This window comes from Triturus cristatus, chromosome 2_2 (assembly GCF_964204655.1).
Source record: "Triturus cristatus chromosome 2_2, aTriCri1.1, whole genome shotgun sequence".
NCBI classification, from domain to species: Eukaryota; Metazoa; Chordata; class Amphibia; order Caudata; family Salamandridae; genus Triturus; species Triturus cristatus.
In genome coordinates this window covers 293437553-294014268 of record NC_140582.1, presented here as the reverse complement: position 1 = coordinate 294014268, position 576716 = coordinate 293437553, and the positions used below count along the sequence as shown (strand labels likewise).

Here is a 576716-nt window from a genome sequence, read left to right as displayed (position 1 = left end):
TGTTCTGATCATGTACATCAAGTCATGTGACATCACACCCAATACAAAATCCCCTATTATCAAGGAGTAGATAAAACCAGTGCATCCAATTAGTAGGGTGTACTCCAAAGTGCAGGGAAAGTATTATTAACGGGCCCTCTGCCCTCACATACCTATATCTCTGTACTTTGCTACGAATAGTTCTGTAAGTCAAAAAATGAACACATTGTTCACACTGAACATGTGCATCAGTAAAATCCTCTTGACAACTATTACAATAAAGCAAACACATACCTTCCTTTCTGTTCAAGTAATCCTGCCTAAATCTGGTCAGGAAGTAAGGTATGCAATAAACATTCTCCTTCCTAAAACGCGTATTGATTAGTTTACATCTGTAAATTAGAAATGATAACCATTAGGAGTTTAGTCATGGTAAATTCATGCACATCCTATCTTAGTCTTTGAAAGAGCCATATAGTAGTCCAATAAATAATCCATACATTGAGACCACGTGGGAATAAATTACTCATCACATATTACCGGACAAATATAGTGAAGACAACCTAAATTGGCTAAAACAAAAGGGATATGTATTGTTTGCGTTTATTTGCACCTAAAGGTCCCAATCTGATAAAGTGCCAAACACCCTACAGTGCTAAGGAATAAGTAGATAGGTACTGCTTACCTGACATACACGATGCTATAGTGTCATGTCAGTATATTAAAAAGTCATCATGCGCTGTGTATGGTAGTGCGTAAGCAAGGCTGTAAAGCGAGAGAACAAAATAAGCGATCAGCTAATACGCAAGTCGAAGTCTGTATCCACAACCTCTAATGATTATCAAGCAGACTCCTTCGTACCTGTGCAACGCCCTGTACGGACCTGGTCTCCCCATTCAAATCCAGTCGTATATTGAAAAGACCGGAGGCATAGGGTGGTTATTAAAAATTGGAACCTACGTGATCAACGTCACCGCGTCCTTTCAATAAAAATAGAGGACGGTACTAACTTTCCTCCACATGCGTAAAGCAACACTAACCATGGCAATGTAGTCGCCATGTTGGGTGTGTGTTAATCATAAGTCCTAATATCGACATATTAAGCAGGCATATATTAACCTATCACTAATATGTTGAATCCGGTAAGGAAAAGTATTCCTGGTGGTCCTCATAGTAAATCAAAAAAGGGGGAGCGGAAGGAGGAGGGAAAACAGGAGAGAGAGATTTTAATTTTTAGCCATGAATAGTGCTAGAAATTGTATGACACCGATTATACAATCGGTGTCGATGAGTACTGTTTTTGTATTAGGATGTGATGTCACCGAGCAACCACAAATCGGGCAATTATCAGTCTGACCCTATATATGCAGACTCCAGTGAGTATTCCAATTATTAGCAATTATAGCAGAGACGTCCCAGAGTATACAAAGACATATATGAATTCTCTCAATAATCAGACTCATTGTATTATTACATTGCAATATATACCATGCAGCAAATGCTTATTCATCTTCATTACATAAATATTACGATATCTCACCACGGTCACATAACAAAATTCAATTGGGACCATGAGATCAATATGAGTATCCTACAGGTTGTCATATAGCATACAAGATTATCTACTTCATTACGATCCTAGGTCTTGGTCACTTGAATACCTCAGATTCGTAGTTCTTAGGTTCATACAATAGAAGCACTGTATCATTATCCAAGGAAATAATGTAACTCATGGTCAACATTAAGACCCCCTTCCACTGTTTGAAGTTTCATGATCCAGAGTGCCTCCCTGCGTCTGAGACGTAATTCGATATTGCCTCCTCTGGGATCAACATCTATCTTCTCAATACCACAGAAAGATAGGGTCTTGTGTGGGCCTTGTGATGTACATTCATTGATGTGTGTAGCAGTGGCATATCTAACATCATGATATCTAATAGCCCTCAGATGTTCATTAATTCTCTCTTTTAGGGGTCTGATCATGCTGCCAATATACAACTGGCTGCATTTGCATTTCAGCATGTACACAACAAATTTACTATTGCAGTTAATCATTTGTCTGATTTCCAAATGTCTCCCCTGATTATTTGCAAAATGTTTGGTGTTGTCCATAGCTAGTGGACATATTTTGCAATTGCCACATTTGTGGAAACCGATGCATCTTTGTGATAGCCAGTCCAGCTTAGATTTCTGTTTCGGATAACTGGGGCTAAGAATAGATAAAATATTTTTGCCTCGTCTATATGTGACAAGGGGACAATTAGAGATGAATTTATTTAGGGATTTATCTGATAAAAGCACCTCCCAGTGTTTCTTCATGCTCATTTTTAAGGCCCATGTCATTTCATTATAGTTTGTTATCAACCTCTCTATGGAGGTGTTTGTCTTTTTAGGTTTTCTATCTCTGAGAGTATCTGCTCGATTAATTTGGGTCACCCACTTTTCTGCTGTTGTAATTGTTTGTGCATCATAGCCCCTGTTTCTAAATCTCTGTTTCATCCCATTCAGACATGTCACAAAATCTCTGCCGTTGCTGCAGTTTCTTCTAGCTCTTACCAGTTCTCCATATGATATTGCCTCTAATTGATGTCTTGGATGTGCACTTTTAGCGTGTAATACTGCATTACATGCAGTGGGCTTGCGATATAGCCTACTTTGTATCTGATTGTTCTCAATAAAAAGTGTTACATGTAAAAATTCAATTTGTGTATGGCTGAGATTGTAGGTAAAGTGTATCCCTGTATCATTAGTATTCAAAAATTCACAAAATGACGATAGATTATCCAAGGAGCCTGCCCAAATCACGATACAATCGTCAATATATCTGCCCCAATAGATAATTAACTCAATCCATTCAGTTCCTTTAGGGCCCCAGATCCACTCCTCCGCAAACGAACCCATGAAAAGGTTGGCATACGAAGGAGAGAACCTGGAGCCCATAGCAACACCCTGTATTTGTTTGTACCATTGTTTTTCAAAAAGAAAGACATTATGTTTCAGGATTATCTCAATCATAGATATTAACATCTCTACGTGTTCCCATTGATTAGCCGGTCTCCTATTGAGAAATCTCCGTACTGCTTGTATTCCCAGGTTAGTTCTGATGTTGGTATATAGGCCAGTCATATCTAATGTTGCCAATATCATCCCATCTTCCCAATTCACATCTGCCAAGATACTGAGAATATGTTTAGTATCTCTAATGTAAGAGGGTAGATTTTTTACTATGGGCTGAAGAAATGTATCCACGTACTGGGAGAGTTTCTCTGTTGGTCCCCCAATACTAGAGATGATTGGTCGACCTAGTGGGAATGTTTGCCTTTTGGGCACTTTGGGCAATGTGTAAATACAGGTATACCTGGGTTTGCCCACTTTTAGGTAGAAAAATTCATCTTGATCAATCAAGCCCTTATTCAGCCATTCCCTCAAATGTGTATTGATCAACTGCGTGAGGGATTGGATAGGGATATCTCTCAGTTTCTCATAATATGTTCGATCTTCTAGTTGTGAAAGGATCTCTTTATTGTAATCAGAGGTGTTCATAATCACAATATTGCCACCTTTATCTGCTTCCTTCGTGGTGATGTCCTGTAATTGAGTCAGTTCTACAAGTGCCTTAAGTTCATTAGTAGTAAGATTATCTTTCATTCTATGTTTATGTCTCTTATTGCTGTTGAGAAGCTTATACATGTCACCCACCACTAATTTATGGAAAACATCAATATTATTACCACTGGGTAGTGTGGGGGTCCATCTGGATTTGTTTTTTAGTCCACTACTAATATTCAGATCTGCCTCTATGTCGTGGTCAAATAGCAGATCTTCTATGGACATGTGATCACGGTCATCATCTGTGATGGACAATAATATTTCAGCATCTCTAATATCCTGTATGCTTATTGATTCAGGGAGCACATCATTGAGATAGATTTTAGTTGCTTTATTAGATTTAGGAATATGTTCAAAAAACTTTTTCAATTTAAGGTTCCTGGTGAATTTAAACAAATCCACAATCAGATTACAGACATCACCTTGATCTTTGGGGCAAAAGCCCATTCCTTTCTCTAACACATTAACCATATCACTGGTTATTATTTTGTCTGTGACTGTGGTGAGATATCGTAATATTTATGTAATGAAGATAAATAAGCATTTGCCGCATGGTATATATTGCAATGTATTAATACAATGAGTCTGATTATTGAGATAATTCATATATGTCTTTGTATACTCTGGGACGTCTCTGCTATAATTGCTAATAATTGGAATACTCACTGGAGTCTGCATATATAGGGTCAGACTGATAATTGCCCGATTTGTGGTTGCTCAGTGACATCACATTCTAATACAAAAACAGTACTCATCGACACTGATTGTATAATCAGAGTCATACACTTTCTAGCACTATTCATAGCTAAAAATTAAAATCTCTCTCTCCTGTTTTCCCTCCCCCTCCCGCTTTTTTGATTTACTATAAGGACCACCAGGAATACTGCTCCTTACCAGATTCAACATATTAGTGATAGGTTAATATATGCCTGCTTAATATGTTGATATTAGGACTTATGATCAACACACACCCAACATGGCGACTACATTGCCATGGTTAGTGTTGCTTTACGCATGTGGAGGATAGTTAGTACCGTCCTCCATTTTTATTGAAAGGACGCGGTGACGTTGATCACGTGGGTCGCAATTTTTAAAAAACCATCCTATGCCTCCGGTCGTTTCAATATACGACCGGATTTGAATGGGGAGAGACCAGGTCCGTACAGGGCATTACACAGGTACGAAGGAGTCTGCTTGATAATCATTAGAGCTTGTGGATACAGACTTCGACTTGCGTATTAGCTGATCGCTTATTTGGTTCTCTTGCTTTACAGCCTTGCCTACGCGCTACCATACACAGCGCATGATGACTTTTTAATATACTGACATGACACTATAGCCTCGTGTATGTCAGGTAAGCAGTATCTATCTACTTATTCCTTAGCACTGTAGGGTGTTTGGCACTTTATCAGATTGGGACCTTTAGATGCAAATAAACGCACACTATACATATCCCTTTTGTTTTAGCCAATTTAGGGTGTCTTCACTATATTTGTCCGGTAATATGTGATGAGTAATTTATTCCCACGTGGTCTCAGTGTATGGATTATTTATTGGACTACCATATAGCTCTTGCAAAGACTAAGATAGGGTGTGCATGAATTTACCATAACTAAACTCCTAATGGTTATCATTTCTAATTTACAGATGTAAACTAATCAATACGCGTTTTAGGAAGGAGAATTTTTATCGCATACCTTACATCCTGACCAGATTTAGGCAGTATTACTTGTATGTATATTTACATAACCTTGATACTGGGGTTAAGTGGACTTCACACCAAGCTATTAATTATGTAACTAATTATCAATAAGTGGTTTGTGACAGCAATGTATGTATGTCTTTCCAGCCCTGAGGAAGTCGCGGGTGTGATACCTAGAGCGACGAAACACGTGTTGGCGGGAACTACTGGAATGAACAATAAAAGAACAACATCCACTGATATTGTGTTTTGTGAAAAATTGTTGCACTATTGTATGTGTATTAGGATTTTGTGCGTTTGTGTGCTAGGGCATAGCAGAATCAAGTAAAAGATCCCTTGTGGATCTATATAGTGGGGCGGTGGATGATTACCCCTTCCCTAAGCACCATTAAAAAAAAAATTGAATTTTGGTGAAAATCTTGACCGCAACAAGAGAAGCGCCATTACCACTTAGAATAGTATCATCCTCCCGGGAATTAATCATTTTAACAATGAGGTCTTGAAATATTATGTGCAGCACTACAAGTTGAGCAAAAGCTCTATTGCAGTTAATGTCTAGAGACTTCTGGACTAATGAGCAGATAAACAGCATGTTGAAATCCAGATTGGCGAAGGTGTTTGCTTCAGCATTGTTGAAGTAGCCCGATGGATTGCATCTTGTGTTGATGAGATTGTGAAGTACTACAGACAGGAGAACAGGATTATCCCCTCATGAGATCATCATGGGGAGAGTGATGAGACAGCCATTTGTGCCTGCAAACAAATGCTTTTGTAAACATCACAGATGATTTGATTTTGGACTACTGCAAAGGTTTGGCTGATGTGGTGCGTTCTGTGTCTCACTAAGTCGGAGAGGTTATGTTATGTTATGTCGGGTATTTATAAAGCGCGCGGCTACTCTGAAGAGTGTCCCGGCGCTAAAAGAAGAACACGCACCCGAACAACAGAAAGATGAACCAGAGTACCAGGCGATAAGATGCTAGTTGGGCCGATCTAAAGTTGGAATAACCATGTCTTGAGCATTTTTCTTAAGGCAAGCAGATCCTGGGCCTGAGGGAGAGGCAGGGGGAGGTTGTTCCATAGGCCAGAGGCAACCGCCTGGAAAGAGCGACCACCATCCCGCGCAAGTGCGATTTTCGGCACAGAAGTCAGGAGTTGAGACGAGGATCTCAGAGTACGCTGAGGGACATAGCGGGGGAACCTATGTCTTAAGTAAGGAGCTCCAATCTGATTAAAAGCTTTAAACACAAGAACCAGGGCTTTAAAATAAATTCTCTTCTGGACCGGCAGCCAGTGCAAAGAGGACAAGAGCGGAGATGTCCGAGTGCTGGAGGGGCCCAGGAAAATGGACCTAGCCGCCGCATTTTGAATCACCTGCAGACGGGAGATCAAATAGCTAGGGAGACCCAAATACAAAGAATTCGCATAGTCCAGACGCGAGGTAACCAAAGCCTGGACTATGATTCTTCTGTGAGAGACAGAAAGCAAAGGTAAGAAGTTCCTCATCATTCTTAGAATCCCGAAACAAGTCCCTGCCACAGACTGAATTTGGGATTTCATAGAAAGCGAGGAGTCCATCTTGACTCCGAGGTTCTTAACCACGGTCACTGACGACCCAGGGGGGGACAGATCCCGCGGCCACCAGTTATGCCAGATCTCACAGGGGCGGTGGCCAAAGAAGATAATCTCGGATTTGTCAGGATTACATTTCATTTGGTTATCCTTCAACCACGAGAAGACTTCAGAGAGACAGGTATTTATTGCATGACCATCAAACTCGGCGCCCTTCGCACAGGTAAAAAGCAGCTGAGTATTGTCTGCGCACAATACAATCTTTGCCCTGTGTTATTCAACGAGGCGAGCAATAGGGGTCATGTAAAGGTTGAACAGAGTGGGGCTCAAAATAGAGCCCTGCGGGACCCCAACATTGAAAGGTGGGATAGCAGCTGCAAACGGAGGGGACCATAAGGTTTGAAGACGGTTACTGAGAAAGGACCTGATCCAACTCAGTGCCATGCCACCAACACCCCCCTCGGCCAGTCTTTGCACCAGTCTGTTATGGGGCACGGTGTCAAAAGCCGCGGAGAGGTCCAAAAGGACCAACACCGCGTTGCCTCCCCTGTCAAGCGTGGCTTTAATGGTCTCAGATATTTCTAAAAGTGCTGTTTCGGTACTGAAATTAGCCCTAAAACCAGACTGACTAGGGTGCCAAAGATGGTTAGTCTCAATGTACTCAGTAAGAATTGAGTTAACAAATTTCTCCAAAACCTTTGCAAAAAAAGGAAGCAACGATATGGGACGGTAATTACCGGCTTCCTCCGGATCCGCCGTGGGTTTTTTTAGCAGAGGGAGAATTCTGGCATGTTTCCAGCACAAAGGCATATATCCTTCCCACAAGGAGTTGTTTAAAATCCAATTCACTATGGGATTAATAGCCTCAGAAATTGCCGACAAAACCCTGGCAGGACAGGGGTCAACCGGTGAGCCAGATTTCAGGGACTTCATAATGGATAGTGATTGGACCATGGTGATAGCAGGAAACTGCAAAAGGGAGAATTCAGAACTAACAGCAACGTCGGAAAGATCTAGGTCTGAAGTTAAGTCCGGCGACTGTATTTCAAATGAATTCTGAATCTTTTTAATTTTATCATAAAAGAAAGAAGCCATCATGTTGGTCCATTTACTCGATGGCACAAACGGACGTCTGATCACTGCGGGGGAGGTAAAAATGTTAACTATATTATAAAGTTCTCTGCTTTTATTGCCAGCTTGGTCGATTTTTGCTGAAAAGAAAAGTCTCTTTCCCTCGCGGACTTTCTGGTAGTGATCTCTTAGAGCTGTTTTGTGTAAATCAATTTGTCAAGAGCCGTATAATTTGCTCGCCATATCCTTTCTAGGTGTTTACAGGCGGTTTTACTTTTCCTTAGCGCTTCAGTGTACCAGGGGGCAGAAGCAAGAGACGTTTTTGTCGTTCTCGGGGTAGGGGGGGGCAAGTTCTAAGGCTCTAAGGGATAGCCATTGATCCAAGGAATGCACATCATTTTCGAGAGTCCCACAGAATGAAATGGGGTGGGATTGCAGGGCGCGCTGTATGGCCTCAGTAGTAATTTGGTTAAAAGGCCTAAAACTACTAGCGCGGGCATTTAGCAGTGGACGGGATCGACTGAGACTCTTAGGGACTCTAAAATGAACCAAACAGTGGTCCGACCAGGTGAGGGGAAGAGGGACTTCAACATCTATGGGAGTTGAAGAGAAAATCTGGTCTAAAATATGGCCCTTATCGTGAGTAGGCAGGTGTACAAAAGGGGTCAGGCGTAATATATCAAGGGATTCATACAATTGTATTGTAACTGCAACTCAACAGGAGCAGTGCCTTGACCTCAATCCCGGCGACCGGGCACTGGTGAAGTATCACGTATGAAAATCGTGCCTGGAACCTGGTTGGTGCTGAACTACTCGCTGTGAGGAGGTCAAAAAGAGCACGAGTACCCAGTCAAAAGTACTCCTCGCTTTTCTTTTTCCTCACATGACCTCCGTAGCTACAGACGCCTCTCGACCTGGTCTACCTCTGGCGCATATAACTTTGGTGGTCCTAGTCTCAGCTGGTATTTTTCTTGCGGGCAGTGCCTGTTTATATACAACTTGAGCTGACCCAGAGGTTTTAATCATTGGAACTTATCCTGTACCTTGATCTGGTCTAAACTAATCGCAAAGTGAATCGCCCAACAAGTTCCAAAACAACCCTGTATCTGGCCTCTCTCTAGATACATTTACCCTCTGATCTAAAGCTCTAAAATACTTTACGGAATTTCAACAGGCATTCCAAGTAGGAGGAACCTCCTGACGCCACAGTTTACAAATTTCTCTCCTAGCCAACAAAATCAAGTAAAACACCAATTTATGTTGTAGCCCAATCTGGTCTCTTACCCCACCCAACATAGGTACAATGCCAAATAAAATAAGTGATGGGCTTACCTCCATATCAGCACCCATGACCCTGGAGATAGTCTTACCCACATCACTCCAAAATTCTTGCATATTAGGGCAGGAGGCAAATACATGAACGTCATCTGCATTCTGGAATCCACATCTCCAACATCTAGCTTCTCCACCAACCTTCATTCTGGATATTTTAAGGGGGGACCAATATATCCTGTGGAGTGTGAAAAAGTGATTTATTCTGAGTGCTGCAGATTTAATCAAAGAGTAAAGCATGTCTATAGATACTTGCCATAACTCTTTCCGCCCTTCGCTCGGCAAGTAATTCTCCCAGACCCGGTAGAGCTTTTCCATCTTTCTTTCTGCTACAGCCAGAAGATAGTTATACCATTGCGCAACTTCTTTCTTCCATGGGGCCCGATTTTGTAGTTCGTTTTCCATGGGGTTGTCTTCCAAAAGGGACCAGCGTTGACTCTTACACCAAGATGTGAGCTGATAAAATTTAAATCTAGATAGAGCTCCATTCGTAGTATGACTCAAAAATTCCCAAGGATGACATTTGTTACCCGCTACAAAATCCTTCCAGTGTGAGACTCCTGCCTCTTTTAGTGGCTGAGCTAGAGTGTCCAAAAGGCACTCCGGAGGTCCAGGAGAGTCCCACACCGGTGCCCAATCACTATAGTAGGTAAGCCCCAAGCAGTCTCGACAGTCTGACCACAACTTGGGCACCATACGCAGCGTCTTCAGACACATTTTTTTTTAATTTGGGGGAGCCAAATTTATACATAAAGCCATACTCCCCTACCCCATCTAACATGGCTTTAAACATGCTGCCAATCAACGAGTCATCTGGAGTAAGCAATAACATCCTGGCGTTTTTGAATTGGTAAGCCAAACAATAGAGCTCTAGATCTGGTAAACCCATACCTCCTTGCGTTAATTTGCGCCTAAGTTTTTTCCAGGACAGCCTAATCCCTTTGCCTGCCCAAATAAAGGAGGAAATCTTGCCATGAATTTTAAGAATCTCAGCTTTTGCAAATTCTATTGGAATATTATTAAAAAGATGGGTGTATTTCGGAAGAACACACATTTTAATCAGGTTAACCCGGCCATAATGGGAGAGTGGTATGTTCTGTCATTTTTTAATAAGGCCTCAACCTCCTTCGAAACTCTATCTAGGTTAACTTTTGGAATTTCTCTCGGGTCTTGGGTTATTGTAATTCCAAGATATCTAAGCTCCCTAGCAAAGGACCCCCCTGATCGACAATGTTCAATGCCATGATCTCCGTTTTATCTTTATTTATTTCATAGCCCAAAAAGATTCCAAAAGTTTGAGCTTCAGCAATAAGTTCCTGGAGTGTAATGTTGACATTGGAGGAGAATAAAATTAGATCGTCCGCATAAAGTGCTATTTTCCTCACAAACCCATCTACTTCGAAGGGAGCAATCTTTTTATTTAATCTTAAACTCTGGGCCAAGGGTTCTATGTAAATGTCGAATAGAATCAGGGACAGTGGGTGTTAGAACCGGCGGTCTCTAGTTGGCAGAGGTATACACTTCTGACAAATAGGGACCTACCACCTCTAGTCAGGGCAAGGGGATTACACACTCAGATAACCCCTGCTACCCCCTTGGTAGCTTAGCAGAGCAGACAGGCTTATCCCAGAGGCAGTGTGAAGCATTTATGACCCATACAGTAATAAAGTGAATACACTACAGATGTACACGACACAGAAGTTATTATAAAAATAGTATTTTTATATAAGGCTTAGCACAAGACCAAATAACGACAAAAATATACCACAGTCTTAATAAATACTCTTTGGAAGGAAAAATAATAGTTCAAGTAGGGTTTCTTCTTGACAAATAGTTCTTTAGCAACAAAATAAAGTATTCTTCTGAAACACAGTTCTTTGGCAACAATGTAACCCCCACAGGAGTCACACGACGTCGAGTCTACTATATTCCCAAGGTTCGGCGTCGACTGCGAGGAGCGCTACGTCGAGCCTGGAGTTGCAGCAGACCCCACAAACACAGTACCTTTGGGAATGAAGAAAAACGATGATCCACGGCGTCGAGATGTCGGCGTCGAGGTCGGCGTCGATCGTGCCTTGGAGTCGGGTCGATCCGCAGCGGCGTTGAGGGATGTCGGGCCGGAGCAGTGCTCACGGCGTCGAGAAGGCGTCGAGTCGATGCGATCAGCAGCGGCGTCGGGACGGGGTCGCTTGGAGGTGGAGCCGATACTCACTCCTCACTGGCGTCGATACCGGCGTCGAGACGGGGTCACCTGGAGCCGGGGCCGATACCCACTGCTCACTGGCGTTGCGGCTGGCATCGATCGGGGCCGGCGTCGAAGGCTCGGGACACTGGAGCCGTTACTCACGATGTCGAGCTGGATTCGGCGGCGTCGGCGGCATCGGCGCCGTCGAGTCTGCAGATTTTCCCTTGTGTACTGGAAACAACACTTTCCAGCGATTCAGCAATTCAGTAGATGGTGAAGTCCTTTGGCCCTGTGACTTCAACAGGAGACTGGCACTCTTCCAGCCCTTGGAGATGTTCTAGCAAGCTTTTAGAGAGTACACACCAAGTTCCTCTCTCCTTGTTCCTTGGCAAAAATAAAGAAGCAGCTTTCAGGTTCCTCCACAGCAAAACAGCACTCTGGCAGAAAGGGGAGGCAAGTCCTTGGATCAGCAGGCTTCTTGTCCTTGGTACAGGCTTCCTTGTCAGAAGTGATCTGAGTTCTTGGTTCAGGGGTCCTTCTCTTATACCCCATTTCTCCTTTGTTCCCTTTGTCCAAGCAGGGAAATTCCCACCATCTCAGGTTTGTTGTGGGTGTTGCCAGGCAGAGGCACCTGGCCTATTCACTGAGCAGGGCAGGGTCCTCAGCCGCCCAGCAGGAGGCGGAGCCAGTATTGTCACTGGCAGGAGCAGGGCTATCAGTCGCCCAGCAGGAGGTGGAGCCAGCATTGTGTCAGGCAGGGCAGGCTACTCTTCCCTCACTCTATGTGTAAATGCCTCATTCACCCCACACTGACTTATTCAGACCTCTGGAGCCACCCAGCCCCTCACACACACACCAAACCAGCAGAGACCGGTGGATAGTTGGACAAGAAAATAGCCACTTTCTAAAAGGGCTATTTTCAAACATAGAATTTAAAAACCATCCATCCTAAAGGGTGTGTTATTAAATTCTGAGTTCAGGGATACTAAACTCGACCTGCTACCATGCTCCCTGAGTCAGATAGATTATAATGGAGTTAATAATCCGTCTGCCCATTCTGGCCTATGGGAGGCAGGTAGCCCTTCAATAGTGAAAAACGAAAATGGCTGTAATTCACTATTAGGTCATGCCACACACATCAGGGCATGACCTACCTTTTACCAACAATGCACCCTGCCCTAGGGCCTACCATAGAGGTGTCTGAAATGTGGCAAAGTGAAGGTTTAGAGACTGGCAAGTAGGTTTCCTTGCCAAGTCGACATGGCAGTCAGGGACTGCACGCAGGCGCTGCGGTGGCAGGCCTGAGACACATTTTACACGCGGCTTCTGTGGGTGGCACAACCAGTGCTGCAAGCCCACCAGCAGCAGTTAACTTACACGCCCTTGGCACCCGCAGTGCACTAGACTAGGGTCTGAACAGTAAGTCAACCAAGCCAATCATGGTAACACCAATCAATGTAACAATTTAACATAGGGAGCACTTGCACTGTGGCACTGATCAGCAGTGGCACAGTGCCCAAAGCATTAATCCAGCAAAAACATCGTAAATAGAGGAGGCAAACAGAAAAAAATGGAGGAGAGGCTCATGCCAATGATGCCAGGTCTAACAGTGGGCAACCCTGCCTGGTGCCACGTCCTATATTGACGACAGGAGAGAGGCTACCATTGACCAGGATCCGAGCCCGTGGTGATCTATAAAAAAATGTAATAACTAAAACCGACAGTAAAACCAAAGGCGTTCAAGGTCCTATCTAAAAAGTGCCAATTCACACGATCGAAGGCTTTGGCTGCGTCGACCCTAATAATTGGCAGAGCGAGGCCCTGTGATGACGCCATATCTACTGCTCCTACTGAAGTATATACCAAATCTAACATCTGCCTACCCGGGAGAAAGCCCTTCTGTTCCTTGTGAATTATTGGGCCTATAATCTTACAGAGACAATTATTTAAAATCCCTGCAAAGACCTTATAATCGATGTTTAATAAAGAAATTGGTCGATGTGAATGGCACTGAGAAGCATCCTTACCAGGCTTCAGGATCAAAGTGATAACTGTGTCACACCAGGAGTCAGGCAGCGGGGATGTACCCTTTAGTATTTCATAAACAGTTTCAGCCAAACCGGAATGATTTCCTCCCTCAACATAGAGTAAACCTCATTTGGGATTGCGTCCGGGCCTGCGGCTTTCCCTTTTTTAGCAGAATCTAACACAGATAATATCTCGCTCCCTGTTATTTCTAGAGAGAGGAATTCTTGACCAGCCTCAGTTATTTTTGGAAGCTGTTTCTCTTTAATCCACCTATTAATATGTTCCTCTACACCCTGAAGATCTTTGTGGTATAGCTCCTGGAAAAACTGTGCGAAAGCCTGTTCTATTTTCTCTTTCTCCTCTGTAATTTGTGTACCCACTTTGATATTACTTATGTAGTTGGATCTATCAACCCTGATCTTCAAGGCGAGAAGCTTACCACAGTTCTCCCCTTGGTCAAACTCCCTTATTTTACTTGTCTCCCATTTTTGCTGTAAGATCTCTGCAGACTTAAATCTGAACTTTAACTGAAGCTCCTCCACTCTCTTTATCAGAATATCTTTCTCAGGATCACCAGGGCAGCTCGCCTTTAGGGCAGCTTCTGCCCCCGCTATCTGTTGTTCTAAATCGGCCAGTTCTTTCCTCTCAGCCCTTGCCCATCCCATTACAGCCCCTTTTAGTATGCCTCTCAGCCAGGCCTTAAATGTATCCCAAACAATGTGTAGAGGGGCAGGCCCTACATTGTTTTGAAAAAAGGTGTCAGTTTCAAGCCTCAAGAAGCCCGGGGTAAAAGATAACAAGAGTAATCTCCTATTTAATGTTCATCTCCTTGTAGTGAGCTCTGGAGGAAGATCCATGTTAAGAACTATGGCTCCATGATCCGATAAGTGAATAGGCAAATATTTAATTCGGCTGACTTTATCAAGTTCTGAGTGCTCCATAAATATGTAGTCAATTCTAGAATAATGAGAATTCTTTTTACTATAGAAGGAGTACTCCCTACCCTCTCCCTTTTTTTTCTCCATACGTCACAGGGTTAAGATTTTTTAGGATATTCAAAAGATGTGCTTTAACACACGGAGCTGCTATCTGTGTACGAGGAGAAAACCTATCTAGCTTATTATTTAAGAGCACGTTAAAATCTCCTCCCAGAATCAAAGGGGCCTCAAAGTCAGCCAATGCAAGTCAAAGATTGTACAGAGGTGTAATATCATCTTCATTGGGGCCATAGTAATTGACTAAGGTATATTTGACCCCCTTACATTTAATTTCCGCAATAGCCCATCGTCCTCTATCATCTACCTGCGACTTAGGGAGCTCTACTCATGAATTCAATTTTAGTATTATAGCAACCCCTTTTGAACAACATTGCTTGTCTGAAGCTATAATCTTATCGACCCATCTTTGTTTTCCAAATAATGCCTTACATTCTGCTTGTAAAACATGGGTCTCCTGAATCAAAAGGATCCTAGCTAAATAATTTTTTAAATATTGGAATATCAGGCGCTGTCTTCCTTTGACTCTTAAGCCATTAACATTCGAGCTTAAAAATTCAAGGTGTTGATTCACTCCCTGAATAGGCCTATCCCCCACAATGATCCTGACTCCACCCTCTGCTGTAGCTACTGAAGGTTGTTATGTCACATGAGTTTAATAAAACTTTTTTTATTTTCTCCCAATGATCCCCACCAATAAATGTGGAAACCCATACTACCCCACACCTCTCCCCACCTCTCCCCAACCCGCAGGAACCCTCCCAGCCTACCCATTGGCAATAAGTATTGCCTTTTGAGCCGAAGCCCCCTAGCCTCCTCTGTGAATAACGGAATCAAAATAACATTAGATGTTGAATACCCTTAAATCAAACACTACACTCTAGAATTGCTTTGTGCCAGAAAGCTGTCTACCTCCTCCGGGAACCTGAAATTATAAATTTTATTTGCCAGGACAACTTTCAAGAAGGCAGGAAATCACAGCAGGACTTGGGCTCCCTGGTCTCTCAAAGCGTCCATCCGCTTACCCAGTTCCCATCTCCTATCTTCCATGACCCGAGAGATATCGGACCAGATTCTAAAGGTGGCATCTTGGACCTGTATAGTCTTAAGTTTAAGGGCCGCCCTCAATAGTTACTCCTTAAGAGTATGAGAATGGATATAAACTAAGATCTTTCTGGGTTTTTTCGGGCAGGAATCAACTTAAAAGGATCTCTATGAATTTGTTGGATTTCAGCTTCCCAGACTGGTGCCGCTGCGATCTGGGGAAAAGCTTTAGTCAGGATGTTGATAACATAGGATTTTAGGTTATCACCTTCCAACCCTTCTTTTAAATCCAAGATCCTAACATTATTCCTTCTTGAGGTGTTTTCAAGCCTCTCCAATCTCTCTGCCAAGTCCCGCTCTCTCTCTTTTGGTCTAATCACTTCTTGGGCGTTATCTTTGACCTCCTGCCCCAGTTCCCCCACTTTATGTTCCAGAGCTTTCATCCTATGTGTCAGTGCCAATAAATTTTCCTCTAAACCAGTACAGGTGTCTTGTATCTTTTTTTGGTTTGCTTCAGAGGTAGAGAAACGAGCTCCAATTTCTATAGACAGCTGCCTTAACATCCCATGTACTGTATCCGGACTCTGAGCTACAGCCTCTGATAACATATCCCCTACCTCTCCTCGTTCTTCTTGTCCGCCCCCCCCCGTGGTAGAGGTCATCATGCTTAAGGGATCAAAACGGTTAGAAAGTGTAATAGAGGGGGTTACTTTCAGGCTTTCTTCTCCTGAAGCTACAAGACCACCCTGTTTTACGAGATCCATATTGCCCTGTGAGTTAGCCAGAAAGTAGGACCTAAGTGAGGGAGTCACCTTTACGGGAACCAAGTTCTTATTTTTCTTCCGGCTCTTTGCTGGAGTGAGTTTCACTGGTTTATTGAGAGGCTGCCTGTGCATGTGCTTCTGCCTACTTTCACCAGTCTCAACAGCTTGACACGCCTGTGTCGCAGAAGGTTCCCCCCCTTAGAAGGATCTTAGTTTATATCTCTTGCCCAATGGAATCTCGGTGATAGGGGCAATAGTAGAAGCCCCAACTCCAGAAATATTTGAGTTTGGCTGACCCTCCTTGATGGCCTCGGTGTGTCCAGGTTGCTGAGTAGCTACCTCAATGGAGTAGAAGGCAGGCACATATCTCAGCTTTGTTGTCTGATTTGACTGTGCACAGGGTGTAACAAGCCTAGCCGCTAAGAAACCCTTTCCTACAGCCCCTTTTAACTCTATGCCAAATTCAGTTTCAGGATAAATCTCAAAGTAGCCCTTGCCAAAAGTGGGGGTGGGACTAGGCCTATACTCGTTTAATCTATAGTCAAAATGTTGATCATATAGGGAGCACCGGGCATGACGACCCTCTGCTAGCACCCCCGCTGCCCTAAAAAGAGTAATCACAGATAAGTCATGCATCTAACGCCAGAAGAGCGAGAAACAGAACTGTCCCCCCTCTTACCACTCCGTGTTTCCACGTGTTTCCACAACCTCTCTCTGAGCTCTCTGAGCTCACTCCGCTCTGCACCACACTTTTGCCTCGCCTCCCTGCACTACAGTAGGCCACAGGCATCAAACCCTCCTCCGCCGGCGTCCGAACGAGAGCGAGGAGCGCAAATACGACTCCACTTTCCGAGCTCCAGAGCGTTCCTAAACAGAACAGAGACGCCGCCCAGCGCAGCCGCGGTGACCGCAGAGCCCAGTGATTCACTCCGCAGTGCCCCACAAGATCACCAGCTCCCGATCCCGGCAACTTCAAGAAAAGAGAAAAAACCGGCAGTCCAACACAAGGTAAGCACGAAATCAGCAGGGAATTCAACACCTAATCCTCATAACGGAGGCTCCTGGGCGCACGACTCGTGACCGGCTTCCTAGCTGCCCGCCATGTTCCCCTCTCTTGAATGAACTTATCTAGCAGCCAATGAATGGAAGAGAGCAATTTATACCTTTGACATAACAATACGAGTTCACCTGAACCTCCTTGAATTCAACTTTGTTGTGGAGCTGAGGTTCGAACTTGGTGTACCATTTAATGGACTAACTCAATTTATTCTGAATATATTCATCAATGAAGCTGATCAATGCAATTATTCAGTTTGAATGAGCCTTGGTGTCTGTGCCGAACATTGCTGAAACTGCTGGAACCAATTGCTGGGAATTTTCCAAAACTTTACAGACTAACTTTTGAGAACTCATGGAGTCTACCTCTGCATTCTCTCTTAGATGCAAACGTATATATGCAGGAATATTTGCTATTGTTACTCTAGTGCTAGTTGCACTTTTTACTATTTTGAATTTGCCTCACTACATACCTGTAGAAGATTCCAAGCTTGCAAATTCTTTCAAAGCTACATCAACTACTAATTATCTTGCATTAGATGACAAAACTTTACATTTAGATTCTCCAAAGGTGATTATTCGCATAATGTATAAACTAGGTTATTATACGAATATATTATTACAATGGATGCTAGTGATTGCTATGTATGTATGCAATTACCTGCATCGGTTGCTAAAGGTATTACTTTTCATAGCATCTCCTTAACATATGGTGTTTCTTGTAACTTATTAGCAAGTTTATTTTATGGTAGTGATCATTTTCAATATTAATATTCAAACTATTACTTGGTCTTTTCAGAAATTTGTGTGATTAAATGCTTAAACCAGCATTCCGAACCTTCATTTGTTGAGACAATGGCCTATTTATTTAGACCAACTCAGTCTCTGGACATGGCTTATGTGCATAGAAATAACATAATCTGCATTTTAGAAGAAGCAGAAAAGAAATTCATGAACTCAGTATAAGTCAAATGTAGAAATACAACGATGGAAGCTACTGCTCATTCAAAGCTAAATCTTTGGGTATTGCAAAAAGAAGAGCATAGTGGGAAATATGGCTGTTTTAGCTCTAGGCTCTAGGCTGGCAACATAAAAGGAATATTTGTATATATAGAAAAAAGTATTCTACTAACACAAATTTTGTAGGTAATAGTAAATGTGAACTCACATTTGGGGTTTAGGAAAATTGGAGACGTTATTTGGAAGGAGTGGATTCTGTGTTGCCCAGAGTCTATTGTATCTGTGGAAGAGTGCTTTTTATAGGTTGCCAAAAAGATGGTATGGAACTTGTCATATGGGAGTTGTGTTTCCAAAACTGTATCATGTGGAACAAATTGAAGGAGCAACTAAAGAGCAGCATGGGGTGATGAAAAGAGGTGCAAGTACAAGTGAAACAGGGGGAGGTATTTTTTATGCTTTACCATCATCTATAAGGGTAGTACTAAACTCTCATTAAATTAGAAAACTTTCAACCGTAGCTGATAGACTAGTGCAGCTGGAGGATTCTCAGTTATAGATACTGAAAAGATCTCAATAAGATCTATGGTGATGCAGAGCCCGTCAGGAATTGCAGCGCCGACCTGACGAGGGGCAGGCTCAAATGATGAAGCATGACACCTAGCTTGCTGGGTGTGTGAGAGCCCTAGTTCCAACAAAGGGTTTCCCCCTTCCGTGACACACGACAGCCCCGCTGATACTATTACCTTTCCCACTGACCTACATTTTTCTCCAACCAGAGGAACTTTGTACTCTTTTTGTATTACTAGTCGTTAGGGTATGTACACTGGACCTCGTTAAACTTACCCATCTGTCCCTCTTTTTGTTGACATATCAAATTTTGTAAACATACCCGACAAAAACTAGGCATGAAAAGATCAAGGTCTGATGTAGAACTAGAAGACAAACAGATTCAATACTATGACGAAATGAAAGCTCTGAAGGATTCCAGATGCAAGAGACTTTTGCAAATTGTGAGCTGAGATGGTCACATGCGACTCAAACGACAATGGTCTGACAAATGATGTCATCTCCGGACTTGACGGATTATAATAGTGATTTTCCTTATAGATGGGTGTGCAAGGTTTGTGTGGGCTTTAGCAGACTTGGGAGAGCAGCTCATGCAGCAGGAACATCTGATTGTACAGAAGTGATTTATTTCCCCTTTCATGTGGCTGTTCCCCTTTGCCTTTTACCCATGGACTTCTTAATGACGTACTCTTACCAAACCCTATACTTATGCTGAAAGAACTCTTTGAACTGACCCTGCCCTTGCTGGTGGTGATTACCCCTTGCCTAACGAACTTTCTATGGACTCATTAGCTGAACCATAGTTTACCAAAATGTCTTGTTGAGGTTATCCTTGGTTTGTACTCTGCCAAATGTGTAGTTTATAATACTTCTGTAACTGCATATTGAGATTTATGACTGAATATGCTAAAATGCTAATTATCATCTTGACTATATTATTTGTTTAATACAAATGACAAATTTAAACTAAATTGACTGAGTCATTTTTTTAGATTAATTAATAATGGTCTTTCCATGGATACTGTGCATATGATAATTGGCCTTCTAATGCATAATGGAGATAGTCAGATTATTCTCAGAACATCAAATTATTTTATTACTGTTTGTATAGCAACTGCAGAATTAATGGTCTGTATGATATTGGCTTGGTTAAACTTATTTAGGAGGTTTGGACTTCCTGCTGGCATCCTATATATCTATAGTATGGTCTTGATGGTGGTATAATTTGTAACTTGGTCACCAATTATTGCATCATTGAGTGACCAACATTCGACACCGAATCGTCAGCCCTCAATGCGGCGAGGAAGGTCCATCGGAGGACCAAAAGTCTCTATGTGTGTGTTTAGGTATTGAGATCTGGAAGAAAAAGATATTGTGAATGGGCCCAGGTAAAATGCTGGATAAGAACACTCCAATATCCCTTCCAGTAACTCTGCTCCTCCAGGTATTACTGATAGCACGTGTACCAATACCTTGAGGGGGATTACAAATTGGACCCTAAGAGTCCCCCTAGAAATTAGGAATTAAATCAATCAATCAATCAAGGCATTTATAGAGTGCGCTACTCACCCGTAAGGGTCTCAAAGCGCTGTGGGGGGGGGGGGGGGGGTGCTGCTACTGCTCGAACAGCCAGGTCTTGAGTAGCCTCCTGAAGGTCAGAAGGTCTTCGGTCTGCTGTAGGAGGATGGGGAGGGCGTTCCAGGACTTGGCGGCGAGGTAGGAGAATGATCTGCCGCCAGTGGTTGTTCTTTGGATGCGGGGGGCGGTGGCGAGGGCGAGGTCTGCGAGTGGAGCTGGTGGTTTGGGGTCTAGAAGGTGAGTCATCTGTTGAGGTATGTTGGTCCGGTGTTGTGGAGTGCCTTGTGTGCGTGGGGGAGGAGCTTGAAAGTGTTCCTTTTGTTGACGGGAAGCCAGTGCAGAATTCTCAGGTGGGGTGTGATGTGGCTGTGGCGAGGGATGTAAAGAATCAGGCGAGTGGAGGCGTTCTGTATGCGTTGCAGTCATTTCAGCAGTTTGGTCGGGGCTCCTCCGTAGTCCAGTCTGCTGCTGACGAGAGCCTGGGTGACCGTTCTTCTTGTGTCGGTGGGGATCCACCTGTAGATCTTTCGGAGCATGCGGAGGGTGTTTGAAACAGGAGGATGAGATGGCGTTGACTTGCTTGGTCATGGAGAGTGTTGAGTCAAGGATGAATCCCAGGTTGCGTGCCTGGTCGGTGGGTGTCAGTGCTGCGCCCAGGGCAGTCGGCCACCAGGAGTCGTCCCAGGCTGAGGGGGTGGAGCTGATGATGAGGACCTCCGTCTTGTCCGAGTTCAGTTTCAGACGGCTGTTCTTCATCCATTCAGCGACGGCTTTCATTCCTTCGTGGAAGTTGGTTTTGGTGGTGCGGGGGTCTTTGGTGAGGGAGAGGATCAGCTGTGTGTCGTCGGCGTAGGAGATGATGTTGAGGTCGCGCAGTCTGGCGACTCAGGTGAGCAAGGCCATGTAGATGTTGAACAGGGTCGGCTGAGGGATGATCCTTGGGGTACGCCGCAGATGATTTTGGATGCTTCGGATCGGAAAGGGGAGAGGCGGACGCTCTGTGTTCTGTCGGAGAGGAAGGAGGTGGTCCAGTCCAGTGCTTTGCCGTGGATTCCTGTGTCATGGAGGCGAGTGCGTAGGGTGCGGTGGCAGACCGTGTCGAAAGTGGCTGAGAGGTCCAGAAGGATGAGGGCCGCGGTCTCGCCGTTGTCCAGCAGGGCCCTGATGTCGTCGGTGGCGGCGATGAGGGCCGTATCAGTGCTGTCGTTGCTGCGGGACCCAGACTGGGATGGGTCTAGGATGTTGTTCTCCTCGAGACAGTGGGTCAGTTGTTTGTTGACGGTCTTCTCGATGATCTTCACCGGGAACGGGAGCAGGGAGATGGGCTGGAAGTTCTTGAGGTCCCTTGGGTCTGCATTGGGTTTCTTGAGCAAGGCGTTGATTTTGGCGTGCTTCCAGCTCTCTGGGAAGGTTGCGGTCTCGAAGGAGATGTTGATGGCCTTGCGGAGGTGGGGTGCGATGGTGGTGCTGGCTTTGTTGAAGATGTGGTGAGGGCATGGGTCTTACGGGGAGCCCGAGTGGATGGTGCTCATGATTTTGATGGTATCGTCGTCGTTGATGTTAGTCCATGCGAGCATGGGGTCACTGTGGGTGGTGGTCGTGGGGTCCGAGGTGTCGTTGGCTGTCGTGGTGGTCTGGATATCGAAGCTGTCATGGATGTCTGCGATCTTGCGGTGGAAGAAGGAGGCAAGGGAGTTGCACAGGTCTTGCGATGGTGGGATTTTGTTGGTGTTAGAGCAGGAGTTGGAGAGTTCTTTCACAATGTTGAAGAGCTCTTTGCTGTTGTGTGCGTTGTTGTCGAGGCGGTCTTTGAACTAGGTCTTACTGGTGGATCTGATGAGGTGATGGTGTTGGCGCATGGCGTTTTTGTGGTCTGCTTGGATCACCGGTGTCTGTTCATGGCACCATTTCTTCTCCAGTTTTCGGCAGTTTTGTTTGGAGGTCTGGAGGTCCGCGTGAACCAGCTGGAGTTCCTGTTGGAGCGTCTGTTGGAGGAGTTCTTGACCGGGGCAAGGGTGTTGGCGCAGTCGTCGATCCAGCGTCTGAGGTTGCTGGCGGTGGCGTCTGGGTCGGTGGGGTCGGTGGGTGGGCTCCAGGCGAGGGTGATGGTTAGTTGGTCTTCGGTGACTTTGCTCCAGCAGCGGCGGGGGATCTGTTGGGTGCGGTGGTGCGTGGTGGGTTTCCAGAAGGTGAAGTGGATGCAGCGATGGTCGGTCCAGTGGAGTTCGGAGGTGTGGCTGAAGGAGACGTGGGAGCTTGCGGAGAAGATGGGATCCAGCGTGTGGCCGGCGGAGTGGGTGGGCGTTGTCACGAGCTGTCTGAGTCTGAGGTTGGCGAGGTTGGCGATCAGGGTGGTGGGGTTGGTGTCATTGTTGTTTTCGAGGTGGAAGTTCAGGTCCCCGAGGAGGATGTAATCAGTGGAGGCTAGGGCATGTGTCGATGGAGTCGCTGAACTGTGGTCGGGGTCCGGGTGGTCTGTAGATCAGAGTTCCTCTGAGGGTGGTGTTGGGGTCGGTGTGGATCTGGAAGTGCAGGTGATCGGCGGTGTTGAGGGTGTCGTCGGAGTTGGTACAGACTTTGAGGGTGGACTTGTGGACGATGGCGATTCCTTCTCCCACTTCATTGGTGCGGTCTCTGCGGGTGATCTTGTAGCCGTCCGGGATGGCTATGGCGATGTTGGGTGCCGAGGAGTCGTTCATCCAGGTCTCTGTCAGGAAGGCGACATCTGGGGAGGATGTGTCGGGCAGGTCTCAGAGTTCAACGGCATGTTTGCGTGCGGAGCGGGTGTTCAGGAGAATGCAACGGAGGTGGATGGGTCCTGTCCTGGTGGGCGGATTGGCAGCTTTGGTGCTGGTGAAGCTGCAGTTCCGGCAGGAGAAGGGTCCATGGGTTCACTTTGGGGTGACCTGGAAGCAGGTGTGTTCTCGTCCGGTGTTAAGTGAGTGGAGGGTGCTGGCATCTTAGCAGAGTCGGGCATTGTGGTATTCGCGGGGGCCAGGGGTTCTGGCGCTGGGCGCGGTCCAGGCGCGGACAGGTGCAGATGGGCTTGCCTTAGGCGCGCCCGCAGCGCGCTTCCGCTGCGCGGCTGAGCAGCGGCCGCCATAAGAAGGGGAGCTGGAAGGGAGGAGCAGCGGGGAGGGGGGAGCTGGCGAATGGGTGAGTGGGGGGGCGGGGCCGCAGGGGACACAGCGGCGGGAAAACGGGAGTGAGGAACGGCAAAAGGGAAACAGAAGGCAAAGGGGCACAAAAGGAGGGGAATGAAAAAACGATCACAGAAACCAATTACCAAAATACAGTGCAATTAGCAGAAAAGAGCAGAAAAACAATAAAACAAAATACGGTGTGGGAAGGGTAACAGAAGGCAAAGGGGCACAAAGGAAGGGGAATGAAAACAACGATCACGAAAACCAATTACCAAAATACAGTGCAATTAGCTGAAAAGAACAGAAAACAATAAAATAAAATACAGTGCAGATATCAGAAGCAAACCTACAGCCTCCCACTGGCCACCAGGGATGAGGCGCAGGTGGTAGCCTGCGGGTGGAGGCGGGCCTCGAACTTCAGTCAGCAGGAGCGGCAGCTGAGACCAGAGCACGGGCACAGACAGGTGGAGCTGTGCGGCGTGGGGAGCGACATACCTGGAAACAGGGTCAAGGGTCGCTCCCTTCACTATACAGCGGCCGCCATAAGAAGGGGAGGTGGTAGGGAGGAGCAGCTGGGAGGGGGGGCGGGCGAATGGGTGAGCGGGGGGGCGGGCCGCAGGGGACGCAATGGCGGGAAAACAGGAGTGAGGACCGGCGAAAGGGAAACAGAAGGCAAAGGGGCACAAAGGGAGGGGAATGAAAAAACGATCACAGAAACCAATTACCAAAATACAGTGCAATTAGCAGAAAAGAACATAAAAACAATAAAACAAAATACAGTGTGGAAAGAGAAACAGAAGGCAAAGGGGCACAAAGGAAGGGGAATGAAAAAAACGATCACAGAAACCAACTACCAAAATACAGTGCAATTAGCAGAAAAGAACAGAAAAACAATAAAACAAAATACAGAGTGGAAAGGGAAACAGAAGACAAAGGGGCACAAAGGAAGGGGAATGAAAAAAACGATCACGGAAACCAATTACCAAAATACAGTGCAATTAGCCGAAAAGAACAGACAAACAATAAAATAAAATACAGTGCAGATATCAGAAGCAAACCTACGGCCTACCACTGGCCACCAGGGATGAGGCGCAGGTGGTAGCCTGCGGGTGGAGGCGGCCCTCAAACTTCAGTCAGCAGGAGCGGCAGCTGGGCACAGAGCACGGGCACAGACAGGTGGAGCTGCGCGGCGTGGGGAGCGACCTGCCTGGAAACAGGGTCAAGGGTCGCTCCCTTCACTATACAGCGCCGCCATAAGAAGGGGAGGTGGGAGGGAGGAGCAGCTGGGAGGGGGGAGTGGGCAAATGGGTGAGTGGGGGGCAGGGCCGCAGGGGACGCAGCGGCGGGAAAACGGGAGTGAGGAACGGCGAAAGGGAAACAGAAGACAAAGGGGCACAAAGGGAGGGGAATGAAAAAACAATCACAGAAACCAATTACCAAAATACAGTGCAATTAGCAGAAAAGAACAGAAAAACAATAAAACAAAATACAGTGTGGAAAGGGAAACAGAAGGCAAAAGGGCACAAAGGAAGGGGAATGAAAAAACGAACACAGAAACCAATTACAAAAATACAGTGCAAATAGCAGAAAAGAACAGAAAAACAATAAAACAAAATACAGTGTGGAAAGGGAAACAGAAGGCAAAGGGGCACAAAGGAAGGGGAATGAAAAAAACGATCACGGAAACCAATTACCAAAATACAGTGCAATTAGCCGAAAAGAACAGAAGAGCAATAAAATAAAATACAGTGCAGATATCAGAAACAAACCTACGGCCTACAACTGGTCACCAGGGATGAGGCGCAGATGGTAGCCTGCGGGTGGAGGTGGGCCTGGAACTTCAGTCAGCAGGAGCGGCAGCTGGGCACAGAGCACGGGCACAGACGGGTGGAGCTGCGCGGCGTGGGAAGCGACCTGCCTCAAAACGGGTCAAGGGTCACTCCCTTCACTGTGCAGGGGCCACCATAAGAAGGGGAGTTGGGAGGGAGGAGCAGCTGGGAGGGGGGAGCGGGCGAATGGGTGAGCGGGGGGCGGGCCATAGGGGACACAGCGCCGGGAAAACAGGAGTGAGGAACGGCGAAAGGGAAACAGAAGGCAAAGGGGCACAAAGGGAGGGGAATGAAAAAACGATCACAGAAACCAATTGCCAAAATACAGTGCAATTAGCAGAAAAGAACAGAAAAACAATAAAACAAAATACAGTGTGGAAAGGGAAACGGAAGGCAAAGGGGCACAAAGGAAAGGGAATGAAAAAAACGATCTCGGAAACCAATGACCAAAATACAGTGCAATTAGCTGAAAAGAACAGAAAAACAATAGAATTAAACACAGTGCAGATATCAGAAGCAAACCTATGGCCTCCCACTGGCCACCAGGGCTGAGGCGCAGGTGGTAACCTGCGGGTGGAGGCGGGCCTCGAACTTCAGTCAGCAGGAGCGGCAGCTGGGCACAGAGCACGGGCACAGACAGGTGGAGCTGCGCGGCGTGGGGAGCGACCTGCCTGGAAACAGGGGCAAGGGCAAGGGCAACTCTGGGTCCGATTTCCCAGTAATTCCTCATTTTCACCAGATTTTCATCTATGGTGTTTCCTTGGAGCTTGTAAATACAAAGAGACCAGAAACGTCTGTTATGGCCATTCTGAATTATTTGAGTGTATACATGGGTATCCACTGTAATTATAGTGGGTTTCTACCTATTTAAAGTTGTTATCCACCCTATCGAATGCGTACACACAGGAATACACTCTAGTTGGGGCAAACGGGGAAGACATGGCAGACAGTACATGTGCAGGTTAACTCCTAAAATATTTCTATACAAATTGTAAAATATTTAGTTAGCATATGCATGCACTAAGGGATGGATATATAAAGCTATTAAGAAGTCACAAATCCTGCTATTCGCAAAAATCTCAGGGTTTGCAATGCTAAAAGGCCTTTATAAATATGCTAAACCTATTTCGTGATTCAGTAACTGATTACTGAATCGCAAAATGGGTTTAGAAATTCATTTCAAATTGCAATTTGGAAGGGGCGTCTTACAGGGCATACAATGTACATTGTTTGCTACTGTACTTTTGGTCGCAAGTCATAAGTTTCGGACTACTTGAAATGGGAACCTATTGACAAATGGGAAGGGATTATGAAAAAAAGGTTTTGTTGCAGTGGACATTGGTCCTGCAAGCACTGCCATTTTGTAAACACTTTTTTTGTGACCTGAGAGACCACTTTCCTTCTAGGGAAAGGGGCTGCTTTAAAAAAAAAAATAGTACTTTATTTAAATAAGATCACAGACATGGTGGCCTGATGACCCCAATTTGCCATCATCCATGAGATAGCATTCAATCAAAGTGAGTCACAATTAGCGACATACCTCATGAATATTGATGAGGATGAGATAGCTCAAAGAGGGACCCACATCAAATAGTGATTTTGTAAACCCACATGTTATTAAATAGGTCAATTTGCAATTTGCAACCGCTTTTTACAAATCAAATCTTAATACATCAAGCCCCAAATATTCCAATATTACTGTCACATTTTAGATATATTTCAAACTAAAAGTTTCAAACCATTCGCACATATGCCAAATTTTAGCTCACCTTTCAGTATCAGTAAGCATCCTCTTTTTGTGTGGAAAACTTGTCAAAGACAAAGCTAGTATTAGCATAGCCAATAAGTTTCACCTATGGGAGATCTATTGACTTTGTCAATGTTTTTTTACATGTTGCACAGCAGTGCGAGCTGTTGTACAACAGGGCTTAAAATTAAAAAAGAGCTATGACACGGCCAGCATTGACCACATAATAGGCCTTTTTTTCCCCTTTAAGTCATGTTGTTCAGCAGCCTGCTCCGCTGTGCAATATGTGTAAAAACAACATGGGGGGTAAGCAACATGAAGGGTGGTGAGAATCGAATGGTGGAAAGAAAGCAGGGGTGGAAACCACAAAGAATTAAACAAGGGACATGTGAGGAGTGCAGGGAAGTGATTAAACAACAGACAGGGGAGGAGGATGGGGGTAATTAAACAATGGACATGGTAGGTGGGCTGAGAGGGGTAAATAAACAACAGACACGGGAGGAGGGCATGGAAACAACCAACATCGGGGGACAACAGCGGGAGGGTGGGGCGATAAAGGACAGCACCGAAGGGAGTGACAACGGACAGTGCGGGAGGAGGACAGGGGTGAGGGAGAGGAACTGCAGACACATGCACCCCAAAAGGCTGCATGTGCAAAAGTTAAAAAAAGAGTACCTGCAGGAGCCTGTAGCCAGTGGAAGGACACTGGCAGCAGATAGGGAGCTGTACTTGGTCCATTCTCCACGGCAGGGACACAGACGAAGTTCCAGGAGGAAGCTGGAGGCTAGGAGAATGCGCTGACCAATAGAAAGCAAGGAAAGAGGAGTGATGTGGAAGCCAGCCAATGGTAAGTAAAGGTAAGAAATGTGCTGGCTTTAAGCCCCTTTTTTAGATTTGTTTTTTTTTTTGCCATAAGAGATTTCACAAGCACAGTACAATTACTGTTTAGGCAAACCAGAAAAATGGACAGACTTTTACTATAAAATGATTCTAGGTGATATCTATAAAAAGACGATGAATATCCTCGAATAAGGGTGTGTTGGCACCAACGTAAACTAAGTCAGATACCTCACAGATTTTACTTTCCATGGTGAGCCTGTTTCGAGCGAGTCTGTAATAACACTGAGTAAACACCATATTCTACACAATAACCAGTACCGCATCAGCAATGTGATGTGTATTTTAATGAGGAGCTGCAGGGTCTTGCTTACTAAAATATTTTTAACACAAAAAGAAGTAGTTAAACCGGAGCGCAGCAAACAGAAATCTAAGAAATTAAATTTCTTTTCTAAACAATGAGAGAAATTGCATTCCGTTAAAATAAAGCGCTGCTTTATAGACTGCAGAATCTTTAAATACACTAAAGAATAAAACGAGTGGAATTAATTGCTTATATATGTAGCAAATTATGGCAATGTTGTTAAGTTTTGACTCAGCCAAAAAATACATTTAAATTAAAATTAAAATACAGGGCAGTCTCGTGGCACAAACCGTTCTCGTTCACGAACTATAAACATTTATGGCGAGGTGGTTTATGAGGCAATTTAAGCTGTAAATACACCGTGGTTTCCACTTTCTTGCCCAAAACGCAGCGTGTGAATGGAGCTCATGAAAACAGCGGACCGGCCGTGCGTCGACACAAATGCCAGACGGCAATAAAGGCAACAGTCGCTATTTAATTTTCCGACCGGCTGACATTGTTCGTGAGGATTTTACGCGTGACCCTGACTGGGCCTATAAATGAATGCAAAACAGCTTTTCTTCTCCTGGAAAAACGACATTTTTCAAATTACCGATTTGGCAAGTAGTTTAATGGTACCGCTGTGTTGCGTTGTCTATGGATATAAAGATTATGGAAAATTTGAGACGAAAAGGTTTTTTTGTGAAGCATAAAAACCTTCCCGGTCATTTATACTACTAGAGCAGAGTACACATTTCTTGTCCATGACCAAAATATTTCTAGGTGCTGTTTATTAAATCGTTTCAGCCCCACAACGCCATCTCTGAGTAAAGTGTTCACCAAGGTTTGTAACCCCCTTAACTCCACAAAGGGCAAAAAAATACCACTAATTGAATTAGAAATATTTTAAGAATATACCATATATTAGTAAATTGTTGAAAAATGCATAAAGCTTTTGAAAAAAACATTGGAAATGTTACGTTCCAATCATGCTCCAAAGGTAACCACAATGCTCCTTGTCTTCGAAAAATGACTTTCTACTACATATGGTTGCAGATTTTTTCCTTTTGGAATTCTCCAACTCAAGGAATCCACATGGAAAGCTGCGCCTGGTGTACAGTTTCCCTGCAGATTCCTTGATAAATCATGTTAACTTGGGAATTCATCGTCTCTGTACAGATCTCTCCATGGCAGGGTACTGTGCACAGTGGAAACAGATCCTTCTGGGCACATGCAAATTTTTGTTGGTACTTTTTTCCTCGGGGTAAAAAATACTTTTCCCCTTGGAGAATCTCTTTCCCCTACAACCCCGCCACATACCACAGAATGGGAGTTATGCCAGCCCTTTGCAGGAGTAAATGTCAGATTTTTTTCCAGAGTGGGAAGGGTTCATATCATAGTTTGGTAATGCAGACTAACTTCTATGTTTGTCAGGGCCAGACTGGCTACTGGGCTTTCCTTAATAAACAATGCAAAACAAATGTTTAAAAAAGTACGCTTCAAAGCAATTTGTTTTGCATTATTCATTTATAAGCGCCGACAGCTCTTCAGCATCAATACCAGCCCCTCAGCAGTGAACCTGGACCCCACCCTGCCACCCCAGCAAAAAACGCCCGGTAGCCAGCCCAGCCCTGATGTTTGTTAATGTTCCCAAACGTTCAAGGCAAGCCATGCTTTGAAATACCCACTTTCCATCCTTTAATCTCTGCCCCATAAAAGGACACCTGCTTGGAAACCCTTTGTGAAATCCTTGCGTGAATAAAAAAATATTAATCTGGTTTTAAACAAAAGTTTACAACCAGATTTTCCTTTGTGAAAAGGGCCCCATGGGCCCTAGTTACACAACGATCTGACTCCAATGGCTCTGTTAGGTAATCTAAGATTGTTTAGTTAGGGCCAAGGGAACTGAGGACTAAGTAGCCAATCATTTTAAGAAGTATTTCTGTTGTCACTGGCATTTAAGGAACTAGATAGAACCAAAGGTGCACCTAAGGCAAGCCCGTCTGCGCCCGTCCGTGCCCGGACGTCGCCAGGATCAGGAACCCCTGCCGGTTTTGCCCAAACTCAGACCAAGAAGGTGAGAACTCATCACACCTATTCTAGCAGAGAGTTGGTTGAGATAAAGAACAGCCACACAAACAGAGAACCAGTTAATAAGCCATGCACCACTCTCACTGAAGTAATGGGACTGTTTTCATGCAACAACTGCAAATACCAAAGCATATTAGCCCAACCTCAGAGAACCAACACAGTAACTAAGCAGGACATGAGATCTGAGCACCATTGCATAGATAGTATGTATCCTTCCAGTTCAAATAATAGTGAAGGCTGGAACTGCTTTCTAGCAAACGTAAGGTCTCTACCAAAGCATGCAGTGAATATATGGGACCTAATGTCCTCCACTAACCCTCATATAGGGTTCCTAAGAGAAACCTGGACCAAACCTCATTCCAACCCAGCCATTGCAGTAGCACTCCCTGACGGCAACCACATACAAAGACTAGACAGACCACATAGGACAGGAGGAGGAATAGCCACAATTTACAAAGACCCCATCACATTCTCCATTCTAGACCAAGTAAGCAACGACCAGCTGGAAATTCTGGTCTTTAAAATGAACTTACACCATAATCTTAGCTGGAAAGGAGCTGTAGCATAACGCCCACCGGGACCACTAACCAACACCACTGCACAGCTAATGGAACTCATGCGCCACACGTCTTATCTGCCAGGAATTTTCTACTTCTTGGAGACTTTAACATCCACAGCGAAATCCTAGACAACCGAGAGGCTTTGTCTCTTTTGACAGGACTGTCTGCACTCAATCTAACCATAATAAATAAAGCCTTCACCCACCAAGCTGGTCACACTCTGGTTATAATACTAACTAATTCCCCCGATATATCCTACGTAGCGTCGCTCCACCTGACATGGTCGGACCACTCTATGGTCGAGTTCCGTATCAACTGCCCCGAAGCACAGCCTGCTCCCAAATGCTATCCAAATAGAAATTACAGACACTGGCACAAAATAACACCAGCACACTTTGCAGCCGCCTTTTGCCCACCTCAACACTCAAAATTGGAAAATGTAGAAAAACGCCTAGCCTCCTTCAATGCCAGCATACTTTCAACCATAGACAGCTTAGCCCCACTGAAACATTGCCCACGAACACAAAACGATGCCAGGCACCGTGGCACTATTCCACCCTGCGGTTAGAAAAAGGTATATGTAAAACCTCAAACACCTGTGGCGGCGCTCACAGGACCTGACAGAGAAAGAAAAATGTAAACATGCTTTATCGCACTACCACCGTAATTTAAAAAACGCTAGGAAAACTCACATTGCAACCACACTTGAACAAGCAGGGAGCTCTCAGAAAATTCTCTATCAGATCGTAAAAACATTCACTAACCCTAAGGCCTGCGACATTGTATCAGCCCCATCCCAAACACTGTGCGACAACATAGCTAGCCATCTAACTCAGAAAATTGACACGATCTATAATAAAATCACCTCTACGAAAGATTCTCAAACTTATCCGGAAATTGCTCTCCCACCTATCCTGCCCGTCTCTCGTATTCTAGAGAACTTTCCATTACTCACTACAGAAGGGACTGAAGCCCTACTAAGGTGCACAAAATCAGGATCCACACTTGACCTCATACCTGCGAAAATAGCCGCTACTCTGTTCAAACAACTAGCCGAACACATCTGCTTGATTTTAAACAGTTTCCTGCAGGAAGGGGTCCTCCCCCTGGATTGGAAAGCTGCACAGATCCTTCCGATTAGAAAGAATTCAAAAATTTCCACAGAAGACATAACCAACTATCGCCCCATTTCTCTTCTTCCCCTTCACACCAAAATTTTGGAGAAACACATAAACAAACACCTCTCAGACTTCACTGAATCCACTAACTGCCTAGACCCCTCACAATCAGGTTTCCGTCCCAGTTACAGCACTGAATCCACACTGGTGGCAGTCACAGACAACATCAGGATGCTGCTGGATAAGGGTCAAGCGGCGCTTTTGATGCTGCTTGACCTTTCCGCAGCATTCAACACCATCTCCCACCAAACTCTACTCAGAAGACTGAGAGACATAGGCATCACAGGAAATGCACTAAAATGGTTGTCCAACTTTCTGTCCGACAGAACACAGACCGTCAACCTAGGCCCATTCCATTCTCAGACAACCAAGGTGACCAAGGAAGTACCACAGGGCTCATGCCTGAGCCCCACCTTGTTCAACATTTACGTTACTCCCTTGGCAAGACTGTTGAGAAAACTGAGATTCATCCCCATATCCTACGCAGATGACACCCAACTACTCCTCTCATTTGACAAAGCCAACTCCAATATTCAGAACACCTTTGGAATGAAGGCCATAGCGGAGTGGATGAAAGCCACATTTTTTTCCAACTCAATACAGCTAAGTCGGAGATAATGCTATTTGGCTTTGAAAGGGACCCTTATGGGAGGAAGTTGCGACTAGAAAGGGAGGATGTCCAAAGAGGGGACTGTCCAATCACCTTTTTTCCAACAGTATTATGCGAGGTGTATACCCTAGAGTGGGGAGGTTTCTGAATCTACATTTGAATATATCTCTGAGCTAATGGGGATATTGTTTGTCTGACAGGCATATCCGTTATCCAGCATAAGTTCCAAACATGAGGAGCTTGAAGTTCAGGAATAACAGTTACAGAAGAGACTCTGTCACCTCCCTAACATCAACTCAGACGAGGCATTCTCCATGGAATATCTTTTTATGGTTTAAATCTTTTATTGAGATTTTATCAAACAGTAAATTACAGGTCTCCCAAAGCATGCAGAACAGCATGGGCAGTTAAAGCCCCCTGTGAGTAAAGTACCCACGCTGGAGATTCCCAGTAAATCCAAAATACAGAAAAACACAAAAATGAAACTTACGCTATCCCCACCCCCTCCCTCCTCCCATCCCCCGTCCATCCTGATGTTGAAAATTCTGGAGCCTGTCCCGAAACCATTGAGTGTCATTTTAAGTCGCTGCCTGTTGTTGATCTGAAAGTCGCAGAAGTCTCAGATACCTGGGGCAAGTTACTTCCCTGAATTCTGAGACAAGGGGGGACAGAAATGGTTGCCAGAGGTCTCTAAATGTGATGCCTTTCCCTGCCAGTGTGAGAGTCATTTTCTCTATCCCTAGAACCTGCCAAATTTGCCGTAGCCAATCTGTGAATGAGGGGGTCTGAGGCGTGCGCCAGTGGGTCAGGATGTTCTGCACTGCTGAGCCTAGTGTGATTGCAATAAGGCAGCCTCTTCGGGAATTGAGAGGGTATGTCAGGGGAATCGGGAGACCTAGTAAAACATAGTCGAGAAACCTCGGTATTTGTGTGTCCAGGTGTTTATCCACCTCGTCTAGAACCTGAGTCCAGTAGGGTTGTAGGAGTTCACAGTCCCAAAGGATATGCACCTGGGTGCCGGTTTTCCCACAACCCTGCCATCAGCCTGCAATCTGTCGGTGAGTCTACGAAGTGTAGGTGCTCAGGAGTGTAATATCAGTAAGTAGCTATTTTTGTCATTGTCTCAGTCAGTCCCATGTGGTAGGCCGAGTGGCAGGCTCTGTAATACACACCTTCCAATTCTTTGTGACTGAGTGACCTACCCAGATCTCGCTCCCAGCGAGCTCGGCTGGTGCTGTATGTATGTGTGTTTCTGGCTAGGAGCATTTTATATAAGTCTGAGATAAGTTTCTTGTCGGATGTGCATGTGAGGAGCCATTTTTCATATGCAGAAAGAGGTAGGTGAGCGTGTGGTTTAATATCCGGGTGCAGTGCCCAGTGTCGGACCTGGAGATATCGTAGTCGCTCGGTTTCAGGGATCCCGTATTCCGATTTAACCTGTTGAAATGAGATGATCCCATCTAGGTCAAACAGATGATCTAGGGACCGGCAGTCTGTGGATTGCCAATGTGCACCTGCCACCTCACCCGTGCCCGGCTGGAATTCCAGGTTATCGAAGATGGGGGTGAGTGGGGAAGGAAACGTATTATGTTTAGTGCTAGTGTTATCCCAAGCCTCCAAGGACACCCTTGTGATGTATGACGCATGAGGGTTAGGGGGTCTGTGTGCTTTTTGAAGGAATTCGACCTTCTGAAGGGACGTGGCAGCTACCACCCGGTCTTGAAAGAGCCAGTGTTTTTCGGATTCCAGCCAGTTCCATTCGACCAGGTAGCGCATTTGTGTTGGATCCCTAAATATGGGATTGAGTCTTCGGACCATTGTACAGGATTCTGCCCCTGGAGACATGTCCTGGTAGAGGGTGACAGGGAGAGGTCTAGTGCAACAGATTTCTCTAAATTAACGTTAAACACGGAGGCCTGTGCAAAGCATTCCAGCTCCAGGAAACAGGCTCTCAGTGCTGGGACCGGGTTTGAAAGGGAAATCAGGACGTCGTCTGTGTACAAGCTGATGGTGTGGATGCTGCGCCCAAATTTAATCCCTGTTATGGAAAGATTGCGCCGAATTCGCTGGGCTAAAGGCTCCATATACAGTGCAAAAAGAAGGGGTGAAAGGGGACACCCCTGTTGCGTACCTCTACCTATAGGGAATCGGGATGATGTGTGGCCGTTCACGCGAATCATGGCTGTGGGGAACCGATAACAGTTTAAAATGCGTGTTCTTAGTTTATCCCCCATTCCCACTCGTATGAGAACTTGTTCCAAGTAAGGCCAATGCACCCTATCGAAGGCCTTTTCAGCATCGATGGTGAGTAGCATATACTCCCCCTGTGTCCGGGAGGCCTTCTGTATTCGGTGGAGAGCTCATTTGGTATTATTGCTCATCTGGCATTGAGGGATAAAGCCCGCCTGGTCGGGTCTATTAACCCCGGCATGTAGGGCACCAGGCGATTCGCTAAGATTCCAGTGTATAATTTAATGGCTATGTTGAGGAGAGATATAGGATGGTACACTCCACAGACGGTCTTGTCGCGCCCTCGTTTTGGTATAACCACTATGGAGGCTTCAAGCATGTCCCGGGGAATCGCACCTGGTTGGGCAAAAGAATTGAAGAACTCGGTCAGGAGTGGGGCCACCTGTGCGCAGAATGTTTTATAGAAAGCGGCTGAGTAGCCGTCAGGCCCTATCGATTTCCCTACTTTAAAACGCGAGATGGCTGCAACGACCTCTTCTAATGTCTCTTTCCAGGGGATCTGCCTATGCTTTAGTTAGAGTGGGTAGGTTGCCATCCGCAAAGTAAGTGTCGCCTTCGGCGTTGTCCAGTGGCATTCCTGTATAGAGTTGGGCATAGAAGTCCCAGAAGGCCTCAGCAATCTCAGGATCCTCTGTGATCCTCCTGCCGTCTCCCCAGTGAAGTTCCTGGACCCCTTGTTTCTGTGTGGCCTCCTGTAGTTTGTGGGCAAGGAGGCGCCCACATCTGTCTCCCCCGGTGTAGTAAGCATGACGCAACCTAAGGGCTGCGAACTCCGCCGTGTCCTGGTCCAGTGCGACAAGTTGCTGTCGCATGCCCTTTAGCTGTCTCCACACCCTGGGAGCCCCTGTCCTCTGGTGCATCTGCTCTAGTTCTTTCGTCTTTTGCGTGAGCTCGTCCCTCTTCCACCTGCGGTCCATGTTGTCTGCTGTAGAGATAGCAACAAATTCCCCTCGTATGACTGGTTTTAATGCTGCCCATTGAGTCAAAAGGGAAGTGTCCTGATTGGAGTTGTGTGAGAGGTCATCTTTGATAGCGCGCTGTATCTGCTCTACAACACCTGCGCGTGTAAGAGAGTGACACGGAGGCGCCAATGACGTGTAGGGTGTTGGAGAAGGGGAAGAGTGAAGGTGGCTGTTACTGGTGCGTGATCTGTCAGTGAAGCTACCCCTATGTGTGCAGGGACGAGGTACCCAGGAAGTAGTCAAGCCTAGCGTATGTCTTATGTGCACTGGAATAAAAGGAGTATTCGTGGCTGTGGGGGTGGGAGCAGTACCATAGATCTTTCAGGTCCAAATCTTGTAGTATAGCCAACCCTGCCACAGAGAGCATGCCTGTCTGGCCTGTGCGCTGACACGATCTGTCCTCTATGTTGTCCAAGACAAGATTCAGATCCCCGCCCAATAGTATCCGGCGCTCAGTAGTAGCTGTCCTCGGTGAGTGCAGCATGTACACATTTTCCTTGCCCTTCGTTGGGAGCATATATCGATCTAAAAGTGAATGTCAGGCCACCTAACTTGAATAGGTAGGTGAGGAGCCTCCCCTTGATTTCGGCTTCTTACTGGAGGACTTTTCCCAAAAATGCGCGGGAGACCAAGATAGCTACCCCGACCGATTTAATTGGGCTGCAGGAGAACATTTGAATCAGGAACATGCGGGATCTGAGGCAGTGGCAGTCTTTTGGCAACAGATGCGTCTCCTGTAAGAGGCATTTGTCAGCTTTGGTAGCATCAAGATAGGAAAGAACCACTCTGCGTTTGACCGGGTTGTTGAGACCCAGCACGTTCAGGGTAAGAGTTTTTAGGGGTAGTGGGTGGCATCTATGTGTGTGTGAGGTCAGAAGCTGTGATACTTAGGGTCACAGTTGGCCACCAATGTTGTAGTGATCTGGCCAATGCAGTCTGGGGGAGCCCGAGGCAGATGTCTAAGCGACAGGATGGATGGATGGACGAGGGAACCCAAAACCCAAGTGTAAAAACCCCAAAAAAGAAAAACAAACGCAAAACTACAACAGTGAAATAGGGTCAAGAAAAATAGTCCGTCATCGCGGGATGACCGGTAAAGGGTCAGTGTGGGCTCCATGTTGTGACCAAGTGTCCGAGCTCTCTTCCCACCTTCGCCCACCCCAGAAGCAGCGATAGAGAGCAAAGTCTTCTAACCGCCTCATATGTCCTCTGTCATGTGCTGTGTAGAAGTCTCCGACATGAAGTCAAGGACCGCCTGTTGGCCTTTAGCAATCTCAGACCGATCAGACCGTTGGTTTCACTGTCGGCGGCCTTGTCGTCACCAGCCAGATGGGGAGACCTCCGGCTCGGCGGCTGTGCTGAGACGATCCTCTTTCTCAGCAGGGAGTGGGAGTCCTAGTAACTGGCAGTCTTAGGTGAGGGAGCGCAGCTGTGTCAGCTTTCCGTTGTGAATAAAGATGAGCCTGAAGGGGTGGCCCCATGAGTAGGAGACACTCTGCTGCCGAGGTGGTCTTTGATGGGTCTAAATTGGCGTCTCCAGTGGAGGGTGGGGAGAGCTACGTCATGGAATAGTACTGGGTTCTGTCCCTGGAATGAGATTGGATGCATGGCTCTGGCCTTAGTTATGATTTCTTCCTTTCTCTTGAAATTGTGCACACAGACCAGGATGTCAGCCGGTGGAGCGTTGCCCGCCCGAGGGGCCCAACTCTATGGGTGCGATCCAGTTTGATAGGGGCATCGGGCGAGACACCAAGAATGTGGTTGAAGAGCATCCTGGAGAAGGCGAACAAGTCCTCAGTGTCTGTTGTGGTTTTTACTCCCCAGATACGGATATTGTGTCTCCGGGTGTCGTTCTCCAGGTCCTCCAGGTGGAACTGCAGGTCGAGGTGCTGATGCTGGAGTCATAGGACCTCCTGTTGAAGGGTAGCCAGGTCGATGTCCCTATTGTCTCCTTTGTCTTCCAGGGTGGCGACCGGTTCACCGATACCATCCACATCCCTGCGAATGTCCTTTATTTCAGAGGTGAGGTTTTTTTTTACCATCTGCAAGTCCTCCCTAAGGGCTGCGAAGAGGGATTCCAAGAAAGCCCGAGTGATGAGCTCCTCTCCCGTGCCCCCGGCACCCTCAGAGGTGGATCTTTTGGGCGCGGTCTGCGCCATGATGGGTGCGTTCTGCGTGCGAGCAAACAGGTCTTTTAATGAATTTTCTCTTTTAGCCCTCATGGTGGACATAGTCCGGGGTGGTTCCTGGGAGGTTCCTGGGAGGTTGCAAGGCGAAGCTGGGGGATGGTTCGGTAGTAGCTAGACCGTTAGAGCTGGGTGTAGGCCCCTATGGGGTGTCGCTGTTTCGGCTCGGGGACTGTGTGTGTTGAGAGAAGGTTCCTTGCTGCGTCACCCTGCCCAATCTCCTGTTGAGACCAGGCCAGGCCGTGCAGCTGCCGTGGCTTGCGCTGGGGTGCAGCAGCACAGGGGTGTCGTGGGGTCTTCTGCGGGGGCCCACGCCAGGTGAGGTAGATCGAGTCGGAGAATTGTGGGGTAGTCCTGTAGGCCCAAGACCTTGGTGTTTGTAGCTGGTGTTTCCTGGCGGGTGTTATTGGGGTTGCCACCCACTAGTAGGTATTAGGATATAGACGGGCGGGGACCTCCTCAGTGCCGGTGCTGGCGCCTCTGGTGGGCTTACCTTTAAGGCTCTAGCAGGTGTGTATCTGTCCCGCGCCTTCGTACCCCCACACCCACAGGCACCAGGGTCGTCTCAGCCACCGTCCGGTGGTGCTCTGTTCTTCGGGCAGGGTCGGTGTGGATGTTGCGTCCTCTCGCAGTATATTCAATTGTGATGGTCTTGGGGGGGACAGGTCAGCCCAGCGGGTACCCGACCAGCGCACTCCATCTCAGTAAGTCACCCCGTGGGCCCCCACAGTAGTCCCCCCGGCGTCCGCTCTCCTTACCCTGTGGTGGTGGTCGGGGAAGAAGTGCTGACTCTCCACTTGGTAGGTCCCCGTTGCTAGGCACTGGGCTTCATCAGGGGGGCAGCCCGTGTCGCTCAAGGGTCCGGGTACCTGGGAGTGTCATCGATAGCTGCTGCACAGGTGTCCCAGGACCTCTGGAGTCTCTACACCACTTGTTCTTCGGGCGCGGCAGACCATAACTCCAGGCCGGAGCCTCGCGCTGCAGCCGGGTATCTTGCTTGCTGGGGGTCAGGGATTGAAGGGCCTGGCCGGCATGTGTCGCACCCGCCGCACCGTGTTGCCGCAGGAGGCGGCGGGACCCTGCCAAGCTGCAGGCAAAGAAGTCCGGGTCCGCCGGACATGCGCCTTCGCTCTGTCTGTTGAATCCGCAATGCACACAGTATCTCAGGTGGTCTGGGAGCGGTCTGTAGGCCCGGTCCGGGAAACCGTTAGCGGCACTTGGGGCATGGATCCCTGGACCCACCGCACCTCATCTGAGACCCCCTTCGTTCTGGACAGCAATGCGGTGCTTGGCAGGGATTGTGATGGTGGGAATGCCTGCATTAACTCATATCAGAGCGGACGGAAGGCAGGAGCTCGGTCGCAACATGTCCTATCGTGCCGCCATCTTGGCCACTCCCCTGGAATATCTTTTTACAGCTACTCGTCGTGGGCCAGCAGCTGTTGAAGTAGAAAGCCAGGGCAGTGTAAGAGCTACTGAAACAGGCCTATGAATCTTGTCAGAACCCTTGGAAAAAATAGCAAACTATTATGCTCCAGTGTAGAGGAGCTTCCAGCTAAATTGCACAAATAGCTTCTACTACCTTCTTTGCCCCAGTTAAAACTATCATGAATTCCTTTTTGCTACATATAGTAGTTCCACATAAACCAAAAAAAAGCCAGAATTCCACATCTCCAAGAGAAACCACCATTACATCCAGACTGTTTCAACAACTAAAGCCCACTCTCTCAACTTCCTTACACATCGAAATTATTTGAGAAGGCTGTATTCAACCATCTCACAACTTTAGTGGAAAACTAAAAGGAGGTGCACCCAACTCAAGCTCGTTTTGGGCAGTATGTAGCACTGAAAGTGGGGTGACTACAGTCTTAAATCTGCTGCATTTATACACGGACAAGAATATACCAACAGCATTGATAATGCTTTATCTGTCCGCAGCATTCAATACAGTGGACCACCAGTAACTATTATAACACCTACTGGAATGCAGTTTTGCTGGAACATCACTAAACTAGTTTGGGAGGTTTCTGAATGATCTGTAAAAATTGAACTAGGGGGAAATCTTTTGGATGAAAAAGCCCTTTCCTGCAGTGTACCATAGGGGTCTGTCTTGTCTCCTATTATATTTAATCTTTACATGATCCCTTTAGTTCAACTGATTGAGGAAGAGGGGTTTTGCAAGTTTGATGTATGCTTAGTATTCCCAAATTCTATTAGTAATAAATGGGGATCCTGAGGTTTGTGCTTCAAACTTACAAAATGTCCAGTTTTAAAGCTGGATAATGGAAAAGCAGTTCAAGATTAATGGTGAAAGACAGATATTCTAATGGCTTTCCGCCTTTCAGCTCTCTGAGGCATGCCTCCTGGTCCCCTGCTTTGCCTGCTTGCATTCATTGTCATCAAAGAGCATCTGTCGCAAAGGCGGATGTACCTTCATTACATAGATCTCTGTTATAATTCCAAACACCAGCTTATAAGAATATCTACAACATCTTTCTGCGATTTGATCAAACCTCAAGATGTACATACTGATAACCAACCAAAGCTAAAGTATCCTCGGAAGCAAAGAGGTCAAATAATTAAGTCTCACCAATGGGAATCAACAGCTGAGGCCAGAAATGTGCTATGCTAATAGCCAACCAACAGGTTGTGCTGCCCTCATCAAAATGCAGGTATGTGATTTTATAAGAATCCCTGATTACTACCAATACTTCATCTTGCATCTCTCTTCAATAGTCACTCATGTAACAGCTTTATTGATATAAATTACATCATACACTTGCATGAAAGTCTTTATAAATCCCTGCACCACTTTGCATCAGAATCCAGTTCTTGTCACACCGAAATACAAATACCTCTCTTTTTTTCTAAGGAGCTTGTACATCAAATTAATTGATGCCACTGAAAAAGAATAATGTTATTAGTTCAAAGCTGGTGCAGTGACATTTAACACAAGGGGATAGTTTTCAAAACTTTCCTGGAAGCTTAATTCTTCTTAATTTTCTCTATGTAATGGTAATAATTTCCACGAGTTAGGTATAAGAAAGTAAACAATCAACACTCCCACTAGAGCTTTTGTCATCCTAGGGAGGTACAAAAGCAAGGAGAGGAGATGTTTCTAGTCCATAAAAGACCCTAAGGAAAACTAAACGGCACTCGAACTGAGGGGCATATTAGCAAGGGCTTTATCACCGCTTTAGCGGCACTTTTTGCTGCTAAAGCGGCGATTTTTTTATCGCCCTATCAGCAAGCTGTCGCTAACAAGCATTAGCGACAGCTTTCTGGCGATAGCGGACGGTTTTCCTATCGCCTTGCATGCCAGCGATGATTATCGCTAATGACATGCAAGGTGAGCGTTCCCAACTAGAAGCGACAGAAAACAGTCGCTAACACTACTTCCCCCTATTACCAACGCAGGCGAAGCGATAAAAAAAGTCGCGCTAAGCGAGATTATCGCTAGTATTTAAAACCTGCTGAAAACCTGACTTACCTGTATTCCTCAATGGGAGGTGGATTTTCAGGCTAAGTCCACCATGGCGTTAATGCGTGAATATCACTGGATTTCCAACGATATGCAGGCATTTCGCCGCTATCGCTGGATATTTTTATCACAGTGGATATAAACGTTGCTAATAGCATGTTTTCTCCGCTTAAATATCCAGCGATAGGCAGCGATAAAAATAAACGCGCTAAGCGCGTTTTTCGATAAATATCGCAAGGTCTTGCTAATATGCCCCTTAGATCTTTGCTCAAGTACCAACCAATGAAATTCTCCCTGGCGTTGAATACCTGATCAATTTGTGCAGGATCATCACAAGTCTAACCACAAAGTTTTGGATTTGCTGTATAGAAGCTAAGATATACTTTGGAAGAGCTCAATATAAGCTGTTACAGTCTAGAGTGTCTGCATGTGGCTACCAGCGAGCAACGATGGAGATTAGGCAAAATCCCAGAATGGTTCTTAAAACTCGAAGGTGGTGAAAACTACTTTTGAAGAAAAAAAGCACAAGTGGACACACAATACTCCACTTGTGGTTTTTTTCCACAGTATATCATGATCAAGATAAACTCCTAAGGAATTTTGTGTTATGTACTGGGTTGGGTGGAGTCCATTTAAACTGGACAGAGCATAGCATTCCAATGTTCAGTGTTTTCACCAGTCCGAAACATTTCTGTCCTTTTTTCATTAAGTTTGAAGAAATGTCGCCACATTCAGTGTTGAGTTGCCGTTAGGCAGTTATTGCATCTAAAAGCAGAAGAAGGGGCATTCTTAGACAGTCTAATAATGAGCTGAGTTTCCACAGCAAAGGAAAATGTTATTCAACCATGGAACCAAATAAGGTCAAACAGAGAGCAGATATAAACATTGACAAGCCTGGTGGAGAGGAAAGAACTTTTGGATGGAGAAACAGCTCTGCATGCCTCTGGAGAGTGTGAGTGCATACCTCGCGTTCATCAAGGTGTGGCATGCCTTTTTGGATCCCCACTTTTCCACATATAATAACCATGTGTGAGTGCTGGAGACACAGATTGACCCCCAGAACAGGGCCTAGTGGTCCAGAGGAATACACCATGTGCAGCCTTCTTTTCAAGCATGACTACTGTCAGCTCAGTAGGCTATAGAGGACTCACTGTGGTGATAGTTAAACACTTTTAAGTGGCAAGATGAGCCTTTTTAGCTGTCCTTTCCCAGGAAAGTTACCTTATAGGCTCTCCCACATTTTAAAATGTGCCTGCCAGTCCCCTGCAACTTGGTTCTTTGCCCATCTATGTGGGACATGGATGGAGTGTGTTTGTGAGTGCGGTGGAAGTGTGTGAGGTGTGTTTGATATTTACGACTTCAGCTACACTGGAAACAATGTTATTTGTTACATCCAAGTGATACCTAAGATGCAGTGTTGGTGATGACCCACATAGTAAATGTAACTTTGCCAGTTTTAATGCATAATTTCAATTAGTAATTTTTTATTTAGTAGCACTCTGTTGCATTTGAAGGGGATTAGGATGGGAAGTTATTTAAAATATAAATTACTTTTTTTTATTTTTCAAGTCATAGTCATTCTAACCTCTCCAAAGTCCAAGACTTTCCTTACTATTGCTTAGAATGGGGTGGGCATAGTGACTCTAAGCCCTCCTAAGTCCAACACTTTCCCTGCTTTTGCTTACATTGGAGTGGTAATAGAAAATCTAACACCTCCAAAGTCCAACACTACTAGTTTTGTTCAGAATAGAGTGGTAATAGTAAATGTAACCTTCCAAAGTACAACACTTTCCCTGCTTTGGCCTATGTTTGAGTAGGTATAGTAAATAGTCCACCTTCAAAGTTCAAACTTTTCCCCACTGTTTTTCAGATTGTAATAGAAATGGTGAATGTAACCCCTCCAAAGTCCAAACACCTAAAAAGGGACCTCCAGTAACTGATCACAGACTATTGGGCATAGAATACCACTGGAGGTCATCCCATGGGAACAGCATAGGGAGCCTCCCCTATAATTACTGGAGTATTAGTACTACACAGTATAGTTTGATACTGCCAAAATATTTTGTACATTATTATGTTATGTGTATGTTTGAGTAAAACACTTCTTTTTCAAAGATAACGCATTGGTTGAACATTGATATATTAAACTGTATCGGTTGTCTTATTGAGTTAGGAGCGTCTAACCCCATGCCATGACTCTGAATATGCCTTGAAAGGCTCAACGTTGTTACCCTGACAGTAAAGTGCTAAAGGGGTGTACTGTGTGCCCTATGTTGTGCCCTATAGTCCTGTTAAGTCCCATGACACCACTGATAAATGGCTCTGATTGATAGCGTGGGAGGCCAATAACCACACCTTGCCCTGGGACTCCAGAAAAAGTTACCAAAGGCACCTGCTTCGCCCCCAGCTATGCGAATGTATTCATGGGCTGGTGAGAGGAGCAGGTGGCCTCACAGCTAGAAGAATTTGAGAGCGGTGTTGTCCTGTGGCTGCGATTTATAGACACATTTTTTTTTATTTGGAATGGAGATGTAGAAACAGCAAAATAGTTTGTTAGAAAACTGAATGTGAACACACAACCTTGTGTTTACTGAGCACATCAGCAAAACCTCTATTGAGTTTTTGGATGTGCTCGTAGAAGTTGAAGCACATTCACTACACACTAAACTGTTCAGGAAGAAAACAACTGGGAATACTATTTTGTGTGCGTCCAGTTCTCATCCTCGGAATTTGGTATTCAGTATTCCGTATGGGGAATTGCTGCATGCTAAACGCAATTGTAGCACGGAAGCCAAATTTAAAGCTGAGAAAGAGATAATGTGTCAACGTTACAGAGAAAGAGGGTACAGTCAGAACATCATAACACAAGCGAGCAAAAGAGTAGAAGTCACAAGAAATGAGCTGCTACATCCAGTGACACAGAGTTAGACACATTGAGGTTTATAACCTCATTTTCAGGACAAGCCCATGATGTGCGCCAGATACTCAATAAAAACTGACATGTCCTTCTAACTGATGAGAGTCTGAGGAAAAGTTTAACAAACTATCCTCAGATAACTTTCAAAAAGTCGATCATTGAGGAATGAATTGAGTAAAAATCCGGTGACCAGTCTTAATAGACAGATGGGTGGGAGCCGCCCATGATTTTGCTGCTGCAGAAAGTGTAAAGCCTGCAGCAACAGTGTGGATTGCACTAAACTTGTGGTAGCTTGCTCCAACAGAGAATTTGAGATTTAAAAAGTACTCACCTGCAACACGACGTACTGCGTATATGCTCTTATCTGCCCATGCGATAAGCTGAATATAGGCAGTACTATTCATTGTGCCAAAAAGAGAGTCCTGGAGCATGTACGTGCTATACAACATAACAATAGGCAATATCCGGTAGCACATCATTTTTATGATTACCACTTTCAAAATGAAAAACAGCTTAGAATGGTGGTAGTAGATGTGTTGTACAATAATGGGAGGGGCGGTAATCGAGAACTCGCACTACGTAAACTTGAGTCAAAATATATCATAGACTTCAAGACCATGATGCCGATTGGCTTAAATTCTAGTGAAGAATTGGCTGTTCATTTGCAGAATTAGGCATATTGTGTGATTTGGTTGGTATAATATGTAATACTATATTTTTAATTGTGATACATTTTGGATTTTAATCTTTTGTCATTTCATTTTTCCTTAGGGAAGAGGTCTGCTATTTTTGTGGTTTTTGGACATTCATATTATGGATTTTGTAATTGATCGACAAAGAATCAACTGTACCAGCAATGATACTGCCCACTTGGGCAGGGTCCCTTATGTGACTATATGCATAATATTTGCAATAAGATCTGTTTGTCCACTTGGGCTGGATTGCTTCATAACAATATTGATTGGTTTCATTATCTTGGATCAATACGACATCGGATTTGGAATGGATTACATGTATTATATAATTCTTTAATCTGTACTTGTTGTCCAGTAATAAGATTAGTTCATCAATGCCGTAATGAATTTTATTGGACATTAAGATATTGTATTACTCTGAAATAGAATACACTAAGTAATGAGTTTTACACCTTGGTAATATGGCTGCCATAGAGATGTATGTATTTGTATATACTTTGGTTGACAGTCCTCTTTCCATTCTTATTATTTGCACTATTTAATTGGCGGTAAAGAAAACTACTTGCTGAAAGCGTGATCAAGGCAAAAGCCGAAACACGTTGTTTTTTGAGCCATTAAACTTCATTCTGCACCATGCATGGGTGTCCGAGCTTTCTTCTGTGACTAGCAGGAGAGGATCGTTGTATATATCTATATCGAGACTCCAAACCTTGGCCTGGCAATCGCAACAAGAAAACCCAGGCACGTACCTCAGCGCGCTCAGCATACACTCACGACTGCATTGATTGGTGCAAAAAGCAGTGAAGATTTATTAAAGAATAATCGCCACCAGATGATCAGACATAGTGCCTGCGTTGACGCGTTTTGCTCGCATCACGTGACCTTGATCACATGACGCGTCTCGTGTTCGGAAGACAAAATAAATAGCAAAAAATGGCAGAAAATGCTCAACTACCTTTCAACACAAGGTAAACACCGTGAAAAATAAAGAACAGACTATACACCAGCATTGAAGGCTTCAATAACGAACTGTAGCAAATTGACAAATAATGGCTATTTGTAAAGAAAATAAATATAGATCGAAAACACATTCTAATATGCAGGGTTACAACTGATTTAGAATAAAGTATTATATATCTCCCTCAGTTGAGAAGTATTGTACACATCTTGACTGGTCAAATGTGCAGATAAATTGCAAATGCAAAACAATGAACATCAATGAAGTGTACGCAAGTATAAAGTGCTAGTGCAAAAAATCCCTGAGAATATATACATATGAATCACCGGTTGATAATAAACTGCAAGTGCAATGTTATTAAAATATCCCAAATGAGATATAAAATTGACCAACAGGCAGTATATAATTTGATATTAAAACAGGGGACTTAAAACGTTTACCAACTGAATACATGATATAAAAATACTCAAAAATAAGGGCAATTAATATAGTTAAAAAAAAACAGCAACCAAGACATATTCAAAAATGATTCAAATTCATACAAAACCTAGCCAAATAGCAAAGCTACATGCTAAAAAGAGAATGCCAGTCCTACCTAACTAAAGTGCAAAGGAATGTGCAAACCTGCAAAATGTGCAAAATAAGTGCTGTGCAAAATTCAATTTCAATAGCAGCAGCTGTTACCCTCAAACTTGATTAATCAGAATCATACAGTACCAATGATCATGAGCTTATATATTATAGGATCAAACTTGAAGTTAAGACCAAGATTTTAAATGAGCAAATACAAAAATGAAAACTGTTCTAAAAAAGAGGGTTATGAAGGACACAAAATATACCAATGAATTCATATGTACAGGCATAACAGAGAAAATGGTAAATATTATAAAAAATTATGCATATCTTCACTGGTGTTCATGCCATTCGGCATTCTTGTGTCTAGGGCTAAAATAAAGTGTGTTTCCAATTGCCCAAGTCTCTTTTCTCGACTCCCTCCCCGGCCGGGTTTGGGAACGACACCTAACACAGAATATGTCAAATCTTTCAACTTATTCTGGTGAACTAGCTTAAAGTGTCGGGCAACCGGATAACTTGAATCAGAGTTCACAATAGCCCTGACATATTGAAGAATACGCTTGTGTACTGGAAGCTTAGTACTCCCTACATAGGCAAGACCGCAAGTGCATCTCAAGATGTATACGGCATATTCAGTGCGACAGGTCAGGTATTCCATGATCTCAATTCTTTTGTCACTAATTGCCGTCACATAGTGAGTCATATTGCATGCAAAAGTGCACACACGGCATGAAGTGCATTTATGGAAACCCCTGCTGACCAACCATGAACTTTTAGGAAGAGTTTCAGGACTAGGTTTAACCAGGGCATCCTTCATTGAGGGTGCCCGCCTGAAAGTAATGTCGGATAATGTTGGTAAAATTGACCCCAAAGTCATGTCGGTGAGCACAATAGGCCATTGGGAGTAAAGTATTTTATGGATCTTATGTTCCTATACACTAAAAGTAGTTATTAATCTTATTTGCCATTTTTCCTCAGTTTTGCATGTAGAGGAAGCTCCCTCCACAGGGATAGTTAGTTCTTTATTCTTCAACAATTCTTCTCTTATGTGGCTATTAGCTTTTTCCAGGGCTATAGTGAGTTGTGACATTTTGAAGCCTCTATTCAAAAATCTAGAGAGAGCCTTCTGTTGGCAAATATGTGTATCAGTGACTGAACTACAAATACGGCGAATACGCAAGAATTCGCCGTAAGGAATACACCTGATCAGATGGCGGGGGTGGAAACTATCAGCATGTAAAATGGAATTACCGGCAGTTTGTTTACGATGTAATTTGGTATGAACTTTGTTGTTGTCAATATCTACTAAAGTATCCAGAAATTCCACACTTTTGTCACTGATATTTGAGGTGAATTTTAGATTCAAATCATTATGATTAATACTGTTGACAAATTCAAAGGTCATTTCCTGTGTTCCATCCCAAATTAAACAAACGTCATCTATATAGCGCCAGTAATGTACAACATGTTTATACATGTCCCCATGATTGGCCATGAGGACACGATCCTCCCACCAGCCCACATGAAGCCATGAGTAGCTGGGGGAAAAACATGCCCCCATGGCCACCCCTCTAAGTTGCTGGTATATTGTCTGATCAAAAGAAAAATAGTTATTGTGCAAACACATTTCCGTCATCTCAATTAGCATATTGTTATGTTCTTTCATACCAATGTCCCTTCTGTCCAAAAAGTACTTGGTTGCTGATAAGCCATCCAGATGATTGATGCTCGTATACAAGGATTCAATATCCATGACAACAAGTAGATATCCAGGATGCAAAGTAACTTTATCAATCTTACTCAAAAAATCCGTGGTGTCCCTAACATAAGATGGTAAAAATGTTACATGAGGTTGAAGAAAATAATCCACGTACTTCGACACATTTTCAAGCAAGCTTTTTTGTGCTGAGATAATGGGACGTCCGGGAATAGGAGCAGTATTTGTATGCGCCTTAGGCAAAAAATACGAAGCGGGGGTAACTGGGTGCTCAACTTTTAGAAATCCATATTCATCTTTAGTAAGGAGCCCCATCCTTTTCCACTTAGACAAGTTGTTAAATACTTTGGGGCATATCATCAAGGCCCCGCGATAAAATTATCGCCGCTTTAGCGTCCGTTTTCGGGCGAAAAACGGCGATAATGTTATCGCCCATCAGCAAAGACACGCTAGCGCGTGTTTCAATGCGTTTGTGCCTGTTTCCTCAACGCCAGCTTTGCATCGCTAATGAGATGCAAAGTGGGCGTTCCTCCCCAAAAGAACGTGAGAAATGTCGCTAACAGACTTTTCTCCTATCAGCAAGCTGCTCGCTAACCTACGTGGCGATAAGAAAAGTAGCGCTAACCGCGGTTATCGCTACTTTCCTTACGCCTGCTTTCAGTGTTACTTAGCCATTATATCCAATGGAAGGTGGATATAATGGCAAGTCTGCCCTGCCCTATCATCAAGCTATCACCAAACGTTGTGCGATTATCGCTGGATTTCCAGTGATAATCGCACATTTGGCAGCTTGCGCTTGGAATTTTATCGCTTTGGAGATAAGCGTCGCTGATAGCGCGCTATCTCAGCGATAAAATCCAGCGATAGCCAGCGATAATTATCCTCACGCTAAGCGCGCTTAGCGATAATTATCTCTCGCCCTTGCTCATATGCCCCCAAGTCCTGTACCTGTCGCATGTCGTTTGGAAGATTTTCTGTAGCTGCAAACGTTGGAGAGATGACGAACAGCTTCGCCCAAATATTGCTGGCGAGGCCAAAGAACTATATTGCCCCCCTTATCTGATTTGTTGATCACAATGTCATGATTGTTATTCCATTTTTTGATGAGGGACTGGTACTGGGCATTTCTATATGTTCTGGCATGTTTGCTTGACATCACAGACCTACTAAGACACTTCAGTTCTTCAACCACCCTATCACTAAAAATGGCCACAGCATCTTTAGGCATAAGGGGGAGAAATGTAGAGGTCGGTTTGAATGGACTTTTAGCTGATTTGTTGGTTACAATCTCCATTGCTAACATAGCTTCCTGTGTTGATAAGTCAGCAGTGTCTATAGACAAAGAATGTAATGTCCGTAAACTCTGCATATCCCTTACCTGAAGGGTGTCTACAGTGGTTAGTGGGCTCGGTGGAATTGGCAACGTCCCAGTAGGTTTGTTCAAACAAAATTATTTGATAAGCTTAACTTATGAATAAATTTGAAGACGTCAATTCTGGTTTGGTTATATGAGAATTGGTTAGGTGGACAGTACGTGAGACCAAAAGATTATAACTGAATCTCTGCTTTATTCAACACTGTATCTGTAAGGTTAATAACTGTATTGGAGTAATCTTGCCCTTTTACCTCCAATTCTTTCTTGATTTCCCTCTCCTGGTAGTGATTCCGATGTCTGGTCCGCCTTTCCCTCCTGCGCTGGTTGAATGATCCCCTTGCTGTAGTTGAGGTTTGCGGGGTCGCTAGGTGTACCTCTGGTCCTCCCTGATAAAATTCAGTTCTTCTCCAGGGGTATAATTACTCTGCACTAATGTCTGAGCCCCCGAAGTACCAGGGCGTCCATCTTCGGAATCACTGTTGGATGTAAGAGAGGCATTATCGGATTCGCCATCATCACCTAAAGTGCCACTTGACGCCATCTGTTGTACAGGATTAGGTACTTTGTTAGTCATAGCTTGTCGTTTGTAGTTGTCGAATTTTCTCGAAAAGGTGACAATTCTGCCCGTTGCATAATCATTTTGATCTCTTGCAAACTTAAACACTTTGCGTGCCTTAATTGTTTCTTCGTGCTTTTTAATATGAACATCAATATCTGCTCGTCCTTTGGCTATTATATCTGATTGACCTGTAGCAGCCAATAATCCGTTTATTTTATAAATCTCTTCCAAAATGGTGTTCCGGTCTATTTCTGCATACTTTATTAATAAATGAATCATATTCATGGAGGCCTGTCGATGTTTTCCGCTCATTCTTGTAACATACCCAGATTAGGGTTCTCAAACGTAGGAGCTATTAGAACACGCAAACCCTTAGGCACCTGGTTGGCGTCTCGGTACTTCTCTAGGGATTTGTTCTCCCACCATTTTGTGAGTTTGTTTTTCAAAAGTTTTTCAAGTGTCCTAAGCAAGGACCTTATATCAGGATTAGTTGTGCTGCTTGCCGTAGTTCTCTGATTATTGTTGATACTCTGTAAATTCTGATATAGGGCTTCCGCTGCTGCCTCCCTATCAAGAAGGACGTCGCTGAATGCCATAATGAGGTGGTATGCTATTCACGTCACTGCAATCAAATAGTTCTCATGTAAGCTCAGTCATAGTCCCCAACCCGTTAATCCAAGATAACTAAGCTGTAGAGGCTTCCCTTACCAGCGGTTCGTGCAGCTCAATAGGTCCTCCTACCGTGTAGATTCCGCCGTTCCTCGCCAGCAACCGGAAAACCAAACTCAGCGTCCCTTGTAGGTACGGGGGGCTCGGCAACTGCAAACATTTCCTGAGTAAAGTCCAATACGCCAAAGGCGTAGATGGCTGACTTTCGGCTGTGCCTCAGAGAAAAGGGGAGGGTCTGTGAATCCGGAATCAGCCCGCTCTGGAATAAGTAATAACGAGACTCCAAACCCTGGCCTGTCAATCACTCCAAGAAAACCCAGGCACAGACCTCAGCGCACTCAGCAAACACTGACGACAGCATTGATTGGTGCTAAAAGCAGTGAAGATTTATTAAAGAATAATCGCCACCAGATGATCAGGCATAGTGCTTGCCATGGCGCGAATCGCTCGCATCATGCGAGCTTGATCACATGATGCGTCTCGTGATCGGAAGACAAAATAAATAGCATATAAAAAATATACATATACATATATATAATAAATATTTTTTAAATGTATTTAATTTTGTTTTCAATTAGAATATTATTTAAATGTAAAATATCTACCTATATATATATATATATACATTACCTACTGGCGGTCGCCAGTAGGTAGTTATAGTTAGGACCGTGATCCCATAGGAAATCTCAAAATTCTATTTTGAATAACTTTGGCGCCGGTTGACGAATCCTCACGAAATTTTCAAAACTAATGGGGCGCTCCGTTCAGCTCCTACCCTGAAAGTTTCGGGGTGATTCGTCAAGCGGGGGCTGAGAAAAAGGGGGGGTCCCAAAACGCATTTTTCCATTTGGACTTTAGTCGCAGCTACAGCCCGAACGGCTGAACAGAATTATGTGAAATTTGGCAGAGAGGTAGCCATAAGGTCCATGAAGTGCCTTTTGCAGGTTTGGTGTAAATCTGTTCAGTATTTCCTGAGAAAATAGCATTTAAATCAATATATATATCTGTACGCGCGCAGCGTGCGCGCACTGAGCAAGTCCTGTGCGCGCACCCTGCCGTGCGCGAGCGCACTTCTGATTGGTTGTTAGATGTCAGTAAACATTAGAATCGGTGGAAATCAGGAAGCGGCGGCCGCCATTTTGTCTCTCGCATAAAGAGGGGGTGATGAACAAAGGGGGAGAACGTGAAAAGGGGGCAGAGTGGGAGATATTGACCCACTAGGCATTGTAAGGGGGTCACAGTAGGACCTTGTAGGGCAAAAAAAAGATTTATATTTTGAAAAAAAATATCGCCGAGTGCGCGCACCCAGCGCGCACCCGAAAATTTTTTAAAAACTAAAAAATAATAAAAATTCGCAATTAAGTGAAAAGATATAAGGTGGCTCTAAAAAGAGCCCTTGTGTTTATTGTGTGTTTTTTGGTACCTACAAGTAAGTACCGATGCAGAGTCTAAAGTTCAAGAGGAAGACTCTGTTGCCTTCATCAGTGAAGTGTACACCATCTCCTCTATAAATGTCTTGCATGTTGTAACGCAAGTTGTTGTGGTATATAGAACCCATACCATAGTCTCTGAGGAAAGCAGAAATAGATTTGTTGACGTGCTTCCTTGCTTTGTCAATCTGCGGACAAAATTGGTTGGACAGTTCCACTTTTGCCTTTGGCATATGTTAGAATATATAAAGGCAGTTTGTGGAAAAAGCGACATCAATTGCTCAAAGGTGTCCTTAATAAGCATTTCCAGACCTACCCCAGTTAAAGTGCCTAGGTCATTACCACCACAGTGCACAATAATAAGGTTAGGCTGTGGGAGATGTAGAAAGGTTTTCACCAAAGGCATTAATTGGTGCCACTTTAACCCTCTCTGACCAATCCATTTAATGTCTACATTTGGCAAAGCAAGGTCTCTCACCATACCTCTTTTTTCTGTAAATGTTTCACTCCAGAAGACATAGCTGTGACCTACAATCCATACTGTGAACATCTTCCAAGGAGATCTGGATGCACTCAGGAGGTGTCTTTCAGTAGAAAGGCAATATGAAATGAAAGACAGTTGAAAAATGGAGGCACACATAGTTTTTTTTATAAAAAGAACTCATTGGCTGTTTCAAACCATTCTACACTAAAAACTAGGCTGTATGTTTAAATTTTAAAAAGCATGTTTTGCATTGGTTCAGAAAAATGTGTTACCAAAGAACATTACTATGGATTTGCTGTTAGGTTTGAAAAGTCAAGCACTCTTGCTCTTTGGATATGAAACATTGTCTGCTGAACTTCTGACCTCTCTCCTCACAGCAGTGTTCCATGACCTGTTGCTATGGTAGCAGGCAGGAGACAAGTTGGGGGAAGGGTACATTTGGAAAGGGGTTGAAGTTTTCAACCAATAGAAATGTGTGATTTCATTTGAAAAAAGTGGGAAGCACTGAGATTTGAAATTAACATGTATATGTGTGAAAAAAGAGAGGGAAACATTGCCATTTACTGGTTCTGGAGAGAGGAGAGAGGTGTGGAGCTCTGATATTCTGACTCTGATAGTCTGCTGTTTGAGTGGCACATTTCTTTCTCAACTAACTATTTTAAAAGGTGAGTTATGAGTTTGAGAAGGGATGTATGTGGTGATTTTTGAGATAAATATTAGAATTGTGAATCTTCTTCAAAAGTTATGTTTTACATTTTGAGGTTTGCGAGATATTTAACTGTTTTGAACTTGTAAGATATTATGGAGTATGTTTTCACAATAAGTTTATGTGTACTGGTAAGAATGAGGAATACTGTTTTGTGCCTACCATCAAACCATGAGTCTGTGTGCAGAGAAGAATTGTTGACAGAGATTTAATTTGCGTTGCTGTTGAAAAGTAAGACTTGCAGTTGAAAGGAAAGGACAGCTTGTTTTTAATTGTGATGGTTAGGATTTAGCAGAAATCACTTTGAAAGAAAAGAGAGGAAAATGGCAGCACATTTGAAATTAGCATTAGTTCTGTAAGAATTGGTGACCCAGGAAAGGGGCAGCCTGTGTTTTGTGCCTACCAACACAGCATGAGTCTGTGTGCATATAGGAATTGTTGTCTGAGATTTAATTTGTGAAGTTGTTGTTCTGTAAGGATTGCAGACCCAGGAAAGGGGCAGCCTGTGTTTAGTGCCTACCAACACAGCATGAGTCTGTGTGAATATAGGAATTGTGGCCAGAGATGTATTTTGTGTTGCAGTTGTTTTGTAAAACATGCACTTGCAGGAAAGGGACAGCTTGTTTTCTTCAAATGTGGTGGTTAGCAGTCAGCAGAAATCACTTAATAGCAAATGAGAGGCAAAAGCTAAAACATTTGAAACCAACAGGGTAAATTTCCCTTTCAAAATAGCAAAGGCACAGGTAGTTGCCATATGTTCAAAACTGAAAATAACCCTTAGCACACATGCACTGTTACATACATCCCAGCAGTCTTCATGCAGTTTTGGAAGTGTCTTTGCTCATCTGTCTTGCACCAGACAATACACAGTCTCCAGAAACACACTCTTGGCACACACACAGCAGCTTCTCCCACACTCCCATGTGTAGTACTCAGGTCTGTGTGGTGTTTCAGATAGCACTGTGTAACGCAAACACATTCAACGTCATCAAGGCACATTTCCTTTGCACTAGTGTAGTTACTCACCCAGATTGCACATGCTCATGGTTTGATGTAGCTGTTAGGACATGTGGTCTTTTCTGCCTCTGTGATCTAGAAGGAAAATGTGTCAGGCTGTAACAGTAATTATCACTTGCTCTACCACAGTAGTAAATGTGCTTTGAAATTGCAAATCAAATTCTGTTTTCTGCTTAGAAGCACACTATGAGGCTGTGTGCGCACAGGAATTGTGGCCAGAGATGTATTTTGTGTTGCAGTTGTTTTGTAAAACATGCACTTGCAGGAAAGGGACAGCTTGTTTTCTTCAAATGTGGTGGTTAGCAGTCAGCAGAAATCACTTAATCGCAAATGAGAGGCAAAAGCTAAAACATTTGAAACCAATAGGGTAGATTTCCCTTTCAAAATAGCAAAGGCACAGGTAGTTGCCATATGTTCAAAACTGAAAATAACCCTTAGCACACATGCACTGTTACATACATCCCAGCAGTCTTCATGCAGTTTTGGAAGTCTCTTTGCTCATCTGTCTTGAACCAGACAATACACAGTCTCCAGAAACACACTCTTGGCACACACGCAGCAGCTTCTCCCACACTCCCATGTGTAGTACTCAGGTCTGTGTGGTGTTTCAGATAGCACTGTGTAACGCAAACACATTCAACGTCATCAAGGCACATTTCCTTTGCTCTAGTGTAGTCACTCACCCAGATTGCACATGCTCATGGTTTGATGTAGCTGTTAGGACATGTGGTCTTTTCTGCCTCTGTGATCTAGAAGGAAAATGTGTCAGGCTGTAACAGTAATTATCACTTGCTCTACCACAGTAGTAAATGTGCTTTGAAATTGCAAATCAAATTCTGTTTTCTGCTTAGAAGCACACTATGAGGCTGTGTGCGCAAAGGAACTGTGGCCAGAGATGTATTTTGTGTTGCAGTTGTTCTGTAAAACATGCACTTGCAGGAAAGGGACAGCTTGTTTTCTTCAAATGTGGTGGTTAGCAGTCAGCAGAAATCACTTAATCGCAAATGAGAGGCAAAAGCTAAAACATTTGAAACCAACAGGGTAGATTTCCCTTTCAAAATAGCAAAGGCACAGGTAGTTGCCATATGTTCAAAACGGAAAATAACCCTTAGCACACATGCACTGTTACATACCTCCCAGCAGTCTTCATGCAGTTTTGGAAGTCTCTTTGCTCATCTGTCTTGCACCAGACAATACACAGTCTCCAGAAACACACTCTTGGCACACACGCAGCAGCTTCTCCCACACTCCCATGTGTAGTACTCAGGTCTGTGTGGTGTTTCAGATAGCACTGTGTAACGTAAACACATTCAACGTCATCAAGGCACATTTCCTTTGCTCTAGTGTAGTCACTCACCCAGATTGCACATGCTCATGGTTTGATGTAGCTGTTAGGACATGTGGTCTTTTCTGCCTCTGTGATCTAGAAGGAAAATGTGTCAGGCTGTAACAGTAATTATCACTTGCTCTACCACAGTAGTAAATGTGCTTTGAAATTGCAAATCAAATTCTGTTTTCTGCTTAGAAGCACACTATGAGTCTGTGTGCGCAAAGGAATTGTGGCCAGAGATGTATTTTGTGTTGCAGTTGTTCTGTAAAACATGCACTTGCAGGAAAGGGACAGCTTGTTTTCTTCAAATGTGGTGGTTAGCACTCAGCAGAAATCACTTAATCGCAAATGAGAGGCAAAAGCTAAAACATTTGAAACCAACAGGGTAGATTTCCCTTTCAAAATAGCAAAGGCACAGGTTGTTGCCATATGTTCAAAACTGAAAATAACCCTTAGCACACATGCACTGTTACATACATCCCAGCAGTCTTCATACAGTTTTGGAAGTCTCTTTGCTCATCTGTCTTGCACCAGACAATACACAGTCTCCAGAAACACACTCTTGGCACACACGCAGCAGCTTCTCCCACACTCCCATGTGTAGTACTCAGGTCTGTGTGGTGTTTCAGATAGCACTGTGTAACGCAAACACATTCAACGTCAACAAGGCTCATTTCCTTTGCTCTAGTGTAGTCACTCACCCAGAATGCACATGCTCATGGTCTCAAGGAGCTGTTAGGACATGTGCTCTTTTCTGCCTCTGTGATCTACAAGGAAAATGTGTCAGGCTGTAACACTAATTATCACTTGCTCTACCATAGTAGTAAATGTGCTTTGAAATTGCAAATCAAATTCTGTTTTCTGCTTAGAAGCACACTATGAGGCTGTGTGCATATAGGAATTGTGGCCAGAGATGTAATTTGTGTTGCAGTTGTTCTGTAAAACATGCACTTGCAGGAAAGGGACAGCTTGTTTTCTTCAAATGTGGTGGTTAGCACTCAGCAGAAATCACTTAATCGCAAATGAGAGGCAAAAGCTAAAACATTTGAAACCAAAAGGGTAGATTTCTCTTTCTAAATAGCAAAGGCACAGGTAGTTGTCATATGTTCAAATCTGAAACTAACCTTTCGCACACATGCACTGTTACATACATCCCAGCAGTCTTCATGCAGTTTTGAAGTCTCTTTGCTCATCTGTCTTGCACCAGACAATACACAGTCACCAGAAACACACTCTTGGCACACACGCAGCAGCTTCTCCAACACTCTCATATGTAGTACTCAGCTCTGTGTGATGTTTCAGATAGCACTGTGTAATGCAAACACATTCAACGTCACCAAGGCCTCATTTTCATTGATCTAGTCTAATCACTCACCCTGTAACACATGGTCATGGTCTCAAGGAGCTGTTAGGACATGTGCTGTTTTCTGCCTCTGTAAATGATAAGGAAAATGTGTCAGGCTGTAACAGTAATTTGGTACTATTCAGGAACACTGTTTTGTTCCAAAAAACATAGCATGAGTCTGTGTGTATACAGGAATTGTGGGCAGAGATTTAATTTGTGAAGTTGTTGTTCTGAAAGAAATGCAGTCCCAGGAAAGGGGCAGCCTGTGTTATGTGCCTAAAATGACGATATGAGTCTGTGTGCACACAGGAATTGTGGGCAGAGATTTAATTTATGAAGTTGTTGTTCAGTAAGAATTGCAGTCCCAGGAAAGGGGCAGCCTGTGTTATGTTCCTAAAATGATGGCATGAGTCTGTGTGCGCACAGGAATTGTGGGCAGAGATTTAATTTGTGAAGTTGTTGTTCAGTAAGAATTGCAGTCCCAGGAAAGGGGAGCCTGTTGTCTTTACACAAATTATCCCTTAGCACACATGCACTGTTACATACATCCCTGCAGTCTTCATGCAGTTCTGGAAGTCTCCTTGCTCATCTCTCTTGCAGCTGACAATACATAGTCTCCAGAAACACACTCTTGGCACACATGCAGCAGCTTCTCCAACACTCCCATGCGTAGTACTTAGCTCTGTGTGATGTTTCAGAAAGCAGTGTATAACGCAAACACATAAAAACATCATCAAGGCCTCATTTTCTTTGCTCTACTCTAATCACTCACCCAGGTTGCAGATGCTTATGATATGAAGTAGCTGTTAGGAAATGTGCTCTTTTCTGTCTCTGTAAACTATAAGGAAAATGTGTCAGGCTGTAACAGCAATTTTCTGTTGCTCTACCACAGTAGTAAATGTGCATTTAAATTGCCAATCAAATATTGTTTTCTGCCTAGAATCACACCTTGAGGCTGTGTGCACACAGGAATTGTGGGCAGAGATTTAAAGTCAGTTGCAGTTGTTCTGAAAGACTTGCAGTTGCAGGAAAGGGGCAGCTTTTTTTCAACTGTGGTGGTTAGCACTCTGCACAAATTAGTAAATTACAAATGAGAGGCAAATGGTAAAACATTTGAAATTAATGAAAAGCTTAAAAAATGCCTTAAGGACAAGAAAGAGGAAAGAAAAGCAACAACAAGTATATCTGGACAAAACTGGGAAGCATGTGATGGAAAAAAGAAAAACTCTACTGGTAAGAAAACTAACGTTTTCTTTAAAAATATCTTCAAAAAAAAAGAAAATGGCAAAAATAAATGTAAAACAAACAGTGTTTTATGTACAAAGCAACAACAGAGTCAACAGCAAAAAACAAAAGCTAATGTACAATCAGAAGTATGTAAAACTGATTTAACACGAAAATTAGATTTTAAAAACATTCGTCGAAAAATGTTTCAGAGAAGAGTGATGTTAAATTTGCTAAAGGATGTGAAAAAATATAAGAAAAAATCAAAATTTATTAAGAAATTTTTTTTTATAGAAAATATTGTAAGTAAGGCTTTGGAAATAAAAAGAAAACTTTTTATTCTAATTATGAATAGGATGCGTAGATTAGATAAATTAGTCAATGCAATGAAGTCACAAAGCAAAAGGAAAAGAGAAGTGAAAAAAAGTAACTTTTGTAAAGTGTTCTTGGGAGAATGGAAACACAGTTCAAGTACTGAACCATTTTTTAATGAAGAGAGTTATCTTCAAAGTAATAGTTTGTTGCATGCAGTTGACACCAATGGTAGAGCATATGAAGTTAAGGATGGTTGTGTGATGGAAAAAGAGAAAATGGTCCCAAGAAATGAGGAAGAAGTAATGGCTGCTGAGGCTATGGGGAGACGTCCAAAAGCCCCAGTGTACACTTGGAACTGTAGTAGTATTTGTACTGTGCGTCAGGAATCTATTGATAAATTAGAGAATATAGTAAAAAGAATGTAAAACAGAAGATGAAGGTGCTTCAAACACTAGATCCATGCAGAGTGAGAGAGAATACTGGTTTGCAAGGACATTCTCTGGCTTGTCTATCTAGAAAAGTGTGTAAAAGTGTTTTTCATCATTTTAGGATGCTGGCTGTTCATCATACTGAAATGAGAAAGTTTGTGAGAACATTGTATTTTGCTAAAAGTCCAGCAGTAAAGTTGAATGAGTTGAATAATGCTCTGTTCCGTGGATCTGTATCAGATGTAGTGAAGGTTACTGATGAGATTCAGTTTTGTTACTTTGGTCCAGAGCAAGAAAGTGCAGTAAAAGACACAGTTAATGAGGAAAATGAGGAACAGAATGTAGAAATCATTATTACTAAAAATTTTGAGGATGAAATGACAAAATTTACTATCATCTCTAATGAAAGACCAAATATTACTTGTATTTGTTGCCGCAGAAGCCCTTATAAAATTCAAACAAGGAATGTTGATCTGTATAAAAAAAGTGAAAATGAAGATAATTATAAGTGGAAGGATTTTGCAACATATATATTTCTGGAAAATTGTTTTGAATTGGGTGAAGATCAGCGTATTTGTAAATACTGTTATAACAAGTTAGAAGAAAATAGAATGCCGACCAGAGCTGTACATAATAATTTAGAATTGGATGCTATTCCTGCCGAACTTTCTGATTTAAATACATATGAGTCTATACTCATTCAATGTGTTCATCCGTTCCAGACCATAGTACGTATGGAGCCCAAAACTGGTAAATTACCTCCTTCAGATTTACTGAGAGGTTTAAAAGGAAGAGTGGTGTATTTGCCCTTGGATTTGAAAAAAAATATGGAAACTATTGATGCAGATACTTTGGAAACTTAACCATTAGTTATTCTGGTTAATGGTGTACCTACAAAGAATAAGAAGATTTGGCAGGAGCTGGTAGATGTACGGAAAGTACAAAGAGCAAATTTATATTTGAAATAGATGAAGAAGAAGAAGATTTACAAGAAGACACAGAAACACCAACTGGACAAATTGAAAAAGTGGACAAGTCAAAGGAAGAAGAAATTTATGAACATTTTAGCATACATCCTCGTCATTCAAAAGAAGTTATGGGAGACACTATTGATCTGTTTCAGATGAAGAAAGCAAAAGGAACTCCCGTGAGTGTATGGGAGAAGAGCTTGGAAGCTCGATGTTTTCCTCAGCTGTTTCCTACAGGAAAAGGTGGACGATACGATGAACGCCCAGAACAGATTCCAGCTTCTGAGTATCGGACTACAAGACTATATGCTGAAGATTCAAGATTTCGTCAAAGTATTCCTTATTTGTTTCATCTTTTATTTGAAAGCGACTTGTCTGCATTATCTTATGCAGTAAATCACATTTTAAAAAGTGGAGTACATCTACATAATGTGTCTGCTAAGGATTTTATGGAGAAAGTGCAGCACCGAGATGATCATTTGGAAACACAACTGATCAATCTGATGGCTTGTCAGCGTGGGACAAATGAATATTGGTACCGACGCCATGGTGAATTAAAATGCATGTTACTGAATTTAGGAACTCCTACATGGTTTGTAACCCTAAGCTGTGCCGAGTACGCTTGGGATGATTTATTGGATTTTCTATGAGAGGCAAATTCAAACATTAAAAACATTGAATACAAGACAGCAGGAGAACTGTGCTCATTGGATCCGGTTAATGTTTGCAGATATTTCAATCATAGATTTGAGGCTATGATGTCCTTCATCTGCAATAAAAAAAATCCACCTCTTGGAGAAGTAGTGGATTTCTTTTGGAGAAAAGAGTACCAGGCAAGAGGTGCTCCTCATATTCATATGCTGTTGTGGATCAAGGATGCCCCAAAATTTGGAACAGATGCTGATGAAGCAGTGTTATCTTTCATTGAAGAATATGCAACATGTGCTATACCTAATAGCACAGAAGAGAAAAAGTTAAAAGAACAAGTTTTACGTTTCCAAAGTCATCGGTGTGGAAAATACTGTCGACGGAAGTACAAGACCAAAGATAAATTCTACACAAAGTGTCGATTTGGATTTCCTAGACCTGTTCTTTCAAAAGGAAGAGTCAACAGTTTTATGTCAGCTGTGCGACATACTATAACCAGAAAATCTCCCAAAAATACATACAACCTAAGAAGAAAAGAAGAGTCAAAATGTATAAATGACTTCAACCCAGTCATTTTATCCATGTGGAATGCTAACATGGATATTCAGTATGTGGCAGACAATTCTATTGCTGTTGCTCGGTATGTCACATCTTACATCACTAAATCTGAGAAAACAGAATTGAAGGAAATGTGGGAAGAGATTTCTCACGAGAAGACTGTCAGTAAGAAGCTGTACAGATTCAGTTTAAAGATGTTATCGCATCGAGAAATTGGATCCTACGAATGCTCAGATAGGTTATCATCTGCAAGTCTTTACTCGAAATCCAGAAGAATAATTTGGGTAAGCTTAGGCCTTGCAGGAATGAGAAATCGGGTACTGAAATCTGTTGGAGAAATTGAATATTTGGCCGAGAATGACCCAGAAAGTACAGATATTTTGAAAACAAACATGTTGGACACATATTACCCAAGAAGAAGTCATCATCTTGAGAACATGTGTCTCTATGATGTGCTGCAGAACTACATTTTTTCACGGAAAGCCACAGAAGACATCAACAATGGAAAATATAAAGTCATTGGTGAGGAAGGATGTTTGGTGAAGCAAACAAAAGGAAGTTTGATAAATCACAGGAAGCTGAGTTGCGACACTACTGACAAAAAGGAATTTTACTACTTGGCTCTTTTACAGCTGTTTAAACCATGGCGTTCAGAGGACGAACTACTGGGAGAATTTCAAAGCTATGAAGATTCTTTTAATGCTAGCAAAGATAGCATAGAATGCAGTACTTTCACAACTTATGTCCAAATGTTAAATGAAGAAAATGAACAGGAAGCAAAAATTGCAGCTGAAGTAGCTAGAGACAGTTCTCAAGACAGCCAAAGTTCAGGAACACTTAGTCAAGATCCCCTAGGACAACCAATCATAGAAAATGAAGCTGCAGTAGCCATGACTGAAGTAGAAACGGCTATGAATCAAGCATAGGAAGATTCAATCGACTTACTAAATCTGGAACAACAACTGAATGAAGAACAAAAACAAATTTATGAAGAAGTCACCAAAAAAATTGATCATGGATTACTACATGAAAAAAAACAGTGCTCATGCACATCATTTGAACCAATCAGGATGTATGTGAGTGGACAAGCTGGAACTGGTAAAAGTTTCTTAATAAAAGTCATCAGAAGCTACCTACAGCAAAAAACAGCTTCAAATTTGTCTTGTGTGGTAACTGCTCTAAATGGGTTAGCAGCCTATAACATAAAAGGAATTACCTGACATCGCTTGCTAATGTTACCAGTGGAGCATGAGAACAAAATAGAATACCACAAGCTAACTGGAGAAGCATGCTTCGAAGTTTCAAGAGTGTTGAAGAAGATGCAAGTTCTCATTATTGATGAGGTGAGCATGGTTTCAAACTTAATGCTTGCCTTTGTGCATTTAAGAATGCAACAAATTCTTAAGAGAGACTATGACGTGTTATTTGGAGGTAAACACGTCATAGTTTTTGGAGATCTTTTACAGCTCACTCCAGTTAAAGGACAACCAGTGTTTAATACTGTGACACATGAAGACACGAAGAAGTCATTAGGAAGCATTGGTAATGCGAATATTTGGTCGTTCTTTGAGTACAAAGAACTCACTACCAATATGAGACAAGCAAACGACGAAGATTATGCAAGTATTCTGAAAGATATCAGAATTGGACTACTCACAGAAGTTGGCAAAAAAGCATTACAGAGTAGGATGCTACATAATTTATTTCCAAATGAAGAAATAGTTGCAGAGAAAATATACAAGAACATTGCTGAAAAAAATACTGTAATCTGCTTAATGCCAACACTACGTGAGTGCTCAATATTCAATGAGGAACTTTTGAAATTGGAAAAGGAAGAGATTAAGAAAATGGAAGCAGAGGACAAAATTCAGCATGAAATAATTACTTTTACATTACCAGGCAAACTGAAAAATAAATTGGATTCACTAGAGAAGAACATTTCCAAAACAGCTGGATTAGAAAAAAATCTATATGTTTGCATGAATTGTCGAGTGATTTTAAGGAGAAATTTGGATGTAGAAAAAGGTTTAGTGAATGGAGCTATGGGAAGAGTTGTGGGTTTTATTAATTATCAGAAAAAAGAAGGAATTGAATGTTTAAAAATAAAATTTGATCAGATAGAAGAAGTTAAAGACATTTGTCGTTGTTCAGTTCGTTTCATGCTTGTGAAAGACTTATATGTGCGTAGAAAGCAGTTTCCATTTTCTCTAGCATATGCTGTAACTATTCACAAGTCTCAAGGATTGACTGTAGATAGTGCTTTTGTAAACATTGGTTCTACTGTGTTCAAAGAAGGTATGGCATATGTTGCTCTGTCACGAGTAAAAACATTATCTGGTTTATTTATGATAGACTTTGATGACTCAAAAGTTAGTGCTGATACAAACTGTGTAAAGGAGTATAATAGATTAAGAAGAACCTATGCTCCTCATTTAGGACAGTATCCTGTGATTGAAAAACATGTTGTTTCTCGGAAAAGGAGATTTGAAAATATCTGGAATGTGGATGAACACAACAAAAAAAAAGGACAGTGATGGGATAGCAAGGAAAAAGAAAAAGGACAGTGTTGAAGAGGTTGTTGGTTGCCATTTTGAAAATAGCTCTGGTGTCAACTGCTATGCAAATGTAGTGCTGAATGTTGTATTTTATCTTGAAAAGTTGCTAGAACAGATAATAGTAAATCATGGAAAAAGATTGTGTTCTCTGCTGAGTCTCCTTTATGAGAAGCTGAGTACTGATAAAACTGAAATAGAAAGTGCTACTGATGTTAGAAATCTTTTAGATGTATGTTGTGGTTCTAGACAGTTTAAAGAAAATGTCCAGCAAGATGCACAGGAATTCTTCATATATATTTTGAGTGTACTTGAAGATGAAGGAGTAGAAGTAGAAAACTTATTTGGTGTCTCTTACAAATGGGAACATTGCTGTGAAAACTGTATGAACACATGTAGTAGTAATGTTGATTCAGAAAGGTTCATATTTTTACCATTACCACAAAGTAAATCAGTGACTTTTAGTAAATTAGTTAAAGATGCCAATCACAACATGGAATGTTCTGAATGTAAATCTGACATGTTATCCATGTTATTTTTACAGAAATATGGTCAGTATGTAATTTTAATGATGCAACGTTGTAGAGCTGATGGTTCAAAATTGGATACTTTAATAAAGAAGTTTACAGGACAACAATTATCAATTTCTGGAAAAACTTTTGTTACAGTTGCAATAATTTTTCATGAAGGACCTACTGTAACTTATGGACATTACACAGTTTATCTTAAATGTGAAAAAGGCTGGACACTGTGTAATGATTCCCAATTGATTTTCAAGCAACGTTTGCCTTATGATTTACCCAATTCTTACTTAATTTTTCTGAAACCTAAATTTTGAAAAATAAAAACTGCATCTGAAGAAAGCATTTTTTGTAATTTTAAAGGATTATAATTGAAGATATCACTTAAAAAGAATTTTGAAATTACTATTTGGCCTAAAGGAAAAGTAATAAAAACAATTGTGGACTCCTTTGACAGAAATAATTTTGGCATGTGTGCTTTTGCGACAAGGTTTAAAGACGGTTTATCTACAAAAATTTTATTCATCTAGAAAAGTACTTGTAATATATATGTAATATTTCTAACAAGATATATTTTAGTGAGGATAGTTTTTGGGCTTTTTTTAAACAATCTTTTAGATTGTTTTTTTTTTGCCCGCTGTTAAATGATGAATACAATTGTTTTCACTATTTTAAGTGAAAATTAAAAAATTCTGAAAACAGCAAAAAAAGGGCAAAAAATTGCTTTGTAAAATATGTAAAAACATGTAATGCTTTTTGTAATGTATGATTGAATATTAATACTTTTTTTCTTTTTTTGCAGAACTAGAAAGAAAAAATAAAAAAAGAAATTCTGTTTCCTTGAAAAATACAAAAAAATTATTTTTTACAAATAAGTAATTTTTTAAAAAAAATAAGTGAAAAATATTTGTATTTCTCAATCCTCCCTTTTCATGCTTCCATTTCTTCACCTCTTTTTGTACATTAAATTTTTTTTAAAAATAAATAATTTTTTTTAAAAACATCCTTGGGTGCGCGCAGGGTGCGCGCACCCCCAAAAAAAATAAAAAAATAAATCCCCCCAAAAATTTTGGGGGTTTAGTTTTTAAGTGGCTCTTAAAAGAGCCCTTGAGTTAATGGAGGGAAACAGGAAGAGAAAAACGAAAAAAAAGAAAAAACATCTATGGCCTACTGCACTCATGCGCATCAAATTTTCTCTGAATGAGATCAAGACTGGTCTCACCCACAGAAATAAGTCGACCGCAATCAGTGCAGCGTGTGGACAACCTCGCAAAACAAGGTGGTCCAAAAAGAGGTGTGGAAGAAGGCAAAGGCACCACTGGAGAAGAAGTGCTCGCCTAAGCTGCCGAAGATGTGCTCGGCTGAGCTGCTGCAGATGTCGTCGGTTGAGCAGGTGGAGGGCTTGCTCCAGAAGCTCGACGAAAAGTCACTGGATGCATTTTGTCAACATGCCTCAACATAGTGTGAATGCTAAAAGAATACTTCTTGTTAGGATTCCCACGTGACAAGACTTTTTAACAAAGTACACAAGTAACTTTAGGTGCATTTACCTTTTTTTGTCCCTCTGGAAAAGTGAAAAACTGCCATATAAAGCTGTCTTTCTGCTTCCTGTTCCTCTGCCTCTCAAGAGTGTCCTGGTCACTGTCTGAAGATGGTTGCTGTTCAGCCATTGTCTCTCAACAACAGAATAGCTCATTCTCCAAAGGAATCAGAACTAATAATGAGGGGAGTAGGTGTGGTTTGGGAAGAATCTGGAACTGAGAGTACTTCAAACCAATCAAAAGTGATGATTCTTGATCACATGACTTGCCATGAGGGGATTGGGTGTGGTGTTGAAACAATCAGAAACTGAAAGTAATGATAACCAATTGGAAGTGTTGTTTTATTAAGCATATAACCCGAGGTGCGCGCACTGCGCAAGCTCCGAGCGCGCACCTTGTGATTACGCATGCGCGAACGCAAAGGAGCGCATGTGCATACGTCATATGCGCGTACGTAACGCGCATACGTTGAACACGCGTATACGCGAACGTTAATGCGCGTAATTTAAGCGTATGCGGAAGTGAACCGCGTGGAGCGCGTACGACGCATGCACGCATGCGTACGTACGTACGCATACGTACTGGGTGCGCGCTCCCAGCGCGCACTATAACGTATGTATGCGTACGTAAATAACGTACGACGGTATTCATAAAAAACTTACGAAAACGTACTAGGAGCGCGCTCAGAGCGCACACCCCAAGAATTTATATAAAAAAAAAAGTGGAGAAAAAATAATTGCAAAAATAAAATAAACTGTTCAACTTTATCCTAATTGAAAGTTAAAAAAAAGAGCAAAAACAAATAAAAGGATACAGATAATATATAAATGAATACATAGGAATTTTATTTTTATTAAAAAAAAAAAAATTTAATTTAATAATTCAAAAATCAGCATTTAAAAAACCGTACAAATTCACTGAAAAAACCAAAGGTTTCACACACGTTATAGTTAGGAATTAGCATTTAAAAAACCTTGCAAATTCACTGAAAAAACCATAGGTTTCACACACGTTATAGTTAGCTGGACATTTCTCTCATACAAAACCAATGAAATTCCCCCGTTATAGTTAGTTCAGCTAACTATAACTCGCGCGCCCGCAAAGCACTGCTGATGACGTCACATATTACATCACTCATGACATGGTCAGTGACATCACTCATGACATCACTGATGACATCTCAAATGACATCACTCATGACATCACTCATGACATCATCCTTGTGATAGAGTGGCAGACCTCCTCTCACCCTAATATAACCTTTGATACACACATTCAAAAATAGAGACTAACATTTTCAAAACAATCGACATACCAATACCAGTTACAACAACCTCTTCAGTAATTCTAAGATCCACATACACATCCACTCATTCACCAACAGTCCTATACAGTCACTCATACATGTACTCACTCATCATATGTACTCATACACCTATACATCCTGTTACACAATGCCACTCATCCATAGAGTTACTCACACACATAGTCACTCATGCTAATAAAGAATCAAACATACATTTACTTGCATATACAGTTATACACACACCACCACACTTACTTCTATGGAAACTTACACATACTTAGTCTTTTAAACAATCACTTATAGAAACACATACTTATTCATACAGGAACTCTTTCAATCTCTCACTCTCACATATACTCACTTATATACAACAATAGTCACATATACTATTTTAAAACATATGTAGTTACTCATAAAGACACTATTGAGACAGTCATTCACTCACTAACACACCCATACACACACTCATCCACCCATACAGTCCTGCACACATGCTGTCTTCAACACATACAAACAGTGAGTCACTCATTCATGCACCTATGCACTACGTAATACCCCCCACCGAACCATGCAGACACTCAGACTGATACTCAAAAAAACAACTAATAATGGTAATGGTAATGGTAATGGTAATGGTAAAGGTATTTCTAAAGTGCTAACATTCATCCCAAAGGATATCATGGCGCTAAGATTGAACAATATACAGCGAGCGTTTTAGTGAGTGTTAGGGAACAACATGGTTTTAAGTTTCTTTCAGAAGATGAGGTAATAACCTATATAGACACCCATGTAGCTACTCAGCAACCCATGCAGCCACTTATACACAAATTGAGAGACTGATACACATATTTACATATTTAAACATTACTCACTAAGCCATGTATTCACTATGATATACTTAATCAGTCAGTTACACAATCAATTTTTCAAAAACAAATCATCCATTTAGACGCTTATACACCCATTTATTCTTCCATCGACCTTGAGATATACATATATAAAACATATTTAAATTTCAGAAAAACACACATTCACTGGATGATGTCATCAGTGATGTCATCAGTGATGTCATTTGAGATGTCATCAGTGATGTCATGAGTGATGTCACTGACCATGTCATGAGTGATGTAATATGTGACGTCATCAGCAGTGCATTGCGGGCGCGCGAGTTATAGTTAGCTGAACTAACTATAACGGGGGAATTTCATTGGTTTTGTATGAGAGAAATGTCCAGCCAACTATAACGTGTGTGAAACCTATGGTTTTTTCAGTGAATATATATATGCACACACACATATATATATATATATTTATATTCATATTAAAATGTTTTTTCTTTTAAATGTAAACATGGAGTCACGTACCGGACGCAATTTCCTGTACATTGCCGTGCCTTATTTCCGGGTCCGCGTACGAAACGTGGTTCCCGCATGATTTTTTCACATATATTTTTCATATATATAGACAATAATAATAATGAATTCAAGGTTAGAGGTTTAAAAAATTGTTCCCAAACTTGTATATTAATAAATGGAAGTTTTGAAAACATTTTTTTGATAGTAATTTCAGGGGTTGCAGTACGTCCGCATAGATCGCGGCTTCTGGATTTGCGTACGGGATGCAAATCCAACTGTGTTTTTTACAATAAAATGGCATATAAATATAGATTTATTTACTTTTATTTAAATGATGAGGTACAGTAATTTGTAAATGAATTATTTAAAACATACTACCAAATATTGTTGAAATGTTTAAAAATTGAATCACTTTCGGTACACGGTGGCACCGCGTAGAAGTCGCGTAGAAGTCGCAACACAAAAAAAGAGATTTGATTGGTCAAACATCCTGTGATCATTAAACTTGGTACATCCCACCCTCTTTCTTCTACTTTAGGGTGTCGTTACCAACAGTCAGTCTCATTATAGGAGAAGCAACTTTGCAGGTGGTTTGGTGTTTCTTATTTTTTCATTTTGAAAATTAAAAATGGCGGCATACAAAGACCTGCAAGAGGAGGAGGACCAGACTGTCTTTGAGGCTGAGCCCCCACAGAAGAAGAAAGAAAGTATTGTGTGGGAGTTTTTTACAATTCCGGAGGGGACAAGGAAAGTAAATGCACAGAAGGTGACGTGCAGGATGTTTCAGAAGGTGCTGTCTCCGGGCTCTGAGAAAAAGTATTCCTGCGGCACGTCCTCTATGTACAAGCATTTGATAGCAATGCATCGAAACCGTCTTGCAAGAGCAGAATTGGCAAGACTGAACACTTTTGAAGGTGGCGAAGATGCGCAATCATCCAATTTAAAACCTGGTGACAATCTGCAGAGTATTCCACCAACTCTAGAGTACTGCATTTCTCATTTGAAGCAGACACCTAAACTTATACGACCTACTTCAAGTGTACCTTTCCACAGACACATAGCAAGTAGCGTAATCACTAATTCTTTTGCCAACATGTCTTAAACCTCACTTGTCTCTTGCAGATTCAGTATTCACCAACTGCTCAGAATCTTGGGCCTAGCCAAATTTAAAACAGCAACCCTTCCCATGTCACTGTCAGTCTGTACCTTTTGCTAGTGGCATGATACATAAAAGAAACGTACATATAGTTGAATACCTGTGTTTCACAGCGCATGTCTCTAAATTTGTGTAAAAGAAAGTGTATGTATTCTTTCTGCTCATAAAACATGGCACGTGGGTATTGAACAGGCTATATGAGAGGCTCCACAACACCTTCACACAGAAGACATCACAGGCTGTGAGACCGAATGACAGAGCAGAACGGAGAGATTTTGCCACCAGTAGGAAAACCGACCAGGTTTTTAAGTTACCATCTTCAGATGCATAACACATGAGACAATAGATGTAGAAGTAGACACATATGTCACCCACAAGAGCACGAAGACCTTTAAACTTGACAGACTGCATTTCTCATTTGAAGCAGACACCTAAATGTATACAACCTACTTCAAGTGTACCTTTTCAAAGACTCATAGCAAGTAGCCTAATCACTAATCCTTTTGCCAACATGTTCTAAACCTCAGTTTTCTCTTGCAGCTTCACTTTTCACCAACTGCTCAGAATGTTTTACTTAGCCAATTTCAAAACAGCAACCCTTCCCATGACACTGTTGCAACTCACACCATATTTCTGAAGGCATGCATGCATGCATGTGTGTATGCTTGTTTGCTAGTGACATGAGACATAAAAAACATACAAATAGTTGAATACCTGTCTTTCACACACATGCTCTCTAAATTTGTGTTGAACAAAGTGTTTATATTCCTTTCTGTTCATAATACAAGACAGCTGGGTACACAGTTATATAGACTGGGATAGACATGAATACATCTACCAACATGTTTTAAACATCAGTTATCTCTTCTACTTTCATCGGACACTTAGCAACAACACATATTACTATGCACAACCTATTTCAATCTTCATTTTAGAACACTAAAATAAACCACAATCCACATTCGTACTTATGATAACATATTTCAAATATCACATTTTTTTAATGTTTTGCAAGCTTTATAAGTAATGCATTACAAACTTAAAAATAGCATTACAAACACTGAAGCACTGCTACACGATATATAACACACCTTACACATTTGTAACTCAACTCTAAAATGTTATTGCACAATATGAAAGTCAGAAACTCTAAAATGTATTTCTTTCCAACACAATAAATGTGCTGTACCACTCTCAACAAAGTAATAACAGTACTAGCAAACTTCCCCTCTCTTTTTCCGCACAAATGAATGTAAGTAACAAATCAAAATGCTTCCTTAATTTTTTCAAATTCTGTAACCCGCTTCTATTGGATACACATATTCACCCTTTATTACTCCCTTCTAAAAGTGCCCAATCTGCTTCTGTAACTTACCAGAGTCTCGACTTGACCATGGTGCAGTAGTGTGGGTTCGCGTAGGAGTCGCAAACCCTGACTGGAGTTCAAAAACCTATTCTCAACAATACTAGTATTACTTTTTAAGAACATACCACTTCTAAACATAGCACTGATTTAGAAAAATTAACGTTACAACCATATTACTCATATATAACTTACCATTTCATATTTTAAAACTTTCAACCCTAACCCCATTCTCTGTAACCCTAGTTTCCATAGTAACAGTTACTGCCACATTCAACTGTTCTGCCAGGTCACAAGTTCACCATATTTTCAAGTTCAGCAAACCAGCTTACAAATGCAAACATCATGTGTGCTTGAGTCTTGCAAATAATACCTTATCCTGAGGACTGTAACTTTCAAAATGTTTTTGTATAACCAATCACAAGGATGCTTTTCCTACAAATTAACATGCATACTATTTTTGAGTACACAATCATTATGAACAGCCAATCAGTTATCTGCTTTTTCTAAAACAGCACCATCTCCACCATTTTAAATACTTCTCATTCCACCAACTGACTTACTCAGCTACAGACATCTTTAGATTCCTTCCTCTCATTCCTTCAAAATGCTAACAGTATGGATTGTAGAACACAGACATGTTTTCTGGGGCAATAGGTATGCTGAACACAGAGGTCTTGACAAAGACCTAGGTTTGTAAAATGTGGAGATTAAATGGTTTGTACAGAGAGGATTTAAGTAGCACTAATTGATGCCTTTGGTTAAAACCTTTTTGCATCTCCAACCCCCGGACCTCAAGATTGTGCACTGTGGTGGCAATTACCTAGGCACATTGACTGGGGTAGCACTGGAAATCCTAATGAAGGGTACCTTTGCATAATTGATGTTGCTTTTCCATCAAACTGTCTTTGTATACTCTAATATATGCCAAAAGCAGAAGAGGAAGTGGTCAAATCAATGCTGTCCACAGATTGAGATGGCTAGGAAGAATGTCAATGAAGCCGTTTCTGCTTACCTCATGGACCATAGATGGGCTCCATCTATAACAACAATATACGCTTTGACATGCACAACATCTACAGAAGTGATCGAGTTCACTTCACAGATAAATGGAACAGAGACTTTCTCAGCCACCTTAAGCTGTGCATCCGCACATACATGTAGCTGCAACAAAGTCATAATAAAAACAACGGCTCTTCTTAGAGCCACCCAATAACCCGACACTGAAAGTTATATATATTTTTTAACATATATATTATTTTTTATTTATTTCAGGATTGCAAACCCATCATGAATTCCCAATACAAAGACACAAATTCAATGTACTACAACACATATAACCTTTCAACTTTAACTTTTCATTTACATTTTAAATATTATATCAAACTCTCACAATTTTAATGTGATTATGAAGTTCAATCTCAGCACATGTATAAAAAAGTCCACAACTGTAAGACTACCTTCTAAATTAGTTAGAATTTAATTATGTATTTAAGATGGGTCCATAAATCCACTGGGACGTTACATGGGGGGCCGTGCTGAGGGGGCCGTGGCTTGGCGCGCGACCAAGATGGCCGCTAGTCTGTAGAGCTCCGGCGCATCGGTGCCCTAATCCTGGCGAGTATCCTGCACGGGACCCCCTTCAGCTGTTGGGAGTTAAGGCGGAGGTAGCGCATTCACCCGCCACGACATAGAGGGGCTGAGCGGAGCACACGGACATCGGGCGGCGGCCCGGGACCGTCTTTAAGGTGTAGCCGGCGGCCGAGGGAGGAGCTGGAGCTCCATGTCCGGCTGCGTGCATTGCTGGGCACCGCGGCTTGCTGCGGGATCACTGGGCCACAGCTGCTGGAGCGGCGGAACTGGGGGCCGGAAGTCGCATCGGAGGTCGGACCTCAGAGGGACATCGTCTCTGCACCGGCGGCCCGCCCCGTGAGTACCTGCGAGGGGCATTGGTGGCGGACTGGTCGGCGGGGAGCCTGGAGGACCGGGGCACAGAGACTACAGGCAGCCGGCCCCCGGGCAGGAGGCTCTCGGGCTGCGCGTTGCTGGGCCGCGACGTCCCTGGAGTTTGGCCTGTTGGGGTTCGGTGGCCCACCGATGCCCGTTTGCCTGGGGACGGAGGGAGAAGACACACGCCCTCTGGCGCAGCACGTGCGTTACTGGCCCTTGGAGGAGGCGGCGGACGCGGAGTGCGGCGTGGCCCCGGTGGGGCTGACGGCCCGGGAGACTCGACCCCCCCGTGAGACCTGTAGAGGAGGGCCCGGGGCGCTTGAGGGTGACGTGTGATCGGCGGCCAGTGGTCACTTTGTGGGGCCCCCCACGCAGTGGAGCCGCACCTGCGGTGGACCTTGCTGAACCGTGCCTGGGGACTGACCTGCGGAGCGGAGTGGTGCTGACTGAGCCGAGGCGCTGGGCGAGCAACACCGGGCGCAGTGAGGGGGCAGGAAGAAGACCGTGCAGGAGCCTGGCGGGCGGTCTCTGGAGGCCGCGGCGATCCCGCGCCCATGGAAAGCTGAGAGGTGTGTCGCGGGCCCCTTCTCCTCCATCCTTCTTCGGCTCGGTGGCCGCGTGTGAGTGGTGGGGCCCTGCTGCGGCGGCTGCTTCAGAGGCGGAGAGGCTCGCTGGGACGGGACTAGTCCTGCCTACCGGTCGACCGGGCTGAGGGCAGATGCCCACTGGACAACAATTGGTCATGGGCCGGCTGCGCAATGCCCAGAGAGATGGCCGGACGTCGGTGGCCGGGCCGGGCCCCGTCGCGGCGCCTGGAACGGCGGACGCAGCCCCGCGCACTGAGATGTTGGCCGCAAAGCTGGACTCGGTGCTGGCCGCGGTGGAGCGGATCGGCTCCTCTCTTGAGCAGACACGGTCGTCGTTGGAAGCCCGCATTGATAAAGTCGCGGTTGACTTTAGGCTGCTCCATGCGGACCACCACAAATTGGTGGACAAGGTGTCGCAGCAAGAGCAAACTCTCCAAGAGGTGCGGCCGGTGGTCTCCACGCACACAGCGGCCCTTCAGGACCTCATTGACCGGGTTCATACCTTGGAAGACCGCGTGGATGATGCAGAAGGGTGCTCTCGGCGCAACAATGTGCGAGTGGTTGGCCTGCCGGAAGGCAAGGAGGGGAGGCGGCCGTAGCACTATGTGGAGGAGTGGCTGCGCAGTCTGGTCGGACCTGAGAAGCTCTCTCCGCACTTTGTGGTGGAGCGCCCACACAGGATTCCCGCGCAGAGGCCCAACCCGGGGTCTCGACCACGGCCCTTCCTGTTCAAGCTCCTTAACTACCGGGACCGGGATGTGGTGCTCCGCGAGACAAGGAAGATAGGCAGCGTCACTGTTGGGGGCGGACAGGTACATTACTCTGCGTTGGTGCAGAAGCGCTGCAGCAACTATATGGCGGTGAAACGCCGCCTGCGTGAGCTGAACATCTCATATGCCCTCCTGTTCCCCTCCCGCTTGCGGGTGATCACCGCGGATGGAGCCCGCTTCTTTGACACGCCATCCGAGGTCTGGGACTGGCTGGAGGACACGGGGCGCTGTGAAGGCCGACGACCTCGGAGCCCGGAGGCCGCCGCACCACGTGGTAGAAGATTCCACCAGCGCAGAGGGAGGAGGCAGCGGCGCGCGGACGGGCGAAATCTGGGTGTGGCTCCTAGCCCGGAGAGGAGCAGGCAGGAACGCCAGGATGCGCTGGCAGCGGTGGCCACCCTCGGGTCGCCGAACGGCGGGAGTGGAGAGACTGCCCCGGACCGGGGGGATGAGTTGACCAGCGGCTCGTCATCCCCGTCTACTATAGTCTCAGACGATCAGCTGTTGCCGCTGGTCACCCCGCAGACAGCCGATCTTGTGATGTGATATGAGATCACGAGGAACGCCGGGGGTCACTATCAGGGGTGCTCCCCGAAGGTGGGTCTTGCACCTCGCAGATGGACACCTTGCGGTTCCCGCCCGAACAGTTATCAGAGGGGTGAGAGGCAGGTGAGGAGGACATGTTGCTGGAACTCTGGGGACTGATGGGACAGGTGAACTGGGGTGGGTCCCGGGCTCCTGCCTCGCCTCAGTGGGGTGGCCGTCTGCGGTAGGACCCACCCGTCCTAGCTGGTTGTTAAGGGGGGGAGGGGGGGATGGGGAGGGGGGACTCAGCCTCTCCCGGTTCGATGGAGCGCTTTCAGGTTGGGGGTCCCATAGCTTGACTTCTACACAGGCACCGTTGTAGAGGTGCACCCGCGCGTAGGGATTCTCACTCGCCTGCCCCCTAGCCGCAATTGGGCTTAGTTACACTTGGTGAGCATTGGTTCATGGTTTGGACGATTACCCGTAGAGGGTTTCGCCCTGGCGGTTTCGATTGCCTGTTTGGTTTGTTCTTGCGCATGGCACTCTGTTTGTGCGTTGTTGTGTTGAAAAGTTTATGTTGCAGCTCTCTACATGGTCAGGCGAGGCCCCGCTGCCCCCCGCCCTGGGGGGACGCCCCTAGTCCCCCGCCACAGACGTACCCTTAAGACATCCGCATGGCTGCAACCAATATACTCACTTGGAATGTTAGGGGCATGCACACACCGGCGCGGAGGTACTCAGTCTACGCATACATGCAGCGACACGCAGTGGCAATAGCACTCTTGCAGGAGACGCACATGACGGCTGTGGAGTTGGGCAGGCTGCGCGCGCGCTGGAGGGGACAGGTATATGGCACTACATGCTCGGCACATGCTAGAGGCACTCTAATATGGGTGAGGGCGGGCGCCCCGTTTGTTTGTTTGCAGGCGCTGGTGGATCCCGGGTGGAGGTAAACCTTAGTGCATGGACGAATAGATGGTCAGCGGGTGCTACTGGGGTCCCTCTATGCGCCGAATGTGGAGCAGCCGGCCTTCCTCGCCGCCCTGTCATCGGTACTGGTGCCGTTTGCTGGCCTCCCCTGGCTCCTGGGGGGAGACTTTAACTCCGTGCTAGACATCCACATGGACCGGTCGTTCCCGCCCCTTCGAGGCACACAGGTGGGGTCGAACGCCAGAGCCCTTACCGCGTGGCTGTCGCATTGGACTCTTACCGATTTGTGGCGGACTGTCCACCCGGACGAACGCGTCTATTCCTACTATTCAGCGGTGCACGGCCTCCATGTCCGGTTGGACAGAGTGGTGGGCACCCCTTCAGTGCTGCCGTGGGTGACCCGTGCGGAATATATGGGTCGGACACATTCGGACCACAACCCCCTCATCCTGGGGCTTAAGTGGCAGCCCGATCGGCCCCCGGTGCCGACATGGCACCTCCAGACGGCGGCACTGGAGGACTCGGAATTTCGGGCTTCCTTGGGAACGGCGGCCGTGCAGTATTTCGATCTTAATGAGGGCTCCACAGACAGTGAGCTGACAGAATGGGATGCCCATAAAGTTTGCATTAGGGGGCACTGTCTGGGCGCAACCTGGAATATCCGAAAACAGTTGGCGCGTGCTCTCGCCGCCTTGGAGTCTCGCCTCCTCTCGAGCGAATTGCATGGTGAGGGGAGGGGCGCAGACTCGGGCCGCTTGCTGGACCTCCGGGCACGCCATGCAGACCTCTTGGAGCGGCTTCGTTGCCTTAATAACGCGGCTCACTCAGCTCGTGTGCATGCTACGTCGGACAGGGCGGGACGACTCTTGGCATGGCTCATCAGGCAGGAGATGGCTCGACTACCAATCAGTGCAATCACGGGCTCAGATGGAGCGCTGGTTCACACGCAGTGGGAAATCCATCAGGCGTTCACGGCGCATTATGCTGCCCTGTACCGGTCAACGGGGCAGAGGAGCGTGAGCGACCTGGATGAGTTTTTGGAGGCAGGGGCATTGCCCGGGGTTCCGGAGGAATACCAGGCGGACTTGGAGTGCCCCCCCCACGGTAGACGAGATAGGGGAGGCCATCTCCGCTCTGGCTTCGGGGAAGGCGCCGGGGCCGGACGGGCTTTCGGCGGAATACTACAAAACGTACCGTGAGACCCTGATCCCGAAGCTTCACAGCCTCTACCTGACGGCACTGGAGGAGGGTACATTGCCGGCATCGCTGAAGGAAGCCTATCTGATTTCCCTGCTGAAGCCAGGGCGGGACGCCACTCAACTGGGGTCCTATCGTCCGCTCGCCCTGCTCAACACAGACTATAAAATCTTGGCGAAGATACTGGCGGAGAGACTGGCGCCGGTGGTGCCCACGCTGGTGCACAGCGATCAAAATGGCTTTGTGCACAAACGCGCCACTTCGCTCAATCTGCGGCGGTTCTTCCGAGTGATGGAGGAGAGCACTCGACAATGGCCCAGAGCGGGTTGCCTGGTCCTGGACCTAGAGAAAGCCTTTGACTGTCTGGAGTGGGGATACCTGGTGTCGACGCTGTCGCACTTCGGACTGGGGCTGGGCTTCCTACAGCTAACGGCTCTTCTGTACAAGGGACCTACGGTGCGCGTGCGTACGGGTCCATATGTCTCAGACCCCATTCAGATCGGCCGAGGTACCAGGCAGGGGTGTCCGTTGTCGCCCCTCCTGTTTGCGCTTGCAATGGAGCCGTTAGCGGCGACACTCCGTAGGGAGCTGGCGGATGGCATTCCGCTGGGAGACGCTACCCACCAGGTGTCCCTTTACGCAGATGACCAACTGGTCTATGTCAGGGATGTGTCCGCTATCCCGGCGAGGCTGGGCGGCATCTTACACACCTTTGAGCAGCTCTCAGGCCTCCGAGTCAACGCCGCTAAATCCTGTCTGTTCGCCTTCCGAGGCGACGTCCAGGACCCTGGTTACCGCCTTGGCGGAGTGCGGGTCCAATGGCAGCCGGACATCTTCCGCTATCTGGGTGTCCAGATATATCGCCGCCCAGCGGATCTAGTGGACGGTAACCTGGGTCGCGCCGTGACAGCGGTCCGAGCCCAGATGGCGTTCTGAAGTACGCTTGCCCTTTCGGTGACTGGCCGCATAGCGCTTGTTAAAATGGTGGTGCTGCCGCGTCTGTTGTACTATTTTGCCAACCTCCCGGTGTATATACCGGTGTCCTTCTTCACGCCCTTCACGCGCTCCCTATGCGATTTCGTCTGGGGAACGGCGCGCCACAGGGTGGCGCTACCGAAACTGTGTCTTCCCGTGGGCCAGGGTGGACTAGGGATGCCGTGCCTTGAACACTATTATCTGGCAGCGCAGCTACAATGGGTGGCCCGCTGGCTAGGTGATAGATGCTGAGAGGACACGGCGACGGCGGTGAACCCGTCGCTGACAGTCACGGAGCTCCTCCGAATCTTTCACCCGACCACGAGCGCGCTTAAGCCCGAACCACTGTTGCTAGTGGTGGCGTATAAATGCTACCGACGATGTCTCCGGCTGACTCGGACCAGAATCCCATATGCCCCAGCTATTCCTCTGGAGGGCTCCCCTTGCGGGCGAGACACGCTTGGGGCTGCGGACCTCAGGGATTGGCACGCGGTTGATCTCCACACATTGGAGGATCTATACCATGAGGGGGGCCTTTGGTCCTTCGCGACTCTTGCGGAAGAGACGGGACTGGCTCAGGGCCAGTTTCTCCGGCACCGGGCCCTGAGAGAGACGCTGGCGGGTCACTGGGGAGACTTGCGGGTAGAGCCGGAGCAGCACTTAGTGCTGCAATACCTCGATGTCTTGGGCCGAGGGGGGCATCTAATCAAATGGTTTGCTGCGGCCTTGCGGATGCACGCGGCAGCGAACTTAGGGACACTACGCGAGAGATGGGAGGGGGATCTTGGCCGACCTATGGTAGATAAAGAGTGGGAGAGGGTGCTGCAGGGGCCGAGGAGGATACCTCGAAACATGAGATTCCGTCAAATACAGTTTTTTTGTCCTGCATAGGGCCTACCTCACGCCGGCTGCCATTAACAAGTATTTTCATCGCGTAGATGCCTGCTGCCCCCGCTGCACAGTGGTTGACGCCGACCTGCTCCACATGCTGTGGGGATGCCCTGCGTTACGGTTGTACTGGCAGGCGGTCCATGAGGAGCTCCGTCGATGTACAAGCCGGGAAATTCCACCCGAGTGGCCCACTTATTTATTACATCTCTTTCACCGGCCAGCCCCGGCTAAGGTGGCCTCTCGTTTTCTTGATTTGGGGATCATAGTGGCAAAGCGACTTATCACCAAACGTTGGAAGGCAGACGCTGCGCCACATGTGCGAGCATGGCGTAGCTCTTTGCTGGTGTGGGCGAAGGCGGAGGAGGTAGCGCTTCGGCGGGAAGAGACGCTGGGGCTTAGAATGACGCCTGTCGCATCCCAATGGGGGGAGATGTTGCGGGCGCTACTGCAAACTGAAGAGGTGGCCCCGGGAGGTAGCGGGTCTGCGCTGTAGAGGCTGCGTTGGATGGCGAGGCGCTGTTCGTCTGGTTGAGCTGCCGCGCTGGTGTGACTGACAGGCATTAAAGTGTAGACAGTGCATGCCTAGGATTTACTCTTAGTGCTAGAGCCGACCCTGGTGGGGGGACTGGAGAAGTCGGAACATGGCGGGCGGGGGATCAGAAGGGAGGGGCCGTCTAGACTAGAACTTGCGAGCTGCTGTTGGTGGTTATCTTAGTTGCTAGGCTGTCGAGAAAACGGCCACCCAGTTACTAAACGGGGAGTTTAGCACTGTTTGTATACCTGTTTGGGGATGCACCGGGATTAGCACATACCTGATCCAGGAGAGGGTGGGCGGATGCACTCCACTAGATCTGCGGCACTTGCATTATGCGTGGTGATATCGTGCTTCAAAGACTAGCTGGTTGTACAAGAGGGCTCTGTCACTCCCTTTCCTGATAATGTCACGAGGCTAGAATGTATATGCTATGCACAGAAACTCAGCTCATGGTTATATATTACGATGCTCACTGATTGATTATGATGTAATGTGTGCTTTTACCTGCAAACTTAATAAACAGATTTATAAATAAATGGGGGGGCCGTGCTGAGCTCCCCGAAAGGGTTGTGACTCCTATCATGAGAGAAAAAAATAATAATACCTCCCGTCCCATACGGCCATTTTGGCCCCGGGGACCCCATCCTCCAGGGACCACGGAATGTAATTTTTTTTGTATTTAAATTTGAGGAGGGGGGCCGCACGGTCCTCCTCCCAAAGCTGATCACGGCCTCGGGGACCCCAGCACCCAAGGTCTGACCATTCATTTCTTTTTTTAAAGAAGGGTGTGGGGGCCCACAAATCCCCCCACCCATAATTCAATAAGGGCTCGGGGAGGTGGTGGACCCTGGAGCAGCAATTCTTTTTATGAAAAAGCCCTAGGGAGGTGGCAATCCCCGGGACTGCGGGTGGCCAGAGTAGCCCCCCGCATATCATTATCATAGCCATGGGGAAGTGGCAGTCATAATTAATCATTGCCCCAGTACCTGGCCCACCTGGGGTCTTCAAGAAAACAAAGCGCCGGAGACCGTGCTTCATTTTTTTACAAATTTTCGATGGGATTCGCGGACCGTATGCAACTCCCGCCTAATTTTATCTTAAAAAATGCTTTTTTTGGCCCTCTGGACCCCCTGAGCAGGCTTAGGGGTTCAGGGAGTTTCTACCGTGCCCCCTTTTTACCTTTTTTCACCTTTTGTCTTGTGATTCAGCTCAACCGAGTCACAGGATGGCTGCCAACACTTCCCCATTGGAATTGTTGGCAGCCAATCAGATTGCAAGGCTAGAGATCAGGAGGGTTTGCGGATCTTTCACGTCCATATATAGATATCTGTAAATGTTTAATTTTCTCAAAAACTACTGAACGGATTTACACCATTTAACAAAAAGGTCACTTTCTGAGCCAAGAGCTACCTTTTTGCCAACTTTGGTGCAATTCTGTTCAGCAGTTTGGGCTGTAGCCTTGTTTAAAGTTTCCTATGTAAATTAACATGGAGAAAACGTGTTTTGGGACTACCCTTATTTCTCGGCCCCTGCTTGATGAATCACCCCGAAACTTTCAAGACAGGATCTAACCGGAACGCCCCATTAGTTTTGCAAATTTCGCAAAGACTCGTCAAACTGCGCCAAAGATATTGGCAAATCAAAAAATGCTTTTCCTATGGAATCTAGGTCCTAACTATAACTACCTAGTGCTGACCACCAGGCATACACACATATACACACACACACACACACATATATATGCATACATATATATGTGTGTGTGTGTATATACATATAAATATAACCGACTAGCAGTCGGCACTATCTAGTTCTGGTCAGGACATAGCTTCCATAGAAAAGGCTTTTTTTTTTACTTGCCTATATCTTTGGCACCGGTTGACAAATCTTCATGAAATTTCCCCAAAACAATAAGCGATGGGTCTTATTGTGCATGGCAGGTTTTGGGGTGATCCCTCAAGTGGGGGATTAGATAAAGGGGGGGTCAAAAAAAGGGTGTTTTCCATGTTAATTCTCTGCAACTAAAGCCCGAACTGCTGGACGGAATCACACCAAATTTGGCAGAAAGTTAGCTCTTGGTCCAGAAAGAGTGCTTTTTGCTATTTGCTGTTTGCTGTAAATCCACTCAGTAGTTTTTGGGTTATTAAATGAAAAACAAATGTGTATATCTAGGAACGTGGACCCTCCTCGAATGTTGCCAATCTCATCCTGAGATCTGATTAGCTGCCAACACTTCAACCAAGAAGTGTTGGTAGCCAATTTGGAACTTGGCCATATAAAAATAAAGAGACAAAGGCAGGCCCAGGTGGAGCATTTTTAATATTTTTGTGTCAAAAATCGCAATAGACTTTTCAGCAAAATGAAAAAAAACAGGTGCAGTTTCCCACGCTTGGCTCCTAGGTGGGTAGGTCCCGGGCAAGTGTTTAAATAAAGAAAAGGGGAATGGCGCATGCGGCCCGCCTCCCCAAGGGCAGTTTAAGCTTCGAGTACCGCTACTCCCAAGGCTTTATTTTTTTAAATAAAGAGATGGGGGCCCCACAACCCCCTCCTGTGGCCTTTAAAGGCTCCGTGGACCACCACCTGCCCAGGGCTTCAATATATATTACAAGGGGGGCGCATGGACCCCCTCTAAGGGCTTATAAGAGCCCTGGGAACCACCACCTCCTTGGGGTTTCAACAGTGAAATGGAGGGGGCTGCGTGCACCCCCCACCTTGGTGCAGGAGAGCTCCAGGGACCACCACTTGCCCGGGGCCCAAAAATATCAGCCACCTCCCAGGAATAGGCCCTTTAACCAGAAAGGAGGGAAGCCATGTGGCCTCCTCTCTTGGAGCCACTAAAGGCACTGGGGACCACCACTCTATGTCCCAGTGTCCCCACCACCGTGACATATCTGTTTAGCCTCACTTGGCAGGAGCCTTGACAGCTCCCACCAAGCAAGGGCATAACTCTGCCATCAGTAAGCAGAGGCAAGAAAACTGCCCTGCTTGCTGGGAGTGTAGTTTCTATCTGGTTTCCTGCACAATGTCAAGCAGGTGGAAAGGATGAAAGAATTACTCCCACATGCAGGAAGCAGCATTTTTGGTTGCTCCCTACATATGGGAGCAATGCCACCTCCTACTGGAGGCGGGGAGCCAGCAGGGACCGTAGGGGCATTGAGGCTCCCCTGCTGTCTCCAACGTAGAAGACTGGGTGCCATGGACACCTAGTATCAAGAAGCCAGGCCCTGGGGACGGGGTCTCCAAGGCCAAAATCAGCCAGGGGAGGGGGCCACACTGCCCTTCTCCCCTCTTTCTTTTTTTTTTTAAACTAACTTTATTGGCATTTTCTTTGTCCACATGATAATCACAGACAATGATGTAATTATACAATATACGAAATGATATTGACCATCATGAGATACAATGTGTATGATATATAAAAGAAAAAAACAATTATAATACAGAAAACTGAACACAATTACATAGAATACAATAACTGCGGCATTATAGAATTTTAAGGAATTATCTCTGTTACATGTCCAGGAAACCAAAAACAGAGTATCTGGTCTATATTCGACTAACACACAATAGCAGTATGTTAACATAGGTTTAGATTGTGGGGCAAGGCCTTTTATGTTGGGGATGAGGGTGGAGATGGCGGTGTCAAAATGATTCCTCTGAATCTGCCCAGCATTGCCATATACGTATATGTTTCTGTGGGCACCCATAGGCTTTAAAGACCGGCTCCTACAATACCATACATTAATCTATTCCTCGCTTCCATGCACTCAGTGAAGGTGGGGTGGGTGCTTTCCAAAGACGGGCTCTGTCCCGTTTGGTGATAGTGAGGCCAAGAAACAACAGATGTTGTTTAAATCTGTTGCCCTCGATGTCTTCTGCTATGTGTGGGAGCGCTAGGCATTATGTATTTGGCATAGACCATCCCAGCACTTCAGCCTAACAGCTACATATACCCTTCCAAAATGTATCCAGAGCCAGGCAGGACCATACTGTATGGATAAAAGTGGCCTCCTCCGTTCCACAACAAAGGCATTGTGGGGAGGTAATAAGACCCGCTCTATAAAATCGTGATTGGGTGAAATATATTCTGTGCAGATATTTCAACTGTATAAATCACAACCTTGAAGAGATGGCAGCTCCTCAAGGGGACTCCAGCGCCTCCCTCAAATCATCATTGTCTAGATGACCAAGATCTGTTTGCCAGGCTTCCCTAAGGGACTCTAATGTTGACACACTGTGAGTGACCAATGTTTCGTATATTTGAGAGTTTTTGGTCTATCAGGGTGCCCATGAGGAGCCTACCCCCTAAAGGATTGAATTCAGGGAGGGCGGAAATCTCCTTAAGACATGGAGCAATGGAATGGTGAAACTGGAGATACCTGTAAAACTGAGAGTGTGGGATGGAATATTCATTTTGAAAATCAGAAAAGGATTTAAGGGTTGTGCCCTGCAAAACATCAGCCAAGGTGGAGATGCCAATTTGGTACCATCCCTGGCACCCCTGTAGTCGCTGCACCTAGGGAAGAAGATGATTACACCAGAGCGTGGCCGCGCTGGTTAGACGATTCAGCCAGCCAATGCGACGGAGCGACTGGCGCCATAATACTATGACCACTTTGGTGGCCGGAGGAAAATCCTGAATGCTAGCCCAATTATATAAATATTTAGAAAGTGATGCGTCACCTAGGAGCTGTCGCTCTAGCGCATATGCCGGCTCACACTGGGGTGAATACCACCAGTCGTTGAGCACCTGCAAATGGGAAGTGGCATAGTATGACTGCATATCGCCCGCAGCAATGCCCCCACAGTAGGTAGAGAGAAAACAAGTCTGAAGTTCAATTCTAATCGAGCTGCCGCCCTAAAGGAACTCATTAGGCATACCATTCAGCTGCCTGAACCAGTGCTGTGGCAGAAGATAGGGGTGATTATGTAGTTGATAGAGGAGCCGGGGAGAGAAATTATTTAAAAGATAGCAGAGCGACCGTAAAGAGATAGGGGTAAAACCGCCCATGACTTGAGTTCCTTTTTAACCCTGGCGAAGACTGTATCAATATTTCTGGATTTGGATATTTCTTGTCGATACATCACAAAAACCCTCAAGTATTTCACACCTTCACAGGTGTGGTAGAGAGCTGAAGCCCAGCTATAATCGGACTTGAGGCCGCGCAGGGGCTACAAAGTGGATTTATTAATGTTCATATATTATCCGTATGTTTCACCAAATATCCGCATACTCTGTCAAATACAGGGGCCTGATCTGTGGGGGTCGGAAAGGGAAAAAAGGACGTCATCCGCATGGAGAGCAATTTATCAGAGACCTCTGCCGAGCAATCGAAGCCCCTGATTAGGGCATCCATGCGGACCTAGGCCGCCAAGGGCTTGATGGCCAAGGCAAAAAGGAGTGGAGATAAGGGGAAGCCTTGGCACGTTCCATGGGTGATAGGAAATGAGGCTGACACTCTGCCAGATACACGCACAGAGGCCGTCAACCCATTATATAGCATTCAAAAATAGGATAAGAATTTGGGGCTGAAATTAGTATGTTGCAATAGAATAAACCGATATGTCCAGCTGACCGAATCAAACTCGTGGTCGATATCGGCCACTAAAAAAGCCGCTGGGCGACCAAGACGGTCCACTGCAGCTATCGCATTAAAGGCTCGGCGAATGTTATGCCTTGTGCAGCATCGAGGCATGAACCAGGCCTGGTCCAGGTGAATAAGGTCAGGCAGATGCATTAACGATCTAGTGGCAAGCATCTATGCTATATGTTTTGCTTCCATAGTCAATAAGGATATTGGCCTATAAAAGGGATGCAATTCCGGCGGGCGCCCTGGTTTGTGAAAGACACTGTTTCTGCATGCTGCCAATCTGGGGGCATAAGTGTCGACTCTGCCGCCTCTAATATGGCTGTGAGGCAGTGGGGGCCTAGTAAAGTCGTATAAGCCTTCTAATCACACAGGAAGCCGTCCAGGGCCGGTGCCTTCCCCGGATGCAAGTCTGCTATAGCCTAGGTGGGTTCTTCTGATGTGAGTGGTGCATCGTGGGAGCCGTGAGCTTCATCGGAGAGAGCTCCCAGGGGGGATCTATGAAGAACTGGTTGATGACGGAGGCATCTAGGGCCTCCCGTGCTGTGTAAAGGGACTGAAAGTACTCTGCAAAACTATCTGCGAGGCCTTAGGATCAGTTATAACTTCCCCGGCCGAGTCACAGATCGCCGGGAGTGCAACACGGGCCTGTGTCTGTTGGCAGAGTTTATATAAGAGTCGTTCAGACTTAACGCCCCACTGATAGATTCTACTGTGTGTGGCAAGCCCTGCCATCCGCGCCTCGTCTATCAACGTGCTATGGCATTGTTGCTGAAGTAAGCATACCTGGCAGAGCGCCACAGCACCGCCTGCATCCCAGGTCCGCTGTTCCATCATCATAATTTGTGCTTCGAATTGAATCAGTGCTTGTCTACAGGTTTTGCGTGCTGCCAAACAAAAGCTGATATCTGTACCACGAAGTGTGGGCTTCATGGCCCCCAAGAGCGTACATGCCGAGGTCACCGTCCCTACATTATTGGTGAAATATTCTGTAAGTGAGTGATGCAACAGGGTGCCATATGTGGAGTTGTGTAGGTTCCAAGTCGAAAGTCGCCACCTGAGGGGAGGCCGATCAGGACCTATTAAAAGTTGAATGGAGAACGGCGAATGATCCGACAATCCCCAAGGTAGAACGGCTGCCGTAGGGACCCTATGTACGAACATGCCGTGGATAAATATATATTCTAGTCTTGAATATGAAATATGGGTATGGGAACAGTAAGTATAAAAAGCCCTAGTGGGGTTGTGTACTCACCATGTCTCCGCCCAGCCCAGCATGTTTACTAGAATCTGTAATTTAGTATCGGGGGCCCCTGTGGCCATCTATCCATGGTTGGGGACATGACATCATTCCAATCCCCCCCGATTATTGACAATTCTCCCAACAGGTCACCCCATACTCCCACTAGGTGGTCAACAAAGCACTGTCCGAGGGGAGGGGGGACATATATACTGCCAAGCACAACCTCCTCGCCGACGACCAGCCCATGTATAAAGATATTCCGCCCATGTGTATTGGACCAGGACTTCATCAATGTGAAAGGCACTCTTCGAGGAATCAAAATAGCAACACCTCTGGAACCTCTGGTGAACCCTGTATTAAAGATGTGGAAAAAGCCAAATCTGGCCAGACATGGGGCTTTAGTGCCTAACATATGTGTCTCTTGCAGCAAAAGAATGTCAGCACCAATATGTTTGGCCTATCTAAGGGCAGCCCCGCGCTTAATCTTGTCAAGTATTCCCCTGATATTCCAGCTAACTATATGAGAGGTTCTCTTTCTTGTCTTCTGCTGATGAGTGAAGAGTCCATGGTACTGATTTTAAATTACTATGAGTATGCAAATGTACAAATCACCTGGAAGCTCCGTCCACTTGGCTCCGCTCCGTCCACCTGAGTAGGATGCAAAGGTCTTCCTACTTTTTGCCAGTATGATGTGCAGCTTACCAAAAGACCCCCCAGCATGTTTCCTGCTGATTTTGATGATGCCTTCTTGATGCCAAGGAATGTGAGGACACCTCCACCAAACAAAGAAGCACTTGCTTCATATAGTTAAGATGGAAGACCTTTGTTTGGTGGAGATTTACCTCTTTGTAGTCTCGTTGATAGGATGATTCATGTTATCATATACTTCTGGATAAGGACGCACAAGAAACAATCACATTGCCGAAATGTACCCAAGGTCACTGGAGAGATCTCCTTGTGGTCCATTGCACAGATGTAGTGTAGAATACGCACTAGTATTGAACGCGATGAGGTAGCAGTTAGTAATTAACCCCTTCAGTGCCCGCCCCTTTCCCCGCCCAGTGCCGGCCGTTGCATTAGCGGGCGGGGTCTATGACGAGCTGGACTCGTCATGGGCACAGCGCCACCGCGGCCCATGACGAGTCCAGCTCGTCATGGGCACTGAAGGGGTTAACCAAAAGAAAGTACTCCATTTGGATAGATATTTTGTGCAAAACTGTGGACTCTCGTTGAAGAAAGGGGAAGGTGATTTTCTTTTCTGGCCCAGTTAGTCACACAGCTACTGACATACCTACACAGATATTCAGACACCCACCCACTCATGCCCCCATTCATCCACTCACTTACCCAGGCACAGACACTCTCACATCCACTCACAGACCCACTCAGATACTCATGAACCCACTGACAGACCCATTCAGAGACACACGGACCAACTCACAGACCCACTGAGACACTCACATACCCACTCAAAGTCCCACTCAGACACAAATGCACTCAATCACAGATTCACTCAGACACTTGAGCAGCCAATCACAGACCCATTCAGACACACATGTACCTACTTATAAGCCCACTCAGAGACTCACACACCCACTCACAGACCCGTACAGCCTCTCACATACCCACTCACTGACCTATACAGCCATTCACACACCCACTCTCAAAGGTTACAGGTTACAGTTAGGAAATAAAATGTAAAAAACGTTTGAAATTCACTAAAAAAACAAAGGTTTCAGGGACATTATAATTAGGAAATAACATTAAAAACCCATACAAATTCATTGGGGAAAAACTAAAGGATTACAGGGACATTATAGTTAGGCTCAGATTTCACTCATACAAAATCAGTGAAATTTAGCAGTTATAGATTTTCTAAATCTATTTCCTAACTGTGAAATCCCTGTAACCTTTGTTTTTTTAGTGAATACATACATATGTATGTATATATATGTATATATGTATATATATATATATATATATATATATACACATACATATATATATATATATTGTACTACTAATTTTAAAGTGCTCTCATGCTCCCACTGACACGTTTCAGCTGCCCTGAAGCCTTGCTTACAAACAGAGGCGCCATATTGATTTCAATATTTTAAAGTGCACATCGCTCACGTAGTCATGGGCAAAGAAGACAAACCTTATTGTACATTCTCGCAAATGGTTATACATCCTTTTCTACATTTAATGAGAAATAACTCCAATCTTTGTTTATTACTCTCATATTCAAGCAAAGACATTAATATACATTCAAGTATATGAAAAGGGGAATAATTGCAAAATAATTAAAACAGTGACTTTCATGTTATGATACCCATTGTACATGCAATTTCGGAGATATTTCTCTAACCATGAATTACCTGTAATTTAGCCCAATTGAGCATACTTTTTCATGGTAATGACCTGGGAGCGCGGGCAAAATAGAAACAGTCAGAATAGAGCTGGCCATGGGGAAAGAGAAATCAATGAAAATTACAACAATCCTCAAATTGCATCACAATATCAAGGACTAAATTATTCCTTATCAAGATGAAGGAATCATAAATCATCATTGGAATGCAGAGCACTTACATAATTACTGAAAAAGATGGAAAAAAAGCACTCGCTTTGAATGATGCATCACCCAGACGGTGCTAAGGTATGGTGCAAATTAAAAGAAAATTGTGCAAAAGTCTTATCTGAAGTGTATCAAACACGGCAGAGTAGATAGAAGAAAAAGGTAGAGGGATTCACTGTTTTTATTTTTTACTATATATGACTGGTGGATTGGAGTGGGCTACCTCCACCTTGACTGATAATAACTCAACCATTTGATACTGTGATGAAACATGTAGATTGAGGTACCTTGGGTGGTACACCCTTTACATGAGTTTTGATCACAAGACCTATGTAACAGTATATATTATTTTGTTTATGACCTTTTCTAACACAAATATTTTATTGTTGCCTACATGGGCTCAGTTGTACTGGTTTCTTTAGAGATCTGGGACAACATTATATTGAAATCTAATTTTCTTTAACCACTGACCAAAACATTTTGGGCCTTACTAACGGGGCTCAAGACTGCCCACTCGAGTTGTATTACGTTAGACTTTGGTGAATCTGCCTGCTGGGGCTAAATTTATAATGCACCATTGTAATACTGCACCAGATTGAAAGATTTGTGAACTTCCAATTCTCCCTTTTATTCACACTGGACTTTTATTCACATAGGGGCATATGCATCAACATTAGCATTTGCGATTCCTTATTAGCGAAAAATAAGGATTCGCTAATAAGGAATAGCAAAAGGCTATGCATGTAGGAATCGCTATTCAAATAGCGATTCCTTAACTTTCCTTAATTGCTACTAGCAAATAGCGAGTAGCAATTAAGGAATGCCGTCCCAATCATTCCTATGGGCCTCCAGGCCCATAGGAATGAATCGGAGATTGCATGAGCAAATAGCGAGTACCAGTAGGTTCTCGCAAATTGCTCATGCAATTTCAAGGGTGCAAGGGTGTCAAAATGACACCCTATAGCACCCCTGAAAATGATATGTGCACATATGTTGCACACACACATGCTCTAAGGGCATGTGTGTGCGCAACATGAAACTTTGAAAAATGCACAAAAGTGCATTTTTCAAAGTTTTTGCAAATTACCATGCAGTTCATCTTCATGGTAATTTGCTCCCCCTATTAGCGAAATCGCTAATTTTTTAACTTTGATGCATTGCATTTAAGGAATCTCACTTTGGGATTCCTTAAATGCAATCGCTATTTAAGGAATCGGTATTTAAGGAATCCCTATTTAAAGAATCGCTATTTAAGGATTCCTTAAATAGCGATTTTTGCTTTTGGGTTGATGCATTGGGATTGGGTATTTTTAACTAAATACCGGGAGCTATTAGCGAATCGGTATTTTACCGACTGGATTTTGGGTTGATGCATGAGGCTGATAGTTATTTGTCCATTACGAAGTACTGTTTCTTTGACCCTTTCGTGCATGTTACTAATTTTAAGTTCACAGCATCGTGTGCCATTTATTTGGAGGTGACAAAATCTGCACTTTCAGTCCCAGAATACACATTTTTACACGTACGCTCCTGGTCTATGGCTAACACCTACAATCCGCACCATTTGGAGTGGGATTTACCTATTAGGGCTTCATACCACACATGCTACGGTTAATTTTTACTTTGGGACTAGTTTTCCTACAATGCAATCACTTTGCATGTATGCTTAGGTTTCTGCCCTGATATCAACAAGCATTATCCATGGCACTTAATTGAACTAGCTGGGTTTTGTACCACAACTGCTACTCTTCATTTTCACTTCAGGACTCGGTCTCCACTAATGCAGTTTTACTGCATGCATGATAAGTTTTGTGCCTCTTAATTCACCAGCACTTTATCACGGTGCTTAATTGCCGACATGCACGTATCAATTTTTGAAGCAACAAGTTATACTTTATTTGTCGGTGACCTATTGATGTACAGTCCCCATTGTGATTAGTTCCATACAAAGATGGCGGGCACGTTACTCACTGGTAATCACAGTATTTTAAGTCTCTTATTTATGTTCACAGTATCTTGTATATACACTGTGAGTTTATCGTTTCACTTTTCATGTGAGCAAGGCCACTGCATTGGCTGAAACTTATCATGTTGAAGTAAAGCCTTATTCATATCTTTCCGAATGAGCGCCTATTCCTTGGTGTTCAATGCACACATATATATATATATATATATATAAACAAATCCTGATTCTCTGCACCTCCGAGCACTGGCGAACAGAGACACGAACCCAGCGATGTGAGGCCAAAAGATATTTATTTCAGAACCTCGAACCTGACGCGTTTCGGGCAACAAGTGCCCCTGCTCACAAGTCATTTTGAAACACGTAAGTCATCATTTTTAAATTCAAATCAGTATTCAAGTGCCAACACCATGATATATAACAACATAGAAAAAAAATACTTCTATTGGATTCTGCTCAGGCTGTCATGAGTCTGTTTTTCAAACAGTGAAAACAACATAGCTTATAAATCATTGCCAGTTCGACACAAATCAAAATCATTGCTGCTTAAATGCAACTAATGTGATATTCTCTTATTGCAGTATCTATTTAGAACCAATCAACAAATAAATAAATATATACATAAATATTGAATTTGTTCTAAATGCATATAAATATTCATATAAATAGAATACAATATGTGCAAATCACTTATGCATAATTCACATTTGATGCTTGCAATGTCATTTGAGAAAATTTAACATTGTGCAAACATACATCATGTGCTACATATTTAACTTGGATGGCAACATGATGTTCCTACATAGGCTTATAAAATGAAAACATGTGCAAATACTGCAAATAATATGAAAGCATAAGAGTAACTGTTCTCTCAAGGTAGTCATATAAGAACCTGAGTTATCTTCTAATTTCAGCTTGAATGCTGTAAATAAATGGAAATAATTCCATAACTAGAATGTGCAAACCTCGCAACGTATCATACCTGAGTATTATTTAGTGCAAATCATTTGATCCTTAATGGATCCCCATAAAGTGCTGGTGCTATATATATATATATACATGAGTTGTTTCTGGGTGAGTCTCTGAGTGTATTTTAGAGTGTCTCAGTAGGTTTGTGAGTGGGTGTATGAGTGGATCTGTGAATGGGTGTGTGAGCATTTGAGTGAGTCTTTGAGTGAACGTATCAGTGTCTGAGTAGATCTGAGAGTAAGTGTGAGAGTATATGAGTGGATCTGTAAGTGGGTGTATGAGTGCCTGAGTGGGTCTGTGTGTGGGTGAACATGTCTGGGCATGTCTGTGAGTGGGTGCATTACTGTCTGAATGGGTCTGTGAGAGTGTCTGTGTGGTTCTGTGAGCATGTCTTTAAGCATCTGAGTGGGTCTATGAGTGTGTGTGAGAGTGACTGAGGAGGGCTGTGAGTGGGCATATGAGTGGATCTGGGAGTGGGTCTGTGAGAATCTGAGTTGGTCTGTGAGTGGGTCAATCAGTGTTTGAGTAGGTCTGTCAGTGAGTGTGTGAATGCTTGATTGGGTGTCTAGGTGTCTGTGTGGGTGTGTCAGTAGCTGTAAATCTAAACGGAAGGCCCCCCCTAGAGTAATTAAAGGTCCAAGATGTGTCAGTAGCTGTGTCAGTAACTGGTCCACAACACAACTGCACCTGCCTCTTTTCTCCAAAAAGAGTCGACAGTTTTGCACAAAATATCTACCCAAGTGGAGTACTCTCTACTGGTTAGTTAATAACAGTGGCATAACATAGGCCCCCACAGCCCCCAGGGTGCAGGGGTCACTGAGCTCCAGGGCCCCCCACAGCACAGTGCCTTGGCCTGAGAACTTCTGGTTGAGTCCGGAGAGGGGCCCCTTCATGTACCTTGCAGTACCTCAAGTTTTGCTACGTCTCTCGTTACCAAGTGCTATCTCCTTGGGTAAATGTCCAGTACATATTCTGCACTATAGCTGCAAAATAGAGCACAAGGAAATGTCACAAGTGACCTTGTGTGCATTTTCGCAATGTGATTGTTCCTTGTGCGTCTTTATCCAGAAATTTGTGATAACATGAATCTTCCTGTAGAGAAGACAACAAGAGTACAAAGACATAAATCTCCACTAAATAAGGGTCCTTCTTCTTAACTATATGAAGCAAGTGCTTCTTTGTTTGGTGGAGATGTCCTCATATTCCTCGGCATCAAGAACTCCTCACCAAAATCAGCAGGAAACCGGCTGTGGGGGCCACTTCTGAAGCTATCAATTACACTGGCAATGGCAGGAAGATCTTTGCATACTACTAATGTGGGTGTGGCCAAACAGGCAAAGCTTCCAAGTGAATTGTAAATGTTCATACTTGTAGTCATTTAAAGGGAGAACCATGGACTCTGCTCTCACCAGGACATGTTTTCTCGGCCGTATTCGCGCACCCAGCGCCAATTTGGCTGTTGTTTTTTTTTTTAAATGCTGTTTTTGGTCCTGGGGGACCCTGTGGGACCCCCTGGGTTCAGGGTGTTTCTACCCTGCCCCCTTTTGTTATTTTTCACCTTTTGTTTTTATGTTTTCTTGTGCCTCGGTTACCGAGGCACAAGATGGCTACCAACACTTCCTGGTTTGGAGTGTTGACAGCCAATTAGAATTAAGCTTGTGGTCAGGAGGGTCCGCAGATCCACCACGGCCATAGATATCAAAACTTTTATTTTTTTATTTTCTCAGCAACTACTGAACGGATTTACACCATTTAAACAAAAGGTCTCTTTCTGAACCAAGGGCTACCTTTTTGCCAAATTTGGTGTAATTCCGTTCAGCAGTTTCGGCTGTAACCGTGTCTAAAGTTTCCTATTGGAAATTGATTTTTTGACCTCTATTTTTTGAATTTCTCAGGTACTACTGAACGGATTTACACCATTTAAGAAAGGTCTCTTTTTGAACCAAGGGCTACCTTTTTGCCAAATTTGGTGTAATTCTGTTCAGCAGTTCGGGCTGTAGTCGTGTCTAAAGTTTCCTATGGGAAATAACATGGAGAAAACACATTTTGGGACCTCCCTTTTTTCTCGGCCCCCGCTTGCCGAATCACCCCGAAACTTTCAAGACAGGAGCTGACCAAAGCGCCCCACTAGTTTTGAAAAATTCGCGATGATTCGTCATCCGGCGTCAAAGTTATTGGGAATAGAAAAAATGCTTTTTGAAAAGAAACAATGTCCTAACTATAACTACCTACTGGTGACCGCCAGTAGGCCATATATATATATGTATATGTATATATATATATATATATATATATATATATATATATATATATATATATTTGTATTTATTTTTTTCACTGGAAAAACCATAGGTTTCAGGGACGTTATAGTTAGAACTTAGCATTTAAAAAACCTTAGAAAATTTACTGAAAAAAACATAGGTTGCAGGGACGCTATAGTTAGTTGGACATTTCACGCGTATAAAACCAGAGAAATTTGGCTGTTATAGTTAGTAGAGCTAACTATAACTCTCGCCCCCGCAATGCACTGCTGATGACGTCACATACTACATCACTCATGACATGCTCAGTGACATCACTGACCCCATATCCCGGGGCATGGCCAGACTTGTTTTCCTTTTTTTAAATACATTTGAGGGGGGGCCGGCCTTCTGCTTTTAAAAAAATTATTATTATAGGGAAGGGGCCCCCCTTCCCTGGGCCACTATTGGCCCCAGGAACCCCATTCCCCAGGCCCGGCCATTTGGTTTTTATTTTTTAAAGGGAGGGGTACCGCGTGGCCACCCTCCCGGGCCACTTCTGACCCCAGGGAGTCCATCCCCCGGGGCCGGGTCTCACCGTTGCAGGAGCCAGCATTGACATGCAGCTCCCCTTGTGCAAAAGCAATTCTGCTTTGGTTTTTGAAAGCGAGAGCAGGTTTCCTGCTCTAGCGTCCAAAACCCTAAAAGGTTTTTGCTATGGGAGGGTGGGAGCCATGCACCCGCCCTGCCATAGCAAACAGCAATGTCCCGGAGGTGGGCACCCCGGGACATTGCAGGAGCCAGCCCCTGGCGGGTGGCGGTCCCCAGAGCCATCATGCGCTCCAGGAGAGGGGCTACATGGCCCCCCTCCCAAGTGTTCAAAACCCCAGGGAGGTGGTGGTCCCTGGGGCCCGGAGATCCGCAAAGGACACCCGCATTTGAATGAACAGTGCCCTGGGGAGATGGTGGTCCCCGGGGCAGTGTGGGGGGCTCGAGTCCCCACACACACATTATTATTTATTTTAGCCCCAGGGAGGTGGCGGTCCCCGGGACTTGGGGGGCCCGGGAGGCCCCCAATCATACTTTAATGAAGCCCTGGGGAGGTGGCGGTCCCCGGGGCTGCGGAGGCCCCTGTGAGCCCCCACTCAAGAATTCAGGATTGCCCCCGGGACCTGGCCCACCCGGGGGCTTTAAAAAATGAAGCGCGCTTCGTTTTGTTTCCATTTTCTACAGGGTTCACGCACCCAGCGCAAACCGGTCGCAAATGTAAAAAAAAATGCTTTTTTTGGGCCTGGGGGTAAACGACCCTCCGAGCAGGCCTGGGGGCTCAGGGTGTTCCTACCCTGCCCCTTTTTTTGTTTTTTAATGTTTCTGTCACCTTTTCCCTCTCCCTTGGTCTGAAGCACAAGATGGCTGCCAACTCTTTCTGGTTTGAAGTGTTGGCAGCCAATCAGAGGCAAGCTTGTGCTCGGGAGGGCTCAGCCAATCTAATTTCACAATTCTCAAATATTGATATCTGTAAATCTTTAAATATCTCAAAATCTACTGAACGGAATTACACCATTTTAAAAAAAGCATGTTATCTGGTCCAGGTGCTATCTCTCTGCCACATTTGGTGCAATTCCGTTCAGCAGTTCAGGCTAAATATAGCAGTAACTTTAAAGAAGTAGAACTGTCACCCGACTACAAACCGTTTAAGATGAACAAACATGTGTCATGCACCACGGACCACATGGTGTATGCCTTGAAATGTCCGTGCAATAAATACTACATTGGTAGCACAATACATAAAGCGAAGAAACAAATATTAAAGCATCTTCGCGCTATAAAACATGAGGACAAACAATACCCTATTGCCCGACATTGCATGACTTATGACAATCAAAACAGTTATCACTTTTTTTTCTGTGTACTTGACACTGTTCTAATCCATGAGCGAGGGAGTTATCATGTCCAGGAACTAAGACGCCTGGAATCGAAACTGATAATACAATATCACAGCATGGCGCCCACAGGCCACAATGGGGATGAAGAACTATCGGTTCATTTAGGGGAACACAAGTCGCCTACTAAAAGGGATAACATTACACGAACATCACATATCTGCTTAATAACATACTTTTAATGTCTTTACCTGATGCCAGTGCTATAGAAATCTGGTTTTTAACCTCACTATATGTTTCTTTTCTTGTATGCACTTTAGTTGTAGCTTTAGGGGTTCTTAATTTGACTGTTAATCAGAATGTTTATATCTTGCAGATTTTCATTGAACACAGCAGCAGGTGGAAGGCAAGGGAGCTAAACGTATCTCTCCATAATGAATGATGCATAAAAGGCAATATGAAGTGCTAGAATTAAGTTTTAGACTACAATAGGATATAATTTCTGAGTTTGTGATATATGAACAGCAAGAGTAGCTGGTGAAGCTCACTGGGGCAGTAGTGTAATATCAAATAATAGGTCATGAATCAGTGGGACCATAAGGATAAGGTCATGGTAGTAATAATATATGTGTTTGACCTATGGGGCAATAGCGGGTAAAAGTGTGAAGCCACAAATGATTTAGGTGTTTGCCCACTTGGGCAATACTAAGTAACATTATAATTATACTGTTCCGTTTCGAGGTCGAAACAGCGGTTCCCAAAAAAACATTGATATTAAATAAGCCCACTAGCGCGTTATTTTATATTCCGGCATGGAACTGATTTGTTAAACAAATGATCATGCCACCATTTCAGGACAGTGAGGTGACATGATGGCCACAATTTCTGAACTTCACCACTGATAACTGTGACCATTATAGCAGTGGTTTGCTGTTCTGTTTGACCGTGATGTAGTCAATAAAGTTGTTCCAAACGTTATTGTTATCGCAACACGCACAAAGTTAGTGTCATTTGGTGAAAACTAAGTGGTGTCATTTTTCAATCCCACTTGCCTTACAATGTAAAGAAAAAATCTGTGAATTTATTTAAATAGTATTAAATATTGTTAATGAATTTGACCGGAAAAAAAATAACATATTGAGTGACAAATGGTAAACTCAATGTAACGTGGAAGTCTGTTTGCAGTGTCTATTAAGCACAATGTCACATGGTTTATTTAAGTTTGCTTGTACTACAACAAAAGTTACTCATGAGCAAGGAGTGTTGGCTCTGAAACGCGTAGAATTGTTGCGCCACCATTAAAATACCATCTTTGCAAAGAAGTTGAATCCGCGGCATGCTGTTTTATCTACATTTTCAGCAGCGTTTGAGAGGATATATATCTATATATATATAGATATATATATATATATATATACACACACACACACACACATATATATAGATATATATTTCATGTTGAGCTGTATAAATGGAGAGGGCTAGGTCTGATCTCATAGGATGTGTTAAGATTTTTGAAGGTAGAACACCCAGTCACCCCAATACTGTACCTTATTCCAAAGGTCCATGAAAGTGCTACAAACCTACCGGGTCGACCTATTATTTTGGCGATAGGTGGACTCCTTGAGAATCCTTCCAGATTTATTGAGTACTTTCTTCAGGAGCATGTCCGCTCATTACCATCGTTCATAATGGATACAGGAGACTTCTTACACAGAATATATGATGCAGCGTAGGATGACTCCTATGTCCTCATGACTATGGATGTCATGGCGCTTTATCCGAACATTAGACATGAGGATGGCATTAGAGCATTGAAACATGATCTTGGTACAAAACACATACACTTACATCAGCACACACATACGCTCATTAGTATGGCTGAGTGGTGCCCTTAGAATAACTTTTTTATGTTTCAACAGTACACATACAAACAGATCCATGAGGGTGCTATGGGCACCTGCTTCGCCCCCAGCTCTGCAAATCTGCATATAGGCTGGTGGAAGGAGCAGGTACTCACAGTTGACTATGCAGAAGAATGGGCATGGACCAGATATATTAATGACCTCTTCATTCTTTGGAAGGGGTCACCGTAGTCTGCCAAAATGTTTGCACAGAGACTAAACACCAATGATCTTAACCTCACATTTACACATAACATCAGTAAAAATGAGGTACACTTTCTTGATTTAGTGGTATATGTAGTAGGGAATAGATTGCATATTAGAACCTATAGAAAACCGACATCAGGCAATTCTATATTACACACCAGATGTTCCCACCCGACTAAACTTAAAAACAGTATACCTTATGTAAAAACTCTATGCATGAAACTTAACTGCAGCAGTGAGGACACACTGAGAGAGGTACAGAGTGATCTATCTAAACGACTTACAATGCGTAGTTACAGTCAGGATGAAATAGAAACAGCCCAAGAGAAGGTAAACACTCAAAAGAGAGAAGATATGCTATATGGTAAACATAAAAGAAAGAAATCACCGATTGACAACAGTAAGATACACCTGATTACAGGGTACTCCTACCTACCATGCTAGACTACGCAATATCTTGCATAGACACTGGAAACTGATTAAAAGCGATCTGGTTATAGGACATGACATACCCCGCACACCCCTTATATCGTTTAGAAGGGCAAAGTCAATGCGTAATGAACTAGTGCAGAATTCACCCCAGACTAGGAGTGGTTCTGAGTGACTGAGAACAAGCAGGTTTTTCCAGAAATGTCCTAGGTGTAAAGCCTGTAAGCATGGTCATACATGAAAATCGTTCCCTCACCCCTTTGCCAAAAACCTATGACCATTCAGGGGACATATAACTGGGAAATTGAATTTGCAGTTTATGTACTTAAGTGTACCTGTCCTAAACAGAACGTTGGCAGTACCATTCATATGGTCCATGTCAGGATATTGCAACACCTCAGGGCCATATCTAATGATGGCAAGAGTTACTCTGTGGCTAGGCACATACATGAGTACCACAAGGGCATAGCTAAAGATCTGGTGTACTATGTGATTGGCGCCATCCCCAAAAACCCTAGAGGTGGCAACAGGGAGTTGCAGCTTAGGGGGCTGGAATCGTGATACATACTCATGTTGAACAGTAAAATCCTCCATGGATTGAATATGGATGAAGAGTTAGTAGTACATCTTTTGGTATTTTCTCCCACTCCTGATCAGCCTTTTAGGTGTAGAGTATTTTAATTTATTTTCACGTCATGCCATAGTGATGAGACACAGGACTATTGGTTCTGATTCAATGTTAAATAAGGGATGATATGAGTTATTTCAAAGCAAAGTAGATAAAGTAGGCACCAAAGGCTTTAGTTGTGAATAAATCCCAAATCTATCAATGTGAAAATCAAATATACTTTGGAGTTGTGAAACGTGGAACGTTTGCCCACTTCGGCTTGATTCAGTGGATGTGTTTATGTGTGTGCCCTGTTCCTTCTACTAAGAAGATTGATATAGACGGCAGGTAGACATACCAGCTGAAAGAGGACATAGGATAGTACCACTACAGGCACCAACTCACATCCCCTTAGTAGAGTGTGGGAAACAAGCTGGCTATTCACAACAGGGCGTAACTAACCACTTATGTATTTTGTTTCCATACTTATGTTTTCGTATTCGTATGTGGTTTTTAAGTCTTGATTTAGAACCTTATACCCTTTTCCATTCATATGTTTTACATTTACTTATATATATTGTGTTGCAATGTGCAATTAACATGCTAGATATTATTTGCTTTGTTGTTTTTTCCATGTCCATGTCGGGGACATGGTCACCATGGAAACTTTGCTTAAAAACTTTCCATAATGGCGCCGCATCATGTGAACAAGGTGGTTTGTCCACCGAAACACATCAGAGTCTTCTGTCCTGAATATTCTGCAAAGATTCCTCCAAATAAAAGAAGAAGTCTGCACTCGGGGCGCAAGTTGTCATTGGCTTTATTGATTTAAATCACAGCAGCTTGTATCCAGGACCGCTTTTCAGTTGTCCCATGCAGCCTTTGTCAACCTTTCAGAATGCCGGTTTTGTTCATTTAAATAAAGTCTGCACGTGAGTCCAATCAAATTGCCATAGTGGAAATACTTTTGCTCTTTGCACTACACACAATTCATTAAGTAAGTATCGGACCAGTGTCTCTTTAAATAATTCTTTGACTATTATCTGTGAAGTGTGAGAAAAAAATAAAAACTCACTGTGCAAAATACGCAATGTGTTTTAAAATCAGCTTTCCTTTCCGAGTTGCTGTAGATGTAACTTTTAAAATCATTTTCAGTCTTGATGACTTGCTGTTTGTTGTTTGTGGTCTTGCGCCTCACCACTGGGCAACTGCCTTTTGTGGCCCCAGCTCCAGAAGACGGCATTCCTCTAACACACAGGAGACTTCACCAGCTGCTTCACAGGACTGGGTGACCAGCGGCAACAAAATCAAAGCTGGCCATAACCCTACGAATAGGGTCTCACAATAATTAGTAGCTGCATATTCTGAATACTCTTCTGCATCACAGAATATAGAATCTGCTTCATGAGGAAACTTTAATTAAATGGAATTCTGGTCTCTGTTACCCTTGAGACCATCTACTACTTTTTGCCTTCGGGACGGAAGTACAACCGACAATAAGGACCGTAATCATAGGAATTTAGCCCTGAAGACATCACTGTGTACTTCATGGTAGCGACCAAACACATGGTAGAGGCTAACAGGCGTGGTGCGTCCATTGGGGAGTGGGGGCGTAGCCCCCCCGCCTGCGCCCGCGCCCACAGCTCTCTCCTCTGTGAATGTCCACAGCTCCCGAGTCCCTCCTCTGTGAATGTCAGTCAGCATGACGTCGGACCGTGGGCGGTCTGGCGTCATGTTGACTGACATCATTGTCAGACGCCTTTGGGAAAGGCAGCACAAGTGCGCATGAGTGGGCATGGAGCTTAATATTTTACTCCGTGCCCAGTCATGCGTACTTGTGTTTTTGCTGCCTTGCGCATGCCCATTAGGAGCCCCTCGGTCTCCTAATGGGCAGGCGGCGGGCGAGGAGTAGGCTGTGCTGTCAGCCAACCCTGGCGCTGCTGCAGCGCCAGGATTGGCTGAGGGCCGGGTTGCCAGTCACGTGGACGTGGTGTTCCGGACCGTTTGAAGGGGCAGAGAGGCGCCAACGCGGGCCAGGAGAAGAGGCGGTCACCGGTCAGGTAAGTGTTTTTTAATTTTAGGGTGGTTTGGCTGGGTTGGGGTTGGTCAGGTTAAGGAACCACAGGTCGAAGGCGGTCTGATGACATAAGGGGGGAAGGTTATTCAAAGTAAAAGATTTGCACTGAACATATTGATGTTCCCACGGGAGGAACTACACTGAGCATATCTGTAGAGGAGGGTGACATTTGCAATAGACGGTGTCATGATTTACAAATAGAACATCATTACGGGAACCCACCTCTAAATTTATGCATCGGACATTGATACCGGATATGCTGCTCTGACTGATATTTTATCCGGCATGGGCTATACTGCAATTCGTTTATGATTCAAACGTAGAGAAAATGAATTTCTGACTTTGTATAAAATGCAAAAAAGAAAAGAATTAGTTCGATATTTTAGTTACATGTCCTGCTCTTGCTTCAAATTTGGAATCTGGCGATTAGTAAACAAGCGTAACTTTTAGGCTATAAATGAACCAAACTCATATTTGTTGACAATGGAAGTGAACCAGAACATGGAGGAATGTGGGGCGGAATCTAACTTAATATACTTGTCAATTTCATTTTGGAGGCACTTTATATATGAGATAAAGTACCCTCTGCTGTACGTTACAAGGATATTGAAAGGCAGTGAGGAGATTTGGGTAGAATCATATTTACTACAGAAAGGAGAAAATGGGTGGGATTATCTTTCCCACCAAAACTACAATCAAAGCACTCGAATCCCGCAGTGAGCCTGAATCTTTGGGTTAGGTAATCCCTGGTTGGCAGGATACCTAATCTGTACTTAATGTACAGTGTTCGCTTTAATTCAGGGTATAGCGCATCCAAATACATAATGCAGGTGAAGCCATGGGTGTTTCTAAAGTAATTGCATACTGACAGGTTTGGCTGGATAATCCCATTACTGCTCTACGTTAGTTTGTTCGGCGATGGCAAGGTGAAAAAAATATGCAGATGTAGGTTTAGGAACAAAACATAAGCATCTATTCAATATCACACGCAAATCACCCCCACCCCAGACACCGCTCTTGGGTCCCGGGCCCCTTGTGAACACGTGAAGCATCACAGACCAGGGGTTTCCTTTTTTTTTTTTTTTTTAAACAATTTTATTGAGATCAGGACAGGAGACCGGGACAACATATAATAATTGATGTTACAGACAATTATACAAATAGATTGAATCGAACAGACAAATCAAAGAAGGACATATATATACAGATCAGCAATTGTATCAGCTTTGTCGAAATCAGCTCAGTGAACAAAAAAAAAAAAAAAAAAAAAAAAACCCTTATGTGTACATCAATCTTTACTTAGAGTTGAGGCGCCCCAAATTCTATTAGTTCTTTGAAGAAATTTGTGACCTCTGATCTTAGCTAGAGAAGTTTCCATAATGTGGATTTCTTTGACAAGAAGCCACCACTCCATCACATGTGGAGGGTTACATGAGATCCAAGTCCTAGCAATAATGAGTCTGGCACAACCAATCAAAATATTAATAAGATCAGTTTGTGAGGCTAAAGATGAATGATTCAGCACCGGGATGCCGAGCAATACATTAGCCAAACTTATTGTAATTGGTTGTGTCAAAATCTGCGTGATACCCTGGCTAACTTTAGACCAAAATTCAGTGAGTCGGGGACACGTGAACATCATGTGTTCAAGATTGGCAGCCAACAGGTCGCATTTGGGGCACCTTGTCCGTTCACTACTAGAACTATTACTAGACCATTTTGAGATTTTTTCCGGGGTATAATATAGCTGAAATATCGTTTTATATTGTTGTAAACGTAAGCTGGAAGACTGGACCGAGCGATTAAAACTACTTAGCGAAGATCATATCTGATTAGCTGAGATATTCAGACCCAAACGGGAACTCCATTTGTCCGCAATATTCCCACAATCGTCCAGCTTAAGCGATGTAAAAACTTTATAGCCTAAACTAATAAGTGATCTAACCTTAGCAGGATAGAAGCAATTCCATATATCTGAATCTTCAATTTTAAGTAGCTTTATTTTACGTATTAAGTAATCATGTATCTGAATGTATTTAAAATGTGCGGCTGAAGGTAGTTTGAAAATTATTCTTAGTGTCTCAAAGGCCAATAGTCCGTCATTACCGTAGAGATCTCCAAGTGTTTCAATTCCAGCATCTTTCCACTTGTAAAATATACCATCATGAAATATGTCCGGAAGACCGGGGTTAGCCCATAAAGGCAGTTGAGGATGGAACAAAGACGTGTTGCATTTGGCTAAAATAAGTTGCCAAATTTTAACAGTGTCTCTAATCGTCTTAAATTTTACCCGTTTAAAATAGTTTGGGTCATTAGTTTTGGCTAGAAACATATTGGAGTCCTCGCCGAGGGCGAATTGATAACAATACAGCGCTTGTGAGTTGCGGACAAACAGGCCACGGAGACGACTCAGGAAAGCAGAAAAATAGTATACTCTGAAGTCGGGAAAGGTCAAGCCACCTTGATTAAGAGGTAGTTTAAGAAGATTAATTGACCTACGAGCCTTCTTGTATCCCCAGATGTAACTGCTAAAGATCCCATCAAGCCGTTTAAAGTATGCATTATTGACGAGAAGAGGTATGGACCTAAATAGATATAAGAATTTAGGTAGTATGTTCATTTTGATTAAATTGATCCTACCAACCATACTTAAGGGGACCTTGTGCCATTTTTTAAGAGTTGTAGCAGTTTCTTTAAGAAGAGTCTCGTAATTGAGATTAATTATCTCATTAGTATCTGAAGAAATTTTAATGCCAAGGTAAGTGGCTGTTCTGCAAGTCCCTACTATTTGAGTCATCGGTTTGAAGTTCAGAATAACTTGAGTTTTATGTGAGTTGAGTTTATAACCGGAGACTAACCCAAATTTGTTAGCCTCCTCGGTGATTCCCTGTATAGCTAACGGTATATTGGTTGAATAAACCGCGATATCATCGGCATACGCCGTTATTTTTAATTGTTTCTGACCGTGTATAAAAGGAGTAATATTAGGATTTGCTTGTAGTGCGACAAGAAAAGGTTCGAGCGACAATGCAAAAAGCAAGGGTGATAATGGACACCCATGCCGAGTGCCGCGAGAAATTAAGAAGCTGGCAGAGGTTAGCCCATCATAGCAGAGCCTGGCTGTAGGGCGATCATAAAGAGCCTGGAGCCATTTTAGGAATTGACCATGGAAACCCATAGTGATCATTGTTGACCAGAGAAATTCCCACCCCACTCGGTCGAAGGCTTTTTCAGCGTCCAAGAGAATCATACCGAGTGGGGTGGGTCCAAGCCTGGCAACGTCGAATGCGGTAATGGCCATATTAATATGAGCGGTAGTATCTCTTCCCATGACAAAACCATGTTGGTGAGGGGACACCAAATGAGAGATAAGTGGAGCTAGTCGGGAAGCAAGTACCTTGGCGAAGATTTTGGCATCTGTATTGATTAGTGAAATGGGTCGATAGGACCCACATTGATCCGCCGGTTTGCCCTTTTTTAAAAAAAAGACCATCCTGGTTGTATTCCAGGATTTGGGAGCCTCCCCATTTATCCCAACATTACTAATCACATCAGTAAGTAATGGCAGAATTTCCTCCGAGCATTTTTGGTAGATGTCTAATGGGATTGTATCCTCTCCAGTAGCTTTACCTAAGGGTAGTGAAGCGATTGCTTTTCTGATCTCTTGCTCAGTAATATTTTCAGAGAGCAAATCCATATTTTCAATCTGTTTGCCTTTAGTTATATTAGTGTCTAAATATTCTTGAATCTTGTTCAACTCAGGTAACTCCTCTGGAGTATATAATGTACTATAAAATGCAACGAATTGCTGGAGAATCTGTTCGGGTTGAGTGTAAACCAAATTGTTTGGGCCCTTAATTTCTTTTATAAATGTTTTAGATTTATCATCGGCGATTTTATATGCCAAAATTTTGCCAACCTTATCCCCGCTCTCATATTGAGATATATGGAATTTTTGTAAACTGTTTAAGTTTTTCTCCATAAGTCTAGTTTTAATAATGAGCTTAGATGAAGCTAGCTTTTGACATATGTCAGATAAGTTTGGCACGCCCTGTATCAAAGCCTGTGAGAGCTGTTTTTCAAGCGTAGTTATGGTGCTACTCAAGGCCGCCCAACCACGTCTATATAGGGAGTTTTGATTGAAAGCGAACTGTTGTGTGAACCCGCGGATGCTGGCTTTAACCGTATCCCAAACTATGCTTGGAGAAGCAGAATTAATATTTATAGCAGTAAATTCACGTAAGTGTGCTTTGAGTTGTGTTATGTAATCAGTGTTAGATAGTAAATGTCTGGGAAATGTAAATGTCCTAAGTTTCCGGTTGGTCCGTGGTAGACTAAATGATAATATGATTGGATTGTGATCCGAGGCAACTCTTGGACACAACTCGATGGAGCTGTTCTTTATGATATTATCTGATGCCCAGACCATATCAATTCTTGAGCAAAGTTGGTGGGGGGCAGAGTAGTATGTAAAGCCGGCAGAAGAGGGGTATATTGTTCGCCAAACATCCTTTAAATTGTGGATACGTCCGAGTTCGATAAGTGCAGCTCGTGAGCGACGCATCCTCTGAAATGCTCGTTGTCGAGTAGTATCAATATTGTAATCCATAATAAGGTTGAAGTCCCCCATTATAATAAGTTCCCCACTGCTGTCCAATAGTTCAATATTTAACCTGTCTATAATAGACGGGTCATCAATATTCTGCCCATAAAAAACACAGAAGGTAAAAGTATTGTCATCCCAGAGCACTTGAGCGATAGCCCAACGGCCAGCTTTATCAACCTTAGTTTTAGTCAGTTCTATATTTAATCTTTTCTGTGCCAAAATAGCAACACCTCTAGTTGGTATACTGCATTCTGAGCACACATACACGTCGTATCCTAACTGCCCCAGAAGCTTACGGTCAGAGTAAATGATATGTGTTTCAGTGAGCAAGGCGATCTGGGGTTTATACAAATTAAGCTCTTCAGAGACAAGCCGTCTCTTATTCCTGCCATTGAGTCCCGCTACATTCCAGGCCAAACATCTGATTCTGTGTGTCATTTCGATCTGTTAAAGCACTTTGCCTGTTTTTGATTTCGATTTTTCGTACTGCATTGCAACGACAAAAAAAAATTATAACAACAAATAACCTTCCCCTCCAGCCGGATCATTTTAACATTTTTATCCCCCCCAAACCCACCAAACCCACCCCCAAAGAACCACCCTCGGAGGTTCAAATAAGAACCCCTATCCCAAAGAGGAGGAAAACCTCTTATACCCAGCTGCCGGTTGCTGGGCAGCGCAAAAGAGATGCAGCAGAGGAGGCCAACCTACTAGGCAAATATTGGATCTTTCTGTTGATATAGTTTAATTGCAATTAGTATACTATAATTAGTATACTATAGTTGTGTGAATGTATAGATGTGTGAGTGCACCTATTCCCCCTTTTTTTTTTTTTTTTATTATTGATTTTTTTTTTTATTTTTTATTTACCCCCTGACTATATATTGAGAAATTGATATATAGTTCTCGCTCAGCTCTAAGATGTTAAGGTGTTAGTTTCGTTAGAACCTGTTGTGCCTCTTTTTCATCTATAAATGTATATGTCCGCCCACCATGGATGACTTTTAGACGAGCAGGCTCCACCCAGAGCCTTAAATGGATCAATGAGCTGGCGTAGCCTCCAGCGTCTATCCATAGTAGTTTTGCTAAGATCTGATCTTACGAAGAAGGTGATAGAATCAATCGTGACAGGCGAGTTAGGCCTAGCTTTGAGTGAGACAGCCTGCCTGAGAAGGAAATTCCCAAAATAAATCAGAAAGGGACGAGGAAACCTATTCACCTTGTTTACTGTAAAAGAGGGGAGTCTGTGTACTCTCTGGAGCTGAGAGTCCCAATCCCAATCTGAAAGGTCCGGGAAAGCTTTCTGAAACAGTGATACCATATATGCCCTAGGGTCAGCCCCTTCTGATCCTTCGGGTATGCCAAAAAGTCTTAAGTTGAGGCGTCTTTGTCTATTTTCCATATCTTCGACCTTGTCTTGTAGCTTTCCAATCTGTTCCTGATATTGATTGACCGCACTCTGATTACAGGCAGTTATCTCCTCCACATCTGAGACCCTTTGCTGTAAGGATTCTATGTCCTGTACAACCCCTCCCACCTTTTGATTTAAATCCTGAATGGAATGCTGTATCTTGGCATTATCCTCTCTGAGTTGGAGAAACTGTGATTGTGTTTCCTTATGTTGATCAGAGAGACTCTGTAAAATGATATTGAGGGGAGAACTATGTTTTCCTAATCTGTCAGAGTCAAGATCGGAAGAGAGCAAAGTGTTTATATGATCAGAGGGAGGATATTCTGGAACAATAAAGGGCAGAGTAATTTGCTTAGGAGTTGTAATATTAGATGTTGAGCTTTTCTCCTGAGTATCTATAGTAGTCAAGCTACTTGAGGCATTTAAAGAATTGGAGGCAGATAGACATGGATTAATGAGTGCAGGAGCAGAAGCAGGAGTAGAAGAGGAGGATGCTGGTATGTCCGTTTGTACTAGAGATTGAGCCAGACATGTTTCCTTTGTTTGGTCTCCCAACAGGGAGTTAGCACCGGACAAGCGTAAAGCCATCTTCCTAACATTTCCATTGGCTTGGATCCATTTGCGGAGAGGGCTATTTTCAGTTATGGGCTTGACTTGTGATGGTAGAGTAATAGTGGCAGCTTTCAGGGTAGCTGAAGATTTGCCTGCTTTTAGCTTGCTTTTGATCTTGAACCTCCCCTTTTTCCGTGAGGATTTTCTTATGGCGTTAGCCGGAGAGATGAGAGATGATTCGGATTCTTCATCGGACTCTGCATCATTATCATGATTGAAATTTGAAGTTCCAGGATCATAGGAAATCTCTCCTTGACCGCCCAGCCCTCCACCCAGGATAGCTGGAGTGAGCAGAGGTAGCTCCGGTAGTTCGTGGCTCGGAGGTGGCACTGCCAGGGTAGTTGAGGAGTGGAGAGCTGTATTTACATCCTCTTCGGCTTTTCCAGACATCATAGCCTCACTAATGATCTTAGTTTGGAGAGAAGAAGGCTCAACATTTGGCAAAGCATCAGTCAGGCACGCTGACGAAGCAGACGGCGGGCCGGGAGAGAGTGTACCCCCGGGAGCAGAGAAGTGCCCTAAATCCATGTTTTCCCCCAGAGAACCGTTGTTGCAGAGAAGAGGTAGTCCTGGCCCCCCTTCACCACTGGAAGTGATAGTAGGAGCGGCCAAATGGGGAGGGCGGATCAAGGGCTTAACCATATTTAATGAATTGGATGTTTTAGGTGTAACCGTCGGGGGTCGGTCACCCGTATCTGTTCCACCCCCAAGCCCATCTCCAGAGGAATTATGGCTCGCTCGTAAAGTAGGGACCGAAGCTCGCCCAGCCTGATGAGAACTATTTCGCCCAGTGCGGGCGCCTCGCGCTATCAACTTAGGGGCCATGAAGGAGCGGTAAATACGCTTAACCACGTGCTCCCCCCCGAATAATGAGAGAAGAGCGCCGAAAAGTTAGGCAGCAGGAGTCCAGAGCTATGGAAAAGGCAGGTGTCCGTGAGCTTGAGCACCGGGGGGAGAGTGTATCGAACTGACCCCAATAGACGCTGGAGTGCCTTATAGATGAGGAGCATCAATTCGGATTTCAGTAGTTCATAAGCTCAGCGTGAGTCCATCAAATAACAGCACAATCCAATTATAGCCAGGGTACAGGGCTGTTAAAGTGGAAAGGAAACCCCAGTAGCGATAAGCGCCTCACCTCTCATGCCTCTGGAAACTCCTCTGTAGAGAGCCGTGGTCGAGGGGCACTTTCTCCTCCGTATGCTGGACGCCGTACCAGACGAGGGCTCCCGTCTGAGTCTTAATCTTCAAGCACCTCTAGCGCTGTTCAGGCGCTGTTCAGCTCCCCCCTGAGTGTGTATGAGAGCCACAAAAGTGATAGCCAGGCTTGGACCGAGCTCCGATGTTTGCTCGTACAGCCCGCCGCCACGGAATCCAGGGACTTTAGACCGCAGCTGTTTCAAGGAACGGAGCCGGAACCATTAGCGAGCTCGCTGCCGTTGCTCGCTGCTCGTTGTGCTCGCTGTATGCTTAGCCCGTATCAACAGGTAAGTAACGATATGCCTTAACCTCGTCTCTTGTTAGAGCTTGTAAAACGCCACAGTAAACATGAAGCGGGGGGGCACTCCAGTCAGAGCTATATTCGAGACATCAATTTCCTTTCAAACGCTAGAGATCCCCATTTTTCCATTGAAGTGATAGCAGAGACCTCCACTGCTGCAGCTCCGTGGCGAGTCAACCCGCCATCTTGACTCCTCCCCCGATAAAACCACAAAGACCCACAGACCAGGGGTTTCCAAGTCGTCCAATAGTTTGTCCTCTCTTCGTACCATTTTCATCCTGAGTTCCTCCGGGGGATTGTGCAGGATTGTCAATAATTCATTCACAGTCTGTATCGTCGCACGGCGTGTTTCTCATTCTAAAGTTTATTTGCCATTTCATGAAACTAAGGTGTAAAAGCATCATCAGGGAGGTCGGTTGTTGGCATATTATAGAAAGACTGCAAGTTCGGGGAGACTTGAAACGTCAGCCAGATAAATATTTCTTAATGTTACTCCGGAGCCTGCACCACCCCTTTTAAGTGCATTTAAGGACCTTTGTTCTAGTGACGGTCAATCACTAAAACGTGTTTGCCTATTTCATGTCATATCTCTTTCTTCACGTCCTCTCAGGTACTACTTATAGCAAGTAGTGTAAGTTTCTATACTACCTTGTCTCTTACAGGGTGCAGCAACAGTGTTTTTTAGGAGTCTTCTTTTTAAATCATATTGAAACTCTCTAATTTGAATTTAAAAAAAAGCATGAAAAATGCTTACGTCGTTAAAAGCCCCTTACTACTGCTTTGCAACCTAGCTGCTGATAGAATTAGGAAATCCAGATGGACCTTCCTGCTTTCTCAAATTTGCTTGAAAATGCACCATTTATCCACTCTTTTTTCAAACTTTTCCCCCGAACCCCCCATAGGTTGGTCCAGCTTGTTCGCTGCGCTCGCTCGCTGCGGTGAAGTATGACAATTATTTTACGCCCTACCACTTTCAAATGTCACCAGCCGCCCCTGGAGGCTAAGACTCTACCAAGGAACGCACAACAAATGAATCCTGGAACCACACAGAGCAGTGGATGAACAGTGTTTCTTTCTTTCCTACACGAATTACTGTACTAACTTAATTCTATGTACCACTAGTGTGTGCAGGGGACCTTGGAGTTAAGAGACATAAAATACCAAGGAGTAACTATGGATTCTGGACCTATCCCTGATACCAGATCAACAAGGTAACAAAGAACAACTTCTACTTAATGAAAACAATATGTTGCTTCTTCCCATAGCTTGTAAACCATCAAAATCTACATGCTATTCTTACTCACATAATCTCCAAGCTTGACTACGCTAACATCCTATACTTTGGCACCTTCAGTTTCAATATATGCAAAATACAACAGAGTCAAAAGCTGTGGCACTACTGCTTCCCCACCTTCACCAAAGAGAACGCATGGCTCCAGTCCTGCAATCACTCCACTGGCTATCTATAACTAGAAGAGCAATGTTCAAGGCACGCTGTGTTGTCCATGGAGCTGACCTTGGAAAAGTGCCATGATACGTAGAAGTTAAATTCAAGAAACTAAAACAAAATAGGACGCTGATATCCAGGCTTCTACTGCAGATCATACCTCCTTGCTATAAGAAGTCGATAGGAGGCATCACAAGTCACCAAGCTCTGGAACTCACTACCATTCAAGATTTGAAGCATTCTGGAGTACCTACATCTCAAAACATGGCTATTATCAAGAGAACTACATTGTACCACAACCCTGGGAATAAACCTGGAATAATAATCACACCTTCAAGTACAATCTACAGTCTCCGATGCACAGATATGGAATAACCCAACCAGCACACAACTATGTATGTCCAGGTAAGTTATGAAGAGCTAACCTATGTTTAGCCTGGGAATTATATATTCATCTTTACCAGCACTAATACCAATACCATAAGACTCCACTGCTGGGTAGCCGACTGTAGTTCGTATAGGCTGCATAATAATTCTCTTACACTGCTAGACCCTCTTACTCTCACAGAAGAAAGAACTGCTATAGGTCATGTCCATCACCCAGTAATGTACCAGTTCACAGCAATAAACTTCCCATCACCAAATGAACTGGCATGGAATAACTGAGAGATCGGCGACATATTGTAGTCCACCATTGCGGGGTCCCACTAGCTACATACTACGATCACTTCTGGACATCTCACTGTAAGAATCTTGAATGAGATGATAGTAACAAAGTCCATCCCAGCAGATCTCCCCACCATTTCTCCCTTCGATCTATGCCTGCTCAGGACCACAGACGTTAACGAAAATCTCAAAATGGAAAAAAACGCAGGACATGGTTAAGTGGACTGTGGTCATAAAAAATACCATAAAGACATCTGCAAAGCTGCTCAAAGCTGCCAGGATACTCAAAACCATAAACTCTCCACGTCTCTCACGCGACTTCATCCATGGCACTACAAAGCAGTACATTGCATAACACAATAACATGATAGCCGCACCTCAGTGGTTATCACGCAAGACATGGAATACACACCACCCTACCAACCACACACCTTAAACAGTGTAACATGCTGCCCATGTAGACAAGCATTTCACTGCCCCACATTGGATTGGTAAGCGCCATGTCAATGTTGCAGTATGATAAAATACAATGAAATCACCCTGAAAGTTCAATGCTTGACAGCGCACAGTGAATCTTATTTTAATTCTGCTTGTCTGCAGTGCACATGAAACTTCTCACTATTATAAGAGTATATGAACCCTCTGCTGTTGAGCATGTTACCTTACATAGGCAACCACTGAGTTTTACATACTTTGTGTAACAAGACATATGCAGAATGTCTGCAGGAAACACCATCTCACAGAGAATTAGTTACAATTGGATCAATTATGCCAGAAGGATTTAGCACAAATCTCTCTATCAATATATCAGCGGTAATGTTAAATCAGCAGGGCTCGAGGACAAAAAATAACACATTAAGTCCAGTTTTTTTCTGCCTTGTGCCACTGGTTCTGGGGAAAGTCCTCGTTTTCCTTTTCAACTAACTCAGAACTGTCCTGAGTCAATAAAATAGCCACGGTCGTAATTTGTCTGTTTAATTGCAGTGTTTATTTATTTAGTTGTATCGAATGCATTGCATTAAGGGGTTTATGTGGCCGGCATGGAAAGAGTTTGAATTGTTGCTTTATCAAATATGTCTCCTGCAGGCTGAGAAAAAAAGAAGCTGTCTCTTAAACTGATGGGAATGAAAGACAGAGGATGAATCATTGCGGGAGGAAAGCAATTTATTTAGTCACTGTGTGCTGCTGAGTTATTTATTACTTGTCAGCACATGCTGTTAGTTCAATTAAATATAAAAAAACAGAAGCTCGTCTCATTTCCAACCTCACCGTCTCTGATCTGACAAACACCACCTAGAAGAAACATTAGCAGTTCTTCAGATCTAATTCTGAACTTTTTGGGTGGGATATTCAGTTTTCATGCTTAATCAAGCAAGATTTATCAGTGCCTGGGAAGAAAAGTGCAGTGCTCTCCAGTGGCAGGAATCACATGGGATTCTATGACATCTGCTGTAAATCTTAATGGAAACCAAATGAAGCCAGTCGAAGAGACTCCTGCAGTAAACAGAGGGGTGAAGTTCAGCGTCTCCGTATAAATTACATTGCAGGCAGAGACGCTGGGCTTCCGCCAAAAATGAATTCGGGCGATACAGTGGAGGCAGAAAGCTGCAGTACGCAGCCTGCATCAAAATACAGGGAGGAGGAGCAAATCTCGAAGGGGGGCATATGGTGCAGAATGGATCACCCCTGATAGCATCCAAAAGTGAGACACAATGCCATCTGATAAAAAGATGCTGGGCTGCAAGTGGTTAAAAGCACTGCCTGACTACCTGGGGGCATGGGGTGGGACCTGAAAGGCGATGGAAGAACAATTTTAATGGCCGGCACTATGTGGCAATATTACCATCAAGTCTCCAGTAGAATTGGCATCACTGATGTTGTGGTGCCATGGTCAAGTAAGAACAGGTTCTTAGCAAAACTGTCTGCACGCAGCACTGTGCAACGGTAAGTGGACCGGAACCCAGCATAAAACACTGTGGACATGCCCCCTGCAGGACTCTGCAGGTGCCTGCCTATCAAAACAGGACCTCCCAAGCACTGTTGTCTGCACTGTTATATTTTGTCAGTGGGTGAGCCCACTGTGTAATAAAGGAAAGGGTGATCCTGTAACGAACCCTCCAAATATGTTGCACATGGTCCAGGCCGTGACATGGGGACAAGAGTAATTAAAGAGGCCTGAGGTGGACACCTCGTGATCATTGTAACCCTCCACCGGTATGACTGTGTATTTGTGACCGTGAAGTCGCTCCTTGCATTCTTACCCTGTGATGCTTTTAGCACGCAACAATTGGTGATGAGGTGGACTAACCCTCTGCCTCACCTCTCTCCTGTTTGTCTTCTGCCTCCCGCGGCCCGTGGTGATGCCAGCACTGCTCCTTGGCTCTCTGCGTCACTGGCACACGGCCCTTCGGGATGTTCTGTCCTCAGTGGTATCCCGCTGTGGATTCTGACTCCCTGGGGGCCACTGCCTATGCACCCTTGGGTGCATTGCCTACATGGGTGGTGAGCTCAGCTGCCACCTACTGGTGCTAGAGTGACCTTGCGCCTTCAGCTGCTGCAGTCTGTGGCCCCAACTGTGAGTCACCACGGTGCTGGCACACCTGCTGATGACATCACGCTGGGCCTGGAGGAAAAGGTGTCCTGTAGCACGAGGCCACAATTGAGGCATTGGAGAGGTGAGCCGAGTCAGCACTCCTGCCAGTGCTCTACAGTTTTTGTTTATAGGAGGACAATCCAGATTGCTTCGTTATCTGTGTGCTACGTGTGAAGCCCTGTACCCCCAAGTTTGAGCCATCTGTGCCTGCTCAGAAGATTGACTTTGTGGTTTTTGATTGCAGTTGTGAGGCCTAATTTGCACAGACATTGCCTTCTGCACGGCAAACAGCTTCTACAGTGGTGGTAGGTTTCTATCCTGAGGATTGCTGGTGGGGGAGGAGAGCATGCGCCGTAGCTCATTGAGCAAACCACCGTAGCGACTCATAGAAAACGCTAAGTCAGCCATACCCCCCATTGAGCCATTCCTAGTTGATGGTCCCCCATGTGCTCAAGCTGCAAAGTGGGAAGATTGGGTGGAGCGCCTTGAGACCTATTATTTTACAACTGTGGCATTAGATAGAGGGCATCCCAGCTCCTGCATTTGGGAGGTGCAGCCACCCACAAACTGGGAAAGTCTGTTGTAGAAGCGGGACCACTGTTCACGTATGGCACACTGAAAAGAACACTAACGACACACTATGAGCCACTCGCAGATCCTGAGAATGAGCGCTTCCTGCTATGCCAAGCCAGACAACCACCTGATGAGTCAGTAGACACTTTCTACGCACGCCTGAGAGCTCTAGCGATCATGTGTACGCTACCAGAGGAAAAGGATGACATTTGAGCCCAATTCATCCAGGGGTGTTCATCTGTAAAACTGAGAGAAAACATTCTTCAGGTTCTAGGTATGCCCATAGAAGACATGCTGAGGATGGGTAGTTTCAAAGAGCTATCCAAGGTGCGAGCAGCACATATGGAGGCAGCATTGCAAAGTCAAGACTGAACCCCCCAACGCAGTTGCTACCGGAACTCCTGAAAATAGAAAAACCTTCACCAAGCTCAATCCTGTGCTCAAAACATGCTATTGGTGTTGGGTATTGTACCCACACCAAGGACCATGTTCAGCACAAGGGAAGAGGTGCTCCACATGCAACAAACCAAACCATTTTGCCCAACGTAAGCTGCTCCTCAATGCCCCAGCAGGGTCAGAAGATGACACCTGAAAGTGTAGCACTATGTTACTTAAGTTCTAAAAATTAATACATTGAACTATGGGGCATCGCAATACGATGGAAATATAATATTACTACCCTAAATGGGTACACACGGATGAATGCCTGGTAGCTCAGGGGCATAATTCTTTATAGTAATATGACAACTGTAATGTGGGCTATGCTTGATTTATTGCACTGAAGTGTTAAACATATGACAATAATACACAGTCCTGAAAGAGTAAAAAAATATATATTCATATTTTATTCATGGAATCTACTTCTACTTTTATCAAAGTTACCTAGAAAAACTAGCAACAAAGTCTTTAAACTCCAGAGCCTGTAGAGAAACAGGTTAGTTCCAAGAGTGATTAAAGCTGCCAAACAGCTCTCTAGGGGTCACTCCCACCTGTCAACTGGAGACTGAAGGTGTCAAATCCAAGGCTTGTTTGTGGGGCTCTAAAATGAAGTCTACTGCTCCATGGGCAGCCCCCCACACACTGTAGAACACTCCTAGTGGCATGACTGCCTTCTGCAGGCACCATAAAAGCAAAAATGTGCATTTTGTAAGGCCGCCATTAGGGATTATTGGATGCTGCTATGCACCATGGTAGTTTCTCCTGGTGAGTAGGGAAGAGGATGTAGCATTAAGGCTAGAGCGGTCGACCTCGAAGCTGGAGAACCAGGTTCGAGTCTCGGCAGGGCTGCCTAACATCCTGGGATTCTGGGCAAATCACTTAATCTCCCCGTGCTTAACAAAAATGAATGTGTCCATCTGTAATGAAACTGGTGCTCATGTAAATCGCTCTGATACCTGATATCTTCGGGTTGAGTTTGCGCCATATAAATCTCTATGGGGCATACTATCAAGAACGGCGTTAAAATTATCACCGCTGTAGCGTTAGGAAAGCGGCGATAATGGGCTTGATAATATGCCCTTGAGAATTCCAATAGAAGCCCAGGTTCACACCAGAAAATGGGCTTCTATTGGAATTCTCAAGGGCATATTATCGCCGCTTTCCTGCCGCTGCATAGGTGATAATTTTAACACCGTTCTTGATAATATGCCCCTAAAACAATTTTTTTTTAAAGCTTTGGAGAGACTGATGACTTTACCATTAAATCTTTCCTTTCACTGCCCTTATTTGTCAAACCATGCACTCTACATAGTAGACATCATGGGTGACCCTGCCTTTTCTGGACACTTGCACACAGAGAGCACTGAACTATGAGACTGCCAAGGGCCGCGTTGGCCTATTGCTTTCTCGCACTGTGCTGCTCTTTCTTCCCGTGGCCAGGTGCTGACTGCTCCTACTCTTCCCACACTCTGCTCCTGACAACATCAATAAAACAATCTGTATTTATATAGCACTGCTATTCACTCGTGACGGGTTTCCAGGAGCTAGGTTGCTGGGTTCAGTCAAAATGAGGAGCAGGGATGGGGAACGTGGCTACAACAGAGCTCTAGAAGTCACCGCTCTCCGCACATAGCTCACAACATGGGCGCATGGGCTCCCTGGGTGGCACTGCAGTTCTCAACATCGAATTTGGGAGTATATTGACGTTTTCTGGGCAGCACAACTAAAACCTAGGTGGTTTACCAGTGGAGATATAGGCAACAAGCTCCCCGTTGGATAAGGCTGCCAAGATGATGCAGTTTGTTGGGATACCACACCAGGGGTTCTCTGAGTATATACTTGTAAAGCCACAAACAAGCTGAACTTCTCTCTGTCCCAATTGCTTCATTAAATGCCACCCACAGTTGCATGGGATTTTTAGAGATTTCTCCAGTCCCAATGACCAATATAACCAGGGGTTTCTGTTTTGGGCTCCTAATGGTGTGCTCCAGGCACCAGGAGTGTCAAACCTGAGCCTCTGCATCTATACATTTTGTTTATTTCCATGTTACAGTTTTTTTCCACAGCTCCTCCGCCCTGCTGCTTTCTTATAGTAGCTGTAAAGATCCCAGTACATGTCCTCCTGTCCAATTTCAAAGTTGTCTGCTTAGTGAAGGGTTATCCTGTTGCATCATCCCTTGGCTCTCAAGTCAAACTATATTATAAGCCTGCTGTCACCAGGGAACATAAGCGTGCTACTTAAGTCAGTAGGACTTCCTCCTGGGATACCCACCACAAAACCAGTCGACATCAATTCAAAGGAGCCCTCTACTTCAGGGGCCCTGGGAAGTCATTCTTCTACGGTCCCCCAGAAGGAATGGGAAGCCAGGGTCAGTGACTCAGGAGATAGAGGGCAACACAATCTAAGGACTACAAGCCCGCAGTCCTTCCACCCCAGGTAGGGTTGATCCAGCGCGGAATACAAAATCCCTCCCTACTGCCATGGACCAAATGATCTTACAAACGCACACTATCCATACATTCACTGGTGGGGCCCATAACACCAACGCACACTTACCATTAGGCAGTGCGAGAGGCGATCTATCCTTCCAAGCGCTGGATAAAATGATGGAGGATGATACCACTTTACCCTAATGAGTAACACACCTATAAACCCTTCTAATACTCATTAGGCCCTAGACTTCCACATTTGGTATTATCCTCCTAAAGACCGGGATGGATCTGTTAGTTGCTGTATTAGTGAAAACCTAATTCCCTAATCAACCTTTACATTAACACATTTCAAAGAATAAACAACCCGACTCATTTCTGGAGTTATTCAAATTCAAATTTATATTAATATTGCAGATTAAATCATTCATTTGATCAAGTTGCCATTCATATTTACCTATTCTGGCTAAAGTCGTCCTCTATGTCAAATCTGGTAGTCTCGCAAATCTATGCCCATCAATTTAGTAGGTAAAGTTCATCAGGAGTTTGGGCATTAATTCAGTCCGTCAGAGAATTGGGCTAACAGCTGTCCTGCAATGTCACCGTCCTCTCCGTCAGCATATCATCAGGATATCGAAGGAGCGACCGTCGGATCTAATTACCTCTCTATTCTACCATAATTTATAGTAAAATTGATGATAAAAGTAACACATTTTGAACATCCGAGTTCGCTGATTGGACAATCGGGGATCATCCTCTCTGTTCCCATAAGGTTTAGTCCATGATGTCAGCATACTTGCTGGCTCTGGTTCTTTTGTAAAGTCTTTTGTTTATAACGTTGGCACCGCTCCCAGTGGCCTTGATAAGTACATCTTGCCTGGGGTCAGGACGGGGCCATTGTTGCTCATCTGTAGCGCAGGCGCACTTCACCCAAGCCTTGTTCAGCGTTGGCAGTCGGGTAAGGCACCACAGGCAGCCATCTTTTGGCAGGCCAAAATGGACAACTTAAGCAAAGAAAACACAAAACGTAATTAATACAAAGAAATGACTAATTAAATGTTATTCCCTCGCTAATACCCATATGTGTGTGTATTTATCTAGCCAAAAGCAACACTCATTGCGGGTTATATTTACCAATTAAACGACAAATCACAATTACATCACTAAAGCAACATATAACATGCAACATTTTATTTATCTATCACTAGTATGCGTACGAAATTTAGTTCACATCATTAATTAGGCCATGCAGCTGCAAATCCCATGTGTATTTCGGTCAATAATAAGGTTAGTTAGTTATTTCCACATCACTCCATACCATTAGTATGATTATAATTAATTAATGAATCTAATTAATAGAATGACATGCAAACTGGGGTGGGTATACAAAATGTTGCATTACCCGCTCCAGCAATCCCCCCTTTGGTGATTTTATCACCACACCACCCAACATTTTGTTCTGTCTTACGGAATCATTAAAATGTTTTCTTGCTCTTAATCACAGTTCAGTTTCACCCATTTCTTCTCTTTTTGCAGTTTTATACATACTCTCCTTCCACTCCTCCAATGTTATCTCTTCTAAATCTCTAACGTGTTTCTTATCTTTTCTTTTTGAATTTTCTCTTTTTATTCTTTTCTTATTTTTCTTGCTTCTACAACACATACAACATAATCTTATCATTAAAACTATGCAGATTACACATGTTAATGGTAATAATATTTTACCTATAAGTGTACTACCTATTTTTACTAAGAAATTCTTAATAGCAGCTATTTTCTTTCCAATTCTATCCCAAACACTTTCAACCTCAGTGGTGCGAGTTCATCATGCAATTCAGTAATATTCTTAATATAAGTTTTCAGATCTTTGCTTTCGTCAGGAATGTAAGTACAACAATGTTGAACTTTCAGCATTCCACAGACTCCACCCTCTTTTGCCAATAAAATATCAAGGGCAAGTCGATTTTGCATTACCATAGCACGCATGGCAACCATTTCAGTATTAACCAATAAAAATCCTCCAGCGGTGCTTGTTGACAAGCGATCCACTGCGGTTGACAATTTTCTAATTTTGTTTGCATTCAGAGTTATTCCCACTGCTGGTATCAATGCCTGAAAAATATCACCTACAATTTCTGCCCAAGATTCTCTCTTGGTCCTAGCTAAATGATTACTTAAGCTATGTACACCATCTTCTCCTCTATCCATATGAAAGATTTTTGGAAAGACCAGGCCTACGTAACATGTGCCATACCAATGGTCTGGCAAACGATTATATGCCCTGTTCCCACAAATAAAATATAATCCAGGAAAAACTGGATCTCTTCCACCTTTGAATCCCCATCCACCCATGATTCGATATGTATATGTATTACCTAGAAAATAATTATCATACACCGTTTGATTCCTTCAAATGAAAAATGTCCCATTCTGAGGCCAATCTAAAGCTATAGTTGGACTAGCTTCTCCTTTCAAATGTTTTTCTATATCCCAGTTTGTTTTCTCCACTTTCCCTTCTGCTGCTTTCTTTTGCATTTTCAATCTTCTTTCCTCAACCATGTCTAGGAATGTCTTTTCCTCCTTCTTCAAACTGCATGTTAAATTGTTTCTAAAGATATACTCTAATGTTAGTTCATTAGTTTCCAAAAAGAATTCACCTAATACCTTAGCAGGCTTTACTTTGTTCAATTTATTATAAGAAGGCACTTGCGCAAAAATGTTATCTACATCTGAAAAATAATATTCTAATTTCCCTGTCTCATAAAACAAGCTAGCTATCACACTACATGTTATACCATACGTTGCTGGAAGGTGATGATATGTCACTCCCTCAGAAACAGATGCAGGTAACTGCATACATACGTAGCAGTCCCGTACGTCCATTGTCTTTACATATTCATACAATAATTTTGGAAACACATTATTAGAAAAATCTGTTATTGACCTGTCTTTATGCAAATAATTTGTATCTATTCTAGTTGGAACTACTTTTGGAATCTTCCCTATATTAGTTTTATTCTCACTATGTCCTTCTAAAGTGTCTATAGTAGCCTTAAAGGAAATGACAAGAGCAAGGATGCTCCATAAAAGCATTAATAATCCTGTACAACAACAACACATTTTACACCACCTTTTCATGAATGTACATCTACTTTTACTACTTTCTATGTTAGCCATCTTGTTAAAATGGACCGTGTCTTTTGACTTAGCCTCTTTTACTTCACAACTAGTTTTTCTAACCTAAGGTTCTAACACCTATTTGGTTCTACCAGTCACTATTTTCAATTCAATATCTTGTTTTCTTCATCAATAATTTTCTTAACTTATTCAGTTTGGCATCTCATCGTTCTTCACTCCCCTTTCGTCTTTCAAAATGGATTTTCCTGAACTTCCGTTTCTTCTTCTCCAATGTCGGACAAGAGAACTCTCAGGATTTCCGAATCAATTTCATCCTCAACCACTCTCAGTACAGTCTCCTCTGGATTTCCTTGACTATCTGCCTCTTCTCCCTGTTCAGGCAGAGCCACGTACGTCCATTCTGGTGACTTATACTTCTGGTTAGGTTTCCTTGTTCTTCTACTCTCTTTATCTTCAGTTAATTCATCTTCTTTTGATTTCTCTTGACTTGTCACTTCATTCACCTGTTCAGCTCTTGGTGAATTCACTCGTGTCAGTCTGTATCTCAGTTTCCTTATTTTATTTGGCCAAACATCATCTCTTGCAGTTTGTTTTACTTTTCTTCCTTTGTCATTCTTTTCATTCCTCCAAGCTCTCTTTCTCAGGACTCGACTTTCAGGTATTTCGTTTTCACTCTCTTCAGACTCTGTCTCAACTTGCTTTGTCTTTTCCGCAACTTCCTTGTCCACCACTTGTTTTTTTTCCCTACTTCTGTCCCTCCTCGGGTCTGCGGCACGCAATCTTCCTGCTGACTACTTGTCCCTTCACCTAACTGGATGTTGCAGTTCCCTACACCTCCTCGGGGGTCTTCCGCAATCTGTCCCTCTCTCTCTGTACCTGTCCCTTGTTCACTTAGATTTGTTAATTCTGGTGGAATTTCTCTCAGTCTCTCATCTGGTACCTCCTTTTCACGTATTTCTTTTGTTGCATCTTCAGTACTGTGTTATGTTATGTTAAAATTATTTATAACGCGCACTATCACCATCGGTTTCTTGGCGCTCATTGACAGGTAACGTGATCCAGGATGAGAGGGTTAGTCATATGCGGATTGAAAAAGCAGGGTTTTTAAAAGTATGCGGAAACAGTCGTACTTTGGGCAGAGACGGAGTGAAGGTGGCAGGGAGTTCCAGGTGGAGGGGGCCTGGACAGAAAAGCTCAAGCCACCGTGCTTTTTTCTTTTGAATTTGGGGACCTCAAGGAGATTAAATGATGCTGAGCGAAGAACTCTAGAAGGGAAGTGACGGGTCAAGCCCGAAGAGATGAACGCGGGGGCTGCATCAGAGAGGGCCTTGAAGGTAGAACATGCCAGTTTGAAAATGCAACGTTTGGAAATAGGGAGCCAATGCAGACTATGGAGGAGGGGAGTGACGTGCTGATGTTTGGGCTGGCGGAAAATCAGGCGGGCAGCTTGATTCTGCACCAGCTGTAGTCGGTGAAGGTGGCATGCAGGAATTCCCGCGTACAGCATGTTGGCATAGTCGAGCCTGGAGGTGATGAGTGCAATGACAACTTGGGTCAGGGCTTCTTTGGTGAGAAACCTGCTGATCTTGCGGATCAGCCTGAGGTGGAAGAAGCAGGCTGAGGTGACTGCGTTGATTTGCGGTCTCATCGAAAGATCTTCAGAAATGATCACCCCCAGGCTTTTGAATGAGCTCACAGGAGTGGGTGCTGTCCCCAGAGATGTTGGCCAGAAGGTGGAATTCCATGGGTGATTGGGGCCTCCTACCAGGACGAGCTCAGTTTTGGTAGGGTTCAGCTTTAAGTGGCTGTGGTACATCCACTCCGCAATGGTCAGCATGGTGGACTGGAAGTTAAGACGGGAGGAAGGAAGGGAATCTATGGGAAAAATTAACTGGAGGTCGTCCGCGTAGTTAAAAATTGTGACCGGGGAGTTGCGGAGGGAGGCTAAGAGGGGTTGGAGATACAAATTAAAAAGAAGAGGGGATAGTGCAGATCCCTGTGGGACGCCGCAGGGAAGGGATGTGTAGGGTGCGGAAAAAGTGAAAAGATGGACGGACTGTGATCGCTGGTGAAGGAAAGATCTGAGCCAGTCAAGGGCCACTCCCTGAATGCCGGCATTGTGGACACGGTCGATCAAGATGGTGTGATCGACCGTGTTGAATGCCGCCGAGAGATCTAATAGGACAAGGGCCTGGGAGGTGTTATTGTCAGCGCCCTTCCTGAGGGTGTCCATGACTGCTACTATGACCGCCTCGGTGGAGTGGAGGGGTCTGAATCCAGCTTGTTGAGGGTCCAAGAAGGAGGATTTCTCTATGAAAGAGCTCAGGCAGCGGGCGACGTAGGTCTCCAGAATCTTTCCTAGGTAGGGGAGGAGGGAAATGGGTCTGTAGTTGCTGAGTATTGTGGGATCTGCGTTGGGTTTCTTTAGGATAGGTAAGATGGCAGCTTGCTTGAAGGAAAGAGGGACCTCCCCAGTAGCAAGAGAGTTGTTAAGTAGTGCTAGGGGGGGGCTGGACATGCGAGAAAGGCTTCTCTCAGGATCTGCGGGGGGCAACAATCATTGGGGGATCCCGAACTGACTTTGTGAAGGAGTGAGGCGAATTCTTGTAAAGAGATAGGTGGAAACTCCGACAAGGTGCTGGTATTTCTAGGGGGAAGAGGAGGGGGAATAGGAGATGCCGGGGTCGGGATGTTGTTTTTTATTGTTGTAATTTTCACTATGAAGTAGGAGTTTAGCGAGTCACAGAGGGTTTGGGTCGGCTGGGGTTGGGGGGTGACCCTATCCGGCAAGGAGAGCTCATTTACAATTGAAAAAATATCTTTTGTTTTGTTGTTTGAGTCCAGGATTATTTGTGAGAAATATGCCGTCTTAGCTGCCAGGATCGATTGTTTATAAGATTTTAAAGCCTCAGTGTAAACAAGTTTAAGCTGTGGGTAATAGTGGCGACGCCAGCGGCGTTCAGCTTGCCGCAGGGCAAGTTTGTCCACTTGGAGTTGGTCCGTAAACCATCGTTGTGCGTCGTGGGGGCGCTTAGCTTTGATCTTTTTTAAAGGGGCTACTTTGTCACTAGCCTGACGTATCCATTCATCAAGTTTGTCAGCCTGATCCTCTAGTGAGGTCAAAGACGTGGGTGCAGTAGAAGCCAGTGAGTCGTGAAATTCAGGCAGATTGGCTCTTTTCCAGTTGCGAGCCATAAGATTCTTAATACGGGGGGGAGGACACAGAGTGTGCAGATGTAAGTGAAAGGAGATGAAGTAATGGTCAGACCAGGAGCAAGGGAGAACTGAAGGAGGTGAAATGTCGAGGTTAGATGTCCAGACTTGGTCGAGGATATGACCTTTCTGATGGGTGGGGGTGTGAATGTGTTGGGAGAGATTCATGCCTTTTAGAAGGTCTGTGAATTCCACTGACGATTGGCTTTCATGGACATCAGAAGGCCAATAATTAAAGTCACCAATCACCACGATGTTAGCGTGGTTGATTGCTAGTTGGGCGATAGAGTCGCTGAAGAGTTTGGGAAAGAGAGGCATATAGTCGGGGGGTCTATATACAAGAACACAAATAAAAGACGACTTAGGGGAGGTAAATTTTAGTGCTAAGTAATCAGTTTTAGGGATAGAAGTCACCGTGATCTCGGAGAAGATATGTTCAGAGCGGATGATAGCCGCCACTCCGCCACCAGTCTTCCCCGCGGGCCGGTTGGCGTGCATAATGTAGTATCCCGTAGGGATTGCTGCGAGAATGTCGGGGTTGAGTCTTCAGTGATCCAGGTTTCTGCTAGGAGAAGGATATCGATGGAGCTCTGATGCAATAGTTGGAAGATCTCAAGCTGATGGCGGATAAGGGAACGGGTATTAAGATAGTAAATCAGTAAAGAGGCGGAGATCTGCGGTAGTGAGGGGGAAGGGTCGTGAAGAGAATCAAGTGCCGAGAAGTCAGATGGAACAAATATGCCACATGCCTGAGCCGCTCTGACAGCACGGGCGGGAATGGGTCCTGAGGATTTGAGTCTCAGGAGATCAGAGGAGGAATAAGAGTAAGATTGGGCATTACGACAGGGCCCTGGGCCTGGTCGGCCGCGGACGGGCGCAGACGGGCTTGACTTGTGCGCGACTTCGGCGCGAAGTCGGCGCTCCCGCTGCGCTCGTCCGCTGCGCTTCCTCCATACTGCCATTAAATACTAGGGGGTGAGGGAGCACTAGACCGCTAACCTGCGAAGGTTTCGTGCAGGGCGGAAGTGGTGTCACGAGCAGGAAGTGACGCTCCTCAAGCTGACCCTCCGCACAAACGGCACAGAGCCGGGGCGGAACGGGGTCACGAGGGAAAGGAAATGCAGGTAAGTGCAAGAAGTGCAAATTACAATTTTAAAATGCTTTCTAGGCGTGCTATTAAAATCAGCAGCAAAATAATTTTTTTTTAAAAACAGCGTCCACAACAACACACAACCGCAGCCTAGATCGCCGCGTTTGTCAATGGGGCTGGGAGCTGAAAGCGAGGTCTATATACTCTGCAGGCTCAGCAGCACTAGACCGCTAACCTGCGAAGGTTTCGTGCAGGGCGGAAGTGGTGTCACGAGCAGGAAGTGACGCTCCTCAAGCTGACCCTCCGCACAAACGGCACAGAGCCGGGGCGGAACGGGGTCACGAGGGAAAGGAAATGCAGGTAAGTGCAAGAAGTGCAAATTACAATTTTAAAATGCTTTCTAGGCGTGCTATTAAAATCAGCAGCAAAATACAGTTTTTTTAAAAACAGCGTCCACAACAACACACAACCGCAGCCTAATCGCCGCGTTTGTCAATGTCAAGTACTCTTTCCTCTTTTCTTCCTGTGTTCCTTCTTGGAACCTTGCGCTTCCTGCTCGTTCTCAGAATCGCTGGATTCGGAAATCTGCAATCTTCTTCTCAGAGCAACACTTCTGGGGACTAAAGCTGATCTTTGTTCTGTTTCCCCCCTTTCAGAGTTTCCTCGTGTCTTTGACCCTTCGTCATCTGATTCAGTGCTTGATTCTGATTCATCAAAGTATTCTTTTCCTGTGCTGTCCACTGGATTTGGAATTCTCAATGTATGACTGGCATGGATCCAGTTTTTCAGTCCAGCACACTTCACAGCTGTTGTCATGGTCAAAATGACTTGTCGTGGTTCTCCCCACCTTGGAACCAGACAATTTCTTCTTCTGTGGACCTTTATCCTTACCCAATCACCTGGGCTCAGATCATGGGCCTGCTTCTTTTCAAGTGTGGTGGCATCTGGTCCAACCTGATGAAACACAGAATGAACTGCGTCAGCCAGGCCTTTTCAGTATTCCAACACCATGTCATCAGAAATTGTCATCAGCTTGTTGACTGGTATAAACACATGCCTCATTCCACGTCCCATAATTATTTCATGGGGACTCAATCCTGTGGTTCTGTCTGGAATGGCCCTAATTGTCATGAGCACAAGAGGCAAGACATCAGGCCATTTCATACCCGTGGCCCAACACATCTTCCCTATTCTATTTTTGATAGTACCATTCATCTGTTCAACCACACCAGAAGCCTCTAGTCGGTAGGCACAATGTAGTTTTTGTTGTACATTCAATGCTTCACAAATTAATCCTACAATCTCATTTTGGAAGTGTCCTCCTCGGTCTGACTCAATTGTCACTGGGAACCAGAACCTGGGGATGAATTCTCTCAACAGTAGCTTGGCTACTGTCAACCCATCATTTCTTCTTGTTGGGAATGCTTCCACCCACCTGGAGAATAGGCAGACCACTACCAAAACATACCTCAATCTGTTACAGGGAGGCATCTCAATGAAATCTACTTGCATTCTGGTGAAAGGCCCTCCTTCTCGACCTATTGTTCCCAGACTCACTACTGTCTTCCTGCCAGGATTGTACCGCTGACATATTAAGCATCTCTGACAAAGACTCTCTGCCACAAGTCTGAATTTTGCATTTTACCAGGTCTGCTTAAATGACCTGATCATAGCATCTCTCCCAATATGTCCCTGGCCATGATACATCCGTGCCATGGTAGACATCATGCTATTAGGCATCACTGGTCTTCCATCTCGATAGACCCATACATGATCCTTTTCCCTTGGGGCACACCCTGCTTTTACCCACTGTCTCATTTCCTCATCTCCTGCCTCATCCTGCAATTGTTTTACCTCTTCCCAAGTTCCTACAATGTTAGTGAACATCAATGAGCAAGAAGACATTTCTCTTTCCTTAGCCCGATTGACCGAATTCTGATTTCGTGCACAATACTGCGCCATGTCATTGGCGTACTTATTTCCAGTGGCAATATAATCACCACTTTGACTATGTGCAGCACATTTTACAACAGCCAATTGTTTAGGCAGCTGTATCGCCTCAAGCAATTTTCCAACCACTTCTGCATTCTTAATGGGAGTTCCACTCGAGGTCAGAGAACCTCTTTGTAGCCATAGTTGGCCAAAGTCGTGGACGACTCCGAAGCCATACTGGCTGTCAGTTATCACAGTCACTCTCACACTCTTCCCAATCTTGCATGCTCTAGTCAAAGCCACAAGTTCAGCTACCTGGGCTGATCTCACTCCTTTCAAATATGAGGCTTCAATTACTGCTGCGACTGTACATACTGCATACGCTGCACTCAGCACTCCTTCATCTGTTCTCAAACATGACCCATCAACGAACATCACAAAATCACTTTCTGGCAAAGGTACATCTTTATGTCTGGTCGTGGTTTGGTACAGAAATCAAGTACATCCAGTCAAGCATGATCAACTTCATCTCTCACCTCCACAATCTCATTATCAGGCAACAATGTTGCTGGATTCACATTCACACAGACTCACATTTGTTGCACCCAATATGACCTTTTCATACTTAGTCAGCCGACTGTGTGTCATATACTGAGTACGACTCCTTGTCAACAGAATTGCTACATCATGGGGTACAAACACTTTCAATGGATAACCCATCACAATTCCTTCACTCTGCTCCAAACTCCGACATGTTGCAGCCACTGCTTTCAGACATCCAGGTAAACCTACAGCTACTGCATCTAGCATTGATGAAAAATATGCAATTGGCCTTCTCAATTTTCCATGTTTCTGGGTCAACACAGAAAGTGCACATCCATTTCTCTCACTGCAGTACAACTCAAATTTTTTTTCATAGTCAGGCATACCTAATGCAGGTGCTTCACACAAACCATCTCTCAATTGTCTAAATGCTGCCAATTCTTCTCTGCTTAATTCAAGGGGATCTTTTACATCACTTCTCGTTAATCGCACCAAAGGCTTTGCAATCAAGGAGAAGTTCCCTATCCACTGACGGCAATACCCTACCATTCCCAAAAACATTCTTACTTCTCTTTGAGTCATGGGAGCTCTCATTCCTTTTATTATTCTGATCCTGTCTATGGTTATTTTCCTTAGTCCTTTCTCAATGTTGTGTCCCAGATACTGCACTTCCTTCTTGCAAAACTGTAGTTTTGCGGGTGACACTTTAAGTCCTCCATCTGCCAAATGATTCAGTAAGGCTATTGTATCTACCTCACAAGCTTCACGTGTTTTTGACGCCACCAAAAGGTCGTCAATATACTGCACTAATACAGAATTTTCTGGCATTTCTAGACTCTCCAAAGATCTTTTTAACAACTGATTGAATATTGAGGGGCTCTCTGTATGCCCCTGTGGGATTCGGCACCATGCCAAAATACGCTCACCAAAACGAAATGCAAAAATTTGCTGACTGTCATGGTGCAATGGGATGGAAAAGAAAGCATGACACAGATCAATTACTGTGTACCATTCTGCATCATGGGGAATCTGATACAAAATCACTGATGGATTTGGTACAATGGGACAACATGATACCACAATTTTATTCACCTTTCTCAAATCTTGCACTATCCTGAATTTCCCATTAGGCTTTTTCAGTCCCATTATTGGTGAATTACATGGACTACTCATTATTTCTCTCAAGATTCCTTGTCTGATCATTTTCTCTATTATAGGAGTTACACCTTCAATTATTTAAGGTGTCAATCTGTACTGTGGAACATTTGGATACGTTACTCCTTCCTTTACAGTTATTTTAACTGGATCTACATTTCTCATTAGTCCTACATCTTCTCCAGTGAAATCCGAACCCTCTGCCTTTACAGAGTTTCTCAGTTCTTTTGGTAATTCATCAGGGTTGAATACAGCATATGTTTCAGTAACTTCACTTTCTCTGTTAGCTAGGGTCATCTTATACAATACATCATCGTCTGGCGTTTCAAAAGCTATTCCAGCCGGAGTACAAAATATAGTGCAATTCATTTTGCACAACAGATCCCTACCTAATAAATTCACAGGACTGGTGTCACACACCACAAATCGGTGCATTTCTGAAAATTTCCCTATGCTCACCTTCACTGGTTCTGTAAGATAGGTCTTAATTTGCCTGTTGGACACACCAACTACTTGGATCGTTTCATCCGAGAGAGGAAGATTCTTAACATCAGGTGATCTAACAGTTGATCGAGTAGCACCAGTATCTACTAGGAAAGTAATATTTTCCTCATTAACCCTCCCATCTACAAAAGGTCCTGTCTGGTCTACTTCTAGAGTTGCGCCAAGTACACACTCTTCTTTCTCTCTTCGGCACCGTCAATAGCCCTCTTCTGCGTCACTCTCATCACGTTGCAGCCAATACTGCGAAACAGAGCTAGTGCGCGGCAGTTTATTTACCTGTTCTTCATTGCTTCATTGTAGAATCCCGATTCACTACTATACTTCTATGTATTTCTGCTCTGTGGGAAAGGCGGCTTTGGCACCTGATTCTGTGGGGGAACAACTTGCTGCTGTTGCTGCAGTTGACCACTCACCTCATGCTGCACCTGTGGGTTCAATGATGGATTTTCATTGTTAGTACTCAGAGGAAATTTACACTCAGATTTCCAATGCCCTATCCTGCCGCAATTATGACATGGACATTTCTTTTGAGCTTCTTCAATGTTCCCTTTGTACTTCCCATTATTAAATTTTGGCTTGGTCCCTGCTTGTTCCACCAATTGTGCTTCCTGTCTCTCCGCTACCTTTACCTGTGCCCACATTGCCTTCTCCTTTAACTTTTGCTGTTTGGCTTCAATTTCATCACTGAAGTATTTAGCATGTCTCAATACTTCATCTATTTTCTTGTTTTGCCAATCTACCGTATGCTGTTTAATCATATCACCAATTTCTGGTCGTAAACCATATACAAATCTGTATACAAAATGGCTCAAATCCTTTTCACTCAGATTCTCATCTCCGCTGAACTGCTTAACCCCTTCGATGCTGCGCAGATTCCGCCGCTGTGCTGACAGAATCTTGCGCGGGTGTGGTCATGACGGAATGGTTCCGTCATGAGCACAGCTCAACCGTGGGTCATGACGGAACCATTCCGTCATGAGCACCGAAGGGGTTAAAAGCTTGTATTAGCCTCTCATAGTACGCATGTACTGACTCTTTACTTTCTTGGTGTGTTCGATCAATTTTTACCCAGTCTGTTTCTTTTGGGGGGCACTTTATTTTTCAAGGATACCATAACCTGCTCATATTTCTTCATTACCTCGGGGTCCGGAGCTCATGTTTTAGGATCCTTAGGATATTCTTTGGTTGGCCAATTTATCATCAACTTGCATTCTGACCATAGATCTGCTGGGACGATTATGTCAAACAGACTATTCAAATCAATCCATAATACTTTAGACAATTTCACAAATCTGTCTACCTGTCTGTACCACTCGACAGGCTTTTCCCGTAGTCGAAGGAAGTCATTCGTAAATGACAAAATATCCTGTCTTGTCCATGGGACATGTACATATCCTCCTCCTGGAATCTCTCTCATGGGGTATTCTGTCACTACCTTCTCTTTTTCTCTTACAGGAAAGGCTGAAAATGTCTTATCTGAGGCATCATCACGTTTTCGATACCACCTGCTTCTCCATTTATCCACGTCTCCCCATTTTCTCAGCAAAATGATTATGTCTTTAATTTGACCTATTCGTCCTGTGGTGTTCATGTTCTCAATGTCCTTTTCAGTGAATTCTACTCGATAAGGTTTCTGCAAAGCTTTTACCTTTTCCATATCAATACCCATCTCATTTGCTACTTCTTGTAACCTTTCGTGCAAGTTTTTCGCTCTCCAGGTTGCACTCTTACATAGAAATAACAATTCTTCATCCTGATAGGTTTTCAATTTTTCTGTCGGGATAGTCGCTACGATTAACTCTTCCAATACCATTCGTAACTTGGCCACATCAATTGATTGGGATTCTTTGTCTTTCCTCTGCAAGCTTCTCAACCATTCACTTAACTCGTCTGTTGATGGTCCTACTGGTTTTTCTACACTTCCGTGTCTAAAATCAAAATCATTTTGTGTTTCTGACACTGTCTCTATCATTGTCATGCGTCTCTCTACACAATTCTGATCTACAAATGGATTATTTGTAAAATTCGGTTCCATTACACTCATAGTCTGTCTCCATGGATTCTCATTCTGTCTCAATTTTGGTTGTTCTACAGTGTTACTATTTCTGTAAGGGACTGTCAAACAATGCTCACTGTCATTCTGTTTTTCAAAAATAGACATTACTGGACCTATTGTTACTAGAACAGTTACTGCTTCTAGATTCTTGGTCAATTCTCTTATTTTCTCAGTTAATTCCAGGGTTGTTTTTGCTAATTCTACTGTATTTTCTCCATCTGTTCTTCCTTCTGATCTCTTCTCTACTTCCCTGGTACCACTGTTTTTACTCAAACTTTGGGATTCTGGTTCCGATTTTATAATTCGCATTGTTTCTCTCATTGGGGCACTTGGACTTAATATTTCTGGTTCTGGTCTATACGGTGGTGGATTTTTGTAATACATATCATTAAGAACATCATCCTCAGACTCATTCGCTCCATACCCACTCGATTCTAAATTATGCCTCTTTTCTGCACACTTTTGACCTTCATTCTCTCCTACAGTTCTTACAGGGAACACACCCTCAGTCATGCTCGCATCTCGCTATCTTTTCATTCGGTTACTATGCGTTTCGTGTCCGTATGGTCTTCCAAACCAGTACCTATAGCCTCTACCACTTCTGTTTCTTTCTCGTTCATGCATCTCGTCTTCCCATTCAGTTAAAGCCTCTAACGGTGTCGGTCTAGGTCTTGGCTCCAAATTTGTCATTTTTTCCCTCAAGTTTCTTAAAACAGCCAAATTAAATGAACCATGCTCCGGAAAAGCTAGTACTCCGTCATCCTTGGTGTATCTCACCCAGTTATCCAACCAAATACAAGTATGATACCCAAATTTCGCAATCATAAAGGATGCAGGGGTTTTCGGTGGAGGAAGTAACTGTCCTTCCCTAGTCTTAACTGGTTTGTCTTTCTTAAACCACTTCTTAACTCTCCCTAACCAGGTCTTCTTCTCCTTCTCTGGTGGGTCGTAATAAATTTTTTTGTCTTTCACGCAACGCTAGTCCCTCTTTACAACTGTACCGCTAGTTTATCCAATCACAGCGCGACTTCACACTAACGCACCTATCCAGAGCGTCCACGTCACTGTCACAGTCCTCGAATCCTAGCGCGACTCACACTAACGCACCAATAAGGAGCGTCTACGTCACCCTGTTTCTTCTCCAATCCTAGCGCGGCGTACACTATCGCACCAATCCGGGGCGTTTCACAGTTTTGACCGACTGTCCAATCCCAGCGCGGTCGTTCTCAATCAATCAATCAATCAATCAATCATAGGCATTTATAAAGCGCACTACTCACCCGGAGGGTCTCAAGGCGCTAGGGGGGGGTCCGCTACTGCTCGAACAACCAGGTCTTGAGCTTCTTCCTGAAGGAGAGGTGGTCTTGGGTCAGGCGTAGGTCGGTGGGGAGGGCGTTCCAAGTCTTGGCGGCCAGGTGGGAGAAGGATCTTCCTCCTGTTGTCGCTCTCTGGATGCGGGGGACGGCTGCAAGGGCGTGACTGGTCGAGCGGAGGTGGCGTTTGGGAGCGTAGAAGTTGAGGCGGCTGTTGAGGTAGGTCGGGCCTTGGTTGTGTAGGGCTTTGTGTGCGTGGGTGAGGAGCCGGAAGGTGATTCTTTTGTTGATCGGGAGCCAGTGCAGGTCTCTCAGGTGTCTGGAGATGTGAGTTCGTCTGGGGACGTCGAGGATGAGTCTCGCCGAGGCGTTCTGGATCCGCTGGAGTCTCTTCTGGAGCTTGGCGGTGGTACCGGCGTAGAGGGCGTTGCCGTAGTCCAGTCGACTGGTGACGAGGGCCTAGGTGACCGTCTTCCTGGTCTCGGTGGGGATCCACCGGAAGATCTTACGTAGCATGCGCAGGATGTTGAAACAGGACGAGGAGACGGCGTTGACTTGTCTGGTCATGGAGAGGGAGGAGTCCAGGATGAAGCCCAGGTTGCGTGGTCTGTCGGTTTGGGTGCGTTGCCCAGGGCGGGGGGCCACCAGGAGTCGTCCCAGGCGGAGGGTGAGGAGCCCAGGATGAGGACTTCCGTCTTGTCTGTGTTCAGTTTCAGGCGGCTGGTCGTCATCCACTCGGCCACGTTTTTCATCCCTTCGTGTAGGTTGGCTCTGGCGGTGGCGGGGTCGTTGGTCAGGGAGAGGATCAGCTGGGTGTCATCGGCGTAGGAGATGATGTTCAGGTTGTGTTGGCGTGCGATGGCCGCAAGGGGGCTCATGTAGACATTGAAGAGGGTGGGGCTGAGCGAGGAGCCCTGAGGGACGCCGCAGATGACTTCCGTGGCTTCTGATCTGAACGGGGGCAGGCGGACTCTCTGTGTCCTTCCGGTGAGGAAGGAGATGATCCATTCCAGTGCCTTCTCCTCGATCCCGACGTTGCTGAGGCGCTGCACTAGGGTGCGGTGGCAGACAGTGTCGAATGCCGCGGAGAGGTCCAGGAGGATGAGGGCCGCTGTTTCTCCGTTGTCCAGCAGGGTTCGGATGTCGTCGGTGGCAGCGATGAGGGCGGTCTCGGTGCTGTGGTTGGCCCGGAAGCCTGACTGGGAAGGGTCGAGGGAACCAGTCGTCTCGAGGAAGGCTGCCAGTTGCTTGTTGATGGTCTTCTCGATGACTTTGGCTGGAAACGGGAGGAGCGAGATGGGGCGGTAGTTCTTGAGTTCGGTGGGGTCCGCCGTTGGTTTCTTTAGTAGAGCTCTGAGTTCGGCGTGCTTCCAGCTCTCAGGGAAGGTGGCGGTGTCGAGGGAGGTGTTGATGATGTCCCGCAGGTGGGGTGCGATGACAGCGTCGGCCTTGTTGAAGATGTGGTGAGGGCAGGGGTCGGTTGGGGATCCGGAGTGGATGGAGTTCATCGTGCTGATGGTGTCTTCGAGGTTGATCGGTGTCCAGGCGTTGAGGGTGGTGGTGGGGGGCGTTGGTTTGGTCGTGGGGAGCGTTGGTTGTGTTCTGAAGCTGTTGTGTATGTCAGCGATCTTGTTGTGGAAGTAGGAGGCAAGGGAGTTGCAGAGGTCTTGCGATGGGGTGATGTCGTTGGTTCCGGCGTTGGGGTTGGAGAGCTCTCTGACGATGTTGAAGAGTTCCTTGCTGTTGTGTGCGTTGTTGTCCAGCCGGTCCTTGAATGCTGTTTTCTTGGTGGCGTGGATCAGTTGATGGTGCATTCGGGTGGCGAGCTTGAGGGTAGTCATGTTGTCCGGCGTTGGGTCTCTTCTCCAGGCTTTCTCGAGGGCTCGGCAGTTCTTCTTGGAGCTCTTGAGTTCGTCGGTGAACCACGGGGCCTTCTTGCTTCCGGGTCTGCTGGGCGGGGTCCTCAGAGGGGCGAGCTCGTCCGCACAGGTGGAGATCCATTTCGTGAGGTTGTTGGCGGCTTGGCTGGGGTTCGGTGAGCTGGCGGGAGGGTGCTGGCTCAGGGATGCGGTGAGTTGTTCGGCTGTGATCTTGTTCCAGCTTCTTCGTGCAGCCTGTTGCTGGTGGTGGTGGACCGTGGTTCTTTTGAAGGTGAAGTGGATGCAGCTGTGGTCCGTCCAGTGGAGTCCAGTGGCGTGGCTGAAGGAGATGTCTTTGCTGGACGAGAAGACGGCGTCGAGTGTGTGTCCGGCGAGGTGGGTGGGGGTGGTCACCAGCTGCTTGAGTCCGAGGGTGGCGAGGTTGTCAAGCAGGGTGGTGGTGTTGCGGTCGTTGTTGTTCTCCAGGTGGAAGTTGATGTCCCTGAGGAGGATGTAGTCGGCAGAGGGGAGGGCGTGCGGGCTGATGAAGTCGGCGATGTCTTCGCTGAATTGAGTGCGTGGTCCCGGGGGTCGGTAGATCAGGGTGCCTCTGAGGGTGGTCTTGGGGTCGGTGTGGATCTGGAAGTGCAGGTGTTCGGCGGTTGTCAGGGTGTTGTCGGCGTTGGTCGAGATATGGATGGTGTCCCTGTGGATGATGGCGATGCCTCCTCCAGTCTGGTTGTCGCGGTCTCTCCGGATGATCTTGTAGCCCTCTGGGATGGCGATGGCGATGTCGGGCGCTGAGGAGTCGTTCATCCAGGTTTCCGTGAGGAAGGCAACGTCAGGAGCTGTGGTGTCGAGGAGGTTCCAGAGTTGAACGGCGTGTCTGTGGACGGAGCGGGTGTTGAGCAGGATGCACTTGAGGTGGTTGCTGCTGGTGTTTGGCTTGGCGGGTGCTGGTGTGGGGCAGGTCCGGATGCAGGTGAACTTGCAGGTGAGGCAGCTGAAGGGTCCGTGGGTGCGTCTCGGAGTGGCTCGGTAGCACCCGGGGGTTCGGCCGGTGTTGAGTGCGTTGCGGGTGGCGGCCTCGTAAGTCCGGCGGGTGGGGTGGCCTCTGCGGGGGCCAGGGGTTCTGGCGCTGGGCGCGGTCCAGACGCAGACGGGCGCAGACGGGCTTACCTTTGGCGCACCTTCGGCGCTCATTCGGTGCTCTCGCTGCGCGCGTCCGCTGCGCGGTCGCTCTGGGGGCGTCATAAGAGGGGAGCCGGGAGGGAGGGTCTGCGGGGAGGCGGGGAGCGCGGGACCCAATCGGCGGGCGGGGGGGCGGGGTCTCGTGGGAAGCGGCGGGAACCTGGGGGCTCGGTGGCGGCTGGGGCGGCGCTCGGCTGCCCTGTGGCGGCTGGGGCGGCGCTCGGCGGCCCTGTGGTGGCTCAGGCGGCAGGTGGCAGCAGGAGGCCCAGCAGGTAAGGAGCAGGCGGGAGGTGTGGGGGCGACCAGGCCGAGGGCACAGTGGTCACTGACGTCAATAGCCGCTGCGGCAGCTCCTGCTTCTGTCTACCCCTCCTTTACAAAAACCGCTCAGTAAGTTTTTGTTTCAATTTCTACACTTCTATTAGTAACAACATAGAAACATCTCCATTGTCCGCTTCGCTAACCAAAGAACAGCAAAAAGACCTTTCTCACGAGAATTCTGTCTTTCCCAAGAGCAGCGCTTACCTCTGCCCTACTACAGAATCATTACTTCCGTTGATAAAGTAGCACATCCCTCTACTTCACCCTTCTAACAAGCATTAGCTAATTGTTTCTCTAGTATTTAAGACACATAGTTGGAGACCCAATGCTCCTGAGAAATGAACCCAGAGTTTTGCAATTAACCCAAAGGCCTTCACATTCACGCACTTTTACACATGAAAATGTAGTACATTCACACAGAATCCTGTCTTTCCAGAGAACAGCGAACAGTCTGTCCTACTACAGAATTGTAGCATATGTTAACAAAGCAGCGCTTACCTCTCCTTTGTCCTTCTAACAAGCTCAGAGAGTACCTATTACCTTTCCAGTGATAAGCGTTATCGGAATGCCAGTTGGATCCCTGGTACCTAAGACCAGAACTTCACAGGTAACCTTCGCTATCATACACACTTCTCTCACACAGAAAATGTCTCTAATGGCAACACACGACGATGTCACCGAATCGAACCCAAACAATGCGCCGTGCAACTTCAATTGTCACGCGTTTCCCCTGTGTACCTACAGGGCAACAACAATTCCGTCTTTCCCGAGAGCAGCGCTTACCTCTGCTCTACTACGGAACCGTTACAAACTTCCGACTTCCTACATCCCAGAAGCTGTGCAAACAACATTAAACTCAACGTAACTCGACATAGAGTGTTAGTACATAAATCAATACCAATCAATAACCAAAATCAATAAGCAATATACAAGCAATAATCACTAAACCGAACAATAACAAACCATCATACTGCTACCAGAAAAACTGATCCAGCGTGGAATACAGAATCCCTCCCTACTGCCACGGACCAAATGATCTCACACACGCACACTATCCATACATTCACTGGTGGGGCCCATAACACCAACGCACACTTACCATTAGTCCGTGCGAGAGGCGATCTATCCTTCCAAGCGCTGAATAAAATGATGGAGGATGATACCACTTTACCCTAATGAGTAACACACCTATAAACCCTTCTAATACTCATTAGGCCCTAGACTTCCACATTTGGTATTATCCTCCTAAAGACCGGAATGGATCTGTTAGTTGCTGTATTAGTGAAAACCTGATTCCCTAATCAACCTTTACATTAACACATTTCAAAGAATAAACAACCCGACTCATTTCTGGAGTTATTCATATTCAAATTTATATCAATATTGCAGATTAAATCATTCATTTGATCAAGTTGCCATTCATATTTACCTATTCTGGCTAAAGTCGTCCTCTATGTCAAATCTGGTAGTCTCGCAAATCTATGCCCATCAATTTAGTAGGTAAAGTTCATCAGGAGTTTGGGCATTAATTCAGTCCGTCAGAGAATTAGGCTAACAGCTGTCCTACAGTGTCACCGTCCTCTCCGTCAGCATATCATCAGGAAATCGAAGGAGCGACCGTCGGATCTAATTACCTCTCTATTCTACCATAATTTATAGTAAAATTGATGATAAAAGTAACAAATTTTGAACATCCGGATTCGCTGATTGGACAATCGGGGATCATCCTCTCTGTTCCCATAAGGTTTAGTCCATGATGTCAGCATACTTGCTGGTTCTGGTTCTTTTGTAAAGTCTTTTGTTTATAACGTTGGCACCGCTCCCAGTGGCCTTGATAAGTACATCTTGCCTGGGGTCAGGACAGGGCCATTGTTGCCCATCTTTAGTTCAGGCGCACTTCACCCAAGCCTTGTTCAGCGTTGGCAGTCGGGTAAGGCACCACAGGCAGCCATCTTTTGGCAGGCCAAAATGGACAACTTAAGCAAAGAAAACACAAAACGTAATTAATACAAAGAAATGACTAATTAAATGTTATTCCCTCGCTAATATCCATATGTGTGTGTATTTATCTAGCCAAAAGCAACACTCATTGCGGGTTATACTTACAAAATAAAGCAAAAATCACAATTACATCACTAAAGCAACATATAACATGCAACATTTTATTTATCTATCACTAGTATGAGTACGAAATTTAGTTCACGTCATTAATTAGGCCATGCAGATGCAAATCCCATGTGTATTTCGGTCATTAATAAGGTTTGTTAGTTATTTTCACATCACTCCATACCATTAGTATGATTATAATTAATTAATTAATCTAATTAATAAAATGACATGCAAAATGGGGTGGGTATACAAAATTTTGCATTACCCGCTCCAGCAGGGTTCATTGGTGAGCCAGACTATTCTTCCTCAGCTGTGGTTCCCTCTTCCCTTAAAGGCTCTGTCCCTGTGCATGGGTTAAAAAAGATGAAGTGGGGCATTGGCACCCAATCTAGAGACACCACATCACCCATCCAGCCTAATCAACCTTTACTGTGAGCAGCTCCGAGTTTGGTTCACCCTGCACAGTATTCTGAGATTTGCAGGTTGCAGAATCAAGTGATGAAATGCAAGACGACTTTCCTAAGGTTATCTCTTCTATTAACTGACTGAAAATCTGTTCCAAGGGAACCCCTGGCAGGACTGATGCCAGTGGTTTGCCTGTTTCTCTTTTGTCCCTGTGAAAAGGACATGCCTAGGCTTGTTAGTGAGTGTCAGATAATCACCCTCTGCAGATTACTTCCTAGCCCTCTTTCTTCTCTGGGAGAAGTTTAATCCCTCTCAAATGGGCCTATTTCTCAGGTAGAGACTATGAACTGCCAGCTGCCAAGCAGAATAATTAATATGGCCCAGCAGGGTAGATAAACGATTGAAACTTATAACGACTAGTTCAGGGACATCTTGCAAAGACCAAAATACACCAAGGAATACATGGAACTCAAATAACATTTTCTACGTGTTTCAGGACCCACGAAAATAAAGGACAATCCAATCACTGGCTTAGAATTGTGGTGTAGGAGTGTTCACCTAAAGTGTAAATCATTTTAGCAATAAAGACAATCATTTCTTTTTTTATGCCAAATTAAATTATAAGGCATACACAGGCCATAATCAGTGTATTATTTGCTTATCTGTGGTATCCTTAAGCCAGGTTGAGTCAGACAAGAGTCTTCCTCTCTCAATCTGCACACGTCTGCCCATTTGTTTGCACGCATGCTGACTTGTAACCTGCACAGGGCCTCTTATCTCTGCTCTTCAGCAGCAGACCTTATTTTGCAAAGGGTGCATTGGTGATTACAGCTCAAAACCATACTGTGGAAATAACTCCAATCGGGGCTCACTCACAGAAGAGGCCCAAACATCAGGAGGTCTAAAATCCCAAAAATATGGGTGGGACTTTACAGGTCAGAGCCAATTTCTTCAAGATATTCTTGTATCACTGAAACCCCATATCCCTATGACATGCCTTATACAATTATCATTGGCAGAAGGTTCTGGGAATGTGTCAGTGTGGAAAACACCACTTATTGAACAAATAGACCCCTACGCATCATTGCAATAGTGGTGTACCATCCTGAAAATCTTTAAAAATGTAAACTGCAAAAATAATTGAAATGCTATGTTTTGTGTTGTTTTAAAAAAAATCTTCCTAATGTTCATAAACACCACGGGCTGTATTATATTAAGTGCCCCGGGGAGCTTTGCGCGGCCCATGGGCACTTTGATATTATAGAAGGAGGCGAAGATGCTTGTGTGTCCCCTTTAATAATACTGATAGCGCTGGTGCACTTAAAGCACCAGCGCGACCTTCAGAGGGTGTTCCCTCATTTGCATAGGGGCAGGCCCTATGCAAATGAGGGAATTCCTTTGACTCTGATGGCACCACGTTGCAGACGCGGGAACAGAGACAAAGAAGCCCTTAGGATGAGCACTGACAGTGCGCCAACTAAATGTTGCCGCACTGTCAGTGCACCCCCTGATGACAGCCCTCTGGCAGGGGAAAAGGGGTTCCCATGGACCTCCCAGACATCCCCTTGCAGGCGGGTGCAGCTGTTCTGTGTTTTCACATGAATGCGCTGCCCTGGGGGAAACGCAAGCTCACCGCTGCCCTGGGGGCAGCGCATACATCCTAATTGGTTGCATTGTCATTGTTTGCGCTCGGCGCAGCTTTTAAAAGGTGCGCTGGACGCAAACAATGACAATGCATAATACGGCCTCAGGAGAGATTTACAAAAAGCAAATTGCATGTCAAAGAGGTATTTGAAACAAGGAACTTTCTACAGATTTAGTCTCATTGTTTTCAAACAGTAGTACACTTGCACACAGAGAATAATGGTGACATCAAAGATGGGTCTAAAAGACCAAATGGCACCCCCATCAAATTTTTAAAAGCTATGGCCTCCCAGGTGACCCGCACCTACGAGCAATGTATGAGGAGAGCTACGAGAAGGGACTATTACCAGCAGATCAACGTCCAGCTACTATTGCGGTTATCTGTAAGCCCGGGAAACCGGCTAACAGGTGTGGTTCCTATAGGCCGATTTCGTTGATCAATGTAGAAGCTAAAGTCCTAGCGAAAGTTCTCGCTGTACGGCTCATGACGGTGATTTCTTCCCTAGTGCACCCTGATCAATCGGGATTTATGCCCGGGAGAAATACGGCCCTTAACATACGACGTCTCCATAATGTGTTGCCGCGTAGGGACTTTTTAGAGGAAGATTCAGTTATCTTGTCTCTGGATGCATCTATGGCATTTGATTCCATACAGTGGCCATATTTATTTGAAGTCCTTACCAGGGTAGGACTGGGACCCAAATTTATCGGGTGGGTGAAACTGTTGTATACAGATATCCAAGGGCAAGTTAGGGTGAATAACTATACGTCTCGCGCATTCACGCTACGGAGAGGCACCAGACAGGGGTGCCCCCTGTCCCATCTGATATTCGCTCTCAAGTTAGAACCCCTGGTGGCGTGGATACGTCGGGATGCAATGATACGAGGCTTGCGATGGACGAGAGATCATGAGGACCGAATATCCCTGTATGCAAACGACATACTACTATATCTCGCATCCCCCTATAAATCAATACACGCAGTCCTGAATATATTTTCTAACTTTGGGAAGTACTCTGGGTACGCGATCAATTGGGGCAAATCAGTGTTGTTCATCCTTCAAGGGCGGATCCCCCGACTTCCTGCAGACAGTCCGATAGAAATAGCTGAAGAGGGATTCAGGTATTTGGGGGTTTTCATTACGTTGGACCCCATCCGTTTCCACAATCATAACTTGGCAGCCCCATTGGCTAGGCTGAGATCGTATGTAAAGCACTGGAGGTCTTTGCCCCTATCCTTGGTGGGACGAGCTGCCCTTTTTAAAATGCTGGCGTTTCCGCGTTTTCTGTATATTCTTCAAAACTGCCCACGTCACGTCCTGGACACTTATTTCGCAGCCGTGGATAGTGAAATCCGTTCGCGGCTATGGGATGGGAAGGCCCCGAGAATGGCACTGAAAAAGCATTACCAGACATTAAACTATATTACTGGGCCTCTCAACTAGCGGCGGTGAATCACTGGGTTTACCACCCACCCACAGACCCGGCTTATGAACTGGACAGATTCCAGATGGACCGTTCCGGATACTGGGGGGCCTTGTATTCATATACAAGGAAAAAGAAATAGGTTGGACCCACCACACACACAATGGAGATATGGCACCAGGCGAACGCCAGGTTGGGCTGGGCCACAACCCTTACAAGGGTAACGCCACTTTGGTACAACACAAAATGAGGTATGTTATGTTATCAGCCGGGGTTTGATAAGTGGGACATGATCGGGATCTCAGTAGTCAAAGATTTGGTCAGGAAGGGCTTGATCGTTAAGTTTGAAGAGATTCAGAGGCAATATCGAATGGCCCGAGGAGAGATATTCCGTTACATGCAAATACGACATGCCTTGCAGGCGGCATTCCCAGACTTCGCTGGCATACCGGAAGCATCACCATTAGAGGATCGCCTACTTGATGGCCCACTGTCTACCAAGGCCATATCGTTAACATACAAGAAACTTAGTAATAATATGCCGGATAGTTTTAGTAAACTCAGGGAACAGTGGAAAAGAGACATGGGATCAATAGATGAGGAAGATTGGCGGTCGTCTCTTATGTCCCCTAGAGAAGCAGCCATCACGCTCCGATTTAGGTTGATACAACTTAGGATTCTACATAGGTCCTATATGACCGGGATTACTCTGGCCAAAATAGACGCAAGATCTGATGACCTCTGTCTGAGGGGATGCCGACAACCAGCCACCTTTTATCATACTATCTAGGAATGCCTAGCTATACACCATTTATGGGATGACGCCACCAACCACATGCAGACCGCACTAGGTAAAGAAGTGACATTGACGCCGACACTGGGATTGCTGAACATATGGGCTGCGACTGACCTTACCGAAACAGAACAACAGTTCGCGACGTTGGGATACACATTGGTAAAAAGAGAACTGGCAAAGGGCTGGGGGAGCAAGACTTCACCTTCTATTGTTCAATGGGCGAAAGAATTCGACAGATGCATGGTGGCTGAGAAAGAGGTTTTCATAACCCAGGCTTGCCCCAAGAAATGGGACAGAAAATGGTCCAAATGCAATACCTATCGTGGTGACATTTGTATATCCCCAATGGTAGAGTTGGAATTACGTAGAAACTTGAACGGAGATGTACACAATTAATATGATTGTTTTGATGACCTCTGTAGAATGTGTTGATGACGTGAGTAACCAGTCATTTGTAACCAGCATATTTCTGTAACTGTTTAAACTAATAAAAAGAATTTTAAAAACATTTTAAAAAAAAAAGATGGGTCTTAAAGTGAGCTAGGGTCCATTTGCAGATCGGACCAGTTCCGGATGCTCATTTGGTAGTACTAGAATGAATTCAAGGCCAACCTATGGCTTGTGTCCTTTCTGGTGCATCCAACAAAAGTGAAAGGATCAGGGCTTGGGTAATATTGGATCCCAGGGCAGGTTGAAACATAACAGAATCAAAGAAACTCAGTTTTCATGCTTCTAAATGAATTTGCAGTGTGCCTGTAGTGGGTGAGGTGATGGCACTACAAACACAGATCATTATCTCTGTCTGCTATTTGATGACACGGTCCCATGGATACAACCAACCTCTGTGAGATCTACTGAAGAATGATTTTATAGAGAATTATGGTGTTATGAAAAGGGATATATGGGATGACAGCTGCAGTTCTGTTCCTATGCTGGTGGTGTCTGTTTTCCTATTAGTTTTATCAAAGCAGACATCCTAGAGGAGGGGGTTGTATTAACCATACTATTTAGTATTTTAGCTCATTTCAGGCTAAGATAGAATTCTTAGCACTTTGCCGCATTGATAATTAGTTGGTAAAAGTGTGCTATGCATGTGCTATGCACCTTTGAAAATTAATTGGTAAAACTGTACTTCACATGCACTTTACGGATGGTTAGTAATGCTGTAATTACGACATGGTGGGCCCAACAACATTCTAATAGGCTTCACAGTTTGTGGCTGAAAGCTCCATATTCCTGTGACATGAGATAGTTTTGGTTTAAATAAAGCATCCACATGCAAGTGCATTCCTAATGTTGTTGTCTGTTATGAACATGAATATATATTTGTCAGTAGGGGATAAGAAGGATTTCATTTGAGAATGCAACACACATCTACACATCTAGAGTATATTTGAGTCTGTGTGTTACCATGAAATCATTCAAAGCCATACAAATGAATGAATGAATACTTACAGAGCACAGCAGTAACCTCAACCAGGCATCCCAGTGCTGGAAGATAAAGCCATAGACAACCAGATCACCAATGTTAATGTGCTCAAGGGAAAGCCAGGTTTCCTGAGCTTTTCTAAAAGCAAGCTATTTAGAAATAGATTTAATCAAAAAGTGGAAGTTGGTCCATGCTTTTTCTGCCGAGAAGCAAAATAATCTACCCCCGTACTTGGAGTGTTTAATGTGTGGAGGCATCAAAAGGTTTGCTGACGGTCAGTGTATAGGATGTGATAGAACATATGTTCTTAAACTAAAACTGATAAATGTTGGACCAGTCCTAGTTTTTGTTTTAATTTTGTTTTTTTAGAGTTTTATATAGCGCGAACTAGACCCGAGACATCGGGTATCAGAGCGCTTTACATAGCACCACTTTCGTTACAGAAGGACACAAAGTTAAAGACTCATGACATAATCAAAAAGAATTAAAAACAATATGATCTTTAACAGGAAGCCAGTGTCAATAAGTCTTTATGTGTAGGCAAATCTAAAATAAAAGAAGCATGGCTATGAAGTATTTGTAGAGATTTCAGGATGCATTTGGGAAAGCGAAGTTAGATCATGTTAGCATAATCCAGGTAGATTGTATTAGCACCTGGACAACAGTGTTTTGGTATGAGGTAGGGATGAATGATGAACCTTTGCAATTTTGTACATTTTGAACAATGTTCAAAGTGTCAGAAAATATGATGCAGAGAACCTTGTGATCTGAACTAAGAAGGTTAATTTATAAGAAACAAAACCATAGCATGAAGTACTGGGGGTGAGGTGGTTTCTACTGAGGAAGGCCACCACAACTCAAAACAGAGAAAAGTAGAGTTATGACCACTGAAGTTAAAGATCTATTTTTTCTGAATTCAGCTTGAAGTTATTATGATTTATCCAAGGAGCAACCTCACAGAAGCAAAAATTGCAAGCTTTTTGAATGGGCACAAGATCTGATTGAGGATATATGTTTATTACTGTGAGAAGCTGGCCTGGTATATGATGTCCACTAATGTAAGTGGGCACCTTGCACCAGTCCAGACAACCCTTATCGTGATTTAAGAGGTCTTAGAGAACCTTAGAAAGCTCTCTAAGTTGTAGCTGTGGCGAGAAGCCTTCAGGCTTAGTCCAGAAGGGGTGTAAAGCAGCTTATTTTACAAGAATGCAATCGTATAGTATAGATTAAGTGAAAAGAACCACACCAAGTATTTATAAAAAATATATATTCATTATATAATACTCTCTAGTACGTCCTAATATCTCCTACACAGAGATGAACACAAACACAATGCACAAAATACTTTAGCCAAGAAACACAGTAAATAACACAGAATACACAATGGACCCCAGGGGGGGGACAATATACTTAGGAAGTAGTATAAGAACTACGACTCGGGTCAAGACAATGTCAAGAGGACGTAGAAGTGCTAGGGACCCACAGAACCACCCAAGGTAAGTAGATAGGGACCCCACGGAGAGCGTGTACAGTGTGGAAACATGACAGCGTGCTCGGTACAAGTGTACGTGTAAGTCGTGTTTGGATTCTTAAAGATTAGGGACCCTTCCCAGTGGACCCTGAAGAAACCCCGGGTAAGACAGAAGGTTGGAGATCCACTCCACACGTGGATTCTTTAGTACCCATGTTACCTACACCAGGGAAGCCGGGTACATACATGTGAACTGGTGTCGGAAACTGCCGTCAAACCCAATGAAGGACTTCAGGAAAGTGCAGCTGTTGCAGAAGGAGAGTGTCCAGTGGAATCCAAATGTGGATTTTAGATGAGAGGTACTAGCAAGCGTAGGGCACATAGTCTATGTCACTCAGGAGTGACCAGGAGACTTGGAAGACAAATGTTGCAGGATGGGTGACGATGACCTTGACTCTGCAGCTGTGAGAACCAGGCGATGCTGAGAAGGACCAGGAGCCATGCACGAGCTATCCCACTAAGGATGTTGAGTGTTGAGGGGTCGGTGTCCGGCGGGAATACCAACAAGCCTTGGCAAATGCAACCAATGCAGGCAGTGAAGAAGGAGCAACGTCGGTTCCAGCAAGGTCCAGGGGACTCACCACAAGCAGGGGTGTCAGGGCAGGCCCCGAGCAATCAGAGGAGCCCAAAAGAAACAAGTGCGGCCCTCAAATGGACCCAAAGGCCAGAGGCACTGGAGTCGCAATAGGACCTCAAGCACCTCACCAAAAGATGCAGGCCATGATGCACACGATGTGGTGTTGCGGAAAATTCTGGTCACTGGCGGTGCTCATGGTTGGCGCTACTTGGAGCTCGAACCTCTTCTTGGAAGGAAGCCAACAAGCCTTTGCAACTGCAAGTTGACGCAGAGCACAGGGGTTCAGTTATTGCAACCCCCATGAGGGATACTGGCCTAAAACTTGGTGAGAGGGCAGGGCAGGCCTCAGGAGCTGTGGGAAACTACCACCTGTGTTGCAGAACCTAGCGAAGTCCACAGGAGCTCAGGATAAGCAGAACCGGTCGACTTAGTTGCAGTGCCTGTGAATGCAGGGGAGTGACTCCTTCACTCCAAGGGAACTTCACTTCATAGATTGTATGAGAAGGATTCCTGCCTGGATGACGGCGAGTTGTCTCCAAATGAACAGTGAAAAAACAGAGATGCTGCTGTTAGGTAAAGCACAACAAATCGGGTCACACAACTGGTGGCCCCCTGAACTCTGTTCAGCCCCTTCTCCCAGGCTGTGGAAAAGTAGCTCGTAACTGAACATTATCTGCGCCATCTTGTCTCTCCCCAGCGCGACACACAGGAAAGCGCACGGCAGCCATTTTAGGCACCCTGGTCTCTCTCCCTGCTCATTGCCGATCGCCAGCGCGTCCCCCTGACGCTGCGAACCTCCCCCGCGCGCCGGCCACCCCCGCTCTCTCATACATGGGACATAAAACCTCTCCTTCTGCGCGACCCTGCCATGGAACCACATCCCACGCCTGACCGACATCCCATACATGGTCACACATCTCTTTGATAACCCCCTTCCTCTGCGCCCAAATTGTCCGAACCGATCCCAGGCCATCACCTAGCCCTGCGGATGCAGTTTATTGCCCCTGCTGTAAGGGAAACACCCCACATCAAAGGGATTACAGTAAATCAAGGCCCCCCCACCCCCTGAGACCCGACCAGTTGCACACACCCCCGGGCATTGGCGGAATGTCCAGCTGTGTGATAGCCATCTCCTACTGTGGGTGGGGTGGGGACTTCCTTTTTTTTTTTTTTTTTTTTTTTATTTAGATTTACTGGTGTCATACAACATTTTTTTTTTTAACAAATTCATTAAATAGATATTCCTGTTAAACCATACAGGAACACGTTTAGACAATAATAACCATAGTAGATACATATAAAACAAGGCCAAACTATAAATAATAATAGGGCAGAAGTTCTAAACCATTCGTTATAATGAAATAAATAAAGCAGTATTTAGGCGCTCGAGCTCCTCCAGATGGCAAGTGGTGCCCAAATATTTCTTCCTAATTCCCTTAATGTTTTACCTTTTAACTCATATAGGCAAGCCTCAATATTGTGCACTCCCAGCAAGCTTGCAATCCACATTTGAAAAGTGGGAGGGGAGGAATCTTTCCAACCTGCTGAAATAAGGATGCGTAGCACTGCAGTAGATATAAAGACCAGAGCTTCAGCCGCACTACCCAACTCCAATTTCCTATCTACACCTAGCAACATCAACGTGGGGGATAGGCCAATCCTACGATCTAGCAGCCCCTCCAGAAACTTTGAGATTTCCATTAGTACCATAGAAAGCTTATCACACTGGTGAAACATGTGGATTAGATCCGCTGGACCATTATTGCATCTAGGACACTTATCGTTCTCCACCAGACCCCAGGCATACAGCTTCGCCGGAGTAAAATACAAATTAAACAGGGTTTTGTAATGCTGAGCCCGTAGGTTAGAAGATCGAAATAATCTCTTATTTAATACAAGTGCTAGATCTAAATCCACGTCGGGGTCGCCTAGTTTCCCTGCAATTGCAGATTCTATTTTCTCCAAATCGTCCTGAATACCCACCATTAAGTGGTTATAGACAATCGATATTTTATTACCCCCGTTCCATAAATAATCGATCAAGGGGAAGCGTCTTGTTTCAGGTATCCTCGGTCTAAAAGCCTTCAACGTTTGGACTAACTGTCCGTACAAAAACCAGTGATTAGATGAAATCCCAAACTTATGTTGGATCACTTCAAACCTGAGGACCTCCCCCCCTCCATAATATCCCCAATAGAACTAATTCCATGTTCTTTCCAAGCCGCGCAATTCCTGTCCATACCCATATAAGGAAATAGGTTAGAGTTCCAGAGAAGGAGGTGCGCATTAATCTTAGGAATTTCAAGCAGCTTTTGGACGGCTTTCCATGAGCCCCAAACCCCACCCATGATCTTAAGCCGGGCCTTCTTATAAAATCTCCGATCCACCTCGCTCAAGAGTAGCCCAACAGCCTTCTTCCCCACTAAAAGCTCAAAAATAGATGGGGGATCCTGACTCTCTACCTGGGCCGGTACCGAGCTGGGGGCTGATTGAAAAAGTATTGACATTTGAGCCAGAAGACAAGATAAATGATATAGACGAAGGTTTGGTAAAGCCATGCCCCCCCTTACAAACGGGAGCGACATAAGGTTCATGGAGCGCCTAGTCTTCCCATATTGCCAGATAAACCGATTAAATATTGATTCCAGATTTTTTAATAGTTTTTCCTCCAGCAATAATGGGATGGCTCGAAACAAGTAGAGAACCTTCGGAAATATTGACATTTTAAGGACGTTAACCCGCCCTACCAGAGAGAGATGTAATACGTCCAGCCTCTTTAATTCTGCTTCAATCGATCCCATAAGGGGGCAATAATTTTCTGTAATGATCTTATCTACTGAGGCATTAATTCTAACCCCTAAATAGACCGCTGAGTCTACGTATCTACTGTCCGACTTATTAATGTTCTTAGTACAAATAATCTGGGTCTTCCCCTCATTTAGCAGATACCCAGACCTCCTACCAAAGTCTTTCGCCAGTTCTGCAAGTGCAGACATCGCCTGCTGGGGGTCGGTAGTAAGAACCGCCAGATCGTCAGCGTATGCTAGCAGTTTGCTTGTATACCCGTTCAACATCACTGGACTAATCTGAGGGCAGCCCAAAATTCTTTGAATCAGGGGGTCTATATATAGTGAGAAGAGGATCGGGGAACAGGGACAATCCTGACGCGTTCCTCTCTTAATCACAATTTTCTCCGAACTCTCCCCCATTACTGACACCCTGGCCACCGGATCTTTATACATAGCTCTAAGAGCCCTGATGACCTTGGGACCAAATCCCCTGCCTACAAGAATACCCCACAAATACTCCCAGACCACGCGGTCAAACGCTTTCTCCGCATCTAGGAGGATCATGGCCATCTCTCCCCCCCAGCAGCTTGAGCATCGAACAGTGCGATAGCACGGCGTGTGTGGTCCGTCGTTCCACGCCCAGGCACAAACCCATGCTGCCAAGGAGAGACAAGACCGCCAATGACCCTCCCTAGCCTTTTGGCCCATATTTTCGAGTACAGTTTAGTATCCGCGTTGATGAGCGAGATAGGCCGGTAAGAACCTGGGTTCTCCTTGGGTTTATCCTTCTTGTGAAAGACGATTATATTGGTCTCTTTCCAAGAATCTGGAATGTCCCCTGTACACAGTATACCATTAAAGAGATCCAGCAAGATAGGGACTATCTCAGATTCAATACTTTTGTACACTTCCAGGGGGATTCCATCGGGTCCTGCTGCCTTACCAGCAGCAAGTTCCCGTAGGGCGGCCTGAATCTCACTTCCAGTCAGGTCCCTATCTAGCTCTTCTCTAGATAGATCATCCAGCATTGGACCCCAGCTACCATTCTCCTCCATTTGTGGTCCTTGGCGGCTCTCTTCATCGTACAATTTTTTATAGAAATTTTTAAACACCCTTAAAATATCCTTTGTCTCCGAATAAGTCTTACCATCCTCATGTATGCTAGATATGATGTTCCTCGATTTACCCTGTCTGATACGAAGTGCCAGAACCCTACCTGCCTGCTCCCCTGTCTCATACCGCTTAGCCCTTGATGCCTGATAATCCCCTACTGCCTTCTGTGTGACCAATTTTTGGAGTTCGGCTTTAATGATCCCCAACCTTCTTTGGCTCTCTGTCCCATCTACACCGCTGCCAATGTCCCTAATGTGCAGTTCCTCCGCCTTCGCTAAATGACCCATAAGCCTATCTAGCTCTCCCCTGTCCGCCTTCCTTATTCTCGCTGAACAACTGATGGTTTCCCCTCTGAGGGCCGCCTTAAAAGCTTCCCAGACGCTGTTCCTAGAGGTACTATAGCGGTTTGCGTCAAAGAACTCCACTGTCCATTTTTTAATGTGATCTATAAATCTTTGGTCAGATAATAGCCTTCTTTCAAAAGACCAGCTAGTATGACTTTTCTCTGCTAAATCTATTCTACAAGATAGGATCAGCGGGTTGTGGTCAGAAATTATTCTAGGGATTTTCTTTATGCTAACTCTATTCAGTTCCGACATCGATATAAAGAAGTAATCTAGTTTAGACTATTTTTGGAACGGGTGCGAGAAAAACGTATACCCAGGGTTCTGTGTCTCTTTCTCACCCCAAACATCCTTAAGCCCATGTGAGCTCATGAGGGAGGACATAGCCCGAAACACCCTAGGTTTCCGTCCTGAATACTTAAATAGATTATGCCAGTCAGTGGATATATTTAGATCACCGCAGACTATCAAGGGGGTTGGCCAGCCCGCTAGCTCCTCTTCCAGGAAGTTAAAAACCTCAGGATCATCGCAATTTGACCCATAAATCGAACAGATTGTATATCCTAAGTTCAGCTCTGCAACAGCCCACCTACCCAGGCTATCACTTTTAACCCGCTTCGCCCCCCCTAAAGAAGATCTGCCAAGGATAGCAACCACCCTAGTTACAGATGTCTGTGATGTACAGACTAACAAATCAAACCCCCTGATACAGAGTAAATTCCGTTTGGCCCACGATAAGTGGGTCTCTTGCAAACAAAGTACATCTATCCCGTTGTGTTTAGCAAAATAATCCAGCTTTTGACGTTTTTTCCAGTCGTTCAGTCCGCTAACATTGACAGTACATATTTTAATGTTCAACATTATATAAATTTCTGATCATCAATGCATCTGTCTGCCCTATTTGTCTCAGAATTCTCTGTAACATTATCCCTACTAACGCTCTTGCAACACTGACCCAACCGGCTTCATAGCCACCAAACACCTTGCAACACCAGATTATCTAATTTTTCCTTTTTTCCCCCCACACCCAGTTCCCCCACCCCTCTCCCTTCTCACCCCCTCTACTCCCCAACCCCCCCCACACCCTCCCCTGTACCCCCTCAGACGAGGCGCTCAGACCTAGTCTGTGCATGGGATGTAAAGCAGTGGACGCAATGAGGAAAAAAAAGAAAAAGCCAATAACTGTATCCTAGGATCACGCCCCCGGGACGGACATACATTAGGAATGAGATGGCAGCACCATATAACCCCCTGAACAACCTAAGAGCCTGACAATCGCTGAGAAAAAAGAGAAAACAACACTGTTGCCCTCAGGAAATACCCCAGACAGACAAGATATCCGGCTGGTAATCTTTCCTGCAAAGATCTAATTGCCCAGAGAGTCTAGGTACTCCTTCGCCTTTATCTCAGATGAAAAATAGAGGGTCTTCCCTTCATTGATAACCTTTAACTGAGCGGGGTTTATCAGGTAGGCCTGTAGTTTTTTTTCCTGGAAGGGTTTGATGAGCTGCCGTAGCCTCCACCTCCTTTCTACCGTGGCATGGCAGAAATCTGGCTGGACGAAGAATGACATTCCCTCACTAGTCCTCCTTGCATCCGGTCTTGCCTTCTCTGCGATTAATTGCCTCAGTACGAAGTTGCCGAGAAAAATTAGAATAGCCCTTGGCTTGTCCCCTCCCTCGCGTTTTTCCGTACTTTAAAGGGAGTGCGATGTACCCTCTGAATTTCGCAGGGCCAGTTCCAGCTAGAGAGCTCTGGGAATGCCCGGTCGAATAGCTTGATGGTGTACGCTCTGATATCAGAGCCCTCGACCCCCTCCGGAATCCCAAGGACCCTGAGATTGTTACGTCTCAGTCTATTTTCCCCAGATGTCAGGCTTCCTGCAACGATTATAAAGTACAGGAATGGACACCTATTAGGCCAGACGATGGAAATTTTCAAGAACACCCACAAAACATGCACCACAACAATGATTAATAAGTTAGTAACATACACCGACATAAGAATTAATAGACATCCATCATAGAGCGACCGACAAAACATTTCCCCGACTACTCGGTGGTTGGGAGAGAGGATGAAGTGCGTAAATGTCTTCCCTGCCAACTCTCTAAGATTTTGTTTTTTTGTACTCATTCAAAGATAACATGCAGTCATCGGAAGAGAAGGGGTCGGACGTGACGCACAGCCTGGCTGCGGATCATGGAACACCTATGGCATCGACCAAGGGGGAGCCACGAAGCAAAAAGGGCACGGGACGAGGCACCATTATCAACATGAAAAGCGATAGAACGAAGGGCTATCCCGAGGCCCCCTGCTCGCTGATCTACGTGCCTGAAGTCCCAACCCGTCGGGCCCGATTGATGGGCCCAGTGCTGAAAGATTCTGCTCTCCTTGGTCCGCTTTTTGATCCGATCCCACTCCGCCCCCTCTTCCCTCGGCATCCCAAAGCACGCCCCTATTCCCCCCCCCCCTCTCATTTATATGGGAGTTTGAATTTGACTTGACAACAGAAGAACAAAATGCGGGTACCCCGTCTCAAGGTACCTATGATAAGATGAGTTAGGGAACAGGACTGTGATCCGAGAACAACAAATGGTCACACCCTGCTACGTGAAAACTTGGATTTGAGCTGGACCTTAGCTCCACCGCCGGTGCTCAACAGTGCCAACAAAAGAAGAAGAACAATGAGAGCTTACCAGTGATGGCTCGTTATAATAGGACACTGGAAAGAAGAACCCCCCCCCCCCTGACTGTAACCATTGTTAAGTTGAATTCCTCTCCCAACCGCTTTCGTATTGACTATCTTCCAATCGAGTTTTCATGATATTGCATCGGTCACTTCCAACTGTACACTGATAGTTAAGAAACTTTAACTTTATATAATGACACTTGTATAACACCAGCCGTGCACATGACTATGCTGTCTAGTTTGATCCACACGAAGTCTAGGCCTTAAGTAATGTACGTAATATTCCTTGTTTTGCCAGAACATTTTTATTACTTTACGGTATCATGTTTGTGTTCAAGCGAGCTTCCCTCCTCCTATCTCCGGGTCTGACATATGACGCAGCTGACGTAATTTTGTATGCACTTCCTCCTCACCTATCCCATCAACTACATGTAATTATGTACAAATGTGTTGGATTATTCCTGTCCGCCCTAAAACTCTGAACTTTGAAGCGGAATATATGAAAGCTCTATACAGGGTAAAAGTTTGCGGCATTATGGGGATAGATCCAAACTAAACAAGCTGGCGAGATATGTTAAAAGGGAGGACTGTGGAAAAGTAGCTCGTAACTGAACATTATCTGCGCCATCTTGTCTCTCCCCAGCGCGAGACACAGGAAAGCGCACGGCAGCCATTTTAGGCACCCTGGTCTCTCTCCCTGCTCATTGCCGATCGCCAGCGCGTCCCCCTGACGCTGCGAACCTCCCCCGCGCGCCGGCCACCCCCGCTCTCTCATACATGGGCCATAAAACCTCTCCTTCTGCGCGACCCTGCCATGGAACCACATCCCACGCCTGACCGACATCCCATACATGGTCACACATCTCTTTGATAACCCCCTTCCTCTGCGCCCAAATTGTCCGAACCGATCCCAGGCCATCACCTAGCCCTGCGGATGCAGTTTATTGCCCCTGCTGTAAGGGAAACACCCCACATCAAAGGGATTACAGTAAATCGAGCCCCCCCCACCCCCTGAGACCCGACCAGTCACACACACCCCCGGGAATTGGCGGAATGTCCAGCTGTGTGATAGCCATCTCCTACTGTGGGTGGGGTGGGGACTTCCACTGTAGATATGTGTGGGAACGAGCTTGAAGTGGGGATTCTGAGGATGTTCTTTCATGTATCAAAGCGATCTCAAGAATGTGCCATGTATGATAAACCTGCAAAAAAGTCATAAACCTGTGTATAAGAGGCCAGGCCTCAGAGATGTGGTTAGAGCACCTCGTGACGATACCTTGCTGTCTGACCTGATGTGTTCTCCTCCGGAGAGAATAAAACTTTGTTTCCTGCCTTCCAGTCTCCAGCGCCTGCCTCTCATCGAATGGTATAAGAGGCGATTATCGCCGGGCAATACTTGAAAGGTTATCGACTGCAACTGCCGCTACCATTTAACAATTGGCGTCCCAAACGTGGGGCCCATCAGCGACACGTGGATCCAGTGGGAGAGGTCCCGACGACAGAGTGAACAACTGCAACGATCGGGAGAGCTCCTGCCCGATAGACCCTCGTCTGGCAGCCGATCATCCGAACTTCACTGGTTCCGAACAGACCTCTCTCTCGGTCCTGACTGGGAACCATCAGGAGTGCCGCGGCAATAATGGAGAGTAGAGGACGATCGGGCGCTGGAGGCGGAAGACGAGAAACTGTCCATGCGGTCCGGGTAAGGTCGTGAAACACGACAAATTGCGACACGATTGATTGATTGATTGAAAATACTAGTATTACTTATTGATTGTTCTCCTTGAGATATTCGCTGTCTACAAACGGGGAAGAGTAGAAATACTCTATCTTCCTTTGCAGATAGTGAAGGGTAGGTAACGCAGACTTTTGTCCCCATTGTAACCCGTCGTGCCTATTTTTATCTCCCCACTGATTGATTGTCCGAACATTGATTGTTTTGAAGAATAGTGCTCTTTGAGATATTCTCTGTTTGCAAATAACGTAGAATAGAAATATTCTGTCTAGTCTTTGCAAATAGTGAAGGGTAGGTAACGCAGACTTTTGTCCCCATTGTAACCCGTCGTGCCTATCTCTTTCTCACCATTGATTGATTGATTGTCTGAACACTAGTTGTTCGATATTGGTTCTTTGGAGGTATTCTCTGCTTACAAATCACGTGGAACAGAGATATTCTGTCTAGTCTTTGCAAGCAGTGAAAAGATAGGTAGTGCAGACTTTTGTCCCCGTTGTAACCCGTCATGCCTGCCTTCTCCCCACTGATTGGTAGTTGGTTCTGCCCGGACCGCTTATTAGAGGTGAACCATCCGCCCCCACTGGAAGGCACCCCTAATAAGGACACGTTTACTAAATATGGACTAGTCGTTGTAGCTTATAGCAAACTATGACATAAATATACAAAGAAGGACTCCGAAAACCAGTAGACCACTGATGGGATCCTTTTTCTTTTAAGAAACGCTAGGAAATAGCCCTTTACGAGGAATATGAAACTAGGAGGAGGAGCCAAGCCCACGGTCGAGGTAGCCACGAGGTAGCTCGGCTCCGCCGCTCTCACTGCCTAAAAACATGTCTGCCTTACTGCCCACCCCGCCTAGTAAACGCGACGAAATCCTGCACCAACGGAAGCCTGCTGGTACCCACCATCGACATCACCGAACTGGGCTAGATCACGCACAATTGGGCTATGTTATTTTCCGGTTGCGCAGTAACATCCTCGTGCTCGTTGCCCGATTGCAAATATATACAACACTCCAACAAAGTAGTATAATTATAACATTTTAATAGCTTATAGGTATAACAACACGCCAACAGGGTAAAACACATTAAAACACGTTTTGAACAACTATTTACATGACAGTCCTCGCCCCTCCTTCTTCGAAATAGCAACATTGGCCTGTTTTGGGCGGTCCTTTTAGTTGGCTTTGGGCTATAAAAGACCTGCAAAATCCATCGGCCTGTGAGGCGGCATCAGTGGCGGACGATCGTGCGAATAGGCCGGAGGCTACACACAGCGCCGAGGCCCTGGCAGCGCCAAGGTGGAGTCCACCACGTTGTACTGGTCTTCCCATTCTCTGCTTCGACCGGCAGCGAAGGGTGCCCTGGCAGGGGGGAAGCGACGCGGACGGGCCTCCCCCGCCTCCCCAGGTGGAGGCTCGCCAGCAGAGAAGGCACCCCTGCCGTTTCACTCGCCGGCCAGCTGAGTTGCACCCTGCCGTTTCACTCGCCGGCCAGCTGAGTTGCACCCAGCCGTTTCACTCGCCGGCCAGCTGAGTTGCACCCAGCCGTTTCACTCGCCGTCCAGATGAGTAGGCGCCCCTGCACTCACCGGCCAGCTGCAGCAGGACAGCCATTCACGTCTTGCCTGCCGGGCAACCACTCAGGCGCGGGTCCACTAAGATTGCCATTAGCGTTTGACTCGAGAAGTGGGCCCCCGCAGCCGAGTGATCGGGGGACCCACCCGGTGGCTGTAACGAAGAGCTGCTGCTGCTGCTGCCTCTGGACTCTGGCGGTCGGTTCTTCAGATTCAGGCCTGGCCCACCGAAAGACGGCCCTGGACTCGGAAGCTTGTCTGCTCGGGCGTGGGCCCCACCCTTGAAAAACACCCTCTCAACTTTGCAGGTTCTGCGGGAGTCATTGACATTCGACTCCCGTGGACTTCCGGTGGGGACAACCGCCGCTATTTGCTTGCTTATTCCACATTAACCTGTCTTTGCCCCGGGCGGCAGCCATCTTGCCTCCGTTTGGTGCCATAAAAGAAAGACTGATTCAAGGCGTCGGTGGAAGAACCCGCCTGCTGTCCCGCCCCAAGGACGGACCACGGCATTGCTACAAGACCGCGGTGACGCCATACTGACGCAAGCTGACGCTAACGAAAGTTCTCGAACTACCGAAAGGGATTCTGGTCCGGCAGCTAGTTAGTGGGAAAACTTAGACTGTGCACTGGACCCACCCGACCTCGCCCCAAAATAGCGCCAATGTAGGAGGGGCCTGCAACTCCTTATGGTGTCCCGGTTACTTGACATTTATGTATGCGATGTTTCCACACATGATGGTCGGAGGGACGGGGAGGGTACTGAATTTATGCTAAAGTAGTGTTGCTCATGATACTCGACGCCTCTCACACCGTGGCCGGCCTGTAGCGGTTGTAGGCCCGTATTTGTATACTGACATTGTTTTAAATAAAGGGCTTCTTAAAGGAATTACGGAATCAGCGTCATGACAAATCATCTAGGTTGATAAAGGTTTTGAATAAATGATTGTTACTCCCAAGCAATAGAAAGCAGATAATGCAGACCCTATTTGCCTGAATTTTTTTTTGATTGACGGAATTTGTACCCGTCACACCTGTCTTTTTCCAAGAGTTGTCAGAAAATGGTCGACTGTAGCTTAAGGTATATGCCGAATGCAAGGTACGGTATCTTGCACCATAATATACGACCGATTGAGAAATAAATGTGCGACTAGGGAACCCGAATTTAGGAGATGAATGAAATAGAGCATCTTTGTATAATCGAAAGAAAGAATAATAGGTCTGTGGTATTACCCACTCCTGCGGCTAGCCTGGTACGTGGTAAGTAGAACTTTTTCGTGTCTACGCGCGCTAATGTACTTTGAATGCTGCGCACCCCCCCCCCCCTCTTCTCTTCCCTACAGGCCACATCGGAATTACGACTGGAGAATGGAGTGAACATGGACCGCCCCGTGCTCAATATAGGGAAAAACATAGACAAACGTTGTGGGATAGTGCGCGAAGTGCAGACCACCACTGGGAACGTGAAAAACTGTATGGTATGACTGTGCGTGTGTGCGACGATTATACGGTATGAATGTGTATGCATTTCATATGCTTGGGTCGCTGGAAGAGAACGTCATCGTATGACTGAAGTGCTTATCTATCGATCAAAGGGAGGGGAGTAAAAGGTCCGACACCCCCCCCCCCCCAAAATGAATTACGGAAAATACTGAAAATACGCAGCGTGCATAGAAAGAGGACAGGAAAGGAAAGGTCCCCATGCTCAACGTAGCTCTGTGTCTTCGTCTTAAGTTTCTGCGCTTGATGTATGTACTGTCACGCCCTATCCGGTATTTGTGTGTACGTGACCACAGAATTTATGTCTTTCCCCTGCTTGTGTTTTCTTACATAGAACTGACCCGTGCTACTCCATGTTGTGTGTGCACCAAGTAGCCTATTATCGTACACATGTCTCTCTCTCTCTCTCTCTCTCTCTCTCTCTCTCTCTCTCTCTCTCTCTCTCTCACTCTCTCTCCCTCCCTCGCTGAAGGCTCTCTTGCCCTCTTTCTTTTTGAATAAATAAACGACACTATACCACCTCAGTATGTGTATAATTGGCCTCAAACACGACAGTGTTCGAACAAATTGACAGAAACAAAAACGACCGTACTTTACCACGTTACTACCTCTCCTTTCTGTAAAATGTTGAACTTCACTGGTTGAGAAAGAAAGGACAGGTACAACGACTGATGTCTCCCAATCTGGCCCTCATCACGGGGACTATATGTCAGTGGTTTTCGTTTTGAAGCTCCTAACGACACCCCTCCACCGCTCAGAATCGCCCCGCCTAATTGCTCAGAACTGGAACGTCTAAACACCCCGTCCTCCCAGAATAGCCCCAGTTTGGTACTAGCCATCCCAGGGTATTTTGAACAATACAGCTGATGACTTTATTTTCTGAAGACACATTGCCTAAACTAATAAGGGTTACCTATTGTCTTTAGCTTGTTTCCCTCCCCGAAATAGATATTTGTGAACCCATGACAGTGGCACCTCGCATTTTTTATAAACTTAGCAGTCCTCGGAGAAAAATGTGAATTAACAGAGCTTGCGTTAGAAGAACGAGTTTCTACCGGAGAAGCCGGTTCGAACTTTGATAGACCAGAACGTTGACAGATGTCAGGCTTCCTGCAACGATTATAAAGTACAGGAATGGACACCTAGCAGGCCAGACGATGGAAATTTGCAAGAACACCCACAAAACATGCACCACAACAATGATTAATAAGTTAGTAACATACACCGACATAAGAATTAATAGACATCCATCAAAGAGCGACCGACAAAACATTTCCCCGACTACTCGGTGGTTGGGAGAGAGGATGAAGTGCATAAATGTCTTCCCTGCCAACTCTCTAAGATTTTGTTTTTTTGTACTCATTCAAAGATAACATGCAGTCATCGGAAGAGAAGGGGTCGGACGTGACGCACAGCCTGGCTGCGGATCATGGAACACCTATGGCATCGACCAAGGGGGAGCCACGAAGCAAAAAGGGCATGGGACGAGGCACCATTATCAACATGAAAAGCGATAGAACGAAGGGCTATCCCGAGGCCCCCTGCTCGCTGATCTACGTGCCTGAAGTCCCAACCCGTCGGGCCCGATTGATGGGCCCAGTGCTGAAAGATTCTGCTCTCCTTGGTCCGCTTTTTGATCCGATCCCACTCCGCCCCCTCTTCCCTCGGCATCCCAAAGCACGCCCCTATTCCCCCCCCTCTCGTTTATATGGGAGTTTGAATTTGATTTGACAACAGAAGAACAAAATGCGGGTACCCCGTCTCAAGGTACCTATGATAAGATGAGTTAGGGAACAGGACTGTGATCCGAGAACAACAAATGGTCACACCCTGCTACGTGAAAACTTGGATTTGAGCTGGACCTTAGCTCCACCGCCGGTGCTTAACAGTGCCAACAAAAGTAGAAGAACAATGAGAGCTTACCAGTGATGGCTCGTTATAATAGGACACTGGAAAGAAGAACCCCCCCCCCCCCCTGACTGTAACCATTGTTAAGTTGAATTCCTCTCCCAACCGCTTTCGTATTGACTATCTTCCAATCGAGTTTTCATGATATTGCATCGGTCACTTCCAACTGTACACTGATAGTTAAGAAACTTTAACTTTATATAATGACACTTGTATAACACCAGCCGTGCACATGACTATGCTGTCTAGTTTGATCCACACGAAGTCTAGGCCTTAAGTAATGTACGTAATATTCCTTGTTTTGCCAGAACATTTTTATTACTTTACGGTATCATGTTTGTGTTCAAGCGAGCTTCCCTCCTCCTATCTCCGGGTCTGACATATGACGCAGCTGACGTAATTTTGTATGCAGTTCCTCCTCACCTATCCCATCATCTACATGTAATTATGTACAAATGTGTCGGATTATTCCTGTCCGCCCTAAAACTCTGAACTTTGAAGCGGAATATATGAAAGCTCTATACAGGGTAAAAGTTTGCGGCATTATGGGGATAGATCCAAACTAAACAAGCTGGCGAGATATGTTAAAAGGGAGGACTGTGGAAAAGTAGCTCGTAACTGAACATTATCTGCGCCATCTTGTCTCTCCCCAGCGCGACACACAAGAAAGCGCACGGCAGCCATTTTAGGCACCCTGGTCTCTCTCCCTGCTCATTGCCGATCGCCAGCGCGTCCCCCTGACGCTGCGAACCTCCCCCGCGCGCCGGCCACCCCCGCTCTCTCATACATGGGCCATAAAACCTTTCCTTCTGCGCGACCCTGCCATGGAACCACATCCCACGCCTGACCGACATCCCATACATGGTCACACATCTCTTTGATAACCCCCTTCCTCTGCGCCCAAATTGTCCGAACCGATCCCAGGCCATCACCTAGCCCTGCGGATGCAGTTTATTGCCCCTGATGTAAGGGAAACACCCCACATCAAAGGGATTACAGTAAATCGAGGCCCCCCCACCCCCTGAGACCCGACCAGTCGCACACACCCCCGGGAATTGGCGGAATGTCCAGCTGTGTGATAGCCATCTCCTACTGTGGGTGGGGTGGGGACTTCCACTGTAGATATGTGTGGGAACGAGCTTGAAGTGGGGATTCTGAGGATGTTCTTTCATGTATCAAAGCGATCTCAAGAATGTGCCATGTATGATAAACCTGCAATAAAGTCATAAACCTGTGTATAAGAGGCCAGGCCTCAGAGATGTGGTTAGAGCACCTCGTGACGATACCTTGCTGTCTGACCTGATGTGTTCTCCTCCGGAGAGAATAAAACTTTGTTTCCTGCCTTCCAGTCTCCGGCGCCTGCCTCTCTGTTGATTTATCATCGAATGGTATAAGAGGCGATTATCGCCGGGCAATACTTGAAAGGTTATCGACTGCAACTGCCGCTACCATTTAACAAGGCAAGCAGTGAAAAATCTGGGCATCAAACTAGACCAAGCCCTATTCGTGAAAGATCATATCTCTGCATTTAGTGGAGCATGGTTCGCCGTCATGCGGCTCCTTAGGAAAATATTTTCTTGGTTACCATCCTCAGCGAGGAAAACTCTGGTCCAAGACCTAGTCAAAAGTTGGCTGGATTATGCCAATACTCTGCTTGTGGCTGCAAATGATACCTTACTGTCCAAACTTCAGGTGGTGCAAAATACTGCTGGCCACCTGGTTTGCAATATCCCAGCCAGCTCCTCCTCGGCTCCTACATTGAGAGTCCTACACTGGATTCCGGTCAGGCATTGTTTTCAAGCTCTGCTGCCTCACTCACAATTCTTTGATGGGTAGAGGCCCCACTTACCCGGTGGATAAATTGTGCCACTACTGTCCTGCCAGATCCATTAAACCTAGTGATGAAGCTTTACTGATTGTACCCCGCATCCAGACTTCAAGATCATAACATAACGTGACATAACATAATGAGGAACCTTTCCTTTTACATGACAGCATAAATAATGAGAAATGAATCCTAATTTTCTCCACAGCAGACAACTTAATAAAACTTACCCAATTTCAAACCTGAATGATGGATGGAGCCTTCAAAATGTGACCCAAACCATTCACTCAGATATATGCCATACTTGTTGAATATCAAAACACAAATATATCTTTTATATATGCTCTACTACCAAATAAACAAAGCAGTTCTTACTATGACCTCTTAAACTATATAAAACATAGAACAAATACCTACTACCCTCAAAAAGTAATCACAGACTTTGGGCAAGCCATGATACAATCCATTATAAAAAATCATCCCCACACAGCCATTCAATGCTGTTACTATCATTGCAATCAAAGTATATGAACACACCCCCAAAAATCTGCACTAAGTGTAGAGTATGCTATAAACACCCAATATGCCTTTGAAATTAAAAGAGATTAGGCACTAGCTTATAACCTTTTCACAGAAGTAGCCAACCAGTACTATTTACTAATAGAAAGCCCAAACTACCAGAAAAACCAAGACAAACGTAGTCCCCTAATGGACTCCTTCTTGGGTTGACAGACTGCATTGCTCCAGGCACAGACACCAACCCAAATTCCAAATACCATGGTGGAATGTCTAGTACAGCACCTTAGCACAAGACGCCAAAACAAACAACATAGAGGAAAAATGACACATTGCCTTCCAATCCCCATTATACAGAACTAAACCTAGACTATACAAATTTATAGAAGAAATACAAAAAGAGCAAAGCTACCAACAACTACCAATGAAACAATCTGTTAGCCAAATTGTCCCTAAACTTAGGAAACAATCCAAAAGAATGTATGACATGCTACCATTTAAAGACAAACTCTTCTAAATAACAAAGGAGTAGATTACGTAGAAATCATAGCCAGAAGCATATTATAAGATAAATAGTAACCTACCAAACTCCTCAAAACCTATGACAAACTATAATCCAATACACCAAACCTTATTTTTTTTTAAAATAATACCTTTTGAGCCAGATGTACTAAGCACTGGTCTCATTAATATTCATGAACTATTTTTGCAACCACTGCAGTCTTTTGCAAACTGACTTATGTGCTAATAAATCAGTTCACAAAATACAGAATCATAGTGGGTCACAATTAATCCTACTTAATGAACATTTATGAGGTAGGTCATAAATTGCAAACAACTACAATTCACTGCCATGGCAGGGATGGTGGCCTGCTGGAATCAGCAGAACACCACACCAATTACTTTTAAATAAAGCAATTGTTTTTTTTAAAGCATCCCTTTTTCATAAAAAGAACACAGTGTGTGTTTAAAAATAAAAAAAAAGGAAACGTTTAACAAACATTTTTAAGACTAGTGGACCACTGCCTAGTCTTAAAAAAAACATTTCAACAGTCACAAAGGGGAAGAGTTCCCTTGTGGACACCATATAGTTTGAGAATGGTTATCACCACATTTCAGGAGTCTGTAAAATATCAATATTTTGCGACTGGATTTTGGTTGCAAAACATTAATACATCCCACTCACAATTGATATTTGGAAGGGACTCTCTAAACATGTCACTTCCAAATACCGATTCTGTATGTAGTTGCAAACCCAAATTACAATTTGGGTTTCGTTCATACAAAAGTCAATTTTGTGGTTCCAAATAGTTCAATTTGGGGAATTGGACCCTTTGCAACAACAAAGGGCCTTAGAGGCATATTTAACAAACTTTCATGCAGCACAGCAAGCCACCTTGCTGCGCTGTGTGAAAGGAAGAGGGCACGAATGCGCCGTATTTAACATTATACCGCACATTCTTGCTCTCTGCCTGCACTGGTGCACAATGTGCTGACTAGCGCCAACGCAGGCACCCTTGCACCATGGTGCAAGGATGCCTGCGTTGGAGGCAGGATTGTTTTTGTTCAGGAAGGGACCTTCCTGCACAAAAACAATCCTCAGAAGCTTTTTCCTGTTTCTAAGTGTGCTGCAGAATGCAGTACACTTACAAAAAGCAAACAACGAGTACAAATAAATATATTTCTCCTTGTTGCGCCTCTGATGGGGAGGCATAGAATCCTGATGCTTTCCCAGGTATACCATTGAAACGTCACAAGAAACAAGCTTTGACATAGCCAATAGATCTCGCTTTTGGGACCTTATAAGTATTTAGTTATGCAGCACAATATCCTTGGTGCAACAATATCAACCGTTGCATGGCTAAACACTTATAAGGTCCCAAAGGCGAGACCTATTGGCTATGCCAATGCTTGTTTCTTTTTACTAGAGTTGATATTGAAGTTGACAGAAATAACAGTTAATTAAGATTTTCAGATGAAATAGGCGTCTCTGACTGGAAGTAAGTGAAGTCAATGCCCCTCTGAAATTAAAGGGAACGAGCAGACGAAAGAAATAAGCAACACCGCAACAAGCAATGGGATGGTGGGATGGAGAAAAAACAAGTACCTCAAACCAATTACGACCAGCCGAAGGACACATAAATAAATGTACGAATTCAGTACTTGGTCTAGGTTCTCTATCAAAGGGACAATACAAAGAAGAAAGGACATTTTTTAGTGTTTTTTTAAGACACAACAGGTCTCCGGGAAGCAACAGTGCACATACGCTGCCTGCAGGCTTGATCTAAAAACGAACAATGCGGGAAGGGAGTGCAAGCAGTAAGGCACACAAGTAAGGCACACATGGGAAAGCAATGATGAGAAGGGACTGACAAGGAGGGAAACAACATAAAATAAGACTCCTCCCACGCCCCACAGAGCGAGAACTGCACGTTTTGCTTCAGCGCCGCTCGAAAGAGGGTGATGCGTCATCTGTGACATAACCCACTAAATACTTGAACCTGTCGGGAAAGCCAGAATCTGAGCGATTCCAGATATTGTGCACAAGCGCATTAATTATTGTGGTGCTTAGGATACTTGAACGCAGATCAAAAGCAGTAAATGAAATGTAAATGTCAACATCCCATAAGGCACCAACAGGAGAGCGTAAACAACCACAAAAAAAAACAAGTGGGAGGGGTGGGGGGAGTGCACGCGCGCGCATGCTAAGCAGCAGCTGTTTGCTCTTCTTCAAAGCACACACACGTGCTTGTGGCGCGGCACTGCGCACTCCCGCAAGCTGTATGCTGCCACAAGCACGAGTATGTGCTTGGAAAAAGAGCTGCACGACGGCTTAAGGTCTCCTATGCAGCGCATAGGCGAGACCTAAAAACAGTTACTAAGATTGAGGAGTGGTATAATTCCTCTCAAAGTGTATCACTTTGGCCGTATAACTGGAATGATGGAATGGGCCTGTAGACTTTGTAGGTATGCATCGGAGTCCTTAATGCACATTATTTGCATTTGTGAGCTATAACTACCAGGAGAAGTTATTGACTGCGCCCATTTTTTTCACAATCTCAAATAAAATCATGCTGGGAAAGCAATTACTGACAGCCTATCACAGCAGTCGCCCCACCTTGCAGCCAGATTTATGAAATTCATGCAGTATGCAATAAAGTCGCTGAAGGCTGCTTCAGACAAATACAGGGCTCAGTTTGTGATGCTAAATATAAGATTACTCCACTGACCCCAGTATCTGGCGAACTGCTAATCACCAATACCTTCCAATGTCTGGTTGGTGTTGCTGAGTTGGGGAAACAGTGGGTTGCTCCACTTAGCACGGTATTCTAAAAACTAAAGAGCACAGTCACTTTATAAGCTTTCTGCTACTGATTTGTGTTAAGTAACCAATCTCCAGTGATGCAACCCATAATGCCTATGGTAATCTTTGTTCCGGAGATCGATCCTGAGGTGGGGAAATAGACGGATTCTCCGTGCAACATCTCAGCTTTCCCCTGTAGAATTATAGCAATGTAAGTGCCCCTCAGTGATGTAACTTAAACTGTCTATGGCACCTTTTATATCTATTTATAGCCTAGACTAATGGGAGAAATTGAAATAATGTTATCATATGTTTTAACTTGGACAGTCTTTTTCTTATTGACAGGTTTATTTTGAATCCTTCTTTGTAACTGTTTTGAATAAGTGTATAATAAATTATTTGCTTACTCCCAGGTCTACCACTCTTGGTAAATCTGTAAATTCGTCGGAATGCATGGGTGGATGCGTGGGAACACCCATGCTCCACCCATGTCATGCCCTCACAACGCAGTGTAAGGCAAGGCTGCGACTTGCGCTGCCTTACGTCACTCTAGATTTACCAAGCCACACAGGGTGGGCTTGCATAGCTTGATAAATCTCATTGTAGGTTCTGCGCAGCCCTGCGTCCCTTGCATGGCACAGGTTGACGCAAAACCTATAATAAATATGCCCCTAAGTACACCTGGCCACAAGTTATGCATTGAAGAAACTAGGAGGTGACATTTCTTTAAAGAATAAAAACGCTTGCGTTCGCAAAGTCTACTTTTTATGGAGGAGGAAGGCAGTGGAGCTGTGAGGACAAGCTGTCAGTGGACAAATTTAGAGGACAGTCCAACCACACGTGCATCTCGATTTCAAATTAAAAACTCATTATAAAGTCCTGCAGTTTAGTTATGGTAATATGAGCCTTCATGTTTATTGGTAAGTCAATCTGCAAGATATGGAGAGAAAAAAATGTTTATTATATTTGTATTATTTACGGTCAAATTTAAATGTTAAAATCCAGCGTGTTCTTTTTTTGTCAGGCCTCGTGTTTTATGGGTTTTAGTTTCCATTAATATTAAAATATGTAAACAGCACACATAAAAGGTAAGGGGGAGCCTGAAGCATGTTAAAAGGTTTTTCCTGCATACCCGTTAATCAAATTGACTTTGTAGTTAGACGAACCGAAGAGCATAACTGTAAATATGCTTGGTTATTAAACTGCAGAGGACAAGTAATCATCTCTGTTAAAAATGCGTGCTCACACTGGTTGGGCAGCCCCTTCTGAAACGCGCAAAGAGAATCCATTTTTGCACAAGGGACAGGTTATTTGCCGCCTGACAAGACACTTGCATGACAAGCTTACATATACAACTATATGCACCAGCAGTTTGTTAGTGCCTATGGCCTTAAACGTGGCGGGTGTAAATGGTTTTACTATTACGTTTAGATGGCACAACTGAGTACAACTATAACATGCGGAAGTGGGCAGATCAAGGCGAGGCTTGCACTAAGTTTCTGAATGCCCTAAAAATGAGGGATTTTGTTACCATTCTCAATCGTTTTCTCCGACCTCTTTCCGCCATCGATATTTGTTGGTCCTGTGGTTTATTCCAGCAAAAGGCTGGAGGAACTCCCCTTTCCGGGTGGGAAGAGACAAAGAAACCCCCCCCCCCCCAACTTCGTGGGGTGTATGGAATTTTTTCCTCCACGGGAGAAAAAAAGTAAAATGAAAAAAAACATTTTCAAACTGGGCTTGCCTCCCCATTGTGGAGTTGTACTGTGTGTACCACTCGACACTGGGGAAGTTACAAATAGCAATTGTCACCTGACTTTCACATTAGCACGCCTGGAAAGTTGGGACTCGTGTAGATGTATACGTGGAGTGTTTGTGAATCCGCAAAAGTCGTACCTTTACTACCAGGTGTAGAAGTACGTTCACAACTGTACATGAATTACTTTTTTTGTGAATCGAGCTCCTTGCCAAATGCTGGATTTCTTTTGAGTAATTTTAAAGGGGGCGAGCAAGGATAATCAGAAGATGAAGTAGCACAATTTGTTCTTCGGGGCGCAGAATGGAAAATGGCACTCCTGGACAGCATTGAAGATTAATGGACCACAGATGCAACCACCATGGGTTTCTTAATTACGAAGGAACTGGGCGGTTCAAATTTTGTGGATCCCCATAGCTTCCAGAACTTTGCCTCACAGAAACATGAAGAAAATGCATTATTTGACCCAAAGTGTGACTGTAATGCATCGGTAATATGGTTGCCAGAAAATCATACATGTTCTGACAGAGGATGAAGTTGGCAACAGGCAACAAGTATGACCTATGTGACTAATGGTGAGTACTTGACACTGCATAGAGTGGAGTAAAGTGTCATCGAGTGCAGTGGTGTGTAAGACAGTCTGTATGAACTATTGCAGATAGGAGTAGAGTGGAGATGGCATGAGTGGAGTACAGTGTTGTAGAAAGGAGACAGATAGAGTATTGTGTGGCACAGTGGAGTGGCATACAGTGTTGTAAAGTTGAGTGGCATACAGTACAGTTGAGTGAAGAAGAGTAAAGCGGAATAGTGGAGTAGAGTCAAGTACATTGGAGTGGTGTGTTAAAGAATAGAGTGGAGTACATTTTGGTGGAGTGGCATAGAGGTAGTTGCATAGAGTGTTGTAGAGTGGACTATACTTTGGTAGAGTGGCATAGAGTAGACTACACTGTTGTACAGTGAAATAGACAGGAGTACAGCATTGTAGCAGAGAGTGAAGAAGAGTTTAGTAGAGTGGAGGGGCATAGCGTGTTGTTGAGTGGAGTGGATGTTCGTAGAGCAGAGTAGACTTGAGTGGCATGCTCTGTAGTGGCATGGAGGGCAGTGTCATACAGTGTTATGTTGTAGAGTGTTGTATTATAGACTATCGTGGCGTACAGTGTCAATGAATAGTATGTTGTGGCATACGGTGTAGTGACGTAGAGTGGAGTAGTGTAGAGTGACATATAGTGGAGTGTCGTACACTGGAATAGCCTATAGTGGATCGGCGAACACTGGAACGGTGGAGCGTGGCGTAGCATACAGTGGAATAGCATAGATTGGAATGGCGTAGAGTGGAGTGGGGTCCATTGTAATAGCACACAGTGGAGTGGCCTAGAGTGGAGGGGCGTACACTGGAGCGGCATAGAGTGGAGTACTGCATAGAGGAGCTACATATAGTGGAATAGCGAAGAGAGGAGTGGCATATATTGGAATAGCATAGAGTGGAGTGACGTACAGTAGAGTAGTGTAGAGTGGAATATCATGGAGTAGAGTAGCATACAGTAGTGTGGCCTGGAGTGGAATGTCCTAAACTGGAGTGTGTACAGTGGAGTGGGGTTGTCATGTAGTTCCTAGGAATCCCCAAGACCTGCGAGTTTTGGAAGACCTAAACTGAGGGCTTGGTGTCCAAACCGACTCCGGACACGCCCACAGGATACATCCGCAGTGAGACCAGCTAGCTCTACAGTGCCACTACCACCCCCCTGTATCCTACAGTGGTGTAGGTGGTTTCTGGCAACCACTGAACATGACAGCCCTGATTCCTCAGGGATCGTGGCGAACAGTACAGTACTTTTCAATCAGTCACTTGTGCTTTTCTTATGATCAGAAAATACACAGGATGGCGATTAGGACATTTAATATGTGTTTATTGGTCCAGCGACAGTCTTGTGTAAAACATACTTGATGCGACAATTAGGAGACAGAAGCATACAAAAGAAATCACCAGTACTAATATAGTAAACAGTAGTTACTTTTCTTCCATAGTGCTAAGAAGATGAACATATATAGCTTAGATAAGAAAGTAGTACTTGCATACTCGTATAATGCGCACCCTACGTACTTTGCCTAAATGAACCTAGCCTAGATATGTAGGTGTAGCATGTATGTGTGCATATATGTATATGTATAAAGCCAAGAATCCCCTAGGGAGGCTCCAACCCCCTCGCCTGATGGTACAGAATAAAGGACCCGTCTCTACTCCGAAGATGACAACCCCCAAGGGATGTCAGACCGCTACATGTCGAAGATTCAGCATGCAGGCCCACATTTCAGGGTGGAAGGAATTCTCCTCCACAGCAACGCAACCGATGGAAGTGTCAGACAGAGGTCCAACACGCATTCAAATCCGCAGAAGAGGCAGCGGAACACAGGCACAACACAGTCTAGTCAGATCGGTCTAAATGACAGGGGCCAATGCTCACTCAGCTCTCGAAGCTGAGGTGTATCCAGGTAGAACACCATACGCTCACGACAATGTAATTCCAGCAGTGTTGTCTGCATGTCTTGAGGGATTGGAACATCCATTACGAATCAATAGGATTAAAATTAGGATGCCCACCACTGATACAGGACCAGAGGAAGCCCTCCAAAAACGCTTCCAAGTACGGAGTGTATGAAAGCTGGAATTACTCCAAAAATGGTCTGAAAGGTGGTTAACAGACCTGATTCAATACGCTTAAATAAGTGTCCGATCCCCCTCGTATCAGACATGTTAAAGATACAATGCACCATTTCTCCGAAATGGAATGGGAAGTTCGTCTGGATCAGGGCCTGCATCTCTGCTGAAGACCTTGCATTTTGGAGAAACAACATGGCTTTCAGTCTGCTCAGCACATCAAACCTTATATTGGAAACATTCAATGAAGGCCACAGTGGTGCCTCCCTAATTGTGCAAGCTGGGGGAAACAATACTTGCTTACAGCAAACAACCCTGGACTAGATAAGCGAAGCCTGGTGCCATCCCGCAACAGCCTTGATCATTCAGCACGAAATAACTCCTATTGAAGAGTAACTTGAAAACTGGATGAATCACTGCAGCTAGGGAGCCTTTTAAGTAGCAAGTTAGGTTCGGTATTGAAGCATTACACGCTCCGCGAAACGGGATATGCTTGCACACTAAAGACCCACTTAAAGCCTTCTCACAGTCTGTACCACTCAAGAAAACTTCAGTGTCCTTATTTCTACATCTATATCTGTACAGCAACCCCCAGTTTTCCTGTATGTACCCTTCACCCAACGCTTGATATATGCCTACCTGGTGGTATCTAGGGCAGCATTGGAACTGGAATGTCGTGATTGGCAACGTGATATAGCCATCAATTAACCATTCCGTAGATGGTGTCTCTGCTACTGTAAAGGGTGATTTCTCTAATTTTTTAATGAGCAGCATGGTGCATCTTTGCGTGCCATGGTCTTTTGTTTGTCAAGTAAGTTCATAATCTGAAAACAGACTAGTGTCATTAATGTACAGCCATGGCACGTGGCCAGAACACAATGGGCCCGATTCACAGAACTAACTTAAGACAAAATCCTAAACTTACTACCATTTTGGTATTCACAGAAGGCACTTACTCATTTTGGTATTCACAGAAGGCACTTACTCATTTCGGTATTCACAGAACTTAGGAGTCCTAACTTTAGGACTCCTAAATGCCTTCTGTGAATACCGAAAGTCTTAAAATTAGGATTTTTCTCAGTTTAGTAGTAGTATAGTTAGGACTCCTAACTTTAGGACTCCTAAATGCCTTCTGTGAATATCGAAATTCTTAAAATTAGGATTTTTCTCAATTTAGTAGTCCTAAATTTAGGACTCCTAACTTTAGGACTCCTAAATGCCTTCTGTGACTACCGAAAGCCTTAAAATTAGGATTTTTCTCAGTTTAGTAGTAGTATAGTTAGGACTCCTAACTTTAGGACTCCTAAATGCCTTCTGTGAATACCGAAAGTCTTAAAATTAGGATTTTTCTCAATTTAGTAGTCCTAAGTCTAAACTTAGGACTACTAAATTGAGAAAAATCCTAATTTTAAGACTTTCGGTATTCACAGAAGGCATTTAGGAGTCCTAAAGTTAGGAGTCCTAACTATACTACTACTAAACTGCGAAAAATCCTAATTTTAAGACTTTCGGTATTCACAGAAGGCATTTAGGAGTCCTAAAGTTAGGACTCCTAACTTCTGTGAATACCGAAATGAGTAAGTGCCTTCTGTGAATACCAAAATGAGTAAGTGCCTTCTGTGAATACCAAAATGGTAGTAAGTTTAGGATTTTGTCTTAAGTTAGTTCTGTGAATCGGGCCCAATGATTGTAGCTTCCAGCTTAAAAGCATAATGGAGCGCAACTGGGATTGCCCTTGTTGGAGAATGGACAAATCTTTTTCCAGTATGTTAATTGCTGAGGACACAATGTTGCCCAGTGAATAAATATGTGATGAAAGTGTGGTCATTCCATTGTATACCACAGCTAAGGTCTTTTCTAGGTTAATTCTATCAATCTCACATAATCTCTCAGCAGCTTCCTGTTGGGATACTTTCCACAGTTCATTGTAGATGGCATATAAGAAGCGTTTTTTACGTGGTTTCTTGGGACCTAGCAAGAAATCCCTAAGATCCATGTTCTCAGACAGAAGGGACAAGTGTTGTTTCACCTGTAATAGTGTTGAAGTCTTTGGCCATTCTAGGCATAACTTCCCAACACTATAAGAAGTCACTACCCCTGGGTCATCTGTGTGTACATAGCGTAGGTCAGGCCTATGGATACTAAACCCTCCAGTGGTACCCTTGAATCTCGACTGACACCTATTTGTGTGGATAGGCCAAACCAACCAACCCTTCCAATTGGGAGCTGATGAATTGTATGTACTATTCTGTTTCATTGCACTCAGCACCTCCTCACTTGTCAGTGTATCATCTGATATACCTTCAAAAGATGTGGGCTAGGGGATACGTGGTGTTTTCAGGTCTTTTACTTTTGCAAACTCGTAGCAGGTAGTCTGTTGCACTGTTCTGTTCAGGAAGATTATCTGTAATGTTATGAGGCAAACTCTAAATAAAGCCTCTGTTCCCTGAACCTGCCATTCTTTCGTCCCCAGATGGATTGCGTGTCTATTGTGTCCTTTCAATATCGAAACCTTGTATAGACAGTTGGGAGATAAAAGGTGCTGAATATATCAGCTTTGTATTTGTCAGCATAATTTGCAGTTGCATTCGTTTCTGCAAGCTTATAGTAGTATAACTTTGGGTCTCATGTATTGAACCCTGAAAAGTATGCAAATGTCTGTGCAAATGTGGCAGAACTACCTTTTGGTGGTGTTGAGTAATGTTCCCATTGATGGTTAGTGTTAACAGTGCGCGGAACACTTGCTTTGTGCAAAAAGTGATGACCATAATGCTGGTAACAATACATGGTATCAAAATCAGGTGTATCCTCATACAATTCCCTTTAAGAAAATTCAGAAGATTGTTCTAGATCTTCGAGCATAGTATTTACAGTTTCAATGTCCCAATCATCAGAGAGTGTTCTCAGGGTAATGAAATCATTCAATGAAATTGTATGTACACATGGATTTTTCAAATGTTCAGTAGGACCAAATACATCATATGAAAGCCTATCCCACACTATACCATCAGCTACGGGAACTGTTGTAATGTTCACTAGGAACAGGTCTCTCTGTTTATGGTGGGATGACGTATGTAGTTTCAGGACCAAGTTCACAGATTGTACTGCAGAGCGTTCTGGGAGGTAGTGTCCATTTCGTAGTAGGAAAAAGACAGTTACAATACCAATCAAAATTATCAGAAACATGATCCCTAATGCAAACCAAAGATGCAACCAAGGGGACACAAAGTAAGTCTTTTTTAGCCAGAGATAGATATGTCGAAGTCTCTCTTTTTTGGAAACGGATGGCGTTCGCTCAGGTTCACTTGGATCTGAAGAAAAGTCATTGAAGTTGATGAACTAGCCAGACGCAATTTGATCTATCTTTGGTAGCTCCGCAGCATTTGTAGAACTGGCAAGCGTCTCTTGTGGAGGCACCTTGATGTAGATATCATTATTGGACAGAATTGCAATTTGAGTTTCAGTTATATTTGCATTTTGTTCAATTTTAACTGGTGTTATTCGCACTCCATTATTGGATACTCCTGCACTTTGCACAAGGGAGTCTTGCAACGTTATTACTCTTTCCATCTGAACTTCCTGTATGGTAGCGAGAGGAGTTCTGCGGCTCCTCAGGACCCCATGTGGCCTATTGTTGAGAATCGTCACATAGTGTGGTTTGATCAGGTCAATGGAGATGAATCTTCTTTCTTTTTGGCCGGCAAGAGGCAGAAGGAGTACTGTTCTTGTTCCTTCGACAGCTAGGATAGGTACAGGTGTTCTATAAGATGGTCCAAACGCATTCTTGTCTGACCAGGTCCCCAATCTTTGGGACCCAGGCAGGTCTTGCCGGAACCAGTTTCACTTCCCCAGTGGTGGTGCGTTTTAATTGGACGTTGCTTTGTAATGCCTGGAATTCATTGAGTTCCTGTAAAACAGTCAAACTAGCATTCAATTCAAATGGTTTTGCATTCGCCACTGTGCTGGCACAATCAAGGTCAGGTACCCACATTCTTGTCTCAAACAGGATCTCATAGGGGGTATGGCCTTCCAAGGATTTGCTTGGCATGTTGTTAAGTGCCCTCTGAACCCCATACAGGTGATTGATCCAGCTACCGCCCGCACCTAATACCCTTGATGTTAAGGATTGCTTTAGGTCCCAGTTTTTCCTCTCCACCACCGAATTTCCCTCAGGAAGGTAGAGGGAGGAGTACTGCAAGGCCACGGCCAGACTTTCACGGCTTCCTTGTAAGCCCATGAGCTAAACACAGGGCCACAGTCCGAATGTATCGTGTCAATTACGTATGTCCCAATGAAGACTCGCAAATCCTTTATAAAAGTTCGGGCATTAGCCGAACGCTGAGACCAAACCCATAGAAATCTAGAGCATGAATCCACTGCCACCAAGATGTACTTGTAGGCTCCATCTGAATTGAGGGGGCCACAGTGGTCCAAATAGACACATGCGAGGGGTCTGTCTAAAATGAGTAGTGATTTTTGCAGTGGCCGTGCGATGGTCAAACCTTTCATGTGCTGACAGATGTCACACTTTAGGACATATCCCTTGGTCTGTTTGGGCAAACCTGACCACCAATATCGTTGCTTCAACAATGAAATTGTTGCAGTGACTCCTGTGTGTGCTGATCCCATACCCTAGTGTGCAGCTAGAATTAAACCTAATCTGCGATCCATGTTTGGTATGACTCTATCCCCCACTCTTGGAATTTGAGCATATGGTGTACTTTGCACATGTAATTTGTAGGAATACTTGAGTGGAAAACTTTTTGGCACAGCAGAGCCGTTTTTAGAGGCGTTGGCAGCTGTTCGCACTGTCGCCTTGGCGGCTTCATCAGCCAGTGAATTCCCTTCAACGTGTATGCCAACACGCTGATGACTCAAGATGTGAATAACTTGAGCCCGTGGCAGACTTTCTTTCAGCTTTGCCACTTGTTCCCATAACAATTTATGTTTAATTGTGCAACCCTTGGAATCTCTAAACCCATTCTGGCCCAATAATGAAGATATTCATTATAAGACTGTACACAGTAGAACAAATCTCACACTATCAGTGTGGGGAATTCCCGATCCGTATATTGTAGTGCTAGTATCAGAGATTTTAGTTCTGCCAGCTGTGCTGTGCGATCGCCTAGAGATTGTGCAGTTGTATCGCTGGGATGGAATTTACCATTCTGAATACATCCCTTCACTATACCACATGCTGTGCTATGCTGGTGGTTACTTCCAATGGCAGGCTGAGCAGAATCATCAGTGTAAATTTTTCTAGAGGCAAGATTTCATTCGGGAGAGGGTATTCTTGTTCGTACTGCAGGAATGCTTGTGTTTTCAGTGTAGGATCATATTTGCAATCTACGGGCCCGATTCATAGAACTAACTTAAGACAAAATCCTAAACTTACTACCATTTTGGTATTCTCAGAAGGCACTTACTCATTTTGGTATACACAGAAGGCACTTACTCATTTCGGTATTCACAGAAGTTAGGAGTCCTAACTTTAGGACTCCTAAATGCCTTCTGTGAATACCGAAAGTCTTAAAGTAAGGATTTTTCTCAGTTTAGGAGTAGTAAAGTTAGGACTCCTAACTTTAGGACTTTCGGTATTCACAGAAGACATTTAATAGTCCTAAAGTTAGGACTCCTAACTTCTGTGAATACCGAAATGAGTAAGTGCCTTCTGTGAATACCAAAATGAGTAAGTGCCTTCTGTGAATACCAAAACGGCAGTAAGTTTAGGATTTTGTCTTAAGTTAGTTCTGTGAATCGGGCCCTACGTCTGTTGCAGTGAGAGCATTAGCCCATTGTATCCATCGTGGACACAGCACTTTTGCATTTGGAATGCTAGCTTTGGTAACAGCTTCTAAAGTTGGTACCGGGGTTACAATGATTATACGTTTCTCCTGTGCTAGTGCTCTGTCTCTCACTACCGCAGTCTGTACTGCTGTCAGTATTTTTTCTGCGGCTGCAAATTGCATTTCAGCTTTTGAGTATAAATGTGATTGTATGCAATTGGGACTCTCTCACCTTCATTGAAAGTGATGTTTGTATATCCTGATAAACCCGGATCCACCCGGATCACCATGTTGGTAGAATTTCACACGTGTGTGCGAATGCTTCGCTGCTATCATGTCAGCCTGAACGGTACAGACAGTATCTGTATGTTCGTGTGTCCACTGATGTGCTATGAAATCAGGTCTGATTAAGTCATAGAAAGGTTTTACTCTTTCTGCGTAATCTAGAATGAATGTTCTGCCAAAATTTAGAAATCCTAAAATAGATTGCAAGCCCTTCAGAGTCTTCGGAGGTTGAAGCAGTGCACACTTTTCTTAAAAGTTGGCTGGTAGGCTCTTGCCTTCACTTGATAGCTTATATCCCAAAAATAGGACATTGAGATAGGCTATTTTCAATTTCTTCAAATTATATTTGTAGCTCAAATTGGCGAATCCCACAATTATGTTGTTCAGCCTGTACAAGTGTTCAAGTAATTCATTGTCCTTCAGATAGATGTCATCTACATAGGACACTGCCTCCTCCGCGCATGCTTGTAATAATTCCGATACTCTTGCCAAGAATAGCCCCGGGCTGTTCTTATACCCTTGGGGCAAATGGCAGAAGTGACGCTGACTACCGGGGGCAGATAATGCTGTCAAGTATCTGCTTTCTGGAGCTTTGCTTTGGCAGAAGAATCCATTTGAGATATCTAATGCTGTTTTGTATTTCTTCCGCACAATGTTATTCATTAATGCGGCACTATGTGCGTTCTGAACTGCAAATGTTCGTGTGCCTGTGTTCAAATGTCAGTAGTCTAAAACTAGACGATATGAATTGTCAGGTTTCATTACGGGAAACAAAGGATTGTTCATTGGGGAGGTGTAAGTCTCAATCACACCTTGGTATGCAAGTTGGTCCAAGATTTCTTTGACCTGTCTTTTTGCATAGTTTTTAATAGAGTACATTCTCTGTGGAATTAGAGTAGATTTTAATGGTATTTCATGGTGAGTAGACTCCACGTCCAACCCTACATGGTTGCGGTATAATACCGGAGCTAGCACTAGTGCCCACTCCTGCGTGTATGAATGCTTTAAAGATTCTGGAACGAGGTTGGAGAAAGCAGGCAAAATGACGCTTTCCCCTTTTGGGCAATCCATCAAAAATTCTGGCGGCCAATCTTTTTCTGCAAATAGGATGTCATAGCCAAATGTTAAGTTCTCCCAAAAGAGACCTTTAACTTTTCTTGAGATGCCCCCTTCTATTTGGAGTGTAATTTTGTATAGTCGATGTGGGACACTCACTCTTGCATCTGGTGTTTCCACCGTGACATGTTCATTCAATACTGCTGTCACCAGAAATCCTTCAGGTTCTGGTGAGCTATTGTTACTTCTGCTGTGCTGTCTAGCATCATCAGAGCCGATTCCCTGTTCAGAAGCTGAGTCCCCAGTAACCTGGGCATGTCTAATTTTCAAGCCAGCTACTGAGGTTATGCTTTAGGTTGTTATTCCTGTTTAATAATGTAATCTGAATTACGATGTGCTTCCCCTTTTGTCTTTGGTCAATCTTCTGTCTTTTGTTCTGATTGCCCGTCCCTCTCTGAGTTTTTTGATGAACCCTGAAAGGAACGAAAGGAATGTGTAGCAGTGTCATGATACCTGTCAGGTTTCCTAATGTTATCACAATTCCTAAGGTTATATCTTTTTTCAGAGGACTCCCATTGGGGAGACCCACCTCTTGATCGTGAATTCTTTTCTGTATTGTTATTTTTAGATTGTTTGTTATCCCATTTCTTTATAGAAGGAATGTGTACTTGCGTCAAGTTGTCCTTGTTAGGACTACCCGCCACTTGCGGGTTCCCTGGTTGGTCTCCCAAACTATCTCTACCTAATGCAACATAGGTTTCTTCTATAATTTTTGGCAATTCTCGCTCCTTGTTTATAGGAGCTAATTCCCTTAGGCGTTGGTGTATGGCCACTGCTACTACCTCCCCTTTTATATTGCTCAGCATGATTGCAGAGACTTGGGCAGTTTCTTCTCCAGGTCTAGGGCAGGTCCTGCTCCGTACTCATTCTGTATCTGTTTCAATACAATACCTCTGGAACGACTGCTACGGAAGGGGTGCCATGTATTCTGATGTATACAGCAGCAAAGATTGTTCCCCAAGTGGTACAATCCTTAAGCGAGGGGACTATCCCCATTGGCAAGCAAATGGTTAGCATTCCATTTTTTTCCCGCGGACCTGTATGGGGAAATGCTGCTTCCAGCTGTGCAATTTTTTGTGCTATCCAGAATGGCATTTTCTCCCATTTGGAGGGGATCATCCTCATTACTGATTTTAGTGTCTGTGGGTTAATTGTAGGTGCGGTCCGATGTGAACCGACTGCAGCGTGTCTCGCATGTTGGACTGTCAATGCTTGCATGAGAAACTGAACAATGTGTCTGTATAGCCGGACTATGTCTTTGGATATTATATGGACTTCATCCACTGGTAGTATGTCTATCTCAATTGAATCCACTATTCAGGGTCCTGGGGTGGCTGCTCCTCCCCCTTGGCCTCCCACAGTGTCCGCAGACTATGGCATAAGATCTCCTGCAATATTTTCCAGGCTGCTTTTCGGTCACCCTGGGAAGCTGAACCTTTTAACACTAAGGATGGCCTAGCCCGGTACACTTCTGTGCCACTGACCTGCTTGCGCCTCTCAAAACATTATCAAACTTAGCCAGGCGCCCTCAGACAGCCTGGTTTTCCCTTGGGCTTCATGCCAAAAAACGGCAGTGCAAAAATCTGAAGAGACGTTGGCGTAGGTCCCAGGAGGCGAGGGACAAAGACAGATTTAAGTGAGCCCTCTCCACCTACCATAAAAATATAAAGGGTGCACGAAAAGCTTTTATTGCCTTACAGTTAGCTAAGGCAGAGAATGCCCCCAAAACCCTATTTCAGATACTCAAATCCTTTACCAGTCCTAAGACCTGTGACAACCCTGAGACCCTATCCCAAGCTCTCTGTGATGATATTGCCTAGTATTTCTCGCAGAAAATTGAACTTATCTATGATAAGATCTCCACCCCTGGGAGCCAGCAACCGGATGCTTCACCTCTTGACCCGCCAGCATCCGCAACAACACAACTGCTGGAGAGTTTCCCCCCATGTCCACAGAGGAGGTAGAAGCCTTACTTCACACAGTAAAATCAGGCTCCCCCTTACATTATTCCAGCTAAAGTAGTCACCTCCCTCTCCAACGAATTGTCCTCGCCCATAGGCACGATTCTTAACCTCTCTATGAGAGAGGGCTATCTTCCCCGGGAATGGGAGGCAGCATAGGTCATCCCTACCCGCAGGAACTCCAAGGTCCCCATGGAAGAGCTTTCCAATTTCCCCCCCATTTCCTTACTATCTCTCCTGAGCAAAGTATTGGAAAAATACATCAATAAACATCTGTCTGACCATGTCGAAAATACAGGTAGTTTGGATTCCTCCCAATCTGGTTTCAGGCCCAAATACAGCACGGAGTCTGCCCTGCTGGAGGTCACGGATAACATCAGGATAACCTTAGACAGTGGCCACTCAACGATTCTCATGCTGTTGGACCTTTCTGCCGCGTTTGACACGGTCTCCCACCAGATCTTGCTCAGGAGATTGGAGGAGATTGGACTTAGAGGACTTGCTCTTCAGTGGATGATGAGCTTCCTGTCCTCCCGTTCCCAGACAAGTCAATTTAGGCCCTTTTCGGTCGAAGTCGATGGAACTGACCAAGGGAGTTCCCCAGGGCTCATGTTTGAGCCCTACTTTGTTCAACATCTATAATGCTCCCTTGGCCAACCTCCTCAGCTCCTGTGGCTTTTCGCCTATTTCATATGCTAACAACACCCAGTTCCTCTTCTCATTTAACAAATCTACCACGTCGGTTCAGTCCACATTATCTGCAGGAATGATAGCTATCGCAAATTGAATGAAAAGCAATTTTCTCCAACTCAACGCAGGGAAGAAGGAGATTATGCTCTCCGGAGATGCACCTTTGCTGTGGACGCCAGAATGGTGGCCAGAAGCCCTTGGCTCCCCCCCTGGCCCTAAGGCCCTTGTTAAAAACCTGGGCATTCGCCTAGATCATGCCTTGTCCTTAAAGGAGCATGCTGCTTACACTGCCGGCTCCTGCTTTTATGTGCTGGGCTTGCTACGCCGGGTTTTCCCTCTCCTTCCGGATTCCACTTGTAAAACCCTTATTCAGACTATGGTAATGAGCCGCCTAGACTACAGCAACGCTCTCCTGGTCCTAGCCAATGAGTCCTCGCTTAGCAGATTGCAGGTGGTCCAGAACACAGCAGCGCGCCTTGTCATGAATGCCCCGCCAAAAATTGCCTCCTTTCCTCTTCTTCAACAGCTCCACTGGCTTCCAATACGCAAGCGTGTTAAATTCAAAGTTTGCTGCATCGTCCACAAGGCCTTGTATAACACAAAGGTCCTCTCTACAGCTCTATGAAATTCAAGCATTACGCCCCTACCAGGACCCTCAGGTCAGGAAGCAAATCGCTTCTCTTAGTCCCCGGGTCAGGAAAACAAGGCTAGGCGGGAAATCCTTTTCCCACCTCACTCCCCTCTACTGGATCCAGCTCCCCATTCTTAAGACCGCTCTATTTTAATAATGCCTGTCAGCCTGTCCATCAGCACAGTCCATAGCGCAGAGATACCCCTTAGGGGGTGATTCAGGTGCTATATGAAACCTACAAATAAATAAATAAATGTGGAGTGTATGTCGCTTAGAACAGCCAGGTCACTCCTTCTATGCTGAGTGGACTGAGTCTTACGACAGATGTTGTGTGTGTGAGGGCACCATTAAACCAGTTTTTGTGTTGCTGGTGAGTTAATGGGACTTCAATGTCTTCATATGGAATGTATTCTTCCAGTGGTTCAACTACGATGTATGTGTGAACCTATTTAGCCTGTGGATCTGCAGGCGGGAACTGAACCCAAGAATAGAATACCTCTGATCTGAACACCTAATGTGCCTCAATCACGAAGGTAACACAGCCACCTGTTGTGGGTACACTGTGACAATTTTATAGTTACTACATGTCTGCAGTTTTCTGTAATATTGAGAGTATTTACAAATTTGTCTTCCCCTGAACCTCCACTGCTACTCACAGATTAAGTAATTTTTAAAGAAGAAGAGAAAAAACGTTAAGAGCTGGGTTTTTGCCCAATGTGGAAACTTTTTATCCTTACAAGCTTGTTTAAACCTTCAGCCAATTCATAGGGTATATCTGCTCACCTGAGGTGGATCTCCCTTCCTACTTCAGACATCTCTGAATAGTGTGAGTAGGGTTTTCTGAAAAAGCACACCTGAACTACTCAGATCTTAACTGTTAATATAAGAACCAATCCAAGGTTGGGCGCCATGTCATGTAGCTCCTAGGAATCCCCAGGACCTGCGTGTTTTGGATGAACTAAACTGAGGGCTTGATGTTCAAACTGACTCCGGACAAACCCTACAGTATATGTCAGCTGTTAGACCAGCTAGCTCTAGAGTGCCGCTACCACCCCCGTATCCTACAGTGGTGTAGGTCGTTTCTGGCAACCACTGAACATGACAACCCTGATTGCTCAGGGATCGTGGAGAACAATACAGTACTTTTTGCTCAGTCACTCATGCTTACTTATTCTCAGCAAAATACACAGGATGGTGATTGGGACGTTTCAATAAGTATTTATTGGTCCAGCGACAGTCTTGTGTAAAACATATTTACTGCGACTATTAAGAGACAGAGGCATACGAACGAAATCTCCAGTACTAATATAGTAAACAGTAGATACATTTCTACCATATAGCTAAGAAGATGAACAAATATAGCTTAGATAAGCCAGTAGTACTTGCATACTCCTATAATGCGTGCCCTACGTACTTTGCCTAAATGTACCTAGCCTAGATATGTAGGTGTAGCATGTATGTGTGCGTATATGTATATTGCCAAGAATCCCCTAGGGAAGCTCCAACCCCCACACCTGATGGTAAAGAATGAAGGACCCCATCTCAGCTCCGAGGATGGCACCCCATAAGGGATGTCAGACCACTGCGTGTCAAAAATTCAGCTTGTAGGACCCCATGTCAGCGTGTCAGCGTGGAAGGAGTTCTCCTCTAATTTGCATGTGGGAATAAGGGTCTTATATACTAGACTGGTCACTCCAGGGTTTCTTCTAGAATCGATATGTTTTAAAAACAATCATAAGTGTTATGAAAACAATCATACATGTTTTGCTAAAACAAATGCAATCATGCCCAGGGGGCCTTTTGGCCAAGGATGAAAAAAGTGGTGACCCTTATACAGAATAATTATGCAGTGCCTGAGGACATGTTTCTGTGCGTCAGGTACAGGAATTCATGAAGAGACAGAGCAAACTACTAGGTAAAAGATCACCCGTCCAGAACCGTTATTGTTGTGTGGATGGGACAATGCATATAAAAAGGGGCATATATGACAGGACTATCCAAACGAACATGACAGGGTAGACTGGAATACCATACAGTAGAATAGAGTAGAAGGGAGTTGTATCCAGTGGATTAGCATATAGTGAAGTTGCATACAGTGGAATAGCATATAGTGGTTTGGGGTAGTGTGGAATAATGTAAAGTGGAGTACAGTGGAGTGGCATACAGTAAAGTGGCATGCAAAGGAATAGCATAGAGCGGAGTAGTGTAGAGTGGAATGGCATACAGAGGGGTGGTGTACAGCATAGTAGAGTAGAGTGGAGTGGCACACAATGGAATTACATACAGTGGAGTGGCGTAGAGGTGAGTGGGGTACAGTAAAATGGGGTAGAGTGGAATAGCCGACAGAGCAGTAGCATAAAGTGTAGTGCATACTGTGGCATAGCGTAGAGTGGAGTGGCATACAGTGGAGTAGCTTACAGTGAAGTGGTGTGGAACAGAGAGGAGAGGAATAGAGTGGAATAGTGTAGAGTGGAGGGGCATACAGTGGAGTGGGATAGAGTTGAATAGCATGGAGTGGTGTGGAGTGGTGTAAAGTGGAATAGTGTATAGTGGAATGGTGTACAGTGGAGTTGTAGACAGGTAGGGGCAGAGAGTGGAATAGCACAGAGTGGAGTGATGTACACTGGAGTGGCAATGAGTCGAATAGTAGTGTAGAGTGGAGTAGTGTACAGTGGAATGTCGTAGACTGGAGTGCAGTACAGTGGAGTGGCACAGAGTGGAGTATTGTTGAGTGGAGTGGCTAACAGATATACATAACATTTGGTAGGAATGTACAATATGGTGTGCAGAGTAATGTGTCAGCGATTTCACCAAGCAACGCAGGGTCAAGCATGGTAGCCTTGTGTTGCTTTGTATATGTGACTTAAGTAGTGCGTTGCCCATGCAAGACCATGCGTCTGGACCTTAGTTATATATTGTGCTGCAGTATACTGCAGTAACTTTGCAGTATACCTGGCTATATGCCGATGACAAGGCAGTCTAGAATTGGTTAATGGCTGCTCTTAATAAAAATTTAAAGGCAGGCATGATTCTTTAACTATGCTTTAGCTGTGTTCTGAGTTGGGGCAATAAATATAGGTAAGAATTAGGCTTTATCATTGTTCACTACTTATTACCACTTTAATAAAGAGTTAACAGGTGGGAAAATGTTTTTATATATTTTTCTAAACTTTACAGAGTAACTTTATTAATGGTTCTAAATGTCAGCGACCCACATGGGCATTTTATGACTACCATTCCCAGAATGCAACACTGTCGCTCACCTGAGCGTAATCTTAGTAACAAAATAAATGAGGGCTATACTGATGATTTTGCCTGCCTTTTATTTCCACAAGACTGTCAAGAGGAAGGGCGTATGCCCAAAACACGTTGACAGTGGAATCAGGAGGATTATGTTTGTGGTAGCTGCTTTTGCTTTTTAGCTTTTACCTCCTGAGAGTGTAGTTCCAACGATGGGTAACCTTTGCTTTTTGGATTCATGTGGTCGGCCCGGCCACGGGACAGCACCACCGCGAGACCCAAGCGAGTCCGCAGCAGCCTATTGGAGCATCTGATGTGCGGAGCAGGAGGGGCTGTGTACCTCCAAAAGCGTCTCTACAGAACATTGATTGCCTTTTAAGAAAAACTTTATAATGGTTCTAAATGGCAGCGACCCACATGGGGATTTTATGACTACCAGTCCCAGAAAGCAACACTGTTGCTCACCTGAGCGTAATCTTAGTAACAAAATAAATGAGGGGCTATACTGATGTTTTTTGCCTGCCTTTTTCTTCCACAAGACTGTCAAGAGGAAGGGCGTATTCCCATAATGTGTTGACAGTGGAACCAGGAGGATTATGTTTGTGGGAGCTGCTTTTGCTTTTTAGCTTTCACCTCCTGAGAGTGCAGTCCCAATGACGGGTAACCTTTGCTTTATATATCAATCAATCAATCAATGTTTCTTTATTTCGATTGAATTTACAATCATAAAAAGTACATTTAAAACAGTACAACATTATAAAAATCGGTTTGCTCATTGACTGCTATGAAAGGCAGGCATCTTATATATAAGCACTAACACTCTAAGTACAAAGATAATAACACAGTAGTCAGTAAAAATGTAGAAATTCGGTTTGCTCAGTGGCTGTTAAGGAAAGCAGGCATTTAGAAGTAAACGCTAACACTCTATATACAAGAATAATAACAGAATAGTCAATAAAATCTTAGGGAACAGTTGCCAATAGTAGGGAATGAATTTTCAAGCAGGCTTTGAGGAAGCAGGCTACGGTTTTGGCAACGTACGGGGTATCTAGGTATTGAAGTGCCAAAAGAGCTGGTCTGCATCTTCTCAGTCCTAAGTGTCGGAGCAATGGAACCAGCCATCGTTTCCGCGGGGACTTATAGAAACCGCAGAAAAAGGTTACATGCAGAGTTGACTGGCGAGTAAGACCGTCACAGGGACAGTTTGTTGGTTCCCGTGACCAGTCTAAGGGTACAGGCAATAAGACAAGGCGATAAAACACATCAAACCGAAATCTAGTTAAAACATACCTCTCATAGTTTGACAGAAAAAATGACAAATAAAGTTGAATGCCAAGCGAAAATTGGACCATCGTTAAATGAGCATTTGACTTTTTGACGAGTTCAGAACACAAACGAAGATTGCTTAAGTGGTCAGCACATAGCTTTTTCAAGGATTTTCTAGATATATCCGATAAGGATTCAGGGTCAGTAAAATAAGCAGGGTGATTCAAATCTGTCAAAAATCTTGAAACATATAGCAGCCAAGGAATCTTTTTCCAATGGGACAAAGTGAGACAGTCAGATATTAATGACCTAGTTAGATGACATTGCTCCTGAGTCCATATACGGTGCCATAGTAGAATCGGCTGGTAGCTAATGATATCAGTCAGATACTCCCGACCGAGTTCCACATGTGTGCCGAATGTAGGAGCACTACGGGGGAGGGCTAATATGTATTTCAGAAAGTAGTTTTCTATAATTTGTAACTCATCTGTAGACACATAGCCCCAGACTCCGGCACCATATGTAGCCACACTCATGCATTTAGCTTGATAGATCTGCAAAAGCACAGTAGGAGCGGGCTTACCCAGTTTCCTAGAGAACGAAGTCAGTGCAGAAGTGGTGCGTTGAAACTGCAGTTTTTTGCTGGATATAGCAGATTTCCAGGACAGATGGTTATCAATAAGAATACCTAGATAGGGGTAGGTAGTGGCAGTTTCTAGTCTGGTCTTCTCAATAAAGAGTGATTTACATTTTTGGGCTCTCTTCCCGATATTCATTACAAAAGTCTTAGATTTATTGACTTTGAGACCAAGAGAAGACATAAATTCGCAATATTTTTCTAGTTGGATCTGAAGTTGATTGGGTGTCCTTGCTAGGATAACTGAATCGTCTGCATACAATAATGCAGGGATAGGGCGGGAGCTTATGCAGGGTAGATCTTTACTATCAACCAACATCGCTTGCTCCAGTCCGTTAGTATAGATGTTGAATAGGAATGGAGCAAGGACGCATCCCTGCCTTACGCCTTTTTCGATATTAAAGGGTTCGGTAAGCTCCCCTTTGGTACCGTATCTCACACAAGCTTTTGCATCCGAGTATCGCTCTCGGAGAAAATTCAGAAGTGCGAGATCTATGCCCAGATTTTTCAAAATCGCCCATAGCTTGGAATGGATTACGCAATCGAATGCGGAACTCAAATCCACATAGACTAGATGAAGTTTACCGCCTTTGGCCCCAACGTATTTGCCTATGAATAAAGTCAGGTTTAAGGCCTGTTCCACAGTGCCCAGGCCCTCCTGAAACCCAATCTGTAAGTCAGTTAAGATCTTATTCTCTGTAGCCCAGTCCCTTAATCGCTCCAGAATTAGTCTGCCAGCTACCTTGCCTAGGGAATCCAAAAGGGAGATGGGCCTGTAACAGGCCGGATTGTCCCGATCTCCCTTTTTGAAAATGGGCAGGAGCACAGAGGTAGACCAAGAATCAATAAGGCCGATCTGGGTAACTGCAGACATGACCTGTGTGACAATTGGAGACCAAAGATCTATATTGCTCACAAATATGTCTAAAGGGACCCCGTCTGGACCGGGCGCCTTACCGGTCTTTGAAGCAGTCAGTGCTGCGATTATCTCCTCTAGATCGAAGTGGAGATCAATGGGGAAGATGTTATTACTAGTAGGAGCTTCCACATCTGGTCTGGGAACCTCCGTTGTCAAAGAGTTATCCGCAAAGATCTGCGAGTAGTGTGCTACCCATTTATCAGCAGGTACTGCCACATCTAGATGCTGTATCGCAGTTTCATCAGCTAGAAAAGGGGCCTTAACTGTTCTCCAGAACATAGTGGAGTCCTTGGTTAGAGTACTCTGGTGTAGTTGGGCCCAGAGATTCTTTTTTATTTCCCGTTTACGGGATTGCTGTGCCATCTTGTAGTGATTCCTCAGGGAGGCAATTTGGGGCTGGTCCCTAGTCTGTTTGCGTAGAGCATTTTTCAATGCACGCTGCGCTTTACGGCAACGGAAATCAAACCACCCTCTTGAATCCTTATCATTGTCACGTTTCCTGTGGGGACGGGTGAGCTCTTGTCTGATAACTTCTAATATCTTAATGAAGCTGGAGAGGATCAGTTTGGGGGAAGATGACGTCTCCAAACAATGGTGGATAAAAGGAAGAGTTTTTTGGATGATCTTACTAGTGATCTCTGTGGGATTGGTCATCGTCCACTTGACAGTATAACCGTTGATTTTATTCATCTCCAGAGAGTGCTACGCTAAGAGGCTTGTTTTTGGGCAGGCTGAGGATGGAGTATTTAATACTATTGTTATGCTATTTGAGCAGTGGTCGCTTGAGGGGTCGGTGCCAGTTATAAATTGCTTCAATCGGTTTTTTAAGGGTTGAGAGCATAAGATAAAATCGATGGTTGTAGTAGCACCTCTACCATGAAAAGTCGTCTTGAACTCTACAGCAGGACATACTAAAATGTTCGCAAATTCAAGTTCTAGTGCGAAGATACAGGTGTTTAGTGCATGACCCACTGCACTGTGGGTGAAGTGGGCCAGGGGGACATCATGCTCGTCTAAAAGCCCACAAATACCTTTGCCATGATTGTTACACAGATACACATTGAAATCCCCACCCCATACAATATGACAATTTAACTCTTGACTCATAGCTTTTTGGTCTAGTAAATACGAAGTAATTTCCGACAGAGATTTTACACAGTCGTTGGGTGGAGAGTTATTATACATATTGATGAGATAATAACAGGAGTTATTGTCTGGAACTATTTTAAGGATTTGAAAAATTGACGAAACTGACTGAACTTCCGTGATCGTAAAAGGAATTAAATTGGAAACATAGATGGCTAAGCCGCCCTTAGGTCTCCCATGAGTGGACGGTAACGAAGGAAGGTGAAATGTTTTAAAACCCTGAATATGAATAGGGTCAATTGCCCAAGTTTCTTCTAGGCAGATTAACTTAAATTTGTTAGTTACTTCCACCCAGGACTGAAGATGGATTTTCGATCTTAGGCCAGCTACGTTCCAGAATATAATTGGAAGGTCCTGGGTTGATAGTAAAGTAGAATTTAGAGGCTGAGGTTCAGCAGAGGGATGTGGGAGTTGGGACAGGGGCTGAGTGGTTATAGCAGAAAGAGGAGGGTTGGGTTTAAACTCACTGGGTTGGGGGGTAGTAGATTGTAGATTTGGGAGCGGGTCTGCGGGGGTAGCTGACATGATGTAACACGTGACCTGGTGAGGAGAAGATGACTGCTGGTGGATCGGGGTATACTGGGGAGGGGAAGAGTCAGACTGGGTACCATACGAAGATGACGAGAAGGAGCCGGCCGCCCGAATGATCTTACAGGGGTCTTTTGGGTTAGGGAAGACGCTGTTGTAGCTGCTGTCTATCATGGGTAGAGATGGTAGTCAATCCACCATATCCAGGCAATCATATCGATTGGATAGTAGTGGACCTCTCCAGTTACTAAAGTGGCCTGGTGGTGGGTTGCTAAAGCCATACCCCGACCACTGGTTTCGGTCTCTGATTCCGCCCCAGTTTCCTACCCTCGTCCAGGACCACGGAGGGCCTGCGTTACGTCGTGTGTTAGGGGGATAGAAGTACGACAAATTATGGGTAGCTATCCCTTCGGTAGAGGTTTGATCACCCCAAGAGCAGACATGCTCGACTGTATTAGGATTTTCAAAATTTACTATTATACAGTCACCCTGAATGTTTTTTGGTTGGTTGCCTAACCAAGGCACTCTACGCACTGTAGTAACTCTGTTGTCCATAAAGATTGGAAGCGGTCTATTGTTTGACAACCAGAAGATTACTTTGTTTTTTAGGGACCAAATCGGTTCGTCCTGATTTGGGGGGAGTTCCGGAACCCCAGTCATTATTACTACATATGGAGAGGCCTCGGGTGGAAGATGGATGGGGGGAATCTTTCTATTACGATTATTAGGAATGGTGTTGAATCCAGTAGCAATATTGGAGTGGACAGGAGCGGGAGTGGGGCCTATTGAGGTGGAAAGGGAAGAAGGAGGGTTTGATAGGGAAAGTACTGTTGATTTAGGATTGGTTACGGGGCGGGGTGGTAAAGGATTAGAGGATTTAGGAGGTGGTTGCGGCTTGTTTATGGATGTTAGGGAATGATTTTGAGTAGGCTTCTCGGAAAGTTTCTGTTTATTAGAATTGGGGTTCTGCGCGAAGGTGCCTGGTTTTGATGCTTTGGCGTTTGGAGTGTTTGAAGTAATGGGCCTGCCTTTCACCAAGTTGGAATCCTTCTTTTTACCTGTACTTTGGGATAGTACAAGGGACAGCTGGGTAAGTTGAGACTGCACCATATGTAAAGCCTTTTCTATGGGTTCCAAGTGAAATTTAAATAGATCACCAATTCTGGTGAGCAATAGGCTATCGTTGGTACATGCATTGGTTGTAAGATTGCCATGCACCATGTCTACTCCACTGTAAATGCTACTTGAGCTGGTGGAGCTAATGTTCAAATTAGCAGGAATAGAGTCCTCTTTTTGAACATTTGACAGTGAAGGAGAATGATGGAGGGATGAAGGGTTAGGGTTTTGCGGAGGAGAATTAGAGGCAAGAGGAGTTACAGGGATGGTTGTAACGGAAGGAATAGTGGAACGAGGAAGCTTAGTGGTTGTCTTCCTCTTTGATTTTTTAGGGATAGCTCCTTCTCGTATACCTCTAGCCATTGAGGAGGAGGGGGTGTTATCTGGTTGGGTAGCAAAAATAACAGGAGATTTTTCCAGGGATAGATGGGAATCAGACAAGAACAAAGATGCAGAAAGGTCCACTGTGCAGGGAACGGTGTGCGTTTCTGCATGCACTGTCACTGGAGGGGGTAGAACAACAGGACGTAAGGGGGTTTTTGCAGTGCCCAGTAGGCCCATCGAAGAGCGTCTGGCAATCGTCAGGTCCTGTGAAATCCTTCGATCCAGTAAGATAATGCCTTGCTCAATAGCATCGTTGGCTTTAGTTATAAATTGGTCAATTGGGCCAATAACCTCACCAGCGGATTGAGCCTGTTTTTTAACTGTGTTCCTAGTGGTTCTCGGAGACATTGTATCATGAACAGTTATTACGATATTAAGGAACAATGAATATTCTCAAGCCAATATTAATAAAATCAATATAAAATATCAATGGCAGGATATTAAAACACCAACTGTAAATGGGGTGGCCCAGTCCAGTCCTGCCCGGTCTTGAACGGGCTTAAACGGGCCCGCCCTTGGCCCGGGCTTGGCCCGCGCTTCTCCCCGCGCGCGTCCCGCGTTGCGTTTGGAGCTGGTCAATTTATAATAAGACAATTAGGGGGCGTGGCCACCGGGGGAAGAGGCACCAGCTGTTAGATGTAGGGGCTGCTGGTCCTCGCAGTCCCCCGGTAAAGGCAACAGGTAGCCCTGGAGTCAAGTGCACGCTGGGAGCGTGCAGGCTGTCCGCCGAATGCGGAGAAGCTCCCACCAGCGGCACGACCCTGCTTAGTGGAACAAATAGCAGTGCGTCCTCTGTTGGCAGCGTTTCCTGGACCTTCCTAATGGCAGGGAGAGTGATTTCAAGATGAGCGGCACCCGCGAAGCGGGTGTCGCGAAATGTAAGTAGGCGGCTGAGGGGGGCGTGGCCACCGGGGGAAGAGGCACCAGCTGTTAGATGTAGGGGCTGCTGGTCCTCGCAGTCCCCCGGTAAAGGCAACAGGTAGCCCTGGAGTCAAGTGCACGCTGGGAGCGTGCAGGCTGTCCGCCGAATGCGGAGAAGCTCCCACCAGCGGCACGACCCTGCTTAGCGGAACAAATAGCAGTGCATCCTCTGTTGGCAGCGTTTCCTGGACCTTCCTAATGGCAGAGAGAGTGATTTCAAGATGAGCGGCACCCGCGAAGCGGGTGTCGCGAAATGTAAGTAGGCGGCTGAGGGGGGCGTGGCCACCGGGGGAAGAGGCACCAGCTGTTAGATGTAGGGGCTGCTGGTCCTCGCAGTCCCCCGGTAAAGGCAACAGGTAGCCCTGGAGTCAAGTGCACGCTGGGAGCGTGCAGGCTGTCCGCCGAATGCGGAGAAGCTCCCACCAGCGGCACGACACTGCTTAGCGGAACAAATAGCAGTGCGTCCTCTGTTGGCAGCGTTTCCTGGACCTTCCTAATGGCAGAGAGAGTGATTTCAAGATGAGCGGAACAAGGTCAAAAATAACTCAGTGCAGATTTGAGCTAGCACCCATATGTGCAGAAGAATAAACGTTCCGACGTAGGAGAGCGACCCCGCTCTATGCAGGAATACTCACAAAAGCAAAAGGTGGCTCTTAACGTTGTCTCGTTTTATAAGGGAGATGCAAGGAATTGGTGCGCCAGGGTGCGATGCTTTTTCGTGTCCTGGAGGCATATAGCAAACAGTGGTGAGCGAGAGTCAACTTAATCTCTGCAGGGAAAAACGAATGCACGCAGCGCTTCCTGGCACTTGCGTATTTTTAATCTTGAAGGCAGCGCGTCCTCGCGCTGTCGAGTGCAATGGTAGGACAACAACAAACAGCGCGACCTCGCGCTAACAGGTGCAGGGCAAAACAAATACTCGCAGCACTTCCTGGCACTTGCATGTGTTCAATCTAATACGCCCCTGGATGGGTTGTTCTAAATGAAATGCGCAGGGAATTATGGAAGTTGTGGTACCCAATCATTTATTTACAATGTGCCAATGTTCTGCTGGAATAAGGGCCCATGGATGAGCCCCCACAGGCGGACGCCCCCTCAATCCTTAGGTGATGCTCCGCATTATGGAGGCGGCAGATGTCACCCCCGCGGCTCACACTTGCTCCGCTACATTGAGAAGCACTCAAGCATCAACCAAGAGTCGCAAGCATGACTTCCATAATTCCCTGCGCATTTCATTTAGAACAACCCATCCAGGGGCGTATTACTTTGGGATAATTAAAAGAAGCTGTGGCCTCATCGTGTCTCTCACTCGCCACAAGCCCATGAGGAAGATTCATTCGAAACGCGTCGGCAGTGGAGTAGGAGCTGTGAAAGGATCTACAGTCTGACGACTCCCGTACCTTTAATTAAGAGTCATGCTTGCGACTCTTGGTTGATGCTTGAGTGCTTCTCAATGTAGCGGAGCAAGTGTGAGCGTGATATATTGGCGGCGAACCGCGCCGTCGAGAATGCACCACTCCGGGACTCTGGCTGGCCGCGGGGGTGACATCTGCCGCCTCCATAATGCGGAGCATCAACTAGCATCAACTAGTAACTCAAGTATCTGTAGGTTTCTGTAGAAGTAAGTGTGGTGGTGTGTGTATAACTGTATATGCAAGTAAATTGATGTTTGATTCTTTATTAGCATGAGTGTCTATGTGTGTGAGTAACTCTATGGATGAGTGGTGGTGTGTATCAGGATGTATAGGTGTATGAGTACATATGATGAGTGAGTACATGTATGAGTGACTATATAGGACTGTTGGTGAATGAGTGGATGTGTATGTAGATCTTAGAATTACTGAATAGGTTGTTGTAACTGGTAGTGGTATGTCCATTGTTTAGAAAATGTTAGTTTCTATTTTTGTATGCGTGTATCAAAGGTTATCTTAGGGTGAGAGGAGGTCTACCACTCTATCATAAGGATGATGTCATCAGTGATGTCATTTGAGATGTCATCAGTGATGTCATGAGTGATGTCACTGACCATGTCATGAGTGATGTAATATGTGAAGTAATCAGCAATGCATTGCGGGCGTGCGAGTTATAGTTAGCTGAGCTAACTATAACGGGGGAATGTCAATGGTTTTGTACGAGCGAAATGTCCAACTAACTATAACACACCTGAAACCTATGTTTTTTTTCAGTGAATTTCTAAGGTTTTTTAAATGCTAATTCCTAACTGTAACGTGCCTGAAACCTATGTTTTTTTCAGTGAATTTCAAAGGTTTTTTAAATGCTAATTTGTAAGTATAACGTGCCTGAAACCTATGGTTTTTTCAGTTAATTTCAAAGGTTTTTTAAATGCTAATTTCTAACTATGCCTACGGAGATAGGACATGTGTAGAAAGAAGAAAAAATGCACAGAAAGAAAAAAAAGAAATGCAGAAAGAAGCAACAGAAGTCCTCAAGGATGAAGAAAAGTGCAGAAAGAACGAAAATGTGCATAAAGAACAAACCGAAGAGCAGAAAGAAGCCTTGTTGCAAAATCATCCTGTACCTGATACTGGTGGTAACTGAGTCTGACTAACCAGTCCTAGAGCCAGTGCTATGTTAAAAGACACTTAGAATACAGTGAAAACACCTTCATACACTTGGGAACACTATGTGTTGGGGTCCCCCTGTGATTAGCATGACCTCCTCTGGAAGCCCATAGTATATAATAGGGCAGGGGGATAAAAACTACCTTTTAAAATGCGCCACAGGGCGTGTTTGCACACGTCACCTCAGGCCCTGTCCCCTCTCTTCACCACTGTGCAAACACGCCCTGTGGCCGTTTTAAGTTGGGAGTTTAAGTCCCCTTGAATCCTGAGGGTCCATAGGTTCAAATTAGCCCACTAGGTACCTCCAGTAAGCGCCATTGCAGACAGGTGTAAAGAGGGGCACGGCCAGCACCACCTCTCTGCAACACAGCGCAGTGGCGCTTACTGGAAGCACCTGGTGGGCTAGTTGGCCCTATGGGTCCTTCCGGATTGAAGAGGAATTATTTCCCCAACTTAAAACGCGCCACAGGGCGTGTTTGCACACGTCACCTCAGTCCCCGCACCCTCCCTTTACCACTGTGTAAACGCACCCTGTGGCCGTTCTACGTTGAGAGATTAAGTCCCCTTGAATCTTAAGGGTCCCTAGGGTCAAACTAGCCAACTAGGTATCTCCAGTAAGCGCCACAGAGCTGCGTTGCAGAGAGGTGTAAAAAGGGGCGTGGCCTCAGAACACCTCTCTGCAACGCAGCCCCCTGGTGCATACTTGAGATTCCTGGTGGGCTAGTTGGTCCCCAGGGACCCCCAATATTCAAGGGGAAATTCGTTCCCCATCTGCAAACGCGCCAGGGGGCACGTTTGCAGAGTGCTAAAAGGAGGGGGAGTGACCTCCGGCGCAATGCCGGTCCTTTTTATTTATATTTTTTAAGAAGGGGGCTCTGTGGCCCCCCTTCTTTTCCTAATATTCTTGGCCCTGGGGACCCCATCCCCCAGGGTCTGCCCTCTCTTTCAAAATCCAAACCAAGTTTGCTATGGCAGGGCGGGATTTGCCATAGCAAACTACAGTATCCCGGGGTGGGCACCCCGGGAGACTGCAGGAGCCGGCCCTGGGGGGTGGTGGTCCCCAGGGCCATCAAGGACTCCAGGAGGGGGGCCGCACGGCCCCACTCCCACCATTTCCAAAGCCCCGGGGAGGTGGTGGTCCCCGGTGCTGGGTGGGTCCGTCACGGACCCCCCTATTTTGAATATGTAGAGCCCCAGGGAGGTGGCGGTCCCCAGGGCATGTGGGGGGGCCGTGAGCCCCCGCATATATTGTGAGAAAGCCCCGGGGGTGGCAGTCCCCAGGGCTTAGGGGGGCCTTTGAGCGCCCCCACCCAGTTATTTTCAAAGCCCCCCGGATTTGGCCCACCCGGGGGCTGAATATTAACAAAGCGCGGTAGCCCGCGCTTCATTTTTTTTTTATCGGCAGGATCCGTGCTCCCTGTGCGAATTTTGCCGATTTAAAAAAAATTCTACCCTGCCCCCTTTTTGCGCTTTGCGTGTTTTTTTCTCTGCTTTCTTGTGCCTCGGTTCTACCGAGGCACAAGATGACTTCCAACACTTCCTGATTTGGAGTGTTGACAGCCAATTAGCATACAGCTCGTGATCGAGAGGGTGCGCACAGGGCGCACGGTCCTCTGCGGCCATAGATATATATGTGATTTTACTTTTGATTTTCTCAGCAACTACTGAACGGATTTACACCATTTAAGAAAAAGGCACCTTTCTGAACCAAGGGCTACCTCTTTGCCAAATTTGGTGTAATTCCGTTCAGCAGTTCGGGCTGTAGCCGCGGCTAAAGTTTTGTATGGAAAATTGCATGGGGAAAACACGTTTTGGGACCCCCCTTTTTTCTCAGCCCCCGCTTGACGAATCACCCCGAAGATTCATCAACCAGCGCTAAAGTTATTGTAAATAATTTCCTATGGAAAATAGGTCCTAACTATAACTACCTACTGGCGACCGCCAGTAGGTAATATATATATATATATATATATATATATATATATATATATATATATATTCACTTGAAAAACCATAGGTTTCACACATGTTATAGTTAGGTGGATATTTCACTCGTAAAAAACCAATGAAATTCCCCCGTTATAGTTAGTTCAGATAACTATAACTCGCGCGCCCGCAATCCACTGCTCATGACATCACATATTACATCACTCATGACATGGTCAGCGGGGGTCGCGCGAGTTATAGTTATCTGAACTAACTATAACGGGGGAATTTCATTGGTTTTTTACGAGTGAAATATCCACCTAACTATAACATGTGTGAAACCTGTGGTTTTTTAAGTGAATTTGCAAGGTTTTTTAAATGCTAATTCCTAACTATAACATGTGTGAAACCTATAGTTTTTTCAGTGAATTTGTACGGTTTTTTAAATGCTAATTTATTTATGTATTATTATTTTTTTTATATATATTTATTTTACAATAAACTACGTATTAAAAATGTTTTTTTTTTTTGGTTATTCACTGTGCACCCCCGCTATTTTTAAAAAAAATTTAAAAAATGTTTCTGCCTTCGGGGTCCTTCAGGGACCCCCTGACAAAGGCTAGGGGGTCAGGAACTCTCTACCCTGCCCCCTTTTCACGTTCGCCACCCACCTTCCTTTTTCACTCTCGCACTGAAAACAAACAAAATGGCGGCTGACACTTCCTGATTTCGACCGATTCGAACATTGACTAACATGTAACCACCAATCAGAATTACGCTCGCGCACGTTAGGGTGCTCGCACGGTGCGCGCGCTTATAGATATTTATATGCTTTTAAATGCTATTTTCTCAGGAACTACTGAACAGATTGACACCAGACCTGCAAAAGGCACTTCCCTGACCTGAGGACTACCTCTCTGTAGGTTTGGTGTAAATCTGTTCAGTAGATTCTGAGAAAATAGCCTTTAAATCAATATATATATCTGAGCCTGCTTACGGTACGCTTACCGTACGCTTACGGTAAGCGTACGGTGGCGTGCGCGAGCGCGATTCTGATTGGCTCTTAGATCTTAGTAAACATTCGAATCGGCCGAAACCAGGAAGCGGCGGCCGCCATTTTGTGTATTTCACTCTGAAAAAAAAGAGTGAAAACAAGGAAAGGGGGCAATGAGGAGAGTTACAGACCCCCTAACATTTGTAAGGGGGTCAAAGAAGGACAGAAAAGTACAAAGAAAACATTTATTGATTTTAAAAAAAATCACGGGGTACGCGTACGGTAAGCTTACGGTAAGCGTACGGTAGGAAAAAAAAATAAAAAAAAATGAAAATCAGATTTAAGTGTTTAGATATTAGGGGGCTCTAAAAAGAGCCGTTGTGTTTATGAAATGATTTTTTAGTGGTACCTACAAGTAAGTACCGATGCAGAGTCTAAGGTTCAAGAGGAAGACTCTGTTCCCTTCATCATTGAAGTGCACACCATCTCCTCTATAAATGTCTTGCATGTCATAACGCAAGTTGTTGTGGTAAATGGCACCCATACCATAGTCACGGAGGAAAGCAGAAACAGATTTGTTGACGTGCTTTCTTGCTTTGTCATCGCACCGCGTGCCCACCGTGCGTGCACGGCACTAACTGCGTAAAGTGGGCGCGCGGTGCGCGAAGCGCACCGCGTGCTCACTGTGCGCGCACGGTGCGCGAAGCGCACCGTGCGCGCACGGAACGAACTGCGTTAAGTGGGCGCGCACGCCACGAATGGCGTAAAGTAACTTAGCATTTAAAAAACCTTGCAAATTCACTGAAAAAACCATAGGTTTCACACATGTTATAGTTAGCGGAAATTTTACTGATAAAAAACCAATGAAATTCCCCCGTTATAGTTAGTGCAGGCAACTATAACTCACGCGACCGCAATCTTCTGCTGATGACATATGTGTCTTTATGAAAAAAAATATTTGTAATATATGTATAGCTAAAAATGTATGGAAGAAGACATGGGCAAATAAGTGTCTAAATACAGTATTAGCATCAGCAGAGGATTGCGGTCGCGTGAGTTATAGTTGCCTGCACTAACTATAACGGGGGAATTTCATTGGTTTTTTATCAGTAAAATTTCCGCTAACTATAACATGTGTGAAACCTATGGTTTTTTCAGTGAATATATATATAGATAGATAGATAGATAGATAGATAGATAGATAGATAGATAGATAGATAGATAGATAGATAGATAGATAGATAGATAGATAGATAGATAGATAGATAGATAGATAATGTTATTTTATTTTATGTTATTACCTACTGGTTGCCAGTAGGTAGTTATAGTTAGGACCTAGTTTCCATAGGAAAAGCGTTTTTTGTCTTCCCAATAACTTTGGCGCCGGTTGATGAATCTTCGCAAAATTTTCAAAACTAGTGACAGTCAGCTCCTTTCTTTTAAGTTTCGGGGTGATTCATCAAGCAGGGCCCGAGAAAAAAGGGGGGTCCTAAAACGCATTTTCCCCATGTTATTTTCCATTGGAAATTTTAGCCAGAGCTACAGCCCAATCTGCTAAACGGAATTACACCAAATTTGGAAAAAAGGTAGGTCTTGGTTCAGAAGAACCCTTTTTGTTAAATGGTGTAAATCCATTCAGCAGTTCCTGAGAAATTTAAAAAAGAAAAAGTTTTGATATCTAGGGCAGCGGTGGGTTCACCAACCCTCCCGAGCACGAGCTTCACTGTGATTGGATGCCAACACTCCAAACCAGGAAGTGTTGGCAGCCATCTTGTGCAGGATAGAAACACCCTGAACCCCTAGGCCTGCCCAGGGGGACCCACAAGGACCCCCAGAGCCAAAAAATGCATTTTTTAAAAATAATTTCAGCGGAATTCGCGTTGGGGGCGCGAATACCGCCGAAATTATTTTAAAAAATGAAGTGCGGGCACCCGCACTTCATTTAAATGAGGCCCCTGGGTAGCATTGCCCAATTAATAATAACACCCCGGGGACCGCCACCTCCCTGGGGCTATGCTGATTGTCTGCACTGCCTCCCGCAGCCCCGGGAACCGCCACCTCCCGGGGGCACTCTTTTTTCAATTTCGGGGGTCCTTTACGGACTACCACCTCCCTGGGGCTTTCTAAATGAAGGGAGAGGGGCCACGCGGCCCCCCTCCAGGAGCCCTTGATGACCCTAGGGACTGCCACCCCCCAGGGCCAGCTTCTGCAGTGTCCCACCCTCCAGGGACCCTCAGGATTCAAGGGGACTTAATCCCCCAACTTACAACATGCTAGGGGGCATGTTTGCACAGTGGTGAAGGGAGGGGGCGGGGCTGATATAAGAAGTTAGCAATCCTGTTGTGTGGGGCTTATTGGTGATAATAAAAGGGATAGTTTCCCCCCAAGGTTGACGTTGGGGGCTAACTACTCCTCCTGTTACCTCCAGTAAATCCCACACAGTAGGATTACTAAGAGGTGTTTCTGAGGCCACGCTCACCTTTCTCCACCACTCTGGAAACAGGTATGTTATAGTTAGAAATTAGCATTTAAAAGGCCTTTGAAATTCACCAAACAAACCATAGGTTTCAGGGACGTAATAGTTAGAAATTAGCATTTAAAAAAATCTTTCAAATTCACTGAAAAAACCATAGGTTTCATTGCCGTTATAGTTAGTTGAACATTTCACTCGTACAAAACCAGAGAAATTCTGCCGTTATAGTTAGTTCAGCTAACTATAACTCGTGCCCCTGCAATGCACTGCTGATGACGTCACATGTTACATCATTCATGACATGGTCAATGACATCACTGATGACATCTCAAATGACATCACTGATGACATCATCCACGTGAAAATCTGATGCACCTCCTCACACTCTAATATAACCTTTGATACACCCACTGTAAAATACAGACTACCATTTTCGAAACCATCGACACACCAATAACAGTTACTACATACGCATGCACTGATTCCTAGGTCTACACACACATCCACTCATTCACCCATACAATCACTCATACATGCACTCATACACCTATACAGACATTCACACAGCGCCACTCATCCATGGAGTTACTCACACACCTAGTCGGTCATGCAAAGAATCGATACCACTCCCATTTACTCACCTATACAGTTATACACACACCACCTCACTTATTCATACAGATACTAACGCATACTTACTCTCTGATATATTCACTGATGCAAGTACACACTCATCCATACAGCCACTCTCACAATCACTGACTCTCACATGTAGTCATGTATAGACTCCAACTCTCACATACACTGCCTTTTACATATGTAGTTTCTTGGACATGTACCACTGAGACATCCATTCATTCACCAACACACCCATACACACACTCACCCACTAATACAGCTGTTTCCACATGCACTCTTGAACCCATACACCCAGTGAATCAACCACTCACACATCTATGCACAGAGTCACACACCTCCCACCCACCCACACACACACTCAGTCACCCATACAAATACTCAGGCAACCAATCAATAATCCATTTAGACACTCATGGAGCTACTGACCAACCCATGAAGCAGCTTACACAACAACAGACAGACTCATACAGACATTCAAACAGTTTAGTCATTAACCCATGCATTCAGTAAGACACATTTAATCACCCACTTATACAGTCAGTCATGCACCTACTAAATCCTCAATCCAGACACTTATACACCCACTCATTCTTCAATACACCTTGGTGTATATATAAAACATATTTAAACTTTAAAGAAACACACAGTCACTGGATGATGTCATCAGTGATGTCATTTGAGATGTCATCAGTGATGTCACTGACCATGTCATGAATTATGTAATATGTGAAGTCATTAGCAGTGCATTGCGGGGGCGCGAGTTATAGTTATTCGAACTAACTATAACAGCGGAATTTCTCTGGTTTTGTACGAGTGAAATGTCCAACTAACTATAACATCAATGAAACATATGTTATTTTCAGTGAATATATATATATGTATATATATATATATATATATATATATATATATATATATATATATAGTGACTTAGAGTTGAATATCATAGAATGGAGTGTCAGAGAGTGGAATACTGGAGTGGTGTACAGTGGAGTGTTGTAGAACATAGCGGGGCAATGTAGAGTGGAGAGTCATGGAGCGAAATAGAGTACACTGGAGTAGCATGCAGTGGAGTGCCGTAGGGTGGAGTGGCATACAGTGCAGTGGAGTGGTGCAGATTAGAATAACATTGAGTGCAGTGTTGTACAATGGAGTGACGTAGAGTCGGGGGCCATATAGTGGAATAGCGTAGAGTGGAGTGTTGTACAGTGGAATAGTATACACTGCAGTAGCATACAGTGAAGTTGCATTTATTGGATTGGAAGAGCATGGAGTTGGGTAGAGTGGAATGGTGTACACTCTAATAACTTACAGTAAAGTGAAGTAGAGTGGAGTGACGTATACTGAAGAGGCATACAGTGGAGTGGTGCAGAAAGAAGTGGTGTACAGTGGAATAGCATGGTGTGTAGTGATGTATGCTGGAGCATAGAGTGGAATAGCTTACAGAGTAGTCTCATAGAGTGGAGTTGCGTACAGTGGAATAGCGGAAAGTGAAGTAGCATATAGTGGAGGGGCATACAGTGGAGTGGCATACACTGCAGTGTCGTAGAAGGGTGTGGTGTGGAGTGTAATAGCATACAGTGGAGTGGTTTAGAGTGGAGAGATATAAGTGGAGTGTGGAGTGGAGTGGCGTACAGAGGAATAGAATTGAGTAGCGTATAGTGTAGAGACACACAGTGGAGTAGTGTGCAGTGGAGTGGTGTGCAGTGCAGTGACATACAATGGAATAGCGTGCAGTGGAGTATACTAGAGTAGAATAGCTTGGAGTGGATTGGGGCAAACTTGAGTGTCGTAGAGTCTAGTACTGTACTGTCATATAATGAAATAGCATGGAGTGGATTGGCATAGAATGGTCGGCATACAGTGGAGTAGTGTACAGTGGAGTGGGATAGTATGGAGTGGCTTAGAGTGTAGTGGCATACAGTGAATTAGCTTTTAGTGGAGTGGTGTAGAGTGTAGTGTAGTAGAGTGGAATAGCATAGAGTGAAGTAGCGTACAGTGTATTGGTGTAAAGTGCAGTAGCGTACAGTGGGATAATATACAGTCGAGTGGCGTAGAGTGGAGTTCAGTACATTGTAGTGTTGTACAGTGGAAAAGCTTAAAGTGTAGTGGCGTAGAGCGTAGTTGCATCCAGTGGATGAGCATATAGTGGACTGGTGTAGAGTGGAGTGGCTACAGTGGAATGGTGTAGACTGGAGTAGGTTATAGTGGACTTGCCGCCCACCATCGATCACGACCCCCTGACAGCATGGACCAATGTGAACATCGATGACACCATCAAGACCATGAGCACAATCCACTCCGGATCCCCGTCAGACCCTTTCCCGCACCACATCTTCAACAAAGCCAGCAGCTCCATCGCTCCCCACCTGCGCAACGTCATCAACCTTTCCTTCGAGACCGCGACCTTCCCAGAGAGCTGGAAGCACGCCGAGATCAACGCCCTACTCAAAAAACCCAAGACGGACCCGAGGGACCTCAAGAACTTCGGCCCATCTCCCTGCTCCTGTTCCCAGCCAAGGTCATCGAGAAGATCGTCAACAGACAGCTAACCAGATACCTCGAAGAAAACAGCATCCTGGACCTATCCCAGTCAGGGTTCCGCAGCAACCACAGCACAGAGACTGCCCTCATCGCGGCCACCGACGACATCAGGACCCTGATGGACAACGGCGAGACCGCAGCCCTCATCCTGCTGGACCTCTCCGCCGCCTTCGACACGGTCTGCCACCATACCCTACGCGCATGCCTCCATGATGCAGGGATCCAAGAGAAGGCCCTGGAATGGACTACCTCCTTCCTCTCTGGCAGAACCCAGAGAGTCCTCCTCCCCCCATTCCGATCCGAACCCTCCGAGATCATCTGCGGCGTACCCCAGGGTTCTTCCCTCAGCCCGACACTGTTCAACATTTACATGGCCCCGCTCGCACGCATCGCTCGACAGTACGACCTCAACATAATCTCCTACGCCGACGACACTCAACTGATCCTCTCCCTCACCAAGGACCCCCTCACCACCAAACCCAACCTCCACGTAGGAATGAAGGCCGTTGGCGACTGGATGAAGAGCAGCCAACTAAAGCTGAACACGGACAAGACGGAGGTCCTCATCCTCGACTCCAACCCATCAGTCTGGGATGACTCCTGGTGGCCAACGGCACTGGGGGCAGCCCCGACACCCACCAACCACGCACACAACCTGGGAGTCATCCTCGACTCAACGCTCTCCATGACCAAGCAAGTCAACGCCGTCTCTTCCTCCTGCTTCAATACCCTCCGCACGCTCCGCAGGATCTACAGGTGGATCCCAACAGATGCAAGAAGAACAGTCACCCAGGCCCTCGTCAGCAGCAGACTCGACTATGAAAACGCCCTCTACGTGGGAGCCCCGGCCAAGCTCATCAAATGACTGCAAGGCATTCAAAACGCCTCTGCGTGCCTCATCCTCGATGTACCGCGCCGCAACCACATCACCCCCCACCTGAGAAGCCTGCCCTGGCTCCCCGTCGACAGGAGAATCTCCTTCAAACTCCTCATCCACGCACACAAGGCACTGCACAAGACCAGCCCAGCCTACTTCAACAGACGACTCCTCTTCTACGTCCCTAACCGCCAGCTCCGCTCCGCCGACCTTTCCCTCGCTACCGTCCCGCGCATCCGCAGAACAACCACCGGCGGCAGATCCTTCTCCCACCTCGCCGCCAAGACCTGGAACACCCTCCCACTCAGCCTACGACAGACCCAAGACCCGCTGACCTTCAGGAGGCTACTCAAAAGAGCTGTTCGACCAGTAGCGGCACCCCCCCCCCCCCCTTTTTTCCCCCAGCGCCTCGAGACCCTCGCGGGTAAGTAGTGCGCTGTACAAATTCTGTGATTGATTGATTGATTGATTGATTGGAGTGTAATAGAGTTAAGTTGTGTAGAGTGTAGTTGGAATACCAGACAGTAGAGTGGCATGGAATGGACTGGCATAGGCTGGAGTGTGGAACATTGGAGTGGCGTACTGTGAAATAGCGTACAGTGGAGTGCTGTAGAGTGTAGTGGGGTAGAGTTGAGTGGGGTAGGGTGGAGTGTGGTAGAGTTTAGTGGTGTACAGTAGAATAGCATACAGTGGAGTGGAGTGGAGTGGAGTAGAGTAGAGTTGAGTGGTGTCAAGTGAAGTTGCATAGCGTAGAATAGTGTACAATAGAGTTGTGTAGAATCAGATGGCATACAGTGGAGTGGCGTAGAGTGGTGTGAAGTACAGTGTAGTAGTGTAGAATGGAATTGCACACAGTGGAGTAGCTTAGAGTGTCAAAGAATGGAGTGTCAGAGAGTGCAACTGCGTAGACTGTAGTGTTGTAGAGTGGAGTGGTATAGAGGGAAATTGGTAGACTGGAGTAGCGTACAGTGAAGGGTCAGACACTGAAGTGGGGTACAGTGGAGTGGCTTAGAATGGAGTGCCACAGAGTAGAGTGGCATACAGTATAGTGACATAGAGTGGCACGGAATAGAGTGTGATAGCGTAGAGTGGAGTGGCATAGAGCAAAGTGGCATAGGGTGGAGTGTGGCACTCGAAACTGACATAGCGTGTAAGTGAGTGAATGGATGTAGATGTAATGTGCCAGACATATAGCTTATGAGGGGTAAATGCTAATGTTTGGTAGTAAGTGTAAATAGAGTAAGTAGTGTTGAAGTTATAAGTATTAAAATACTTAGTAAGATATTCTGATGATAAGAAGCCAGTATTTGATTGGCTAATGACTGTCTTTACAAAATGTAAGAGGCAGCCATGCAGTTTTCAGCTCACTTTCTTTGTGTTCTGGATTAGGAATTTATATATAGGTAAGGATTAGCTTTAATAGTTGTTCCCTAATTATTACCACTTTATAAAAGTGATTATTGCTACAGAAAATTATTCATAATTGACTATATATTTTTCCAGCAGTTTAGGGAGAATTGCAAAAGTAGCACAGTAATTATTAGGTATTATCCTGGTACTCTGTCGAGGTTTACAGATTTAAATATGTTAACAATTGAAAATACTTATAACACAATAATAAATATTTTCCCCCACCTATCAGCACTTTAGCAAAGTGGTAATAGGTAGGGGAAAAATATCAAGCGCGGGGCCTCATTTACAATATTGTGATGCACGGCAGTGCAGCAAGCCTTCCTGCTGTGCTGCTTTGTGTCACAATAAAAGGGTAGGAATGCGCTGTATTTACAAGATACGGCTCATTCCTGTCCTCCCTTGTGCCAGCGCACAAACAGCAGCCATACGCCAGTGCAGAAACCCTTGCGTAATTTTGCAAGTTTACCTGCACTGAGGGGATGATTGTTTTTGTGCAGGAAGGGACACCTTCCTGCACAAACACAATAATTAAAGGCATTTTCCTCTTTCTATGTGTGCTGCGAATGCAGCACGCATCGAAAGAGGAAAGAATGAGGAGAAATAAAAGTATTTCTTCTTGTTGCGCTTCCTTACGCCGCCCCTTGGGAGGCATAGGATTCTGACACATTCCCATGTTTACAAAATGTTGTAAATCTGGGAATGCGTCACGTTCCATAGATGGTACGTGGGAACACACACAGCAACACCCATGGAACGCCCCTTTCATGCAGAGTTATGTGTGAAATTGAAACATATTTACAAGGCCATGAAAACTCACGCAGGGTGACTTCACAGGTCTTACAAATACGGGGAAGACCATTGCGCTGCAGGTGCGTCAATAAAAGTGATGCACTGGCAGCGCAATGGGCTTGTAAATAAGCCCCTGAATGCTTACCTATACCTAAGGGCAAAACCCAGAACACACCCAAAGTGTACCTAAAACAGCATGGCTGCCTTTAACTTTTGTAAAGGCAATCATTATCCAATCACATAATGGCTTGTCATTGCTATATATTTCTTGCCACACTACATTAGCTATAACTCACCCTTTCTCCATGCACTGCATATGAATATTATATAGCTTATAGCATGTGAAATGATTGCAGTCATAATAACAATTAATACATCTAAAATTACAATTTCTGAGAACACAGTGCATGGTAAAGTAGCAAGTTCAATTAATGTACTGTGGCAAGTGATGCAACAAGACTGTATAGAGGTGTGCAACATATAATAAATTGAAGGTGGTATGTAAATTATAAATGTAAATTATAACTGGTGATGCACAAATTAGAAATTTAAGCTATAACTATAACTTTGGAATATATATAGTGTGCATACTTTAAGATGGGTTTGTATAGAAGGAATAAATAAAGTTTTCCTAGCTATAACTTATCTTTAATCTTGTTTTTTTCATGAAATATTTATATCATCAGGATACACATACATGGGGTTAAATAATGTAAACATATACTTACCTATAAATACGTCTCTGTCGATTATTTGCTCCTTGACATTTTGGCTACGATATTCTGGAAACCTGTTATTCCTTACTCAATATTCCAGAGGAAGAAGGTTAACTCCAGGTACGTTAACAAAAGTGGGTGCCTTCAGGGAAACTTTGTGGGGATGATAGCCTCGTGAGCCCACTTATAGTCTGACCAGTGGGCTGGTAAGAGCGGAATGAAGATTTTAATTGTGGAAGGCATTATCACAGCTTTATGGGTAGATGGTATGTAATATCATCAAGGTGTATAGCAATATCACGAAGTCCTTTGTCTTTTTGTGATGTGTGCCTCATTTCTCTCAAATCATGTAAGCCACATTCTACCCAGAGATAAATTTGCCTGGTTGTTGAATGGTTTGGGATTTCCATGTTTTTTTCACTGAAGATTTGCACACACATGACTACAACTACTGCCTTCATTTCAGGATATACGTTATCAAAAAAACGACGCTAGTGACTGAGGTTTTATATGGCATCACCTTCAAATGTCATGTACTGTAGGTCTGATGTTTTCTGACTTGTTTCCCTGATAGGTTCGGCGAGGGGAAGTGAAGTGAATGTACATATGAAGAATTAACTGATTACGTTCTTTTAATTTACCTGAGGATCATCCGCAATATTTTTCCCTAAAAAAAATCGAAAATACAGGGACTGATTATTTAACAAAGATCCAGGCCATTTAATGAAACGCTATGGCCATCAACACAAGTATTGGTATTCGCCTGAAAAATCCTGCACTGGGTATTAACCTGTTCTGCAGGGTGCAGTAATTATGGGGTGAGTGAATCCTTCCTAATTACATGGTTTGACCTTCAGAAGGAGGGGTAACTGTGGAAACTGGTGCATACACATTGATTTCTATCGCTTTCCCCACATTTCAGACATTCACATTTTGCAGAATTCTTCCTGACATAAAGGAGAGTAGGACATTAAAGTAGGCAAGAGTTTTCCACCAAAACACATAATCCTAGTTCCCTCTGTTTTCCCAATAGAGGCAGAAGCAGGCAATTGGGCCCAATTTGGGACAACATTTGGCCTTAAAATGAGCCCCTACAGAGGAGAGCAATGGCGAGCAGTTACTCTTACTTTCATTGATTAATTATTCAACGCAAAATGAACTTTTGTGGACAACACAATTCCCATTTCTTCATTCTTTCTTTTCCAATGTTTCTAGCGTTGACCTATCAGTCATTTGCTGATAGATACACTTTACCCCTCCTTACTCCAGGCATAGTTTTTTTTCTTCTTTTTTGCAGATGTTATATAGCACGAACTCGACCCGAAGGTATTGGAGCGCTTTACATGAGCAACAATTACGTTACACAAGGACACATTCATAGTGACCCCCCTAGTAAGGTATATCTTGTCATATTCCCAAACATACAAGCTTCTACTTGTTTTAGACATTAAATAATTCCCTGTTCAGATTCCTTTTGAAAGTGTTGACCCATATCATATTCTCTTTTTTCAGTTCTCTATTCATGGTAATAAGGCAGTAGCTTTTAAGTCCTATACATGGCTGTAACTCTTATTGGCAGGTTGGTTAACCTTTTTCACACATTTAAACCTACAGTAGACAGAGCCACACTGATATGTTAACTGTGCCTTCTTCTTTGTTTATCTTCTTCTGATACTGATACATTTGTCAGTGGTTACCGGGGTCTCCAACCTTTTCTGTAATGAGAGCTACTTATGTTCAATGAAAATCATCCCTAGCTACTAACATTATTAGTCATGTAATAGTGACCACATAACACAAGACTACATTAGTGACCAGGTTATGTGGGGAAACAGCAATTACAACGATGGCCGTACCACGTATTGCCTTTGCAACGTGGTCAGAACAACAAATGCATCTTAACCACACATTCTTTTACCACACATGTCGTTACAACGTCATGCCTTAGGTAAAGCGGAGTTAGACTTTAAAGTCCAACACTTTCCCTACTGTTTTGTGGACTGGAGTTGGAATAGTAAATTATACTGTTTCAAAGTTCAGCACTTTCCCTAAGGCAAGTCGTTGTAAAGACTTGTGTGGTAAAGGAATGTGTGGTTAAGACACATTTGTTGTTCCAACTGCATTGTTAAGGAACGTGTTGTTTAGGCATGCCTGGTTGTATCATACAGCCCCAAATGTAAGATTATAAGCAGTCTCACAGTGTTGCCAGCAGTAATGTAAAAAGAGCTTTGTCAAAGTGGAATGCCTCTACATGGGTAACATAACAACCGTAGCTGTAATGCCTCTAACACCAAGGTAGTAGTAATAGTAATAATTCTTCCCAACGCTGCACCATTTATCACTCGAATATCAACTTTAGATATATTTTGGATTTTCAAACATTTTTATGCACACATCAGCTAATGATTTCTGAAAATATCCACATTTCTGTCTCGAATACACACTTTTCAATTTTGGTACAAGCAGAAGTTTCTGAATTAAGAAGGCTGGGCTAACCGCAGCAGAGGTAGCTGGAGAGCTATCAGTAGCTTCCGAGCTGCTCGTTGGAGAAGACCAGGTTAAAACAATGTTGTAAGCTAGCTGCGCCAGTCACCTGTCATCTTGAAGCAAGCTTAAGCTTTTATCTACCCTGCCAAACCATCCTAGATACTTGACTTGTTCGTGGTTTAACTACCTTTAGATAAAAATCAAATGGATGATTCTTAAAGTAAACTCTCTACTAGTACTTACTGCCGCTACAGACTAGCTAGTGTTTCCCACACTCTGCCTCTCTCTGCTTTAAACAACAGGCACCACCATGATTTTTAGTAATTTGGCTTAAAATGAAGGTAAATGCTTCTCACTGCTTCCCCAACTCTGATCCGAGAGATAATATACAGTAGGCACGAAACATTGTGACACCTATGTTCATATTCACCTACAGGATACCTTACCCCAACTATACATTACATGGATACTGAAAGCTATAGAGGATTTCTATTACCATATACTGACAAGACTATTCAAGATAAGTGCCTATATAAAGTTATATATCTCCAGGGTGATTTTTTTTATTTATGTAACAATTTTACAGAGCACTCCTGGACCCTAAGGTATAACAGTGGTTTACATACAACATAGTATGATAGTACATTCACAAAAGCAAAAGTATTAGAACCCATGAAGTTTACAAAGTAGTGTGAAATATTGTAGGGAGATTGAGAAGGCATGATGCACGAAGTATTTATTTTATAGCAATTGATTATTTGGGAGGTCAGTTCAAAAAGAGGCAGAAAAAGATGAGATTTTAAATGTTTTCTGAAGGTAAGCAGGGTGGGTTTATTCTGAGATCGGAAGGAAGAGAGATCCAAGTGAAGGTAGCTGAACTGTTGAAGCACTGCATCTTGACTAGAGTTGCTCTGAATTATGATATATACATTTTAGGAATTACAGTTTTAAATGCTTCATAAACCACCAGAAATTAGTATTAACTCTGCTAGAGAAGAAGTATTGCTTTGATAAATGGTGTTGCATGCAAGGCAGCAAGTGTAAATATGGTTCTTGCATTGATTGGTAGCCAATGAAGGTTGTGCAGTGTGTGAGTCATGTGAAAACATTTTCTTTGAGTGAGTGGAAAAGGTGTACTAAATGGCATATGTGGAAACACCTTTACCAAAATTCAGTCTACAGCAACAAGAGGATATACAGCAAATTGCAATTGGTCAAGCGTGTTTAAGTGTTTGTTTTGAAGGAGTGAAGCTAAAGGTTGTCACCCTGTGCACCTTGCTAATTTGTGGGATAAGTGTAAGGGTGGGATGCATTTATTTAGAAAAGTTATTGAACTCATTGCTTTCCAAGGTTGTTCTGGTTCTGAACCTAAATGGAAAAGTGACATTAAGTGTATTTAGGCGTGTCTTTAGTTTTTTTCTGAAGATGGAATTGTTAGGGATAGCACACACATTAAGAACATGTTCCAATAGATGACTGCCAATCCTGAAAAGCAGTCCGCCGAAATATAATTCCCATTATATCCTATGGATTTATATTCCGGTGGACGGGATATCCGTCACCATTGTGATGGAGTAACCCGTCCACCAAGATCAAAATAAGGCCCTAAGTCTGAGGAGTCCACTGAACCACTGATGATTTGATGTGAAATTTCCAGAGAATCCCCTAAAAATCTTTGATTTTGTCTCAGGTAGGTTCCCCACAAATTTCTGAATAGCGTCCAATACAAACACATGATAGTGGCAGAATAGAACTGCATCACCAGCACCCTTCATGGCTGTTGCTGTTGAAGAACCATCTTTTCTGCTAACTGCATCAAAACTTTTGCTTTCCTTTTCAGTTTATAATGAGGTCAAATGGGCAGATATGTATGATCTTCATGCTCTAAATAGAATGATGGAGTCTGAATGAGGATCCAAGTGGGTCATACTTTTTACATGACTTTGGAGCTGCTGCTTTCATGGTAACCGGAGCCATAAACATTTCCATTGCAGATCTGAGGAAATCAGTACCCAATGGAAGGAATGGTTGTAGGGCCTAACAAATAAAAGACTTGTTGTCTAAGAAGCTGTAATTGGGGTGTTTGAGATGCTCCCCTTGCCAAATGTGTGTATCCATTTTGGAGTGCATTTCCACACATGGGGTTTTGTAGTTTTTTGAGTACAAGTCATCAACCCGCTTGCTTCAGAAGAAGCCTCGGCAAGAACCAGGGTCAAACTGGTACTGAGTCAGATAGAAGATCTAAAATGACAAATGGAGTTTTTTTGCGTGAAGCAGAGTGGGTATCAGACTATTTTAGGGTTCGGCTGACAGTGTACTCTGTTGCACATGCCTTTGAAGGCTTGTCCGTCAAACCCTAGGCCCGGCTACATCATTTATAGACAGGCGGGCCTTACGTTTTCTGTCAATGCAGCACCCTTTGGCTCGGTTGACAGATAACTTGCTCAGATGGTATGATAAAGTGGGGGCATCAGAGAAAGGACAATATATCACCCGCCCTATTTAGGGAGGAACGTGTAATGTATTTGCTTTCTGGTAGTCACTGCCAGGAAAAGCCTGGCTGTGAAGCACATTTAAAAATAATAACCCCACATGCTGGGAAAAAACTCCCAGAGTGTCAGAGTCATTAGTTTTTTCTTTTTCAGAAACAAACTGCTGTTTTAGGAGTTTGTCTCTGTAAAACAAAAACTTTGAAAAAACTTGGTGAACAGTTATTAACACCAACAGCAGCGGTCTACGAAACATTTTGTACATTGAAAGAAAGCACTATGACAGTGGTTCCATTCAGTATACAGAGAGGACCACTGGGCAGGCAGTCATTTCTAAATGTATTGGACAGTAGTGCATTTGGATAGCTGAGGTAATGTCCTTCTCCACCCTAATGGATGGAGTACCATCCATCAAACCAAAAGTCATGCCCTTAGTTATTGAAAAACAGTGTCTTGATGGATCAGACATCAAGTACTTCGATGAGATGTGTTAAGAAGCATAGAAATTATATTAAGTTCTATTTGAGGTTCAGAAGGTTCTACCATAAACTTTGCCTTCGAGGGCGATCCTTCTGAGGGTTATCCTTGACATTTAATGGTGAAATTCACTTTCTTTGATGACATGCAGTGCTTCATTTGAGCCGGTGGTTTCCGGTGCTCAGCACTGGCACCTAATTGCCAGCACAGTCTGCTACATGGTGGTGCTGTCTGGGTAATTTCGGTATGAGCACAACAACAGACATGTATTAATTCAATTTACATTTAAAATGACTAATACCTGCCTCCCAAGCCATACTTATAGCTTTGGGGGCCTGCAATAGTAAGAATTGTCACACTTGTAAGAGTGTGATGGCTAGTAGCCATGTTTGTACTGTCATTGGCAGCTGGCAGGGGCAATGTGTGGTGCGAGCTGCAGTTGCCCCAGCTCTTATTCTTTTACAAATTAAGCACTGATGGCATGCTAACTTTGGAAGGCAGAGCACACACAACACTTTTGGATATTTTTCATTCTTTTTTCTCCTACAGGAGATGCACTTAACAAAACGTGAATGTGTTGTATGATCAATATGTTCAATGCTATGCCACCTTTAAAGCCAGAAACAATTGTCAGATCAACCCTGACTCTAAAAATCATTAATTGAAACTAAAACAAATTAAATGTAAACCTATTTTAGTGACACAAGTTGAAAAAGGCACAGTCCAGTGCTTTAGCAAATTTTACATACAGGACAGAATAAAGAATTGAAGAAAATTGCACTATAAACAATGATGGTAAACTGGAGCTGTGGGCTACATTAAATGTTGAGTTTAACATTTCACATTTCAGCTGTTTATCCTTTGTCTATCTGGCTCGGTTTTCCTTTATTTCTCTTATTTCTTGTGTCTTGTACAATTATTTAGTAAAGATTTCCTGACATAGGTATGTTGACAATTGTATTTTGAGTCTGAATTGGCTATTTATTTATTTTGAAGAAAGATTGAGTAAATGGTTAAATAGTGTGAATTGAGACATATAGACCCTCTTTAAGCTGATACAAAATATTTGACCAGGTGATCTTATGCCAGGTGTCTCTTTTGTGTAATGTAAACTAAAACCATAATTTATTGTTAAACAATTTTAGAAATCTCAAGACGGCTCCCTTCAAAATCAGGCATTTTTATAATATAACAAGCCTTGAACTAGCAAGAACAAATCACCCTTGAATTCAACATTTTAGATAAGCATGGCACCGGACTCTTTATTCACCTTTGGAACTCAAATTCAGATATTTCTGTGACCGCCTAAAATGTATTAGATCTGAGCTTCCTGTCCTTTTAAATGCAGAGTCATCACATTTCAGGACAAAATGCACTCGATATATCTTCCAATGGCGGCGCACTCAATGTGAAAAGTGTCATGCAGGGTATCCTGATGTACTTGCAGAGTTCTATTAGAGGAAGGGAAATCAGGGCTCTCAGAGTTCTCACTTAGAAGGCGCATTCTATCAGACTCATTTTTCACGAGCGACCATGTTACCGCACTTTGTGCCATATGTAATAACATAGTGATTGCAAAAAGCAGTGGCAAATTGTGTACCAACTTTTTGCAGCCAGTATTTTATTTAACAAGCTGAAATATTTACTAAACTTGGGGGAATATTTACAAAGAATTGGCGTAGGGCAGCACTGCAAGTCATTTTGCGGCGCTGCCCTAAGCCAATTTGAAAGGACAGAAATTCACAGTATTTACAAGATACAGTTCTGGTGTAAAAATTGCACTGTGTTGCTGGCATGATTGTTTTTGTGCAAGAACAAAAGCAATCACAGGAGGTGTTTTTCTTCTGCAGCACACATGGTAAGAGGAAAAAAAACAAGGAGAAATACAAACATTTCTCCTCGTTACGCCTGCTCTGCGGAGGCATACGTTTCTGGCGCTGCGCCAGATTCACACCAGCAATACCCATGGCACGCTTTCCTGTCACAATGTAAGACAGCGCAGCGACTTGCGCTATGGGGCCTTACACCTTATCTACAAACCCATGAAAAGCCACGCTGCGTGGCATTGTGTGGCCTTGTAGATATGCATCTGTACTGTGTGCCACCGGAGCATCAAAAGAAGTGATGCTCCGGTGGTGAAAGAGGGTTAAAAATATGCCCCTTGGTTCATAAAAAAAATATTTGCAATTAGTTGCGGAATAACCTGCCTACTTAATATTTATTAGATGATCGCAATTTGCAAGCCCCTTCAGTTGGCTGCAATGGCAGTGATGGCAGCGTGCAAGGGACAGGAGAGCCCTATCCCTGCCATTGCATTTTTAAGTGGCCTAATTTTTTTTAAAGGATGTGGGGTTGTTATTTTAAAAGAACGATTTCTATTTTTTAAAACTTAGTGAGAGCACGCAGTGGTCCATTGGAGCACTGCCTAATCCCCCTGAAGATACACCCTAATTTTCAAAGGGGAATGAGTATAAAAACCATTTACCTTTGTGAATCAGTTAGCACTTCACTTTGAGAGTCGGTAACTGGTCAGTGGTTTGTTACCGGAATTACAGCCGCAGACCATTGATATTTATGTCACTGATTTCAGTGCTTGATTTGTATGAGAATAAGTGCCAGTGTCCGAAGCTCTGCTCACAAGCCCGTGGCCAGTTCAATTAAATATTGTGAACCATACCGCCACTCTCCCTGCTCACGTGGAATGTGCGTGGCCTGGGGGACAAAATTAAACGTGGCCTCGTCTTGCACAGTCTTAAGAGATGTGCTCCAGCGATTGTCGTGCTGCAGGAAACTCACCTGACCAACACCACCAGTAAAGCGATGGACAGGTGGGGGTACAAAATGGTAGTACATTCGGAGTTTACCTCCGGGTCTAGAGGAGTGGGCATTCTAGTACGGAAGCAATACCCACTTATTATACACAAACACAAAACGGACAGAGCGGGGAGGTTCGCGGCGATAGACACCCAATGAGAGGGACGACCCCTTAACATAGTCTCCGTTTACATCCATCCCGCAATGCACGCCAAAGCGCTGCCGGCGCTTAGTGAATTCCTCCTCGACCTACCGGAAGGGGAGCTGCTCCTTGGCGGCGACTTTAATGCAGTAGTACACGAAGCACTTGATAGGCACCCTCAGCGAGCGGGTGGGGCGGGACTGTCCCGATTCGGAGGGTTTCTAGAGGCCATGGGGTTGTTGGACTTATGGCGGTTGCTATGTCAAATAAACAAGACCCCCTTGGGTATCTTATGTAGCATACATCCGTTCATTCACATTCACTCACAAGAGCCAGGTATTAGCACCAATAGGAGTCCGGAAAGATAATGTATATAGAATAATCAGTGTATTTATTTTATATCATAAAAACATTAAAAAAACATTAAAAACAATTTATCACAAAATCCATGAGGGAGACAAAAAGATTTTAAGGGAAGTACACAAGCAGCGATGTCTTATAGTATAAATCTCTCACAGGCACTCAAAGATGCATAGCTCAAAAACCGATAAGTTCATAAATGCATATTTCATAAATATGTCAAGTTTCTTTTCCAATTATATCCAGAGATATTGCCTGTGCCTTTGTGAACCTGATACTTTCTCGATGTTCAGAATCGTTGTGCAAGTCCTTCCCAAAAAGTCTGTACAAAAAAGCGACGCGTTTCGGTGGTATCTTATGATTCCCCACCTTCTTCAGGCTAGCACAAATGCTTGTAACACAACTCCCACAAAAGACTATATCTAAAAGATCAAAAATAAAACACATATTTTATATATATACACACATATCAAATACTTGTACATCATGATTATAACATTTCTTAATTAAAATTGCATGTTTATACGATGTTAATGTCCAGTGAAGGGGTAAAAGAAACCCTGACTACAATAAGCAGACACCATCATAAAAAACACGATAATTCTAAATACCACATTCTCGTCCTCCAAATTGATGCCATACCCAAGCACTCTACGACAATCCCACAGCTCCATATATACATTTGTATTATGCATGCAAGTCTCATACATCTAATATTGAGCAGAGTTACCCACGTAGTTGGGGGTGTGCCAGAGACTTCAGATTGTCACTTCTTCATCAGTAACATCTTTCAACCACAGAGTATATCATATTATTTTGCTTTCAATAATGGGGGGTAATCTCCTCCCTAGAAAAATATATTAAAATACATTTGTATTATTTCATCATGTAGAACTGTGTGTAGGGACCAATCATGCCCTCCTTAAACTAAGTACCTTGTGAGATCCTTCAAGGTGGCACATGTGTTGCACTCGATAAAAAGTTGTAGAAATGGCGGTTGCACCATCCAACAGCAAAACAATACACGTATCACTCGGGGGTGCATAACAGTCTCACTAGGATTGACTACTTCCTGGGTTCCGTTAACGGCCCTCGCAATATAGACAGTGTTGAGATCAGACCCAGGGGTATCTCCGACCACTCCCCGTTACTTCTGAAGTACGAAAGTTACCACCTCGCGCGTCGCCGTATTCCATTGATACGTCCCGGTTGTCTCCAGGTCCCCACGATACATAAGGCGCTCTCGAAGGCAACGGGCCTCTTCTTCGCAGAGAATGCCCCTTCTGCTGCTTCACCGACGATCTTATGGGAGGCATACAAAACGGTCCTCCGAGATCAGGCGCTCACTGCCATAGCGGCGCACAGGCGAGCGAAGCTGGTAGAGTTAGAGTTGCTCGAACGGGAGCTGCACTTGGCAGAGGCCCGACAGGCTTGGGACCCATCTCCGGAGTCAACCACAGCCCTGGGGGCTGCGCAGACCAAGTATAGGGCGCACCTTACGGAGCATACGAAGCAACAGCTGATAGCCACGCGGCACAGGATATACGACCTGGGAGATAAGACTGGGAGGCTCTTGGCGTGGCTTGACAGGAGGGAGGGTGGAGCCAGGTGGATAGCGCAACTCAAGTCTGAGGAAGGTCAGGTGCTGACAAAACGAGATAGCGGAAACTCTCGCGCGTCACTTTCAGCGGGTCTACTCCTCCACCTCCTCCATGACAGAAGAGGAGGTAGGGACATATGTGCAGGATCTGGCGATGCCCCGGCTCACCCCTGAGGCGGCGGGTGTCTTGGAGGCTGACATCACGGTGGAGGAGGTGCAAATGGCAATCCTTGCGTTGCAATCGGGCAAGGCGGCGGGACCGAATGGTATAGCGGTCGAGCTGTACAAGCGAACGGCCGGAACGGTCGCCCCTCATTTGCTCAACATGTTTACGGATAGTCTCCGAGCGGGCGTACTCCCGCAGGACCAGCGGACAGCCACTATCATGGCCATACCAAAACCTGGCAAGCCGGCGTCGGAGTGCTTCTCCTATCGCCCTATCTCACTGCTGAATGCGGAGGCGAAGATCCTCGCGAAACTCTTGGCATCCAGACCAACACCGCATCTGCCGGACATTGTACAACCGGACCAATCTGGTTTTATGCCCGGCAGGAGCACGGCCCTTAATGTGAGGCGATTACACGGAGTGTTGGCCCGGGTGGGGCAGGTGCGGGAACCGGCGGTGCTGCTCTCGTTGGATGCGCGAATGGCATTTGACATGGTCGAATGGCCCTTCCTCTTTGCCGTACTGTCGCATTTGGGCTTTGGACCCAAATTTAGTGCCTGGGTCCGGCTTCTATATGCTAAACCAATGGCCCATGTGGCCGTGAACGGACACATATCTAGAGACTTCCCCCTGACGCGTGGCACCCGACAGGGATGCCCCCTGTCGCCCCTGCTCTTCGCTCTGGTGCTGGAGCCCTTGGCGGCATGGACCCGCTGGGAACCCCAGATACGGGGACTTAAGTGGACGAATGACTGGGAGGACCGTATCTCCCTTTACGCGGATGACGTGCTGCTCTATCTCTCCTCCCCGAGGCGCTCAATCCTAGCAATACTGAACATTTGTGAAAATTTCGGGAGAGCGTCCGGCTACACTATCACCTGGTCGAAATCGGTGCTCTATGTGCTGCGTGGCCCCTCTCCTCGGCTCCCCGTGTACTGCCCGTTGCAGACGGCGACGGGGTCGTTTAAGTATCTGGGTATCCACATTACGGCAAACCCTGCGGACTTTCTAAAACTAAATCTGCAACCCCCACTGGACCGTCTCAGGTGCGATGTGCGTCACTGGGGTACGCTGCCGCTCACGTTGCTAGGGAAAACTGTCCTCTTTAAAATGATGGCCTTGCCCCAATTCGTATACGTACTGGAAAACACACCATGTCGCATTCCGCCAGAATACTTCCGCGCGATAGCGGCACAGGTGACTACCCTCCTGTGGGGTGGCAGGCCGCCGCGCATAGCGCAGTCCAAATTGACTCGTGGCTGGTATGACGGGGGATAGCGCTTCCCGACATTCAGCTTTATTATTGGGTAGCGCAGCTTAAAGTAATTAACCAGTGGCTTCATGTCCCGCATACAGACCCGGCATTCAAGGCAGATAGGGACATACTGGGAGAGCGAGGTGTGTTGGCAACCCTGTATGATGGTAAGCTGACTCCTGCGCTCATCGGCCCTCTCAGACAGACGGTTGCCATATGGCATGCAGCGCAGGCCAAACTAGGGTGGCACGGGGTCCTGACCAAGCTCACACCTCTGTGGGACACCAAGCAACTCGGAAGGCTCAGAAACAGCAGGGTCTTTGAAAAGTGGGACGCTATAGGGATCTCTACGATTGGCGACATGTGGCATAGGGATGACATTATCGCGTTTGAACGTCTCCAACAGCAATACGAATTGGCGCCATCCGAGTGGTTCCGGTACACGCAAATTAGACACGCCTTGCTGGCACGGTTAACACCGGGCGTGGCGGTACCAGAGGCATCGCCCTTGGAGGACCGGTTATTAACGGACTATATGCCGAAAAGGGCCACATCGTTTACATACCGTAAGCTGATTAACAACCTGCCAGACCCAATGGGCCCTCTCCGCGAGAAGTGGTCCCGTGATGTGGGGGAATTCGACGCTTCGCCGCGGGAGGCGGGTATACCGTCGAGGCTCCGGCTGGTGCAGCTTCGCATCTTCCACCGCTCTTATTACACCAGACACACACTGCACAGTATAGGCAGCGTGACACATCCTTTCTGCCTGCGTGGTTTATGAGAGGTGGGAAACTTCTTCCATACTATATGGGAATGCCCCATGCTTCAAGAGTCCTGGCAAGGGGTGATGCACATGATGTCTCAGTCGGGAGTCCCACTGGTGCCGGAACCCAGACGCTGCCTGCTGAATATATGGGAACCTAATGACCTCTCGCACCTGGCGCAGGGCTGGGCCACGCTAGGGATAACGATAGCCAAACGCAACATAGCTCAAAAGTGGGGGACGGGGGACTTGCCGCGACTCACTACTTGGGGTACGGACATGGACGAGGCCATGTTTGCGGAGAAGTCGGCCTTTGTTAGACGGGGCTGTCCTAGTAAGTGGAGTAAAGTATGGGGGGCGTGGAATACCTATAGAGGTGACATCTGTGACCCGCCCTCGGACCCTGAGGATGACGCCTCGGACTCAGACTAAAGTGGGGGAGCCCGGGGGTGTGGGAGCGGGGTGGTGGATATTGGAGATGTGTACTGTTGTGGAACTGTTATCTGCGAACTTGTCCTACTCAGTGACTATTGCATTGCTCTTCTTCATGGAAAACTGTGTGTTTGATTGCTGTATTGTGCTGCTGCTAATGAATAAAATAAAAACAAGTTTAAAAAAAAAAAATATTGTCAGCCAAATAAGAAGGCTGCAGATTATGAAATACACATAATGCCTCTTTAATCCACCACTAGACACTTCTTGCCCCATCTTCTCACTCTTGCAGGTTCCTGCTTTCTCCCTATGCAGATGTTTTTTCCATCTTTCTTTTCCTCCATCTTTCCGCTTTCTGTGTATTTCCATCTCTGTAATGTCTGTTATGGAAAAGTAACTGCTGGGGGCCCTCACCTGCAACCACCGGTTAAACTTAAGGACTGACCAATTGCAATGGGAAGAGACGCCCAAAACACTCCCCGTCCAAATTTCAAATCAGTAATTAAGTGATTTAGCAGTTGCAAGCTCTGCAATTTAGCGATTTGTGGGGTTTGCAACTGGTAAATCACTTAGCACATTTGACCCGAGTGATATTTTAGTTTCTGTCCATTACAACGCAATTCTAAAGGGGACTGACAGTTGTAATCTATTAGTTATACTTTCCTGTTAGACCATAACCGCTACTTTGTGTCAAGGAAGCGTCCTATGGGTTTTCTCCTGCTACCATACATGGTTTTTGATATAACGCCCTATTTACTCATATTTGTAGCCAAGGCTTTGCTCCACAATAATATGCGAGGAAGGTGCAAAGTTAGGGAAAAAGTTTTTTTCTGTAAATGTTTTCCACTTTCCACTGTACAGCACACATACAAAGTGGGAACATTGTAAAGTTTGTAAAGTTTATCTAGGCACTTTGTACTGGAAGGGTACATTTCCAGTTCAAAACCTGTGCTAGACATCATGCACTTGTGTGGCACAAGACATCCTCCTTTAGCACCAGTGCTTAGGAATAGAGCAGATATATCCTATTAGATATGGTGCTCTCCTGGTCGCTCCAACTCAAGCAATGTAAAGCAGTTACATTGGTTGATGTGCTGCGTTGGGTTGCATGAAACATTAGTAAATCTACCCCGAAGTGGTAAGGCATGTTGACTTCACACTTAACAGGGAAGTGCAAGTGCTGTCCGTCCTTGGGTCCATTCAAAAGAAATTGTTCTGTGAATATTCAGGCAGTTATATACACTAACTGAAATTGTTTTTATATTCACAAACATGCAAACTATTAGAACCATCTTCACTGTAGACTTGTTATGTATTACAAATAGCATTTGCTTTTTTTCCCTGTCTTTAAAAATGGGAAGCAAGGCAACAGGCAAAAATTGCTCAACCAGGATAAGAAGCAGAAGCATTCTCTACAAGGACTCTGAGAGCCCAAAGGAACCTTTAGTGAAAACAACTGAAATACATCGAGATTTTCATGATGCCTGATAAAGGATAGGTTTCAGAAATCCTTCTCTAGATGGATAATGCCCCAATTGCCATTTTAGATGCTAGTACTTTGATTCCATCCTCGGTATATCAGATAGATCTTACCTCCGCTTCCTTTGAAGGCAAAGTTACCTGAATGAAATTTCTCATAGACCCAATTTTAAGATAATGCTTAAATGTGACTTTCCCAACTGCAATTTCAAATGATCATCAACTTTTATGTAGTTTCTTGGAATTTTTATTTCTAAATCAAGGAATTGTCCATTTTAATGAGCTACAACATCCTGACAGGCAGTTTGTATACAAACCTGGAAATGGTCCATTTTGGATTTGGTGCATTGAGCAAGATTAAACACCACTGAAATGATGGGGCTTTGTGTTTGTGTCCTACGTTTGTTATTTACCTCCCAAAGAGGACGACAACAAATAGTCAAATACAAAAAGACAATAAAACATAAGATTGTGTCACAGAACTGATGGTGCAGGGTGTCTTGAATCTCAATCTCTTGGTACAGTTATCAAAAAAAATCCCCCACTGCTCGTATGGACCTTTGATTGTCGACTTGAAGTGTAGTAAATGTGATAACATCGACTAGGCATTTCAAGTACAGTGAAACCAATGTGGCTCAACAAGAACGACAGAGAGGATGGTGTTCAACCATAAAGGTTTTATTAACAAAATTTAGTTCAGGTTACAATGAATCATTCAGCAAAATTGAAAGAAAAATACGGAAAGAGCGTACATACATGTTTTAATTATCATGCAATCTGAATTTGTATATAACCATAAAGAATATACAAAATAGAATAACCTACAGCAAGCTAAATATCAACCAAGCAGGTTTAATAAAAGAAGCTCCCTATTCTAAACAAAGTATCGAAAGTGGCAAGGAGAAATTCTATGAGGAAGGTGTTAGCATCAGATTAACAAATCTTAGGTTCAAAAAGAGATAAATAGGTGCTCAAGCATAAAGCTCAACACTATGGGCAGGGGAAATCTGCAGAGAAGAGAAGAGGTCTTCTCTCAGCTAAATCACAACAGGGTCTGTTCAACTGTTCTAAAGATAGAAAAATTAAACCATGAAAGAAGATTCTAGAAGGCTTCCTCTTATCATTTTTACCAAATAAACTAATCTAAAGGAAGCGATCTCTGTGAGCAGGTAGTTTCCCAGCTCTCTTTCAAAGGAGTAACCAACCGGGCAACTTTGAATGTGACATCAGTCCAGTCTGCCTGATACAGGAGGTCTTTCCCACCATCTCAATCTTCACATCTGAGGCCAAATTCTAAATAAAAAGTTCAGTAGTCTACTATCTAATACCATGAACAAAAACCCTGCTCTAACATAACAAGGTGCATGATAAGACACCTGCAAGGAAAAGAAAATCAGGGTACTTGCAACACATACTTTATGGAAATGCAACAGGTGCATTCGGGTTACAAGTTAGGTCAACATTAAATTCACAATAGACTCTAAATGAGTACAATTTGCATAGGTGATGATACCAAATAAATTTAAGAAATGTTATACATTATCTTTATATGAATACATTGATTATAATTCCACTGAATATAAGGGTGCCTCTACTTTACATTGATACATAGACACTCACTATGATTGATTAATAGAATGCACACAGAGTAATACTGTTAAACACATGTGGAGTATATAGCTTACATATGAAAAGGGTGGGGCACCAAGTTACGCTGCTCCATTAATAAACAGTAAAACTTTGGCATTTTAGATTCAATTCCATGCAATATTAAAGATACTTTTATATACAAAACAATCAGTTTCTGTAATAGAAGACAATGCGCTTTTCAGGGCGTGTACATAATTTGTTACCATATTTCCTAAGAACATGCTTCTCTGGCCTTGACACAGCAGAAGAGTAGGCTGTACGAACTGCACTTGCCTTAGATCTTGTATTCCAGCTGTATACAACAAATAACTTCATAAATAACAAAGTTGGTAACAATTTGCTATTGGTTGAGTGGGGAGGATGCCCCACTCAGGCAACAATCCTTGTCAGGGTGAACCACAAAGACACTGAATTAACGTGTGCCTAACCCTTTGGTAGCACGGTACGTAACAGTCAGGCTTAACATAGAGGTAATGCATAGATGGCCTTATTTACAACAAAGTGACTTAGTGCGGTGCCACAAGCTATTTTGCTGCACCGCACAGAGTCACTTACAAGGCACAGGGACGCGTCATATCTACAATATGACAAATCCCTGTGCTCCCCCGCGCTGGCGCACAATTGGCTGCCATGCACCGGCACAGATACCCTTGCACAATGGTGATTGTTTTTGTATACGATGGTATACCTTTCTGCACAAAACAATCACAAGAGCTAATTTACTCTTTTTATGTGTGCTGCCGAATGCAGCATGCATAGAAAGAGGAATAGAAAAAGGAGAAATGGAAACATTTCTCCTCATTGCACCACCCTATGCCTCCCCTGGGGAGGCATAGCATTCTGACGTATTCCCAGGTTAACGATTTCTCGTAAATCTGGGAATGTGCCAGGTTCCATGGGTGTTGCGTGGGAACACCCACAGCAACACCCATGGAATGGCCCTTTCACAGAAAGTTCTGCGTGCAAAGGCGCCATTTTTACAAGGACACAAAAAGCCATGCAGGGTGGCTTTACGTGACTTGTAAATATGAGGCAGCAAAATGCGCCGCCGGTGTGTCACAAAAATTGACATACCGACAGCGCAAGGGGGTTGTAACTGAGCCCCAAAGTATTTATGCAGCACACAAATAGTAGTTAAGTAAAACACAACATAAGAAAAGTCCAAAAATAATTCAGAAAAATTTAACAAATGTTAATATAGAACACAATACTAGAACAACAAAAATTGAATCAGTATAACTGGAGATATTGATTTTTAAGGTTTTTAGTGAAACCAGTGCCAAGAAGCAGAAAGCACCACTTCCGGTTACTTGGTCGTGCTGGACTGGGGGGAAAGTCACAAGTGCACGCCAACTACAAAATAGAGCTGGCCAGGTAAAGGGACTAGGTTAGTCCCGCTGAAAAGTTCTCAAGTCTGGCGCAAGGAGTTCCATTCCCGTTGGAGGTGGCCATACGGAGGACACTTTCGGAGCAAAGAGCAGGTTGAGCGTTGCAGATGGTCTTTGCAGTAGTGCGAAGATCCGGTCTTTGCTGGAGTTTCACGGGGTGGATCATCGTAGATGGTTGCTGTTGGCGGAAATAGTAGGTCTCTTTTTTCCAGTCATTGGGGCAGTCGCTGTCAGTGTGAAGAGCAGGTCGCATTGTAACTTTTCGTTGCTGATCATGGCAGGCAGCAGAGTCTTGGCATAAATGGATCTGTTTGCAGTTGCGTGTAGCCCAACGTTCAAGATTTTGGGCTTTTTCTTTCAAGGCAGCTCTCAGGTAGGTCCGTGTAGGTCCAGTTATTGATGGTCAGCTGGGCAGGTGCCTCTGGAAGCTTGTTGTGTCCCTGTAGCTCACACAATCGGTCAGCCAAATGAACTGTGGAGTCACCCTGGTAGCCTGGGTTCAAGGAAAGCAGGTCCAATCTTCCTTATTCATACAGCAAGGCAGTCCTTCCTGCAGCAGGGCAGTACTTCTGGTACTTCTGGCAGCAGGGCAGTCCTTCTTTGGAATCTTCCACAGCCCCAGGAGTATTCTGATTTGAGGTCTAAGAGTTCTATTAGTATACCTGGAGCCAACTTTTGTGTGGGGAATTTTCTGGTCTACGTCCAAAACTGGTATGATCCGTTCTTCCCCTTCCCCTGCCTGGTTCTGGTTCCAAGGTGTCTAGTACGACAAAGGCAAAGTCATGCCTGGTGTCAGGTTCCTCTGTGTGTGCTGTAGGAAAAATCCTTTGAAATACAATCAGGGCAAAGTACAGCTCCTCCCCAGCTATCCTGTCAGCCAGACCCTCGCTCAGCTACACCCAGGTACCATTGTTTACTGCCTGGGCCCAATACAGATTCTGGATGGGGGCGCCATTAACAGGCCAGGTAGCTGGAAACTCCTAGAAAGGCCTCAGAAACGTTGGACAGGAAAATTCCAGCTTCTGAGGCACATTTTAAAAGCTCATTTGGTGGGAGACACAATGCACAGTACAGCTCCAGAAGTCCACCTTCCAACAGCATCGATTCTGCTTTTAACAGAAAATGAGGTTTGGAGTGGCCAGAGGAGGAGAAGAGAATTAGGGAGCCTACTGCAGAGATGAAAATCTGGAATGAGAAGATTGTGGTATAAGTGAAGAATGTAACTTTCTGCAGTGTTAAATTAATTTTACAATCCCAACAACCAAAAAACATTTACCAAAAAATAAGCTGTCATAGCACTTGCATGTTAGTGGTTAACTTCATCACCTACAATCCTTATCTCATCAAAACACCAATCTTTTTGTGAATATCCCACTCAATTTCATTCTTTATTCGGTTTCAAAAATATTAACACAATGTATGTACATATAAAAAAAGCTAAAAACTACACATAAACAACAACATATATTAAAAAAGTCAGCATCAAACACAATATTTACAATGAAGGTCTAAAACAGGTAAAGTCCTCAAAATGCATGGTGCAAGGCTAGATAATTATGATCAAATGATGCATGACAAAAGCTTCCAAGTTGACGCCAAGTTACAATAATGCCTAACACAAAAGAATGCCTGGCAACAACCTGGGAACTGCACAACTCAGGAGGCATTAGGTTCACTGCAGGAACAATGTTTTTCTGTGCCACAGGGCATGCATAAGAAAAGCAGTCACACCTAAACTTCCAAGGTGGGGAGTTTCTGCAGGTCGCTCCCCCTCGCCGCACACCCCCACCAGTGTTGCTGTCTTCCTCTGCTGCCTGTATCCGCCGCTGCCGCAGGTTCGAGGTCCCTCCGCCTCGGTAGTCCGGCCGGTACTGCCTTAATTGTTAATTGTTATTTGTTCACTGCTTGCCTCATTTTATTTTATTTTCTGCCTGTGTAATTTTGTGTCCCGTGTTTTTGGTTCCTTGTTTCCCCCTTTTCTCTGTGCCCCATTTTGCACTCTGTATCCCTGCTTCGCCATTCCAGCCGCTGCATCCCCTGCGGCCCCACCCCCCTGCTTGCCCATTTGCTGCCCCGCTCCCACCTCCCAGCTGCTCCTCCCTCCCACCTCCCCTTATATGGCAGCCGCTGTGTGGCCGCGCAGCAGACAGGCGCAGCGGGCGCAGCTGCGCCAAAGGCGCATCTAAGGCAAGCCCGTCTGCGCCCGTCTGCATCCGTCCGCGCCTGACCGCACCCAGCGCCAGACCCCCTGGCCCTCGCTAACGCCACGACGCCCGACACCGCTACGATGCCAGCACCCTCCACGCACTCAACACCGGACGACCACACACCTGCTTCCTGGCCGCCCCGAAACGCACACATGGACCCTTTCCCTGCCGAACTGCAGTTTCACCAGCATCCAATCCGCAAATCCACACACCAGGAAAGAACGCAACCACCTCAGATGCATTCTCCTCATCACCTGCTCCGCCCGCAAACACGCCGTTGAACTCTGGGACCTACTCGACTCAACCTCCCCAGATGTCGCCTTCCTGACGGGGACCTGGATGAACCCCTCCTCAACACCCGACATCGCCGTAGCCATCCCTGACAGCTACAAGATCACCCGCAGGGACCGCACCAACAGAGTAGAAGGAGGAATCACCATTGTCCACAGGAACACTCTCCGAGTCTCGACCAACACCGACAACACCGCCGAACACCTGCACTTCCAGATCCACACCGACCCTAACACCACCCTCAAAGGAACCCTCGTCTACAGACCCCCCCCAGGCAACTCATCACAACATCCACCCACTCTGCCGGCCACACGCTTGACCCCATCTTCTCTGCAAGCTCACACGTCTCCTTCAACCACACCACCGAACGCCACTGGACCGACCATCGCTGCATCCACGTCACCTTCCAGAAACCCACCATGCACCACCACACACAACAAATCCCCCGCCGCTGCTGGTGCAAAGTCACCGAAGACCAGCTAACCACCACCCTCGCCCAGAGCCCACCCACCAACCCCACCGACCCCGACACCACCGCCCGCAACCTCAGACAATGGATCAACGACTGCGCCAACACCCTCACCCCGATCAAGAAACCCTCCAACAGACACACCAGCAAGAAAGCCTGCTAGTTCACCGAGGACCTCCAGGCCTCCAAGCAAACCTGTCAAAAGCTAGAGAATGAATGGCACCGTGAACAGACACCGGACAGCTACGCAGCCCACAAGAACGCCACCCGCAGACACCATCAACTCATCAGATCTGCCAAAAGGGCCTCCTTCAAAGACCGCCTAGACAACAACGCACACAACAGCAAAGAGCTCTTCAACATCGTGTAGGAACTCTCCAACCCCAGCTCCAACACCAACGACATCCCACCTTCGCAAGACCTGCGCGACTCCCTTGCCACCTTCTTCCACCACAAGATCGCAGACATCCACGACAGCTTCAACATCACGACCGCCCTGACAACCACTGAGACCTCCGTCCCCACGGCCACCATCCGCACCGATCCCCTGCTCTCCTGGACCAACATAAACGACGACGATACCATCCAATTCATGAACACCATCCACTCCGGATCTCCATCAGACCCTTGCCCACACCACATCTTCAACAAAGCCAGCACCACCATCGCACCCCATCTCCGGAAAGCCATCAACATCTCCTTTGAGACAGCGACCTTCCCGGAAAGCTGGAAGCACGCCGAGATCAATGCCTTACTCAAAAAACCCAAGGCTGACCCCAAGGACCTCAAGAACTTCCGGCCCATCTCCCTCCTCCCGTTCCCCGGCGAAGGTCATCGAGAAGACCGTCAACAGACAACTGACACGCTACCTCGAGGAGAACAGCATCCACAGCACTGAAACTGCCCCCATTGCTGCCACCGATGACATCAGGGCCCTGCTGGACAAAGGAGAAACCGCGGCCCTCATCCTCCTGGACCTGTCAGCCGCCTTCGACACAGTATGCCACCGCACCCTACACACACGCCTCCACAACGCTGGGATCCATAACAAGGCTCTGGACTGGACCACCTCCTTCCTCTCCGGCAGAACCCAGAGCGTCTGCCTCCCCCCTTTCCGCTCCGAAGCCACCGAGATCATCTGCGGCGTACCCCAGGGCTCAGCGCGACATTGTTCAACATCTACATGGCACTGCTCGCCCATGTCGCCCGACTGCACAACCTCAACATCATCTCCTACGCCGACAACACCCAGCTGATCCTCTCCCGCACCAAGAACCCCTCACCACCAAAACCAACCTCCATGAAGGAATGAAAGCTGTCGCCGAGTGGATGAAGAACAGCCGACTGAAGCTAAACTCGGACAAGACGGAAGTCCTCATCCTCAGCCCCACTACCTCAGCCTGGGACGACTCCTGGTGGCCGACTGCAATGGGAACAGCTCCAACACCCACCGACCACACACGCAACCTGGGGTTCATCCTCGACTCTACCCTCTCCATGACAAAGCAGGTCAACGCCATCTCGTCCTCCTGCTTCAACACCCTCCACATGCTCCGCAAGATCTACAGGTGGATCCCCACCGAAACAAGAAGAACGGTCACCCAGGCCCTCGTCAGCAGCAGGTTGTACTACGGAAACGCCCTCTATGCAGGAGCCTCGGCCAAACTCCTGAAACGACTTCAACGCATTCAAAACGCCTCTGCACATCTGATCCTCGACATCCCTCGCCGCAGCCACATCACACCCCACTTGAGAGACCTGCATTGGCTCCCCGTCAACAAGAGGATCATCTTCAAGCTCCTCACCCACGCACACAAGGCACTCCACAACACCAGACCAGCATACCTCAACAGACGACTCAGCTTCTACACCCTCAACCGCCAGCTCCGCTCCACCGACCTCGCCACCGTCCCCCGCATCCGAAGAGCGGCCTCCGGCGGCAGATCGTTCTCCCACCTTGCCGCCAAGACCTGGAACACCCTCCCCATCCCCCTACGGCAGACCCAGGACCTACTAACCTTCAGAAGCCTCCTCAAATGCTATTCGAGCAGTAGCAGCATCCCCCCCACCCCCAGCTCATTGAGACCCTCACGGGTGAGTAGTGCGCTTTACAAATGATCTGATTGACTGATTGATTGATAAAAGTGCTGAAATGTATTTAAGAACAGAAGCACCTTTAAGGAGCGGAATTAAAAACTTTCTGTTATAGCAGCAATAATACCTACAAAAAACACAAAATGTGCCAGAGTCTGCAGGGAGTGCTCATTGCAAGGGCAAACTAAAATTAGTTTGGGATCAAACTAACTCAATGGAGATGAGAGCTGACTCCAATTCTGGCTGAACCGAAATCTGGTCATTAGTACTCTATCCCAAATCTTAGGCATCATCTCCAGATAAGGTTCTAGACCTAAGGAAGTTTGAACTAACTGATACTTTGTATTATTGGGCTTCTTCAGCTCAAGCAATTCTCTTTCACTCCTTCTCAGGTACCTAAAGCTGGATTTCATCCAGTTTTTTTCTCTCAAGGTGATATTCGCTGGCAGGGAAAAGATGTCGAGTCTGCCAAGTCTCTGACAGGCACTCCTAGCATACCTTAGCCAAGGAATGGAAAGATCCCTCTCACAAGGAAGACAATCCTAAACAATCTCTCCTTTCAGAGAAGCTTCTGGATTGCACCAGATGGAGCACCATAACAGCAGCCGGGCCAGATGGATATCATCAACAACATACAGAAGCCCAGCAGGCTAGTACCATAAAAGCAAGGTAAACTGGACTGCTTTCCGCTGCTCTATATTTGTTGATTAACAGAATAAATTGAGGCATTGGTCTTGAGTGCCCAAACCTAAAGCCATATTGTAAGTCGAGATTATTTGATTGTCAGAGGACCACGATATGATTGTATTAAGGACAGCCATGCCAATGATTTGGACTGTAGAGTCGATCAAAGAGATTGGTCTGTAGCAACCTGGGGAAGCTCTATCACCCTTTTAAAAAATAGGCATAATAATGGCTGAATGTCAGGACTGAGGGATGCCACTCATGCATGTAACATTCACAAAGTTAGTAATAAGAGGAGCCCACAGGTCCACCTCCAACATAGAGAGGTCTATATGGACCTCATCGGGATATGGGGCATCAAGCATAGCACTACTTTGTCCTAGATAATTCTATACTCAGTGGAGAAGCAGATATATTGGAATTAGGCACCTCCCTTACACAATCAGTCGAGTGATACACATGACTGAAATGATCAACCCAGACATCTGCACTAATGTTGGCAAAAGGCAAGTTAGAATCGGTTCAGAAGAATTTTTTGTTACTTACCGTATGCCAAAACAGACCAGAATCTCTGTCTCTGGCTATTAGCCACCTTATATAATCTCCTATTGGCTGCAACAGCTTCCAAATCTTTATGGCTGGCTTTAAGGGTGCTGTACAGATGAGTCTGAGCCCCTCTGCAACCAAGAACGGGCAAACTTCTTGGTGCAGGCTATGGATCTCATAAGATATGATGTGATGGTGTTACCTAGGATAAGAAACATGTCCACACTACATTTGGGATAGGCAGTCAGCCTAAGAAAGTCAAAAAATAAGGTCAAATGGTCAACACAAAGCCTACATTGAACATCGTTCAAATTACAGGATTTCCACGCAAGCCTAAGACCATTGTTTCTCTGAAGGACCTTAGAACCACCTACAGCGATGATGCAAGGGTGGCGAATAGGGCACATCAATGCAATAGTTAAAGGGTTATGACCATTGAATGTACTAGGGATGATTTCCTCATCCTTAATATTTTCCAATAGATTCCTGCTGTCGAAAATATAATTGATAGTGGAAATACCAGTCTCTGCAACAATGGTGGGGATCCTGAGGCTCTCCAGGACCACATGTAAAAGTGTGTTGCAAAGGTTTTATTTGAGCAAATAAGAAAGTAGTATTAACCCTCTGCAATCTCTAGGCAAATGGAGCCTGCTGGGGAATAGGGAATACAAATGTTGTGCTCTTCAGTGCCAAGTTTAGCATTGAAATCCCCTGCTAAAATGATATTCAAATTAGTGTCTGAGCAGGTGAAAGTAATTCCAGTACTTCAATAAAATCTAAAATGGACACAAAGTTAGGATTATCGTAGTTAGATAAATGATAATTGTAAAAATTGATGAGAACAAAACTTTGGGTCTTTGGGCCACTTAATAAAGAATGCCTGAAACACCTGTAATTTGTAACAATAGGTGATATAACACACCCTAGAGAGGTTTTAAACCACACTACAAGCCCAGCCCATCACATAAGGTGTTGCTAAGACTGAATGACAAATATAGCTATCACAAATAAACCTTGCTCGCCCAAATCGCCTGTAGGATAACAATATCAAATGCTGAGATGAAGTCCACCCAACTCACCATATTGACTGCAAGACCAGCAATATTCCAACTCAGCAGTTTAACTTTATTAACAGAATGAGGAGGGATAGAAGTCTCATGGGGCAACTATCGGCAACTTCATTAGATTAATCTGTAACAGATGGTACAATGGTCACACTAGGGGGTACATATGCCTCTGGTTTCACCTCAGCTGTTGCCATCACTATAAAATGGAGAGAGGTGTCTATGCCACCAATCGATGTCACCAACCCCAGACAAAGCTGAAAATGGATTATTGGTGGGAATAGAATTAAGTTCAGTCCGTGGTAGCAGAGAAACAGACCAAGGCCTTGGTACACCACCCTTCAAGCCCACATCTCTGTAAAAATATCCCAGAGGCAAAACCTTAGCCTGACAAGCTCCAGCTAAGAGGAGAGAATCAGCTCTCCAGTCACAAATGGAATTAGCAAAGTTGATAACAACACAATCGCTCTTAAACCCCTTGCCCAGGGTGCCCACCCAAGCCACTCTCAGTGCAAACAGAATATCCGAAAACAAATTGGCTTTTCAGAGTACATGGGAGTGAAGCTAGTGCATGGCTTTAGTCAGTAGCTGTTTGGTGCTCTCTGTTGTCTGGGCTTCCAGTTCCACGACATTAACTAAAACTACACGATAAAGGCAGACAGCTAGGAGGTAGATGCAACATCGGTGGACTACCGCTGAGGCTAGCCTGTGATGAAACAGAGTGTTGGACATCCTCTGCGGTGAAAAACATCTCTGCGGCCCAAAACCTTGGTCAGCTTATTTTCAATGACAGACAGGCATTCAAGTACGGGGAGAGACTGAAGGATAAAGCTTTAGTCAACAGTTCGGACAGCCTAGAAACAAGGGTATTGGAGTCAGGACCTGGAGAAGAAGGGTTCAAAAGGCAGGAAATGTGGCAATGTTGCAAATCCAACAGATCCACCATAGCAATGCTATGTCTAGATTGCTTACCTGGCCTCTTGCGCTTTGCTGGGGAAGGTCTGCCTGCAGGGGCAGGATCTGTGTCTGAAAAAGAGAGCAGGCAGAAGCAACAGTACAATTTAAAATAGGGCCGCCTAGCCGACTGCTATGGGACCCACCATTGTGCCTGGATAAGTCAGCTGAGACAGTAGGTGAAGACAGGACTGAGATAACCACCACTCCGCAAGTTGGATCTCTTTATCAATAACACCCACAGCGCCCTTGATACATGCATCCAAGATGAAGTCCTTGGGCTTTGCTGAGTTGGAAGTACCCAGTTTTCCTTTACCCATAGTGAGCCTAAGACCCCTTGCTGCCACAATGACAAAAAAGGTGGTCCAAACACAGGATAAGACTTCAAATGGAGAACACGGTGCACCCCAGATTAGGTATCCAGATGCAATCAAGGGAACAGACTAGAAATAAGTCTCACCTTCAATTGTCTGAGTTAAAACAGAAAGGTCACCTTGTGCTCTGATCCTGAACGTTGAGCCAACGAAGGTTGGCCCAGCCTCCTCCGGGTGATGACTGGCAAAGACAGGCACAGCCTTGGCCCGGGCATGTGCCTGGGTGCATCCTGTGCGCATCTCGCACCATAGGACTCCTCTTGCCCTTAAGAGCCTGAATTTAGAGCCCCTTCCTCCTGGCAACAGGCTAAACGCAGCTGGGAGATGCAGTCCTACCCCAGCCTGCCTCACAAGCAGCAGGACACAAATGAAACAGCGTTAGACTCATGCACCATGGGACTCTTCTAAAACTTAAGAGCGCAAATTCACAGCCCCTTCCTCCTGGCAATGGGTTCAATACAACTGGGGGATGTAGTCCCACCCCCAGGGCCGTTTCTACCATTAGGCAAGACTAGGCGGCAGCCTAGGGCGGCAAAAGGAGGATTTGTTTTTAAATTTGAAATCAAATAGCGAAAAAAGTGAGCAAATAGGAGAAAATTAAAGGGGCTGCATTTTTCAATTCTCGCCTAGGGTGGCAAAACACCTAGAAACGGCCCTGCCCACCCCACCCTGCCTCACAAGCAGCGGGATGCAAATGCGGAAAAGTTAGGCTCCCCACTCTTCAGACCTAAAGACTATGAGATGAACAATTGTTATGGGTTGCTCAATAAAAATGTTTTTTGTTTCTAACAAAGAACATTAGCTCTACAGTACACTCAATGAATACCAAGGTATCTGAACTATTGTTACAGCATAATTGTTCTGATGTTTCCTGAAGCACTGTTTGCAGAAATAGATGTCATTTTCTTTTGGAATCATTGGCCTTGGATACTTGACTCCTCATTGTCCTTAGAAGGGACCCATCGTACTGCTGCCGGGCACTCCAAAGCACCTAAAACCTTACACAGCTCCAAGATCTAAAAAATATACATGCTCTACAGGCTTGCCATGAAGAGTCTTCATCGGGTTGCAGACAAACTGCACGTTGTTCCTTGTTAGGCATACTGCCTGGGGGGAAACACTCCAGGTCCAAAGGGAAGTGAATGCTGCACTCAGGATCCTAAAACAGCAGCACCCGACTGTTCATACCAAACAGGGAGAACACAAACCAACGTGGTTTGATTTTATCTCTATTTGTGTGGCAGCATCCCAAATGGTCATTGAGATTACCCTAGTCATGCAAGACATCTTGAATCTTGTCTTGGAGACCAAGCATGCAAACATAGAATACCTGCTCCTTCATGGCCGTTGCATGATCCAGCGTATGATGAGCTTCCCCTACACTGTTTTTTAGTGCTCAAGTGTGATCAACACACATGCACTGGAAACCTCAACACTTGACAGTAGGATGTGCACCAAGTAAGAGATGGTCACGAGGGTCTGCTATGACAACATCTGAACAACACTAAGTATTATCGATATGTGGAAGAGGACCCCGCAGGGGACAACTTGAATTCAGTAATTACAAAAGTTGAGGAAGCAGAGACAAGGGACTGAATGTGGACAGTGAATACTATGGCTAATTACACAGCATATTTCACGATCTTCATAAACCTATGCCCTATGTTTTTCTTAGAGATAATGAGTAGAAAGTTGAAGACTAGAAAACTGAGCATGTTTCAGTGATTAAAAAAAAAGGGAAGAGGTACCCATAGACTTGAATGCACAGATTATCCAGTGGTAATGGCTGTTTCTCTGAAACTGTGTGAAATATCAGTTAGTGACTGTAAAGTATTTTGTATTAAGGAGCCACACATTAATATATTGTCCAGGATGGCGCCCATGTAAAAATCAAGTCCTCTATGTTGAAGATATAGAAGGGCCCATCAAGCAGTGACTTAAGATAAATATGAGTTATGAAATTTTAATAATTAGATACCAGGGCTAAACATCTCTAAAGCATTACAACTAATTATTAGTCACAAAGTAAATATTCTATGATGTGGCTCATCATGGACTCAATAGATTCACAGCCGTTGGTGGAACTGCAAAAACAAATTAGGCCACCCCCACACTGCAGCACCTATTCCAACGGCACACACAGTCTCCATCATAACAGGAGCCACCTGTCTTGGCAGGCACCGAACAGGAAATCAGACACCTCCGAGCACTGCCGCCTGGCCAATCACTGCGGCATGAACCTGGAAAACCAACAGAAGATGCCAGATCCACATGTGGCTGGGTCATTCACTTGCTATTGTCAGTTTATATATTTTAGTGAAGTCCACCATGTGTCCCAAAGACCTGGGGCCTGATCATAATGTAAAGGAAGCTGAACCCGTGGCTGCAGGGAAGCAGAGTTACAAAGTATCAAGCTACTTTTAAACATGATGAGCATAGTAACAACACTCCAGGCCCGCAGCGGCCCATTCAGGGAAGAGCAGTGGGGTGATGGGGCCGGGTAGGGGGGATTTCAACAGACGATGACGAGGGAAAATTGATTATTTATTTAATTTTTCCTCGTGGTTGTCTTTCGAATCCCCAACCCGGCCCCACTGCTCACCGCTCTTACCTGCACGGGCCACTCCTGCTCTAGGCCTGGCTGGCTGAGTAAAATTGTCTGCAGTGGAAGGGCTGAGGCAGCAGTACTGTAAAGCAAGAAGGGAGCAATGACTGCAGTGCTTCCTTGCACAAAGTGAGCCTGCAGAGCTGTAGTTATGCGCTAGTATTGTAATTGCATTTATATAGCGCTTACTACCCCTGACGAGGCGTCAAAACGCTTTTTCGGCGAGTAGCACGCTACTCCGGGACCCATGGAGAATTAGTGTTGAATTAGTACAGTGAAACATGAAAGTAATTTTAAGTGGTGAGTAGGTTAGTCAGTTATTTGGATTCAGAAGGATAGCAGAAGGCTAGAAGAGGAAAAAAGGTTTGTATTTATATAGCGCTTGTTACCCCTGATGGGGTGTTGAAGTGCTTTTTTTTTACTTTTTTTGGGGGGGGGGGGAGCGAGTAGCACACTACTCCGGAATCCCAAAAAGGATTAGTGGTGAATTAGTATGGTGAAATATGAAAGTAATTTAAGTGGTGGATATTAGTCAGTTATTTGGAGTGAGAAGGATAGCGGAGGGATAGAAGGGGAAGAAAGGTTTGCATTCATATAGCACCTGTTACCCCTGATGGGTGTTGAAGCGCTTTTCTGACGAGTAGAACGCTACTCCGGAACCTATAAAGGATTAGTGTTGAAAATTAGTATAGTGAAATATGAAGTAATTTGAGTGGTGGATATGTTATACAGGTATTCGGATAGAGAAGGGTAGGTGGCGGGATAGAAGAGGAAAAGAGGTTAGTATTCATATAGCGCTTGCTACCTCTAATGGGGTTTAGAAGCGCTTTTTTGGCGAGTAGCACGCTACTCTGGAACACAGAAGGATTAGTGTTGAATTAGTATGGTGAAACATGAAAGTAATTTGAGTGGGTGATATGTTAGTCAGTTATTTGGATTGAGAAGGGTTGGGGAGGTGTAGAAAAGGGAAAAAGGTTTGCATTTATATAGCGCTTGCTACCTCTGATGGGGTTTTGAAGTGCTTTTTTGGTGAGTACCACGCTACTCTGGAACCCATAAAGGATTAGTGGTGAATTAGTATAGTGAAATATGGAATTTGAGAAGTGAACATGTTAGTCTGCTGTTTTGATTGAAAAGGATAGTGGAGGGATAAAAGAGTGAAGGTGTTTTTGAGTTCTTAGCAGTAGGAGGAGGCTTTTGGATGAGTAAAAAGGGGTTTTGAGGGGAAGAGCCAGAGGGAAGAGTTTAGAAAGGTTTGTTTTGGGGGATCGGTATAGTAAAAGAGGTGCCAGATGATGCAAGGAGGGGTAGAGTAGGAGATAATCTAGAAAGGGTTATTTTGGGGATCATAGTAGTGGTATGGGGTTTAGGATAAATGAGAGAGTGGATGTAGAGGATATATTGATAGATGTATAGGGTGAGAGATAGCATAGTGCATTGGAAAGAGTAGTAGAAAGAAGTTTGAGATGGGTCAGAAAGTTGGGCTAGAAGATATAGTGAGAGAAGTATAGGCTGAGAAATAGGATAGTGCATTGGAAATGCTAAATTAGAAGAAAGTGATAAATATATAGATCCATAAGTACATTGAAAGTATATAGATGCATAAATGAGGTAAGTATGTGTAGATTAAAGATATGGATAGAGGTACAGGATGAGAAATAGGGTAGTGCATTGGATAGGCTTTTTCAGGAGAAAAGTAACACGCACACAGATCCAACTACATGGAAGGTACATAGATGCACAATTGAAGCAAGTTCATGTAGACCAAAGATGATTTTTTTTTAACAACATAATTATTATACATGTTTATACACAAAGATAGGTACATATATATAGTGAAAATAAATGCTTATATACATAAGGATATGCAGTAAATTTCGGTTTGCGTATGGTGCTTATATGGGAAAGAGCCAATTCTTGAGTAGTTTTCTGAAGATGAGATGGTTGTCGGTGGATCTTATGTTGGTGGGTAAAGAGTTCCATAGTTTAGCTGCTTGAACAGAGAAGGATGTGCCACCCATGTTTGTTTTCTTGTATCTTGGGATTTTGAGGCAAGATGCCCCTTTAGAGCGGAAGATCCTTTGTTGAATGTGTTTGGTGATTTTATTTCTGATGAAGAGTGGTCCCATTCCATGTATTGCTTTGTGGGTGATACAAAGTAGCTTGAACATGGCGTAATCAAGTTTGGACAGAACAAGGGAGATGGTAGCTTGGACCTTGTGTGGAAATCCCAAATGAGGGAAAATTAATCGCAGCATTTTTATAGAGACAAAGCTTGATCTTGCTAGTTTGTCCACTTGGGCATTCATCGATAGCTTGGACTCCATGGTCATTCCGAGGTTTCTTAATTCCTTCAATACTTTAGGCAGTGATCCCAGTTTATCAGGCCAGGCGGCAAGTGGGTCATAGGGTTTCCAATCGCCACATTTGAGTATTTTCGTTTTGGAAGCATTCAATTTGAGATGTCTCCAAGTCATCCACTGATCCACGGCTCTGAGACAACTGAAAATTGAGGATTTTCCAATGTCTTTGGGGCATTCCAGTTGAAGGTGTATTTGCGTGTCATCTGCATAGTGATAGCACATGAGGTGAAATTGATTGATCAGTACCGGTCATGTCTTCATGTAGATGTTGAAAAGCATGGGCGAGATGATAGAGGGACCCCTGCTTTTGTGGAGTATGGTTTGGACAAGAAAGGCGAGGTATGGATGACATTAGTTCCGTTTGGAAGGTAGGACGTGATCCAGTCTAGAGCAGTACCCTCTCTGCCGGCTTCATAGAGTCTTTGTTTCAGAGTGTCATGGTCAACCGCGTCAAAGGCAGCCGAGAGGTCAAAGAAGAGTAGCGCAGCAACCCCGTTGAGGTCTACTGTATTCTTTAGGTCATCCCAGATGGCAAGGAGGGCAGATTAAGTGCCTCTTTCCGGACGTACTCCTGTTTGGAAGTCTGAAAGTATGTCATTCTCTTCAATGAATTGTGACATATGGGCGAGCGCTGCTCTTTCTATCAGTTTGCCCAGGAAAGGTCCATTTGTAATGGGTCTGTAGTTGTCAGGGTTCAGTGGGTCCAAGTTTGTTTTCTTCAGTAAAGGGCGTATGTGTGACTTTTTGAGTTCTTCTGGAAATATTCCGGTAGTTAAGGAATCGTTGATGATTCTTCTTACTGGAGTGGCAGCAGAGGTTGTTAAAAGAATTGTCTTGAAAGTTTGTGGTGGGCACGGGTCAGAAGGGCTGCGGGCAGGCCTGCTTGCTTTGACCAGGTCCATAAATTCATCGTGTGAGATGTGTTGGAAGGAACGGAGAGTCTGTGTTAGAGTATTCTTGGATTGTTGCTTTGCACAAGGGTAAGTGCTGGTGCTTTGTTTCTGTTTTAAGTATGAGTCCAATGTGTATGCTTTGTCCGTGTAATGATTTGCCAGTTTGTCTGTGAAATCTTGAGTAACAGGAGGAGTTCCTTCTAGGCAATTTGGTTTGCGAAATTCATTGAGTATTTTATAGAATTCTTCATTTGCACATTTAGCATTTTGAATTCTGTCTGAATAGTACCTTTTCTTAGCTTTTTTTGATAGCTGACTTGTAAACTCTGTTAATTTTCTGTAGGTGAAGTTTGTCTTGATTGGCGTTTGTTTTCAGCCAGGTACGTAGCAGCTGTCTAATTTGTTGTTTTATGTCTTTTATTACTATGTTTCTCCAAGGCGCTTTTTTTCTTTTGTTCTGTTGTGTGGTTTTGAGTGGTATCAGGATGTCAAAAGATTCCTGTTTTCTTAGCTTTTTTTGATAGCTGACTTGTATAATCTGTTAATTTTCTGTAGGTGAAGTTTGTCTTGATTGGCGTTTGTTTTCAGCCAGGTACGTAGCAGCTTTCTAATTTGTTGTTTTATGTCTTTTATTTCTATGTTTCTCCAAGGCGCTTTTTTTCTTTTGTTCTGTTGTGTGGTTTTGAGTGGTATCAGGATGTCAAAAGATTCCTGTAGCCACTCATATAGATTTTGAACAGAATTTATTGTTTCCAGATCTGTACTGGATGTTAGTTGTGTTTCTAAGTGTTCCAAATTGAGTTTGTTCCACGGCCGATAGGTGGATGGATGTAAGGTAGTTTTAGGTGAGTCGCTTAGTGTTGTTGTATGTTGTAGTGCCTTTTAGTGAGGTGATGAGGACACAAGTACTAAAATGCATAAATCTGACATGTGACGTGTGGTACTTGCTAGTGCTCAGTTGCTTTTAATGAGGCGGTTGCAGCACAAAGGACCATGGAGCACACTACTTTGAACAGATACGTATTCTTGAGCCAATTTCTATCGGTATGTTAGGGTCGGACTCACGATGAACACAACATCAGACAGAGTGAGCACGTTGGAGCCTGGAGTTTTTATTATTCTAAAGTATGGAAAGTCTCTCTCCATATTTGTTTCTTCTCCGGTTAGTAAACAAATAAAACGCCTCACAAACAGTGTTCTTTTTCCCTCCTTTATATGGTTTGGTCATCGGGCAGTTCTCCTAACCCCCTCACCTTGCCACAGGCTGGTCTTACCTCGCAAAACAATCTGGTGAGTGTCAGTCAAGAAAGTAAATAAAGAAAAACGAAAATAGCAACAGTCTAAGTTTTCTTTCCTTTGTTTTCTGTTTCTTTACAATTATCTCCTTGGGTATTCTTCTTTCCTTGTCTCATCTAGGCAGTTTACATATCTTCTTTCCTATGTCTTCCTTTAGTATATAATTTCCCTTTGCTTCTTTCTAATTCTGTAGTTTTTACCTAAGGCCCTGATTGCAAACTAAGGCATTATTTATCACCACTGATAAATAACGATACTAAAGGGTATGTTATTTATTAGTTGCGATAAATAACAGCTATTACGTATTCATGGGGAATAACATGCGGATTTTGGTGTTTAACGCACTAAAATTCGCATGATATGGTAAATACTGTATGTTTTTCCCTGTAAAATTTCGGCAGGTTTGATCTGCTGAACTTTAACTTAGGTTGAGTTATTTAACATATCCGATAATTATCAGATGGGTTAAATACCTTCCACACGTAATTCTGGCCTACATGTAAACAGAAGTTTACACATGGGTCGAAAAATTATGAGGAATTTGTAATCAGGCCCTAAGTGTCTCACAGTTTTGTCATTTTGACTGTGTCTTAATGGCCACTGTCGAATTACCCAATTTGGGAAATGGGTTCGAGGGTCTATAATCTCAAGACTCCCTCAAGATTAGAGACAGACGAGTAGTAATTAGGAACCCTAATTTCATTCTTCCTTCTCCCACATCAAAGCCTTTCCTTAACTTCAGGCTATATATGCAAAAAGATATAGGGTGGAAAAGAACACCATAAAACAACCAAAAAACAGAAGAGTGTTTTCACAACACTGACTCGTCTTCCTCTCCTTCCCCCTTGTTAGCAAAAATGCCCAGTTTCTATTTATGCACCAGGGCGAGCCATGCTCTGTCTTTGGATTGAGGACTGACTAGACATTTCACTGGAGGGAGGGCAGTTACCTCCACTCCTTGCTCCAGAAGTATTCTGCTTTTTAGTCCTTTTTGTCCAGTTCAGGTCACCATATCAGCTGGTCTGTTGATGACACACCAAGTCAGCACCTTCCTCTTTTGTTCAAGCTTGGTCTTCCAGGTTGAGAAGCCCAGGGCGGTTACGTTAGAGTTTTGGGCGGCAAATAGGCAAATGAGGACCAAAAAAACAAAAAGCTTGGTCTTCCTCCCTTTACCTCCTGGGGTTCCCTTGTTCCTTTTCTTGTGTCCCGTTTTTGGTCTTATTTCCAGCATCTGAGTTGGTTCCTGGGGATCCTTTTTATTACTTCCTGTTGACATCAAATAATTAATTTTCTCTCTTTGTATATGTGTGTGTTTTCGTTTCCCCTCTCTATCTAGATTGTCTTCTCTCTTCATTAATTTCTTGACTAGTTCTTCCTTTCTTTCTAGAAAACTCTGACTTTGGGCTTCATTTAGAGTTACGGCAGCAAGGGCACAAACGTTCACCCTCTCAATTTTGAGTCCTTCACAACGACGGTGTCCCCACTGGTTATGATGGCAGAAACCCCACTTTAACGGTCGGACAAATTTGGGGCAGTCGGTGAAGGCGCATCAGACCTGTTTAAAGTGAATGATCTGATTTACTTTTCATTCCGTTTAAAAATGTAAACGTTTTAGAATTTCCTGAAAATGTGCCATCAGCCTGAAGAGAACTTATCTCAGGCTTAGTATCGGGCCACCTGAAATGGTAACAATGAAGGCTGCTGTTCCATGGGTAAGTATTGGAAATTCTAGGCCTTTGTTGCAGCCAAGGGAGCAACTTTATTTTTCCTCATAAGGTAAAAGTAAGAGTAGGCAGCAACTAGGCTTTTGGAACAAAAACACTCTGTAGTTTCAAATGACTGGAAGGGTTTTGCGGGTGGATTAAGTGGTGAATGTGTTGGCAGTAAAGCTTGGATGACGCTTATGAATGTTGGCTTTCACCACCCTCTTCTTGTATTGCTGGAAGTTGCAGGATCAAACAAGTTCTTCCTATTGAAAGGGAGGCCGGTGGCTTTTTTACTGGTCACTGTTTCATATCCAGGGTGTGAGTGATAACGCTTCTTGTACTGCCAGACTTGAATTCATTGTCACATTCATTGTGCTGGTGAAGTCCTTTCTTTTTCCAGGTTCAGCAGTAGCTGGTCCTCTTACTGAGCATAGTCCAAGAGCAAGGAGTTGTATCTGTCAGAGGCGGAGCCCCCAACTGGCCATGATGGCATTAGCCTTCCCTTGTCTCAGGGAGAGACCGTCAGGGTTGTATATCTTCTTCTGTACATCTCCAGACTCTTCATCACTTTGTCCTTGTGGAAAGATGTCACTTTAGCCTTCGGGGAAACTGCCATACCTCCAGAACTGGGCTGTTCTAGTGGGCCCCACACTTGTTTCTAATGCCTTTAGATATGGCAGGCTTGGAGACCGGCTACTTCCCAATCTCCAAAGATGCAGAAGCTGGCTGTCAAAGTTCAGTTTAGTTGCATGGCTTCCCGCTGCTATGTAGTTTGGCACCCGAATATCTGGAGCTTCACTTTTCTTGCTTTCTTCCTTCCAGTTCCCTCGTGTTAGGCAGTTAGTTAGGCAAGGATTGCTCTTTGAAACTCTTGACGAGGGATTCTGCTCGTTTACATCTACGCTTATCAGGACTACTGACGGTTACATTGCCCTTTGGAATTGGGCAAAATTGCGTGGGACTTTTCGGGACTTATCCAGCCCTCTAAAAATACTGGAGAGATTTTGGGCTAATCCTGGGGTCTATGTATTTTGGAAGATTGCAGGATTCTTGAATAAAATAGCTCAACAGTTCTTGGAACTTATGCCCTGACGAAGTTCTTTTGGAACGAAACGCGTTGGCTGATGACCAATTTTAACACTACAAGCATAATAAAGGATATATTTTTGAATGGATTTGAAGCTTATTGAATATTTCCTGGTGCACCTTCCTTCTTTGTACGCAAAGGATTGCTCTAGATGTTTGGGCTTCCTGCTCAGAAACCGTCCACTTGATATTTCCTTCACCCCTTGGCCAGCTGGGTTTCTCTGCTCATTTATTGGTTGTCACGACAATTTATACTAGCTTGATCCATCTGATCAGTAAGGACTCACAAATGCTTATTTCATACATATTATGTACTTACAAAACTGTTTTGCTTCTTTATGAACAAGAACATATACTCTCTCTGTCTGACGACCCTTGCTGATGTACCTGAAGAAGCAGATGACTGACACTGGTTTCTCTTTCTTCCTCTTCCCCTTGTTCTCTTTTACTTGTATCTTTCTGCCTACCCTCTCAGCAGAGTGACTGTGATGACTGGGATTCTCAAAGAAACTATAGCCATTTGCTCAAGCTTGACAAACACGTTTCAATCCACTCTGTTCTACCTTAAAAAAGTAACTGGAGAGGGCAAGCCTAAGCGTAGATGTTGGACATGCCTGGATGTGTTGTACCTTCTTGCAAAGCTTTGTATGGACACCCATAGACAGAGGCTTTGTTGGCACCACGTGGTGGAAAGGACGACACATGCTGAGAAATGAAACACAAATGTACGAGGAGTCAGCGAGCTGTAAATTCTAATCATACATCAGTTATCCAACCAATGATGAATGAAGATGTTATTTTTTCAAAGTTTCTAGTATTACCGAAATTCACATGGCGAACGTAAAAGGCCAGTACAAACTAAAAAATAGGGGTGACCTATTTTGAAAGGAAGATTCTATTGTAGAATAATGCAGGAAAAATATTTGTGGCACTCAGATGTATTAAGTGCATCCCCGCTCGAGTCAGTAGATTGCAAAGAGATAAAACACCTGCTGGTGCTGAACCTTAATGACTGAAAAAGAGAACAGATTTCATCTTACTGGGAGAAACAAATTAATATATAGAAAAAAAATATTATTTCCTGTTGGCTCTGTCAATAACCTCCTCTGAGGTAGCTGTGCGTTCCATAAATTGAATTGAATTTGAATTTAGTTCTTGCTCTCTCTCCTTCACAACTGGTTCAGAATGCCTGCATCACATTTAGGACCTGGAAAAAAACGTTTCCAAATTTAGAACTGGCGGCTATTTTGAGAGAGGTGGTGACTGTTGCAGTCACTTTATAAGAGTTTTCTGACTGGACCAGGTGTGAGCGTTCCCCTCTAAGGTTTCCCAGCTGAAGGGTGGATCATGGCACATAATTAATCAGAGAATGGCTGGATGAGTGTTGTGAAGAAGGCATAGAGAGAAAGAATAAGGGCTTAGGGTCCCATGCATTTGGTAAAAGTGGTCCCAATTAGTAACTTTTACCAAATGAATCGGGTTTTTGCGAACCGACATATTTTCAAACATGTTGGCTCTCAAAATTCGGATTCATAGGGGGTCGCAATTTAACCTACTGCATTAATATGCATGAGCTAGGTCATAAACTGCGACCCACTATGAATTGCTCACAGGGATGGTGATTGGTATTGCTGATGCTCTGTCCTGATGGTAATATGAAAGTAGGCATCTTGGAGATCTAGATATGTTCGCCTCTGATTCAAAGCAAGAAGTGTGGCTCAAAGATTAGTGGAGAAGTGTGGCTCAATGGTTAGAGCGGCAGACCCTGATGCAGAGGTCCGGCCCGGGACCAGGGTTCAATTCCCGCTTCGGTGGGTCTTGGGCTTAATTTCCTCGGACCTGATATTTCTCGCCTCGGTGCCTATTCTAATCATTGGTCCCACTCTGCAACTCTGGGCAATAGCTTGCTTAATCTCCACAACGGCCCCAACAGCGCAGGGGATGCCTGGCTGCACCTTGGGGGTGCCCAGGAGTGGGCACTTCACAGGGAAAGCCAGGATGGGTTCCTCTGCGGTATAAGTACAGCACCGGGACACCTCCGTTGGTAGGTAGCTGCGCGCTTTACAAATGCCAGATTATTATTATTATCTGTCCAAAAGTTACCATATAAAACGTGAACACTATCAGAAACCAGTCAAGCTCAAATGTGGCTTGACTAGGCCTGATGCATCCGTTTTGTTGATAACAATGAAGTACCTGGAGTAACACCCCAAATACCTTCTTCTGATTTACAACCAGTTTGATATTTCACATAAGAAGAGGAAGCTTCTGAATTTAGTCTAGAAGCAATGATTAGGGTTTCTAAAATTTGGAAGGGTAAACTAGAGTCAGATTCCTTTCCAAAATAATTTTCATTAACTACTGGCCTTGTGTGAAGATCACTGAATTTCAAAAGGGGTGAAAGATGCTAAACTCCCCACAGGGTGTCATGTAGATAAGTTGGTTGTGTCTGTATAACTGGTAGACTGAGTTATAGACTTGTCCTTAGAACAAAGTCAGTGTTTTCTGGAAGACTGATTGCAGGCAGACGAATGGTTCTTTTCAGAGATCTGCCTGGCCATAAAAATTTGAAAGCATGGAAGGCAAATACGAGTCCTTTAAGTTAGATTGAGGAAACAGAACTCTATGATTTAGCAGTCTCTGCCTCCAATTTATTTCGCAAAAACCTCATCCATAGAAGGTGAAAAGAAAATTGTATTGGTTATGAACAAATCCAAGACCTTGTACAAAATATTCACTTGCAGGTAATACGTTTTCAGCCAGGAATGCCTGAGCATAAACACAAGGCCATTTATAGTGCTAGTCATAGTGGCTATCACATATTTGTGGATCTGTAACTGCTGCACAGCAGCTTCCTTGGTGGCCGGAGACAAAACTCTTTAGCAGCCTTAGGTGGAAGACGTTCTGCTGTTTCAAAGATAAAACATTAGAAAGAATAACTCAAGATGTAGCGAAGAGGACCAAAAAACGCAGGAAAGACTTTAAAAGAGAACAATTGCTGCAGGGCGTCATGGAATATTAAGCAAGCAAGCAAAATGGATCCTCTTGGCCTCTTGTTGAGTAGTAAAGGAGAGCCATATTTGGGTTGCAATGGGCCCATCATGTCCTGGTGGAACTGTACCTGCTGCACTATTGATAGCTATGCCCATAACCATCCGGCAAAAAGCCTGTACATAGCATGAATAAAGAAGAGCCAGACTAAAAGAAAAGCACCCAAGGTCAAAGAGCACAGTGTAGGTACATAAAATGGACTACTTTGCAGCCTCTTCTCTAAGGAAATCTTTGCATCCTAAGAAATCCAACCTGTGACTTGACAAATTTTCCTTACTTTTCTAATGCCCCTTTTTTAATTCTAGTCTTATTTTATATTTTTTTACTCATGTATGTTGTCTTACTTACAGAATGACTATCCGTTTTAGTCTTCCCACTGTGGACCCTTCCTGCTCCCTATCCCTTAAAAAGTGCATATGCTCTACATTTAAATTGTGTTTATGGATTGTTGTTTACATGATTGGCTTATCTGATGTACTGGTAAGTCCCTAGTAAAGTGCACTGGGAGTGACAGGGCCTGTAAATCAAATGCTACAAGTGGGCCTACAGCACTGATTATGCCACCCACAGAAGTAGCCACTTCAGTGTCTATGCGCAATTTGTAACTGCCATTTCGACGTGGCAAGTGCACCCACTTGCCAGGCCCTAACCTTCCCTTTTCCTACAAGTAAGACACCCCTCAGGTAGGCCCAAGGTACCCCTATAGGCAGGGTGCAGTGTATGTGAACGGTATAACATGTACTGGTGTGTGTGACAAGTCCTGTTAGTGAAATACAGTGTATTTCATTTTTCACTATTGAAAGGCTATCTGTCCCATAGGATAGAATGGGGAATACTTTGTAACATCTTACAAGTATAACTCACATTGGGACAAGATAGAACGATGGAGTTTAGTATGCCTGAACTCAGATAAAAAGATGCATGTTTTAGTAAAGATGATTTTTATATTGTGTGTTTGAAAATACCACTTTTAGAAAGTGGGTATTTTCTTGCTTAGCCATCCTGTGTGCCTCTGCTGGTTTGTGGATTGACTGTCTGGCTTTGGAGTGACAGGGGTTGGGGATGTGCATTCTCTTCAGACAGCCACTGAGGGGGTTGAGGTGTGTCCTGTCTCTTCTGGATGAGTCAGGGCTGGGCTGAAGTGACCTGGGCTGCATTTAGAGTAGTGAGAGGAGATGTCCTTGCACCTGAATAGGCCTCGCCTGCCTTGGAAAATGCTGTCTCCACCTCCTGCCAGGAAGCTGGGCCAGAGAGGACAGAACTGGTTTGGACTGAGCACAAACACTCTCTGCCCCAAGAGATCAGAGGGAAATGTGGTATAAATATTGGGGCCCAGACCCAAGAACTTTAAAACCAGCTTGGATCAAGGAACCTACCAAGGAGAAAAGCTGTAAGAGATGCCATGAGGAGTACTTCCCTTTTGCTGCTTTGCTGGGTTGGCCTGCAGTTGCTGCTTCTGCCTTGGGCAGTGAAAGGACTGCACTCAACTTTCTTCACTTGTTGCTGATTATCTCCAAGGGCTTGAGATTGACCTTGCCTCCTGTTCAAGAAGTCTCAGGGAGAGCAAAGACTTCACTTACCTCTGGGTACTACCTCTGGGACAGCGTATCTCAGTTGCCAGAGAGGGAAATAGCAACCCAACGCCGTCACCAAGACTGCCTGCGGTTCTGTGACCTGAAGGCACCGTAGAGGGCACTGCTGCACTTCACACTGCAACCCTGGTCTCACCAACGAGAATGACCACCACCGTCATGAAGCTGCCGCTGTGCACCGCGACCTGTGGGCATCACTTTGCTTCACTGCACCACCCTGGTCTCACCGACGACACCGTTGCCAGCTGACATCGCCGCCGTGGTCTGTGTCTTATTCCACACTGCAGCCACAACCCACCAATGCCAGACCCATCCACCGCTGATCCTCGATGGCTACCAAAGCTTGCACCATGACTGTCAGAACTGCCCTTCTTTGTACCGCAGCCCTGGTCGCACCGACGCTGCTGGATGACCGCCACCGAGCCGCTGCCTGCTCCGCAACCTGAGGGCACCGCACACCGCACAATTCTGCTTCACACCGCAACCTCAATGACCTGACATGGTCGACCGGTACTGTTGGATTTGGTTGTTTTCATCACCGTGTTAGCACCGGGCAGAGCTACCGACTTCAAGGAACTGCATTTTTGAGGTTAATCTTGCAGACTACAGATTTTGATTATTGTATGTCGGACTTTTATCGTTTTGGTCTTGTTTTACACAGATACATTTTGGATATTTTTCTAAACTGGTGTGGTGTCCTTTTGTAGTAGTTTCACTGTATTACTGTACGTTATGTGCCAACACTTTACACACTGCCTCTGTGATAAGCCTGACTGCTCGTGCCTAGCTACCAAGGGAGTGAGCAGCGGTTATTTCAGTAGTTGTTTATTCCCATTATCGTAACTAGGAAAAAGGATCCCTACTTGGACGGGGTAACAACCTGCCAACAAAAATCCCCATTTCTAACAGTGTACAATTGAATTAGGTAGCATAAAACTTCTGTTATGGCGGGCAAAGATGTCCCCCTGGGGGCAATGCTCATTACAAAGGCACATTATATATTACAAGCAATGCAAACAATAGAAAGTGATAGCAAATTGGGCAGAGGGTGCTTCCATTAATCTTTGCATACACTGCAATTTACTTCCAATTGTTACTGCAGGTAATTATTTTAGATTGTAGTAAGTAGTATGGTTAAAGACTTCATGATGATTTGTGGGGATTTTATACGGAGTTTACAAACATTCTATAAGCAAGTGTAAGCAGTGTAAAAACATAAAATAGGAACATTATGTTTCTCCTGAAAGTGTACGGTCCCTTGACGTGCCTTTGTAAACTTTTTGTAAGCTTTTTGGTGTCATTTCTTATGACTACATGAAAACTAAAACATCAAAATCTTGAAATAGTTTCGCAAGAAAACATACACAAAGACAACGAAAAACCCTGTTTATAAAAACAATTAAAGCTGCAACTCGCAGAGCACATACAGGACTGAATAAGAAATGTACAAAATACATTGCTATAGAAAGGTTGAAATTGAGGCCTTGTGCAGTCTTATACCGATGTTAAAAAAATACATAAAATGTCTTGATATTAGAGCTGCTTGTTGACATCGCTGGCTTTCATTAGGGCCTTTATAGCCCTCGCCCTCATTTCAAGCTCCAAAAGCTCAAGCTGCTGTGCGGAAGGCTGAACATCAGTCGTAGCAGAAGTGGCAATGGCAGCAACCTCTACTGCTTTAGTCTCCTCTGCAAAGCCCAATATCTCATTCACACTTTTCTCTATGTCCATTTGCAGTTCATCAGGCTGGTCAGCTGCAGACTTAGGAACAAGGACAGGCATGTCCAGGACATCCTCTTCATTTTTCTCCATGCCTTCAATGTCGCTATCATAGGCATCCGCATTTATGCTGATTGCATCGCTGTCTTCCCCCTTGCCTGCAAGCATTAAATGTTCCAGATGTTAATAAGTGGCAGAATGATCATGCTAAAACCAAACGTACTAATTACAAGTGGCCTCTTTGATGAGGACGGTAATAGCAGCTACCAATCACATCTGGTTCAAAATAAGAAATTACCAATGGAATCGGATTTAGAATTACAAATTCACCCAGTAAAGCCGATTTTCCCTAACTGGAACCTCAAGGTTCATCTTGTAATGTTCATTGGCGGCTGATGAATAAAAACAGTGGTGTGCGGGGGGAAGGGAAGGCACGATGGGGGGGCGCGACTGGGCGGGGGAGACGCAGGGATAGTAAAAAAAAAATAGAAATATAACTTACCTGATGCTGATTCTTCTGCCTCACACCTGCTTCCTGGTCCCAGCAGTCCCTGGGACAGCATTGGACTCCCCATCCAATGACAACGCTGCTCTCAAACATGAGAGCAGCACGGGGATTGGCCTGAGTGGGCTGGGCCAACGCTCGCTCAGGCACAGGAAGTCTGTGCTGTTTCTCCAACCCAGCTGTACAATACAGCCCGGTTGGAGAAACCTAAGTGCACATGTCAGTTTTGGCTGGCCTGAGACAGCCGGTCAAACTGACAAGTGCACTTAGAAGTGCACAACACTACTCCTCTCCCCCTCTTATGGCTTGGTCCTGCCCCTCCCTGCACACGCTACTGGCTCAGCCAGCAGCTGAAAAATAAAATGATAATGAAATATTATTTTATTTTTCAGCTGCTGGCTTTGAGCCATTGGTAATGGTAAGGATTTTCCCTTCACCCAGCAATAACAGTACACCTGGTATTGGTACCTCTAGATGGGGAAATACCAGCCATTTTGCTGGGCCAGTCGTAATAAGGGCAACATCCATTTCAGAAGAAATCTGTCTCACTGCACTTGATTTTAGTGACCAGTTACAATCCTACACACTACTTTCCTGCCCTTGGAGTCAACGCAGGTTTACAATAGGAATGTTTTTCTTTGATACAGAAAACAATATGCTGGAAAGAACAGAGGCTAGATGTGTCAGAGCAAATCTCTTTGGGTCTTATGGCAAAGACAGAATCTTTCCATGGTCTGACAGGCTCAAAGTCTGAGGTGTGAAAAACAATGCGCAGTTTTTTATTCCAGGACAAGACCATTTCAGTTCTAGCTTGGAAGTATGGTTGTGAGTAAGAATGAGTGAGCCAGAGTAAGTGTGGGAGTGTAAGTGTCTGAGTATGTTCGTGAGTTAAAGTTTCAATCACTCACAAACATACGCACTATCATACACACACTCACACATTGAGAGAAACATCACTGAATTGTTTTTACGTGCCTTAATTCCTCTGCTGATGACTCCTCCACAGACACGGCAAGGCACAAACCAAAATGCTGGACATAGGAACCAGTATGGCATCGTTCCAGTACTGCAAATGAGGAGCCAGGCTGCACAACAAGGGCAGAAACAACAAGAGGAAGGCCCAATTCATGCCCTCTCCCAGCTTCTGATAGTGGTGGAAGCACAGCCTTATCAAAAGCTAAGATAGAATGTGGGATTCTTTCCCTGCTGCTCAGTTTGAATCCTCACTGCCTTAGGGACGCTCTGATTGGCGCCTTGACTGCCACATTTAGCAGATATACTGTGCTGCCCGGAGCATGCGGAGCATGTATGTGAATAATGTGGATGGGACCTGCATGAGGGGATGCAGGTGAATTATTCCCCTCACACAAAAACAATGCAGATATCCATTTGCAGAGTTCTGGCTTCTTAAACAGCACTTTGCAGATGGATCATGGCTCAAGCGCTCAAAGTCCTGCTCCGGCATCAAGAGCCTGTTGAGGCCAAGGTCAGACTTTCACACACAATCTTCATGAATGAATGTCATGTTTTCAAGGACTTTGCTAAATAAAATAAATACCGTTGTGGGCTATTACTATTACTGAAGCTTCACAGGTAGCAGGGCACCGCCTAAACACCCCTGTTAACAAGCTACCTTGGCAGTACACAAAAGGAACAGAAGTTAGGGTACAGTGGTCATTAATGTTAACTGTAACACTGGTGTACAGCATGGGGCCTGGAGGAGAATGTATTAGATTAGGTTACAAAGTGGGACCAAACTGATGCTAAAATGGACATGTAACATGTGACGGCAATAATCACCATATTTTTTAGGGAGGTTCTGGCGGCAGTTAAGATTATATAAGGCTATACTTTCCTAGCAGACCTAGGAGTGGCATTTCTTGGAGTAAGCCAACAGGGCATGATAGTCATCAGAAAAGGGTATAGGTCCTTAAGATGGCAGTGCTTAGGGACAACTAAATTGGCAGTAGTGGATAAATAAAACAGGAAAGACCCACCCTCTATGACTTAGTGGCACAATGGTTATGGAACATCTAAGTTTAGAAAGCAAAGAAGAAGCCAGATTTGATGACACCTGGAGCCAATGCTGAATTACTTCGGATTACATGCTGAACTAACCTTGCTCTCCTTGAATTAGAGCTTTGGGTCTCTTCCCAGAGAGAGCTAAGGGAGGACAGAGGTTTGCAAGAAGATATTGCGGGCATAAAACCAGCTCGCATGCCATGATACTAGACCAGAAAAATGGGGGCACAATCAAACTACATTGTGACTGTATTACTGATACAGACATGGAGCAAACGAGTTGGGGGAAATGGAGGACTGCTGAATATTGTTTTTATTTTTTTTAGGTCTGGTGTTAGCCAAGAGTTTTGATTGTACTAAAATATGAATAATATACTTAGATATAGGGGCTTTCAGCACCTCTCTTAATCCAATTGTCGGTTATAGTGTCTTCACATTTTTCTTACGCCCACTGAAAGCCTGTAGTTGCTACATGCTGACCCACTTCCCAGCATGTAGCAAGGGCACTGGGTCATCCTACTGAAGCCACTGGTTAACTTCACTTTAAGTGATTGCATTTTGCTCTCTCAAAAGAAGCACACAAGCTAGTTCAATTCAATGCCAGCGTTTTTGTTTTTCGTTTATAATTACTTTAGTGTTGCCTTTGTGTTTAGAGCCTGATGTGATAGCAGGACACTTCTAATGCATATTCGATTTTTATTAGATCCCATCTTCTGCCAGTGCTGTGGTAAATGCCTTTTAGAGTGCTTTGCTTTTCTGGCTATTACGACTTCACAGCATACCGAATTGTTTCCATTTGAAACTGTTCTGTATTGCTATCCTCTTTTTACTTTTTTTCTTTCACTTCTTCTTCCCTAAATATTTTCCTTCCTTCCCTTCTTCTTTGTCTTTCCTTCTTTCTCTTTCAATCTTGCCTTCTTTTTGTTTTTTATTTATCTTTCCTTCTCTCTTGAATTCTCTATTTCTCCCTTTCCTTTTTTCATTCTTTCTTCCATTCTCGCTTTCTTTCGGTCTTTTTACATTTTTCTTTACTTCTCTTTCTTTTTCTTTCTCTTTCCTTCTCATGCCTTCTTTGATTCCATTTTTCCGTTCTTTCTTTCCCATTCCTTTTTCTTTTTCTTTCCTACTTTTTCATTCCTTCTTTTACCTTCTTTCTTTCACTCTCTTTCCCTCTTTCATTCCTTCTCTCTCATCCTTCCTTCTCTCTTTCCCATATTTCCTTTTTTCATTTTCTCCTTTTCTCTTTCCTTCTTTCTTCCCTTCTTTCTTTCTTGCCTGCCTTCTTTCTTTCCCTTTAAGACTTTCGGGCTTTTTTTTTGCTTTCTTTCTTTCATGCCTGCCTCCTTTCTTTCCTTATTTCTTTCTCAAAGGCTTGCGGCCAATGCCAGGCTGATTGACTTTTTAAGTAGTTCACTACAGTGCCAGAGAGTACTATGGTAATGTGTTGCTTCTTTGAGACCAAAAAACCTTTTTTGCCTGTAGAAAATGTTGTTTTTTTAGATTGATGAGGGCCTGGCATATTCCCAAACAATAACGTTGTGCAAAAACCATGAAAAAAAACCAAGAATGGCCAGAAGGCTGGCGACCAATGTCAGACCGATTGGCTTTGCCAATGCTGGTTTATTGTTTGTCAATACGAGATCTCATTTGTATTATGCTGTAACTCCCACTTCAAAACGTTATGATGAAATTAATGTATCACTTTACTATATATTTAAAAAAAGCCAAAAATATTGTTTAGAAAAATAGCTTGATGGGTAAAAGAAAGACCATGTCACTCCAACGACTTAATTCCAGTGGAGATCAGCCTTTAGAACTGTAACTGAACTACTGCATGCTGATAAGAAATTTCAGTTGAAGCATTAGTACAATGTGTATGTATACATTACAAGCTGCCATCACGGCTCCTGGTTTTGTTTGATACACTTTCTGAGATATTCGATAAGTTAAAGTGCATTTCCTCCCACAGTTTTACATCAGATCCAACTTAGTCAATTTTTAATGATTTCTTTTTAAGTTCTATTTTGGTAGCACGTACAGCAGTTCCTGGAAAATGCATTCCATTATCTGGAGATAGATGATCTATTTTCCTAATTAAAATGTCATGATGTTTGAGAACAGAACATAAGTTTTAGTACAGCCAAAATACAAAACAAAACAATATTACTTGCCAGAAATATTTGGAAGGAAATGGAATCAAAACAGGAGTTTACTAATTCCCTGATTGCTCAGAATTTGCTGGGCTACAACGTTCGTCGCACATTTCTAGCTTCCAATCTGAGAGCCTACACTTGTAAACGTTATTTTCTTTGCTTGTGAATGAAACAAAATGTGCAAAACAATTTGAGGCACAAGTTAAATATACTGTATGATGGAGGGCACTTTCATAACATGCATGATATTGAAATAACAAGCATTGGCATAGCCAATAGATCTCGCCTTTGGGACCTTATAAGTGTTTAACCATGCAACAGTTAATGTTGTTGCACCAAAGATATTGTGCTGCATAACTAAATACTTATAAGGTCCCAAAAGCGAGACCTATTGGCTATGCCAATGCTTGTTCTTTCTAGGTTATACTATGAGACTCGCTCCTCTTCAGACTACAAACAAAATGTATCTGGCACCCCTCAGAGCAAAGCTCCACATGGCAGTACACTTTGCTACAGGCCACAAAAAAATGTACCATGTCACTCCTGTCCTACTAACACTTCAATAGCTCCCTACTGAAGCTATGGTATAGTGTAAGACATCGTACATCAGTCACAAATCCCCTTCATGTTTCCTCTCCCTATTACCTGGTTGCAAAATTGAAAATCTCTGATGCTTAAAGGGGAACGAGGAAGGCATAGTCCCTTCTCTTAGAGCCTTCCACTTCCAAGAAAGAACATTGAATGAAACAGGCCATCACAAGAATTGCTGCAAGGATCTGTAACTTTCTCACTACACTAGCATGTTGCATGCCCTCCAGTGTCACCACCTTTAAAAAGGGAATCAAAATCCTCTTTTTTCAAAGACTCCTTGGCTGAGGGTCTGAATCGCTCCATCTCACTCCCATCCCTATCAGCCACTGCTCAGGTGTGCAATGATTTCACCTGCCCTCCCTGTTTTGATGCTTAACTGTGATGCCGATTGGTATGGTAACACAAGAGAGTTATGCGATCTGAAACTGGCCTTTTTGAGTACCACAAAATTGCCCATTTGAGATCGTGAAAATAGCTGCTGCCACTTCAAAAAGCACTGTCTTAACAAGTACACCATGTCCTAATAAACTATCTATATCTTTTCAATTTACCATGTTCCGTTTTTGTAAAAAACGTTCGTGGTTGTTCGTTGTTAAAAAGAGGACATTGTGCAACACTGCAGAAATGTGTTTAAGGACCGTCAACACAAGAATGTGGAGATCAGTGGAGACATCATTGTTATCAATAAGAATACCACTAATAATATATTTTTAAATTGCGTTTCTTGCCTAGTGTCTCAGTTTTAACATTGCTAAGAGCTAGAAATACCGTGTTACAAATGTTCAATGCAATGGTACTCAATTTATTTGTACAGTGATTTAAAAAAAATACATATCTCAAGTTGTCCTGGTCATCGAGTCTGGATACATTCTGGAATTTGTAGCCCCTTTTATCCAATTATTAAATGTGGAAAACAAGTCCCAGAATGCAAAAAAAATCGAGGCCCGGGTGATCTTCTTACATAAGGACTTTGAAAACGTGAGAGTTTAGCTCAGCCTAAATCGCTGACCCCCAACCAACCCTTCCCTCACAACCAACCTGTCACGTTCACATACATTGGTGGGGGGTTAAGCATGTGTCCGCATGTGTGCAGAGGTTTAAGAAAAAAAAGTCGAAGGCCGGTTCAGCCATTAACTGTGAAGTCGCAGCACTGTGTTCTACCGCTGCCCGTTGCCAGGCTGGAAGTGGTCCGCTGGGAGCAGCGCTGCTTTCCAATAGCAGGGCTGGGAAAGCCTGAGGCGTGAGCTGCGTGAGCAGGCCTCGTGCACTCGGTCCCCTGTGCTCTCTGCGTCGGCGTTCCCGGGTTTGAGGCAGTGATGTAGGCTATTATTAGCTACCCGCTGTGGGGATTCTTCCCCCCATATCTTCGATGCATTGGAAGCCTATATAAATGGGACTGGGGGGGGTGGGGGAAGGGGTTGTCGTAGCAGCGGTATCAGCGGTATCCGAAAGCTCATGGTTAACTTGTTTCTCTACCAAACCCCTCTTCCTTGAATCTCATTGTTAAATTTTTTGCCCCAATATAAATAAATATCTCTAGTGTGATTGCTATTTATCGATATATATATGTGCTTGCTCGGTGAAATAATGATGAACTAGTATAATTATTCCACGTTAAACTGAAATGTACACTCACTTCTCTCGATTTGTAGGCTTTACTGAGGCCATATCACGACAGAGCCGCTAATACAGGGTTCAAATGGCGCATTTGCAAATTTGGGATAGTGTGGGGTTTGCAAATTAACAGTTGAGTAACTTGTGCTCACCTTGTTGTAAATTGGCTGCAATTGGATTAGCATTAGCGGAATCCATCTTGTATTTAGAGGCTATCTTGTCCATTTTGTGGAATCCATTTGTATTTCTGGCAGCCATTTTGCCTGCCATGTGCTCACCAAGAGCTGTTTCCTTCTTTACTGTTGTTTTCCCTTGTGCTCTGTTTAAAGGACTGGCTATACTTAGACTCTGCTACTCTTCACATGCGCAGAAGAGTCTAACTGTCCATGCATCTGTTTTTAGTCTGTAGCTGTCAGGTTGTTTCTACCAGAGTCAGCAACTGCTAGCTCCTCCTTTACTGTTGACTGTGCATTTCTGTATGACCATCTATGTGCATAACTCTTCTCATGTATACTTGTACCGCCTTTTTTCAGCCCCTGTGTGGGTATAAAAGGACCATGCTCTTTCTGTTCAGTGTGCTACTTCACTCAATACCGAAGGGTGCTGTTTGAATGTAGTTCCCCCTCATGAGGTTTATTAAACTTTGTATTTTCTATTCCAGTTTCTGTGCCAACTTCTTCCTATTGGTCTGAGGACTCTGTGCAGAGAAGGGCGAACCCCTTGCCTAGCTGAGGTCCACTTCTACAAATTGGCGCCCAACCAGTGGGGCTCATCGGCGACTCGGATGCCCAAAGGATTGGTCGCAACGAAGGATTGGAATCTCGCTCTGGACGCGATCGCTGCCCGATGAGACCCGAGTCTTGGCAACCACGGCGTTTTTCCTTTCTTTCTGATCTGACCATCCAGGTGGTGCCGGTCCTCGACTGAGATCTCTTCTGTTGACCCGCCGTGCAGTGACCATTTGGTCGATTTTAGAACTTGGCAGTTGGAACCTGGGCACCAAGTGATTGGTAAGTGTCCTTTTGCGGTGCTTGCTGTTGGTTTTGACGCCTGGGATTGGTAAGGTAGTTTAGTAACACTGTGGCTTTTGGATTGCGCATTTTGTGTTGGCCAACTTGGTTTGTTATGATATATATATATATATATATATATAAGTTGCAACCTATATAGGCAGGTAATGAGGAGAATTTTCTCTATCTGAATTGATTTGAACGGCACATCGTACTAAAGGTACCTTAAGTGCTACTTTGATTATAATACTGCATATTCTGCACTATTTTTGGCATGCCTGTTTTTAGCACACTTCGTAGGATGTGTTGCTTTTGTAGTGGTACCAATTTGAGACTCGATGAAGCACAACCGGCCCCCCCGGAGGGGACGCCTAATAGGGATATGTATATTAAGCATGGTCTTTCTTCTATAATGTACAGCACATTATGGAATAAATACACTCGTAAGGATCCTGAGTTGCGTTGGCCTATGTATGGGTCATTTGATTTACGAAAGATTGAGTATGTGGAACAATGTCTGTGTAAGCGAAAGACTAGGCAAGATATGTTTGATTGTGTACGAATGTGGGAGAAAGAAGTGTGTGAACGAATGAAGCGTGAGCAAGCTTTGATTGAAAAAGAACAGCGAAAGAACATTTATGTGAAAGCATTAGAGCTGAAGAACAAAGAAATAAAAGAGTTAAAAGAGAGAGAAGATAGGGAGCTCAATTTACAGGTAACTGGTCAATACGCTGTTCGGCGGCCCCTTTATCCTATACTTAATAAACCACAAGATGTTTCCTTATTATTATTTCGCCCTCCACCTCCGTATACTGTTCCGTCTGCCCCTCATGAGTCAGATGAGGACTCTAGTCCAGAGGAAGATAAGGCACGAGAAACTCGTTCTATGTTGACTGCTGCGCGTTCGTCCCAGCTCCGATCTGCTGCTCGTAAAGCAGTTCATAGCACTGCCCCCGCCTCTGAACTTCTAGATAGTATGAGAGGTTGGTATGAAAGGGAACAGCTGTATTTTACTGAGGTGTTTGCCGCAGAGGTCCTTGAGCTGTTTAGGAAATATTCTGAGGAGTTAGAGCCTGACGATATAGCAGATAATTATAAACAAATGCGTGATGGTCTTTCTGTTTTCTCCCAGGTGGCTGATACAATCAGGCGTTTGGTTAAACTGCGTGTTGATGCAGTCCGTTTGCGAGAGGAGAAAAAGGCTGCAGACGTAGCTGCACAGACATCTCAGACCGGCAAGGCACAAGCTTTTACCTCCGGAACAGATAAGACTATGATAGTTCATGCGAAACCTATGCGGGAGGCCGCGCCTTTGTATGTTCCTCCTAAAGGACAGGGTACAAGTGTTGATAAGGCCTCTATTGATGCGAAGGGTTATTTTATTTATAATTGGGTTTACACTCCTTGGAACAGGACGGATGTTATGGCCCTTAAAACTGCATTGCCTGATCCGCGGAAAAATCCAGCTGCTTTTTATGAGGAAGTTGAGGGTGCTATTAGCTCTTGCACTATGACTTTGCCTGATATTGATTTATTTTTCGGATTGATATTACCACCTGATATGTGGAGAACTGTTCGTAAAATTGATGATCGTGCAGCTTTTGGGGCGTTATGGAGAGACTTAGAACAAATGGATGTAGAAAGGGAACCCGCACAGAAGCCATGTCAGTTAATTTTAGATCTTCCCGCAGCTATATTAGTTAAGTTAAAAACGATTATTCTCCCTAAAAAGATAGATTGGACTGTTTTAGCATCTTGTAAGCAAAAGGCAGATGAATCGGTCTCGGATTTCTTTACACGCTTTGAAGAAGCATTCCACGATTTTAGTGGCCAGTCATTGACAGATGACACAGGCAGACATCTGTTTGTCGATAAATATGTCACAAACCTGTTGCCAGGAATAGCTAGTCGCCTAAAGGCCAGTGAGAGTTCATGGACTACCTCTTCCCCGGTTTCTCTCTTGACTATGGCTCAGTATTATGAACGCCAGGAATTAGAAGCAAAGGGTAATGAGGATAAGAAGACTAAAGAATTAAAAACGAAGGTTATGTTGGCTCAGGCTTATGGTCCGCCTTTTAGAGGTAGTGATAGAGGTGGACGTGGATCTTATGGTTCGTCTTTCCCATTTTATACTCGTTCGAATTTGTCTGCTGACCAGTGTGCGTACTGTAAGAAATTCGGGCACTGGGTTTCCGATTGTCCAGCACGGCGTGCTCAGCAGTGTACACGTGGTAGGGGACAAATGAGAAATCGTCCAGGATATTCAGGGCCTAGAGGAAGCACAGGTGATCGTGCTAGGTTTGATGTTAATATACGTGGGCAGGATGGGTTCAACACTTTTGATAGAAGGAACCAATATCAAATGTCTGACTATGTGCCATTTGTTTCTCAAGATTCTACTTATGCATAGGATTGCCTAGGATGGGGTAAGGAATCAGTTGAAGTTCCAGTAGATCAGAGGGGTCCCTATGTTACAGCAAATGTTTTGGGCTCCACTGATCAGTTTCTGGTTGATACAGGAGCTACTCGTAGCGCCTTGTCTAAACAATTAGTTCCAAGGGCTCCTCTGTCTGGCTTAACTATTACATCGATAGGCTTCGATGGAACCCCTTCCCTTAGCCCATTGTCGCAACCACTTGCATTCTATGTGGATACATTTACTGCTCCATGTCCGTTTTTGCTTTCCCCAAATACACCAGACAATATTGTAGGTCTTGATATGCTTAAGTATTTCAGGGCTACGATACGATGTTCTCCAGAAGGTGTACGTGTTATCTTGAATGACAACCATCCTGTGATGGAGAGAGCTTGTCTTGTTAAAGAGGATATTACATTAGCTTCACTCCCTAGTACTTTGTGGGCTACTTCAGACACTGATGTAGGGCAAATGGTTATTCCACCAGTACACATTAGTGTCGAGGAGGGCGCTGTGCTGCCACATTTGCCTCAATATAAAATTTCACAGGAAGGTGAAGAAGCACTCATACGTATTGTCCATGATCTTATTGAAGTGGGGGTTGTTGAGGAAGTTCCTTACAATGTTTGTAATAGTCCGATTCTTCCTATTCTGAAAAAAGATACTGACACTAGGGTTTACATATTTATTATTGATTTCCGAGAAGTTAATAAGATTGTAGTACCACAATACCCCGTGGTTTCTGACATAACGGCACTTCTTACTTTGGTTCCCCAGACAGCAACTACATTTTCTGTGATAGACTTGAAGAATGCTTTCTTTTCGATCCCTATTCATCCTGATAGCCGATATTTGTTCAGTTTCACTTTGAATAATCGATCGTATAGATTCTGTAGAGTTCCTCAAGGCTATACTGAGAGTCCTAGTATTTACAGTCAAGCATTGAAAAGACAACTTGATTCTTTCATTTTGCCTGAAGGAGTGGCTCTCATACAATATGTCGATGACATCTTGTTGGCAGCCGACACCCCTGAGCAGTGTGAAAAATGTACTTTGTCCTTGCTGTCTTTTCTTGCTTCCCATCATCACAAAGTATCACGAAAGAAATTGCAATATTGTAGACCGAAGGTGACCTATTTAGGTCACCTTCTGTCTAAGGAGGGCCGTGCACTCACACCAGATCGCATTCAAGCTATTTTAGACACACCAGTGCCCCGTACTCAGAAAGATGTCCGTGTATTCATTGGTCTTACTTCTTTTTGTAGGCAATGGATATTAGGATTTCACACATTGTTAAACCCTTGCTAGCACTTTTGACCAAAGATACTCCAATGCCCCTCCCATGGACAGATGAATGTGAGACTGCTTTCCGACAGTTACGACAAGCTCTTTGTTCAGCACCAGTGTTAGGTACTCCAGATTATACGAAGCCTTTTACATTATATGTACACGAGAAAGATGGATGTGCATTGTCAGTTTTAGTACAGACACACGGTGACAAACAGCGTCCCTGTGCATATTTTTCAGCAGTACTTGATCCTGTTGCTCGTGCGTTACCTGGATGCTTCCGTTCAGTTGCAGCAACAGCTGTGTCAATACGTCAGAGTGAAGGGATAGTTTTGTCACATAAGCTGTTGGTGCTAGTACCCCATGCGGTTGATGCCCTTTTAAATCAGACGAAGACGCAGCATTTAACTAGTGCTCGTCTGACAGGATACGAATTGACATTGTTGACCCTCACATTACACTAAAGAGATGTGCGATACTAAACCCAGCCACTTTGTTGCCATACCCGGCGACTGAGTCTCAGTCACAGGAGTCTCATGATTGTATATTCCTTACTGAGGAACAGACAAAGGGTTGTGTCGATTTGCAAGACACGCCCCTTTCAAGTGTCGATGGGGAACTATGGGTTGATGGGTCCTGTTTGAAGTTACCAGATGGTACAACATCAGCTGCATATGCAATTACAACACTTCAGACGGTAGTTGAGACAGCTCGTATTCCACAGAAGTCAGCTCAGGCAGCTAAGCTAATAGCGTTGACACGAGCGTGTGAACTTAGTACTGACTTATCTGTGAACATTTATACAGACAGCCGCTATGCTTTCGGAGTGGCTCATGATTTTGGGCTACTCTGGAAGGAGAGGGGCTTTCTTACATCCCACGGGGTGCAAATAATGCATGGAGAATTAGTACATAATCTCTTGACTGCTTTAACATACCCGAAGAGGATAGCAATTGTTAAATGTAGCGCACATAAGAAAATAATTGATAAGATAGGACAAGGCAATGCTTTTGCAGACCAAACAGCCCGTGGAACTGCCATGCAGCGAAGCACCACGTATATGTACGTAGTGAAGTCACAGGCCGAACGCTGGCATGATACCAGACAGGAAGTGCTAGATATGCAGAGATCTGCTTCTGCAGAAAAAATTGAGCAATGGTCTAAGGAGGGAACATTGGATGATGAGGGCTGTTGGAGGAATAAAGAGATGAGCAAGTGGAGATTGCAGACAGCTTATTTACAACCTATGATTCATATGGCACATGGGCTGGCACATGTTGGAGCCTCCTCGATAACGAAATTGCTCACGCAAGTTTGGGAGCATCCAGAAATTGCCGGTACAGCTAAAAAGATGGTGCAGTCTTGTCTGATTTTTCTTCAGCATAATCCTGGTAAAGGGACACAAACTCCTACAGGAGGGTTTGCTACGCCAACCGCACCTTTTGAAGTTTTGCAAATGGATTACATCCAGCTTGAGCGCTGTAATAACGTAAAGTATGTTTTGGTAGTGGTATGTGCCTTTAGTAAATGGATAGAGGCATACCCTACGAAGGACAATACAGCTCTCACTACAGCAAAGGTGCTATTGAAGGAATTTTTCCCTAGATTTGGTGTTTGTAAACTTTTATGGATGGATAACGGACCCCATTTTATTGGGCAAGTTGTCGAATATGTCCTGAAGGGGTTAGGGATAAAGCAGAGGTTTCACGCTGCTTTTCATCCACAATCAGCAGGGTTAGTGGAGAGGTATAACGCCACACTTAAATTAAAACTGGCGAAAATACTAGCCTCCACATCCTTGAATTGGCCAGACGCATTACCTTTGGCACTGTTGTCCATTAGATCAGTGCCACATTCGCGGTCTGATCTTACACCTTATTTTTTTTTTTTTAAATATCTTTATTGACAGTTTTTCCATTTTTCAATAAACAGCATACTCAGTAACAAACAGATGAATAAGTACATGGTATGGTACAATAGCATTTTTTGGCTAGTATGTCAGACCGCACAGGGCTTACGCCAAATAGTGCCAGAAGTAAGTGTAAAAGGTATACCCAGCGATTGACCAAGTGTCCATTTCAAAACATGTCCGCGAATTACCATGCAATGGTGATGTAAAGGAATTGCTGACAGATCACCTCTTATGACATATTCCACCATGTTCAGCATGGCCACATGGGATGCCAACGCCGCTGATCTTACACCTTATGAGGTGGTATTTGGGAGGCCTATGAACATTTGGGGAATTCCTAAACCACGTCCCATGCATGATGTGCCATGTGTATTGATGAGTGACTACCTATCACAATTGACTGACAGTTTGGTCTCTATTCATCAACAGGTTCGAGAAGCTCTTCCTGATAGGTCTGCAGGTGAAGGCCATGGACTTCGGCCTGGAGACCAGGTGATGATCCGATCGTTCCAGAGGTCGAGCAGCTTGAAACCGAGGTGGCGCGGTCCGGAGCAGGTGCTCCTTTCAAAGGGAACTGCGGTTCGAGTGACGAACAGGAGGAACTGGGTGCACTCCACTCACTGCAAGAAAGTGCCGTCTACCTTGGTGGATCCTGTTGCTTTGATCGACCATCGGGACATCCTGGATACAAAGAAAGGCCAAGCCATATCACCTGACGAACCTGAGGAAGTCTTCCCGGACCACACAATTCCTGGAGTATCCCGATACCAACTGAGACAATGGAAAGAGCCTGCATTGCTGAAATAGACTGGTTGAGCAACCTCCCTGGGTTAGTGAAACGGAATGCCGATGTGGCAAGGGGGGAGGATCAGTTCTGTATAGTGTAGCGACACCCGTCTTGACCCTCGGTGAAGAACTCAACGGCTGCCCAGGGATAAGAGCTCCAACGATTGTTTTCAACAATAAGCTGATCATGTCCACAAAGAGATCAACTGTTGCTAAGAGAAAGATCATTTGTGCTATAGGGTTTGTTGTTGCTATGGTGGCTGTAGCAGTAATAACCTGGTTCGTTGATAAAGTGGCTCCTGCTCGAGAACTTTTGATCGCTACTACTCCAGTATCAGTTGAACACCACTACGTTACGCTTCCCTACCATGAGCAGAAGCATCGACAATCCTACTTAAATAATACCTTTATCCAGATGTTGCATCATACTCATAATGCCACAAATACTAACAACTGTTGGGTGTGTGGGATGATACCTGCACATCAAAAGAAAGGAGGAACACCTTTTATTCCTCTTCCCTTTTCTCATAATGGTTCTTGTCAAGCTTGGTATGCGCTTTTGTTTGCATCTGGGAGACGCACAGTAGGCGGGCTTCTTTTTCGCCTCAATAAAGTATGCTATCAAGATAAAGATGGTTATCCTCAAGCCAAAGGGACCAAATGGGAATGGGAAGAGTATCAACCGGCCAATATTTCAACGCCATATATCTTCACAAATATGAGAACTTTTGCCAGTAATAAACAATTTGTGATTTCTGTTACTAGAGCTAAAGCAGATTTATGTGTAAGCAGTATTGGAAGAATTCCAGTGGGGAAAAGTGAATGTACTGTAATTCTGTCTATTGAAGGTATAAACAATAGCACTTTCATAGCCTCACACAATACTTATTTTATCTGTGGTAGCCACGGATATTATCAACTACCTGCTGGGTGGTCAGGCGTGTGCTATGTGTCCTTTCTGTTGCCCCCTGTGTTTCTGGCACCTGCATCCTACCACCGGGACCTTAAATTATTCGACGATATCTCTAGGAATAGATACAAAAGGAAAATAAGTGTTGACGAAGTAGACCAAACTTATACCACTCTGCAACAATATGTCGATTTTAATTTAGGTTTGTTCTCCTTTGTGGGTGCTGCATTAAACAGTAGGAAAGTAAGACGATTAACTAGAGTTGTGGAAGCTGTTACCAATCAGACAGCTATGGCACTCGGGAACATTACGGAGGAGCTGCAAATTGCAAGGATTGTAGCTCTCCAGAACCGAATGGTCCTAGAAGTGGTTCTGGCTGATCGAGGTGGTGCATGTCGCATCATCGGTAGCAGCTGTTGTGAATTCATATCGGATCACTCGCCTTCAGTATATGACGCAATATCAAAGCTGTATAAGATTGCTGCAGAAATTCATCCAGAGACTGGTACTTGGACTATGGCTGGATGGTTTTGGACTCTCGTTTCAGCTTGGGGCTGGAAGTTACTAACTATCCTGTGTATAATTATTTCGATACTTTTTACATGCTGTGTATGTATCCAATGTGGTCCAATGCTGTGCTCTATTTGCATTTCTGTCTGTATACCTGTCAAAAGGAATATTGCAGAGACAAAGGCCCAACAAATGTTGAATAAAGAAGTGGCCGAAATAATGCTAATAGATGTACGGGATGCATATTTAGATTACCCCAGAGGAACAGATGTCTTCAGCTAATGCTAAAAGGGTCGTCTGTTGTAAATTGGCTGCAATTGGATTAGCATTAGCGGAATCCATCTTGTATTTAGAGGCTATCTTGTCCATTTTGTGGAATCCATTTGTATTTCTGGCAGCCATTTTGCCTGCCATGTGTTCACCAAGAGCTGTTTCCTTCTTCACTGTTGTTTTCCCTTGTGCTCTGTTTAAAGGACTGGCTATACTTAGACTCTGCTACTCTGCACATGCGCAGAAGAGTCTAACTGTCCATGCATCTGTTTTTATTCTGTAGCTGTCAGGTTGTTTCTACCAGAGTCAGCAACTGCTAGCTCCTCCTTTACTGTTGACTATGCATTTCTGTATGACCATCTATGTGCATAACTCTTCTCATGTATACTTGTACCGCCTTTTTTCAGCCCCTGTGTGGGTATAAAAGGACCATGCTCTTTCTGTTCAGTGTGCTACTTCACTCAATACCGAAGGGTGCTGTTTGAATGTAGGTCCACCTCATGAGGTTTATTAAACTTTGTATTTTCTATTCCAGTTTCTGTGCCAACTTCTTCCTATTGGTCTGAGGACTCTGTGCAGAGAAGGGCGAACCCCTTGCACTGGTAGGCCTAGCTGAGGTCCACTTCTACAACCTCACTTACTCTTGAATGGGGAACACACACAATAATCCCCCATTCCTATACATGCATAAAAGTTTCCAGACCTGCAAACACTACTGTTATGCACGCAGAACATATTTCAGTTTCGTGCACAAAAAGGAGTATGCATCTAACATGGGATTTGTAGCCCAATTATAATAGGGGCCGGGGGCGCAACTATACCTGAACTTCAGCTGGGTTTTTTTGTTGTTGCATATTTATACAGCGCAAACTCGACCCGAAGGTATTGGAGCGCTTTACATGAGCACCGGTATTTATATTACACATTCAGGCACGGGGAGATTAAGTGATTTGCCCAGAATCACAGGATGCGGACACGACCCCGAGGCTCAAACCCTGGTTTCCAGCACCAAAGTCGGCAGTCTAGCTGACGGACCACATCCTCTCCTCAAGGGTTGAGTTAGTGTAATATGTCAACCATTGGTGGCGGGGCTAATACTTCAATCAATGGGGCAAAGCTATCCTTAAAGTCAACACAGAAAAGTAAAGTGAGAAATTGTGCATTTTAAACATACTTGTTAAATCCGATACAATTAGAACAAACATGTTTTAATGTAGTTAACAAGGTTTATAGGTGACTGACAAAGCTGTTTAAAACAAGCGTGAATTGACATTCATGCCAACATATGCACAATAAAATTATAAGCAAGTAACTCAACCAAGAAAGTGAAGTAAGAACGGAAAACGCCTCCCATGCATGCAAAGGGAAGTTGAAGTATGAAGTGATGCCGTAGAGAAGACGGTGAGTGATGTCTCTAGAACGATGATACTAATATAAAACGTGTTAGTGACACATGCGGCATGCCCTTCAAAAGCTAAGTCACCATGATGATGACGGGCAGGTCCACTGATTGTGAATCACTATCTATTACGCCAAGCGGTTAATACCGCTATACGCTAAATATGACTGTGCTGCGTTTCCAAACACTAATCGTTGAACTAGTGAAGACATACTGGGCAGTGACAATATAACCGTGCTGGCGGCAGGCGTTGAAGATTTTAGCAGTGAACGTACGTGCTGGCAGCCTGCATTCAAACTTCTGATAGTGAGCGTGACCTGCTGTGTTACGCTAATTGCGCTCCGTGGTGAAACACGCAAAAAACGACTATATGCAAGATTGAACAAAGCTCACCTCACAGATAGTTGCCAAAAGAATATCGAGCAGGGGGAAGGCAGAGAGAATAGGGGGCCTGCGCAAGGGAATCGCCAGACGTGCACGCGTTGCCATTGGAAGCAATGAAACGCGTGCACATTTTTGCCCGCAAAGCTGTGCCGATGGCTAAAGGTCTTTCCTATGCAGCGCATGCGCGCTGCATAGGCGAGACCTAAAAAGGATGTGGTTTGTAGCAACAGAAAGACCAGCTGCTTACAGCCATATACATTAGTAATTTATTATGTATCGTTAATTTTCTTTATGGTCGATAGAACATGGTCCATAATTTGTCAGAATAAATAAAAGATACAATCTGAGATAACTATATTGAATGTAGGACACTGAATGAATGAATGGGTGAATGAATAAATGAATGACTGAATGAGCAAACTTGTAAAGTGCACGGCTACCCAGTCCCAACCAGAGACTGGAGTCGGTCTAAACACTTCGGTTTTATCTGGATCGTATTACAGAATATTAATTCTCATACAATTCATGACTGCTCTCAAAGAATGGAGAAAGGCACCCTTTGCTGTTAAAGAATCCTTGTCATATGATAAAAGGAGTTCAGTATCATCAGCATAGGATGCAATTTTACTCCCAAAAAATTCCCCGACAGATGACAAGGGGACATATAAACATTAAACCATGTTGAGCTCAAGGAGGATCTTTGAGGTATACACACTGTTTGCCAACTTTAGTATCCGAAACAAAGGGGTCCATCCAAACTGCTCCTTCAGGTTGGTCCAGGAAAGAACTGATCCACTTTCACGCCAAACCACCCACTTCTAGATCAGATAGACGTTGTAAGAGGATGGTATGGGAGACATTATCAAATGCTGTGGAGAGGTCCATTAAAATCAAGGTATTACGGTCCTGATGAAGGATCAATGTAATGGAGTTTTCAACTTCAACTGTGCTGTTTCTGTGCTGTGATGTGAATGGAAACCAGATTGTGAAGGATGCAGAAGCTTGTATGTTTCTAAATACTCAGATAAGTGGATGGTGACAATTTTTTCTAACATTTTGGGCATCTCTTGAAAGAAGGAAATTGGTCTATAATTAGATAACACTAACCATAGGTTTTTTTTAAAAGAAAGGGACAACTCTTGCCTGTTTCCAAATGGTTGGAACCAGTCCAGTCTGCAGAGAGCAGTTTAAAAGCTTAACATAAATAGGATTAATCATTTAAAAAAATAAAAAAATTAATACCTTTATTGTATTTTTTTAATTTTGCAGACATACAAATAAAAGGAGCATAATGTCGGTGTATCGTATCATACATAAACAGTGTTTCGCCAAAGTATGACATTCTAGCGATATTCACATTACGGTCACAGTAGTAAATTGTGCAACAACATGACGTAGATAGGTGTTGTCCATATCTGTCTTACTATATTTTACCTCTATACACCACAGTTGGTATTTCTTTATTAGTACATGCCTCCACTACAGTGGAGTGATGCTACACTGTATCATATGATTTGCAGTTACTTATTTCGTGGGAAACACCTTGTATTTGGGTTGCCTCTGTCAACTAGCTGGAAGTCTGCTAACCATGTTGTACTGAAAGATATTTTATAAAGATTACGAAAACTGAACTGAAACATAGGAACTGCCATCAAAAGTGTGATATTGTTAGGTCAGGATGGGTATAGCTAGTGCGTCCCGTGTCCGGTGATTCGTTAGGGCGACTTAAGCTGGTGATGTATGATTATGGGGTCTCGTATCAGCTATTGTGTAGCTATAATCTCAGGCTGAATGCATGTGGAGGCGGCTGCCTCTAGCGGCTGCCACTGCAAAACAGTATGATGGTGCACGGAATGGAATGCTTTTACGTGTCAGTAGCTGCCCCAGCTGTTGCGGGTTCCTGTAAGGCTGCGCCACCTTCTCTGCTACATCCCCCCCAAGAGTGTCCTGAGGAGATCATCCCAGGATTGAGCGGTCGGGTATTTTCGCAGCCCCACAGTTTCCTCCCTGTGTAATGCTGTGCTTTCAGCTTGTGCCCACACCATGAGCGGCCTCACCCAGCTGTGTACTGTTGGGGGGATGGCATGTTTCCTGAGTTATGAGGCGTGTTGCCACTATCAAGCCTAAGTCTCTGAACCTGGAGGTAACTCTGGTTTTCTTCGTTCTAACATATAATCCTAAAATGCAGACCTCCCAAGTGTGTGCCAGTTGTATCTTAGTACATTTTGTGAGGGCTTCCACTACTGCATGCCAATATGTGTGAAGGGAGGCGCAAGACCACAGCATATGTAAGAGGTCTATGCCTGTTTGTTGGCAGCGGGGCCAAGCTGTGGTGGTAATGTTAAAGTATTTATTTATTTTGTCCGGTGAGAGATATGCTCTCTGTATTATGTACGTATGTATTAGTTTAAACTTTGAGCTTCTCTGTATGAAGGAGGGGCTAGCGAGAATCGTGTCCCATTCCTTCTCTGTCTATGGTTGCCCTCTATCTTCTGTCCAACGTGCACGGAGGCTACACATGGGTTTCAGTGTGTGCCTGAGTAGGGCTTCAACTAGCCAATGCACGATATGCGAGCCTGCTCCCATGATGTGCAGGTATTGTAACAATAAGTGTGTTGGCGGTTCTATTGTTATGTCTCCCCATTTTGCCGTCAGGGATCTTGTGATTGCGTTATGTAGAAGGAATTGTTCTGCCGGTAAATCATGATCCGCGGTTAGTGTCGCAAAAGGGAGTAGGGCACTATATCCTTCAGGGATGTTTGTCCTGCCCCGGGGCGTTCCCACGAGTTGAATCAATGGAGCATAAGGGATCGTGTCTCGAGTAAGGAAAAGGCTTCTCTTGTAGCATCTATAGGCTACCTCCAAGTGTATCTGGGTTGGTCGGAGGGCCGTGCAATCAGATGAGATAAGCAGTAGATTTGGGGCTGGGACCATGGCTGTTGCCAAGTTGCTGTGTCGTCCAGACCAGTGCCGCCAAGCCAAGCCACTTTTTCACCCACTGTAATTGGGCTGCTAAATAATAAAGTTCTATGTTGGGGACTGCTAGTCCTCCCTTGTCAGTGGGGGCAAATAGCTTCCGTAAAGCCATGCTGGGCCGTCCCTTGTTCCAGATTAGGTCGCGGAATAGGCTCTCCAGATCACGGAATGTCCTAGCCGGGACGTAGACCGGTAGATTTGAGAAATAATATAATAGTTTTGGTAGGATTATCATTTTTATCAATGTTATACGGCTCATGACATTCAGTGGAAGGGTCTTCCAGAAGCGCACCTGTGCTCTAATTGCGGAGACGGCTCTAATTAAGTTCCCGTCTAATATATCCGCAGGGGACCGATAAATGTAAATGCCCAGATATCGAAATGTGGTATGATACCAGGCAAGAGCATCGCCATGTATGTGCACATTGACCTCAGCCGTTCGCTGAAAGGATAAACACCTGATTTATTCCAATTGACTCAGAGGTCCGATAGAGTTTCAGACTCTCTGACAATATCTGCTATTGATCCGGGGATGGCATGTAAGTCTCGTATATATAACAACAGAGCGTCTGCGTACAGCGAGATAGCATGCTTTCCATTCCCCAGTGGTATTCCCCATTCCTCTCCCACCCACAAAGCAATGTTGCCAGGGGCTCTATGGCAAGGGAGAAGAGCAAAGGGGACAGGGGGCATCCCTGCCTCGTTCCCCGTCTCACCCGGATAGCGTCTGAGATAAACCTGCCCATTCGGACTCTGACTGTGGGGCGTTGGTATAGTAACTGAATCATACATAGATATTGATCGCCTAACTCAAATTTGCGTAGCACAGTCGATAGATATGGCCCCTGTAGGGAGTCGAAGGCTTTCTCCAAGTCTAATATCAGGCAGCCAGATCGTGGCCACCTGTCTAGTGCATATTGTTGTACCCTAAAGAACCTGCGGATATTGAGAGATGTGCTTCTAACTGGGACAAATCCATTTTGGTCAAGATGGATCAGAGTCCTCACTAACGGGGCCAGGCGTTTAGCCAATATTGACGCAAAAACTTTATAGTCTGTGTTCAACAAGGCCAGTGGGCGGTAGGATCCGAGATATTCCGGGTCTCTGCCAGGCTTGGGGATAGAAACTAGCATTGCCTCGTTCTGTGTGTTAGTGAAGGTTAATTCATCGAGTGCGGTTTTTATACACCGTTAACAGCTGCAGTGCCAGGATGTGTTTATAGGCCTTATAAAACTCTACCGGCATGCCGTCCGGCCCTGGGGCCTTGCCATTGGACAGTGAGAACACCCCATCTTTTACCTCCTCCAGAAGGATGGGGTCATTAAGCTCCGTTTGCTTTTCTTTAGTGAGTTGCGGTAAGGCTAAACCCTCGCAATAGGCTTGTATATCTGCATAATCGGCTCGTAATTGGGATTTGTATAATGCAGCGTAATGTGTCGTGAACTCGTGGTGGATATCTCTCTGTGTATAGACGGTGGCTCCCAGGGTGGTGTGGATGGATGCCACTGGTGAGGTCGTCTCATCTTGACGTATTAGCCATGTTAATAATTTGCCTGCTTTGTCCCCCATTTGATGAGTCCAAGCAGAATGTGCTGCATAGTTAGACATCTCTAACAGTCTTGCGTGTTTCTCCTGATCTTGTGTCAATTGGTCAGTAAGTCCTTGGGCTGCCTCATGTTTCCCTTGGGCCAATCTCCTCTCTATAGTGGTGAGTTCTTTCTCTAACTGTACTCGCGTACCTACTTGCGCTCCCAGGCAATGCCCTCTTATAACTACCTTGAAGGCGTCCCACTCCATCAACGGTGTTGAGGGGGTACCTACATTATCGTCAAAGTACTGTGTTATGCGGGTTGCTAATAAATCGCGAAATGGTGCATCCAGGAGAGTGTCAGGCTGTAAGCGCCAAAGGGGAACAGGCGGTGTGCCACTTTCTCATTCCAGTTCCATCACCCGCGGGTTATGGTCGGAGTGTGTACCATCTAAATAATGTATTAAAGAAATGTAAGATAGTATATAGTGTCAGAGGTCATAAAACGATCTAGGCGTACATGTAGTCCATGGGCTCCTGAATAACAGGAGTACTCCTTGACCTGAGGATTTCTATGACGCCATGTATCTGTCAGGCGCCACTGTGCTGCCCACGCAATGAATGCCTTCATTGCTATGTGCGTATTAGTGCCTGAAAGAGGGGGGAAGGAACGGTCTAATGCCACATCTAGGACACTATTATAATTCCCTCACAACACCATTCGGATCTCATGCCAGGGAGCTAGCGCATGTGATAGAGTGTCGAAAAAGGGGCCCTGATCGGTGTTAGGCACACATATTGATGCAATAACTATCTGCCTGCCATCTAATGAGCCTCGAACTATGACGTATCTACCTTCTGTGTCTATCCTGTGGCGTATAGTTGCCACCGCCGGTGTAGCTGCCCTATTTCCGATTTGGGTAAGTGTGTCTCTTGAAGGAGAGCTATTTGAACATTGAACATTGTGTCGTTTTAGATAGGAATAGATTAGATATCTACGCGACGGGCTGTGTATACCTCTCACATTCCAGTGGCCTATTCTAACTGGTGCCATATTGTTAGGAGGATGTTAGCTTGGAAGGGCGCTGTCCTACTAGCGCGCATTCTAGAGTGAAACCCCTAATCGAAGAACCACGGCAGTTGACGCATGTCTTGTGAGCTATATCCCCAAACAGCGTGTCCTAGCGTACAGTAGATGGCGTAAAAAAATTCAACTTTTACATAAAATACCATTAGGGCGAGTGTGCAACAGGCAGTCGTCCAAACCATGAACAGAAACAACATTTTACCAATATCAAAAGGGGGGTATGTCAGCGAATGTCTATCAACAGAGAGGAATGTTCGGAGACCCCCCCTGATTGCCAGCCTGTGGTACGCGGGCTGGGACTATGTCTTTCATGGCGAGCAAGTATTCCAGGTCAGAAGGGGAGGCGAAGTTACACATATAAACATAATGATGCTGGCTGCCCGTGCCTTACACCCTGTTACTGTGTCCATAGTCCGACCCCAGAGTACCCAGGCAACATTTATTTGCAAATATTATGAAATGCAGACTTGTTACATGTGAGTGATACTTGCGTGCAGGGCTTCGTATCTCCAGCGGCAGTAGTCCAAAGAGGGAAAGTGGTGCGATTTAAACAATCTCATTGGAGGTTTGCGGGGTGATGTTAGGTAGGTCACAGGGGTCTTGTGAGGACAAGAGTCCGTACAAAAGTTCATCGTCAGTGGCTCGCTCATGTTGGCTAGAAGTGGAGTCGTTGTCCTCCGCCTGAGTGCCGTTGATGTCTCCTACCGCCCTAAGGGCCTCCTGTTGGCTGCTTAAGACGTGATCATGAACCGGTATGGTCACTCGAGAGAGCTGGAGTCTCTTACGCTTTTTCTCGGTGTGGCGACGGCGAGAGGGGGCCCCAGCAGCGACCGCCCCCACCCCCGCAGTCCGGGGGTTGGCTCCTGAAGGGTCATGTGTGTCAAGCCAGTCCTCCACCCCCTCAGGTGTAGTGAAGAAATGAGTCTTTCCGTTGGCAACCACCCTCAGCCGAGATGGGAAAAGCAGGGAGTATTTGAGATTGTATTGGCGGAGTCGTCTTTTCAACGCCATGTAAGAGTACCTCTGCTTCTGCATTCGAATAGTGTAGTCTGGGAAAAACATGATTTTTTGATTGTGCACTCGAACATCTTGCAGTTTTCTGGTTTCTAGTAAGATAGTGTCTCTGTCTCTGTCTCGGCGAATTAAGAACGGTCTGGGGTTAGAGCCCGTAGGTAGAGGTCTGGCTGGCACTCTGTGGGCTCTTTCAATGACAAAATGGGGGTGATAGAGCATCAACAGGCAGCGGTGCACATATCCAGGATTCCATATATGCAACAGGGTGATTCCCCTCCGTTCCCTCAGGCAGGCCTATCACGTGCACGTTGTTGCGCCGATCCCGACCTTCGGCATCTTCGGCCCTGTTCTCCAAGAACTCAACTCGACTGAGGAGGTCGCGAATATGCTTATCTGCTGCGGCCACTCGCGAAGTAAATTCCGCAACGGCGGTTTCAACTGTAGTGGTGCGGTCTGTTAACTTGCGATGGTCTGCATGTAGGAGCGTGAGGTCACTAACCACTTTATCTATTTTGCCCTCCAAGGAGGTGCGAGTTTGGGCCAGCATTTCCCCCAGTTTTTCCACCGCTGCCAGTACGGCGTCCAGTTTAACGGATGTGGGGTCAGTTGATCTTGCTTCCACCATTTTATCCGATTGAGCCCGTGTTTGTGGGGGCGGTGCCTATATGCCCCCTGTGCCTGTTTTAGTGCGGCCTCCACGCAACATGAGGTTGGAGTCACCAGTGTGGCGAGTCCAGTGTCAGGAGGGCCAACAGCACCTTCAGCGTGCAGATGTCGGGGTCGTGTTGCGATAGCCTCGGTTTACAGCAGCGGCGCAGGCCAACGCGCTAGCCCCTCTCTAGTCGGCTGTGAAATAGAACTGGCTATGCAAGCATGGGGTTCCAAGTCCACTGCCAGTACACAGATGCGTGGATAGGCCTCCCCCGCATCATTATGTTGGGGTTTCCCAGATGTTTCTACTATGCCTCCGGAGACCTCTGTGATCGACAGAACCGTCTCTGCGTATGGCCCCCGAGGCACGCGCTGCTGCTGCGCACGTGGCAAATTACTCCTCCAGCATCCCCGCGCCACCTCTAGGTCAACAGGGTTCAGCTATGTAGATCGGCCACCACAGGTGTTTCGCTGTACCGGCAGGCCCCCAGGGCGGCGTAGCGTCCGTGAAAAGAAGCAATTCAGAGTACTTTGAGGCCTCACCTGGTCTCGTGGCGGGACTGAGTTATGTGAGGTTTGGCCGTATGACCACTTACTGGCAGGCACCTCGGGTCATAGGGTGGTGCGGTGGCTTCCGTTCTCATGCGGAGATCCTCCGGGTATTGAAGAGAGCGCTGCGGTAAATTAGAGTCTCAGCCCCATGCTGCGTCCACGTCTCATTGCAGATGCGCCATCTGTTTCGGGCCCAGCAGGCGGGTCCAGTCCCCAACCTGATGCAGAGTGTCCTGCCGAGTCAGTGGGGGTCCGCCAGGTATCGCAGGAGCGCCAAGACTGCGGCACAGAGAGAAGACTCTCAGTTCACTGCAACTTACGGCGAAGTTCCATGCAGGCCGATGAGTCCATAGGTACCAGTGCAGCTCTCCCGAAGCAGCAGCAGCCTGGAGCCTCGGGCCGTCCCGGTCACAGGCGCGCCTATTGCAGTATCTCCTCGTCCGCCCCGGACCACCCGGGTGTGGGGCCGGGGGACCGATGTCGAAGGGGTCGCACTGCTGGTAGGAGCCTTCTAGCTAGTGGCGATTTGCCCCAGTCGAGTATGGTCTCAGCTTCCCGCCTCGTCCGTACACCTCGCCTGGTGCGCTGTTATCCGCAGCCCAGTGGGCGGAGTCCGACCCCGGGCTCGCCTGATGGGTCCCGCCGACTCAGCAGAGACTCGCTGGGCACCAGGAGAGTCCAAGCGTCCCGGTGCGGGGCACGCGGTCCGATGTGGTTGGAACTTGCAGCAGAACCCCAGAGTCCACTAAGGTGTTGCCAAGATGAGACTCAGCCCCAGCAGGTTAATGCTCACGGAGACATTTGGCTGGCATGGGGAGTCCCCAACGAAGCACTACACGAGCACGTCTTCTTCCATTGCCGGCTTAGCCACGCCCCATCATAAATAGTATTAATCATATCCACCACATGTTTCAAGATAAATGGGGGACAGGGATCCTGAACTACAACTCAGGATAGCGATTTTTGGCTGCTCTTTGGTAATTAACCTAAACTGCAATACCTCACATGCTCGAGGTGTCTGTCCTTCAAATGAACTGATACTCCAGAGGACATTGCCTGCAAGCAGAGGCTTACCTGTAGCATTCAATTGTATCCTCAAAGAAATCCCCACACCTAGTGCATAAATATGCACAGGCTCTAATAGGAGGAGCAGCTGCTTTCGGATGCAGAAAGTTAGATACAATTTTAAATACCTCCTTTAGCGTGTTATTCGCTTCAGTCACTTATCACATAGTAACTGCTCTGTGCTTTATTTATGCCCCTATAGCATATCTTTAATGCCTCCTTATATCTCATCTTATCCCCTGTAAGGACATTTCTCCACCATAATCGTTCTAATTTGTTTATACAATGTTTTTTTTTCCTTGACCAGCAAGGCGGAGAACCAGAGTGCCGATGCGATGACGTTCGTCTTTGATTTTTTTGCTCAAGCTGATCTGCTGCTAACTGTAATCATTGATTAACTACTAGGGCATCATTATTAACTTCCGTTGTGAAAATATGTGCGGTATCCTCAAGAACTTTAGACAGTTCTGTAATCTTAACTTTATTCCAGAACAAAAACGTCCCCAGGGTAACCGGATGATCCAGCCCCTTCTTAAGTCTGTTATGTCAGGCAAACCGAATCAGGCAGTGATCTGACATATTCCATATTTAAGTGTGTGTCTTACTCTATAGTAAGCTGGTAAAACATTTTCATAGCAATATATATAAAATAAGACTTGCAATCAATATCAGCGCCGAGACACCCACGGGTATTTGCGCGCTTAATAAATTGCATAAATAAATAAAATAAATAAATGTGACTCATGGGCAGGATTCCCAGTTAGTATTGTTGCCTCATACAGTTTCTTCTATTTCCCATCCTTCTAAGTTCATTAAAAATTACAGGCTTTCGAATAGTTTTGACTCTAAATTCTTCACACTTGATCAAGTGGAAAGTTCTCAAATTCCCGTCATTGGTTCGATGCTCAACTCTGCATCAGTATGTGTGATCAAAGACCATCGAACTTTATTTGCTCCGTTCTTTCGGAGGGTACAAACACCGACTTCCCACAAGGTACAATTCCAGCAGCTTTTAATTAAGGGATTGATATCTTTTGTTTGACAAAGATCACTTTGGCCCCCTCACAAATACACCAAACATTGAGACACTTTTTCTAACTTAAAAAACACACAGTAGTAAGACAATACCAAATTCAATTGAAGTTGGGCAACCATCTTTCAAGTATTCGCGGTCGTGGTAGCAGAACCAAAATGACACTAGTAGCAGGAAAAGAGTATAGGCTATCAACTGGTGCTAAGTGCAGGACAACCCCAACAATTTCTATAACACTTTTGATACCAAAGATAATAAAAAAACACAGATCTTTAATCACATCCTTCCTTCCACACAGGTTGGAATATTGCTGAGTGATGACCCAATAGTCAGAGTGCCTCATATTATTGCCAGCGCTAGGTTAATCCCAAACATATACGTTAGGCACTCATGCGAATCAAATCATTAGGATTTTTCAAGCCATAGGGGATTTTTGTGATTCTAGACAATTTACGGCGATTTGACATTAATTCAAGCAAGAGTGCAGTGTCAGAGAGTGGAAAATTGGATCAGATGTGAGAATACTCTTACAGGGGGAGCCAGCAACGGGCGTTTCAGGATGTTCTCTTAAGATATTCAAGCTTAAGATTCTTTGTGACATTTTAGGAGACATTAGGTGGGTAGTTAACATAACTGTTAGGTGATGGTTACAGCAGGTACTAGTCAATGGCAGAATCTCATGATGAGACAAGAAGACCATTTCAAGTAAAATACCCTGACGAGTCAAGAAGGGAGAGTATAAATGGCATTACACATTTCAATATACTAACAGAAAGGATTGTCAGGTTTCAGTCTAACAATAGAGCACAAGGCTGTTTTTTATGGCTGAGATGTCAATAGCCATCCATTGATTGCTAATAACAGCTATTATGCTAAGTGAAACACCTGCAATGCCAAGGAGATCTGTAGCTGCATAGGAGGTGGGAGGGTACCAGGTAAATCCAGTGGTCTGGGTGATTTACACTGGAAAAGGTGATGATTTAATTCTTCAGCATCTGCAATATGGAGAGCCTACACGGAGAAGACCACCTTAGCTCTTTCTTCCAGTTCATTAAAGCTGAGAGATGTTAGCAAAAGACTCATTGTTAATCCTTATTCAGTTTTTCTGAGGCCGGTGGATACACTAAATCTTTTTTCTTCATTTTTTTCATTGTTCCAGCACAGGCTATAATTAGTTTCCATTTTAGTCTGACATGAGTAAAGAATAATTTGGGATTCACATGATTACCTGTAATCCTAGTTCTTCTCCAAAACACTGAATTGTCCACACACGGGGCCCAAGAACACTTTATTAAATATACAGATATAAATGTATAGATATACAATGATGTGCAAAGCTTTTCAGTAGAAAAGTGTGCTTTACATGAAGAAAAAACTGTCTCCACAGCTTAACAACAGACTAAAATTGGTGATTTTGTTTTGTTAGAAAATAAGCCAATTAAACCAAATAGTCAAACATTTAGCAAAAGGCTACTAGAAACATCTTTCAAAAACCTTTTTTTTTTTTTTTTTTTAGATGAAAAGAAAGTAAGGGAAATGTTTGTAGAGAGGCTGGTCATAGACATGAGAATAGAAACTGTCACTGTGCCTTTAAAGGACTCACTTGTGCCCCACAGGCGACAGTTAGGTGAGTTCATTTTTACAGAGCCAAGAGGATCCTGGGTGTAGGAGAAAAGCGCTGTTCACTCATTCGTCTCGGGAGGGAAGAGGGTTGCTTATGATTTGAGGAGGACGCATTTGCAGGAGAACTAGGAGTACAGGTAAGTAACTTTTCATTCTCCTCCAGTGGATCATCATCAATAGTCATAAGTACTGAATACTAGCAAGCCCAGCACACTAGAAGAGGAAGACAAAAGAACAAAATAGCCTCAATCATTGCCCAAGCGATTTCTAAAAGAATCCTGATCTCTTTTGGCTTCCTCTCTGGTGCCAGAATCAAGACAATAATGGCTTGTAAGCATATGGCCAAACGTCCATGTAGTGGTCTTACATATGTCTGAAATAGGGACATTTCTCAACAGAGCTGCGGAAATAGTTTTTCCCCTGGTTGAATGTGCTTTAAGCCTATGAGTGAGGGATTTGTTTGCTTATTGGTAAAAAAGTAAGACACTAGCCATCTTGAGATTTACTTATTTGTTGTGGGTAAACCAGTTCTTACAGGACCATAGTTTATGAACAGACTATCTGACTGCCTAACATATTTTGTCTTGTCTAAATATAATGTTAAACCCCTCTTCACAGCTAACGTGTAAAGGCCTCTTTCTGCTGGAGTTGATGGGTTCCGAAAGAAGGTTGGTAAGTATTCAGCCTGATTGACATGAAAATCTGAAATCACCTTAAGGAGAACACTCGGATACATTCTCTTCAATACCTTGTTTTAATCAACACAGTGTAAGGTTCCTGGGAACGCCATGTCTGAATCACCCTCACTCTGTGGGGATGGCAAAAGCTATCAAAAGTACAAGTTACTCACCTACAGTAACACTTTTTCAGGTAGACTCTGTCTAGCCGCTGATTCCTCCCCTTTGAATATTCCAAAGGCGTCAAATTGGACATGGAAACTTTTTTCGTAGTACCTCTGCATGCTGGAAGGTGGTGCTCTAAGGTGTTGCAATGACTCAGTTTCTCTCCAGAAGTGACATGCAGGGCCGATAAAGATACCATTCCAGAGTGCGGACATCAGTTACTTTCGAGACTGTCCGTGTCTCCAGACCTGGAGGCCCAAGAGCAAATTGGTAGGCCAGTGTGCAGATTCCTAGACTTGGGATATTAATAATTGATAGAGTTCAATCACAGAACAGAAAGGAGGAGGAGTTGGTTAGGAATCTGTGGCTAGATAGAGCTTTGCCTTTCTTTGCTCTGGCAAACCTCACAAAGAGCTGATCGTCTACCCAGTGGTCTTTGGGACTATCGCTTTACAAGCTGAGCACTCTTTTGGGGTCCAAGCGATGGAGTCTCTCCTCCTCCTTAGAGGGGTGAGGCAGAGCATAGAACATCAGCAGGGTGATGGTTTGACCAGCATGGAACAGCATCACAACCTTTGGTAGAAAAGATGCCCTAATTTGCAAAACCTGCTTATTGGGGGCCTAGGTGGTGTATGGTGAATTAATACACAGAATTTAGAGATCAATTACAAGTCGTGCTGAGGTGATGGCAATTAGGAACACGGGTTTGAAGTAAGGAGCCATATGGGACAACTGTAGAGCGACTTATACAGAGTGAACATTAAGTAGGTAAGAATAAGATTGAGGTCCATTAAGGCACCACTAAAGGAGACGGGGGAAACAGATGCTACAACCCTTTTAAAAACCTCAACACAACCGGTGGAATAAATATTGAAGTCTGATTAAGCAATCGCAAGAAGGCGAAAGTGCCCAAAGATATAATTTACCAGTGCCCAAAGCAATGCCTTGCCAGGCAAGGGATAGTAAAGAACACAAGAGTGGTAGTAATGTATGGCGGATCACACCTCAGAAAACAATATATAATCAGGTGGAGCGGTTCAAATGTTTTTCTTAATTTCCTAATTTACACATAACAATGAAGCAATTTGTTGTGGTACCACTAGGGATAACAAATGCACCTTACTACCTTAGGTGCACAAATACATAGATCCTGTAAACAGTCACTATGTGAAACAATATAATATACAGGTATCCCGGCACTTCAAAGTAATGTCCTATTCTAACCTGTATCCGGCCATTACGGACAAACTACGTTTCATTATATCAGTACATCACTGGCAATAAACAAAGATGGGTTTATACAAAAAATACTCTTTTTAATATAAACAAGACATTGTACAAAACATCACAGTTTTTCAAATAAGACCATAAAAACCCATTGTCCCTAGACAAGCATAACATTTAGGAGACTATTCATAGAGGGTATTTGTAGGTTTACAGTCTTGATCTGAATCCGTAACAGCCGAAATGTGTTTCGTCACACCAGGTGACTTTCTCAAGGCTTTTTGAAAGTATTCTTTTCTGTGACTATAACTTTCCTATTGCTCCAAAGTGATTTGCCATTCACAGTCCAGATTTGACCAATATTTTCCTAGTTTACTAGCGATGTCTGCATATCCCAAAAGTTAGGATACCAGAAATTCACCTAAACCAGTAGTTCCAAAAGTATGTACCATAGATCTCTGTTTATATGTCTGTTTTTTCTATATTTAGCGTGCGTTTGCAGTGCCCAAAAGGACAGAATCAAAGTTGTGTTTGCCCCCTTTGGGAACTCCTCTTTCTGTAGTTCAATTACCAAAGGTATATGTAGCCTTTAAAATGTCTTATATACGGTAGCCATTTTTTAATTCCTAACAGGCTATAATAGGCCCCACATGCTCGATGTAGGAATCCGACAGCATAAGCTTTACGGTACGCGTCTGATGCAAAGTGATAGGCAAGGGATAGTACAAAGAGCAAAACATCAGACAATTGGGCCTGGAGGGGGTCAATTTGGCATGCATCACACAAAACCAGAATTTTGTCCCAGCAACAGGGATATGCAGTCTTTGTTGAGGAATGTCTGGCTGCCACGATGACATAAATCACCTCCATCGGGAGATCGAAAGCATTCCGATGGCGCCACTCAATCTCCATGCATGAAGATGGAGTTTGCAACGGGTGGGGTGAGAACCCGGCCTCTTTTCTGCGACAGCAAATCCTCCCAGAGAGGCAGTATGATCGAAGGATAGAAGCTGAAGCCCAAGGAGTTCAGGATACCATACTTTCAAGTCCAGTCCGTTGAGAACTCGGGCAGGAATCATAGTGCCACAAAGTCGTACAGGAACCCTGAGTTCCGGACGAGGCACAGCGTTTCTCCGAACAAGAAATTACTTGTAAACTCCAATGCGCAGAAGTGCTGACACCGTGCGTTCTTGGTGGTGGCACATAGCTCGAATCATGGTTCTCCCCATTCTCCGACGAGACCCTGCATCATCTCCGGGTGCAGCTGCCATTCATGAATCACTAGGAATCGATGGCTGAGCTCATCTGTCCTGGCATTCAAGAATCCCAATAAGTCGTTCACCACCAGGAAAATTTCTTGGTGGTCAGGCCATTTCCAGAGATGCAAGGCTTTCAGGCACAGGGTCTGTGCCCCCACCTCACCCTGTTTGTTGCGGCACCACACTGCAGCGGTGTTGTCCATGATCACCTGTAACAGCCTCCCATTGATGAACAAAAGGAATATTTTTAACAACAAGTGTAAGGTCCTCAGCTCTAGAAGGGTGATGTGGAGCCGGGACTTCGCAGGAGATCAGAGGTCTCTCATCTCCACTTCTCCCAGGTGGCTGCCCCAACCCATCAGTGATGCATCGCCACTACTGTTAGCTCTGATTGAGGTAGTGAAAGGGTTCTGTCACTGACCCAATCATGTTCTAGCAATCACCAAGGCAGACCTTTTTCAGTCTTTTCTGAGATATGAACGTGGTTGGAGAAGTCCGCTTGTTCTTCGGCCCAATGTAACTTCAGATCCCACTGCAGAGCCCGCATGCTGGACCAGCAGGATGCAAGAGGCCATCAGTCCCAACTGCCCAAGGGTCAACCTAACTGAAATCCAGGACAAAGGCGGAAAGGTTGGAATCATGGCCTGAAAGTCCTGGACTCTCCTTTCCAGGGGAAAGGCACAAAACTGACCGTGTCCCGTATGGCTCCGATGAAAGGAAGCGTCTGAAAAGGAGTCAGGTGTGACTTTGGCACTTTGATGGTGAGTCAGTCTTCAACAGCCAGTTATCGAGGTTGGGGAAGACTGGCATGCCTGACCTCTAGGAATGCTGCCATCACCCCATCACTTTCATAAACACCGAGGGGCACTAGTGAGACCAAAGGGGAGCGCAGTGAACAGAACATGCTCCTGTCCCATCACAAAACGCAGGTAGCGGCAGTGAGCTGGCAGAACAGGTATTTGAAAAGAGGTGTCCTACAGGCCCAATGCCACCATCCAGTCTCCCGGGTCCAGGGCAGGCAAGACCTGGGCCAGCGTAAGCATTTTGAATTTCTCCTCCCGGCGGATGGCAGTGAGAGGATGCAGATCTAGAATAATTCAAAGACAACCGTGCTTCTTGGGCACTAGAAAGTAGCAGAAATAACAACCATGTCCTACTTCCGGTGCTGGCACCCTCTTAGCAGCTCCTTCGGCCAACAGGGATTGCACTTCCTGGTGCAAAATGGAGAAATGGTTCTCTGTCAGTCGCTGTGGTGGATAGTGGAAGGTGCGACAGGGACGAAATTAAGGGAAAAGACCAATCTGGATAGAATAATTGGATACTACCTCTCACCTGGTAGCCGTGGCCCTGTAAGGGTACACCAAAGAGGTGTGGCATGTAGGGCTGCGGGATGAGCACTGAGCTACACGCTGACACTGGCAATGGGGAAGGTGGGCACCGCGGCCTCTCTGCTGGGGTAGGACAGGCTAGAGGTAAGGGATGCCCCAACCAAAGCAATGAAAGGAATGTTTAAGTGGTTGTGGCTAGCAATGCTAGGCAGAGAGAGCGAATGGTAGCCCTACTCTCCTTGAAGTGTTGAAGGGCAGTCAGCTTTGTCCCCAGAGAGGGGAGTCCCTTTGAATGGCATGTCCATCAGGGAGGACTGGACATTGCCCGAGAACCCAGTCGATCGTAGCCACACATGGTGACGAATGGCAAAGCTGGTGCCTACAGCTGACCCAACGGAGTAGGTGGTGTCCAAGCCACAACGATCTGTGAACCCGGCTGCATCATGACCATCTTGAATCACCTGCAAAAATACAGGGCAAAGGTCTTCTGGTACACCGGGGAGGACTTGTGCCAGAGGGCATGATTATAATGGTCAAACAAACAGGGTGTCATTACCTCATTATAGGAGAGGAGGGGCGCAGAAGTAGTCTGACCTGTTTATAGGTCCTCAGTTAGCACGTTTCTTTTCACCTCCCTGGTGGGGAGCTGGAGGTCAAGGACTTCAGCTGCCCTACGCATGACCATAGCGTAGGAGGGAAATTCTTCTGTAGCTGGGCCAGTAGGAGAGAATAGAGCCATCTGCAGAGAGGTAACAAGCCCACTAGCCTCTAGCAAGTCTTCATTCCAATTGTCCTCTGTATCAGGCTGAGCAAACTCATCACCTTGGTTACAGTTCTTTTAGAGTCAGTGCAAAGAGACAATGCAATGAATGTTGTCTACCCTTAGAAGGTCAAGTGTAGGTGCTGATGCGTCGATCGGATTTGGATGAGATGCCGGTTGAAACTCATCTGCTGTCAGAGAGACAATAAGAGCTATCACTTCAGGAGGTGAGGTCGGTATCGTATTTGGCGTACTAGGGCCTAACATGGGTAGTGACAACAGGGGCGTCATTGGAACTGGAGCTGAAGGCGGAAGTGATTCAGAGGGTCCAGCTGGTGCAGAGGGCAAACCTGCGGATGGTAGACCAGGTGGAAGGCAACTGAAATCCGTGGTGCTCAAAGGCGCGCCAGAGGATGAAGAGCTGGAGCACAGCACAGCGGGCTGTACCGTAAACAGCTGCGGAATCAGCACTGAAGTCGTCCGTCTTCCGGAGCGAGATGGTTGGCACCACCCATGCGCATCATCAGGGGGAGCAGGAACGGGGTTAAGAAGTTGGACTCCAACTTCTTGTGTTCTTTTGTGCTTAGTGGAGGACTTGGAACGCAATGAAGAACAGCTTCTAGAGCAGCTCCGTCGACTCCAGGAACGGGGATGGATCGAGCCTTGGATTTGGAGCGGTCTCGATGCTATGTCCTCTTGTGCTTAGCGATAACGTTTCGCCTTGCATTCCGGATGGCTTTTGGGTTCCTCGATGTGCATTCTCCGCAGGTCTTGGAGTCGTGGTCCAACCTCAGACACTGCAGGCATACCTGGTAGAGAATCTGTCACAGACATCTGCTAGCAACAGCCCTTACATTGTTTAAAACCTGTTGTGTTAGAGGTGATATCCCTTGCACACTAAAAAATGATTTTTGTGAGAGAGAAAGATAAATTGGGGTAAGGGTTTCTGAGAGACAAGAAAAAGATCTGGATCTGTGTCTGGTGGTGCAGAAAGAAAGAAACTGACGTCAGAGCACTGGAGTAGCACCTTTATAGGCCCCACACATCACTTCCAGAGCAGAACAGCATCAGCATGACATCACCTTCCAGCACGAAGATGTACTACGAAAAAACTTTCCAGCTCCAGTCTGATCCCTGGGGAATAGTCAAAAAGGTGCGGAACCTGCGACTACTAGTTCCTATGAGAAAAGGCAGCCTTCCAAGTCAAATGCTGTAAGGATATTTTATGTATATGTTCAAATAATGGACCCAATAACTTGGAAATAGCTCCCAGGGTGGACATGGCAACTTAGTAGGGGGGAATGATTTTCTAATGCCCTCCAATATATTTTTCACAACATTCCAAAGAAGGAGGTTTGTGAAGGAGATTTTCTATAGGCAATGACTGCCAAAAACTGTACTTCAATTGACGAAGAATGCAGCCCAGATCTTGCTATTGGTAGAGATACTGAATCACCACTTTTGGATATACCTGATGTAGAACCTAGAAGTTTAAAAACATATGATGTTGTGGTGGAAGGAAACGTAGCTTCCCTTAAAATGTCCATACTGACCAATGACAATTTAAAAAGCCCATATTATAAGAATTAAAGAGCAAGGCTGGTAAACCAAACACAGTTTGAAATGAGGATATGGACCTCAAACCTGTACATGAAATGAGGCCTGCAAGGCAGCTGTGTGGTTGCTCTGACGATGTTGGTGGTCTGTGAACACCACTGACGTGGTTACTGCGACACTATCAGAAATTTTATCAGGATATTTATTTTCCGAATCTTTCTATTATGCAGTAGGGCATCATTACTACATTTACGTATAGAGTGTACAAACATCCCAGCATTTATTTACATTGGTTATTGTACATGTCGTTCCAACTTGTTTATCTTCGTGATCAGGATATTTGGAAACAGATTTGGAGGAAAATTGTACAGAAACTTGCTGACCAGTCTGCCAAAAGGGCATTTCTCTTTGACGCATATTGATAGTACCGGGAGACATAGTCTGGGCATTTCTTGTTTTCTTCGTCTTCAAACAGGTCTAGCTGTAGACAGCCCTAATTACAAAAGACGCTTGACATCACTTCGTCATTGACAACCCAATTGTGTTTTTCTTGGAATGCCCTGCTGAATTGGTATGCTTATGCATTCTGGATTCCTGGCATATTACCACGAAGGCTTTTCTACGCGTTGCGTTTACAACGGTACACTTACCTCGTAAACATCTTACCAACGCGTATTGCTTCCACAACCGTATTTACCACGCAAGCAACGTCTTCACGGAACGTCTTCTTCCTCATCCGATTCAGTCCTTTTTTAGTGTCGGCGAAGACGTGAGAAAAAGGCAAAAAGAAAGAAGGGGGCTTGGGGGCGTGGTCTCCACCCCCAAAAACAAATGCGTGGTAAAGGAATAAGCGAGGTAAAGGATATGCGTAGAAAAATCATTCCGTTGTAACGCATGCGTGGTAAAGGCATGCGTTGCAACGGAATGCGTAGTAACAACATATATTCCCATGATGTGCAAATCATTTGCTATAAGCCATTTCCAGATCACCTTTGCTTCCTAGGACAACACTCTGGAATGTCTCTTCCTTTGCTTGTTTAGATAATACATGAGATTTTCTAGCTGCTGAGAAAATGATAGCTTCCAGCTGTTGATCGGTCCTAAGAAATAGTGGATCTTGATCGGGAGGCTAATACTTTTTCTGAAGCCTAGATAGAGCAGACCTAACAAGATGCAGAAGCAAGGAATAATTGCACTGGAGGTTCCAGAAGACCACTTCCAAGAGACAATAATAGGTCACTGGCAAATGATCTGTGATGGAGGATCTAAACAATCACAGATGGTGAAGTTGAGGAGACTGGCATTGATTAGTTTTGCAACTCCTCTGACTAGCACCTCATTAAAAGTTGTGATGTAATCTACTGTGGGGGCAAGAGCAGGTGGAGAGTCTGATAATGCAAGAGTGATCCCAGATGCAAGAGTATTCCAACCAAGATGACCAGAAATTAGAGTGTCTGTAATAATGCTTGGGGGGGGTGAGTCCTCCCTCCTGGAAATTCTCAGCAATATAGAGTAGGATCTTGATCTCCTCCAGGAGCAGCTTCTAGAAGGCGATCTCATACTGTTGTGGGGACTTTCCTGCTTTGAAGGTTTTCTGTAAGGAGAATGCAGCAACAGCTGAAGCACTACTAGTGACTTAGGCTGATGAGCAGATGTCAAAGGTGTGGGATAAGTTGGAGGAACTGGTGAAAATCAAGGAGAAACTGATCTTTTACTTGATGGGGTAGAAGAAAGATTAACTGCCAGAGTGGCCTCTCTGGTATGGGAGTAAATTCTGGAGTACTAGAAAATAGCTACAAAGGTCGCCTTGGAGTGGATGTCTTTCCTGGAAGAGAGAGGCCAGAAGGGCTCTTGTATTTTTCTACCCGACTTCCAAAATAAGATTCTGAATGTTGATATTCTCATGAATTCTTTTTGTCCAACTTCACCTAACAGGGGAAGGCAAGACAATTCTAATTCTGATTCTGAATATATAGATAACATGCTGACATTGCCAACGCTGATCAAAAACACACACTCTTGCACAGCTAGTTATTCCAGCTCTTTTTGTATTTTTGGAACATTGGGCAGCATGAAACCAAAAAAGGCATAGATATCCTTTATCTTTCAAAGAAGGTTTTAAAAGTCAGAATGCAAAAGTGTAAATCTTGAAGGAATTAAACTTTCTGCAGCTATATTTTGGCTACATTAATGATGGAAAGTTTAAAGCTTTGATATAAACCAATAACTTTTACCACTATTTGGAAAAAAATGTGACAGAGTAATATAAGAGGGAATGCGGAAATAAGAAGTGTCGGAAAGATGTTTACATTACACCAGGTAGTACAGTTGTTTAGGTATGTGTACCAGGATAATAGATAGCAATTGCCTTTGAATAGAGTCCTGATCGTCCTCAATGGCTGCCTAACTTCCGCCACCATTAAGATTTATATATATATAAAGAATGCTAGCAACACATAAGTTATAGCGAAGAGAAAATGTGTAGGATCGGCGAAGAGGGGAGAAGAACAAATATTTTACACAGTGGACACCAGACCAACATGAAAAAAACATAAACACGGATAAAGACCCATAACGGGACTCGGGCCAGTGTGGCCTTCTGGACCTCCCTACCGCTCTCAGTAATGGGGCGGGTGTCCATCTCTAAGATGGTGATACGTCCTCGCCTATTATACTACTTTGTGAACCTACCGGTCATGATCCCACAGTCTACCTTTAACACATTAAATACCTTGTTGTTGGACCTTATCTGGGGCAAGGGTCGCAGGCGTGTCAGCCTACGAAACTTCAACTTGGGAGCGGAGTCGGGGGTCTGGGAGTTCCAGACTTCTGTGCCTACTACTATGCTAGTCAGCTCCAGTGGCTATCGTATTGGACCGCGGGAAGACATTTACAAGAAATTGGGTACTCATCGGGGGAGTTGGACTGGGGGAGGCTACACTCTCTGCTGTTGCCCAAGGTTAAGACCCCTCCGGACAGCCCCCCCCCTTTTGTATACCGCTTTACAATGCTGGAAGAAGGCGTTGACATACACCTCCATGGCGACTCCTTATTCACCGAATATCCCTCTTATAGGTATCCCCACACCACAGGGCAGACTAGCGAAGTCCAGTATACAGGATTGGATAGAGGTTGGAGTAGAGGACATAGGAGGGTTCTTTACTGACGGACACTTGATGGATCACGATACCTTCTTACAGTCCACAGGCGCCTCGCCACGTTTATATTTATTGCATGCCACTGTATCCCACTACATAAAGAGCACATGGGCACCGCAGCGCAGTGAACCCCAACAGCACAACCTAGTACACCTGTTATATCACATGGGGAAGGGGGGGCATTTGGTGCATTGGTTATATACAGGAATACGGACGCATGCTGCGATCCCGTTCACTTCACTAAGAGAGCAGTGGTCTGGGGACTCTACTTGGAGATTACTGATGAGGCTTGGCAGTGCATGCTAGAACACCCCAAAAGAGTTTCCCGTAATGCCAAACTAAAATTCATCCAGACAATGATCTTACATAGGGCATATCTCACCCCCAAGCGGATACATCGTATGTTTCCTGATGCCTCACACAACTGCCCCCGCTGTAAAGGGGATGAGGCGGACTTTCTCCATATGCTGTGGTCTTGCACACATCTCCGACACTACTGGGAGGGAATCAGTCATGCTCTAGGCGAAACTACATAAACCCCTATATCAGCTGAACCCCTGAACTGCCTAATGGGCCTCCGCAAACACTCGAGAATCCAGAAAGTACGACAGATTCATAGACCTAGCCCTCATTTTAGCGGTAAGAACTCTTACTATGAGGTGGAAGTCCCCCAGGTGTCCAGCGTTATCCAGTTGGCAAGCTGACATGATACAATGGGGAAAGGCCGAAGGGGCGGCCCTTAGGAGGGAAGAGGAGAAGGGCTTCGGAAGCAGCCCATTTCAATGGACTGGGAGGCAATGTTACACAAGTTTGAATCACTTGACTTATTGTCCCCTCAGGATCCTCCAGTTCCGTAGACAATCAGAGGGAATAGGTGACTATACCACAGTAGGTCTCAAGTCCGTGACTCATACATCGCATCGCATGATTAATGAGTACCAGTTCGTGCTACCCAGTTAGTACTCCCCCTTTGAGGTCCTACTGGACATAGGAAACACTGTGCGACCAGGAGTGGGAGGGATGGAAGGGTTAGGGTGGGGAGGGACAAAGTTGCTTTTGTTATTCATGTTAATTGGAAAAGTAATGACACTATGCTATGCATTTATTTGCCATTTCTGCAGTGGGCAGCTATACGTGAGGTCACCAGACCTTATTAATACCCCTTTTTCAGCCTTATGGAGGGAGGGGGAAAAGATGGTAACCCTGAGAAATATTTAAGCTGTATTCATGGCTAGAGGAAAATGACCGCCCCTATGTAATTTTCACTGCATTAAATTTCGATATGATGGTATCAAAATAAAGAACACATTTTTTTTTTTAAACACGGATAAAGATTTAATAAAATCGGAGTTATAGCATATTTCTATTTTCTGTATAAATTTTGAAGAAAAAAATGAAAAGGATGAACATCCCAGAATTACATTTTTCACTCAAAGCAATACTCATATATAATCAATATGGCATAAAAGACTGTTTATATTGCGCCTCTGCTCATCTACAAGGGCAAAAATCCAAAGTCTTGGTTACCCTACGGTTTAATGCTTACCTTGTTTAAAGTTGATCCCCTCAGCATCTATGCTTTCTTTCAGAGAAGAAGTGGAGTCTACAATGTTGTCTTGTCTAGTAGAGAAGAAAATATAGATCTGTGTTAGTGTATATTGTAGGCATGTATTGTAACAAGGGGACTTTTTAATACAGAGGCAAACTTGCCATCCAAGGTGACAAAACGCAACAATTTTTAACCAAGATTAGACAGTAGGCTGGTTTGCCATAGTGCCCACACTTTTAAATAAAAAAAATGTAAAAGAGATCCAAGGCAAGTCGCTAATTTAGGAAGATCTTAATGAAATATTATACTTGAGTGACTGAGATATCAAGAACAACAATTAGCATACAGAAACAGTGGTCTTTATTAGCCAGTTTAGTGCACAGGGAGGCTATTTGAGAGCCATGATATCAAATAATGTAGCTACATCTCACAGTTTGACATATTGTTGAAAAATATACACAGATACCAATTAAAAGACAAAGACATCTAATGGAGATGTGAACTTCAAGCAGTTATGAGACATAGGAACAGAATTCCCCAACAAATCCATCTTAATATTCTAGTAGCTATTCTATGTGAACTAAATGTTAAGTGTGCAAGAATAGGAAGGCAGCCGGCCTGGTGAAGATTATCTTGAAGCTGCTTGAGTATACCTTTGGTGGTCACCATATTGCTTCAGAAGGAATTTGAAAGTTGCCTTTTTTAAGAATGCCAAATCCACAGTTGAGTACCAAGAGTAATTCTATAGCTGAAGTGAGAGTAGTTGCCCTGGGAGAGCTGCCCAAGTGGAGGTCATAGAGGGCTGACTAAAGGTAAAGCATTTTGATCATGTATTACAGCCAACTACATTTCTTATGAGGAATCTATGGAAGGTTAAATGCTGCTACAGTCAAACACGTGCGTGCCATCTACAAGGATTAGGCAATTGCCCATGTAGGTCATTTCTGTAGCTGCAGGTAATGTGATAGTCTACCATTGACCTAATTTGGTCTTCAGGGTTTATGATTTGTTAACGGTTGTGTAGTGTGAGCTCCTTACAAGCAATGATGTACAAATGATAGGACTGCAGAGATCCTGTAGATTATCATAGTCATGAGCAAGGCAGAATTGATGAAGGTAGATAGTGGAATCAAAATTATACAATGCGTGCGCTCTTTCAGGAATGTCTGAAGTTTCGACCAGGTGAAAATATGGCAAGTATGGCCTATGACAATTCTGATTTCACAACCTGAAACCGATCACCCATATTTGGGAAGAAGAAGTGGTGGTGGTAATGGTGTAGTGGCTGCTGCTGAAGTTGAAATAGTATAGAATGTTGACACCATGTGTCTGCAAAAGTCCACGAGACAAATTTTAAAAGGTTTTTTAAAAGTCTACATGTAAATTCACCATGCTGGATTTTATGTTGTCAATTAATGATATAGATCATATGATCGATATATGATATTAGTTGCCCTTTTATCGTTTTCTTTCATGACATTGTAATTTACCATCAGCATAGGCGGTAATTTGGATTTGTTGTCTTTGGAGATCCAGCATAACAATGCTAAATTAATAAACTGTGGACTCATTTCTGCGTGATAAAAACAAATGCTTAACAGTTACCATGGCCATTTTCTCTTTATTACAGTTAGTTATTATGAGGAGGGGTAACATCACTGAGAACAGTAGATGGATTACCCAAAGGAGAAGAATTGGTAAAGTTGGATGAGGTAAGAAAATGATGACAGGTCACTAGAGAAAGAAGAAGAGAGTCGCTTCCCTAAATAGGGGAGTTGATAATCAACATATCACTAAGGAGTGTAGATACAGAATTGCAGAACTGGCCAGTGACTTAGTATTATGCAGAACAGATTAATGGCAAAAGATAATAACCAGTGTTTGGCAGGGGAGAAGACCGTAATGGTTTACTAGAGATGTGGCAGACAAGTTACTAGGGACATAAGACATTTTGTGATTTATGGATAATGGAGGGGAAGGGTTTAATGAGGAAAGTAAGGAGTTCGGTTCCTGGAGACAGAAGGACAGCACATGAGTAGATGAGAGGGCAGGTAGTCTGATGGGAGTAAAAGGAGTAGACTGTTGTAGTGTTCATGTGGCTAATTAAGGAAAAGATCTCTGGGGAAAGAAAGATGAGGATAACGATCCACATGGGGAAGGAGGGCTGGAAAATAAGATTGTGAAGAGCTAAAAGAAAGGTAGGTTACGGATTAGAGAAAATGGAAAACACTGGATTGAGTGCGTGGATCTACTAAAGAAAGGCTGGAGATGGGCATTATGAATATAAACAGTTACTGGTTAATGGTCATCGGAGTGTTGTGTTACCGTGTTCACTTACAAAGTTCCTAGTAAGTAGTAATCAGTGTCCTTTGTCCTGAATATTGTGTCCGCACCTTTGTCTTCACCTACATCACACACTTTTTTATCTGACATTACAACAAGTACTTACCCGAGAGGGCTCGCATGACATTTTGTGAAATCAACAGCAGTGGTCCCACCGAATGCAAAGCATCACCACTAGATGACATCATGAATAATGGCCATACTAGACAAGAGCACTTGCCTAAAGAGGTGCGGTTATATCTACAGCTACTACACAACAATTACTGACTTGAAGGAAGCCATGCACACTCAAAACGTTTCAGCAAGGGAGTGGTGTTCTCTAAATTCCCTGCAACGGTGGAAGAATGAATAGTTCGCAAACGCTGAACAGAGAACAGCATAGACATAGCGTGTTATTACCCAGTGTTTCTTTTGGCATGAAAGGGGTCTCAAATATTTGCCCTTCAAAAAAGTGTTAGCCCACAAGGGGGAGCAGTCAGAGGGAAAGTAATGTACAATTTTAATATATAGTTAATAAACACTGTCAAAACTTGTGAGAAGAAAGTGAAGTATACACATAGACTCTGCACTTACAAAATTAATAGAATGTGGCCACAGTGCCCCATAACCCCAAACAGGCACAAAGTTGTCGAATATAGGAACATTTGTTACGAGCAACAGGCTTTAAATGTCTTTTATGAAGTTGCTGAAAACAGCTGATAATGCCACCATAAAGATGCATTCTATCTGGATATAAAGTGGAATATCACACGTGTCTGGACGTTGACAACAATATTGTGCCAAAATTTCTTCACTGCAGCAATATTGAGTGACGAGCTATAGAAGGTAAGAATATATATTATATACGTTTTGGTTATGTATATGTTAGTTCATTTTTACTTTCAAATCAGTGATTCTCAAACTGTGGATCACGACTCCCTGGAGGGTCGCAGCCGATTTTGATAGGTCGCAAAAGTTCAAGCAATAAATAAAGAGGTCTTTCAATTCTGTATTTAGATTCTCACATTTGCTGAGTTTCAAAGACAGAGGTCAAATGTCAGGCTATGTCTTCTGACAATTTATTTTTTTAACATGAAATTGAAAAGTAAAGTGAATTATGTGACAATCTTGCTGGGCTATAGAAAGCTGAAGGAAAGGCTGTGGGATGTCATTTTTTGGCAACACACAAAAAATGTAAATGAACTGTACACATCAAGCAGTTAGCAAAAATGAAGCACATTTGTTTTGTAATTCTGAAGTGTGATATAAACAAAGACTTTAATAGGAGCAAAACAAATCAAGACAAGTTCCTTGGTGATGTACAAATGATAAATATTCACTGAAACCCGATTTGCACCCATTATTTGTGTGCAATATAGTTTTATCAGTAAAACTGTATGTCTGTGCAAATTTAGCAGCCGTTTCAATGGAAAATTTGCTGTCTATAAATGACAATGCACTACCGCAGGATGCTTTAGTTACAATAAAAAATAGCCCGCCTCATGTCCATTAAAGTTACATAAGTGGCAAATGTTGGTTGTACTATAAATTGGATTGCAGTTCTAAAATGTTTACGAAGCACCGCTTTTAAGTTATTATAAATATATTTAATTTAATGTACTTTTTACATTTATTGTTTCAAATTTTTTAATGTGTCTGTATATATATATTTATATGTATACATGTGCGTGTATATATGTATGTATATATATATCTATATATATATATATATTACCTACTGGCGGTCGCCAGTAGGTAGTTATAGTTAGGACCCTGTTTCCATAGGAAATCCGCAACATTCTATTTTGAATAACTTTGGCGCCGGTCGACGAATCCTCGCGAATTTCTCAAAATAGGTGGGGCGCTACGCTCCGCTCCTACCCTGAAAGTCTCGGGGGGATTCGTCAAGCGGGGGCTGAGATAAAAGGGGGGTCCCAAAACGCGTTTTTCCCATGCATTTTTCCATAGGACCTTTAGACAGGGCTACAGCCCGAACGGCTGAACAGAATTACTAGAAATTTGACGGAGAGGTAGTCCTCAGGTCAAGGAAGTGCCTTTTGTAGGTTTGGTGTAAATCTGTTCAGTAGATTCTGAGAAAATAGCCTTTAAATCAATATATATATCTGAGCCAGCTTACGGTACGCTTACCGTAAGCTTACCGTACGCGTACGGTGACGTGCGCGAGCGCGATTCTGATTGGCTGTTAGATCTTAGTAAACATTCGAATCGGCCGAAACCAGGAAGCGGCGGCCGCCATTTTGTGTATTTCACTCCGGTAAAAAAGAGTGATATCTTGAAAAGGGGGCAAGGGAGAGAGTTACAGACCCCCTAACATTTGTAAGGGGGTCAAAGAAGGACAGAAAAGTACAAAGAAAACATTTATTGATTTTAAAAAAAAATCGCGGGGTACGCGTACGGTAAGCTTACGGTAAGCGTACGGTAAAAAAAAAAAAAAAAAAAGAAATGAAATTCAGATTTAAGTGTTTAGATATTAGGGGGCTCTAAAAAGAGCCGTTGTGTTTATTAAGTGATTTTTTAGTGGTACCTACAAGTAAGTACCGATGCAGAGTCTAAGGTTCAAGAGGAAGACTCTGTTCCCTTCATCATTGAAGTGCACACCATCTCCTCTATAAATGTCTTGCATGTCGTAACGCAAGTTGTTGTGGTAAATGGAACCCATACCATAGTCACGGAGGAAAGCAGAAACAGATTTGTTGACGTGCTTTCTTGCTTTGTCAATCTGCGGACAGAAATGATTGGACCAGTTCCATTTTTGCCTTTGGCATATGTTAGAAAACACAAAGGCAGTTTTAGGGAAAAGTGAAAACAGTTGTGCAAAGGTGTCCTTCATAAGCATTTCCAGACCTACCCCAGTCAAAGTGCCTAGGTCATTGCCACCACAGTGCACTATTATGAGGTCAGGGTGTTGGATTTGCATGAAGGATTTCACCAATGGCATCAATTGGTGCCACTTTAACCCTCTCTGACCAATCCATTTAATGTCTACATTTGGCAAAGCAAGGTCTCTCACCATACCTGTTTTCTCTGCAAACTTTTCACTCCAGAAGACATAGCTGTGCCCTACAATCCACACTGTGAACATCTTCAAAGGAGAACTGGATGCACTCAGGAGGTGTCTTTCAGTAGAATGGCAATATGAAAAGAAAGACAGTTTGGAAATGGAGGCATACATATTTTTTTTTAAAAAAAAAGAACTGATTGGCTGTTTCATACCATTCTAGAATAAAAACTAGGCTGTATGTGTAAATTAATAGAAGCATGTTTTGTATTGGTACAGAAAAATGTGTTACCAAAGAACAGTACTATGGATTTGCTGTTAGGTTTGAAAAGTCAAGCACTCTTGCTCTGTGGAATTGAAACATTGTTTGGCGAACTTCTGACCTGACTCCACACAGCAGTGTTCCATGAGCTGTTGCTATGGTAGCAGGCAGAAGTCAAGTTGGGGGAAGGGTACTAGGCAGAAGTCAAGTTGGGGGAAGGGTACTTTTGGAAAAGGGTTGGTTTTCAACCAATAGAAATGTGTGATTACATTTGAAAAAAAGGGGGAAGCACTGAGATTTGAAACTTACATGTATATGTGTGGAAAAATAGAGGGAAACTTTGCCATTATCTGGTTCTGCTGAGAGAAGAGAGGTGTAGAGAACAGAGATCCTGGCTCTGATAATCTGCTGTTTGAGTGCCACATTTCTTTCACAACTAACTAATTTTAAAGGTGAGTTTAGAGTTTGAGAGGAGATGTATATGGTAAATTAAGAAATGAATAATAGAAATGTAATTCTTTTTGTTGAAGTTGTGTTTATTATTTTCTGTTTTGGGAGAAATTTAAATGTGAGGAACATGTAAAATAATATGGACTATGTTTTCACGATAAATTAAGGTGTATTGGTATAAAAAAAGAATAGTTTAAGGGTTTGCGGTTGGACTCAGTAATGCAAATACATTCAGCATCACTAAGGCTGGTTGCCCTTGCTGGAGTGTAGGCAGTCACCCAGGATACACATGGTGGTGGTCTGAAAAAGCAGTCTGGACATGGGCTTTTAAAAAAATCTGAAAAGTGGATTCATAATGTGTCAGTCTGTAAAAGTGATTATCACTTGCCAAAAAAAAAAGAGCAGTAAGTGTGCTTTCAAATTGGCAAAGAAATTTCGTTTTGTGACTAATGTGAAAACATGACTCTGTGTGCAAATAGGAATTACAGGCAGAGATTTATTGTGTTTTGCTCTGGTGATTTCACAGTTGCATTAGTAGGAAAAAGGGGGAGCGATTTTTTGGTGCAGAAGCAGACTCTTAGCACACACCCAGCTCCTTTCCATGTATAATCATGCACAGTATTTACAAGCGAGTGGGGTTTGAGGTTTCAGTCTGTAATGCAAATACATTCAGCGTCACTAAGGCTGGTTGCCCTTGCTGGAGTGTAGGCAGTCACCCAGGATACACATGGTGGTGGTCTGAAAAAGCAGTCTGGACATGGGCTTTTTAAAAAATCTGAAAAGTGGATTCATAATGTGTCAGTCTGTAAAAGTGATTATCACTTGCCAAAAAAAAAGAGCAGTAAGTGTGCTTTCACATTAGCAAAGAAATTTCGTTTTGTGACTAATGTGAAAACATGACTCTGTGTGCAAATAGGAATTACAGGCAGAGATTTATTGCGTTTTGCTCTGGTGATTTCACAGTGGCATTAGTAGGAAAAAGGGGGAGCGATTTTTTGGTGCAGAAGCAGACTCTTAGCACACACCCAGCTGCTTTCCATGTATAATCATGCACAGTATTTGCAAGCGAGTGGGGTTTGAGGTTTCAGTCTGTAATGCAAATACATTCAGCATCACTTAGGCTGGTTGCCCTTGCTGGAGTGGAGGCAGTCACCCAGGATACACATGGTGGTGGTCTGAAAAAGCAGTCTGGACATGGGCTTTTTAAAAAATCTGAAAAGTGGATTCATAATGTGTCAGTCTGTAAAAGTGATTATCACTTGCCAAAAAAAAAGAGTAATAAGTGTGCTTTCAAATTGGCAAAGAAATTTCGTTTTCTGCCTAATATCAAACCATGAAAATTTTAGAAAAATATGTAAATATGTGTACTGTATAATAAAATGTTTTATTAAATATTAATACTTTTTTCTTTTTTTTCAGATTGAGATAAAAAAAAATCGAAAACTAGAACCATTTTTAAAGCAATTAAAATTAAATTTAAATTAATAAATATTTTTTTGAGTGGGTATGGTAAGTCAAAAATTTCATGGTCCCTTTTTTCCACTTCTCTACAATCACATTTTCAATTTTTAATTGTAGTCTCTCAAGGACCTTGTAATGTGATAATTGATTTTTAGTGTTTTTTTAAAAAAAAAAAAAAAATTACGCGCACCGTACGCGTACGGTAAAAAAAAAATAAAAAAAGTTTTTAAAAACATATATAAAAAAAAGATGAAAGATAAGGTTGGCTCTTAAAAGAGCCGTTGTGTTCATGCAGGGACAGAGGAAAGAAAGATTGGGAAAATTAGTCTCTGCGACAAGTGTGCTGATCTATTTTGTTGTTCACTTGGGAAACACTGGTCTCCCTATGACAAATTAGATCATGACAAGAGGCGCATCGAATATCAACCCTCAGAAATCGAGGGTTAATTTCCTGAGGGCCAGCAAAAGGAGATGCACCCCCCACAGATGAAGGGCTCACCTGACCTGCAGAAGAAGGACTCGGCACTGCAGATGATGGTCCAGGCTGAGCTGCTGTGGATGTGCTTGGTTGACTTACTGAAGGGTTACCTCCAGTAAGTCGAGCACGTGTCCTTTTGTGTACATCCTTGAGGTGTCTCATCATGGTATGATTCCCAAAGGAATACTTCCTGTCAGGATTACCTCTTGAAAGTACACGCTTACACAGCTTACAAGTTACTAAGGGTGCATTTACCTTTTGCTGGCCTTCAGGAAAAGTAAAATAATCCCATACATAAGAGGTCTTTTGTTTCCTCGCTCTCTGCCTCAAGGTAGTGCTGCTAGTGCTAGCCTCACTCTCAGAAGGGCTCTGCTGTTCTGCCATCGTATCACAAAGACAACCCAGCTCCTTCTCCTAAGGGATCACAAGCAGAAATGAGGGGAATGGGTGTGGTGTAGGAGAGTTCTAGAACTGAAAGTAGTTTCAACCAATCAAAAGTTGTGTTTCATGATCACATGACCTACCGTACGCTTACGGTACGCTTACGGTACGCTTACGGAAAAAGTACGCATGCGCGTAAAAAAGACACGCGCTTGCGCGCATGCGCTTAACAGTCACTCCCCGACACTTCCGCGTAACGTGCGCGTGTAGCGTACACGCGTTCACGCCCACGCAGTGTACGCGCAGCTACGCAAATTGCGTAAATATGCGCAAACAGCGTAGATAAATTACGGACGTTGCGTAAACCGTACGCTTACCGTAAGCTTACGGTACGCGTACTAAAAAAAATAAAAATAAGGAAAAAATGTATTGCAAATAAATTTTACATGTTTATTTTATAAAATATATTAAAAAAACATATTAGAGAATTTTAAAAATTTAACCATAGACAATAAAAAAAGGATAGAAAATTAAAATAAAAATATGTTCAAAAAAATAGAAGAAAAAAAACAAAATTAGCATTTAAAAAACCTTGCAAATTCACTGAAAAAACCATGGGTTTCACACACGTTATAGTTAGGAATTAGCATTTAAAAAACCTTGCCAATTCACTGAAAAAACCATGGGTTTCACACACGTTATAGTTAGGAATTAGCATTTAAAAAACCTTGCCAATTCACAGAAAAAACCATGGGTTTCACACACGTTATAGTTAGGAATTAGCATTTAAAAAACCTTAGAAATTCAATGAAAAAACCAAAGGTTTCACACATGTTATAGTTAGCTGGACATTTCACTCGTAAAAAACCATTGAAATTCCCCCGTTATAGTTAGTTCAGCTAACTATAACTCGCGCGCCCGCAATGCACTGCTGATGACGTCACATATTACATCACTCATGACATGGTCAGTGACATCACTCATGACATCACTGATGACATCTCAAATGACATCACTGATGACATCACTGATGACATCATCCAGTGAATGTGTGTGTTTCTGAAAATTAAATATGTTTTATATATGTATATCTCAAGGTCGATGGAAGAATAAATGGGTATATAAGTGTCTAAATGGATGATTTGTTTAATAAAAATTGATTGTGTAACTGACTGATTAAGTGTATCATAGTGAATACATGGCTTAGTGAGTAATGTTTAAATATGTAAATATCTGTATCAGTCTCTCACTTTGTGTATAAGTGGCTGCATGGGTTGGTGAGTAGCTACATGGGTGTCTATATAGGTTATTAGTTGGTTTTATGAGTATCAGTCTGAGTGTCTGCATGGTTCGGTGGGGGTATTACGTAGTGCATAGGTGCATGAATGAATGACTCACTCTTTGTATGTGTTGAAGACAGCATGTGTGCAGGACTCTATGGGTGGATGAGTGAGTGTATGGGTGTGTTAGTGAGTGAATGACTGTCTCAATAGTATCTTTATGAGTAACTACATATGTTTTAAACTAGTATATGTGACTATTGGTGTATATAAGCGAGTATATGTGAGAGTGAGAGATTGAAAGAGTTCCTGTATGAATAGGTATGTGTTTCTATAAGTGATTGTTTAAAAGACTAAGTATGTGTAAGTTTCCGTAGAAGTAAGTGTGGTGGTGTGTGTATAACTGTATATGCAAATAAATGTATGTTTGTTTCTTTATTAGCATGAGTGACTATGTGTGTGAGTAACTCTATGGATGAGTGGCGTTGTGTAACAGGATGTATAGGTGTATGAGTACATATGATGTGTGAGTACATGTATGAGTGACTGTATAGGACTGTTGGTGAATGAGTGGATGTGCTCACTGTGCGCGCACGGTGCGCGAAGCGCACCGTGCGCGCACGGAACGAACTGCGTTAAGTGGGCGCGCACGCCACGAATGGCGTAAAGTAACTTAGCATTTAAAAAACCGTACAAATTCACTGAAAAAACCATAGGTTTCACACACGTTATAGTTAGGAATTAGCATTTAAAAAACCTTGCAAATTCACTGAAAAAACCATAGGTTTCACACATGTTATAGTTAGCGGAAATTTTACTGATAAAAAACCAATGAAATTCCCCCGTTATAGTTAGTGCAGGCAACTATAACTCACGCGACCGCAATCTTCTGCTGATGACATATGTGTCTTTATGAAAAAAAAATATTTGTAATATATGTATAGCTAAAAATTTATGGAAGAAGACATGGGCAAATAAGTGTCTAAATACAGTATTAGCATCAGCAGAGGATTGCGGTCGCGTGAGTTATAGTTGCCTGCACTAACTATAACGGGGGAATTTCATTGGTTTTTTATCAGTAAAATTTCCGCTAACTATAACATGTGTGAAACCTATGGTTTTTTCAGTGAATATATATATATATATATATATATATATATATATATATATATATATATATATATATATATAATTTCCAAAGGAATAGAGTTTATTGACTTGCCTATATCTTTGGCACCGTTTAACAAATCTTTCTAAAACAAGTGCCAAGGTGATTCTAGCTGGGCATGGAAAGTTTTGGGGCAATCCGTCGAGCGGAAGCCGAGAAAAAGGGGGTAAAAAAAAAGTGCGTTTCCCATGTTAATTCCCATAGGGGCTTTGAACACGACTACAGTCCGAAAAGCTGGACAGAATTACACCAAATTTGGCACAAAGGTAGCTTTTGGTCCGCAGATTACGCTTTGAGCTATTTGGTGTAAATTCGTTCAGTAGTTTGCGAGATAATAAAGGAAATCCAAATTTGTATATCTACTACCACAAAGCCTTCGTGAATAATGAAAAGCTTGTGCAGAGATCTGCAGAGTTCTGATTGACTGGCAACACTTCAACCAGGAAGTGCTGGCAGCCATCTTAGAACTCTGCTTTCAGCTGAGAGCCAAATAAAAACACTGAAAAAAGACAAAAGGGGCCAGGGTACAAATACTCTAACCCTGTAAGCTTGGTCCCAGGCAGAAATGCATTTTTTTTTAGTGCGGTCTTGCGTTCTTGCTTTCAATATTGGCCCACCTCCTAGGGCTTATTTATGCCCCAGGGATCACCACCTCCCTGGGGCTAATATACACATTAAATAGGGGATCCGCGCAGACCCCAAGGACCACCACCTCCCCAGGGCTTTCTATTTATTTATTTTTTAGAAGGGAAGTGTGCGGTCACCCTCTTGGGCCGTTCTCAGCCCCGGGGACCACCACCTCCACAGGGTAGGCCCTTGAAAATCCCTCTTGAAACCATACATGGCCCTGGGGACCACCACGACCCGGGCCAGCTCCTGCTATGTCCTGGGGTGCCCACCCCCCTGGGACATAGCTCTTTGCTTTTGCTTGGCAAGAGCTTTGACATCTCCCACCAAGCAAAAGCAAACACTCCGCTTCCAGCAAGCAGGAGCTATCAACGTGCTGCCGCTTGCTGTGATCTGAGTTTTCATCTGTTTCCTTGCCCGCTGTCAAATGGGCAGGAAAATAAACAAAACTATTATTCTCACACAGAGGGAGCTGCATATTTAGAAGTTCCCTCTGCGTGAGAGCAATGCCAGCTCCCGCTGGAGGAGGGCAGCCAGCAGCGACCGCAGAGGCATTCAGGCTCTCCTCGTGGTCCCCAACGGTGCTGACTGGGTGCCCTGGGTGGACAAGCTTCTGAAGGCTGGGCCCCAGAGTATGGGTCCCTGATATCGAATCGGCCCAAGGAGGGAGACACATGGCCCACCTCCTCTATTGAAATGTGGATGTGCCCTGAAGGATGGGGTCCCCGGGGCTGAAATTGGCCTGAGGAGGGGGGGGGGGGTCGTGTTGCCCCCCTCCCCCATTAAATCTTGGCAGTGCCTCGGGTGATGTGGTCCCCGGGGCCAAGATTGGCCCGGTGAAGGGAGCCGCACAGTCCACCCTCCCCCATTAAGTTTTGGCTGGCCGATTTGGTCCTAATGCACATTTCGCAGAAATTAAACCTCAACAGAAGGCACTTACAAATATAAACATAGCAGGTGCCCCTGTTGAAGCTCTACTTCTTTAAAGGGCAAATGATCCTAATTCCTGGGCTTGGTGAATGCAAAGCAAGTGTATTTTCTCGACAATTCCATATTGAAAAAGTATCTGAAAGGTTTCGTGGAGGTGAATGCATTGTTGATCTACTGAAGTGCAATCTGTATGTGACTATGAAGAGTAGGTTCTTTCTTGTCCTCTCTTGGTGAGCGCAGAGTCCATGGTTCTCCTTTTAAATGACTACGAGAATGGAAATGTACAAATCACTTGAAAGATTTTTCCATTTGGCCACACCCACCTTAGTAGTATGCAAAGACCTTCCTGCCTTTTGCCAGAATGATGGACAGTTTAAAAAGCTCCCCAATCCCCCCACCGCACCCCCAGTGCGTTTCTTGCCAATTTTGGTGAGGAGTTCTAGATACCGAAATGAGGAAATGTCCACCAAACAAAGAAGCACTTACTGCATATAGGGAAGAGGAAATACCCTTGTTTGGTGGATATTTACCTCTTTGTAATCTCGTTGTCTTCCCTATAGGAGGAGTCATGTTATCACATATATCTGGATAAAGACGTATCAGGAACAACCACATTGCCAAAATGCACACAAGGTCAATGGTGACATTTTCTTGTGCTTCACTAGGCAGCTGTAATGCAGAATACATACTGGACATTTACCCAAAGAGGTAGCACTTAGTAATTAAACATTAGAAAGTACTCCACTTGGGTAGATATTTTGTGCAAAACTGTGGAGTCTTATTTGATAAAAGGGCAGGTGTGGTTCCTTTGTGGCCGCGTCGCTCGCACAGCTACTGACACACACACACAGACCCTTAGACACCCACTCACACAACCACTGACAGACCCACTCAGACACTCATTCGCCCTCTCACAGACCCACTCAAAGACCTACTCAGACACTCTCACATGCACTCATACACCCACTCAGACAAAGACACTCATGTACCTCGTTCTCTGGTAAAAGAACAATTAAAGGAGCATTTATGGATGAGGAATTTTAAACACGTTAAAGCGGGACGTCTAACTGACTATTTCCTAGACATTAAGCTCATCCCCACTGAGGAATAATTTCTTGATGTTCTTCCTGGATAAAAAGTTACTAGCGGCACTTCAGCGTTAAAAATCAAGGTGTAGCTTATCCGGTAGAAATTTACTCGCTAAGGCACAATACGACAAAATTCGGCCCGCTAACGAGCGGGGCGACAATTTCACCAGCGGTTATCTTGGTTGACTCTGCGACGATTTTCACAGCGATAAAATTACTCACGCTAACGAGCGGTGCGATGCGACGAAGTTCGCAGCGATAGAATTCTTCCCGCTAACAGGCGAAGCGTGGATCTTGGCTGGTAGCGATCAAATTCGGTTCGCTAACGAGCGGGGCGATGATGTTTCCAGCGCTGATTGGGCTCAGCAGCAGCAGGCTCTACGACGATGTCCTCAGCGATAAAATTCTGCACGCTAACGAGCGGTGCGATGGAAATTTTTGTGCGTGAAAAAGTAGAGATCTTTGATTTCTTTCTTCTTGGCCAGCTTCCCAACAGCAGGCACAGCTCCCAGAGGTCCCAAAACTGGTTCCAGCACACTAGGAGGGGCAGAACTCACAAAGCAGAGTTCAGGGGGAAGCTGGGGGTGAAGTCCTTTTGTTCCTGGGACTTCTTAACAGGAGGCCAGCTCTACTCAGGCCCTTGGAGATCTTTTAAAGCACAAGTTGAAATAAAGTCTTTGTAGTCTTTCTCCTCTCCTTCAGCAGCAAGGCAACCACTGCAGGCCAATCCCCCAGGTCAGGGACAGCACTCCTCCTTACAGCTTTCCCAGTTCCTTCTCCTCAGGCAGAGGTTCTTCTTGTCAAGCAGGATCTAATTTCTTGGGAGCAGGGTCCCAATACTTATACCCCTAAATCCTTTGTTCCTCTGGGGTAGAGGGGCCTTTGCCCAGTCCAAACCAGTTCCTGAGCACTTTGTTGACATGACTGACTTCCTATTCAGGGTGCTGGGCAGAGACATCAGCCACTCCACAGGAGGTGGAGCCAGCATTGTGGTGGCAGAGCACAGTCCTATTCAGAGTCCAGGTGCACTCCTCCCACCCATCTGGATGTCAATCTCTATATTCACCACCAGGCTACCTAGCCCTGCCCCTCTGGAATTCCCCAGCCCTGTCACTCACACAAACCAGACAGGCAGATACACATCATAGCAGAGGCGGGCTGAAATGGTTAGGCAAGCAAATCCCAGCTTTCTAAAAGTGGCATTTGCAAACACAGAATATTAAAATAACCTTTACTACAAGATGTATTTTATTAGTCTGAGTTCAGGCATACTAAACTCAAATTTCTACCATGTTCCCTGGGTCTGTTAGGATCATAGGATGTAACAATTCTGACAGCCCATTCTGGCCTATGGGAACAGGTAACCTTGCAATAGTGAAAAACGAAAATGGCTGTAATTCACTATTAGGACATGCCACACACATCAGGGCTTGTCCTACCTTATGCTTACAATGCATCCTGCCCTTGGGCCTACCATAGGGGTGACTAATATGAAGTTAAGGGAAGGTTTAGGGACTGGCAAGTGGGTGTACTTGCCCAGTCAGCATGACAGTACCAGCCTGCATGCAGGTTCTGCAATGGCAGACCTTAGACACATTTTACCAGGCCGCTTCTGTGGGTGGCACAACCAGTGCTGCAAGCCCACCAGCAGCATTTGTATTTACAAGCCCTGGGCACTCCTGGTGAACTTTACTGGGGTCAGACTGTAAACCAAATAAGCCAATCATGGAATTCAACCAACATATACATTTTACAATAGGGAGAGCATATGCACTTTAGCACTGATCAGCAGTGGTAAAGTGCCCAGCGTCATAAAACAGCCAACAGGTCCGAAAAATATAGGAGGAAGGCAACCAAAAAAAGTTCAGATATGACCCGGCAGGAAGTGCCAAGTCCAACACTGGCCCCATCCCATTCCATTTTTTTTTTTAATGGAGGTATGGAGTTCTGCCGTTAGACAGCTTTAGCATAAAATGGTGTGTACAATATTGTAACTCTAACAAGTGTCCTTCATGCAGCTTATTGGAGGAAACTCCACATCATTTTGCCTTTTTCTGTCCTGCTTATGACAGACCACGAAAACTATGGATCTGGGCAGTATGTAAACTCCTGGGCTTCTGTCATTATAAGCCTGCAATACACACTTCCTGTTCAGATACAATACAGGTAATTGTCATTGGGAAGATGAACTTTTTATATGAAGCTTGGTTCATCCATATGCGTAATGTTAAATCATTTAAGTAATGATGTTTTAAAAGCACATTTTCCTTTTTGTATCCACGTTGAATGCTGCTATAATCTTGTTGGGGTTTCTTTTTCCCCATGTTTTATGTTTTTTATTGACTGTGATTTTGTGGCTCGTATGTGATTGTGGGTATTTATTGTTTTTAATTATGTTGTTTTTATCCTTTTACCTGCTGCACTCTGTTTTATGGATATTTGTATCCGAAATGAACATTTTGACTGTTTGATAATATGAATCTTCCTATAGAGAAGACGACGAGAATACAAAGAGGTAAATAGCCACCAAACAAGGGTCTTTTCTCTTAACTATATGAAGTAAGTGCTTCTTTTTTTGGTGGAGATGTCCTCATATTCCTCAACATCCGGAACAAGTCACCAAAACGGGCAAGAAATGTTCTGGGGGCCTTTTGGTAAGCTGCCCATCATCCTGGCAAACGGCGGGAAGACCATTGGATACTAAGGTGGACGGGGTGAAGCCAAACAAACAAGTTACTTACCTTCGGTAACGCTTTTTCTGGTGGATACAGTATCTGCCTGTGGATTTCTCACCTTGTGAATATCCCCTGCGCCAGCATTCCACGGAATTTTTTCCCCAGCTCTCTACGCCGACGTCATAATACATCGGCTCCGCTCGCGACTCCGTATAACGTCACCGGAACCATAAGAGAGCCACGTCGGCGTGATGACGTCAGATCCACCCATTTTTCTGTGCCTTCGAGGCGAACAGGTGGACCAACGACAGATACAAAGTATACACAGTATACAATATTCGAACAAACATACATAGTACATGTATCAAAGGAAAGCTAAAGAACATAAGCATTTCCTATAAGTGTACCAGATTGTAAGAAGCAACAATGTAAAACAACATGTTAGGCAAGGCATCCTTTAAGGCATACAAAGGTGGACAACGGGGAGGCGGGTGGGCCAGTGAGGAATACACAGGCAGATACTGTATCCACCAGCAGATCTTGATGGCTAGGATGATCCATCTGGCCAGAGTGCGCTTGTGCACAGCCTTGCCTTTAGAGCAGGCATACTCACAAACTTTCTCTCGGGGGCCAAATTTACAGTGTGGTTTCTGGCTGAGGGCCGCAACGGTGGGGGTGGGGCCAGTGGGGGAGGGGGCGGGGCTAGACCCAAAAAAAAACTATGACCATGAGGTTGAGCACAGGCCCCTGCAGCGGACGCCTTCGTCCACTGAACCACCAGACCAGGCATTCACACATATCTATCTATCTATCTATCTATCTATCTATCTATCTATCTATCTATCTATCTATCTATCTATCTATCTATCTATCGCTCTGTCTCCCTCCCTCTCTCTGTCTCCCTCCCTCTCTCTGTCTCCCTCCCTCTCTCTCTCTCTCTCCTTCTCTCTATCACTCTCCCTCTCTCTCTCCGTCTCCCTCCCTCTCTCTATCTCTCTCTCTCCCTCTGTCTCCATCACTCTGTTTGTCTCCCTTTCTCTCTGTCTCCCTCCCACTCTGTCTCACTCACTCTGTCTCACTCACTCTGTCTCACTCACTCTGTGTCTCCCTCTCTCTCTGTCTCCCTACCTCCCTCTCCCTCCCTCTCCCTCTCTGTCTCCCTCTCACTCCGTCTCCCTCCCTCTGTTTATGTAACGTGCATATCAAGTGGAAACAGGAATGCGTTCTCCTGCATATGATTAGTCTTTCCAAGTTGCCAAAGTAAAAAATTATAACATTCCATCAAGAAAGATGAGACCTGCCTCTGTTGTAAACACGTTACGAAATAATCCTGGGTTACCTAACTGCAGTCACTGAGCAATCTCTCCTGCTCTCTGATTTTCTATCAGAAACAAAACGTCTGCAGTGTTTTCACAGATGTAGGGTCCACAGTACGGCTTCTTCAGCCCCGCCCTTCTGGTGTGTTTTGACCCACCCCCTCGCGCTCTCCGTTGTGTTTTCAACCCCCCCAGGCCCCTCCGCACTCCGTTGCCTTTTCAAACCACCCTTCCATTTCAACGTCAGAATCCCGGCGTGACGCAGTGCTTAGAAGCCTCTGACGGATGTTGCATAAAGCACTCAAAGTCACTCATTCACCCGGCATCACCCGTTGTTGGCTGAGTGCGTCCCTGCCCTTTTTGTAGCACTATTAGTGGACCTCACACAGTCTTGTGTCGTAGGCAGAGGCTGCAGACTCTTCTGTCAGCAGGCACCTACGCAGCCGGTGCACGAACCTCTCTAAACAAGAGACGCGAGGCTTTAGACCAGGGGTACTCACAAACTTTCTCGCACACAGCCGCCGCACCCAAGTACTTCACGGGTCTTTTAAAGACCATTCACTTGTTAATGAGGCTTTGTTGTATTTCACCTCTTCTTAGTGCCCCTGCATCTCCACTCAATCAGAGTGGAGATGCAGGGGCGCTAAGAAGAGGTGAAGTACAACAAAGCCTCATTAACAAGTGAATGTTATTTAAAAGAACCGCCCGGCCCCCAAAGGCATATGATGTCGGCAAGGACCGCGGGCCGCCAAGGAAGGCTTGCCGGGCCGCTGGCGGACCGCGGGCCGTACTATGAGTACCCCTGCTTTAGAGTGTCCAATATAGCCCACGAAGAGCTGATCATCCAAACGAAAGTCCTTCGTTCAGTCCAAATAAAAGCTCACAGCTCTTTTAGGGTCCAATCGGTGAAGTCTTTCCTCCTCCTTGGAAGGATGAGGAGGTGGATAAAACATAGGGAGAGTAACAGACGGCCCGAGATGAAAGGGAGTAACTACCTTAGGTAGGAAAGCAGCCCTGGTCCTAAGAACCATCCTTTCAGCATGTAAGGATAAAAACGGGGGTTTTGAACTAAGAGCTTGAAGCTCACTAACCCTCCTTGCCGAGGTTATGGCTACAAGAAAGACCGTCTTAAAAGACAACAGCCTCAAAGGACAACTATGAAGGGGCTCAAAAGGAGACCCATCAAAAAAGTTAGAACAAGATTAAGGTCCCACTGCGGCATTACAAAAGGAGTAGGTGGAAACCTGTTAGTAAGACCTTTGATAAATCTTAAAACAATTGGAGATTTAAATAAAGATGGCTGATCTGGAAGACACAGAAAAGCCGATAAGGCTGATAAATAGCCCTTGACCGTGGCCACAGCACAACCCTGCTGAGCTAAGGAAAGAGCAAACTGAAGCACATTGGAAAGATGGGCTTTTAAAGGGTCAATGGATCTCTCTCCACGCCATTTTACAAACTTAGACCACCTGTAGGAGTAAATGGACTTGGTGGAGTGTCGCCTGGCCGATAAAATAACATCCACCACATCAGGCGGGAGAGAGATGGAACTCAGGTTGCCCCGTTCAATCTCCAGGCATGAAGGTGCAGGCTCTGGAGGTGGGGGTGTAGAACCTGCCCCTCCGACTGCGAGAGGAGGTCTGCCCTGAGCGGGAGACGGTGCGGAGGGTGCGATGAAAGGTGAAGTAGATCTGTGCGCCAAACCCTTCTTGGCCAATCCGGGGCGACCAAAATAACTTGGGCCCGGTCTTGGCGAATCTTCCTCAGAATCCGAGGAATCAAGGGTATGGGAGGAAACACTTAAAGGAGATGTGAGCTCCAACTCAACTGAAACGCGTCCCCCAACGCCCCCTGCAACGGAAACTGGAGACTGCAGAATGACGGGCAGTGCGCGTTCTCGCGAGTGGCAAACAGGTCTATCCGAGGAGCCCCCCACGTCTGGAAGACGCGACGAACCACCTCCGGATGAAGCTTCCACACGTGGTCGGCGGAGAACTGTCGACTGAGACTGTCCACACGTACGTTCAGCACCCCGGTCAGATGATTCACCATCAAGCAAATCCAATGATCCTGAGCCCAGGACCAGAGCCGTAACGCCTCTCTGCAGAGACGGTACAACCCTACTCCTGCCTGCTTGTTGACATACCACATCGCGGTAATGTTGTCCGTCAGGACTTGAACCGACTGACCGCGAAGGGAAGGGAGAAAGGCCTTGAGCGCCAAACGTATCGCCCGCAATTCCAGAAGATTGATATGAGACAATCTTTCCTCTGGAGACCAAAGACCCTTGATCTCCAGATTCCCCAGATGAGCACCCCACCCTAGGGTGAAGGCATCCGTAATCACTGTTGCCACCGATGGAGGAAGATGAAAGGGCTTTCCTTGAGACAGATTGCCCCCACACTCCACCAAGATAGATCCGCCGCAGCTACTCTGGAGATCCTGATCGACTCCCTGAGATCTCCGTTGTGCTGATACCACTGCCTGTGGAGGCACCACTGGAGTGCCCTCATGTGCCAGCGTGCATGGTTGACCAACAGAATGCAGGAGGCGAATAAACCGAGCAGGCGAAGGACCTTCAGAACTGGAACAACCGCTCCATTGTGGAATAAAGGGATCATTTCCTAAATGTCGAGAATTCTTTGAGGAGGAGGAAATGCTCGACACACCGTAGTGTCCAGTACTGCCCCTATGAACAGGCGTTGAGAGGGCACCAGGTAAGATTTGGGCACATTGATCGAAAAACCCAAGTCGAATAACAGTTGAGATGTTACCTGCAGATGATGTTGCACCATCTCTGGGGACTCTGCTTTCAGAAGCCAGTCGTCCAGGTAGGGAAAGACCGGAACCCCCGACCTCCTGAGATGAGCAGCCACCGCTGCCATCACCTTTGTGAAGACTCAAGGTGCAGTAGTAAGACCAAATGGGAGAACCGCAAACTGGTAGTGCTGTGACCCAACCGTAAAACGGAGATACTTCCTGTGCGACTTCAGGATTGGGATGTGGAAATACGCATCCTGCAAGTCGAGCGACACCATCCAGTCTCCTTGCTGCAACACTTGAAGAACCTGTGCAAGGGTCAGCATCTTGAATTTCTCCTGTTTCAGGTAAAAATTCAAGACTCTGAGGTCCAGGATTGGACGCAATCTGATGTCCTTTTTGGGAATCAGGAAATACCGGGAGTAGCATCCCTGACCCCTTTCCTGCTCCGGTACCACCTCTATTGCACCTTTTTGAAGCAAAGCATTGAACCTCCTTCTGCAGAAGGAGCAGATGGTCCTCTGAGCAAAAACCTTGGCAAGGAGGGTAAGGGGGAGGAAACTCCTGAAAGGGAAGGGCGTACCCATTATCTACGAGGTTTAAAACCCAAAGGTCCGTCGTGACCGATTTCCAACCTCACAGAAAGTGGGACACCCGACCCCCCACAGGTCTCACATGATCTAAGATGGGGGATCTAGGGCTGCTTCCCTGAAGCTTCATTGGGAGCAGGGGAGGCAGAAGATGAGGATGGGTTGCGGCCAGAACCTCTCCGGCACCTTTGTCTCCCTCTATATGACCTATAGAGAGGATTCTGCTGCTGCTGTTGCTGCTGTTGTTGAGGCTGACGGAAGGATCGAAATGAGGACGTCCCAAATCCTCTATACTTTCTAAAGCCAAATCCCTTAGCCGGCGTCTGCAAACCCAAAGACTTCGCAGTAACCCTGCTATCTTTAAATCTCTGTAAGGCGGAATCGGCTTTTACCCCAAACAGCTTTTCTCCATCAAAAGGCAAGTCCACTAATGTGGCCTGAACATCAGCAGAGAAGCCGGAAGAACGAAGCCAAGCTTGCCTTCTAGTGGCTATCGAAGACCCCATAATTCTAGCCACAGAATCAGCCGTGTCTAGGCCCGACTGAATAACCTGCCTGGCGGCAGCTTGAGTGTCCATAACAACCTCCATAAAAGAAGCCTTCTCCTCTTCAGGCAGTTTAGGGGCTAACAGTTTCACAGAGTCCATCAGAGCATGAACGTAGCACCCCAATAAACAAGTGGCATTAGTCGACTTAAGAGCCATGCTTCTAGATGAAAAGACCTTTTTGGCTTATTGTTCGATCTTTTTAGAATCCCTATCAGCTGGTGCTTGAGGGAAGGCACCTGAAGACTGCTTCGAGCAGGAAGCTTGCACTACAAGGCTCTCTGGTGAAGGGTGAGAAGAAAGGAAGCACGGATCCCCCGGAGCCACCTTATACCTCCTTGCCACTTGTCTGGAGACTGCAGGTGAAGAAAGTGGCTTGCACCAAACATCCATCACAGGCTCTAAAATAGCCTCATTAAAGGGCAACAAGGGCTCAACAATCGAAGATGGTGAGTGCAGGACTTCAGTTAGAAGGTTTGGCTTATACTCTGCAGAGGGCAACTGTAAGTCCAACAACTCTGCAGCCATTCTGATGACTGAATGATAAGGAGCCAACTCTTTTGGAGGAGAAGATCTAGCAGAAGAATGCTCCCATTCTGGAGTAGTATCAAGTCCACTAGCATCCTGAATGCCTTCAAACTCGTCAGTTGAATTACCAACCTCACCTTCCTCCACTTCCTCCCTATATCGTTCCTCCTCCAAAATCCTCTGGGCCTCTCTCAGAGAACGGATCCGAGGACGTGAAGTCGGCGGCGCCGGAGGAGTCGGCGGCGCCAAATGCAGTGCAGATAGAGTCGGCATTGGCGTCGAGGGAGGCTCCGAAGAAGGTAAACGATCCAGTCGAGGCCAGGATGGATCGCCAGACGGCGCCGGGAACTGCCATGAAGGAGTCATCAGCAAGAAGGGCATAAAAGGAGCCTGAGCATAATACGCCATTGGACCCACGGGACCAGAAGGTGCACCGGATGGGAAGGCAGCCCTTTGGAAAACCTCCTACATCGCATTGAGGAAATGCGTTGGATCCGCACCCGGAGTCGGGAAATGCGGGTATGGGTCCGACCCTGGATCCGGTCGAGGAGTATCAGGAACCGGAGCCGAAGTATCCTCCACTGGAGCCACAGGTTCAGCAGGCACTGGAGAAAGATTTTCAACCTGATCTGGCTCGGCGTCGGAAGCTGGAGATTCCACTGGCGCCGGTGACTGCGCGGGGGACTGCGCCGGAGTCAACTTCGGCGAAGGCGTCTTCTCTGGAGACACACGAGGAGAAGGGGAAGGAGAAGGAGAAATAACATCCTTGCTTCGACGCCGAGGCGACAACGACCTTGAAGCCTTACTCTTCGACGATCGGCGCCGAGAGCTATGCTTCCTCTTCCTTCTGTGTTTCTTCGACTTCGAAGAGTGTGAAGTCGACGACTCCGGCCTGGACTTCTCCTTCTTCCTACCTCTCCTTTCCTTCTTCACCTTGGCCATGAAGAGTTTCACCTCCCTCTCCTTCAGGGTCTTGGGGTTAATTTATCTGCCGCAGGAGCAGTCATCCATATCATGGTCCGAAGGAAGGCACCACAAACAATCATCGTGGTGGTCAGTAATGGACATGTGGCCCCCACATTCCCTACAAGGTTTAAAACCTGACTTTCTCGTCGAAGACATGGTAAATCCAGATACAGTAACCCACTGCAAGACAACAAAGTAGCAGGAGAGTGCTGGAAAACCGTTACGCGTCGACGGCGCGGAAAAAAGGGAACTGACGTCATCACGCCAACGTGGCTCTCTTATGGCTCCGGTGACGTCATCCGGAGTCGCGAGCGGAGCCGATGTATTTTGACGTCCACGTCGGTGTAGAGAGCTGGGGAAAAAATTCTGTGGAATGCTGGCGCAGGGGATATTCACAAGGTGAGAAATCCACTGGCAGATGTATCCATCAGAAAGGATGAGCATCAGGTGATTTAGCACATTTGTATACTCGTAGTCATTTAAACGGAGAACCATGAACTCTGCTCTCACCAGGTAAGGACAAGAAAGAACCCCCTTGTCACAGTCACCACACATTGCACTCTAATAGATCAACGATGCATTCACCTCCACCAAGCATTTCAGATCGTCTTTCAATGTGCAACTGCCAAAAAAATACACTTGCTTTGCCTCTGTCAAGCCCACAGGTCAGGGTCATTTGTCATTTACAGAAGTGGAGCTTCAATTGGGGCACTTGCTATCTTTATATGTGTAAGAGTTTTAATTTCTGTAAAAAGTTAAGCAGGTCCTCGTGCCAGCTCCCCCTGCATTTACCAGACATTAGTGATGGAAAGTATCTTATTATTCTGTAGAACACGACTTCATGCACATTCCACATCTCAGTCTCAAAGCCAGTGCATGCGGTGGGACCGGTGAGTGAAGTCCCAACAAAGAGTCAAGAAAACAGCCCTGGCTAGCGCCCCAGGCCTAGTGTTAAAACCATAATGTTTTGCAAAAGGTATGGAGAAATAATCTGGTTGCCACATGGCAGAGGACAGCCACAAGGACTTCTCTGGCTAATGTTGTGAAGGTTGCCATCGTCTTTGTACAGGGACATCCATGCCTGAGGGAAGCTCCTCCTTGGCCAAAGCATAACAAATGCTATTGCACACAATGATCCATCACAAAATGGTTGCTTGCAAAATGCCCTTCTTTTTTCCGCTCAGTGAACCTCAACATATGCAACCTCTCCTTCTTTAAAGGATAAAGAGAAAGAAGGAGAACGGGCAAAGTAATGAACTGACCAAATAGAAGGTAGAAAAAAACTTTCCGTAAAAAGTCAGGACAAGAACAAATAATCGGCTTACTTAGGAAACACATGGTATAGGGCGGATGAACAGAGAGAGCATACAGTTTACTGACCCTCTGGGCAGAAATAGCTGCAATACGGAAACAATCTGCAGTTTGAGCATCCACAAAAAGCAACGATGCAAAGGCTGAAAATGAGATGCCATTAAACACACCAGAGCCAAACTGAAGTCCCGCTGGAGGACCAAAGCAGAACGGGAGAAACTTACAAACTAAAGATTTCAGGAGCTTAGTCATCAAAGGTCACCTGCAATGAAGGTTGGTCATGTAAGCAGAAACAACGCTGACAAGGCAACAGCCAGCACTTGTCTAGCCAGATACAGGGAGAAAGGAGAAGCATCGGAAGCCTTACTTCAAAGGTATTGCATTCAGATCGACTCCTGAGGCGGAAGCCGGGAGTTTTTTAAACAACTGGTATTTACTTTGGTCTTGTAACATTTTAGTTGTGTTCTCCTTTTACCTTGCACTACTCAGGGCTCACCTCACTTGGTCATACGCTGCCATCGCTGCCGGTCGGAACCTGCATCGCTTTCTCCTCGTGGTGCTGGGAGATTCAGGCAGACACTTTTGGCGGACATATTGGGTGGGGGACTGGACAGCGCTCTAGACGCCCAGAGGCCGGGGGGATAAAAACAGATGACAGCGCGAGCATGCAGTATTCAGATCGACTCCTGAGGCGGAAGCCGGGAGTTTTTTAAACAACTGGTATTTACTTTGGTCTTGTAACATTTTAGTTGTGTTCTCCTTTTACCTTGCACTACTCAGGGCTCACCTCACTTGGTCATTCGCTGCCATCGCTGCCGGTCGGAACCTGCATCGCTTTCTCCTCACGGTGCTAGGAGGTTCAGGCAGACACTTTTGGCGGACATATTGGGTGGGGGACTGGACAGCGCTCTAGACGCCCAGAGGCCGGGGGGATAAAAACAGATGACAGCGCGCGCGCGCAGCGGGCGCGCCAGCAGCGCGCCAACGGTGCGCTAAAGGCAAGCCCGTCTGCGCCCGTCCGCGCCCCTCCGGGCCCAGGGGCCAGCCATTATGGCCAATCTGTTACATATTCATCTGATACTCTGAAGGAGTTGCATGACACTAATTGGCAACTTTCAAAAGAGACCGTGGCTTCTATAGCCGATAACAATCTATTCATCAAACGGAGCAGTTTCTCGGAAATACAGTCTACCGCGGTCTATAACCGGCGTCCATTTATCCAGGCTATACACAGAGCCGCTCCTTTGTCTATTTTTTATCTTAACACCCGCTCCCTGGTTAAGCATCAGTTGGAGATTTTTCTACTCCTGATTACTGATAAACCAGATGTCCTGTTATTGACCGAAACCTGACTCACTGATGACTCTGCCCCGGATATACTTGCAGCACTTCCCCCAGACTATTACATCATGTCTGCTAATAGATGTCCGGGCAAGTCAGGTGGTGGTGTGGCTGCCGTTATTCACACTGATCTCAGGTTTTGCTCTTTGACATGCCTTCCTCTCATCGATACCGAGAATATAGTGATTAAATTAGTCAGCTAACGACTCTTTGGTCTGTGTCTTATGATATAGACCACCTAAGCCGATGCCTCTCTTCCCTATGGCGCTTAGTGAACAGATAGCCAAATTAGTGACGGAGCATGCTAAGGTCCTTCTTGCAGGTGACTTTAATTACTGGTACGATGATCCAAATGAAGGGCCTCAATCCGCAGAAATGTCTGACCTACTCAGAAATTTAAATCTCTCTCAGATTGTTTCTTCCCCGACTCATTCTAAGGGTCGGATTTTGGATCAAATTTGGGTCATTGGTGTGAATATTTCCATCTCTATTGTCTCACCTTGTATCTGGTCCGACCACCATCTACTGAAATTCTTACTCACACGATCAGCTCCTCTGAAAATGAATGCGTCGGGAGGAGGTTCCGCTAGAAGATGGAATCTTATTAACAAAGAAGATTTCCTCAACACACTAGCTGACTCCATTCCGGTACTGGACCATGATGTTAATACCCTGGAAAATAAAGTATCCAAATGGCTCCTCGATGCCAGTAATAAACATGCCCCATTTAAAAGAGTAAAATTAGTACGTCGGGCAGAGGCAAACAGATGGTTCTCGGATGATCTCAAGGCCCAGAAACTGGCCGTACGTCAACTAGAGAGACAATGGCGTCAGCAATACACTCCAGGAAAAAGATTACAGTATATCTCTGCTCAGAAAGAGTATAAGAAAAGCATTCTGATTGCCAAAACAGCTTTCTTCTCTGACCGTATCCTGAAATCCAATAACAACTCTAAAGTAATTTTCTCTATAATAGATGAACTTTCTAACCCGGAGCGTACCCTGCTGAAGGCTGCGCCTTCCCAAGAATTATGTGATTAATTGAATGATTACTTTATTGACAAGATCTCTTTAATAAAAGCTAGTATACCGTCCCATCCCCTTCAGTTGGGTCCTCCCAGTCCACACTGCAATAACAGTACCCTTAGCGGTTTCCCTATCATTAGTGAAAAGGCCTTTCAAGCCCTTTTAGTGGAAACTAAATCAGGCGCTCCCTCTGACTGTTGCCCTCCTCGCATTCTTAAAGAGTGCCTTGCTATTCATTCTGGTCCTGCTCTCGCCCTACTGAATAAATCCATCACATCAGGCACAGTCCCCTTGGCTTTCAAAAAAGCTATAGTAGTCCCTCTCTTTAAAAATTTGGGAGCTGATCCTACGCTTCTTTCCAACTATCGCCCCATATCTTTGCTACCCTTCCTGGCCAAAATCCTGGAGGGCTATATAGCTAAATGTCTCTCTAGTTTTCTGGAGCGGTCTAAATATCTGGACTCTCATCAGGCTGGTTTCCGACCCGTACACTCCACCGAAGCTGTGATTTTGACGGTTGTTGACAGCCTGCGTGATTTTGCTGACACAGGTTGTCCTCGAGCCCTGGTCTTGCTGGATCTTTCCGCGGCCTTCGACACGGTCGACCATAGCATTTTGGTCGACCGTGTAAGGAGGGCCGGAGTTCGGGGGACCGCGGCACGTTGGCTCTCGTCTTTTCTGGAGCAACGCTCTCAAGCTGTTCGCCTGGGTCAGTTTTCATCTAACCCACATACTACCATCTGTGGGGTGCCCCAGGGCTCGGCCCTTTCTCCTCATTTATTCAATATCTATATGGCCCCTTTGGTGAAGTCACTTAAAGAAAGAAATGTGCTGGTCCTAAACTATGCTGATGACCTTCAGCTCTTCCTTAGGGTTGACAGTTTCAATAACTCAATTATGGAATTCCAGGATACCATGCTATTTATCCAAACTTGGATGGATTCTAATCATCTTAAACTGAATCCTGGAATAACAGAAATAGTTCTCACTGGCGATAGCCTTAAGCACTGGGGCCCCCACTATTGGCCCCTTGCACTCGGTCCGCCTTCTACCCCTTCCAGTTCAGCTAAAACGCTTGGAGTATTCCTGGATAGTGATTTGTCATTGAAAACCCAAGTCGGAGCTGTGGTATCCAAGTGTTTTTTCCAATTGCGTAAAATCAGGAAAATCCACAGTTTTCTTACCCACGACGCCTTGATCCAAGCCATGATCTTTACGGTTTTATCTCATCTAGACTATTCCAACTCGGTCTACTTGGGAATGCCCCACTATCTGCTCAAACGACTTCAGCGGGTTCAAAACCAGGCAGCGCAACTGATTTACCATCAACCCAAATGGCAATCTGCCTCCCCATTGTTGAGGAAACTACATTGGCTTCCTATATCACAGCGATGTGTTTTTAAGACTGGCTGCCTTATTTTCAAATCCCTGCATGGCACCAGCCCGGAGTTCATCAATAATTTTATACTCAGGTATTCTCCTACACGTTACCTACGGTCCGCTCATCTTTCTCTTCTCACTATCCCGAACTTCAAAAAGGTACGTCTAGGAGGTCGCAGATTCGCCACTCTTGCTCCCAAACTGTGGAACTCCTTCTCTCTCGAAATTCGCTCCTGCACTGACCTTCTCGTGTTTAGGAAACTCCGGAAAACCTGGCTGTTTACTCAGGGCTAGCTTCTGCCTCCCCGTCAATCTGGTTCCCCAGCGCCATGAAGCCAATCGGCGTACGTGCGCTTTACAAATTCCCACTAACATTAACATCCAGACCACCCTCTGAACACTAATCAACAAAATAGGACACAGAATTGGTCAAAAGAGGATTCACCACAAACATAACAAAGAGACATCAGGTAAAAGATGGAATGGATGTGAGTTGATCAGATCAGAGGGGTGCTGTATGGTAGCCCCATCCCCTCGAACTCACGACGGTGGCTCTCTTAAGCTGATGTTTAGCATTACGGTGGACTGGCTGGGACAGGTGAGTCACATGTACAACTCCACTCTGGGCAGGCAGCTGGCTGTGTCATGCCTCCTCCTTATCAGGGTTTGGTGGTTGGGACAAAATAGGTGTTTCCACGGTGGGAGATGTATGGCAAGGTGCACACCTCAAGTCCCATCAGACGCTGCAAGACACAATTCTTAAAGTATCTCCAGCTGCATCATGCTCTGGAGCAGTATCGAGTCTTCCTTGGGAATGTCCTGAAATCACAGACCCATTGTGGAGAAAGGGATCTCGTAGATTTATAAATCCCTCATAATTCACTCCCCAGACCTTTTTACCCCCCAAAGATCTCATTGGGAACAATGGGTAGGACCCCTAGATGACTCTGACTGGAGGGATGCCCGCATGACCCCAGGGTACAGGTCATATCATGGAGGCCCCAGATTAATTATTTGAACATGAGATATAAGACGCAAGTGCAGCCTTGGCACACTGGTATGGTAGAGACGCCACCGTGCCTGCACTGTTTGGAGCGATCTGTCCACCTCCACCTCATGGTGTGGGAATGTCCAGTGATAGGCAGGTACTGGCGTATGGTCATCGGCACTCTCTGTGGGGTGATTGGGAGACCTACAGATAGCTCCCCAGTGAGCGTATTGTTGGGAGTCATGAAGAGGATTAGTGACTCCATTGGGGATCGGACTCTGATGGGGATCGGGGTGGTGTTGGTGAGGAGAGACATTGCTAAGTTGTGGAGTTCAGCCTCCCCTCCTCCACAGGCTCCAGGTGATGGACTGGTGTGTCACACAAGAGACAGTAGTATACATATCCTGGTGTTGCGCCAAGAAGCACAAGAAAGTTTGGGGAAAAAAGTTGGCATTTCGTGGGATGCCTTGACTATGTATTACTCTGTATTGTATTCTATTATGTGGCCTGTGGTGATTTGCCTTCTCTTGACGATGGTGCTGTTACAGGATGTTTATGCATGCAAAAATCGGTAACATTCAGTTTATCAATTAAAAAAAGATGCATTTTTTGGGAGGTCTGTGAGGGAGGCAAGACCTACAATAAAGCATCATGTATGCACCAAAAGGCAGAATATTCAGAAATCCTCAAAATCTCCTACTGAAAAAAGCCCTTGTGTGCCCCCTCAGGTATCACCCCTTTCATACAAAACCAAACCCATTGACTCCATGTCCACTGGTAACCTAAATGAATGAACAGGCTGGCTAATGCGATGCGGTCTCTAGTGTCTACCAATTTATTGAGCTTGGAAGAATTAAGAGTGCAGTTAGGTGCTAAACACTAAGTTATTATACTCGCTTTACATAGGTGCTGCTCAGGAGAAGTATGGAACAGGATCTCTGAGCTCAGACACCCATGGGTGCTCCTAGAGAAGGAGTGGGAATGTCACGTCCTTGGGCACACAATGGTGTTTGTGAGATGAAGACACCAATTGGTGCTGGTCCAGATTCAGTGTTCAAGGGTCCAGGAGCTGAGACACGTTAGGAGATGGTGGCGTTGTATATTTTCAGGCTTCAGGCATCTAAGTGTACGCAAACAAAATGCAGAGCAAGTTTTCAGAGCTCCGACAACAAGGGGTGCTACTGAATATTTAAAAGCCATGTCTACTCAAAGCTCATGCTTAGATTTGTCCCATGAGGTTGAGGGATGCATATTCTTCATGCTCAGAATTCTAAAGCGGCACATGAAAGAACGACATATATATGCATTATGTATATAAACACCCGATATCTCAATTTCTGCAACTTCAATATGGACAAGACCGAAGTGCACTGTCATGACTGCAACAGTATGCCTTTCATGACACGAGTGCACAAAACATCTACTGATATGTCTTCTCTCTAAAAAGGTAACAGCGCATTACTTTGAAAAAACACTCCATGACGAAATCCACTTAAAGACTCACATCAAGGTAAGCACGCAGTAAATACTTTTTCTATGTGTCTACTCACAGACATAAAAGATATATTAGTCCAGCCAAATTCGAAGCAGTTTCACTGATTCATTATTGCTGTTATTTTTGGTTTTTGACCGAGAGAGAGAGAAAACTTTGTTTATTTAGACCATAGTCTTTTAAACAGTACAAAGCACAATGGGGATCCAAATAGTAGGGATAATATGAATTCTATACCTAATAAATAATTAAAATACCATAAAAGTAAGAAAAAGGTAACACCCTCAAACAATCACAGTTCATTAAGCACAATTTATAAAAACCTCTAAATTTCTAAAAATTCACATTGATGGGAGAGCCCTAAAAACATTTAAGATCAATGCCCCTCCTTTAATTTCTCCCTTACAAATTCTCTTGTTGCCTTCAGAAATGTTCCCAATATGATTGCAATTTCTAATGATGGCAAATCTGTAATTAAACAAACCGCTTGGGCACACGAATTTAATTTGTGTATTGAGAATATAGGGCGCAAAAACAATTGCCGTATGGCTAAGACAAATGTGCAATCAGGCAATATGTGCAAAATGTCATTTCTTATTCCTAGCCTACACTTACAATTACCATCTGAGCCAATCAATGCTGCCTTTATTTTTTCTTCCGTCTTCCAAGGATTAATCCCAACTCGGGTCCTTAAAATGTCAAGTCTTAAACCTTGGTTGGGCAAATTATCTAAGTACGGAAACCAGGCTTCGTTTGCCCATGAGCTTTTTAACCACTGGACCGATTTTTTACCTATCATATAATCTAGGTCCTGTGATCTTGAGTAAGACTGCCCTTGTTCCCAGGGATTGCTGAGAGAGTCTCACATTAAGGCGCGCTGCTATTTTCTGGAGATTTCTTCTCACGTCCTTTGCCCAACTAAGGCTACTTGTTTGAATCTCCTCTCTGCACCATTGTGAGACCTTCTGTACATCCCCTGGGTCCAGACGTTTCCAAAATCTCAACAAAGACATTTGAGTCTGCACACTCGATGATATTAACCCTAGCTCCATTCTGATTGCTTCGATCATTGTGCTGCTAGGTAATGACATTAATATTTTTAAAATGTTTCCTTCTTCCTGATCCCACCCGCATTTACCACTCAGGTAAAGAACCTCTGCCCCGTACAGTACTTGCGGGGGGATCATTGCTTCGAATGCCTTTAGCATGGGTCTGTGAGACATATCACCATATTCTTTGTTAAATTTTTTAAGTCCACATACTGATGAAAAAGCTTTTGCTTTTTGTGCCTTCAGGTGGGTGCACCATTTTAGCGCGCTATCAAACCAGAGGCCCAAGTATCTATATTCTTTAACTACCTCCAATTTGTCTTGACCTAAAAACCAGTTAAAATTCTTATGGCTCTTACCATAGCATAAAACCTTTGTTTTTTCCTTATTTACAGTTAAGAACTTTCAATCACAGTAATTTTTTAAAACATTTAATTTCCTTTAGAGTCCTATTTCTGTTTGATCAAGGATCACAAGATCCTCTGCGTATAGGAGGCAGGGCATTTTATTACCACTCATTCTTGGGCTTGCGCTTCTTTCTACTTCTAATACTGCAGAGAGATCTGCTAAAAAAAATTGCAAATAACAGGGGTGCCAAAACGCACCCCTGTCTAAGGCCATTCCCTACAGATATCTTATGAGTTAGTGACTCCTGTGTATCACTGATAACCTGGACCCAATTCCCTCTATGTAACTCTTTTAAAATCATCAGTATGTTTTTGACTGGATTATGACAGTCCAGTGAACAGCAATGCATGTTATTCACTAGATGCGCAATATTTAGCCACGTGGATGGGAGGTATCAATTTGACATTATGTTTACTTTAAAAATACACTAATCAATTACCACCACACCATGTCTTAAGAGTTTGTGAGAATTAGTCATTCAATTTAGCACTCAGATTGGAATGTTGGGAGCTGGCGAGACAATCACAATGCTACCTTCGCTGGTTTTAACGTCTGTTATGGGTCTGCTCAGACAGCATCCTAAGGCTGGCAGCTATCATGCAGTTCCTCCGGTGTGCTTGGGCTGAATGGTCCACCAAAGTCCCTTTCCCAGGGCATCCATGCCACGCCTCGGCTTCCCATCCACACAGGGAGTGCAGCAAGAGGTGCAGCCATAACTCAACACACAGCCTTAAAAAATGGCTCCTCAGCCCTGAGGTGCTCCTCTGCCTGTCTCTCCAAAAGGATCCCGTGGTGCTCTGCTGCCTTTCTTTCTTTTTTACTGAAGCTCATGTGCCAATGTTGGGATCCTCTTCACCTTGCCTCACTAAAGAAGAATGTAATCCCTATCGCCACAGATCCGAAAGAAAAACTAAACAAACATGGCAAGTTGTATTTTTATTTTTTTGCTTCTATGTGGCTGTTTGGACTTTTGCCTCAGGGAGGTACTCAAACACGTTTTTTGCTGAAGAAAGAAAAGAAAAAAAAGGGGCATGTTGTGAGATCCCTTTGGAAAGAGAGAGGCGGGGCAGCAGCATGAGAGGATTTCAGGAGCCTCTACTGAGCCTGTTATGGCTGGATTCTTTTTTATTTTATGGGGTAGGACTAATAGCATCTTACCTGCAAGACAATTCCAGCTGTTTATTAGTTCCCCTTTTTATGCAACCTTGGCTATGCTCATATTTGCGGGGTGGATAGCTTAAGGAGGTGGTCCTGGTGAACCAGCCTTCAGTGAAGAAAATCTTATGAAGTCAGCACAAAAAGGATCCGAACATGATTGGAAAAAATAATCAAGCAGAACATGATGAGATCCTCTCTAAAGAACAAGAAAGAACTACATACAATAGAAAACTCTGATCACCTTTTCTGGCACTGTACTTCTGACTTGCCGCCATCTACTCTCCCCAGACACCTTTCTGCTCATGAGCTAGAAGCCTCAAGGTGATTTTCAGCCCCATGATGCATGTGGAACCAATGATCAGAGCCACTGCTACTGCAGCTTGGTTTCAAGTACTTGAAATATGATAAATTCGCTCATCTTGTCCACTGTACGCTCATCTCGTCCTAAATCAGCTATCTGGTACTTTAGAAACACTCTTGTAACATACTACTCATAGGCTCCCATGATAACCCCTACTCCCCACTGAAAGAGGTGGTTAATGTTGCCACTCAACCTCTGTTCAACCTTCCCTCCACATCCTTCTGCACAAAACCAGATGGTAGTCAGCACAAACACAAGGGCACTCTGCAAATATTCAGGTTCCTCTATCAACTCAATGGCTGTTTTTCCACCTTGCCACTATGCAGCCAATAAATAACTAATTTCATTATTGTATGCGGAGTACCTATGTCAGCTGGACTTTTGGCCAATGTTTTGGTATTCGCGGTCTCCATACCGCCCCTTCAAATAACATGTGTAGAAACCGTTTTGGTTTACCTTAATCTAATTTGATCCTTAAACTATGTGCCGCCTTTCCTCTCACGTACGACATTTATGTTCACAATGTTCACCACATAGTAAATGGATTGAGATTGCACGGTCTACAGACTCTCTGTCCTGACATGCTTGTCGCTGATGGATTTGTATGCTCTGGTCTGCCCCTTTTTCGTTCTATCCTCCTTTTGCAGCGCTCTGTGTACAGAAAATGATAGCTACATTTTCAGTTATTTAGCTATAGATTTGGCGTAAAAAGAATATGAGGTCGAAAAAGGACCAGGTGGTGTTTCGTCGCAATCACGGATCCCACACTTTATAAAGGTCATGGCGATGGTGAAATTGCACAGTAATGTAATCCCCATTACAGCATTCACCCACACACATTATCCAATCAGACCATTCTTCTGTAAAGTAATTTCCAATTTGAGAATAAAGGTGAACTGTTGCAAATTTCCAACATATTCAAAACATCGCTAATTTCCTAAGAACAAAGGGGCATATGTATCAAGCAAATTTTTAATCGCAAACGCTGCGATTCGCAAAATACAGCGTTTGCGATTAAAAATTCGCAAAACGGGATGTATTAGGCAAAATCCCATCACAAAATTAAGGAATTGCTAATTTAGCGATTTCTTAATTTTGCGTAAGCATTTAAGAAATCGCAATTTCTTAAATGAAATGTAAAAAGCACCCAAGTTGTGCGAATTATCCTTAAGAAATCGCAAATTACCACCAACTTCCAGTTGGTGGTAATTTGCGATTTCCTTTCAAAATGCACTATTTTTAATTTTGCAAAGTGCCACGTGACGCTCATACATGCCCTTAGGGCATGTATGTGCGCCATATGCACACACATGCTCATTTCAGGGGTGCATCAGGGTGTCATCATGACACCCTTGCACCTTTGAAATTATTCTCAAATAGCGATTAGCAAATTGCGAATTCGCTATTTGAGAATTACTTCCCATTCATTCCTATGGGTCTCCTGGCCCATAGAAATGAATGGGCAGGTATTTCTTAATTGCGATTTCGCAATTTGCTAATCGCAATTAAGGAATTTTAAGAAATCGCAAAAAGTTTGCAATTTTTTAAATACATCCCGTTTTGCAATTCTCAAATAGCGATTCTTTAAAAATCGCTATTTGAGAATCGCAAATGGTGATGTTGATACATATGCCCCAAAGTCGTGCTTGAGAGAATGCTGAATTTCTCAGCATTCAAGTATGCCCATATTTTATGTTCTGTTCAGTCACAATCAATGGCCCAGCCTGAGGAGATGGAATTAATACACAAGGTAAGTAACCAGGAAGTATACGTTTAGAATAAAGATAGACTGATTTACATTTTGCAGCTTCCCTCACTCTTAAAATTATGTTATTCGGAAAACGTTTCGAGGGAGAATACAAAGGGCTCAGCTTTCAGTGTCTATCAGTCCTCCTACACGGAAAGCCATAGCTTCTAGTCAGCCATATACCCTTATTAACTCAGAGTCCATTCATTCCATACCAGAGATAATATACCATTCAAAAGCAAGCCACACAGGAATATTTCATCTCATCTCACCTGTAAGCAGAGCAGGCTTACAGGACAAAGCCTCTTGAGTAAGGTCTCAAGTTGCATCTTCACACTTAAGTAGTTGCCGCTCATTGATGATATGGCTGATTACCTTCCTGCAAAGGCTATTAAAAGTAGGGGGTGGGCTAATCATTAGCACTACCACCCCCGGTGCATGGCACTGGTCTGGAGGCAATATCATATAACGCATATAGGCAAGTGTGGAAATTGGACACCTTAACTACTTGAAGAGTCTCCAAGTGGTTATGTGGATTACGTTTAACTGCAAATTACTTACCAGTACATGTAAATATGGATCCATGAAGGCAGCTGAGCACTCTGGTGCCCTTATTTTGAGGCTTTCAGACTTCCCAATTCAGCTAGTAACAGGAGGTACCACCAGCTCAGGATTCCAAGGTGTGCATTAATTTTGCACCGTCTAGGATTTGTGCAGATGCACTGTGCTGGGCAAAACCTGGCCAAATGTCTCTGTTGAGACTGGGTTTTCTTTGTGAATCAACTTCACTTCCACCCACAAGCCTAGAGGCTGAGGTCGCTCCACCACTTCAAGGTATATTAAAGTAAGTGCCTATCCTGGACATGTGACACTCAAGCCACTGCGGTGCGGAGCCCCAGGGCAAAACGGGGAAGCACTTGGTGCCAATAGGTCGCTCATAGCATATCCAGAGCCCGCTGGTGTTCAGCAGCGACCACAGATGGTAACCACCACACCTTGGCTGTCCCAATGCAGCTAATCTAGGGCAGAAGAGCAGATGTGACAGTGCGCTGGGTTGTGGGTCCATTGGTCCTATTGTCCCTACATGTCAACTATGCAGGATGCAGCTGACTGCCTACTGAGGTCCTGGGCGGTAAAAGAGGGGTGGTGCAGCACTCCCATCAGCAAACGAGACCCCTATAAGTTCAAGTAGGTCTTCCTGCACTGGCACGATGGGAAGGAAGCAGGTCGAAGTGTGTTTTTTCAGAGCAGCGCACCTGAGAGCTTGTGAAACCAGGAGTGCTTCGCGAAGGAGATTTTGCTTGGATTTGCTACTAAATTACCAGCTACAACGTGCATGGAATTAACAAGGACTGAACATATATTCTTAGGCCCTGGGATCTATTATAAAGCAGATCTGCTGAAAGTACTCATGCTGCGTTCTGCTGAAGTACTACATGGTAAGTAATAGCGTAGCCGCCCGGGTGCAAAGCGCTAATAATACTCATTCTAGAATAACTGCCAGAACGCATGTAACAATTACCACACTAGCCACCTGACCTCTTTGACCAGGCACTGGATGCTATCTGTGCGTTTCTTGAACACAAAGATCAAAAACACACGGATGGATGTCTTAACCCTCTGGCCTACCTTACAGCTGAAACAATTTACCAGAAGATAGAATTGTTACGATAGCTCAGTGGACTAATGTTCTTACAGTGCATCTCCAGGCACCCTGAAGTCACAGATTCCAATTTCATTTAGCCAATTCAGCTTTTCATCCTTCAAATGTTCAAATGAGTAGCACTGAGTGATAACACCTAGTATTCACAGAACTCCTTAACGTCACTTTCATGGTCAAGAAAAGCTCCTTCAACTCAATAAAACTATAAATGTATAAGGCCAAACCTACTGTTTTTGCAAGTATTACAAACCTTAACTGGTTACATAAAGGTCCATTCAACAATGCAGCAATGTCTATTGGTAGCCCTGCTGAAGCCGCCTGTGAAGCCAACCTTGTGAAATACTGTAAATTTAAATCAGCGAATTTAGCATTCTAAGATGAAGTGTGCCACTTTTCAATTATCCTGTGAACAGAAGCAAAAAAAATGTTTAGGGGCCCTTAGAAAATGCCCAACTTTGACTATATTCTTTAGTTTCTCATGGGCTCAATGGTGTTAGATACACAGCTGTAAATCTTTACTGATCAGTTGCGTTTGAGGCCACCTCACGACTTCCTCTAAGTAACAGCATTGAAGTCAGGCACCCCCTGCCAACCTCTTTGATAAGTTGTTGAATCTCATCGCCATGGGATCCCAGCCTTGGTGATGCGCTTCATCACGTTGTTGACAGCCACTGCTGGCATAAGGGGCCAGGAGATGTCTTACTTGAATCTTGATGTACTTCGCATCTTCCCACCCCGAAATACTCTACCTTAAGATTACCCCTAGACTACTCCTTAACTAATATTTCAGAGATCTATTTAGAAATAACTTAGACTAACTAGAATAAGTCTACCTTAATTATAAGCTTGAAACATGAAAACCGTATAAGCAACAAACAGTGCCCACATAGACTAAATAAATTATCTAAATGTACCCTGCTTAAAAACCCCAAATGATCATGAAAGATAAAAACCCTTTTGGACCATTTTTCAGACCTGAATGGATGATTAAATGAATTGTTGCTACAACATACCAGACATCAATCATCTCGCAGCAACTGATCAAAGCCAAGCTAAACATTCACCACTAGTTAGCTCCAGACTCTAACTGCCACAGAAGATCAAGTTCGCCCACCCTAACCGTTACCTTACCTATACTTATCTAACCGCTATGTCCGCTACTCCTTTCACCGAACCAGAGAAATGTTTACAAATAAGAAACCTTTAACAGTTCTCGCGAGTGTGATCCCTGAAGGAAATTCACTAACCCGGGGGAAAGATGGAATCTGTAACTGACATGCTAATGTAAAGGAAGCAGACATGTTGATGCATTACAACCAATATTTTAACTTATAGTTATGATTCATTGGCTTTACTGTCTTTCAACTCCCTGCTTCTGATTTGATGGCTTTCCTGCTTATTATCCTTGGGCTAGTCCTGCCAAGATGAGTATTTTGGTCTCACCATCATTTGATTGGATGAGGAATATCTTTCAAATGCAGATGTCAGAACTACTTGCCCTTCTGCCTTTTTCCGTAGCAACGGACTTTAACTTTTGATAGAAGAACATCTGTAACTATCTCGCGCCCCTATCTACCAGCCTGCTCCTTGCTGCCACCCCAGCCCTTTGTTCTCATTGCTCCCTCCTGCCTGTTCCCCTTGTCCCCAGTATGTCCTTGCTCCATCTCTCCCAGGCCAGTCCTTCAGGGTGCAAGGCATCTCTCCACTACAGTCTCTCCGTCTCATCACCCCATTCACCTTGCTGGGCAGATTGGCTTTTTTCCCCTACTTTTTAGAATTAAGTGCCTCACATGCGTATCTCCGCCGATCCGTGCTTTGTCCTGTACACAGAGCATCTGTTTTCCTATACTTCAGAGGAAGCGAAAAGACACTCCCCTTCCAACTCTACTAGTAACTTGGAGTAAAAAAAAGTGATGTATTACAGCCTCCGGTTCCTAGCTTCCCTTCCACGAAGAGATATAGATAGGGCGGGGCAGGGGTGCTACGGGCTGCCACAGCTAAAGGTGAGGCATTGGTGGTGGCCAAGGCGCTTTTTTCTCCGCTTTCTTGTGCTTCTCTTCCCCCGCTGCCGGCTCCTATGCTCGGAGACAAGGGAATTGGACGAGAACAGGGAATTTAGTTTTAATAGGGCACTGGTGTCATCAAAATGCATCGTTTACCTTGCGTCTTTTAATGCCATTATTATAAAGTGCACCTGCTTTGTCCTGGACATAGAACACCCCTTCTTCCACACCCAACATGTAGATAATATTGCATCCTTGCCCCCCTTCTATCTCATAGAGCATTTTAAACTCAATTAATACTCAAATGTAGGGTGTCTCTTTTATTTAGGTAGGTGTCGGTATTTTTCTATAAACATTGTCACATGCCAGAACTTTCAAACGATAGTTGTTTTGACATGGAAACCATGCTGTGAAACTCCTAAGGAGTGTTTTAAGGCACAAGGGAGTGCTGCGATGCGGGTAAAACACAATTCATTTACCGAGTGTGTAGTGAAAGGCTCCGACTGTCATTGTGATGTTTCCTGCAGTGACCATCCATGATAGTTTTAAAGTATACTGTATCCTAAAGACAGGCTCATAATGGATCAGGGTTGGAGTGTCAGAGGACCCTTATTGCAATCTTGAGAGTTTGGCAGCAATGCTGTTCATGGCACACTTCTCACCCTCTGCCACTGCGTTTGAAGTTTTCTAGTTTTTTCAGGTAAAAAAAAACGAATCAAAATACAATCTCCACTTCAATTTTGAGATGAATAATGAAATATTCGAGACGTTTAGGACAGCCAATTTGCAAAACATGCTTCATATGGGATATGGGCGAAGTGCGACGTTTTTATGGACAAATCATAAATGCTATTTATGCATTATTTCGCATATGACAGAATGCCCAACATCTGAGATTTTTGGGCCAAAATATTGGCGCCTCAATATGCAACATAGTTTGACATGTTCTGCTGTGTAGTAGTATTTATTTGTCAACTATGAGTGGCAAATCAGAGAACAGTTTATTCAGTTGTAATTTGGCATTTTGTAATAGCCAAATAATGGAGCGCCAAGGCGAGATAGGGAGGTGAGGAAGATGTGACTTTAGAAATAACACAATTTAACAAAAATGTTTCTTAACTCCACGACAGCAGCGGCCCGTGCAGAAAAGAGAGGTAGGGCTGGGTGGGTGGGATTTCTACAGACGAGGGAAAATGTATTATGTATTTAATTTTCCCTTGTGGTCATCTGTAGAATCCCTGCCCCCCTCATCCCGGCCCCACCGCTCGTAACTGCATGGGCCGCTCCTCTCCATGAGAGTTGGCAGATTCCACTCTCAGAATAGCTATTTGTACATTGCTGGAAGTATTAAGAGGTTATGGTTTGCAATGAAAACGTTTAGTTATGAACAATGAAAACAATTGAATGTTAGGAGTGCCAATGCAGACACCCCGGAGTGGGAGAGTACCCACACTTTTAGCACCCTCGTTTGTCTTTCTGTTTCCTACTGTTTAATGTAGAACATTCTACCCTCAGGGGATGAAATGTCCCTTCTGCTTTGAGCCATGTCGTTTGTGATATGCCAACTCCCTTATCATAGGTCCTAGCCTATGGCTTGTGGCTTTAGTTCAGACCACTTCCAACAACCAGTACAGGCCTCAGGAGCCAGCTAAAATGCTATATGAGAAAATGGTAGAACACTTCAGTGTGAACCAAAATGTTGCAGTTGCCCAGGGGTCAAAAGGTCTAGAAACCTCACTGAACACGGATTATTGCTACATTTTACTACTAAACAAGCAGTCACAAGTGCAATTACCTTGCCGGCACTAGGGTCATGATTTGAATGGTGCAGCAGGTGCAGTGGCACAAGGGTTGTTAGACCTGGAATCCTTAGTGTGGTTTTCCCTTATATTTTGCCTCTGCCTCCTGTATTTTTGCTGTGTGCTGAATTTTGTTTTTGCTTTGGGTACTTTGCCACAGTTGATCAGTGCCAAAGTGCAAGTGCTACCTCTGTAAATTGTGAATTTGGATTGGTGTTTCCATGATTGGCTTGTCTGACTTACTACTAACTCCCTAGTACAGTGCACTGTGTGTGCCCAGGGACTGTAAGTCGAATGCTGCTGGTGGGCCTGCAGAACTGATTGTGCCACCCACAGAAGCAGCACTTCAAAGGGTTCTCAAACCTGCCACTGCAGTGTCTGCGTGCAGCCTCTACTGCCATGTCGACCTGGCAGATGCACCCACTTGCCAGGCCCTAACCTTCCCTTTTCTTACATGTGAGTCACCCTAAGGTAGGCCCTAGGTAACCCTGTGGGCAGGGTGCAGTGTATGTGAAAGATAGGACATGTACTGATGTGTGTGACATGTCCTGAAAGTGAAATACAGTGTATTTCATTTTTCACTATTGAAAGTCTATCTGTCCCATAGGATATAATAGGACCTTACTTATAACATCTTATAAATATAACCTCCCATTGGGACAAGATAGAAAGATGGAGTTTAGTATGCCTTAACTCAGAATACAAAAATGCATATTTTAGTAAAGATTCAAGATTTGTATTTGATTTAGTCCTCTACTGAGAACACATTTTTTTTAAAAAATATATTGGTTATAAAACATTAATAATATAATCATTTCAAGTCAGTTTTAAAAAGCTCTTTAAAAATGTAAACAGGTTATAATATACAAATTCTTCAGGCAGCAATTTAAGAACCGAAATAAGGTCTTGCACCAAAGTTAATTAATATGTAGTTCGAATAGGGTTTAAATGCCCGCGTCTGGCCTTGACCAGTGTCGGATTTGGGCATTCAAACAGGACATGCGGTAAAGATAAATTTTAATATTGTGGGCATGAAAATACCACTTTTAGAAAGTGGGTATTTTCTTGCTTAGGCATCCTGGGTGCCTCTTCTGGTTAGTGGGTTGACTGGCTGGCTTTGGAGTGACAGGGACTGGGAATCTGTATTCACTGTAGACAGTCACTGGGGAGGTTGAGGTGTGTCTTGCCTCTCCTGGATGAGTCAGGGCTGGGCTGAATGACCTTGCGCTGCATTTAGAGTAGTGGGAGGAGATTTCCTTGCACCTGATTGGGCCTGGTCTGCCTTACACAATGCTGTCTCAACCTCCTGCCGGGAAGCTGGAACTTAGAGGACAGAACTGGTTTTGACTGAGCAAAGAGCTTCTCTGCCAGAAGAGAACAAAGAGAAATTGAACATAAATAGTGGGGCCCAGACCCCAGAACACTTCTGGACTCAAGAGGAACCTCTGCCTAGGAGAAGAGCTGGGAAAGCTGAAGTACGTACTGTCCCTTTGCTGTGTGCTGTCTGGGGTTGGCCTGCAGTGCCGGTTTCTCCCAAGGAGAAGATAAAGACTTTGCTGTGTATCCTGCTTGAAAAAGATCTCCAAGGGTTTGAAGTAGAGCTTGCCTCCTGTTCTGAAGTTTCAGGGACACAAAGACTTCACCACCAGCTCCCCTGAACTTCCTTGCATGGAGTTTTGACCTGCCAAGAAGTGCCTGTGGCCGTGTTGGGCCTCTGGAGGTTGTTCCTGCTGCTGGGAGCTGGAAAAGAGACACAACTAAGAGAAGCGCAATGCATCCGCACCCTTTTCAGACGCATCACTGCTGTGCCTCTGAAGAAACCGACCTTGCACCTGCCCAAGTCTGGAGAAATCACTGCATGCTGAATCCTATGCATCGGTCTCCGAAGTCTAAGATCCCCGCACAGATTCCGATGCAGGACCTCCTGTGCGGCTGCAAGAACCAACGCATCGTGGGACAGCAGCTGGAGAGATCAATGCAGCGTCATTGCCACCGCCACATCGAGAACCGACGCATCCCCGATCCCCACGCAATGCACTGGGGCACCAAGTCTACAAGAACGCCAGGGCCGCAGTAAGAAACAGACGCATCATCTCCTCGCACAGAAAGAAACCAACGCATCATCTCCCCTTCAGTAAGGAACCAACGCATCAACTCCCCTGTGTGGCAGTAAGGAACCGACACATCACCTCTCCTGATGTAAGGAACCGATGCATCACCTTTCCTGCAGCTGTTTTTGTTTATGTTTGTGACGCATCCAAGGAACTTTATGTTGAAAGTGTCGCATCTATAGTTTGCTATGGACAGAACTGTTTTTACCTTCTAAAAATCACATTTTGATTATTGTATGTTGGAATTTTGTCATTTTGGTCTTGTTTGGTTTGAATAAAGATTACTTATTTTTCTAAACCGGTGTGGTGTCCATTTGTAGTGTTTTCACTGTATTGCTGTATGTGTGCACAAATGCTTTACACACTGCCTCTGAGAGAAGCCTGTCTGCTTGTGCCAAGCTACCAAGGGGGTGAGTAGGGGTTATTTTAGAAGTGTATCCCCCTTATCCTGACTAGGAAGAATGGTCCCTACTTGGACCAAGGTGCAAACCATTGCTAACTACAGACCCCCATTTCTAACAAGGGCCAAATGCTCTAGGAAACTAACTGAGTACCGATTATAGCTATATTTAACACTAAACAAACAGTCACAAGTGCAATTAACTTGCAGGCACTAGGGTCATGATATGAATGATGCGGCAGGTGCAGTGGCACAGGGGCCAAAAGGGCTAGGCAACCCACTGAATACTGATTTTTGCTATATTTTACTACTGCCCCCAACTCAGAACCATCTCTGGACAAAACCTCCCGCTTCCTATCGACCGTCTGCCGTCCAAGTGCTCCCTGTGGTGCAGTGTGAGCGCCACCTCCTCCACCGCTATGCTTCCTGACCCTTCCTCTAGCCACTCATGGGCTACCTCCCTCTCAGGCTTCCTCTTCTCCTCACCTAGGATACCGGCACACCTTAAAAGTGTACGGATCAACTTTTTGCACAGTACGGGCAGCTTTTATGAAAAGCACTTACACTTTCTAAAAGTATTTCAGCACTTTATAAGATAACGAGTTGTATTGCACAAAGACAATTTTTTATGGCAATTGGGATATTACATGATTTAGCTTTTTATCACAGGATGTTCAGCCGATTCGAATTCTCGAACCCAGTTACCCAAGTCAGCAGCTCTTTCCATTATTTCACATCTTTATTATAGCCATCTGCAAAATGTACAAAAAACATTACCAAAGACAATAGAGTTTGCATAGGCAAAACCTAATGGCTTTGTCAATGCTTGTTCGTTATTATTACATATAATACGATCTTGAAATACATACCTTCTGGATGTGCGCTGTACGAAAACCTCTCCAACATTTGATTTAACTAAAATATTGTCTATGTAGAATAGCAACCCAGGCCATGCAAAGGGTGCTAATCCCTGACTTGCCTCTTATTCACTATTGGCATTATCAGGGCGGGTGGAAGCATGAATGTTTAAAAATTCATGTTTCAAAACTGTTCCTTGAAAAAAAAACTTGCTCTGATCGAGTCTGATGTACTACTATTATGATGAAACAGTTCTGTATGTGGATGAAATAAAATGTTTAAGATACTTTTTCATATTTTACATGTTTGTTGCAGAATGTCTTTAAAAATGAAGGTGACCCAAAAGTTAACTGTGCAGGACACCCTAGTTATTTGCTTTCTTTCAGGTGAATTAACTTGTAAATAAATGCGTGCAGAGGGCCACATGCAAAGCTCAGGAGTGCACTTGCGGCCCCTAGACTATATATCCACAGGGATGTTATAGTATAGATTACACAGCGGCGCTGGCTTCCGAGCAGCATAGCTGCAAGTAAAAAAAAAACGCAGTAACGCAGTCAACGCTGGATTTGTAATAAAGCTTTATTTTCTTTACTTTCAGCCATTTGCAACATGGCTAAAAAACATTGGCAAAGCCAATAGATCTCGCATAGGCAAGACCTATTTGGCTTTGGCAATGCTTGTTGCTAATGACACCAGAATAAACAAATCAACAAATAATTTGAAAATGCCGGTCTATAGTCCATTGGCAGCCTGTAATGTGGGTGCTCGTGGGAGTACTTCTGTCACAGACCCTTTAACGGTCACATGACTGTACACAAAATACACAGGTCCACATATGCTACCGAGGGGAAATTAACAGGAGTGACCAGGTGCGCTGACGCCACATCGGTGTGAGACAAATTACAGTGTGGCTAATTTTGCATTAATTTGTTTACGTTTCACGTCAGTGGACACCGACAACATAACTAGCCACGAGGAGGCCCAGTGACGTTGGCTCCCCTGCATACCGGGGCTCGTGAATTTAGGGCCGAAGAGACGCTGACCTCACCCAGTATGCAACTACCACCAGAGGCACTATTATTCCTGGTCCACGCGGCCCCTGCGCCCTCAGTGGTTTAGTGAACAGTATAGTTAGAAACGTCAGAAGATACGGTGACAAGCGGCCTATGACGCTGTTAAGAGAGCGTGTGTCGCAGGCAATCCTGCAACAAATGCATCGCATTAGTGTCCGTCTCGAGCGATTAATCTGCAAGGACCCCGCAGAGTCACGGGGAGTACTCACACGTTCGTCATGCAAGACTATGTCCGCTTGTCAGCACTTGCACGTGTCTGCGCTTGATGACGTGTGTGTGTATCATAGTCAGCCAGATCAGAGACCTTAACCATCGTAACTACCTATCCTCCAGGTCAGACACCAGTCAGTCAGTACATGAAGTACTATGTAAATATAACTCGTCCATTCTGTTCTGGAGATATTCTCAGGCCCCTCTTGGAAGTTCGCTCTTCGTTGTAAATTTGTATTTTTTCCTGTACATTCCTCACCCCTGTGTGCTGTGTTGGACTTTGTGTTTGTGTACCCTTCATTTTTAGTCTGTGTAATGTTATATATGTAGCGGTCTAGTTGTTAGCGCGTCACGTCACGTGACGCGGGTACGCAGGTTGACGCCAGGAGGTGCGCGAGGGAGTAAGGGAGCGGGGGAGAGGTGTGCGCGGCAGCGAGCGGACGGAGAGAGGTGGCCGGCGCTCCTGGGTGTAACTGCTCAACTGTTGTGCCAAATAAACATAGCGGAAAGATAACACTTGTTCCGAGTGCTCATTTTACGAACATTACAGTGGCGACGAGGTCGGGACGGAGACCGGACCGACGGGGAAGCGCAGTAGAGGGCAACACTCCACGTGGCCCCACGAGTCGAAGGAAGACACGCTACCAGGCCATCAAGCCCGAACAACACACCGCACAGGCCGCCTGGAAGGGGGAAGCCACGGGACACGCCCCGGCCGACTGCAGAGATCGACCCCAGGCACAGAGCACCCGAGGAGCGTGGCAGTGCCACGGTACGATAACCAAACCACAAACAGGCCACAGAGACGACGCCGTCCACAACCTACAAAAGCACACGAGCGGCCCTCGCACGTAATCAAGCACAGTAAACGCTGCACTGGCTACCAAAGAGGAGGAAGTGGGGTCCAGTGACAAGAGCCCCCAGAGGATCAAGCACACAAGAAACAACGACAACACCCCAGGCAGCCCCCCGAGTAAAGCCACCGACGAAACGAGCGCCAAGGAAGCAAAGATGAGTACCCCGGCAGGGTATGCGATTGCACCGGTGCAATTCCTAACGAAACCGGGTGAACCAATGATGAAATGGGAGGACTGGAAGGAATACATAGACAATTTCATAGGGGTTTTGGAGGACGAGAACGAAGAGAAATTCACGCCCCAGAGGAAAAAACGCATCCTGTTACTAAATCTAGGGCCTGAAGGTCTGAGAATATACAAGAGCCTAGTGCCCACGAAGAGAGAAGACACAGATGATGATGTGTATGCGCACGCGGTGGAGGACCTGGATGAGCGGTACCGCCCCACCGTCTGCGTTTCGGTAGACAGATACAATTTCCAGCAACGGAAACAAAAGGTGGGAGAATCCATCGAAGAGTATGTAGCAGCACTGAGGAAGCTAGCAGCCCCGTGCAGGTACGCACTGTGGGAAGACGAATTTATAAAAGATCAGGTGATCATGCACACCACCAGTACAAACGTGCAAGACAAGCTGTGGGCGAGTGGGGACACCACACTCAAGGAAGTAATGGTCATAGTGAAGAGGGCGGAACTTTCAAAGAGGTGCGCCGATGCCACCAGAAAAGACACAGGCACCCCAACCATGGTGAACAGGATACAGGAGGGAGATCACCGCAGGGACCAGAAACTCAAGCCTCCCACAACCAAAGGGACCGGCAGATGGCAAGGGAAACAAGCGGACGGTGAGAGCAAGAAAACGTGCTACAGGTGTGGAAGTTGGTCCCACGAAGCCCACGACAGACGTTGCCCGGCCTTCAGGGCCAAATGCATGCACTGCGGCATCATGGGCCACTACGAGAAGGTGTGTCGGAAGAAACAACAGAAAGGAGTGGTGAAATACATGGACCAAAGCGCGGAAGACCCGGAAGACGCCACGGAGGAGGAGGTGGTCACCGTACTGTGCATATATGATCAGGTACTGAGCGTGGATGCCAAGAGATCAACCAAACCGGTCCTGGAGATGTCCATGGGCGGCATAACCATCGCGGTTGTGGCAGACACCGGATCCCCATTCACCATCGTACAGCGTGCAGTGTGGGTGGAACAATTCCAACCCAGGTTGGGCCCTGGGCTGGAGAAACTAGACATACGACCGGTAACATACAATGGTGATCGCATCCCCATGCTAGGGTTCCGACGTCTGTTGTTCGAATTCAGAGGCCGTGCGGCGTGGTGCAAGCTGTACGTGGCCGAGAAAGGACCCTCCGTCCTGGGATGGTTGGACCAGGGCGACCTGGGCATAAAACTCGACCCAGGAGGGAAGGAACAGATCCTGCTCACAGACCAGGTGGAATGGCTAGATACAGACAGATGGAAAGAAAAGTACCCTAGAGTGTTTGGGGGCGCAGTAGGAAAAATGGAGAAATTTCAACACAAAATAGTACTGAAGGAAGGAGCCACACCAGTAGCACACAAAGTAAGGAATGTGCCCATTGCAGTAAGGGAAGCTGTCCAGACGGAACTCCAAGACCTGGAGAAGAAGGGCATCATAGAACCCATAACCTGTGCCGAATGGTTGGCGCCTTTGGTGGTCGTGATGAAACCCAACGGGAAGGTCAGGCTCTGCGTAGACTTGAGAGAACTCAATAAGAACATAGTGGTGGAGAAATTTCCCCTTCCCAAGATAGAGGAGATGCTGGCACGAACCAGAGGAGTCCAGTGGTACTCCACCATCGACCTTACATCAGCTTACCACCAGGTAGCCCTACACCCGGACAGCAAAAGTCTCACGTCGTTCATTACCCCGTTTGGGTGCTACAGATTCTGTCGCATGCCGTTCGGGCTGGCCTCGGCGGCGGCCGTTTTCCAGAAGATGATGCACCAGCTGTTCAGAGACTGCAAGGACGTGCAGTACTTCCAGGACGATATACTGGTGATGGGCAGAGATAGGAGGGACCATGACCGGACACTGGAAAAGGTGTTACGGACGCTGGAAGCTAAAGGTCTCACGGCGGAATGGTCGAAATGCCGGTTGGGAATGCAATCGGTGACCTATTTAGGCCACGAAATAGGGCAACAAGGGGTCACCCCCAAGAAGGAAAACGTGAAGGCCATTGTGGAAGCTCCAGCCCCCAAGAGCAAGGAGGAGGTCAGGTCCTTCCTGGGGATGGCGGAGTACTACAGTAAATTTGTGGTACAATTCGCATCCAAGACCTATAACTTGAGGAGGCTGACCAGAGAAAGCACGGTGTTCCAATGGACACCGGAGGCCCAAGCGGAATTTGAAGTCATCAAAAAAGGGATCCTAGAAGCAATGCCTCTCAAGGGTTACGACCCGCAAGGCGCCACCATACTCATCACGGACGCCAGCGACAAGGGGTTGGGTGCTGTACTCATGCAAGACCGAGGAAGTGGAGAAGTGGAGACAATAAGCTTCGCCTCCAGAGCACTGACGGAGACAGAAGGCAAGTACAGCGTCATTGAGAAGGAGATGTTAGCGGTAGTGTGGGCCATGACGAGATTCCGGCAATTCCTATGGGGTACCCGATTCCTGCTCAAAACGGACCACAAGCCGTTAGTGAAGGTTCTGACATCGTGTGGACACGCCAGCGCCACACCCAGGATATCGAAAATGTCCCTAAAATTGTTGGACTACAGATATGATGTAGAGTACATCCCGGGAAACAAGAACCGAGTGGCAGACTACCTGAGCCGAGCGGCGGCCATGGAGCCGGGAGAAGAAGACCCGGCGGACAGAGGAGAGATGGTGGCTCTCATTGAGGATCAAGAGAAGATCATCAGCAGACAGGAGTGGACAGCTGCGTATGACGAAGATGCGGACCTGAAGGAGGCAAAAGCCCACATCACCCAAGGGTGGCCGGACAAGAAAAAGGTGAAACCCAACCTCAAACCTTTTTATGAAGTGAGAGAAGAACTGACCGTGGGAGATGAGGGCATATTCATATATCGGGGAGACAGAGTAATCCCCCCCACGAATCTCATCAACAAACTACTGGACCTCTTGCATGAAGGCCACCTGGGTATTGGGAAACTCAAAGCTAGATCAAAACAGAATTACTGGTGGCCAGGCATGGACATGAGAGCAGAGAGACATGTCAGGGAGTGCCCCCAATGCCAAGGGGCTGACAAAACGTTGAGGCCATTACGCCCGGCTCTGGGGAAATTCGACACGCCCGCAAACCCATGGGAAGAGTTGTCCATAGACATTTTAGGGCCGGTGCTGGATGACCAGAGCGTACAAAAGTACGTGTGTGTCCTCATCGACCGGTATTCCAAGTGGCCAGAGATAAAGGTGAGCGAGACGATGGACACGGAGAACATCCTGGAGTTCCTATCGGAAACATTCACCCGAGAGGGAATCCCCAAGTCCATCTTAAGCGACAACGGGCCACAGTTCACATCAGAAAAATGGAAACACTTCATGGGGAGGAACGGCATCGAGGCAAAGCACACGGCCATATACCATCCGGCAGGTAACGGTCTGGTGGAACGATTTAACAGGGTGGTGATGGGGGCCATTCAAGCAGCCATCACCTGCAACAAAGACTGGAAAAAGGCGGTGGAGAATATGGTATGGGCCTACAGGATAACGCCCACAAGCACAGGGTACAGCCCGTTCCAAATATTGAGAGGACGTGAACCTTTCACGCACGACAACAGAATCTGGAAGGAGAAGGTAGTGACCAGTGAATGGTCTCCGGCAGTCGTGAGAGCAAACATGGAGAGGGCCCAAGCCATCTACACCAAGAACTACAACAAGAGGAGGAGTGTGAAGGACACTCGGTTAGTGAGAGGAGAATGGGTGAGAGTAAAGTTGGCTACCCTACAAAGGAAAGGAGACAGCAAGTACAGCAAGCCCATGCAGGTCAAGGAAGTGTATGACAGAGCGGCTCTGCTCAGTGACGGGAACGTGTGGTCGCAGGACCGCATGGCCCGGTGCAACAAGATATTGAGATGGGAACATTGGGAGACGGAAGGCGAAAGCACGGGAGATGTGGATGAAGAGAATAAGGCGAGCGGAAGTGACAAAAGGGAAGAAGCAGGTGCAGGAGAGGAGCTAGGAGGAGAGCAAGGGGGTGAGACCCCAATGGCAGAGATGGACAGGCCGGGAGGTAATCGGAACAGTGGGGGAGCGATGGCCGAAGGGACAGAACGTGAGGAAACACAGAGCCAAGGGGCTCGAGGGTCAAGCGGTAAGGTGACCAGGAGCGGAAGACAAGTAGTAAGGCCTTCCAGGTTCCAAGACTTTGAACTAGACTGCGAACTGTAAGTGACTTATTGTTGGGTTGGTAAAAGGGGGAGATATGTAGCGGTCTAGTTGTTAGCGCGTCACGTCACGTGACGCGGGTACGCAGGTTGACGCCAGGAGGCGCGCGAGGGAGTAAGGGAGCGGGGGAGAGGTGTGCGCGGCAGCGAGCGGACGGAGAGAGGTGGCCGGCGCTCCTGGGTGTAACTGCTCAACTGTTGTGCCAAATAAACATAGCGGAAAGATAACACTTGTTCCGAGTGCTCATTTACGAACATTACAATATTCTGTACCATTTTTCTCTTGTAACGTAACTAGCTCTATTGTACAGCGCTCTGACACCTTTGGGTAATGTCCGCGCTTTATAAAAATGCACTAAATAAAATAAAAAATAAATAAAATAAAATCCAGGTACACCCTGCATAACTCCAGGTCAGACACTCGGCATAACTCGTATCCTTGTAAAAGAGAAAGCGAGTGAGGAGACCGGTGCAAAGGAAGCACAATGAAGGCTGCCTCCTCGAAGACCCTCAGTGAGCACCCTGTGTGCCATCACAAATGCAATAACAAATGCTCAGCAAAGGATTGTGTCTGACTAATGAATTTCCAGTAACGGCACGAGGCACAGCAGCATGCACAAGGAGAGTGTCAACTGCAGCTTTTCAAGGGCATGCCAATGCACTCTTTAAACAGTGCGAGGCTTATCTGCTTTGCCAATGCTTGTTAAATAAGTCAACATACCCAAGCAAAGACTAAAGATTGAAAATATAGTCCATTCAGAGGAATACTGAACAACTTGCTTCCTTCATCTGCAAATGCTGTTGACTTTAATGTGACCAGTGAGTGACCGACGCCATCTTCTGGTCGTGCTCCACAAATGCAAACGATTTCACAATTCTCGGTCATTACATTTTTTTTGTAAAAGGTTATTTTATTTATTCTAATACCATATTTGATAACATGATTCGCATATTTCATATTACAACGTTTTTAATCGAGCACTACAAGCCAACAATTAAAACCGTTTTTTAAACTGGCTGAAGACAAAGCATTTCTCAAGGGCACACATGGAATGATCCTAACTTCAAATATTCACTGACTGCCAAAAGATTTGCCTTTGTCGTGATATGTTTTTATTTGTGCACTTTGTGTTTTAATTTTAGTGACTATATCCTCGACACATTACTATTGACTATTTCCTACTAGGGAAAGTATGCATGCCCGGCACCTAGCCGTACTGCAAAGCTCTTAACTAGAAATATTTGTTTTTTCGTTCCCAGCGTAAATCTCCCTTCTCCAGTTAGAAGAGTATAATTAGGGAATACACCCCTTCCTCTTGCTTCCTTTGCCTACCTGCATGTCAAACCAATCAACATCCCGGCCAGGATAAAGAAAATGGTCCGACTGCAGAGTCATATTTCAATTTTTATATAGCACCATAGAGTCTAGTTGGAAGTCAGAGCGCTTTATATAATTGGAGCAGAAGATAAATCAGGCAAATTAGTTCTAAATGGGAAGCAAGATGGTATACACAGATGGAGCAGAAACACCCTGGGGGAGAGTAACTTGTCTTCCATTTGACAACTCATGGTGTTCTGGTAGAAGGATGCTGGGGAAAATCCAATGCCCATACAGTACAAATTCAGGAGTCTGCCCGCTAATTTCAACGATGGAAGGGTGAGCTTTAGGATCTGAACCCCAAACGTTTAAAGGAGCCCCAGTCTGCACAGTAGTTTCCTATGGGGTCACTCGGATAAATGTAGGAGTTTGTGCACCACTACTGACATGGCCACTGTGCTATCAAGATCATTCTGTCTTTCCAATGGTTCAGTTTAAGAAGCAGGTTTGGAAATTTCCATGACAAGTCTATCTAAAGGACATTCCACTTCGACTCTGATTCATACTGCCTGGAGGCAAAGTCTGTGCATTTCTTGCCTCCTTCGTCTGCAAACAATTCGATTTGTGGACAGGCACAATTGCAGGAGATGCTTTCAGCACTTTCTCATTGAGAAACCACACTTAATTTCCTTGGAATGACCTGTTGAGTTACTTTACTTCTGAACTCTGGATCCCTGGCAGGATAACCACCAACGTGTGCAAGTCGCTTGCTATAAGCCATCTCCAGATTGCATGCGCTTCCGGGATAGTGATCTGGAATGAGTCCCTCCTTGCTTGTTCGAATAATACAATCATGTTGTATTGTCCACTTGAATAGTCAGGGAATTCGTCTTGAAAGATGGAAAGAACATTTTGAAGCTAGATGGACTATTTCCAACTCCAACAGCCTGATAGGAGAGGGCTTCTTCTTCAACCATGCCCCTTGAAGCTGGAGATGGTTCCATGTGAGAGCCAAATCCTTGAAGGTTACCACTGCCTGTGTTGGGACATCTTGGTGAAAGGGAATTCACTTCAGCGGATTCTTTGACTGGCACCACCAGGATCATTGACAGGAACAGTTCAAGCTTGCTTTCCCAGTTTCACGGAAGTGAACGCCACTTATCCTCCAGGCATTGCTGCAGTAGTTTCACGTGAAGCCTGACATGACGAATCAGAAAGATGTAATAGGACATTGATACTTGGAGGGATGATATCTGGTGTACCATCAGATGAGGTTTTTGTAACAGACTGCATCACTTCAGACGGATAGAAGATAGTCTCTCCTCCAAAGGATACAGTCTTGTGACCTGTGTGTCCAAAATCACCCCAAATAGTATATCTTTTCAAATGAAACAGCAGTCAACTTTTTTTTTAAATTCTTTTTTATTTTTAAGATAACAAACCAGGTAACTCATACAGTACACATTTGTGTTACATTTTGCTGAATTATAAATTAAATCTATTACAAGACAATATAACATGAGCATGTTTCAACCCTTTAAACTCTCCCACCCGTACCAGAGCAGCAGGCTCTGTATCACAATAGTCCATTTTCCCAAAGTTCTACTCGGGCCCACCAAATCCACCTGGATTCTGTAAGTGGGCGATTCTGGATCGCCATATCTTAGTGTGTTTGTGCGGGCAGCCTTGTGATTTAAAAACTGCCTGTTCTGTGATTGTGCAATAGTCCATGCCCCTAAGCCACTCATGGACAGGTGGGGGTGTCTTGGCAGTCAACATTTTAAGGTTGACATCCATACCCAGTGGGCAAAGGATGTTTGAAGCCTGTTGGAATGCCTTAGAGTTTCCTCTGAGGTTACAGCCTTTATTAACCAGCTGTCTAGATAGGAGTAGATGAAAATCCATTATCTCCTGAGATGTGTTTTGACAACCACCATACATTTTGAGAATGTGCGTGGTGACAACTTTAGGCCAAATGAGAGGACCTGGAACTGGAAGTGATCATTGCCTACCAAAAACCTCAGGAATCTCTGCTGTTTCTTTAAAAAGGGAATGAGATAGTAAGAATTCTGAAGATTTATTGCACACATCCAGTTCCCATGATGTAGAGTCAGGGTAAATCTGGCATAAGTTCAACATCCTGCACTTCTCTCTCTTTATCCATTTGTTTATAGAACTGAGGTCGAGTATAGGTCTGAATTCCAGATTTGGTCTTTTGTTTTAAGCAGAAAGAAACAGAAGATATTCCTGTCCCTTTTTGGTGATGACGGACCCCTACAGGTTGTTTTTTTAGTGAAGTGTTCACTTCCTTTCTGGGTAACTCTACTGATGCTGAAATAACTTTCTCATTGTATGGAAGGAGGAGGAAATTTGAATCTTAGAGAAAATCCATTCTAAACAATATACAAGACTAATTTGGCTTTTGCTATCTTATGCCACTTTTCTACAATATAGTGTGGAAGGATGAAGTCGCTGTCTTGAAGGTGGCTTCCCAGCAGCAACAGATGGTTTCTGACTTTCTGTTCATTAAGATGGTTTTCTTTGGTGTTAGTAGTGTGTCTGCTGGTGGTGTTGTTGTTGGTACAAAAACTGAGGCGTTTGAAACTTCTGAAAGTAGTAGCAATAACTGTATGGTCTACAGTGCCTTCTGTACTCCTTTATCCTCTCCAGGCCAACACCCTCCTGAGTCTCCACTTCTGCTTTCATTCTGTTCATTCCACTACCTGCATGAGAATGGAATGGGAAATTCCGTTTAACATGGAAGATTAGGGATTTGCAGCTGTGCCTCCAGCTTTAGACAAGTGAGTTTTAACCAGGAACTACATTTCATACACAGCCTATGCTAACATGCATTGGCTGCCAGTTTGAGACAAGTATCCCTTCCTGAAGGATGTCTTATAAATCTTGCCTGTCTTCTCTTTGTAGCTTCTCCATGAACCTCTGTAGGCAATCCCGAAGGGATCTGTCATACCAACCCAGCAATGCAGTGGCACCGGGAGATTTCCCTGCTGCAGCTGAAGGGCTGCACATCTTCCTGCAGACTAAGTCCATCTGCTTGCTCTTCTTCTCTGGACAGACAGTGCAGGTCAAAGCGGCAGCATTGAATTGTCCAGCTTCCAAAATGACAGAATCCAGGTCAGAGTCCATTCTAAGGAAAAGAGGATCCTGATCTGGTGGCATTTTACTTTTTAGGAAGACTAGATGGAACAGACATCACAAATTCTGGAGTTAGATATAATTGCACTACGGCTCCAAAAGTCAGGGGATCAGAGGCACCTGTGATTCAGAAACTCACACAGCACATGCAGAGGTTGTGGGAACAGGCACTGAAATATTAGGATTTGCAGCTCCTCTACAGGTACCTCTTTGGAGGTCGTTATGTCATCTAACAGAGAGATGCAAGTAGGAGGACAGTCTGCCAATGTGAGAAAATAATCCCTGGTGGAGGGGAATTGCCACAAGAAACAGATGACCAGGAAGACCATATCTGTTCGTGTGTGTGACCATGAGAGAGATCTCCTGCTGGAGTTCGTTAAATGCCTGAATCAAGATCTGGATCCCCTTCTAGAAAGGACTTCTAGATTGTGTTCTTGTCCTTCTGTGAGGACTCCTTTATTTGGTGGATTTAGAAGTAGCAGAGTAAGGCAAATGCTGGTGGACTACTGTTGGCTTTGGCAGATGTAGGGAAGTCAAAGACACCGAAGAAATTGGAGGCACTGGAGAAAAACAAGAAGAGATAGCTCTCTGGGGTGAGAGTAGGTGACAGATTCACTACCGGAATAACCTCTCTAGAGGTGGATTAGGTTCTTGACGATTTCCAACCAGAGGTGTCTTGTACCCTCCTCTTTTTCAAATGGCAGATCCACTCTGAAGAAAACTGTAACTGCCTTCTTGAAGTGAATGCCTTCTCTGAACATAAAAGGCCAGCAGACCTCAATGTCGAAGGTGGTATCGGTGGTGAATGGCTTCTAGGCCTCGACGTTGAAGGTGTAGTCGATAGTGACAGACCTCTGACCTGAACATCTAACTTGGTCTCGATGGTGGGCAGCCCTTGGCTGTCGACATCGAACCTGGTCCTGACGGCTAAAGTCTGGGGTAATTTAACGTAGAATGTGTTAGCATGGCCCCAGCCGTCAATGGCAAACAAGTTGGGGCTTGTCTTCAACATTATGGATCTCGATGTCAACCAGGAATGGTGCCTCTTCCACTAATGGTGACTATCGCTGAATATACCACCCAGGGTGCCCTCTGAGAGTGATGAGGGAGCTGCGGTAGAAGGTCCACCTTCTCCTCGCCGCTCAGACCTACTGGAGACTCTTCATCAGGCTGTGTAGCCTGATCTTCTGCCTGACCTTCCGCGTCTCCTAGACATCTATTGGCAGTGACTACAGCCTCTAGGGCAATGGTATTTCAGAAGGCACGCTATCCAAAGGTCATTAGGGTCAGACTGGAAATTCTTTCTGCCACAGGCAGAACACTTCACAAAAAGCGAAGGTATTCTAACAGGAAAAATGAATATTTTCTATCAGAAAAAGTCTGTAAGACACTTTTCTTAAGGACGTCGAGTACAAGTAGGAAAGGTTTCTAAAGAGGAAACATCAAAAATGCCAGATCAGTGTTCCAGGATCAAGTCACCAGGAGTTAGGAAAAAAAAAAAGAACTGATATAACTGTCACCTGTGGAGCATGATGGGTCAAATAAGAAAGGGTAAAGCTCTTAAAGGAGCAGTGTCAGTTTTTGCTCTCATGTCTTTTGCAGCCTTTCTGCTAATATTACCCCTTCCTTTCTTTTTCTGGTTAACAAAAAGTTTGGTTTGTAAAAGACGTTTCTAGTCGCCTTTTTTTTATAAATCTGTGACTATTTGGGTTAATTGGCTTTCTTTCCTGATAGTTCTCCAGACTGGACAATTCTCAACCCCCCACGCCCCACTCCATAAGCCGCAAGTCCAGATCATAGCGCAGCCCCTCTCAGCAGCTACAGGAGCACGCACTACTCACAGCTGCCATCATCTGCCCATGCGCAGCCCTGTGGGGGCACGATACCCCATGAGGCCTCAATCTCTCTGGGCTCCCTCATGATCCACTGTGACACCCGCCTTCACCTATCCAAGGCGAGGTCTGATGAATCCTCCTACTTCTGCAGAGGGACTCAGGTTCTAAGCTGCAGTGAGTATTGTGGGGGAGGCGAGCACTGGCTGTTGCACATTTTGGAACATGGAAGGATATATAGTTCAGGAGCACAGAGCAGTGTGCATTATTGTGACAGAGTGGTTCGCAGGTCGCAGCAGGAAGCACATGGCCATGTTCAAGAGATGAACAAGGGTATATGCAGCAAGGGAATTTGTGACACCTTCATTCAAAACAAGTTTTATTTCAAGCAGCATTTTGCAGGCTAGAATTTAGAAGCCTTAACGTATGAAAACCACAAAGCCATAAGTCTCAAGATCCAAAATATGTGTGCCTACATAACGGTAACTGCGAGACTATATTTACACAAGACATGGGTTACGTAGCAGATAGCATAAAGATGAATGGATGAAAAAAATATCATCTTTATGTCAATTTGATATGTTTGCTATTGTTTTGTTTAAAACGTTCATTTCCTATTGCCAATCTGCCGTTTACATGTTTTCCCCGTTTATTGTATCAAATGAACAAAAAAGTGGCTCCTCAGTAACGTCTTCACTTATTTTACAATGCTCTCGTGCAATGTTTTCGCTACAGACAAAATGGGATAAACCATTGTAACGGAGCATGCGAAAGATAAAAAGGCTCACGGAAGGAACCTTGTTGTCATCAGGGAATGCTATGTCGTAGTCGAATGATTTCAGAGAAGTCCGGATTTCTGTTTTTTAACTAGGCTTGATTGCTTTTTTCTGACAACAAAATAAAAAAGTAATTACAAACAAAAAAGTAATTAAAAACAAAGAAAAATGAAATCTTTGATAATGAGTGTAAGTACCTATTCAGATCACATTTCATGGCACAGGACAAGTTAAGGCGAATGCTGGTTTTCTTTTGTACCAAGAGCCAAACCGAATACATTTGCAGATACCTTTAACAAATACAGTTAGGAAGCAGAACTCCATTCCCTTTTCATGACATTGACAAATGAACCAGTCGCAAAGTTAGAAATGCCAGTTACTGCAGAAGCGCGTTTAATAATTGTTACGTCCATTCAGCTGGGTATTCATAAATACAGAATTAAAAGGTTGCCCAATGTCTCAAGAAAATATTTTCCATTTATTTAAATAAGTGATATCAGCAGACAAATGTGTTACGTGTTAACTTCTGTCTGGTCCATGCCACTCTACATGTAACTAACTGTATGAGCTGTAATACCGCATAGCGTGCATAAATGTCCAACAATTGCAAGTATAAATTAATGAACTTATGCAGCACAGGTACAACATATTAAAGACGGTGCCAACCAAATATGTTTAGGGTAGGTGAAATTATATAGGGCAAAGTGGTTTTATTTATTTGTTTTTGTAAAAGATGGTGGAGCGAATGAAAGCACCATGTAAACTGTGGGGGAGTCCAAATCGCCAATAAAAGAACATTAATTGCCATGCCCACGTTTTATCTACACTTACATTACAAACCAAGTATATAGCAGTGGACTGTATTGTTTGCAATTCTCTGAAGACAAGACATGAAAAATAAGGAGATGGCTCCCTCGTGCGGTCAATTACAACATCGAATATGCACGACTCCATTGTTACTTATTTGCGTGCAGCACGATACTATTTGTAGTAAGCACGATAAGAAATACATTCAAAGCAATAGGAAAATACATATAAACATGACTACGCAAAATTAAATGAGTTTAAAAATGCACGGCAGACTGCCGCTACAAACAAGGAACATGCATTCCAATATGTGGACAATTCAATGTCCAGTCGATGTCACCTTCAAATTCAAGAAAAGCTGAAACCCCCTCAAGGCAGACTATTAAGAATGATATGACTGGTATGTATGTAACACAGGCCTGAAAGAATGCAAGACCAGCCACCTTCAAAAGCAGGGCAGACATCCAATTCCCATATGAATGGAAGTCAGGCACCGCTAAAATAAGAACATGTGTTTAAGACGACGAAGGAACAGGAACGCATGAGTGATTCTAGTAGCTTTTATTTTCAGTAAGATGCCAGAACAGCACATGACACCCAGGGCATGAAAACCTTTCCCAACTGTCACCGCTCAGAACTCCCCCAGCGTGTCACCACCCACGCCAACACATTCCACATATTCCCTATTACACATTCCATCAAAATACCCCCCCCCCCCTCTATCAAAACAAGAACAACAGGAAGAAAAAGTAAAAAATAATAATATATATATATACATACATACACACACATATATATATATATATATATATATATATATATATATATATATATATATATATAATGACATTTCAAATATAAGAAAAATGTAAGATAATATCAATATATAGTTGGAAACGAACAAATCAATGTATGCACATATACATAGCCTGGTGAGATTAAGTCAACACATAATCCTTCAAGGGTCTTGGAACAGAAATACACCTTATTGTCCTTTCCTGGTGGTTAGACATTGCTGAGTTCCCAGAATTATCAACGTTTGACACTCTGGGCATATCCCAATCGATAACTTCCCCACTGACAGGATCAGCCATAACAGTTATAACCTCACTGCCACCAAGCTACCATGAACACGCCTCAGAATCAACACATTCCATCATAACAATGCGGTACTAGAATATTGAGCCGAGTCGTATTGTATCAGAAGCAAGCACGGTCTATGACAGCAAAAATATGTGCCTGTGAATTATACATTTTTATGGCAAATTGCGTGGGTAGTTCTGAGGAGAGTGTTCGTTGGAGGAGGGCAGTCAACACAATAAAAGATTGTAATAGCGTCATCATCAGAAGAGTACAGAACAAACAAGAGCGAAAGTGCACAGAGCATGACTGAGGCATGCAGGTGAGGCAATGTGTTGAGACCATACAAATCGGTTTTTTAAACCCTGCATGGACCAGTATTAAGTATCTGTGTCTTTGTTAAATATAACAATATACAGAGTACAGTAAAACTGAGCAAACCAACGTGTCCAACCTTACAGCAAAGTAGAACCGTAACCCATGTGCCCCTGGGGCCATTCATCCTATGAGCACCGAACTTATATAAAAGATCCAAGTCCACATTAATATTCTCCCTACCGTTTTACTACACGTTGCTGCCTGCCACATCAGCCATCATTACTAACCCTGGCCGGTGAACTAGATTCCACTCACGGAGTTTGTGTAGTTTTTCCCACTCTGCGTTACGCAGAGCTTGCAGAGTTAAAGAAAATCTGCTTCGCATAGCAGAGCAGAGTTTTTTCGCGCTCGTCAACATCAAGTTGGCAACCATGAGAGAGGAAAAATCACCTCCCGGAGAGATTTTTACTCGTTCGCGATCGTCAATGTCAAGTTGGTGAGCGTGGAACATCAACCTCCAGCGACATTTCTCAACGCGGGCGGTCGGATTTCTCATTGCAAGTAGTCGCGACCGCTCGCATTGAGAAACCGTCCGTTCGCGTTGAGAAAGCTGCCACTCGAGTAAAAAATCTACTTGAGCTGCAGAAAGGAAGCAGCGCCCGCTTGCGCTGTGCATGGTGCCGTTCGCGATGATTGCACAGTGCAGACTAACACCCGGCACTGAAAATCACAGCAAACGGCATTTATCTAACGCACTATGCCACTGGCGGAGCTCCGCGTAGTGCGGCAGAGTTTTTTTGCACTTCACGGAGTTACTCCACTTAGGATTAATCATTACGAGCTGCCCCAAGCGGAATCTACAGCCAACATCATGTTTTCCGTGTCTCCAGGGCCAGAATTATTAGGTCCTCAAACTCCAGAGCTGATAATTCTAGCCCAGAGACACGGGACACAGGGATCTCTGGGAGCTGCAGGCAGCTGCTGAGCCCTGCCTTCCACTTCAGTTGTAGGAAGCAAAAACAGGTCCCTCGAGCTGAAGTGAAAGGAGCTGCACCATCCTTTTGCTGACCCCCCTCACTGCGAGAAGAAAAGCCCCCGCAACATTTACCACCTGCTCCAAGCAGGTGGTACGTGTTGCAGATGTGGGACTGTTATTGCCCAGGAAGGGAAAAATGTGGAATTAGACTTGAATGTTATTCCTCATTCTGGGTGGCAACTTGTAATTCTTGTTATTTTACAGGAAAATATCAACCTGCATAATTAAATCCAGCCCTGCGGAGATAAAGGGGAACTCGTAATGAGGGCCCTAACCTTTAGGTTTTCAAAGTTTTAACAATGATCTTCTGCTCTGGCATGGACGTGCTGATCCTACGTGAATTTTCCAACTAAATACTTTGGATTTGGACTGAAGCATCTGAAGGGACACTGCAGGAAAATTGTCACTTTTTTTTAAATGAAAATTAATTTAACACTATGATCACACCTACTCTTTTTATAGACTTTTCATTATAAAATAAACAAACACTTTTGTTATCATTTATAGGTTGCAATATGTTAATAGAATAATTTTTTTCTTTCTAAATAGGTATATATAACAACTACAACGTGGAACAATAAAGTACATAGCAACACTAGAACAGTACCCCTTATGGTTCAGCTCAGAATACAGCAAAATCTCATATCAAGAAGATATTTTAGAAAAAAAACCCTCTTTCCAGCAAGCCCACAGCGACTTAAGCCTGCTATGTACGCTGCAATTTAAGGCAGCAATAACATGGAAGCGGAAAATAAAAATAAACAATGTATCATCACACCAAGTCAACAACAATCCCATTACCCCATCCTCCACCAGAACAGTCTAGAACGCCATCATGCCATATGATTCCTGGCAGGCAAGAATGCAAACAGTACACTAACTAGACATAATGCGGGTAAGATGGTGGCAGTTTGATTTAGCCATTCACTGCGCCCTCTTACCCTTCTAGGACTGCGGCTTAATGAGTTTAACCCCTTCGCTGCGGCGGAAATTCCGCCGCAGCGCTGGGGGGTGCGGGGGGCAGCGCGGTGGCCCGGTGCTCATGACGGAGCCACGCCGTCATGAGCCACGGTTGGGCTGTGCTCATGACGGAGTGGTTCCGTCATGACTCCGCCCACAGCGCTAATCGCCCGCACAGGCGGGGAATTAGCGCCGCGTGGGCGGCGCGGCCGCCAACGGCCGCAGCATGACGGAACCACTCCGTCATGAGCACACGGCAACCGTGGCTCATGACGGCGTGGTTCCGTCATGAGCACGGAAGGAGTTAATCGGATCGCCCTAGGGCATAGATGCTTCACAATTGCCCTACTCAAGGATCTTCCTCCGGTGTTGGCTGCTGGTTTATTTCTGGCTTCGCTACGCTGCTTCAAGGTTAGCTGAACTCCCTCTACTCATCTCTAGGTGCCTCCGGATTTGGCCGCACCTACCTCGACTGCTGTGTTTTTCACCATGGCTCCCTGGAGTAATTGCTGCTGGAATGGAGCAAAGATGAGAGCAGTTACAAGAAAAAGTGGCCCAATGTTTAACACAAGCTACAGACGCTTCACTCAGGGGAGACAGCCTGGCAGTAACACTAGAGAAGGATCGAAGTCTAGGCAGACAAATGCACCGGCTGGGACTAAGCCTGAGCCAGAGGTACCTGCTGCTCCTGATGCTTCTCCCACTACTCCTGCTACCTCTGCTATCTCTGCCTGTTGGTTCATGCTTGGGGCACAGTGGTGAAGGTTGTGCAGAGGTGGCTGTCTCTGTTTCTGCTATATATCACTCTGGCCATACCCAACCGGGTGGGGTTAGGCCCACAATTGTTGATATGCTGAGGAGATTGAATTGAATTGAATTGAAAGGCATTTCTAGAGCGCATAGCTACCCGAAAGCATCCCAGCGCTAATGCGGCCCCTAGAGCAGGTAAAGGATTAAGGAAACAAAAAGGTCTTTAAAAGATTGCGGAAGGTAAGATAGTTCGATTCACAATGGATCGACAAAGGCAAGTTTTTCCACAGTTTAGCAGCATTATACACAAAACGGCGACCTCCGCTTCGTGCTCTCTTTTTTATTGGAACTATAGCTAGCTGCTTTTTGTCAGATCTAAGTGAACTGGAAAGGCGGTAGGGCTGAATAAGGGATCTGATAATGGGGGGACCTTTATCAGAAAGGGCTTTGTGTGTAATACACAATGCCTTAAAAGTGAACTCTTTGATAAATCGGCAACCAATGAAGCGCCGAGCAAAGGTTTAGCTGACGTGCGCTTAGAAGAGTTGGTAAGTAACCGTGCTGCACAGTTTTGAACGACCTGAAGCTTTTTGATAGTAGACAGGGGAGCTCCTAGATAGAAAGCGTTAGATAAGGTAGTGAATCTTGCGTAAAGGGAAACTGATACCGAGGCTGCCAGGGCTTGTATTGTGCTGGAGCCCACCCACCACCAGAGACAAGGGCCGTCGGCTGACTGTGTTGAACCAAACCTGTCAGCACCAATATCCAGTCTCAGCAGAGGGAGCTATAGGGCATGGGTCCTAGGGGAGAAGTTTATAATGGACCCTCTCTCCGTCCTATCCTCTACTGTGCCTATCCTATCCTCTACTGTTCCCTCTCCTAGGGCCATTGCAGAATCTACAACCTTCAAGAATAAGGGCCAGTATTCCATCGCTGGATCACATGTTGGTGGGGCAAAGATAGTTAATAGGATGAATGTTGCCTGTGGCAGAGCTGCTGATCCACTAATTCAGCAGACCAGGTCTGTAGTGGGTTTAGGTCACGATTTACCATAGGATTTAATCACTGCTATAACGCCAGGCTCATCTGGGTCTGGCTACTTTGTTTATCAAGGGATCGCTCAAGAGCTGCCCCAGAATCTGAGCTCCGCAGCAGGAGCTAATCCGGAACAGAATGACCCTAATTTCCACCCCAGTGACAAATCGCAGCCCGGATGGGGGAGTGGGGTAGGGGCCATGGGATTAGCAAGGTAATGGCAGTCTCAAAGGCTCTAGTAGGGAGACCTTTTTTGGAGACTCTTATTCTTATATCTACACACTTGTATGACAGGGACATTATTCCCACTGGCTTCTGCAGCCATAAATGCCAGACATCCTATGTTGGTACTAGTATAAAGGAGACCAGCAAAAACAGGCACCGCTGGAACATAGACTCTAATATTGATGCTGTGGTAATATTCTTTTCCTCATCTCATCTGGCCAAGGATGATTTAGAGGGTAGTGAGGTGTCTGAAGAGAGAGGAGATAGAGTAGCCGTGACTCGGATCTTAGTGAACAAAGTGATATTACATCTGCGGTTGATGACTGGCAAGGGAACTCCACCACTATGACTTGCACTGCAGCCTCTAGGATGAAGGGTATACTGGCAATGCTGGTCCAAGAAAAGATCTGAAATGGGATTACTTGGACTCCCAACACCTAGTCTCTGAATGGTCGGATCCTGCAACTAGAGTTGCCTGAACTTTCCTGCGAGAATCAGATCACCCTACCCTGGAAGATAACTATGAAAGCATTACTGCCAAGCAAAAGGAGACCCGTGCTGAAAGTATGAGATTAAGGGCAGACATGCGTAAACTCTAGGTCGATATTAAAAAAATATCCAAAACTTGTTTCGAGATAGCAACAAGGTTATCAGTGGTAGAGGATTGCATGGCTAGCCTTGAATATGAAATGGCTTCAGTAAGGAAGCAGTTCTCGGCTCATGAGCCTCAAATTCAAATTGTCGATGTTCAATGGAAATTGGATGACTTTGAGAAGCGGCAGAGATTAAATAATCTAATGTTTGGGATTAAGGAGGGGGTTGAGAGAGATGCTGTGAGATGCTATACTAACAAACGTTTTCAAGCAGCCTTCCATTATATTCCTGGGTGGGACAAGGAACAGGAGGTGCAACAAGCACATAGATTCCCTCTCTTTCAGAAGCAGAGTCGGATTAATTCAGGCCAGCACTATGTCCAGGGCTATTTTAGAATTCTTTGGTAATTACCTACTTCCACAGGATTTTTTGGGAAAAGCACATCCAGATGCGAAGCACAGTGCTGAAGGTCATGGATTTTATTTTGGACGATCAGATTTCTGTCACATACACGTAGAGAGGCGATGGAGACTGAGGCAAATGATTAAGCCCTTTCTCTCTGGAAAAAGGCACTCATTAATTTTTGCAGAACCATGCAAGGTTAAAGATTGTATACAATGTGAAAACTCATATGTTTAGCTCAGACATTAAGGCTAAGGAATACCTAGACAATTTGTCTTGATATTCTCATCTCTGCGTTAGCGTTGATTTTGTACTTTAGCGTGCCTGGGTTTCCTGCAGTGACTCAATGTCTGCCATGATTAGGGTTACAGAGTTGCGTATTCCACTTAAGATATGTAATATTGTCTAAGTTAATTGAAGGCTGTGAAGGATGGCATGTTGGCTACACCGAAGCAGTGTAATCAAGGAGGCACTTAGGTTTATTTTTAAGGCTTCATCTTGTTTCTTGTTGGGCATTCTCATAGGGGAGATGGTGCACGCCTCCATCAATCGTACCATGTTGGATGGTGCCATTTTGGGTGGATGGTGGTGGAGGCGATTGTGTGAGAGGGTCTGGGGAAGGGCTGAGGGGGGTTTGGGGCTAAGTTTTGGGGAAGAGGAGGTGGGGGCAGCTAGGGGTGAAAAACATAATAAAACGAGAAGGGAAGATAAACTGTATCTATGGAGATCTATGTGGTAAAACTTGGAAGGTCCATGTTGGGGGGTGGGTAAGATATTAATAGCGTACGTGACCAGGACAGCTGCTGAGAAATATCAGGTTCACAAGTTGGAAAGTTACAAATACAGCAATTGAGTAGGGAAGCATCTGGCTCTCAGAACCAAGCACAAAGAGGCTGTGAATGGGAGTAATGTAGTCCTAGATAAATCTGGTATGGTGGTTAACTCTCCCAGCGACACTGCTTGAGTTTTTGAGGAATATAATAAAACTCTGTATCAGGATAATCAGTTTCCCATTTCGGATCAAATGAAACAATATCTGGGCCAAGTGGAGGGGGATAATTAGAGTAGGAAGATATGTTTGGTCTGGAATTCCCATTTACTAAAGAGGAAGTTAAAGAGGCACTAGACTCCCTCTCATCTGGAAAAGCTGCAGGGCCAGGTAAGATCCCTGTGAAATTGTATCCTAACTTCATTTCTGTGCTGTTGGCTGACATGGTGACAACTTTTTTGGAGACACAGCATGGAAAGAGCGTTCCAGAGTCCTGGGCAACTACAAATATAGTGGTCTTTTTAAGAAAAAGAAAACCATCTCTGATCAAGGGTCTTATACACCAATTACACTCATAAATAGAGACACAAAGATCCATTCTAAAGTGGAGGCATCTCGGCTAGGCAGGGTCATTGCCAAATTGATCTCTCCATGGCAGCACATCTTTGTACCAGGTCGTAGTATGACCGACTGTGTAGGAAGGGCTATCACGTTGTTTCACATAAATGAGACTCAGAAAACTCATATGGCAATACTCCTGCTTGACAATGAGAAGGGATTCAATCGCTTCACAGGGCAGTATCTTTGGGAAGTATCAATGAAGTCTGGGATTGGGCCTGGCTCTCAAACTGCTATCTGCAGTATTTTCCTTAATTTGACTGCCAAATGACAGCTAATTGATGTCGAGTCAGATAATATAACTCAGGAGACACTGTAGGGGTGCCCTTGTTCTCCTCCACTATTTGCCCTGTATATCGACCCCTTTTTGCGCAAACTTCTGAATAATTGTGCTATAACACCTGTGACGTTGAATGCCTTCGTTACTGAGCTGTTAGTGTACATGGATGAAATCGCTATTGTTACCACAGATCCAGTTAACTAGATTCTGGTGGTGGAGGAGAAGGCTGGGCAATTATCAGAATATCTGCTGAACCAGAGCAAAACTGAGATTTTGTGTATTAACAAGACTTTGGAGGATAGATAGTGCGGTATATCTGGGAATCAAGATCATTTCTAAAATAGAGAACATTGTTCCATCCAATGATGAACCTGTTTTTTGGAAAATTAAGTCCGAGCTGGCACACTATAATAATTTACACTCATGGGACATTGCAATGTCATCAAAATGTTGTTACTTCCTAAGGTCCCATATCTGTTTAGGGCTCGTCCTTTGGTAATTGGACAGGCGTGGTTAAAAAAAGCCTGCAGGGATCTGCAACAACTTCATCTGGGAATACAAGAGGGCGAGGAAGGCTTTGAAATATTCGGATATGCCCTTGGATAGGGGTGGTGGGGCAGTATCTAATTTTAAGTATTATTATTGGGCATCTATGTCACAGCATATGGGACTTCTAATTACAGTCACTGGCAGTACGCAACCTGCACCAATACATCTTCCCAGTATATATAAATTATGTTTGGGCAATAATGCAAGAGGTCCTTTTTTTGAGAATATTGAAATCCAGTTATTATAAAAAAAAAGTTATGTTCAGGACGATGGAGGCGGCCCATGAAATCTGGTCTATCTTGCAGGGCAAAATTGGTATGGCCCAATATAACTTTTATATACCGCTTTGGAACTCCCCTCTGATTCCTCTGGTTTTGAATAATAGCCACTGTTTGGTTTGAGAGAAAGCAAGGATACGTAAAGTCGTTGTTCTCTTTGCATGGGGTCAATTTCGTTCCTTTATGGATTTGCAACAGGAGTATGGTCTAGCAGAGAATAGTTTATTTGAATATTTGCAAATTCTGGACTTGTTCCTTAAGCTAGAAAATTTCACTAAACACAAACGTTTCTGTGCAGAGTGTGAAACCTGGGAGCAATGTAACAATAGAGATTTTATACAGGTTACTCATTGAAGTCGATCTCGCTGATATAGATTCACAATGCGAGAACTGGGTAACAAGGTTGAGCATTACGGCTGATAATACTTCTTTTCGGCTGTCTTTGAGATTGGGGAAGAAAGCTCTGCTATATTGAGACATTGTTCAACCTATACTATACAGCCCAGAAGGTCACTTGTTGGAGGAAAACGATCAGACTCAAACTGTCCTCGCTGTGGTGACTGTCCTACAGATATTGTTCATAAGTTTTATTTTTGTACAAAGTTGGTTTCATTCAGAGAAGAAATAGCAGAGCATCTTGGACGAATACTAGATATTCAAATAAGGCTTACTCCCCAGATGATACTTCTAGGAATGGTGCCTGAAGATCTAATGACAATCGCAAGCTATATCCGATATTTGTAGACATGGCGGTAGCCCGCATTTGTATTGTAGGAATCAGGAGCTCCCCTCCTTCCATCAATGGTTGTCCCGTCTATTGTCAATGTGCCATCTGGAGATCAGTTTATATCAGTGTAAGGGCAGAGGGGTAAGGCAGAGAAGAGCTCTTGTTTGATCCCCTGTGACGAAATTGGTAAATTGACTGTGTTCTGGGTTTTACCCTTTTTCTATTTTCTTTTATAACAAATGCGTATGTTCGCATTTACTATTCTAAACCTTGCTGTAAAAAAATGGTCAATAATGTCTATGGTTCTTGCAAGCTATCGGCTCTTTTAATACTGATGGATTCAAGTATTTTGTATTTAACAATGATATTTTTCATTCTAATTTTTTATATCTCCTGGAAAAAAACAGACATAATATTTGGTTACGCAGAACTCGGGGATATAACATCTAGAAAGAGTCTAGCATATTTTGCCTTCATAAAAACAATGTGCGTTCCATTATGCACCATCTAAGCTTCACCAGAGAGCTTATTGAAGCAACAAGGCCCCTTGCTACCATCTCACCCATCAGGGCAAGTAGATTTCCTTTCTTAATTAAAGTATCAGGGTTTAAGATAGGGAAAAATAACAGAAGTCTATTGCCCATCATCATATTGTTAAGAGTGGCTTGAAGAATGTTCTCTCTCCATTTCACCTACTGAAGAGCCAATATTACTATCCATCCGGTAATGCAACCCACTGAATTCTCATTCCTCTGGGACCTTGGCAGAAGTTGGTATGCAATTCTCACAACACATTGATTGGACTGCAGTTCCCTTTCCTGAAGCCCGCACAGCTTTTTTGTCATTTCAACAACCAATGATTCTATCCAGACTAGAGAGCAAACTCCCAAGTAACATAGGATGTCTCCCTCTTCAGATTATCCAGGATCTCAAACAATGCACCTATTTTCAAATACTGTCTGCAACACAGGTCTTGATTGAAGATTAATCTTTCATTGTGGATTCAAGCTTTTATATTTGTATCCTCTCCACCTTGTTACTATGGACCAGGGCCTCAACACCCTGCTAATCCACTCTTCACCCTGCCAGAGTCCCTCCAACTTATACTGCACTTCTTCAAAGGCTGTTTTACTTTTTACGGTTTTTAGTTTTAAGGTGCGTGAAAAGTGTTAGTGGACTACAGCAGTGTCCCCCACCTGGTGTAAGCTCTGCTTCTTCACGGGAGTCCTAGTTGTGGTTCTAGATGGAATGAAACCCTCCTTCTTGCATATATCCAGTCAGCATTTTGTCTTTCCACTGCTGAGGTCACCATTAGCAAAGTAGGTCAAGTATGTTGGAAGGAGTTATGACCTTCACCTCCCAGAACTGGATGCCCTACTCAGTTTATTGACTGTGCTCAGACTCCCAAAAGACGCCATAACCAGGCCACTGGAGCCCTTTGTGGGCCAGCTTGTGCACAGAAAGTTCAGTATCTACCAGTCCTCCTGGCTTTTCCAAAGGGTTTGGTGCTTCCTGTATGCCTCACCCTCCTTGTCAGAAACAGGGGCCAAACAATGGGGTCACCACCAGTCGCGACATGTCGAGCACTGCTGCAGGCAGGTCGAGGGAGACCGAGATGGGAGATAACAAATAGAAATCCAATCAATGTGGGTATTGCTCCGGCCGCCCTCCTAGTGCAAGACACATTCCCCTTTCTTCCAAGCCACACCAGCGGGAACTGAGCCTCTCTTGCTCACCTTAACAGGTACAAATGCGATCTGGTCAAGAACTACAAACTATGCAGCTATATGTGATCCTAGAAATTAACCCTTTAGTCCAATACCATTAACAGCCTATGAAATGCTTGCCTGGCCTTCTAATTAAGTGCCACTCCTGAAATGAGTATTAATGCTATTTGAACCCTCTAAATGCTTTTTGACTAATCCCTTATGCTAATGAAACATTTCTGATATGAAGGAACATTTCATTTCTATTAAGGAAACAGAGGTGATCACCCACCACCTGCCTCCTTCCCACTGTTAACAAATAGATAAGTGTAGGTGACCGCATGGCTCATTGAACCAGTCCACCTTAATCCCCTCCGACTGCCCCTCTCATAGTGCAGCATCCTCATATCGCCCTGTGGTTGGACCAAAAGCTAAGGTTAAGGTTAGTCAGAGGCAAGGGCTGGGGGGCTGGGAAAGGCTTTTGATAAGAGTTAACAACTCATTTAAGGTAAAATCTGGACTTTAATCACCTCTCTGATCACACACTTGCACAGTAGGAATAATAATTTAGACGTTTGTGGAACAGTAGCTGTTTATCAAACTACTAATCAGGCCGTTATTGTATTCATGAGGTCTCAATTTTCAATACTGTTTCAATGGCTCAGGTGGATAATGCATCTGTAGTAGAGCACTGTGTGTAATCTGGAGGTCATAGGTTTGAATCCTAGAAAAAAATCTTCATTGGTTCCTGCCTGTGTTGCAGAGATACCGGTGTTACTTGAGGCTTACAAATCCTATTGTACTCTGCTGTATTATTTCAGGCTGGCAAATATTTTGCATTTAGAGTGAAATGTTACTTTCTTCCTGGGAGGATCGGTCTCACACAACATGTTCACAATCTCAAGAGCCACACTGGTGAGGATCCAGCCCATTTAAAGCCTTAGATGGGGCCTGCTCAGGTGGCCTAGCCCTATGGCATTACATGAGTGTCACATACAATACAATCCTGGGAAGTTCATGGTCATTCTTTGAATGACAATGAGCTGCCCACAATATGCATACAGCCTATAAAGGGTGCATCAGTTGCATTGTTGGTGCTGTCCCTGTGACCCAGGCAGCCACATACTGGTTGTAAAAAAAAAAATGGCATAAGGAATAGTCAATGGCTGGCATTCTTTGACAATGGTCGGTTGCCTGTCTGGCTAATCAGACACTGATGTAATCCCCCAATGACTCCAACCTCTATTGTAGAGCCTCATGCCAGAAGTCACTTGTTCTGTACACAGTAAATATGAGCAGTGAGGTGGCCAGCATTTATGCACATGGGAGTGTGGGACAGAGGTGATGATGTAGCATAGAGATGTCCTGCACAGCTTTAGAAGAAACAGTAACTTGTAACCCTAGCTCTGTATCTTATTGCTGTTTGTCGAAGTCATAAAGATTAGGATAATTCCCTGCTGCATGCTGGGATCCAGGAACACCTAATCCACACACTAATTTACAAAAGGGTGCAAAGTCTAGCATTTCCAATTCTATAGAGCACCCTCCAGAACCAAAAAGGTTGATTTTTTTCCACAAATGTTCACTATTCCAAAAGGTTTTTAAAAAGTTACTCAAAACTGCATTGTAGCACCTTTAACATTAAACTATTGTCTATGTCAGTTTCCCACAAGGGAAAAAGCAGCCTTGGTAGTCTCTACATTAGAGAAGTTTAATGACACCCTGTGCCCTTAAGAGATTTATAGGATTCCAATCCCTTGATACGTTGTACTGGCAGTTGCATCTTGGAGGTGGTTCATTTTTCAGCTTGTGAGATTGGGACTGTATTGTGTTCAACACCTTTTTCTGATTGTTTTGTCGGAAATCTTCAGAAACTACTTTACTCAATGTTTCTTGTTGCCAGAAATCGGTTTAGGTATACTTCTGGCTTCTTAAGTCTATTTTTAGTAAGAATGCCTTTTCTGTTTGTCAAATGACCCTCATTTGGAAGGAGGAAAACTAATTCTGACCCATTTCAGGTTTATATGGCATGTCTCCAAGCTTCTCAATGCACCAAGAAATTAGAGTTTTCTCCAAAATGTAGAAGAGCACTAACGAAGGAAAGGGAGGGAATTAGGCTTGGAGAGAAACTGGAAGATATCAAAGCAGAGGACAAAATGATATGCCAATCGGCTGTTGTCACCGCTTTTGGCATTCCCAATCCCAGTTATTTTTAAAATCCACCAGTATATGCAAAGCCAATAGCGGCAATCGACCTGGTTATAACTACAGGAAACATTAATTTCAATGCATTGTGTGATGCAATGTGAAAACTCAATATGGTGACCATCCTGAAAGTATAGGAATATGCTCTCTATGGGGCTGCTACGTTGCGTGACACAGTATGACGACCCAACGTAGTAGCCATATTTAAAGTATTCCAGTTGTAGAGTTATGAAATATATTTTGACTTGATCCATTATAGTTTCTTGTTCAAGTCAGGCGAACTGATTTGCTGTCACATCATTATTCAGAAAGTACACTTGCAACTGCCCAAGAAGTAGAATTGGTGGATAAAGGTTCAATCCCCATAACAGAACACCACAACCCCTTGTTTACTTTCTTAGAACTCTTATTGACAGAATTTTGTTACAAAACATATTACATTTTGGGTCTCACTTTTCTCATGTGCATACACATTGACCGCCAATCGAGGTGCAACCTCTTACGTTGTCATTATACATAGGGTGTCGTGAGAATTTTTGGTCACAGCATGGGGGTACACAATATTTACCTCCTTACGAGGTGCCTTTACTGCTTGTTTTGTTTATCTTACCTCACTAGTGAACAACGTTTCTTTCCTCACACGTGGTGTTTTTTGCGTTGTTTTCGCCCATTGTTACAGTGTACAGTGTCTCTCCTCATGTATACGAGGTGTTGCGTGGACTGTAGTCCCACTCACTCATGCACTAATGACCTCTCCGCGAGGCGCGAGGTGTGTTTTGGATTTATTTCCCACTTTAAAGTGCATATCAGTTGACCTCCAGTCGAGGTGCGTCCGTACATGGACATCACATTACATGTCTTATGCCTTCACTGCAGTGCACGTTTTACCTTTCCTAAGGTGTCTAGTGTTGGTCATTTTTTTTTTTTACAGTGCACAATATTCAGATCTCCTCTTGAGGTCATTCCTGCACACGCTTAGTATTACCCTTACTGGGTGCATAGTATGAGTTTTTCTTGTCCTTTTTCTGGCGTGCAGGGTTTCAGTACACTGGGTGTTAGGTGTATTCTCTATGTATTGCTTCTTGTTTTAGGAGACTGTTTCAGCCAGTGATGTTAATACTTTATTATCTTAATATTTTTCTATTACAGGGAAACATGAGTAATCTTTTGTATTTCTCTTTTGGGAAATAGGTTATGTTTATCTGTTTCTTTAATATTTGTTCTGTTGCTTCCTTTCTCTGTACTTGTTGCTTCATTTCTCTCTACCTCTACTTTGTTCTCTCTAATACTCTCCTCTCTATTTCGTTCTTTTTGCTTCTACACCTGATTCCATATTTCTCTTTTCTGTTTTCTTTCTGGAAGAAAGGAGGATATGTGGTATCTTGGTGTTAGTGCTGTTCATGTCATCCACTGCTTCCCCAGTGGAACACTGTGGAGATGATGTAATGTGGAATGTTCATCTATGAAACCCACAGTTGGAGAAGGGCTGAGCGCCTTGCTGGGTGCTCCTGGTGGGGCTGATTCTCTCCTGATCCTATATCCTGTAACCAACTTCAATAAATCTACTTCAAACTACATTCTGGATGTGGACTTGATTACTACATACATAAGATAGCTATTTTCCATTTAAAGGAATAATAAGGTTAAGAGAAAAACACAGAGTATTTTTTCACCTGAAAGACTTAGGGGGTCATTATGATGGTGGAAGGACCGCCACCGCGGGGTCATCGGTGGTGGTCCTTCCGCTATCACATAGTGATTTACCCACCGCCAAATTAGGATGGCGGTGAGTACCGCGGCGGACGCAAAGTCCGTCTGCCTCTTCACCGCCAAAGGCAATCACGCCGATTGCCTGGCGGATGGAGCACAGCCACTAATATGGTTGCGGTGCCTAGCAGGCACCGTCCACCAAATTAGGATGTGGGTTTAAAAAGGCCTTTCCATGGCGACGATGCAGCCATGGAAAGGCTGGCGGGGATTAGGTTTGAGGTCCCATTGCGGCCCCCCCTTGTTTGGGGGGGGGGGGGGGTGTCACGGCACTGGGTGCATTTCCATGCACCAAGTGGCAGGCACCGCGTGGTGCCTGCCACGTTGTGCAGGGAAATGCAGTGCAAGCACTTTTAGCATTGCGGACGGTGCTGCAGCAAGCAGCACCGCCCGCAATGTTAAAAGCCCAGGATGCGCCCGTCAGTATGGCGGGCACATCCTAATCACAGTGGTGGGCCCGCTGCATGTCTGGCGGGCGGTCTCAAACACCGCTACGATGGCGGGTGGACCAAGTCCGCCCGCCATCGTAATCAGCCCCTTATAATTTCACTCCTGTGACATTATAGTCTTTTGCTAAGACAAACTGTTTGAAAATTGGAATGTATCTGCTCGGTTAGCACACTTATTAATACAAAAGATCTTGAACTAGAAAATCAGGGTTCGATCACCTTCAACTAGAAAGTGAAATAATTTAATATGTTTTCCTTCAGTTTTATATTAGAAAAAATAGTCAATTTTATAATGCAAAATCATTAAATATGTCTTAATTTATCAGCAGCCTGATTTCTTTTAATTGATTTGTATCAAAGCCTAGAATCTCTGAAAAATTACTTCTTCTATGTGTAAATTATAAGAATTCTGGTTCTTAATAATTGAAAACAGGCCATGCAATAGTAGAAGAATCCATTTGAAGGTTGCGCAAGGAGAAATTTTACAAGTTTAATTTGCAACTACAAGTATGGCCACAAGTCACTTCTGGGTAACTAACGCCATCAGTGTTTGGCAGGGAAAGTACTTAAGATGTCATGTTATACAGCATCCATTTTGTTTCCAATACAAAGAAAGGTTATAGTGCTCTACTGAAGGAAAAACTATATTTTAGAAGCATTTTCTGACATGGTCAATTATGTCAGTGTTATGAGAAAAATTTACAAGAAACATAAGTAGATTATTGTTTAAAATATATAAATGTTATATTGTGTCCTCAAAGGAGTCTCTTAGATGAGGCATCAGTTACCATCAGTATCAAAGGCTTTCCACATATTCAATTAATTCTAGCCAGACCCCAATTACTGTTTAATATGCCCTTTTACATAGCATGAGATTCACTTCCAATATATTTGAAAGGCTTTTGTCAATATTTTATACCAAGGGAGAGATAGTTGGTGAGACAATTTTGTTCCTTTTGAAGAAAGAATTATTGCATAAGAACAAAAGTTACTTACCTGTAAACTGTGGTTCTCCAGTATTGGTGTCTTTCATAGATGCACATGCTTGAATATTCCCCATCGTCGAAGTGGGAGTCCCGCGGTACATAACATAGCAATGTAGTAATAACATAAGCCAATACAGGCATAAAAGAAAGTAAAACCATAGAGTTTTTTATGGATAGACAACTTGTCACTACTATAACATATTACTGTCATTATGTTTTAGTCCAAATTCCAGCCAATCAGGTGTCCACACCCTCTTAGAATGTTCTCCTCAGAGGCTCAGGCCCTCAGATTTTCGTTGCACAAGAGTGATATAGAGTCAAGTAGAAACAAGCATTGGCATAGCCAATAGGTCTCGCTTTTGGGACCTCTTAAGTGTTTAACTATGCAACAGTTGCATAACTAAATACTTATAAGGTCCCAAAAGCGAGACCTATTGGCTATGCCAATGCTTGTTGACTGTGCTATTTACATGTCCTTGGTGATAAATATTATATTGCTTCTTGCAAACACCTTTTCCTAAAGTCATGAGAGCAGATTTGTGTAGGCTATAATATGTGGCAAAAATATTTGTTTTTATTGGTTGCGGTGGCTGTGTTGTGTTCTTTTTGTACTGGTTGGTTTAAGCTGTAAACGTGCGCTATGTTGTTGATGAATTGCACTGTTTTGTTGCGTTCCCTTCTGTCTTGACTATTTGTTATGTTGTGTTTTATTTTGCTTTGTGTTATGCTATTGTGCTGTAGTTGTATTTAGCTTCCGGATGCCAGCTAATGCTGCAACGCTGTAAGACAACAAGCAGTGTTTTCCTTTATAGCGCCAGTGTGACAACCATTCACCTGCCTATGGTCGTCCAGCTCTTTTTAAGACGCCTGCCAGACCACAACTGTCTGTGGCAGAGGCCCTGCCTCAAATTAACCCTTACTGAGCTCATTTTATGTGATGCGGTTCCTAAAGATTGGAGGTGTAAACTAATGCTAATCCTTAGTACTGCCATCTTCTGTGAGTGTTTCTGCTGTCATATGCCAGTGCTGCTCAATATGTTTCTGTGATGTCATTATGTTTCATGATTACTCCTCTAATATATCAGAATATAGTCAATATATGCCAGAATGAGGCAATAGCCTGTCAAGCTGTTGCTCAAAGTGCCTGTTTACCTTTATCAACTGCTAGGGTATAATCAACATTCCCTCCAGCATAATCTCATCATGCGTTAGAGTACTGCCATGTCAGCAACACTGGCATGTGTAAGAGACACAGAATTATATTATAATATATTATATTATATTCCTGCGTGCTGATTTCAGTGCGTCTTACTCTTGACCTTAAGTGCTGCATCGAATACTGCATGGACCCAAGTGCTGATAGCCTGGAGTACCTGCTCATGGGAGGATAAGTCATGCTTCTGAGGCAGCCAGGAGGTCTCTTACAGGGCAGCGGCCTAACACAGCATGCAAGGTGATGCACGTGAGGACTAAACACACAGGGCCTGTTTCACAAAAGTAAGTTAAACTGTTGAGTAAGTTTACACTTTGTAGTAAATTTACTATTTTCAGTATTCATTATCTCAGAGTGTAAACTTAATACAAAAGTGTCAATTCCATGTCTCCACCGCAGAGTAATGCAATTGGCTTCATCTTGTATGGGTGGGTGACAAGCTTAAAATCCTTTGAGGCCCTCCCTAAACTACTCACTCCTCCTGAACCCCTACCCTTTAGTGGTAAGTATGCCCCTTCTCCCACCCACTCCCTGTGTCCCTCTCATATTTACTACTGAAATCTATACTTACATGTGAGCATGGTCAGACTGGCAACCAGCTCAGCCGGCCCCCGGGGGGGGGGGGGGGGGGGGGGGACAGGTGTATCTAGTGGAAAGCACCACTCCCATCTCACCGCCGCCGCTTTTGTTACAGCCACAGGGCGGCGAGGACGACAATGCAGCTATGCTTCAAAACCGGCCCCCACCCTGGTGGCTCACCGGGATAATGCCCGGTGACCGCTATATCCAGTATGATCCTGCATGTGAGGAGATGCAGCAGTCTGGGCGGAGAACTCTGCACATATAAATATAGAAAAAAACTTACATTTTGTAGTCTGTAATGCACTTCAAAGTGGAATTTGAGAATAGGGCCCATAAAGTGTGAACCATAAACTCACTTCCGGGGGGGGGGGGGGGGCATACATTGTAGTGCAGCAAGCTGGTTCCTTCTCGGTTAGTAGGAGGGGTGGTTACTTTGCATCATTTTTCAGTAGATCATTCTTATAAACCTCTTGCAGGATTTCCTGAGAGATATATCCAAAGACCATCCTAAAACCGCTCTTTAGCCTGTTAATTACTTTGCAGCCTGCTTCCTAGTACCATCCCTTGTCTTCTGCTACTGCTGAGAAGTAGTACATTTGGGAAATCATCTGAATTATCCTGGTGTAAAGTGAAATCCCCAAGCTTCATGAATGACAGCTGCAACTCTAAATGACGGCAATGTGGGCTGATCTAAAATGGGAATGCCAATTGCAACACTGGTGGAGGAGACTGACAAAGAGCCCCCTATCTCCATTACTACGTTTTGATTTTCTACCACCCGTCAGACATCTAAACCTGTCGAAACGAAACACACCACTAACACGGCAGTATTTTTTATCGAAACTGAAAAAATACGGTGAAAAACAGGCTTTGGTTTTATAAAAGTTGATAGAGAAAATGACACTTTTACATACATTTCAATAACCAACATTTTTTCAGCACAAATAGGATGGTGGACTGCCTTTTTATTTCTGTAAATCGCTGCAGAATTGTTTACAAATATGAGTACATGGCACCCTCGTGTGGTCAATCTCTGCCTTGAGAATGTTGCTTATATCTGACATATGGATCCGAAGAAAAAAACTGTATTTAGTTGTGGTCATCATGAAGTAATAATAAATATAAATATAATATAGTACACATGCAGAGGTGCAGGGTGTAATATGTGAATTATTGCCATCGATTCGAGAGATCTCATTATTCTTGGGAGAGTTGTTTCCTTGTGTAAACTAATTTTTACATTAAATCTTTGAAGCAATAAAAAGTGTTCTTGTGTCAATTTTGCTGTTCTATAGTAAAAAAATTATACTTCTGCACTGTAGTAATAATTGTGTCAATGTATGGTTATTAGTAAGTACAGTTTCTCTAAATAACATCTGTTATTTGACCAGAAAAAGAGAGAGAACGGGAGTAAGAGAGAGAGTACATACAAGGTAACTGTAAAATGGTCCAATATTGAGAGTGAGGGGTTCCGGTGTCATCATAAACCATGAGGCAGAAGGCTAGTCGTTTGTAAATGTCAACTAAACCCTGAGATGGCAATATAAGATCCTATGAAAAGGGTTACCTATTATGTATTTTATTATATTACATGTTTATTTTGGGGTAGTTAAATTGAAAATGCTATTTTCTTCAAAGTGTGCTAACAATGGGCAGTGATTGGAATTAGATTGCTTTGGGTATGCTTACCTTTCGTTAATAAATTGCTGATTAACAACGGACTTGGGTGACGCAGTTAGATTTATGTGATTCCATGGCTGCACCACTTACCAGATTTACCACATCATTTGCAAAATTTTCAGATTTAACAAAAATGTCATTAGCTCAAAGGGAGGAAAATAATACTGCCAGGGAATGTGCTGCATAATTTGTGTTTTGCAGCATAATTTAGAAAATCATACAGCATAATTTGGTCCTCCACGTCGCCTAATCCTAGTAGCATGGTGTTAGACCTGTCAGCCCTTTGGGTGGTCCCTCCTCATCATCATTTATTTTGTCCCACTTTTGCCTCAAACCCTGTTAGTATTTTTCCTTTTTGGGAACCACCAGACTTTTTTAGTGTTGATGCAGGGTCAGGGAGCCATTTTCCCTACCCCTGGAACTTCTGTCTGAGGGCCTGAAACACAAAATGGTGGCCACCCATTGTCACCTGAGACATAGCTGGAACCTACTAGTACCTTCCAGAACATTCTAGAACCCTGTGACAGTGTGAGGCAGGTTTAGAATGTTGGGAAGCCAGCTCAGAGTTGGCAGTTGGAGTAGGCAGTTGGCACCTGACTGGAGAGGAGAGAGGACAGAGAAACAGAAGGAGGAAGGAGTAAGGCAGCAGGGGTGGAAACTTGTGCCTGGAGTGGGGTCCAGAAACCCACCCTTGATACTAGTCCCTACTGACCAAGCCCAGCCTAAAGCCCTGTGTGGGATAAAGACCAGAAAATCATCTTAAGGACCTGAACAGCCAGAACAGGCCTTAAAGGAGAAGAACAGCAAGTTCCTGACCTGTTTGGTGGAATCCTCCTGGAGACCCGACGTCGAGAAGCCTGGAGACCTGGAGCCCGAGGTGGAGAAGCGGCGCTGACAGAAGGCAGACGTCGTACCTGGAGCCGCTAGAGGTCGAGTGAGGGCGCCGACGGAGGTCGTGGAGAGACACCGGAGGTCGAGTAGAAGTCACCTGAGGTCGAGGTGAGGCGTCGATGGGGGAGTGAAGTCCGCCCTCCGGAGTCGCCGGAAGCTGAAGTAAAGCGCGCAGGAGGTCGGGAGTGGAGGTCGCACTCCAGAGTCGCCTGAGGTCGAGGCGAAGCGCGCAGGAGGTCGGGAGTGGAGATCGCACTCCGGAGTCGCCGGAACCCGAAGTGGAGCCGACGGAGGTCGGGAGAGGAGATCGCACTCCGGAGTCGCCGGAACCCGAAGTGGAGCCGACGGAGGTCAGGAGTGGAGGTCGCACTCCGGAGTCGCCCGGAAGCGGGGGAACCGTGACCCTGTGACGCCGGAACACGACATCGAGCCGAGGCCGCCCAGCGACATCCATCCGGAGCCGCCTCACGGCATCGACCCGGCGTCAGGTAAAGCAGATCGACGCAACATCGAACCGAGGCCGGCCAGCGACATCGAATCGGAACCGCCCGACGGCATCGACACGGCGTCAAGTGGAACAGATCGACGCGACATCGAACCGGAGCCGCCCAGCGACGTCGACCCGGCGCCGAGCGGAGCCGATCTTCGTGAAAAGGGCAGTAAGTGGTAGAAAGGGCATCTGAGGCCCTGTGGAGCCCTAAAAGACCAGTCTTGGGGCTAGAGGGGTGTTAGGACCAACCTGAGAGTGCTAGGGGGTGAACTGAGACTGGTGCAGGGACCTGTGTGAGGGACTGTGTAGTTGGAAGAATCAGAACCTTAGGTTTCCCTCATTCTACCTCAGCTTAGGCCCCAGCCTTGACCACTCTAGGTGGGACATCCCCAGGCCACCCCAGTGACCATAAGCTGTACTTGGGCATGGTAAAATCAATCTACCTCATAAATGTGATCTGATTTTATTCCTGCCTTGTATTTATTGTCTGATAGTATTTATTTGCCCTATGTATTTATCGCACCTCTATTTATTCCTTGTGTATTTATGACCTAATCCTATTTATTGCACCTGCAAAGTGTTATTATTTAATTGACCTGCTATTTCTGAAGAAAATCCTTTTGTATTGTATTTGTGTCATAACCCTGCAACTAAGAGAAAAATTAAGATAAACACAAAGAGATTCTTTCATAAATTTTTACGGTGTAGAGTCGTTTTTGGAACGGATGAACGCATGGTTATTGTGAGGGTGTGACGTACGCTTAACACGGTGCCTGACCCCCCGACCGCTCGAGCCAAGCTACCCCTTGTGTTGGGAAAAACCGGGTGACTGCTAACCCGGTTGCCCGGGATTTTCTAACACATGGGCAAAGAGAAAGTGCTGCAGTGGTTCAGTTGCAGTTTTTATGATGATAAAATCCATATTGTAGCAGTAATTGAGATAGGTTTGCCTTATTTCACAGCCCAACTGTATTTTGGATTTTTTTTTTAAAAGGTGTTCACGGATCCAGAACATGCACAGAGATTCCTCTGTATATGGATTTAAAAAATAACAGTAGCCAGTAAGTAATTTGTCCAATAAGTCCTCAAGAGGAACTGTTAGACCTGTCAGTCTTGGAGTGGTCTCCGCCTAAACATTTTGCCTTACTCCTGTTTTTGCTAAATTCGTTTTTGTTGGCTTTAGGAGTCTACGCACTTAACCACTGCTAACCAGTGCTAAAATGCTTGTGCTCTCCCCTTTAAACATTTTGAAATTGGCTGATACCCAATTGGCACATGTAATTTACGTGCAAGTCCCTAGTAAAGTGGCACTACAAGTACCGAGGGTCTGTAAATTAAATGCTTCTAGTGTGTCTGCAGCACTTATTGTGCCACCCACTGAAGTAGCCCTTTTAAACGTGTTCTGCCGTTGCAGCTTGTGTGTGCAGTTTTAAACTGCCATTTAATCCTGGTAAAATAAACCTTTGCTGGGCCTAAACCTCCCTTTTTAATACATATAAGTCATCCCTGCAGTATGTCCTAAACAGCCCATAGACCAGGGTACAGTGTAGTTAAAAAGTTGGACATTTACTTTTAAGTTTTATTCATCCTAGTAGTGAAAAACTTCTAGATTCATTTTTACCTCCTATAAGGCCGACTTCTCTCATTGGATAACATATGGTTACCTTATTACATTTAATAAGTGATAACTTTGAATTGGCAGCAGGTAACAATGATGAGTTTGGTCCCTAAAGAATTGTAAATTAAAACCACATTTAATGGTAAAGTTGGATTTTAAGTTACAATTCTGAAAATGCCACTTTTTGTGAAAGTTGCCACTTTCTTGTTCTTGCCTGCAGCCTGTATCCTGTGTCACATGACTAGGTGTAGCTGGCAGTTGGGCTTTGTGTATTGCTCCCAGAGAGACAAAAAGGGCGAATAGGTGTTGGCAGGGTGGGCCATCTCTGACTTGACGAGGGGGATGAGCTGTCACCTACCACGCTTGCACATCACAAAGGGTCTGCCTCAGCACACTCACAAACGGTTTCACACCAGCCTATTGCGCCCCCAGACAAACTGAGGACAGAGCAGAGAGGCAGGAAATTACAGACACCTCTGTAGGAGGGGTGGACTCTAAGTTTCTCCAATTTTAACGTGGGCACCAATTTAAATGCTGGAGCCTCAGACCCAATTCTTCAGTACATCTCTGGACTTGTGAAAGACTGCTGTGGTGCTCTGCTGCAAAAATGACTGATACTGTGCTGCCCGGGTGCCCTGCTGCCTGAGTGAAAAGGACTGGACCTGCATCTTGAACCCAGGACCACAGAGTGACAACAAGGCTATTTGGCTGACCTTCTGATCAGAGCTTCAGAGTCTGAAAAGGCTCAAACTACCTTAAACACAGCACCTGGACTGTGTCTGCTGTGAAACCTGCCCCCCAAGTATTGCCACCTTAGTCCTGGACCCTTGAAAGTTGGTCTTAAGGTGCTCTGACAGCGGAGCTGTGGCCTTTTGTGCAGAAATGACACAGTGTGACGCATGTCAGCATTGGAAGAGCCACTGCAGGATGCATCCTCAGTGCAGGACCTCGATCACAGCCCCGTATCTCCTTAGAACCACAGTTGTGTCACGTATATTCAACACATCCTCGATGCAGGACCTCGCATCTCAGCCCACAGCCCCTCTGAGCCACTGCATGACGCATCCTCAACACAGGATATTGCAACGCTCCGCAACCAGGATTTAAAGTACTTTGTTCAACAGGCCTAACTTGGTCTGTGTAGCCGGTCTGCCCTCCATCACGTCGGCCTGAACTTGTGATTTTGACCCCGTCCAGTACGACCAGATAACCACAGTTGCCGCTTCCTACTTTTAAAACATGATTTTTACTTAAATATTGAAAATTACATATTTCCAGGTCTACTCATTGATTTATTGTTGTTTTGGTATCAAATAATGTATTACAATTGTGTCTATTTTTCTGAATAGGTGTGGGATTTTTCTTGTTTTGTGTTTTCACTTTATTACTGTATGTGTGCTGCATAAATACTTAACACATTGCCTCTAAGTTAAGCCTGACTGCTTTGTGGCAAGTTACTAGGGGTTAACCACAGGTTAATTTGGGGTTTGCTTGTGCGTCCCCCTGGCAAGAATTATGGTTGCTGCTTGAGTAGGGTTTCACCCCCCTCAACCAGTAAAGGAAAAGTTACACACCCGTAGACATAGTTCTGCATTGCAGGAACCTTCATTGAAGTCATAAACCTTGAATAATTCTGAGTGGCTTGCGTGGACCCCAGAACACCTGTTAAAGAGCGCAGGAAAAAAACATTAATAGTGTTCATCACTGGAAGTCATATTCCACACAGTCACAGTGTAGACTGTCAGAGATGTATTTTCCTGATAAATGCTGGAGGAAAAATAACGGGGAAAATATATATCAATGAAGCCTTTAAACTTGCAACACTATGTCATAGAAAAAGGCTGCCCATAACTACAGACAGCATGAGAAGGAAAAGATAGCCCAATAGGCTATCACTGAGAAACTTAAAAGGTACCCTGTACCTTTAAGGACCCCAGAGGTACCCAAACCCACAATGCACTACAGTGGAAGTTTGCCTGTGAGTGTCAATTCTGTTTTACGCCATGCACAAAACACAAAAACACACTGACAGCCGGGAAGGAGGGAGGGCGCCTATGACTTCAATGAAGATTCCTATGATGCAGACTATCTCTAAAAGTACGTAACCTTTCCTTCTGTTTCATAGGATCTCCATTGATAGTCATAAACCTTGAATAGAGCAGCAAGCTGAGAGAAAATGACCACACAGTAGCTGTCAGGTATCCATAAGCTGTGAATCCGTCAAGATATGATATTTGATTTATATTTTTACAAAGCGCAACATTTGCCAAAGGGCGTCCTGGTGCTAGCTTCTGCAAAGGAAATAAGTTACTTACCTGTAACTGTAGTTATCCAGTATTCGTATCTTTCATAGATTCACATGCTTGAATCAGTCCCAGTCGTCGGAGTGGGAGTCCCACGGTAATATAAATAAAGCAGTAATTAAAAAACATCCATAGGCTATCATGGTGGCAACCATGCATTTAAAAGCCTATCTAGCTTCTTTTCTAAACAAGCATTGGCATAGCCAATAGGTCTCGCCTTTGGGACCTTATAAGAGTTTAGCCATGCAACACTTGATGTTGTTGCAACAAGGATATTGTGCTGGATAACTAAACACTAATAAGGTCCCAAAGACGAGACCTATTGGCTATGCCAATGCTTGTTTTTAGTCCTTCTTCTATGACGCAGCACTGATTGCAGGTCCTGGTGCAACTGTGCGTTCCCAATTCACCTCAAAATGAATCTCTGCTGATTTTATTGCAATTTTTCTTACTGCAGTCCAGGGTAACAAAGAATGTCTGACTAAATGTCCAGCTGCGAGGGTTGTTTCATGTCCATGAAGATCCCAGCGCCCTGTAGTGGAATAAACTGGTGAATAAGAGTGGCGTGCACGCGACTGGAGTGCGCCTTAGTTTTCTGTCTATGGAAGGTGAGCCTACTTGGTAGTGCTCCTCTTTGCCATAAAAATGAAATGCGTGTCGCGTCTCTAAAGGAAACTTGGCAAGTCTCAATGTGTTCAGGTGAAACTTCCAGAAAGTGAACGGGAGAGATTTCTGGAATGCCTAAAACTGTTGCATTGGCATTCTTGTTGAGTGATGCACATGGTATGAAAATCAGAGGATGGAAATTATTTGGAGATGTATTTTTTCTTCAAACCCATTTCCTTTTTTGCATATCAAGTATGAAGCAAACATTCACGTTTATTATATACGTTATCTTGGCACAAGTTAATTCATTCCCGCCAAAAATGCATATTGACCAAGTGCAAGGAGAGGAAAGTGGCGTTAAATGGGGAGCATGCAAAAAAACTATCAAAGCACTGAGATGTAACAAACGTAGTTCTGATTTCAATGTTCTTGTACAATTTGTATAACACTGAAGAAAACCTAGCATATCATTTCTGACATGTATAGTAACATATTTCAAACTCACTGTACATTAACAGTGAATATTTTGGACTGAGGTGGTTCGCAAAAATCTGCATTTTCACATATAAGCATAGTGGCTTGTAATTGGGGTGGGACAGTGATTTTTGCAGGTAATAGTTTTGCGGTAGCTAGATCTATAGATCCCATTGCAAACAGTCTGGTTACTTAAACTGGCACTCCTGCGAAACCAATTACTGACTAGACATGCCTCGTGTGTAGTGTCAAAGATCAGATTCATTTATTCGGAAGAAAACACGTTCGCTTGTCTACTTGAAAGCAGTGCCAGTGCCTACTTGTTATTTCGCCATGCTAGCATAATAAAACAAGCATTCGCCGTGCGGGGTGTAGGCAGTTAGTTCATGTAAGAGTTCTGGGAGGGAGAATAATGGGCTAAACGGGGACCCGCTCTATACAGTGCGGTTGTTTACTTGCTAAAGTCGAGCACGACCCATTTGGCGCACAGTTGAAGGATGAGAGGGGCAGAGCCTCGTTCAGTGATAAGCAAAGTCACGCTTCGGTTCTAGTCCGGCTGAGGTTTGCGGAGAGAGGTGGGGCGCAAGTGCGTGCGGGAAGAGGGGGTGAGAAGTAAAGAAGAAAGATGGGCTGGGGATGAAGGCATCCCAGTCACGTGGTAGAAGTCTTTGATTTATGTCCAAATGCTTGTGAGGCTGTGTTAGACCTGTCAGCCCTTTGGGTGGTCCCTCCTCATCATTATTTATTTTGTCCCACTTTTGCCTCAAACCCTGTTTGAATTTTTCCTTTTTGGGAACCACCAGACTTTTTAGTGTTGCTGCAGATTCAGGGAGCCATTTTATCTACCCCTGAAACTTCTGTCTGAGGGCCTGGAGCACAAAATGGTGGCCACCTGTGACATCACCAGCACCCACTGGAACCTACTAGCACCTTCCAGAACATTCCAGAACCCTGTGACAGTTGGAGGCGGTTTAGAATGTTGGGAAGCTAAGACAGAGAGTTGGCAGTTGGAGCTGGCAGTTGGCACCTGACTGGTGAAGAGTGAGCAGCAGAAACCTGAAGGAGGAAGGAGTGAGGCAGCAGGGGTGGAAACTTGTGCCTGGAGTGGGGTCCATAAACCCACCCTTGATACTAGTCCCTACTGACTGAGCCCAGCCTGGAGCCCTGTGTGGGAAGAAGCAAGAAAAACCATCTTAAGGACCTGGACAGCAGGAACAGGCCTTAGAATCCAAGAACAGCAAGATCCTGACCTGGATACTGGTTTCCCTGGAGTCCGACGTCGAGTAGCCTGAGACCTGGAGCCCGAGGTGAAGAAGCGGCGCTGACTGGAAAAGCAGACGTCGTACCCGGAGCCGCCAGAGGTCGAGAGAGGGCGCCGACGGAGGTCGTGGAGAGTACCAGAGGTCGAGGAGGAAGTCACCCGAGGTCGAGTGAGCGGCGTCGACGGGGGAGTGAAGTCCGCCCTCCGGAGTCGCCGGAGACCGAGGTGAAGCGTGCCGGAGGTCGGGAGTGGAGATCGCACTCCGGAGTCGCCGGAACCTGAAGGGAATCGTGCCGGAGGTCGGGAGTGGAGGTCGCACTCCGGAGTCGCCGGAAACCTGAGGAGAGGAGCACCGGAGGTCGGGAGTGAGGATCGCACTCCGGAGCCGCCGGAAGTCGACATCGAGCCAAGGCCGGCCGACGTCATCGAAACTGAGGTCGCCATCGGACCGGAGCCGCCCGAAGTCGACATCGAGCCAAGACTGCCCGACGCCATCGAATCGGAGGTCGAGATCGAGCCGAGGCCGCCGACATCGAACCGGAACCGCCTACCGGCGTCGTCAAGAACTGACATTGTGCCGAGGCCGCCGACATCGAACCGGAACCGCCTCACGGCGTCGACACGACTCCAGCGGCGTCGGAGCTTCAGAAAAAGGGCAGTAAGTGGAATAGAGGGCGCCAAAGGCCCTGTGGAATTCTAAGAGACTACTCTAGGGGTTAGAGAGGTGCTGGAACCAGCTGGACTGTGCCAGGGGCGAGCTGAGACTAATTTAGAGGGGTTGTGTAGAGTGAGAGAGCCAGGTCTCTGGTATTCCCCCCTTGATCTACCTCAGTTTAGGCCTCAGCCTTGTCCAAGCCAGGGAGTAGACACCCTCAAGCCTTCCACATCCCCACAAGCTGTGCCTGGGCCAAATCAGCCCATAATAATCTAAATGTGATCTGATTCTATGAGTGTCACTGTCAGCTTTTAATTATTTATTGAGGGCACTGTATTTATTGTATTTAACCTATTTATTGCTCCACTGTATTTATTGTTCCACAGTATTTATTGTCGCACAATATTTATTGGTTTGCAGTATTTATTGCCTCAGAATATTTAATTGCCTGTATGTTTTGCACTTATATTTATGCCTTAATTATTTATGATCACCCCTATTTATTGAATCATTAAGCCAGTATTTATTTGACCTGCACTATTTAAAAAGCCTTGTATATTGTGATTGTATTATTTATCTAATCAGCAACTTAGAAAAAAAAGAAGATAAAGAGAAATATTTTCATAATTTTTACGGTGTAGAGTCGTTTTTGGAACGGATGCACGCATGGTTATTGTATGGGTATGTCGTATGCTTAGCACGGTGCCTGATTCCTGACCACTCGAGCCAAGCTACCACTGTATGTCCTGGAAAGACCCCGTTACCACCAACCTCTTCCGGTGTGGGAGTGGAGTATTTCCAACATTAATTGGTGTTCAGCGGTGGGATAGAGCTGCGCCTACGTATACTCAACAATAACTGTGGGTAGTCCATAGGCCTACACCGGGAGTTTTCTCAAAGCGGCCTTCCTAATTGTGGGTTTTTGTTTTTTTCCAAATTTACTCTGGTGGTGGGAGGAGGTATTATTAAAGGTACCCCCCTGCATTGTTACTGCAAATAACTGTCCTCTGACCTGAGTGGGCAAGATGGAGTTTGTACTGGAGAATTTAGAAACGTACACTGTGGCCCAACTCAGGGAGTTTTGTCAGCGGGAGGGGGTGTATTGTCCCCCAGGAGCAAAGAAGGGTGCACTCCAAACCAGCTTAAGGGCTTGGGGGGAGGCACGCCGAGAAAGCAAGGCTGAGGAGGAGGACAGGGAGAGAGAGCCCGATAGCGAGGGAGCTGGTTTGTACCAACCTGAGGTGGGGAACCTGTCAGCGGGGCCCAGGACACTTTCCAGGAAGGGCAGCAGTGCCTCTAGCGGTGGCTTGTCTGAAGTGGAGTTAACAGACCGGAGGGAGAAAAGACAGCTCACATGGGACTTAGCAAGGCTGGAGAAGGAGAAGGAGGAACAGAGGATGGCTCATGAGATAAGGCTGAAAGAGATAGATCTTCAGATCCTGAGAATCGGGGCCCACCCTGTACCTAACGGTGGCAGCGAAGAACGAGAGTACACCAGGGAACCCAAACCCTACCTGCCAAAGGACATAGTAGCTAGCTATGGGGTGGGTGACGATATCGCCAAGTGGCTAGCGGCCTATGAGGTCTCGTTAAGGGCCCATGGGGTTCCAGAGAAGTACTGGGGAGCGGGATTGTACAAGTACATGCCTCCAGCTGGTAGGGATGCTTTATTGGCCCTAGAGGAGGATGAGCAGACCCACTACCTCACCATGAAGGTGGCGCTCATAAGAAAGTTTGGACTAACACCCGAAAAGTACAGACAGAAGTTCCGGGGTAGTCACAAACTGGGCACACAGAATTGGGTGGACTTCCTGGACTATGCAAAGAAGGCACTAGAGGGTTGGATTCAGGGCAGTGAAGTAAGGAACTACGAGGGGTTGTTTGATTTAGTACTGAAGGAACACCTGCTCGAAAAATGTTTCCCTGAACTGCGTCAACACCTGGTGGATAGCAAGCTGACCAATCCCCGGAAGCTTGCTGAGGAGGCGGACATTTGGGCTAGTACCCGGGTGTCCACAAGGGGGACTGGAGGGGATACTCAAAAGGCCGGACAGGGCGCCCCCCAGAAGAAAGAGGAAGGGGAAAAGAAAAAGGAGTTCTCCAAAGGCCCCCAAAATAACTTCCAAGGGAAGGGAACAGGATTCACCCCTAGGGCTAACCCACCCAGAAACCCTAATCCTGGCCAGAGTCAGCAGCCAAGGGTTGTCCATTGCTACGAGTGCGGTGGCGTTGGACACTACAAGGGAGATGCGAAGTGCCCGAAACGACCACCCCCTCCCATTGGAAGAAAGACCCCCGGAGTAGCTAGTGTAGTGCTCGGGGAGGAGATGCCTTTAATTAAGGGAAGGGAGTGGGCGGGTGTCACTTTAGTGTCCCTGGGAGAACGGGAGATGGTTCCTAAGATCCAGGTGCCCGCAAATACTGTTAAGTATGGGCAGTGGGTCACCATCAACGGCCAAAGAGGGGAGGCTCTGAGAGACACAGGAGCCAGTATGACTATGGTACGTAGTCAACTGGTGTCTCCAGAGCAGGTAATTCCCGATGTACTCCACCCAGCCGCGATGGCTGACGGCAGAACAGGCCACTATCCGGTGGCCGAGGTTCCCTTTGAATGGGGGGGGTTGCAGGTTCACTTCGAGTTGCCGTAAGCCCTGCCGTGCCAGTCGATTGTCTACTGGGGAATGACATGGAGCACAATGCTTGGAAGGAGGTGGAATACCTGACTCACACTGAGATGCTGGGTACACCTGACTGGGCCTGTGTGAGCACAGGGTCCGCGACTACCCGGAGAGGGAGTTCGTTTCGGCTGGAGCCTGGAACAAAGGCCCAGCCAGCTGCCAGTCAAGGGAAGAACCGAGGACAGGAGGAGCCTGCCTCGGCGTCCACACCCCGTAGGACGGATAGGCCACCGGAGGTGGTGGACCAGGAGTCTGCGGTGGGGGACGTTACCAAACTGGAGGACCTACCCATCCCGGCCGAGTGGCACGTGGAGGGAGGCCCGTCCAGGGAGGAATTCTGCCAGGGCCAGAGGGAGTGCCCTACCCTTGAGGGGCTGAGGCGACAGGCCGAAGCCCAGGCAGCAGGGAACGTTGAAGGGAACTACAGTGTTTACTGGGAGGATGGCCTCCTCTACAGTGAACCCAAGGCACCCCTACATGGATCGTCACGAGCCTTGGTAGTCCCTCAACGTTATCGAGCCTTCCTTCTGGAGTTGGCTCACGAGATCCCATTGGCAGGACACCTGGGGCAAGACAAGACCTTCACCCGTCTTGTCCCACACTTTTATTGGCCTCAAATGAAAGTGTCGTCCGATACCTACTGCCGGACATGTGTGTCTTGCCAAGCCAGTGGGAAAACAGGGGTGAAGCTAAAAGCTCCCCTGGAACCACTTCCTGTCGTTAGCACCCCCTTTGAAAGGGTGGGCATCGACATTGTGGGTCCGTTAGATCCGCCAACGTCAGCTGGTCACAGGTTTATCCTGGTTCTGGTGGATCATGCCACACGGTACCCAGAGGCAATACCTCTGAGGACCATAACAGCACCTGTTGTGGCTAGGGCCCTGATGGGAATCTTTACCCGAGTGGGTTTTCCCAAGGAAGTTGTGTCCGACAGGGGGACCAACTTCATGTCAGCGTACATGCGGGCGATGTGGAAGGAGTGTGGAGTGACATACCGGTTCACCACTCCTTACCACCCCCAGACCAATGGTCTGGTGGAGAGGTTTAACAAAACCTTGAAGGGCATGATCAGAAGTCTGCCTGAAAGCCTGCGGAGGAAATGGGACGTCCTCCTACCCTGTTTACTCTTTTCCTACAGGGAAGTGCCACAGAAGGGAGTGGGCTTCAGCCCCTTCGAGCTTCTGTATGGGCACCCTGTACGTGGACCTCTCAACCTGGTGAGAGACGGATGGGAAAGAACTCCCAGAAAGCTTCCCCAGGACGTGGTGAGCTACATGCTGGCCTTCCGGAGCCAAATGGCTAAGTTGTGGAAGCAAGCTTCTGACAACTTGGAAGCCAGCCAAGCAGTGATGAAGGCGTGGTATGACCACAACGCTCACCCGGTGGAGTTGGAGCCTGGCCAGAAGGTGTGGGTGATCGAACCAGGAGAGCTTAGCGCCCTCCAGGATCGCTGGTCAGGACCCTTTGAGGTGTTGGAGAAGAAGGGTAAGGCTACCTACTTGGTGGACCTGAAGACCCCTCGTCAGCCCCTGCGGGTGCTGCACGCCAACCGCCTCAAACCCCACCACGAGAGGCCCGAAGTCATCTTGATGATGGTGACTGACGGAGCAGAGGACGCGGAAAGCGAGCCTCTCCCCGATTTGTTTGCGTCTCAAGAGAAGGATGGGTCGGTGGAGGGAGTGATTCTCTCCCCATCTCTAACTCCTGAACAGCAGGAGGACTGTCGCCAGGTCCTGGGGCAGTACTCTTCGTTGTTCTCCCTTGTCCCGGGTAGGACTCACCTGTGCGTCCATGACGTGGACACAGGAGACAGCCCACCTGTGAAGTCCAAGATCTACCGGATGTCAGACAAGGTGAAGGCCAGCATTAACAGTGAAGTCACTAAGATGCTGGAGCTAGGAGTGATCGAACCTTCTAGCAGCCCCTGGTCCAGTCCGGTGGTACTAGTACCAAAAGCTGCACCACCGGGTGCCCAACCGGAACTGAGGTTCTGTGTGGACTACCGGGGACTGAATTCAGTGACCAAAACTGATGCTCATCCGATCCCTAGGGCGGATGAATTGATTGACCGGCTGGGAGCTGCCCAATATCTAAGTACCTTTGACCTTACTTCTGGGTACTGGCAGATCTCTTTGACTGATGGAGCAAGGGAAAGGTCAGCCTTCTCCACGCCCAATGGCCACTACCAGTTCTGTGTGATGCCCTTTGGGCTCAAGAACGCACCTGCCACGTTTCAGCGCCTGGTAAACCAGATCCTCACCGGAATGGAGAGTTTCTCTGCTGCTTATCTGGATGACATAGCCGTCTTCAGTAACAGCTGGGAGGATCACTTGCGTCACCTGCAAGCTGTTCTCCAGGCCCTGAGACAAGCTGGATTGACGATCAAGGCCAGCAAGTGCCAGATCGGGCAGGGGTCGGTAGTGTACCTTGGACACTTGGTGGGTAGGGGAGCGGTGCAACCCCTCCAGGCGAAGATCGAGGCCATCATGGCCTGGGAACCCCCCAAGACACAGACTGAGGTCCGAGCTTTTCTGGGCCTCACGGGATACTACCGCTGCTTCGTGAAGGGATACGGTACCATCGTAGCCCCCCTCACGGAGCTCACGTCCAAGAAACAACCTCGACGGGTAGTCTGGACGGAGGCTTGTCAGCAGGCCTTTGTGAGATTGAAGAAAGCCATGTGCGAGGCCCCGGTCTTAAGGGCCCCAGACTTTTCCAAGGAGTTCATTGTCCAGACAGATGCATCAGAACATGGCATTGGGGGCAGTGTTATCGCAACTCAATGAAGAGGGTCTGGATCAACCCGTGGTCTTCCTATCCCGGAGACTACTTCCCAGGGAACAGAAGTGGAGTGCAATTGAGCGTGAAGCCTTTGCAGTGGTATGGGCTCTGAAGAAGTTGCGGCCATACCTGTTTGGCTCGCACTTCCCGGCCCGCCATAGGGGCAAATGGCGATGTCCGGGTTGTGGCTGGCATCCTACCCGGGTGCTGTCATCTTCCCCGCCTACGGACATCGCGGGCGCTGAGTATGCCTGCATGCTGTTAAACACCAGGTCGGCTAGCTGCCATGCGCAACACATTTTTGAGCTCCTTGAGACTGAGAGGCCACTCTGTCTTATGCTGACGGAGACTTGGTGGGGTGAAGCGTCTAATCCCGATGTGGCTATGGCCATTCCGCCTGATTTTGATATCTTCAGGAAGGACAGAGCAAAGGGCAGGGGTGGCGGGGTCGCATTGGTGGTAAAGAAGGGCACACCTTGTACCATCTTGCCTACTGAGGACATTCGCGGCTCAGAATCGCTGGCTTTTTCTATCGCGCTAGCGCCGCACCAATCAGTGAAGGGACTGCTAGTCTACCGCCCCCCCGGTCCGCTTGGGACGTTCTTTGCTGACCTTGATGTGGCGATGGCGGGTCTAGCCCTGAGAGCAGAACACTGTGTAGTGGCTGGGGACTTTAACATCCGGATGGATGATCCATCGGACCCCGCCGCTATCAAGCTCTTGGAGGTTATGACGCCGCTGGGCCTGACCCCACATCTATTGGGTCCGACCCACGAGAAGGGGCATACCCTAGACCAGGTTTTCTCGACCTCCCCGCTGGTAGTGAAAGAGATCCTCCCGGTCCTGTGGTCGGATCATTGGCTTGCCAAATTTGCAATCAATGGCAAGCTTAGGGCGTCGAACCTTGTCTCACAGCAGAGGGGACGAGCCTGTAGAGCATTTAGCAGGGTGACCCCTGAGATGCTGGCCCAGGCTGCTGCGACTCACCCTTGCCCTCTGTCTGGCGAGTTAGAAAGCGACTTGGAGGCCCTGCAAAAGTGGTTGACGGAGAGGCTGGATGACCTGGCCCCTGTTCTGCCCCCCCGCTCGACATCTAAGCGGGTCTCGGCCCCTTGGTTTACCACGGCTCTGCGGGCTACGCGGCAGCAGTGCAAGGTAGCCGAAAGGGCCTGGCGGGCATATTATGACAGCAAGGACAGGTCTGCCTACAAGGCTGTGGTCAAAGCTTACCACCACGATATCCGCCTCGAAAAGAAAGCCTATTTTGCGGGGAGAATCGAAGCAGCTTCGAACTCCAGTAAGGAGATTTTTACTATCGTCCGAGAATTCATTTCACCTCGGACCATCGCCTCGGAAGAGGGCCCTGTAGAATCCTGGGCAGCAGATCTGGCGAGCTTTTTTACAGGCAAGATCCAACTTATCCAGGACTCCTTTCCTTCGAGTGGACCGGTCACGTTGCCGTTGCAGGAGGCGGGTATGTCCCCTCCAGTTATGCAGGGCGCTATATTGGCTGAGTTTCCATCTTTGCCAGCCTCCGCCTCCCTTGCGCTCATGGGCAATTTAAAATCTGGGTCGCCACTGGACCCCTGCCCAGCTAAGCTTCTGGGTAAACTGGCGGAGGTGGTTAATCCGCTGGCCCACCCTCTTCTCAACCTTTCGTTGAGTTCGGGAGAGGTGCCGCCATCATGGAAGCAGGCAATGGTTATCCCGCTGCTTAAAAAGCCGGGACTTGACCCGCAAGCCCCAGCCAATTACAGGCCTATCTCGCTGCTGCCGGCTTTCGTAAAAATCTTGGAAAAGCACGTTCAGTCGGTGCTCTCCAATTTTTTGGAGTCTCATGAGATCTTGCACGACTCCCAGTCGGGCTTCCGCTCAAACCGCAGCACCGAGACCGCGCTCCTTGAGGTTTCGGAAACCATCAAAGGGGTGCTGGATTCCGGGGGCAAAGTCATGCTGGTGTTGTTGGACCTGTCGGCGGCCTTTGACACCGTCCCCCATGAGGGCCTGCTTGCAATACTCTTTGAGATTGGCCTGCGGGGGACGGTGCTCAAATGGTTTTCTTCCTTCTTGGCCGGCCGCCGGCAAACGATCTGGACATCATCTGACTCCGCTGTAATGCCGCCGTTGGGAGTCGGGGTCCCTCAGGGCTCTATATTGAGCCCGACCCTCTTTAATATCTATATGACCCCTTTGGCGGCGGTGGCGGAGTCTTTTGGTGCCCGGATCGTGTCGTATGCCGACGACACTCAGCTCCTCTTCTCATGTGAGAGGGGTGCTGACTTTGACGGAGAGAGTATCCAGAATTGCCTTGGGGCTGTATTCGCATGGTTCCAACTGCACAGCCTCAAGTGCAATTCGGATAAATCGGAGGTTCTCTTCTTTGGGTGCGACTCGGAGCCCAGCTGGCAGGCCTGGTGGCCCATCGACATGTTCCCTCCGTCCGGTTCTTCTCCCATGGCTAAAAACCTGGGGGTTAAGATGGACAAGGGGCTGACGATGAAAGCCCAGATTCTTGGGGTAACCGGCACTTGTTTCGGCCTGCTAAAAATGCTGCGGAAGTTTCTGCCCCTCCTGTCTGAGGAGCACAGGAGGCTGACGGTGCAGGCTCTGATTGGCTCCAGGTTGGATTATGCCAACAGCCTGTACCTGGGCCTGCCAGAGTATCTGCTGCAGAGGCTTCAAGTGGCACAGAACGCGGCGGCCAGGGCCATTTTTGGCCTAAGTAGACGCATCAGCGCCTCTGGGTTGTTGGTGACGCTACACTGGCTACCCATCCGCAAACGGATTGCCTTTAAGGCTCTGACCTTGGCCTATAAGGCTCTCCATGCGGTGGGAGCTAAACACCTTCAAAAAAGACTCTTTTTTTACCATCCCACTCGCGCGTTGAGGTCGGAATCTTTACTACTTGCGGCTGTTCCGCGTGTGAAGAGGGCTCGCCTAGGGGGCCGCTCCTTCAGTCTGCTGGCCCCACAGATGTGGAATTCCTTACCGCTCGCTTTGCGGGGGGCGTCTACTCTTCTTGATTTTAGGAAAGGCCTCAAAACCTGGCTGTTTTTTCAATAGGTTTGCGTGTTGCCCCGTTTCTTTTGTGGACGTTTGAACTGTTTTCTTTGTGTTGTGTTATTTTGTAACCTGTTCACCTTACCAAAAGCGCCGGGATTCTCTTTTTGAGTAACCGTTGCGCTATACAAAAAATTAATAACATAACATAACATAACTTCCTAGTTCAGACCGACCACCGACCCCTTCGTTGGCTGATGCAGATGAAGGGGGAGAATCCCAAGTTGTTGAGGTGGTCTATTTCCCTACAGGGAATGGACTTTCAGGTGGAACATCGGCCTGGAGTGGACCACGCCAATGCAGACGGTCTCTCAAGGTATTTCCGCCTTAGTGATGAGAACTCCCAAGGGGTTGGGTAGCTCTCCCCACTTTCAGCTGGGGGGGACGCGTGTTAGACCTGTCAGCCCTTTGGGTGGTCCCTCCTCATCATTATTTATTTTGTCCCACTTTTGCCTCAAACCCTGTTTGAATTTTTCCTTTTTGGGAACCACCAGACTTTTTAGTGTTGCTGCAGATTCAGGGAGCCATTTTATCTACCCCTGAAACTTCTGTCTGAGGGCCTGGAGCACAAAATGGTGGCCACCTGTGACATCACCAGCACCCACTGGAACCTACTAGCACCTTCCAGAACATTCCAGAACCCTGTGACAGTTGGAGGCGGTTTAGAATGTGGGGAAGCTAAGACAGAGAGTTGGCAGTTGGAGCTGGCAGTTGGCACCTGACTGGTGAAGAGTGAGCAGCAGAAACCTGAAGGAGGAAGGAGTGAGGCAGCAGGGGTGGAAACTTGTGCCTGGAGTGGGGTCCATAAACCCACCCTTGATACTAGTCCCTACTGACTGAGCCCAGCCTGAAGCCCTGTGTGGGAAGAAGCAAGAAAAGTCATCCTAAGGACCTGGACAGCAGGAACAGGCCTTAGAATCCAAGAACAGCAAGATCCTGACCTGGATACTGGTTTCCCTGGAGTCCGACGTCGAGTAGCCTGAGACCTGGAGCCCGAGGTGAAGAAGCGGCGCTGACTGGAAAAGCAGACGTCGTACCCGGAGCCGCCAGAGGTCGAGAGAGGGCGCCGACGGAGGTCGTGGAGAGTACCAGAGGTCGAGGAGGAAGTCACCCGAGGTCGAGTGAGCGGCGTCGACGGGGGAGTGAAGTCCGCCCTCCGGAGTCGCCGGAGACCGAGGTGAAGCGTGCTGGAGGTCGGGAGTGGAGATCGCACTCCGGAGTCGCCGGAACCTGAAGGGAATCGTGCCGGAGGTCGGGAGTGGAGGTCGCACTCCGGAGTCGCCGGAAACCTGAGGAGAGGAGCACCGGAGGTCGGGAGTGAGGATCGCACTCCGGAGCCGCCGGAAGTCGACATCGAGCCAAGGCCGGCCGACGTCATCGAAACTGAGGTCGCCATCGGACCGGAGCCGCCCGAAGTCGACATCGAGCCAAGACTGCCCGACGCCATCGAATCGGAGGTCGAGATCGAGCCGATGCCGCCGACATCGAACCGGAACCGCCTACCGGCGTCGTCAAGAACTGACATTGTGCCGAGGCCGCCGACATCGAACCGGAACCGCCTCACGGTGTCGACACGACTCCAGCGGCGTCGGAGCTTCAGAAAAAGGGCAGTAAGTGGAATAGAGGGCGCCAAAGGCCCTGTGGAATCCTAAGAGACTACTCTAGGGGTTAGAGAGGTGCTGGAACCAGCTGGACTGTGCCAGGGGCGAGCTGAGACTAATTTAGAGGGGTTGTGTAGAGTGAGAGAGCCAGGTCTCTGGTATTCCCCCCTTGATCTACCTCAGTTTAGGCCTCAGCCTTGTCCAAGCCAGGGAGTAGACACCCTCAAGCCTTCCACATCCCCACAAGCTGTGCCTGGGCCAAATCAGCCCATAATAATCTAAATGTGATCTGATTCTATGAGTGTCACTGTCAGCTTTTAATTATTTATTGAGGGCACTGTATTTATTGTATTTAACCTATTTATTGCTCCACTGTATTTATTGTTCCACAGTATTTATTGTCGCACAATATTTATTTGTTTGCAGTATTTATTGCCTCAGAATATTTAATTGCCTGTATGTTTTGCACTTATATTTATGCCTTAATTATTTATGATCACCCCTATTTATTGAATCATTAAGCCAGTATTTATTTGACCTGCACTATTTAAAAAGCCTTGTATATTGTGATTGTGTTATTATTTATCTAATCAGCAACTAAGAAAAAAAAGAAGATAAAGAGAAATATTTTCATAATTTTTACGGTGTAGAGTCGTTTTTGGAACGGATGCACGCATGGTTATTGTATGGGTATGTCGTATGCTTAGCACGGTGCCTGATTCCTGACCACTCGAGCCAAGCTACCACTGTATGTCCTGGAAAGACCCCGTTACCACCAACCTCTTCCGGTGTGGGAGTGGAGTATTTCCAACAGGCTGCAAGGACGCTTTAAGGGTGCCCGCGAGTGATGCGCTTCAGCGATGCGCTTAATGAGGAAGAGATAGGAAAGCCAGATGGCGACTGTGCGCGTAACCGCGTGCGTAATCGCAAGCTTTAGGCCACAAGCAAAAGCGTGTGGTCGGATTTTTAAAGCCCACTCACTAAATGTCTCGCCAGACCGGCGCATGCGCTGGCTCAGGCAAGACCTAAAAAGGACCAAACTTTAAGTACAACCAATCAGTAACTATCACCCTCTAGAACCTTCCCTAGAGATGCTGAATCCCTCAGATTTCCCAGTACAAGTGTGGATAGGAATACCAGAGTGCAAGGGGAGCGTCTCCGGCGCGGAGGGTGGGTTGCATGTTACAGGTAAGTAACTTATTTCTTATCCAGTATTGGGGGATCTTCTATAGATTCACATACTTGAATCACAGTAGCAAGCAGTAATCTAAAACAAATAGGCACCCTTAGTGGATGGTGGTTAGTGCCAATAACATTTCAAAATCTATTCACAAAAGTGAAAGTACTGGTGTAAAAGTACATACATATAAAGGCATTGGAATGTAAAATATACATTTCTACCATCAGCTTAAACAAGTATACCTTTTCTATAACCAATAAAGGTACATTTCAAAATGCAGATCAATATTGACAACAGAAAAGAAATCAACAAATTAAAGAGGCTCATCTTACTGAAACAAATGACGTAGCACTACCTATCCCACGGCTGCATCAGCTCCCTGCGTCAACTCCAGGCAGTAGTGTTGCATGAACGTGTGCGCTGTCTTCCACGTCCCAGCTCTGCAGATTTTTTCCAGTGGCACCCCAGCGAACATGACAGCCGATGCAGAGACTGCTCTTGTGGAGTGCGCTTTCACTGTCTTTTTCAAATGCTTGCCTGCCTTATCGTGGAAAAACTGAATTGTGGCTGCTATCCATCTTATGATGGTAGCTTTCGAAACCGCAGTGCCCTGACAACCTTGTACATAGGCTACGAACAGTTGATCTGTTTTGCAGATAGACTTAGTCTTTTGCAGGTAGAATATAAGACACCTCTTGATGTCCAGAGTGTGTAGGGTTTGTTCCACAGGTGTAGATTGATCAGGGAACAAAGTCCTGACAATGATAGGCTCTTTTAAATGAAACCGCGAAGGAACCTTAGGAATAAATCTGGAATTTGGCCTGAGGATAACCATTTAATTTGTAAAACAAAGAAAAGGATGGTTTATAGTGAAAGCTTGTATCTCAGTAACCCTTCTAGTTGATGTTAGGGTGAGCAGGAGAGCTACTTTCCACGTCAGGTAACTTGATATCTCCCCTATGGATGGACTCAAAGGGTTGCTCAATCAGTTGCGACAGGACTATATTTAGGTGCCACTCACGGGGTGGAGCTTGGTGGATAAGTACGAAACAGGCCATGAATTGCTGAACAACTCTGGTACAGCAGAGAGAGAGACGTTCTGGGGAGCGTCTATATCGAGAGAGAGCTGCAAATTGAACCTTAATTGAAGCGTATACCAGCCCAGATTTTGCCAAAGGTAGTAAATACAGTAGGATTTGCTCTGGAGCTGAGAGATACAGATGTACTTTGCTTTTGACAGCACTGGAGGCAGAATCACTTCCATTCCAGTCTGTGCTATCCGCACGAGTCCTGGCGATAATGTCTGTACACTCTTGCATAATATTCAAATCCTTAAAATCAAAGAATTCAAGAGCCACGCATGCAATCGGAGAGATGCTGGTTCCGGATGACACATCTCGGTTCCTGGTCAATAGGATTGGTGTCGGCAGTAGACGGATGGGCTGTGCTTCCGAGAGGAGGAGAAGCTCTGTGAACCAGTGCTGCCAGGGCCATCTGGGGACTATCAGAAAAATGCGGCAGCGTTCCATTTTCATTTCTATAAGGACTTTGGGTATCAGTGGAATGGGGGAAAAGACATAAGCATATATTCCGGACCAGCGCACTGAAAGGATATTCCTCCAAGAGTTTTAGAGAGGGAATCTGCTTGCGAGGAACCGTCATTTTGAAATGGTGTGGGTCGCAAACTGGTTCAGCGCTGGCTTCCCAAATGTGAAAAAATCCTTTCTTGTTGGTGCTCCCACTCGTGGCAGTCGTCTTCAGTCCTGATAAGGGTGTCCGCCAAAGTATTCCAAAGCCCTGGAATATGTTCCACTTTGAGGGATATTCCGTGAAATGTGAGCCAGCTCCAGAGCTGTTGGGCATCCTGAGAGAGAGGAAGAGATTTGGTTCCTCCTTGTTTGTTGACATAAAACATGCTTGTTATGTTGTCCGGACAGACCAATACCGATGAACCTTTTATCCGAGGGAGGAAAGTCTGCAGGGAGAGAAAAATGACCTCCTCAACCCTCATGAAAGTCGTCGTGGCTACTGTGAATTTCAGGGTCAGAGGCAGAAAAGAGAGGCCCTGAGAGAGGTGTGACTTCAGAGTCCACCATTTGAACGCCTCCCTCATGCGTGGAATGATAGTTATCACGTCGCCGAAGGATCCCATGCTTTGAATCCATTGAAATTAGAGTTCCTCTTGCCTTGGCCTCATGTGAAGACGAGCTAGCAGCACTTGGTCGATTGCAGAGGAGAGCATGCCCAGTAGAGACTTGAATGCCCTTACTGAAGTGCACCTTCTTTTTGATAGTCTGAGACTTAAGATTTGCAACCGCTCCTGCCTTTCCTGCGAGAGGGAAGCTTTGTTCTGAATGGCGTCCTGGTTGGCCACTAGGAATATCATTGCCTGACTAGGAAAAACCGATGATTTTCATTGGTTTATGGCAAGGCCTAGCTTGTGGAACAGATCTATGTAGTCTCTTGTAGATGTAGCAGATAGACGAGCAGATGGAGCTTTCAGGAGCCAAATCATCCAAATATGGAAATACTTGGTGACCGTTGTTCCGCAAGGTGGCTGCCAATGGGGCCAGAAACTTAGTGAAAATCCGCGGAGCAGATTTGAGGCCAAAGGGTAGGACTCGGAACTGATAATGGATACCAGCCACTGTGAATCGGAGAAACTCTGTGTTTGGGGTGTGTAGGAACATGGAAATAAGCATCCTCCAAATCCAGCGGTGTCATGTAGTCCCCGCTGTTGAGGTGCTGAAGGATACCTGAGAGTGTAACAATCATGAAGATTTGATTTTTGAAGAATTTGTTTAGTCGTCTGAGGTCCAAAATAGGTCTTGACTCCCAATTTCTTGTGTATCAGAAAAAAAGGGAGCAAGAGCCTTTTCCTCTTCGTGCTACTGGAACTTTCTCTGTTGCCCCTTTCGGTAGAATAATCTTTGGTTCCTGTTTGAGTAAGTGAAGACGAGGGGGGTGCAATCCCCTCAGTGGAGTGTTTGATGGGCGCTGGATAAATTCTAGAGTGTTACCATAAGATATCAAGTCCAATACCCATCTGTCCGTTGTAATGTCACGCCACCAATGGATATGACTGGAAATGTTTGCACTGGTTGGAGGGGGAAAAGTAGTAGGTGGTACCCTGATGTGGTCACTACTTGTGACCTGAGTTGCACGTTTGTGATGGTTGTTTTCAGCGTGAGCCTTGCCTGGGGAAACCAGCTGTTGTTGGCTGCCGATAGGTTTGCTGCTGGTAACGCGGACGATATTGCGGTTGAAAGGACTGATAGTGTTGGGTGCACTGGAAAGTACCTCTGTAGCCTGAAAATCCACGTATTCATGCTCCCCGAAAGGGCTCTTTATGATACTGTAGGGTACCCAATGCTTTAGCTGTGTCTGTATCAGTTTTGATGGTTAGTAGAGCTTTGTCTATATGTTTTCCAAATAAACTATCTCCATCGTACGCCATGTTCAGTATCTTTGATTGCACTTCTGTTCGAAATGGTGTTGCTCTAAGCCATCCCTGGCGTCTTAAAACAGCTGCACCAGCTAGTTGTCGAAAACCTGTTGTGGCTATGTCTATGGCACAGTGTATAATTTCGGCCGCTGTGCACTCTCCAACAGCCAGGACTTTACGAAATTCCTGTATATTTCCTCAGGTATAAACTCCAGCATGGCCCCGATATCGGAACACGTATGCCGATCAGAGCGGCCCAGAATGGCTAGTGCATTAGCAGCCCTGACAGAGATTGCGGACATGGATGAGAATCTGTTCCCAGTGGAATCTAAACGGCGTCCTTCCTTGTCCAGTGGAGACGTGATGGGAGTGGTAGGATTTTTTGATCTCCTCTGCGCCTCTGCGCCGCTTTGGAAATCACCGAATCCGGTTTGGGATGACTAGTAAGGCATTTGTGGTAATCCTCAGGCACCCTGTATTTTTTGTCCTATTTTGGCAGCACATGTACTACAGTGGCCAGTGATTTCATTACTTTAAGGCCTTATTGCCAGATATGGTCTATAATGGGTATAGATCTTAGAGACTTTCTTGATTGCTCTTTACAGTAATAAAATAAACAATCTGATTGCTTGACTATTGTGGGCAGATGAAATCTGGACGCAGCCCTGTCCATCAGATTATGAAAACCTCCAATGTCCTCCAGAGGCGAGTCAGAATGACAACAAGGAGGAGGGGATGGTGTGGGTATGATGTAGTTATCCCATTCATCAGTGGGTGGTGGAGGATCGTGAATTTCTCCATCTTCAGCATCTTCTTCCGAAGAGGATGGATCTTCTTTAGGAGGAACAGGGATGATGGGTTGTGGCGTCATCCTAGGAGTAAAAGGAGGAGGCAGCATTGGTGTAAGCGGCGCCATAGGTGGTGGTGGTGGAGATGACTGAACAGTAGTCTGTTGCTCTTGGGGTGAGAACCTTTTTCTGTAGTCCATGAGCATGGCCTGCAAATCTCGTATTAACGAAGATGGTAATTGCGCAGGTTCTTGCCTTGGGAGATCAACATAATATCTGAAATGCTGATTTTGTTTAGGCGGACCCGGATAGTAGTGTTGGTAGTACTGCTCCTCGTCATAATCGTCCTCATCCTCCTCCTGACACTTGACATTGAGGTCAGAAGGACTATGAGCAGTCCCATCTTCATACGTTTCTTCTGTGTCCAGCAGGTGGCTTGGGGTAGAGGCGAAATTTTGCCTGGCAATTGAAAATCAAGCCGCAAAGATGTTTTGGACGATCTGGATGGTGTAGACAGCATTTGCAGTGACTTCGTCGACGGGAGCGGCGTCGACAATGGGACCGTCGGTGACCCTGATTTTCTCGTCGACCGCAAATTGCCATTGATGTCGCCGTTGATACAGATGCAGTTGATGGTGTGCTCATCGACGGTGGAGCCAACGGTGATGGTGTAGTCGTAGCTGCAGGCATCAGCAGAGGCAACCTCGTCACAAAGGTCTTCGTCAACAATAATGATAGTGTTGACGATGTGGGGGCTTTGCTGGCCACCGTCAATGTAGTAGGCTCCGTCGACAGTCTTGACGACGAGAGATTAGTCGTCATCATTGATGAAGAAGCAGGCGTTGACAATGGTACTGACGCCGAGAGGGATCTGGGCTGGATTTATGCCTGGAAGGCCCTGAAGAGGTGGCAGATTCCAGTTTAGTGTGGCAAGACTAGCTCTGAGGAGACATTAGAATCTTTCTAATTTTTTCAAGCTACTTTGGTCTGATGAGTGGTTTTAGGGTGTTTCTTGACCTCCTCAGACTGACCCTCAGGGTACCTGGGCCTCTTATGGGATTTAGAGGAAGTGTCGCTCTCCTCATCAGAAGACGTTCCCTGTGTTTTCTTTAGCCACAACAAAAGTCTGCCCTCTCTATCACAAAGAGTCTCAAATGAAAAAGTACAACAGATTTTGCATTGTTTTGCCTCATGATGGGGATAGAGGCAATAGATGCAATCCTTGTGGGCATCATCAATATGAACCTTCTTCTTCGCACAGGATTTACAAGGGTGAAATAGTCCTTTCCTGTCAGACATTATAATATCCAGAAGAAAATGATACTTATCGGTGAGAAATTTAGAAGAACTGAGCAGAGCTCAGGGATACTCCTTTCACACACGACATGCAGTGAAAATCTGATGGATTCAGCCTCTCTTAGAAAGGTTTTAGAGGGTGCTGGTTACTGATTGGTTGTACTTAAAGTTTGGTCCTTCTTTAGAAAAGGAGGTATATTGGCTATTAAATGCATGTTTGCCACCATGATAGCCTATGAAAGTTTTTTTAATTACTGCTTTATTTATATTACCATGGTATTCCCACTTCGACGACGGGTAATGATTCAAGCATGTGAATCTATGAAAGATACCCCAATACTGGATAACAGATATACCATACCATATGGAAACCCACATCTTCCTAGAAAGATCGAAATAACCATGTCTTCAAATGTTTCCTAAAAGTCATTAAATCCTGCTGGGCTCTTAGGTGCGCAGGTAACTGATTCCAAAGTTTGCAAGTGGAGTATATCATGCTTCTACCACCCCATGAGGCGGTGTAAACTCTAGGTACTCTAACCATTTTAGAGGTTGCTGACCTAAGACATCTTCCTGGATTATACCAGACAACTGAACTCTTTAAGTAGGCTGGACCAGTATTATGGAGGGCTTTGTGTGCTGTACAGAGTGCCTTATAAACAATTCTCTTATTTATTGCAAGCCAGTGGAGCTCCTCCATGGCCTTGGTAACAATCATATTTCCTGATGTTCTTAATACACCGCGCAGCAGCATTCTGCACTCTTTGCAATTTTTTCAAGAAGCCCTGTTGCATGCCCAAATAAAGGGCTTTGCAGTAATCAAGTCTCAATAAAACCAATGTGATGACTACTGTTTTCTGCAACTCAAAAGGGATAAATGTCAAAACCTTTCTAAAAAAAGTTAGTTGGTAAAAGCTATTGGAGACCAGCTTATTAGTCTGGTCCGTGAAAGCAAGTTTGGAATCAAAGATTATTCCCAGGTTTCTTACTTTAGGGACAGGGATAGGATAAGGACCCAAGGACTTAAGTCACCAAGAATTATTCCAATACGTGGCATACCTGCCAAATACGTTTTTTTCCCAATTCAATTTAAGTTAGTGCCTACTCATCCAACTTACCACTGCTTGCATATAGCTATTGAATGGCTGTGCCACCTCCCCAATATTATTGGTAATAGACGCAACAATTTGTGTGTCATCAGCAAAGGAGATGGTTGAGAAACCAAAAGATCTAATAAGTTTTGCAAGTGGAGCCACATAAATGTTAAATAGGGTAGGACTGAGCGATGACCCTTGTGGGACACCACACGGCAAGGATAAAGTGGCAATAAAATCTCCCAATGCTGCAAATTGCTCTCTTACCGAACGGAAGGTGCGTAGGATTCTATAAAAAGTAAGGAGTCCAGGTCTATTAGGACAAATTAACTATTTGAATAGATATTACAATGTTTTTTGTCCAAATTTTGACTCGGCCTGATAATCAGTTTCTAGACAGTATTGTCTTGTAAATGTGTGTAAAGAAATCCAGGTAGCTGCTTTACAAATGTCCAAGAATGGTACCTGCCTAATCCTAGCTGTGGTTGCTGCTTTCCCTCTTGTAGAGTGAGCCTTAGCCTTGTCTGGCAAAGGCTTATTTGCAATCTGGTAGCAAAGAGATGCAAGACACTATCCCTCAAGCTATGGATTGTTTAGAGGTCACTAAACCCTGTCTTGAGGAACCATAATTTAAAAACAGGTGGGTTGATTTTTCAAATAGATTTTGATTTATCTAAATAGAAACAAAGTACCCTTTTAACAACAAGAGAATGCAGCATTCTCTGCTGCAGTTGTAGGGTTTGGAAAAAACATAGGCAGAGTGGTGGATTAGTTAATATGGTATTCTGACACTACTTTAGGTAAAAAGGAAGGGTGAGTATGGAGAAGTGATGGAAAACAAGTTTTACAGTGTTGGCCTATGGATGGGTTCGAATTGTTGACTTATGGATGGTTCAAATGGAGGTATCATCAATTTTGAGAATATCAAGTTCGATTCCCAAGGAGGGGGAAGGTCTCCTAAGTGGAGGCAAGACTTTCTTCAGACCTTCCAAAAAGTCTTTGATCACCGGACTTTTAAAGAAGCATTGTTTTGTTATTGATTTTGATATGCAGTAATAGCTGCTAAATGTGACCTAATGGATGATAACTGCATGCCTGACTTGCTAGGTACTGTAAGTAAAGGAGGATGACATTTTCCTGTACTTTAATAGGATCATGGTTTTAAGTCCGACACAATATGCAGAAATGTTTCCACTTAAAAGAGTAGCATGCTCTTGTGTACGATGTTTAGCTTCTTTTAAAATGTTCTGGGAGGCTCAAATGGCTATACTGGGGGATCTCAGGAGCCATGTTGCTAAGTTCAACGATTGGATCGTTGGGAGTAGAATTTTGCCCTAAAGTCTGGAGAGGAGATCCAGTCTAAGTGGAAGGCACTTGTGACGGTCTATGAACAACTGGATGAGATCTGTGTACCACCACGGTCTCGGCCAATCAGTATCATGTGGGACTTCATCAACTTCTGAATTACTTGTGGTATGGGTGGAATTGCGGGAAAGGTGTACACAAATGTCGACCAGTTTATCAAAAGGGCATTGCCCAGAGACTGTGGTTCTAGAGCCCTGGACGCGTAGTCTAGGCATTTTTTGTTTTGGGCGGTGGCAAACAAATCTAATGTTGGAGTGCCCCATTCTTCAAAGGTGTTGTCCTCCACTTCATCGTTGAGAACCCACTTGTGATTTTCCTCATGAAAACGGCTGAGAAAATCTGACTCTGTTCTGATCTCCTGATATGTGAAAAGGTGTGATGGAAAGCCCTCTTCTAAAGCCCAATACCACATTGGTTGAGCTTGGAGAGACAATTGTCTTGACCTTGTTCAACCTTGTTTGTTTATGCAATACATTGCAGTGGTGTTGTCTGTTTGGATCATTAGGTTTTTTGATGTGAGAGATGGCAGAAAAGCTTTAAGAGCTAGAGGAAGCTATGTCATTCACTGTAAAATTTAATAATGCTGCACTTCTATCCGGTCTACTGGTTTACCGACCCCCAGGAGCAAGAGCTCCTTTCACCAAATCCCTACAGACCTTTCTTGAATCTTGTTTTGACACCGCAATGTTCACGGTCCTAGGTGATTTTAATTTCCACTTAGATGACCTTAACAATTCTGATTCATCTAATCTAATTGACAACATGGCAGGGTATGGATTGCGACAAATCATAGCACAACCCACCCACATAGCAGGTCACATACTAGATGGAATTTTCACCAATAACGATAGGCTTGAAGTAAAAGATATACAACGGGTCCCTTGGTCGGACCACGCAGTAATCCTCTTCAAAGTGAACCTCCCTCTACCCACAATCGGACGGAAATCCCGCCCTCGGCTGGTAAACACCCGTCCTTGGAGGGACATTCAAAGTGTGGAACTAGCAGAAACTCTGCTAAATTGCTCTCCTCAGCTTAAGGACAGTAATGGAGGGGCTACCAATTTTGACTCCTGGATCAGTAAGGCAATAGACATACTAGCCCCAGAGAAATCTACCCAACCTAAAAGACGATTATTGACCTCACCTTGGTATACAGCAGAGCTGAAGCTTGCCAAAATTAAATGTAGGCGGCAGGAACGTCTCTGGAGATCAGATTATAGTCCTGCACTAAAGAAGGAATACAACCATACTCTGGAACTGTATAAACCCTTAATCAAACAAGCCAAAACCACATACTTCACTAATAAAATACAAGAGGCTAATAATTCCTCTAAGGAACTTTTTAAAATAGTGACCTCTTTATCTAAGAGTCCCAACGATATAATTTTCTGTCCAGATCAAAATTTCGTTGATAACCTTGCCCATTTTTTTCAACGTAAGATTCAAGACGTCTACAATGAACTCCAGGAGCTACAGTCTGATCCTGGGAAGACCACAGGAAACCCCTCGCAGGATCCTATACCGCTTAATGGCCTGTCCCAATTCTCTCCTCTCAGTGAGAATCAGGTCAGCGACGTTCTACTCCAAATAAAATCAGGCTCTCCCCTAGATCCCTGCCCTCCTCGCATATACCACCTGGCCCCAACTGTAATAAGTACATCTCTGACTCCTTTGTTAAATAAGATCATCAGCTCGGGAGTTTTCCCTTCAAAGTGGAAAAAGGCATGCATTAGGCCCATTCTTAAGAAGCCTTCACTTGACCCGCAGGACACTAAACATTATCGCCCTATTTCCTGTCTCCCATTGCCATCCAAAGTCTTAGAAAAAGTGATCAATCAGGAGCTAATGAAATTCATTGACACTAACCACTCCTTGGACACCACACAACATGGTTTCAGACCGCGCCACTCCACTGAATCTGCCTTAATAATGGCCACAGAGGAAATTCGTAGAGTCATGGACAGTGGGGGTAGGGCTATTCTTGTCCTCCTTGACCTGACGGCGGCTTTCGACACCGTTAATCATAGAGTTCTACTTGATAGATTGAATTTTTTAGGCATAAAAGACTCTGCTCTGGCGCGTCTTCACTCCTTTCTTGAGTCCAGATCTCAGCAAATCCATTGGGATGAACTCCAGTCAGAAGAGCTCTCTCTCCCTTGTGGCGTTCCTCAGGGATCAGCGCTATCTCCTACACTGTTCAATCTGTATGTAACTCCATTAGCAAATCTAATAAAGGATCACGGGTTAAATCTGGTATCTTATGCAGATGATACCCAATTGGTGGTGTCTCTGACACAAAGTGTCGAAGTCACGGCAGATAAATTTAGAACCTGCCTCTCCAGCGTGATGAGATGGATGAGCATGAACTTCCTCAAACTTAATACGGAGAAGACGGAGGTGCTGGAATTCGGCCAAAAAACGTCTATCTGGAACCACCTTTGGTGGCCACCAGAAGCGGGTGCCTGTCCAGTACGAGCACCCAAGGTAAAGAACCTAGGCTTCCTGGTTGACAAAGACCTTTCATTGACGCTCCAAGTCAATCAGGCTACCTCGGCCTGCTTCCTGATGATCAAGATTCTCCGGAAGATTCTGCCTTTTATCCCTTTTTCCTTAAGGAAAACAGTAGTGGAGGCTCTAGTCCTCTCCCGCATAGACAACTGCAATGCATTATACGCTGGGATAGGGGAGCGACAGCTCTGTAAGCTTCAGTCCTTGCAAAACGCGGCTGTTAGAGTACTGCTCGATCTCCTGAAGCATCATCCTACTTCATCATACATGAGGAGACTCCACTGGCTCCCTGTGCGCAATAGGATACAATTTAAGTCCCTATGCCTAGTACACAAAGATGTACACGGAGGAGGTGCATATGACATGAAGTCTCTATTCCCTCCCTATGCCCCGACTCGTACACTCAGATCATCCAGTATGGGCCTAGTTTGCCCATCAAAATTTAAGAGGGCCCGGTGGGGAGGTAAGGCTTTCTCCTTCCAGGCAGCAAGATTATGGAACACCCTACCAACAGAACTTCGATTAGGAACAAGTATCATCCTGTTCAGAAAGGCCTTGAAGACCTGGCTTTTCACTAAATCTTAGACCTGCTCCGTTTACCCCTTCTATCACAGCGCCAAGACGCCTCGGCATAAGTGCGCTTAATAAATATCTCAGTCAGTTCTGTTCTAACAAGTTTATAGGATAGGAATTCTCTATTCCTGACCAAAGACCTTGAGTGGTAAGGTGGTTCATATGAGCGCCCCATCTTGTCAGTGAGGCAACTGTGATGATGGTTTGAGATGGTGTTTCTTTCTCAAAAGGAATCCCGTCAGAAGTTTTGTTGGCTTGGTCCACCAGGAGAGAGAGTGACGTGCATTCTCAATTAGGAAAATGTGATCTTCCCAGTCTACTGTTCTTTGTGACTGCTGATTCTGTGGGCAAATTTGGAGAGGTCTCATACAGAAACGTGCATTTGGAACTATGGAGAAGCAGGATACCATTGATCTCAGAAAAGATGCTTTCTGACGAAAAGTTGGCTTGGTCTTCTGCAGAGGTTGTGCACACTTTTTTTGGATTGATAACACTCACTCCATCGAAGGAAACAATTAATCTTTGAGTGTCTAATGTTGCCCCTAGAAAGGTGAGGCACTGGACTGGTGTAGAGATTGATTTTTCTGAAGTGACTTGTAGCCCCAGTTGTGCTAGAAGAGTTGTTGTGGTAGTGTAGTCTTTCTGTGCTTTCTCCAGAGAGTCTGCCCTTATTAGCCAGTCTTCCAGGTAAGGATACATAAAAATACCTTCCTTTCTTAGATGTGCTGCCAGCACTGTCATGCATTTAGAAAATGTTAAAGGGGCTGATTTTAGACCAAGAGGGAGTACAGTATGCTAATAGTGGTCTGATGCTACTACAAATCTTAGAAACTGTCTTTAACGGGGATGATTGGAATGTGAAAGTATGCGACTTGGAGGTCCACCACACAAAACCAATTGTTCTTTCCTAAGTGTGGGAATATTAGATGAAGTGATAGCATTCTTTTTTGATAAATTTGTTGAGGGGTCTGAGATCCATGACAGGCTGAAACTGTTTTGAATGTTTTTTCTTTTGAACAAGAAAGTATCTTGAATAGACCCCCTTGATGATCTGATGCAGTGGGTTTTTTTCTATTGCTCTTTTTCTGCAGAAGAATGGACATTTTCTGCATGAGGTTGTGTAAATGGGCCACTGTGTCTTGTTGTGAAGGGGCTGAAGGTGAGGTGTTTATGAAGCGGAGTGCATATCCTCTTTGAATGATTTTTAAAACTCATCTGTCTGATTTTTTCTGTTTCCACTCTTTTGGGGTGTGTGTTTCTCACTGTTTGGTGTGAGAGGGTTTTTTGCCTTTGGTCTGTGAAGGTTTGTGTGGAGAAGATCTCCTTCTCTGATACCGGTTGTGGAAAGGTCTTTGCGCTTGCTGTTGTTGTTGCGTGTTCTGGAAAGGCCACCTAGGTGTTTAAACCCTATGGTAATAATATCGCCGATCTCTGGGTTTGTACTGCTGTTAAAAAGCCTGGTTTTGTTCTTCAAGGCAGACTGCTTCGAGTGTTTTTGCCTCATTCTTTCTTCACAGCAGTTCCTCCTCCACATGCTGTCCAAAAAGAGAAGAATCAGAAAAAGGCAAGTTGGTAATTTTTAACAGTGCGTCTGGCTTTAGAGAGGAGTCTGAGCCAAGAGGTTTGCCTCAGAGAAACGCCATGCAGCACTGATGGATTGGATGGAGATTAAGGAAACTTCCATTTATCATCTCGAGGTAGTCTTGCTCTCTGTGACTTGGCAAATAAACCATGAATGCTTTCTGGCCATCCCAAATCTCCCAATGGTATTTGTCAAATAATGTAGCTGAATTGGCATTATGTAAATGTGTAGAAGCCGTACCACACGTTTTCTTGCCAATGGCATCCATTCTTATACTCTCTCGTTCCGGAGGTGCTGTGGATTCCAGAGCCGAAGCATGCCTTCGCCGTACTGCTGTTGCAATTATAGGATCTGACTTTGGATTGATTTTAAGGAAATCTGGGTCTTGTTGTGGAGGCCTGTATTTCCTTATCAACCTAGGCATTGCTGGTTTTGCTGTGGCTGGTATTAAAAAAAATCCCTTTGCAATGTCCATGAGGCCTGAGAGAAGAGGCTTTTGGGTAGCTCTTGGTTGTAGTTTTCAGGATCACTGACACTGTTGGTTGAGGGGTGTCAACTGTGATATTGAGCTTAGATGCTCCTCTCACAAGGGTGTCTTAGAACGTAATGATGTTGTCCACTGGTGAAACCCTGGTTGGAGACTAGACATATCTAGACCTAGATCTTGAGGAAGGGGTCTTGGATCTTCCATCTGACTGTGATCATGGTTATGGCGATCTAATCAGAGATGGAGCCTTCTCTTTCCGAATCGGAGACATATATGTTGCTCTAGAAAACTGTTGTATTGGAGATAAACTTAAAGGTTGTAAATGAATCTTCACCTGGTCATTGGTTGAAATTATAGGTCGGATAGATGAAGACCTGTATCGGGCTCAGGATATGGAGCCTCTGAAAGCTGCGACGACCCTGACCAGTGAAAGGAAGATGAAATCCAGCTGAATCCAGTCACTCAGCAGGATTCCTTCTCTACCCTAAGGGTTCTTTTAGACATTTTGCTGCAAATGTCAGAGCCCGTAGTGAGATGTTGAGGTGACAAAGACATGTGGGCATCAGAACTCGCCTTTTTCTGCCACAGGAAAGACATTTAGTGAAGAGAGCAGGCATTTTGACTGAAAGTTGCTTCAGAAATCCTGAAAAAATAGATGTACTTGACAGAAGAAGTGGTAAAATGTCAAGTAGTGAGCTTTTAAAAGTGCTGAAAAAGGTTTTTGGAAAATATTTCCCCTGAGGTTTTCAGAGATCCTACTTGAAGAAGGTGGAAAAAAGAACGGACTCTCACAGGCAAACTGCCACTGCAGTGCATTGCGGGATGGGGGAGCTCTGGGGTCCGTAAAGGTACAAGTTCCCTTTTAAGCTTCTCAGTGATAACCTATCAGGCTGTATTTTCCTTCTTATGCTGCCTGTGGTTACGGGCAGCCTTTTTTTCTCTGAGATAGTGTTGCAGGTTTAAAGGCTTTATTGGAATATATTTTCCCAGTTATTTCTCCTCCAGTATTCACCAGGACAATATATCTCTGTCAGTCTACACTGTGACTATGAGGAAAATGACTTCCAGTGATGAACACTATTCAATGTCTTTTTCCTGGATTTGTTAAATATATGTGGAAGTGTTCCGGGGTCCTTGCAAGCAGCACCAATTATTCAAGGTTTATAACCATCAATGAAGGAACTATGATGCAGAACCCAATTTTTTACAGGGAGATTTTGGAAGCAGTTCATGTGCATATACGTTTCCCACTTATGGTTGGGGATCCCACTTACTCCGGCCATGATTTCAAGTTCTATTTAAGTCCTTTATAATTTTATATAAGTTGAAAGCCAACATTTTGGCATTGTTCAACTACAGGGCATAGTAGGACATAAGCAGCTGCACATAAGCTATGCATTTCGGCTCTTCAACAACACAGAACTATAGTCATACAATGAATAAAACCTCATAATGCAGACCCGTCAATTAGAAACAGTGATTGTACTCACTGACTAGATGATTCTGCTCTGGTCTTATCTCCATCTCCTTCTTCGTCCGTGGCAGAATCAATTCCACTCTCACCTTAAATGAAGAAAGTAAGACTATCATCACATCTGTTGTTAATTAAGTCAATTCATATGTTTAAATGATACAATTTTTGTAATTAAACATAGCTCTTTTGCCAAGATGATGTAGAATTTAATATAGGAGTAAAAAGTGTATACATTTGGAAAACAACGGTTGTTGCAAAGAAGAGCAGAAGAACAAGTTATTTACCTTCATTGATGCTCATTTTGGTCAAAAGGGTGGGATGGGTATATGGAAACATGCATCCTGCAAGTCCAAGGATGCCATCTAGTCTCTTGGGTTCAGCAATGATAAGACCTGAGCCAGGATGAGCATTTCGGACTGGACACTCCTCAGAAAGGAGTTCAGCAGGCCGAGGTCCAAAATAAGCCTAAGATATCTGCACTTCTTTGGAAAGAGGAAGTAATACAAGTAAACACCTCTTCTCTTCTCTGAGTCTGGCATCCATTCAATGGCACCCCTGGATAAAAATAGGTTAACTCCCTGCATCGGAACTGCAGAGTGCTCCTCCAAAAGTCACTCCAGTGTGAGAGGAAGGTAGGGTGGAGAGGAAATAAAAGGCAGGGCATAGCCCCTGTGAACAATTTGCATGCCCCACAAGTCCGACATAATGAATTTCCAGCCAGGGAGGAAATGCTGTATTCTGTCTCGTACTGGCTAGGCATAAGCCTGAGGAACAAGTTACTTACCTTCGGTAACGCTTTTTCTGGTGGATACAGTATCTGCCTGTGGATTCCTCACCTTGTGAATATCCATTGCGCCAGCAACATTCGGAAACTTTTGTAGCAGTCCACGCCGATGAGGTCGAAGACTACGTCACAGAGACACGGCTCCGCTGACGTCACCGGCTCCATAAGAAGACCTCGTCGGTGTGATGACGTCAGTTTCGCCCTTTTTTCCGTGCCTTCGAGGCACACGGACGGACTGACAGCAATATATACACAGTATACACAGTACATAATATACAAGCAACACACATAGTGTGGCAAAAATAAACAGAAAGGCAAAAGAGATAACACACTGCCTTTGATAGTAACAAATACATTTTGAAACACCATCATATAATTAAGGTATACAAGGGTGAACAACGGGGAGGCGGGTGGGTCAGTGAGGAATCCAGAGGCAGATACTGTATCCACCATAAAAAGCGTTACCGAGGGTAAGTAACTTGTTCTTCTGATGGATACATCTGCCAGTGGATTCCTCACCTTGTGAATAGATTCCCACAGCAGTCCCACTCCCGGAGGAGGGTGTCCACCCTTCTATACCAGAAAGTCCTGAAGGACGGAACGAGCAAAGTGTCTGTCCCTCCTCGCCTCAGTGTCTAAGCAATAATGTTTTGCGAAAGTGTGGAGGGAGGCCCAAGTTGCCGCCCTACAAATGTCCTCCACAGGAACACCCCAAGACAAAGCAGAAGTGGAAGACTTAGCTCTAGTGGAATGGGCCCTTAAACCCTCTGGAGGTTCCTTACCAGCCAAAGAGTAGCATATCTTGATGCACAAGACAATCCATCTGGAAAGGGTGCGCTTGTGCACCGCTCTGCCTTTCCTGCAGCCAACAAAGCCCACGAAGAGCTGGTCATCAACTCTGAAGTCGTTTGTCCTGTCCAGGTAGAAGCTCACCGCCCTCTTAGGATCCAAGCGGTGAAGTCTCTGCTCCTCCTTGGAAGGGTGAGGGGAGGATAGAAGGTAGGAAGGGTAATGGTCTGCCCCAGATGGAAGGGAGTTACCACCTTAGGTAGAAATGCAGCCCTGGTCCTGAGTACCATTCTTTCAGCATGAATGGTCAAAAACAGGGGTTTTGAACTCAGAGCTTGAGGCTCACTTACCCTCCTTGCCGAGGTGATTGCAATGAGAAAAACCATCTTAAAACACAACAATCTCAAGGGACACTTGTGTAAGGGCTCGAAGGGAGAACCCATAAGATAAGTCAAGACAAGGTTTAAGTCCCATTGAGGCCCAATAAAGGGAGTAGGAGGAAACCTATTTGTGAGGCCCTTGAGAAATCGTAGAACAATAGGTGATTTGAATAATGACGGCTGATCCGGCAAACAGAGGAAAGCCGACAAAGCCGATAAGTATCCCTTTACAGTGGCCACAGCATAGCCTTGCTGAGCAAGAGAAAGGGCAAACTGCAGAATGTCAGATAAACAAGCCTTCAAAGGATCAATTGACTTCTCTCCACACCAGAGTACAAATTTAGACCACCTATAAGAATAGATAGATTTGGTGGAATGACGTCTGGCAGACAAAATTACAACTACCACATCAGGTGGGAGAGAAAAAGAATTCAGGTTGCCCCGTTCAATCTCCAGGCATGAAGGTGTAAGCTCTGGAAGTTGGAGTGTAGGACCTGCCCCTCCGACTGCGAGAGGAGGTCTGCCCGCAGAGGGAGACGGAGCGGAGGGCACGAGCAGAGGTGGAGAAGATCTGTGTACCACACCCTTCTTGGCCAATCCGGGGCGATCAATATAACTTGGGCCCGGTCTTGGCGAATCTTCCTCAGAACCCGTGGAATCAAGTGTATGGGAGGAAACGCGTAAAGGAGTCGTGAGCCCCAACTCAACTGAAACGCGTCCCCCAACGCCCCCTGCATCCGAAACTGGAGACTGCAGAATGACGGGCAGTGCACGTTCTCGCGGGTGGCGAATAGATCTATCCGAGGAGTCCCCCACGTCTGAAAAACGTGACGAACCACCTCCGGATGGAGCCTCCACTCGTGGTCGGCGGAGAACTGCCGACTGAGACTGTCCGCACGTACGTTCAGCACCCCGGCCAGATGATTTGCCATCAGACAAATCTGATGGTCCTGAGCCCAGGACCATAGACGCAGAGCCTCTCTGCAGAGACAAAGAGACCCCACTCCTCCCTGCTTGTTGACATACCACATCGCTGTAGTGTTGTCCGTTAGGACTTGAACAGACTGACCGGGAAGGGAAGACCTTGAGTGCCAAACGAATCGCCCGCATTTCCAGAAGGTTGATGTGAAGCAACCTTTCCTCTGGAGACCAAAGACCTTTGATCTCCAGATCCCCCAGATGCGCACCCCACCCTAAAGTGGATGCATCCGTTATCACTGTGGCCACCGATGGAGGTAGATGGAAGGGCTTTCCTTGGGACAGATTGCCCTCCACGCTCCACCAAGACAGATCTGCCGCAGCTTCTCTGAAGATCCTCACAGACTCCCTGAGATCTCCTTTGTGCTGATACCACTGCCTGCGGAGGCACCACTGGAGCGCCCTCATGTGCCAGCGTGCATGGTTGACCAACAGAATGCAGGAAGCAAACAGACCGAGCAGGCGAAGGACCTTCAGGACTGGAACGACCGCTCCATTGTAAAATAAAGGAATAATTTCCTGTATGTCGAGAATCCTTTGAGGAGGAGGGAATGCTCGAAACACAGTAGTGTCCAGTACAGCACCTATGAACAGGTTGCGCTGAGAGGGCACCAGGTGAGATTTGGGCACGTTTATCTAGAAACCCAATTTGAACAACAGCTGAGTTGTATCCTGCAGATGATGTAGCACCTTCTCTGGCGACTCCGCTTTGATCAGCTAGTTGTCCAGATAGGGGAAAAAGGAAATCACCGACCTTCTGAGATGGGCTGCCACCACTGCCATCACCTTCGTGAAGACTCGGGGTTCAGTAGTAAGACCAAACAGAAGGACCGCAAACTGATAATGTTGCGATCCTACCGTAAACCGGAGATACTTCCTGTGCGACTTCAGGATGGGGATGTGGAAATACGCATCCTGCAAGTCGATCGACACCATCCAGTCCTCCTAATTCAGCGCTTGAAGAACCTGCGCAAGGGTGAGCATCTTGAACTTCTCTTGCTTCAGATAAAGATTCAAGATCCTGAGGTCCAATATCGGACGCAATCTGCCATCCTTTTTCGGAATCAGGAAATACCGGGAGTAGCATCCCTGACCCCTCTCCTGCTCTGGAACCACCTCCATCGCACCTTTCTGTAGTAACTTAAGGACTTCCTCCTGTAGGAGAAGACGATGGTTCTCTGAGCAAGCCCCTTGACAAGGAGGGTAATTTGGAGGGAATTCCCGAAAGGGAAGGGCGTACCCATTTTCTACAAGATCTAGAACCCAAAGATCTGTAGTAACAGATTCCCAATCTAGTAGAAAATGGGTAAGCCGGCCCCCCACAGGACCAGCATGATCCAGAATGGTGGATCTAGGGCTGCTTTGCGGTGGTGGGAGGGGCTGAGGAAGAGGAGGAGGAGGAGAGCTGACGGCCACGTGTGCGACCCCTGATTCTGCCTCTGTATCCCTTATACAGAGAGCCTTGCTGCTGTTGCTGCTGTTGGGTCTGCCTGTAGGAACGAAAGGTTGCCCTTCCGAAACCCCTGTATCTTTTAAACGATCCCCTTGACTGGGATTGAAGGCCCAACGACTTAGCCGTAGCCTTGCTCTCCTTAAAACGTTCAAGAGCAGCATCTGCCTTTTTGCCAAATAAACCAGAGCCATCAAATGGCAAGTCCAACAGTGTTGACTGTACATCCGGGGAAAACTCAGAAGACTTCAGCCACGCACCCCTCCTAGTGGCAACAGAAGACCCCATGACTCTTGCCACTGAATCCGCCGTGTCCAGCCCACTTTGGATCACCTGGCGTGCCGCTGCCTGGGCATCCGTCAAGACCTTATTAAAACCAACCCTATCCTCCTCAGATAGTTTTGGTGCCAGTTTCTTAGCAGAGTCCATGAGCGCATGAATATAGCGTCCCAAAAGGCAAGTGGCATTTGTTGATTTTAGTGCCATGCTGGCCGATGAAAAGACCTTTTTGGCCGACTGGTCCAGCTTTTTAGCCTCTCTGTCCCCCGGAACCTGAGGAAAAGCGCCCTTAGATTTTCCTGAACAAGCAGCCTGAACCACGAGGCTGTCAGGCGATGGATGTGGTGTTAAGAACTCAGGGTCCCCTGGAGCTGCCCTATACCTCCTAGCAACTGTCTTAGAGACTGCGGGAGCAGAAAAAGGCTTGCGCCACACCTCCAACACAGGGTCTATAATCGCCTCATTAAAAGGCAATAACGGCTCTGAAACTGTAGTAGGAGAATGCAGTACTTCTGTCAGAATATTTGATTTGAATTCAGAAGTAGGCAACTGAAGATCCAACAGTTCTGCTGCCTTCCTAATGACTGCATGATATGGAGCCACATCCTTCTAGGGTTCATCGGAAGGTGGTGTAATTTCCCACTCAGGAGACAAATCCAATCCACTAGCCTCTTTAAGCGCCTCAAAAACTTCATAAGACTCCACCAGCTCTCCTTCTTCTGCTTCTTCCAAAAGGTACCTTCGCTCATCAAGCACCCTTTGAGCTTCCCTCCTGGACCAGATTCGTACAAACGGCGTCGGCGGCGCCGTGTTCGAATCCGACGGCGCCGGTGTCGAACGTGGATCCACAGGAGCAGCCGGCGTCGAACGAGGTCGAGCCGGCGCCAGTGAAGAAGGGAGCGGCGTCGATGTCCTCGGCGCCGGTAGATGCCAAGACGGCGTCGCCGGAAAAAATGGCATGAAAGGGGCCTGTGGATATACTTGAGGCACCCCCATATTGAAGGCCATTGGACCCATCGGACCCGAAGGTGCACCAGTGGTGTACATGGCTCTCGAAAATACCCCATACATAGCATTTAAATAATGCGAGGGGTCCTGACCTGGTCCAGGGAACGCAGGGTACTGATCAGGCATCACCGGACTCGGGCCAACCGGCGCCGACGGTGGAATTAGAGGCGTCACAGGCTCACCTGGTGCTTGAAGCTCCTCCACCGGAGACGGAGCCGGAGACAAACCCGGGGCCGGAGATGGAACCGGCGTCGGAGATGGAACCGGAGCCGGAGATGTAGCCGGAGCCGGTGAAGCCACTGGAGAAGAAGGACCAGCAGGCGAATCCGGAACGGGTGAAGGAGACACAGAGTCCTTACGGCATCGAGCAGGTGACTTCGACTTCGGAGCCGAACTCTTGTCAGAGTGACGTAGAGAAGAATGCCTTCTCTTCTTTGTGTGCTTCTTGGATCTTGAAGCATGCCCCGAAGTCGACTTCGACACCGACCTCGATTGTGACCTCGACCTCGTTCTCGACTTCCTTCTTCCTCTCTTCTCCTTTTTCATCCTTGCGATGAAGAGTTTTGCCTCCCTTTCCTTTAGAGCCTTGGAGCTCATCTTGCGACAGCAAGAGCATCCATCCATATCATGATCAGATGATAAACACCATACACAGTCGTCATGTGGATCCGTGATCGACATATGTTTTCCACATTCACGACAGGGTTTGAAGCCCGATTTCGAGATTCACGAAATCCGTTGGCGTCGACGGCGCGGAAAAAAGGGAACTGACGTCATCACGCCTACGAGGTCTTCTTATGGAGCCGGTGACGTCAGCGGAGTCGCGAATGGAGCTGTGTCTCTGTGACGTCGTCTTCGACCTCATTGGCGTGGACTGCTAAAAAAGTTTCCGAATGTTGCTGGCGCAGGGGATATTCACAAGGTGAGGGATCCACTGCCAGATGTATCCATCAGAAAGAGCAAACTAAAGCTGCTTGGCAGCCACTGCAGCAGGGAAGGAAGAACTGGAGGACATGCTGCAGCCACTGTATTAGGGAAGGAAGAACTGGAGGACAAGCTGTCCTTGCCAGATTGAGTAGTTTCTGCCAGAGCATCCACAACCTCAAAAGGAGTGAGTAGGTTGTTGCAGTACAGGTTGGGAGGGCTAATATTGTCCATAAACCAACAAAAAGAAATTAGGGTTTGACCTTACTTTTTGAAGGTTGAACAATCAGGCCCTCCAGTGCAAAATGCTTACTTAGGAAGTCCGGGTCACCGGGGGCTGGTTAATGTCACCTAACATAGGTAACAAACACAGACGGACTGGCAGATATAAGCATGGCTAGCCAATGTAACCGGAAGGGCATTGGTAAAAGCTTTATTAAATAGCTATTATGGATCTATTGAAGCGGGCCCTGTTTACAAAATCTCAGTCAATATGTTTCTTTTCATCTCTAGTGTATAGTGTTTCAGCTTCCCCCAAATGTATCATTGCAAACAAAGTGCATTCTTATGCTGGTGGCACAGGTCTATTACAGGAGATGCATCCGAATCAGAATCAAAAATAGCATGCATCCTCTGCCGATACCAGCATAAGGGCATTGGAATAGGGCTGTAATCTGGCTGTCAAACTGCCAGTTGCGCTTTTGCAATTTCATAGCCTGACATAGGCCTTGATTTGGCTGACACTGGTTTGGGGTCTGAGATCTATGTCAAACCAGATCATCAACTTCACTGATGAAGTCAGTGTTGGCACTAGTATGGAAGGAACCAGCATGGAAAATGGTGCCAGCATAGAAGTCAACTCCAAAGTCAGTAAGGGCCCAGTTGTGGGCCCAGCGGAGGCATACAGTGTTGGGGGCAGACCCGCAGGTGGAAGTCTGTCTTGAGACCTTTGTGACTTTTTGAAGCCTGAAGGCACGCCAGATTGACCCAGGTTTGCACCAAAGATCAGCAACATGGTTTCTTTGAAGGACACTATTTGTTGTAGGGTCGATGACAGAGCTCGGCATTTGTGACACACAGGACCAACTGAGGTACCAGGTTGGATTCAGGAGACATTGGAGGAGTGTGATCGTTCCCTGACACCCTTGAGCCTTTTCACTAGACATCAAGTGACGGGATGGGGGTCAAGTCCTGGTTGGCTTTCTAGTGCTTGTATCGATACTTCGACTTGGACATACCGGAATACTTCGTACAGGAAGTGGATTTTTCATGGAAGTGGCCGCAAGACAGAGACCAGCCCACATTGAAAGTGGGAACTATGCTTCAATTACTATTTCTTCTGGTGTTCAGTGCCAGAGTTTTGCACCTCGGTCCAAAACTACCTCGAGGTGTATCAGGGCACCCTTGTCGCATGACCTGCAATCATACCTAGAGGTTTACGTAGTAAGGTCTCCCTCAGTCGCCTCTGTCTCCGCGTCTGCCGCTGTGAGGGAGAGTTGAGAACTAAAACTAGCGCAGAATGGTCGGAGAGAACGCTTGGTTCGATCTCTATAGAATGTGACAGCCGAAAGAAATCTTGGGAGCCCATGAAATAGTCTAATCTTGCGTAGGTCTTGTGTGCGTGAGAAAAGAACGTGAAGTCTCTGGGGTTCGGGGGGTGGGCCCTCCACTAATCCACAAGGCCTACTTCTTTTAACCAAGCAATGCCCTCACTCGAAAAGGACCCTGACCCTCCCTGTGTGCAGAGCGGTCCATATGTTTATCCATAACTAGATTAAGATCGCCCCCTATCAAGATCAGGCGATCATGATAAAGAAGTCATTCTGCCAGAGCTTCCCAAATGAAGCGCTCCTGCCCCTCGTTTGGTGCGTATGTAGTGCGTATATAGTGCCCAGTGTAAGAGTTTGCGTGTCCAGCTGTATCTGGTGTATCACAAGGCGGCCCTTGAGACCAACCAATTTGGGGCGATGGTGCCGCTGAATGTATGGGGAAACAAAATAGCCACTCCCCCGTCTTGCGCCCAGTCGAGGAGAATAACTGTTGAGGGAATCTCCTAGATTTAAGGAGGAGAATATCCCCCAACAGGAGATGAGTCTCCTGCAGAAGACAGATATTGGCGCCTGAGTCTTCTAAATAGGAGAGGAGGTCTTCCCACTTGACTGGATTGTTAAGACCCTTTACATTTAGGGAGAGAATCTTCAGTGAACTATTTGATGCCATATCGAATACATGGAAACTAGCTGTGTGAGGGAGCCTTCAATGTCAAACCACCCTTCCTGTAGAACATTTGTATTAGTATCATGGGACCCCATCAGCGAAGCCGGAAACTCCATTGCATGTATCGTGTGTTGGTACTTGGTGGGTAAACAAACAAAATGAAAAGAATACCCGCAAACATAATTAAACAGTCTGATGAATAAAGTCTCTGGGGTGTGGGGGCCATGGAGGGGATTCTCCCCCACCCACGAGGAAAGGTCCTGATGGGGTTTGTCATAGCCAGTGGCCCATCTGAGAGCCACTCTGCCCGCAAGCCAGGCAGCCGCTCATGAGCCTCCCCCCTCTCCGAGGCCAAGGAGGCACCCCACACTGTCTCTCCCACCGAAGCTCCCCCCGGTGAGGGTCTCCATCACTGCTTTTCTTTCTTGCACAATGTCCTCAGGGCTTGGCTTTAAAGGTTTTTGCCCCTCTGCCTTTGTTGTTCTTTCCCATTGCCCCCTCCCCCCAAGCCCCTGCCTCATCAGCGCTCCCGGCCTAGGACTCTGGCGGATCAATCCGAAGTAAGTCACATGCAGCATTCAGAGATAGGACCTGGTGAGACTTCCCCCTCCCATTAAAAACTCAAGCGGAAAGGCATAGGAAATGTCATGGTTCCGAGATAGGAGGTAACAGGGCGAAATTCTCGCAGTTTCTGGAGCGTGATGGCGGGGAGGTCCTGTTGTGACTGCTTTTAAACAAAGCAATTAAAGAAAAGTATTTCCTTAACGAATAAAGAAAAGTCTTTCCTTAAAGAATAAAGAAAAGTCTTTCCTTAAAGAAAAACGGGATGCGTTTTCACACACAAAAAATGAAAAGTTTATGCAACATTTTTTAAGAATAGGGAGCTGTCCCCCCCCCATCTTCCTATTATTCCCTCTCTTTCTGTCTTGCTCATCACTTACTGAAAACCGTAACTTGAAGAAATGGTTCACAACCTCTCTTTCCTTCTTTTGTTTAGTTGCTTCCCTGTGAAATGGATCTAAAAAAGAACAAGCATTGGCATAGCCAATAGGTCTCGCCTTTGGGACCTTATAAGTGTTTAGCCATGCAACAGTTGCATAACTAAATACTTATAAGGTCCCAAAAGCGAGACCTATTGGCTATGCCAAGCGGCCGCGAAAGTGATCGCGATCACACATCAAGCGGCCGCGAAAGTGAAAGTAATTGCGGTAAAGCGGGGCGCACGCGCGAGCGTACATGCACTGTAGCTCTAGGCTGGCCTGGTAGCACTTTTTGGAGCCCTCTCAATAAGTCTCGCCAGACCAGCGCATGCGCTGGGTCAGGCGAGACCTAAAAACACTCTCGCGGGAAATGCCCTTTTTCTGACATTTTTCTATTCCTAAGTGCAGCAGGATGAAAAGAAATAGAAGGTTTTAAATATGAAAAATAAATGCTTAACTAAATAAAGCAAGACACAGTGGTTGCAAAGTGGCCAGCTTGGTTTTATTCACATCCAAATACATCAGCCTCACTTTACAGAGTTTGCCAGTGAAGCGCTACTTTTGTTTTCTAGTCTTTCTTTGAACAGCATTGTTGTCCCCAGGTGGGAAAGTGTACCATTCCTGGAGGGACTGCAATACCTGGTTGATGGGTGGATTGGAAAACAAAATGTGTACCATGGCTCTGTGTTTATGGATGTGGTCTTTTTAAACCATACTGCTTACATTTTGTAAGGATATAGGCAATGGACATTGAAACGGCTCCCTTCAGGGCCTTGCAGTCATGTCCTTAACTTTTCAGGTAAAACCACTCGCTGATTTCTGAATAGTGGCTGAGAGATCGTTAAGATAACCATGTTGTTTCTGCTTACATTTCACATGCTTTACTTAATCTTGCATTCCCTATGAGTGTTTGCTTTTACTTTTTTTTTTAGCCAGCATATTACTCTTATCAAGTGCATAATTTGAATTGAGCCACATCCAAGTGTTTATAGCGGGCACAATTAGGTTGTAGCTGAAGGCAGTGCGATTTTCTCTCAGTGTGGCAGTATGGTGTTCAGTGGGGGTCAGGATGTGGCACTATGGCCAGAGCTGTCGAATTTGGAACTGGGGAACTGGGTTCAGTCTTCATGACCAGTCCACCAGACCACTCTACTGAGGGCACATATTCCCATGCTAGACCTTAGAAGGCCCCACTAGACCTTAGAAGGCTTGATGTCTTAGCACAGGCAGGTGTACCCTAGTGGTGTCAATTGTGAGTTAACCTTGAAGGCCTGTCCACCACAATCCATACTGAAGTTCATCTCCAGTCTTGCGGGCAGGCCTACAAAGCAGCACACCCTAGAGCAACAGTGATCCAGTCACTGTGACTCTGTCACTGAGGTCACATGAACCTTGAGCAGGTTAGGGCGGTGCAAACGGTGTGACCGCACTGGGTACCTATTTAGGGTGAGTGCGTAGTGTTTGCAAGTATATTATGGTTTAAATCAAATTTGCTGCCTCCTTCCTGGCCTCCAGCAGTATTCAGAAACAATAAAAATGTCATGATAACTTCGGTGATTAATGTTCTTCCTAGAGAGAGATCCGAGTTTTGTCTAGTGGAAGGGTTGACTCCTGGAAAGGTAGCACAGAGGGTTAATGTGCCTGCTGCAAAGAACATGTACCATGCAGATCACAAAGTGCACTGCTTTAATGGGGGGGGACCATGATGAATGGTCATTTAATGTCAACTGTAGATGATGGATCCCTGAACAGTGTCATGTATGTGCATGTTTGCATTGTGCTGAGGGGATTACCAGGTAATTGTTCACACAGCTCTCTGATGGATGTCACATGCGGTTTATCTGAGTCCCCAGATAGATCATTTAGTCTGTGTGTTCTCTTTTGTACTGCCAGTCACCGGTGTATTCAACTGTGTAGCCTTGGACCGTGTCATGTATGTGCATGTAACTTGCATGATTGAGGTAACTATTAGCGGCGATACTACGTGTCTCTCAGTCCTCTTTCAAGAGCTTGCCGTCCTTTTTCCCAGCAACCCCCCCCCCCCCCGGGCGGCAATCTGAGGGATAGCCCCGGGCACCACAAGCTCAAGCTACGCCTCTGACTGTCTACACCTAAAAACAAATGTCAACATCAAAAAAGGTGAAGGGATCCCTTTGGGACCCCTTCTTGTATGCAAATGGCTTATCACCAATTTGAAACGTGTAATGGCAAAGAGTGCAGCAAAGTAATATTTACCTTCCAGAATCTTCAGAAGTTTCTTCTCAGACACCAGCTCCAATTGTTCTAAACAGAGCCTCTTAATTTCTTCCATAGAGCAGGTCTAAGAATAAATACACAAGACACAATTGAACAGTTAATCATTATGTTTAGTGGCGACCCATGCAAAATAATGGAAAGATCTTTCACTTCAAGCAAGGTGCAAAAAGTTCCTCTGCCGAGGATTTATAATGTATCCCACTAGCCAGAGTCAGAGTTAAATGTCATCATAGTGTGACAGAGTATGTATGATATGAATGTCCTTAGCCACTGCAGCGTCTACCAACCAGAATTAACAACCTCCTAGACTATTGAAAATATACAAAGAAATAAACTACTTATCAAAACTAACCTGATCACAGGTATGTGCAATTTGTCTCAATGGAATAGAATTTCCTTTGCAGATTTATTACCTGTGAAGGATTTCCCCAGCAAAACCCAATAATTAAAGATGAACCGATTATGAAACCCCCATCAAAATGCAAAGCACGTATTGAAAATTTGCTGAACCACGACCCTGTCAAACATTGCCTCTGCTTGAGCATCAGAATCAAAGTAATAATGCTTTGCCAAAATGTGCAAAGAGGACGAAGGGGTTGACCTACAGATTTTCATTACTCCTTAGAAAGCTGTAGCAGCTATCTTTTTGTGGAGTGAGCAATTGCTAGTTTTGTTTGTTGCCTTATAGCATGCATGTGTACTGGTCACTATTGAACTAGAAACCTCATATACAACGTTTTTTCACAGTCACAAACCCTCAGATTCGGTACATCTGAGGTTCTGCACAAGCTAAAACCCTTTTTCTAATGTACTAAATCTAATTGACGTTTCGGAAAAGGCTTTCGGAATTGTTAACTGGCTTGAGTAAACATTAGGAATCACTATACATCAAACAATCAGACATTTATATAGCGCTACAGATAACCTGTGACGGTCTCAAGGCATTGGAGAAGTTAGATGCTGTGTGCGGTGGCTTGTTTCATTCTAACATCCAGGTCTTGAATTCTTTCTGGAGATGCAGGGGGAGGTTGTTCCATGCCTTGGCCGCCAGGTGCGAGAAGGCATGTCCTCCACTGCTATTTGGAACGGGTGTGTCTGAGGCGTCCCTTTCAAGTACTGATTCCGTTATGATTTGTAATAATGTTTTGTGGCCGAAAACCGGCTGCAAAAACATTCATATAAATCCAAAATTGATGGTAAAACGATTAGCAAACAGGAAGGGTCTTCACGTGACCTCTTTCGCCGTTCTAGGACAAAAACGTTTTTTAGGAGTAGCCAGTGGTCTATATTTAAAAGCAATCACAGACATGGTGGTCTGCTAATCCCTGCAGGTCACCAATGGTGATTCATTCAACATCAATCTGTTATTGATATGTAATGAATCAACACCATCTTGGAGTCCAGAATAAGAACAGTTTTTTTGGAAGTGTGGAAGGTAAAGTGAATTCAGACTGTTGTAGATTAAAAGCAGAGAAAAGTCCGTATTCTCTGTGCCAAAGATTTATTTTTGAAAATAGTAGAGGGAGGCTCAGCTGAAAACGCCTTTAGCTCACACACTCTTCTAGCCCATGTGATCTACGCAAAATCCAAGATTAGTAGCAAGAACTTGAAGGTGCAACTACAAGAGGTTCAAACATACGACCCAATTACTACTGCTAAGAATTATTACTAGTAAGAATAGCAATAATAATGACTACTTTTTCTTAAAAGGTGCCTGCTTCACAAGCTGTGCCAATTTGTCAGTGCTCAAAATAACAGGTGTTACTATTAGGCCACTCAATTTACTTAATGTATTTTTGGAGAAGTATGAAATGCTAAGCAGCAGACATTCTCCTTTAAGCTAACTCTAATAGCCTTGGACAACTCCAAGAAACAATGTCCAGATCTGTTATCTTGTCTGTACGCAGAAATCACTGTGTCCTGAAAACATTATAATTAACCCATCATGACCACATATACATACCAAGAAAAGGGAGATACTATTGCATGAAGACTGTCTTTCGCTACAAAAAGAGAGGCAGTCTTTCCTACGCATGCGACTCTTCCACAAGGAGGATCGATGTGCAGCTATGCAATGTCTATCACTGAATACTTGCCTTAAGAACTGAATGAATTCATAGTGTCCTTCCTGTATTGGGAAGAAAACCTAGATTGGGTCTGGACGGCTTTAAATTATTCAGCTGCACGATCAAAGTTACATCTGCACTAAGCTCACTCTCAAACTGGCAGTACCTGCGGCTAACAATTTTGTGAAAACACTGGGGACAGACGTCAGTTAGTCCAAAAGACAGTTGCCTGAATGGAAAATGCTTCCCCGCACTGATAAAGTCAAGAGGGTTATCTTGCAATCAGTTGATTAAAATAATAAATGGCCATTCTGCAAATCTAAGGACGCCATCCTTAACCAGTCCTTGAGAAGAACCAAACTCCACTTTAAAATGATAACTTGAAAATCATTTAAAAACAATTCAGATGAAACCTCGAAAGCTATATTGGCTCCGGTCTGGTTTTATAAAACAGAAATAAACTATTGTGCTTGTATCTGTTCGAGTGCCTTTTCTTGTACCATTTGTTCTACTAATTTGATTCATAAATTCAGAGGCTATTCTAGTGACACTTTTTTTTTTATATTGTTATTTTGCATCTTGCAAAGATAAATACTGTATACAGCAATAGGAAAAAGAGAACATCTTTAAACAGTAGAAAACACACTGAGAGATTACTTCTTTGAGTACAGTAGGCATTGATACAGATATGAATATTTGCAGCATTATTGTCAGTAAGCTTTCTTTACCAGCAGTATTGACTTGTGGCATTGATACAGATATGAACATTTGCGGCATTGTCAGTAAGCTTTGTTTACCCAGTAGTATTGAATTGTGGTGAATATCTAGGGGAGGTTGATGAGTTACTCAGTTTCTTCTTAATTCTGGCACCCTTGGTCCTGCACGGGTCTCTATCCCCTCACCCTCTATTTCCAGTCCATAATATCTCAGCCATGGGCCCCAGATCCTAGTAAATTTCTTCGGGCAGCCTCTTGCCTGGGAGTTAACCCTTTCTGCTCCCATATAGAGGTCCATTCCCACCCTCCATTCTGTCATGGTGGGGGGAACCGGGGCTCCCCAGTGTCTAGCAATGTCTCTTTTGGCCAAAATCAGCCCCAGGATACAAAGCAGGAGTTTGTATCGAGGTAGATCCACCTCAGAGTGGATGCCTAGAAGAACGTATTTGGGATCTAAAGGTATCTGTGCCACCAGTATCATACCCAGTTCTTCTATTATTTGGTGCCAGTATACTTGTATGCGATTGCATTCACATAGTGTGTGCATGGACGTCCCCTGCTCTACCTTACAGCGGAGACATTCTGGTGTTGCAGCCTTCCCAATTTTATGTGGGCGCGCCCTATCAAAGTATGTCCTGTGTAGGATCTGGAATTGTATCAACCTCATTCGTAGTTTTATGGCCACTTCCCTTGGGTGCATTACTGCAGCCTCCCAGTCTATTTCTTCCAACTCACCCATGGTGACCTCCCATTTCGTTCGAGCTATTTTGGGTTATCTGGTATGTTTTTTAGAAGTGTTTTATATGTCCATGAGACTGATTTGTCCGTGATTTCGCCCTGCAATAATCTGCCCTCTAATGGTGCGAATACTGGGAGTTCTGATGCGTCCTGCTTCTCAGCTCTCCAGGCATGTTGTAGTTTTTTTAGTTGTTGTATCTTTATGTTTCCTTCATCTTATATTCTCACTGGAGTGAGCTCAAAGGGATCAGGGTGCCCTTCTCTATTATGTCTCCCAGTCTGGATATCCCAATCATATTCCAAGTTAGCAGACCTTTTAATTTGCCTATTTCGGGTAGGTGTGGCCCCTCTCATGATGGAGTCTCTCTTGTGTGTTTCTTATCCCATTTCATTTGGCGTCCCACTGTTTTCCATGCTTCTATTGCCCTTTGGGTTGCTGGGAGTAGCTGCTGCGTTCCTTTGCCCCCATATAGGTAGTGAAGGTTTGTGCAAGGGTAGAATTGAAGCCTCTCAAGGGCATATGTTGGATTTTCTCCCAGCATTTATGGTGCGCAGCACGGTAATATGATCTGTCTGGGAGCCCTATCCCCCCATTGTACTGACTATGTTGAAGTGTCTGTAAGCTTACTTGTGTGTGTCCCACAATCCAAAGGAGTATGCGCGTCTCTGCATCTATTGTTTTAAAGATCTCTTTGGGAATTTTGTGATGTGTGTTTTGAAGGACATATAGCAGCTTTGGAAGTCTGATCATCCTAAACATGGCCGCCCTACCGAGTAATGTCAGAGGAAGATTTCTAAATCGTTGCACGTCTTCATGGAATTCCTTCAGCACCCTTTTAATGTTTTTGTTAAGACTCACTGATATGTTGTTAGTTATATATAGGCCTAGCTATTTGGACCCTTTTTTGTTTACCTGTAGTTGGCTGAGGAGACCTTGCATGTCTAAGCTTCCCCCCACCGGATTTAGGCTAGATTTGCCCCAATTTATACAATAGCTGGCGTGCCACCCATAGTCCTCGAATGCCTGCAGTACAATGCGAAGTGACCCTTTTGGGTTTGTGATATATGAAAGGATGTTGTCTGCGTAGAGTGAAATACGCTCACTCGGAAATCAGTCGATGTTACTCTATTTATCCGCATGCATGCTCTCGGGTTTGTGTACAGTAGATCTATACAGGCTATGAAGGTTGGGCCAATTCAGAATTTCAGTAATACTGGACGCATGAATGGCCAGTGAACAGCGTCAAACACCTTTTCTGTGTCTAGAGATATAAATATGTGCAGTTCGGGTCTGTTTTGCACTGTGTCCAGCTGGTTGGCCAGCCTGCGTAGGTTAAATCTCGTGGCTCTTTTGGGCATGAATCAGGTCTGATAACAGTGGATTAGGGATGTAACTACCGGTAGCAATCTTGTTGCTAGGATCGTGGCCAGTATCTTTGTCTCAACGTTCAGTAGTGATATGGGCCGGTAAGATCCACACTCTAGTGCTGGTTTCCCTGGTGTTTGGATTGCCACTATTCTGGCGCTATGTAGGTCTAGTGGGAGAGTGCCGTCTGTCTAGGCTGCCAAGTACATTTTTAGGAGATGTGGGCCCAACAGGGCGGCATTAGTTTTAAAAAGTTCTGCTGGCAATCAGTTGGGGCCCGCAACTTTCCCAGGCTTCTGTTTGGCAATGGCTGCGACGACGACTTCCAGAGATATTTCATTTTCGAGGGTTGCTTTGCCTTCTGCGGATAAAGTAGGGGTGGTTAGTGCGCTAAGGTAATCCCTAAATTGGGCGTCTGTTGCTAGTGGTCTAGCTTTGTAAAAGTCTGCATAATATTGTGCGAAGACCTCTGCTATGTCTTGGGCTGTCGTATATGTGACCCCTGTCTCCCTGTATGGCTGCGATCCACCTCGCTTCTCTTTCTTTCCTACCTAGCCATGCGAGTAGTCGTCCTGCTCTATCTAGTGACTCTTTTAATTTATATATTCCAACACGAAGTCGCTTTACCTACGACACAATGGAATCAATTACACAATGTACACAGCCGCGGTATGCAGTGCCTCGGTAGATGGATCTCGTAAGTTCGCCAAAAAGCTAGACGCCTACAAAAAGTTCTCCAGTCAGCTCTTATCCCATTTTAGATGTTAACAGTTAGCATAAAAGTGTCTTGCGATAACTAGCTGAGTTTTAAGATGCCACAGGCTGCCGAGTTCACCTTCCAGCTTCTCCGGATTAATTAACACAGAACATCTCTACATACGAAATAGATTCCAGAATACATTGCATGAGAGAAACTCTTTTAAAACTAAAGTGGATTTCAATCCATTTCTTTTTATTTGAGATAACCAAATAAACCCAAAAATATAATGTTATTGAGGATTTTTGGAGGGTCAAACTTAAACAGAGCTTTTTGCTGAAGATAAAGGTTTTGGGGGAAAAAGGTAGGCAAAGGTTTACTTTGGTTTATATGGAAATCTGAGATAATCTTTGGGGTTTGGGGGAAAGGTTGTGTTGCTTCGTTAAATAACTGTTAGCTAATGCACCACCACTGCATAAGGCTCATTAAAGCAGAAGGAGTGTTTGTGCAGAACTAACAGCAAGCGAGAAAATAGCTGTGTCACTTGTGCATAAGAAATTAGTGGCATCCAGGGCAGGCCCTCTTCTCTATTTAGACCACAGAATGTTGAACTAACATGGCAGAGCAGAGTTCTAGGGGCATATGTATCAAATACTGTTATTGCGATTCTCAAATAGTGATTTTTAGAGAATCGCTATTTGAGAATCGCAAAACGGGATGTAATAAAAAATTCGCAAATATTTTGCGATTCTTGGCATTCCTTAATTTCGACTCGCAAATTGCGAATCCCAATTAAGGAATACCTTCCCATTCATTCCTATGGGCCTGGGGCCCCATAGGAATGCATGGGAAGACATTCGCAATTTGCGAGTACCCATTAGGTACTCGCAAATTACGAATGCAATTTAAAGGGTGCAAGGGTGTCATAAGGACACCCTGTTGCACCCCTGAAATGAGCATGTGTGCACATGTGGCACGCATACATGTCCTAAGGGCATGTATGCGTGCCACATGGCACTGAAAAATGCCAAAAAGTGCATTTTTCAAAGAAATGCATATTAATTTGTGATTTCTTAAGGAGAAATCGCACAACTTGGGTGCTTTCTACATTGCATTTAAGGAATCGCAATCTGCAATTCCTTAAATGCATTCGCAAAATAGGGAATCGCAAATTTTGCGATTTCCCTATTTTGCAAGGGCCTTTTGGGATGATACATCCCAAAAGGCTTTTTCCCGTTCGCAAACGGGCCAATTCTGAGAATCGGCCCATTTGCGAACTGGAAATGAGCTTCATACATATGGCCCTTAGTGGCCATACAAAAAAATCTTTCCAAGCAATCATGAACTAATGGAACGCCTAAGAAAGAAGCTTTATGAAAGTGAATTGCAGACCAGTCTGCCAAAAACATAATGTAGAGCAACAGGATTTCTTCTGTCATGTCATGAGGAAGAACGCCCGTAGATACCAGATGCAAAATTTCCTCCACTTGAATGTATGTAATGGCAGATGGAAGGGCTTTTGGTTTCTTTTTATGTTCATATAGTCTGGAGGCAGATTTAAAAGCCCCTAGTAGAAGAACTGAGTAGACAGACCATATTTTACCAACGGTAAGTTGTGCTGCAGGACTAGCCTAGGAAGCAGGTCCGATTTTTTAAGGCAATCAGCTCTGTATGTGCTCTGATAGGTGAACAGACCTTTGGAGAAGCAGTGGCATAATCACTCAGGGACAATGGCATTTATTTTCCTTTCTCGGTGGTGCGAGTGGAGAACTGCTGGTAAACTAGTGAATGTGTGTAGCAGATAATATCTAAAATTCTCCTGCCATTGTGCTGCCCTGCCACATCCTCAAATTATGTCTGAACTGTCCTCATACCCACACAGCTTGGAAGTAGTTGATCGCCACAGATGACTCACATTCTTCTTCTCCGTTTGCCTGCTGTTCTTCGCGTTCGATGCATCTCTGCTCTTGTGTTGATCTTGCTGACTGACTACTTTATATAGTCTGTTGCTGGTGATATGATTTTGACAATACTAGTTCCCTCAGGACTTGTAGGAACAAACATTTCCATAATGATTTTGTCTTCAGCAGAGCCTTCATGATATTCAAAAAAGGTTATCCGTTGAATTACATGCCTATTATGTGGCCCTAAAAGAAGTGCTTTGAAGCAATCCAGATCACATCAGTATCGATTCATGAGCCACTAACCTAAAGCTACTTACCTTCGGTGACGCGTTATCTGGTATCTAGCCGCAGATTCCTTACCTTAGAATAATCCCCAGGCGGTAGACTGGACCGGGAAACTTATCGAGCAGTACGTGTGCACGCAGGTAAGTGATGTCCCTCGGCTCCGAGTCGGCGCCATCCAAGTATGAAGTGACTTGCGCAGTGCCTATATGGACGCTCACCCAGCGTGCGGACTTCAGTTTCTTTTTGCGACCTTTCTACACCCGAAGCGTGGAGCTACGAAGTATGGTGATGTACTGGGCCGCAAGCTCTAAAGACCTCAAAGGGGTACCCTACACAGAGAAATCCATTTGCAGAGCTTGTAGGATGGGAGGGTCAATAAGAAATTGGCAACTAGAGTCTCTACCAGATAATGTGTTACTGAAGGTAAGTAACTTTTTCATCTGATATAGATTTCTAGCTGCAGATTCCTTACATCAAAATAGATACTCAAGCAATACCACCTGGAGGAGGGTCTGCGAATAGATTTAGACCAGGAAGTCCTGGCGAACCGAACGGGCAATATGCCTGTGACAACGGACCGGCCTGTTCAGACAGTAGTGCATGGTGACCATGTGTAGAGGCGCCCATGTTGCTGCTTGACAGATGTCTAGGACAGAGACTCTGCGAGCTAACGCAGTAGTTGCAGCCTTGGCTCTGGTGGAATGAGCTTACAAGCCCTCAAGTGCTTGCTTTTTGGCCAATGTATAGCAGATTTTTATGCAAGGCACTAGCCATTGTGAGATGGCTCTTTTTTGCACAGCCTTTCCTTTCTTCACCCCGACATACCCAATGAAAAGTTGATCGTTCTATGGATCTCTTTGGTAAGATCAATATAGAAAAACAACATTCTTTTTTTGGGTCCAGTAGGTGGAGTCTCTCCTCTTTTATGGAAGGTTAAGACAGAACAAAAAAGCAAACACAGTGATATGCTGGCCCACATGAAAAGATGTTACTATTTTTGGAAGAAAGGAGGCACGTGTTCTTATTACCAGTTTGTCTGGGTAGAATGTCGTGTGGGGAGGGTGTACAGAAAGTGCTTACAGCTCACTGACCCTCCTGACGGATGTTATGGGCAAGAGAAAAGCTTTTTGGATGGTGAGTAAACAAAGGGAACTGTTGTGTAGAGACTTGAAGAGCGCACACATCAAAAAGGTTAGGACCAGAGTGAGGTTCCGTTGGGGCATGATGAACGGTCGTGGAGGGAACAGGTGTTGAAGACACTTTAGAAAACGAGTCACAACGGGTGACACACTAAAGATAGTTAACTGATATAGCTGTTCTTCTAGCTGCAAATTGAATGTCAGAAACCTTTCCCGCCTCCAGAAGGCCAAACTAAATCTTGGAAAATAGGAAAGATTTCAAAAAGCTTTAGAGGCTGCAAAATGTCAGCAATTCTGAATCTCCATTGGGTCGAAGAGTATGGAAGGCTCTACCAGCAACAGAGAAGCTAGAAGCCAGTTGGCCCCACAATGCAGGAGCTAGGCCACCTGGCTTCTTTGCATGCCACATATGCTAAGGATACTAAATATACAAAAGCAGCTAGGTATGCACTTAATTAAACCAAACTCAAACTATTGCCTCAATCTTAGTCAAGAATAATCAATAATTCAACTAATTTTGTGTGCACCTGAGAAGTGGCACTGCCAGCCACCTTTGTAGAACAACACGGCAAAAAAATCTAGACAGATGTCTAGAAAAACAAATGCACTACAAATGCCCAATTGGGGCGTAATCGTATTCAAACCTGAAAGAATAACTTGAATGTGACGTATGTCTCAACAGAAAATGAACAATTGCTTACAAAGACACCACAATATAAAACATTGAATACATTGACATAGATAATTCTCCACACCAAAAAGAAGTTTTCATCAATGGAACTGAATCCATGTATCTTTTTAATTCAGTCAATGAAGATAAAAAAGCTTGACAGAACGTTGCTTGTTCTCAGCAAAAGTCTGTACTTCAGATTTCACATGTCAAATCCCAATGCATTTCGGGCTTTTAATTCAGCCCTTCATCAGGGGAATCTATAAGAACGAACAATATTTGTATCAATTAACACAAAAACATCATGGATTATCATAATCAATACATGTACAATTATGCTGCTCAAGGAAAGGCAGGGTTCTGGGGAATAGCATTATGGTCTTTGCAACAGAAGCGAAATACCACCACCACAAAAGTTGTGAAAAGGAACAGGAAAGCAAAAGCGCTATAAAAAGAAACAAATCATACCTTGATATACTACTCATCGTAGTATATCAAGGTATGATTTGTTTCTTTTTAGAGCACATATTGTTTTCTACAAACAGTTCACAATTTTGGATTATAGCGCTTTTGCTTTCCTGTTCCTTTTCACAACTTTTGTGGTGGTGGTATTTCGCTTCTGTTGCAAAGACCATAATGATAGTAACGGCTCCCTTGTAACAAGCATACCTGAGATTCGCAATGTGTTTCGTAACTATTATCTAAATTTATATAGCGAGGAGCAGTTGATGGAGGAGAACGGGATCCAAGAATATTTGGGAGAAATTTCTAGGGAAACTATCACAGAAATAGAAAGGGATAGCCTGGAAGGAGAAATTACGCAGGATGAAATCTACGCTGCACTTAGTGACCTACCCTCGGGTAAAGCTGCTGGGCCTGATAGAATTCCTCTCGAATTTTACAAAATATTTAAGGAGGCTATTGGCCCAGACCTGATAAATATTATCAAGATGGCTCAGTTAGGCCATGCTGTGCCCGAATCCTGGTCAAAGGCCGAGATAATAGTCTTCCTTAAAAAAGGCAAGCTACCAAGAGATCCTGGCTCCTATAGGCCTATCACACTAATGAATAGTGATGCAAAGATCTATTCTAAGGTTTTAGCAATGCGGCTTAATTTAATTATTGGAAAAATGGTACATCCCTGTCAACATGGATTTATATCAGGGAGAGGGACTACTCAACATATACGTAGAGTTATAACACTATTCGACTCTACAATAGTCTCGGGAGAACCTATGGCTTTAATTTTAATGGATGCTGAAAAAGCCTTTGACCGGGTCTCATGGGGCTATTTATGGGCTGTTTTAAGCTGGTTTGGGATCGGAGCTGGATATATAAATGCGATACAGGCTCTCTATCGAGATCCAATGGCTCATCTAAAAATAAATGGCGGATATACGGAACCTTTGGCGATCAAGCGTGGTACACGGCAGGGTTGTCCATCTTCACCCTTGCTTTTCGCTTTGTATATCGATCCACTTATCCGAAGATTAGAGGCCATTGAAGGAATACACCCAATTATATCACAGGGACTGGAGTCTAAGATACTGGCCTACGCGGATGATATCGCGGTGATAACCTCTAAACCTGGGGAAGCATTAGTGGCAATTGAAAGCGAAGCTTCAGTCTTCGGGTCGGTTTCTGGATATGCACTTAATCAAACAAAAATGCAAATTGTGAAAAATAAGCTGACTGTGATTGATGATTCTAGGGTGGTAGACTCGGCAACATATCTTGGTATAGTTATAACCGCAGATTTGGATATTTTAGTAGAGAGAAATATCAAACCAATTATACAACAGGTTGTATGTAACTTTCATCAATCATTTTAAAGGAAAAGAAAATCAAGACAAAAAGAGGGAAATACGAGGGAGAAGAAACTGCAGGATGGAGAAACATTATAAAGTAGGCTCCTCAAGGAGGCCTCAGCCACTCGGGTACAGTCTTATAGCCCAAATCCACACAGATGTGTCTGGTAAACGTATGTACGGATTTCCAACTTGCTGCCTTGCAAAGGTCAGGAGTAGGGACATTACTTTATCAAGGGTGCTACAGCAGTCTTCCCTTGTAGAATATGTAATGGATTTTTCAGGCAGGGGCCAGTTAACTATTTGGTAGCTGAAGAATATAATGGACACAATCCATCTGGAAACTGATTGCTTAGATCAAGTTAAAACTTGTTGGAGGAGGGCCATAATTCACCAGCAGTGGCTTGAATTTTCTGGCGTAATTACTATACCTAAATAGAAAAGAATAAAGTACTACACTGAGGCCCCTGGGTGAATACATTTATAGCAAGAACAATGGCTCCTTGGTGTTTACAGGTAACTGTAAGAAAGTAAAACACAATATCTATTTAAATATGAATTACTTCTTAAAAACAGCAGGCCGACAATTAAAAACTAGCCTTGACTTGCACTCAAGGCCGTGTTAGCTATGGACCTATGCACTAGTTTCCTTTGAAAAATCTTACTACGAGAACACCGGAAAAACAGCAGGGCAAACCATTCATGTTCAGGGTCTACAGCATACTTCCAGAGAAGGTCTGTCCTGCAGTTTCTCTAGAATTCTGTTTTCTAGAAAATGTTCACCACAATGGTTCTCATTGGACCTGTGCCCAAGTGAATTCATAGACAAGAGACGAAAGCTTGCAATAGGTGTGCTTTCCTTTCTTTTGAAAGTTTGTTACATCTAAGCAGCTCTTCTTCAAATCATCTGGCACCTTTCTGCTTCGAAAGCAGTCAAATGCCATTAGTCCTTGTGAGTTCTGCTGGACATTTGTTGGTAGATTTTACATTCCTTGAATGCATATAATTCAAGAGATCAGATATTGCACAGGGCATGTTGGTCTTTCTCTGCCTTCTTGCTCTCACAGGAGAGGTACTTCTCGAAAAATCAACCCTATTCCCTGAATCAGAAAGGTTGACTGTGAAATGCCTTAAAAAGCAGATTTACATACGATAAAGATGGCACAGCTTTCTCTGAGGCATTAAATGACTCGATAAGATTTTGGAAGAACACTCACAACCTTAAGTCAAAGACTCCTATGCAGGGCTCATAATCAAATGGGGACCTCAGACTAGTTTTAGAACAGATCGCATATGAACACCAAACAACATCATCAAGTCTTCAAAATTGAAAGACCATCCCGCTAGTAATGTTAAATATTAAATAAATATTCCAGGAAAAAAGCATAGAGAGAAATCTTGCTCAATGGAGTACCATTTTGTCATTCCTACGATTCGAGCAACTCAATTAAAGGATGGAATATTGTGCGAAGAACTCCCTTTTCCAAAGAGGGTCCCTCAATATAGATGAAGAAAACGAAGAAGGTCATCAGCAGATTGATTTTGAATATTCTGGGTGAGAATGCTAATCTGTTTTCCCCAGTGTTAGACCTGTCAGCCCTTTGGCAGTTCCCTCCTCATTTTATTTTTTTTCCCTTCCCTTCTCATTTTTATTTTTCCCGCCCACTAACTACCTTTTGGGTGTTGATGTAGAGGCTCTGGGCGCCTCATCCTTACTACCTCAGGGAGAGGCGCAAGGTGCTTCAATGAGGAAACAGGAAGAGGGAGGTTAGACTCTCAAAATGGTGGTTCCAACTGTCACCTCAGCACCTGGGCCATAGATTGCCATGAGAGGTTCTGGAACCTTCTGGGCCACTCTGGCCAGTCAGGCCCCAGGTGATAAATAGAGGTGAGGGCAGGGCGGCCATTTTAGGACGGAGAGAGCTGTGAGGTAGACAGGAGAAAGGCACCTGAGTGGGGAGGTGGTTGCACTGGAGAGGGAATTGACAGGTCTTAGGATCTGCGTGGCTTCCCCGTCTGCTGATACCACCTTTGACCTCTTGACCGGACCCTGACTCCAGCCACAGATTGGGGGACTCATCTCTGACTTAAGGGCTCCTGTTAGTCAGAATCCCCGTTGTTACCTGATGTAGGAAGGTGGATATCTGACTATGATTACCCCCAACTTTTTGCCTAGTGTCTAGCTGGTTTTTTGACTTAGTTGGCCTGAGATCCTGCCATTCAGGGTCTCAGACTGTCTGCTCTCTCTTTAAAATGGACTCCATGTACCCTAGGTACATTCCCAATTGGTAAGGATCACCTTATTGGACCCTGTACAGTGTATAGGTGTACCCTAGGCCTCCCAGGGGCTGCAGCATGTATTTTGCCACCCCTGGTCTGGCCTTCCAATCAGACACAACTGGCTGATCACTCAGCTGGGGCAAGGTTGTGTAATCACCCCTTGCTTAGATATAGTATGCCTATATCTACCCTTATATATAGACACATGTGTACCTATCAGTCACTCCTATGGCAGGCCTTAACAATCCTGGAGGCAGAGTGCTTGGTAACATGTGAGATGGTGCTCTAGCATGAGCTGAGCCTGTCTGCAGCTTTCGGAACCATGTCCTTATAGCTGTTCTATGATATAGCCTACCATATACTCTTAAAGTGCCTTATAATCTTAAACGGTTATGGTAACTATGGTTTGGCTTTATCAAAACATGTCGTGTAAGGTGTCTAACACTTTGGAATAATACCCCCATACCATTTCTGGTGATGAGGATATTATTCCTCCCTTCTAGAGGGAGAGACATGTTAAAATCCTACTTTACTGTTTAACTCTAACCAAAGCCTCAGCACCACAAAATGGATGCTGCTGCCACAGACACGAGTCTGACCTCCTGCTGCTGGGAGTGATCCCGGCAAGGGAGGCTTGGACAATAGGTTTCCTGCTTGGGGAGGTGCTAGCACCTCCCAAGACAGACTTTAGTGTATTGGGGCAGGGAGGGCTGAAAGGAATGAGACATGCCTCGGGCACACAAGGTGTCCCATGCATAGTCCAGTTCAAACCGGTGCTGGGGCACTCCAGCCCCAGTCCTGGCGCGAAACTGGACAAAGGGAAGGGGGTGTAACCACCCCCCTCCCAGGTCCCACCCATAAGGCGTGACCTAGCAGGTAACCCAGCCCCCCAGATTAGTATAAGAGTGGTAGCTGGGCCCCAGGAGATTAGATTATCCTGAACCTGCAACTTGAACAGAAACTCTGGACCTTCGATATTCGACGAAAGAAGAAGACTGAAGAATCTCCCTTGTGGCCAAGGAGTGGCTACCCTGTGCAAACAGGCACCATCAAGAGACTACCCTTTGCTTTGCTGAAGTTCTACGAGGGACCGACTGCAGAGCCCGACCAGAGCATTGACTTCCAGACTTCTCCGACCCTGATCCACATCCACAGCCGAGCTGAGATCCGTGGAGGCGACGAGAGACGTGGGACCGGCTACCTGGGAAAAGTGGCTAGTATCTTCCAGCGCAGCTTCAGAGGCACCCCCGAAGTTGTGCACCGGGGATTGAGAAGCCCCAACCCCAAGCACCATCTGCACCGAAGATCAGCCCCCCACACTCCACGAGTCCTGCGTGGGGCCCTTCTGCATTTTCCTGCTTGCCGCGTCTGTCCGGTTGCTTGCCCGTTGCCTAGCGGCCTTTGTGACGACACACCTTGAAATCTTCACCGCTGGTTTGGCTCCTCCAGACTGGCTCCCGCTTCTTTGCAAAAGAGAAGCACCCCAGACCTTCCTGGTCTGCACCAGAAGCAAGTCCTCCGTTCTTCGTGGGTTCCACTTGCCAAGGCTTGGTGAGTCCTAGTTCAACTTCGACGCCGCCGACAGCAAGAGCCTTCGTGGGACAGCTCGCCTCCTGGTCCTGGTCGTCCTCGACGTCTCCTGGTACCCGTGGCTGCAGCGACAAGCTTCACCCTTCACCTGCAATCTTCACGACATCGCCTGGTTCCTTCCTGGTTCCACGTGGTCACTGGCTAGTGACCTTGACTCTGTCCCTTCTGCTTGCAGGTATCCTCTCTTCTTGATCCCAGCCTTGGGATCCACCGGACACTCTTCACTGACTGCCTGTCAGCAACTTTCCTTCAGGCATCCATAGAAGTCCACGACGAAACTCGACGCAAGTTCACACCTATGCACCCGCAGCCTGTGGGCTAGGTAACTTGGGTACTTCGGTGCTCACAAGGGTAGTGACTATCCTAGGGTCTAGTTTCCGAGTCTCGACTCTCTAGCTGCTTCAGAAGTGTCCTTAAACTGTTAATTTCTAACTGCTAGTAATTCTATCGACTTTTACGCATTACGCGTGAGTGTTTCCACTCTGCACCTGAATCCCGTGGGCCTCCCACTTCCTAACTGTTGCTAGTGTAGTGTAGCCCCAGCGATTCCCTAGGCCTAGTCCTATCCTATTTCCGTGACAGTGGTCCTTATACCACTTCTTTAGTATATGGTTTGCGTGGCCCCTAGGGCCTAACTGTATTACTTACCTGTGTGACTTAATGTATGCTTAAATAAGACTGTGTTGTACTTACCTCTAATCTCATAAAGAGTGCTGAGGGTTTGACTAGAATAAATACACTTTATTTTATATATATATCTGTTGTGGTGTCCTTTCATTTGGTATTCAAGGGATTATATATGGTATCACAGCTGGCTTCACATGCCATTCAGAGTTTAGCCTAAGATTGCTCTTGTCCATGCTACCACTAGGATAGCTGGTCGATAAGGTTGACTTTACAACCAATCACCATAAGGGTTGTTTGGACTGATATAAGGTGTGCACTAGAACTAGTGACATCATACATCAGGCCAACTTCTCACATTGGTGGCAGCGGTGGGATTCGAACCCACGCCTCCAGAGAGACTGGAGCCTCAATCCCGGCCAACTTCTCACACCTGAGACTCTGGAAAACCAGTGACTGGGCCCCCGTAGCCAAAGAGTGGCTGACTACCCGATCGTTGCGGTGCATCCCCTGCACCCTTAATTCCAGCCCCCCACTGGGGAACGGTGAGGCACTGCACCAGCCAAGCGCTCTATTGCCCGAGTGGTAACTGCCCCAGCGCTGTGCCAGCAGAGTGCGGTGTAACTCTATACCCTGATGCCCAAAGACTGGAGGTGACGTTCAGTGCTGGGGCAGAAAGTACCCTGATCCCAGAAGAGGCCACGCGTGCAAGACTCACCGCCGCTGGCCGGGACTCTGTGGGCCTGTACGGTGTCCCTGTGAGGAGTTGTGACGTGAGAGCGCCGCCGCTGGCCTGAGTCGAGAGATCTCCGGGTGTTGCGGGGATGTAGCCTGAGGTGAGCCGGGAGGTCCGGAGAGGGTGTCGGGACTTCCTGGAGGAAGCCAGCGTCAGGGAGGCGTCGGAACAGCTGAAGAGAGAGACGCTGTTCGTAGGCCTGGAGGCCGTCTCCCTAGCAACTCGTGATCGGGCCTGACACCAAGGCGCCGCCCCCGGCTGCTGGAAGTCGGAAGAGGCCGCGCCTCCTCTCCGTGTTGCTTCAGGTGGCCCCCCCTCCATAGTGAGACTAGCGAGCAGGAAAGTCTGCGGGGAAGGTGATAGGCGTGTGTGCTCCTTTACCGCCCCCGCCTTCCCCCCTTTGAGTCAAAGGAAAGGTTCTTTCCCCCCCCCCCCAGTGCCTGCACAGTGAGCTGACAACCCCGGAAGGAGTGAGAACTGGTGTCGTACTTCGCCGATCGTTATGGGAGGAGGAACCAGAGGTTGACAGTAAGCGGGTGTGAGCGGAGGGCAGGGAAATGCCCAGGGGTTGGTGAACCTAAAGCCAAAACTGGGCGATAAGAATCTACTAGTGCCAAGAGAGGTGCATTTGCGACTGTGAACTATATGTTGGGACCCCCCAGGAGAGAGGGAGAAGTGGGGGTCGTACATGTTAATCTGGTTCCCAGTATCTAGGATGGTTTATGTTTAATTGTTCAACCGAATGAGTGTGACTTCCAGTCACCAACAGCCTGCAGGGGTAAACTCAATTGTATTAGTGATTCCTAGCTGCCAAATAAGTCCAGTACAGCGCCTAATGTGTAAGAGTGATCGTATATGTTAGACCGGAATACAAGTGGGGAGGGGTCTAGTGTATCCCACTTTCTGAAGGGCCACCTGTGGGCCCGCTGATCATCTGAGGAATTGTGACATGAAGTAATAAATGTGGGGATGTAATCTGTAATACTAGAATCAAGGCACTGGTTCACATATATGATAGTGGTGGGGAAGATGCTATACTGGGGCAAGGAAAGGAAGTGCACTGTTATTCTGAATACCCTGGGATGTAAAATCTGAGTTGTACTAAGTAACGTTAATTGACTGCATCTAATTAGGAAAGATAAAGCTTCTTTTCTAAATCTGAACACTATTTTGGTGTAGTGTCGTTTTTGGGAGGTGGTGTAGTGCTAAAGTGCGAGTGGGTGTGATGCAACCACGACATGTAATGCCGGAGGAAAGGCCTTCCTGCCTGAGCCAGGCTACCCTAGGACGTTAGGTCCAAAGAGGGTCCCTCAATATAGATGAAGAAAACGAAGAAGGTCATCAGCAGATTGATTTTGAATATTCTGGGTGAGAATGCTAATCTGTTTTCCCCAGGCATAGAATTATGTTAATAATCTGCTGAGGAAACACGTTGCTATAAGGTGACTATGTCAAATGAATTTATTCAGAAACCTGATCAGTCCTTTCAACTGGATTGAAGGAAGAAGAGTTAGGTTTCCTTCTCATTTATAGATGACATAATAGTACTTAGCCATGCAGTAAAAATTCCTAAATATTCTTGAAATAGAAGAGGATCAGCCCAAGAATAAATATGGATTCATTGTAGATAAGCATTGTACAGTGGTCCACTTAACTTGTGTGCATGTCACAACACTACCATCTATAAATGGGGCACGTAGTACATCTCCAACGTTTTGTCAGATGTTCTGCATCTGCAAAAATCTAAATAAGGCCCATACTCTCAACTCACTGTGGTTTCTACCTTACACTGAACAGTTACTACCTGTAACTACAGCTCTCCAGCATCGGCATCTTTCATAGATAAACATTTTTCAATTATTCCCTCAGTAGTAAATGTTATACATAAGCAATAGTTAACACTTTGTAAAGATTCAAGAACTCTCCATATGTAGTTCCAGAAGAAGTTTTTTCATTAACAGCATATGATCACAGCATCCCCAGCTGAGCAAGGCTCACCAGCTACAACATATTCAAATGTCAACCTTCTAACACTAGGTCAGCAGTGACCTCATAACATTCCATGCTCAGTATTGTATGCCCTTACATACTTGCCTCATCGCACCACCCACGCTCCAGCCAGTGAAGTGGATAGGCTCTGAAGTCCATGCCTTCACAGACTTCTATAATTCATAGCCAAAGCGAAAGGAAGGGGAAGTCTCTTTACAAAGTGGGAGGATAGAGGGCTGGTATATGAATCTATGAAAGATGAAAAACACTGGAGAAATGTAATTACAAGTAACTAATTTTTCTGTGCTTCAGTAATAGATATTTCAAAGATTCATTGATTGATTAAGCGTGAATAACAAGAGAGTGAAAGGCATACTTGAGACTCACTTTATCTGAATATATTTCACAACAGTGTCGGACAGGTGTCTCTGCTCCCCTACACATCGGCACAGTAATGCTATGTGGAGATGTGAGTCATTTTCCATATCGAAGCTTTGTAGATGGAGAATCACATAAAAGAGCTGCAAGTCGGGGCATGGCCAAGATGGCGGGGGAGCAACAGCAAACCTAAGGTCCTCTGCTCACCATGGCCGATAAAAGCATACCCCTCACGTACCTGGGACCCTGGAGCAGCTGGGCAGGGACGTCTAAGCACCAGAGACGACATTGTGCCACACGTGGTCTCCGGGAGCTCCTGGGCGCGGTGGTTCAGGGGCACCGTAGCAGACACCTGCCAGACCGCAGAGCGCTGGAGGAGGCCGCTGGAAGCTGGGCAACGACGTGGCATCACTGAACCTGAGCCTCAGAAGTGGAGGCCTGGGCGCGAAGAAACGGCCCCCCGGGCGGGAGGAAAAGCTGAAGGGAAAGCGGGGAAGGATCCCAGACAGCGGGGTGACTGGTGTCCCCTTCGCGAGTGAATTGTTGGCCTACACGCCTTAGCTCCACCCTACAGAGGTGATCCGAGGACCCGGCCCGTGCGGAGCTGTGGTGGGAGGCGGTTGAACCTGGGAGTTTCCGGAGCCAGAGAGAAGTTTGCACAAACACCAGCGGTACACGGGAGAGGAACGACGACACCCAGGCCCCCGGGAGGTTTGCCCAGGAGCACGAGGTAAGCACAGCGGTCTGTGCTCTCCCTCTCTCTGTGCAATACCCCCGTGAGGAAGGACCCAGCGACTGCACAGGCGGGCCACCTGGGGTGGACTGAGCCGGTGCCACTGCCCGCTTTGAGATGCACTGCTAAATTCTGCGTGAGGGGCTGGGAGCACCAGGGAGAGAGCAGCCCTGATCCAGACATGTTAGGCCTGAAGTGAGAGACTCAGAGCCCACACTGGATGTGCAATACCCCATATAAGTGGGCAACGTGGTGATAAGGGAGACATTGCTGGAGGACCCCTAGACTGTGCATGAAGTTGACGGCCTACGACCCTGTGACGGGGGGAGCCTGGGATCTGGGGGATGTCTGCTCGGGGGACGGCTAGACACGCATGCCCGGCCTGCCTTGAAGAGCAATACCAGCTTGTGCGACCCTGTGAAGCATTGGTTGGCATTGAGACTAAACGGTGGCGGTAGGCCAAAACGCTGGACGGGGGGCGTACAAGATCTGATCAGACCAAGTCAAAAGGGGGAGAAGACCCGGACCCTGCCCTCGCGCCTAGACCTTTGTCCTCAGAGGCTACTGAGATGACTTCCCTCTGAACGAAGAAGGACTCCACGATTAAGGACTTCTAACAAAAATCCACTTCTAAGAAGGCAGACATGCACGGGATGGATCAGCTTGCCGCGGAGAAGGAAACGGAGACAGTAAGCGACTGAGCCCATCACAAGGGGCTTTCTGGAGCAACTCTTCAGCTCCCTGAGAGAAGACTTTGCAGCTCTCCGCCACGAAATGGCCTCTGACGTTAAGCAGCTCAAGGCGGATGTGCAAGAGATTGGGGATCAGGTTGACTCCCTTGAGCGAGCAGGTGAACGCATAGATGAAGAACTTACAGAACAGGTCCAAGAACTATTGGAGTTTAAAGACCGCAACGACGAGCTGCAGCTCTGCCTGGAAAACCTGAAAAACCGTTCCCAGAGGTCCAACATTCGTCTCAAGGGAGTGCCTCTGCAGACAGATGGTGGGAAACTGGAGGACTGGGTGGTGCGCTTCTTCCGACATGCTGTCCCGGAGCTCGGGGATGGAGAAAATATTCTGGATCGCACGCACCGGGCGAGAAGGCCAGCGACGAGCCCAGGCCAGCAGCAATATATTCTTACTTGCCTCCATTCATACAGGCAGAAGAAACTCATTATGAAGGAAACCAGGGACAAGGCAACGATTATATTTGAAGGCCTTCAGGTTGGTGTGTAGCAAGATCTCTCACCTCTCACTCTACAGTGCCGAAGGGAGTTGCGACCGCTTACTTCTCTCTTGAGGGACAAAGGAACCAGCTACCGGTGGGGTCATCCTTTCAGCCTGCCCTTCACGTGGGATAAAGAATTGCGTATAGTTAAATCCCTGGAAGATGCGAGGGACATTCTTGGCAACAATCTGGTTGAAGAGGAGTCGGAAGGTGGTCAACGGTGGACCTCAAAGCCGGCTAACACGAGAAGACACCGGAGGACGGGGAGGGTTAAGCCAACACAACCCACGTAATTCAGAAAGCAGCAGGAGAGAGAGGCTTTGATCTGTAAACTGCGGGTGGGGGGGGACTCTGGAGACCCTAAGAGTGACTGAATATCAATGTCCTGCAGATGGCTCGGCTGAAGCTCTGTTAGCCACTGGAGAGGTCCCAACCTCAAAGAAATCGGCCATGGCTGGGAGCCCCACATTTGGGAGAGGAAAACCAATCGTCGGATGTACGGACCCATGCACATTGTTGTGCCTAGATCTTGTTAGAGGGCACTTTTCCTGCTCTCGACTTATGGGAATATTGTTCTACTTTACTTTTTCTTTCTATACCCTTTTTCTGCCCCTTTCTCACTATTTCCATTAGGGCTAGAGGTAGGCCTTCAGTTGGGGAACATGAGACCTCAGGTTCGAGAGGATGCGGGGGGGGACGCCCGGGAGACAGGGCGGGACCCGAGAGCGGATGGCAGAGGAGGCCGGGGTGGACTCGGGAGGGCCGGGGTTTACTGTCAAAGTCCAGGCAGCAAACCATAGACTCAAAGTCACCCCTTAGTCACATGCTGATGGTCAAAGTGGACATTTTGAGTTTTATTTTACCCGGTTAAGAGACGTGCGCTATTGGCTCCCTTGAGTGAGTTGAAATGCGATGTCTGCCTCCTACAGGAGACCCACTTATTGAGAGCAGATTGGAAACGCCTCCACTGCAGATGGTTCGACAGGCAATACTTCTACTCATCTGCGGGCAAGAAGGCGGGAGTAGCGGTGTTGTTTGCCACTCACTTCCCGGGCAAGGTTTTGGGCATACAGGTAGAGGTACCGGGCAGAGCTCTGGCCTTGAGGGTGGGCATGGGGAACCACACCTACACCATTGCAGCCATATATTGCCAGAGCGAGCGCCGGGAGGCGTTTCTCAATGACACCTTGGGTGCTATCCTGGAGTCACCAGACGAAGACCTCATCATAGGGGGGAGTTTAATATAGTACCTGATCCACAGCTAATTCACTCCATACAAAGACTGGGGCAAACAGGGGCGCTATCTGATGCTATGCGGCAAAAACAGAAGGACCTGGGTCAGACAGATGTCTGGAGACAGAGGAACCCTAACGCTAGGAGTACACATGTTTTTCAGCGGCTCACCAAACGTAAGCTCGCATAGATTGGTTTTTAACATCCCCAAGATTCACGAAAGCCATAGGAGGGGTTAGGATAGGAACCGCAGTCCTCTCAGACCATTTGCCGATTAGCTTAGAGGTGCACGTCCAGGGGGGCGCCCCGGGACGCGGACGGTGGAGACTCAAACATAAACTACTCACTTATGAGGCTACCGTTCAAGAAATACGGGCGACAATCAAGTCATATTTTGAGATTAACTAAGACGGAGCATCCTCGGGTGCTCTTTTGTGGGACGCCTTCAAAGCGGTCCTTCAAGGACGATTTATTGCAATAGCAGCAGGAATTAATAAAAACAGAAAAGAGAAACGGGAACAGCTCAAATCGCAAGTGAAAGAGCTTGAGGATGTGCACCTCAGGATGGGAGCCGTACAAGTTAGGAGACGGCTTAATGCCGCCAGAAACAGCAGCTGAAAGCCCTTGACTTCGATCGGGCGGAATACTCTCTACTGCGGACCAAACAGAGGTATTATGTCGGGAGTAATAAAACCAGGAAACTCCTAGCACATTCACTCCGTGCACAGACGAATACTCGGCGTAAAGTAGAAATCAGACGCCCAGGGAGAAATCTTGTGCGCGGACGGTGATATCGCAGGTAGATTTGAGTCCTTTTACACTGATCTATATAGCTTGACATTTTATACCTGGATGCAGCCGAATCCTACATGTGTGATGTCCCGGTGGCATCTCTTCCCCCACCAGAGGAGACGAGTCGGATGCAGATGTCCGCATAGACGAGTTCCTTAAGGCCATCCGAGATCTCACGCCCGGGAAGGCCCCTGGTGAGGACGGATTCTCGACTGATTTTTATAAGAAATTTGCCACTGAGCTGGCCCTGATTCTGGTAAGATTATTTAATTCTTTTAGTGATACCGGTAGTTTGACCAGGACTATGACTAGGACTATGGCGGAGGTGGTTCTGATCCGTAAACCGGGCAAGGATCCACTAGACTGCGCGGCTTACCGCCCTATCTCTTTATTAAACGTTGACCTGAAAATCTTTACGAGCATACTGGCTGCCCGGCTGGCGCTACACTCGAGGTTCATTCCAGAACGCAACTGCAGTGAGGGGACTCGTCGAGTCTGCCATTTGTTGGATAAATCCTAGAGCAAGCAGACTCTTGCAGTGCTCCTTTCGATCGACGCCGAGAAGGCGCTTTATCGTGTTCACTGGCCGTACTTGCAACGGGTCCTGCGTAAATTCAGAGTGAGGAACAGATTTCTGAGATGGATGGATTGCTTGTATAGGGATCCGCAGGCGAGGATTAGGGTCAACGGAATGTCCTCTAGGCCGTTTCGCATTAGGAGAGGTACGCGACAGGGCTGCCCTTTATCGCCCTTGCTCTTCGCTCTATATATGGAGCCATTTGCAGAAAGGGTATGCCAAACCCCGACTATCAGCGGGATCAGAATGGGCGATAGAGAGCATACAATTTCACTTTATGCGGAGGACGTGGTCTTGTTTTTAACTCGGCCGTTGACTTCACTGCCCCACCTGCTTCAGTCGCGCTTCGGACTTCAATATCACTAAAAACACAGACTCTGAGCTTGACCATACATCCACGCATCTTATATGTGATGTGGACACTGCCACTACGTCTGCTACCCACTATGCTTACACAGCTGCAACGCCTTAATAACAACTTCGTTTGGGGAGGAAAGAAGGCGCAAGTGGCCCGCCACTTGACATATCTGAAGCAGGAAGATGAGGGACTGGGAGTCCCACACTTGGTACGCTACTTTCTAGTGGCACAACTTAGATGTATGCTCGAGTGGTACAAATTAGAGTCGGAGAAGTACTGGTGCTTAATCAACTGTTCAATAGCGGGCATGCACATCTGGAAAGTCCCATGGCTACCCCGGCGGCACCGACCCAGTGGTGCCTATATTTCCCTGGTCCTGAGAACCACTATGGGAGTGTGGGATAGCGTATAGGTGCCATACAGCCTCTCAACCCCTATGTCTCCCCTGACCCCCTTTATAGGAAACCCAGATTTCCCTCTGGCAAGTAGGGGTAATGGTTATCTTCATTGGCTGGAGGCCAACTGCAAACGTATCGGAGATCTCTTCGATGAGAAGGGAGAGATGGATTTTGCTAGCCTCATTACAGGCTTCGGGATCCCCTGGAACGCATACTGGCAATACTTGGCTCTCCGCCACTGGGTGACCCAGCCACAGGTGTACCCCCATGCGGGCTGTCACTTGACCAAATTTGAATGATGGTTCATTACAAGAACATCTGATAAGCGACTACTGTCAGATATCTACTCTTTCCTAAACGCCCCAAAGCAGCATTGTAAGTCCCCTGCGCAGCGTAGATGGGAGGCGGAATTGGAGTATGAGTTCTCCCCTAAGGAGTGGCAAGACATCATCTACAGGGCCCGGGTATCCTCCTGCAGTACTGCGGGTAAAGAAATGTTTTAAAAATTGCGCATTATTTATGGACTGGTGCATGTTCCGTGAAAAAACAGTGTACCTTGCTAGGGGCTGCCCAAAGAAATGGTCATTGATATGGGGGGCATGGAATGCATACCGGGGGGAGATTTGCAGTCCACCACGTGACTACCTATTGAAGACCTGCCCTTGTCATAACTGTAACGTTTCAGGTGCTATCACAGCTCAGCTCAATCTATACAATGACTACTATTGTGATCGCTTGTTGTTACCTCCCATGTATATCATGTCAATGTGTTGTGTACTACCTTGCTGACCCGTATTGTTTAATAAAAAAAAATATTTTTAAAAATTGCGCATTATTGGCATTATACACCGGCGAGGCTGGCCAGATGGAGACCGGGAGAGACTGGGCAATACTGGCGTCAATGTGGCCAGGTGGGCACCCTTACACATATCCTATGGTCATGTCCAAAGATACAGAGCTACTGGGATGCAATCCTTCAAGAGATAGATAGCATACACCATACAGAACTACCTAAATTTCCCTCCTTCATTTTGCTAGGACTCCCCAACGCCTTAATGTACCATCTTAGATCTTGTTGTGGGAGAGCAATCACTCTGGCTTTGGGTGCAGCCAAACAGGCGTTGTTGGCGAGGTGGAGGAATGTGGATATTCCTTCACGACTAGACTGGCTATATAGGCTATGGGACACACTGGGGATGGAAAAGATTACAGCTGGCCTAACTCACTCTCTCCCTAAGTTTGATAAAGAATATGTAACGTTACAACGTGATCAAAATGATCGTTGAACGTTACATCGCAGTTTTTACAACGCAAGTCGTTACAACGACTTGCGCTGGAGGGCACTGGGCTTAGGAATAGTATGATTTACTATTCCAACACCAGTCTACGTACAGTAGGGAAGGTGTTGGAATAGTAAATCATACTATTCCTAAGGTAGAGCCCCATCCAGCGCAAGTCGTTGTAACAACTTGCGTTGTATTACCAGCGATGTAAAGGCATTGCGATGCAATGCCCGCGTGGTAATGGATGTTTCCCTTGATAGAACATGGGGCACCACTATAGAGTTTTTGTCCACTGAATTTACAGAACTTACCTGGCCGAGGTACCTTTGAGTGCTCCAGCTCACTAAAGGTCCTCTCCTACAGTCGAATGGGAACGATTTGATCCTGACCGCACCAAATGCCCCCTCGGTACTAACCCAGACCACAATGCAATACCTGAACCTGGTAGGCCTATCTCCCTTCTCCTTTTTCTTTCCTACTCTTCTTTCTCTAGATTCTTTCCTTTCCATTTACTGCGACTGCACCCCACCGGCCGGTGGATGTAGATGGCGGCTACTGTTATACTTGTCTTTACAAATATTAATAAAAGATTTAAACCATAAAAGAGCTGCAAGTTACTGCCAAGTCTCTAACGGAGTGAGCTCCACTCTTCTACGTAAAGGCCTTCCTGTTATTGTAAATGTAAGGCATATTAGGGAAGCACTCCTTTGACACACTAGTTTAACAAAAATTAGCATTTCCAAAAGTAATCACAAGTTGATCTGATTTTCTAAATTGTTTAGACTTATGCATGTAGAATAAGCTTAGCCTTACACATGTAGAATATTAGGCATTTTTTGTATGCTGAACATGCATAGTGACCTCGCTGCAGCTGAGATGGGCAGAAGAAAGAAGGTATATACAACTACCTGCTGGTTAAGATGAAACAAAGTGGGCACTATACGGATGAAACAAGGATTAGTTCTGAATATGACTTTACAAATGTAGAATCTGAGTAACAGCTCCTTAATGCTAAAAGCCGGAAATTCTCTCATCCCTCACGGATGTTATTGCTAATACAAGTACTGCTTCCCAAGACAGAGAGTGAAGCATAGCCCTGGGTCTGGGTTCAAAATGGCATTCATCAAAGCCCACAATACTATGTTTAACTCCCTCTTCATTTTAAAGTATTAGGTGTTTGAAATTGCTTGTGCTCTACATGTCATCAGAACTGATCTGAAGTCGTCTAGTCGTCTGAAATCCGATCCTAAGCTTTCATCAGCCATTCCACCAGGTGTTGGGATACTGGGTCATGATATAAGATCAGCCCTTGTTTTCTGTTGATGACGAATAATCATACTATTGCATTCAACTCAACATTTTGCCATAACCACTGCTTTCCTCATTCTGAATTATCAATTATTTAGCCTCCGAGATGTTTACTGACAGACATATTGAAAATCAAATCCCATAACCATATCAATCCTTGGCCGATATCTTTGAACTTAAAGGAGCAGATACTCTACTTCCATATCGGAGTTATGATTGCACAATTAATGATATGCCGGGAGCTAAAATTCCTTATAGCAAAATCTATGCACTGACTCTGAAAGAATATGAAGTGTTAAGAGACAATTTAAAAGAGAACATAAAGAATGGATTCAGAAGGCATTCTACATATCCCAAGGAAGCGCCTATTTTTTTCATCCCCAAACTAAAAGTTCCTTACAGAACTTGTGTCGACTACTGTGAGTAACCTATTAATAATCACTACCCTTTACCTTTGATCTCTGTGCTTCTAGAGCAGGTAAAGACAGCTAAAGTAGTCACCTAACTCAATTTAAGTGGAGCATAAAACTTGGTCGTACCAAAGAATAGAACAAGTGGAAGATGGCTCTCAATACCATATGGACATTCTGAGCACTTAGTAATGCAGTTCAGTCTCTACAATGCACCACCTGCTTCACAGCATTTGGTTTACTAGATCATTTGAAATATGCGGGAAAAATTTGTTGTAGTTTTCTTGCACAACATCCTGGCATTCTCGGATCTCTTATCAGAACACTGAAAACATGAGAAGGATTTTTTTTAAAAAGACTTCAGTACAACTCCTTATATGCCAAGCTGTGAAACATCATCAATCACATTTCTAGGATTTTTCATATCTGCCTCTGGGGTCACATGGATTCCAGAAAAGGAAAGCTGTTGTCGAATGGCCTCCACTTCAGAATGTGAAACAAATTAAAACTTTGTGAGGGCCTACATACTTCTACAGATAAAGTAAATATTTCTCCAACACATCTGTTCTAATCACACAACTCAGCAGGAAAAGAGTAGATTTTGAATCCCCTCAATAATAATAAGCATTCCAATTCCTTAAAGAAGCTTTTACATCCAGTCATATATTTTTGTACCAGACAGTATATTTTAGAAGCCAATAAATCTTCCCATGTTATAGAAGCTACTTTATTACAAAGACGTTGCATAATTGATAAATTGCCTTCTATTCCTGAACATTAACCCCAACGTAAAAGAACTACACAAACTATGATCTGGAACAATTGGCAATTAAAGACGCCTTCCACAGGGAAGGCAGTATCTGGAAGCTGCATGGCATAACATAATTGCGTGGGCACATCACAAAAATTTAGGATTCCTGAAATCAATGAAGTGCTAAAATGCTCAACATGCACAAGAGACCTTGCTCTTCGCTAGATTTTCATATGAAATTGATTATAGACCTGGTAAATGCTGGTGCATTAGCAAGATATCACAAGAAGCAGAAGAATGCACTCTGCCCAATCCAGAAGTACTAGCTGTCCAATCAGCAGATGAGACTGTAGGTTTCTTTTTAAATGATTCAGGAACAATAATTTCAAGCACAGAAGTGGATTAAGGTAGATACTCTAAACAGAAAGCTTCACAAAGGAAGACTGTATGTTCCAGGAAAAGTGTTACAACAAATAGTGCTTTCCCTATGTCATGACGTTCCAGTAACAGGTCACCCAGGAATGCGAAAGCCTAAAGATCTGGTTTTCATGGTCAAGAATACAGAAATCTGTTTAAGAAAACATTACAGAATGTACATTGTGCACCCAAGCAAATAATTTTCATGGAAAATCTGCAGAATTGTTGCAATCCCTTCCTAGTTCTCCACAACCTGGGGCTCACATTTCCAAGGAGTTTGTTGGCGATTTGCCACTGTCTGAGGGACTTACAACTATTTTAGTTTTGGTAGATTCTTTTACAAAAACGTCTCACTTTATGCATTTGGATAAACTTCACTCAGCACACTCACTAGCAGTGATTGTTTTGAAGAAATTGTGTTCCTATGTGATTTCCCAGAAGGGATTATCAGAGACAGAGGAGCAGCAGCGGCCTATATGAACTGGTGCAGACTCGCTGCTCTCAATATTTCAATGTCCTAAAACACAGACTATGCCTTTCTATTTTCCCTGCCACTTGAAAATATATTAATTAGGCAAAAGGAAAAAGAAAGGCACAGTCCATGAAGGAGGACACACTTAGCCTACACCCTTCCCTTCCCTCCTCCTGTAAATCAGTGGTACTAGGGATTCCGATGGAGGGAGGGGTGAACGCTGCTCAGCTCCTGGGTCGCCCTGGCTTGGCTAAACTACAAAATGCAGTTCAGGCAAGCAGGGAAGAACCAGGGACCGACTTCATCCCTTTTTTACAGCTCTTGCTGTGAATGTTCAAAAGCTAACAGCCGTGGGCCTGCGTGTGGCCGTTAGCAGTACAACAGCTGTGAACAAAAGCCTGGGAGCCAAGGGGATTTCAAACCCCTCGGGCTCCATGTGGCCTTTACTTTACTAATTAGAACAGTCTGCCCTGATGGGGCGGAATGTTCTAATAGCTTTACAGCCCGCCGTAGTTGGGCTATACCGGACATTAAAGGCCCGCCCATTTGTTAAAGGCACTCGCATTTGTCTCGGGCCGTTAATAGCTATGGCGGGTTATAAAGCTATAGTAGGAACCATCAATTTCATGTCAACTCGCAATCACCCTCAAACGCTGGTCACATAGAAAGAGTCAATCAAATAATATCTTTTATGTGTTCTGTTGAAATGTGATCATGAAAAGTGAAGATTGATTCCTCTTGCAGAATTTGCATATAACTCCAACCATGAACAGGATACTATTTTTAATATCCATCCTAAGATTAGCCCTTCTCTGATTTGCTCCTCGTCTGTTTTTTCTGTCCAGACAATGGTACAACAGATTCACGAAAAACAGAAAAAGGCAGTACTTCATTGAGACAAAGCCAAAATAGATCAGCAAAAGTTCACTGACATGCACAGAAGACCAGCCACAAAGTACAAGAAAATTGATTCCGTTTGACTCTTGTCTAACATTTAAAAATTCCTACTAGTCACCCAAGTTTACTTCTCTTTTTTTAGGCTTGTTTAAAATTATTCAGTTACTAGGAAAGGCAGCACTGAAGCTAATTTCCTAAAGATTGGTGCATGCACCCTATAGTTTATGTATCCCAAGCAAATCTGTTCGCACACGGGGATTAAAACCTGACCCAGTGATGTTGGTAGATGGAGAACCTGAGTTTGAGATGGAATTAATTTGAGATTCTCAGATCAAGAATGGACAACTGCAGTGTCTCATTGAGTGAAAAGGGTATAACACTGCAGAAAGAACCTGGGAACCAGCATCATTTGTACATTCCCCTCCCTTGGTAAAATAACCTCTTCAAAGTTTCCCTAATAAGCCTACCAAATCTTCCAGAGGGAATGGAATTGGGTGGATGGGAGTTGCACTGTATGGCTTTAATCTGAGCATGGTCATTGTACAAGATGTCCAAACATCAACAGTGAGGCAGGTAAGAAGACAGTAGGAATGTGAAAGCACAGGAGACTAGGCCTATGGAGGCTAGGGCACGGGAAAGAGTAGAGCTTTCTGGATACTGGTCAGGTAAGAGGTAGTGTTGAAAGTTTGGGGGGTATTTAGGTAGTCAGCCAGTTTTCTTTGCCTAGCAACTTTCATATGTTGCAAGGTTCCCGCTTGTTGTATTAGTTTGCACCAGTTTTTGCTCCCTCAAGTTTGCTTACTTTTCCCTTCAGTTCCCTTTCATCTTAGTGTTGCTATTCATTTATGTCGCTTCCTTGTTAGCCTTTATGTATCACAGCTCCTTGGCCTGCTCCCCCTGTGTTTAAGGGCTGTATATCGGTTATCCTAGAGTTTGCCCTGGAGAAGCAGCTAAGACTAAAATGTCAGCGGCTTCTAATCAATATTGTATGTCGGATAAGGAGTTGGTCATAAAGGAATCAATATACTGGGGTATTTAACAGTACTTAGCTGTGTTACCATCTGAAGAGAAAGACTGTGTTGTTAGCATCCCGCAGTATTCAGCGGCTGAGATTACTCAGTGCAAGGTCCATCAAAATCTAGTCCGGATTCTTCTCTTTCCCCCCAACCCATTCTCTTCCCATGTGTATATATATATTTGGCAGGAGGTTTCATTAAACCTTTTTAAGTTATATCTGAGGTGAAGTTAGGGTTTAGCATCGCGTGTGTGCTTTGCTGATTCCCTCAAACCAGCCAGCCCCTTACAAAAGGTTTCCCCCCACACACACCCAGAGGGTATCCCCACATTTGCTTTCCATGGTTTCACTGACAAATTTCCTCTTATATCTTCTCCCTTCTCCACATTCATTTTTTAAGGGAACTACTGTCACCGACTCCAGGAGTTATTCCCTTGGGTGAGTTGAACAAGTTACTTACCTTCGGTAACGCTTTTTCTGGTGGATACAGTATCTGCCTGTGGATTCCTCACCTTGTGAATATCCCCTGCGCCAGCAACATTCGGAAACTTTTGTAGCAGTCCACGCCGATGAGGTCGAAGACGACGTCACAGAGGCATGGCTCCGCTCGCGACTCCGCTGACGTCACCGGCTCCATAAGAAGACCTCCTCGGCGTGATGACGTCAGTTCCGCCCCTTTTTTCCGTGCCTTCGAGGCACACGGACGGACTGACAGCAATATATATACACAGTATACACAGTACACAAAATGCATATCAACACACACAGTGTGGAAAATAAGTAACAAAGCACAAGAAATAACAAAATGCCTTTGACAGTGATAAACACATTTGAAACACCATCAATAGAATCACAGGCATAGAACCACAGGTATAGAAGGATGGACAACGGGGAGGCGGGTGGGTCAGTGAGGAATCCACAGGCAGATACTGTATCCACCAGAAAAAGCGTTACCGAAGGTAAGTAACTTGTTCTTCTGATGGATACATCTGCCAGTGGATTCCTCACCTTGTGAATAGATTCCACAGCAGTCCCCACTCCCGGAGGAGGGTGTCCACCCTTCTATACCAGAAAGTCCTGAAGGACGGATCGCGCAAAATGTCCGTCCCTCCTCACCTCGGTGTCCAAGCAATAATGTTTTGCAAAGGTGTGGAGGGAGGCCCAAGTTGCCGCCTACAAATGTCCTCCACAGGAACACCCCTAGATAAAGCAGACGTAGAAGACTTTGCCCTGGTAGAATGAGCCCTCAAACCCTCCGGAGGCTCCTTACCAGCTAGGGAGTAGCAGATCTTGATGCATAGTACAATCCATCTGGACAGAGTGCGCTTGTGCACCGCACGACCCTTTCTGCAGCCAGCAAAGCCCACAAAGAGCTGGTCATCAATCCTGTAGTCTTTCGTCCTGTCCAGGTAAAAGCTCACCGCCCTCTTAGGGTCCAAACGGTGAAGTCTCTCCTCCTCCTTGGAAGGGTGAGGGGGAGGATAAAAGGAAGGAAGAGTAATGGACTGCCCCAGATGGAAGGGAGTTACCACTTTAGGCAAAAACGCAGCCCTGGTCCGGAGCACCATTCGTTCAGCATGCACAGTCAAGAATGGGGGTTTTGAACTAAGAGCTTGAAGCTCACTTACCCTCCTTGCCGAGGTGATTGCAATGAGGAATACTGTCTTAAAAGACAACAGTCTCAAGGGACACTTATGCAAGGGCTCGAAGGGAGAACCCATAAGATAAGTCAGTACAAGGTTTAAGTCCCATTGAGGTACAATAAAGGGAGTAGGAGGAAATTTATTCATGAGGCCCTTAAGAAACCTAAGCACAATAGGTGATTTAAATAAGGACGGCTGATCCGGCAGACATAAGAAAGCCGACAAAGCCGATAAATATCCTTTTACAGTAGCCACAGCAAAGACTTGCTGAGCAAGAGAAAGGGCAAACTGCAGAATGTTAGACAAACGAGCCTTCAAGGGATCAATTGACCTCTCTCCGCACCAGAGAACGAATTTAGACCATCTATAGGAGTATATGGATTTGGTGGAGTGTCGCCTGGCCGATAAAATAACGTCCACCACATCTGGAGGGAGAGAGAAAGAATTCAGGTTGCCCCGTTCAATCTCCAGGCATGAAGGTGTAAGCTCTGGAGGTGGGGGTGTAGAACCTGCCCCTCCGACTACGAGAGGAGGTCTGCCCTCAGAGGGAGACGGAACGGAGGGCACGAGGAGAGGTGGAGAAGATCTGTATACCACACCCTTCTTGGCCAATCCGGGGCGATCAATATGACTTGGGCCCGGTCTTGGCGAACCTTCCTCAGAACCCGAGGAATCAAGGGTATGGGAGGAAACGCGTAAAGGAGTCGAGAGCCCCAACTCAACTGAAACGCATCCCCCAACGCTCCCTGCATCGGATACTGGAGACTGCAGAACAACGGACAGTGCGCGTTCTCGCGGGTGGCAAACAGATCCACCCGAGGAGTTCCCCACGTCCGAAAGACGTGACGAACCACCTCCGGATGGAGCCTCCACTCGTGGTCGGCGGAAAACTGCCAACTGAGACTGTCCGCACGCACGTTCAGAACACCGGCCAGATGATTCGCCATCAGACAAATCTGATGGTCCTGAGCCCAGGACCATAGACGCAGGGCCTCTCTGCAGAGACAAAGAGACCCCACTCCTCCCTGTTTGTTTATATACCACATCGCGGTAGTGTTGTCCGTCAGGACCTGAATAGACTGACCGCGAAGGGAAGGGAGGAAGGCCTTGAGTGCCAAACGTATCGCCCGTAATTCCAGAAGGTTGATATGCAGCAACCTTTCCTCCGGAGACCAAAGACCTTTGATCTCCAGATCCCCCAGATGAGCACCCCACCCTAGAGTGGATGCATCCGTTATCACTGTGGTCACCGATGGAGGTAGATGAAAGGGCTTTCCTTGGGACAGATTGCCCTCCACGCTCCACCAAGACAGATCCGCTGCAGCTTCTCTGGAGATCCTCACAGACTCCCTGAGATCTCCCTTGTGCTGATACCACTGCTTGCGGAGGCACCACTGGAGCGCCCTCATGTGCCAGCGTGCATGGTTGACCAACAGGATGCAGGAGGCGAACAGACCGAGCAGGCGAAGGACCTTCAGAACTGGAACGACCGCTCCGTTGAAAAATAAAGGAATCATTTCCTGTATGTCGAGAATCCTTTGAGGAGGAGGGAATGCTCGACACACAGTAGTGTCCAGTACCGCACCTATGAACAGGTTGCGCTGAGAGGGCACCAGGTGAGATTTGGGCACATTGATCGAAAAACCCAATTTGTACAACAGCCGAGTTGTATCCTGCAGATGGAGCAGCACCTTCCCTGGCGACTCCGCCTTGATCAGCAAGTCGTCTAAATAAGGGAAAACCGAAATCCCCGACCTTCTGAGATGGGCTGCCACCACCGCCATCACCTTTGTGAAGACTCGTGGTGCCGAAGTAAGACCAAACGGGAGGACCGCAAACTGATAATGTTGCGACCCTACCGTAAACCGGAGATACTTCCTGTGCGACTTCAGAATGGGGATGTGAAAATACGCATCCTGCAAGTCGAGCGACACCATCCAGTCCTCCTGATTCAGCGCCTGAAGAACCTGCGCAAGGGTGAGCATCTTGAACTTCTCTTGCTTCAGATAAAGATTCAAGATCCTGAGGTCCAATATCGGACGCAATCTGCCGTCCTTTTTCGGAATCAGAAAATACCGGGAGTAGCATCCCTGACCCCTCTCCTGCTCTGGGACCACCTCTATCGCACCTTTCTGAAACAACTTCAGGACTTCCTCCTGCAGGAGAAGACGGTGGTCCTCCGAGCAAGCCCCTTGGCAAGGAGGATAATTTGGAGGGAATTCCCGAAAGGGAAGGGCATACCCATTTTCTACAAGATCTAGAACCCAGAGATCTGTAGTTACAGATTCCCAATCTTGTAGAAAATGGGCAAGCCGGCCCCCCACAGGACCTGCATGATCCAGAATGTCGAATCTAGGGCTGCTTTGCGGTGGTGGGAGGGGCTGAGGAAGAGGAAGAGGAGGAGGAGAGTTGACGGCCACGTGAGCGACCTCTAAGTCTTCCTCTATATCCCTTGGACAGAGAGCCTTGCTGCTGCTGCTGCTGCTGGGTTGGTCTGTAGGAACGAAAACTCGCCCTTCCAAAGCCTCTGTACCTCTTAAAAGTACCCCTCGGCTGGGACTGAAGGCCCAACGACCTAGCCGTAGCCTTACTCTCTTTGAAGCGCTCGAGAGCAGCATCAGCCTTCTTCCCGAACAGACCAGACCCATCAAAAGGTAAGTCCAACAAAGTTGTCTGGACATCCGAAGAGAACTCGGAGGACTTAAGCCATGCACCCCTCCTGGTGGCAACTGAAGACCCCATGACCCTGGCAACTGAGTCTGCTGTATCCAGGCCACTCTGTATAACCTGGCGAGCAGCCGCCTGGGCATCCGATAGAACTTCATTGAAGCCTCCTCTATCCTCCTCTGGCAGTTTTGGCGCCAACCTTTTAGCCAAGTCCGTAAGCGCATGGATATAGCGTCCCAACAGACAAGTCGCATTTGAAGATTTTAATGCCATACTGGCTGATGAAAAGACCTTCTTGGCCGATTGGTCCACCTTCTTTGCCTCCCTGTCCCCTGGGACTTGAGGAAATGCCCCTTTCGACCGTCCAGAACAAGCCGCCTGAACTACTAGGCTTTCAGGTGAAGGGTGTGAAGATAAAAATTCAGGATCCCCTGGAGCCACCCTATACCTTCTTGCGACTACCTTGGAGACTGCAGGAGCTGAGAAAGGCTTGCGCCATACATCCAGCACAGGTTCCAAAATTGCTTCGTTGAAAGGCAACAGAGGCTCTGAGACCGCAGTTGGAGAATGTAACACCTCAGTTAAAATATTGGACTTGAATTCAGTAGATGGCAATTGAAGGTCCAACAACTCTGCAGCCTTCCTAATTACAGCATGATAGGGTGCCGCGTCTTTAGAGGGTTCATCCAATGGCGGAGTGATCTCCCACTCCGGAGACAAATCCAGACCACTTGCCTCCTTCAATTCGTCGAACACCTCATCAGATTCGACCAATTCCCCCTCTTCAGCCTCATCCATCAGAAAGCGTCTCTCCTCCAGCACTCTCTGCGCCTCCCTTCTTGAACGGATCCGCACCTGCGGCGTCGGCGGCGCCGTGATCGAATCCGACGGCGCCGGCAGAGGCGTCGAACGCGGATCAGCTGGAGCAGCCGGCGACGAACGAGGTCGAGTCGGCGCCGGCGAAGAGGGAAGCGGCGTCGATGTTCTCGGCGCCGTCATCTGCCAAGACGGCGTCGCTGGGAAGAACGGCATAAATGGTGCTTGAGGGTAAACCTGCGGCACACCCAGATTGAAAGCCATTGGACCCATCGGACCCATAGGTGCACCAGAGGTATACATGGCCCGAGAGAACACCCCGTACATTGCATTGAGATAATGCGAGGGGTCCTGACCTGGATTAGGGAAAGCCGGATACTGGTCAGGTAACACCGGACTCGGGCCTGCCGGCGCCGACGGTGGAACTTGCGGCGTCACAGACTCACCCGGAGCCTGACAATCCTCATCCTGGGCCGGAGTCGGAGACGGAGCCCGAGGACTTGCAGGATCTGGAGATGGCACCGGCGCCGGAGAGGACGCCGGCACCGGGGATTCAGCCGGAGCCGGCGAAGACACCGGAGAAGATGGAACCGGAGGCGAAGCCGGGACAGGAGAAGGAGACACTGACTCCCTTCGACGCCGAGCAGGCGATTTCGACTTCGACGTCGAAGCCTTATGATGCGACGAATGCCTCCTCTTCTTCTTATGCTTCTTGCTCTTTGAAGCATGTCCCGAAGTCGACTTGGAAGCCGACCTCGACCTCGACCTCGACCTGGATCTTCTTCTACCTCTTTTCTCCTTTTTCTTCATCCGGGCGATAAAGAGCTTTGCCTCTCTCTCCTTAAGAGCCTTCGAGCTCATTTTCCTGCAACTTGAACAACCTCCAACGTCATGGTCCGAGGACAAACACCAAACGCAATCGTCATGCGGGTCAGTGATGGACATGTGCTTGCCACATTCACGACAAGGCTTAAAACCAGACTTCCTTGTCGACATTCTCTAAGAAAGACAGAGAATCTTCAGAATAAACACAAAGTAACAGGTAAAGCTACCAGTAACGATTCCCGAAATCCGTTGGCGTCGTCGGCGCGGAAAAAAGGGAACTGACGTCATCACGCCGAGGAGGTCTTCTTATGGAGCCGGTGACGTCAGCGGAGTCGCGAGCGGAGCCATGCCTCTGTGACGTCGTCTTCGACCTCATCGGCGTGGACTGCTACAAAAGTTTCCGAATGTTGCTGGCGCAGGGGATATTCACAAGGTGAGGAATCCACTGGCAGATGTATCCATCAGAAAAGCCTGGCTGGCACTCAGAACTAGCAGTTGGTTCTGCAAAAAGCTAAGGCTGCCTCTTTTCGGCACATACCAGGATTTTGAACCATTAGAATCACCAGAGTCGGATAGAGCTTTAAGGATGGCGGTTTAGCGCTTAGTGCAGATCGTAACCAGGATGACAGCCCTATAATTGCATTCCAATTGAACTGCATAGTATTTAGTTCTGTTGTGTGATTAAAGTACTGTCGTTTTACATAAAAGATAAGCACTAAGCTGGACACTTTGGTTTTGCGTCTATTGGTCTACCATTGAGTGCTGAGCTCTTGCTCCATCTTACATCTCTGAGAACCCTTGCAAACTTGAGATTCAAGTGCAGTAAGGGTTCTACTTAGCTCAGGTTGCAGAGCCATAAAAGACTCGAACCCAAGACAACAGTGGCAAAAGATCTACCCACCATGGTTGAGGCCAAGTTGCTCCCGTCTTCCCTGTGCCCTTCTAAATGGTGCCAGGAAACCCAGTACTTATACAGTGACTAAATAACAAGCCATCAAAGAAATGAACAAACACATTTTTTTTAAATCCCATCCGCCCATGGAGCACTGATTTCTCACTAGCTCCCACAGCCCTCCAGAAGATGCTTTGAGAACCATGCCCATGACTTGAAGTTCAGTGTAGTTTTGGAGGTCAGTACTCAAAGCTAATTTTACTGAAAATTCAACATACCGTTCAGAGTATCACTGCACATCCAACCCTGCAATGACTATACACATGCAGCGAGAAACATCACTTGCACCTTAACCGGTCTGTCTTGGGGGAGCTATACAATTTATCAATATGAAAAGATCATGCGTGACGCCTCCACTCATAATGCAACAGATGGCCTGCCACCAAAACTACTCCACTTCCACCAGACAGTAACGCAGTAATGTACCTCACTGAGAAGACAGACGAGTGCTTCACTCTCTATGGCTAGCACCTCACCAAAAGCAGGGTAAATTAATGACATTTTACACTTCTCTCACAGCATGGTGTGAGCACAGAAGTACAAAGAAGACAACATGTATTTATGCCCCTTAGTCTGTACCTTTAAAACATCAGGAAGCATTTTCTGCAGCTTCTTCTCCCCAACAACCCGGAAGCACTGTTGCAGCATTTCCTTCTTGTCGGATATGTAGAAGCTGATGGGCTTCAGGGGCACACTCAGATTCAGCCCACCTTCTTCAATGTCACTTGGCTCTTCTACCTCGTCTTCTTTCTCAACAACTGTTGCAGGGGGACATTTTAATTCCTAGGAAGAGAATCAAATTCGCGAAATTATAGAGGACTTAAGAGTTTGCAAAAATGGAACCGATTACGTGGCGCGCCATAAAAATGGAAAATACAATAAATACATAATGAGTTCTAGCAGATATGTATTTCCTTCAACTTCAAAACATTCGCTTTGGGACATTCCTTCTAGGATTAAAATGCAACCCCACTGCAACTTACCTAGTCTCTCTAGCAAATATTTCACATACATTTTGTGTAAAAAATGTGGTTTTGGAAACAAATTCAGGTTTCTTAAAGGAGCAATGAATTTAGAGACAAATTTACCGCACAGAGGGATGTAGCTACAAAAAGTAAGAGTCAATGGAACAGAAACTGGTCAGATGGCACAATGAAATCTCACATACAAGCCTAACATGAGAGAGAACAGAGTGAATGCTAGGAAGGAGGGTTGGGGAAGGGTATGTAAGAATGTATTTAGTTAAAAAATAATATATATTTTAAATTAAACAACGAAATCCTGAGTGAAGTCAGTTTGGAAGCACAGAAAGACCTTCCGGCAAATTAATAAATCACATTAAATTCTTACATAGCACAGGTAAACTGCAGTTTACATCAGACTGATTTATAAAGCTAAATTAAGGCAAACAGCAAGTACTTTATGACCAATGTATTCCAATAGGGCAGTTTCAGGGCCTTGTAATGTCGGACGTCTGTGATGTCACCCCGGCGGACGTGGTGTAGTCCATTGTGCCAGGGTGAAGTGTTGGTATGCTGTCAAGTGGTTTATCCCACGTCACGTGGAACGGAGTTAATAAAGGCCGCTGCTGCCGAATGTGACCTGAGCGAGGTGCTCCGTACAGCAACGGGAATATCTAAACTGTGTAGCAGTATCTTTATTTCATGTGGCCCGCTCATGTGCGTGTCTGCTGGCTCCCACCCCCGCAAAGCGCACCCACCTGTTCCGATAGTTACATTGGCGACGAGGGCGGCTCGGACTGCACCGAGGACTCGTAGCTGCCGCGGGCCCAGCTCATGGGCGTGCAGTGCTCGTGCTAAGTAGCCAGCCCAGCCCATCACATCGGCATAGAGGTGAGATCAGCCCCCGTTTTGGTACCATCTGCAGGAGTGGCCTCTGCAACGCGTCAATCAGACTCCTGGAGCGAGGGAGTGCTAAACCCCACCCAGTGGCTGTTGCTGTGTGCACATGCGGCAAAGAACCGACTGGTGGCCAAAGGCGGTGCAACAAATAAAATAGAGAAGGTGAGCTAAATATAACTGCTGGATCTGAAAAGGGGTACACACATTGCTGAGCACGTTAGGAAGCACAGAGGTGGGCTCAAGCAAAAGAAAATAAGCAGACTAAGAAAAAACACTGAACTCACAGCAAGAGGTGGACTTTTTCCCTACCAGTCCAGGAGGTGTAATCCCACTAACATCACACCTTGCACCATTCAAGAAACACTGGTGTACACTGAACACTGTCTTCAATGCCCCCAAGGTGTACAGAAATTCCAAATATTCCAGCAGTGCAGCCATTCGTAGTGGAAGGATCTCCTTCAGCCCAGGCCCCTAAGTGGAAGGAATGGGTAGAGAGAGTACTGCTATTCTTCGAAGCCACAAAAATTGACGATGCTCCAAAACATGCAATGCTGCTCCATCTAGGCGGAAGGGACATTTACAAGATATCTAAATCAATCACCAAAGCATCCCCAAAGACAATCCTCACTCTCATAACAGCTCTAATGGTGCATTTTTAGCTTATGGCAAATCAGGACTACAAAAGATTTGTGTTCAGACAAGCAAGGCATCAAGCGGAAGAATCAAATGATGTCTCCTACGCCCGCCTAAAGGAGTTAGCCAGCACATGCGGTTTCCATGACGAGACCGAAGAAATAAGAGTGCCAATAATACAAGGGTGTGCCTCAGCTAAACTACGCAAGTGAATTCTGGTAGTGTCCGGCAAGTCCCTGGCCGATATCCTGACACTAGGCAGGACCACAGAGCTATACAGAAACCTATCAAAACAGAACTGGTTAATGCTGTCACCCCAGGTCCTGCTACGCCACAGGACAGACAAAAAAACACAAAGACACAAACCTGTGGGTACTGCAGTGGCCCCCCCATAGACCTTCGCAGTGTCCGGCAAGAGGCAAGAAGTGCACGGGATGCAGAAAGCTTAATCATTTCGTGAAGGTCTGCTGCTCAGGAAAGGGGCGCGCCGCAAGGACCACAGTTAATGTCATCTCTGAAGGGCAAAAGAGGAGCAGTGAATTGGACGATGAGGATGGTGAGGAACACACCGTCCACTCAGTGTTCACCATTGGTACAGCCACCCAAACAACGAGGTGTCTACCGCAATGTCAAATCCTGGTAGGAGAACATCCCTCCAATGCAGTAGTTGACATGGGGCGACAATACAGAATGTCAGCAGAAGCATATAAGACCACGAAGTCACCTCCGCCGCTACACCTCGCCAGGATTAAAGCCTTTGCGTATGGCCAAGAGAAACCTTTAGTCATGTAAGGCAAGATCACCCTAAGGTATGAATCTCAATCCACTGAGTCCCAAGTATACGTCACTGAAGATTGTCGGGCATGCTTCTCAGGTGCCGAGCTGCTGAGGCTCTGGGCATTGTGACATTTGCATTTGGAATACATCATGAAAGTATAACTCACCTACTGGATGAATTTTCCCAAGTGTTTGACGGCATTGGGCGACTAAAAGACAAGTAGGTTCACCTGCACATCAATCGCTCCGTGCAGCCGGTGGCTCTCCGGCACAGGTGCATCGCGTTTCACCTGCGACCCCTGGTGGAAAAGGAACTCCACAAGTTGGAGGCTGCCGGAATCATTGAGAAGGCGACAGGGCCCCCGTGGGTATCCCCAATAGTTGTCGCCAGGAAACCCAAGCAGCCAGGGGAAGTGAGGATATGTGTAGAAAGGTGCCTACCAAATGCAGCCATAAAACGAGAGCAACACCTCACTCCCAACGATTGATGACTTGATCAGCGAATTCAGCGGAGCCTGTTGGTTCTCCAAGTTGAACCTACGCATAGGATAGCACCAGTTGGCTCTGGCTGAGGAATCCCGATATATAACAACTTTTTCAACACACGTAGGGCTAAGACGCTACAAACGGTTGAGTTTCGGAGTTTCTAGTATTTCAGAGGTGTTTTAAAACACCATTCACAAGCTTCTCATGTACTTCCAGGGAGTCATGAATGTCAGTAATGACTTTTTGATTCATGCCAAAACCGTTCCTGAGTACAATGTAAGGCCAAAGAAAGTATTGCAACGAATAAAGGATTCTGGTCTTACCCTCCATCGGAACAAATGTGAATTCCTCCAACAGAAGCTACCATTTTTTGGATACATATTCTCATCAGATGACGTTGCTCTAGATCCCGAGAAATTGAAAGACATCAAAGAGGCACCTGCCCCCACCACCGTGACAGAAGTGTACAGTTTTCTAGGTATGATCAACTATTGTGATTGGTTCATCCCAGACCATATATCCCTGACGCAACTTCTCCGAGAGCTGACAAAAGGGTCTGTTCCCTGGTCATGGGGATCAGAGCAAGAAGGTGCATTGTTCCCTGGTCATGGGGATCAGAGCAAGAAGGTGCATTGCAGGTGACAAAGGACGCGTTGTCCTCCTCCACCACGTTGAGATACTTTGACCCTCAACAAGAGACCATGATTCCTGTGATGCCGGACCTCGGGCTCTGGGTGCAGTCCTGAAGCAGAAGACCGGGGAGGACGATGACTGGGCCCCCGTGGCGTTTGCAAGCCGATAGCTGACCAACATGAAACAACGATACGATACAAATAGAAAAGTAAGCCATCACCATCCACTGGGGTTGCTGCCATCTTCACTTATATGTGTATAGGAAACCATTCCTGGTCACAACTGATCAAAAACCGCTCATTACCCTCTTCATGGGGACTGCGTCAAAACCACAGCCGAGGATAGAAAAATGGATGCTCCAGCTCCAAGAGTATAACTACAGAGTGGAGTATCGCCCTGGACCTAACAACCCGGCTGATTACCTATACTGAAATCCTCGAGCCACCACAGCCAGTGAGGAGGATGATGCAGAGGAAACGTAGAAGTATGTGCGGTATGTCGTCAACAGGTCCCGCATGCTACCTCTCTCTCCTTGGAGGATCTCTGTTGTGCTACCTCCCAGTATGACTGCATACAGAAGGCACTGGAAGCAGTGAAATCAAACAAGTGGCACAGTTTCAAGAGCCAGTGGACTCTACTCACGGCTGAAGCCTGACGAGTGTTAGAAAGTCTGTACCATGTATGTCATAAGCTGAACACTGATCCAAGCGGGTGTCTTCTATGAGGGCATCTTCTCGTCATCCCTACCTCACTCACTTAAATGGGTGATTTAATTGACTCATGCAGGCCACCAGGCCATGGTAAAGACAAAGGGGTGACTCCGAACCAAGATATGGTTTCCTCTGATGGACGAGAAAGTAGAAGAAGCTGTAAACCCTCCTCCACCCATCTAGACCGAGAAAATAAAACCTGGATGTGCGCTAGCATGGACTTTGGGAGTCTCCCAGATGGAAGACATACTATGGTGGTGATAGACTTCAAGTATCCCGAAGTAGAAATCCTGTCATCCTTTGGCGCATCTGAAGAAATCCCTAAATTTGAAAAAATCATGGCCACCCATGGATTGATCAAAGAGATCCGAACAGAAAATGGGCCTCCCTTTCAGGGTCAGGAGATAGCATCATACCTCAGCTCGTTGGGCATTATTCACAAGAAAGTCACTCCCAGGCGACCACAAGCTAACGGAGAAGCTGAGAGATTCATGAGGACTCTGAATAAGGTTATTAGGATTGCATCCGCAAGTCTTCAGTCACCTGAACAGGAGGTTTATTTTTTCCTACGAGACTACAAACAAACCCCTCACTCGACCACCGGCCAAGCCCCGGGCATCTTTCCATGGGAAGGGTCATTGTGGACTCTATTCCTCACCACCCGGACTGGGTTCCTAGCGCTCTGAATGACCATCAGGCCTATGAGCGCAGAAGAAGGATCAATGAGAAGGTCAGTAGTCAGAGAAGAGCGAAGAATTCCAGTCTTGGAGTAGGGGGACTCAGTATTGGTACGAGACTGGCATCCGGGGAGTAAATTTCGTCTGCACTTCGAGAGTACCCCATGAATGGTAGTCTCTAGGCGTGGTACCAAGGTTACTGAGTGTCGTGGGCACGAGACTATCACTCAGAACATTTCAGCGTTCATGAAATTCTATCCCGGCCCACGCTGTACCACAACTATCAAGAACTCTGATGATATGACTCCTGATCTTGATGTGCGGTCTGAACTCTAACATTTGGAGGGCTCTACTGATGGGAATGACAGTCCGCGATCTCTGAGTCTCAGTCCGGGACACACACTCTGTGATGTTCCTTTGTCTGGAGAGACTGATTCCCAACCGAATCGGGACTCTCGAACCAGGTATGGTCTTAGAAGCAACCCCCAGCCTTCAGTCCGCCTAAAGGACCATGTAATCTGATGAGACAGTTGGCCTGTGGGCAGGTGCAATTCTGGATTCCAGGTATTGTCGGAAAAGTTTTGACTTGGAGTTGATCAGAAGTTTATCCATGAAGATGTTTATTGTTGTTGTGGACTTGAGGGTGTTCCTTCACCCCTGTTTGTATTTTGGTTCATTTTTGGGGAGGAATGTAATGTCAGAAGTCTGTGATGTCACCCCGGCGGACGTGGTGTAGTCCATTGTACCAGGGTGAAGTGTTGGTATGCCCTGAATTGGCAAGTCAAGTGGTTTATCCCACGTCAATAAAGGCCGCTGCTGCCGGACGTGACCTGAGCGAGGTGCTCCAGACAGCAGCGGGAATATCTAAAGTGCATAACAGTCTCTTTATTTTATGTGGCCCGCTCATGTGCGTGTCTGCTGGCTCCCGACCCCACAAGGCGCACGCACCTTTTTCCGATAGTCGCTCTGCAATATTACAGGCCTATCATTAGCTTCTGCAAAATTGGTAAGATAAGCTGATTGACTTTTGTCTTAAATCGATACTGTGGCATTCAAATATAGGCGGAGAACACAGGGAACACTAGCCACAGCAATTGGACAGACTGGATAAATACACCTTCCTCAAAAGATATAAAGTGAAGAGAGTTAGTGCAAGGGTCCCTACCTACCAAAATTATTAATGGCAGAGTTATTCTTCAGCAGAGAGCGAAAGATGGGGAGAGGTAATAGTGATAAAACAACCAGGCTAAGTAATAAAGAGTTTATTGAGAATTAAGTACAAACTGTGCTCATGCCCAAAGGTTTATCAACCTTTTTTCCTTTGAAAGAGCTCATAGAACCCCATTCCCTCCCACCCACCACCAGAGGCTCTCCCAAGTGCAGTGACTGTGCGATTTCGAATCTACTTTGACTGAGTTCCCATCCTCGAAGAAGTAAGGCGGTCTGGTCCAACTGTATACAAAGGGCATCATTTAGAGTACAGTCAGAAATGTCCCAACTGTCTTCTGTAATGATTATTGCTCTATTACTAAATCTTCATTTTTTTTTTTAACATATCAGACTTAAGAAGGCTTATGCTAGTTGGTGTATTGACAATTTTTATTATTACTGTGGTGTAAGAATTATAGTTTTTGAGCATTTTAGTTATGTGATTTTGATTTGCAGGTTATTAGGAGTCCTAGAGCAACATGTATAAAGCTTTTTTGAGGTAGCAAATGACCCGATTCACAGATTCGGGCCATTTGGGACCACAAAAATGCTTTTTTGATGTACTAACATCAAACTGCAATTCTACAGAATCGCAATTTGGGTTTGTGATTTGGTATTTGAAAGGGGCGTGTGTAGGGCATCCCTTCTAAATACCGAATGGTTGTGGTATGTATTAATGTTTTGCGACCACATTGCAGTTGTAAAACATTAATATTTTACAGACACCTCGAAGGAGGTGGTAACAATTCGCAAATGGGAAGGGGTCACCATTACGGACAACGGGCTACGTTAAAAAAAAATAAAAGATTTCTTTATTTAAAAGCAATCAGACATGGTAGTCTGCAGACTCCAGCAAACCACCATGCCTGTGATGGCTATTATTCCTTATGGTTTGCAAACTGCTACCTACTTCATTAATATTCATGAGGTAGGTCGATTTGTGACCAACGAAGAATCGCTATTTTAAAAACAAAGGTTTGATAGATTAGGAATAGCAATTTCCTTATTGTGAATCGCAAACATTTGCAATTTGAAAATCGCTATCTCCAATGTTAGTAATTCTGGCACCTAGTTATTGTGATTTTGACATATTTCTGGGTAGGATTGTTAAAGCTCTTTATTATGCCTGTTCAGGCATCGTTATCAATGTGTTGGAATTGTAGGAATTGAATGCTTTAGAATTATTTTGATTGATGTAGGCGTTTTCTTTGGTTTGGCAAATGGATTCGTTGAAATATAAGATCTCAAGATATATTCATATTGTTAAACTTGTCAGTCAGGTGAAGAGGTGCATGGTGAGGTGCCACATTCACACCACAATAGGGAATTTTCCTGACTTACTAAAGGTCTAGTTGAATGTGTTTTAATCTAGATTGGAGATTGTTTATTCTTTAGTACACAAATGTAAACTTCACGTTCAAAAGAGGGTCGGTGCTGGTCGAAAACTTGCCTTTGTGTGATTCATAGTAGTGTAAGGTACTATTTCCATCTTAAGAGAAATTGATTACTTTCTAACTCCTTCTTATTTAGTCTAAACAGACAAGATTTTGTTAATTTGGGTTGCTTGTTTGCTCATTTGTCTATAGATCTGAACGCTTCATGCTGTTGTCAGCTGCTGATTGATAGTTATAGTGAGTCATGCTGTGATTGCTCAATTGTCGCTGTAGGTAGCACTGTGATTGGTTAGTCTTTCCCGTAGTTGTGTTGCGATTGGTTGGTTATTGTTGTTTATACCATGTGGTTTTGAGTCAGATCGATTTCAAAAGGGTGCAGTTTGAAAAAGTCTAAAGTTCCTATTGTTGATGGGGAAATAATACCTCCAGAATATTCTCCTGGTTAAGAAATTATGTTAAATCAGTCAGTTTTTTTTGACTGACTGAAATTATGTTAAATTCGGGATACATGTATGTGGTTAAAAGAACATAATGAGATTACAACTGATGACAAAAACATGCAATTTCCTTTAGTGGGTACACTCAGAAAGCTTAAGAATTTGAGGTGTGTAATAAAACCTAGACCTCTACAGTTTGAAGCACTGAATGAGTGGGATTGTATAGCAACTGAGAAGGAATGGGAGAAAAGAAGCGGCAGGTCAGAAATGCAGTGAGCCATTGGCTGGATTCAAAATAGGGAATGCAGAGAAGAGTATGGATAGAGGATACAATGTTGAGAGTGGACGCGTTCCCTGCAATTGTCAATGAAGCAAATAAAAAGAAAAATCGATAATGAAAATGATGAGATTAAAAAAGAGAAAGAAAAAGAAAAGAGGAGTATGGAGAATAATTCAGCAGAAGCGGATATATTTTTAGAAGATTTAGAAGATTTATTCTACTCAAGACCTCTTCATACAATGATGTTTCACAATTACTCAGACAGAATATTGGGGCAGGAAGACAAGTATCAATCTGCACACACTGGGGGTGTCAAGTGCACCGGACAGTGAAGCTGGTCCTAGTAGGATAATTAACAAAAACACCATTACATCTACTATTGATACAGTTCTTGCTACTGTTACAACAGTGCAATCAAGTCAACAGACAAGGAGGGCAATTAATATTTTTCTGATGGAAACTCTATTTGCAGAACCTTTGAAGGGTACGAATTTGTATAGAAAGACTGACTGTATATAATTAAGATTAATCGAAATATTTGAGCGAGAAAACAACTACATGTGAAGCATATGGTAGTCTTGAGGATTTCACAGACGAATGTAGCATTGATCATACAAAAAGAGAAATTTGCACAGAAATGACAGAATGGATATGAGTGAAGATGAAGTGAATGGAATAGATTTCTTGACCATAGGCGCATATATGATAGAAGCAATCAATTGTAGAAAGATTGGACAGATTTAAGGAAATACAAAGATAAGTGGAGGAGGAAAGGCACAAACACAGAACTAAAGCAAACAAGCATTGGCATAGCCAATAGGTCTCGCCTTTGGGACCTTATGTGTTTAGCCAGAACTTGTGGCTATGTTGTAGAGCATTGTGGCTGCTGTTTTATATATGTTGAAAAGTTATATTTAAAAGTGTTAAGCACTTTTGTTACCTTTATACAAACCAAGACATTATATACAACTGAACATCCTGATTAAAGAAAGATTTTAACACAAAAAATGTATTCTAGTTTTTTTGTACTTGCATTGTTGGAAAGGGTGCAGTACCTAATGTGGCTAATAGAGGTAACTTTACAACTACACAGGGACACGTTGTAACAGACTGTGGTGAACCAGCATTTCCAAGTAAGAAGGTCCTCGTTGCAACTTTAACATCTATGCTTCCTCCCAGACCAGATACTTAAGTAGCTATTTGCTTACTCTGATTAAAAGCCCATGTCACTGTAGCATCTATTTATCTGCTGTGTAGTAAAAGTTTCATGTTAGGGAAGGGGGGGGCTTAAAATGTGCATATTTACATCAATGTTGTGGGGAGAGGCACGCATATGTGATGAATGGTTTCTAACGCTAACTGTATGGCTGTCGCCGTATGTCAAGCAGTTATTGTGCCGATTATTAGTGTTCATTATTCTGAACTCGCGTGCCGTCGTCACCAGCACGTCCTAACTTACAAGGAAGGCTCCTGAAAACTGGGTTTTCTAAGCGGAAGGAAGTATGGAAAACAGGCACAGGTGGTATGAAAACAGCAGCTCTTTTTAGGACTCGCCTAGGCAGCGCATGCGCTGTCTCGTCGAGAGATGCTGTATACAGTTTAGCGGGGGAAGCTCTGCTCACTTTCTAGCCTTATTTTTGATTGGCTTTAATCATAATTTCTGCATTCTGATTGGTGCTTGGTTTGTCAATCCCGCCTCCTGACGCCCATGTCATCATTTTTCTCCTTACGAGGCTATCGGCTCCTTTACTATAAAACCAGTTTTGTTCCCCTGCCTCTCCCCGTTCCCTCCCGTAGTCCGTAACTCGTTACACCACAACCACACCCCACACCCTCCCGTTCGTGCCTTCTTTTACTCCCGCACTTCCGTGTAAAATGCAATAGGTCTGGCGTAAATACGAGTCCTATTGCATTTTCAATGCTTGTTTGCCGTGGGTGAATTCGCACCTTTGGTCCCGCATGCGTGCGAATCCTTACATCGTACCCATGCTAGACAAAGGGGGGCAGAGACAGCACAAGCAGGACAAGATGAAGCGCGGTCGAGTTCCACTCCATCCTCCCCACCCACAGATCACCCGCCTGACTACACAATGCTTCTTTCTTGTCGTTGCTGCTATTTTCTTTTCTCCTCTTCAGTGGAACTCCACTCCTAGGAATACAAAGGCCTGCAGGGGTCGGTCGGGAGGAAGCACCCACGCGGTCCACGTGTCTCCTCAGCTCTCGCCCTCGGCTCTTGTCTCGGGAGCTCCTCTCCAGCCCCACGGACTGCCCGGACCAGCACACGGTGCCTCTTCCCCCGGCCACCAGGCTGCCGCGATCCCAGAGAGAGGTAAGGCTGGTGTGTGCGGGTACTACTGCCCTCTATGCGACCCGACGTCCCCGCTGCTCACTGTGGCACAGGCGGTTGCAGGGTGCCACCCCGGTAAACAAGTGCAACAGTGCAAGTTCCCTCTTACGTGTCCAGTCGGGAACTCTGCTCTAACCACTAGAAAATGTATGTGAGATCTAGAGATCAAGGATGCGGCGCATGCTTCAGAACACTGCCTGATGATTACGTCTACTCCTCGCCAACAAGAGTGGAAACAAGCTCCAAGTACAACAAAGGGCACCGAGGGGCCAGAGAGGAACAACCTATTTCCAGCACACACTGCTTTCCAATGATCGGGTCTAACCCGGGCCACAAGAGGGAATGTACTCAGAAAGAAGAGGTTAAAGTACTACATGGCACAGAGGTGAGCGCACTCGTCTCCAGAACCAGTTTAGAGTCTTGTCACATCCCTGATTAACCTATTAATTGCAGGAGGTTCCTTCTTTCCTTCGCAATGGCAATAACATTCCACTCTTCTTTGGATTCCCGCAACACTCTCCATCCCACACACCCTCCCTCTCCCCCGCCCCCCACTCACACCCGAAGGGTTTGGCGAATACCGGACTCTCTCATCCTCAAACAAATGTAGAAGAGAATCTGAGACATCAAGGTTTCTTATGTTCAATAGGGTCGTCGTGGAGCCCCCGGTCTTCCACAAGCGTCTCTAGGCTGGGCAGGTTCGGAGCCGTCCTGATACCATTGCACCCGAGACTTCGGGGGTTCCCGTGCGAGCTAAAGTACTCTCTCCAGCGCCCGCAGCGAGCTAGCCCAACAGTGGGGTTTACTGGACGCTTTTGTCGGTCTAACGTTTCCTTTTTATCATATATTTACCTTTCAAGCACGATTGGGGGCAGGCAGCACATAACATGCATCAAGAAATCTGATGTGATTAAAAAGGTCGGGGAAAGAGTTAAAAGGCAGGAATTGGTGCCTCGTGTTTAGTGTAGGGGCTGAAAATGTAACAAAAGCAATTCTGGAGTAATGCATCAGATACATCAATTTACATAAAGGTATGATGTGTTTGGGTAACTACAATGCTAATGGATTTTAGAGTTGTGCTGGTTTCTGAGTCCTAGTGTTTTTTTACAGCGTAATTGGTACTTGCTTTGTGGTGGAAATATTTTAAAAGAAGGGGGGTAAAATAAACACCTAACTGCAGAATGGCAGAAATAGCTGGCTTGGGGGAAAGAGTGTCCTTTTGATAGACCTTGCATTCACTTTTGTGCCCCAGGGTGCTTGTTTACCAGGTGTATTGCTTTCTGCAGAGGAACTCTAGCTAATCACTTTAGCATTCTTTAGATTCCAGTTGTTAGAAACGGGGTAGCGTGGTGCGGAGCGGGAAGGCTAAACTCCAGGGCAATGTGTAAAGCATCTGCGCAGTCCACACTCACAGGCGATACACTAGGCACACTACAAAAGAGACTCCACACCAGGTTGTGTGAAAACAGCATATGTATTATGCAAAACACATTAGAATACCATCACAGTTGTGAACACCGTGCCAACTGGCACCCGGTAGCAATATACAGGAGCTTATGTACAAGGCAGGGCCAATCGGGCCGCTGCCAGAACCATCGCAAGGCACAAAGGATAAATGAAAGTCCATTAGCAATGACTGTGTAACGGCCAGTACCTACTGGCGAAACAATGAAGGTAGCAACACTGCAATCAGCATTTTAGCATAGGGTATAACCATATACCTAGCAACATTGCAATGAACATTAGGCCTAAACATAAAGCATCATCATTAACATAGGTCCTGAAAACATGATCAGGCAGGAACATAAAGCATTATAACTCTCGACTCAGGCATAAATCACCTTTGCCGTAGGCCTGGAATGAAAACATCAGGTTAGGCATAGTAAGGCAAAATTCATGATCATATAGCATTGGCATAGAATGCAACATTAGGCATACCATCACACTATGCATAAAGAAAGGCATAGGTCACATTGGGCAAAATCGCCAAATCAGCAGGGCAAAACTGGTGACACCTAGAACCTCATAGCCTGACGTGAGGCATTCCCATGAGCGTAAATGCATTAGGCATAATCATAGGGGCATGGGGCATCCTCCTCCACATAAAAGCATGAGCAACCCAGTGGGCCTAACATTAGCATAAACAACACATTATGAATTCTCATGAGGCCTAAAACACACTAGAATGCGGCCTCTTGTCAGCATGAAACCATCAGGCATCAATATATGTTATCCCACAGTCCTGGAGCACAAGTGACATTCGGCAAGCACCAGCATGAATACCCTGGGCACACTCCTATTAGAATGGGGCATAAATCACATTTGCATCAGGCATGGCCCTCATTAGCAGTGGGCATATAATGAAAACATCATGGCATAAACATACAAGCATGAAGTGCAAGACATACTGTGCATAACATCAGCCCCTTAAAGCGCAATCAGGCATAGAAATGGCGCCGCTGCGTAGCCCAAGGGACCCGGTGTCTAAACTGACGCTGGCACTTCTGGGGGTCCCGCTTTGGGCCTCCCTTTAATCAAAATTTGCCCCCACTGCTGGAGCGGCCCGCCCTCCTGCGGGTCCGCTCATGCAAAATCATCAAAGGCTGGAGCCCCACTCTGGGACTCGAAGGAAATAGACTTGGCCCTGGGGGTGGGCACCGACAATGTGCTCGACACTCCCCCCCAACCACCATGCAGCCGAGCCTCACTCACCGGGCTCCTGTCTGCCGGCTCCAGTCTCTCTCAGCATGCGGGGCTCTCTCCAGCCATGGGAGCCCCGCCGAACAGATCTGGGCCTTCTGCGGCGGTACTCCGAGCTTCTCCTCCGCATGAGAGGCAACGGAGGCAGAACTTCTTCATCTGTGGTGGGGGCAGGCACTGACAATGTGCCTCGGGCCCCCTACACCTTTACCAGCAGATAGCTGCAGGACTTGCGGGGCTCTCTCCACTCACAGGAGCCCCGCGCCTCGATCCCGTCTCGCTTCACCCGGTCCCCCCTCCAGGGACCGGGACTTCGCTCCCGGATGGCTTTCCTTCTGTGGGGCACAGGAGCGCGGGGTAGGCTCCCGGCGGCTTCCTGCTGCTCGCAGGGCGCCCCGCCCACCACCCGGTCGCTCTGTTGGCTTCCGAGTCGCCACAGTCAGCGCGGCCGCGATGTGGGGTGGGCTTCCGCCAAATTGGCACAAAGACCGCGGGGTGGGTTCCCGCTGGTTGGAACAGCAAAAGGCGACACACACGCGGGGTGGGCACCTACGCGGCAAAATCGGCATAAAACGGGGTAGGCTCCTGTAAGCGGTGATAACGCGGGGTGGGCACCCGCCGTTTGAAAGCAGGCAATTGCGGGGTTGGCACCCACGAAGGAGGGCAATACAGGGTAGGCTCCCGTTCTTCGATCAGCAGCCCAGGGGGGATCCCACACACTGGAATTCCCTCTTATCACAGTTGGCAGCACAGCGCTGCAGGAACCACGCGCTCCTCTCCTGCAATCAAGAAGATAGTGCCCACAAGGCGCTGGAGTGCAGGCAGGGAGCACAGTCAATTCCTATAAAGCGCTCCAGGGACAAAAAGGTAGCGCCTCTCTTCACCTGGGGCACAGAGGTGGTAACAGCAGGCAAAATAGAATTGTAGCACTCATGAGGTGCTACGTCAGGGTCCAAGGGTGCAGAGGCAAGGCTAGGTAAGATCAGCAGGCTGTGGGTAGCTCATCAGAACAGGACAGCAGTTCCTTGGAACAGTCAACCTCCTGGCACAGCAGTCTTCACTCCAGCAAAGGTCTCTCACTGGCCCTATGGACAGCAGAGGGGTACAGATGGGCTCAGGGGCCAGCACGCAGGCCCTTGCGGTGGTACCTCCTGGCAGAGTGTCGCCTCCAGATCAAAGTCTAAGCACTGCCCACCACATGGGGTCTCAGCTTCTCTATATATACACCCCTCACCCCACCTACTGGAAAAGGCCAGAAGCTTCTGGAAGGCTCCCTGGAGAAACCGGTCCCAACTGGTTTTGGGGGAGGTGTAGAGCACCCTGTCTGCCAGGCTTCCCTCCAAAAGCTGGAGGAGTGTGAGACGGACACACCCCAGGGGGCAGAGTCAGCCGTGGTTACTTCGAGCATTAGACCAGCAACCCACCTCAGGCAGGCACAAGCACACCGACAGGGTGACGGTTTAAAAGTGACATTTACACAATGGTCAAAATAAACCTGCGTACACCATTGCGCAGCATTTAACATTTGCATTCCAGACACACCAGACATGGAATCTACATTTTCCACCAATTTCATGTTGGGGAAAAACTAGGGGGAAGGCAAAAAAAAGTTCAGGGATGACCCTGCAAGCAGGGCCAAGTCCAACACCAGTCCATAGAACTTGTCTTCCACGAGCACCAGTAGACAATATTATTTTTTTCATATCTAGTATTTTCAGCGATATGACCTCCGAAGGCCCTGATATTATATTAAAAACAGAGCTTTGGACTATATCATTTCCCGCTGAAAGGCAATATTTCTCTCCATGTGTTCCCACACCTGGCGTGTCACGCAGTTTGGTGCTTACTTTCCCTCCATGTTGAAGAACAGTAGATGTTTCAGCTAATGTGCTGCATAGCTAAATACATATAAGGTCCCAAAGGTGAGACTGATTGCATTGCAAATGCTTGTTTACTAGATGCTTCCAAAGATGTGACACAATTAGGCAGCATGGCTATTCCTGCATTATTATACGCAGATGATGCCATTCTTATGGTCCATGTGCCCATTGCTCTTTATAGGCTGGTTGACTCCACTGTTGAATTTATGGCCAATCTGAACCTGAATACTAATTTTAATACGTCATATACCATGCCGTCTGATCCTAAGTAGAGTAGCGTGCTTTCACTAGCATGTGGAGTAAAGCGTTTAGCCAGTGTAATTATTTTTCATATCTAGGCAGTTGTTTGATTGTTCCGGCACATGGAGCACTCATGCCTCCACTATCACCTTAAAGTTAGGTAGGGCGGCGGGCACACTTTTGAATCTTCCCTGGCCCGGAAGGTTGCAAGGCTCCGACACCCCTCATGTCTGTTTGTAAATCTCAGTGCTTACCTATTACCTGCTTTGGTGAAGGAGTTTGAAGATACGCTAAATGCTACCCCTTACAGGTTGAGAATCATTTATGTAGGTGACTTCTGAATCAACCACCCATAAATTCACCTTGTTTTTGCCCTAGAGAGCTAGGTTCTCCCTACCTGAAGGACCAAATTAAACTGGCCTCCATTTTACTATGGTTATCGTTGTGTGTTAATACTGAGCCAGGTTTGAACAGAGATGTTATCAACAGCAAGATAGGGGCCTAATTATTTATTGGATAGCATACGTTGACTCATTTTTAAAAGATCTTGGCTGCCCCGTCATTTTATTTGTCATTATTGATTAATAATGTGGAAAAAAGAGCCTCAGATCGCTTTTTATGGAGAAAAAGCAGCTTTAAGGGAGGGGATGGAATGTTGTAAAATTACTGTGCATAATTATTTAAATCTGAAAGAACTGTTGGTATGGAGCCCTACTAAACCTGGAAAAAGGGGAGATGGAAAAGGTCACTCCTAGTCCGCTTTATGGCAGGTTCTGGTCTTTTCGCTAGCCCAAAGACCCCATGGAGGGCCACCTCAGAGCAAAATTTGTTGCACTTTATTTTCTTTTCTAAATTTTACTAGATATTTACTAACCATATTTTATTGCCGTTTTTAAGGAAATGCCGCTTTGATCAATGTAAGGTGGCCTTAAGTACATGCAAAAACTAAGTAGCGAGAAAGTTTGCCATCGTGCCGGGTTCTTTCTGAAGTTAGCTATCCACGCGATGCCACGATGACTGTTCTTCTAGTGTTAAATGGATTTTTGTATGTATTGTATTTAACCATGTTTTTTATCTTGCTTTTATGTATACCTTAGGTATGCACTTAAAGAAACTGATTGATTGATTGACTGATGACTGCGATAAAGAGCCCTTGCACACTTTAGAAACCACTTCCCAGGTGAAGACGCCCCGTTAATAATTGTACTGGAGATGGCAGTGTTCCCTGTCCACAGCAGGCCCAGTTCTAGAGGGTGGGCCAGGCCCTCCCAAGACAGTTCAATGGCCCACCCAAGGCCCATTAACAAGGAGAACAAGCATTGGCATAGCCACTAGGTCTCACCTTTGGGACCTTATAGGTGTTTAGCCAGAGATATTGGCAAGGTTTTGAAGGTATGTTGTAGAGCAATGTAGCTGCTGTGTTTAGTACTGTAAGGTTTGTGTGCAAGTTGTGCTTAGTGTAGTGACATGAGGGCACTGCCATGGTGTGGAATGTAGTGGTGAGTTGTGATATGATGCGTGTTGGTGGGATGTATGAGTGTATATATCATAACAGACTTTGAGATTACAATGCTGAGTACGTCACATATTTCTTTATTTAATGCTATACCTTTAGCAATTAAATCTACTGAGAAAATAAAAAGTATTGTGATGTGTCAGGCAGGACACGAGATAGCAAGGAATAAACAATAAAAGGCAGTAGGGCACCCTATAAGGTACTGTACATCTCAGGGCCCCATCTTTCCCCCCAAATGTTGTATTATTATTTGCAAAAACAACAGTTGATGGACAGAATGCAGAACAATGTCATACATTCACCCCAGTACAGAGATCTGGGCCTAAATACATCGTTTTTTGCTCACCATGCCATTTCAGTTTGAACCCAGCCATATGCAAATCAGTCTTGACCCTGTGCCTCATGGGAACAGTATTATTATTTGAGCATTTGTTTTGAACACTGCAAATATTTCTGTTATCCGTAGTGATTTTGTAGCATGGCAACTCATATATATGTGTTCGCTCTGCAAGCAGGCTATAACATTTTATAATAAAAATTTTAAATTCATAAATTACGTTTTTTTAATTAAATCTCATAACTAATTTTGAAAGAACATAAATACTCCCGAACACAGAATATGATTCCATTCAATGCATTTTTAATGAAGAGCTGAGTTATTTTTTATTGTGCTACGATTATTTAAGCTCCTTAACAGATATGTTTCAATAACTTTGTGATGTTTTCCTTTAGAATATTTTGCAGTAGCCATAGTCATGACTTAAAATGTCCCACAGGTCCACGCATAAACCTGCTCCCTACCCAGATCGTGAAGACCTAAGAACCCAGAGAAGGCACTCGTCCACAGGAATGGTATTCACCAAAAGCAGATGCCCCACACAAAATGGAATCTATTCACAACAGGAAACAGACCAGGGGAGAAAGTCCGCAATCTTTCCTCCTTGTTGTTCACCCCGTGGCCCAGGCACAGATTTGTTTAATGTAAAGTCACATCACGTGGGCCTATCCTAGTTTAACACGGACTGAAGTATGTGGCACTACCGGAAGTGAAAATCAGAGAACCCATGCATTTCCTTGCAGCGCTGCTGAAAGCCCTTTACAAAGCCTGACTGATCACCTATCTGCTGCTTATTGCTATATTTGGGTGTTACACTGGTACTAATGAGGTAAATCCAAAGCTCAGACAGATAGCATGTTTACAAAATGGCAAAATAATGAAGTAATACCGTCACAAACTGTGCGGCATTGTGCCTCGTAATTTGCCTTTTCTTGCCACATAATTTACTCAATCCTGCTGCATATTTTGCCCTCCCCTGCCACATAATTCCGGTGGCCCCGATTATTACCCTCTCACACAGTAGGAACCTATTCACATCGGTCTGGTTTTTTTAAATTAGGCTGTACTGCAGAAGTGCAATCACATGCATATTCAATAAATCAGCTGTTGCTATGCAATTAGTCTTTTCAATACTGGCCACAGAGAAAAGCAGTTCATAGCAGACTGCTGCAAAGCTAGCGACAGCAAATAGACTAGGGTGGAATATGTATGTGTTCAAACTGTCCGACTCTGCTCCCTCCAGTAGCGTTAAGCAGCATCTTGCAATTTGACGGTGAAAGTGTAAGATGCTGCTTAAGGCTGCTGGAGAGACCAGAGACAGTGGCTTGCACTCCTGTTTGATTAATTACATGAACAGCCCCATGGAGTGTACGGATTGCTGCTTTTTACCAACTTCCACGTACCTCGCCGGCCATGGTATACACACTGGTAATGCTCCATAAGTGGAAGCATAGTGTGCCATGGTATACACACGGGTAATGCTCCGGAACTAAAAGCCTAGTGTGCCACGGTATACATACCGGCAATGCTCCAGAAGTGGAAGCGTAGTGTGCCATGGTATACAAACCGGTAATGCTCTGCAAGTGGAAGCATAGTGTGCTATGGTATACACACGGGTAATGCTCCACAAGTAAAATCCTAGTGTGCCATGGTATACACACCGGTAATGCTCCGGAAGTAGAAGCGTAGTGTGCCATGGTATACACACCGGTAATGCTCCAGAAGTGCAAGCGTTGTGTCCATGGTATACACATGGGTAAAACTCCGTCAGTAAAAGTCTAGTGTACCATGGTATACGCACCAGTAATACTCCGGAATAGGAAGCATAGTGTGCCATGGCAAACGCACCGGTAATACTCCGGAAGTAAAAGCCTAGTGTGCCACGGTATAAACCGGTAATGTTCCGGAAGTGGAAGCGTAATGGCCATGGTATACACACTGGTAATGCTCCAAAAGTAGAAGCGTAGGGTGCCATGATATACACACTGGTAATGCTCCGGAAGTGGAAGCCTAGTGTGCCATGGTATACACACGGGTAATGCTGCGGAAGCAGAAGCGTAGTGTGCTATGGTATACACACTGGTAATGCTCCAGAAGTAAAAGCCTAGTGTGCAATGGTATACACAGTTGTAATGTACCGGAAGTGGAAGCGTAGTGTCCATGGTATACACACCGTAATACTCAGGAAGTAAAAGTCTATTGTACCATGGTATACACCGGTAATGCTCCGGAATTGGAAGCATAGTGTCCATGGTATACACACCTGTAATGCTCCAAAATTAGAAGCGTAGTATGCCATGGTATACACACCGGTAATGCTCCAGAAGTGGAAGCATAGTGAGCCATGGCATACACACCGGTAATGCTCCGGAAGTAAAAGCATAGTGTACCATGGTATACACAGTTGTAATGTACCGGAATTGGAAGCATAGTGTCCATGGTATACACACCTGTAATGCTCCAAAATTAGAAGCGTAGTATGCCATGGTATACACACGGGTAATGCTCCGGAAGTAAAAGCCTAGTGTGCCATGGTATACATACCGGCAATGCTCCAGAAGTGGAAGTGTAGTGTGCCATGGTATAACCACCGGTAATGCACTGGAAGTGGAAGCATAGTGTGCTATGCTATACACACGGGTAAAGCTCCACAAGTAAAAGCCTAGTGTGCCATGGTATACACAGTGGTAATGCTCCGGAAGTAAAAGCTTAGTGTGCCACGGTATAAACCGGTAATGCTCTGCAAGTGGAAGCATAGTGTGCTATGGTATACACACGGGTAATGCTCCACAAGTAAAATCCTAGTGTGCCATGGTATACACAGTGGTAATGCTCCGGAAGTGGAAGCGTAGTGTCCATGGTATACACACCGGTAATGCTCCGGAAGTAGAAGTGTAGTGTGCCATGGTATACACACCGGTAATGCTCCAGAAGTGGAAGCGTTGTGTCCATGGTATACACATGGGTAAAGCTCCGTCAGTAAAAGTCTAGTGTACCATGGTATACGCACCAGTAATACTCCGGAATAGGAAGCATAGTGTGCCATGGCAAACACACCGGTAATACTCCAGAAGTAAAAGCCTAGTGTGCCACGGTATAAACCGGTAATGCTCCGGAAGTGGAAGCGTAATGGCCATGGTATACACACTGGTAATGCTCCAAAAGTAGAAGCGTAGGGTGCCATGATATACACACTGGTAATGCTCCGGAAGTGGAAGCCTAGTGTGCCATGGTATACACACGGGTAATGCTGCGGAAGCAGAAGCGTAGTGTGCTATGGTATACACACTGGTAATGCTCCAGAAGTAAAAGCCTAGTGTGCAATGGTATACACAGTTGTAATGTACCGGAAGTGGAAGCGTAGTGTCCATGGTATACACACTGTAATACTCAGGAAGTAAAAGTCTATTGTACCATGGTATACACCGGTAATGCTCCGGAATTGGAAGCATAGTGTCCATGGTATACACACCTGTAATGCTCCAAAAGTAGAAGCGTAGTGTGCCATGGTATACACACCGGTAATGCTCCAGAAGTGGAAGCATAGTGTGCCATGGCATACACACCGGTAATACTCCGGAAGTAAAAGCCTAGTGTGCCATGGTATACATACCGGCAATGCTCCAGAAGTGGAAGTGTAGTGTGCCATGGTATAACCACCGGTAATGCTCTGGAAGTGGAAGCATAATGTGCTATGCTATACACACGGGTAATGCTCCACAAGTAAAAGCCTAGTGTGCCATGGTATACACAGTGGTAATGCTCCGGAAGTGGAAGCGTAGTGTCCATGGTATACACACCGGTAAGGCTCCGGAAGTAGAAGCGTAGTGTGCCATGGTATACACACCGGTAATGCTCCAGAAGTGGAAGCGTTGTGTCTATGGTATACACATGGGTAAAGCTCCGTCAGTAAAAGTCTAGTGTACCATGGTATACGCACCAGTAATACTCCGGAATAGGAAGCATAGTGTGCCATGGCAAACACACCGGTAATACTCCGGAAGTAAAAGCCTAGTGTGCCACGGTATAAACCGGTAATGCTCCGGAAGTGGAAGCGTAGTGTGCCAAGGTAAACACACTGGTAATGCTCCAAAATTTGAAGCGTAGTGTGCCATGGGATACATACCGGTAATGCTCCAGAAGTGGAAGTGTAGTGTGCCATGGTATACACACCGGTAGTACTCCGGAATTAAGAGTCTAGTGTACCATGATATAGAATGGTAATGCTCCGGAATTGGAAGCATAGTGTCCATGGTATACACACCGGTAATGCTCCGGAAGTGGAAGCGTAGTGTGCCATGGTAAACACACCGGTAATGTTCCGGAAGTGGAAGCGTAATGGCCATGGTATACACACTGGTAATGCTCCAAAAGTAGAAGCATAGGGTGCCATGATATACACACTGGTAATGCTCCAGAAGTGGAAGCCTAGTGTGCCATGGTATAAACACGGGTAATGCTGCGGAAGCAGAAGCGTAGTATGCCATGGTATACACACCGGTAATGCTCCAGAAGTGGAAGCATAGTGTGCCATGGCATACACACCGGTAATGCTCCGGAAGTAAAAGCATAGTGTACCATGGTATACACAGTTGTAATGTACCGGAAGTGGAAGCGTAGTGTCCATGGTATACACACCGTAATACTGAGGAAGTAAAAGTCTATTGTACCATGGTATACACCGGTAATGCTCCGGAATTGGAAGCATAGTGTCCATGGTATACACACCTGTAATGCTCCAAAAGTAGAAGCGTAGTGTGCCATGGTATACACACTGGTAAGGCTCCGGAAGTGGAAGCATAGTGTGCCATGGTATACACACGGGTAATGCTCCGGAAGTAAAAGCCTAGTGTGCCATGGTATACATACCGGCAATGCTCCAGAAGTGGAAGTGTAGTGTGCCATGGTATAACCACCGGTAATGCACTGGAAGTGGAAGCATAGTGTGCTATGCTTTACACAAGGATAATGCTCCACAAGTAAAAGCCTAGTGTGCCATGGTATACACAGTGGTAATGCTCCGGAAGCGTAGTGTCCATAGTATACACACCGGTAATGCTCCGTAAGTAGAAGCGAAGTGTGCCATGGTATACACACCGGTAATGCTCCAGAAGTGGAAGTGTTGTGTCTATGGTATACACATGGGTAAAGCTCCGTCAGTAAAAGTCTAGTGTACCATGGTATACGCACCAGTAATACTCCGGAATAGGAAGCATAGTGTGCCATGGCAAACACACCGGTAATACTCCGGAAGTAAAAGCTTAGTGTGCCACAGTATAAACCGGTAATGCTCCGGAATTGGAAGCATAGTGTCCATGGTATACACACCTGTAATGCTCTAAAAGTAGAAGCGTAGTGTGCCATGGTATACACACCGGTAATGCTCCAGAAGTGGAAGCATGGTGTGCCATGGCATACACACCGGTAATACTCCGGAAGTAAAAGCATAGTGTACCATGGTATACACCGGTAATGCTCCGGAATTGGAAGCATAGTGTCCATGGTATACACACCGGTAATGCTCCTGAAGTGGAAGCATAATGTGCCATGGTATGCACACCGGTAATGCTCCGGAAGTGGAAGCATAATGTGCCATGGTATACACACGGGTAATGCTCCCGAAGTAAATGCCTAGTGTGCCATGGTATACACACCGGTAATGCTCCGGAAGTGGAAGCGTAGTGTCCATGGTATACACACCGGTAATGCTCCGGAAGTGGAAGCGTAGTGTGCCATGGTATACACACCGGTAATACTCAGGAAGTAAAAATCTACTGTACCATGGTATACACCGGTAATGCTCCGGAATTGGAAGTATAGTCCCCATGGTATACACGCCGGTAAAGTTCCTGGACTGGAATCGTAGTGTGCTATGGTAAACACACCGGTAATGCTCCAAAAGTAGAAGCGTAGTGTGCCACGGTAAACACACCGGTAATGCTCCAAAAATAGAAGCCTAGTGTGCAATGGTATACACACTGGTAATGCTAAGGAAGTGGAAGCGTACTGTCCATGTTAAACAAACTGGTAATGCTCCGGAAGTGGAAGCGTAGTGTGCCATAGTATATACACCGGTAATGCTCCGGAAGTGGAAGCGTCGTGTCCATGGTATACACATGGGTAATGCTCCGGCAGTAAAAGCCTAGTGTGTCATGGTATACACACTGGTAATGCTCTGGAAGTGAGGCGGTTTGCTAAGCTGACATGACTATGCCTGCCTTGCAGGTGTTTGCTGCCTTTTTAGACGACAACTTTTAATTAAATAACGTGCTTGCAATCAAACAAACCAATGGGAGATAGCGTGACAAATTAAAAAGTGTAAGAAACAAATAAAGGAGTGAACATGAAAAAGAACCACAGACAAGTGTGGAAGACAAGCATGCGCAGCCGCAAAAGTGAAAGCGACTGCGCTATGTTTAATTTGTAACATGATACACGACAAGGGAGGAATGCAGCTGGCAGCCTGCGCGCCACTGCTCGCTCCAGTAATTTGGAGGCCGTGGGAGTGAACATTTAGAGAAAAGGTGGGAAACGCACCCGCCTTTGGCCAATTGCGTGCTTTCATTTTTGAAAGTCACATGCAAAGGCCAATAGAATGTGTGGAAGTTGAAAAACCACACAGAAAAGTCTCGGGGAAGTCTGGAGTGATTCCAAGAGGCCTCCCCATAGAGTAGCGCATGCGCGCTGCGCTGCGCTAGGCTCGACCTAAAAACAGCGACTGTTCTTTTTCTTAATGCAAAAAAAAAAAATCAGGCTCGAAATCACATCTAAACTGTGTGACTTTCATCTATAACGCCAATGCCTTGGGCTACTTTAAGTGCCTTGGGACAAGGGTAAAGTCACCAGGATGGCATCTATTACTGTGCAAGTGTAAATTGAAAAGGCACCTTGAGACACCCCTATTGTATTTTATTTTGCAGAAACAGCATGAAGGATTTTGCTATTGCAAGTAAAGTAAGTGAGAATGAACATATGCTCAACATATACATCTTAATAGTGATTTATTATATTTTCTATCTGCTATGTGCCATGGTATACATACCGGCAATGCTCCAGAAGTGGAAGTGTAGTGTGCCATGGTATAACCACCGGTAATGCACTGGAAGTGGAAGCATAGTGTGCTATGCTTTACACAAGGATAATGCTCCACAAGTAAAAGCCTAGTGTGCCATGGTATACACAGTGGTAATGCTCCGGAAGCGTAGTGTCCATAGTATACACACCGGTAATGCTCCGTAAGTAGAAGCGAAGTGTGCCATGGTATACACACCGGTAACTCTCCAGAAGTGGAAGCGTGGTGTCCATGGTATACACATGGGTAAAGCTCCGTCAGTAAAAGTCTAGTGTACCATGGTATACACCGGTAATGCTCCAGAAGTGGAAGCGTAGTGTGCCATGGAATACACACCAGTAATGCTCCAGAAGTGGAAGCGTAGTGTGCCATGGTATACACACTGGTAATGCTCCAAAAGTAGAAGCGTAAACACACATGGTAAACACACCAGTAATACTCTGGAAGTAAAACCCTAGTGCACCATGGTATACAACGGTAATGCTCCGGAATCGGAAGCATAGTGTCCATGGTATACACACCAGTAATGCTCCAGAAGTGGAAGCGTAGTATGCCGTGGTATACACACCGGCATTGCTCCGGAACTGGAAGCGTAGTGTGCCATGGTAAACACAACGGTAATACTCTGGAAGTGAAGCATTTCCAGTAATCGGAAGTGGAAGCATAGTGTGCTATGGTATACACAGCGGTAATGCTTCAGAAGCATAGTGTGCCATGGTAAACACACCGGTAATGCTCCAGAAGTGGAAACATAATGTGCCATGATAAACACAACGGTAATGCTCCAAAAATTTAAATTTAGTGTGCCATGGTAAACATACCGGTAATGTTCCGGAAGTGGAATCGTAATGGCCATGGTATACACACCGGTAATGCTCCCAAAGTAGAAGCGTAGTGCGACATGATATACACACACCGGTAATGCTCCGGAAGTTGAAGCCTAGTGTGCCATGGTATACACACGGGTAATGCTCCGGAAGAACAAGTTACTTACCTTCGGTAACGCTTTTTCTGGTGGATACAGTATCTGCCTGTGGATTCCTCACCTTGTGAATATCCCCTGCGCCAGCAACATTCGGAAACTTTTGTAGCAGTCCACGCCGATGAGGTCGAAGACAACGTCACAGAGGAACGGCTCAGCTCGCGACTCCGCTGACGTCACCGGCTCCATAAGAAGACCTCGTCGGCGTGATGACGTCAGTTCCGCCCCTTTTTTCCGTGCCTTTGAGGCACACGGACGGACCGACAGCAATATATACACAGTATACACAGTACATGGTATGCAAAGCAACACACACAGTGTGAAGAATAAATAGAAAGGCAAAAGAATAACACAATGCCTTTGACAGTAACAAATACATTTTGAAACACCATCAATAGAATTGTAGGTATAGAAGGATGGACAACGGGGAGGCGGGTGGGTCAGTGAGAAATCCACAGGCAGATACTGTATCCACCAGAAAAAGCGTTACCGAAGGTAAGTAACTTGTTCTTCTGATGGATACATCTGCCAGTGGATTCCTCACCTTGTGAATAGATTCCCACATCAGTCCCCACTCCCAGAGGAGGGTGTCCACCCTTCTATACCAAAAAGTCCTGAAGGACGGAACGAGCAAAGTGTCCGTCCCTCCTCACCTCGGTGTCCAAGCAATAATGTTTTGCGAAGGTGTGGAGGGAGGCCCAAGTTGCCGCCCTACAAATGTCCTCCACAGGAACACCCCTAGACAAAGCAGAAGTGGAAGATTTTGCTCTAGTGGAATGAGCTCTTAAACCCTCTGGAGGTTCCTTACCCGCCAAAGAGTAGCATATCTTGATGCACAAGACAATCCATCTGGAAAGGGTGCGCTTGTGCACTGCTCGGCCTTTTCTGCAGCCAACAAAGCCCACGAAGAGCTGGTCATCAACTCTGAAGTCCTTTGTCCTGTCAAAGTAGAAGCTCACCGCCCTCTTAGGGTCCAAGCGGTGAAGTCTCCTTGGAAGGGTGAGGGGGAGGATAGAAGGCAGGGAGGGTAATGGATTGCCCCAGATGGAAAGGAGTTACCACCTTAGGCAAAAATGCAGCCCTGGTCCTGAGTACCATTCGTTCAGCATGAATGGTCAAAAATGGGGGTTTTGAACTAAGAGCTTGAAGCTCACTTACCCTCCTTGCCGAGGTAATTGCAATGAGGAAAACCGTCTTAAAAGACAACAGTCTCAAGGGACACTTGTGCAAGGGCTCGAAGGGAGAACCCATAAGATAAGTCAAGACAAGGTTTAAATCCCATTGAGGCACAATAAAGGGAGTAGGAGGAAACCTGTTTGTGAGACCCTTAAGAAATCTAAGAACAATAGGTGATTTGAATAATGACGGCTGATCCGGCAAGCAAAGGAAAGCCGACAAAGCCGATAAGTATCCCTTCACAGTGGCCATAGCAAAGCCTTGCTGAGACGAGCCTTCAAAGGATCAATTGACTTCTCTCCACACCAAAGTACAAATTTGGACCACCTATAGGAATATACAGATTTGGTGGAATGATGTCTGGCAGACAAAATTACATCCACCACGTCAGGCGGGCGAGAAAAAGAACTCAGGTTGCCCCGTTCAATCTCCAGGCATGAAGGTGTAAGCTCTGGAGGTGGGGGTGTAGAACCTGCCCCTCCGACTGCGAGAGGAGGTCTGCCCTCAGAGGGAGATGGAGCGGAGGGCACGAGGAGAGGTGGAGAAGATCTGAATACCACACCCTTCTTGGCCAATCCGGGGCGATCAAAATGACTTGGGCCCGGTCTTGGCGAATCTTCCTCAGAAACGAGGAATCAAGGGTATGGGAGGAAACGCGTAAAGGAGTCGTGAGCCCCAACTCAACTGAAACGCGTCCCCCAACGCTCCCTGCATCGGATACTGGAGACTGCAGAATGACGGGCAGTGAGCAGTCTTGTGAGTGGCGAACAGGTCCACCCGAGGAGTTCCCCACATCCGAAAGACGTGACGAACTACCTCCGGATGAAGCCTCCACTCGTGGTCGGCGGAGAACTGCCGACTGAGACTGTCCGCACGTACGTTCAGCACCCCGACCAGATGATTTGCCATCAGACAAATCTGATGGTCCTGAGCCCAGGACCATAGACGCAGGGCCTCTCTGCAGAGACAAAGCGACCCCACTCCTCCCTGTTTGTTTATATACCACATCGCGGTAGTGTTGTCCGTCAGGACTTGAACAGACTGACCGCGAAGGGAAGGGAGGAAGGCCTTCAGTGCTAAACGAATTGCCCTCAATTCCAAAAGGTTGATGTGAAGCAACCTTTCCTCTGGAGACCAAAGACCCTTGATCTCCAGATCCCCCAGATGAGCACCCCACCCTAAGGTGGATGCATCCGTTATCACCGTGGCCACCGATGGAGGTAGATGAAAGAGCTTCCCTTGAGACAGGCTGCCCTCCACGCTCCACCAGGACAGATCCGCTGCAGCTTCTCAGGAGATCCTCACAGACTCCCTGAGATCTCCTTTGTGCTGATACCACTGCTTGCGGAGGCACCACTGGAGCGCCCTCATGTGCCAGCGTTTATGGTTGACCAACAGGATGCAGGAAGCGAACAGACCGAGCAGGCGAAGAACTGGAACGACCGCTCCATTGTAAAATAAAGGAATCATTTCCTGTATGTCGAGAATCCTTTGAGGAGGAGGGAATGCTCGACAAACAGTAGTGTCCAGTACCGCACCTATGAACAGGTTGCGCTGAGAGGGCACCAGGAGAGATTTGGGCACGTTTATCGAAAAACCCAATTTGTACAACAGCTGAGTTGTATCCTGCAGATGACGTAGCACCTTCTCTGGCGACTCCGCCTTGATCAGCCAGTCGTCCAAATAAGGGAAAACTGAGATCCCCGACCTTCTGAGATGGGCTGCCACCACTGCCATCACCTTCGTGAAGACTCGAGGTGCCGAAGTAAGACCAAACGGGAGGACCGCAAACTGATAATGTTGCGACCCTACCGTAAACCGGAGATACTTCCTGTGCGACTTCAGGATGGGGATGTGAAAATACGCATCCTGCAAGCCGAGCGACACCATCCAGTCCTCCTGATTCAGCGCTTGAAGAACCTGAGCAAGGGTGAGCATCTTGAACTTATCTTGCTTTAGAAAAAGATTCAAGATTCTGAGGTCCAATATCGGACGCAATCTGACGTCCTTTTTAGGAATCAGAAAATACTGGGAGTAGCATCCCTGACCCCTCTTCTGCTCTGGAACCACCTCTATCGCACCTTTTTGAAACAGCTTCAGGACTTCCTCCTGTAGAAGAAGACGGTGGTCCTCTGAGCAAGCCCCTTGACAATTTGGAGGGAATTCCCGAAAGGGTAGGGCGTACCCATTTTCAACAAGATCCAGAACCCAGAGATCTGTAGTTACAGACTCCCAATCTTGTAGAAAATGGGTAAGCCGGCCCCCCACAGGACCAGCATGATCCGGACTGGCGGATCTAGGGCTGCTTTGCGGTGGTGGGAGGGGCTGAGGAGGAGGAGAGTTGACGGCCACGTGTGCGACCCCTGATTCTACCTCTGAAACCTCTAGACGAGGAACCTTGCTGCTGCTGTTGGTGCTGCTGGGTCGGTCTATAGGATCGAAAGGATGTCCTTCCGAACCCTCTGTACCTTTTAAAAGACCCCCTCGACTGAGATTGCAGGCCCAGAGATTTAGCCGTCGCCTTGCTCTCTTTGAAACGCTCCAGAGCAGCATCTGCCTTTTTACAAAACAGGCCAGATCCATCAAATGGCAGGTCCAAAAGATTCGATTGCACATCCTGTGAAAACTCCAAAGATCTTAACCATGCACTCCTTCTGGTGGCGAAAGAAGATCCCATGATGCTCGCCACTGAATCCACTGTGTCCAGTCCACTTTGGATCACCTGGCGCGCAGCCGCCTGGGCATCAGTCAAGATCTCATTGAATCCAGCCCTATCCTTCTCAGACAGTTTCGGCGCCAGCTTCTTAGCAGAATCCATAAGCGCATGCACATAGCGTCCTAGAAGACAAGTGGCGTTCGTTGACTTCAAGGCCATGCTGGTTGATGAAAATACCTTTTTTGCTGATTGGTCCAGCTTTTTAGCCTCTCTGTCCCCCGAAACCTGAGGAAAAGCACCCTTGGACTTTCCTGAACAAGCTGCCTGAATCACCAGGCTCTCAGGCGAAGGATGTGACGTTAAAAACTCAGGGTCCCCTGGGGCTGCCCTATATCTCCTAGCAACCGTCTTAGAGACCGCAGGAGCAGAAAAGGGCTTACGCCACACCTCTAACACAGGGTCCATAATGGCCTCATTAAAAGGAAGCAATGGCTCTGAAGCTGCCGTAGGAGAATGTAATACCTCAGTTAAAATGTTCGATTTAAACTCCGTAGTTGGCAACTGGAGATCAAGCAGTTCTGCAGCCTTCCTGATAACTGCATGATAAGGAGCAACGTCCTTAGAGGGTTCGTCCGACGGTGGAGCAATCTCCCACTCAGGAGACAAATCCAACCCACTAGCTTCCTTAAGCTCCTCAAATGCTTCATCTGATTCTACCAATTCTCCTTCCTCTGCTTCCTCCAGAAGGTACCTCCGCTCATCAACAACCCTCTGAGCCTCCCTTCTGGACCGAATCCGTATCATCGGCAGCGCAGTATTCGAATCCGACGGCGCCGGCGTCGAGCGTGGATCTGCAGGAGCCGCCGGCTTCGAACGAGGTCGAGCCGGAGCCGGCGAGGATGGAAGCGGCGTCGACGTCCTCGGCGCCGGTAGATGCCAAGACGGCATCGCTGGAAAGAACGGCATGAAAGGGGCCTGTGGATATACTTGCGGCACCCCTAAATTAAACGCCATTGGACTCATCGGACCCGCAGGTGCACCAGTGGTGTACATGGCTCTAGCGAACACCCCATACATAGCATTTAAATAATGCGAAGGGTCCTGACCTGGTCCAGGGAAAGCAGGGTACTGGTCAGGCATCACCGGACTCTGGCCAACCGGCGCCGACGGTGGAACCAACGGCGTCGCAGGCTCACCCGGGACTTGAAGTTCTTCAACCGGGGCTGGAGACGGAGCCGGAGATGATACCGGCGCCGGAGATGGAACCGGCGTCGGAGTCTGAGCCGGAACCGGTGAAGCCGGAGTCAAGGAAGCCACTGGCGATGAAGGACCAGGAGGTGAATCAGGCACAGGAGAAGGAGAAACAGAGTCCTTCCGACATCGAGTTGGTGATTTCGACTTCGGAGCCGAAGTCTTGTCCGAATGGTGTCGAGACGAGTGTCTTCTCTTCTTCTTATGCTTCTTGGCTCGAGAAGCATGCCCCGAAGTCGACTTAGACGCCGACCTCGACTTCGATCGAGACCTCGACCTCGACCTCCTTCTCCCTCTCTTCTCCTTCTTCATTTTTGCAATGAAGAGCTTCGCTTCCCGTTCCTTAAGAGCCTTCGTGCTCATCTTGCGGCAGCTGGAACAGCCATCCACGTCGTGGTCTGATGACAAACACCACACACAGTCCTCATGTGGATCTGTGATCGACATGTGCTTGCCACACTCACGGCAAGGCTTGAATCCAGACTTCCTTGTCGACATTCTCGAGAAAGAACAGAGAAAATCTAGATGATACACAAAGTAACAACGATGCTAACAACAGCGATTCCCGAAATCCGTTGGCTTCGACGGCGCGGAAAAAAGGGAACTGACGTCATCACGCCGACGAGGTCTTCTTATGGAGCCGGTGACGTCAGCAGAGTCGCGAGCGGAGCCGTTCCTCTGTGACGTCATCTTCGACCTCATCGGCGTGGACTGCTACAAAAGGTTCCGAATGTTGCTCGTGCAGGGGATATTCACAAGGTGAGGAATCCACTGGCAAATGTATCCATCAGAAATGGAAGCGTAGTGTGCCATGGTATACACACAGGTAATGCTTCAAAAGTAAAAGCCTAGTGTGCCATGGTATACACACTGGTAATGCCCCGGAAGTAGAAGCGTAGTGTCCATGGTATACACACTGGTAATGCTCAGGAAGTGGAAGCGTTGTGTCCATGGTATACACATGGGTAATGCTCCGGCAGTAAAAGACTAAGTGTTCCATGGTATATGCACCGGTAATGCTTCGAAGTGGAAGCCTAATGTGCCATGGTATACACACTGGTAATGCTTCGGAAGTGGAAGCGTAGTGTGCCACGGTAAACACACCGGTAATGCTCCAAAAATAGAAGCCTAGTGTGCAATGGTATACACACTGGTAATGCTAAGGAAGTGGAAGCGTACTGTCCATGTTAAACAAACTGGTAATGCTCCGGAAGTGGAAGCGTAGTGTGCCATGGTATATACACCGGTAATGCTCCGGAAGTGGAAGCGTCGTGTCCATGGTATACACATGGGTAATGCTCCGGCAGTAAAAGCCTAGTGTGTCATGGTATACACACTGGTAATGCTCTGGAAGTGAGGCGGTTTGCTAAGCTGACATGACTATGCCTGCCTTGCAGGTGTTTGCTGCCTTTTTAGACGACAACTTTTAATTAAATAACGTGCTTGCAATCAAACAAACCAATGGGAGATAGCGTGACAAATTAAAAAGTGTAAGAAACAAATAAAGGAGTGAACATGAAAAAGAACCATAGACAAGTGTGGAAGACAAGCATGCGCAGCCGCAAAAGTGAAAGCGACTGCGCTATGTTTAATTTGTAACATGATACACGACAAGGGAGGAATGCAGCTGGCAGCCTGCGCGCCACTGCTCGCTCCAGTAATTTGGAGGCCGTGGGAGTGAACATTTAGAGAAAAGGTGGGAAACGCACCCGCCTTTGGCCAATTGCGTGCTTTCATTTTTGAAAGTCACATGCAAAGGCCAATAGAATGTGTGGAAGTTGAAAAACCACACAGAAAAGTCTCGGGGAAGTCTGGAGTGATTCCAAGAGGCCTCCCCATAGAGTAGCGCATGCGCGCTGCGCTGCGCTAGGCTCGACCTAAAAACAGCGACTGTTCTTTTTCTTAATGCAAAAAAAAAAAATCAGGCTCGAAATCACATCTAAACTGTGTGACTTTCATCTATAACGCCAATGCCTTGGGCTACTTTAAGTGCCTTGGGACAAGGGTAAAGTCACCAGGATGGCATCTATTACTGTGCAAGTGTAAATTGAAAAGGCACCTTGAGACACCCCTATTGTATTTTATTTTGCAGAAACAGCATGAAGGATTTTGCTATTGCAAGTAAAGTAAGTGAGAATGAACATATGCTCAACATATACATCTTAATAGTGATTTATTATATTTTCTATCTGCTATGGCGTTAATCTTAACTTTTGTCCAGGGCCATTGAAAATATGGGACAAAATAAGTCAAATTACTTGGTGTGACGTGGCACATTTTGTGATAGTACAACTTTATTATTTTTATATTTTTACATGTTAACTGTCTTGGAAAAGGTTACATCTTGTTACTACCACTTTAACACCAAAATACGGCAATAGGCTATTGTGTTGAGGAAGTTTACATTTTTTACGAACAATTTATGGCATAATAATATAGAAACATGCTTAAACGTTAACACAGAAAGGCATAATAAAGTAGATGTTAGGAAATGTGCTTTTATTAAACGTGTGAAAATGAAAAATGCTGGCGTTCCCGAACACACAGTCGCCGGAAAGAAGTGGACTAGGGTGGGAGCAGATACCGCAATCTCGAGTCCCCGACCCGACATTGAGAGGAAGAGAGGTCAGAGTCACAATCCAGAAGCTCCCGATCTGGGTGCCCCATGGGCGGAGAGACGAATCCTGGAAAGTAGGGGACTTGGTATTTCTTATGAGGATGAACATACGATCTATGAGGGACTTAAGGTACAGACCTAAATCTACTGAAGGGGTGATGTGACAGGATACAAGGGATAATCAAGTGCGGGACACTGTTAGATGGGACATGGTCACGAGTGTTCCAGCTGCAATAAATGGTGTTGGGTGGCATTGTGGGCCCGGGTAAGGTGCTTCTGAGTGGTGGTGCCAGTCAGCCCTACACTAGTCATTAGTTTTTTCGGGCGACAGGCGCTCTGCTATTTAGGATGTGGGTAGTTCTAGACCTACAAGGCAGGGTTGCATGGAGGGGGGTGTTACTGGGGGGTATTTGTATCTATTATGTTTTCTGTTTGATTGCTGTTGCTTTAGGACATGCGCTCCAACAAATGTGCTTGGAGATTTGCAACTATGGGTCGGGTACTGCTGCGCGCAACTGGGGGGCCCTGGTTGGGGCGGGGGTGGTTGGGGGGGTAGGATACCATAAGCTTGATAAATGGTTACACAACGCATTAAAAGTTGACGATCCTTTCTTGGAATGTGAATGGTCTGGTGCTAAAATTAAACGCACCATGGACCTACAGTAGTTGCATAGACACTCACCAGAGGTTGTGCTCCTCCAAGAGACACACCTTAAAGCAAATAACTACTTAGCCCTGAATCGATATGGCTATACACTCCAGGCACACGCCGACTTCACATAGGGATCCAGGGGCACGGCCATACTCATTAAAAACACAATACCTTTGGTGATACAACGTACATGGAGTGACCACATGGGACGATACTCGGCCCTGTCCGGAACTTGGGAGGGACAAATCGTGAATCTGTGCTCTGTGTATATTCCCCTGCACTTGCACGAGCTTACATACTAATACTAAAATTCCCACAGGGAACATTGATTTTAGGGAGAGACATGAATGATACGATGGCTCCGGACGCGGATAGGGAAGTACTCCCTCCCACGTCACAGGGGCCCCGACCACTGTACACCTTTGCAAGGGCTCTCGGACTGGTGGACCTTTGGAGGAGCCACAACCCCAGGATGAGACATTATTCTCATATCTCAGCAGCTCATGGAAGTGGAGCACGACTGGATTATATTTTTACGCACACTACCTCGGCGGGTCTCTTCCAGGGAGGGTGCCACAAGGCGCGTGGGATATCAGATCACTCACCGGTTGAAATACAGTTGCAGGGGCCGGATCAGGACAGGTCTCTACCACCGAGACTGGATCCTTTACTATTACGGGATCAGGAGTTTCGAGAGTGCTTTGAGGAGCGCACTGAACAATACTTCACCGAAAATGCCGGCTCGGTGAGATCTGCCCGCATTCTCTGGGAAGCATATAAGGTGGTGGCTAGGGGCTTTGTACAGGCGGCGAGTGGGGCTCAATGGAAAGAAAAACGCGCTCAGTGCGAAGAGCTCGAGCAAGAGATACTAAATCTGGAGCAAACACTGAGCGCCGACTCTCAAACTCAAGCAAAAAACCCTCCAGGAGATAGAAGAAAACACTGCTCAGGCACAAGCGATTGCCACACAAAGAAAGGTCTATGATTTGGGGGATAAGGCCAACAAACTGATCGCCTGTTTGGAAAGGAGGGACAGGTGCCGTAATTGGGTCTCCGCGATTAGAACCGCGGAGGGTGCACAGAATGGTACAGGCGCGGAACTGACGGAAATCTTTGCCAAATATTATGAGAACATTTATCAGTCCCAATCTATGCAGGGGGGACAGACTGTGTTGAGTTCCTAAGGGACATCTCCTTACCAATTCTTGTACCAGAAGATAGAGAGACGCTGGACTCTGACTTTACTGTGGAAGAAGTAGAAAATGCCATGCGAGACCTTCAATCAGGGAAAGTGGCGGGCCCGAATGGGCTCCCCACAGAGATGTTTAAATGTGTGGCAGGCAAGCTGGCCCCACACCTGTTCGATATGTTCCTAGAGGCATTTGACGAGGGCCAACCCCCTGAGAACACAAGAATGGCAAGCATAGTGGTCCTCTTAAAGAAATGCAAACCTCATGACCTCTGTAGCTACTACAGACCTACCTCTCTTCTGAACTTTGAAGCCAAAGTACTGACCAAGATCTTTGCAAATCATTTAATCCCTGTCAAACAATCCCTGATCCATCCAGAGCAATCTGGCTTTATGCCGCATAGGAGCACCAGGCTCAACTTGCGACGCCTATACGAAGTCATGCATATGACCCAAAAGCAGCCAGGCGTACCGGCAGCCCTCCTCTCACTGGATGCGAGGATGGCATTCGACAGCATTGAGTGTTCCTACTACTTTGCCGTCTTGGGCAAGGTGGGCATTGGCCCAAATCTGCAAAAGTGGATTTGGCTGCTATACACCGCCCCGAGGGCACGTTTTAGGGTCAACTGAGTTGTTTCCAGAGCTTTTGCACTCCACAGGGGGACGCAACAGGGTTGCCCACTGTCACCGATGTTATTCGTGTTGGCATTGGAACCACTGGCAGCCTGGATAAGAGGAGACCCGGTAGTAAGGGGTATTGATGTAGGGGGGGCTGTGAAGAGCATATATACTTGTATGCGGACAATATCCTTCTTTATGCTCACAGGCCCCGACAAACATTCCATAGGCTTATTCACATAATACAGTCATTTGGCTCCTATTCTGGATACCGCATCAATTGGGACAAATCCCTAGTATTCTCACTGGCAGGTGATTCTCCAGTATTGAATTCAGCATGCTGGGAGCTGATACAGAGAGATAAGTTTAAGTACTAGGGTATTGGGTAGCAAAGTCAGTGGAGGAGTTCACGCAACTAAATCTGCTGGCGCAACTCAACAGACTACGGGATGATGTGGCTCACTGGAGGGGGCTCCCAGTCTCCCTCATGGGCAGAACTGTCCTCTTTTAAATTATGGCCCTCCCACGTTTACTTTATGCTGTCCAGAATACCCCATATCGGATACAGAAAACTTTCTTCCACGCGGTTGAATCCGAACAGCACAAGTTGTTATGGGGGTGGGGGGGGGACAGTCCTAGAATTGCACTCAAGAGGCTCCAGAATGGTTTATGAGGGGAGGCTGGCAGTTCCGGATATTAGGAAATATTACTGGGCCTCTCAACTCATTAATATCAATGAATGGGTCTTTTCCCCACTTGAGGAACCAGCATATAGGGTGGACCGATTGATGCTAAACAACCGTAGCTATCTAGCTGAACTGTACTGGAGGGGTCGAGGCAGTGCACATCTCCCGACACATACAAGGACGGTTACTGACATCTGGCATAAGGCAACTAAAATGACAGACTGGGAGCAGAAACTCACAGAGCAGACTCCTGGAGGACGACGACTGGGTGGAGGCCCCTCAGAGTCCCAGAGAAATAGCCATTAGAGCACGCTTCAGGCTTGTTCAACTTCTCATTCTTCACAGATCAAATGCCTCATGAGTGGTACAGTTTCGTATTGGTGGTTGTGTGTCCGAGCTGTGTGCTAGGGGGCGAGAAAGGGTCCTTCTTCCATATATTATGGTCCTGCCCCAAGATTCAGAGGTATTGGAGGGGTCTGACCCACATAATGGAGGTAGTGGTGGGAGAGACGGTCCCATTGGAGTCCAAATGGCACATCCTGGGCGTCACGGGAGAGATCACATGGCCACAATGGGCCAAGTCCTGGCTAGCCTTAGCAGGAGGGGTCGCCAAGAGGAATATTGCCTGGGCATGGGGGGCAGCAGAGCCCCCAACACTGGAGGCATGGATGTGCAATATGGATTGGTGCCATGGTGCGGAACAAGTGGTCTATCAAAGCCGGGGATGCCCCCGCAAGTGGGAGAAAATATGGGGGGGGCATGGGCACAGTATAGAAACTTGTGGATGGGACCTTGTGGTGTGTCCTACATGTTATCCTACAATCAATCAATCAATCAAGGACATTTATAGAGCACACTACCTACCCATAGGGTCTCAAGGCGCTGGGGGGAGGGGGGTGCCGTTACTGCTCGAACAGCCAGGTCTTCAGCTTCTTCCTGAAGGAGAGGTGGTCTTGGGTCAGGCGCAGGTCGGTCGGGAGGGAGTTCCAGGTCTTGGCGGCCAGGTAGGAGAAGGACCTTCCTCCTGTTGTCGCTCTTCGGATGCGGGGGACGGCGGCGAGGGCGTGGTTGGCTGAGCGGAGGTGGCGTTTGGGAGCGTAGAAGTTGATTCGGTTGTTGAGGTAGCTCGGGCCTTGGTCGTGTAGGGCTTTGTGTGCGTGGGTGAGGAGGCGGAAGGTGATTCTTTTGTTGACGGGGAGCCAATGCAAGTCTCTGAGATGTCCGGAGATGTGGCTGGTTCGCGGGATGTCGAGGATGAGTCTGGCTGAGGCGTTCTGGATCCGCTGGAGTCTCTTCTGGAGCTTGGCGGTGGTGCCGGCGTAGAGGGCGTTGCCGTAGTCCAGTCGACTGGTGACGAGGGCCTGGGTGACGGTCTTCCTGGTCTCGGTGGGGATCCACCAGAAGATCTTCCGTAGCATGCGTAGGATGTTGAAGCACGCCGAGGAGACGGTGTTGACTTGCCTGGTCATGGAGAGAGAGGAGTCCAGGATGAAGCCCAGGTTGCGTGCGTGGTCTGTTGGTTTGGGTGCGGTGCCCAGGGCGGGGGGCCACCAGGAGTCGTCCCAGGCGGAGGGTGAAGAGCCTAGGATGAGGACCTCCGTCTTGTCTGAGTTCAGTTTCAGGCGGCTGGTCGTCATCCACTCGGCTACCTCTTTCATCCCTTCGTGCAGATTGGCTCTGGCGGCGGCGGGGTGGTTGGTCAGGGAGAGGATCAGCTGGGTGTCGTCGGCGTAGGAGATTATGTTGAGGTTGTGTTGGCGTGCGATGGCCGCGAGGGGGCTCATGTAGACGTTAAAGAGGGTGGGGCTCAGCGAGGATCCTTGAGGGACGCCGCAGATGACTTCGGTGGCCTCCGACTTGTACGGTGGTAGGCGGACTCTCTGTGTTCTTCCGTCGAGGAAGGAGATGATCCATTCCAGAGCCTTCTCCTGGATTCCGACGTTGCTGAGGCGCTGTACTAGGGTGCGGTGGCAGACAGTGTCGAATGCTGCGGAGAGGTCTAGGAGGATGAGGGCCGCTGTTTCTCCGTTGTCCATCAGGGCTCGGATGTCATCGGTGGCGGCGATGAGGGCGGTCTCGGTGCTGTGGTTGGCTCGGAAGCCAGACTGTGAGGGGTCGAGGGATCCATTCATCTCAAGGAAGGCGGCCAGCTGCTTGTTGACGGTCTTCTCGATGACTTTGGCTGGAAACGGGAGGAGCGAAATGGGGCGGTAATTCTTGAGTTCGGTGGGGTCCGCTGTGGGTTTCTTGAGTAGAGCGCTGAGTTCGGCGTGCTTCCAGCTCTCAGGGAAGGTGGCGGTGTCGAAGGATGTGTTGATGATGTCTCGCAGGTGGGGTGCGATGACAGCGTCGGCTTTGTTGAAGACGTGGTGGGGGCAGGGGTCGGTCGGAGATCCTGAGTGGATGGAGTTCATCGTGCGGACGGTGTCTTCGGTGCTGATCGGAGTCCAGGCGCGGAGGGTGGTGGTGGGGGGTGGTGGTTCGGTCGTGGTGTGCGTTGGTTGGTTGTTGAAGCTGTTGTGTATGTCCGCGATCTTGTTGTGGAAGTATGAGGCGAGGGAGTTGCAGAGGTCTTGCGATGGGGTGATGTCGTTGTTTCCTGCGCTGGGGTTGGAAAGCTCTTTCACGATGTTGAAGAGTTCCTTGCAGTTGTGTGCGTTGTTGTCCAGCCGGTCCTTGAATGCAGTTTTCTTGGCGGCGCTGATCAGCTGGTGGTGCTTCCGGGTGGCAAGCTTGAAGGTGGTCCTGTTGTCCGGTGTTGGTTCCCTTCTCCAGACTTTCTCGAGGGCTCGGCAGTTCTTCTTGGAGCTCTTGAGTTCGTCGGTGAACCATGGGGCTTTCTTGCTGCCGGGTCTGCTGGGCGGGGTCCTCAGTGGGGCGAGCTCGTCCGCGCAGTTGCTGATCCACTTCGTGAGGTTGTCTGCGGCCTGGCTGGGGTTCGCTGAGCTGGCAGGAGGGTGCTGGCTCAAGGAGGTGGTGAGCTGGTCGGCTGTGATCTTGTTCCAGCTTCTGCGGGCAACCTGTTGCTGGTGGTGGTGGGTCATCGTTCTTTTGAAGGTGAAGTGGACACAGCTGTGGTCCGTCCATTGAAGCTCTGTGGCGTGGCTGAAGGCGATGTCTGTGCTGGATGAGAAGACTGCGTCGAGTGTGTGTCCGGCGAGGTGGGTGGGGGTGGACACCAGCTGCTTGAGTCCAAGATTGGCGAGGTTGTCAAGCAGGGTGCTGGTGTTGCGGTCGTTGTTGTTCTCCAGGTGGAAGTTGAGGTCCCCCAGGAGGATGTAGTCAGCGGAGGGGAGGGCATGCGGGCTGACGAAGTCGGCGATGTCCTCGCTGAATTGGGTGCGTGGTCCCGGAGGTCGGTAGATCAGGGTGCCTCTGAGGGTGGTCTTCGGGTCGGTGTGGATCTGGAAATGCAGGTGTTCGGCGGTGGTAAGGGTGTTGTCGGTGCTGGTCGTGATACGGATGGTGTTTCTGTGGATGATGGCGATGCCTCCTCCCATCTGGTTGGCGGTGCGGTCCCTCCGGGTGATCTTGTAGCCCTCTGGGATGGCGATGGCGATGTCGGGTGCTGAAGAGGCGTTCATCCAGGTCTCCGTGAGGAAGGCAACGTCAGGGGCTGTGGTGTCGAGGAGGTTCCAGAGTTCGATGGCGTGTCTGTGGACGGAGCGGGTGTTGAGCAGGATGCACTTGAGGTGGGTGCTGCTGGTGTTCGACTTGGCTGGTGCTGGTGCGGGGCAGGTCCGGATGCAGGTGAACTTGCAGGCGTGGCAGCTGAAGGGTCCGTGGGTGCGTCGTGGTGTGGCTTGGTAGCATCCTGGGAGTCGACCGGCGTTGAGTGCGCTGAGGTTGGCGGCGGTGTACGTCAGGCGGGTCGGTCGGGGTCTTCGAGGGCCAGGGGTCCTGGCACTGGGCGCGGTCCAGGCGCGGACGGGTGTAGACGGGCTTCCTTTGGCGCGCCTTCGGCGCACAATCGGCGCACCCGCTGCGCGTGACCGCTGCGCGTTCGCACGGTCGCCATATATGGCGAAGTGCGCGGGGGGGCGGAGCAGCTGGGAGGCGGGAGCGGGGAGGGTACACAAAGAAAAGGGGCGGGGCTAGCGGTGATGGCGGGGAGCGGGGAGGGATGAGACGGGGACGTGAAAAAAAACGAAGGTGAAGTCAGGCACAAGTGGGGAAAGAAAACAAATCACCAGCAAACAGCACAATGCAAATTAGCAGATCACTATGGCAACAACGGGGAGACGGGAGCGTGAAGAAAAAACAAAGGCGATATCAGGCACAAGTGGGGAAAGAAAAACAACAGCAAACAGCACAATGCAATACAATACAAATTAGCAGATCACTATGGCAACAACAGACAGGAAGCTGGCACAGACCACGCCGCTCGATGTCAGGGGGCGTGGTCACGCGGCGGAGCCGGGGCAGCGAGGCAGAAGGCGGGGAGGCACACGCAGCAGCTGGTGGCCGTGCGGCGCGGGGGTGTCCCAGAACTGGGTCACACTCACCTGCGTCGCACGGTCGCCATATATGGCCAAGTGCGCGGGGGGCGGAGCAGCTGGGAGGCGGGAGCGGGGAGGGTACACAAAGAAAAGGGGCGATGATGGCGGGAAGCGGGGAGCGGGGAGGGATGAGACGGGGACGTGAAAAAAAACGAAGGTGAAGTCAGGCACAAGTGGGGAAAGAAAACAAATCAACAGCAAACAGCACAATGCAAATTAGCAGATCACTATGGCAACAACGGGGAGACGGGAGCGTGAAGAAAAAACGAAGGCGATATCAGGCACAAGTGGGGAAAGAAAAACAACAGCAAACAGCACAATGCAATACAATACAAATTAGCAGATCACTATGGCAACAACAGACAGGAAGCTGGCACAGACCACGCCGCTCGATGTCAGGGGGCGTGGTCACGCGGCGGAGCCGGGGCAGCGAGGCAGAAGGCGGGGAGGCACACGCAGCAGCTAGTGGCCGTGCGGCGCGGGGGTGTCCCAGAACTGGGTCATAAACCTAACTACGAGAGTTAAGTGGAGAATTTAGTCTAGTACCACGTTGAATTAAACAGCATGTAATTGCGTTTGATATATTGGAGGGTTACGGGGATACTGTGTCATTTTCATAACCCGCAAAGGTATGTCTATGTATGCCTTGTCTCTGAAGCTTGTTCTTTTGTTTAATAAAAAGAATTTGAAAATAAAAATGAAAAATGCTGCTTAATTTCTGCAGAAAGCTCTTGTTTCTATCGTTCCCCAAATGCTAGGATGCACTATTGTTTTATTCTTCTCTATCCCTTTAAGAAAATAAATGACTTTCATAGATAGTGATTTAACATTACAACGGAATTATAAGAGCCTGACCTTTTTGTTAAATATGCTGTTTCCTGCATAATGTGTTTCTTCTTTCCTCACACCATATGACTTCATTGTATTTAGATTGTTTTTCTTGCCATATATTCATAATGAACAAGCGTATTAAAGAAACAAAAAATGCTTGGGGCAGCTTACATTTCACGATCTAACCAGGACACACCAGAATTCAAATGTTTCATTCCACAGAGCAGCTCATTTTTACACGATGGGATACCAAACAGCTAATAGAGTAGGCTTGCAAAAGGTTCTCATGACTTCCTTCGTAGGTGTTACTTTTTGTAATACGTTGTGGCCACCTCCGACTGACTTCATATAGACATGGATTTTTACTGTGGGAATCGAGGACGAAGTCGACAGACCATTGGAAGATCTTCCACCATTGGATGGCGATGACTTATTCACCTGTTTTTGCAACATGTTTAGTAGCTTTTCTATATAGTACATGTTTCTAGCTAGAGACTCAAGGCATTCTATGCACTCCTGCACTCCCATGCCACTTAGCAATTTATTGTGCTAGCTTGAATTGCCATAAGCTATTGCTGATGGTAATTTCATTGATTTATCGTAACGCAAAGTGAGGAGGAGACTCTCTCTTTATGCAGATCATAGCTACTGCTGTGGTTCTCTCTTTTGCTCATATAGACAGTTGTTACTGCAACTGTCTGGAGTACTCAGCTGAGTGTCCAGAACTACCTTTTTATAGGAAGTGAGATCCTTTTCTTAGTTATCTGACTTTGCTCCAAAATCTACTTGCTTTTTTCCTGAAGGAACTCTTTATGGGTTCCTGATAGGATAGGGGATTTAGCTTAGAACAGGGACTACATTCTGAATGGAATATGAAGTTATTTCTATGCTTGTTAGAACCAATCCTATTTTGATTATTTCTGTAACAGATCTATTTGACTAATTGATAAAAAGAACAAAAATACTGATTAATCTCTTAAAGAGAAACTACACTTTTGAAACTTCACCAAACCTATCAGTCAGTCAAAATTCATGCTTATTTAGACCGCAGGTCTTTAAATGATACACCAATTTACAACCATAATTGCTGTATATATATTCCTTTCATTTTAACAGACATAAATAACCATCATTACATTTCCTCTAATTCAATCTTATTAAAATCCATTCATTAAAATATGCTTTCAAATATAATGCCTAACCTTATTATACAATCCAATAAGTTACTTAAAACAGGGAGGTTGTCAGGTCCGGCCACATGAGTCAGGGTTAAACTTGCAATAATATTACAAATATTACATAATGAGAATTGGGACCTCATGTCCTGATCGACTTTCTCCCTGGGAATTGCTCTTTCATCGCACAGCCATGTTTCTTGTAAGCATAGATAGAAATCGATTATAATCAGGGCCACTGGAATTATGTGACTCTACAGACGGATATTTTATACAGAATTGTGGATTTGTAATATTTGCCACATAGTCCATCATCTGCTGCATAATTTGTAGATTTTAACAAAAAGTCATTTTAAAATGATCAACAGTTGCCTCAATATAACAATTCTGAGCTGCTAGGTGTGCCTGATAAGGATAAACACACTTATTTAAACTTCAAATAAATGTGCTATTTTAGAGCATTTTGAAAGGAAGAGTGCATAACTCACCTATAACGCTAACCCTATTTACTGAAGAGTAATTCACAACTATGGAACGAAAATACTTTATTTAGACAATAAAGTCTGTCAAAGTGCATAAAATTACAAATAAAATCTGAATAATAGCTGTTATCACAATTTTTCCAGTTCTCAGTCATTCTGTGGACAATTCATAATGCAACCTCTGTGTTTCTCACATGTAAAGATGGATTACAATACGTATTCAATAAACGGCTAACAACTAGATAAAAGTGCTTTTGAGTAAGAAAAAGGAGATGCAGTACAGTCGGTCAGAATAAAGCTGTTTGTGTTGAGCACTGCTAGTATTCACTGATCTGGCCCTTCTTCTTTTTTGACTTCTGAGCTTAATTGGAGTTGCTTCTCCGCACACCCTAGAAATGTTACCAGTTTTGTGATCACTTTGTGGAAATATGGATTTTTCTGGTCAGTTATGTCCCCTATCTTGGACCCCAACGGTTCTATGTGCATGTTACAAGTACATGTATGTTCCCTCCAGTTCCAGTTATGAAGACGCAAATACATGTGCGTCCACCGTTAACATGTCCTCTGTTGATCCGCCATGAATGGGCCGGATATTCCATTCCTAAGTACGAAAGGCCACCGCCTTTATATGGTTCACTTATGCCATTTTACAGTCCAGGCAAGTAGGCCCTGATTCTGTCATCAAGCTTTTCTTGCTTTCTGTCTCTGAAGCTCCAGTCCGAGCCTGCATCTGTGACCATGAACTTTGTCTTATCCTCTGCGCGGCTCACGATGCCCGACATCAGCTTGCTGCCTGCCAAGAACTGTATTTCACCTTCGGAAATTATCTGCTCCGCTCCCTGCCCAATGCATTCCTGTCTAGTAGCTTAAGTAAACATTCTGCCAGCTACCGAGCAAAGGCCCGGCTTCTCTGTCTTTATGCAAGTAATTCATAGCCCTGTTACCATGGAATATTCCTACCCCCTCGCATTTAGTGTAGACACTTAGACGCTTGTACACGCACTCACAGTCAGTATAGAATAGATTTTGTTCGAGAGACCTTTCTTTTTGGATAACACAGTTCTTTAAACATAGGATATTAGATATGATTTGGGATTAGGTTGACATAACCCCAGACTTTTGTCTCCACATGTAGAGCTAAATGTCAAGTCCCTTTCTCCCTCTAGTTGCACGTCTATCACACGTCATGCGACTGCGCACGCATCTCTGCCAAATATTTCTGCTGACATTGCAGGATTCTCCAGGTATCCACCCACACATGACAAATTACCCATTATCATCAAGTGGACGCCCACATGGACGCCCACCTTCACGCCTACTTACACGCCCACATGCTCTTATCTCATTCTCTCTTGCTCTTTTGCTTACGTACAATTGAGAAATGTATATATACTGTACTCTGTGAATAATGTTTGGAGAATATTGAGAATACTTTTGAGCCCCTTTCCAGATCCAATTTTGGTGATGGAAATATTCTCCCTTTGACTCGAGTTATTGGAATAAATCCCTTTATGAACCTGATACCACAGACTCAGCCTCTTGCTTTATGCATGATCTTATTGATATTATGAAATTATGAGAGCGTGATATTTTATTTACCACATAATGGCGCCCGAACAGTTTAATCTCTTTCCCCACACGCCGGAGATGAAGGTCCAGTTTTGCCCCCTTCCACAGCCGTGATGGACTTCAAGCGCGCATGTCGCGGGTCTTCCCGCCAACTCCCTCAGGCCAACGAAGGGGACAGACTGCGACCAGGCATCCATACGAGGCGGTGAGGAACGCAGATTGTCCTACCCAGAGCCCACCTGCGAGAGAGCTGTGTCCGAGGTATACAGAGGCCCACCAGATTCCGAAGTTCCGAAGTATCCAGGTCACGAGTCGAGTCGAGTCCAGTCCAGTCCGGTCCAGTCCAGTCCAGTTCAGTTCCGAGGCCTTCCGTTCCGAGCTACCCGGTGAGTACCATTGCCGGGGAGGCGTTCTGACGTGCACATAGGTTGTGCCGGTCAAGACGGGTTTGGGTACACAAATCCGGTCTGCACTGTTTTAGCAGTGTATCTGTACTGTTTAGCAGTATATCTAGTATATCAAGTATATAAATTCAGAATAATCCAGTTCATGCCGAGTATTATGTTTAGTGACCAGTTTCTTGGATCATCATCATCATTGTTGCTCATTAAATGTTAAATGTTAAATGTGTTAATACGTCCTGCATATTGTGGTATGAATGACTGTTCATTATTGTGTTTTATTGTATTAAGTTTGTTCAAAACCAAGTATCAGATCAGTTCTCAATATGCCGCTCTTTTCGAAACTAAGAGAGATCACAACTAGAAAAGGGGTACTCGAAGAAGCTGTTCCCATTCCTCCTAGGGACACTCCAGGGTACTTCATGTATCATAAACATGGCCTAGACGCCATATTATTTCTTGATCTATGGGTAGACTACACTAAGGAATTACCAGAAAGTCAGAGGTGGCCCGCAGCTGGGACCTGGGATGCAGATTGCATCGTGAAAGTAGAGGAAGAATTATGGAAAAGGAAAGCTAGACAATTAACAGAAAGACGCCATTGAATTATGGCGAAAAGAATCGTATAGACGTACGGAAAAAGCACGTAGACAGGAAGAGAAGAGTAAGGAGAATTCAAATAAAGTTCGAGAAAATGTGTTAGTTGAGGAAGGTATCCGAGTAAAAGCAGAACAAGTAGATGGACAACGAAACACTCTTATGAAAGAGAAAATGTAGACCAGCTTGGAAGGATGCCATTGAGTTTTGGCGCAAGGAGTCACATAGTAGGTCAGAGTAAGTGTTTCACGAAGCAGAGAGGAGTAGACTGGAGTCTGGAAAAGCCAAGGAACAGATGTTACAGGAGTAATTGGAGTAGGTAAAATGAGCGCAGGCTGACAGAGAATGAAATACTGACGTTGCTGGTATTTATCCCGTCCTTTCAGAGGACCTAGCAAGAGTGGCCCCAGTAGAAAGACCAGTTACATATAATAATGATATAGTAGCCCGAAGGTTCTTGAACCACCCACCAATTGAACAGCGCATAGCTGGTGTTTACATGGTCCAACATTTGACTACGTTGTCAATAGGAAATTAAGAGGGGTGTAGCTAGAGAAGGAGCAACACCTGTGATTTGATGACACCCCTAATGTACAAAGTGCTAACGAAAAAGTAATTTTTGAAAAGTTTAGCTTGAAAAAAAAAAAATAAAAAAAAAAAAAGAATTGTGGGTATTTCGAATTTGCAAATTGTTCAAGAATACAGGTTTGTGTTCTTGGTGGTCCAGTGAGCCAATGTGCTGGGTCAAGTCGGTGAGATTATGACCCCCTGAGTGCAAATTGTATGTAAAAATAATTTTTCAATTGAGCGAATTATTGCAGTTTTTATGGAATTGAGTAGTCTTTTTGTCTTTGGCAGCTTCAGAGTGAGGAGAAGGTGGGGGCTGTGTAGAGCAGAATGTGATACAGAAATCTGAGACAGATTCTGACCTTGTAGCCAGTGTAGGTGGGGGCCGGTGAGAGGAGCAGAACAGAGGCACTGCTTAGAAAGCTTCTCTGACATCGCATCTGTGTAATGCCTGCAGCCGGAACAACGAAAAAAAAGTTGGCTGGCAGCCCGGGCTCAGGCCGCGCTGAGGGGCTATTTTTAACTTCTATGATAAGACAGGGCAGCTGAGAAATGTAAGTCGAGAAAGATTCCCTTGTTCAATTCTGTGCAAAACGAGTGCCCCGAGGAAATGTCTATGGAGAAGATTTGTTTTATTTTTTAGAAAATGCTATATTGCTTCTGGCCAGAAAGTAAAATGTTGCTCTTGCTTGGAATTTTAAGGGCTATGTGCCTATATAAAAACGATTTTCAAATTCAGACATTTTTGAATTGTGGCCACAAGCTGCCACCAGTTGCATTGGATAAATGATCCAGTGGTTAAAAGTCTGTGAGGAGAGATGAGAGGTGCGTCTTCGTCTGGGACATTAGGGTACATTGTGTTGACGAAGATGCATAGCTCATTTTTATAAAAGAAAACAAACAGGTTCGTGTGTTCTTCGTTTTTGATTATTATTGCTGATTCTGTTTTTATAAAAGTAAACAAACAGGTTCGTGTGTTCTTCGTTTTTGATTATTATTGCTGATTCTGTGTGTCAGACTTGACACGGTGATTTCAGATGGGGGTGTATAGGGCAGGTAAATGAATTATTGATTATAAGCCTGACAAATTAAGCAGGCCAGAATGTTCGCCTCTGAGCTGTAGGTGCTGTAATTGCGCATCGCTGCTCATTTATATATGTTAGTGCAATTGTCTATGCTTTCTGTGCTTGGTATACTGATGGCTTGGCATATGTATTTTATATATGTTTTGTTTTTGTGTTGTATTGACCAGTCTGTTTAGCGTTTAATACCAAGTTCTCCTGTGCAAGTACAGAGATAGTCGTGACGACGGCGATCTTTGCACAGCGCTTGGCTGGAACTTGTTCACAATTACTAAATTTCACAGACGTGATATTACCTTTATCATGCTGTCAAAATAGCAGACAACACGTTATCAGTGTATGTCTAATTGGTGTTGGAGATGAATGAAATAAAAGGAAAAATTATGCAAGACTAAGATATTTTTCACATGACTGCCTTTCTCTTATAGACAGGCAGCCTCGGTCATATGTTTCCAGATTGGACATTAAGGAACAATTATGATCTGTGCACTCGCATCTTAACTCTTGAAGGCCTGTTTTAAATAAGGACTGCCACCACAGAGTGACAAATAAGGCTCGGTATTTAGGGTAATGAGAAAATATCTGACAGGATTTCCTTTTTAAAGTTTGCTTTAGTAAGCTCATTCTTGTAAGTGGTGGCCCCATAAGTTGACTTGTTTTTAAATTAGGCTGTTTATTGTATAGGTGGAAATTATTGCAGAATTACTGATTTTTTTTTTAGCAGATGAATTATTAATTATCAACATTAACAACTGTTCTTAAACTTGGTTTTCCGAATATTTAGGTAATTTAGCATTCCTATTAGGGCCTACTAGCATTAATATTGACTTCAGGTTGGTGTAGGTTCATGTAATAGGGACATTTGCATATGAGATGTCATTTGGCTAGCTTATGAGCTAACACAATGAGGTTTGTACATTAATTTGAAGGATTTCTCGCCGTTTCAAATACGCTGTGTATCTCCTATAATTTTGCTTACGCCCAGTAGCTACACACAGGGATTAATAGTGTTGACAAGACACAGGGTTTGATAGTGTTTGACAGCAGTGAAATCTGTTTCAGATTTCCTCCTGTCAAAAAGGGGGGGGAAGGAGGAGAATATTGGCTTTCTGCTGGCCCCTGAGGAGGTTCGCTTCCCGCTAGCCCCTTAAGAAATTAAGCCCCTTAGAAATTAGCCCCCTTAGAAATTAAGTCGAGGAAATAGGTATGGTGCTTTCCCCTTTTTCTCATGTTTTATTGTGATCTTTCAGGGGAATTAGTTGTGGGCACCGGAACGTATTCAATTGATTTCTGGTTTTTCCCAGCCCTAGACACAAAAAGACTAAAGTCCTCAAGAACACACTGTGGCATTTGAAGAATTAAAGAGAGCTTTATGTCAAGCACCAGTTTTAGCAAACCCTGATTACAACAAATTGTTTATGCTTTTTGTGACAGAGCGGGATGGAACAGCACTATCTGTCCTAACACAAGATCATGCAGGAAAACACGAGCCCTGTGCTTATTTTTCTAGTACATTAGACCCAGTAGCACAGGCTTTGCCTGCGTGCCTAAAATCAGTTGCAGCAACGGCCTTAGCCATAAGACAAAGTGACTTGATAGTGCTGGGCCACCCTCTGACAGTACAAGTACCACACGCAGTAGAGGTTCTCTTGAACCGGACACAAACACAACACCTGACTGTAGCTAGACTGACAGGCTATGAGCCAACGTTATTTCAACCACACATAGAGATCAGACGATGCAACATACTGAATCCTGCTACCCTTTTGCCCTCCAGTACAGAAAGCGTTTCACCACACGACTGTGTTGAAGTAATACATACCGTGACTAAACCAAGACAAGACTTGACAGACGTTGCACTCCCAGACCCCGACCTAACACTATAAGTTGACGGCTCATGCATGAGGACAGGGGCGGGAGAATTAGTGGCAGCATATGCAGTGACTACTGATACTGTAATAATAGAGACTAAAAGAATAGACATATTGTCAGCACAAGCAGCAGAGCTCATCGCCCTGACACAAGCGTGCATAAGAGCTAAGCACCTGAGAGTAAACATTTACACCGATTCTCTGGCGAGAAAGAGGTTTCTTGACCTCTCATGGGGTCAAGATACAGCATGGCCCCATATTCAAGCCCTACTGGAAGCAATACATTTACCAACAGCCATAGCTATCCTAAAATGTAAAGCACATACTAGAGCCACAGATACCATTTCCCAAGGCAATGATCTGGCAGACCGAACAGCTAAACAGACAGCTCAGACCCCACTAGACATGACAAAGTTACAGGTTCAATAAGTGTCCAAAGCCATGACAGTTAGGGATCCTTCCAAGGATGTACAAGACATACAGACACATGCTACTATGGACGAATTAAAGAAATGGTCGGAACAAGGAGGGGTACTGACTGATCAGGGTTTCTTTCTGATTCAATGGTACAAATAATCATAAATACCGCACATAGTCCTGCACACTTAGGAGAGAAAGCAATGATAGATAGCTTACAGAATATATGGTTCAACAAGCACCTGCGTGCAGCAGCGAAACAAAAGGTCAGAACATGTATGATCTGTTGCCAATTCAATGCAGGTAAAGGCATTCCGATGGAACAAGGTGGATTCCATCCACCTGACCACCCTTTTGAAGTGCTCCAAATGGATTATATCCAAATAAACAGATGTAGAGGTTACAAATATGTCCTGGTACTAATGAAGCAGGTGTCCCTTCTGTTAGGGTATACCTGGAAATTCCATTGTGTGCGACATCCTGAAGCAGCAGGCCTTGTAGAAAGACATAATCGGATATTAAAATTTGCGCAGACAAAGGTGTAGATTGGACGGTAGCCCTGCCGGTTGCCCTCTTTTTCATGCGAATGGTAGCTCATTCTAGAACAGGCTTATCTCCCTATGAAGTGGTCTTTGGTAGACCACCAAATATGTGGGGCACTCCAATGCCTAAAAAATTACTGATGTTAATAGTAACATGCTGACAGATTACCTGGCTTCCTTGATGTCTGCACTACTCTCTTGTTGTTCGCAGGTTGCTGCCGCCTTCCCTGACAACACCCAGGTCAAAGAATACTCCATCGCTCCTGGATGAAAGGCACCAAAGTCAGTGCTCTGGACCACGGGGACGGCCGTTAAAGTCAAAGTGCACCTTCACCACTCTTTTACAAAGGAAAAAGACTTTAAACTTGGATTTTGGATTTTGAACACCATTTTCTAGAGGAGACTCCCCAGAAGTTTCCACAAAGCTAAACTTTGATCTAAGAAGTCAGAACCCGTTTGATCAATTAAGTCCACTAGGTGGTGAAGCGGTTGAACATGTATTCTGGCTTGCATAAGATCTTGGACAATAATATTGATAAGAAAAAGCAAGATGTGCATCATGATAATATGTATCAGCTTAATACTACATGCTATTTTTCCTCCTATTGCCTCACTCTTATACTCCTCCACTAATGATACCATAAAGCACACATTTAGTGATCTGCCATCCTATGAGCTATCATATCGACTTGCCTTACGCAACAATACCTTTATTCAGATGCTGCACCATTCACATCAGACTAGCAATGCTACAGACTGCTGGGTCTGTGGCCGACTCCCCCCCTATCAGAACTATAAGGGAGTTTTGCCCCTCTTTCTCTATCCGTTCACACACAATGGCTCCTGTGGAGCATGGTTTAGTTTGATTAATTCCCTAGATTCGAATTCCGCAGTTTATCAAGACAACTGGGTATGGGGAAACCTGAGCTTAGTTTTGCTTAAAGTCTGCTACCCTAACAAGGAGGGACTTCCCAAAAGAACAGGAACTGATCTAAGAAATGAAGTATATGGATTAGGTAATTTTACACTTAACCTCATGATCCGTATTCCCAGTAAAAGGGGAATTATGTATAAGAAAGAATGGCTCCATACACATGGGCCATAGTAAATGCACCACTGTAATAAAATTCAGTGATCAAGGCAAGTCTACATTTAGAGCTTCTCGTCATTCCTACTTTATATGTGGCCAGACCGCATATATACGCCTACCTCTAGATTGGGATGGTACCTGTTACATAGCATTCCTCCTACCACCTGTTTTCCTAGCTCCTCCTGATTATCATAGAAATACTCATTTAGTACACAATAGAGAATGGAGAGATCTCCCAATAGTCGATTACACTGAGACAGCATGGGAAAAATACACAGATTTCAATAAAGGTTTCTTTCCCTATATAGGTACAGTTACCAATAGTAAGCTGATACGTAGATTAACCAGAACCCTTGAAGCAGTAGTGAACGAAACTATTTCCGCCTTAGGCAATTTAACAGAAGAGCAGTCTGCTATGCGGATTGTTGTGCTTCAAAATAGTCTTGTCCTTGACGTTATCCTGGCCGATAGGGGCGGAGCTTGTAGGGTCATCGGATCAAGCTATTGCATTTTTCATACCAGAAAATTCGCCATCTGTATATAAAGCCATAACTCGCCTTCATAAGATTGTAAGCCAGATACACCAGAATCCAGGCACCTGGACTTGGTCCGGTTGGTTTTGGAGTGTATTATCTACCTTTGGATGGAGGGTCCTATCCTTCCTAGGTATTGGCCTTCTCATACTATTCAGTTGCTGCTTATGCCTGCAATGTGGATCAGCGATTTGTGGTCTGTGTGCCACATCGTGCATTCCACATCAAGATTTTCATTCAAGATCCCGGAAGAAGAAAGAAGAACAAATGATGCTATATGAACAGATCAATGGATTAATGAAGATTGATATCTCTTGACGGGCAAGTAGGGGACAAGGAGGGAATGTGGAAATATGGATTTTTCTGGTCAGTTATGTCCCCTATCTTGGACCCCAACGGTTCTATGTGCATGTTACAAGTACATGTATGTTCCCTCCAGTTCCAGTTATGAAGACGCAAATACATGTGCGTCCACCGTTAACATGTCCTCTGTTGATCCGCCATGAATGGGCCGGATATTCCATTCCTAAGTACGAAAGGCCACCGCCTTTATATGGTTCACTTATGCCATTTTACAGTCCAGGCAAGTAGGCCCTGATTCTGTCATCAAGCTTTTCTTGCTTTCTGTCTCTGAAGCTCCAGTCCGAGCCTGCATCTGTGACCATGAACTTTGTCTTATCCTCTGCGCGGCTCACGATGCCCGACATCAGCTTGCTGCCTGCCAAGAACTGTATTTCACCTTCGGAAATTATCTGCTCCGCTCCCTGCCCAATGCATTCCTGTCTAGTAGCTTAAGTAAACATTCTGCCAGCTACCGAGCAAAGGCCCGGCTTCTCTGTCTTTATGCAAGTAATTCATAGCCCTGTTACCATGGAATATTCCTACCCCCTCGCATTTAGTGTAGACACTTAGACGCTTGTACACGCACTCACAGTCAGTATAGAATAGATTTTGTTCGAGAGACCTTTCTTTTTGGATAACACAGTTCTTTAAACATAGGATATTAGATATGATTTGGGATTAGGTTGACATAACCCCAGACTTTTGTCTCCACATGTAGAGCTAAATGTCAAGTCCCTTTCTCCCTCTAGTTGCACGTCTATCACACGTCATGCGACTGCGCACGCATCTCTGCCAAATATTTCTGCTGACATTGCAGGATTCTCCAGGTATCCACCCACACATGACAAATTACCCATTATCATCAAGTGGACGCCCACATGGACGCCCACCTTCACGCCTACTTACACGCCCACATGCTCTTATCTCATTCTCTCTTGCTTACGTACAATTGAGAAATGTATATATACTGTACTCTGTGAATAATGTTTGGAGAATATTGAGAATACTTTTGAGCCCCTTTCCAGATCCAATTTTGGTGATGGAAATATTCTCCCTTTGACTCGAGTTATTGGAATAAATCCCTTTATGAACCTGATACCACAGACTCAGCCTCTTGCTTTATGCATGATCTTATTGATATTATGAAATTATGAGAGCGTGATATTTTATTTACCACAACTTGTGGCTGCTCATTGTTCAATAAGAAATTGATGGCTAATGGTAATGTCCGTGATCCCTCCTTGATTCATAGGGGCTTAAGCAATCTTCTGTGGTCTGCCATTAGTATAGGGCAAATGCGAAGCAGATGAGTTAGTGACGCCTGTGAAAGATTGCATTGACTGCATAGTTTTGACTCAGGTATGACCACCCATGGTGGTGACAGATCTATTGACAGTAAAGAGTCCATACGAAGCTGCAGAAATGTAATCTTATAGTGAGAGGAAAAAGATTCATTGATGTATGTTTGTGGGCCTTTTCTGTCGTAGCTGACCAGCACCAGGGGAGTATGTTTTCTTTTTATAAATATTCTTAGATAAGATTTCCTTGATATTCATTTTATGTTTCTGTTCAAGGCTGTTTTAAACAAAAAATGAGGTGATTTTGAGTTCCAGAGCTCCCTTGAACCTGTATGCGTCAACATGTGTGATTCGTGCTGTCATGATGCGCAGTTTCCCGCCAGATGAGCTGTTTTAATGATCTTTGCTCAGCAGATCTTGTGGAATGCAAGTATTTTATTATACAGGCCCTTTGCACAAGCAGTTGATCCTGTCGTGTGAATTCCAGCCTAATTTGAGCTGGCGAGGTATTGCCTGGCAGTCGAAATATAGACCTGAACACCGCACTCTGTGCCCTGTTTAAAAAAGCCCCCGGTTTTCCCGGGTAGGCTTCTGAACAATATGACAATGATGGCACTAGTTTAGCAGAGACTATTTTCAACAATGCCTCAAAAGAGAACTTGTTTGTGCCATTGAATATTGTCCAAAAAGCACCTTGCAGCAAGGCTAATTTTGGTCTGAATGAATTCAAGTGTAGTAGGTGCCACCTTTATTTTCCATTGATTCGCGTTCGTCAGACGATGGCTATTGAGATACCATTGGTGTGGTTTTCTCTTATACCGGCCAAAGATTACTATGTTTGTTTTTTCATAGTTAATCTGCATATCATTTGCCAGACAGTGCGTGGCTAGGGGGTCTAGCAGTCTTTGAAGGCCTACCGGCGTCTGGCTGAGCAAGACGACGTCGTCTGCATACAGCAGAGAGGAGATGTGTTAATTCGCGAGTTTGGGAGCATGACTATTGACTTGATTTAAGGCAGGAACCAAATCACACATATACAAATTAAAAAGGGTGGGTGCTAATACGCACCCCTGTTTGACCCCTTGTGCCATATCGATTTTCTCTGAGACAGCCGTGTTTCGTCCTAGTTTTACTCTTGCCCACGTGTTGGAGTAGAACAATATGATACCTTGCAATAGAGGTTCTGGGATTTTCCAAGCTGTGAGTTTGGTCACAATAGATGACGATTTACTCGGTCGAATGCTTTGCTGTAATCAATAAAGCAGCAATAGAGTTCTTCCTTTTTCTGAATTTGTCGGGTGACAAGCATCCTAATGGCTACCAGATTGTCGGTGGTGCCTGCAGCTGTTCTAAACTCAGTTTGAATGGGGCAAAGCAATTTATTTGACTTTGCCCAATCTTGTAAATCCTCAAGTAGTAGTGAGGCAAAATACTTTGCCTAAATGTCCAGTAATGCAATGTGTCTATAGCTGTCTGGAAGAGAGATAGGGCCTTTTTAGGTCTCGGCTAGCGAAGGCTGCGCTTGCGCAGTCTCGCTCGCGAGATTTAATGATTTTCAGAAGTGGGGCTTGAACCCGCCCCTCTTCTTCCCTCTTCTCCATTGGCTGGCCTCTTAAATGTTGGTCAGCCATTGGAGAAGAGCTTTGTCTCTCCAAACAAGCCCCGTCTTTTTCGGATTCAGGGGCATGTTTTTTACTTTCTTTCTCTCCTCTGGAATGTAAACATTCCAGCCAATGGCAAGAGGAGAGAAAGAAAAACACGCCCCCGAATCTAAAAATGCCGCTGCGTTTCTCCGAGGCATTTCTGCTTGACCTCGAAGAAACATGGTGGTGTTCAGGGCGATTCCCTCAACAACTGGCAGCTGGGCTCGTTCGCCGCAGCAGCACGTAAGACTTGTTCACAGAAGCTTCAGGTACGTATACAAGGCAGCACCGCTACACAGAGAAGTTAGTGAGGTCACTGCCAGCACCCCCAATGGCAGCAGGATAGCACGAACTGCCTTATTCCGGGCGTATAAACCGAATGGCGTGAAGTGCTTCGATGCCAGACAAAATCGGGAAGCACGTATTTAAAGGTGGAGACGCCTTTTGTGCAACGTGTACTGAAATGTCCAATTTCCACATTGTGCCTCATAATCGTCAATGGCGTAATGCAACAAGATGGGGCGCCCCTCCAGAATATAACGAGGCGCCAGAGTCTCCCACGTGTCACAGTCTTGACCTTAGGCTAAATGGGGGCCCCCTGAAGCCCCCACAATCCCGCTGCAGGGGCCTGCGTTACTTATTACTCCCTACGTGCCTTAATCAGAAACCCCGGCGTCGTGCCTGACTGAGCCCTCTGCGCTTCCGAGGAAAGGCAGCTGCGTGTCCCGGTCTCTCATTCCGCATCGTCAGCTGTTCCCGCTCAGGGAACCCGGCCAAGTGCATTCCAGGACTGCTTCCGCAGACTTCCAGCGGCCGTCACGCAGCGAATTCTGATTTCATTCAAAAACAAAGGGCGACGTTCACTAACCGGGGTTCTGTTTCACAGAAGCATTAAGGCACATGCCAACATATGGAAATTAATGCATGTGGAACAACTTCCTATGGCCCTGTTGATTCCTCCCCCTCCACCCAGCTACCCTGCATCGCCACGCCACCCTCTCCTCCGTATCTTGCTCATGGTTGACAATGCCCCCCCCTAACGGCCCATGTTTCACTGTGAGCTATCAGTGATTAGTGTCAGGACACGTGTGGCAATTCAGACGCTTTGAGGTCCAACACAAGAGTTGGGTGGTTTTCACTATCAAGTGTGCAAGGGGCCCTAGTGCAAGCACGGAAAACAGGCCCCTAACCGCTGCACTTGTAGAGCAATAATATAACAACTATCGGGGTCCAGTGCCCTCTTAGGCCTCTGGGAGCAGGTGCCACTGCACCTGCTGCACCTTTGATAGCAGCACTACTGCACTTTCTCGCTCCTCTCTTATAGGGAGCCAGTTAAAGCGCTTTCATTGTTTACACTTCTTAAAATTGTTGGGGAACTGCAGGTGGGCAGCACTTTGATTCCTTGCCTCATGCACGAGTGTCCCCGGAGCCGCCCCTCCCCCCCTTCACTGAGAGGGTGTGCCTTGCGTCATGTCTCACCACACGCTAACACTTGCACAGCTGCACCAGCCGTTATTAGAGCCCCAGTGAGTGGCTGACAACCCGACCGGGAGTAGACATCGCACGGGTTTAGGACAGAGATCTGTGCACACTAAAAATGACGCTCCAGTGAGTCTCACCCGAACACACATACTTTCCTTCTCTCGCTTCTTCTTATCCTCTTTTCTCATATATTATTCTTATTTCTTTTTCTTTCCCACTTCATTTTCTTTCATCCTCTCAATTCCTTTCCATTCTTGTAGATATTTATTTCCTTCTCTATGAGTGTCGCACACAGACGCACACTTCTCTTTCCTTTTTATTTCGCTGCTTCAAAAATCATAAATCTCAAAACGTCTTTTCCACCTTTCAGATAATCTGTCAATTTTTATTAGTCATTTTTTTTTTTAAATGCTTAATTTTTAGTGATAAATGCAAAGATCTTGAAACAACGGTGCCACTTCTGCTTTGGCTCCCAAGATCAATGTGTATGTTTCTAGATCTATGTGTGTGTGTATGTGGCTCTGTGTATGTATGTGTGGCTGTGTGTGTGTGGCTGTGTGTGTGGCTGTGTGTGTGTGTGTGTGTGTGTGTGTGTGTGTGTGTGTGTGTGTGTGTGCGTGTGTGCGTGTGTGTGTGTGTGTGTGTGTGTGTGTGTGTGTGTGTGTGTGTGTGTGTGTGTGTGTGTGTGTGTGTGGCTCTATGCGTGGGTCGCTCTGTCTGTGTGTGGGTAACTGTGTGTGTGTGTGTGTGTAGGTGGCTCTGTGTGGGTGGCTCTATTTGTTTGTAGGTGGCTCTATGTGAATAGCTCTGTGTAGGTGGCTCTGTGTGGGTGGCTCTGTGTGGGTGGGTGGCTTTCTGTGTGTGGCTCTGTGTGTGGGTGCAAATGCAATAGGTCTCGCATTTAAGAGAGATTAAGCTATTGACATTGTAAATAACAATGCCGTTTCTTTAAAGGTTTTAAAAACGGAGGAGCTTAGCGCGTGATCAAGATGGCCGCGTGAGCCTAGAGCTCCCGAGACCCTCGCTCCCTCCGGCAGCTATCCTGTCTACTATCCTGCTTTCGACGCCCGGAATATTGGAGGGGAGCCGTTGCTGAGGCGAGAGCCGCTGCCCGGATCGAAATCGCCCACCGGAGACCGAAGTTGTGCTGCCTGGAAGTTTGTGGCCTACTCCCCGAAAGGTGCCCGGGACTTGCGTTGGCACAGTGCCCGTGCACTAATTGTACAACAGCGGCCGTGCGAGGGGCGAGTCATCGGAAGGAAGGTGTTAGACCTGTCAGCCCTTTGGGTGGTCCCTCCTCATCATTATTTATTTTGTCCCACTTTTGCCTCAAACCCTGTTTGAATTTTTCCTTTTTGGGAACCACCAGACTTTTTAGTGTTGCTGCAGATTCAGGGAGCCATTTTATCTACCCCTGAAACTTCTGTCTGAGGGCCTGGAGCACAACATGGTGGCCACCTGTGACATCACCAGCATCCACTGGAACCTACTAGCACCTTCCAGAACATTCCAGAACCCTGTGACAGTTGGAGGCGGTTTAGAATGTTGGGAAGCTAAGACAGAGAGTTGGCAGTTGGAGCTGGCAGTTGGCACCTGACCGGTGAAGGGAAAGCAGCAGAAACCTGAAGGAGGAAGGAGTGAGGCAGCAGGGGTGGAAACTTGTGCCTGGAGTGGGGTCCATAAACCCACCCGTGATACTAGTCCCTACTGACTGAGCCCAGCCTGGAGCCCTGTGTGGGAAGAAGCAAGAAAAACCATCTTAAGGACCTGGACAGCAGGAACAGGCCTTAGAAGTCAAGGAAGCAAGTACCTGACCTGTTTATTGGTTTCCCTGGAGTCCAACGTCGAGAAGCCTAGAGACCTGGGGCCGGAGGTGAAGAGGCGGCGCTGACTGGAAAGCAGACGTCGTACCCGGAGCCACCAGAGGTTGAGTGAGGGCGCCGACGGAGGTCGTGGAGAGTACCAGAGGTCGAGGAAGAAGACACCTGAGGTCAAGTGAGCGGCGTCGACGGGGGAGTGAAGTCCGCCCTCCAGAGTCGCCGGAGACCGAGGTGAAGTGTGCCGGAGGTCGGGAGTGGAGATCGCACTCCGGAGTCGCCGGAACCTGAGAGAATCGTGCCGGAGGTCTGGAGTGGAGGTCGCACTCCGGAGTCGCCGGAAACCTGAGGAGAGGAGCACCGGAGGTCGGGAGTGAGGATCGCACTCCGGAGCCGCCGGAAGTCGACATCGAGCCAAGGCCGGCCGACGTCATCGAAACAGAGGTCGCCATCGGACCGGAGCCGCCCGAAGTCGACATCGAGTCAAGACTGCCCGACGCCATCGAATCAGAGGTCGAGATCGAGCCGAGGCCGCCGACATCGAACCGGAACCGCCTACCGGCGTCGTCAAGAACTGACATTGTGCCGAGGCCGCCGACATCGAACCGGAACCGCCTCACGGCGTCGACACGACTCCAGCGGCGTCGGAGCTTCAGAAAAAGGGCAGTAAGTGGAATAGAGGGCGCCAAAGGCCCTGTGGAATCCTAAGAGACTACTCTAGGGGTTAGAGAGGTGCTGGAACCAGCTGGACTGTGCCAGGGGTGAGCTGAGACTAATTTAGAGGGGTTGTGTAGAGTGAGAGAGCCAGGACTCTGGTATTCCCCCCTTGATCTACCTCAGTTTAGGCCTCAGCCTTGTCCAAGACAGGGAGTAGACACCCTCAAGCCTTCCACATCCCCACAAGCTGTGCCTGGGCCAAATTAGCCCATAGTAATCTCAAATGTGATCTGATTCTATGAGTGTCACTGTCAGCTTTTAATTATTTATTGGGGGCACTGTATTTATTGTATTTAACCTATTTATTGCTTCACTGTATTTATTGGTCCACAGTATTTATTGATGCACAATATTTATTGGTTTGCAGTATTTATTGCCTCAGAATATTTAATTGCCTGTATGTGTTGCACTTATATTTATGCCTTCCTTATTTATGATCACCCCTATTTATTGAATCATTAAGACAGTATTTATTTGACCTGCACTATTTAAAAAGCTTGTATAATGTGATTGTGTATTATTTATCTAATCAGCAACTAAGAGAAAAAGAAGATAAAGAAAGATATTTTCATAATTTTTACGGTGTAGAGTCGTTTTTGGAACAGATGCACGCATGGTTATTGTATGGGTATGTCGTATGCTTAGCACGGTGCCTGATTCCTGACCACTCGAGCCAAGCTACCACTGTATGTCCTGGAAGTACCCCGTTACCACCAACCCTTACCGGTGTGGGAGCGGAGTATTTCCAACATTAATTGGTGTTCAGTGGTGGGATAGAGCTGTGCCTACGTATACTCAACAATAACTGTGGGTAGTCCATAGGCCTACACCGGGAGTTTTCTCAAAGCGGCCTTCCTAATTGTGGGTTTTTGTTTTTTCCAAATTTACTCTGGTGGTGGGAGGAGGTATTATTAAAGGTACCCCCCTGCATTGTTACTGCAAATAACTGTCCTCTGACCTGAGTGGGCAAGATGGAGTTTGTACTGGAGAATTTAGAAACGTACACTGTGGCCCAACTCAGGGAGTTTTGCCAGCGGGAGGGGGTGTATTGTCCCCCAGGAGCAAAGAAGGGTGCACTCCAAACCAGCTTAAGGGCTTGGGGGGAGGCACGCCGAGAAAGCAAGGCTGAGGAGGAGGACAGGGATAGAGAGCCCGACAGTGAGGGAGCTGGTTTGTACCAACCTGAGGTGGGGAACCTGTCAGCGGGGCCAGGACACTTTCCAGGAAGGGCAGCAGTGCCTCTAGCGGTGGCTTGTCTGAAGTGGAGTTAACAGACCGGAGGGAGAAAAGACAGCTCACATGGGACTTAGCAAGGCTGGAGAAGGAGAAAGAGGAACAGAGGATGGCTCATGAGATAAGGCTGAAAGAGATAGATCTTCAGATCCTGAGAATCGGGGCACACCCTGTACCTAACGGTGGCAGCGAAGAACGAGAGTACACCAGGGAACCCAAACCCTACCTGCCAAAGGACATAGTAGCTAGCTATGGGGCGGGTGACGATATCGCCAAGTGGCTAGCGGCCTATGAGGTCTCGTTAAGGGCCCATGGGGTTCCAGAGAAGTACTGGGGAGGGGGATTGTACAAGTACATGCCTCCAGCTGGTAGGGATGCTTTATTGGCCCTCGAAGAGGATGAGCAGACCCACTACCCCACCATGAAACTGGCGCTCATAAGAAAGTTTGGACTAACACCCGAAAAGTACAGACAGAAGTTCAGGGGTAGTCACAAACTGGGCACACAGAATTGGGTGGACTTCCTGGACTATGCAAAGAAGGCACTAGAGGGTTGGATTCAGGGCAGTGAAGTGAGGAACTACGAGGGGTTGTTTGACCTAGTACTGAAGGAACACCTGCTTGAGAAATGTTTCCCTGAACTGCGTCAACACCTGGTAGATAGCAAGCTGACCAGTCCCCGGAAGCTTGCTGAGGAGGCGGACATTTGGGCTAGTACCCGGGTGTCCACAAGGGGGACTGGAGGGGATACTCAAAAGGCCGGACAGGGCGCCCCCCAGAAGAAAGAGGGAGGGGAAAAGAAAAAGGAGTTCTCCAAAGGCCCCCAAAATAACTTCCAAGGGAAGGGAACAGGATTCACCCCTAGGGCTAACCCACCCAGAAACCCTAATCCTGGCCAGAGTCAGCAGCCAAGGGTTGTCCATTGCTACGAGTGCAGTGGCGTTGGACACTATAAAGGAGATCCGAAGTGCCTGAAACGACCACCCCCTCCCAGTGGAGGAAAGACCCCCGGAGTAGCTAGTGTAGTGCTCGGGGAGGAGATGCCCTTAACCAAGGGAAGGGAGTGGGCGGGTGTCACTTTAGTGTCCCTGGGAGAACGGGAGATGGTTCCTAAGATCCAGGTGCCCGCAAATACCGTAAAGTATGGGCAGTGGGTCACCATCAACGGCCAAAGAGGGGAGGCTCTGAGAGACACAGGAGCCGGTATGACTATGGTGCGTAGCCAACTGGTGTCTCCAGAGCAGGTAATTCCCGATGTACTCCACCCAGCCGCGATGGCTGACGGCAGAACAGGCCACTATCCAGTGGCCGAGGTTCCCTTTGAATGGGGGGGGGGGTTGCAGGTTCACTTCGAGTTGCCGTAAGCCCTGCCATGCCAGTCGATTGTCTACTGGGGAATGACATGGAGCACAACGCTTGGAAGGAGGTGGAATACCGGACTCACACTGAGATGCTGGGTACACCTGACTGGGCCTGTGTTAGCACAAGGTCCGCGACTACCCGGAGAGGAAGTTCGTTTCGGCTGGAGCCTGGAACAAAGGCCCAGCCAGCTGCCAGTCAAGGGAAGAACCGAGGACAGGAGGAGCCTGCCTCGGCGTCCACACCCCGTAGGACGGATAGGCCACCGGAGGTGGTGGACCAGGAGTCTGCGGTGGGGGACGTTACCAAACTGGAGGACCTACCCATCCCGGCCGAGTGGCACGTGGAGGGAGGCCCGTCCAGGGAGGAATTCTGCCAGGGCCAGAGGGAGTGCCCTACCCTTGAGGGGCTGAGGCGACAGGCCGAAGCCCAGGCAGCAGGGAACGTCGAAGGGAACTACAGTGTTTACTGGGAGGATGGCCTCCTCTACAGTGAACCCAAGGCACCCCTACACGGATCGTCACGAGCCTTGGTAGTCCCTCAACGTTATCGAGCCTTCCTTCTGGAGTTGGCTCACGAGATACCATTGGCAGGACACCTGGGGCAAGACAAGACCTTCGCCCGTCTTGTCCCACACTTTTATTGGCCTCAGATGAAAGTGTCGTCCGATACCTACTGCCGGACATGTGTGTCTTGCCAAGCCAGTGGGAAAACAGGGGTGAAGCTGAAAGCTCCCCTGGAACCACTTCCTGTCGTTAGCACCCCCTTTGAAAGGGTGGGCATCGACATTGTGGGTCCGTTAGATCCGCCAACGTCAGCTGGTCACAGGTTTATCCTGGTTCTGGTGGATCATGCCACACGGTACCCAGAGGCAATACCTCTGAGGACCATAACAGCACCTGTTGTGGCTAGGGCCCTGATGGGAATCTTTACCCGAGTGGGTTTTCCCAAGGAAGTTGTGTCCGACAGGGGGACCAACTTCATGTCAGCGTACATGCGGGCGATGTGGAAGGAGTGTGGAGTGACATACCGGTTCACCACTCCTTACCACCCCCAGACCAATGGTCTGGTGGAGAGGTTTAACAAAACCTTGAAGGGCATGATCAGAAGTCTGCCTGAAAGCCTGCGGAGGAAATGGGACGTCCTCCTACCCTGTCTACTCTTTTCCTACAGGGAAGTGCCACAGAAGGGAGTGGGCTTCAGCCCCTTCAAGCTTCTGTATGGGCACCCTGTACGTGGACCTCTCAACCTGGTGAGAGACGGATGGGAAAGAACTCCCAGAAAGCTTCCCCAGGATGTGGTGAGCTACATGCTGGCCTTCCGGAGCCAAATGGCTAAGTTGTGGAAGCAAGCTTCTGACAACTTGGAAGCCAGCCAAGCAGTGATGAAGGCGTGGTATGACCACAATGCTCACCCGGTGGAGTTGGAGCCTGGCCAGAAGGTGTGGGTGATCGAACCAGGAGAGCTTAGTGCCCTCCAGGATCGCTGGTCAGGACCCTTTGAGGTGTTGGAGAAGAAGGGTAAGGCTACCTACTTGGTGGACCTGAAGACCCCTCGTCAGCCCCTGCGGGTGCTGCATGCCAACCGCCTCAAATCCCACCACGAGAGGCCCGAAGTCATCTTGATGATGGTGACTGACGGAGGAGAGGACGTGGAAAGCGAGCCTCTCCCCGATTTGTTTGCGTCTCAAGAGAAGGATGGGTCGGTGGAGGGAGTGATTCTCTCCCCATCTCTAACTCCTGAACAGCAGGAGGACTGTCGCCAGGTCCTGGGGCAGTACTCTTCGTTGTTCTCCCTTATCCCGGGTAGGACTCACCTGTGCGTCCATGACGTGGACACAGGAGACAGCCCACCTGTGAAGTCCAAGATCTACCGGATGTCAGACAAGGTGAAGGCCAGCATTCATAGTGAAGTCACTAAGATGCTGGAGCTAGGAGTGATCGAACCTTCTAGCAGCCCCTGGTCCAGTCCGGTGGTACTAGTACCAAAAGCTGCACCACCGGGTGCCCAACCAGAACTGAGGTTCTGTGTGGACTATCGGGGACTGAATTCAGTGACCAAAACTGATGCTCATCCGATCCCTAGGGCGGATGAATTGATTGACCGGCTGGGAGCTGCCCAATATCTGAGTACCTTTGACCTTACTTCTGGGTACTGGCAGATCTCTTTGACTGATGGAGCAAGGGAAAGGTCAGCCTTCTCCACGCCCAATGGCCACTACCAGTTCTGTGTGATGCCCTTTGGGCTCAAGAACGCACCTGCCACGTTTCAGCGCCTGGTAAACCAGATCCTCACCGGAATGGAGAGTTTCTCTGCTGCTTATCTGGATGACATAGCCGTCTTCAGTAACAGCTGGGAGGATCACTTGCGTCACCTGCAAGCTGTTCTCCAGGCCCTGAGACAAGCTGGATTGACGATCAAGGCCAGCAAGTGCCAGATCGGGCAGGGGTCGGTAGTGTACCTTGGACACTTGGTGGGTAGGGGAGCGGTGCAGCCCCTCCAGGCGAAGATCGAGGCCATCATGGCCTGGGAACCCCCCAAGACATAGACTGAGGTCCGAGCATTTTTGGGCCTCACGGGATACTACCGCCGCTTCGTGAAGGGGTACGGTACCATCGTAGCCCCCCACACGGAGCTCACGTCCAAGAAACAACCTCGACGGGTAGTCTGGACGGAGGCTTGTCAGCAGGCCTTTGTGAGATTGAAGAAAGCCATGTGCGAGGCCCCGGTCTTAAGGGCCCCAGACTTTTCCAAGGAGTTCATTGTCCAGACAGATGCATCAGAACATGGCATTGGGGCAGTGTTATCGCAACTCAACGAAGAGGGTCTGGATCAACCCGTGGTCTTCCTATCCCGGAGACTACTTCCCAGGGAACAGAAGTGGAGTGCAATAGAGCGTGAAGCCTTTGCAGTGGTATGGGCTCTGAAGAAGTTGCGGCCATACCTGTTTGGCTCGCACTTCCTGGTTCAGACCGACCACAGACCCCTTCGTTGGCTGATGCAGATGAAGGGGGAGAATCCCAAGTTGTTGAGGTGGTCTATTTCCCTACAGGGAATGGACTTTCAGGTGGAACATCGGCCTGGAGTGGACCACGCCAATGCAGACGGTCTCTCAAGGTATTTCCGCCTTAGTGATGAGAACTCCCAAGGGGTTGGGTAGCTCTCCCCACTTTCAGCTGGGGGGGACGCGTGTTAGACCTGTCAGCCCTTTGGGTGGTCCCTCCTCATCATTATTTATTTTGTCCCACTTTTGCCTCAAACCCTGTTTGAATTTTTCCTTTTTGGGAACCACCAGACTTTTTAGTGTTGCTGCAGATTCAGGGAGCCATTTTATCTACCCCTGAAACTTCTGTCTGAGGGCCTGGAGCACAAAATGGTGGCCACCTGTGACATCACCAGCATCCACTGGAACCTACTAGCACCTTCCAGAACATTCCAGAACCCTGTGACAGTTGGAGGCGGTTTAGAATGTTGGGAAGCTAAGACAGAGAGTTGGCAGTTGGAGCTGGCAGTTGGCACCTGACCGGTGAAGGGAGAGCAGCAGAAACCTGAAGGAGGAAGGAGTGAGGCAGCAGGGGTGGAAACTTGTGCCTGGAGTGGGGTCCATAAACCCACCCGTGATACTAGTCCCTACTGACTGAGCCCAGCCTGGAGCCCTGTGTGGGAAGAAGCAAGAAAAACCATCTTAAGGACCTGGACAGCAGGAACAGGCCTTAGAAGTCAAGGAAGCAAGTACCTGACCTGTATATTGGTTTCCCTGGAGTCCAACGTCGAGAAGCCTAGAGACCTGGGGCCGGAGGTGAAGAGGCGGCGCTGACTGGAAAGCAGACGTCGTACCCGGAGCCACCAGAGGTTGAGTGAGGGCGCCGACGGAGGTCGTGGAGAGTACCAGAGGTCGAGGAAGAAGACACCTGAGGTCAAGTGAGCGGCATCGACGGGGGAGTGAAGTCCGCCCTCCGGAGTCGCCGGAGACCGAGGTGAAGTGTGCCGGAGGTCGGGAGTGGAGATCGCACTCCGGAGTCGCCGGAACCTGAGAGAATCGTGCCGGAGGTCGGGAGTGGAGGTCGCACTCCGGAGTCGCCGGAAACCTGGAGGAGAGGAGCACCGGAGGTCGGGAGTGAGGATCGCACTCCGGAGCCGCCGGAAGTCAACATCGAGCCAAGGCCGGCCGACGTCATCGAAACAGAGGTCGCCATAGGACCGGAGCCGCCCGAAGTCGACATCGAGTCAAGACTGCCCAACGCCATCGAATCGGAGATCGAGCCGAGGCCGCCGACATCGAACCGGAACCGCCTACCGGCGTCGTCAAGAACTGACATTGTGCCGAGGCCGCCGACATCGAACCGGAACCGCCTCACGGCGTCGACACGACTCCAGCGGCGTCGGAGCTTCAGAAAAAGGGCAGTAAGTGGAATAGAGGGCGCCAAAGGCCGTGTGGAATCCTAAGAGACTACTCTAGGGGTTAGAGAGGTGCTGGAACCAGCTGGACTGTGCCAGGGGTGAGCTGAGACTAATTTAGAGGGGTTGTGTAGAGTGAGAGAGCCAGGACTCTGGTATTCCCCCCTTGATCTACCTCAGTTTAGGCCTCAGCCTTGTCCAAGCCAGGGAGTAGACACCCTCAAGCCTTCCACATCCCCACAAGCTGTGCCTGGGCCAAATTAGCCCATAGTAATCTCAAATGTGATCTGATTCTATGAGTGTCACTGTCAGCTTTTAATTATTTATTGGGGGCACTGTATTTATTGTATTTAACCTATTTATTGCTTCACTGTATTTATTGGTCCACAGTATTTATTGATGCACAATATTTATTGGTTTGCAGTATTTATTGCCTCAGAATATTTAATTGCCTGTATGTGTTGCACTTATATTTATTACTACAATGTTGCTGGTGAACAGTCACCAGTATACCGAGTGCACTGCGAAGAAAAGTAACAATTGATATAATATTTAACAATTTAAACAAAGTTATCAGAAAATGTACACGTGTTTGAACTATGTCTTAATCAACAATCAACACTTGATTTGTTTCAATATTCACTGTATTGAAAAAATGAGAAACACAGTGACTGTACTATTTACAGACAATAAAGTAAATGTAACAAAGTAATACAGTCAACGATAAACTGCTCTAAGGCAGTGAATTTTATAACGTCAATTCTGAAGACGATCAATAACGAGCCCAATGCATTTCGGGATGATTCACATCCCTTCTTCAGGGGCAGCTGAAAAACATAGAACGAGAAAAAACAACATTGAAAAGCATCACTGTACAAATACGTGATTATTTTTGATCCTACATATACATGATGCAGCGTGTCAAGGCACAAAGGGTACTGAACTGGCCTGAATCAAACTCTAGCAATTCAATATGAACAGAGATAATTGTAATGGAGAGGGAGGAGACTGATCAATCTAGTTTGTGAGTGAGTTAAACAAAAGTACCCAAAAATAACCAATCTTGAAGTCACTTGTAATGAAAGACACCCGTGTAATAAAGCTGGAAGAAACGAGCGATGCTCTCGTTCTTACTGATAAGCGAATTGACGTTAATTTTCATTGCGAGGCTGAACAAAGGCGCCGAAGGCTGCAGGACGCTGAAAAAACAGATGTGATTAAATGCCTGCGCTTGGTGAAGTGAAAGAAATGTGGCGGTAACAAGACCGCTGGACGACTTACTTCTATGCAATATTCGTAGAATGCTGTGTGAATGTAGCTCGGTCGATAGCTGGATTCGCAGTTGTGGAGCTGCTCAGGTTAACTGTGCAATGAACAAGAAAAGGGACTGATGTAGCGAAAGACCGTGAATGGCAAAAGTTCAGGGTCGAAACAAAGAAACGGGGAGAGAAAGAGCAAGGGTGTTGTAATCTAGGAAGTTTATAATGCATCTACTCTCTGTTGCTGTCCTTGCCTTGCTGCTCAGTCTGTGTGATGTCATCGGAATGTTGAGTGTGTTTGAGTGGTAGGAAAGATCAGTTGGTGAGATGGGCTGAGCAGCAGGGAGGCTGCTCCTGGTGGGGCATTGTTGGATATTAATCAAGGCCTAATCTGAACCTGTTGTGGATCCTATCTAAGAAATAAAGCTAAGATCTTGGACCACATCTATGGACTACCTAGCTTTCTTTAATTGTAACACTGGCGACGAGTTAGAAGAACCTGCGTGCTGATTGGACTTTTAAAAGTGAATCATCTGGACTGGAAGAAACATGGCATACCTAATGCCCCACCAGTGACCCTGTCAACGGTCGCCCACGACGTGCCAGTTTCTGTTTGCCTGTCTACCCTCTTCTATGTTGGTCTGCTGTGATGTACCACACTCTCTCAAAGGTTGCTGTGGAAGACTAACTCTCCTGTTTACTTGCAGTGATGCAGATGTTGGCGTAATCTCTAAAGCTTAGTATAGTGTGGAGGAGCTCTGCTAATGTTTTTCTACATTCTGCCTCGATGTACTTCAGATGTACTGAACCTGTAGCTGTAGCGTGGCACTGCGGTTTTTGAGAGACAGCATGATTTGGAGAGCTGCTTGGTTTGCTGTCCTACACACAACTGGGGTGTATTTGAAGGAGATAATTGTGAGTTATTACTGCTCCGGCAAGTGACAGGATAGAGGAGTTTCACATTTTTTTTTTTTATCAACAACGAACGAACCAGCGTGTGTCTAATGGAGGATGGTTGGCTTTACTATGGTACTGGGATCGTGACTTAGCAGAGGAGGTATTTTCAAAATATCTTAAACTTAGTTTAAGCGTTACTTAGACTAATCTGTTGGCTGTGGCGTTAAAGTTTGAAAACGACGCGCGTGCAGCAGTACCTGTTTCTCGGAGAGGTTGCCATGGATCCTTTGCGATGCGTCATGGGTCATTATTGTAGCCTGCATGCAACAACGTGCCGAGAGCCACCCGACGCGTCGTCACCTACGTGCCACCATCTTTGATTCAAGGCTCCAATTGGAGGAGCGGAGACTTTTCCCTGGTTTCCGGGGGTAACACGGAGTCGCATTCAAGGAGCGGCGATTGTGTAAGACGCGGAGTGACATGGTAGATTTCCTTTTGTTTGGTCTTGCATGCGATTTTCCATGAGTTCTGAAGGGAACGCTGAAGTCACTTGGAGGAGGAGTTTCTTTGGTTTGCTGTCTGAAGGCACCTGTGTGCCTCGGGTGTCTCTTCCATGGTTACCAAGAGAGAGGCAAAGTCGGATGGAAGGTTTCCTTTGGAACTGTGCACCTCGGGTGAGAAGTCGCTCACCGGTCATTTTTTGACTGTTTTGATTCACTGTTCTCATGCGAAGTCTGTGTTATGCTTTATATCTAATGCCATATTTATACTCTCTTAATTATTTCTCATGCTTATGAAGTCTTACTATGTTCTCTGATTGATATATTGGAGTAATAAGTAAATGTGTTTTTTTGTATGGCATCGCTGGCTTATGGTGTTAGGTGTGTGCAGTTGTAGTCTTATAGGTGCAGAAGAGGGGGGGGTGTTTGTGTTACCTTCTAAGTCCTGCAAATGCTACTGCACTGTAGTGCGTAAATGGGTGATGTAGGGGTGGTGTCTTGTGTTCCCGGTCCTGTGAGTTGATGGTTATGAGGGTTGTTTGTGTTGTGTGTTTGTATGGATAAGAGGGAGAAAGAGTGTATAGTGTGTGTTTAATTAAACTTTACCTCGTGTGAGGTGTTGGTCTGTGTGTTTGAGTACGCATGTCAGAAGATTCTTAATTTGAGTCTTCTGAGACTTACCTGTCTGGTTTTACCATTTGTTAGTGGTTACCTCGAGTGAGGTCTCGGTCTGTGTGTTATGGGTGCGCACGTAAGAAGACTAAGTCTTCTCAGACTTGCCTGTCTGGTTTTACCCATGAGTTGGTGGTTGCCTCGTGTGAGGTGACGGTCTGTGTGTTATGGGTGCGCACGTTAGAAGATCCTTACTAAGGCTTCTCGGACTTACCTGTCTGGTTTTACCCATGAGTGTTGGTTACTTGTGTGAAGTGTTGGCCTGTGCGTGGTGGATGTGCACGTTAGAAGACCTTTGTCATGGCTTCTCAGACTTTACTGTCTGGTTTTACCTTTGGGTTAGTGGTACCTCGAGTGAGGTGTTGGACTGCGTGTTATCAGTATGCACGTTAGAAGACTCCTAATGTGAGCCTTCTCAGACGTATGTCTGGTTGTACCCTTAATAGGTTTCTTGGTGTGATTGGTTGGTCTGTGCGTCATGGGAGCGCACGCGTAGATATTGTTTATCTTTTTATCATCTTGATTTGTTGTCAGCAATGTTAATCTTTTCAAGTTTTTACTTGAAGGTCATTGGTTTTTGGAATGTGTGTTTTTCTATCTTCGCACAGTTTATTTATTTGGCCTTGTTGCATAATGTACTTTGTTTTTGCATTTTACTATCTTCACAATTTGCACTATAGTACATTGTTTTTGCATGTTCATATTTTCATTAATTTGATGAGGGGGGGATGTGTTGTAATCTAGGAAGTTTATAATGCATCTACTCTCTGTTGCTGTCCTTGCCTTGCTGCTCAGTCTGTGTGATGTCATCGGAATGTTGAGTGTGTTTGAGTGGTAGGAAAGATCAGTTGGTGAGATGGGCTGAGCAGCAGGGAGGCTGCTCCTGGTGGGGCATTGTTGGATATTAATCAAGGCCTAATCTGAACCTGTTGTGGATCCTATCTAAGAAATAAAGCTAAGATCTTGGACCACATCTATGGACTACCTAGCTTTCTTTAATTGTAACAAAGGGCTTACCCATGAGCCGTGTAAACGCTGTGAAAGAATGCAGAGTCCTGGACTGCTATGCTGAAACGAACATCAATGCAGCCGGCGGGCTGCTAACTGCATTAACCTCCCGGCAGAACGGCGGTCAGGAAACTGACTAGCCAAATGTTTAAATGAGACTGTATGCGTGAAAACGCCCACTCGGACGTAATGAAACTCGAAAGTGGACTGGACACTGAACTTCCATCCACAGTGTGACCGTTGCTAGTGTGATGTGAAATAAAGTTCATGTTAACGAAAAAAAAAAAAAAAAAAAAAAAGAAAGAAAAGAAAAAGTAAAACTCGAAAGTGAACTAAACACTGGACCTCCATCTGAAGTGTAACCATCGCTAAAAAAAGTTAGTGCAAACGAAAAAAAGGAAGAGAAAAGAAAACGATGTCCGTATGGTAGTAAGAGTAGCGTGAATGCGCTTGTCGTAAGACACGAGAAAAACGCTGTATGTCAAAAAAGAGATTGGAAAAGCCTGACAAATGTAGAGCTTACCAAAATGTGGGTGGGTATATGGTGGGTAAAGAATCGCTGCTGGAGGAGGGTGATTTGAAGCCCAGGGAAATGAAAAATGAAAATCAAAAGAATGCCCCGTGTGAGCTGGTGGGTGAAATGTGATGATATTGGATGAGACAATGAAAACAAGAGAAAGGCTATGAAAGCAGACTTGTTGTGTGAAGTGCTTAACATTTAGAATACCTGTGTACAAATGACAACGTGAAATACTGAAATATATTGAATTGCTTGGTCTGAGACAAACGTACAATCTGGAGATGATGCAAATACATAACGCTTACCGACAATGAAGCTGGGGCAATAATAAGTCAGGCTGGAAACAGTAAAAATTCAGAGAAGATGGTATAATTTTATAAAAAGCATTGCATCTCTAATCTGTCATTGAGCCCAAACGGTGCTAAGGTCTGTAAATACTTGATCCACCAAACTTCTCTCTGTGAGAGTCGTTTTTCTGTGTTGATTTGAGTGTTGCGGGGCATCATCTCTAGTATGGTGAATCTGAGTTGTGCGATGGTGTGATGATGTTCAGACCAATGTGAAAACAAAGGGGATTTGAGGTTTTTGGTGCGGATAGAGCTTTTGTGTTCTGAAATTCTGGTTTTGATTTTTCGGGAAGTTTTGCCAACATACATTGAACCGCAGGGACATTTGATGGTGTAAATGACGTTTGTACTGTCACAAGTGCCAGTATATCGGAGTTTAATGGTTTTGCCTGAACGTGGATGATGGATGACGCTGCCAGTGATTACGTTATGGCAATTGACACAGTTATGGCATTTTTGCATACCCTTGAATTCTGCGTGCTCAGTTGTAGATGGAGTTGATAGAAAGTCTTTGATGTTTTTACTGCGAGTGAAGGCAAAGAGGGGTTCCTTATTTATGATCACCCCTATTTATTGAATCATTAAGACAGTATTTATTTGACCTGCACTATTTAAAAAGCTTGTATAATGCGATTGTGTATTATTTATCTAATCAGCAACTAAGAGAAAAAGAAGATAAAAAAAGATATTTTCATAATTTTTACGGTGTAGAGTCGTTTTTGGAAAGGATGCACGCATGGTTATTGTATGGGTATGTCGTATGCTTAGCACGGTGCCTGATTCCTGACCACTCGAGCCAAGCTACCACTGTATGTCCTGGAAGTACCCCGTTACCACCAACCCTTACCGGTGTGGGAGCGGAGTATTTCCAACAGAAGGTGTTTTCACTTTCACTTTCGCTTCTCTGTCTCCACCGCGCCCGGGCTTGGGCGTGAGCAGTGCCAGTCACTGGTTGCTTGGTTGTCTACTCTGTGTGGGCAAGGAGATTGTCTCCGCGGCAGATTGCGATGTCGAGCAAATCGGACGCCGAAAAACAGAAGCCCAAGAGTACCAGGCGGGGAGGCTACACCCAGACTAACATGGACCGCTATGCCCACCAGAAGGGGTCTCCGGGCGGATCGGGCCAGGCACTGGAGGCCTTGAAGGACGTGTCGCCCCCCTCCGCGGAACCAACCCTGCAAGATATCATGGGGGCCATTGAAGGGATGAAGTCCTCTATCGGGCAACAATTTGAGACCCTGGCGCATAAAGTGGACGCCATATCGATCGACGTCAATCTGATTCGGGCAGACCTGGGGAAAACTAATGAGCGGGTTCAGTCCTTGGACCTCAAGACTGCCGGCCTCCTGGGCGACGTCTCCGGCCTTCAGCTGGAAGTCCGTACCCTGCGGACTGCAAATGATCACTTTGCCCGACGGTTGGAAGAGTTCGAAGGCCGTGCAAGGCGCAATAACGTGAGCATTATTGGGGTCCCGGAAAATTCGGAGGAGCAGTCGGTGGACCTGTTTGTGGAGGACCTGGTGGTGAACCATCTGGCGCCCAAAGGCCTCAGTAAGTTCTTTACTGTCGAGCGGGCCCACAGAGTCCCTGGCGGGAGGCCCAGGGTGGGGGCCCCTCCGAGGCCGATTGTCGCCAGGATCTTTAACTTCAGGGACCGAGATGCCATTCTGCAAGCATCGCGGGTGTCCGGCCCGATGCCATTCCAGAACACTACTGTAAGTTTCTATCCGGACTTTACCCAGATGGTGCAGAAGCAACGACAAGGCTTCCTGGCGGTCAAGAGAAGGCTACGAGAGATGGGACTGAAATACGCCATGCTCTTCCCGGCCAGGTTGCGTGTGGTGTTCGAAGAGCGGACTTTCTTTTTTGAATCACCGGACATGGTCGGAGATTGGCTGGACACGTTGCCCCAAGGACGGACTGGCGTGGAACGCTCCGGTGGAGCAGACGGTGGTGGGGATGAACAATGAGCCAGGACTTAAGTACTAGAACTCCGGTTCCCCCGGGAGGGTGATAGTCCGGGGGGTAGCGGGGGCAGTATGGGAGCTTTTTCCTCCTCTGGGGTTCTTTTTGTAGATTAGTCTTTGTATGGGGCGACAGGCACACTGCAAGTTGGGGGGCATTTTAGAGCTTACGCAGGGGTGCAGGGTGGGGGGTGGATGGGGGTTGTTGTTGGGGTTGTTGTTGTTTTTGGTTATGCAAGGTGTAAAGATGCAAGCTTCTGTGACTCGAGTGCGGTTCCGCGTGGGGGGTGGTGGTCTCCTTACATGTTGGGATGGGGGGTAGGGGCCTAAAAATACTCAGTTGGAATGTAAATGGCTTGGGGGATCGTATTAAGCGTGGGATTGTCCTGCAATTTCTGAAGCGATGTACCCCTGATATTGTCTTATTGCAAGAGACGCACTTGATTGGTAACACGTGCTATGCACTCAACAGGAAAGGCTACAAATTTGTCGCACACTCCGGGTTTTCCTCGAGTTCTAGAGGGGCGGGAATACTTGTCAGGTCCTCTCTGCCATTCGAGGTCGACTCTACTACTGTTGATGATAGGGGACGCTTTGCGGCAGTAGCGGGGAGGTGGGAGGGCAGGACGCTGGTCCTGGTGTCGGTTTATGTCCCTCCTGCACTGCAGCCTTCTACACTTGCGGACTTAGAGAGGACATTGTTGGATCTCCCAGAGGGAATGTTGGTGGTGGGTGGCGACTTCAATGCGGTTGGCTCCGGATTGCTTGACAGACACCCGCCAAGGAGTTCGGGGGGGGCTCAGAAGTGGCTTCCGGATTTTGTAGATACCCTTGGTCTGGTTGATTGTTGGAGACTGTTGCATCCCACACAGCGACAATACACTTTCCATTCAGGGGCGCATGGCAGTCTCTCCAGAATTGATTATGTGCTTACCCTAGCTGCACACGCCTCCTTTGTCTCTGAGGCCAGGCACATGGCACGGGGTATCTCTGACCATTTGCCGGTGTGGATCTGTATGGATGTTGGTAGAGGAGTGGGAGGTAGGGTGGCCCCAATTAACCCGTGGTATTTCAGGGACCCTACGACTCGCAGTGCGGTGCTGAAGGCGGTCGATCGTTATTTCCAGGAAAATCTCGGCTCGGTCACGTCGGCGGTGTCTTTGTGGGAAGCGTTCAAAACAGTGCTTAGGGGTGAGGCCCTCTCCTTGATAGCAGCGGCCAAGCGTCGGAGAGACGCGGAGGTCGCCCAGATTGAGGCGGAGATCGCGGATCTAGAGCTGGCTCTGGAGGGGGAGGTCACGGCGGCGGCGCTGCACAATTTGAGCCTTAAGCAATCGGAGTACAAGGCCCTTGTGACGGACGCGGCCAAAGCCTTGAGTAGGGAACAGCGGGGCCGTCTGTACGACGTCGGGGACAAGGCCGGGAAGTTAATCGCGTGGCTGGATAAAAGGGAGCGGGTCAATCGTGTTGTGCCAGACCTCGTGACAGAGGATGGCGTCGTGGTCACGGAGCCGGATGGCATAGTCCAGTGCTTTGCGGATTACTTCCACGCGGTCTATACCTCCGTGTCGGACAGGCCAGTGGGGGATTCGTGTGAACTCCTGCGCGATCTTGCTTTGCCTTGCCTCTCCGACATAGAAAGGGACGATCTTGATGGCGATATCACAGTCGACGAAATCGCGGGGGCTATCCGTTCATTGCGTCCGGGCAAGGCCTCGGGCCCGAATGGCCTGCCAATTGAGTTCTACAAACTACGGCCGGATAAGATCGCTCCGCATTTGCGAGCTATGTTTGTGGAGGCGCGGGAGACGGGCTGCCTCCCGCTCGACCAGCGCCTGGCAACAATCGTGGTCATTCATAAAGATGGCAAGCCCAGGAACAGGTGCAGCTCATATAGGTCGATCTCGCTCCTTAATGCCGAGCCGAAGATCCTCACCAAAATCCTCGCTAACCGTCTGGTCAGGGTGATCGGTGATCTGATCCACCCTGACCAATCTGGTTTCATCCCACATCGTAACACCGCGTTGAACCTTAGGCGCATCCACGGAGTGATCGCAAGGGTTGGGACGATGCGGGAGCCGGCCATTGTGGCAGCGCTCGACGCAACGATGGCTTTCGATACGGTAGAGTGGGCATATCTCTGGGCTGCGCTTGCGAAATTCGGCTTCGGACCCGGATTTGTGGGCTGGGTGAGACTATTATATGAAGGACCTCTCGCTAAAGTCGCAGTCAACGGTAGGGCGTCCCGTCCCTTCGACCTGGGGCGGGGTACCAGGCAGGGCTGCCCTCTGTCGCCGCTGTTGTTCGCTCTTGCTCTTGAGCCGCTGGCGGCCTGGATACGATGGCACCCGGATGTGAGGGGGATTCGATGGTCACCTGACCACGAAGACCGCATCTCCCTTTATGCCGATAATATTCTGCTCTATCTCACTTCACCCCGGAAGTCCCTCATAGTTGTCTGCGACATTTTGACTTCCTTTGGGAGGAATTCGGGACTAACCATTAACTGGGGTAAGTCATATCTGTATGCCCTGTGTGGAGACGTCCCGGTTCCCCCGCGGAATTGCCCGATCCAGATCGCCCGGGAGGGTTTCATGTATCTTGGGATTTATATCTCTGCCGACCCAACGGTACGGTATGAGAGGAACCTGCTCCCTCCGTTGGCGCGCCTGCGGCGGGACGTGGCGGGCTGGCGGTGGCTGCCGCTTTCCCTCCTTGGCCGTGCTGTGCTATTCAAAATGATGTCTCTTCCCCGTTTTCTCTATGCCCTGCAGAACACCCAGGAGCTGGTTCCGGCCAGCTACTTTCGGGAGGTTGAGAGTCTACAGCGCACGCTGCTGTGGGACGGCCGTCCGCGTATAGCGATAGCAAAACTAACTCTCCCTTGGTACGATGGGGGTATCGCGCTTCCCGACATCAGAAGATACTATTGGGCCTCCCAACTGAGCGCGATCAATCATGGAGTCTACGGCCCGGCGCTTAGCCCTGGCTTTGCTATGGACCGGTGGTTGCTGCGTGGGGGTGGCTACTATAGAGCACTTTACTCGAGGCCCCCGGCTGGGTCCCTCACGGGGCCGACCGGGGTGGCGGTGCACGTGTGGAAGACAGTCACGAACTCACTGGGCTGGAAGGACAGGCTCACCCTCGCCACTCCGCTGTATGACTCCGACGTGCTGGGGAAACTTTGGCACTCTAAGGGATTCAAGAAATGGGATCTGATTGGCATCTCCAGGGTGGGGGACATGCTGACCAAGGGGCGGATTAAGTCGTTAGACGAGCTGCGGAAGGAATATGCGCTGGAGGGCACGGAATACTTCCGGTATGCGCAGGTGCGCCATGCGCTGCGGTCGGTCCTCGTTGAGGGGGAAAAGGTGCCTGAGTCCTCTCCATTGGAGGACCAGATCCTGGACGGCCATATGCCGGAGAGCGCAATTTCCCTAATCTACAAAAAGCTTGTGAACGTTCGGACCGACCTCCTCCTGGGGGTGCGGGATCAGTGGACTAGGGACGGCCTTGAGCTGGACGATGAGGATTGGCAGTACGCCGTCTCCTCTCCTAAGGAGGTCGCAATCCCCGCCAGGCTACGGCTGGTCCAGCTTAAGATACTGCATAGAGTTTATGTCACTGGGCCCCGGCTGGTCCATATGGGTTTTTCCGAGGATGGGCTGTGTAAGAGGGGCTGCGGGATGGTGGGCACCTTTCTACATATTATATGGGAGTGCGGTGTGATTGCGGAGTTATGGAAGCGGATTCACGTTGTGATGCAGGAGGTCACGGGTATTGTACTGCATCCAGAGGCGCGGCGCTGTCTTTTGAATGTGTGGGGTCCTACAGATTATGACGCTGCGCAGACTCAATGGGTGACCCTAGGCAATATGGTGGCTAAGCGAGATATAGCACGACTGTGGGGCTCTCATAGCCCGCCCACCCTGGATGCATGGAAGGACAACATGGACTGGAGCATGTTTCGGGAGAAAACGGTGTATAGTGCGCGGGGGAGGCCTAAGAAATGGCAGAAGGTATGGGGAGGTTGGAACCAGTATAGGGGGGGCATATGTCTGCCTCCTGCCACTGAACCACCAGAGGAGCAACTTTCCCCCTAGCCGCACTTCCAACCTGGGTCTTTCTGATGCACCTCCGCTAGAATGTTAGCGCCTCTGCTTCTCCCTCATCCTCTCGATCGGTGGCTTTGATCTGATGTTGGAAATGGGGCCGCCCCCTCGTTGGGAACTGACACGAACTTATGATGTATACTGCCTTGCTTGTTGTGTTCATTTTAGATAGTTTTCAAAAATTGAAACCTTTGTCTTTATCCTGCATAAGAGCTATGGATGACTTCATGTGTCGATTGATGAGCTGCCGAACCTCCGGGATGTCGGCTGAATAGCTGTGTATCTGACTTATACGAATAAAGGTTTTTTAAAAAAAAAAAGGTTTTAAAAACAAAAACAAACAAAAATAATGTCATGAGCAATGGCAATAGCTCTTACTTTAACAATACCGAGACCGTTGCATTGTAAATGCTTGTTTGTGTATGGGGTGGAGAATCTAGCCTTGCCAATGTGTGTGGCTCTATGCAATTCTTGAATACCTTTTGCGGTATCCCAGACCAAAATTCAATGTCATGTTTATAAATTGATGCTAGGATGTCATTCGGGCCTGGAGCACCATCTCCCCTCCTCTTTCGAATTAGCGTTTCAATTCTGCATGCAGTAAAAGTTAATGCATATTGATGGCAGCTAGCCGCAGTTGATGATGGCGGTATTTGAGCCAAATTGTAATTGGTTAAGACTAGTCCCTCAGAGGAATTTATGGGAAAAGCTTTGTAAAGCATAGAAACATGCTCTACCCATTTTTCTGCTGTGGCGTTATTTCCATTTGAGGCGGTAAGCGATGAGTTGCTGTTCATCCTATTTATAATCATCCAAAAACGTCTTCCGTTTCTGTGCCTACATGCCATGAACAGTTCAGTTTGATGTTGTTCCTCGTGATCACATTTGGCTTGCCAGATCTGTTTTTTATACTCAATGCGGAAAGAATTGACCTTGCTGGTTAATTTCAGCTTTGCTTGGATTTTGAGAGCTCAGCACTTCTTATTCAGTGTACTTTTTAACAAAATCAGCTTCTTTGTGTACCAGTGATTTGAGGCTGTAAATTTTAGGGGATGGGCCCTGGTTTATTGGGGGCCGTAGCGTCGATTGGTGTTTGTGTTAACTTTTCCCAAACGCTGATAGGATACGTTCGTGGCCATCCTACTTCACTTAATGCTGTCTTCTAGTCACCGTATTTTGTGGACATTTCCTAACTCCATTTGATCCGACTCCATGTATGATGGTCCATTTTCCCTATCGCTGACAGAGATGGGTTTCTGTTGGTTGTGGAACTAAGACCCCAGACCTGAGGCATATGGTCACTTTCACAGCTCAGCTGGATCGAGTAAGTTAAAATACTATTAAAGAGAGAGACAGAAAAAAAAGTGTAATCCAATAAAGCCGACCTTCTTGGACTGTAATGTGTAGTGCGCATTGGTTGATCCCCTGCAAAGTGGCCATTCAATGCTCGCAGAGATAGTGCCTCTAGCGCTGCAAGTAGTGAGCACCCCAGAGATTCCACTCCTTGTAGGCAACCGTGGAAGCAGTGGTATTGTTTCATTGGAAGTCCTGAAAAAACAACAGCCACCTTCAAACCTGTGGCTCCAGTGGGTAACCGATAAAGAATCTACAATCTTGACAAGAGGAAGAGGTGAAGAGGTACAGAGATGAGAGATGGAGGCTGATTAAATGAGTGACTCGAATACAGTGATGTTAAGCATGTAATGAGTTGGGGGCCATAAAAGGCAAACAAACAGAGGAATACAAAAGGGTGAAGGTGGAGGATGACACTTATGAAGGTTGGGGAAGTTGAGAAAGGAAAGTGGTCACTTAGGAGGGTCATGAGCAAATGATGAGTGGTGGAAAAGAGGCCAGAGAAGGAGTGTGAATGGACTGGAGGATGGTGGTAGAACATGAGGGAGGAGCGAATGATGGACAGGGAGGTTGGTGGGTAAAGAGGGGGTGATGGGAATGGGAGAGCCTGGTGGGACACAGGAGAATGGAAAAGAAGATGAAGCATGCCAGATACTGTTTAGTAGCAAAAGTTAACTTTTGAGGCACTCGCATGAGCTGAACTGTCTCCTCTTTGTTCCCCTTAAAATGCATTCTGCTCAAACGACTAACAACAAAATAGTAGTTGAGAAACTGACCATCAAATTACAAGTCCTGTCATCAACCTCAGAAGATATACTCAAATCACATTGGTCAGACAGGAGTAGAAACAAGCCAACATGTTATGTTTCGTATGGTTTCGTGGCTCAGGTTACCACATTTGTTTGCTCCTCTAATTGTTACTGTGCTTATTTAGTTAAAATATGCATTACCCCAAGTCTTTGCGGACATCAAGTGTGCTAATGGGTATGTGCTATATAATTTATGCCTTAATGATGCCACTGTTTAGAATGTGGAGAGCTACCAGATCAAAAAAGAAATCTAGGGAAGTACCAGGCCGATGACACCCACCCATGCATCAACACAAGCTCATGCACACCCCTCATTAGTTTGCATACCAAAATCATTGCCCACATAGGCAGCAGCAATGAAGGTGAGGCTAACAGAAGAGAGTGAGGTGTGGAGAGTAAGGGTGAGGTGGAGCGAAAGAATGGTGAGTTGAAGAGAGGGGACGGTGAAGCAGAGAGACGGGAGGGTAATAGTAGGGAGGCTGAGGCACGAGGGAGGAGAAAGGAGGATGGGGAGGGGGAGAGAATGTGAGTCAGGAAGACAAAGGAGGGCAAACAAGATTGAGAGGAGGGTGAGAAAGAGGGAGAAGGGTGTGGAAGAGAGAAAAGAGCGAAGAAAAGAGAGAAGGGTGATCAAAAGAGAGAAAGGTGAGATGGAGAGAGAACTGTGTAGTGGAAATAGAAAGGTGAAGAGAAGATATAGTAAGCTGACGCACAGTGAGAGGAGAGAGTAAACGTAGAAAAAGGCAGAAAGAGCAGAGGGTGAGGCGAGAAAAATATGAGGGTCAAGTGGAAAAAGAGAAGTGCACATCAGGGAAACGGGCGGATATGGTGGAGAGAAAGTAGGAGGAGTAAAGAGTGAGGTAGGAAGAAGCAGAGGGTGAGGTGAGTGGGACAGTAGGGTGAAGCAGAGAGAAAGGAGAGTGAATTCAGGAGAGGGGAGGGACAGACATAGCGAAAGAAGAACGAGGTGGAACGGAGCAGAAGAGATACAGCTCCTAGTTTTAAACCTCTAGAAATACACTGTTAAAATGAGTAGACAGAAGCTGGCAGTAGGTATGGTATGCTGCTCTCATCCATACAAGGACATCAGCTAAGTCCAGACGCAGCTCTCAGACACCTGGGAGACTCAAGACAAACCCAGATCCCAAGTCCTGGAACCAGGCATGGTCCTCAGCAGCAGAGGAAAATGTATTTTCATGCACTGTGATCCACCATCAAGCAACAGGTCAGACAAAAATGGTATTGTTCATAAACAACAGTGGCAGCTCCTCCGCTAAAGCGGAGGAGTGTCGCCTCACTGTTCTCCGAGCAGCTCAAAAAGGAAAAATAAAATGATAATAATGCAGCGTTATTATCATTTGATTTTTCCTACTGAAGTGAGTTAGTTTGTTATGTGCGTGCGGGCTGGCCTTCGTGACGCCAGAGCACTGCAGGGGGAGGAGCAGTGGGCACTATGTAAGTCCAAATGAAGGTTTGGCAGGCCGCCTCGCGCTGGCCAAAGCAACATGCGCACTTGGCATGTTCTCCACCCAGGCTGCATGGGTGGAGAACATGCCCAGGCTCCCACTGCCTGTCTGAGCGCTTATGTGTGAAAGAAAGCAATTCAAGCGTAGACGGGAGACAGCTGGAAAAGGAAAATATGCCTTCTCATGGAGTACTTCAAGGAAAGAACAAATAGGTCCCTGAAAGCCAGCACTCATGGAAGAATATAAAGAGACATGATGTGGTTGCACTGTCTATTCCATGTGCAATCCAGATGGGAGGTAATCCTTGAGTGGTGTCACATAGATGGGCAATCCTTCCCCACACTGTTCCAATTATGTGTCCATAATCGGGGGGGGGGGGCAAAAAGCCAACTAGATGCCAGGGATTTTTTTCCAAGGAATTTAGGGGTGGGGGCTGCCCAAGATGGGCATGCCAATGCCCCCCCCCACACACACACACACAATATTACAGTCATTCTGCCCCCCGGGGGGATAGATAGGAGCAGTAGCCCCCCATCTGCATCCCCAGGGGGGCAGAAAGCCCACTAGATACCATGGATTTTTTTGCCATGGAATTTAGGGGATGGGGGATGCCCAAGATGGGCATGCCACCCCTCCTACCTAACAAAATTACAGTCTTTCTGCCCCCCCCCCCCCGAGGGGACAGAAAGCCCACTAGATGCCAGGGGTTTTCTTTCTTTGAATTTAGGGGTGTGAGTGAGAAGTTGGCCTGGTATATGCTGTCCACTAATTAAAGTGGGCACCTTGTACCAGTCCAAACAGCCCTTATTGATGATTAGGTTAAAGACAACCTTTATTGAAAGCTATCCTAGTGGTAGCTATGGAGAGCAGCCTTCAGGCTAAGTATCGAAGGAATGTAAAGCAGCTTGTTTTATAAGATCAGAATCTCCTGAATTACCAAATGAAAGGAGAACCACACAAGAGTTATATAAAATATATGCATTTATTACTAAACACTCTCTACTAACCTCTTTATGAGATTAGAGCACAAAGCACACAATAGTAAATTACTAGAACAACAGTAAATAGCACAATACACAGTGGGCTCCAAGGAGAGACCAAACCATATACTAAGAAAGTGGTATAACAACCACGACTTGACTGGACACAGTGCCTAGAGCACGTAGAATCGCTGGGACCCCAAGGAACCACCCAAAGTAGTGACACAGGGGACCCACGGAGGACGGGTGCAGTGTGTGAACACAGGCGCGAGCTCCGTACAATCCTATGGGAAATGGTTGGAATTTTAAAGATTAAGGACACTTCGGAGAGCACTTTAAGCAAACCCTGTCAAACATAGAAGGTTCTAAGGCCAGCACCCTGGAGAGTACCTAGATACCCGTGCTACCTATCTCAGAGCTGCCTGTGCATAGGGGTTAAGTGATGTCGGGAACCTTCGTCGTTTTCAATGGCGTGATGCGGAAAAGTGCTGCTGCTGGGAAGATGAAAAGTGTCCGGTGGGATCCAAGCCTGGATCCGAGGTGAGAAGAATCTGAAAGCAGAGGGGACAGAGTCTGGGTCACTTCACAGTGACCAAGGGCACGATAGATGAATGCCCACCGATGTCGGGTGTTTCAGGTGAGAAGAGGTGAAGCTTGACTCTGCAGCCACGGGGACCAGTAGTCGTCAACGACGAGCAAAGTCTGGAGGTGAGCTGTCCCACAAAGGATGTCGAGTGTTGAACGGGTCAGTGTCCAGATTGAACACCAACAAGCCTTGGCAACTTCAACCCATGGGGTCAGAGGAAAGAAGCTCGGTGAGGACCAGCAAGGTCCTGGGGACTCTCCAAGCTGTGGAGAGTCAGGGCACATCTGAAGCAACCAGGAAAGCCCACAGGAAGTCAAAGTTACCTACACAGGGACACACAGGCCAACAGACCAGGGATCTCGAAGGGACCTCGAGCTGAATCACGAAATACCAGCCCACGGAACACTCGTGGAGTGTAGGCCGAAATCTTTGGTGGAGTTACTGCTCGGGGTCAGGACTACAAGTAGCCCAAAGCACAGCCTCAGGGATCGCCGAAAAGCATATGCTGCTGCAAAAGTACACGGTGCACAGGGGTTCGGGTTGCACGGTCCCCACAAGGCATACTGGTCTCAGAATTGCTGAGAGAGCAGATCGACCTCAGAGACCTCGGGAACCCACCTCCTGTGTTGCAGAAATCTTCGGAGTCCTCAGGAGCTCGGGAGACGCAAACCGGTCAGATGCGTTTAGGTGCCTGCCTTGCATGGGAGTAACTCCTTTACTCCAAGGGAGATTCTTCACTCATCCAGCATAGTGTAGGTAGCATAGTGTAGGTAGTAAAGGTACTTTGTTTCTGTAGCAGAGTTTAGTCCAGGTAAAATCTAAAGTCCTGTCATCAGGACAAACTCTGGGGACCCACCTATGGGAGGGTCAGGACAAAGGGATGGCTACACCCATGTCCTTTGTCCAGTTTCGCGCCAGAGCAGGAGCAAATGGCTCTTGCAACAGGTTTGAGCTGGACAATGCACAGGGACATCAAATGTGCCCCCAGTGCAGACTTGAAAGCACTCAGAGTGCACCCACCCAGCCCCAATACACTAAAGCCTGTCTGGGAGGTGGTCACACCTCCCTGTGACAGGAAACCTATTGTCAAGCCTTCTCCATGCTCGAGCTTGGCTCTGCAGCAGGAGGGTAGACTCGTGTCAGTGGCTGGCAGCATCCATTTTGTGATGCCCAGGTCGAGAAAGCTGGTACCGGGTAGCCCAGTGACCCACAGTAGTTGTTCTACAAGAGAGGTATAATTCCAAGGTGTTGGACACCAAACACGACATGTTTCTAAGCAGCAGTTTTAAAGTTAGCATTTACTGCGAGGCTATAATGCATTTAAATATATATGGTTGGCTGCATCACAAACAACCTCAGAAAATAGGTTCCGAAGGCTGCAGAGGGGCTCTGCTCATGCATGGGCACCCTCTCACATACAACCCAGCACCCTGCCTTCAGGATTGATAAGGCCTGCCATTTTAGTGACTGATAGGTTTATATGTGCAGTAATTTAGAATAGATATAGTGAACCTATATCTAAGTAAGGGGTGCATGCACCACCTTACACAGGCAGCAGTAGCAGACCTGTGGTGTTAGTTTGAATGGTCTCTCAGGGGTGGCATAATACATGCTGCAGCCCCTGGGAGGCCTCTGGGTCCATAGTATACCATATACTAGGGACTGATAAGGGTACCCCAGAATCCAATCTGGAGTGTACCTAAATTACATGCACAACCAATTTAGGGAGAAAGCAGATAAGCTGGGGTCCTGATTAGCAGGATCCCAGTCAGACTAGTCAAAAACCAGCAAAACACCAGCAAAAAAGTGGGGGTAACCATGCAGTCAGATTCCACCTTCCTACAGTGGGGCCACCCCCCCTCCTGAACAATTCCAGTCCTTCTGCCCCCCCCCCCGGGTAGGCAGATTGGGGCAGTAGCCCCCGAACTGTACCCCTAGGGGGGCAAGAAAGCCCACTTAATGCTAGGGATTTTATTGCCATGGAATTTAGGCCCGCAAAATTCCAGTCTTTCTGCCCCCCCCCCCCCCGGAGTAAGATGGGGGCAGTCGCCCCCTATCTGTCCCCCAGGGAGGAGTAGAAGGCCCACTAGATGCCAGGGATTTCTTTTTATTGTTTTCCCTTGAGGCAGATGGGGGATTAGCCCCTGATTTTCCACCGGGGGGAAAAAAGACCACTAGGCATCAGAGATTTTGTTTTTATACGTAGGGATGGGGGCTGCCCAAAATGGACATGCCAATGTTGGGGGATCCACACAAGCCATACCTCCCTGGACTCCCCGGGTGTCTAGTTTTCAGATATGTATGGGTTTGGTAGGTTTCCCTAGATGGCCGACGAGCCCAGGGCCAAAAACCCAGGTGACCCCCACTTGCAAAACCAAGTAGTTTTGTGTTAGGTCATTTTGAGGTCTCCTCAATACGTTTTGGGCCCCTGCCTGTCGCGGGTACTTGGGCCAACCACACGAGTGAGGTACCATTTTTATCAGGAGACTTTGGAGAATGCTGGGTGGGTGGAATTTTGTGGATCCACACAGATTCCAGAACTTTCCATCACAGAAATGTTGGGAAAATTTGTTTTTTTGACAAAATTTTAGGTTTGCAAGGGATTCTGGGTAACATAACCTGGTTAGAGCTACACCACTCACCCCTCCTGGATTCCTCTGGGTGTCTAGTTTTAAAAAATGTATAGGTTTTGAGGGTTTTCCTAGGTGCCCGCTGTTGGAAACAGCCCACTCCCACTCCGCAGGGTGGTGGTGGACTCCCCGAACACACTGTGGTAGCTTGGCTCGAGTGGTCAGGAAACAGGCACCGTGCTAAGCATACAATATACCCAAACAATAACCATGCGTGCATCCGTTCCAAAAACGACTCTACACCGTAAAAATTATGAAAATATTCTTCTTTATCTTTTTCTCTCAGTTGCTGATTGGAAAAATAAATAAGACAATCACAATATACAAATTTAAATAGTGCAGGTCAAATAAATACTGTCTGGAGATTCAATAAATAGGGATGATCATAAATACAAGGGACATAAATATAAGTGCAGGTAATACAGGCAATTACATATTCTGAGGCATTAAATACTGAACCAATAAATATTGTACACCAACAAGTCCTGTAGACCAATAAATATAGTGAAGCAATAAATAGGCTAACACAATAAATACAGTGCCCCCAATAAATAATTAAAAGTATACAGCAGCACTCATGTAATCAGATCACTTTTCAATTCCTAAGGGCTGATTTGGCCCAGGCACAGCTTGTAGGGTTGTGGAAGGCTTGAGGGGTACTACTCCCTGGCTGGGACAAGGCTGAGGCCTAAACTGAGGTAGATCAAGGGGGGAATACCAGTGCCCTGGCTTTCTCTCTCCACACAACCTCTCTAGGTTAGTCCCAATTCACCCCTGGCACAGTCAGGTTGGTTCCAGCACCTCCCTAGCCCCTTAGAGCAGTCTCTCAGGTCTCCACAGGGCCTTAGGCGCCCTCTACTCCACTTACTGCCCTTTTTCTGTTGTTCCGACGCCGTTGGAGTCGTGTCGATGCCGTGAGGCGGTTCCGGTTCGGTCTCGGCGGCCTCGGCACAATGTCAGTTCTAGACGACGCCGGTAGGCGGTTCCGGTCCGATGTCGGCGGCCTCGGTTCGATCTCGACCTCCGATTCGACGGCGTCGGGCAGTCTCTACTCAGTGTCGACTTCGGGCGGCTCCGGTCCGATGGCGCTCTCGGATTCGATGACGTCGGCCGGCCTGGCCTCGATGTCGACTTCCGGCGACTCCGGGGTGCGATCCTCACCCCCGACCTCCGGTGCTCCTCCTCTCAGGTTCCGGGCGACTCCGGAGTGCGATCCTCACTCCCGACCTCCGGTACACTTCACCTCGGTCTCCGACGACTCCGGAGGGCGGACTTCACTCCTCCGATGACGCCGCTCACTCGACCTCGGTTAACTTCCTCCTCGACCTTTGGTATTCCTCACGACCTCCGTCGGCGCCCTCTCACGACCTCAGGCGGCTCCGGGTACGACGTCTGCTTCTTCAGTCAGCGCTGCTTCTCCACCTCGGGCTCCAGGTCTTAGGCTACTCGACGCCGGACTCCAGGGAAACCAGTTTCCAGGTCAGGATCTTGCTGCTTTCTGCTTCTAAGGCCTGTTCCTGCTGTCCAGGTCCTTAGGATGAGTTTTTCTGGCTTCTTCCCACACAGGGCTACAGGCTGGGATCCATCAGTAGGGACAAGTATCAAGGGTGGGTTTATGGACCCCACTCCAGGCACAAGTTTCCACCCCTGCTGCTTCACTCCTTCCTCCTTCACTGTTGTGCTGCTCTCTCTTCACCAGTCAGGTGCCAACTGCCAGCTCCAACTGCCAACTCTCTGTCTTAGCTTCCCAACATTCTAAACCGCCTCCAACGGTCACAGGGTTCTGGAATGTTCTGGAAGGTGCTAGTAGGTTCCAGTGGATGCTGGTGATGTCACAGGTGGCCACCATTTTGTGCTTCAGGCCCTCAGACAGAAGTTTCAGGGGTAGGTAAAATGGCTCCCTGAATCTGCATCAACACTAAAAACGAAAACAAATGAGGGAAAAAGGGCCAAGTCCTACACAACCCCCTTCCAGCCAAAAGCCAGGGTAGACCGATCAATGCCTTGATGGTCTTCCCTGCTTGGGGCGAGAAAAGGTGGACGCAGGCCCGCGACGGCAGGAGCACCCGCAAGTTCTCCTCCGCTCTGGAACCCAATGGTTCCCTAACGAACCTCCCTGGACCAACAAAACCACCCCACTGGGGCTCCCTAGCTAGTTGTGGCCAGGACCGGCCCCTGGGCCGTCCAGATGTCTCTGGCCCGGGTGATCTCGCGGAGTGGGGGGCAGTAGCCCCAGGCCTGCAGTGCCCGTTGACCACTCCGGTCCTCCTCCTTGCAGTCCTAAACTGCCTCTGGTCCTTCCTCCTGGGGTTCACACCCTTAGGCTGGCCAGCCTTCAGGGGCGAGGCTCTCCTCCCCCTAACTCTCCTTCTGGGGTTCCTCACCCTACCCTGCGAGGCACCCTCAGACCAACACTTCCTCCTCAGTCTAGGGCCTTGACCCCTCAACTGTTCCTTCAACCTAGGGTCTAAACCCTCAGGCTGAGTCGGTGCCCGAGGCGAGACCTTCCTCCCTCTGCACCCCCTTCCAGATTTCAGCACCCTCCTAACGGGAAAAGTACCCCTGGAAGTCAATTTCGGGGGGACCCGGTTAACAGAGGCCCCACCCGCCAGGTCAGGCAACCCCTGAGCCTGGCATCCCAGCCCAGGACCTAAACCCTGAAACTGGGCTAACCCCAGAACCTCAGGCGCGCTGGTTACAGTTGCCCTGGGTCCTCCTGACACTAGGGGCTCCCCTGCACTGGAGGGCACATCGGGACAGCCTAGGCTCCCAACCTGGGGCTCCCTTGCGGAACTCTCCAGGCCCTGAGACTTCGGTTGGGGCACCTCGGGACACCTCCCCGTCTCACGCCTTCCTACAGATAGGTCGTGAGGCCCTACAACCCTCTCTCCCTGGGACCTAGCTGGGCTATCTGCCACTTCTCTCACCTCGCTGGGTTGGGAGATCCCTGCACTACCCCCTTCAGGTTCCCACCCCAATGCCTCCTCAGACACCCTGGTGATGTCATCCTGGGGTAAATAAACATCTAGCTCCTGTGGAGCTTCCGGTATGCTGCCACCAGTGTCCTCGCTGGACACACTCATCTGGAGGGCACGCAGCTCCAACTCCTTCATCCGAAGCTCGTGCGCCATCCTTCTCCCCTCCATCTCTTTCTCCAGCCTTGCTAAGTCCCATGTGAGCTGTCTTTTCTCCCTCCGGTCTGTTAACTCCACTTTAGACAAGCCACCGCTAGAGGCACTGCTGCCCTTCCTAGAAATGGTTCTGGGCCCTGCTGACAGGTTCCCCACCTCAGGTTGGTACATCTCAGCCCCCTCGGGGTCAGGCTCTCCATCCCTGTCTTCCTCCTCAGCCTTGCTTTCTCGGCGTGCCTCCCCCCAAGCCCTTAAGCTAGTTTGGAGTGCACCCTTCTTTGCTCCTGGGGGGCAGTACACCCCCTCCCGCTGGCAAAACTCCCTGAGTTGGGCCACAGTGTACGTTTCTAGATTTTCTAGTACAAACTCCATCTTGCCCACTCAGGTTAGAGGACAGGTTTTTGTGCAGTAACTATGCAGGGGGGTACCTTTAATAATACCTCCTCCCACCACCAGAGTAAATTTGGAAAAAACAAAAACCCACAATTAGGAAGGCCGCTCTTGAGAAAACTCCCGGTGTAGGCCTATGGACTACCCACAGTTATTGTTGAGTATGCGTAGGCACAGCTCTATCCCACCACTGAACACCAATTTATGTTGGAAACAGCCCACTCCCACTCCGCAGGGTGGTGGTGGACTCCCCGAACACACTGTGGTAGCTTGGCTCGAGTGGTCAAGAAACAGGCACCGTGCTAAGCATACAATATACCCAAACAATAACCATGCGTGCATCCGTTCCAAAAACGACTCTACACGGTAAAAATTATGAAAATATTCTTCTTTATCTTTTTCTCTCAGTTGCTGATTGGAAAAATAAATAAGACAATCACAATATACAAATTTAAATAGTGCAGGTCAAATAAATACTGTCTGGAGATTCAATAAATAGGGATGATCATAAATACAAGGGACATAAATATAAGTGCAGGTAATACAGGCAATTACATATTCTGAGGCATTAAATACTGAACCAATAAATATTGTACACCAACAAGTCCTGTAGACCAATAAATATAGTGAAGCAATAAATAGGCTAACACAATAAATACAGTGCCCCCAATAAATAATTAAAAGTATACAGCAGCACTCATGTAATCAGATCACTTTTCAATTCCTAAGGGCTGATTTGGCCCAGGCACAGCTTGTAGGGTTGTGGAAGGCTTGAGGGGTACTACTCCCTGGCTGGGACAAGGCTGAGGCCTAAACTGAGGTAGATCAAGGGGGGAATACCAGTGCCCTGGCTTTCTCTCTCCACACAACCTCTCTAGGTTAGTCCCAATTCACCCCTGGCACAGTCAGGTTGGTTCCAGCACCTCCCTAGCCCCTTAGAGCAGTCTCTCAGGTCTCCACAGGGCCTTAGGCGCCCTCTACTCCACTTACTGCCCTTTTTCTGTTGTTCCGACGCCGCTGGAGTCGTGTCGATGCCGTGAGGCGGTTCCGGTTCGGTCTCGGCGGCCTCGGCACAATGTCAGTTCTAGACGACGCCGGTAGGCGGTTCCGGTCCGATGTCGGCGGCCTCGGTTCGATCTCGACCTCCGATTCGACGGCGTCGGGCAGTCTCTACTCGGTGTCGACTTCGGGCGGCTCCGGTCCGATGGCGCTCTCGGATTCGATGACGTCGGCCGGCCTGGCCTCGATGTCGACTTCCGGCGACTCCGGGGTGCGATCCTCACCCCCGACCTCCGGTGCTCCTCCTCTCAGGTTCCGGGCGACTCCGGAGTGCGATCCTCACTCCCGACCTCCGGTACACTTCACCTCGGTCTCCGACGACTCCGGAGGGCGGACTTCACTCCTCCGATGACGCCGCTCACTCGACCTCGGTTAACTTCCTCCTCGACCTTTGGTATTCCTCACGACCTCCGTCGGCGCCCTCTCACGACCTCAGGCGGCTCCGGGTACGACGTCTGCTTCTTCAGTCAGCGCTGCTTCTCCACCTCGGGCTCCAGGTCTTAGGCTACTCGACGCCGGACTCCAGGGAAACCAGTTTCCAGGTCAGGATCTTGCTGCTTTCTGCTTCTAAGGCCTGTTCCTGCTGTCCAGGTCCTTAGGATGAGTTTTTCTGGCTTCTTCCCACACAGGGCTACAGGCTGGGATCCATCAGTAGGGACAAGTATCAAGGGTGGGTTTATGGACCCCACTCCAGGCACAAGTTTCCACCCCTGCTGCTTCACTCCTTCCTCCTTCACTGTTGTGCTGCTCTCTCTTCACCAGTCAGGTGCCAACTGCCAGCTCCAACTGCCAACTCTCTGTCTTAGCTTCCCAACATTCTAAACCGCCTCCAACGGTCACAGGGTTCTGGAATGTTCTGGAAGGTGCTAGTAGGTTCCAGTGGATGCTGGTGATGTCACAGGTGGCCACCATTTTGTGCTTCAGGCCCTCAGACAGAAGTTTCAGGGGTAGGTAAAATGGCTCCCTGAATCTGCATCAACACTAAAAACGAAAACAAATGAGGGAAAAAGGGCCAAGTCCTACACCCGCAGAGCTAGGGTTCAAAATCCACAGCTAGGCACTTTGCAAGAAAAGTGTCAGTTTTCACTGTAAACATTTGGTGTATCCACGTTGCCTTTTGGGCCGTTTCCTGTCGCAGGCACTAAGCTTACCCACACAAGTGAAGTACCATTTTTATCAGGAGAATTAGGGGAACACAGAATTGTGGAGCAACTGTTATTACCTATTGACTTTCGATGCATTTCTGCCTCCCAAATGTAAGACAAAGTGTAAAAGAGAAGTCACTTTGAAAAATGTCCTATAGAACTACAGTTTCTAAACTCTATATTTTGTTCCTATTTCAGAAATACATAGGTGTCTTCCATACCGATTTTTCACTGTTTATATTTTCCCAAATGAATTGCTATATACAGGGTACACAATAAAAACCATTGCAAGACACTGCTCAGTTATTGGCTCTGGGTTCCTCTGGTTTTTTGGTGAACCTACAAGTCCTATATATCCCCACAACCAGAAGGGTCCAGTGAATGTAATGGTATATTGCTTTCAATAATCTGTAATACTTAGAAGAAGTTACAGGTGGCACAAATGGCTGGTTTTTTCAACTCATTTTCAATTTTTCCTATTTTCAACTGTTAGTTTCTATAACAAACATCCTTGAAGGGTCTACACAAATGACCCCCTGCTGAATTCAGAATTTTGTCTACTTTCCTGAAATGTATAGCTTTCCAGGACCCATTATTGCTATCATACCTATTTCTACCATTAGCCGGAAAGAGGTTGAAAGCACAAAAAAGAGCAGAAATAGTCTATATCCCAGTAAAATGCCAAAACTGTGTAAAAAATGTTGGTTGTCAGACAAAAGTGTGTCAGTCCCTGAAAGCTGGGAAGATGTTGATTTCACCACCACAAACACTTTGTTGATTCCATTTGCAGGGAAAAACCAGATACTTTCATCAGCAGCACTTTTTCCCATACCCCCCCCCAAACAAAAATGTAGCTGTATTTTGGCTAATTTCTAGGTCCCCTCCAAGGGAATCAACAAACCCTGGGTACTTTTAAAATTCCCATGATGTTGGAAGAAAAGGACGCATATTTGCCATGGATACCTTATGTGGTAAATAAGTTACAGGGGCCTAAGCACAAACTACCCTAAATGGCCCCAAAAAAAGGCTTAGCGCGGGGGAAAGGCCTAACAGCGAAGGGGTTAATAACTCCATCGGGATACACCCCAGACCACACCTTACTTTCACAACATGTTCAACATTTTTGTCCCACCGCCCTGATTTTCTAGGTCGAGCCTAGCGTTGCAGCGCATGCGTTGCTTGCTTTGCGAGGCATGCTGTATTCAGTACAGCGTGGAAGCTTTGTGGGAGCTCCGCCCACTCTCCGCCCTTCTTTTTCATTGGTTTAGGTCCTAAATGCTGCCTTCCAATTGGTTTTAGGCTTGTTAGTCCCTGCTTATGACAAGCATGTCGTCATTTGTATCCTTCCATGGCTACTGGCCCCTTTACTTCGAGTGTTAAACTGTACAGTATGTGTTATTAAGAAGCACTATTTTTTCCACTCCCCCTTCCCCCGCATTCACATTGTCTGTGGCTTCTCGCACCCCCGCGCCCCCATAACCGCTCCCCCTGCACTCCCGCTGTCCATGCCTACTCGGCCCATTGCCCCCCGACTCTCGTTTGCAATGCAGTAGGTCTTGTGTAAATGCGAGTCCTATAGCATTGGAAATGATTGTTTTTTTCTTCTTTTTTCTTGCTGACCTTTACATTGTATGGTGCAAGTTTGGACATTGGTTGTCTTTGCCAGTGCTTGGTGACTTGACACAGTTTTCTAGTCCTTCCTCAATTTTCTGAATCACACAGCCTCCTCTGCATTGGACGGAAGCGGAAGTTGGGGTGCAGGGGAACCGACTGGGGAGCAAATAAAGTTCTTTGTCGAAAGTGTACAGATTCGGGGAGACCATCCTAGAGAGGGAAAGAAGGAAGATTTCCTCGGTTTCATTCGTTTTGGCTCCGGGACAGGGAGACGAGGCAGCAAGTGCAATGGGTTTGATTTTTGTCACCTCTTCTCGCACTTTGGGGTTTTCTGCAAACGCGGTTCTTTGTTTCGCAGGCGGGAACCCACCACTCTTTAATATTCGGTGCTAAAATGTAGTGCTTTGTTTGGGAGATGTGATGTTTGTATGGTATAATATTTGTGTGGAAATCATGGGGGAAAAAAAAGCACTATGCCAGTTCACATTTCAATTGGAAACTCTGAGGGAAGGTCCTGATGGGCATTATGTTTTTCTCCGTTTGTTCTTACCGTTTTTGCTCTTTAATGCCCCCTGCATTATTTGGGAGAGGCAGATGCAGAACTCCGCATCTGTTGTGATGTTTAACAATTGTGGCCTTTTTTTGTCGTGCGGGTAGGACCTCAAATCCAGCGGGCTTTCGTGAATGGGGGGCTTTGTTTAGGACCCTGCACACGGACTTTTAAATGGAAGAGGATTGGTACTTTTAAACCATGCATGTATGCTGTGTCTGTCACTGGCTATCTGCCATAGGGTACGTTTCTTGTTCAGGAGCACCTGCTCACATGTTTTTCTTTACTCTCTGCTTTCAGGCTGTTATATCTGGCCACTAATTCTGCAGCTGGTAGTAGTTCCAGCTGACTTCCATCCTTTTAATTCACAGTTTGAAAAAACTACCAGTCTGTTCCCTGCTGGCATCCCACAGTAGGCACATTTGCCTTGGTATCTACCCGTAGATGATTACAAACACTGGCAGAGTAAACTGGTCTCGCCTTTTGGTTTGACAATGCAATGCAATGCCTCCGACTGACTACCGTTTTTAATTTAACTCTCTGAAAGCCATTTTGAGAAACTCGCAGTCCCTTCGGTTTCGGCTTCGGGCCCTCAATCATGGCCAGTTATAAACACTGTTTGGAGCGCACCATGATTGAGGGCTTTGGCTTTGAGCCTGGGGGCACTGCTGGCTTTATTTAGTGCCAGTCAGTGGGTTACATATTCGCCCTTCGCCCCAACTGTCTTGTTTGCTGCTGCATGTATGCCCCCACGCTCGCCAGCATAGGACCACATAGCATGCTCAGCAGGTGCTGGGGATGTTGCGTTAGTGTGTGCCGCCAGGGCACAGCAAGACAGACACAGATTGCGAGTACTAGGGGTGCGAACGGCGCTCTCCTAGCTGTAGCTATGCTCTCATGACATCTGGTTGGCGATCACCATCTGCCTAACTAGCTGTTTGGGCCTGTTTAGGAACCTTTCTCCAGTGAACAAGAAGAGCCGTGACTGAATACATATGACGCTACGTGCAAGGAAATCGCACTGAATGAATTCAGCAAGCTTGGAAACACTCTCCTCCGTTAAGGCAGACAAGAGATTAGTTTGCCCAAGCTTCTCAGGGCCGAACCAGGAGTGCGAGGGGAGAGTTCACATGTGTGGGAATGCTGCAACCTTTGGAGCATTTATTTTACCTCCTTCACGGAATGTGATGGTGTTATCCCCACGATGTGTAACGTATAATTATATTGATACCAAAGGGAGGAAAAATCCCCCTTGGTATAAGTATAATTATTTTGCCTCTTATCGCCTCATTGCACATTTAAACTCTGATGTAAAGGTTTTACCAATAGACTGGGCATGGTGGTCACATCATTGGTAGGGGCCGACCTGGTGGGTTTTATATTGCGCAGGTTGGGCTCTGATAATATTCGAAGAGTGGGGTATCTGATTGAGAAGGTGAAACAGAAAGGAGAATGTTTAATATTGACAGATGTTCCTCGAAACCACAACTAAGTGATTCCAGGATTGTAATGGATTATGGGATGAACAAACACAGTAGAATTACATATGCAGACACTGGACATTTTATTCAGATAACAAGGACGCGGACGCTGGGCAACTCGCATCTTTTGAAATATATCGGCTTTTGACCCCATGAGTGGTTTGATTTCTACTTTGTCTGCCATTCTCACCACAGTTGTCAACACCGTATAAATGTAAACTCAAGACACAGTGGGAGAAAGAACTAGGGGCAGAGTTTAAGGAGAAGTGCGCTAGGAGCTGTCTGCTGTGAGGGACAGGCGTTGGTTGTTCCACAGAGAAATTGAATGCAAAATACGCATGAGGTGGTACTTCATCTCCGATAGGCTGAGACGTACATTCCGCAGTGCCTCTGATAGTGCTCGGTGATGAGGGGAGAGTATTAGCACAAGGTTCCATGTATGGTGGTGCTGTTTGAAAATTCAAATTTTCTGAAAGGAGGTGCTCAGCCACATTAACCGTATACTAGTGATACCTTTGACACGTAATCCGGTGGTTATTCTGCTGCCGCGGGGCATTTAGGAGCATCTGGCAGGAGGGGGGTGAGAAATGTGGTGATCAGGCATATGTTGGGATCAGCGAAGTAATTAATAGCTAGGTTCTGGAAGAGAGGAACCTCATGGGGGCAGCGTGGGTGGTGGAGCTTTGTCATAACATATCGGGGGCACAATCCCACGACTTGCAACAGACGCATATGACCTTTCAAACGACTCTGGGCCTGATGATTGGCTACTTTACATTATTACCCTTGTTGCGTGATTTCCCTCCAAACTTGAGAGCTCCGGGCTTATGTAAAATGTGAGTTCCTGCCTGCCGGATGTGGGCTGACTTCAGTATGGCCCGTTGCCCATTGAGAACAATACATTGGTGACCAAGATCGGACCCGGTAGGAGGATAGTTGGTGAAGATGCTGGGAAGGTCAACACTAATACTTATCGGTTCTGGAGTAGCGTGCTACTCGCCAGAAAAGCACTTCAAAACCCCTTCAGGAGAAGCAGGCGCTATATAAATGCAAACCTCTTTTCCCTCTTCTATCCCGTCGCTACCCTTCTCTATCCAAATAACTGAATAACATATCCACCACTCAAATTACTTTCATATTTCACTATACTAATTTTCAACACTAATCCTTTATGGGTTCCGGGGTTGCGTGCTACTCGCCAAAAAAGCGCTTCAACACCCCATCAGGGGTATCAAGCGCTATATAAATGCAAACCTTTTTTCCCTCTTCTATCCCTCCCCTATCCTTCTCACTCCAAATAACTGACTAATATCCACCACTCAAATTACTTTAATATTTCACTATACTAATTCACTACTAATCATTTATGGGTTTCCGGAGTAGCGTGCTACTCGCCAAAGGGGAAAAAAAAGCACTTTTACACCCCGTAAAGGGTAACAAGCGCTATATAAATACAAACCTTTTTTTCCTCTTCTATCCTTCCGCTATCCTTCTGTATCCAAGTAATAGACTAACCTATCCACCACTTAAATCACTTTCATATTTCACTATACTAATTCAACACTAATCTTTTATGGCTTCTGGAGTAGCGTGCTACTTGTCGAAAAAACGCTCTGACTCCTCGTCTGGGGTAGTAAGCGCTATATAAATTCAATTACAATACAATCAAGGGTTAGAAGTTGAGCCAGCTAATTGAGGGAGAACTGAACTAGAGCTAAAAAGAGACAGCCTTGCTCTTAGAACCCATGCACAAGTCGCGTCTTAAAATTGTCTATTCAAATTATATAGCAAATCTCTCCATAGAATATGATACCGTGTCTTTAAAACCTTTAACATGTGAAAGCGTTTCACATTGAAATATCAGATATCACTGTATTGATACGTTTTTGTTAAAAGTGATGCACTAAAAAACATTCCTGCCTCCAGTCTGATAGCAGTCCTGTTAGAGAACTAAGAGGCAAGTCCGTTGTCATGTGTACCCTATATGGGGCCTAGATTCTTATTCTGCGCAAAGTAACATTATACTTAATTAAATCAAACATTGGAGATTTTTGTACAGATCACATCCTGAAATCTGGTATTTGAAGGTGCTCTCTCAAATATGTGATAATGAACAAAAAGACTCAAAATGGAGAAATAAGTATTTGCCTGGGATCACACAATTTGGTCAAGCCGGAAAGCCAGGACTGATCCCAGTTTCATGATTTCAGACTGAGAAATTCAACTACAATTTGTGTATCACTTTTCCCATCCAAATTAATACCTTGCCTTTAATTGTTGCCACATGTGAATAGGATCCATATGACGGTCCAAAATCACTTTTTGTGGCCGTTTTATATAGCGCAACTCAAACCTTTACCAAGGAAATAAGAGCACTTAAAAACACACACAGACTACCCTACACTTTTTTTTATCCAAACAGGGACATTTGGTCAGATTCACAGGTTGTTGAACCAAAGCTGAGATTCTATCCTGATTCCCAGGGGTGTCGCTTCCATTGTTGCAGCAGGTGCAGTGGCACTGGGGTACATAGGCCTTGAGCCACTGAACTGATTATTTCTGTATTTTACAATGCAAACATCAGCTATGGGGGGGGGGGGCATTTCTTCCTTGAACTAGGTCCCATAACACACTGGCTACGCCACTGCTGGTTCCCCATGTAACAGGGTTGGCATCTCTAACCACTAGACCACATCTTTTGATGTGAAAGCATGTCTCTGCTCGAGGACACAAGGGCACTATCAGGAATGAAAATGAACCCACAGTGAAGTGGTGGGGCTTTATGGTGAAGTTTCCTAACTTAAAGGTCAAGCACAGATCCTCAGGATTGGTGGCTTGTTAATAAGGTTTTCCAAAGCCCTCTGAGGGTTTGTCAAGTTTCAAAATCACTAAGTAGCATTCTGGTGATATAATTTATAATTGTGGTTTTGGCATAAGCGCAAGGGGCAGTCAGGGGATGGGCCAAAGGTGGGAGCAGGTAATGGGTGCAAACAATGTGTTATAGCTGATAGCTGACAGGGGGAAAGGAGAAATCTGATAGATGAGGAATGCAGTATAGAGGAGACAGGAAAGGACATTGTATGCATGGTTGAGAATATGGATAGTTGGGAGGAGTGAATATGAATAGTTGGGAGGAGTTGATGCCGGGCAGGTGAAGGTGGAGTTGGCTGACATAGGAGAGGGTACAAGAAAGGTTGGTTTATAGGAGGGGACAAATACATTTAAAATAGAAGTGGTTTTGGTGCTAAGACCGAATCGCAAAATAGTGATGGGAGAGTGGTGTCTTGACTGGAGGGAAACTATGTTGGGTGCCATGAAAGAGACAGACTGAGGTTGAGCTAGAGTGAGTGATTTGGACTGTGCAGTATTAGTGGTAACAGAGGGAAGTAATTAATGATGGAATTGCTAAACAGGAGTAGCAAACGTGCAGGGAGATGGTTGACAGAGGTATAAAATGGTTGTGTGTCATGACAACTTTCGGAGGGTTCGAATGTTCATTTGTAGAAAAAGTTGATTTCTGTCTGATCAATAGTTTGTCTACCTCCCATGCTTTTCAGTACAAAGTTGAGGCAGCATTGCAGAATAAGAGGAGCCTACGGTTGCCACGTTCAAAGATGGGGAGCTGAGGTCTGTGATTGAAGAGTCCGGGGGGGCTTGTAGATGTTGGCGAGCACAGGTTAACTGGTGGCCACAAGACATTTCCTGTGCCTTGACACTAACATAGTGCAGTGTAAATGCCACTCGGCTAGGCATTGTCTGCGAGTAAGAACTTCCGATTGCCCTGTACCTTATTCTGTAGCCTTAAGAGATGCATGGTTGTTAACCTTCTTTATGACAGCCCTGTATGCTTTGATCCATCACACACCAAGAAGCTCCACTTCAAATAATTCCCTTGGTTCACTCACCAGTACCAGTAATCAGATTGTTGGCTATCTCACCTGGTCAAAGTGCTCATGAGAAGGCAGTGACAGATGCCAAATCTGCCTTCTCTGGGCATTAAGATTTTGTAGCAGATTGACTACTAAGACAGTTGTCAGTCACAAATAGCATTTACAATTGGGCTGTACTACGCCTTGTTTTAATTTTTTCACTGCTTGCGTGGCGGGACTGGCACGGTCTGCCCTGTGTTTAGGTTGAGCCTAGGGGCAGCGGCCATGCGCTGCTTGGTCTGCGAGGTATGCAGTAGTCGAGTATGCTGTGGATGCCTCGCCTTCTCTCCGCCCATATTTTTGATTGGCTTGTGTCATTGTCCTTGGTAAATGCTGGCTTCCGATTGATAATGAGGCTTGTTAGTCCCTCCTTGTTACCTCCCATGAGGACTGGATCTTTTACTTGTGGCGTTACACGGTCTCCTTCATAAGTCGGTAAGCACTATTTTTTTTTTCTTTGCAGCACGGTCTGCTTTCACTTTAGCGGCAGCGCTTGTTTATTTAATTAATTTGCTGCGCGGGCCGAAAGGCAGCATTTCTACTCACTAATCTAACAAGTATTTGCAATGCAATAGTCTCGCATTTACCAGAGTTTGAGCTATTGACATTGATTGCAAATAACAATGCCTTTTATTTTTGTTTTCGTTTTTAAAACATAAATAAAAGGCATTGTCATTAGCAATGCCAATAGCTTAAACTTGCGTAAATGCTAGACCTATTGCATTGCAAATGCTTGTTTGACTTGAGGAGGGGGAAAATCGGGGAGAAGGTGTGGCATAGCGGCCCGAGCTGCCGACTTTGGGAAACCCGGTTCAACAACTTGTGAATTTTGGGCAAATGACTTAATCTCCCTGCGCCTACAAAAAATGAATGTGTTCTTGTATGATGTAAACGGGTGCTCAGGTGAAAGCGCTTCAATACCGTAGGGTCGAGTAACGAGTTCGCCCTATATACAACTGCAACAACAAAAACTATGCCAGTTCAAGATGGCCACCACTTTTGCAAGTGTAAGACTACCACTTAGTGTACTTGTATCAAAAAGAGATTTCCACTACTTGACATTACAGACATCGTGTGTCCCATTTCTATTTCTACCTCCACCCTCTCTGACCGCCCACCTGCATTAAAAAACAAAGAGTGACAAGTGGGATGTTGTTTAAAATATGACCTACGTTACACTGTTTCCTGCCTTGCTTTTAAGTATTGGCGGGTCTGCGTTTCTTACCTTGGTAGAGGGGCTGTTGTGCCTCGGCTCACCACCGCTCCTTCGGCGTTTCCCCTCGCCGCTGCCGTCCCCGGAAAACCCTTCTGCTGAGCCATGGCTTTTTCGCTTCTTTTCCTTGGAGGACTTCTTCCCCGCCATGAGCTTGCTGTTTTCTTTGTGCTGCGTGGGAAATAAATATGCATGTGAGAAACCGCTGCTCTTCTTGAGGGATTATCAACATTACACTATTGCCCAAGGGGGTGAGAGGGCAGGTTTGCGTCCCCGTGAGGGAGCGTAACACTCAACATCTGCGGCCTGTTTCCCCCCAGCACCGGTGAATGCGCACAAATCTAAACTGGCTTGCCCATGGGGCATTTTTCAGGATGTCAAACGTTGCATCTGCTAATGTTTGAGCCACATAGCTGTCTCCGAACCACGAATGGTTTACTTTTAAATATCACACGGCTGCTTGCGTTACAGAGATCTAGGACACCTCTCTAGTACAAGGAGGGAGTATTGGGATGATTCTTGGGGCATAAGAAGCATAAGGCGTACGCGCACCGTCTTTTTCATCGAACAGCAGGTAGCGGTGCGAGGGAAGGACTTCTGGTTATGGAGCGTCAACTCCTTGACGCGTGCACACAGGTTATGGTTTTAAAAGATAACAGTTCCTTGTGTTTGTGATGTCACCTTTTTAGATTGCCTACTACAGAAACAGAAAATAGCAACATGTATTGCTAATTGGCCCAATTTGTCGCACACTAAGTTCACTGATGTTTTAAAAGTGAACAATTATACAATTTAAAATTGGAAAAATGCTGCGCATACCAATACAACTGGTGACCGGGTTTACCAAACAGTGACAGGTCACTGACATGGAAGAGGGACTCCATCTACAAGACCTCAAACATAGAAGACGGACGTTTCAGGACTATGGTCATTGTTATCGCGGTTTCCTTCGTGGAAGTCGAATTATTGTTAGCGATGGGCGATCCTAAGAATTAATGGGACGAGCCGGGCAAGGGGTTTGATTTGGCTCTACGAGCCCGCCAGAAAGAACAGTATGGGAACGACACAATTTAACTCTCAGCTTCCAGCCCAGCAAAAACTGAAGAATGAGCAGGGCAAGTTTATTATAAAGTAATTAACATAGCCCTCCACCTGGGGTGTTGGTCTGGGGGGTACGGGAGTTAAGTAATTTCTTTACCTGGTTGCTGTGGTGATGTACTAAAAGGCAGTGCAGGCAGGTTGATTGAAATGTGAATAACACAGTCTACCCCCTTTTACCCGCACCACCAACTGTGAGGCATTGGTCTGGGGGTCAGTGATGAGGTGCTGAATGGCAGGTCCTTCTTTCTAAGGGGAGTGTTTTTACAGTTTTAGCACAATGCTGCTTTTCACAGCTTGTGAAGACCAACTTATGTTACAACGTTAAAACAAACATTTGCAATGGAATGGAATTGGCTCGCATTTGTGAAAATTAGAGCTATTGGCATTGTATGTTTTTGACTTTTATTTTTGTTTGCAATTGAGTGAAAATACACCAGTTGCACCGCTACAAATAACAGAATGCAAGGCGAGATAATTAACAAAACGGGGTCAGCTGTCAAACTCACACTAGACATGTGACACTAGTGAGCTCTGTTAATCGAATACAGAGAGACACTAGAAAAGAAGGTGGGAAGGGCGATTAGGGCATAGTATGAGAGAGTACAACTAGAGACCATGGTCATGTCAAATACACTGCCCGCATCTGTGTTGTATGTGGCTACCCGTGGCCCACGCAGGCGCCCCATAGGTGGGCGGCCACCTGAGAGCACACAGCGACATTCCAGTGTTTTGGGGATCACCCTGGGGGTCCGGCGTGCCCCTGTGTCCTTTCCAGCGTGTGGGTGGGCGGGGAGCCAGGTATAAGTGTCTCTCCCGCCCACCTGGCACCCTCTTTCGCTTGACCAGGGCTAGGCTGAGCAGCGCAGTGGAGAGGGACTGAGAGTCCATACCCTGTGCGGCTGAACCCCAAAGCTCGGCCTTCGCCCTCTGGCTCGCCCGGCTACCCAAGGTGCTCCACTGCACCCCCACCAAGCAGCATCAACCATGGAGCCAGACGTCACGGCTCAATCCGGCAACACCAAAGACGACATGGAATGGCACACTAAGGCAAAGAGAGGACGCGACTCGTGCCAGAACTCAAAAGTTGCCCGCACATCCCCCACAAGCAACACAATTCCAACCACAGACCGCTATCTGGTTCTCCAAACAGTGACGCCCACCCTCAGGACCACAAGGCATCTGAACCTGGGACCTCTTCAGGTCCCACAAAGCGACTACGGATCCCTCCCATCATCCTGAAGAACTTAGCCACCCACAAGGTCCTCGTGGAGCTACTGGAGGAACACTGCACCTCCACCTTCACAATCAAGCCCCGGCAGGACCACACCAAGATCATGCTCACCACATCAGAGGACTACAGGAGTGTGACCAGCATGCTTACAGAACAGAAAATGAAGTACCACACCTTTTCATTGACCGCTGCAAAAGCCCAGCGCTTTGTAATACGGGGACTCCCAGCAAACTCATCCCTTGGGCACATCACTCAGGACTTATCGGAACTTGAACTTCCAGTCAAAAATATTACACAGACTGCCTCTCCAGCAGACAAAAACAAGAAATTTCCCCCTCTTTGTTGTAACCCTGTCGACAAGCCAGGATGGGAAGCCAGCAGACCTCTCGGCAGTCACACAGCTCTGCAGTTGCACTGTCACCACAGAAGCACCTAGAGGGAAACGAGGACTGGTCATGTGCTACAACTGTCAGCGCTTGAGGCACACCTCTGCTTTCTGCCATCAGAAGGCAAAGTGCGTACGCTGTGGAGACGAGCACACCTCTAACCAATGCACCGAGAAACCGAACCAGCAATATGTGCTAACTGCACAGGACCCCACCCAGCAAGCTATCGCGGCTGTCCCTACCTGCAGAAGGCAAAGAAGGATGGACCACGCAAACCCCCCCCCCCCATTCACAAAAGACTTCCCTACACTCAACTGTAACAGACCAGGGACAAAGGAAGACTTACAAACCCGCATTGGCACGCAGGATCCGAACTGGCAATCCAACCAACAGCCATAGCAATGCGCGCGTGGATGGAAGAACATACGCAGAAGCAACAAAACCCAAACAAAACAGCCCACCACCACCAACTGCCCCAGCACCATCCTGTGAAATAGGCTCAGCCATCAACTGGCAGGAACTCCTCACGAAGATTGCGAAAACAGTTGCAGACATGTACATCCGCCCTGTGGTGACAATGGTGGCGAATCTCATCGCCGGACTTTTCCACGGTGAAGAAAACACCCGCAATGGCAGCAAAATCTAAAGGAAACTCCCTCTTCTTGATGTGGAATGCTAACAGCATTCAGAAGAAAACTGCAGAACTCCTGCACCTGATGGAAACCATGGATGTGAGTATAGCGCTTATCTCCAAGACCCATCTCCAAGCAAGCCAGAAGCTCAACTTAGCAAACTACAGGGTGTACCGCACAGATCGCACCACCGGAGCCAAGGGCGGAGGAACAGCGGTGATTGTCAGCACAAAAGTGAAGCACCACGAGATCTCACTACCACCACTGGGGAGTATTGAAGCAACCTGCATACAGATCCAGACATCTGCAGGCCCTCTACGGCTGATTTCTGCCTACTCGCCCCCAGGCAAGCTAAGCCCAAAGGACTTGGATGCTTTAATGGACCCCCGCATCCCAGCATTAATTGGCGGAGACCTAAATGCCAAGCACCAGTGCTGGAACTCTCGCACGGTAAACAGCAAAGGACACGCTCTACTTGCCCACTCAAAGAAGGAGGACTTTGTAGTGGCTGGCCCAACTCAACCAACACACTATCCAGGCTCTGCACTGCATAAACCGGATGTTCTGGGCATCGCCGTCATGAAGAATCTCTCCCAGTCTATGGAGCTGGAAACCTTAACAGCGCTGACGTCCGATCATAACCCAGTGTTGATCACAGTTGGAGACGTGCTTGAAGATCAGCAACAGGGCACCAGGCACAACTACAAGAAGGCAGACTGGAGCCTATACAAGAGAAGCCTGGAGGAGACACTGGTCCCTGGCCCCCTACGCTGCATTGAAGACATTGACCAGGCGGTTCACCTCTTCACAGCTGCAGTCCACACTGCCATCGAGCGCAGTGTTCCCGAGCAGAAACTCCAACGCTGCTCTATCTACGACCTCCCGAAGGGCATCAAGCAGTCGATAGCTGACAAGAACAGAGCCCGGAGAGAGTGGCAAAGGAATCGCACCCCCGACCTGCTGAAGAAGTACAATGAGCTGACAAGACAGCTGAAGATGCAAATAAGCCAGCACAGAGGTGAAAAGTGGGAAGCAGCTACAGCTAACTTGAAGGACAACTCTCTCTGGAGAATGACCCGACGCTTGACTGGAAAGAAGGAACCAAACCCACCGATATAAGAGAAGACTCCCTTGGCATGCAGCAACAGGGACAAGGCTGAGGTCTTCGCTGAAACGCTGATACGTTGGAGGCATCCTTCAGGCCTAACCAGGCAAGCAAACTGGCAGCAGAAGTCGAGCAAGAGGTCGCTAAGCACCACCGAGAGCACCCACCAGAAACAGAAGCTGCAATCATTGAGGAATGCTCAACGGGCGAGTTACTGGCCCTGGTAAAGACACTGAAAAATGGCAAGGCACCAGGAAAGGACAGAATAGCCAACCAAGCCATCAAGATGCTCCCAGATGCCGTAGTGGATCACCTTGCTGAGATATTCAACGCATGTATGCAGCACCAGTATTTCCTTAACGCCTGGAAAGAAGCAAGAGTCGTCGTATTCCCCCAGGCTGGGAAACCACTACGAGATCCTTCAAATTACCGCCCCATAAGTCTGCTATCTGGCCTATCAAAGCTCTTTGAAAAAGTTATCCTTTCCCGTCTCATGGACTTTGCGACAAGCGAAAACCTCCTCGCCAAAGAACAGTTTGGGTTCCGGAAAGACCACTCAACCAGTCACCAACTCCTCAGAGTTGTGTACATCATCAGCCATGGATTCAACATCAAAAAGTCTACTGGAGTAGTCTTTCTGGATGTAGCCAAAGCATTCGACCGAGTAAGGCATGAGGGACTGCTTTACAAACTTATCAAGCTCAAGTTTCCAAGCTACCTGGTTAAGCTGCTGTCTAGCTACTTGTCAAAACGGACCTTTCATGTGGCGGTACGAGAAGAATGTTCAACGTCCCGCCCAATTCTTGCTGGAGTGCCTCAGGGATCAATCCTAGGACCATTCCTCTTTAACATATTCACAAACGACATCCCCACGGACCTAAAGAAGACTGATCTGGCTCTTTACGCAGATGATGTTGCAGTCATCTCCCAATCCTTCAGCGAAAAGGACGTGGCTAAGAACCTTGAGACATCACTCAGAAGACTCCCCGAAGGGTACAGCGACTGGCAGATCACCCTGAACACAAGCAAAACCACAGCAACATTATTCACCAGAAATCTGAACAGGAAACACCCACAGAGCCTCCTCAATGGGGAAGAGATCAAATGGGAAAACAGCAGCTCCTACCTGGGGGTGACTCTGGACTCTAAACTCAGCTGGAGAAACCACATAGAGCAGACCTGCCAGAAAGCAGCAACAAAACTGTCTGCATTATACCCACTCCTGAAGACCAAGTCGATGCCCTTGCAGAGCAAGGTGCGAGCAATCACCTCAATAATTCGACCAACTATGTCGTACGCTTCACCAGTTTGGAGTGGCTGCTGCCCGCAGCATCGGAAAGACCTACAGAGCAGGGCCTTACGGATTGCAGCAGGTGCTCCTATCTTCACAAGAACAGCAGACCTCCACAGAGACCTAGGCGTTGAGATGTTGGACGACCAAAGGATTGGATCAAAAAGAAAACCCACTGATCAGGAAACTTGCAGACATTTCTACAAACCCATTTGACTGCTACCCGCGGCCCATCGAAGTGCTAACCTTGTGAAACTGAAACAGCAACACAGCATCCAAAAACTCATCACTGCCTGTGGGCAAACCGCCCCGTCAGGTACCCAAAACTCCTCACTGTCAGAAGGCAACCGCCGCGGCAGCCATCAAAAGCTCATCACCGTCAGAAGACATTTGACAGACGAAAACAAGGCTCTGCGATAAAACTTGCTGACACTACTGCAAACCCAATTGACCGCAACCCATGGCCTATCGGAGCGCTGACCTTGTGATCCAAACTCAACTGTGACAAAGCGTCACACATCAATAAGACCACCTAAACAGCCACTAAAAAACTCAAAATGAATGTGGAGTAATGAGGCTACCGCCTCGGTATCCAAAAACTCACCACTTTCAGAAGGCATCTGACAGACGAAAACAAGACACACAGATGGCACCCTCTTTCCTGGAAATCCTGCACGTTGTTTGGACACGTCTTTATCCAGGTCCGGGACAGGGAGCTACATGTGCAGACTCAAGGGGGCCTAAGAATTCCCGGGTGAGTGTCTATTAAGTCAGCGCTCCGTCCTATTCTTGTTTCTCATACGCCTGATACGGAATGGCGAATAAGTTAGTTTTTTCCCCGTGCCTCCACGTGCCGCATATTGCCATGACCCCTCGTTGTGGTTTTAAAACTTACCAGGTATGCTGGTGCAATGTGACATCTTTGGGTATTGACTGTCTAGACCAGCAGCCCGGATGTGTGAATTGAATGAAAGGCTGGGTCTCCATTTTCTGCCTGGTCCCTGCCCTCCCAGCTCCTCCCTGCCTCCACATGAAGGATGTGCAGGCCCCTTCCCCCTGCCTGTACCACGTCTGGGGCTGTAAAAGAGGCTTGAACCCCTGTACTTAAAAGCCCGTTAGCTGGGCCGGAGCTGGCCTGGGCAGCAGCAGGCACTGGGCAAAGCCAGAGAGGCCGCCGGCCCCTTTCAAGTCCGGGCCATTGTGTCTGAGGGCCGGGGGGACACTTCGGTCTGCCTGTTGTGTCTGACGGCCCATCCAGGACATATTTAGGTTTAATTGCAGAAGGTGCGCTGCTGACACGGAGCTGGGAACCTAGGTTCGAGCTAGGAGTCCGTTCATCAACCTGTGATTCTCAGTGGACTAATCCCCCCCACTGCAGGGACCGGTGCCCAACCCCAGGGTCACAGATTCAATTCCTGGTGGGGTCCACTCTGCCATTCATCCACCTAAGGTCGATAAAATGAGTATGTGCTTGCCTGCTGCCTTGTACCACCGGGGAAGCCGGCCTCGCTGTGTAGGTTGAGCTTCCTGGGAAGTAGCATGAAGTAAAGAGGGCAACAGGTAAACACTTCACCCCTGCCAACAAATGCCACAGTGATACACACTTTTCTTTTTGAATCTGGCATCAAACGATTTTGCCTTGTTTTGTTAGTTCACATTGTGAGAGAGTCAACCCCGGACTTTCAAACGGCTGCTGATATGGCCGACTACGTCTAATTTTCAGCATCAACTTAGCATGTGCTTAATTTGTCCGGGTGGTACTGGTGATCGGCACTGTCACCCAATGGTCAACACCGGCGTTGGTTACAATCTGCCACTAGTTGGCGCTGGCTGTACAATTTTGAGGTGACCACAACAGGCATTGATTACACAATACACTTTTAATTTCTATTGCCTGCTGCCCAAGCCATTCTTATCGCTTTGGGGGCCTGGAATAGTCTGAATTGCCACACCTGCACATGTCAGTGTTAGTAGTGGTGAGGTTTCTATGATTGGCAGCACAGCAGGGGCTATGTGTGGTGCAAACTGAATTGGCCGCTCCAGCATATAGTTGCACAAGTGTCAGGATCAGTAGTGTGATGTCGATATCATTGGCAAACCAGCAGGAGCTATGGGTGGTGCAAACTGGCTGCCTGACGCCAGTCCTGGCAGATAGTTTCCTACAAATTAAGCACTTTTGTTTGGAATCTGTGAGGTCTTTGGGCACAGCTGGGCCGCTGTTAGGTCTATGATGTTGGGGTGGCCTTTCCTGCTCGGGTCTCGAAATAGGGGGCAGTTACATGGGCAGAGCTCCTTATTGTAATCAGCGCGCGAATCTAATGGGTGTTTTATGAAGGCACGTACGTCATAGCACAATACCTGCAAAATTACTTACAACCTCCAGTTACCTCCAATATACCTGCACGCCCCTTTATCTCACTTTCATTACCTCCCCAAGGTGCTGCACCATAAGATGAGTGTACCCTTCCTTAGGGTCGGGGTCCTCTTTGTAAGATGGGGCTGGATTTGGTGCGGGCCATAGGTGGGGAAATCTGTTTTTTAGAAAGCAAACAATTGGCTGACATGTGAGCTCGTTCTTATGACAATTGGAGAGTGCACTGATCACTTGGGTCTTTATTTATTTTGCCTGGTATCTGTCTGCGATAACTGGGAGTGGAACCATGCTACGATGGTGGCATCTTGGTCACAGGAAGATGACCAGACAATCCAAAGAGAGTATGGGTGGCAGCGGCGCCAAGTACAAGGAGAGCGCTAGGAGAAAGACTGAGGGGCCTGCATACACGGGTGAAAGGTTACTGGGTCACGCATTCTTTTGGTTGGTATTGGTAAGGCAACCGGAATTTTATGTTAGCACTCACTCTCACTGCTACGGCCTGGCGGCTGTTTTTCAAACTGTTGGTAGTTAGGCAGCTGTATCTGGCATCTTGGTACACGCAGTTGCCGTCCTGGGGAAGTTGCACGGACATGGGGTTGCTCAAGGGAATGGGTTTCCCTGTGGTCAGGATCCGGAAGCAAGCGGGAGACACAACTCATAGGTTGACCCAGAACCTTCCATCGTTTAGCTTGGCTAGCATCCCCATTCCCTCCAATTAACGGAGGGGTGCACAGTTCCCCATTTGTTGGCTATCCCTATGAAAGATCTACTGGGGCACCCTTTTCATGATTGGCCGGCAACTACGTTATGTCACCAAAACCTGTTAGGTTATTGCAGCTACATTGGTACCGAGCTTTGGTCAGGCGCAATTTGACTCCACCAACTAATAGTCGATAGATCTCCTGCGTATTCACCCCAAGGCTTCAGAGCTCCCCGGGTGTTGTGAAAAATGGGCCGCCTGTTGGTGTGGGGAGGAATTGACTGTCTGTTGGTACTGCCTTTTCAAGGAAGCTGCAGTTGCAGTGGAAGAGGTGTGGTGCAGCGCCCAGGGTGCCTGACTCCGGACCACGGGGTTCACGATTCGAACCCTGGTGCTGGCGGCAGGTCAGCCCAGCACCATGTGACTCTGGGCAGTAGCTCGCTTAATCTTCTCGAGGGCCCCCAGCACCGGGAAACCACTTTGGAGGTAGCTGTGCGCTTTACAAATTCAAGGTTAAAGTTGCTTTTTCAGGGTGCAGTAGCAACACCTTATAGTCACATCCTAGGAGTACAAACTGATCTTGATTGTCTGTGGTCATGTTAAGCGACATGGGAACTGACTGACCCTGACGTATGAACCAGAAATGTGAAGAGCAGGAATAAAGTAACCACTTACGTGGCCATGATGGCCTCTGACTTCCTCGGTCCTCCATGTATACTAAGAAGACTCACAATAGGTAGGTTGGGGGAGATTTTCGACTTCAACTAACAGATGCCAATCATCGGTCATTAGGCCGCTCATATTGCTAGCAATTAAGCAGCCTGGGAAGAGGTGGGAGGAGGACACTGGGGCGTTACCCACATCTAGTCACCGCTTTAAGAAAAGGGTGGGCCTATTGGAATTACATGGGGCAACCATCTACTAAGGCCATCCAATCAGTGTGCCGCCCCCTCAGCCTTTCCCCCTCCTGAGGTCGATAAATTGAGTACCACCGAGTAGGGTAGCAATAAATACCTGTTAATCAGTGCCAGGATATCTCCTGGGGTGAAGGTGCGCAAGCACACTCCTGTTATTTTGACATAGACTATGTCAACCACAGTTGGCAAGCTTTCCTGACTATACGGTAGGGCAGGAAACAAACACATGGAGAGCCAGTGGGCTTGTTTCTTGCACAATAGTAATAAGTGTAATAACTTACTTTCAACAGGCCTGAGCACGAACAATGTTTAAGGAATTTTAGCCGCGGCTTCAGCCATCTGATCTCAGTATAGTTTTCGGAGGCTGAGGGGTTGTTACCTGTCTAGAGGTAGGTCCATGATGAAAGGTGGTGCTTAGGGAGGTTCTCTAAACCAAAGCGGTTGTTGTATCTTTCCAAGGGGAAGAGAAATGTTAGGTACTTAATAGCCCGCTATGTAACACATCGGGGTGGGCAGTAAAAAAAAAAAAAATCTAGTTGCAACTGGGGATTCCCTCGGTCATGTCAGCACCTGCTCATTCGTCAAGCTGCTGCATCAGGTTGTTGCCAGATGTCTTGGAGCGACAGGCAAGTGCAGCAAGGTAGCAAGTTTTAAGTTGCGAGGTCTCGTGCAGTGGGCAGAGGGGTCTCAGCGGAACCACAGAAGTTGAGGTGCACCAAAACTTGAATCTGGGCACCTCAGACTGCGACATTATCATGGGTTTAATATACGCAAGACTCTTTGGTGGCAGAGTAAACCGTTCCAGCAGGAATTACAAGGTAACTAGTAGGGAAGCCGTACCCAGCTTTGCTTATGTGGAGGGCTAACAATTCCGGGGATAACAAAGCGAACTAGGGCTATTGCTGGTTTAAGCACCAAGGGTCACAGTTGGTCAGCAGGTAGGGCGTACCTGGGATCGGACTACAGTAAGTAAGCCTGGGGGACTGTGTAAGTTGTCACTCCTAAGAGGGTGCAGTGTCTGCAATTGTAGGCACAATACAAATATTCCCTCAAACCGGAATTGACACCATCCAGGGGTTCGCCATGGTTTAGCAATCAGTTGGGCTGTGCAAATGTCTGGGCCAACTCAGCAAAGTAGTTGCACACTGGACCCGGGGCCATGTTACAGGTTGCTTTGGTTTAAAAACATTCCCTGCCCGGATAGCCAGTCGAGCTAGGACGTTTGAGGGAGCGAACATCTACAAGGGTGCTGCTGTCCCTTAGTTGGAGAAACAAGGTATTAAAGCACTAAAACGCTACAATGTATTAAGAAAAGTTGGCATGTCCATTATTTAAGCGAAGGCAGGTAGCTGCACTTATTGTGTCCCCCCCCGTCCCCAACCACTTGTCTGCGCCATGGCTCACATTGGCGAAGTTTGAAAGTGCATGACTTGCGCTAGGAGGGGACATCAGCCTGAAATCACAGCAGTTATACTCCGCAGGCCAAAGATGAGGGGCTGGCATGCAATATGGCCATGTTACAAAGCAGATTGGGGGGGGTCTGGTGTGATGCCAGGACATTACATTGGCCATACACGGGCAGAAGAGTACAGTGCCAGGAGCGGTGTGATTTCTGAAGCTAGCTATGGGCAATCATGGGTTGTCATTCCATATATAAGTGTGCTGCGACTCCAAGGAGGTCTGGCTCTTCACCCTTAGGGAGAGGGTTATTTACTGATTCATGCTGACAGCTCACCCCTTACCAAATTCCGGGTTGAGCAGGTTATGTAGGCATACTTAACAATGTCAGGCAATGCGGGTCCTGGAAAGCGCTTTTGCAGACACTCTTTCTGGAGGGGCAGCGACTGCAGCTTTCAGGGTGGGCATGTAGCGGAACGCATCATGCAGGCGCGATGATGGGAAACCCAATGTTTTTCCGTCCGTAAGCTACCCAGGGGAGTGGCCAGAGGACAGGTTAAGGGAATTATATACAGTGCGATTTTTGAATTTACCGAAGGCAATCCTGTGATGCATCAGATGTTGGGCGGGATTTAGTGTTATTGTGTGAAATTATGGGCAACCTTGAGTAGTGGTATAGAATGGTGTGCAGTGCTTCAATAATTGTGTTTGGGCAACCCAGCATTTCTTTATTTTGCCAGGATCAAAGGTCTGGGTGAATGGCCTTTGTGCGCCTTGTGAGGGGCACGGGAATGGAGGCTTGGGTTTTTCCTCCATTGAGTTAATTTGGTTGGGGGTCGCAGGTATGCGCCGGAACAGCTTGCTGTAGAAGCTGCGGCACAGGCTAGGGGGGGTGTCTCCCCTCCCAACATTTTGGTCATATACCTGGGAGACAATGTGTTGACTCTCATGGGTAGGAGGGCACTGCTGCAAGAAATGAAATCCTCCATGTGTAAGGTAAGCAACCAATTGGGGGCATGTGATTTATAGTGGTCAAGGATAACCCCACGTTTAGTGTGACGAGGAGCCCAGTCAGGGGATGCCATGAAAATCTGTCGCAGGAAAGTTAACAGTGCCAATGCGCAAATTCACTGAACAGAGGGGGTTTGACTTTATTAGACACGGTCTGCTGCATGCCAAGTATACAGAGTGTTTTGAATAGGAAGGGGTTTACCTTTCTAGAGTGGGCATGGACTTGTTTTGTTGGACCTGGGCGAGGCCATGTCATCAGCAGGATGTACCTAAGAATGCCTCCCTTGGTGGGGGTCCTGGTTACGACGGTGGCCACACCCAGAGCTGTAGAGGAGTTACTGGGTGATCCAGAGCCTGAAAGGTATATAGGGGTACCCTCTTCAGGAGCACAACAAGTGTTCAAAGGCCAAATAACCCCAGATGGTCCTCGTGTTGGACCCTGGTGGAACGACAGCGCCCAGTTAGTCCTATGGGTGGTTGTAAACCTGAGCTACTGGGGGCTGCCTGGATATGCTCCGTCCCCCTCAAGGGGCGTGAGTAGATGGGTGGACTAGTGGTCCACAGGTGGGAAGGGGTATACCCTCCCCCAGAATTGGTAAGCACCGATTGGTTAGTGTCACAGTGCAATTTGGCTCATCAGGGGTGCAGGCAGCAGAGGGGCTGCCTGCCCTGCCCTTAGATCGCCCATAAGCTGACCCACCAGGTTGGCATATTTCGGTATGCCAATAAACCAACAGCAATTTTCTCCACGAAAAAAGGTGTATTGTGTGTTTATTTCATCAGGAGATTGCTGATTTTGGCACTATGTGGCTGCCCGCGGCCCATGCAGGGGGCCCCATAGGAGGGTGGCCGCCTTAATGCCACATGAGGGCACACCGCGACATTCCTGTATTTTGGGGACCCCCTGGGGGTCCGGAGCACCCCCGCGTCATTTCCGTTGCGCAGGTGGGCGGGAGCCAGGTACAAGTGCCTCTCCCGCCCACCTGGCGCCCTCTTTCCTGGCAATCCTTCCCTCCCTACCGCTTACCTGGCATTATACAGGGGGTGGGGTGGGTGGCATTATTATTTGCAACGCCAATAGTTCAAACTTTTAGTAATGCAAGACCTATTGCATTGTAAAGTTTTTTTTTGTTTGCCGTGTAGTGATAACACGAGAATCGGAAGAGCATATATTGGTAACTTACTGAAATATTGTATGCATGTTGAAATTGAGAGCAAGATGTGAAAAAAAAGGGGAAATGCACGGAAGACACAAGGCCGCCGTTGCTAATTAAAATGAAAGCAAAAACAATGGTTTTGCTTTCACTATTACGCCCAGGTTCTGAGGGTTACTGGGTTGCCCCATTATCCTTAATGGCTAATTAAAATGAAGCACTGAAGGGCGAGCTGTGCATTTTGTAAATGAAGGCGCACGACCGGCTAATATTCCAACTAAAAGAAAGGCGCGCGGCCGCTATTGTTAAAACGTACCATGCTGGTAAAAAGATGCTTTAGAGATGAAAAGGTGCAAGTCAGGTGAGCCACATATTTTGTAAATATCTTGCGCGGCCACCAATGCTAATAAAAACAAGCATTTGCAATGCAATAGGTCTCGCATTTACTAGAGTTTGAGCTATTGGCATTGTAGATTACAATGCCTTTTATTAATGTGTTGGTTTTTTAAACAAATAAATAAAAGGCATTGTCATTTCCAATGCCAATAGCATAAACTCTCGCAAATGCGAGACCTATTGCATTGTAAATGCTTGTTTTTGTTGGACTTGTATATAGCGCAAACTCGACCATAAAGTATCAGAGCGCTTTACATGAGCATAAATTGCATTACGGATGGACAAATTCATTTTGTTAGGTAAAGGGGATATTAAGTGATTTGCCCAGAATCACAGGGTGCTTGAGCTGACGCCGAGACTCGAACCTGGTTGGTTCTCCAACTTCAAACTCGGCCGCTCTAGCCACATCCTCTCCTTGACCTACAATGTAATTTTACCATTGCTAGCGACAATTATTAAGCTCAGAGTCTACAGTAGTCCTCTCTGTGCTACCCCCTAAGAGGGAAGCAGGGATGACAGGGAAGCAGAGGAGACAGAGAAGGAGAGACAGGGCAGCAGAGGAGAGAGGGAGAAGCAGAGGCGAGACAGGGAAGCAGAGGAGACGGAGAGGCAGAGGACACAGAGAAACTGAGAAGGCAGGAAAGCAGAAGAGAGACAGGAAAGCAGAGGAGAAACATGGAAGCACATGCGAGACAGGGAAGCAGAGGAGACAGGAGCAGAGGAGAGACAGGGCAGCAGAAGAGAGACAGGGAAGCAGAGGAGACAGAGGAGACAGAGAAGCAGAGGAGAGACAGGGAATGATAGGAGAGACGGAAGCAGAGGAGAAACATGGTAGCACATGCGAGACAGGGAAGCAGAGGAGACAGAAGCAGAGGAGAGACAGGGCAGCAGAGGAGAGACGGAAGCAGAGGAGAGAGAAAAGCAGAGGAGACAGGGAATGAGAGGAGAGACGGAAGCAGAGGAGAAACATGGAAGCACATGCGAGACAGGGAAGCAGAGGAGACAGGGAAGCAGAGGAGACAGAAGCAGAGGAGAGACAGGGCAGCAGAGGAGAGAAGGAAGCAGAGGAGATAGAGAAGCAGAGGAGACAGGGAAGACAGGGAAGCAGAGGGGACAGGGAAGCAGAGGAGACACAGGAAGCAGGGATGACATGGAAGCAGATGAGAAAGAGAAGGAGAAACAGGGCAGCAGGGGAGAGACAGAGAAGCAGAGGAGAGACAGGGAAGTAGAGGAGACAGAGAAGCAGAGGAGACAGAAGCTGAGGAGGCAGGAAAGCAGAGGAGAGACAGGAAAACAGAGGAGAAACATGGAAGCACATGAGAGACAGGGAAGCAGAGGAGAGACAAGAAAGCAGAGGAGAGACAGGGAAGCAGGGGAGAGACAGGGTCATAGAGGAGTGACAGGGAAGCAGAGGAAACAGAGAGGCAGAGGAGACAGGGAAGCAGAGGAAACAGGGAAGCAGAGGAGACAGGAAACAGGGGAGACATGGAAGCAGAAGAGACAGGGAAGCAGGGATGAAAGGGAAGCAGAGGAGACAGAGAAGGAGAGACATGGCAGCAGAGGAGAGACAGAGAAGCAGAGGAGAGACAGGGAAGCAGAGGAGACAGGGAAGCAGAGGAGACAGAGAAGCAGAGGAGACAGAGAAGCAAAGGACAGAGAAGTTGAGGAGGCAGGAAAGCACAGGAGAGACAGAAAAGCAGAGGAGAAACATGGAAGCACATGAAAGACAGGGAAGCAGAGGAGACAGGAGCAGAGGAGAGACAGGGAAGCAGAGGAGAGACAGGGAAGCAGAGGAGAGATAGGGAAGCAGAGGAGACAGAGAAGCAGAGGAGAGACAGGGAATGAGAGGAGAGACGGAAGTAGAGGAGAGACAGGGAAGTAGAGGAGAGACGGAAGCAGAGGAGACAGAGAAGCAGAGGAGACAGGGAAGCAGAGGAGACATAGAAGCAGAAGAGACAGGGAAGCAGGGATGACATGGAAGCAGATGAGACAGAGAAGGAGAGACAGGGAAGCAGAGGAGAGACAGGGAAGCAGAGGAGAGACAGGGAAGCAGAGGAGACAGAGAAGCAGAGGAGAGACAGGGAATGAGAGGAGAGACGGAAGCAGAGGAGAGACAGGGAATGAGAGGAGAGACGGAAGTAGAGGAGAGACAGGGAAGTAGAGGAGAGACGGAAGCAGAGGAGACAGAGAAGCAGAGGAGACAGGGAAGCAGAGGAGACAGGGAAGCAGAGGAGACACAGGAAACAGAGGAGACATAGAAGCAGAAGAGACAGGGAAGCAGGGATGACATGGAAGCAGATGAGACAGAGAAGGAGAGACAGGGAAGCAGAGGAGAGACAGGGAAGCAGAGGAGAGACAGGGAAGCAGAGGAGACAGAGAAGCAGAGGAGAGACAGGGAATCAGAGGAGAGACGGAAGTAGAGGAGAGACAGGGAAATAGAGGAGAGACGGAAGCAGAGGAGACAGAGAAGCAGAGGAGACAGGGAAGCAGAGGAGACAGGGAAGCAGAGGAGACAGGGAAGCAGAGGAGACAGGGGAGCAGAGGAGACAGGGAAGCAGAGGAGACACAGGAAACAGAGGAGACATAGAAGCAGAAGAGACAGGAAAGCAGGGATGACATGGAAGCAGATGAGACAGAGAAGGAGAAACAGGGCAGCAGAGGAGAGACAGGGAAGCAGAGGGAGAGACAGGAAAGCAGAGGAGACAGAGAAGCAGAGGAGACAGAGAAGCAGAGGAGACAGAGAAGCTGAGGAGGCAGGAAAGCACAGGAGAGACAGGAAAGCAGAGGAGAAACATGGAAGCACATGAGAGACAGGGAAGTAGAGGAGACAGAGAAGCAGAGGAGAGACAGGGAAGCAGAGGAGAGAGAGGGAAGCAGAGGAGAGACAGGGACGTAGAGGAGAGACACTCACTGTCTATATAATTCAAACAAATCTAGTACTGTCACCTGAGAAACGTACAAAATCATGTACATCACGTGTCAGAGGATGTGATAGGCTGGATGTCAGCATGTCGACTACAGAAATATCGTTCTGCAAGAAAATCGAAGCAAGAATAAGGACAACCAAGATATGGTGGCGGTGGTAACTAGATATTCCGGTCCCGTGACCTCTTGACCTGAATCTCCAGTGCAGGAAAACACTCCAGGTGAGCCAGCATGGGTGGCAGGATCAGGATGTCATAATGACACCCCGCCAGGGACTTTTGCCTGTGCCCCCTATGACTTGAAATGTACACTGTTTAGGCCAGTAGTTTACCACAGGTGTGTGAACCAAAGACCCCCCGGCTTCGAGCCTGGGACGAATTGAAGTTCCACGTTTTACGTGGAGAGTAATTATTCACAGACACTTCCACTATAAGAGCTCTGGCAGTGACGTTCGTGCGTCCTCCGCGTGAATTGTAGGCGCGTTGGAATGGTTTGGCCAGTGTCCCACTGAACTCTTCTCCCGTGGTGGCGCCTGGTGAGCGCTCTCCGCGCCAAATGGCTTACTTTTATGTAGAAATCGTGGTTTGTTATTTAAGAATAAAATAGCAGTTGGTTATTAAAGCGTCCCGCGCTGCCGCTCACAAACACTCGGGATATCATTTTTTGCTTACTGTTGTGCCGCGATGCTGTTCCCCGTCGCCGCGAGCATGGATAGCAGGTAATGGGTACCATTAGTTTCTGCAGTTAGTACTTTTCCTGGGGTGTCGGTGACAGCAGAAATGTAGGCATTAAAACAAGCATGATGAAAAGCAGCTCTGTTTATAATTTCAGCCCAGCTACTGTAGTGATGGAGACAATCTCCGGCATATGCTCCAGGTGGCATCTAATGCCGGCTCCCTGCAGCAGCCTCTGTTTGCACATCTTAAAGCACTTATTGGATTTGAACGAAACTCGGCATAAGCGTGTTTTGTAAGGGTTCAATTTCCACGTGCTTTCTCTTTCAATAAAGGGAATTTATTTCCAAATGAAATGCGCCCTGGCTTTGGAAAACGAGGGCGAGAGAGGCAGGGGAGTGAGAGTAGAGCAATATAAACAAGCGCACGTGGCGACTTTAATTACAAACAGATGGCCCCTTTCTATAGGTCACTCCTAGAGCAGCGAATCGAGCAGAGCATCAAAGGGCTGGGTGAGAAGGGAGGGGGGAATGGAAGGAGCAGAGGAGCAGAGCGGCTAAAGTGAAAGAAAGCTAGAAGGGAGGGGGGGAGTGGGAGCAGCTGTGCACGTGCATGTGATCGTGCACTCAAGGTTTAGGCCAGCCAAAACTGTGGGTAGCACTTTGAAAATCCCACATATAAAATGTCTCTTCGAGCCTTTGGCTCGCGAGACCTAAAAATGAAGCGCTGGAGTGGGGCGAGGCACGCATTCTGTAAATAAAGGCCTATGGCTACCATAGGCTGCTACTCCAGCGAAAAGAAAGGTGCTTGGCTGCTATTGTTAAAGCATGCTGCGCTACTCCAAAAAATACATGGTTTATAAATGAAAAGGTGCAAGTGTGGCGAGCCGTGCATTTAGAAAATATCACGTGCAGCCGCTATTGCTATTAACCATATAAAAGTGGGCGCCGTGCTGAAACCCTAAGTGCGGTGCCTGGAGGCGGGATGGCAGTGAGGAGCAGACAGTCAGCAGAGAGCAGAAAAGCGGGTGACGTTGCAGGAAAGTATGTTGTGCGTGCAATAGGGAAAATCATTTACGAAAATAGTGCTCACAGACTGTAAATAAAACCTACTGAGTAGCAACACAGGTAAGAGGACTGGGCCTCAAGAAGCAACAATTTAGAAAGGACAGTAACAGGAGACAATTAAAAAGTTGAGAGGGAAAATGGGCGGAGCCTCAAGTCCATACATGAATGCAGCATGTCTCGAAGAGACAGCAGAAGCGCTGCCTAGGCGAGACCTAAAAACAAATCTGAATGATAATGCTATCTGACAAATACACACACACTCTTCGGACGCTTCCTCCCACTAAATATTTACTTTGTCTCCATGTGCCAAGGTTTCCTCATTTTCAAAGTACAAAGGCTGAGAGGGTGGCTAAGTGAGTTAAATGCTTTGCGCTCATACAAACAACGTAATCCCTATGACAAACCCTTCAGTGTAAATTGGATAATGTTAATGTCTCTTATTCACAGAGCTTATAAACGTACAGTGCGAAATGCTATGCAAGAAACAAGCTACCGAAAAGTTTTAACACCTGCCTTAAGAGCTATAACGTGGCCGCTAAAAATATGCAGCCGAGGCAGACCAAATAACACAGCAGGAAAAGGCAAGTCATGCATTTTATTGCACAACATTTGAGAGCAATATGTGTAAAAACAAAAAAAACATATCAATTACCCCCGAAGTATGGATCCATGCTCAGGACACACAATTACTATTACATGTGATGTAGGGAATGGCTGTATGTCATCCAGGATCGGGTGAACCAACGTTATGGAGCATAAAAAACAGAAATCCAAATGTCGCTCAAAGCCAAATTGAGAGGGGAAAGTGCATGGAACAGGAGCCCTTATACTGCTCTGATGAATGTAAACAAAGAAATGCAAATGCTGGTGAAAAGCCAAAGCAGGAGGGGGAAGTTCATGGAAGACACAAGGCCGCCATTGCTAATAAAAATAAGCATATACAATGCAATAGGTCTCGCATTTGCGAGAGTTTATGCTATTGGCATTGTAAATGACAATGCCTTTTATTTATTTGTTTAAAAAACCAACACATTAATAAAAGGCATCCTAATCTACAATGCCAATAGCTCAAACTCGCGTAAATGCGAGACCTATCGCATTGCAAATGCTTGTTATAGTTTTCAATTCCTTGCAACTGTTTTAACCACTCTATCTACTTTTATGGTTGCCTATACATACTGAATAAAGTTCTCTGCATAGAATCGCCTGGCATAAGAATGCAAATGGGGTAAAACAATCCCTTTAAAACGCCATATTTTCTCTGGGTCAAGAGAAAGTATTTCTCCCCATGGAACAATATTTTCTGTGTGACAAAAAGTAAATGTGCAATGCAGATTTCTGAAGTGTTTTTCCATGACGGGTAAGCAGGTGCTGACAGAAGTAGATTCCTATGTAGATTTTTGTGAGACCCCTTCTAAACATCAGAAATATACATACATGGGAATAGGAAACCAATTATGAGTACATTTCTGAGTGTTTACTTAGTCTTTTGTAAATCAGGTTTGTAGTTCTTCGCTGAATGTGAGGTAAATGCACACACCGACGTTTGCGGCTTATGTTCAGGCAAACAATTCCTCATTATGGCAGCCTTTAGTGTACACCCGAGCACGGCAGACGTTCACTGGATGCCCGGAGCAAGCCGCACTCTGCATTCCGTGGCACATGCGGAAGCTATCCAGTGTTTCCTCACCATTTATTTGTGCTCCGTCTGTCAATGAACCGGTGAGCCACACTTCCCACTACACCTTACTACAGCGTCCATGTCTTTTCCCTGTGATTTTTCAGATGTACCATCTGGTAGGGGGGAAAACTGCTAAAACAACAAGCATTGGCGAAGCCAATAGTTCACGCCTATACGCGAGCCCTTTAGGCTTTGTTGATTTTTTGTAGCCATGTTGTACAGCAGTCCAGCTGTTGTGCAGCATGGCTGAAAGTGTACAAAAAAAATGCGGTCAGCGCTGGCTAGTGTTTTTTTTTTTTACATTCAACTTGCTTTACACCTATTGACTCCACAATATGGACCACCAATATACTCCCAAAGAAATCACAGACTTTTAAGGGTAAAATGTGCAGTCTTTGCACTATTGTTAGTGCTGCAAACAATTAGAATGATACCAACGAACATTTGCACATGGGGCCAAGATAGTGCAACGAGAGGATCACACATCTTATGTGCGTAGATTAAGAGCACGCCAAAATGAATTTCCAAAAACAGTACTCTCGTACTCCATTCCATCAAAGCTAGAAACAACCCCGTCCACTGTAAAAAAGCGCTCACAATTGAGTCAGCTACAATACACACTCAGTCTCAGTGGTAAAGGCTCAGGTGGTAGGTGCTCTACACCCTTATTCACTGTTTGGAATCAAAGTCCATGGAAACTAACACACCTGGGTCCTGGGCAGAGGATGTGCAAATAGTATAACCAAATTACATTGAGAGCCACCTATCCAGCCGCCACAGCTTTGTCAGCCAGCAGAGAAAACCTACAATCAAGTTATCAACAAGGAAAACAGAGGTTAACTAGTGAAATGCACACTCTTCCAACTAGAGCAGAGATGTTTTTAAACCAAACACTGCTACATTTGTGTTCTTGCGTTAAAAAAAAATCCTGTTTTTACCTTACCAAGGGCCATGGAGAACCACCAGCAGTCACTGCATGCCACTTCCGTACTGAAAGAGTTTAAGGAAATGTGTAAAAAGATGAATACCTGTTGTCCGAGGTACCAGTTCCTCACTTTCAAACAAACATGTTAGTTCAGATGAGAAGACGTTACATTGACCCTGGTAGGGATAATCCGGATGTCTTGAACGGAGCTAAGTTTGCATCCACCTACCGGGGCAGGAAGGTTCGCCACACCTATTGTATGTTAAACCGAGGCTTGAGAAGTGGATCCTCTTTGCGTGGTCTCTGAATAGGTCTTTGTTGGTGACCACACAAAGCTCTCCTGCGTAGCAGCACGAAAGGTATGGGCCACTTTGGTCTAAATTCATTGCATCCACAATTTAATTAAAACTTGAGAACTGAGACTCCCCAATCCCCATATCACATAAAGCGCTATGAATGGAAGGGGGTTCTGTCTGAAAAACACAGCAGCAAAGCTTGGAAACAAGAGTTCCCAAATCATAGGCACTGGTTTTGATGCTGGTCCTTCGCTGCCAAGTGACTTCAATGACTACAGTTTCTCCAACCCCAACATCTACCAAACCGCAGCCTCAGCCATGTCTTGGATTTCCAGTCCTTCAACGCCGGTCACACCTGAACCTGGCAGAGAAGCGGCATCTAACGCAAGACCAGACATCTGTGGTCACAACACCAACACCCGATTCAAACTGGTATGATTGTTCAAGCTGCCAGTTTGTCTGTCTTTTCCCCTCATGTAAATGCAGGAAACAGAAAAATCTATTTCTTTACCTTTGGTATAATCGCGGCACCCGCGCTTTACTTTTAATGTTATAAGTAAAGCGCGGGTGCCGCGATTATATCAAAAGTAAAGAAATAGATGGTTTTTTCTATTTCTTTACCTTCGGTATAATCGCGGCACCCGTGCTTTACTTATAACATCAAAAGTAAAGCGCGGGTGCCGTGCTTATACCAAAAGTAAAGAAAAACAAGTGGCGCGCACCTGTGTCTGGGCACGATCATTGCTCCTCCCACGGCCTATTGGTGTCTATTACACGCTTGGTGCGCGTAATAGACACCAATAGGCCATGGGAAGAGTTATGCGCACGCCTCGGGCCAATTGCGTGCAGTCTTTTACAATATGACGCACGCAAAGGCCAATGGGGGACCTCAAAAGGAAACGCACACGCACAAGCGTGTGCGATTCCAGGGTCCGTTTCGGAACCCTCTACAAAAGGACTCTCACCTGCGTGAGCAGTGCTGCGCACTGCATCGCTAGGCGCGAGACCTAATAAAGCGCTGGAGTGGGGCGAGGATCGCATTTTGTAAACAAAGGTGCGCGGCCACCGTTGGCTGCTACTCCAACACAAAATGGAGCGCCGCAACTATTGTTAACGCGTGCCGCATTGCCCCAAAAAAATGTGTTATGGATGAAAAGGTGCAAGTTGGGCAAGCCACGCATTTTGTAAATATCATGTGCGACCATCATTGCTAGTAAAAAAAAAATGAAATTCTGGGGTGAGGGGAGGCGTACATTTTGTAAATAAAGGCACACAGCTGCTGGGGCTGCTACTCCTACGAAAGGAAAGGTGCACTGCCAAAATAAATACGTGCTTTATAAATGAAAAGGTGCAAGTTGGGCTAGCCACCATTTTGAAAATATCACATGCGGCCTCTATTGCTAGTAAAAATATAAAAGCGGGCGCCGTGCTGAAACCCTAAATGCTGTGCCCGGAGGTAGGAGGGCGATGAGGAGCAGACATTCAGCAGAGTGGAAAAGCGGGTGCCGTTGCAGGAAAGCATGTTGTGCGTGCAATAGGAAAAAATCATTTAAGAAAATAGTGCTCACAGACTGTAAATTAAGCATACCGAGCAACAACACTCGTAAAAGGGCCAGTCCTCATGAGAGGTTACAAAAGGAGAACACTAAGGAAGGACTACTAAGCCTATTTGCAAATCAAAAGCAACTATTTAGAAAGGACAGTAACAGGAGCCAATTGAAAAGATGGAAGGAAAATGGGCGGACCTTCAAGTCTATACCAGAATACAGCATGTCTCAAAGAGACAGCGCAAGCGCTGCCTAGGCGAGACCTAAAACCAAGTCTGAATGATAATGCTATCTGACAAATACACACTCTTCAGGCACTTCTTCCCACTAAATATTTACTTTGTCTCCTTGCGCCGAAGTTTCCTCATCTGTCAAAGTTCGAAAGCTGAGAGGGTGGCTCAGTGAGTTGAATACTGTCCGCCCATACAACTAACGTAATCCATATGACAAACCCTACAGCATTAATTGGATAACGTTAACATCTCTTATTCACAGAGCATATAAACCTGTAGTGTGAAACGCTATGAAAGGACCAAGCTACCGAAAAGTTTTAACACCTGCATTAAGAGCTATAACTTGGCCGCTAAAATTATGCAGCAGGGGAGGACCAACTTATGTGGCAAGAAAAGGCAAGTCATGCATTTTAATGCAGAACATTTTATGATAGCGTTGCTTGATAATTGTCTTTTTTCACCTTAACATCGTCTGGGCAAAGGTTTCACCTCTGTAGTACCAGTTTAACCTTAAAATACAGTAAGCAACAGAAACATTATCAGTCAACCTTTGCATAGGGCTTTACACTACACTGCATGGCAACACAGGTTGCTGAGATTTTAGAAACTTTATATCTATTTGAGCTAGAAACATTTTTTGTTGAAATCCACAGTTTATACAGCAGAGGATAGTTTACGTGGCGAATTTAGCAAATGCATAATTACAATAATTATGCGGAAAAAGCAGAGACTGCAAAATCACATAGTTCTATTGTCCCTGACTATGTAACACAGATAGATGTTCTCTTACAGTTAAGGTGAAGCTAGGATTACGAAATGAAACCAAACCCCACCAAAACTAACCAGTTAAGTTAGGCCACATAAAACTATAAATTGCACCCATGCCACGAGAACCAAAACTCCCCACCCCTCACCCCAAAAAATTGACTGCTCGTGGTTATGCCAAAAAATAAATATAGCTTAACACATTGTTAAGTTAACTTAGAAACCAAACGACACCGTATCCATTGCTATGCATTCATAAGGAGATGTGTGACTCGCGATGGTATCAACCACAGAATGTGTGTGCAGAGCTGTTAGTGGAAGTGCCACATAATTACCCTTACAGCATGATTTAGTCAATCCTCCCACCGAATACAGTAAGCACCCTACAACAGGGCCCCAAAAAACAGGGTTAAAGTTGCACAACTATGGAGCTAGAACATCTTGAGGTGGCTGTTCAAGCACTCCCTGAAATGCTATATAGAACTTTTTAACTGTACAGAATGTGCTGCGCAAAACTTTACCAAACGTACTGAACTCTACAAGCACTGCACAGGGATGCAGGAGCTCAGCCACACCAGTGATTTAATTTAATGGTTCTGAGGTGAGGCCAGGACCTTTCACACAGTTTACATGGAGTACGCACGAAGCTCATATGCCACCAGGCACTGCTTTCACAGCGACATGATGTGACAGACAGTGTGAAATGAAGCGGGGCTTGGTGTCTGCCACTGCTGCACCTTATCAATAAACTACAATAAAAACACTAGGAAGTACCACCGGGTGTGCTCATGATGCACTGCAGTACGTCTGAGGATCCGTGTCTGATCATGGGGCGCTGCACCCTTTGAGTGATGTGACCCCCAAGAAGTGGTGGGGTGCATGTTATTCTCAGGGCAGGGAGCAGTGTGCACATGGGGGACAGGGGATTTAAAACTAGTTGATATGGGCCTCAAGGGGAGAGGATGTGGCCAGAGCTGCCGACTTTTGAGCTGGGGAACCAGATTCGAGTCTCAACATCGGCTCAACATTCTGTGATTCCGGGCAAATCACTTAATCTCCCTGCGCCTACCAA

At 45.8% G+C, this 576716-nt stretch overlaps 1 protein-coding gene across 2 annotated transcripts; it reads right to left on the bottom strand.

Moving 5' to 3' along the window:
* Positions 1–247355: 247355 nt before the first annotated feature.
* CAAP1 (caspase activity and apoptosis inhibitor 1) lies at positions 247356–552729 on the bottom strand. Of its 2 annotated transcripts, none has more exons than XM_085641336.1 (7): positions 552655–552729; positions 551848–552006; positions 451839–452042; positions 413478–413562; positions 401470–401542; positions 288676–288749; positions 247356–247861 (listed from the first exon to the last, which is right to left on the bottom strand). In XM_085641336.1, exons 2-7 carry the CDS (start codon positions 551983–551985, stop codon positions 247518–247520), a joined length of 918 nt encoding a protein of 305 aa, XP_085497462.1. In that variant the 5' UTR covers positions 551986–552006; positions 552655–552729; the 3' UTR covers positions 247356–247517. The 2 variants fall into 2 exon arrangements, with proteins under 2 accessions (XP_085497462.1, XP_085497461.1); XM_085641335.1 differs by lacking the exon at positions 552655–552729 and adding an exon at positions 552388–552507.
* Between the last annotated feature and the right edge of the window lie 23987 nt (positions 552730–576716).

Bases quoted from the DNA above. Each gene is read 5' to 3' on its own strand.
- CAAP1 (XM_085641335.1), bottom strand. The intron at 413,563-451,838 runs GTACAGACTAAG...ATTTATTCTTAG, and splicing joins TGCTTCCTGATGTTTTAAAG to ACCTGCTCTATGGAAGAAAT. The intron at 288,750-401,469 runs GTGAGTACAATC...CTTCTCTACTAG, and splicing joins AGAGCAGAATCATCTAGTCA to ACAAGACAACATTGTAGACT.